General features: G+C 37.4%; 4 protein-coding genes across 4 annotated transcripts; 1 reads left to right on the top strand and 3 right to left on the bottom strand.

Annotated features, from left to right (window-relative positions):
• Positions 1-272,768: 272,768 nt before the first annotated feature.
• Positions 272,769-536,414, bottom strand: LOC131066300 (rab GTPase-activating protein 22). The gene is made up of 12 exons (XM_058001025.2): positions 535,988-536,414; positions 457,892-457,987; positions 418,884-418,987; positions 375,246-375,409; positions 374,974-375,114; positions 327,481-327,603; positions 323,939-324,027; positions 285,963-286,068; positions 284,288-284,385; positions 273,643-273,903; positions 273,246-273,329; positions 272,769-273,126 (listed from the first exon to the last, which is right to left on the bottom strand). Exons 1-12 carry the CDS (start codon positions 536,105-536,107, stop codon positions 273,109-273,111), a joined length of 1,404 nt encoding a protein of 467 aa, XP_057857008.1. The 5' UTR covers positions 536,108-536,414; the 3' UTR covers positions 272,769-273,108.
• Positions 337,424-338,130, top strand: LOC131066303 (uncharacterized). Its single transcript, XM_058001028.2, has 2 exons — positions 337,424-337,578; positions 337,679-338,130. Exons 1-2 carry the CDS (start codon positions 337,446-337,448, stop codon positions 337,852-337,854), a joined length of 309 nt encoding a protein of 102 aa, XP_057857011.1. The 5' UTR covers positions 337,424-337,445; the 3' UTR covers positions 337,855-338,130.
• A 23,451-nt stretch (positions 536,415-559,865) lies between the features above and the next one.
• LOC131066289 (uncharacterized mitochondrial protein AtMg00860-like) lies at positions 559,866-560,225 on the bottom strand. Its single transcript, XM_058001014.2, has one exon. It carries the CDS (start codon positions 560,223-560,225, stop codon positions 559,866-559,868), a length of 360 nt encoding a protein of 119 aa, XP_057856997.2.
• Positions 560,226-562,542: 2,317 nt separating this feature from the next.
• LOC131066288 (uncharacterized) lies at positions 562,543-573,430 on the bottom strand. The gene is made up of 6 exons (XM_058001013.2): positions 572,836-573,430; positions 572,500-572,694; positions 571,775-572,304; positions 571,111-571,405; positions 570,917-570,993; positions 562,543-562,845 (listed from the first exon to the last, which is right to left on the bottom strand). Exons 1-6 carry the CDS (start codon positions 573,428-573,430, stop codon positions 562,543-562,545), a joined length of 1,995 nt encoding a protein of 664 aa, XP_057856996.2.
• Between the last annotated feature and the right edge of the window lie 3,286 nt (positions 573,431-576,716).

The following is a 576,716-nucleotide window of genomic DNA, read 5'->3' as shown; positions in this document are numbered from 1 at the left end:
AGACAAACATATAGAAATTCCCCCTTGTGTGAAAACTTGTCCTAGAGCTTGGATCCAAGACTTTTGGGATCCTATTACATCATTAGAAGAAAGTGATAGCACAAATAGTGACGCAAACTCTGATGAAATCTTTATCATGACCATTACCTGTTCATCCCAAGACCTCTATTATACTAATGATAACATACCCCCAGTATACCCTAACCTTATAGATTGGGACCAACAAGGACCACTGAGCTTGGATTATTTTGAAAATGATGAAGCTATAGCTAAATTCTTTGAGCTTTGAGAAACTATACCATTGGGAGATCAAGAAAAGGCTGATTTTATCAAGTTTTTCATGAAAAGACAAATAAATTTTGCATGGTCATATGCACACATGCTAGGGCTTGATTCAAAATTGTTCCTCATCATTTACCACTTCAATTGGGTGCCAATCCAATCAAATAAAAGCTGAGAAAAATGCATCATTGAATTACACTACTTACTAGTCAAAGCTGATCTCAAGAAATCGTTAGATGTGGGTTTCATTAGATCCATTGACTATGCAGATTGGATTTCCAACCTAGTACTAGTTAGAAAGCCTACTGAGGAATTGAGATATGCACCAATTTCATAGATCTCAATAAATCTATTGGAATCAATGAACACTGAGAGGGGGGTGAATCAGTGTTCCGGTATTTCTAAGTTTATTAATTTAATTTGTCATGCCCAAACTTTTGGGCAAAAAACACAACAATTTTTTTTTTAACACTTAATTACCTGTGACCTATGTTTAATTAGATGTGACAACTTAACAAGTTGTTCTAAACGAAATATTAAATGATATTAGAATGGTGTTCTAAAGTTAATTTAATTAACTTTACAAATTTAATAATACAATACAACTAGACTAATTATACCCCAAATGGGTCGTCACAACTTAATTTATTAATTTGAATAAAGTACCCCCAATAATTCTTCAAATATTAATCTAGATATATTAATCACCTCACGCAGTATTTAATTGCTCTAGGACTTAGTTGAAATCACGTTAACACATATTTTATTGACATTAAAATAATTAATGAGCCAATGCAAATAATGCTTTTAAATTTGACCAATAAAGTTAACCAAAATAAGTATAATAATTTCCTAATAATTCACTCCACATTAATGTCAAATTTAATCCCCTTTAAATATTAAATACCAAATATTTTATACTCGGCCAATATTGACCCTATAGATTAAAATTGAACATTTTACTTTAAATAAAGTCCATTATTAAAATTTACAAGGAAATTTAACTTAACATCATTAAATATATATATGATTAATTAATATATAGATTTCTTTTAAGGATGATAACCCCAATAACAATAAAGATTAAATATTCAATATTCGATATTAAAATACCTCTTAAACTTAATTTTAATCATCATACTATTTAAAAATTCTTGTTAATAAACTTTTCTAATAAATTTACCCAAAATATGGGAATAATATTGTTTTACAATTAATTAAATCCCAATACAAAAACCAACCCAAATAAATAAAACTTAAACAAATGGGGATATCCCATTTCAAATTTAAAAGAGAGCTTCCCTCTTTTTATTTATTTTATTATTATATTTCTTTTTACAACCCTAACTAGGGTTTAATTATCTTTATAACTAAGTCTTATTCCATCTTTTCCAATTGCTAACCCTAACCCGAAATGGGGTTAGGGTTTCATGTCTAACATTTTTTTTTTCTTTTTTTTCTTTTTTTTGTGTGTGTGTAGGTGGTGGCCATGCCAAATGGGAGGGGAAATGTATTTCGCAGAGGGCCGATGAAGGCAACCATGGTGGTTGTGCAAGAGGGCAACGACTGCGAGAAGGGACGTGGTGATTCACATGACAAAGCAGTGAATGGGCTACGACGATGGTGTCACTGTGGGTGCTACCCACAGGATGACCGCAGTCGTGCCTGTGGGTCACAGCCCACAATGACGCCTGAGGTTGCCGCTGTGGGTTGTGGCCCACAATGCAACTGTGGTCTCCCTGTGGGTCGCAACCCATAGGGGCAGTCGAAGCCGCCCCCTTGTGGGTTGCGGCCCATAGTGCGGTTGAGCCGCTCTATGAGTTCCAACCTGCAGGGAGCTTGGGCTCCAATCCGGCCCCCTCTTGCATGCAATTTTTTTTTTTTTTATAAAATTAAAATGCTTAAAAAAATATGTAGATTAATGTATATATTAATATATATATATATATATATATATATATTTACATGCACACACATATATATATTTACATATATATATATATATATATGTAAATATATATATATATATATATATTTATTTACATATATATATATATATTTACATATATATACATATATATATATACATATATATATATATATATACATATATATATATACATATACATATATATATATATATATACATATATATATATACATATATATATATATATATACATATATATATATACATATATATATATATACATATATATATATACATATATACATATATATATATATGTATATATATATATGTATATATATATATGTATATATATATATGTATATATATATATATATATATATATATATATATATATATAAAGGCAACATACATATTATTTAGTTTTCTTAGAAGAATACAACAGTTTAGATGTAAATTTAAAACATTAGGCATTTACTTAAATAAAATAAAATTATATATATATATATATATATATATATTTGAGGATATATATACATATATATTTACATGGTTAAACCTGCATTTCCATAGCTTAAAGAAGGATATTTTGAAATAAACATAATAGGATAAATTCTGTTTTCTATCATTAACATATAGTTAACCCCTTTTTTGAATTAAAATGTCAATATCTAAATTTATTTATTTTCTACTATACATGCATTTACAGAATAGAAAAATATGACAGTAATGATTTTATTAGCAGCTGCAACTATCTTTTTCAAAAATCCATTTAATCGATAAACAACAAGATGTGATGCAAGAAATATATTAACTCTAAAATGTCTATTTATTTATTTTGTGTTTAAACCATGAACATAAGCAATATTTTATTTCTTTACTAATAACTAAACTACAACATTTAATTTATTTCATTTCTTTCTGCATAACTACACTACTAACTTTTAACCATTTTCATTTCTTTTCCATTAGCTAAATAAGACAAGAATAAATTTCATTTCTAATCTATTTCAAGAAGTAAATATCAACAAAGAATAACTCAAATATCTATAGGGAAATAACTCAAATTCTATCCTTTTCTTTGCAAGGATATACTCAAATAAAGTACATCTTTATTTCATGGCAAATCTAGTTAAATAGTTGCATTTAGTACATCATAATTTTCTTTACTAAAATAGGAAGATAACTAAACTAAACCTCTCATTTCTACTAAATGAGGGCTTACCAAATACATTTATAATCTTGCAACTAAATACAATAAACCATAGGATCATGCCATAGCTTCCCTTCCAATCTTTTCCCAAGAAAACCTGCAACAAAATCTTGTAGGTTGTGACCATGGAGGCTCACCTCCCAACCTAGGCTTACAAGAAACCACCCCCGAGCTAGGAGAACCAAGGCTAAACGAGTTACACTCAAGCAAAAAAACATAAGAAAGAGGAAAACACAACACAAACACTCCCAACCCAAGGATGAACAAAGTCACTTAGTGACTATAACTTGAGGGGTGAAGGTGGACCAAATACCTAGAGGAGAAATCTGCAAGTAGGAGAACATAATGCCATTGCAAGGCTACCAAGTAGAATAACCACAAGTTACAAACTTTTCCCAACAAATCCTTATGTCCCCCAAGGCATACAAGCCAACAAACTCCCCTTATAACCTCCATTGCATAAACAAAACACTATGTAGCAAGGGTCCCATAATCCCTTGTGTATCACTCTCTTCCAAAGAGAGCATCTACACTCATAGGCTGTCAAACAACCCTTCACCCCAAGGCCACTCTACCCTCCCAAGGGTGAGTATGGCCTTGAAACACCCAAAACAATAACAAAAATACATGCAATAAAAATTCACAAGAAAGAACTCAACATCCTCCTAAGCTTACTAAGAAAACAATAATGGAAAACAACAAACAATCTTTTGAAATTTACCAAACAACATACATGAGGAAGTATTCAACCAACCTTAAAACTGCAAATGGGTGAATAAAAGTTTGTAGGAGAGTTGCCCAAATCCCCTATCTTTTCCTTCACAAGACTTAACCAAAACTTCCCAATCCAAAAAACCAATTTCTCAAGAATCTATGTCTCCAAAAATGGAGAGTGGGTGAGCAAACTTCTCCCTCCCAAACCATTCCTTAAGAAGACACTCCTCACTCTTTCCAATCCTCTTGGGAAGGGTGAGGGATGTTCATAGGTTGGTATTCCCAACACCTTACAAACTCTCTAGCCAAGACACCTCAAAAAGGTAAAAGGAATGGGGAAGAGCAATGTCACTCATGAGGAAGGTTGTCTAACCTAGGTAAGATCCTCAAAAGTTGAAATTCAGCCATCTTGAAAAACTCAACTTTTGGGGTGACTAAACAGTCCCTAGGGAGTGGACACATGGCTAAAATTGGCCTTCATCTATAGGTACATCATATGGGCCACTAAAAATGCCCCTAACTTGACCTTAGGAGTTAGTTTAACCCTCTAGAAACTCACCCAAAGTTTACCTATGGGTCAACCCTGAGTTGACCTTTCTAATGGCTCCCTATCCGAGACTTTCTTGGGACCATACTAGGATATTTAAAAAATGCATTGGTAAAACAAATTCCTTCCAAGGGACATGTCACTGCCAACTCACCATACATCACGTGTCAAGTGACACAACAAAATTACACATCACTTAAATATACATGGCAATGTCCCTTTTTTGGAATCAATAAATTAAACAATTTTCAAATTAAACACACATCCAAGCATAAACATTTACAAATTAAAACACATTTACAAACAAGGTGTTGTCTCTCCAAATAGACAACCCTTGGCTTCACAAACACACATAGGTTTAGGCTTGATTCTCTGAATAGTTTTTGATTAAGGAAAAAGCAGGTTTTGAAGGGGCCCCGAAACCCTTTACAAGCATAACTTAAATAGAAAAGCTACGAGAAACAGAAAAGAATAGAAACCACAAAAATCCAGCGGAAAACCGAAGAAAACCCAAAAAAGCCCCAAAAAGCTAGCAGGCCTTCCAACATTCATATTTTTTCTAGGGCTTTAGTCAAGGTGTTGCTAATATCATACAACTCTTTGATGTTGTCTTTGAAGTTAGGCGGATCCTTTGCTGAAGTAGCCACAACTTTCTTGATACTGCCGCTGGTTCTCTTCACAGTACCACCCACCGGGTTAGCATCACCGCTTCCAGTCTGGATGGTCTCTTCCTCTGGGTCAAGATCCACGACCGGTTTAGGAGTGCAGGTATGATCAACAACCTTGGCGATGTCCTCCAAGTTTTTAATGATAGTAGAGAGTATACTTGGGATAGCTCCCATCATATTTTTCATCGCTTCTTTTCCCTCTTCCAATGATTGTACCTTATTCTCCATTTCTTGCTTCCAATTAATCTTCTCTTTGTTTTCATCCTCCCTCTTTTCATCCGTTTTATTCCCTTTCTTATCCAGGTTTTTCAGGGTCTCATAGGTCCATCTATCGAAATCCATTCTAGCCTCAGAGAGCTTCTTGAGGTTATCCAGGATAAGCCCTTTACTAGCACTTTCCTTGTCCTCGCTATCCCTATCCTCAGTTAGGTCCTTCTCAGAGTCTTTGTTCATTTGCTTCTCAGAATTCACTTCGGTTTCCTCGTTATCCTTGGGTTCCCCTTCTTCCATCAGATGGTTGTTGTCCTTACCAGGGTATTCGCTGAGGGTAGGGCTTTCTGGACTAGGCTCATTATTGCCGCTTTCTTCCTCGTTACCCAACTCCTCATCTTTCCAGCTATCTTCACTGTTGGAGTCGTCTGTCTCCATTCCACTGCTTTCCTTAACAATGTCCTCTGTTTCCAACCCAGGGATGCTTTTCCTTTTTTGGCTAGAGGACACCTTCTCCTTGCTAGTTTCTCCCTCTTCCATCTTTCTCTTGCCCGAAGAGGCGAAAATCCTCTTATTCTCCAGCAGGGCGAGGGTTTTGCAATGCTCATAGATGAGCAGGAGAAGCCCGCAGTGGAGAATAGGGCTGGAAGGGTTAGTCCTATGTTTGTTGAGGGACCTGGAGAGGGACTAAAAGAGGTAGTAGGGCAGGGACACCTTTTTGTCATGTTTGAAATGGTTTAAGAGCACGAAGTGGTAGGTGTGGACCTTGGAAAAATGGCCTACAACTGTGATGTACTTCATAATTGCGTTCAGAACCCAAGCCCACAACTTCTTGATGTTTGTAACTTCGTAGTATCCCCCAGTAGCCTTGCCAATTTTAGCTCTCTCTTTCTCTTTTCGCGGGAATAGGTTAACTGCGTTGTTGGAGACCTTAAGGTCTCGAAAGAAATTAAGCCCAGAATGGGGCATTCCGGTCACAGTGGAAATGAGCCCAGCGTCCAGCTTAAACTTAACTCCATAAAGTTTAAAAGAGCCATTAGACCAGTTTTCAGAAATCTTGGAAACGGCTAAGTTAACCCTACCTTTCTCATAGTCCTCAAGTTTCTCCATGAAGCTGGTAAGAGAGCCCTTCTCCAATTTCACCCATACTTTCGACATCGCTTTCCAGGTTGATGTATTGTCTGGTTCTTCCCACCTTAGGTCTCCTCCCATCTTCAGATACAGGCTGTCTGCTCTGTTTCTATGCAAGATATCACCTTCTTTTCTGATGTTGCTCAAGTTTTCGAACTGGGTAACCCACAAAGTGTGTGACACTTTATTAGAGATAATAGAAGATCTGTCGTGGCGCCAAGTAATGATGGCCTTTCCAACAAGGCATAAATGATGCTTTTTACTTGTCATGATTAAATTGTCCTTCTCTCCCCATATAACGGTCCTTTCTAATGAACTCTTTGATATTTAAATTGAGATCCTCCTTGTGCCAAATCATTTGGGAGTCAGAGTTAACTCCAGTATTTGCTAAGCAATCCGCTACGTTGTTTTGCTCTCTGAAGGCATGTTGAATAATGATTTCTTTGAAACTGGCAATGATCTCCCTAGCTTTCATGATGATATTTTCAATAGACCAGGAAGGCTCTGATTCCCCCTTTAAGCACTTTATGATATTGAGTGAATCTCCCTCAAGCCATATTTTATCATAATTTAGATTTTTGGCTATAATTAAGGTATTCAAGGCCGCAGAGGCTTCAACAAAATGGCTAGTTTGATTCCTCAGAGGACCAACCACCACCTTAAGACAACTTCCAACAAAATTCCTGACAATGCCCCCATATCTAGCTTTACCCGGATTCCCTTTAGAGGCTCCATCAAAGTTAGCCTTAATCCATCCCTGCAGGGGAAAACACTAGACTAGACCTTCTCTTCCAGTCTCCTTGCTAGTAGTAGTGGTAGAAAGGTTCCACCTGTCTTTAAAATCATCTTTAGCAGCAGGTCCCTGATCAGTGCAGTAGAGGCTTTCAAAGACACTCCTAAATATTTTATCTACAACCACTTTAGGAAAAGCCCTTTTATCCCTAAAAATCTTGTTGTTGCGCTCTTTCTAGATATTCCAGATAACAATTGACAGAGTAAGTTTGCAGGTCTCCACAATTTTAGGATTAGAATTAGGGCAATGCCATTGAAGTCAGGTGTCACCAAGATTGTTCGAGAAGACCCAACTCAGGTTCCACCTGGAAAGGATGATTTTCTAGATATCCTGGCTAAAAGTGCATTGATTGAGAATATGACAAGCTATCTCTTCTTCCCTGCAGCAAAGAGAACACCTATTAGGAAAAATAATACCTCTTTTGTGAAGATTGTCGTGGGTTAATACCTTATTTTGGATGAAAATTCAAAAGAAGATATTGACCTTAGGAACTAGCTTCTTGTTCCAGAATTTAGCCCAGATGGGAATTTCTTCCATCGGGACATTGTGAATAGCCACAACAGAGGAAATAGTGTATTTCCCATCTAGAGTTTCCCTCCATATCAATCTATCATCTTTGTTGTCTCTAGGGATTTTGGCAGAGAGAGCTATTTGAAGGAACTTGAGTCCCAGACACTGCTGGCTAAAGTCAATCCATTTCCCATTTCTCCAGTAATCTCTTACCATTTCTCCATACCTGCTTTTGAATTGGTCTTTCAAATCTTTAAGGATTGGGATTTCCTCTAGATTTTTATCTAGGATCCATCTATCTTTCCAAAATCTTATTCTCCTCCCATCTCCAAGGTTCCAAGTTCTGTCAGTAGCAGCCCAGCTTTTAGCTGATTGCACAACATTCCATATGGCAGATCCTTCAACATTAAAAGAGTTGTCAAAGAATTCTTCCTCAGAAGGTTGCATATAGAGATATTTGTTTTTCCAGATAGAGTTCCATTCTCTTTCCTCCCCTTTGAATCTCCATATTTGTTTGGCTATTAAAGCTTTATTCATAGAACCAATGTTCCTTAAGCCTAGCCCACCAGAGGCCTTAGGGGAGTAGATTTTATTCCAGGCAATAAGGGGAATTCTATTTTTAGCTTCCACTCCCGACCAAAGGAACTTTTTTTGGATTTTTTCAATGGCTTCCGCAAACTTTGAGGGGATTTTGAACAAGCTAAGAGCATACACAGAAAGATTTTGGAGAGTGGCTTTGAGCAGAGTGATTTTTCCTGCTTGACTTAGGACAGCCCCTTTCCAGACATCAAGTTTCAAGTTAATTTTGTCAATTAGCTTGTTACAAAAGGAATCCTCAGGCTTGAGACACAGAGGAAGCCCCAAATAGGTAGAGGGAAACTCAGAGATGTTGCAGCCAAGAATCCTGCCAATCCTTATTTGCCTTTGAACCGGGGTATTGATGAAAAACATAGAGCTTTTATCCCAGTTGATTTTTTGGCTAGAGGCAGATTCATAGGTATTCAGAATAATTTTCATATTTTTAGCTTCCATGATGGTGGCTTCCCCCATGGTGATTGAGTCATCAATGAATTGTTCATGAGAGTAAACAACATTTTTAAGGATGAATCTTCCCAGGCATTCAGCAAGAATAGTGAATAGGGGATATGGGGTCCCCCTATCTGAGACCTCTAGAGCTTTTGAAGAAACTGGACGGGGAGCCATTGACAATAACAATTGAGGAGGAAGTTTCCATTAGTTGAGAGTAGAGCTGAATAACTTTGTCACCAAAACCAAACGCTTTCATGATCCTAAGGCCCTTAAGATTGCCATCTTCCACATTTTTAAGGATGAATCTTCCCAGGCATTCAGCAAGAATAGTGAATAGGGGATATGGGGTCCCCTATCTGAGACCTCTAGAGCTTTTGAAGAAACTGGACGGGGAGCCATTGACAATAACAATTGAGGAGGAAGTTTCCATTAGTTGAGAGCAGAGCTGAATAACTTTGTCACCAAAACCAAACGCTTTCATGATCCTAAGGAGAAACTGCCAGTTCACTCTATCAAAAGCTTTAGCCATGTCTAACTTTAAGAAGAATCCCTAGTTATTTGCCACTTTCAGGGAGTGGATGTTTTCATGAACGGAAATGATGGAGTCCAAAATCTGTCTTTTGGGGACAAAGCCATTCTATTGGACAGATATAATCCTTGGTAGAATTTCCAATAACCTAGAAGTCAGAAGCTTAGATAAGATCTTGTAGATAGAGTTAGACAAGTTGATGGGTCTAAACTTGTTAAGAGAATCAGCTCTGGGGATCTTTGGGATTAGGACAATGAAGGTAGCATTTAGTTCCTTTAGGAGTCCTCTAGAGCCAAAGAATTCCTTAACACCATTGCATATGTTAGCCTCCACTATGGGCCAGAAATTTTGGAAGAAAAACATGGGGAAGCCGTCTGGACCAAGGGATTTATCACTCTGAAAGGAGAACACCGCCTTTCTGATTTCTAGATTAGAGGGGATATGGAATAAAAGGTGGTTGTCAGCTTCTGACAAGATAGGAGGGATAGCTTGTAAAAGGGTGTTTTGCTTGCTGAAATCCAGGATATCCACATCACCTAGCAGGGTACTGAAATGCTCGAGAGCTTCCTTCCTTATGTCACAGTCCTCTATTAAGATGCCTTTATTGAAATTTAGTATGGATATTCTGTTGGCTACCCTATGCTTAAGAGTAGTTAAGTGAAAGAAGCGGGTATTTTTATCGCCTTCCTTTAGAAACAATGCTTTGGCTCTTTGTCTCCAGAAAGTCTCTTCATTAGAAATGATGGAGTGGTATTTAGATAAAAGATCATTTTCAGTCATCCTAAGATCTTCGTTCAACCCCATCTCTTGGATTCTATCCTGAACATGCTTTATTTCAGCTTTGACTTGAATTTTGTTTTTGAATATGTCCCCAAAAAACTCTTTGTTCTAGGATTTAATTTTGGCTTTTATGATGCTGAGATTTTTAGCAATTCTAAAAAGAGCCTTGCCCTCCACTTCAGAGTTCCACCATTCAGCAATGCAAGCTTCCAGAGAAGGATGGGAGAGCCAAGCTTTTTCAAATCTGAAAGGGAAGTTTCTCTTTGCCGAAAAAGAGTTGGCAGTAAAGGAGATGGGGTAATGTTCTGAACCAATTTTGATGATAGAGGCAAGGGAACAATTATACTTAGAAAGCCAGTCAGGAGAAATTAAAGATCTATCAAGCTTGACTTGAATCAGATCAGCTCCAGTTCTTCTATTGGTCTAGGTGAAATTGATGCCCTGGAGATCCACATCAATGAGAGCTTGGTCGTTAATGAAGTCCATGAGGTCTTGTTTCCCATCAAGTTGTAAGGGGATACCTCCCATCTTCTCTTCATCTTTGAGCAGGGTATTGAAGTCTCCCATAATAATCCAGCTTTGATCAGCAAACTGGAGTTTGTCAGCTGCAAGGCTTTTCCAATATTTAGCTCTCCCGGATTTGGTATTAGGCTCATAGACATTAGATAACACCCAGACAAAGTTGTCCTTAATATGCTCAAGCTGAATAGAGATCCTATTAGTAGCAGACATGATTTCCTTTCCAGTAATGGTTTTTTGGTTCCAAAAAATCATAGTTCCTCCAGAAGCTCCCTCCAAGTTTGATCCTATGACTCCATTTTCTTTGAAAATTCTAATATTTTCAACTTTTTCTTTAGACATCTTGGTTTCTTGAACAAGGACTACATCTAGTTTATGATCTCTGATGATGTTCCGTAACACATCCTGCTTATGAGGGGCGTTCAACCCTCTATTATTCCATGATATTATCTTCATACTTTAACTGGGGATAGGGCTGACTCAATGGAACACTGTGTTCCATCAGCATGGTTCTTCCAGCTTTCCTGTTCCCTTTGATGTTTTAGGGATGGCCTAACCTACTTTTTGTTCTGACTTTCAACATTTGCCTTTTTCTTGATCTTGCTTCTAGTTGAGATTCCTACATTGAATTCCTCCTTGTTCGATTTTCCTTCTCTCGATCCAAATATCCGGAGATTCCCATCCAGCAAATCCACACTATGAGAAGGGGTTTTATAGAGGTTGGGCTTTAGGCTTCTATTGGTTAAAAGCAGTAAAGGCTCAGTATCAGAAGAGACTTGAGCTTCATAAAAGTTTTCCTCAGCCGGTTTTGATAGAGATAGGGCTGGAATGGTCTCTTCCTTCTCCTGACTCACTGATCTAGCCTCCTAGTCTGGAATGGAGTCTTCCTTCTCCTGACTAACAGATCCAGTCTCCTGGTCCTCTAGGTTTTTTTTATTGTTCAACTCAGTTCCTTGCTTTGCTTCTTTAGTTCTCTCTGGTTCGTCATTGGAGCAAACACAATCTTGTTGGTCATTGCTACTACTCCCATTCCTCTTGGCTTCATTCAAAAGTTTCGTCATATCCTTATTTTGGTTACTCTCAGTTGTTGATGAGTCTCCTTTTTTATTTATCATAATCCATTTCTTTTCTTTCTTGTTATTGCTATCAATCTTGTTTTCCTTGTTTTTCTTGAGCGGACATGATTTAGCCCAATGCCCTGATTTTTTGCAGTGGAAACAAGCAAATGATAGAGATTCATATTCAATAGCTTGGGACCATTTTCCACATTTAGAAATGATGTCTATGGATTAAGGCATATCTGTCATTTGATTAACATTTACACAAATGCGAGCAAAGACTAACCTTGATTTAGCCGCGATCATCGGGTCGATCAACAAGAGTTCTCCAAAGGATTTTGCAATACCCTTGAAGACTTCCTCATTCCAGAGTTCCAACGAAAGACCCGAGAGGCACGTCTAGACTGGCACAAAAACAAAGAAGGATTCATTGAGGACAAGATTCGGGGCCCATTTCTGAAGAGCCAGGGATGACTTGCCAAACATCTAAGGGCCTTCGCAGAGAGCTTTATTCATGTCTTCTTCAGAGTTGAAAGCAAAGGTAAAAAACCCTCTGGGCAGTGCTGCCACTTCCACTTGTCCTTTAACAAGCCATTTTCTCCTTATGAAATTCCTAACATCATCAATGTTAGGCCTAAAGCCAGAGAATCATCCTACTAATGTCATAGAAAGGGCAGAAACAGTCATATTGACCACTTTGTCTGGAAGAGAAATGGCAAACTGTCCAGAGGCAGGGTCTAAAATGTTTGTTACTTCCGGGAGCCCAGATTTAACCAGCGGTTTCACTTTAAAGAGAGAAGACCATTTTTTTCCTTTACCTCTGTCGTGTGGGTCCCTGGGGTTTGAATCTTTGTCCTCTCTCATTTTTTCTTTTTCCTTGTCCTCTTCTGACCCTTGAGGCACCCGACCCCCTGCCTGATCGCTAGTTCCGATCCCAGAAAAACTGCAATCTCCAGGAAATCCGCTATTCCCAGGGATTCCGCCATTTCCCAATTTGAAATTTGGGATTCCCGCTCCTTTTCGCTTTGCCATTCATCTCTGAATAGTTTCCATGGTCACATGGATTAGTTTTCATGCACATCTCACTTTGCACATTAGTAACCCCAAATAATCACATTTAATATCAACATATGAAAAGAATAACATTCAGACACTTTACATACAATTTCAACCATAACTATCAATTTATCATTTATCCAATAAAATCTACATAAAGTAATTTACTCAAAGGCATCATCATAATCCTCATGAAAACTCAATCATTAATATGACATGCATCCATGTTTTCTAATATCATAATAAAGTACTGCAAATTTAGAGATAGCTAACATACGTCATATCAAGATTATCAAATCAATGGATCATATAGGATCTAAATCCATAACACATCAAAATGTGCACCGTAAGGTAAAATGATTCCATAACCTGGTTCAATTATTTTTCCCACTAATCTCTCTGTCTAACATAGCCCATCCTATTGAATTATAGAGTTTATTAATATGGTCAACCATGGTCAACTAAGTTAACCAGAGCTTGATCGGGGAGGGGCTCTACATAATTATTTATCTAAAGGATGCAAATAACAAAAACTATAATGCAGAATCACAAAGCAAATAACCACACAATCATAACACCAAAAATTTTATGTGGAAACCCAAAAAGGGAAAAACCATGGTGGGATTGAGTACCCACAATATTATTATAAAATGGCCAGTAGTAAAACAATATTACAAAAGTTGGAATGCACTTGCATTCAGGCATACTACCTAGAGCTTATTGCTCAATTACAAAGCAAGGCTGCAACCTCAGACGAAGTCTCACTGCCTTACAAGATATTACAAAATGATTACAATGATAAGTGAATTGAAGAATAGCATCTAACTATACCAAAATATAGTTTCGATTAGGCTTTGACTGATTCGTTGACACTGCTCTGAGAAATTGCTTTGTTATGCTCTGTTAAATGTACCGGATCATGAAAACATAAGATGCAAATGTGAAACTATGCTCAATCACTTCCCAACACTATCTCTCATACATACCATTACCAAAAATGATCATCCATGTAGATCTTATATATCCGCACCACCAAAATAGATCTCCAGTTAGTCGACTTCTCAAAAGTACAAAATATGAAACGCATAGGCTCATGTCGGCTCAATCCTTCTACAAATCCTTATACCGGACCTAAACAATGTAATCACAAGTTTCCCATAGGTCGAACCAATCACCTCGAGCTCATAAATGTCCACCAGAATCACCTCAATAATCCGAACCACATGCTACACCATCAAATATAATGATAACTTTGTTCTTCTTGGAATATCAGATACCAGACCAAGAAACTTGCACTAGAATCGACACTGGAAGTGGAAATTTCTAGATAAGCTACCTCACACATCCAATCACCTATACCATTCACCGCAACCAAAATTGCATCACTAAAAATGCGTATTTCTTATCAGATTCATACACTATATTCTACCAACCAGACTTATGTTCATGAATAATCAAACTTACTTAATACTCCCGGTAATCATAATCTCCATATCGATAGGATGTCTTGGCTGAGTTGCCATCAATGACAACCCCTAAGAAATCTCCATGCATCTAACACCATCAATCTCCACTGAAATATCATCGAAACAGTGCCTTTTTCCAACAAAATCATGTTTGAAAGATGAATTTCCTTTGCCCAACATTGATATTATAGTGGACATGATAGCCAATAATGATATGTTATCACTAATGAATGGATTTTATGGCTACAATCAGATCAAGATAACCCCTAAGGATCAACATAAAAAAACTTTCACTTGTGCTTGGAGAACCTAGTATTGGAATGTGATGCCCTTTGCTCTTAAGAATGCTAGAGAAACCTATCAAAGGGAAATGCCAACCATCTTTCATGATTTCATGCACACATTGATGGAAGATTATGTATATGACTTATTATGTAAATCAATCACTAGAGACAATCATTTGAGTATCTTGGACATGATCTTTGAAAGAATGGAGAAGTACAATGGAAAATTCCTTGGGTACATTATTTCTTGCAGAGGCATAGTGGTAGACCTAGAAAAAGTGAAAGCAATAATGGATATGCCTCTGCCTTCAAACTTGAAACAAGTATGAAGTATTCAGGGTAAGATACAATATATTAGGAGATTCATTGTACAATTTGGCTAACAAATGTCATCCCTTTAAACATTTGTTTCACAAGGGGTAGCTTTCAAATGGAATGATCAATGTTAACAAGCATTTCAATAGTTAAAAGAATAGTTGCTATCTCCACCAGTCTTGATGCCTAAAATTGAAGGTAAGTCATTCATCTTGTACATCTCTATAATAGAAACAACATTAGGAGATCTCTTGGTAAAACACAATTAAGAAGGAAAAGAGAGAGCCATATACTACATTAGTTGAACTCTTGTTGGTGTTAGAATATTCCACCATTCCACCCATACTTAGTTTGTTATTGTTTGTTTCTAGGTCATTATTTTTTATTAAGAAAAAGAGGTTTTAAGGGAGCCGAAACCGGATTACATTATGAAAGATGAGCAAGAAAGAGATGAAACAAAATAGCTGCAAAAGACCAGCACAAAAACTAGCAGCTAAGAAAAAGACAGCAAGAAGCCAACAAGAAGTTGTCCCCAAACCCAGCATTACAAATCAATTGAAAACTTTAATAGACTCCTCAACATTCTGAACCAAGAGCATCATCGCCTTGGACGCTTCCCTCAGATCATTGCTATCCTATCTCAGCTGGCTATCTTTCATTTTGGTCTCCATCCCATTAGTGTTCTGACTTGTTCTACACTTGGGAATCTGGTGGGTGGAGCTAGAAGTTGGTACATATTCAATGATTACCAGATTCTTCTCCTAATTTTTCTTTTCCAAATGATCCACCAAAGCATTCATGTTCTGGGATGAAACTTTTAGGACCTGGAGACTATGGTTCATGAATATTTTCAGAGCCTTCTTAGTGCGGGCGACCCAGGTGTTGATGTTGTCTTTATCCTCCTCAACCTGTTCTTTCAAAATTCAAATAACATCCTCCAAGTGTTTCAAATCCCCTTTAATCAAGTCTTTTTATAGCCAATCCTCCAACTCTATTTCCTCCTCAGCTTCACTGGTTTCTGTCTCATCATTCTTTTTCCCTGAGTTTGTATCCCTAACCAGCTTATTTATGTTGTTTTCCAGATCTCTCTGTTTGCTTTGCATACTAGTGATGTTGTCGACAACCCATTTCTGGAAGTTGAAGGACTCCAAATTATAGTTATGGGCGGTATTCAAGATAGTGTTCGTAGAATCCCTACCCTATTCAGTGCCCACAGAGTTAGGATTGTCATCCTCCTTAGAATTCAGAGCAACAATCCTAATGTCTGAGCCCATAGGGTTAGAGTGAGGGTTTTTAGAGTTACCCCCTTCATCCTCTTCATCAATATTCTCATCCTTTTCATACTCCATTTCTATTTCAATATCCTTTTCTTTTTCCTCCTCCACATCACAGTGCACCTCCGCTTCCACATTATCTGTATCAACTCTCCTTTTTTTGTGGGTAGGGGCATTAGGCTGATCCTCTTTCAAATTAGAATCTTTGCAACTCTCAGAGATATGTGCATTAGTGATCAAGGGATCATCTTTGCTTTCCCTAGCCTTGTCCTTTAGATGTTCATAAATAAGCAATATGAGCCCCTGATGGGCTATAGGGTAAGAGTTAGGCTTTTTAGTGTGATCAGCAAGACTCTCATTCAGAGAGGACGCTAAATAAAAAGGCAGGGAAATTTTAGCCCCATGATGGAAGTGGTTCAGAATTTCAAAGTGATAGTTATAGATTTTAGTGAATCTATCGTCAACAGTGAGATACTCCATTAAAACCCTTAAAAATTTTTGCCAAAAGGGCTTTACCTGCTGGGGAATGTAGTAGGAGATGTTGTCTTTCTTCACAAGCTTTCCCTTCTCATCCTCCGATTTTGGGAAGTTTTTGAATGCTTCAGCTACATACTTCTGGTCTCTATAGAATTTAGTACCCTCCTTTTGAAGGCCCATGACCTCTGCAACCAAGTTCTCATCAATTTGCCATATCTTGCCGAACAAGGTGACTCTGTTATTACTCCAGCCTCTGGCAAAACCATGTGACACAGAATTTTTGCTTCCGTGAAGCTTTTCTATATAGTCAGTAAAGCCATATTTGTGAAGCCTTCTCCAGACTTTTCATTCACTCTTCCAATTTTCGCATCCTGGGGGCTTGTTCTTGTTTAAGTTACCACCCATTTTGAGCTCCAAGTAGAAATACCCATAGCGATAATTCTCAGTCCGCAGATGAAACCCCAAATGCTTGTAATTTCTGGAGTTACAAAACAAAGACTCTTTCGTTGTTTTGAAACTTATGTTTATGGCCGCACAAACCCATCATTTATTTTTATAATCTTCCTCACGCATATGATCATGGAAATGATGCCAAAAATCACTCATTAATTAACAGTTAATTTGCCCCCAAAATCTGTCTTTGGAATTCGTTCCCCAAAATATAATCATCACTTTAACTTGCCCCATTGATACAATCAAAATATAATTGCTCTTTAACCTCCCTTTTACAATGAGTTTCTCCAATATATTTAACATCATTCTCTAAATTGACTCCTTTATTTGCTAAGAGATCCGCTACCTTATTGCCTTCTCTTAGAGTATGAGTTATGCTAATACAAACATAGTTATTTAACAAATTTTTAGCACTTTTAACTAAGTTAGTAATATTCCAAGAGACAGAGCTTGTACCTTTGAGGGCTTGGATGATGTTTAAGGAGTCCCCTTTGAGCCAGATTTTTTTAAATTTGAATCCCTGAGCTAGCTGGAGGCTTTTTAACATGGCCATAGCTTCGGCCATGTGATTATTTTGGACCCCAAAAGGAGAAGCAAAAGCTGCAATGCAAACTCCTTGAGCATTTCTGATAACTCCTCCACCACTTGACTTCCTAGGGTTGCCCTTAGCTGCCCCACCGAAATTCACCTTTATCCAATCATGACTAGGAAAGCACCAAACAATATTATCTCTCCTATTCTTATTGTCAGATCTGCAAACTTTATGTATTAGGTTCCATTCAGTGAGGATATCTTTTTCCATATCATTCATATCAGTAACAAACCATTGCTTATTATTCTTGTGAGGAATATTGATGATCTCTTTTATAGCCCTGCAGATTTTTTCAAACACCACCTGAGAGTTACACTTAGCTTCCCTAAATATTTTGTTATTTCTTTCTTTCCAAATGCTCCAACAAATCATGGGGAGGGTCAAAGACCAAAGGTTCTTGATAAGCTGGCATTTGGTGGGGAAATTCCATTGTCCGATAATATCCTTGATACTGTTGTTCATAACCCAATTAATTTTCCATTTCTCCCACATCTTACACCAAATTTCCCAGGTAAAGGAGCAGTGAAAAAAGAGATGATCAACTGATTCTTCCTCTTTCTTGCATAGCTCGCATCTATTAGGGAATTTGAAACCTCTTCGGACCAAATTGTCAAGAGTAAGGGTACTATTATGAGAAGCAAGCCAAAAAAAAATATTGACTTTAGGGATCATAATTTTGTTCCAAACTTTACTCGAAATGGGATTACTGGTTTGAGAAAAAGTGTTTCTGGGTCATTGTTGTTTGATAGTATAATTAGGATTTTTTTTGAACTCATCGCTACCAACATGTACATGAGTTTTCTCATTTTTCATGTATAAATTTGTATCATCTAATACAAAGTAGAGAAACACATTTATCTAGCATAATATTGATATGGTATTAGAGTAGATCGTTTCTGTGCCTATTCCTCAATGATAATTAGTTGATCATTTTATCTTTAGAATGATCATCTACATCATTCTTGATATGGTGAAGCTTGTGGCATTTTTGGTCAATCGTCTGAGGAGTTTGAAAGTCATGCTAATTTTATTGAGAGAAAGAGCCATGCAGGTGATTCAAATTTTTTTAGAAGTGAGTATTTTCAACCACATAATCTTACGATTGATCCTTACATATGGCTTCCAAGTTAGTGTCTCCCCTCATAAAGCAACCATCAGAGCTATCTTCAGTGTTTTCCTTTGTGGCCTTGGGAAAATCTCATTTTTGTGCAGTTATTTTTTGTTTGCTACGTAACCAAACTCATGAATATGCTATTTGTTAGACATGAATATCCCACTTCCAAATTCATGTCAAATTCTTTTTATTATGTAAAATGTGAAAGGTACTGTTAGAGAAGGTGATGTTCTTACTTTGCTGAAATCTGGAAAGAAGATAGGTTGAAGAAAAATTCGAAGTGGTAGCTAGAGAGTTCTTTGAAGGCTTTGTGATCTCTCCATGGATCAATATTGAAGGAACACCTTGATCTCTTGTCCAGTCTGGATTCAATTTTGTGTCAATTTCTGATATGGTGGGGTGAGATTCTTCATTATGAATGATTTGCAATTTTTGAAGATCGATATTTGTGATGCTTTCTCACATAAAGTATAGGGGATTCACTTAGTGAACTCGAGTTATATCGCGTGCATTCATGGAATATTAAAGAATCCCCCTATTTTCAAAAAATATTGTCCTAAACTCCTTTTTTGTCACCCCCTCCCAATACACAGTCTGAATTAAAACCCGTCCTATTTTCACCAAATATTGCATTTTTTCATAGCTCTAATTAAAAACCCCCTAGTTTCACGAATAGGTAATATATTGTACCCTCATTTTTGGGATATTAAAGCCCCCAATATGAACACACATGATAAAATATTACCTAGCTAGTGAAGCCCCCATGACATGAAGTCTGCTAGACAACGACTCTAAAAATGGAGTTAGATTATTTTCCTGATTGTACTACATTGTGATTTGCTAACTATCATGTCTATTCCAATACGTGCTAGAACCATAGAATCGGGTAGAACTACATCTAGGCTTCATACAAGAAGAATTTTGCAGACTGGTGATATATTTCTTTTATTTATTGTCGTAACTATATAGCTCTCTATATCTAGACAGGAAAATCTCTAGGTAGAGTTTTTTATACTAAATTTATAATTACACAATTATAAATCTGAATTTATGATTGACTATTAGCGAGAGTTCAAAAGTAAAAATTGTATGTCTATTTTTTAAACAAATGTGTATTTTTTAATTCTTCAAAGGGGGTTGTTTTTCTTCCTTGTAATCCAATGGCAAACAGTTCTGTAAAATTTCTTATCTTAGCTACTACGTGGAGATAATTACTCTGCTTGGAAGAGCAAACTCAATACTTAGCTTGAGTTTGAATAAGTTTGGGATGTGGTGAGCGTTACCAAAATGAGACATAAAACAGATGGTGATGAGCAGAAGAAATTTGATCAAGCTAATAGAAAAGAAAAAATTATCATTTTGTTCAATGTGTGCAATGATATTCAACCATTTATCCGTGACTCATCCACAACCAAAGATGTATGGGACAAGCTTAAAATGATGTATGAGGCGAAGAATTAGAATCAGATCCTGAATTTGTAGAGTTAGCTACACAACCTGAAGATGAAGAATGGATAATAGTTAGAATCATTTCTTAAAAGGATTGAAAAATTGAGAGCCTCACTACAAGCATTAGACAACACAATTGATGATTCTTTTTTTGTGCCTATTGTTCTACAGGCACTACCTTCTAGGTACAAGGTGTTTGTGACAACTTTGAATGTCATAGAAATGATACCCACTTTTGAGAAGCTAGTGAATCTTATTCATAAAGAAGAGTCAATAAGACATGATCATAGTGAAGAGGATCATGCCATGACTACATGCCATAAAGGCAAGAATATAATGCAACAATTCAATAAACCTCCCAAATCTGGTAACTCATCCAGAACTCAAAAGAAGTGTCCAATCTATGATAGAGTTAGACATGATGTGAATAATTGTTGGTGCAAATTCTTCAACAAAGGATCATCCAATAATACACATCCAAAGAAGACCTTTCAAGGTCACAAACCACAATGGGAGCAAAAGACAAAACACAAGAAACAAAGTAATGTTTCAGAAGCAAATGATTCTCTAGACAATGAATACATGTTGTTAGCCCACACTTCAGATGATGGTTCATAATATACCTCCATATGGTATGTAGACTTAGGTGCTCCAAAGCACATGAGTATATAGAAGGAGTGGTTTCTCACATCGAAACCCCATCATTCTATAGTCACTCTTAGAGATGATACCACCCATGAAATCAAAGGTATTATTGACATCTCTTTGAAGTTTGACATCAATCATTGTAGGCTTACTAATGTCTTGTACGTGCCAAGACTTACCAAAAATGTCTTTTTTGTTAATCAATTTCTTGACCACAACCTTAAGATTGAGTTTGATAGCAATCATGATAAAAAGGTCTTATCAAAGATAAGTCTAAAAATGACAAGATTGTTGCTAGTGCTACTGATGTTGGAAAAATGTTTAGGCTTGATACAATTACTAATAATCAAGCCTTAGTGACTAAGGACAATGATATATTTCATTTCTTTGGCATCATAGATTCAGTTGCTTAAGCACTACTTATTTGTTGAAACTTTGTAAGAATAACATGGTCAAAGGGCTTCCTTCACTTGAGAAGTCAAGTGTTGTTTGTTCTAGTTGTATTGCTGGAAAAAACACAAAGCACCCTTCTATTATAGTGAGAATCATAAAAGCCAACCTTTATAGCTGGTGCATATCGATCTATGCGGTCCCATGCCACCTAGTCACAATAGATATAGTTACTTTCAACTTTATGTTGATGATCATACAAGGAAAATGTGGGTATATTGCCTGTAGCATAAAGATGAATCTCTTTCCTATTTTAAAGAGTTTTTCACTTAGGTGGAGAAAGATACGAATCATTGTATCCATTCCCTTTGCTCAGATTGAGGGGGAATACACCAGCATAGAATTCTCCACATATCTAAAGAAAATTAAAATTCATCCTCAGCTGATTGCAGCATACATACCTTGGCAAAATGGTGTTGCAGAATGGAGAAATCACATCATTGTGGAGATGGTTCATAGTATGTTGGAAGATTATCAACTAGAGAATGCATATTGGGCCGAAGTTGTTCACATAGTAGTTTATCTTTTGAATCATGCACCAACCAAAGCCCTTGATGGAATTACTCCAAAAGAAGCATGGACAAGGGTAAATCCTTCTATCTCACATCTTCATGTTTTTGGATGCACTGCCTATATGCACATTCATAAATAGAAAAGAAATAATCTTGATGAAAAATCAATGAAATGTATAGTTCTTGGCTACAGTAGTGAGTCTAAGTCATATCGCCTTATGGATCCTGACACAAAGAAAATATACATTAGTATGGATGTAATTTTTGGTGAGAAGAGTGAGTCAATTTCTCCTTCCAAATCATCACCTACCTTAGATAGTGCTCATATATTCAACATGGATGGTAAAGATGATGGGAATATTGATAGTGAATCAACACCTTCCAATATTACAAAACCTTTACCAAAATGGTATACTAGTACCATTCAAGATGCAAAGCTAGATGGAGTTCTAGACATTTCAACCTCAGAACTGAGGACTCACAGCATGGCTCGCAATGAGGTAAAATTTGCACTAATGATTTCATTTGTTGAAAACTTTGAGCCATCTAATGTTCAAGAAGCACTAGAATCAAAGCCTTGGAAGGAAGCTATGGATGCAGAGTATCAATCTCTGATGAAAAATAATACTTGGGAGCTTGTTGATCTACCACCTAATAAGAAAGCAATTGGTTGTAAATGGATTTTTAAAACTAAATATAAAGGAGATGGTAGTATATATAAAAGTAAGACTAGACTTTTAGCCAAGGGCTATGCTCAGAAAGAAGGGATAGACTATCAAGAAACCTTCGCTCCCACAACAAAAATAAAAGCAATTAGAATGATTTTTTCTTTAGCTACACAATTTGGATGGAAATTGTATCAAATGGATGTAAAAAGCGCATTTATAAATGGAGATCTTAATGAAGAGGTCTATATGACCCAACTAGAGGGATACATTTCACTTGGTAATGAAGAAAAGGTATGCAAACTAGTCAAGTTCCTATATGGTCTCAAACAAGCTCCTAGAGCCTGCTATATCAAAATTGATGAGCGTTTGTTACAACATGGTTTTACTAGGCATCCATATGATCCAAATGTATACCTCAAAGATCAAGGGAGGGATTTGTGATAATTAATGTGTGTGGTGATGACTTATTTATCATAGGAAGCTCTGTAGAAATGGTTGAGGAAACCAAAAATATATCAAGAAGGATTTTGATATGACAGATCTTGGGCTATTGAATTATTATCTTTTCTTAGAGGTATGACAAATAGAGCACCATCTCTTTGTATCATAGAGGAAATATGCTAAGAAATTGCTTGAGAAGATCAGAATGATGGATTCCAAACCCATATCTACACCTATAGAATCAGGTTTGCAGTTATCTACCTCTGATCAATCTCCTTAGGTGAATACAACTCTTTATCGTCAAATGATTGGACGTTTGATTTACCTAACATATACTAGACCAGATATCAATTTTTCTATTAATTATCTTTCATGATTCATAAAAGAACCAAAGATATCTCATTGGCTAGCAACAAAAAGGGTATTAAGGTATATACATGGTACAATGGATCATGGTTTGGAATATAAAAGGAGTGATCAATTTATCTTGATAGGATATGTAGATATAGATTATGCAAGTTCAATTGATGATAGAAAGTCCACATCTGGATATGTTCTCTTCCTAGGTTCAAGACCTATTTCTTGGGGAAGTAAGAAGCAAGCCACTTTTGTCCATTCTTCAATAGAGGCAAAATATCGTGCAATAAGTGTAGCAATTTCGCTACGTCGCATATTAGAAGGATTGGGGGTATCACAAAACCAACCTATAGTCCTCTATTGTGATAATTAGAGTGTTATCAAGTTTGTTCATAATATAGTATCTCATGATCAAACCAAGCATATTGAAGTTGACTATCACTTTATAGGAGAACATGTTCAACAAAACAACATCCAACTTCAATTTTTCTCAACTCAGAAACAACATGTTGATAACTTCATCGGGCCTCTTGCACGTGTGAAGTTTGAAATTTTTCAAGGTTCTCTTATTAGTAATTTAAAATAGTGATGTAATAAGGGGGTAATGTTAGCATATTCCACCATTTCCACCCATACTTGGTTTTTTATTGTTTGTTTCTAAGTCGTTGTTGTTTGCTAGTATATTTAGGAATTTTGTTGAACCCATCGCTACCAGCATATACACAAATTTTCTCATTTTTCATGTATAAATTCATATCATCTAATACAAAATATTGATAGTTGGCTTTGAACTAAATTACACCACCATTGAGCATGCATGTCTAGTAGTTGTCTTCATTGCCTAGAAGCTTATACATTACATGTTAAATCATAAAACACTACTTGTGGAAAAGATAGATCCATTGAAGTACTTTATTAACAAAGCCACCCTCATAGGGAGATTAGCTAAATGGGTCATAATTTTATGCAATTTTGATATTGAGTATGTGGACCAAAAAGCAATAAAAGGGAAAGTCATTGTGGATCAACTCATAAATGCATCGATCCAAGATGATCACCCATTATTGTCTAACTTTCCAGACAAGTCAATATTCACTATTATACCTTCTACTAAGTGACAGGTTTTCTTTGATGGCTCACATACAAGACATGGCTTAGGGGGTAGAAATTTTTTTTATCACTCCCCAAGGAGATGCAATACCTAAATCTTATAGGATAACTTTTAAATTCATAAACACCATTGCAGAATATGAGGATTTTCTCATAGGATTAAAAATTACAACCCTATGGGATATCGAGAATCTTCATATGTATGGTGATTCTCAAATGGTCATCTATCAAGTAAATGGTGACTGTGAGAAAAAAGATGAGAAACTAGTTACCTATAAGAAATTGGTTGATTTATACAAGACCAAGTTTTCTACAATCACATTTAACCAAGTGCCATGACTCTAGAACAAAATTGCAGATGCTATGACTGCAATTGCATCCATGCTTGTGTTAGACACAATGCAACACTGAGAGGGGGAGGGGGTGAATTAGTGGTTCACAAATCTCTTTACTTTTGCAGTCCTTTGTGAGCATACTGTTTGATAGATTTAACTTAATGCAGACTTACCGGTTAGGGAGGAGACTAACTTAAATGCAAAACACGCTCACAAGGGAATATCACATAACACTAGCATATACGAGGAAAACCCAAGATGGGAAAAACCTTAGTGAGCAATATTGCTGGAGTCTATTGCTCCAATCCAACCTCACAATAAAACACAGTTACATAGTTTAGGGAACCAACCCAAGGAGCACCAACCCCTGACTTTAGGGCACCAACCCAAGGAGCTACAACCCTTGCATCGAGCAACAAATCAGTGTTCACAATGTAAAAATAAAATACATAAGTGGTTATCTTGTTACAAGTGAATCTTGCAACCATTACATATATCTTACTCTATCAGTGAGATACCTTCTCTACTTCACTGACTCACTTCTCTATTTCTCTTCACCTATTGCTTCTCTGCTAGTAAGAATTACTAGTATATCTCTCTTCTGTACTGCTCTCACTGAATCTCCTCTTCATTGCTCTACTTTTCACCAATTCTCCTCTCTGTTGATTCTTTGTTTATCTTCTCTACAACCTCCTTCACTTCTGCATTGCTAGTATGAACACTACTTGTTCTTCTCTCCAACCAGTTGAATGCTTTAACTAGGTTCTCTCTCTCACTCCCACTCTCTTTATAGATGCTCAATGAGCACTTGGCTGATTTTCTCTTACTTGTAGAAGTCCTCAACTTCGCAATCATACAATATTCTACTATTCAGTAGCACCTAACATTCTCTTTGGCCCCCACACTTATAGCCATATTTTCCCTCCAAAAACCAATTCAAAATCTAGGCGGTTAGGGTTTCCTCACCATCCTCGAGGCAAACCAAGTCCAATCAGATCTTGCACGATCTGATCTTTCTGACATCCGATTGAACAACTCTACCATATTCACATCTCCTAGATCATGCCTTCCATCTCTGGTGACTTGCTTTTTACCCTAATAGCTGATCCCTTGGTCAATCATGAAAGAACCGTCGTGTTGTTTTCTCTGTCGCCTCGATCTTCTCAATCACTCTTGGATGACTCATAGTTTTCTTCCAAACCTCGAGCCTCAAACCCCTGCAATCGCTCTACAAGATGTCTCATGATTTGTGTGACCTTTTATTAAAGTCGGCCAACCCTGCAACAACCTTGTTGATGTACATTCCATCTTTATCCAAGTGTAGGCTTTCCACATTGACTCCATGTGGCATCCATATTGACTAACTACCAACTTGGCACTTCATGTTGGTCCAAATTTATCACCGACCAGCCACTCAATTGGTTCCTCTTTCCTATCGGTTTGCTAACCCTACCAGTATCACACACTATACCGATAACCTCATCATGTATGCATTCTGCTAAACTATGGGTGGAACAACTTGACCAGTCATCAGACATGTCTTTCTTTGAGCAAGCTCATTTGCTTATTTCCCCAAGCTGGAGAGTCGTCTGCATCTACACCTTGCTCATATTATCGGTGGGCTTACATACTGGTTGTCACTCTTGATGACACCAGTCATCAACCTTTGCTAGACTCCTTAATCAATCAAACCATTCTCCTCTAACTGTATCTGCTCAGCTAGTTTGTATGAATGACAAACATATCACTCTTCTTCAGCATGCCTTATTTTTTGGTCCAGTGCATAACCTTGATCTCATGCACTTAAGACATTCCCTCAATTCACTGGTAGATCTAGTGTGATCCTTCAAGTCCTTTCTTTTACCTCTTCACTCTTATCTCACCAAACTATAATGCCTCAATGCATATAGGAGATAAGCTTCACTTACTTGGTGGAGTAACACCTTGTCATCTGATCATGTGAGTTCCTTGTTTATGTAGTATTTCTTCAAATAGGCACATGTGATCCAATGTGGACACACTCACTGTTTAGTCATTTCTTCTCATGATGACTGCATCTTCAATTGGCGAGGCTCCGGTAGTTTTGTAACCTCACAACACACTGGTTTATTCTTCTTTACCAGTGTTGATGTGATTGAGATAACATTCTGCCTCTTCATCACAAACAACAACTCAAACACCTCTCTATCTCATCACACAAGTCAGACATTAACTTGTGTATTGGTGACTCCTGAGGTCATCTTCCTTACCTTTATCAGTGTTTTGTAACACAAGGTGATATCCAAGATATCACATCTTGTACTCCTTCATTTCAGAGTTGCACATACATCTCATCTACCAGTGGTCATCTTATACTAGTTGACATCAATGACAACACAATGCCAACAATCTCCCCCTTTGGCATTAATGTCAACACATGTAGTATCCATCATACTACAAAATCCTTCTCCCCCTTTGACAACAATGGCAAAGGGCACTGTCAAGATGTCATTCCTCCTTGTATTTATCAACACTTGACCGAATACTTTCTCCCCCTTTGTCTTCATTGGATGTAACACTTCCTTTGATACCACTTGTTATCTTGTCACCAAATGTTACATCTTCTCAAGTCACAACACTTGAGATGGGGAACTTAACCATCAACTGACACTAATTGAGCATGCACGTCCAATGCAATTTGAACTCAATTTCCAGAAAGATTGATACCAATTGTTGATGTGTCAGTGAATACTAATCACCTGCCGGTCATCCTGCAACACCTCTGCATTTTCCATCTCTTGCAGTTTGGGCAGTCAGTATCCTTGCAAGTTCAAGCAAGTCAGCTCTTCATCATGAGCACTTGAACTCCCCCTAAGGCATACATCTCAGGTTCTTTATCTCCGATCAGGTATAGTACCGAAACTCCAATCTTCTCCATATATTGGTTTAGCTGTGCATATGTGATCATCTGATGATCCTTCAACTTTATTGTATCCAACACAATCTATGACATGATCTTGAATTTTCCCAATGCCATACAATGATATCATCATGCCAAGAGACAAACCGATTAGCCCAAAAGCATGCAAGCCTGCATGATCAACAATTGGGGCCAACATATGTCTTTCAGGTCTTCATCAACACTTCCTAAGACATAATTTCACTCCATGCTACTAGGGCTAATGCAATTCTCTCCAACCTCATTGCATTACATAACCTGCAATTACCTGTTAGCATCCATGTTGGTAACATCCTGCATGTACTAGTTAACATCTGATGCCAATTGTTAATCTTCAGCCTTTGAAACATGTAGTGGTGATCTATCACTGATCTGTAGGTGTGTAGTCAAGACAACATCTACACATACCTATCTTTACATTCTCATCTTTCATACCAGCAACATCATGTTCTTTCATGTTGCCTCCTTCACAAAGGGGGTGAAAGATAAATTCAATGTGTTACTCCCCCTAAGATCCTGCATCTCCTTTAGGCCTTAGGAGACATCACTTGTGCGCTAAGTGCATAGTGCCAGTCCATGGTCTTCTTCCTCCATACCTGCTTGGTCTCATCCTTCTTCCCATTTCTAGACTCGGGAGTAGGTCTTTTCTTTTTCTACTGATGGGTCCTTCCATTTCCTGATTCTTCATTATAGTTAGAAGTAGTGCTATAGTAGCACACAACATTCATCCCAACATTATGATTGGGAAATCTCTTGACATAATGGTTTGACCATCTTCTCTTGGTCATGTTGCTTTGACTAGCAACTGAAACCGGTGAACCTCTTACTCCTGTAGGGACATTTCTCCTTTGGTTCTATGCAGATCTCTGCTTTCCATATGCTCTGTCTTCGCTTATCTGCAGAGCATGACCATTTTGTCAGTCTCCATGTAACTGAAGGTTCCTCTTCCTACATTCAAACTCTCTATGGCCAGATCCATTGTAGTTATGGCAAACAATCTTTGCATAACTAGGAGAAGGAACATGCATGTATCTACTTCTGGATACATCCTTCCCATAAGCGTGTTTTCTATGAGATCCTACATTATTATTTCTAGATCTCTTTCTACATTCCCTTACCTTATGGCCATAATCATTACATGTAAAGCAGTAACCAGTAAATGATGGCACATGACTTACATATTTACTTTGCCATGCATGAGGAGATCTTGCCGGTTTTGCATCCCCATCTTTACCTTTTTGAGAGGATCCTTGGTTGTCCATTCTGAGAACCTCTTTAATTTGATCTCTTCTTCTTCTTCCACACTTTCTTCCCCTATGGGTGGTAGCATTTTTCTGTCCTCTGCTGATGGAGGGTCTCCTTTGCTGCTTCCTCATCTTCCTACTTCCAGTGGAGTTTTCCTCTTCCATCTCCCCCTTACCTCTAGGATCTGTATGAAGATTCTTTCTTGCAGCATTGATCTTTACTTTTGTCTACAAGTCAACACCAGTTGTGATTAGGTCAACCTTCTTTTGAGGAACATATCTAACTGGAGAGGTGTGGCCATTCTTTTCTTCAAGCAACCACTGAATTTTTTTGTGTTTTATTTCTAGCTGAGAGGCTATATCTTCACATCGACATTTCTTGGTGTCTTCTGTGAGGCCCTACCCCAAGCCATCATAGCATTTTAGTTATTTTCTTGCTGGACCTATTATTGGTAATATATTTTGATGCATTATGGACATAGATTTTATATGATCCAGTGATTCAGATGACATTGATATGATTATGTCATTTACTTTGATTGCGGTACTTTATTTTGATGCTTGAAATTATGGATGCATGCTCTATAAATGATTTAATTCTATGATTATGATGATGATGCCATTTAGTAGATTATTTTATGTGGATGTTATCAGATAATTGGATACTTGATTTTTATAATTGAAATTGTATGCGATGTCTGAATTGTATTATTTTTTGATAATATTATATGTCATTTTTGGAATTACTAATGTGCACCTGAGATGTGCAGGAAAATTATTCTATGTGACCATGGAAACTATTCGAAGAATCAAGCCTAGGCCTATGTACATTTGTGAAGCCAAGGGTTGTCTATTTGGAGAGACAACACCTCATTTGTAAATGTGTTTTAATTTATAAATGTTATGCTTGGATGTGTGTTTAATTTGGAAATTATTTAATTTATAAATTCCAAAAAAAAAGAACATTTGCCATGTGTATTTTAGTGGTGTGTAATTCTTTTTGTGGTGTCACTTGACACATGTGTTGTAAGATGAGTTGGCAATGACATGTCTCTTTGGAGGAAATTTATTTTACCAATGCATATTTTTCAGTTATCCTAGTATGGTCCCAAAAAAGTCTTGGATAAGAAGCCATTAGAAAGGTCAACTCAGGGTTGACCCGTAGGTAAACTTTGGGTGAATTTCTAGGGGGTTAAACTAACCCCTAGGGTCAAGTTAGGGGAATTTTTAGTTGTCCATATGATGTACCTATGGATGAAGGCACAATTTAGCCATGTGTCCACTCCCTAGGGCATGTTTAGCCTCCCCAAAAATTGATTTTCTCAAGTTGGCCGAATTTCAGCTTTAGAGGAGCCTTCCTAGGTTAGATAACCCTCCTCATGAGTGACATTGCTCTTCCCCATTCCTTTTACCTTTTTTGAGGTGTCTTGGCTAGAGATTTTGTAAGGTATTGGGAAGACCAACCAATGAACATTTTTCACCCTTCCCAAGTGAGTTCGAAAGAGTGAGAAGTGTCTTCATAGGGAATAGTTTGGGAGGGAGAAGTTTAACCACCCACTCTCCATTTTTGGAGACTTAGAGTATTGAGAAGTTTGGAATTTTGATATATAAAATTTGGCTAACTCTTGAGAAGAAAAAGGTTGTGGATTTGGGTAGCTCTCCTACAACTTTTTTTCACTCTTTTGGCAGACGTAAGGTTGGTTGAACTCCTATCTCATGTATGTTGTTGTTTTTGAAAAGATTGTTGTTGTATTTGTTTTTCCATTGTTTTTTTTTATATGTGTAGGAAGATGTTGAGTTCTTCCCTATGTGTTTTTGGTTGATTTTTTTATGTTATTGTTTTGGGATTTTTCAAGGCCAAACTCACCCTTGGGAGGGTAGAGTGGCCTTGGGGGGAAGGGTTGTTTGATAGCCAATGAGTGAGAGGCTCTCTTTGGAAGAGAGTGATTCACAAGGGATGACCCTTGCTGCATAGTGATTTGTTTATGCAATGGGGGTCATAAGAGGAGTTGTTGACTTGTATGCCTTGGGGGACATAAAGAATTGTAGGGACAAGTTTGGAACTTGTGGATGTGTTTATTTGTAGCCTTGCTATGGCATTATGTTCTCTATTTGCAGAATTCTCCTCTAGGTATATGGTCCACCTTCACCCCACTTGAAAAGTCACATAAGTGACATTGTTTGATCCTTGGGTTGGGAGTGTCTTTTTTTGTTATGAGTTTTCTACTTGTATGTGTTTGAATGTGTGTATCCTGTCTAGCCTTGGTTCTCCTAGCTCGAGAGTGGCTTCTTGTAAGCTTAGGTTGGGAGGTGAGCCTCCATGGTCACAACCTCAAGCTTTTTATTGTAGGTTGCTTGGAAAAGGATTGGAAAAAAAATCTTGAAGTTGATACTATTCTTTATTTGTATTAAGAAAATAAATGTATTGGGAAACCCTCATTTAGTAGAAATAAGAGGCTAGTTTTTTTACCTACCTATTTGTAAAAGAAATACCATGATGTATTAAATGTATTTATTTGAATAAGTTTTATCATGAAACAAGATGTATTCTTTTTATTAGACTTTGATCTTGCAAAGAAAGAATAAAATTTGAGTTATTTCCCTATAGATATTTGAGTTATTTCTTTATAATTATTCATTGCAAAAAAAAAAAGAGAAATGGAAGGAAAACTATTTTCTATTTTTTTTAATTGTTAATAAAGTGTATGTATGTTAGAAAAGGGAAGGAAATTACCTAGTTGTATATCTAAGTTGTTCCATTTTGTTTTCTTTTATTATTCTGCAAATATACATGTCAGGAATGTAGTTAAAAATTAATAGGAAAATGCTATTATGTCTATAGTTTTGAAAGTAAATATAGGGATGATACTTTTATGTGTTAGTTTTAATCCTGCTTAAAATATTGATCTTGTTGTTTTTATTTGTATATTTATCAAAATAAAGAGAAAGAATTAGTGTAGCTATTAAATAAGTTTATTCCTATCATTTATAACATTTATAACTATTTCCTGAGTTAAGTGTATAGAAAATTAAAGTGCAGTTTGTAGGAATGAAAATACATATATATATACATGCAGGTTAAATATTAAAAAAGAAAAAACTTCTGTTTTGCTTCAATCTATTATGCTGCTATAAGAAATATTATATAGAACATGTGGGTAACCGTAGTGAGAGGCTCACGACCGCCACTATGGGTAACCACAGTGGACGACACGAGGCCGCCACTGTGGGTAACCACAGTGGTGCCCAGGAGCCCCTCCTCCCTCAAACCCCTACAACCCGTGCATAACGCCCCCCAATCCAATGTAAACTTTCGGCCCTCTCCCTTGCTCGGCCGCCATGGCCGCCACCTGCACACACACACAGAGAAAAAAAAGAGAAGAGATAAACAAGCAACCCTAACCCAATTTCGGGTTAGGGTTAGCTTGATAATATGAAAGAATAAAAAAAGGGTTAAACAAGAAACCCTAACCCATTTTCGGGTTAGGGTTAGTAATGAGAAAAGAAAGAAAATGTTTAAGATATAAGAAATAATCAACCCTAGATAGGGTTTGTAATAAAATATTAAATAAAATGAAATGAGGGGGAAATTATTTTCAAAATTTGAAAAGAATTACCCCCCATTTATCTATAGTCAATATGTAGGATTAATTAACCCCTAATATTGTCTAGGGTAAAATTGGTTCTTAATGTAGACTTTTTAGGGATTATAATTGAAATTGGGGATTAATTTTTATATAGCGATATTATTCTCATAATTGATTAAATTTTATTAACAAGATTTATTAATGAAAATTTTATATAGTTATTTTTCATATTTAATTAAATATGGATGTTTGGGTTAAAATTCCTTTGGGGGATTTTATTAATGGAATTTATTAAATGTATAATGTAAAATTTTAGCCTATGAGGTCATTGTTGGCCGAATATTTAATAGTTGAAATTTAAATGTCTCAGGGGATTTAAATTTGACTTTAATATAAGATGAATTTATTAGTCGGATATTCTATTTGATTTGGTTAACTTTATTAATTTAATTTAAAGGCATTTTCGTGTTTGCTCAATTAAATATTTTGAATATGAGTTAACTTTATTTTTATTTAGCCTTGAGTATTTTAAATACTATTGAGATAATTAATATCTCTTGATTCTTGTTGGAGAATTTTAATTATGGGAAATTAATTAGTTTAATTAGATTAATTAATTAAGTTGTGACGACCCTTTTTAGGGAATAATTAGTCTACTCTAAAGATTAACGCTATAATGACAGAGTTGAATCAAATCAACTTAGTAAACTATTCCATTTAACCCAGAGTTAACCCTTAGTTAAGATAAAACTTATTTATTCCATTTTAAATGTAGATTATTTAATGTATTTATGTTGTTTAAATAAAAAAAATTGTTGTTCCATTTTTGCCCAAAAGTTTGGGCATGACATTTTGGTATTAGAGCAAGGTTTCCAACACTAGGAACCTTTCTCCATTACGTTTCACTTTTAATATTATTTTCTTTAAGAATTGTTACTAATTTTATTTTATTGATCATTAAGGATGCCGCCAGTTACGCGACAAGCTCGTAAGCATGGTAGGGGTCCTAGACGTGCTCGCATGGCACATGAGGAAGTTGTGCGGGACGAGCCAGATCTAGAAGGGGATCAAGAAGCTCCTCTAGAACAACCGATTGACCCCAACAGAGACATTTTGGTTGCACTCTAGAACCTGATAGGAATAGTTCAGGATAGACTCCTAGAAGTAGATCGTTAGGCAGAACACCAGAGTTCTGGGAGTCATAGATCCGCAGCTAGGGAGCGGAGTAGGAATCCACCTCCTAACCATATAGAGGCCCAAACTGAGAATGAGCCTGAATCAATCCATCTACATGAGGCACCTCCAGTAGTAACACTAGTTATTTTTGAGAGAGCACCCTGTGATCCCGCGGATTAGATTAGGGGATTTTACGTCTTCAGCCACCATCCTTTGCAGGATCCATTGATGGGGTAGAGGCTGAGGCTTGGATTTTGAGTCTAGATAGGTGCTTCGGATTGCGTCCCTATGAGAGCAATTTGAAGGCACAAATTTCCATTCACCTTCTGAGAGGAATGACTTCCACGTGGTGGAGGCAAGAGGAGTACAAGAATGATTTATCTGGGGACACTATTACTTGGGACATCTTTACAGAGAGATTCAAAGATAGGTACTTGTCAAAGCACTATAGACAACATAGGATTGATGAGCTCCATGACCTTCAGCAGAAGGGTCTCTCCGTGTCCTAGTATGAGAGAAAGTTCTTCGAGCACTTACCCTACGTAGACTACCTGAAAGATGAGAAGTTACTCATCAACCAGTTTATCAGAGGATTGAATGTTGAGATAGAAGGACCTATTAGGATGGTAGTTCTAGGGAGCCTTTGGGTTTCCATGGAGAAGGCCTTGATATTAGAGGAGATTCAGGGTAGATTGTAGGACACGCGGGATCGACATCAGAACCAAAACCCAATACCGCAATCTTTTGGGTTTTAGAAACCCCATTGGAAGGGTAACCACAAAAATTCATTGGGGTCCTTTAAACCCCCTCCTCCACAGCAGCCACAACAGAATCAAAGGCAAAGGCCTCCACAAGGTCAGCAAGGCTTTAAGCCCAAGTAGTGGCATTCAATGGTCCTAGGCACGACCAGCGATCATAGGTTCCTTACACACCTCTATCACAGACTCAACAGTCCTCCAGGGGTGGTTTGAGAGGACAAGGATACTCTAGGCCACAGGGTGTTTAGTTCCAGACACATGGTGCTTGCTTCACTTGTGGGGCCATGGGGCACATGGCGAAAGAGTGGCCACAGGGTCAGATGGCAGGCAATCAGAGGATGACAGGTTCAGAGCCTACAGTTGGGGACATGGGTAAGTCCCATAGAGTCTTCACAGTGGTTGACAACCACCAGGCAGAGCATCAGGCCATAGTCATAGAGGCCACAGGTATGATAAGAGGTAGCAGTGTATCTATCTTGTTTGATTTAGGAGCTACAAATTATTTTATATCTCCATTGGTAGTGGAGCATTGTGGGCTAGTGGCATCTAGGCAAAGTGTTAGTTGGGAAGTGGAGTTGGCTTCAGGAGCTAGAGTGTCTATTGAGTTAGTGGTTAGGGATTGTCAGCTTTAGATTGGGAGTAAGACCACCTTAGTAGACCTCCGAGTCACACCTCTAGGATCTTACGAAATTGTTCTTGGCATGGATATGCTATATGCCCACAGAGCCAAGATGGATTGTCACCAGAAGAAGATTGAGTGTGTGGAAGATCAGGGTACCTCCATAGTAATTTAAGGGATTCAGATGCTTGTATCACTTCATATGATTTCCACTATGCATCTTAAGCGGAGCATGTGAAAGGGATGTCAGTTGTTTGCCATCACCATTAGTGATAGAGAGGAAGAGAATGAGAAGGAGCCTTCCTTAGATGATCATCCCATCCTTTAGGAATTTGCAGATGTGTTTCCTTTTGAGCTACCTGGTATGCCACCTAGCAGAGAGATTGATTTTTACATAGATCTTATACCAGGAGCTGAGCTGGTTTCAAGAGCACCATATAGGATGACCACAAATGAGCTTAATGAGCTCAAGATGTAGCTTGAGTAACTCTTACAGAAGGGTCACATTCATCCTAGCGTCTCCCTTGGGGTGCACCAATCATCTTCATGAAGAAGAAGGATGGATCCCTTCAGTTATGTATGGATTGTAGGAAGTTGAACAAAGTGACCATCAAGAACCGTTATCCCTTACCCAGAATCAATGCCTTATTTGATCAGCTTCATGGTGCCAAAGTGTTTTCCAAGATAGACCCAAAGTCAAGGTACCATCAGTTGAGGATTGTAGAGAGTGATATCCACAAGACCACTTTTCATACCAGGTATGGCCACTATGAGTTCACCATGGTCCCATTCGGTCTTACGAATGCTCTAGCTATATTCATGAGTCTCATGAATGGGGTATTCCACACTTTGCTTGATCGAATTGTGATTGTGTTCCTCAACTATATATTGATATATTCTTGGAATGAGAAGGAGCATGAGGAGCATTTGAGACAGGTATTGCAGTGCTTGAGAGACAATTAATTGTATGACAGTTTGTCAAAGTGTGCATTCTTTAGATCAAAGGTCAGATATCTAGGACATATTATATCCAGTGATGAAATCTTAGTTGACCCATTGAAGATCAGAGCTATTATAGATTGGCTAGTGCCATCTAGTGTGATAGAAGTCAGGAGTTTCATGGGTCTAGCAAGGTACTACAGATGCTTTGTTGAGGGGTTCTCTAGGGTTGCACATCCTATTACATCCCTTCAGCAAAAGGGAAAGAAATTTGAGTGGACAGAAAGGTGCAAGAGGGCCTTTCAAGATCTAAAAAGGGCACTCACTAGTGCACCTATTCTTATTGTGCCAGACCCCTCGGCTGATTTTATGGTATGCACACATGCTTCCTTGGATGGATTAGGAGTAGTCCTTATGCTGGAGGGTCAATTTATAGTATATGAGTCTAGGAAACTTAAGACTCACGAGCTTAACTACCCTACTCATGACCTTGAGCTTGCAGCAGTAGTGCATGCACTTGTGAGGTGGAGACACTTCCTTTTGGGTCATTATTTTGAGCTTCATCCAGATCATCAGAGCTTGCAGTACATAATCACTCAGCTTAATCTTAATTCTCGTCAGAGGAGATGGATGGAGTTTTTATGTGAGTATGATTTTGATATTCACTATATCAAGGGGAAAGAGAATGTAGTTGCAGATACCTTGAGTAGGAGACGTCATGAGATATGCTCCATGTCTATGGACACAGATTTGAGAGGTCGTATATTGTAGCAGCTACCAGAAGATGAGTGGTATCTAGAGGTATGTCAAGTAGTGCAATCACAGGAGACCCTAGAAGGGAAATATGAAGAGTTCATTAGAGTCCAATAGACTACTACGCCATAGAGGGTGCATCTATGTACCTTCTTCCAGAGGATTATTTGATTTCATTGTGTTGGAGGCTCATAGAGCTCCTTATGCAGTGCATCCCAGAGTTAAGAAGATGCATGTAGATTTGAGACAGTTATATCATTGTCCAAGTATGTGGAAAATCATTGTTGTACTAGTAGCCCGATGCCTTGAGTGCAAGAGAGTCAAGCCGGAGCACCGCCATCCACGTGGGTTGCTCCAGTCTCATGTGATACCAGAGTGGAAGTGGGATACTATATCGATGGAATTTTTCATTGGTCTTCCTATGTCAGCGCGTTGTCATGATGCCATCATGGTGACAGTTGACCAAGGTGGCCCACTTCTCACCAGTTTAGACTACCTTCACAACACTAGTAGTGGCACAGGTATTCTTGTGGGATATTTCCAGACTTCATGGCTTTCCATGCAAGATTATCTCAGACAGAGACTCCCTCTTCACTTCTTTCTTTTGGAAGGCGTTATAGGCAATAATGGGTACCAGACTCAACTTCAGTACAACTATCATCCGAAAATGGTTGGACAGACAAAGAGGGTAAAATAGGTGTTAGAAGACCTGCTCTGTATGTATATCATGGATCATCAGACCAGAAGGGAAGAGTACCTTCCTTTAGTAGAGTTGCCTATAATAATGGGCATCACACTTCTTTGGGGATGCCACCTTTTTAGGCTTTGTACGACAGACCTTGTAGGACACCTTTGAGTTGGGACCGTATTTAGGATAGAGTAGCCATAGGTCCTAATATGGTTTGTGATATGGAGCAATAGGTGATTTTGATTAGACAGCGCCTTAGAGAGGCACAAGATAGACTTAATAAGTATGCAGATGCGAAGAGGATAGACCGTGGTTTCATGGTTGGGGATAGAGTTTTCTTGAGAGTATGATCGCATAAGAGTCCAATCCGTTATGGAAAGGGTTCTAAGCTCGCACCTCATTTTGTCGGACCATTTGAGATCTTTGAGAGAATAGGACCAGTTGCATACCATCTAGCTTTGCCACCTAGCCTATCACGCATCCATGATGTGTTTCTTGTATCAGTTTTGAGGAAGTACATTTATGATGGGTCTCATATTCTAGGATTGGGATGCCTTGCAGGTGGAGTCGGACGGGCAACTAGCTTTGGAGCCCATCCGCATTTTGGTTCGCCGGATGCTATCTCTTCGAGGTTGAGAGTTGAACCAGGTTAGGGTCCAGTGGGATTCTCATGATGAGGTTACGACATCATGGGAGGACGCAACACACATGAGATCTCAGTGCCCCCATCTTTTTGATGAACTCGAGGCCCTACCCTGAGCCGTCATAGCATTTCAGTTATTTTCTTGCTGGACCTATTATTGATACTATATTTTGATGCATTATGGACATAGATTTTATATGATCTAGTGATTTGTATATCATTGATATGATTATGTCATTTACTTTGATTTGCAGTACTTTATTTTGATGCTTGAAATTATGGATGCATGCTCTATAAATGATTTAATTCCATGATTATGATGATGATGCCATTTAGTAGGTTATTTTATGTGGATGTTATCAGATAATTGGATACTTGATTTTTATAATTGAAATTTGATGTGATGTCTGAATTGTATTCTTTTTTGATAATATTATATGTGATTTTTGGAATTACTAATGTGCAAGTGAGATGTGCAGGAAAATTATTCCATGTGACCATGGAAACTATTCGGAGAATCAAGCCTAGCCCTATGTGCGTTTGTGAAGCCAAGGGTTGTCTTTTTGGAGAGACAACACATCATTTGTAAATGTGTTTTAATTTGCAAATGTTATGCTTGGATGTGTGTTTAATTTAGAAATTGTTTAATTTATAAATTCCAAAAAAAAGGGACATTTGCCATGTGTTTTTTAGTGATGTGTAATTCTTTTTGTGGTGTTACTTGAAACATGTGTTGTAAGATGAGTTGGAAATGACATGTCTCTTTGGAGGAAACTTATTTTAGCAATTCATATTTTTCAATTATCCTAGCATGGTCCCAAAAAAGTCTTGGATAGGGAGCCATTAGAAAGGTCAACTCAGGGTTGACCCGTAGGTAAACTTTGGGTGAATTTCTAAGGGGTTAAACTAACTGCTGGGGTCAAGTTAGGGGCATTTTTAGTGGGCCATATGATGTACCTATGGATGAAGGCACAATTTAGCCATGTATCCACTTCCTAGGGCCTGTTTAGCCTCCCCAAAAATTGAGTTTCCCAAGTTGGCTGAATTTCAACTTTAGAGGAGCCTTCCTAGGTTAGATAACCCTCCTCATGAGTGACATTTCTCTTCCCCATTCCTTTTACCTTTTTTGAGGTGTCTTGGCTAGATATTTTGGAAGGTATTGGGAAGACCAACCAATGAACATCTTTCACCCTTCCCAAGTGGGTCGGAAAGAGTGAGGAGTGTCTTCATAGGGAATAGTTTGGGAGGGAGAAGTTTAATCACCCACTCTCTATTTTTGGAGACGTAGAATCTTGAAAAGTTTGGAATTTTGATATAGAAAATTTGGCTAAGTCTTGAGAAGAAAAAGGTTGTGGATTTGGGCAGCTCTCCTACAACTTCTTTTCACCCTTTTGGTAGACTTAAGGTTGGTTGAAGTCCTATCTCATGTATGTTGTTGTTTTTGAAAAGATTGTTGTTGTATTTGTTTTTCCATTGTTTTTTTTTTATATGTGTAGGAAGATGTTGAGTTCTTCCCTATGTGTTTTTGGTTGATTTTTTTATGTTATTGTTTTGGGATTTTTCAAGGCCAAACTCACCCTTGGGAGGGTAGAGTGGCCTTGGGTGGAAGGGTTGTTTGACGGCCAATGAGTGAGAGGCTCTCTTTGGAAGAGAGTGATTCACAAGAGATTTTATGACCCTTGCTGCATAGTGATTTGTTTATGCAATGGGGGTCATAAGGGGATTTGTTGGCTTGTATGTCTTGGTAGACATAATGAATTGTAGGGACAAGTTTGGAACTTATGGATGTATTTATTTGTAGCCTTGCTATGGCATTATGCTCTCTATTTGCAAAATTCTCTTCTAGGTATATGGTCCACCTTCATCCCACTTGAAAGTCACATAAGTGACATTGTTTAATCCTTGGGTTGGGAGTGTCTTTTTGTTGTTATGAGTTTTCTGCTTGTATGTGTTTGAATGTGTGTATCTCATCTAGCCTTGGTTCTCCTAGCTCGGGGGTGGCTTCTTGTAAGTCTAGGTTGGGAGGTGAGCCTCCATGGTCATAACCTCAAGCTTTTTATTGCAGGTTGCTTGGAAAATGATTGTAAGAAAAAACTTGAAGTTGATACTATTATTTATTTGTATTAAGAAAATAAATGTATTGGGAAGCCCACATTTAGTAGAAATGAGAGGCTAGTTTTTGTACCTACCTATTTGTAAAAGAAATACCATGATGTATTAAATGTATTTATTTGACTAAGTTTCATCATGAAACAAGATGTATTCTTTTTATTAGACTTTGATGTTACAAAGAAAGAATAAAATTTGAGTTATTTCCCCATAGATATTTGAGTTATTTCTTTGTAATTATTCATTGCGAAAAAAAAGAGAAATGGAAGGAAACCTGTTTTCTATTTTTTAATTGTTAATAAAGTGTATGCATGTTGGAAAAGGAAAGGAAATTAAATAGGTGTATATCTAAGTTGTTCCAATATGTTTTATTTTATTATTCTCAAATATAAGTGTCAGGAATGCTGTTAAAAATTAATAGGAAAAAGCTATTCTATCTATAGTTTTGAAAGCAAATATAGGGATGATACTTTTATGTGCTAGTTTTAATCCTGCTTAAAATATTGATCTTGTTGTTTTTATTTGTTTATTTATCAAAATAAAGATAAAGAATTAGTGTGGCTATTAAATAAGTTTATTCCTGTCATTTATACCTATTTCTTGAGTTAAGTGTACAGAAAATTAAAGTGCATATTGTAGGAATGAATATATATATATATATATATATATATATATATGCAGGTTAAATATTCAAAAAAAAAAGAGAGAAAATCTATTGTTTTGCTTCAATCTATTATGTTGCTATAAGAAATATTATATAGAACATGTGCTGTGTCTAATTCAAAAAAAAAAAAAACAGATTCCATATACATTATATTCTGGAAATGAAACGGTGGCATTTTATTTAGACTACTGGTTCTTACTAGAGTTAGTTATATATATATATATATATATATATATATATATATATATAAATTACTCATGTATGTATATGCACCCTAAAATATAGATTTTAATGCTTGTTGTTAAAACCCAGAAATGTATATATATATATATATATATATATATATATATATATATATATATATATATATATATATATATATATATATATATATATATATGTTTAATAAAAAAATGTGACCTTGTCAGTCACCGTGAGGAACCACAGTGGGAGGGTGCCGCCACTATGGTTAAACACAGTGGGCGACACAGGGCCGCCACTGTGGGTAACTGCAGTGAGCGGGTCACGGCCGCCACTGTGGGTAACCACAGTGGACGGCACAGGGCTGCCACTCTGGGCATCCACAGTGAGTGGCTCACGACCGCCACTGTGGGTAACCGCAGTGGTGCCCGAGAGCCCCTCCTCCTTCAAACCCCTGCGGCTCATGCATAACACCCCTCGATCCAATGTAAAATCTTGACCCTCTCCCTTGATCGGTCGCCATGGCCACCACCTGCACACACACACATAGAAAAAAAAGGCGTTAAACAAGATACCCTAACCCAATTTCGAGTTAGGGTTAGCTTGATAATAAGAAAGAAAGAAAAAAAGGGGTTAAACAAGAAACCCTAACCCATTTTCGGGTTAGGGTTAGTAATGAGAAAAGAAAGAAAATGTTTAAGATATAAGAAATAATCAACCCTAGATAGGGTTTGTAATAAAATATTAAATAAAATGAAATGAGGGGGAAATTATTTTTAAAATTTGAAAAAAATTACCCCCATTTATCTATAGTCAATATCTAGGATTAATTAACCCCTAATATTGACTAGGGTAAAATTGGTTCTTAATGTAGAATTTTTAGGGATTATAATTGAAATTGGGGATTAATTTTTATATAGCAATATTATTCTCATAATTGATTAAATTTTATTAACAAGGTTTATTAATGAGAATTTTATATAGTTATTTTTCATATTTAATTAAATATGGATGTTTGGGTTAAAATTCCTTTGCGGGATTTTATTAATGGAATTTATTAAATGTATAATGTAAAATTTTAGTCTATGAGGTCATTGTTGGCCAAATATTTAATAATTGAAATTTAAATGTCTCAGGGGATTTAAATTTGACTTTAATATAAGATGAATTTATTAATCGGATATTCTATTTGATTTGGTTAACTTTATTAATATAATTTAAAGGCGTTTTCGCGTTTGCTCAATTAAATATTTTTAATATGAGTTAACATTATTTTTATTTAGCCTTGAGTATTTTAAATACTATTGAGATAATTAATATCTCTTGATTCTTGTTGGAGAATTTTAATTAGGGGAAATTAATTAGTTTAATTAGATTAATTAATTAAGTTGTGACGACCCTTTTTAGGGAATAATTAGTCTACTCTAAAGATTAACGCTATAATGACAGAGTTGAATCAAATCAACTTAGTAAACTATTCCATTTAACCCAGAGTTAACCCTTAGTTAAGATAAAACTTATTTATTCCATTTTAAATGTAGATTATTTAATGTATCTATGTTGTTTTTAAAAATAAAATAAAATTGTTGTTCCATTTTTGCCCAAAAGTTTGGGCATGACATCTTTTGCCCGAGTCTTCAACTCTGAGATGCATTTCTCAGATTCTTCAAGGCATTTGACTAATTGGTTCTGCTCCACAATAGCATCATTCTTGAATAACTTGTATTCCCTTTTAACTCTATTGAGTTCTTCAAGTGTATTTACAAGCTCTCCTTCAAGGTCAACTTCTGTTGCTTCTTCATCATCAGAAGGATCTTGATGGAAAGATCTATCTGCCATGTCTTCCTCTTTATCATCATCACTGCTCAACATATTTTGTTGAGGGGAATTGTTTGCCCAACCACTTTCAGATTCTTGGGCCATGAAGAGTTGAGCTCCTTCTTCATCACTACTACGGCTGCTAGCAGATCTATGTTCATCAATTTCTGGTTCTACAGTTGAGGGTTCATTTCCATAGAGCTTCTTCAATCTTTCCCATAAGCTCTTTGTTGTTTTACACCTGTCCATCTATGAAGAGACATCAATAGTGAGTCCACTGAAAATAGCCTTCATGGCTTCTATTGGAACCCTAAATTTTATAAAAATTTAGGGTCTCCTAAATGAGATAATCTAGTGAACACCCCAAAAAATGCACCCATGAATCTTGATCCCGATGGGCAATTTGACCTTGCAATTATTTTTACCACCCATAAATAAGTATGATCATCCATATTGCACTTCCCTGAATCAAATTCAATACCTATGTCAAATAGTGAAATTTAGGTGCATACTAGTCTGAGTCACAAAACTATTCCAAGTAGCCACTTTTGAGAGTCAATAACTTGGTCCTTGTAAGTACTCATTATAATCCAATTGTTCCACTCAATTTTCTATATGAAAATGAACTCCTGTGTCAATTTTTAGAGACCTATGACCTCATTTGCTATTTTTCCCAGGTCAATTCTATTTGTGATTTATTCATTTTATTACTTACACATTATCTACCAAATTGGCTTTCTGTTGAAATTATTATTTCACACTTGGATTACAATTAGACTGAACTAATTGATCCACATAACTATTTTTGCCACAATAGACCATAGTGCAAGGTTCTGGAACCCTACCAGTCCATTTGATAATTTTCTTGAGCTTAAACCAAATACAATTTATGCATATCTGGAACTTGCATAAGTGTAAAATCGATTGTGGAGCCTATTTTGGAAATTAATACCTTTCACCTCGGAATAAATTTATTAGATTTGTCACTTGCATTGCAATCTCTGGTTAAATGTCTACATGATTGCCAAATTTTGTGACCTCATGTTCAAGTGGGTTTACTAACAAAATACATCAGAACAGGGTATGAAGTGTTAGCTTGAGAGGAATGGTTTATTTGATCATCAGATGAGAGCCCAACATATAGTTTCAAAGGGAGGTGAATGAATATCATGGCATGCAGAGGCAAAAGATAAGTGAGATGCTGAAACATTACAAATTTAAATGGTAGACCCCATTAACATTTTTTTTGCATAAAGTTGTTTAATGATGATTGGTAAGGGGTGTAGTTTTTCTTAATTACATATTTGAAGATGAATTAAATTATCTCAAAAGAAAAAAATCATTTAAATTAATCATTATGGAGCATTATAACGAATGATCTTATATATATAAACTATGTATGTGATGATGAAATGAAAACCATTAAATTTGTTAATATAACACAAAGTGGTTGATCTGGAAAAGAGAAAATTTACCCAAGTGTGTTATCGGCCAAACAAAGACTCTCGACCAAACCAAAAATGGTTTCCCCAAAATTCAAAGTTATACCCAAAAATAAAGGAACCCCATTTAGGGCATATGACATATGAGTATGCAGAAAGTCTAGTGGACGTGTATGGAAGCACAAATAACTTCGCAGAAGCTGAATACCACGACTTTCATTAACATCCTCCCAACCATGTGTAAGTAGGGAATGGTTCACATCCTCAAACATAGGAGATCTATGCGAAGTTGGTGAAATTGCATCGACTAATAAAGACAATATGATATATCTAGATTCAAGAAATCAAGTTAATATGGTGGAATAGAAGATTTTTGTCAGGCATTAGAATAGCTAGTGCCCTACCAGAGACGCATATGAAGTAAAAGGGTTCAAAATGGCATGTGAATAGTTTGATGAGTCATTTCCAAGATATGTAATATCATTGCATTACATGATTCCAGGGATGTACAAAATGAATTATTTTGAGGATTGCAGATGATAAGTAAACATGAATGAATATTGTTTCTAAGATAACATTATTGTTTTAAATATGTTGCTCTAGCAATGACCACATTCTGAATGGAACTGAAGAAATCTTCACCTAATTCTTTAGTGCACATCCATGGGACTGACACTTGCCTGCCGTAATAAAATTGACGGCTGATGAAAAACTAAATTCTATGAACCTGTGTGAGCAAACTCTCAGTGAGTAATGAAGATATAACCTTGGAACAACTCATGGGTATCCATCAAAGTGCACCCTATATGGAATTATCATCAAACTTAATAATTAGAAAGCTTGGTGAATAGATGCAACATTAACAATCTCTTTCAAAATGGTTTCATCTCATGGAATGTAATGAAGCTAAATTTACACAAAATGAATTTGTTGAAAGTCTCACACAAATGCAATTGACAACCATGAAATTAAACTCCACAATATTTCCAATGATGGTAACATTTGAAAGGAATATGGGCATCTATCGAAGTATAGAAAAATCTATCAATACTGTGACAGATATATATGAGAAAAATACAAAAGCAACGTCAAGACATAAAGATAGTTTGACAGATTACATTGAACGAGGAATTTGCACACATCAAATGTGTCGAAGATGCAATTAAAATTTTCAATTGGAATTAATAAATGTAAAACCCAATTCCATAATCTTTTTCAGCGATATCCATGTTTGCATGAAATAGAAGCTTTAGCTTGGAGTATGGGCACCCACTAAAGAAAGAACTTTCAAAATTTACAAAACCTTTCTATTATATTTACCACTTGTGCCAAAACGGGAGCTTTGGAGATAATGTTTGTGCATCCATAAAAGGCGTCAAAGATAGGATTTTTATCAAATGTTGCAACCACACTACAGAATATTCACAAAGCAAATTCAGAGAGAACGCGATGGAAACTACTAAGAAAATGCAACCAGCAAAATTCAAATTAAAGTTTACAGTCAACATTTTTAAAATTGGATTCAGATCTGTCCCAGAATTGTTTTAAATCATGTCCAAAATGTTTCAGGCCAATTTTGGGGTCATGCACAAGCCAAATACTGTTGTTTTTGTTCCCAAAAAGTTGCCAACATTATTGTCCATGAGTTAGAAGCATTTTCAAGAGGATTTTGATCATTTTTGGAATGCCAGAAGGCTGGAAAATGACCCAAATATGTTAATCATGACCTACACTATTGTATAATAGCTCAATGCACATTGCTAATGTGGGACAATGAATTAGTTCATCACAAAACTTAAACTTAGCACATGAAGTTAAATAAAATGTTTCCAGGTAAGAGGTGGGCAAGAATAAGGAGAAGGGTAATTGTTTTACCTAAAAGGTGAATAACTGAATGAAGATGAGGCTTAACTACAGTGAAAACGTCAAGAAAATAAACTATTTGGTAGATGATATTGATTAAATATATATATTACCAAGAGTGATATGTATACTGGGATTAATTTATCAAGGCAAAAGAATTATGTTCTCCTAGGTAAAGATGTCATCTAAAATTATTTGCCAGTGAAATAAGTTCATAATTACAATTGAAAGAATATGAGGGAAATATTTTACCAAAAGGGTCTTGTTTCACTTATAAGAGTAAAATGCAAAGTTAAAGGAGATTTTATTCTTACTTGTACTATTCCACAAAAGAAATGGATGGTAGAAAGTTTTATTCATAGGTGAGGAATTTTTACATAAATGTCGTATGAGTGAGTATAAGAATACAAATTTGAAGATGTTGGCTAAAGAGGAGTGATAGTCATTACCAAAGATTAATATATTATGAAACACTTTAGTCATAAAGTATTATTCACAAAAAATACAAATTAAAGAGTGATTAAAGAAGTATCCAAATCTTGGAGCCAATTTTCATAAAAAATACAAGCACGAGGATTGCCAGTGTAGGAAGAGAGTTATTATTTTGAACTCTAAAGATTAAAGTTATTAAATTAAATATTTTAATTATAGTTTATTAAATGTAGAGTTGCACTGAACAAAGTGAAGGGTCATAACCCTAAAAAAAAATGTAATGTATATGTGTGAAATCAAGACCAAAGAAAGGGGGGACATTATCATTAGGAGGAAGATATATATTATAAGCCTCAGGCTTACCATTGTACCACTTTGGCAAATATATAATATAATCAGTTGTTTTTCCTTTGTGTATGTGTTGTGGATTACTGCATTTTCTGCAGGCAGTTACTTGTGATATTATCTAAAGGAGATAAGGTTATTTGTGTTCTTCTAGTGAAGTTTTGTGTCTTATATTGTGGATTTGGATCAAAAGGATTTACTTGTGAATTGTAATTGTTCCTTGTAATTCTCCCTTGAATGGTCTCTTAAAGTTAGGGTTAAACTCATTCAAGCGGTTTACAATATAAACATCAAAATAGAGCTCATAAGAAACAGTAACTGACAGACTTACCAAAAGGGGTGGGTTTAAAAACTGTCTCATAAGTTTACACAATAAGTCTTGAAGAAATATAAAGATTCTATAGCCCAAAAATCAAAGGAGGCACCTGTCATCTATAAAATACAACTCATTACCATATCCGTTCACATTTTACTTTGAAGCAATAGGAGTAGCTGAGTAGGAAATATAGAGTAAGTTAGCAATAGTGTATACATATAAATTTTAAGCACAAAGATCAAATAACTTTTACAACAACAATCTTGAACTCATCTGCTGTATCTCCATCCTAGGAACTTATGCCTTTCTGAGATAGGAGGAAGCTAGATCAAAATACTTAATCTTCTATAAAAGGCACTAGACATTGAAAACAACTAGTGAGTAGGTATACCCGCCTAGGTCCTACAGAGCCTAAAGTGAGAGAGTTAGTAATCAAATCGGTTCACTCTATAAGTTGGCCAAGTCAATTGGAGGGTTTGAGAATATGAGTTGGCATTTCCTTAGAACCTATCCAATCTGTTGATTTGAGACCCAACAACTTCTTCATTACACTGGTTTCTTCTTTCTTCTACAAATCTGGTAGGAAGATTGACTTTTCAAGGCACACCATCAACTACTGACATCCATACATCAAACCCTAAGGAGGATAGGAAAAATTCCATTCTGCAGCTCCAAACAGAAAATTTTGAACCATCAAATACAAGAGCGAAGATTGATACTAAACAAACCATTGTGTCCTTAGGCTAGAATCTACCCAAGTTGGAGACCACTCTTCTAACTGGGAACCTAGGATCTGATACCAATTGTTAGACACAATGCACCACAAAGAGGGGGAGGGGGTGAATCAGATACCAATTGTCAGACACAATGCACCACTGAGAGGGGGAGGGGGTGAATCAGTGGTTCACAAATCTCTTTACTTTTGCAGTCCTTTGTGAGCACATTGGTTGATAGATTTAACTTAATACAAACTTACCAGTTAGGGAGGAGACTAACTTAAATGCAAAACACACTCACAAGGGAATATCACATAACACCAGCATATAGGAGGAAAACCCAATATGGGAAAAACCTTGATGAGAACTATTGTTGGAGTATACTACTCCAATCCAACCTCACAAAAAAACACAGTTACACAGTTTAGGGCACCAACCCCTGACTTTAGGGCACCAACCCAAGGAGCTACAACCCCTAAACCGCACAACAACTCAGTGTTCACAATGTAAACATCAAATACATAAGTGGTTATCTCGTTACAAGTGAATCTTGCAACCATTACATATATATTACTCTTGTTGGAATTTCAATAAGTTTGTTGGTATAAGGATATTGAGAAGGTTGTTGGAGATTATTGATATAACTGATAAAGGATAATTAATGTCTTAATAATATTATTTTGTCATTGATGTCAAGAAATTGATTTTTTGATTCAGTATGATGTTGCCATATCTTAAGAAGTATGTTTTGATGAGTATAAAGATGTCGATAAGTGACACAGAATGAATGTGAAAATGAAGAGGAATAATAAGTTATTCAAATGGGCAACTGTTACCGAGTTAGACAGTGATGAGATTTTGTTGTTTTGGTTGTTTTGATATCCTATATATGTGTACTCATTGACTGAATAAGATTAAGAAAAGATTTCATTCAGTAGATGAATATAGGTTTAATACTGTTCTATGTTACCGAGCAATGAAGGAAGTCGGTAAACCCCAAGGTTATTGATTTATAAAATCATTATTAAATGAAGGATGTCAATGAGTTGGAGATGTATAGATGATTGGTATGTCATGCAAGAAGTTTGTTGAGGATCTACGGCAATGAAAATACAAGAGTCAGATCTACAACGCAGATTAAACGGTCATAACCTAGCACAAGTACCAAGGAAGGAATACAAGTTCCAAGGCGAGATAAAACATTTTTCAGATTGAAGGATTCAATGAACCTAGTCAAGTATGATGATCTGATGGCTAAGATTGATCATGGGAAATGTGATCAAGAAGATTAAGTGATTAGGAATTATTTATAAATAAGGAATTGTTGATGAACAATGGATGCGGGCAAATAAAAGAACAATGATGCTCCTGTAGTGATCACCAAGCACAGAAGATTGAAGATCTGATTGAAGAATAGATTGAGAAGCCTAGCAAGGAGAAAGATAAGTCTTATGACAAGATTATCTTGAGTACATTGAGCACATAGAATCTGCTTTAGCATTTCAAATGTGAAGTTGCAAATATATTTTATTACTGTTATTTATTCTGTAAGTGACAGGAAATCTCTTAACCGAGTGGACCTAACAGTCTTATTTGTAAATCCTTTAGCAAGGTAACATTCTGAATAACTGTTTGAAATCCTTTGACAAGGTCACTTCTAACAAAGTGAAGATTCTAACAGATCTGAGGGAAATCCCTTAATTGGGTGACATCTAGCAATGTGTATGTAATCTTTAACAAGATTTGCTTTTAACCGAGCATACTCTAGAAGGGTATATTTCTTAGTGGGTCCGAAATCCCACAGTGGTTTTTCCCTATTTGGGTTTCCACGTTAAATCTGGTGTTAAATGTGTTGTGATGTTTTAAGTTTGTTAGTTTATGAGTTTGAATGATTTACAGTCTAGGTTGCATATTAAAGTAAAGGCTACCGAGGTTGAATCTGTTGAATATATTGAATTGTGAGTTTATATGATTCACCCCCCCTCTCATCTTACTAACAATTGGTATCAGAGCTTTGGACTCCAGAAGAAAAGTTTAAAGGAACTTGAGGCAATCTTTGAAGATGTATAAGAGGGATGCCCCAAAGCTGAACAAGTCAAGTTTCTCCACATGGTAGAAAAGGATGAAGCTGCACTTATCAGGAATTGGAGAATATGTGACATATTATTTGGAGAATGATTACACTACACTGAGCACCTACCTGATGACAATGGAAGAGATAAAAGCAAAGCAATAACATATTCAAGCAATGATTGAAATAACATCAGCATTGATCGACTCAAAGTTTAATGATCTAGAAGGTTGTAATGATGCCAAAGCAATGTGGAATAAGCTCATATCTGTGTATGGTGGTGATGAACATGTTCAAAGAGAAAAAGTAGATAGTCTAAGAGGTCAACTTGAATCCATGAGAATGAATGAAGGTGAGAACATTATCCAATACAGTACAAGGTTAAAGAAAACTGTCAATAAAATCAAAGGAGCATGAGGAACTATTGAAGAAAAGGATGTAACAAGTAAATTGCTTAGAACACTTCTACCTGCTTAAGCCATTCGAGTCTCTGCAATTAATAAATTAAGGTTTGTACCAAACATGCCAGTCTCCTTGGATGCTACTATTGGTAAGCTACATGCATTTGAGTTAAGTAATTTTGATAACAGTGGGTCTTCAGTAAATAAAGTTGAATCTGCATTTAGTTCTTTTCATCTTGGTGAATCTGATGATTACAATGATAGAATGTATAAGTATACTGAAGGAAATCATAGTGGAGCAAGTTAAATATTTCGCAAAAACATAGAAGAAGTACACAAACTATATGAGGAAATCAAAAAGCAAGAAGAGTTTGAAGCATTATTAGCCAGAAGGTTACCGAGAGGTAAAGGTAAGTATAAAGGGAAGTTACCTTTGAAATGTTTTAACTATGATAAAATAGGACATATGGCTTCTAACTGCCCTGACAAAGGATCTAGTGAAAAGAGAGAATACTGAGATGACAGACAGAAAGACAATCATTACAGAGGGCACCGAGACTTTAGAAATAGAAAGACATCCCTAGTAGCTGATGAGGAATCCAACGATGATAAATCTGATGAGATTGAGACAGAGGAAGTTGTTTATGTGGCTATCAAAGATGGATCAGATGAAGAAAAATCCTTAATAGCTCACATAAATAATAATGATTCTTGGATCATAGATAGTGGATTCTCACATGACATGACATGTGATAAACAAAAGTTTGTTAAATTGGAAGTTTATGATGGAGGTTATGTAAGATTTGGTAATGATGCACCATGTCCGATGAAAGGTAAAGGATCTATCACACTTCTTGACAATGCTAAATGTGATGATGTATATTGGGTTGAAGGTTTGAAATACAGTTTGTTGAGTGTAGCACAACTAAACTATACAGGATACCAAATAGAATTTCAGAAAGGAATTGTCAAAGTTCATAACAAACATGGAAATTTTGCTGCTACCGGGACTCAAACAAGAGGTAATACATTTCACCTTGACTCAACTCGGAACAATTGTCTATATGCAAAAATAGAAGATACCTGGTTATGGCATAAAAGGTTTTGTCATATAAATTTTGATAATCTGATCAAAATAAGTAAGAAGAATCGAGTAAGAGGTCTACCAAGCTTGGAAAAACCTGAGAATGCAATGTGTTGAGGATGCCAGATGGGTAAGATGACAAGATCAAGCTTTACAAGTAAGTCCTACACTTTGAAAGGAATTCTAGATCTTGTGCATACTGATCTTTGTGGTCCTATGAAAGTTCAAAGTTATTATGGCGATAAATACTTCATATTATTTGTGGATGATTACTCAAGGATGATGTCAGTTATGTTTTTAAAAGAAAAATCAAAAGCCTTTCAAATGTTCAAATGGTATAAGGCAAGAGTTGAAAATGAAATGGGAAGACATATGAAATGTTTAAGATCTGATAGAGGAGGATAGTTCATTTCTAATGAATTTAACTTATTTTGAAATGATCATGGTATAAAGAGACAAGTGTCTGCACCGAGAACTCCACAACAAAATGGGATAGCTAAAAGAAGAAATAGATCTATTGTAGATTGTGCCAAAACCCTGATGATAGAAAAGAGGGTACCTCAAACATTTTGGAGAGAAGTAATAAGCACTACAGTCTACACCCTGAACTGAGTACAACTGAAGAAAGGAACTTTGAAGACACCGTATGAAATCTGGTATGACAAGAAACCTAATGTAAGTTATTTTAAATATTTGGGAGTAGATGTTATGTTCACAAAGATGACAGAAATGGAAAGTTTGATCAGATAAGCGAAGAAGGAACATTTCTTGGTTATTCTTCTAGAAGTAAAACATTTAAATGTCTAATCAAATCATCTAACAAAATAGTGGAAAGTGCAAATGTGAAAATTGATGAATTTGCAGAAAGAAATGATGAAGGAAATTCCAAAGAACCAGAAGATTATGAAGAGTTTGTATATGTTCAACCGAGAAAGTTGATGAAGAAAATGGAGAAAATACTCAGTTCCCGAGAGATGAAGAAGATCATACAGAGCCTACCGAGCCTATATTAGCCAAATATGTCAGAAGGAATCATGCATCAAGTTAGATTATAGGAGATAAGGATGATCCAATGATGACAAGGAATAAACTGAGACAAAACACATGTCTGATATCTGAATTTGAACTAAGAATAGTAAAAGAGGCATTTGGCAATGAAGATTAGGTAAATACTATGATAGAAGAGATTGAACAAATCAAGAAAAATGAAACATGGACACTGGTCCCAAGACCAAAAGAGAAAAATGTAATCAGTACAAAGTGGATTTTTCAGAAACAAGCTAAATGAAAAAGGTGAGGTCATTCAGAATAAAGCAAGGCTGGTCTGCAAAGGTTATGCTCAAGAAGAAGGAATAGACTATGGTGAGACTTTTGCACCTGTGGCAAGACTTGAGGGAGTAAGAACATTGTTGGCATATGTTGCTTACAAAAATTTCAAGGTATGTCAAATGGATGTTAAATCTGCATTTTTGAATGGTATACTAGAAGAAGAAGTTTATATTGAACAACCTGAAGGATTTATTGAAGAGAAGAATAAAGATTAGGTATGTAAGTTGAACAAAGCTTTATATGGCCTAAAGCAAGCACCTAGAGCATGGTATGAGAGATTGCACTCTTACTTAATCAAGATTGGTTTTATGAGAACAAGTGAAAACAACATGTATATGAAGAATGATGATGACAATGGAATACTGATTTCAGCCATATTTGTTGATGATATTATTTTTTGTGGAGATGATTCTTTATGCAAGAACTTTGGAAATGAACTGTGCAAAGAATTTGAAATGTCATTAATCGGTGAAATAAAGTATTTTATAGGTTTACAAATACTGCAAATGAAAGATGAGATTTTCATTACTCAATCCAAGTATATAAAGGAAATCTTGAAGAAATTTGGAATGGAGGATTCTAAACCTGTAAGTACTCCTATGACTACCAATTGTAAACTATCAATGAATGATGAATCTACATCTATTGATGAGACACTTTACCAATCTATGATTGGAAAGTTGCAATATGTAGTTCATAGCAGGCCTGATATAGCACATGCAGTAGGTATAGTTGCAAGATTTTCTGCAGATCCCAAAGAAACCCATATGACAGCAATCAAGAGAATTTTTAGATACTTGAGAGGCACTGAAGATTATGGTTTAGTATATAAAAAGAGGAATGATTTTGATTTAAAAGTCTATACTGATGCTGATTGGGAAAGAAACATTGATGATAGAAAAAGCACAAGTGGTGGAGCTTTCTTCTTAGGTGAAAGACTAGTAAGCTGGCTCAGCAAGAAACAAGGATGCATTTCACAGTCAATAGTTGAAGTTGAATATGACGCTGCAACATTGAATTGCACCAATATAGCATGGATCAAACAACTATTGGAAGGTATGAATGAGAAAGTTACCGAGCCAGTAACTATATTCTGTGATAATACTAGTGCTATTAATATTTCAAAGAATCCGGTAATGCACTCTAAGACAAAGCATATCTCTATAAAGTATCATTATCTCAGAGAAGAAGTTCAAGAAAAGAAAGTCATGTTGGATTATATTAGTTCAAAGGACCAAATAACAAACATCTTCACAAAGCCACTGCCAAGGGACACTTTTGAGTATCTCAGAAGCAAGTTAGGGGTCCTACCCCTATCTTCTACATACTGACAGAGTTCGGTGAAAGCATCAATTCTATGACTCTACAGAATACTATTTATGAGTTGATGCTGATTTACACACTTTAGGAGGCCGCCTAAAGTTGTGCAAGAAATAGAGATTGAAGACAAGATGCTCTGACCGAGACTGAGATGATACATTTGTATATGTTTTAACTGCAAGGAAATTACTTCATAGGGGAAGAAATCATGAATTAGTTTTACCTTTTGGCATTGTTGTCAAAGGGGGAGAAGACTAATAGGAGAATATAGGAGAAGACTAATGACTGGGGGAGAGAATTTCAGGAGAAATCAAGGATAACATGAGAAGATTAACAACAATCTGAATCCGAATCACTTGAAATAAATCAAGTTGGTATTGCCATTAAAGTTGGTATTGCCATCAATGCCAAAGGGGGAGATTGTTGGCATTTCAATAAGTTTGTTGGTATAAGGATATTGAGAAGGTTGTTGGAGATTATTGATATAACTGATAAAGGATAATTATTGTCTTAATAATATTATTTTGTCATTGATGTCAAGAAATTGATTTTTTGATTTAGTATGATGTTGCCATATCTTAAGAAGTATGTTTTGATGAGTATAAAGATGTCAGTAAGTGACACACAATGAATGTGAAAATGAAGGGGAATAATAAGTTATTCAAATGGGCAACTATTACCAAGTTAGATAGTGATGAGATTTTGTTGTTTTGATTGTTTTGATATCCTATATATGTGTACTCATTGATTGAATAAGAATAAGAAAAGATTTCATTCAGTAGATGAATATAGGTTTAATACTGTTCTATGTTACCAAGCAATGAAGCTAGTCGGTAAACCCCAAGGTTATTGATATCGATTAAAGAAGGCAGAATGTCTACTGAGTGGAGTTCAATATTAACCGAGTAACAACTGAGCAGTAACAAACCACATTGGATGAATAAAAGAATTATTAAATGAAGGATGCCAATGAGCTGGATATGTATAGATGATTGGTATGTCATGCAAGAAGTTTGTTGAGGATCTACGACAATGAAAATACAAGAGTCAGATCTATAGCATAGATTAAATGATCATAACCTAGCACAAGTACCAAGGAAGGAATACAAGTTCCAAGGCAAGATAAAACATTTTTCAGATCAAAGGATTCAATGAACCTAGTCAAGTATGATGATCTGATGGCTAAGATTGATCATGGGAAATGTGATCAAGGAGATTAAGCAGTTAGGAAATGTTTATAAATAAGGAATTGTTGATGAACAGTGGATGTGGGCAAATAAAAGAACAGTGATGTTTCCATAGTGATCATCGAGCACAAAAGATTGAAGAACAGGTTGAGAATCCCAGTAAGGAGAAAGATAAGTCTTATGACAAGATTATCTTGAGTACATTGAGCACATAGAATCTGCTTTAGCATTTCAAATGTGAAGTTGCAGATATATTTTATTACTATTATTTATTCTGTAAGTGACAGGAAATCTCTTAACTGAGTGAACCTAACAATCTTATTTGTAAATCCTCTAGCAAGGTAACATTCTGAATGAGTGTTTGAAATCCTTTGACAAGGTCACTTCTAACAAAGTGAAGATTCTAACAGATCTGAGGGAAATCCCTTAACCGGGTCACATCCAGCAATGTGTATGTAATCTTTAACAGGATTTGCTTTTAACTGGGCATACTCTAGAAGGGTATATTTCTTAGTGGGTCTGAAATCCCATAGTGGTTTTTTCCTATTTGGGTTTCCAAGTTAAATCTAGTGTTAAATGTGTTGTGATGTTTTAAGTTTGTCGGTTTATGAGTTTGAATGATTTACAGTCTAGGTTGCATATTAAAGTAAAGGCTACCGAGGTTGAATCTGTTGAATATATTGAATTGTGAGTTTATATGATTCACCCCCCCACCCCCTCTCATCTTACTAACAACTCTATCAGTGAGATACCTTCTCTGCTTCACCGACTCACTTCTTTGTTGCTCTTCACCTGTTGCTTCTCTACTGGTAAGACTTACCAGTATATCTCTCTTTTGTACTGCTCTCATTCAATCTCCTCTTCACTGCTCTTCTTTTCACCGATTCTTCTCTCTGTCGGTTCTCTATTTATCTTCTCTACAACCTCCTTCACTTTTGCATTACCAGTATGAACACTATTGGTTCTTCTCTCCAACTGGTTGAATGCTTCAACCAGGTTCTCTCTCTCACTCCCACTCTCTTTATAGATGCTCATTGAGCACTTGGCTGATTTGCTCTTACTTGTAGAAGTCTTCAACTTTGCAATCACATAATATTCTACTATTCAACAACACCTAACATTCTCTTTGGCCCCAACACTTATAGCCAAGTTTTCCCTCCAAAAACCAATTCAAAATCCAGGCGGTTAGGGTTTCCTCACCATCCTCGAGGCAAACCAAATCCAATCAGATCTTGCATGATCTAATCTTTCTGACATCCAATTGCACAACTCTTCCATATTCACATCTCCTGGATCATGCCTTCCATCTCTGGCAACTTTCTTTTTACCCTAATAGTTGATCCCTTTGTCAATCACGAAAGAAGTGTCATGTTTTTCCTCTATCATCTCGATCTTCTCAATCACTCTTGGCTAAATTGTAGTTGTCTTCCAGACCTCAAGCCTCAAACCCCTACAATCATTCTATAGCATGTCTCATGATTTGTGTGACCTTTCATTAAAGTTGACCAACCCTGCAACAACCTTGTCGATGTACATTCCATCTTTATCCAAACGCAGGTTTTCCATGTTGACTCCATCTGGTATCCATATTGACTAATTTCTAGCTTGGCACTTCATGTTGGTCCAAATGGGATCACCAACCAGCCACTCAACTGGTTCCTCTTTCCTGCCAATTTGCTAACCCTGCCGGTATCACACACTGTACTGGTAACCTCATCATGTCTGCATTCTGCTAAACTGTGGGTAGAAAACCTTGACTGGTCATCAGACATGTCTTTCTTTGAGCAAGCTCATTTTCTCATTTCCCCAAGGTGGAGAGTTGTCTGCATCTGCACCATAATCATATTATCGGTGGGCTTACATACTGGTTATCACTCTTGATGACACCAGTCATCAACCTTTTCTAGACTCCTTCATTGGTTAGACCATTCTCCTCTGACTGTATCTTCTCAGCCGGTTTGTCTAAATGACAAACATATCACTCTTCTTTAGCATGCCTTCTCTGTTGGTCCAGTGCATAACCCTGATCTCATGCACTTAAGACATTCCCTCAATTCACCGTTGGATCTAGTGTGATCCTTCAAGTCCTTTCTTTTACCTCTTCACTCTTATCTCATCAAACTATAATGCCTCAATGCATATAGGAGATAAGCCCCACTTACTTGGTGGAGTAACACCTTGTCATTTGCCATGTGAGTTCCATGTTTGTGCAGTATTTCTTCAAACAGGCACATGTGATCCAGTGTGGACACACTCACTGTTTAGTCATTGCTTCTCATGATGACTGCATCTTCAACCGGTGAGGGTTCGATAGTTCTGCAACCTCATAGAACACTGGTTTATTTTTCTCTACCATTTTTTATGTGATTCAGATAACATTCTACCTCTTCATCACAAACAAACACTCAAACACCTCTCTATCTCATCACACAAGTCAGACACTAACTTGTGTATTGGTGACTCCTGAGGTCATCTTCCTTACCTTTACCTGTGTTCTGCAACACAAGGTGATATCCAAGATATCACATCCTGTACTCCTTCATTTCAGAGTTGTACATACATCTCATCTACCAGTGGTCATCTTATACCGATTGACATCAATGACAACACAATGCCAACAACTTGATATACCGCATTATGCTGAGAAATATTATTTTTTTGTGGAAGAACTGTTGGCACCGTCTTTTGAAGGATAGTTATTCGAGATCATGTGTGAAATTGTTGGTCCCAATTCTCCTTGGTACCAAGATATCTATAATTGCCTAAAGGCCCAAACCCTACCACCAAACTTGTCTAGTAACCAACATTGATCCTTTATCTGCCAAGCCTCTAGATACGTTATCATCGATGACACCCTTTATCGTTGATCCTTTGACCAAACCCTCCTCAAGTGTCTTGATTCATAAGAGGCACAAACAAATTTACATGAGGTACACAATGGTATTTGTGGTGGTCATTTCAATGGTCTAAATCTAGCAAAGAAACTCATTAGAGATAGATATTATTGGCATACGCATGAACAAGATGCACATAAATTTGCAAAAAATGTTGGAGATGTCATGTTCATGGTGACCTGATTCATGCATTCACACAAGATCTTCAACTTGTTATATCACCATCGCCTTTCTCTCAATGGGGATGACCTCATAGGAAAATTACATCTCACCTCTGCCAATGACCACAAGTTTATAATCATTTCCATATAATACTTCACTAAATGGATTGAGGCTATTCTTATGACCTATATAACCAGCACACAAATTTTTAAATTCATTCCGAACTACATCACATGAGATTATGGGTTCCATTTGGCCATGTTGTTACTAATAATGGTTGTCCATTTATGAATCAAGATGTTAGGGAGCTCTATGAGAAATTTTACAATCAACACTATTTTTCCACTCCTTACTATCCATAGAGTAATGGCCAAGCTGACGAGTCTAATAAAAAAATTATGAATATAATTAAAAAGACTATCAATAATGTTGGTCAAGATTGGTACATGTAGTTGAATCCTTCCTTGTGGGCATATCACACTAGCATACACATTCCTTTTGGTGCTATTCCCTATTCCCTATTCCCTATTTTATGATGTTGAGGCCATTCTTCCTCTTGGGGTCTAAATCCTATCATTGAGTCTCTCTTTGTGCAACTTGATTGATGATGAGAAATACAAAGTATCTAGAATTAGTGAGTTAGAAATGTTGGATGAGAGACAACAGGCTATCCTAGTCCACTTGCAAGCATATCAAAATTGTCTCTATCGCAAATACAATAAGAAGGTCAAATTTCAACACTTAGACATTTGAGACCTAGTCCTTAGAGAAAATTTATAGAATCAACAAGTCAGAGAGAAGCCATAAAATTTTGAGCCCAATTGGCTTGGACCCTTCATAGTCATTGTAACCTATGGGTCTAGGACATATCAGCTTGTTACACCAGAGAGAGAATCACTATCAGATCCAGTTAACAACATGCACCTTTGCAAGTATTTAACCTAAGATTCAAAAATGTCAAAAAAAAAAAAAAAAAATTAAAAAAATCAGAAAAAGGATCTTGAAAAAAAAGAAAAAAAAAGAGAAAAAGCAAAAAAATTATTGCCTTGATGAAAACCTAGAAAACAAGCATTTTGTGCAACAAAAAAAAAGAAACAAATAAATAGTAAACATAAATCATTTGCCCTATACTGAAAACCTTGCAAATAGTCGCCATGTTTTGCAATTTGTTGGTTTTCCATCTATCTTTGCTATATTTACAACATATTCTCATTCATGATGCACTTCATGTCCATCTTTCTATCTGATCCTATTATCCTTTTATGGCCCGAGATTGGTTTATGTTTAGTATCATTCCCTTTCGAATCCATTTTGTATATATATATATACCTTTGCTTCTACTTGGCCATTATATATAGTTATGAACTTGACTGGGGGAAATTAAAGGACCATGGTTGACAGATGGAGTCATTTTCACCACTAGATCGGGGAATGCAACATGTGCATAGTCTTAAAAGTCCTGAAAAAGCCCTAAAAATGATTAAAGTCTTGAAAACCCCCTAAAAATAGTAAAAAGTCCTAAAAAGAAAATAAATTCTTAAATTTTTTTACAAATCCAAATAATATTTTGAAAAAAAAGTGTAAAACATTGCAAACTATCTTGAAAAAATGTCAAAAACATTCATATAATGTCCTCAAAAATTCCAAAAACATTTGTAAAAGGTCTTGAAAAAATCAGATAACCCCAAAACCCTAAAATTCATTGCATTTGAAAAAATCCAAAAACACTCATTTCATTTCATCAATTAAATTATCCCTTGCAAAGACTTACACTTGAGTAGACATAAATAGAAAACACACAAACATTGCACCTATATCGAATCACACAACAACAAACAAGCTATCTAATCATGTTAGCAATCAAACTGATCAACTTGTCCTATCAAGCAACATTGACATTGTTAGTTCTTTGTCAATTATCATGTGTCTTATACAAGGTGTGGTATACTTTAAACCATACATTATCCATCTTAAACAAGGTTCTTCATTCCTGAAACTAGATGGCATGATCATCTTATTAAACACAAACTATCAATTTTGACAATGAGATCAGAGTGGTTGTAGACTCACTTGGTCTAGTAAATCTTAACTTTCAATGATTTATCTTTGATCATATTCCTATGCTACTCAAGCATGTCACTAAGTGATGAGAGTGCTCAAGATGGTTCATGGTCTTTTTTTTCTTCTTTTTTTTCTTCTTGTAGTATGTTTTTTATGACATTCTGGGGTATGTATGTCTTTGGTGTTTGTGTTGGCATGTTCACTTTGTGGCTGCCACACATACCTCAACCTTTGACATACAATTGTTTCAAGATGGACTGGGGCATTCCTTGTCTACAATGTGTATATTTTCTGCAAGTGGATCACATTATCACTTTGGATTCCTATTTCATGATGTTCCCCATCTATTTGCTACATTAAATAAAGCTATGAAGGTAAAGCGTACTTATTAAAGCAAGGTTTCATCATTTATTAATTTTCTCTGTCTAATTTCTGCTTCTACTAACACTTCTTCAGTCAGTTCTTGCAGTCCTCTTGGTTTTGTGTTTTGGTATACAAAAACATATGCATCCTGCATCCACAACATGCTAGGGCATAAACATATCATATTCATGCATTTAATATTGTCACAACATATATTAATGCATACATCATCTCATTTTTACATCATAACATCATTGCATAAAATCATTGCATCATAATATCATAACATCATAAAATTATAAACATCATATCATATAGGCATAAATCCTAACATAAGAATAACATAAGCATCTCATATATATTATGAATGTATCATAGTACAAAAATTGGAGTATTTGTATCAAGGAGAGCTCGCAAGCTTAGTACAAAAGCAAACAATAGCTACAACAAGAGCCAAATGTATCACTATCACTAAAAGTATCACTGGGTGCTCCCTTGATCCTTCTGGCCCCTTTCTTGCCTCAAGGATAAATCTCTTGGTCCTACCTCTCCTAACCTAGGTGGCCTTAATGGTCCTATCACTTCTGCATTGCTTTGTGTTCTCCGAGAATGTGTCCTACCATGTGACTTGCTTTGTGCTTGATATGATGGTTCCCTCTGCTCTGTTGGTACCACGCCCTCATATAGATCCCTCCAATATCTATCCTCCTTCCCCATATATCCTATCTCCCATACTACCTCATGCATGCCACCATATATGATGCTCTGGATGAACTCTTGGACACCCTCATCTACTCTCTATCCTGGACAATGTCATGTCTTGAGAGGCTATAAGTGTAGCTCTCTCTACTATAAACTTGTCCCTCTCTGCAATTAAATATGGTCACTCTACCTCCTATGATGTCCTATCTATTGTGTCTCAAGAGGCTATTGAAGTATCCCTCTCTACTATCAACTGATCCCTCTTTTCCCATAGTAATGCTCTCTCTACTATCCACTAATCCCTCTCTGCAATCAGTGATGCTTTCTCTGTAACACAAGCTACCTTGTCTACCTGTAAAGTTGTGTTGTCCTCGATTTCAACGTGGCTAAAATCATGAGGCAACCCTATAAAACTGGCCTGTTTCATACCTCACATCCTCCAGGAAAATTTGATCGACTTCATCGATTAGTCACCTTTTGCTTTTGGTCATTTATTTTTATCATTTTTGAGTTGTTAGATTTTGTAGTTTTCTTGTAGATTGGACTTTAAAGTCTGACCTGCAAGGTGCTTTTTGGGTAAAACTGCACATCGGACTTTAAAGTCTGATGTGTAGTGATTTGAAGTTTTTCTTGTAGATTGGACTTTAAAGTCTGACCTGTAGGGGAGTCTGACTGCACATCGAACTTTAAAGTCTAATGTGCAGTCTCCTTGAGTTAGAGATGCAAGTTGGACTTTAAAGTCTGACTTGCAAGGAGTTCTTCATGCACGTCGGACTTTAAATTCTGACATGCATGGCACACACTATAATTAATACCATCATTAATAACATTTTAAGGGGTTATTTATTCAAGTTTTTGTCATTTTTATTTCATTTTTTGGTCGTTGCCTTATGTGTGCTCTCTATTTTTCCTTTCATAATTTGCTCTTGATTGTGCCAATGAAATCCTTCTTCTTGTTGTTCGGCATTTTTGAGGTAGATTTTTTTTTTTTTTTCAGGCTTTCCTTGTTTCTATGTGTGTTTCTTTTGCATAAGGTAGGGTTTTTTAGACTATGCATCAACATTTTTTTATGTTTTTGCAGAGATTAGGGCATGTCAGATTTTAAAATCCGATGCCCTAATCTCCTCATCCTGATCCTCTCCTTTTTTTCCCTCGCATGTCAGGTTTCAATCCCTGACATGCAAGGTAACATTATTTTTTCCCCTTCCTGCATGTCAGATTTTGAAATCCGACATGCAGGAGATGTATTTTTTTGCTAACGGGCCGGATTTTGAAGTCTGACATGTTAGCATTATTATTTTAATCCCCTTCTAACATGTTGGATTTTAAAACCCAACATGTTAGCAGGATGTATGTATATTTGTTGACATATCAGACTTTAAAGTCTGATATGTTAACACAATGTTTTATCTACTTGACATGTCAGGTTTTAAAACCCAACTTGTCAACCTTCGTGTTGTATCTAGCTGACAGGTCGGGTTTTAAAACCTAACATGTCATCTATTGTATTTCCTTTCGCACATTGGACTTTAAAGTCCGATGTGAATATTATCTTTGCATAGGTACATATCAGACTTTAAAGTTTGATCTATAAATATTGTTCCTCCCACCTGCATATCGGACTTTAAAGTCTGATGTGAGAATTTTGGTTTCTAATTGACATGTCAGACTTTTTTCTATGACCTGCTAGTTTTCAATAATATTTTTCACAAGTTCAGTTTAGCTCTGGATTCTTGTTCCAGTTGATAAAATTTTCTTTTCTGATGGTGATGATTTTCAAAATGATAATCCTTGATGTTGAATGTAGTACTTTGCAAATTTCAAAGCCTGCTCAAGGCAAATCAGAGCTTTCCTCAAGTTAGTTAGAGTCCTCACCAAACAAGCCATCGGTAAAAAAGATGAAGTACAAGTATGATAAATACTTGAACATGTATCCAGAAAGCTCAGTTGAATCGAATATCAAGGAGATAAGAGATAAAGAATTTGGTCATGTGAATATGCAGGAATTCATTGATCGAGTTGAAAAAGCTCCTTCACACATGTCAAGTTTGATCAAATCAGAGCTCCACAAATATGCTTCCTTCCTAGTCGCAACTCATGATCTAGACTTTGTACTTGCAGTGAGGGATCATTTTGATCCAGATACAAGACAAGTAAAAGATACCGACCAAATTTTTTTTATGACATTAGATAGTGTTTTCTTTAACAGTGAATTCAAGGGCTCACCAGTTGAGAAAGTAGCTGACATTACTCAAGAAAGTGCTCAAGAATATTTTGAGAAAAATGAAGCAAAGTGTAAGAAAATGATTAATACAGTTTTTCTCTCTTCTGCTAGGAATTCCACCAATTCAAGATGGCCAAAATATTTTCATAGAAGTGATTTCAATGAGGAATATAATGATATGGTTACCATGCTGGCACGAGTAAAGGATTTAAAATATTCTTATTATTTTCAAAACTAGATGTGTTATTATATGAACATAATCAGAAATGAAGCTACCAAGATAGATTAGGGTGAGTAGATCAGTGATGCATTTTGTGAAAAATTGAAAGAGGTCAAATAACACTGAAGTTATACATGACCTCATACCTTGTGTATGTAACCACCTCTATGAGGAAATATTCAGGTTTGTCTACAAAGGGCGACAAGAGGTTAGTGCCTGTTTGGAACTATTATGATTAGCTCACAATCAATAATCAAGGAAGTCATTTCAGAAGGGTCAATGATGCCTTCTTTGCTATATATAAATGTATGTTTAAGAAGGACTTACAGAAGAAGAGAAATTCAGAAGAAACATACAATAAGGTTTCTCATTTTGGTTGTGTCTTTCTCCAATTTCCACATTCACTTACATCTGCATAGGATGTTTCACAGGTGAACCTTTCATTTTTCCAAAATATCCATCTGATAAGGTTATACTCATGGAGTTATGTTGGCAATTGATCTATGTACATGAAAAGAAGTCACTGGCTCATAAGACTAGCTTGAAGTTTCCAGAAGCTATTGGTTGATATTTAGTTATGACCAACCCAAAGGAAAAGAATATGGAAGAAGAGATACAATGGAACACCATGAGAGGGTTCAAAGCCCAAAATAATTTTGATTTTCATGGAATGAAGAACAAACTCAAAAGAAGTTACACTCATGTATACAGGTTTGAAGATGTATGGGTTGATTGTCAGGATGAAGAGGATGTAAGGAAGATGGATTTTAGTCACCTTACATTGGAGCAAATTGAAAATATGGATTTGGCTAAAATCCCGATGACCATGGAGGATAGTGATGACATAGTGGACCCAGTCTATTTTGAATGAAAGATTGTTGATTCCCCATTACCACCTGATCAATGGTAAAAAAAGGAAAGTAAGTCCATTAATCAAATAATTTCTCTTATTTTGGCCAATACTAATACATGGTTATTGAAGAAGAAGATCAAAATTAAACAACTTCCTGCCAGTTCTAATGATGATGATAACAGTGATGGTCCAGTTGGCAAAACAACTACAAATGAATTGAGGACCAAAAGCAAAGAAGATGTGAAAGCACCACCATCGATCCCTTCGACACAATCCAAGGGAAAAGGACCTAAATTAAATTCACTATCAAAGGGTCGAAGAAAGGTGAATCTTCTTCAGAAGTACGAGTGACACAAACAAAGGAGCTAGAGCAGCAGGCTATTGAAGACACTGAAAAAGAAAAAGAACAAGAAGAAGGAGAAATTCCTCATGAAGAGGAAATATAGGTTGAAGAACCAACTCATCAAGGTGAGAGCGATACTCTCACCACTTCATAGGTATCAACTCTTGCATGGGTTATTTTTCATTTTATTGAATCTGATTCAGATCAAGAAGAAAAGGAATATAATAATGAAGAGTTGAATATGGAAATACCACAATGGGAGGGTGATCAACAATATTTTACATTGTCTGATCTCTCTAGTTTTGAAGATATTCCCTCATCCATTATTGAATCTTCAATTTTGGATTTTACTGAATCTGTGGAGCAAGCATTTGCAGAACAATAGATGATGCCCTTACCTTCCACAACAATCATAGCTGAAGTTCCACTCCGTGTGAGTACCATTGTTACAACTAGTGCACCATCCACATTTCCATCCATAGTTGTTTCCAAGGAGGCATCAATAATAGCTACTATTGCTACATCAACTGAAATACCAGTGGTCACTGCAACATTGATACTAATGATTTCATCTACAACTACCGCAACTTCAAGTCAGAATGTTCCTCAGATACCGATTAATTTTCAGAAGGAGGCCACAACTCCATCCACTAACACATAATTACCACCATGGATGGATGTAGTAGCACCCAAAAGAAAGAAACAAGTAATTTCACCGGATGAATTTGATTTTGAATAGTTGGCTCCTCCCAAATTGAAAAGTACTAAAAAAGCCAAAGATTGTTTCTCGTGTACTAATGGATCTTACTACCAAAAGGAAGTATGCTAAGGTTATAGTGCCATCTTTAGATGAGAATAAGGATAATATTCAACTTGGAGACTATACTATGTAGGCTGTAGAACTTGGAGTGGAGACACATGAGATAGCAATCAATTCGTTTCCAAACTTTGTGTTGAATATAAGATTGTGATTGTGATTGTGATTATTCTTATGTTTAATTCTCATAATCATTCCTTACGTTCTTGATTCTTTTGGTGAAAATTGTGAAAGTTTATGAAAGAGCTTTCTAATTGTGGAAATAGACTTTGTGTTGTTTACATATTTGGGAAATTTTCTGATATTAAGTTGTTAGTAGTAGGCTTTGTATTGCTGCTATTACTTGTAGTTTAAGGAATTGGGAATTTATACTTGAATACTTTGAGCTGCAAGTTAAATTTCTTATCATTTGTAATCTTTAGCTTAGTTAGAATTACATTCAAGAAAGACTTTGTGCTTCTCAATTGCAAGCTTTTGGTATAATTTGTTGGAGTATTTTGTTCATTTCTTTAAGTATCATACGTGATAGGGAGCTGTAACAAGTGGAGGGAAAATACATAAACTCTGAAAAAAGAAAGTTATATACCTGAAACTTACCCACAAATTTTAGTTTCATGTTAATTAGAGAAGAAATTTCAAAGGGAACCTCACCTTGCTGAGAGGAGAGATTAATTTCTCAACATAGTTGTTTGTGAATTATATATTTTGTCATTGGTATGCTAGTGAGAAAATATTCACCCAACAAGCTACTAGTTATCTTTGTAGTGTTGCAATATGCTCTCTCTGCAACCTCACTATGCCCGTCACAATATTTTCATTTTGGATATCCTCGACCTCATTGCCCGCAATCATATCTTGCATAGGCTCATCTTGTGGAACCTAAACATAATTTTAATAATCCATTAGTATAGGTATGGCACCATGATCTCCTCCATCCTCATCATCATCCTCGTCTATCTCATCCTCTGTCTCCTCATCATCTCGCTCATTAGCCTCATCCTATCCTGTCCTTTGACCCCATTGTGTTGCAACCCTTGGAATTGGTATCTTTGGATCTATTAAAGGTATCGTCCTATACTTTGAGAACCATATATCATAGTCCACTATATTGTCCGCATCTATCAAATCTGAGCCTACTCCCCGTTGTCTAGGCTAGAGATGATCAAACTTTGTATATATTTCCTAAAGGTCTAATGACTGGTCCCCAATATCCAACCTCTCTATTTGATCATTAATTATATGTTGTAACTATAGGGATTCATGTCGCTCCCCAAACTATCTCTTGACTCACTCTAGAAACTTTACCTCAATGATGCTCTATCTAGATATAGTACATCCTATGAGGCATCTCTCCTATCTATAGTAGGATGCTCAATGTCATCTAACCAACTGGGGAACCCCTATAAGGTCTAATCCATGTGAAGTCTTTGAGACAGTCCAAATCACGCCTCTAATACAATGTATATTCTAGTGGTCCCTATTACAGTTCCCTAGCATAAAAATACACATGAGGTAACTCTAGTCACACCTATTTGTCTAAAATAGGTGAGCACACTGCTATATGCTCAAATGCTTAGACCTGTAATAACATCAATCAACAACTTATGGTTAAAACTTGTCTATATGACACCTAATGCATATGAAAATATAACATACCTAGCATGCGTGGTCCCCATGTAAACATTGTCCCATACATCACCATGTGCTCTAGTACTTATCCCCATCCAATAGGAAATCCATGCTCTCATTTGTTTGGTGCCACTAAGCTTGCTATCATTACACTAATGGTGGTCAATAATCTCAAATATTGTGCCACCATAATCTCCCATAAGATCACATAGTCCATAATGCATAGCTTGTCAACATCAACCTTAAACATCTAGCTAAGAGCTCCTCTCTATGTTGAAGGCTCATATGTCATCTAGCTAAGAGCCCCTCTCTATGTTGAAGGCTCATATATCATCTAGCTAAGAGCCCCTCTCTGTGTTGAAGGCTCATATGTCACTAGCTCACCATGAATTGGAATCCTAATAATGCACCTTCCATCCTCTAGTATGATCATTGCCTCTCCCATCGACAATGAAATGAACATGTATCTAAATGCCACCACTTAGCTAATGTAGTGATGGGTCTCCTATTTTCCCTTATCTTGGGCATTTATTTAATGTGATGAAACCCTATGACTAAGAGGGAATCACTCTCACACCTCCTCAACTGATGGCGCATGGACATGTAGGAAGGTATACTCTCTTGAGTCTGTAGTGGCCAAAGCTGAACCTATAGACAATGGGACAAATTTGTGTCAGGCCTATGAGTATCAAATATGTCCTATCTAGTGAACTAATATTACAATGACAAAACCCTAACTAGAAAACCTTAACTATGCATCCATATTAGGTCATTTTCAGCATACCGAGGTCAAGTGTGAAATTAAACCCTAGTTAATTGCGCATCTTAATTCTTCAACTACACAATTTAACATTTCATCTACACAATTTTAAGCTGCAATTGAGTAGTGTTGAGCCTCAACTACATAGTTCTGAGAATTGATAGATTAGAAAAGTGTAGGTATGAAGGTTACTGGTTAGGGTAGAACCGACCAGGGTTAGAGAAACGGTAGGGATGAACTCAGTTGTGTGGTTTGTCGGTGATCTTGTCTGGACCAACACATAATACTTAGTAGAGGTGGATGCCGACTAAGATGACACATAGGAGATAGGTGTCATGCATGTTGTAGTCAGTGAAGTGGTGTCGATGAGGTAGGTGGTGAGTGGTCAACATTAATATCGATAACATGAATCATCGGTCGAGAGTAGAAGGGTGAGGCTCGAAAATGATCAGAGGAAAAAAATCCGATTTGGTGGCTTCATGATCAAGGCAGTTTTGTCCAGGTGTTGATCAAGGAAGGTGAAGCTATCTGCATGATCACTTCATAGGTGTTTGACAAATTTAGGTGTTGTGTTTGCAAAATATAGCAAACACATTTTGGATGCAGTGTGATTGGCGGTGATAAGTGATCAGTTGCAGGTGGTCGATCTCTATAAAGAGATCTAATTGGATTTGGTTTATCTCAAGGTTGATGAAGGAACCCTAGCATGCCAGAAGTTTGAATGTCATTTTGGTGGGAAGGCATAGTATAAATGTGCAGATCAAAGACATGACCTACTATTGTTACACAAGAGAGAAAAGTCAGTGAAGGGAGTGAAACCAGAAATTTAATTAGTCAAGTGCCCATTGACAATCACAAAGGAGAGTGAGTGTGGGAGTGAGAACCAGTTAGAAGAGTTCAACTGATAGGGTAAGGTAATCGGTAGATGGTCATTGATCCTGACAATGAAGTGCACCAGTGGTGATTGAACCGGTAGAGAGGAGGTAGAGAAGAGAAGAACAAAGTGGACTACGCAATTTTCAGATCAGCGGAATTGTTATCTATGCAATAAGATAAATGGGAACCTCCATATTCCCATTTTCCTATCGAAATTTCCTTTGTTGTGCTTGTCTATTTTGAGGGAATATGGAGGTTCCCATTCATCTTATTGCATAAAAAAATGAAAAAATTGCATTATTCATTACTTAGTTGCATCATCATTTATTTGCATAAAAAGAAACAAAAATAAGCACCCATATTCCATTTGCATTCATTCATCTATACTAAAAAGAAATGCATACATATAGAATAAATCATATAAAACAACATCTCATAATCAATCAAAACAAGTACGATGAAATCAAATCAAGAGCTTGTAAATTAGCTATCCTGAGTCCATTTTCGGGATCGAAATCAAAATTTGATGTCAACTCTCTCATTGAAATTTCACAAAGTTTGGACCACTTAGCGTTTTTCATCAAAAGCTCATTCTTTCTTCAAATTGCGCTCAATTTCAACACTGAATCTCAATTTAAATCAACTTTGCGCTCAATTTCTTATCAATCAACGCAAAATTTTCAAAAAAAAATCCTCTACACCAATTTGTGCTCAAAACAACTTATCATCGCTAAAAATTGCCTATCATCATGAACCCTCGCTATCTTTTGATTTTGCTCCCGAGGGGGCATACTCATGACCTTATGATCTCACATCTTCAAATGTCAAGAAAATTTTCAAATCTTCATAAAAAATCGAGCAAAAATTTTTTTCAACTAAAGAAAATCAATCAAATTTTTATCACCAAGGGCATCTCAACTTCATCGCTTTATATCAAGTTGAGATTTCTCGATCATCTGAATTAAATCAATCTCTGGGGGCATATTAGTTTCATCGCTTCATATCAAGCTGATATTGTCTTTTATCTGAATCAATCTCTTAACGTTAATCAGTTTCATCGCTTTTCATCAAGTTGATTATTTGTTTAAACTCAATCAAGGGTTTAAAGAGTATCTTTGATCACACTCAATCTAAGCAGGTGTTCAATATTCGTCTCTTTGGATCAAGCTGGATAGTTTATCTTCACTCATCGTATCTTGATCAATCAAGTTCAAGATCGATTTTTATCATCACTCGTTGTGTCTAGATCAATCAAGTTCTAGATCAGTAAGATCCGCTTCTTGATCAATCAAGTTCAAGTTCGGTATCTTTTATTTTCTATCGTTCCTAAGTTCAATCAAGTTTGGGAATGGTATCGCTTTAATCAGACTTTATTTAGCTTTGTCGCTTTGAATCAAGCTAAACACTTCGCTTTTCATATAGTTCGTGATCAATCAAGTTCAGAACTGGTATCTCCTAGACATCAACTATTCTTTGAACCAACGCACTGCTCGCACATTAATTCAAAGAGGGGAAAATGTAATACCCTAAAAATGGTCATCTAAACCATGAGCCCCTAATCTCGACAACGTCACCAAGGTCCTAACAAAAGGAAATTAAATAAATCTTGAGTACACAATTAATTTCTAAAATCATCAAATGTTACATGGCAAATTAATCACTCAATATTAATTAAATATTTATTTAATTAATTGACCATTCCAAGTAAATCATTTTTAAACAATTATCTTATTTATTTTATTAAAAATCCTAGCATATTTAATTAAATAAATCAAATTGCCATAAATCTTCAAAAAAAGAAACAAATCAAGAAAGAGGAATTGGAAATTATGAGCACAAATCTTCAAAAAAGGAAATAAATAAAAAAAAGGAATTAATTGACCAAGAAAGAATTAAAAATTGAGAAAAGAAATCAACTGGAGATAATCTTGAAAAAAAAATTAAAAATTGATAAATAATCTCAAAGAAAGAAATTAAAACAATTAAATATTAAAATTAAATGAAATAGAGAATAAATCAGTTTTTTTTTATTTTATCTTAATTTTAGTTCAATTTCCTTTAAAACTGAGAAAAGCATCCAATCACATCAATTCACCTGGATTGTGCTTCCTCTTGGAAAATATTGACCGCTCATCATCATTTGATCTCAGCCATTGGTTTCTTTCTGAATTTTCTATAAATTCAGGCTCTCGTCTGTCATTCAAAAAATCTTGGAGAATATATTGTTATTATGTTTTTTTTGCTCTAGGTTCATTGAGAATATTGCATATTAGTTATTTCATATTGATTAAATCATTTAGTTTAATATTGCTTAAATCTTGTTAGATTAATCTTGCATCCATTTAGCTTAATATCATGCTCATATAGATTAAAATCCTTTGTCTTGGTGTAGTCTAGTCACTGGATTGCTTATACAAATCTGAGAGCAATCTTATACTTGCATCTTTTAGAAGGAAATGGGTCGATTTGTTATGGTTCTCTTATTCATGCTTATATCTGACTAACCATGCATCTAATGACTTAATTGAAGTTTTTTTTATTGCAAATACAGATCCTTAGTCCACTTTTCACACACACGGGAAGGCATAGTATAAATGTGCAGATCAAAGACATGATCTACTATTGTTACACAAGAGAGAAAAACCAGCAAGGGGAGTGAAACCAGAAAGTTAATCAGTCAAGTTCCCATTGACAATCACAAAGGAGAGTGAGTGTGGGAGTGAGAATCGGTTAGAAGAGTTCAACTGACAAGGTAAGGTAACTGGTAGATGGTCATTGATCCTGACAATGAAGTGCACTAGTGGTGATTGAACCAGTAGAGAGGAGGTAGAGAAGAGAAGAACAAAGTGAGGATCTATGAACAACCGCCAAGTTTTGAATTGGTAGTGAGCAAAGAGTAGAGTACCGACAGAGAAGAAGTAGAGGATGAACAAGTAAGTTTGTAGTAGAGAGAAGGTGAGCAGAGAACAGACATAGATTTTTATAGAGGTGAGCTGGTGGAGAGACATGTGTGAGGGTTATAAAGTTCATTTGTAACAAGGATATTACTTTTGTTTCAATATATGATATTGTAATCACTGAGTTGGAGCTCAGTGCAGGGGTTGGCCCCTTAAAATCAGGAGTTGGTGCTCCTTGGGTTGGTTCCCTAAAAGTAGGGGTGGTACTCCTTGGGTTGGTGCCCTAAATGTTGTAACCAATGTTTCATTGTGAGGCTAGATTGGAGAAGTACTCTCCAACAACATTTCTTGTTAGAGTATTCGGGTATTTACTTGATTAATTAAACATTATTTGTTTAATTATTTAAGTTCCCTTTATCTCTTTTACACTTAAGCTAACTTTAGGTGCATATAATTAATTGTTTTAATTAATTATTATGTGCAAACCTAGGTTTTCCCTTTTTAGGGTTTCTTGACCTATTAAAGGTTGAGTTCTTTCTTTTCATTGTAAGAATCACATTACATATTTTTGTGAATATTGAGCTCTCTCTTTTTGAGCATATTCTCTGTGTTTTGTATGTTCTCCAGATTTTGCTTCATTGCTTCTCCTTGTAACAGGTTATTCGGCTTGCAGAAGAACTTCAGGCTCCTATGGTGTTGTATTTTCTCAACTCCTATATGGTATCAGAGCTTCAGATCTGCAGCTACCTGTTCTTGTTTTGAGTTTCCTGGCTTTGGAAGCAGATCTGGGGTTTCAGGAATTTTTTATGTACCTAGGGTTTGAGCTTTTTTTTGAGCACTTTGGGCCTAAACAGACCTCACCATCATGCTCAGAAGGCCCGAAAACCCCTATGGTCATATAAAATTCGACCTATTTTGGTTCCTGAGCCTCTAGGAGCAATTTTTTTCTCAGATCCAGGCCATACGGCCCTGACACACAGATCGAGAAAAAAATATTGAAAAAAAAATATTTTTTGCCTTTTTACAGCATGCAGGCCGAAATTTGCCTTTCAAAAATATTTTCTTAAAAAAGTGGAAAAAAGGCAAATAGGGTTTTATTTAAAAATTTTGAAAAAAAAAACAAACAATTTTGGGGGTTCCCACGGTGCGCAGGGTACCGTGGGACCCCTGCAGGTGTCAGTACGGTGCACAGATACCGACCTGCATCCTTGGGCCCCTCGCTTTCCTGTCTCTGGACCCCAGCCCCTACCGGCCTTGGCTTCCGCTCTCGCCAGCCGCTGTTCGCTCCCACCGGTCGCTTCTCCCCGCCGGTCGCTATCCGCTCCCGCCGGCCACTGCCCGCTGCTCCTCTCCCCGGCCGCTGCCACTCCCTGCGCCCGCCGCCTTCTGCCACCGCCTGCCTGCGGCCCCAACTTGTTGCTCAGTTCTCGGCCGCCGCTTCGGCTCCCTGGCCTTTTTTCTGGCCGGCCACCGCTCCGCCACCTGGGCGCCACCGGTGCGCCACCCACTGGCCACCGGACCACCAACAAGCAACTAGACCCCCTTTTTTGGCTTTTTCAGGGGGGGTTTGGTTTTTTGGCCTATCTTGGGCATACGAAGTCATTTTTTCAAGAATGAATAGGTGTCAGAAAGCTGGTTCCGAGGCCGACCTCATGGTATTCGTAATTTTTTCCAATTTTCCTGTTTGACTATGTTTTTTTACAGTCAAAGTGAGGTCTCTTTTTTGTACTCCGGGAGACGTAGAATGAGCATCCGACCTCCATTTTTCAAAAACTTTATATTTTCAGAAAGCGTGTTCTGTGTACTTTCCAAAAATATGAGTTTTTTTTCTAGATTCTGCTCCATGCATATTTTATTTAGTTTTTTGCTTTTCAGCACTCTGGTGGATATCGTGGTTGTTTCAGGTCCTGGGATCTCTTTTCTGAGTAGGGTGTCTCTGTTTTGATTCTCGTTTGTATTTCCAGTCTTCTTATCATTGTAGCTTGTAATTATGCAAATGCACTGAGATAAAGTGCCATCATGCATTATTTACTTGGAATCTTCCATATCTTGTGTCTTGTTGTACATGCACTGTTGATCAAGTGCCATGAGGGGGTTGATGTTTGCCTTTGTTTGCCATCTTCCTTTGTCAAGTGAGTGTTCCTTCCATGACATTCACCTCATGATGATGTGTCTCATCATGCAGTTTTTTTTGGCTATCCTTTTCAGTGTTCCTATCCCTCTCCCACTTCCGCATTATGGGGAGGTTTATCCTGTTGGTTCTAATGCTTCCGTGGTTCGATTGATCAGCTCTTCAGGCTTTGGTTTCTCATGCCATCTGTATCTTTGATTTTAGTTGTTTTGCCTTGTTTGCCTCCTGATTCAAGTAGTGTCATTTAAGGGCACTCATGTAGATTACAGTCTTCTCTACCTGGTCATGTTCTAGTTCAGTGGATGTTCTTCAGATCAGCAGTTATTCTTCGACAGAGTTTGCAGGGTCTTCATGCTTCAGTGGTGTTCTTTTATCTCTTTTTGGAGAGGAGTTTTTTCCCACTAGGTTTTCTGCTTTGTCTCCATTTCATAGAGATTTCATTGTATTTGGGTACCTGATCAGGCCTTGTTGCCGGGACCCATCTTTATTGCTTTCAGTAGCTGTTCTAGGTTTTAGCTTCTCCCTAAGTCTAGCTTAAGAGGGGGTGTTAGAGTATTCGGGTATTTACTTGATTAATTAAACATTATTTGTTTAATTATTTAAGTTCCCTTTATCTCTTTTACACTTAAGCTAACTTTAGGTGCATATAATTAATTGTTTTAATTAATTATTATGTGCAAACCTAGGTTTTTCCTTTTTAGGGTTTCTTGACCTATTAAAGGTTGAGTTCTTTCTTTTCATTGTAAGAATCACATTACATATTTTTGTGAATATTGAGCTCTCTCTTTTTTAGCATATTCTCTGTGTTTTGTATGTTCTTCAGATTTTGCTTCATTGCTTCTCCTTGTAACAGGTTATTCGGCTTGCAGAAGAACTTTAGGCTCCTGTGGTGTTGTATTTTCTCAACTCCTATATTTCTCACTGAGGTTTTGCCCATGTTGGGTTTTCCTCGTACATTCGGTGTTATGTGATGTTCCTTTTGTGTGTTTTTGTATTTGTGTCATCGTCTTATCTAACAAACATGTTTTCTTTATGTTAGTTCCACTAACTGGTATACACACATAGGATAGAAAAGGGTAAAGTTTGGAAACCATTGATTCACTACCCCCCCCCTTCTCAGTGGCATCTTGTGTTCAATAGTCCTTATGAGAAAAATGAAATTGAGGGGCCTGAATAGTAGGTTGTTGGATATCAATAGTTGGAGCTCCTCTGAAACTTGGGATTTTGAATTTGGGGCTCTCTTAAATAGGCTCCTCTATAGGCTTGGAATGTCTCCCCTACGTGAGGCTTGGGATTTTGAACTTAGGGACTCTAGGGGCAAAACCTTCCTCTTGCATGATCTTCATCTCCAGAGCCACCAACTACCTATTTTATTCTTTCCTATTAGAAGAAAGCTGCTCTGCAAGGAATTTTTTATATTGTTGTCTTTGGGCCTCCAACTCCTTCTATTGAAGTTGAGCTTGATTTTGTACAATTTGGTAATAATGCAAAGGCATGTATCTTATAAAAATTGGGAAGAAATATTGATGAACTTCCTCATTTATAGGCTCATCTAGAACATAAGGAGCTAGTTAGGTTTCTTGAATGGGATCATAAGGATGTAATTTCTCAAGAATGGGCTCTTGCAATGAGAGAGGACTAAAACTTGGAATTTCAGATCTGGGAGATGCACAAGACCCACCTTATCTAAAACCTGGAACTTTGAGTTTGGGGATCTCTTTCCTTGCAAGAGACAACTTCATCTCAACTTGTTTTGCAATGATCTTTTGTTTGAGACTCTCCTCAAACTATCTCTTTTGCATTTCACATTATTGATCCTAAATATAAGCTTGGCAATCTCCTTGCTACAAATCCCACTAGTGCTGTATTCTTGGGGCCTCCAAATCTTTTTTTTGTTGAGCCTAATAAAATAAACCATCATATTTTTGAAGCTGAGATTGATAGGCCATCTCCTCCTTGACCTCATCCACTAGCCGTCTCAAGCCTAACATCATAAATTTGAGCTCTACAATTTGTGTTTTTTCATCATTTTGAGACTGATTAGGCTATCGAGAAGGTTAAGAAAGGGTGGGTGGGTAGTAAGCATTAGGAAAATACCTACCTAATGCTGGAGAAAAGTTGTTGGGGTTAAAACTAGGAGAAGTCCTAGTTTGGGCTTGTTGGTAAGTGATAAGTTGATACTTTGTCATGTTTTTATCATCAAAACTCTTAGGTTTTTGGCATCTTTTGGGTTGCATTGTGGTAGTAAAATATTCTGAATTGACTATATATATTCCATGTGTTAAACCTGAACTTCTGAAATCATGTTTGAACTTTGTCGGTCTATTCCTGCAGCCATGCCAATTTATTCCTCCAGCCAAGTGATTTGTTCCTATTGTTATGCAGATTATTTTGGGATAATGTCATATGTGAGTTAATGAATGTATTATTTAAGTAAATACGTATGCATGTCCTTGTATGTTGTTTCTGTTTTAGTGTAGATAATAAATGATGTTGCAGTGGATGTTCTCCTTTCACGCCTAAGGAATGAAGAATCATGTATGAGATAACTGGAGATTAAACTGAAGAGGAGCCGAGCGAGCGCAAGATATGACATAACCGGAGAAACCATACATCACTATGGGAGTTTAATTCTAGTGGGCATTGAATTCGCAAAATATCACTACGGTGTGCAAAGACTGTGGTTCGGTTTAGATCCACGTTTCCTACAGCCAAGCTCTAGTTATCTTCTTCATCTATCAATCATCCGCCTCTTCTTCTGGGCATGATTTGAGTTGTCCATTACAGTTGACCTTTGCTTTATAATAAGCTCTTCCTTTTTCTTAGAGGTTAGACAGAATAGAAAGGAATAGAGCAGAGAATTTTGACAAACATTCCAGACTTTTTCTTTTAGAACATGTAATCATTTTCAGGAAGAAATGAATGAAAGATATGTTGTTTTGATTTGTTAAAAGTATTTTGTTGGAAGCTTGATATCACTCATCCAAGGGGGCCCACTTGGTGAGTGATCCTGTGTTTAGGTTCATTGAAATTAGTTCTTCTTTAGTTGCAGTAGAAGTTCATGCTTGGATTGTTCCTGCAGCCACTGGAAATAGATCCACTGACTGTTCCTGTAGCCAAGCCAGAACAGAGTGATTTCTGTTATTTACATTAGATCATTCCAGGATAGTTTTTATAAGCTTTCATATAGCCTTCAATGATTTCCATTCTTGCCTTTCTTTTCTGCATAATGTTAGTCACTGCAGCAATGCAGAAAAGCCATTGAAGGAGCTTAGTGCATATATAGTGCAGACCCATTTCAAGTTTTACATCCCTGGGTTGATAACTAAATGAACACCAGCCATGAAAATAGTAACTTTACCAGATGAATGTCCAAACTTCGGAATGAGATTTCAATTAAATTTATTATTATTATAGTTTTAGTGGACATTTTTGGCACCGTTGCTGGGGATGGTGTCAAAATAAGAACCTTTTATGATTATTATAGTTTCTAGTTAATTGTTTGAAAATTTCATGAATTTGCATGCATAGCAGGAGAAGAGACCCTAGAGGTAGATTTCTGCCCACTCATCCTAATCATGCAGAAGATAATTTCCCAGATATAAATCCTTTTGCTGAACTTTACCAAGCCCCACAAAATTTGAATCACCCTGAATCTGAATTTCTGGAAGGTAGTCTTCAGTTCCTTTTTGGTCCACAAGAAGAAGAATTTCCTATAGCAACAACCCCCACAAGTCCAATGCAAGGGAATCCTCCTCCTGGTGGGAATAATCCACCACCACCACTAGGTCCAACGTTTGAGTTTCTCATCTCTGATCAGCATGATAATGCTAACCTCAATAATATTCCAGCATCTTCACTCCCTAAATTCTATGTGTTGGTAATAGAGGATCTGGATACATTTTTGCTTGAGTTTGATGTTCTCTATAGGAGTTTTGACTATACTACAGATGCCCATAGACTCAAAAATTTTCCTACAACCTTGAAGGAGTCATCCTTTAGATGGTTTATGAGCTTGGGTAGTAGCACAATCAACACATGGGATGAGATGAAACAGTTGTTTCTTGCAAAATACAAAGATTATTGTAGAGGTACTGATCGTCATGGGGATGATATCTTTAGAATGACACAAACTAAAGATGAGAGTCTTGAAGATTATTTGGAAAGGTTTATGTTTAGTGTCAAAAAGTCCAAGCATAGTACTCTCAATGAAGATTCCCTCAAATTGATATTTTTGAGGGGTATCAGTGATGAATGTTCTGATTCCTTAGATCTTATGAGAGGAGATGACATTACACAATCTACTTGGGCTGAAATAGGACAAATTTGCAAGAAGTATTCCAGATCTACTTCTAAGAAGAATAGGAGATTTAAGCCAGGGGCACCATTATCAACATCTAGAACTAGAGTTTCTAGATTGGAACTTAGTCATATGTTAAAGGACTTCAAGGAGGACATTATAAACAATATGGCTACCCAGTTGGATACATTGGCAACTAAGAAGAAGCATGAGGAAGCTGATGCATTCCTTGCAGAATTTTGTCCTCATTGTAAACAACGGAAGAAAGATTTCATATGTAAGATGGTTGCAAACGTGAAAGTACCTAACTTTAAACTAGTTCAAGGTGAGGACGAGCAAGTCTTCTATGTTGCTCAAAGAAGACCAAATTTTCAAAGACAAGGTATGCCACCCGATCCACTTTCTTTTTCTGGTTATAGTGGTAATTCTTATGCACCAAATAACCAATGGCAACCACAGTATTCTCAAAATTTTGGTAACTATCCAAATTGGTATGGGTCACAAGGCCAAGGGCAGCAATTTGCTAATCAAGTCCCACAATGGCAGTAGCCACAAGGGAACTGGTATGCACCTCAGGGTCAGGGAAACTAGTTTCAAGGGAATTGGCAACCTACCTCTCAATGGAGGGGAAACCAATCATGGCCAGCCCAATCTTCTAGATATCAACCTCTTATTCAACAACCACAATTTGCAGCTTTAATGCCTCCTCCTGTAGCTACAACTGTACTGCCTAAACCAACATAGTTGCCTACTCAACCATTGCCAGATCCAAATATCAAATCTCAGCAACAACAAGCTTATTCAACTAATGTTAATCAGTACCCAACCTATTCTTTAGAACTAGATGGCATTCAACTCTGATCTGGAACAACTTTACCTAATCCCTCTCATCTAGTTATCACTGAGGTACAAGAGGAGCAAGAAATATCTAATCCAAAGGTACAATACCCCAGAATCAAATATTGCCACAATTTCCCCATAGATTGCAAGACAAAGAAGTTCCCACTGAACAACAACAAAGCTTTGATATTATTGATCAACTAAAGCACATTTGTGTTAAAATTGCATTGTTGCAAGCAATAAATGGTGTGCCTATTTATGGTAAGGCATTGAGAGAAGCATGCCTAAAGAAACCTGGCAGGAAGAAAAAGGATCCACAAACAGTGCATGTTATGGGTCAATTGGTTGATATTATGTTGGGTAAAATTTCCATTCCAAAGTATTCTGATCTAGGTAGTCCTGTTGTGAGTATAGTCATTAATGGCAGTCAAATAAAAAATGTTTTGATTGATCTAGGGGCAGCCATTAATGTAATGACAAGGGAAGTAATGAAATATCTAGAAATCAATAGTTTAAGGGCTACACCCACAGTTCTCCAACTTGTTGATGGCTCTATAGTGAGACATGACGGTATCATAGAGGATGTGGTAGTTATTCTAGATTCCTGAGAATATCCTGCAGACTTTATGATTTTATCTCCAAAAGCAACATTGGGAGGATATCCGGTCATTTTGGGTAGACCTTGGCTTGCCACAGCTGATGCATATATTGGGTGTAGATTGGGGGATAGGACTATTTCAGATGAGAGTTCTACAAAAACATTATCCTTGTATTCTCCAGCACAACCACAGCTTGAGCAACAACAAGCTGTTTGGCCTATCTTGGGAAAGGAATTTGAAGAAATTGACTCTATTAATCACCTTATGATGATTAATCGAGGACCACTCATGCAAATATATGATGAGGAATCAATTCTTTATAAAATACTAATAAATGAATTTATAGAAGAGAAAAAATTGCAAGAATTGGTTACGGATATTGCAGGTTTGGACTTTCCTGCAACCACTGATATCTTGCATACTCTGTTGCCACAGTAATTATCCTTTTCTCATTTTTCTGATATAAACCAGATTGATCTTACTATTAAGATAGAGGTGGAATTGAATAAATATTTGAATATCAATAGAGATCTATCAGATACTCAAAAGGAGGGCCTTGTAGACTTGCTGAAACTCCATAAAAATGCTTTTGCATGGGATTACAAGGATATGAGTGGGATTGATCCAGCAGTTTGTACTCACCCTATTTACATAAACGATGAGTGTTGCCCACTTAGACAACCTCAAGGAAGAGTCAATCTTGCCTTGAAGGAGATAGTTAAAGAAGAGTTACAGAAATTATTGAAAGTTGGGTTTATCTATCCTATTTCTGACAGTCAATGGGTATCACCTCTAGTGATAGTGCCTAAAAAAGGAGGCAAATGGAGGGTATGTGTTGATTATAGAGCTCTAAATTTAGCAACAAGAAAAGATCATTTTCCATTGCCATTTATGGATCAGGTATTGGATTCTCTTGCTGGTAAGAGATATTTTCCATTCCTTGATGGATTTAATGGCTACAATCAGATATAGATAGCCCCAGAGGATCAAGAGAAGACAACATTTACTTGCCCATGGGGCACGTATGCATATTCTGTTCTTTCTTTTGGGTTGTGTAATGCTTGAGCCACTTTTCAAAGAGTAGTGATCAGTATTTTTTCTGATATTTCTCAAGATATTATGAAAATTTACATGGATGACTTTACAACTTATGGTTCTAAATTTGATCAAGCATTGGGTAATTTGAAGAAAGTTTTGCAGTGATGTGAAGACTACAATTTGTCTTTAAACAGTGAGAAGTGTTTCATCATGATGGAAGAAGGAATAGTCCTTGGTCATCATATATCTGTACAAGGCATACAGGTGGATCCAGCAAAGATTGAGGTCATTCAACATATTAATGACCCTGTGAAGCAAAAAGATGTGAGAAGTTTTCTTGGTCATGCTGGATACTACAAAAGTTTTATCAAATATTTCAGTAAAATTGCAAGTCCCTTATATTCACTACTTACTAAAGATGCATAATTTAAATGGACCCCAACATGCAATGAAGCTTTCTTAAAGCTTAAGCATGCTTTGGCTCAATCACCAGTTCTTAAAGGGCCAAATTGGTCTTTACCATTCCAAATCCATACAGATGCATCTAATTATGCAATAGGAGCAGTGCTAGGCCAAAGAATTGACAAATTGGAAAATATAATATATTATATTAGCAAGAATTCGCAGGGACCTGAATTGAATTACATAGTTACTGAAAAGGAAATGCTAGCTGTCATATATGCACTTAACAAATTTAGACACTATATCATAGGGTATCCCATATTTGTGCATACAGATCATATTGCAATCAGATATCTCATGAATAAGCCATCAACCACTGGTAGATTAGCTTGCTCGTTATTGTTAATGCAGGAATTTGATATCACAGTTATTGACAAGCCAGGGAAGTCTAATGTGGTTGCAGATTATCTTTCATGTCTTCAATTGTAGGAAGATTCTACAATAATAGATGACAGATTTCTAGATGAACATTTGTTTCTCATACAGGCTCACACTCCTTGGTATGCTGATATTGCCAACTATCTAGCTACAGCTAAGATTCCAATTTATTTCTCTCCTAAGGAAAAAAGGTTGCTAGTTGAAAAAAGTTTTAACTTTTCATGGATTGCTGATTGTCTATTTTATACTGGACCTGACCAAGTCATGCAAAGATGTGTCAGAGAAGATGAAACATATGACATCCTACATGCATGTCATGATGAGCCATGTGGAGGTCATTTTGCTACCAAAAGAACAACACTGAAAATACTCAATATAGGATACTATTGGCCCACATTACACAAGGATGAAGCTCAATACACAAGGAAATGTGACAGATGTTAGCAAATGGGAAAACCTACAAAATCTGATGAGATGCCACTATATCCTCAAATATTAGTTGCACCATTTGACAAGTGGGGATTAGATTTTGTTGGCCCAATTGATCCACCTTCTAATGGCAAATCATATATTTTAGTATGTACACACTATGTAAAAAAATGGGTAGAAGCTCGAGCCATGACACATGCAAGAGATAATAAGGTGGCTGAGTCTCTTTATGAAGAGATATTTACAAGATATGGAGTACCAAGGGAAATCGTCTCAGACCAGGGACCTCAATTTACTTCAATATTGATAAAGGCTTTGGTCAATGAATACAATATAAGATATAGAAAATCTACTCCATATCATCCACAGTCTAATGGACAAGTAGAAGTTACAAATAGAGAGCTTAAGGCTAGTCTTACAAAAACAGTGTCCGTTCATAAGAAAGATTGGTCTCATCGGCTTTCAGAAGCAATTTGGGCATATAGAACAACTTGGAAAACACCAATTGGTTTCACACCTTTTGAGATGGTTTATGGCAAAACAACAATGATGCCTATTGAATTTGAGCATAAAACTTTGAGGATAAATTTGCAATTAAATATGACATTGTCTGAAGCACAGAAAGAACACATTCAACAATTAAATGATCTAGATGAATGGAGAAAGATAGTTGTTCAACAATTAGAATTTATTCAAAATCAACGAGCAAAATGGCATGATAAATATATCTGGGAAAAGAAATTCAAAGTAGGTGACTGGGCACTTCTGTATGATTCCAGATATAAAGATGCTATGGGAAAGCTTCAAACCAGGTGGTTAGGTCCTTATGAGATAGAAGAAGTTTTCCAGAATGGAGCAGTCCGTTTGTCCAGAATTGATCTTGTTCGATTTAAACTCTTAGTAAATGGACACCGACTATGACTATATCATAAGCCAGCTACTAAGGAAGAGTTCCTGCAGTAGTTTGCTCCACAAAGTGACATAAAGGTTCCTGCAGCAACTGAAAAGGTTCCTGCAGCAATTGACACTAACTGTACAGCAACTCATGAGCTTCCTATTGCAATTGAGCAAGGTAATAAAGGTAATGTTTCTGCAGTCTCTGCAGTGAACATATTTGTCATTTCATAATAAAATATTTCCATTTTATATGGGAATATTCTTCTCCGTACATAAAATCTCATCCACGACATTCGATCCCACATTCTTACCTATCATTTCATATCATTTCACCTTCATTTTCGTGCAATTGCAGGTACATGTATATTGTATTTTATTTTAATTATGCATTTATTAATTCATTATGATTATATCCTGTTTAAATCCGCTCCACTACCCAAAATCTTGTCAGCTTGTGTGGACACGTGCTAGGTTAAGTTGGGGGGGTACTTTATGGTTCGTTTTCCAATATGATTAATTATCAGTCCTTTTTGTTACCCCGAATTGATCTTCTCCCCATCATTACTTATTATGTTATTATTTCACGCAAGTGAATGATAAAGTCTGCTGCCAGAATTAAGATATGTAAGGAGATTTCATTTTTAGCAATACTGTCAAATATTTTGGTTCAGCTGCAGAGAGAAAAATCTTAGAGTAGAAGATGGGTGGTGATCTAATTCACCATGAGCCAACGGTCCATGAAGGGTTGCTGCAGGATGGTCTTTGTGAGTATTATTTCTGAAATCACGGCTGGTTGGATTACTTCTTGAAAATTAGGGAGTACAACGAGGAAATTGTTGCAGAATTCATTCATTCCTTTAATGAAGGAGAAGCTACAGTTAAAGGTTTGAGGGTAATTTCTATGGAGTAGCGAATAGTAGAAATAACAGGGTTGATGTAGGAAGGAGAAGTCTTTCTGGAATCAAAAGACACAAGGAGTGCCAGTGCAGAGTTCACAACTCCCACTGACGGACCCTTAATGGTGGATAGACAAGGAACTAGAAGGGTTTCTCTACCAGCACATTGGCCTCAAGTAGCTTTGTATGTTAAGAAATACATTACATGTGAAGGGCGGTATTAAAACCTACATTCACCTCATTTTAAGTTACTTAGTCATTTGCGACATGGGCGACGAGTTAATGTTGCTAATTTCTTATACCATCTCATTTCTACAAGTGCTAAGGAGACCTGGAAGAATGGAAATCACTATGTTAGCCATCATGGATTGGTTAAGCTACTTGTACATCGATCCCTAAGAGATGTTTCACAAATGGAATGGGGTGTATTTGAGGATATACAACAATTTAGGGTTGATGATGCCCCTGTTGCAGATAATTCATCGGTTGAAGAAGAGAATGTTGCAGATAATCCACCTGTTGAAGATGAGGGTTTGCTTGTTGCTGAAGGAGCCGCAGTTATTATGGAAGAAAATATTTAATCAGAACTAATTGAAGAACAACCTTCTACTTCTCTTCAAAGAGATTTGCCAGTTTTGCGAAGGAAGGGAAAAGAGTTAGAAAGGGGTGAAATAGAGGAAGAATTTATTACCCAGCCGCAGGTAACATAAATTCCTCCTGTAGCCAAGAGGCGTAAGACAAGAATAAAAACTCCTGCAGCCATTCCAAAAGTGTATGTAAGAAGAACACGAAGGAGGACACATAAGACTCAACCTGTGGGTAATCCAGCAGAGGTTATTGCAATAGAAACTTCAGAAGAAGAAAATGTTATGGAGGATGAGATTCAAGAAAATTTTATTGAGGATGAGATTCAAGAAAAGGTTGTTGAGGATAAACTAGCAAATCTTGCTTCTGTGGCACTGTAATTTGAAGAAAATGTTGAAGATGTTCTACAGCAGCCTGAGGAAAATATGGGAGATATGCCAACTCAGAATGAGGAGTTTATTGAAGAAATCTCGTGATCTAAGGTAGTACCTATTAGACCTCCTTCATCCCTAAGTAGTTTATCGATTGCTTTAACATTTTATAAACAATGGGAAATAGAGAAGGATAGGTTGCAGGGGATTATTGATAAACAACAAAAAGATCCATGTTTCCTGCAGCCAAGCTCTAGTTATCTTCTTCATCTGTCAATCATCCACCTCTTCTTCTAGGCGTGATTTGAGTTGTCCATTGTAGTTGACCTTTGCTTTATAATAAGCTCTTCCTTTTTCTTAGAGGTTAGACAAAATAGAAAGGAATAGAGAAGAGAATTTTGACAAGCATTCCAGACTTTTTCTTTTAGAACATGTAATCATTTTTAGGAAGAAATGAATGAAAGATATGTTGTTTTGATTTGTTAAAACTATTTTGCTGGAAGCTTGATATCACTCATCCAAGGGGGCCCACTTGGTGAGTGATCCCGTGTTTATTTTCATTGAAATTAGTTCTTCTTTAGTTGCAGTAGAAGTTCATGCTTGGATTGTTCCTGCAGCCACTAGAAATAGATCTGCTGACTGTTCCTACAGCCAAGCCAGAACATAGTGATTTCTGTTATTTACATTAGATCATTCCAGCATAGTTTTTATAAGCTTTCATGTAGCCTTCTATGATTTCCATTCTTGCCTTTCTTTTCTGCATAATGTTAGTTACTGCAGCAATGCAGAAAAGCCATTGAAGGAGCTTAGTGCATATATAGTGCAGACCCATTTCAAGTTTTACGTCCTTGGGTTGATAACTAAATGAACACCAGCCATGAAAATAGTAACTTTACCAGATGAATGTCTAAACTTCGGATTGAGAATAAGTAGAGGAAGATATCGCTTACTGAATTTTGAAAAAGAAGAACTTGCTTGCGTGCTGCGGTTTAAAAAAAAGAAACGCCTATTCACTTGGAGTAGTCTAGAGCGTTCATTCATTCATACATCCATCAATAGGAATGGCAGGCACCTTAGGCTCCCCTTTATTTCATTATCATTAAATAACAGTAATAGACTTTTTTATTCCCGTCGTTCTACTGTTCTTCTCAATCCTACCAGGGCTTCGTTTGGAGGAAAAGGAGCAGGACCCAACCAACGACTAGCCATCGGTGGCCCACACCCCCGACCTAGCAACGCAACACAATCGCTCCAACTACATCATGAGAAAGCTGCCCTTTCTCAGCGAAAGCTAAGTATAATAGAATGGCCTCCTCTTCTTTCTTATTTCTTATTTCTACCAACAGCTCACTAGCTAGGCTAAGAGTTCGCATCGGGAAGTTCTTAAAATGGAGTAAGACGGAGCTATTGAAAGGTGGGGGGGGGTTGGATCCTAAAAAATAACTCTATTTATGATGCTCCCCAAACCAATCCATGCATGGGACCTATCGAAGCTTTCTAGTGTTGATGGTGAGAAGAAGGGTAAGGCCAATAATCTCTAGAGCTGAATCCGGGGTGGGCCTATGCCCCCCACCCATCCCCACACACAGAGGAGAAACGTTGGGTGGGTGTGGAGGCCCCAGTGTTGAGGCGGGAATAGAAATTACACCTATGATATGAATTCATTTTAAATAATTTGAAAGGGATGTATCTTGTTAAAAAAATGATTAAAAGGGAAAACGGATCTTCCCAATCAGAGGCAAATAACATACCATAGATTCACCACATGATTGTAGAGTTGTTAGGTGCTTGAAATATGTCACCTCCAAAGGCTTGATGAACTGAAGAACACGCCAAATCTTCAGATGGTTTGGGCTTAGGACTGCTTAACCAGTAGATTTCTTCTTAGAGTCATCAAGTATGAAAATTTTTGCCTCCAAAGGAAGAACTTGCTGATAGACACACCAACTATGAATAATTTAGTAAGAAAACTTGAACTAGAGATAGTTCAACTTGTCCAACCCGACATGCCAAAAACTATTGTCAAAAAAGTTTGCACCCTTATTGAAAACTAGTGCTCAACAACCTTGTGAAACATGGAAATAAACTCCAAGTGTGGGACCTTGTGCATTTGAGGTTGAGTCTCTGGAGAAGGCCGACTTCCCTATCAATCAGGATGTGATGTTGGACCAACCCAACACTTATTAAACCTATTCTATTGATCTAGAGGGGAAAAGGGGAGAAGGAATGCTGAAAGGGAAAAGAGGTGATGCACCTAGATTAAAATTTGATCCTCCCTATCCATAACAACACAAGACATCAATGAAAACTACCCAAAGATATGCACAATTTCCTATCCTAATAAACTCCTCAAAAACATGCAAAGGTTAGAATATTGTAAGATGAAGAGAAGAACTAAAATCAATTCAAGGACAACATCTATATGGGAGTTAATACAATCACATAAAAAAAGAATCATAAAAGAATGCATTTAGATAAAGAGGTAAAATGCATTACACAAAATGTTTGAACTAAAAAGAGGCTAGATAGACAATTTTATTGATCTAAAGGCAAGGCAAAAATTTTCATTGTAGAAAGTATGAATTTCTAGAAGAGATAAGGGAGAAGAACCCTTAGAAAAAGCTACCAAATTTTCCTTTATAAAGTATGCATAACTTAGATGGAACGCTTGGTTTTGAAACCCTAACCAACTAGGGTTAGGCTACAAAAAAGAGAGGATCAGATTAGATAGATTGATTTGATGATTGCGTGTCTAAAAAAAGCCACCCAGAATTAGGAAAGAGCAACAATCCTTAAAAAAAGGGAGAATCCCTGCATTGAATAGCGTCTGATTGTCCTCTACTAGACCCCAAAAGTCTTCAATATGTAATAAATGAGCATGGGAAGCCTAAGAGAAGCATCTGTAGAGTCATGGTGGAGTAATGGAAGTCATCCCTCGACCCTCTAAAAGTGGTTGAGATAGATCAGATTTGATTTGGTTAGCAGACAAGGTCAGAAACTGATTTTCAACCCATTAAGTCAACAACCACTACTAGGCAGTTGTTTGATTTCCAACGATCATCTCAGGTTTAAATTTGGGCCACCTGATCCTCCTCTTCGTGCATAGGTGGACAGTCATGATTGCACCATGAAAATGAGTTGGTCCCACTTGCCAATCAACCTATCAGAATATCATAGCCTAGGGTTGGACCCAGTTCTTGATCGTTGAAAAACAACGATAACACTCTTCCTTCATATTGTTGGCCACATCACTCATCACTGTGTTAGGAAAAAGTAGAAAAATTCCTTTTTGTAGGGAGAGAGTGATAGACAAACTCAAATGATAACAACTTCTTTTCCTCCCAGTTGTATCGCTTATCATCGTGTTGTGTGAAAGTAGAACAGTCACAATAGGGAACAAAAGTGGAAGTTCTCAACCAACATGATATAGTGATGAAAAGAACTCCTACTAGCTAGTAGTGGTTGAAATGAACCAATCCCATTATGAAGAAGGGACCCTCCAACTGGTAATGTTAAGTGAAATGACTGCCCCAACTAGTCAACAAAGGGAAAGAAAAAGGCCAAAAAAGGTAAAGGTAAAAGCCTTAAGGGTTTAGGGTTTTAGGCCTAAGGGTTTTAACAAGGTTTTTATCCAGTGAAGATATCTCAAATTAGTTGTCTGCATGGCTAAGGTTCACACAAAAATGGTCAACACTAGCTTCCCAAGCCCTAACCTCCAAGGATTACACTCTGGGTTAGTAGATTTTGACTTCAAGAAGAAATACTTGAGAATATGATGTCTCCTAATCTTAAAATAACTCTCTCTACAATTACCTTGTTTATCAAAAAACTTTGGGACACAACCCCCTATCTTTAGCTTATACGATGAACCAAGTAATAAATCAATTATATCATCATGAAGGTTATTTTCCTTTTTCTGCTTTTTTGCCTTGGGCTCATCCGACTGTGAAGCTTTTGAAGAAGTGGACATCTTGTTTTTATTTTGAATATCCCTCTCAAATTCTATAAATGACCCGGCCTAGGGTTCTAACTGAGTAGCCTATTTTCTCTTCAGAAAGAACTTAAAATGACAGCAGAGAATGTGGAAAATGAATTTACTACCCTTTGACAAACTGGCTAAAACTTTGGAGGTGGTCAAATTTCTTTGCAGGAACCCTAGCCTTACACTTTATTTGATCCAAAATTTTCTCTGGACTCTGAAAATGAAACAACAACACAAACACCAACTTTTAATCTTCAGTCTTTTCTTCATAAATGTAATTTATGTGAACTTTGGTGGCACAAATAGGCACTAACACAACTTTGAATCTCATCCTTTGATCAAAATCAATCGATTGTGACTAGAAAAATTTAAATCGCCCTGCCCGAGGAGACCACATTTGATCCTTCAATTTTCTTATCAATGACTTTACTTTTACTCCTCAAATACTTGATAAAATCCCTCATGTCATCTTGGCGTGTCCCAAGTTGACATGTTGGATCCTTTTTATCCGCTAACAAAGAATTCTAACTTAACTTACTCAGAAACTCACCCAAGAGAATTAGAGCCCCTCAACGAGTGTCAAGTTACGTTCAGAGATCACTTTGCAACCATTATCCTTAGACACTCACTGAGCTATAAACAAATAATTCACTAAGCTTTGTGTAAACTAACATCTATGTTCGTGGCATGACTTGGGACTTGACAAGAGCTATAAAACAACTCACTGAGTGTCCGTATTGAAAATACTTTAAAATTTCAAAGAAATAAAACCAATTGAGACTCGGAGGAATAGGAGAAAAGGTCTCACTGAGTCCCAAGTGCCCTTTTGGAACACTGCAAAGCCACCACATCAGATGACACTCAAAATCTTGGTAATGCACATAGAAAATCTCATCACATATTGAGGGATTTGAAGACCAGGCCTGGCCCACAAATAAACAACTTAAATCACATGCATTAAGTTATATCCCTAGGACATCATGTGAAAGGGGCCAAAAACCTAAGGCTCACTAAAACCAGAGGGACATAATAGACTCAAGACTTTTGAATTAATGGTTAAAAAAGAAACACTAGGCCAATTTTTGAATGATATAAAACCCTTGAAGGATAAACTTAAACAACTCGGGTAACAGGGAAAATAATTCATTGCTAAAAAAGAATACCTGCCAAAATGATTCAAACAAGAGCATTCTAGGGCCAAAGAAAAACAAAATCCCAACCTTTAAAAATTTTAAAAATAGTCATTCGTATATAAAATTCATCATTAAATCAATTAGAAATAGAAGGGAAATCATGAATCCCTATCTAATTAAAGAATTCTAACACAAACTCAATGAAATGATACAATCAAACAATAGGAGTATAAAATCTATCAATAAAAACTCCCTATCCCATGATTGCATATTGCTTCCATTGCTCTTCTTCTCTTTATGGTAGGGTGGCTCTCAGATATTACGTTGGCAACCTGCAAGTGATACAAAGATTCAAAGTTCGTGATTGTTGATAATGGAGATTGAATGCTAAATTTATAGATTATTGGAGAGGATTGAATGAAAGGTGGAATAGATTGATCAAGAGGTGGAACTCAGGTGAGCTCACATGTTGATTGATAGTTGAACTACTGATTTGAAGGTGGAACATAATAGATTGAATAGATTAAATGAGTTAACTGATTGAGAAAAAAAGTTGATTGAAAGATGAAAAAGGGTGATTGGAGAAAATTAAAGAAATGATGTAATTAATCAATTAATTGAAATAATCAATTAAAATAGATGAAATAGTTAACTAATTGAAAGTTGATTGAAAGATGAAAACGGGTGATTGGAGAAAATTAAAGAAATAATGTAATTAATCAATTAAAATAGATGGAATAGTTAACTAATTTAAAGTTGATTGAATGATTTTTGGAAAAAAGAAAAGTGGAAGATAAAAATAGAGATTGAAAAGATAATGATTTAATTAATGAATTGATTGAATTAATTAATTTAGCATGTTCTTGCACTTTGACTTTGATTTTTTTTATTTTTTTTCAATAAAAGTGGACAAGCCACTAAACTATTTTTTTATTATTATATATAATAAATTTTATAATGGGTTCAAAGGACATACCAACAGGAAAGAACTCGCAAGAGAACCTCTGGTTGTCACCTAAAATAAACCAATCTATTATACCCTTACAAGATAGCAATTACATAGCCAATTGTTGATATAACCCACCCAAACCCAATCTTTTGAATATACAATGAGGTCCCATAGGACTTTTCAGGATACATAGAACATCATGATTATATCCATCAAAACATAAGCTCAACTGGCTACAAAATGAAGAGCAGGATGCCAATAAAAATCTCCTCATGAAAATCATGCCAAGACACCAAGAAGCCCACATGCTTTAACCAATACTTCAGCCTGGCTTGACAAAAAGGAATGCAAAAACAAAATTGCCCATACATATTTGAATGAAGACCCCATAACCAATACCAACCAAAGGAAACAAAAAGCATATCAGATAGCAGAAACCAAATATTATCCTCCATCCTGCAAAAGAGAATATCAAAAAACCCATGGATAAAAATACCAATATAACATTATACCAAATTCCAAGAGCTCGATCTCTCCTCCGGAGGAATGCCTGTACCTACATAAGTAATAATAACCTATAGTGGAGTTGCAGGAAGAGGAGGGGCAGACGTAACAAAACAAAAATTAACCAAAACATGTAATGCCTTTAGCACAACAAGAGCCCTGTGCACAATCTAAGAAGGAACAAACACTCTCAACCTTTCCAAAGCCTTCAAAGCATCATCAATGCTATCACAAACTAAACCCATTCTAATTTCAAAGAGCAACTCCCCACACCACCCATTATACAATAAATCTTGACCAGAAAGAAAAACACCATAAGGGAAAGAACCCATATCAAACATGTAATTGTCCAAAGCTGACTCAATAATATCCAAATTATGAAACGCAGGAGCCAAGAATTTAGTTGCTAGAAGGTGGACCAATACTTTACCCAATAACATATCAAAACATATAGTGATAAATCTAGACACAACTTCAGAGAAAGAGATATATGCATGAGAACACAACCAACAATTCCCCACCACCCTACGAGTATCAGACTCCAATTCCGCATAATGCAAAACAAAAACTCTAACAAGTTTTTCCGAACAATACCCATAATCATCCACTACCTCTGCCAATGGAGACACAAAATGAATGTGATACTCATATAATGGAGAAGATATGAATAATAATTACCTTTGTTGTAGACCAGAACCTCAAGAAGACCCCACCGATGCAGATGAAAAACAAAGAACAAAGAAAAACTACACTCAACAAAACTATAGACCCAGAAAGCTCCGTAAAAAAATATAAATAGGCACTTCCAAATAATCATGATAAAACCACCCTTCTAGAGCACTAAATAACTAGCTCGTGTAAAAAACTGAAAAACTTTTAAAGAATGCACCTCAAGCCATGATGTAAAACATAGAATGACGACTAATAAAAAACAAATATTGCCAATATCCAACGCTATAATGCCAACAACATACCAACATTTGATTAAAAGTACATCAAAAATAACCCAGCATCGTAGTAATCAATAAATAATACCAAATACATACCAAGGATCCTAACCTTATCAAGAAATGATAGCTCCCATCACTTACCTCAAACCAAAGCGATAATACCAAGCGTGCGAGGCAAAAATGACAAGACAATCCCCAATTACTACGACACCAAGCTACCATCCCTAATCATTGCAGATACCCATCCATACTGCCTACGGCAGGTGCAAACCGTACATCATAAAAAATGTACATAGGCATCATTTAAAATGCACACTGAACACCTCCACGTAGGTCGGTAAACATGACTAACTACAAAGAAAGGGGAAAGCAAGATTAAAACTATAAAAATCAGAAATCCAAGACCCCCGATAGAATTTCCTTAAGGCATACCTCCCACAGATTAGCATTACTATCAATGGCTAGATTAGCTAGTAAATCTGTAGCTTTATTCACCTCCCTATAACAATGAGAAATAAAAAAGGAATAAAAAAAATCAAGCTTCTATAAAATGAGATCAAGAATATATTGTAATTGCCAACAATTCGATTTCTTCTTCATGACACATTATATTATAACCATGTAATCTCCTTCTATTACTAAATCTTTAATTCCTAGAGATATTGCCAAATCCAAACCAAAAGATAAACCATGAAACTCTGCAAAATTATTAGTCTTAAAACCAATTGCATGACACTAAGCCTGAATAAATCTTGAGTTATGATAAAAAATCACCATACCTACCCCAACCCGACCAAGATTCCCACGAGAGGCTCCATCAAAATTCAATTTAAAATGACCTTGTGGAGGAGGTTTCCAACAAGCTGAATTTCTCTTATATGTAGCATAGTTTTTACTCAAAATTGAACCATGCGCAGGTAAGACCGACAACATCTTCCAGACCCTAGTTACCCTACTATCCCAATGCAAAAAAGAGGTAAGATTTTCCAGATTCTTGTAAATATAAGACAATGCAACTTCAAAAATAGAAGATTCAATTCTTAATAAAACATCCTCCATAGGAGAGCTTGTTTTTTTTGAAAATCCTGTTATTTCGTTCTAACCAAATATTCCAAATAACAAAAGAAGGCGAAATAACCCAAATGCATGCATAAAAAGATGAAGCAAACAGAAGGGGCCAAGATTTGAAATGGGAGATAAGATCCTTACTAATAACAAAGGATATATTTAACTTTTCAAACAACCAATGCCAGATCATACGAAAAGTCACAATGAAGAAATAAGTGCGAGGAAGATTCTAAATTTTTGTTCGCACAAGGGAATATTGTCATAATACCAAGCCTATCCAATCTCATACCCATAAGAACCCTATCCTAAACAACCAGCCAATAAAAAGCCCCAACTTTTGGGAGACAAGACACATGCCAAAATAACTTGTATGGCTAAGAAGATAGTTTTTTAGCAACCGTAAGAGAGTTGTACCCCTCTCTAACCGAATATTTACCAGAGATATTCCTTGTCCAAATAAGTTCATCCTCAAAATTAGAAAGGATTACCACTCTCTCTCCCAACAACTGCTCATATTCTGACTTCACATTTTGATCAACATCTAAAAAGTCAATAGACTTTCATCTAACTATCTTAAGATGCCCACTAGACACAATCTCAAAATAACCTACCACAAATACACCCCATAGGGAAGAAAGAATAGTAATTAGAGGAGACCAATCCCTGAGGTTCACCAAAGGAGTGTGTCCATTCCATACTTCATCCAAAAATCTAGCTTTTGTACAATAATGGACAACCCATGAAAGATGAGGCAAAATAATAGATCTACACTTACATAGGAAATTCCAAACAACAGAACCAAAAGTTAAACTTGAAGCTTTAAAAATATATTCTCTTGGTCCATTATTTAAGTATTTAGCAAACATAAGCTGAGCCCACAAGGAACTAGGTTTGTCATATAATTTCCAAACCAACTTAGCACCTAAGGCCAAATTCTGATTTTCCAAGCTCCTAATACCTGAACCCCCCAATTCCTTAGGCAAACATACCTTATCCCAAGCTACTAATGGGATTTTTTTATTTCCATCTTTATTATTATTCCAAAGGAAAACTCTAAGAGTATCCTGCAAATTAACAATAGCCTTTTTTGGAGCCTTCAAAATAGACATAAGATAAATGGGAACAACATTCAAAACAGACTTGATTAGAACAATTTTACCAGCCAAAGTTAACCACCTATGATTCCATGACATAATTCTCTTATAAATAACCAAAATAAGCTTATCCCAAAAATAAAACTTATCCTGCTTAATAAAAAAGGGAATACCAAGGTAAGTATATGGAAGATTTCCATGTTCAAACCCCCCAAAAGACTGTAATCTATGTTGAACCAGAGGTGATGTATTAAGGAAAAAAATCTTTGACTTATCAACATTTACTTTCTGACCAGAAAAAGAAGCATAGTTATGAATTATCCCCTTGATAACATTAGCCTCACCCAATGAAGCCTGACCAAATAAGAGGGTATCATTAGTAAATAGACAATGGGAAATAGTTTGTGGAACATTCTGAATCCCAACTCCCTTCCAAAGCCCCCCCAGTTTAGCATCTTTAATAGCCCAACTAAAAGTCTCAGCAAGAAGAATAAACAAGAAGGGAGAAAGGGGATCTCCCTATCTCAAACCCCAAGAGGAAGAGAAAAAGCCAAAAGGGGAGCCATTGATTAAAACCAAAAATCTTGTAGAAGAAATACATGCATGAATCCATTTGACCCATGCTTTAGAGAAACCTAGCTTCTCAAGAACAACACATAAAGACCCCCATTCAACTCTATCATAAGCCTTCATCATATCTAATTTAAGAATCATTTCCAAAGTTCTTTGGGTAGAGATAGAATGCAGAACCTCTTGTGCCACAATTGCACCCTCAACTGTCTCTCTGCTAGGAACAAAACCACCCTGCTCCAAAGAAATAATCCTAGGAAGAATTTTAGCCAATCTTAGGGAAACTGCCTTAGTAAATATCTTATATAAAGTGTTAGATAATGCAATAGGATATAAATCAGCAAATGTCTTATTAACCTCTTTTTTAGGAATAATTGCAATCAATGTAGTATTAAGCTCTTTTAACACAGATCTATTTCTCCTAGCTTCCCCAAGGGCCAACAAAACATCATTGCCCACAAAATCCCAACACTTCTAAAAAAATAAAGGAGTGAAACCATCTGGCCCCAAAGCTTTATCTAGGTTCATGGAATAAACAACATACTTAACTTCTTCCAAAGAGAAAGGAGACATCAACATCTTATTGTCCTCCGAAGAGACTAAAGAAGGAATATTTGAAATAATATCATTCTCAAGATTTCCATTTTCCGAAGTTAATAATGACCTAAAAAACCTCACTGCCTCTGAAGAAATGTCCTCCTGTTTTGTCAATAAATTCCCATTCAGACACTCAATACAAGCAATCCTATTTCTACATCTTTTTATCTTTGTTGAAGAATATAAATTTTTTGTATTTATGTCTCCATCCAAAAGCCATACCTCCCTAGATTTTTGTCTCCAATAAATTTCTTCTCTGGATAACACTTCCTCAAGCTCAACTTTCAGAGACTTTAATTCATCATACACATGAGGCGTTATGCCATTTTGAAGAACATGAGAATTAAGACATTCAATCATATATTGAATCCTTTGTTTCTCCTGAAAAATGTTCTTAAAGTGCATGATATTCAATTCCCTAATGTTCTTCTTCACAAAACTCAACTTCTTGACAAGCTGAAACATATGGTGCCCAGAACAGAATGGATCATAATTCCACCAATTCATAAGAAATGGAAAAAATGAAGAATCCCTAAACCACATGGGTTCAAACTTAAAAGAAGACTTAAAAGGAGCCCTGTCTTCAAGAACAGTAAGGGAAATCGGAAAATGATCAGAACCCGAAATTGGGAGAATAGAAGAAACAAATTCTAAATTTGAATCTATCTAGTTCTCAGATAGTAAAAACCTATCTAATCTCTCTAAAATTTGAGAAAAGTCCCTTCTCATATTTGTCCAAGTAAAAATCTCATTTTGAGATTTGCAGTAAAAATGACTCATATCCAAAATAAAATTCCCAAAATCATCCATAATTCTTTTATTAGGAAAAAACCCACCTCTTTTTTCACCCAAATCAGTGATCACATTAAAGTCACCCCCAAAGATGACCAAGGAACCATGCCTTAAAGGATAAGAGATTATCTTTAATTCATCCCATAGCTCAGACTTACCTTGGATACCTGACAGAGCATAGATATTAAATAACCAAAATTTAACCTTCGAAACCTTACTGACCACTAGACACAACATCCAATTTGTAGTAGATGCCACAAACTGTACCTCAATATCATAATTATTCCAAAGCAATGCCAAACCACCAGAAGCCCCAAAAACTGGAGAAAAATAATACTCCACCTTTTCTAGGAGGAAAAAACCAAAGCAACAGACTCATTTGACAACTTTGTTTCCTGCAACATAGCAATATCAAACTTAACTAAGTCCATCTGAGACTTAATTAAGTGTCTCTTGTTAGGGGCATTTAAGCCCCTAACATTACAGGAAAAGATCCTCATTGTCCTTGAGGGGAGACCAAAGCTCCCCTCTTCCCATGATTCAGAGAATTTTTTCTTTCCCCAAATCAAACCTACAAGTTACACTTCACAACCCCTGATCTAGTCACAGGAGGGCTAGTCGCAGATTTCTTACTCCTTTTAGTTTGAACACTTGGAGAATTCAAACTTGATTTATTAGGTCTTACCAATTGCTTCCCTTGACCACCAGGAGAAAGAGACAAAGTCTTTTGTATCCCAACATCAATTTCCAATTGAGCCTTAAGACTCTTCGGAGGCCTACCCCTCTTAGGAGAAACCAATGAAGGTGAAAGAAGAAAATTAGTTTGGACAATTGGTATACTTCTACATGACTTAGGTGAAGCTAGAATGGATGGGTTATCATCAGAACCCCCTTCCTCAGTAGCCAAAATCCCAAATGGATTAATTGAAGCCGAGATTGGGAAAGTCGAGTTTATACCCCCCAGATCATTCTCAATTGAATAGATAACCCTATTAGTGAAAACCTCATCTATTTGAGGCACATGATTATTAAAAATTTCAGAGACTTGATGAACCAAATTTTCATCTGGTATAATAAACTCAGGCATGTCACTCCCTAAAATAGTGTCCTCCTCATCCACATTAACTTCAACCTTCTGCAATGAATTATTAGACACTAAATTCTGAATTTCCTGAACTAAACAAGCATCATTAGGAACTTCTACAGAGTGTGCCTCTTTGTTAGTTTCCAAAACCACTGCATTTTTATCTAAATTCATAGGTTTAGAAGTTTCCAAATCCCCCTTATGAGCATTATTGTCATTAACCTGTATATGTTGCTTAAAAGTTTTAGGGCAAAATATAGTTGATGTATGATCAACTCCTACCTCCGAACCCCCAAAATTTGAAATTTTATTAGAAGGTAGAGTGGTTGAGCCACTCATGACCGGGTTTTTCTTAAAATCCATAAGGAAAGGAGCATCCAAAAGTAAAGGAGAATTACGAAGCTCTGAATCTAGTTTATCAATAGCTTGACGCCAAATACCATCATGTAATTGGATATTACAAGTACGGGGGCACACACTACTAGGGTTAGTTAAAACACAAATTTTTACCAGAACCTCCCCTTCCACAAAGTCCATTTTAGAAGTAAAAAAAGTCCCAAATGTATTCCCAATTTTCTCGAGGACATCCGGGTCCATAAACTCAAAGGGAATTTTAGGTAAACTGAATCACCCAAGAATAAGATTCGAACCAGATGAAGCAAGAATATAAAAGGGTTTCCAGGCTGAAACAAAATTAAGTGCTTCCCAAACCAATGATGTGAAGATCTCAAAACACCATCTCTCACAGAAGAAGAATAAAAAACAATAATAAAATAATTTGCAGACATTAATTGAAAGTAATGCATATCTACCCATCATTTTTGCAATTTATGATAAATTTTTAACAGGCTTATCTAGTCACCCCAAATTTCCCCAGAAACAACATTAGTGTGCAAGCAACACGATTTCTTGTCCACAAAAGAACCCAAAAGATCAATGCAGGGAATCAGAGCCCAAACCTGAGATGATGAAACCCCCAGCTGGATAGGAACAACAGGAGTCATACTTACCCTCTCCTTCTCTGGAATAGCTTCCTTAGGGTTTAGACCTACCTTCCCCCCCACCTGTTGTGAAAAAATAGATGGCCTATCCGCATGTTTTACATTCACCGAACCAACCACCTGAGCAAATGTTCGCTTCTCACCCAGACCTTTAGCCCATTTCCCCTTTAAAGTTTTCACACATTTTCCATGCATTACCCCATTATTAAACCGATCCTGAGTAAATCTCATCCCGATATTATTTTGTCTTCACCGAAAGTTGCGTCTATTCTGAAAAACCCCTAAAAATACCGCCAGACTGGCTAAAACTCATTAAAATCTCTTGTCCTTTTTCCCTAAAATGCCTTATCCTCCCATCTACCCTTGGAATACACCCATTGCAGAACATGTGGTAGATCATCCCAAGCCACATCTGCCCAGGAGCCCATCCTCCTCTTGTCACCCATAGCATGCAAAAAATTCTGAAAGAAAGGATTACTTTGACTTTGATTTTATATTTAATCTTTACATGACATTTAATTCAAATATTGAATTTATTTTAAATTCAATTTGGTATTTGAATATATTTAGAACTTGACTTTGATTTTCAATTTGATTTTTGAAATCATACACATGTATTTGAAATCAGAAGAAGTTAGAATTAGAATTAGAATTCGAATTTGGAATTTGAATTAGAAGAATTAATTAGTTAATTAAATAAATTAAATAAATTATTTAATTATTTAGAAATGGACTTTAATTAAATAATACAAGAAACAAAGCTTTCTGATGAAGCCTCGCAAAATATTTTTAAAAAATGGACTTTATGGGATTTCATACATGTTCCTATAGTAGGGGTTTCCGGTGGGGAATTCCAGGACAATCAAAGAAAAAACCTTGAACCAAGGGACAAAATGGCATCTTATTCTTATTGAAAATTTTGCTTTATCCTTTCTTCTCTATAATATTTATGGTCCAACAGCTCCTCATGAGAAACATGCTCTTTGGAATACTTTATCTTGTCAGATCCATCAACAGGGAGTTCAGAAAATCATCTTAGGAGGTGATTTTAATGCCATTTTGTCTCAGGATGAGAAACAGGGAGGCAACCCTATTGCTTCTAAGGTGATTAATGACTTTAGATATTTTGTGTCTAATAATTCCCTTTCTGACATTTCACCTTCTAATGGTCAATTTACATGGACAAACCGGAGAACTTCCCTTCAAATTGCAAGAAGATTGGATAGGTTTTTCACTTCATATGAATGGATCCTTCAGAAATATACTTTCAGTTCTAATATTCTATCATTCTCTGGATCTGACCATTTTCCTATCTCATTATGCTTGGATAAATATGAAGCTTCTCATCATAGACCTTCTTTTAAATATGAAAGAATGTGGTTTCAACACCCACACTTTCATGCTCTACTTTGTCAATGGTGGGTAAGTGCCCCCTTCTGTAGGGAGAACAAAATGTTTCAACTCTATACAAAAATGCAGTTTGTAAAAGAAAATATCAAAGTCTAGAATAGGGAAGTATTCAAAAACATCTTTGCAGACAAATCAAATGTAGAGAATGAATTAAAGGACATCAATGAACTTATCTTTTCTAATGGGATTAATCTTGAAACCTTCTCAAGGCAGAAGTATTTATAAAGTTACTAGGAAGAATTGTGCTCTAGAGAGGAGGAGTATTGGAGACAAAAATCAAGGGAGCTATGGTTAAAAGATGGGGACCAAAATACTAAGTTCTTTCAGGCATTTACAAAGATTAAGCAAGCTGCATCTACCATCTTTTCTATAAATGCCTCTTCTTTGGGGGTAAAATTAACTAATGAACAAGAAATTAAGGAAGAGGGTGAATTCTTCTTTAAAAAATATTCTTGCTCCCTCTCCTCCTTTTGTTCCTGAGGAGTCCAGTGTCGAGGTATTGCTACATTCCATCCCTTGTCCAATTTCACAACATGATAATGATTATTTGATGCAACCTTTCTCTCTTACTAAACTACAAGAGGTGGTAGTTTTGATGGTTCCTGACAAGTCTCTAGGTCCTGACGGTTTCACCATGCTATTCTTTTAAAAGTGTTGGGACGTTTTAAGTTTTCATCTTTTAATGGCTTTGGAGGAGTCAAGACAAAAATCTTTTATTCTCAAGAACTTCAATTTAACCCATCTTGATCTTATCCCCAAATCCAACAACCCTCAATCTTTTGTAGACTTTAGGCCTATCTCCTTATGTAATATAGTTTACAAGATCTTCACAAAATCTATTTATCTCTGGTTAAAATCCTTGATACCTAGAGTAATACCTCCTCAATAAGGAGATTTTGTTCCTGGTAGGAAACATGGGAAGGTGCGCTTGTGGCCCATGAAGCTTTGCACTCAATTAACTCTTCACAGTCCCCTACTTTAATAGCTAAATTAGACATGTTGAAAGCATATGATTAAGTATGTTGGTCTTTTCTTTTGAGAGTGCTTAAAAAGTTTGGCTTTTCAGATAAGTGGTGCAAATGGATCAAAAATTGTCTCTCTGGGGCACATTTATCAGTTATTATTAATGGTAATCCTTCTGGTTTTTTTCAAGCCACTCAAGGAGTTCGACAAGGTGACCCACTATCACCTTTTCTCTTCATTATCATAGCAGAAGCTTTTAGCAGATTGGTCAATAAGCAGTTGACTCTGGGTCTTTGGAAGGGGGTATGCATCCTTAATACTTCAATTTCCATCACCCACACTTTATTTACAAATGATACACTTTTATTTGGTTGTTCCAATATTCAAGAAGCAAGGCATATTAATAAAATGCTAGACATCTATACAGCCGGATCTGGGCATAAAATCAGTACTAAGAAATCTAAATTATTCATATTTAATACTTCTGAAATGGTGTCTAACAACATTATCCAGACATTGGGATTTTCAGTGGATTCTCTTCCATCTTCATACTTGGGCATCCCTTTCTTTATGGGAGCAGGGAAACCTTCTTTTTGGAACTCTATGATTGATAGATTAAAAAGAAGAATTTCTGTGTGGAAAGCTAGATGGTTATCTCTGTCAGGCAGAATCCTTCTTGTCAAAATTGTTTTGGCTACAACCCCAAACTACTACATTTCAGTCCTTCAAGCCCCAAAATCTATTTTTCCCATATCGAGAAAGTTATTCAAAAAATTTATTTAGAAAGGTAATCTTTTAGAAGATAAAAATATCCCGCTTGTGTCTCTCAACAAAATGACTCCAAGTAAATCTATGGGCGGGGTTGGTCTACACAATCTTTCAAAAAGGAATAATGCCTTTGGGGGAAAGTTGGTTTGGAATATTTATGTAAAACCACAAGCTTTGTGGTGTCAAATTATGCAAGTAAAGTATTTAGATACTCCTACCCCATCACGTATTTTTACTATCCTTGATCCTCCATCGGGGTCTGCATTTTGGAACTTCATGATGGCTTCTAGGAATGTGATTACTAGATATTTATCTTGGCAAGTACATAATGGAAAAGATGTCAACTTTTGGCATGATTCATGGAGTGGTCTCCCCCCTCTTAATCTTGAGGAATATCTAGTAGATGTGATCCCTATATTTATTTCTCAATGGGGATCTTACCTTTATGATTACATAGATGATCTTGAGAAGCATTCAAATCGTGTCATTTGGAAGAAGCCAACTTTACTCTCAAGCTCCCCAGATCAAAAGGTAAAATGTTCTTTGATTCTCAAGAACCGTATTATTTTTATCTCTAATGGTTTGGGAAAATTGATATTGTGCCCTACAAAGAATGGAAAGTACTCTATCAAGGAAGGGTATAAGGCAATTCATCCGATGTTTGTTCAATCCTATTCACAAAGAGCTTATAACTTCTATTGGAACAACAATATTCTTCCCAAGGTAGGGATGTTTGCTTGGCTTTCTCTACACAAGAGAATACTTACTAGTGAGAGACTTGATAAATTGAATATTGCACCTCCATTTTCTTGTGTACTTTGTGGTGAACATAATGAAACGTTAGATCATCTCCTCCTCCAATATGTTTTTTCTCATTATTGTTGGATGTTTTTGATTGCTAAACTTCCCTTTAGCATCTCTCTTCCAAATAATATATGGGATTTTTTCGAGTCCTGGCCAGTCTTATACTCATCCTCTCTTTTTGCATGCATTTGGAAGGTGATCCCATCCATAGTAGTATGGTCACTTTGGTGGGAAAGAAATAAGCGTATTTTTAGAAAGAAGACATCTCCTCTTTCTGATGTTTTCAATTACATTGAAAAAGTAGTATCAGAACTCATTAATGCTCATGTTTCAAATTAGTTCAATCCAAATAGGGAATTTACTTCTTGGGATGGTCAAGTTATTAATTGCTGGAAGGGCATTTCTATTCCTGTATCACCTTGCTTTCTGAGAGTGAGAACTAGTCAAATTGATAGAAATAAAGTGAAATGGTGTCCTCTGGATTCAACGCATTTCAAATTGAATTTTGATGGCTCCTCTAAAGGGAACCTGGGTGATGCAGGAGTGGGAGTATGCATAAGGGACCACATAGGGTGTGTTTTTGCTTTGAAATTTGTTTCCATTCCACCAGGTACTAACAACTTTGTAGAGGCATATGTTTTGCTTGAAGGCATTCTACTAGTTAAAAAATTCAACATCTCTTATATTCACATTGAAGGTGACTTAGCTATTATTATCAACGCTTGCATAAAGAGAAATATTGACAATTGGTAGATAAGATATTTACTTGAACAAGCATGGGCACTTATTGATACATTTGTAAACTTTACTATTTCACATGTGTATAGAGAAGGGAACTGGGTTGCAGATCATTTGGCAAATATGAGAAGTTCCAAGATGGAACTTAATATGATGGGTCTGAATTGTGATCTTGATTCTTTTCCAATTATTAGAAAAATAATTTTGGAGGACATGGGTACAAGATAATATTGCACGTGGCTATGCAATTGTCTTTTTCATAACAATAAAAAGTTGGTATGTGAGGTATTATAATTGTAGGGTTCCATGGTTTTGTTGTATCTGAATGATGTGAATGGATGTCAATTTGAGCATCTATGAAGCATGTTGGACTTCAAGTTGAATAAATGCATAAGTGAGGTAGACTGTGGACTGCTATGTAAATGTATACAACTTTTGTGATGTTTTGGTTCAGACTTCATCTTGTTCAACATACTCCAGGAAGCATTTGATACTTGCGGATAATTTGTGGCATTCGGTATTCTGGACATTACAAGATATATTGTACTTTTTGGCATATTAGGGATTTAAGTTTCACAACCTTTCTATGTATTATCAAGCAAGGATCGGAGTTTTTCTTTCTGGTTCTTTTCTCCGGGAGCTCTTTGAATCAGCTTTTGTAAATAAATATATAAATAAAATATATTAAGTGGCACTGCCACCTTTTTGGAAAAAAAAAACAAAAAAGATTTTTCAAATTAAAGGATTAAAATCACAATTAATTAAATAAATAATATTTAATTAACATTTAGAAAAAAAGGGTTTGATAGAGATAGAAATTGAAAATGAATTTATTTAAATAATAAAGATTATTTAAATTGAAAGATTATAAATCACAATTAATTAAATAATAAATATTTAATTAACATTAGAAAATGGTTAAATGATTAAATGATGATAGAATTGAAAATAGAATAATTAGTAAGATGATGAAGAAATATGAAATTAGAAGAATAAGATTAATTAACTTAATTAAATAATTAAAGAAATATTTAATCAATTAGAGGAATAATTAGTACATGATCAATGAGACATTTTTAGGTGTCTACATTTACCCCTCTTTGAGACAATGTTGAAACGATGTTGTTTCAAAGAAAATGAAAAAATTTCTGCCTCGGTGACGCTTAGGGTGTAATGCCACCTCGAGAGATTGCTTATGCATTAAAGGTATGAATGATCTTTAGAAAGAAGAAAAATATGAGATAGAAGAATAATTAGTTTCGATTAAAGATAGAGATAGGTGATGTGAAGATGATATTGAGATAGAATATGACAGAATGAACCTTAGAATGAAATAGAATAATGTTAGATGCAATATAAGATGATTGAAAATGAGAATGATTGATTCACGAACTTGTGTCATTATTTATTGCGCAATATATATTCATCACTGAGCCTTATTATGTAACAATGGATCTTAGCACATTAGGGTATAAGGAACCAAGATGTAAAGATATCTTATTGAAGAAACAAACATGTAGCAGATAAGGAGTGAAACCCTCCATTCTAGGAATAATTCCAAGGGTCGAGGTATGTGCGATAGTCACAAGCATAACTATCCTTGACTTTTGCATAGGATATTTTCCGAATGAACGTACCAACACAGACATCCACTTGAACTATTACCCCAAAACTACATTGGTCCACGCCACAAACAACAAACAAAGAAAAAGATAATGCCCATCTTGACTCCTCTAGTCACTTGTGGACATCCTTGAGTAGCATAGGAACATGACCTGTCGCCAAATGATAAAAGATAAAGACTGACCCGAACCAAAATTCAGCAACTATATTGATCTTGTGCCTTCGTTCTCAGTTGCTTGATGTGATAGTTAATAATGTCTGATCTCATAAAGTTGTGGACCCCGTTTAAGACTGACTTGTCTGATTTCGAGTGTATCCTTTTCTGTTTAAGACAAGATAATGATCACTTGATATGGATATGATATGACTGATAAGATGGTTTGATCAGTTGATTGCAGATGTTTGATTGGATAGTTGTATCCTTTGTTAACTTCGTGCAAAGTGTTTACTGGATATCTGCTAGGGTGTTTGATTCTTGCGAGACATTTTATTGCAAGTTTTTTGATTGATTTTTGATTGTTTTTGGTTGATTTTTTGGATTGATATTTGAATGTTTTTGGTTGATTTTTTTCAAGACTTTTTATGGATGTTTTTTAGGATTTTTTCAGGACTTTTTTATAATATTTTAGGATTTGTTGAAGACTTTATATGGATGTTTTTGATTGATTTTTTTAGGACTTTTTATGATTTTTATTATTGTTTCAGGACTTTATATGATTTTTAGGATTTTATCAGTTATGCCCCCACTGTGCAGACCAAATGACATGATGATCTCTAAAATGCATGTGGAGACAATGAATTTTCGACATGACCTATGTTAATGCAATATTCATTTCATATTCGAACAAGGATGACCATGTTTATTTAGCATTTTGTAATACACCAATTGAATTGGAGGTATAAAATATTTCATAGATAAGTTGTCAATCGATCCTTAAGGTCTCTTGGAATATCCAAATTAACACACTTAGTGACTAGGATTTGCAAATGGAGACGCGAAAAAACTTCCCCACTGGTTCTTGAAACTTTGATCTTCTTTTGCCCATGTGTGTGAAAATGAGTTAATTCATGCTCTTGTGTTCACTAAAGATCCTTATAATCCTATATGACTAGCTACATGGATTGTTCTAACTTCAAAAGCATCCTGAATAGAGCATTGTAGCCAGCAAGCTTTTAGAGCTTCGATGAGGTTATAGACTGTAATCTCTTGAATATTGCTCCATTGCTAGCAGGCATTCATAGCCCTGATGAAGTTACTCACATGTTCCCATAGTCAAGCTTTTTTGTCACACTTTGTATGCATGATATTTTAGTTATATATCATGGCTCTTTTTCCTTGAGATGAATATTTGGCATAACACTTATTTTTTTCTTTCCTTGACTTGTAAGTAATGAAACCTACTTGGGTGTGACAAATACAACAACGCTGAAGTAGAATTTTAGTTTTTTCACTAGTCATATGATCAACTAGGTGTCTCGAATGAATTAGAGATTTGGTTAATGTGTTTGAGATATAGAAATTGATAGATTCTGGGTTAACAAGTCTCAAATAGTGAAATCACTACCCAACCATAAGTAAAGCGTCATCATAGGGTAATGTTAAAAATCAATGACCTTAGGACCTCAAAGACTTCATGTCTAAATATGTAAGAAAGGAGACGACCCTTGTTTCTCTTGAATGCAAACAGATGATAAACTTGGACAATTGCCTTGTTTTATTGATGTTGATATATGCTAATGCGGGAATTTTGCAAATATGATGCATTTAAAAGGAAACTATATGTGATGCAATGCTTTGAAGAAAATGAGATGCAATACGCAAAGCAAAACCTAAACTAACCTAACCCTTAGATATAATGTCATTTAAGGTGCATGTTGTTCATAGGGTCAGGGAGTGGATCTCCCTCCAATATGGTAACCAAATTGTATGCTCCATTTCCTATAATCCTTGTTATGATAAAAGGACCTAGCCAGTTAGGTTCAAACTTCCCTAGCTTTTTGAGTTCTGCTAGGTTCCTTTGGTTCTCCTTGAGAACAATATCTCCCACTTCAAAATTCCTTGGGCGTACTCGTTTATTGTAACTCCTTGTCAATTTGTTTTGGTAACGTTGCAAATGATTTAAAGCAATTTGTCTCTTTTCATCAAGCATTTCAAGCTCTTGTAACCTTACAAATCGATAGTATTCCTTTGATATGATGTGTATTAAGGAGATTGTAAAAGATAGTAGTTCTATTTCAATAGGTAGTATTTTTTCTGTACCATAGACCAATTAATATGGTGTTGCTCCTGCAGGGGTACATACTCCTGTTCTATAATCCCAAAGAGTGGGATTTAACTAGATATGCCAGTCTTGTCCTACTTCAGTAACCAATTTCTTGAGGATATTTAATATTGTCTTGTCTGTTGCCTCTGCTTGTCCATTTCTTTGCGGATAATATGGTGTTGCAAATCTTTGTTGTATTTGAAATTTTTCACACAATTCTCTCATTTCTTGATTTTTGAATGGACTTCCATTGTCAGTCACTATGCACATTGGAATCCCGTACCGACAGATAATGTAATTAAGCATGAATTTTTCTATTTGCTTACCAATGGTGTATGTAAGGGGGATTTCCTCTACCCATTTTGTAAAATACTCAGTAGTCGTTAAGATGAATTTGTGCCCATTGGAAGAAGCATGATTAACTTTACCAACTAGATCCAACCCCCATTATGAAAATGGCCATGGCAATGTAATAGGTTGAAGATCATGTGTAGGTGCATGAATGAGGTCTCCATGTGTTTGACATTGTCTACATTTTTGTACATATTTATTGGCATCCTTTTTCATAGTTGGCCAATAGTATCTAGTTCTTAACAATTTCTTTGTTTGTGGTGGGCCACTTTGATGTGCCCCACAAATTCCATCATGTACCTCCTTTAGGGAAAGTTATGCTTCTTCTTCATCAAGACATCGGAGAAGGGTTCCATCAAAGCCCTTTCTATATAATGTGTTTGGTTACTTGATGAATAAGAGTTTTCTTTTGATTTCTAGACAAATCAGGAGACATATACTGAGTATGTAAGTATGCATATATCTCATTATACCATGGGGATTCAGGATCAACAATTACACATACATATTTTGATGAGGGAATCTCATATGCTAGTATCATCAATTATTCTACAATAAACTCAAACTGAGTTTCATTATTAGGCATATTTAGTAGAGACCCTATTGTAGCCATGGCATCAGCTGCCTTGTTTTGTATCCTTGGAATCTATTCAAAAGTGATGTTACTGAAATGTTCTTTGTAATCTTCTACCATTTGTTTGTAAGGCGTCAATTTATCATCTTTTGTGTTATAGTAATCATTGACTTGATTTACAATCAATTGTGAGTCACCATAGACTTGTAATTCTTTTATCATCCATTGTACAATGGTACGAAGTCCTATGATGAGAGCTTCATATTCAACAATATTGTCCGTACAGTGAAAATTTATTTTGAATGACTTAGGGATAGAATCACCTTGGGGGGTGATGAAAAGAATCCCAGCTCCAGCTCCATGATTTGTATAGGATCCGTCAAAGTACAATTTCCACATGGTGGATGTTGTCAATGTAAACACAGATTTATCAGGAAAATCTATTAGTAGCGGGTGACTGTCCTGTAAGGGAGCCTCTACTAACTGATCTTCTATAATCCGCCCTTTGATTGCCTTTCTATCCACATACTCTATATCAAACTCACTTAAAATAATGACCCACTTAGCCAATCTTCCGGTCAATGTAGCTCTTCTTAACAAATATTTGAGTGGATCAAAACGTGAGATGAGTTGGACTTTGTGACTCAGCATATAATGTCTAAGTTTCTGAGATGCGAAAATCACTTCTAGACATGCTCATTCTATAGGAGTGTAATTAAGCTCATATCCAATTAGGTTTCTACTTATATATTAGATTGCTCTTTCCTTTCCTTGATCATCATATTGTGCCAACAAGGCTCCTAAAGATGAGTTTATTGCTGATACATATAGTAATAGGGGCTTTCCTTGAGTAGGTGGAACTAATACTGGAGTATTCAAAATATAATCTTTTAAAACTTGAAAAGCTTTTTGGCATTGTTCTGTCCATTTGAAGGTAACTCCATTTCTGAGTAAATACTGAAATGGATGACATTTATCTGCTAGTTGTGCTATGAACCTTCTTATAGATTGTAGTCTTCCTTGTAACCCTCTTAACTGCTTAAGTATTGATGGAGGTTGCATATCCATGATTGCTTTGACCTTTTCAGGATCTACTTCAATTTCTCTATTAGACACAATAAATCCTAAAAGTGTGCCTATTGTTACACCAAACACACACTTTTTTGGGTTTAACCTGACATTGTATTGCTCTAATCAATCAAATATCTTTGCAAGGATTTCAAGGTGACCTTCTCTTATCTGTGATTTTGCCAGTAGATCATTCACATAATCTTCTGTGATATTGTGGATCATGGCATGGAATAGTGTTGTCATAGCCCTTTGATATGTTGCTCCTACATTCTTAAGACCAAACGACATGACCTTGCAGCAGTATGTTCCCCATGGACAAGTAAATGTCATCTTATGTTGATCTTCTAGTGCAATCCTGATCTAGTTATATCCTGAGAAACCATCCATTAATAAAAGCATTTCATTCCCGGCAGTTAGGTCAACTATTATGTCTATGTTAGGTAATGGGAAATCATCCTTAGGACATGCTTTGTTTAGATCTTGGAAGTCGGTACAGATTCTTATGCCCCTAGTGGGCTTATTCATAGGCACCGGATTGGATATCAATTTTGCATAGTCAATAGGTCGAATGAAGCGCGCATCCAGAAGATTTTTGAGTTCTATTTTGACCAGTAATGCAATTTGTGGATGCATCTTTATTATCTTTTGTTTGTATGGCTTAATTCCTGGTAGTAATGGTAAATGATGTAACACCAATTCTATATCTAGGCCTGGCATATCTGCATAGGACCAAGCAAAATTCATCGGACGTTGTTTGAAAAACTATATGAATTTGTCCTTTTCTTCCTATTTTAATTATTTTGCTAAGTGGAATTATGTACAACTTCTCCTTCTTCTATATTTACTTCTTCAGTTTCTTCCATGAGTAATGTTGAATTCTTTGTTTCAATAGGGAGGTTGTCTAACTCACTCTTTCCATTGCGATCATGTTGATGCATATCTTCTATCACAGAGGCACTTGCCTCTCCAAAGTATGTTGTTCTATCCAGGTCTACAACAAATCATTCCTTGTGATCACCTTGTGGAAACCCTTCTCTGACACCAAGGAATTTTGTAATGGCTTCATCATTCTCAAACCAATCTAGAGTTGGTTTTCCTTCTCATCCCCAATTAATAAAATGTGAGTGTATAAGGGGTGATTCATTACTCCCTTTTGTTGTAACAAATTCTGATAACATGCATACCTAATTATTTGAGTGACCTGATATATTTTCATCATTGATAGATGATTTATGGTCCTCTATCATGTGTATTGCTTGTGGGCTAACATCATGATCAGATAGGAATTCATAGTCATGAGACTCTGTCACACTTTCTACGTATGTTTCAGTTTATGAGGTTGTGTCACTTATCTCCTCTTGTTCTTGCATCTGATTTTGTTGTAGATTCGTGAGCCTCCTTTGTATGGTGGTCACCCTTCTTAAGCCTAGCATAAGTCATTGTAGTCTTTCCTCATCTGATTCATTATGTGGAGCTTGAGTTGTTTCCCTTGGAAAAAGTATTGACAACAACCAAGGATTAGGCTCGTTTACTGGTACTAAGCTTGTCTCTATTACCATATTTGCTTGTGTGGATGTTTCAGATACTGTATTGTTGGGTGACTCAGTGCTAGGTTCTTGTAGAAGTTGTCTCATATCTTCACCATCTAATTCCACACTAGGAGATGTTGGTACTTTCTTTCTTGTTTGAGATGAAGAGGGAAACACTCATGTTGACAACTGAATTTGAGGCATGTACTCTGATGGTAGCCTTAGTCTGTTCAATATATCTAGTGTACGTTGTCTTGCTTCTGTTATATTTGGTACATGTTTATATCCTAACCCTTGATTCTTTGGGTTTTCATTTGATACAATAGGTTCTAATCTTCCTTGCTTTTGTAATCCCATGCCTGTGGCACCATCATACCCATGTTTTTGTAGCATCTTGAATCCGTTGCCATACTGATCTAAAGGTAACTTGGGTATTGTCATGTCATCTTCTTCTATGTATGTCCAGTGATTGACAACTTCATTCAAAGATTATTCTTGTAAATCTCCCCGCCTAATGAAAGAGCATGAATTTGAGTATCTTACTATTTCTTTTCCTTTATCATGTTTCATTATTGTGTTTTGAGGTTTCCAAAAATACCTAGGAGAGAGAGATAACTGTTTACCCTTTGAGGTACTTGAAATAGAGTATTCCCCACAACCAACATCCTTAATCTATAAAGAAGATGTTATAGGTGCATTCTTTTATATTTCTCTGATCATTAATGACTCCATTTGTGTAGTGAGGGGTGCTTCTTGATTAATAGGTACCTGGTTATCTACACTTGTCTTTAAGTGATTACAATGTTGGAATGGATTTGGATCACCTTTTATGGTGATTTCAATGCCATTGTATAAGAATTTAACACATTGGTGAAATGTTGATGGTGCAGCTTGCATGGTATGAATCCATGGGCAACCCAATAACATGTTGTACCCTAGTTCTCTATCCAACACTTGGAAAGTAACCTCTATTATTATAGGTCCTATTTGCACTGGTAGAGTAACTACACATTTTGAAGGATGCTCTTCTATGCTTTGATGTTTATTGTTTTTGAAGGATCAATATGAAGTTCAGAATATCCCAATGCCTTAACCAGCTTTAATGTTCAGATGTTGAGACCAGCTCCTCCATCTATAAGTACTCTTCTTATTCTTCTCTTATGTATGTAAGCTTCTAGATGTAGCGGGTCATTATGGAGAAGTATATCATTGGGAATATCTTGTTCTGTGAATGGAATATGGGTACCATTAGCCAAATTCCCCACCATGGATTGGAAGACATTTTCATCTATATCTCTGTCAACTATTGAATCTCGAAGTGATTTGTCTAGGATATCTTTATGAGTTGGTGATATACGCAATAGTTCAAAGAGTAATATCTAGGATGGGGTTTTATTGAGTTGCTAAACAAAATTATAGGTCTCTACTATCAGTGGTGGGTTTGATGGTACTCCTTGTAAAGTTACTTTAGATCTGCGAGTAACTACTGCACAATCTCTATCTCTGGGAGTTATTGTGATTGTAGCCACTATATCATCTCTTGTGAGGGAATTGTCTACAACATATGTTATGTTATCAAGTTTCATTTCATATCCCTCCCTATAGTCATTATGTGCAAGTCTGACATCCATGATATGTGCTACAAGCTCATCTTCAAACCATCCTGAATGAAATGGTTCTTCATGCCCCCAGTCCATAAGACAAATATTCTTGTCTTCATCATATTTTGGTGCTTTTGACATCATGAAAATTTGGTTATCATAGTTGAAAGTCTCTTGATATTGCTCATCATTATCAAGTGCTTCTTTTGAATCATCATTTACTACATCCCCTGAGCTAATGACATGAATAGTATAGTCATATGAGAATTTTGTGTAGTTAGCTATGTTGTCTTGTGTTCCTTATGTAGATGCCTTCCCTTTATCATGTTTGACAAATGGATCCTTAAATATGGTATGATTCATGTTTGCTGAAGTTTTGTTGGTGTCAATTGTGATGTCACCTTTATCGATCATGTCTTGGATTAAGTTTTTCAATTTTTAGCAACTTGCAGTTTTGTGACCTTTAGTACGATGATATTCATAGAAATCACTATCATTCCACCATGTAGGTTTGAAAGGACCTGGTTCATATACTCTTACTTCTGGCAAAGTGATCATGTTTGTCTGTATTAACTTTTTTAACGCTGATTCAATAGGTTCTCCTAGAGTTGTGTAATTCCTTTTTGGAGCATTTATCCTTGGGAATTTTGTGTTCATAGTTTGCACAACATTTACATTGGTCAATACAATGTTATTCTCTGTATGTGGACTAAATGATTGACTTGGGCCTTGTAAAGACAAAATTGGTTGAGTTATGTTCACTGTACGAGTGTCTACAACACCATCATTGGTCACATTTTTGTTTTTTGACCAAAATTTGGATTTATCATTGTTGTTGTTATTGCCATATTTTATGAGACCTTGTTCAACTAGTCCTTTCTCACACTTTAGGGATTTTTTAGTGATTTGTTTAAATATGGTCAAACATTGCATTTGTATCAGGTACTTGATTTTAGGGATTAAGTTTTCTATGAACATGTCAACTTGCTTTGTTTCGGGAATAATAGTCTTGCACCTTCTATAGAGAGCTCTCCATCTTTGTATGAAGGACGTGAATATTCCATTCTCATATTATTTTGCGGCACATAAGTCCATCAAAGTGACTAGGGTTTCAATGTTATGCGAGAAGTTAGCAATGAAATGTTTAGCTAATTCACCCCATGATGTGATAGTTGGTGGTAAATGTGAAAACCACTCCAAGGCTGAGCCTCCCAGACTTTTAGGAAACAATCTCATTAGATAAGTGTCTTCAGTTACAACCTATATACATGTCATAAAAAACTCTCTGATGTGATCTCTAGGATCACCTTTCCCTCGGTATTTGTCAAATTTTGGTGTTTCAAAATGTGGTGGGAAAAGTGACATGTATAATGTATGATCAAAAGGATAAGGACGTAAGTCTTGCATTGCGTAGCTCTTTTTATTCTTACTGGTTTGCATAGTTGTTATGGGACTTTTTCTCATGGAATGGAGTTATAATAAATAGTATTAAATAAATATAATTATGGACATTATAATTGTTATGAAGGGTTATGAATTTTGTTACCACCCTTGAGACATGATTTAAAACCTATGAATCAATAAAGAAGGAGACAAAGGGAGAAAATAGTAGAGGAAAAAGAAATTGAAAAAAGAAAAAGAGAGAGGATAGTTAAGGTCTGGTGGTTGGGCATTGGGCATTGGAGAAGGGGCATACAGTTTGTGTCCAACTCAGGGTATAGTGTACACCCGGGAGTGTCCTGGCTAGGGCTATGTTTATTTCATGTCGTGAAGGCATGTGGGGTTCTATGTAAGAACCGTGTCCTCCTAGAGTGCTCCCTTGCCTGGAAACCCTATACCTATAACTAATCCTCTGCATGCAAGAAAGAAGCCTCTCCATGATTTATAGATATACATATCAATCAATTTCATATAGTCATTGCCCTAATGTTTCACCATTGCAAATCATTATCTCAATGTTTTATATATTCTGAGTAATTAGTTTATCATTACTTGAATAAATTACTTTGATACTTTATTAAAATACTATGTAAACACTTAATAATAAATAGTTAATTTAACACCTTAATATTAAATTATCTATCTTAGGTAAAAGGATAATCCACTAATGATACTTAATAAATCATAAGGGAAAAGTACCATTACAATAGTTGCCATCTGTTGTTGCAGATTTTTTACCTGTTGGGATAAAATATATGTTTGAGTTAGGGGTACACTTTGCGCATGTATATTTCCCACAAAAGGATTTATGGTAGTATAACTAGGAGGTTGTTGAAAGGTACTATAATTATAATTTTGTGTTTTATGGGTTCCGCTAGGTACTATGAAATAAGAGACACATGAACCCATGTTTGACTAGGTTGTACTCATTGTATTAGCGGAACCTGGGTTTGTATTCTAATGACTATATGTAGATACTATGGAATAGGAAATCAGAGGTTGAGTCGCACTTGTTGTATGAGAAACTTGTGCTTGAATAGGTTTTGAGACACTTGACATTATCGGTATTGTGTGAGAGGATAGGATAGCTTGTGTTGGTGTGCTAACATTTATTGTTGAGGATGATGCACTTGATTGAGAAGTCGTGTTTGAAATGGCATTTGTTTGTATAGATGATGTTGGTGTATTCTGAGGAAAACTTGAGGTCATCACTTGTGTTTGTGTCATATGTGGTATTTGACTGCTATTTGGACCTAAAGTAGTTCCTAGTGGTAAGATTATTGTGATAGCAAAATATTCAAGTAATTTGGCCCCATTTTGTAATAACAATGAGAGATATTTGTCCCTATCATTATGTATAAGAGCGTCTAGGATCATAAGGACATGTGGGTCTTGTTGAGCTGACTCAATCCCTTCATGTGTTAAATTTTGTTGTAGCTAATGTATTGTAGGCATTTCCTGAGGATTTGACTATTGACTGCTTGATATGTCCATTGTAATGCCCCGCCAGGAAACCCTAAAGGGATAAAGCTAAAACACAAGAATAGAGTACAATTTTTTATTTTTTTTTAAGTTAAACACAACACAATGATACAACAAGATATCAAAGTTCAGATTACACAGCAGAAGACATCAACTAACACCTAAAGGGTTTCCCAACATGATTAATTAATTACACATTTAACTTAACACATGCAAATAAATCCAATTAAGCTTACTAACTTAATGATAAGATAATACTTAAACAAGGATAATTTCTTTTAGTAAGATAAAAAAATATGGATTACAAGATAAGGTTCATCCATTAAGATCTATTCATATCTTACATTCAACCTTTTCATTAAAATATAATCCATGCATCTAATTTTATAACACACTAGAATTTCATCATAAACTAATGAGATCTTTCCATGCATACTTAATTTCCTTAACAATAACTGAATATAGATTCCCTTATTCTAATCTACATTCTTTCATGATCCAATTTACTACATTTAAAAGATGACTGCATACATGCATTTACGATTAGGTTCATCTTATCCACTTTATACATTCTAACATAATGCCATCCATACATGCTAAAACTAAATAGGAAACATAAGAATATAAGCATCAGATAACACCAAATTGATATCGGAGTTCACCCCTAAAGGGCCATATCTCTGGGTCTGCTCAACTGCAAGACCCCTCTGGTCATTAAATAATTAAGAATACATAAGGTTCACATCATTTACAACCCTGCCATCAAGGTGAACATAATCAATATACAACGACCACATCGGTCAATAAATACATAAACAATCCCTAAAAAGGAAAGGATCCAACTGAACATAATGGAAGCAAATACAAAGATCCATTGGAGCATCTGCGAAACTAAGTCATCGCGACCCAAGGTCTAGCATGATATCAAGTATTCACAAGGCATAAGCAACAAGATGACTCCAAAAAAGTGCTCCTATCAAGACAACATGACAACACACTAGCGAACATAGGGACAAGTTTCATCACACAACCTAGTATGGTTACCAGGGCAGGTCTTCATAGGTTCCGACCCCATACACTGGGTTACTCTGGCAACCTAATCCGAACCTCTGACCCATCCAAGCCTCATGCGGACCCACACATCTTTTCGTGAAGACAAGAATGATGGTTTGCCATTTCAGGCCTTCTCACAGCATGTCGAGTCTATACTGGCACTCATCCCATGTGCGAGGCACAATTATCTTAGTGATTTATTAACTAACACTCTAATTTACTATTAGGTTATCACTTATTAGACACACTTTCGATGGGTTACCCAACAACCACTTTGGGTGTGGCCCCCAATCGAAAGCCACTTTCCCATATGACACTAGACCAAACTCAACGAACTCATAAACCAAGAAATACACAAGGTCAAGGAACCAGAGTTCAAAAATAGAGGAAACAACCATTTGGTCAAACACGACATCATATGAGGTGCACTGATAGACGGTACTCTAACTAGAGACCTGACCAGCTATGGTCAACCACAAATCATCATTCAACACCCGCATAAAGGATACAACCAATAACAACACCACAACAAAACAACAGTCAAACTCGAGACCGAAGACAGAAACAGGTACCCCAAATCAATCCATACGATAGGGTCCAATCAAAAAAATCAAGGCTTGCCATTACTTAAGCAAAATCGAATACAGAAATGAAACTAGCATAGGCAACAATTGGTAGAGACAATCTTTTTCCATATTGGTTTAAACATTAAAAGTCGATCAAGTTTTCTAAAATGATCTAAGTTTTCAAAATACATTAACAGAAAAATCACCATTACAAGGTGAATACAATACCTCAATTGCAATAGTACCATTTGTCTATTTCTCAATACAGAGGAAAAATATAAACTAAACCATTTATTTTACTAAATGAAATATCATTAACTTACCAATTTTCCAAACGATACATTATTAAATTTCCAATATCTCCAATAGTATATCATTTAAATTTTCAAAATATCCAATGATAAAATATTTCATTTTTCAATTACTCAAATACTATATTATTTCATTTCTAAAATTTCCAGATGACCTATTATCATTTAATTTCTCAAATAATATATTCCTGAATAATATATTATTTTAAATTTACCAAATAATAAATATATTTTATTTTCAAAAATTTCCAAATAAAAAATATTATTTTATCTTTTCCAAATCCACAAATTACTTCCTTACGTACGTGAAGAAAAATACCAAAATTAACTATTAATTAATATATATATTTATTAATCCATGATTAATAAAATATAACAAATTAATAATTAATAACCATATTAACAAATCAAGTATTTAATTAGAAAAATATTCATTAATAATAAAATAGAATCTGAATACTAATCAATGTATATTTTCTATTATACAAATAATTAATAACAAATTAATCATGATTTATTACTTAATGAAAAAATTAATCATAATTAAAAAACTTTAATTAAAATTACATTTATTTATAATATTGAATTATTATATATATATTTTTTGTATAAATATATAAATATATATATATATATATATATTAACAATTTCCAAATTGAAAAGGAGACCGGGGGGGGGTACCCACGTGGACCCCATGTGGGCCCCATGGTAGCAAGCGGCTACCATTGGTAGCCGTCTGCTACCATTGGTAGCACTGCTACCAAATGGTAGCAGCCGCTACCCTTGGTAGCGTGCTACCTCCCTGTGGTGGGGGTTTATCTCCGCCACGAGGGTTATTAAATATTTTTTTTTTAAACTTTACTTACTTTGAAGTACACACAGTAAAAAAAAGCAGTCTCCCAGAGACTTAAAAAAAATATTTTTTTTTCAGAAAGCTTGGGTTTTTTAAAATTTCCATTTACAGAATAACCCAGAAGAGGAAAATTTCTTTCAATCAAACACCATCTTGGCAAGCTACGATTGATTTACACATATTTAACATCAAATCCGCCAAAACCCCATACTAAATTTCAATTTAAAAACTTGAATAGGTAAACCTTCAAAGGAGTTAAATAAAAATTTATCAAGAACAGCCAAACCCCCAAAATTTGTTCTATTTATTTATTTATCTTTTTTTACCAAGTTTATGGAGAGCAATCCAAAATTCAATCTGGAGATTGGAAAGGGAGCAAGGAGGATTTAATTTCAGAAATTAATCTACAACTTCTTTCAATTTTCCCAAATAAATGAGATCTTCAACAACACAACCAAATTTCTTCCAAAAGAACAAGCAACTCTGATAAACAAGGAAATCAAAGATATAAACCAGAATCTTACCTCATATAGCAATCCTGGAAAGATTTAGTAAGGAGCCCAACCTACAGGCTCAAGAAATTCCTTCCTTTGGCAAAACCACCAAATTTTGCATCCAAAAATATTTTCCAAAAAAAATCAACCTCCCATATTTTTCCAAAAACCTAGGTTAAATGGGAAAGGTTTGACCAAAATTTTATTTTTGGAATTAAAATATTTTATTTAAAATAATTCTCCAAAAATCATTCTTTTAAACTATATCAATAAATTAAACTTGCTTTTCAATTTAAAATTGATTGTCTCAAATAACTGAAATTAACCTTTCTATTTCAAAAGCCAACAAGATTAAATTAATTCTATTTCAATTAAATTTAATTCTTTCTTTTCCAACAACATAAACATAATAAATTTAACATTAAAATTAACCATTTAATTGAACTTGCTACCAACCTGAATTGAACAATTCAATTAACGATTAATCACATAAAAAGGGAGCCTATTTAATTTAGTCCCCAAAATACTAATGCTTAAACACACATTAAATCAATTTAAATATTAAGGATTAATTACTCGATTTAACCACACACACAAAACATGCAACCCAAGAAAGTCAAACGAACAGACGACCCGTAACCCAACCAAAGGGAATATCGACGACGAATGACAATGCTCACTTGAGCACGACTATGGTCAAATGAGGGTCTTTCGATCACCTAATTGAACTCTAAGGATCAAAGAGGTACACTCAAACCTGCGAATTCAGGTGGAGACGAACCTCGCACCCATGAGATACTGTACCTAAAATCTCCTGCAACCAAGAGTCATACATGCATACATATATATACTTAATGAAAGTGTTAGCCTGAGATAATGACACGAAATAGGAGAATTAATAACTTGCATATGAATTGGTGTGAAAACCACATTAACAGGTATGCACTAAAATCAAAACATCTGACTATAATCATTATATTATGATAAACTAACCAAGGTCAAACCGAGATTAGAAATTGATTAGGGCAGGGGTACTACATTCTTCCCCCTAGGTTCTGACTTACTCCTGGAAGTCGTAAGGCTAAATGGAGAACATGTCACATGCATAAGCCCTGAAACTCATTCAATAAATATTAAATTGCACATAGGAATCTTTCCATAAATAAATGAAACATTATTGCAAAATCCTTTATGAATGCCATTAGCCATTGGCAAGATACATCTAAATCCATACGTTTCTTAAAATATTATAGGAACCATCTATAATCATAGCAGAGAAACAAGAATTTTCTCCCTTTCATTACACCAAGTTAATGCATTGCAAAGAGGTAAACAATAATTACCATACTCATCTACCAAATATGACAAGAAAACTTGCCTTCATGATCAATTTCCTTTACCAATACATCTTTTTCATAAAACTTTATCGCATAGAACTAGCTTCAAAATTCAATTTCTACAACCAAGTTAACTTCCATGAATTGAGAGAAACATAGATAACTCAATTGTTTACACTTGCCAGACATATAAAAAAAACCTTTCCAATGACTATGTCCCATAACATAGTGACAAGTTAACACAATTTACTCCATGATACACATAATAACCATCCACATAACTGGAATGTACCACTAAAAAGGCCACATGTGAGCATGTCCAATGCTCGGTCAAAGATAACATGTACGATCAACATCTCTATGCCTGATCTCAGAACAATAATATGATCATAAATATCCAATATCTCACTCAAAGGCTTGATGGTGCTAGGGCACACCATAGCGGTGCTACCTTCCATACAAGACCTTGTGAACATCCCTTGTTGAGTAAGGTGGTTAGCCTCCAAGAGATAGTCACCACACATAGGTAGGTAGTGGATCCTAGCTGCATCACAGCCTCACATACCCCCATCCTCAAGGTTCCCTATGTCTACTTCCTCGCACACACTCTACCAAGTGTTACTACTTATTAAGTTGCCATTAGTTTTATATCCAAAGTAATTATGTATACTCTAGTCGGTTACTACTACCGAAACATTCAGTCGGTATGCACAGAGCAGTCGGTTATAGAAGGAAGTAGTCACAGAGCCTAGTATACACCGAGCTGTCTACTGAGTAACACTATATGTCTACCGAGCAGGAATAATGATACACCGAGTTGATATACACCGAGTGAAACATGTTACCAGATTCATTGAACCTAGACACACATGTGGAAACGTGTTACAAGATCGAGGAACAAAGAACTGTTATCACATTGGAAATTGCACTTAAGGATTGTGTATGATTTTGAGGTCATCTATCCAATGAAATATTTTGTATGGTTATTCATTCGATAAATCATGTTTGTAAGATCGAAGCAATGAACCAGATCACCAACATAAGAGATCTATTTATACAGCATGAATTGGGATCAGATAATATAGATAAGAAGAGATATAGAGGTGCATGAAGAAAGACATGTGTGATACATAAGAAAGCATTGAGTGTTATGACTGTTACAAAGACACAGAGGTCACCGAGAAGGATTTCAGAGAACAGTCAAGGAACAGAGTAAACATAAGGGTTTACCGAGTTATTCTATGGGTTACCGAGGTATTCTATAAGCAAGGTAATCTCATTTTGAGCACATAGAATCTGCTATAACATTTCAGATGTAAAGTTGCAGATATTTGTAAAGATTTTATTGTAATATTTTGAAGTTGTAAGAGAAACCTTTAACAGGGTAAAAGACTCTAACAAAGTCTATAAATTGTAAAGCCTTTAACCAGGTGCAACATTTAGAATAAGTGTTGTAAAATCCTTTAGCAAGGTAGATCTAAAGATCTTGATACTCCTAACATGGTAAGCTATCAGAAATAGCTAAACATGTAGCTCTAACTGAGCACTCTTTATTATTGCAGTAGTGAAGTTGTGGGTGCCATCCCCACCACAGTTTTTCTCTCTAACCAAGAGTTTCTGTGTAACCAAAATATATGTGTTATGGAGTGAATCATGTATGAGTGTTATCTATTTGTTTTAGCTTTATGTTATCTTACAACAGTTTTTGGTTTATGCATAACAGTAAAGATATTGTTGATAAAAGGTTTTGAAGTACTGATTCACCCCTCCCCTCTTAGTACATTAGCTTTCCATATTGGGCCTAACAATTGGTATCAGAGCTTGAATCTTGGAAAAGGGTTTAACAACCTAAGGAAAAAGATCTTATCAATGGAAGGCTATAAACAAACTTGGAGAATTGTGTATCTACAAGAAGAGTTGGATCATGCTAATCAAGTGATTGCAAACATGCAAAGACAAATGCAAAAATCATTGAAAGTTAGAAGAAGATTGTCTGATGATTTGCAGGACGCTCAAGAGCTGGTGGAACAGATTGAGACATCATCTGAGAACAATATATCTGAAGAGACTGAAGAGATGATTGAAGAACTGAAAGAAAAGAACAAAGCACTGATTGATCAGTTAAAAGCAATGAAAAGAGGAAATGAACATTTCAGCACACAGATGACTGAAAAATCTTGATGCATTGAGGACAACTGAGGATAAAGTAAGAGATCTAGAAAGAGAAAAACAACAACTTGAAGCATTAGTATCTAAAAAGAATGATGAAATCACTAGGATGATTGGAATACAAAGTAATCTGTCAAATCAGTTGGGTTATGCACGTCATGAAGCAAATCTGAAGGATAATGAGAATCAAGCATTGAAACTTGAAGTATCAAGGTTGATCGATGAACTTGAAACAGAGAAGAAATCCAAAGAAACACTGAAGAAAAGTTATGAAGCATCGAAGATGTTGGATGAGAAACTGAATACAAGAAGACCCAACAAAGATGCAGGACTCGTTTATAAAGGAAAAGAATCTACCAAGAAGGGAATCCACACTACCGAGAGAGGAGAATCATCAAAGCAAGCTGGAAACAAGAAGAAAATCAAAGGAAAGAAGCCTATTTGCAACTACTGTGGAAATCAAGGTCATACTGCTAACTTGTGCCAAATCAGAAAAGGTAAGCAATCGAATGTCACTAAGTCTAATGGTTATTGTTACAATTGCAATAAATATGGTCACACATCTAATCAATGTAGGACAAAGTCTATTAACAATTATTAGAAGGCAAAATTCAAAGGGTTTTGTAAAAACTGCAATAGATATGGACATAGTACCAAGAAGTGTTGGTTTAAGCAAAAGAACTATATGTGGTTTGCACACCGAGAAAATGCTAGAGGTTACCAAACTCACACAGATCCTTGCCGACAGTATTTTGTAGTACCATGGGATTACAATACAAGGATATGGTGTGAATGTTGTGGAAGATATGGACATATAAGTGCCAACTTCTTTATAAGGTTTGGAATAAACAACCGAAGATCATGGAGAAATCCTGGTATGGCATGTTTTCATTGTCACAAAATTAGACACTTGGCTAGAGATTGCAGAGATCAACCTAGAGGAGACACTGAAGAAATAAAAGGCAAATTACAGATGATTTGGAAAAAGAAGGAAATTGTGTCAAATGAAGAAAGCACCTTACCTACCGAGTTAGGTGCACCTATTCCAAATTAATTGGTAAAGGTATGAAGGGATTGCATTCTCTCAAAGGTTAAATCTTAACAGTTCCTATTTTATCATGCACTTAATTCAAAATCTGCATAGCTAAAGATGCATTAGGAAATTTGAAACTATATCAAGTCTTTTGGAAGCCTGTCTAGTCGGTGAATACAGGAAGACTGGCTACTCGGTAAACGCATAAAAAGGAAGTGGTACTGAGTGCATTTAATGTCTTTTGACCTAACTGCATGAAGCCCGATAAGGTATATTGTGTACTTAAAGCTTTTATGCGGTCATTTCACACTTACCAAGTTTTCAAGAAAGAAGAGCAAAGCGATTCAAGGCGATCAAACCACCTCCCAAGTGAATTTCAAGGTATTTACACATCAATCTCAAGCATTTCTAAGAACTAGTTTACTGGTCACATCAGTTGTGAATATCTATTTTACATTTGCTAAGTGGGAAGCGTCTATCGTTTGAAAGTTTTCAAACCCTAGGGATCTTTTGTTAAGTGATTATCTGAAATCTGCAATGGCACCTAAGATCCAGAAGCCCGTTGTTGTTGAGAACATTGAAAAGCCCTCACTGAAATACTCTTTAACTCCCAAAGTAGCTTCTGAACCAGATGATAAAACTGCATTTTCACTCATTCTGGATAAGGTTTTACTAGTTGAAGATGTCAGATTCTTCACTAAGTGTCGTGTTGAGGAACTAGGTCATGTTGAAATCAAGGACACATATGATGAATTGTGTACCTATGGAAAATTGGATAGCAAGTATGAACACATCAAAATCAAGGGATTGACCGAAGCCCTAACCTATCCCCATGTATTCAAACCCCAGTGGGTCAAGTTTGTTCTGAGCAGAGTTCATGATGATTTCATGTGGTTAGAAGAGAAACCATTTAAAATCACCAAGGAAATCATTCATTTGATCACCGATTACCCTATCTTTGATCATGCCCGAGCTCAGAAAATGATATCACAAAAGTAATTAATCACTCTAACCAGAGTTGAATCAGATTGTAGAGGATTGAAATTGAACAATGTGACAGATGCAGAGCTGAAGTTTGCCATTAGAGTAATAGGTTATTGTTTCTTCCAATCGGTAAGGGAAAACAGTGTACCCTATGAAACAATCAACTTAGCATATAAAATTATGAAGAAAGGAATGAAAATTGATCTTTGTGAAGTATTGTTGAAAAACCTGTTTGAGAATCTAAACACCATAAGGAAGCCGAAGAAGAACAAATCGGCTAACACTCTGAAGTTTGGATCACTTCTAGTATGCATGTTTTTCTATTTTGAGAAATTCTTTCCATCAGTCGGTAATGTACTTTGGGAGCTACATCGACCAATCACCTATCAAATCAATGACTTCATCAAGAAGCTAGGTGATAATTTTAATGATATTATGGATGATTACTTTAGCAAGTTTCAGGAAAGGATGCATAACAGGTACCGGATCCCACCCCAGTTAGTAGAGAAATACAAGGATGACATATGTTTTGAAGTGGACACCGATTACTGCTATGTTAATGTTGTGGAACCGAGAACCCAATCTTTGCCACCAATGGGTTATAAGATTGACTATGACATCACACAATAGTAGATAGAGCTTTTCTTACATTACCAAGGCATGCTACCAAGCTGAGGTATGGAACATATGAAGAAGTAAAAGAGAAAGTTAAGATGAGTATTGTAGTACCTAAGGCTACAAGAAAAGCAACAAAGATGATCAAGGAATTAACAGAGAAATTTGGAGAAGGTTCTTCCTCCACACCTGTCAAGGGCACTATAGTCATCACCGAGGAGGAATCTGAAGCTCAAGAGGTAGCTATTACATTGAGCACCAAATTGCCTAAAGGGAAAGTTCTGAAAAGGAAGAAACTGGATACATCAAAGGTATCACCGACTCCTTCAGTCAAGCGCCCAAACACAAGATCATCTACAGCATCACCGAGTAAGAAACCAAAGAATGTTGTCGCACCAAAGGTAACCAAAACTTACAAGAAATCTACTCGGAGACTCATTTTGACTAAAGAGTCTAGTGACACCGAATCTGAAGATGCAAGTAAATTTCAGATTGTTAAGAGCAAAAAGGAAGAAGTACATAATGTTGATAACTTTTGTGCTAATCTGAAGCAATATGGTGGATTTGGATCATTTAGATATGTTAAATATGAATCCAGATCTGATGAAGAAAAGAGACAAATAGAAGAAGCTGTAATCTGCACTCTTCTGAAATTTCGATTGGTCCCATTGGAAGTAACTAATTCTCTTCCAAAAAAATTGTATTTGCATATTGATAATAGGTGGAAATATGCCATGGACTCGGAAAAGAAAATGAGAGAAAGAAGTCTGGTAAATCTCTTTCCAGACATGTCGGTAGATGAGATCACTGAACATCTAATAAACTACCACTCAAACTTCCTAGTCAAGCAAAGAGCTTTGAAATTGATGAATGGATTTTATTTGGATGTAGAGAATGAGACCAAGGAAAAATGGCAGGAAATCTTTCGAATCAAGAATGATGGTGAGAAAGTTGAAGTTGAAACAGTTGATGTTACCGAGGAAGATCCTGATATCACTAAGAAAGACCCTGCTGACACTATACAAATTGATGAGGATATCATGGACATCGAGGCACCTGAAAAGGAAATGATAGAAGGGAATGCATATGCCAAATTGGTATCCAGTGAGTCAGTTTTGGAGCAAGTTCAACCCTATCCTCCAGTCACTCAGCCTATTTCAACCGAGGCCCCTCAAGATACTGAACAAGGAACAAAAGGTCACAAGTCTACAGAAGGAGAAACTGCTTCTCAGGCCACTGAAGGACAGACCTCTCAAGCTCCTTCTAGCACTAAAAATGTTACATCTGAGACCCCAAGCACCGACAGACACAACAAAGGCTACATCAGAGACTCAAGAAATTGATAAAAGTGTTGCCTCTACCGAGCAACCTACCGAGGGTCAACAAGCCTCACAAGCCATTGTGTTAGTTCAACCGATGAAAGGTAAAGAAAAGAAGATGAAAAAGCATAGTTTCAAATTAGATTTATCAAAACCAATAGTGTTGCCGAATGTTGACATATCCAAATTAAAAGGGCAAGCACTCATTGAATTCGGTGAACTATGCAAAGCCAAAGTTAAACAGGAGAAACAAATGGCTATTCAAAAGAAAAATAAAGTACTTCAGAAGGTGAAAGCACTATTAACTGATATGCTACCTGAAGCTATAGTGACAATAGATGCAGCCATCCATGTTCAACTGGATGAACTCCTAACTAAAATTGAGACATCTGGAGTAGACACATCCGAATATTTGAGCAAGTTAAAGAACAAAGAGCTCACTGCTAAAATGATTGAAGAGGTATAGAAAGCTATTGCTATTGGCAAAGTAAAACTTGTCAAATTTATTGTTGAGTTGTCCCCTCAACTCAGGCACATTCTTTATTTATTTCAGAAACTCTGTACATTTTCTTTATTCATTAAAGATATCAAAAATAAAACAAAAGTGATTGAGAAAGAGATCACCGATCTCTCTAATAAGTTGACCACTGAGCCAAACTCTATTCAAAATTTTTATACAAAGCTACAACAGCTCATGGCTCAACAATTGGAACTAAGGAATGAAGAGCACAAGATAAGGATGGACATAATGACTCTTTAGACATTATTCATTCCTCATCTTTCATCCATCTAAGAACAGATCAACAAGGCTACCTCCCTATCCACTCAACAAGAGGGAAGCACCTTAGATGGACTAATTTCACTGTTAGCTGACATTACAACTCAGAATTCACTCATGGATAGTGTTAAGGATGCCCTCTCTGCCGCTCTCACCAATGCAAGGACAAAATACAAATCCATTTTTGACCAGTTGCCTCCACCGAATGGTAACTAAGTTTTGATGTTTGTCAAAAAGGGGGAGTATAGTATTAAATGGGGAGAATAGTATCAAAGTATATAGGGGGAGTATACTGAGCACAACAGAGTATTCATATGCACAGTTACATAGTTAATTTTGATAGAAAGAGTAGTGAACCGAGCAGTGACAACCGAGCAATTAATACAGAACATTGATCACCGAGCATGCAAAATCAGAATTTTGTACAGTATATTGTTAAGGGGAGTATATCTAAATATACTATTTCATTGACTAATGTATATACTATCTATCTAGTCAAATTTTGTAAGTATATAGATTTTTGAGTTATGACTTTGAAAGTAGTTTTGTCAAACATCTCAACTAATGTCAAAAGGGGAGATTGTTACTACTTATTAAGTTGCCATTAGTTTTATATCCAAAGTCATTCTATATACTCTAGTCGATTACTACTATAGAAACATTCAGTCAGTATGCACAGAGCAGTCGGTTATAGAAGGAAGTAGTCACAGAGCCCAGTATACACCGAGCTGTCTACCGAGCAGCAATTATGATACACCGAGTTGATATACACCGAGTGAAACGTGTTACCAGATTCTTTGAACCTAGACACACATGTGGAAACGTGTTACAAGATCGCGGAACAAAAAACTGTTATCACATTGGAAATTGCACTTAAGGATTGTGTATGATTTTGAGGTCATCTATCCAATGAAATATTTTGTATGGTTATTCATTCGATAAATCATGTTTGTAAGATCGAAGCAATGAACCAGATCACCGACATAAGAGATCTATTTATACAACATGAATTAGGATCAGATAATATAGATAAGAAGAGATGTAGAGGTGTATGAAGAAAGACGTGTGATACATAAGAAAGCATTGAGTGTTATGACGGTTACAAAGACATAGAGGTCACCGAGAAGGATTTCAGAGAACAGTCAAGGAACAAAGTAAACATAAGGGTTTACCGTGTTATTCTATGGGTTACCGAGGTATGCTATAAGCAAGGTAATCTCATTTTGAGCACATAGAATCTGCTATAACATTTCAGATGTAAAGTTGTAGATATTTGTAAAGATTTTATTGTAATATTTTGAAGTTGTAAGAGAAACCTTTAACAGGGTAAAAAACTCTAACAAAGTCTATAAATTGTAAAGCCTTTAACCAGGTGCAACATTTAGAATAAGCGTTGTAAAATCCTTTAGCAAGGTAGATCTAAAGATCTTGATACTCCTAACAAGGTAAGCTATCCGAAATAGTTAAACATGTAGCTCTAACCAAGCACTCTTTATTATTGCAGTATTGAAGTTGTGGGTGCCATCCCCACCACAGTTTTTCTCTCTAACCAATAGTTTCTACGTAACCAAAATATATGTGTTATGGAGTGAATAATGTATGGGTGTTATCTATTTGTTTTAGCTTTATGTTATGTTACAACAGTTTTTGGTTTATGCATAACAGTAAAGATATTGTTGATAAAAGGTTTTGAAGTACTGATTCACCCCTCCCCTCTCAGTACATTAGCTTTCCATATTGGGCCTAACACCAAGACCGTCTCATACATCCTTGGAGAGGAATTTCACATTTCAACACAAGACTAGCATAGGAAAACAATAAGGATAAATCAGTTTAGCCACCAAAGTACATATGAATAAAGATAATAAATCATCAATTCCAATAGTAAGGCAAGAAAATAATCCAGAATTTGCAACACCAAATCAAGTAAGCAAAAGATCACAAGATCATGGCTAAACCTTCAAAGTCAAAGTAGAATAAATTGCTGGTCCACAAAGAAATAAATAAGAATATCACAACTGCACATAACATCACTATGTGACTAGCATCTAGCCACCAACGAGGTAGGAAGGAACAATAAAAAAAATTGTCGCAGTAGATCATCATGTGGTGCGGCCAATTCACACACCCACACGTCATGGCCATGTGCACCTCGACATCACCTTGCATCACATTGTCATGCGGCATGGAAATACCCCAAGCGGAGAAGACATGCAATGGACGTATCCCGCATGGTAGTGTACCTCGCGAAAATTAACAGGTATGCACTAAAATCAAAACATCTACCTATAATCATTATATTATGATAAACTAACCAAGGTCAAACCAAGATTAAAAATTGATTAGGGCAGGGGTACTACATCCATGTTCCAAGTTGGATTAACTGACAGGTCAATGTTTGGGTCCACTTACTTTTTGCCTTTTGTGACCTTGTGACGGGCATTTAAGACTTCTATATGAGGATGGTTTAGAACCTAATGCAAGAAAACAATAATGTAAGACTCTAGACCTAAATACAAAATATGCAACACTAGACCAAAATCTCTATTGGGGATTTTGACGTGAGACTTGTTGATTATTTCAAGATTTTTGCAATGCAAGTTTTTCAAGTTCTTCTCTTAGAAGTTCTACAACAATTTCTCTATCAATTCTACAGGCAATTTTATACTCTCTATTTAGCTCGTATTCGACTCCTATGTACTGAGGTGCATTTCTCTTTAATCGTCAGGCCAAGTTACCTAAACCGTCAATGATTTCTCGTTGACCGCCATTTGGCACAAGATTAGGTTGCTTGAAGGGGAGCTAACCATCACCTGGGAGACCCATTAAGACGCATGTTATGACTTTCTAGTATGATTATGAAAATGATGAAGGACTAAGATAGATGTATATGAGGTCTAATAAGGACCAAATCTAAGGATGTATATGAGGACGATAATGAGGACGTAAATGAGGACTTATGCAACGTATATGAGGATGACAATAAGGACGTAAATGAGAACTATGCAAAGACTTATGCAACTCCTAAGGAAGTATATGAGGATAATAATGACGTATATGAGGACTATAATAAGGATGTAAATGAGGACTATGCAACTTCTAAGGACATAATGAGGATGATAATAAGGACGTATATGAGGATTATGCAACTTCTAAAGATGTATATGAGGATGATAATAAGGACGTATATGAGGACTATGAGAAGACTTATGAAACTTATAAGGATGTATATGAGGACTATGCAAAGACTTCCTATGGTCACAAGTATGTAAACAAATTGAGCTTGTAGAATCATCTAATATTTCAAGATAAAATTTGTTTCCAGTAATTCTGCCTGTAGGACATGTTTGTTGTTTTCCAAATCTGAGAACAATTGCTTGAAGATAGGTATAGCTGACTGAACTATGTTCTAACCAACTCTGATAATTCAAAGATACGTAAGGTAGGGCCTGAAATAGCCCAAAAATTGACTCAATACTAGTCTAGTACAATGATACATATAAAAGCACAGAAGACAATCTTAGGCTAGAAAGTGGACACCATTCAATGAGGCTCCCACAGCAAAATACTAAAACAAGATGAACAGATAGAGAGTCTGGCAGCACTAGCTCCACTCCACAACACATACTTCTCGAGCATGCCAGTCTCTCTTACCCCAAAGATTTGAAGATCTTATCACTAAGGGATTTCTGTCTCATAATGCAAGGTACATGAGGGGTATCTATAGGGTACGATCCACACTCCCGGAATCACTAAATGTAGGATTTGGGCTACTAAGTTGGTTCTTATTGTAAATTTTGAGAGGTCCCAATCCAACAACTAATTCTCAGAGAAAGTCACTTAAGACTTTAGTTGAGCTTATCGGTGCAGGGAAGACCCCCACATATGTCGCATTCACTCAACACTCTAGCCGCCTGACGAGTATATTTATATAGCAGCTTGAAAAACCCACTCGAGAGTACGCTGGGAGAGATAATATCCCCAACTCATCCCAATTCGAAGTACCTCTTTGGAGTGATGAAATCTCCAGTCAAAGATATCCCTCACTACTAAAATGAAAAATTTGGGTTTTGTTATCACCTTCTCCCTTTCTCCCAAGACCTCGAAGGAGGGTGGAAAGGTAGTTGATGCAACAGTAGGTCCACCCCAAACACGATAAAATGTTATTTCCCCTAAATAAAATGAAGTGTGAATTATTCTATTGATAAGCCTAATTCACATTCATTTTAAAACCCAGTTTTAGGTGTGAGATATGCATGTGCATGTCAATTTTAAAACACCAAACTGAAGTGTGAAAGCATGCATGTCAATTTTAACCAGGTTTATTTTAAGCCCAAAACTGAAGTGTGAAATCATGCATGTCTATTTTAACAAGGTTTATTTTAAGCCCAAAACTGAAGTGTGATAACACGAGTGTTTATGATTCAGTAATAATCTAATCCTTTCTGTAAATTCACCACATGCTGGAGACAAATTATCAGTAACCCAAGAAAACCCATAGAAAACAGAAAACTAAACTATGAAAAACATAAATCCGTAATTATACCTATACGAATGCCTGATACTAAGTGAGCGGTTGCGTGATAATGATAGAGAGATTGGGTAATTCTGACAAAGTGAATGTGTGATACTGATAGAATGATTGTGTGATCCTATCTAGGCGAATGTGTAAAACACAGACATACCAAACAAAAAATAAAATAAAAAGCTAATTCTAATATGGAACCAGCAAAACAAATTGTGATGCCCTAGCAAGATCTCTCATCATCCACTCTATGTTAAGCAAATCGTATTTTACTCTATACGAGAGAAATAGGTTGTTGTATCTATCAATGGATAGTTGGTCCTTTATATAGATCATATCTACTTTTTTGCCTTTAGGATTCGCTAATATTGTCTAGCTTGTCTTCTTTGTTCCTTCATCCTCCTGACACTTGAAATCCTAAATCATAACCTTACGTACCATAAGATGTCATAATTAAAGAATGCAATAAGGGTAAATAATGTTCAGATTTAAGGAATTTCACATAGAATTTAACAAAATAGAAAGCAGGAAAGAAGAAATATTAGATAAACAAAACACAAAAATAACTTTGTTGAATGCATGATAAATTTTGAGTGAATGCATGATAGGATAAAGGATTTTGCGCGATGGGGTCCCCACGAATGTGTGACCTTGTGTGATCGATTGCATGATCTTGTCTATGCGATTGCATGATTCTGTAAACATGATTGCATAATTGTTGAATCTATTGTGCAATCCATACAAACCTGCAAAAAATAAAATTTTTGTACGATTTGCAAAAATCACACAGAAAAAAGAGAAGGTTAATTAGTTGTTGTTCACGTCAGGTTCACCAAAATGTCATATGTAAAATTCATCATTAAATCAATTAGAAATAGTAGGGAAATCATGAATCCCTATCTAATTATAGAATTCTAACACAAACTCAATGAAATGATACAATCAAACAATAGGAGTATAAAATCTATCAATAAAACCTCCCTATCCCATGATTGCATATTGCTTCCATTTCTCTTCTTCTATTTGTGGTATGGTGGCTCTCAAATATCACACTGGCAACTTGCAAGTGACACAAAGATTCAAAGTTCGTGATTGTTGAGAATGGAGATTGGATGCCCAATTTATAGATTATTGGAGAGGATTGAATGAAAAGTGGAATAGATTGATCAAGAGGTGGAACTTAGGTGAGCTCACATGTTGATTGATAGTTGAACTGTTGATTTGGAGGTGGAACATAATAGATTGAATAGACTAAATGAGTTAACTGATTGAGAAAAAAAGTTGATTGAATGATGAAAAAGGGTGATTGCAGGAAATTAAAGAAATGATATAATTAATCAATTAATTTAAATAATCAATTAAAATAGATGGAATAGTTAATTAATTTAAAGTTGATTGAATGCTTTTTGGGAAAAAGCAAAGTGGAAGATAGAAATAGAGATTGAAAAGATAATGATTTAATTAATTGATTGATTGAATTTATTAATTTAGCATGTGCTTGCACTTTGACTTTGATTTTAAATTTAATCTTTGCATGAGATTTAATTCAAATATTGAATTTATTTTAAATTCAATTTGGTATTTGAATATATTTAGAACTTGACTTTGATTTTCAATTTGATTTTTGAAATCATGCACATGTATTTGAAATTAGAATTAGAATTAGAATTTGGAATTTGAATTAGAAGAATTAATTAGTTAATTAAATAATTTAAAGAAATTATTTAATTATTTAGAAATGGACTTTAATTAAATAATAAAGATTATTTAAATTAAAGGATTAAAATCACAGTTAATTAAATAAATAATATTTAATTAATATTTTAAAAAAGGGTTTGATAGAGATAGAAATTGAAAATGAATTTATTTAAATAATAAAGATTATTTAAATTGAAAGATTAGAAATCACAATGAATTAAATAATAAATATTTAATTAACATTAGAAAATGGTTAAATGATTAAATGATGACAAAATTGAAAATAGAATAATTAGTAAGATGATGACGAAATATGAAATTATAAGAATAAGATTAATTAACTTAATCAAATAATTAAAGAATTATTTAATCAATTAAAGGAATAATTAGCACATGATTAATGAGACATTTTTAGGTTTCTACATAGTCCTAACACTGTCTTAAGCTAAAGTTCACAAAATTCATTAATACCCACAAAAATTTGCTCAAATTTGAAGTACATGGCCCTAGGAGTTGTGCATGAATCAATATGGAATTGGAGACTATTTAAAGCATGTAAGCCAATCAAACACATAGCCTCATTTGTTTTATCCCTATGTCGAGTGATCTCAAACTAACGAGTCAAATTTATCTAGGTCTCATCTAAATAAGACCATAAACCCCTAGACCTAAGAAATCTAGTCATTTTGATCTTCTAGCTATGATAGTTATGGGGTGTGAGTTTCTTAATAGATGGATCCACCATTAGGCTAGGGTAAAAGAAATATAAGAATTTGAAATATGATGATTTATCCCCCCACAATAAAAAAAATCAACCTTATTGCACTCAAGTATAAGTTGAGAAATCACAAAATCAAGAAACGATCAAACTTGATATCATTAAGAACCTAGTAAATATTCTAAAAATTTGAACCTAAGATCTATATAGAGGACTTTGTGATATTTTCAATGACATCTAGTCTTTGAAAAATGGAGTCTGCATGTGCATGTTATGGCCCCAGAAGTGAAAAATTGAAGGTTGACTTTCAAGGCTCGGTACATAAAATTGATGTATACTATGGCATAACTACCTACATATTTGAATTCATGCCAAAATAAACTTTTTGATGATGTATCACTTCTGCAATTTTGAACCTGTATGCTCAAGTTATAACTAAAAAACCACAAGTAGATTTTAGGGAAAATTAGGATTTGGAGGGCTAGATGATGCATGTATTCTCTACCAATGACATCAAAATAAACTCTTTATTATAATATTTAACTAATATTCTTATTGGCCTTGCCTATGCACGAAAAAGTAATTTTAGTCACTGGAAAAATTTTATGTGGCCTGAAAAACAAGAAGATTCTATAAGATCTTTTGTGAGGTCATTGAGATTCTCTGATTGATTAGAATATTCTTTCTACTAAAATATTGGGGTTTGCTAAAATAGCCAATGTTTCTAAAATTAGGAAGGGATGCCAAAAAGGGTGGGGACCATTGTTGAACACTACCGATCCTAAGAGGGGGTGAGTGAATCAATCTATACAAAAACTCAAATGAAATTTACCATTAACTTATCGTTCATTTCAAATTTATGCATGAAAGTACACAATTGAAGCCACAAAACTAACCACACAGTAACACCATGATTTTTACATGAAGAACCAAAACAAGGAAAAAGCACAGTGAGAACTATTTGACTCTATGAATAACTTAAGTCTCACTATATGAATAACTGAGTTACACTATTTAGGCCAAATCCCAAGGAGCTCACCACCCCTGAGATGACTTTCAAGGCTAAGTTGAGCAACCTTAGGGCAAGATACAAAAGAGACTTGAAAACATTGAAGATAACTTCTTTAGGGAAAGATACAATACTCCAAATACAAATACTTGTAACCAAAACTCTCATCTGAATCAACAATTTTAACATCGATGACAACAAGAACACATATTCGCAAAAATCGCTACTTGCATGTTGAGTTTTTACAGAGGCACTATTGGTGTAGGGTTTGTATGACCATATGAATCAATATGAATTTATGTACCACCAAAATAATTGTAAAAATTTTCTTGATCTCCATTTTTTATTATTTGATAAGAAATTTTAGGGTTCTTGGGTCTTTTGAGCATGATGGCTTCTCCAAAGTGCCCACATTTTTTAGCTACCCTAGATTTTGCATCAAATTTTGTGCCCTAAACCAAACTGATCCAAAATTTTAACTAATATTTAAAAAAAATGATAGTCAATCTTAGGGTTTTGGGATACTGTGAATGTGATGGCAACCTCTATTTGAACCCAATACACATAGAAAAAATCACTCAATGTTAGATCTCTTAGGAACTTTACAAATCTAATGTTCTAATACCCTATAGAATATGATGATACAACCACGGTATCCAAGAATCTTTTGCAAGAAAAACACATATCACAAAAAAATAAAAATAAAAGATAATATGTTCCATAACAACTTGAGAACTTTGTATTGATTGCACACACAATATTGAGATTACAATGAGTGAAGTCTTGTTTTTATAGAAAGAAAGAGATATCCTAATCCTAAAACTAGGAGAACTAAATTAAGCATGAAGGAGCTAAATAAAGCTCAAATAAAGCTAAACTAAAGTATCACTAACTGAACTTAAGCTAGAAAAGCATAACTCTACATAAAAAGCACTTAAGTTTAGCTTAAGTGAAAAAGTAATTAAGGGACCTAATTAATAAATAACTAGATAATTGTCCTAATTATTCCAACACTTTCACCTTTGACAACTTAGTTCATTTCATGTGTAACTCAAATTATTTAGCACAAGTTTGCATATCATTATTTCCTCCCTCCATTCTCCCATGTATATCTTTAAGGTTTCTAGCAATAATTTTCTTTTTATGAAAAATATTATTGAAGTAGATCGTATTCCAACCTTTAACCTTATCTTTCACCCTTTTTAATGTATGAGTCAGACAATACATCAAACTACCATAGGGAGTAAGGTTTTACCAAATCTCAACAAGTTCTTTGAATTCAAGGTGAGAAGTCCACATTTTCATACTTAAAAGGAAAAGGGCCCTTAGCAGTAACATCATGTAATGCCCATACCCTAGTCGGACTTGTAAAACCTGTTTGACCTTGGTTGACTTCCTATGTGGCATTCTTGAATGGTAGGTTAACCGTGATGCAATGTGTAGTTTAGATAATATAAATAATTGTGCATACTTATTATTGTGCTTTTGCATCGATTCTTGTGTAAATGTAATTGTTCCTAACCCTTGTGATAAATCTTGAGCTAACGCCTTCATTGAATATGTATATGTATATGTATGCTTGTGTGATTCATGGGTGCAGAAGATTGCAGGTACGACACCGCCTAAGGCGAGGTTCATCTCCTTCGGGGTTCGCAGGTTTGAGTAAACCTCCTCCATCCTTAGAATTCGGATTTGGGGGTCATTAAACTCTCGTCTTGCCTTAGCCATGGTCAGGTGAGCATCGTGTGTGGATTCGTGGGGCTTTCCTTGCATTGGGTTGCGTGTCATGTGATTTGGTGGGCTTCCTCGATTTGCATGCCTTGCGCGGGGTAAGTGGAGTTTGTTACCCTAAATATTTAATTCAATTTAATGAGTAGAAGTACGCACTAGTATTTTGGAAATTTAAAATAGGTAGTTTCTTTTATATGAATAATCGTTAATTTAAAAAGAGATCGCTTTAATTATAATTGTAGCAAGCTTAAAGCATTTTAATTGAAATAATGTGTTCATTTATGCATTAAAAGTTGAGGAATTAAAATAAATAGATTTCTTTCGTAAGATTAGTCATTTATTAAAAAGGTCGCTTTATTATGTTATAGTAAGTTAATTTAATAGCTAATTTTAAAATAACGAATTTAATGAGTTATGCGTTTTAGAAAGGAAAGATTTAAAGTCATTTGGGAAATAGAAATAAATTCATCATTTTCGCATTTTGGAATAAGAAGGATAAATTTTATTATTTAAAAGAAAATTATTATTCTTTTTACTTGCAAAATTGATATAGTATAAAGGATTGATTTTTGAAGTTTAAATTAATTTAAATACCTCACCCTCGTTAACAGTTCAAAATATAAAGTGTTGGCTAAAGTAATATGAAGAAATTTAAAATTAGAGTTACATAAGAAATGGAAGCTTTTTAATTTTAAAAGAAAAATGAATAAGAAGTATTGAATAATGGAAAGAAATGATTTCCATTTTTCATTCTTTTTTTATTTTAAAAATAAATGCCTAAATTCGAAATTGAAAATTAGGGCAAAAATAGGGTTTCTCATTTTAACCTAGTTTTGAAATGTTTTTGGGGGTTCTGGCTTGAGAGCTTTTTGGGGGAAAAATGGAGATGGGGTTTTGGAAAAAAAAAATGGGAGATTGGCTTTGAGTTGCAGGTGGAGCTCTTCGTCAAAAAAAAACTCTTCCCGGAATGCGTTTGGAGGTAGGATTCCAATCTACCCTTTTGTTTATTGTTATGTTCTCCATGAAATGTTGAAGAAAAGAAAAGGAAGAAATGATATTAGCCATGAAGGTTTTTGAGGATTAGTTTCAATTTTTCTTTAAAAGTTTGGTTGTTCTTGAATCAAATTTTTGTTTCTTAATAGATTTTGTGATTTTTAAACTTGATGTGGGGATATTTGTCCCATAATGGAGTTTTTGGTAAAATCTGGAAAATGAATGGATCTGTGAAACAAAAAAAAAACTAATGATGCAATAATGAGGGATTTCGTTTCTTGTCAAACCTTTATGCAAAAAAAAAAATATGGTTTATTCGGACTGTAAATCGGATCAAAGAAGAAAAAAAATTTAAACAAAAAAAAAAAAAAAAAAAAAATTTAGGGTTTTCGGGGGGGGGGAGCCAAAGCTCAACCTGTCCCCTTCCCCGCGGCGCCGCCGTAGTTTGCAGTCTCCCCGTGACCACGTTGTGGGCCGCAGGGACTGCGACCATAATGTGGGCCGCAGGCTGCGTCCACAATGTGGGTCGCAAGGACTGCGACCACAGTGTGGGTTGCAGGGCCTGCATCCACAGTGTGGGTCGCAGGTCCTGCGTCATAGTTTAAGGTTTGGCCGCCCGCTATTCCTCCTTCATTTTTTATTAAAAAATGTTTTCTTTACTATTTAGTATTACTTAGTATTTTAGGAATAGTTAAAACTCGAATTTCGGATTTTCATTGTATACAAAATAAATTAAAAAAAAAAAGATGCTGGTTAATATAAAAATTACTTTGAGTAATATTTTGTATTATAAGAATGAGATGAGATTTTTATTTTAGTAAATAATGTGTTTTTTTTTAAAAAGAAAAAAAAAGAGATAAATGTATATATTAAAATATATGCTAATATAGGTAACATCTATTTAGCAAATATTATTAATGACATAAATAGATTTTTGGCTTTAATATAGCAATGATTGGCGTTGTATTTTTAAATCGAATAATAATTGATTATATGATAATGAGTAAATTGAATGGGGGGTAATGGTCTTTAATTTTTAAATGTATGCAATAGAGGCTTAATTTAGCTCGGAAAAGATTTTTTTCATTTCTCCATTCACTCTTAATATATTTTGCTCCTATAGTAAGAGGGTTGTTTTTGTATCATTAAAAAGGGGTTAGATTATTGTTGTAAAACTAACATGTCATTAGTGTTTATCGAAGATTTAATTTGTTTGTCTAGATGCTTAAGTCAACTTGGAAAAATGTTGTAATTACCCGTTAACGCTAGAGTACGGCCTATTATTATTTTAGTAATCGATGCGTCTGTTATAGTAGCACGTCTTGCTAGGTTTGTTTTGAACCCTGTCATCTGGTTATTTGTGTTGGTCATAGTCGGATTACGCCCCTAGTCAGAGTATCATCAGTCATTAGAACCTGTATTTGCTTTGAAGTGTTTCAGTTGGATCCACTTTAGAAGGGATCATTATGTAAATTCCGACCGAAGTGTCTATTGTATATTGGTTGTGTTCGCCTAAGAGGCAAGGATGTAAAAGACTTATAAATTATGTATTCCTAATGATATAATACCAAAGGGGTCTTGCAGTTGAGCAAACCCGGAGATGTAGCCCTTTAGGGGTGAACTCCGAGATCATATCTGTGTTATGCGATGATTTAGCTTCCTTTGTCTCATGCTTTAAGTTATCATGTATGGTGGATATCTTGTATAAGTGTATGGTGTGAATTTAATGAATTTAAATCTAAGTGCATAAAATTATCCATCTTGACAAATGTAGTAATCAGGTTCATAGAAGATTGTAATTAAGATTATGGAAAAGTATTTTGATAATGTTAATTAAAAGTAGTAATAGTGGAAAGAATCTTGCTGGGTTACATCATTGGATTAACTTGCTATTAACCATGTAAATTGATCGAATGTGAATGGGAATACAAAGTTTGAATTAATGTTTTAAATTATAAGTTGAAATTTAAAGGAGGAACCTCATATTGATATTTACCTTTTTACCTTAGTAAATGAGTAACGCCATGTTAATTATGCTTCACTATATTGGATAAAGTTGTTTAGTTATTTATGTTTTAATCTTAACAAATAAACCTTACCAAATTAACTTGATTATTGGGTGAACTCAACTATTTATCCATCATTATAACCCTAATAAAAGAATCTCTTTGTGATTGCTAAAATTGAACAAAAAGGAAGGATTCAATCAGTTGTTTATATCTTAATCTTAGTAAATGTATCTCTTCATATTAACTTCATTTAACCATAAAGAGTGATACGCAATAAGATAATTGTATTTTAATCCTAATGGAAGAACGTCACTATGAACTTATATTCTAATCTTGAAATGGTGAATATCATCTTGCTAACTATATTTTAATTTAAAGGAATAACTCATGTGTTCCTAATACATTTCCACCTTAATGAAATTAGTCCATTTATTAGTATTATTACAACTTCAATGAATGAATTCTATGGCTACCCACATTTTATTCTTCATAAAAGAACTACAACTCATTAGTTGGCTATGCATGAAATCAAATGAAGGGACCACACTCTATCAATTGTAGTTTAATCCTTAATGAATGTATCTCATCTTATTGACCAAACTTTTAATAATTAAGAAAGCTATCAAATGTGGGTGGTTATCTTAAAATCAAATGAATGAACTCCGTTTATTTAAAATGTTTTGAACCTTTTTGGGAGGCCTCATAATGTAATTATGAATTAAAGTGCAATGAATAAATAACCTCTCGATGGCCTTCTAACCACCCAAAGTAAATGAACGCTTCCTAAAATTCTAAGATGTCATATCATTGAACATATATATAATCATGTCTTATGCATTATCCCACAATTAGGATATCCAGATTAATGGATCATTTGACGCAAGTTGAGTTAGGTGCTAGGTTATGTAATCGCGTTGGGAAACTCCTTAGGATCGTTTAGCCATCCGTTGTGCTATCTATGTTTCAGATAACTCCAAATTATCTTAATGTTGTAACTTATCAGTAATACTCTTAACTATTATAAAAAAATAAAAATAAAATATTTACACTCTATTTGAGTGTTTTTAACTTAAACCCTTCGGGGTTTCCTGGCGGGGCATTACACATCATATCAATTTAGTAGAATAATTACATTCAGATGGGAGCCTATTATGGAGAAATCCAATAAGGAAATTGTGGGGAGAATGTTCCAACCATTGGAAATGAAGGACCTATTGAGTTGAACTTGAATATGATTAAGTTTTATTGCCTCCTATTAGACCAAATGAATGAAGATTCCTATAACTCAATATAAATAAGCCCCACATAGGAAAGAAAATCAACAAGATCCACCATACTATTAGAGAAGTCTCCTAAATCCCTTAATTTTTCAAAAGTAAAAGGGACACGTTAAAATACCCACCTAGAATCCAACAATCCCATTGTTTACCAGAGATCAAAGAAGCTAGTGAATCCCATAGCTAACCCTCACATCCTTAAAATTAGTAGCATAAATATTGAGAAAATTCCATTTAACTAAGGTAAATAAGTCTTCCATAGAAGTCATCAAGCTATTTTTATAATACTTTCCTTTAATACCTTTAATTCCAACAATATTCCACATGGTTTATATTTCACCAAAAGCTCCCTCCAAATCACAAACATGATAATCAACAAAAGAACAAATATTCTTAAAAATATAGTCAAAAGTAGACTACCTTATCTTAGTTTCCCAAATAAGAAAAATATCAATTTTTAGATAAGTTAAACAACACTTAACAAGATCTTGAGTAATAAGGTTATTCAACCCTCTAATATTCCAAGACATAATATTCATATCTAACTAGAAGAAAAGGTTGGTACCACCTTGGTACTAACAACAAGATGCATGAGCCTCCAATTCCATTCATTTCATCAATTTTTTAGGTCCAAAAAGGCTCTCCAAATTTTTTTATTTCCAAAAGAAACATCACATGTAGCATCATGATCTCTAGTTTTCGTTTAGGATGCTCTACCTTACTTACTTTCTTCCTCAATATCTATGTTTTTCTTCTTTTCTAGGATTTCTATTAACTTGTGTATAATCCTCTTCCAAAACATCCTCATATAACTATTAGTCCTAATCGGTGTTGAGAGGGGAGGGGTGAATCGGCACTTTACCGGTTTTAACCAATTGAAACTTTTACTTTAAGTTTGAACTAATTTACCATTCATCAATGTAAACATTTACTGCAGAAGATTAAGCATACATGAAAAGATACACAATGACACACAAATTTATCTCATGGAAACCCAATAGGGAGAAAACCACAGTGTGATTAGGAACTCACAAAATTTGTACTCTTCTGGAGTACACCCGGTTAAGAGCCATCCCTGTTAAGAGATTACAAAGACACTATTAGGTGCCACCTAGTTAAGGGATTTTGTTCAAGGCTAGTTAGTGCCTTTACACTGTTAAGAGTAGCCTGGTTAAAGGACTTAAGAACATCAATTAAGATGTCACTCAGTTAGGGATTTTTACAATGGGACATGTTAAAGTCCACCCAGTTAAGGGATTTATGTTGCAATTGTTAGAAAGCAACAAATGGATGATCTGCTAAAATTGCTACTCATTAGCTTGATCAAATCACAATGAAGAATCAAACTAGGTATGCATCGGTTGTATATTTTCTACACAACTCTGATTTCCTGAATGTACTTTCAACTCTGCCTTTTGCCAATTTGTTGATCCTTGGATATCACACTGTCGATCCTCTGTCACTTGACTCACCACTCTGTGAAACTCCACTCTACCTGTCCTCTGTCACTCAGCTCAATAGTCTCTTAAAATCCCCTTGTGTCCACTTTCACATTATCTTCATTCACCAGGACAACAACCATCTCAAGAATGAGATATGTGTATTTATAAACCCTTTATTCTATCGCTAGCTTTCCCTCCAAAACATTCCTTTCAAAATTCCATTATCATGCCTTATATGACATCTCTGAAAATATTACAGGAATCTCTGTCAATATAGTCAAACAATACTGATAAGTCCACCGATTGACTGGAGAAGACTCCCGATTTAGCTGAATGTAACTGAACGTTACCAGTCTGTCAGTTACAGACTCTTCGAGTGAACTGATCAAAATCTGTCTAGCCGCTTTCCTCCTGAATGTCAGTCTATTATTTTCTTAGCTGATGGACCTCTTCTGTGTTGATCTACTCACCGCTACCTAGTCTACTTACTGCTTGATGATCTAATCACTGTTGGCTGGTCTACTCGGGTCTACTCACTATTTGTCAATCTACTCACTCCTTGCCAGTCTACTCATTGTTTAACATGTTTACTTATTACTTAGCCGGTTGACATCAGTATCCTAGTCTACTTACTACCGATGGACTGTGAAGACTAAGGAGATGATGTTGCCAACAATGACAACCATATCATTTACCAGTCATACAAAACAATATCAGAATTCCAACAAACTCCCCCTTTGGCATTGGTGGAGAATACTACAAACCACTACAAACCTGTGCGGTTCTGGCCCCTAATTCAGGCAAGATTCCTAAATTTCCAAATTTCCCCCTTTTTCCATCAATGGCAAAGACTATCCAAAAATATATATTAAAATAAAGAAAAAATCTCTTTGAAGTTTTCTTGAGCTACTTTCAAGGAAGATTCCCATGAAGATTGAACCTGTTTCATGGTGGTCATGTAAGACTGCAATGAAGACCTCCATATCATCCAGTGTCTTACAATCAGGTTCATTTATTAGGCAGTCTGCTTCTTTAATGTTTAGTTGCATGAAATCAACAATTGGTGCTAAATAGCACTGGAGCTCTAACAAACTAAGACTTCTTTTGTCTTCTTCATCTTTCAACCTTATGATTTCATGATTTAGCATTTTGAATTTTCTTGTAAAGGTTGATGTTGAACTGATAAGAGGATCAAAAGAGCTTACCAGATCTTGAATTTCCTTTTGAATCTGATTTCTTTTGTCTTCTAAGTCTTTGATTAAAGCAAAAAAACTTGAATATTTCACCAGTTGTTGACCAACTTGCTGCAGTATATTTTTAACTTCTTTTGTTCTGGTGGAAAGAGCAAATTTTCCAACTGTTATTTGCTCCATTAAGTTATCTCCTTGCTTTGTTTCATATTGCCTTGCTTCAACCTTCTCCAGATCGATTGCCTCTGAATTGATTGCTTTAACGAGAGTATCCAACCGGTCAATAATGGGTGTAGTATCATCAACTGCAATGTCTGGGATGAGGTTAGAGAGAATTATCTTAGCAGAAGTGAGGATTCTTGCCTTCTTTTTCTTTATTCTCAGTTTAGCCTTTCAGCCTAGATTCTTAGTTTTTCTACGACTTTCATCAATTGCTTGGGGGTCATTTTCTTTATATCAATGACCGAGTCACCTTCTTCTTCCTCCTTTGTTCCTTCTTCCTTTTCTACAGTCTCAACTTCTAAGCTAGTTGTTGTGATGATTCTTACCTTTTTCTTTTCACTTTCATTGTCCAAGTCTAACTTCCTCTTTGCCAGAGGGGTATTCATCACTGCTTTATTATCCTTTACTTTCTTCTCTTCCTCTTTTCCTTCCTCTACTTTCTTCTCTTCCTCTTCTTCTTCCCTAGATTTCTTCTCTTCCTCTTTTCCTTCCTCTACTTTCTTATCTTCCTCTTTTCCTTCCTCTATTTTCTTCTCTTCCTCTTTTCCTTCTTTAGAGAGAATAGGATTTGGTGACAATAAGGTTCTGTGAGGTGTATCCTCATAAGGAATCTCTTCAACTAACACTTCATCTTGATTGGGAGGCTTAGTTTGATCAGCTTCCTTCACCGGTGAAGTGTGTACCGGTTGTTCAATACCCTTTGTCAGATTGGGGATGTTTGACACAACATTTCCTATGATATCCTCAATTGTGAAAGTATCAAAGTCTTTGGTGGAGTCTTTTTCCTTATCTTTTCCTTTGTCAAGGACAGCTACACCTTTGTCCTATTTACTTTTCTTTTCAACTTCTTCTTCAACTTCCTTTTGTTGGTCCATAATTTCCTTCCACAAGGCAACACCTTCAGTGTGCACTACTTTAACTTCACCTACTGCTTCTCTCCCAGTTCTATTCCTTATTTTGAAATGTTGAATGCATGCTTCAGCCACTAGTGAAGCTTGATCAAGGTCCAAGTCCCGCTGCACTTCCATGAGTGCTTTTATTCTAAGTTCCTTTTCAGTAGCTAGAGCTATCTTCCATCTCCCTTCAATTTGATCTTAAAAATCAGATGGGATTATGCCATATAATTCACTAGGAGTCCTACAAAAATTGTGCAAGTTCCAAATCAGGGCTTCCTTAATTTTCCTTTTGTCTTCTTTGTTATTGAGGGAATATCTCCTTCCAACACCGACCATACCTCCAAATTATTTTATCCCATGCACCAACTCATCAACTATTGGAGCTTTGTTCCTTCCACTTCTTCTAACCTCCTTTATTTCGACATTTGATGGGTTGTCAGTGATATCACCTTCTTTCTCATCCTTTTTAAGCTTTGAATCACTCTTTGTTTTTCTGGTGTAAGTCACTCCTACCGGTCTATCTTTACTTGGTGAAGACATAGGAGTACCTAGATCCTTTTCCTTTGAGTATGTTGCAAGCTTAGTTGTTGTAGTCCCCTTAGGTTTTTTCTTTGATACTTTCTTCTTTCCACCTGTTAATTCTTCATCTTTAGCAGGCATGACCCCTATTTTCTCACTAACACCGGTGGAGGTAGTGGCACCAGATGCTACACTTCCATATTTCTTGTCAAGGGTATCAATCATTTTTCTTACTTTTCTTTTTATGATTGGCACCCAAAGTTCCTGTTTTATTTTAGAGCTTGCCTCCTCATATGTTCCAAATCTCTTTGCCTTCAATTCTACCGGTTTAGACATAAGCATATTGTTATGAATTTTAACAATATATGTTGCAACCTCATAGCCCATAGGTGGAACCCAAAAAGTTATGGGTTGAACTGCTTGAATGATACAACAATTTGTTTCAACAAGGAAATAAATGTTGTCTTTGTATTTATACACTATTCCGGTTGGAATTATTTCCCTCTTGTGCATCCTAATTTGGAATTCCTTAAAGTATCCCCACATTGTTTCACCAAATTTATTTCCCAGATCCCTAATCATTTCACCTATCTGAACCATGATAGGTTTCTCCTGTGACCATACTACATTGCCCTTACCGAAGAAAACTTTTTGCACATAGAAAAATATACATACCATTAGTGAGCCATATTTGAAAGATTGCTTCTTGTCTTTCTTTATTCTTTCCATGTTCACCATGAACTGACTTTGAATCATCTCATATATATCATAGGTTGTATCTTCTTTGATAATTCGATATCCAACATGGATGGCACCGCTGGGCACACTATTGATCTGGTTTGATTGATAAACCATGTATCCCAACACTGCAGAGGAAAATCTTACTTCAACATCCTCAATATGGGTGATTGTCATTGCTCTACTATCACATCGGGATTTCATTAACCGGGTGACTTCAGTTGATGAAATTATTCTTAGGGTTAATGATTCACCGGTTGCACTGAACCCTGTCACTCTTCGAATCAACTCCTTTGCGATCTTGATTGGTGCAAGATCTTCCAGCCACAAAAATTGATCATGAACCCTGCTCAGTACATATTTAACCCAGTCACCATGAAACTGATCAGGAAAGTCAATAGCATTAGCCAAACCCTTGGTCTTTAGAGGTAGAAATTCTGCTTTCAATTTATCATTTTCACAGAACCCATTAAACTCATTTCGAATGAACTTATCTCCAAGTTATTCCAACTTGCAATTAATGTAGGAGCGAATATATTCTACCAATAATACACCAGAGGGAACGAATGATAAAGCACCGATCTTGTCGATTTCACCGACTTTCATCGGGTGCGGCTTGAACTCAGGTTGGGGTTCTTTGATAGCTTCAACCAACACAAGAGTTGATATTGGTGCTGCTATGATGACCTTCAAACAAGATTTTCTCAGACGAGGATGAAAACATTTTTCTAGGGAATATCAAACACCACTATTGCTTAGCTTGAATTTTCCACACAAATAAAACTTAGCAAGTTTCAAATCACCTTTGATCACACAGGAGCTCAAGAAAGTTCACAAGAAGTCAGTGTAAATGAAAATGTGGTAATATTTCCTTATTTATCCGTTCATATTTATTGGCACTATGATCTGATAGTCAGTTTTGAAACTTATAACTTAAAGTACACCGATTTGACTTTACTAGTTATTCATTGCCGATACCAGCACACAAATAAATAGCTGACAAGACATACTTCAATTAAGAACTTTTATATCAGCTTTTATGCATCACAACTATGCAGATAAACATATCCTTATATTTGTTAAAGGGATTCAAAAGTAATCTTACCATATGTGCTCCCCCCTGGGCATCGGTATTCCTAGTTAGAAGAGAAACTGTCATCACTGATGGATGATGAATTGGTTTCAGAATGTCCTTCTCCTTCTTTTCCTTCATCCTTCTTGATCAATGTTTTTTTCATTTCATTTCTTACTTCTTCAATTGTCTTCTTTCCTTTCAGGTATTTTTTCTCTTTCTTCTTGCTAAATCGGTTCTTGTCTACAGACCGATTGTAGGACCGGCTCCTGCATTATCTGGCTAAGTGGTTGATCTTATGACAGTTAAAGCATGCCATACTAGTTGTCCTCCATGGTCCTGAACTATTTCTCTGACCCATTCTCATTCTGTAGTTTTCTGCAACATGACCAAAATTACCACACATGGAATAGTGGCATTCAACTAATTAATCCTTTTGTTAGGATTGACTGGTTTGAATAATGATCTTGATACATTTGTCTTGAACCTGCATTCTTTAGATCTGTGTCCAAAATTATTGCATCTGAAATAATGTCCATTAAATCTTCTTCTATTTGACATACTGCTAGATTGAGATCTACACTCATAAGAAGTGTGGCCATACTTATGACAAGTATGACAATAACCATCAAAGGTGAAAGTATTCTTTTGACTAACCAGTTTATTTCTACAGTCATTGGTCTTATGAACCAATTTACCATAATGATTACAAGATAATTTGGAAGACTTCATACCTTTTTCTTCTGAATGTTTTCTTTTATCATCCTTCATCTTTTTGGATTTAGATGATTCTCCAGTTTCCATAGGACCTGAACCAGGGTAACCAAGGCCGGTTGTATCCTTTGTTCTTCTCTGAGATTTCAATTGTTTATCTACCTTCTTAGATCTTTCATTGAATTTTCTCAGCTTCTCATTTCTCTCATTCTCAGTTTTCAACTCACTCTTGATTTGTTCATTATCTTTCATAATATTCTCCTTTTCTTCTGCATTGTCATTCAGATGTTTATGTATGTATTCATTATCCTAAGTGATAAATTGCATTTCTTCATCTTTCTCAATCATTATTGCATCATTTTCTCTGAAGGCATCTTTAGCAAGCCTCCTGGCTCTTTCAGCTTTTGACAGTTCTTCTTCTGCATCCCTTTTTCTTTCATCAACACTTTTTCTAGCTTCTAGTATCTCAATCATTCTCAGGGCCTGACCTTCATGTTCTCTTTTGAGATGTGTAATTTCTTTGGTCAGCTTCTTGTTCTTTTCCATGAGTTCTGAGACTGCTTCTTCAGCTTCTTTAGATCCACTATGTTCAGAGAGTTGATCTATAATATCCTGACTCCCATTTAGCTGTTGAGCTAATTCCTTCCTTTTTGCAAGATATTTTCTCAGTCTCTCTTTCAGTTGAGCAATGATTTAATTAGCTTTATCAATATGCTTCTGATACGGTACTCTTCCATGATCTTTGTCCTCAAGATGTCAAGCTTCACTTTAGAGGAAATGGGCTCTAATACCAATTGTTAGTCCCAACCGGTGCTGAGAGAGGAGGGATGAATAAGTTGTTGTTCTCAAATTTTGATTCCCTCCTATCCTCCTTGTAAGAAAATTTAATAACTCTGTTTGTATATGAAGAGGACACCAAGAAAACAAAATCCCAGAATAACATATAACAAGGTTTCAACAAAACCTTCTACACTTTGAACTTATCCAAAGCTCAGGTGGGTATACCTTTTGTGAATACTTTCACACTTTTAAATTGAGATCCATAGTAAACCAATGCTAAAAACCTATGGACTTCATCACCTCAATAAAACTGAAACATTAAAGAAAACTTATGCTCATTTTCAGTATTTGATCCCAAGAAAGATAGAAAGAATTCCATAACTGATATCAGTGCCTTATCCAAGCTACAAAGTCACCTAAATCAAGCAAGAGTTCCAAAATTGAACATCTTCATACATTTCATCACTTTGGCTTTCATGAACCCCATACATGCCTAACATATATATAGGTTCTTTCCCTTTAAAGTAAAACCATTTATCCAATTCAAATCAAAAAACAATTGATCTATTGACATAAATATTTCATGCATATTTAATCCCTCTTCTGAAGAGAAAAGCCAGAAATATATCTATAAAATTGCCTTACAATCCATGCTCAATTGAATAACCCTAAATTATCCAAACGAAACCAGCAAACTAATGAATGCACACAAGAAGAAAATGAATATTTAGGCCTAAAAAAACTTTGACCTGTATATTCATATTCATTTTGGAAATTTTACATAACTCAAGGTAATTTTCGAGAGAACCAGAAAACCCTAGATATATTCTAGAAGAGTATCTTTACAATTTCTTGTTATCCCTTTCTTCTAAGTCCTAGTATCCATTTATAATAATATGGATGCAACATAAGCTTCGGGATTTCCTAAGAATAGTTTGTTACAACTACAATTTTCTTCAAAAAGAAGTTACAAGTCATTTTCAATCCTAGCGGCCTTTTAGTATGCTATTCCGCTGCAACATCTTCTTGAACCTCTTCTTCTTGCACCGCATATTTTCTTTTCCACTCTTGGAACATGTCATCAGTCAACCAGGAGAAGCTAACAATTTTCTTTTTCAACTTGTCCAACCTTTTCCAAGTATTTCTAATTTTCTTAACCTCTGATTCCAAAAAACCATAATGTGACTTTGTCTTCTCAATTTATTCAATTGTCTTGACAAACAAAGATGTGTCATCTGTATTGATGACTTGATTCACCCTCTGAGACAAGTTAGATCCTAGCTCATCAAGCCACACTTGTTTATCCTTCAACTGATTTGGATTGACAAAACCTCCAGGGAAACAATTCAAACTTATGTTTAGTGTATTTCTTCCTATATAAGTTAGCCTTCCTCTCTACACCAGCTCTTCCTTCTACCAACCTGGTCATGCCTTTCACTAGCTCACAAGTGGATGTAATATTTGGATCAGATCCTGCCTCATCATAGGATGCACACATAAGTTCCAAATCCACCTCTCTAGGTATCCACTTATTCAAAATTGGCTCCAGAGTAGCCTTGTCTTCATTAAGCTTGATCAAAATATCCACAATTCTTTTCATGTTAATGTGCACAATGGAGGCTCCTACTGTGTCAGCAAAACTCAAAATTGTGGCCCTTACCTTTTCCTCATATTTGTTTGCAAACAGGGCCTGAGCCTGTTTCAACTTTTCAAACTCATGTTGTATAGTCTCAGCTAGTTGAAAACCAGAAGACATAGGAGAAGGGGGAAATTTGATAATGGGACTAGTGGGTGGAGGTCTTGCTGGAGAAGATGCAATCATTAGAGTAGAGGACTCACCTTTCTAGTATTGCCCTGCCAATTGACTCTGTAGTTTAGCAATGATGCTATCCCTGTTGGATATCTCCCCTTTGGCTTCATTATAAGCCTTTAAAATTTTTTCTATTTTTACTTGGAGATTAGCCCTCTCCTTAGCTTCCTTGTTAGCCACTACCACACTGAATTTTGTGGTTTCTAGAATTGTGTTGGCAGCTTCTACCACCCCTATGTCCTGCACCCTCTTGACAATCATACCTCCAATGTAACTGGACTCTGAGGTGTCCTTCCTTCTTCTGCTTGCAACCCTCTTTAAGGACCACATGACCAAAGCAACATTGTCCTTGCTAAATGTCACTCCTTCCATGGGCTTGGTTTCTTTCCTAACTACTTAAAGCACTAAGGCATTTGCTATGTCCCATTTAACACCAGCCTTTGACACCATTTCTCTCCCCTTTTTAGGAGTAATGGCTTTGAACTCTGCCATCATTTCTTTCTTCACCTCTTCCTCCACTAAAGTTGCATCCTTGTGGGGCTGCTAACTCCTTTTCTTCTCACATCTTGCCTTAAATTGCTCAATGTTTTGTTTCCAAACAAATTGCATAAAGGACCCTGTTGTCACAAAATTATTATCAGCCAGGAACTCCTCACTAGCTTGTTTGATAGTAGGGTCTAATTCCTTTCCTTTGAATGCATCTACAGTCAAGTTCATCTCAACACTCAATGGCTCTTCAGGCATTCCCTCTTGTGTTTCCTCATAGGTGTAGGCAATCTCCCCGAGACTCCCTAATTGCAACAATTGCTCGGCCACTGCCTGTTCATCTCCCACATGGATAGGGGATTGGGATGGAGAGTATAAAAGTTCACCTGTTTGCACCTCTTTGCCTACTCTTTTCCTTTTAGGGGAGTCTTGGATGTCAATGACATCTTGTATTGCTCTCTTCCCTTTTTAAGTAGAGGGCTCACATGTTACTGACACCAACACAGTGTACCTTGGATTCTTATGCATCACATAATCACCCGGAGGGATGGCCTTAACAAAGGCAGGCTTAGATAGAACCAGCTTAGCCTTCTCAGGATTATTTCACATTATAGCTTCCCTCTTCTCCTTCAATGTTTGCATTAGGTCTTCAAAATAAAGAATTAAGAATTTAACCTTTTCCTCAAAGGGGGTAAAACTAGACAGAGGGTCATAACAACTATCAAATTGGTGAATGAAATCAAGAGCCTTTTTGTATGCTACCCATTTTTCTTTTCTCAATTCCTGCTCATCTAGATTGAATTCATTTCTAATCAGATCCTCGTGAAAATGGAACAGGTGAGCTCTGCCTTTACATACTACTCTCTTTCTGAACATGCCATTGAAGAAATCTTTAGGGTCAGTAAACCTTGATACTGCAGTAGACAACCTATATGGCTTAAAGAAATCATCAAAGTGTTTCCAACCACCCTTGGTGATTACAAATTGATGAGCCATGGTGATAGTTGGGAAAATGGTCCCTTTTCCCCTATTTGTCAATTCTGCCTCTTGCACACCCCCAATTTGCCTTAGGATCTCTGCAATTCCTATCTTTAATGGGACTTGATAGGGGAGTAAGTATGGGGTGCCTCTAAAACCATAAACTCTTAACACAATAGAGACAGGGTATAAATATATATCACCCCAATTGTGAACAATCTTGATACTTTCAGCAAATTCTTTAGGCCTAAGGAATTCTAAAAGAGCCTTAGGGATCCTAGGGTTTTATGGGCACAAGAGGATCCTAAGCCTAGATGCAAAACATCTATCAAACTTCAAGTAACTGGAATCCTCTCTATCCCGAGACAAAATTATGCTCCACAATTGCACAAGCATCTCTTCACCATCCTTCTCCTTAACTAGGTCCATTTCCTTGGCAAAATAATCAGCACCTTTGAACAAAAACATGTGCATAAGAAGAGAGTACCACCCAAAAGGTCTATCTACCTTGACATTTTTTATCCCTATCAGCCCATCATGAATTGCATCAGTGAGATAAGGTGCAAAATCAAAAGTTACTACTAGAGAGGGGTTCAAAATCTATGCTATCATTAGCATATAGTGAGTTGGCATGGTGGTTTTAGCATCTTCCCCAAAAATCTGATAAAGTGACAAATACATGCCTTTAGCCCTCAGAGTGAAAAGATTTAGAGAGAAAGGTTTTATGGTACTAGGGCCTACAATAGTTAATCCTCCTATCTTGACAAAAAACTCTTTCAAAGGGCCACTCCTGAGGTGATCTTTCTACACATTGTAGACCTGTGCAAGTGTATCAAAATTGATTGGATCTAAATAATTTGATACCTCATTGAGTTTAAACACCTTCCTAAATTTATCATCATTTATCTCAATTAGAGCTCCCCCATTCACATTTCTCACACATTTAGCAACCGAGTCATAGTTATTTGCAACTTGGGTTAATAAATCTACATCCATAAAAACCCTAGGGACTATGAGCTTTCCCACATCTAACTCCCATATACTATTCATTGGAGCAGAGGAATGTCTTTGGCCAAATCCCACTTTGAAGAGTCCTAGACCTGATATCCCTATCTGTGAATCCCTTAACCGGTTCCCTTTATCATACAAATCATCTCCAGTTCTTAAATGGGGGGCCTTGGGCACTAATTCTTTTATTTTAGCAGTGACATTTGTAGACATGGTTAATTGTTCTAGGAAATCATCACATATAACTCTATCCTGATAATTTACCTTCCCTATGAAATCTCTTCAAGGTTCCATCTTTGAATTACAACTATTTCAATTTACACTTAAACAGACCTCAGAGAATTTGAGCACCCAATGATACCAATTCAAACTGTAACTTCTAAACAATGTGCAGAACTTACTTGTTGCCTGAAGAAACTCGCTCTGTGCAATGGTTCCTCTGCAAAACTCTTTGAAATGACGTTACAATTTAGTTGATGTGAAGCTTAATACAGCAACAGAGCAATGAATTGAAGCATTAATCTGCATACTTTGGCAATCAATTCGCAATTGAATTTGAAAAAAAGGCTCCAACGGACCAGAAATAAATTCTTAGTGTCCCAGCTTTTCGCTAATTCACGAATATTAAAAACCTTGCATCTTTGCCATACGAAACAACACTGTCCATTAGATCCTGAAGAACATGCATGTCTCTTACCTTACCTGGGTCATCCTGCTTAAAAATGGGCCCACCTTCCTTTCACTGCTTCGCGAAGGATAAACCTAGCGCATCTCTTTCATGCAAAACAATGTCATCCGTTGGATCTTCTACCATCCACCCAATCTTTACTCTTTACAGTGACTGCTAGTCTTTTTCACTAACCGCACACAACCATCACTACTAAAGTTTTTCGCTATTTTGCAAAGGTTAAAAACCTCACATCTTTGGGCAGTGAAACAACACTTATTGTTGGATCATTTTCGAGATGTGTGGTCTTTAACATCCCTTAACCTTCAGAGTGGTCCCTCTACACGGAACCCACTTGCCTTATTGATTTCCAACAGATAGCTCTTACGTGTCAGCCACCCATTCGTCCAAGAACTCCGTTGGACTCCACATCTTAACTGCCACATGTTTTGCTTTGGCCATGAATTTCATCACCATCGCCTCTCAATCAAAGTGGGCCCTTCACCATCCTTTGGAGCCACGTGTGTCTGATAGATTTACCTTTCGCCTCAGCTAAACTTCCAACTGTTCTGCCACATCATTTGCCATGTAACTGCCAGCTCATTTCGCCATTTCGTGAAAGGTAAATTTCGTGTTGCTTCTAGCTGCGAATCAACGCAGGCTGTCCGATCAACTCTAAGTTGATCGGTCTTTAAAAACTAGGAACTGTCTATATGTCGGACTCACCATCCTTTCGTTTCTTTGCGAAGGATAAACTTCATGCTATTTCACCCAGTGAAATAACACGGACCGTTAGATCTATCTCAAGATGCAACCCTTTACCCTTCAAACAAACCTTTCGCTAGGCCCACTACCTTTTCGCCATTTCATGAAAGGTAAACTTCGGACACCTTTGCTAGGCAAAATAGCACTGACCATCAGATCTTCTTAGAGATAATCGATTTTTAACCAAAGGATTTGCCTATCTTTTGGGGCCTGTCAGGCTTTTGCTACTTTGTGAAAGATAAGTCTCTAGCAACTTTACTTTGCGAATCAACACGGACCATCGGATCTTGAGCAAGATGCTCAATCTTTAACTTCAGTCTTTAACTCACCTGCTCGGGTCCAACATCCTTTCACTGCTTCATGAAGGATAAGTCTCACGCATCTTTGAGCTGCAAAACAACGTGGTCCGTTAGATCTTCTAGGAGATGATTGTCCATTAGCCTTCCTTGTGACCAGCTTACCTTGGCCTGCCAACTTTTTGCTACTTTGCAAAGGGTAAGTTCCACACATATTCCCTTCACAAATCAACGCGCACTGGCAGATCAACTAGAACCTACATGATCTTTAGGAAACCCGACAAGGAAATAAAACTTAGGGGAAGGCATACAAATAAAACATATTTAAGGACCTGCCTAGGATAAATGTAAAAGGGGGGACCTCTTTTCATGGTGGAGCGACCCTTCCACTTAAGTGGAAAAAGCAACGCAAAAATAGAACGCAAAGACTTCAGATAGAAAAGGGTAAAATAAAGAACCTTAAAACCTTAGACCAAAACCCTCAGAGTCAAAAACTGAATAACAAAGCACAATTTTTAACAGATTAATGGATTAGAGACAAAAACCACCCAATAGTCAAAATAGTGACAACATAAGCACTTTACCGGTTTTAACCAATTGAAACTTTTACTTTAAGTTTGAACTAATTTACCATTCATCAATGTAAACATTTACTACAGAAGATTAAGCATACATGAAAACATACACAATGACACACAAATTTATCTCATGGAAACCCAATAGGAAGAAAACCACGGTGTGAGTAGGAACTCACAAAATTTGTACTCTTCTCGAGTATGCCCGGTTAAGAGCTATCCCTATTAGGAGATTACAAAGACATTGTTAGGTGCCACCCGGTTAAGGGATTTTGTTCAAGGCCGATTAGTTCCTTTACCCTGTTAAGAGTAGCCTGGTTAAAGGACTTAAGAACATCAATTAAGATGTCACCCGGTTAAGGGAGTTTTACAATGGGACCTATTAAAGTCCACCCGATTAAGGGATTTATGTTGCAGTTGTTAGAAAGAAACATATGGATGATCTGCTAAAATTGCTACTCATTAGCCTGATCAAATCACATTGAAGAATCACACTATGTATGCATCAGTTATGTCTATTCTACACAACTCCGATTTCCTGAATGCACTTTCAACTCTTCCTTCTGCTGATTTGTTGATCCTTAGATATCACACTATCGACCCTTTGTCACTTGAGTCACCACTCTATCGGTCCTCCATCACTTAGCTTGACAGTCTCTTAAACTCCCCCTGTGTCCACTTTCACATTATCTTCAGTCACCTTGACAACAACCATCTCAAGAATGAGATATGTGTATTTATAGACCCTTTAGTCTGTCACCATCCTTCCCTCCAAAATATTCCTTTTAAAATTCCATTATCATGCCTTAAATCACGTCTCTAAAACTATTGCATGAATCTTTGTCAATACAGTCAAACATGCTGATAAGTCTATCGATTGACTGGAGAAGGCTCCCGATTTAGCTGAATGTAACTAAACGTTACTAGTTTGTCAGTTATAGACTCTTTCGGTGAGCCGATCAAAATCTGTCTTGTTGGTTTCCTCCTGAATGCCAGTTTATTCTTTTCTTAGTTGATGGACCTCTTTTGTATCGATTTACTCACTGCTACATAGTCTACTTACTACTTGTCAGTCTACTCACTATTGGTTGGTCTACTCATTGCTTGTTGGTCTACTCACTGCTTGCCGATCTACTCACCGCTTTCCGGTCTACTCACTGTTTAACCTTTTTACTTATTGCTTAGCCGATTGACCTCAGTATCCTAGTCTAATTACTACTGATGGAATGTGAAGAATAAGGAGATGATGTTGCCAACAATGACAACTATATCATTTACCGGTCATACAAAATAGTATCAGAATGCCAACAATAACTTCAAAGGAGTTTGTGAAGAATTAGCACCAAATCCCAACAAAGAGACTCACTTTTACCCCATAAAGGCTATTCAAAGCACCATCTTCCATAGTCGCCATTTTGGGAATTATAATATATACTACTTATTGTACCTCCTTTATATCTGTATCAATTTCTCTTTCCAAACCACCATTATTTTGGGCGGAGAGATATATAATAGGTTCTTCATAAAGAAGATCTTCTTTTTCAAAAAAATAAACATTGTTTTCCAAGTTAGGGGTAGGCTCCTTCAAGTCATCCCTTTAATTCTCTTTCTTTAAATCTACTGAACCTTTCTAAAAAATATCTTCAATGCTTACATCCTTAGTAACACTATAATTTATTTCTTATGTCTTATCTTATGTTTTTCTATATCATGAATCTTATTAGATTCATCCTCCTTATCCATGACTTCCTTTGCTTTCTTCCCTAGTTCATGAGTTTGATCCAATAAGTGATCATTCTCCTCCAAGTTATCAACTTGATTACAAATATCCATCACTAAGGCTAGGGACTTCAAAGCAACATTTTGTTTCCATTAACCAACCACTATTGTTTGGGCTTGTTAACTATCTCTTGCATGAGTCACTTAAATGATCAAATCTCTTATAGACATGAACAAAAAACACTTGAATTTTCATACTCAATGGTTTGGTTCCATAAGAAAAATATTTATTTTATAGTATATTAGAAGGTAAATCCATGTTCATATCCACATTAACATATATCCTTTTGCAAACACTAGTTTGGAATTTTGATGGGTAACTTTATCAACAACAAGAAAATGGCCAAAAGAACTAGCAATTCCTTAAGAAAATTTTGTAATTCCAAAACTCCAAAGGAAGACTAGGTAGGCAGATCCAAGTTGGAGCCATCAATCTGAGATTATCCAACAATTCAAACCTTGGCATCCATTACATAAGGAGAGTCAATTCTTAAAAAAAATTATCAAATGCCCAAGGACCACTGGTGACCACTTTTGTCATACCATGATAAACCACAAAGCTAAAAAGGAATAGGACATTAGTCATTGCATTTATATTTACACTACCCTTAAGAATCTAATCAACATGAACCCATTTCCTAACTTTCTCAATGTTGGGAAAAAAAGGAATGAAACTTATGAACAAGGGATAGTTATGTTGGAAGCATGAGCTTATATGGTTGTCATTGATGTCAAACCTGGTTACCCGAATAGATGTTGGTTTATATATGCTCTTGGTTGTCGTAGTTGTATTTTGTGTTGTAGATTGCATTTAGTGTTTTCAGTGTTGGTTGTGGAATTTTGTTTTGGATAGTTATCTATGCTCTCTGGAAGGAAGTATGTCTATCAAAATGATCTGGGAAGCTTTTGGTGCCCTTCAGATATGTTGTAGTTTAGTGGAAGTAGTTTCATGGTATGTGTAGTACTCTTAGTATGTTTCTCAAATGGTTTCTTTATTCTACAAGAGATATTTTTTTATTTATGTTTGAGATATTCAATTATGCTATGACTCAGTGAGTCTGATTAAGGTATCGTAATTGGGTCATATTCTTTTGGTCCTGTTATGAGTTATAAGTTGTATTGAGATGTTGTTATGGGTCTCACCATGGCATGTGGAGATCTACATGAAGTATTTTGCATCATAAGATTTTTTATGGTCGATTGATTTCTATATCTACAAGTTACATTTGGTAACCACTTTGGAGAATGTATTAGCATGCATGGAATCTTGGAAGGATGTGTTGTAATACATTTTGGTTCCCTCTTTCTCCTAGAGTGGACCAATTTGATTATTTTGGTCTGGGTGGCTTATTTTGTGTAATATTTCTTATTCTATTTTACTCGACCCTCAATTATATTTTCAATGATTTATCTCACATTTAAGAAGTGTGGATGTATGAGTTTGATTGTGACATGATAGTGTGATATGTGGCATGAAGTGGATTATGTGTGAATTGATGAGAAGTGTATGCAAATTACATGAAAGCAAATTTGAGATTGTAGAAGTGAGAAAGACAAAGCTTTGAAGGTGATATATTTAGTAAGACAATGTGTTATGATAGTAGAGGTTATCAGAGATGTTTGTGATGATGTTGGTCGCTTGATCCATTTGTTCAAGGATAATTTCATGTTCAGGAGAATCCTTCTTAGTTTCAATTCATCCATTTCCTTTGTTGCTAATTGACAGTGAGTCCTTTGACATCAATGTGTATCTTTCCCTGAAGCGGTGATCCTCGGTTGTGAAAGTCTTTGTATCTTTCCCTAAGATAGTTTTTCTTAGCCTTGCAAGTATTTAAAAATTTGTAATCATTCTTATCATATTGTGAGTTAGATTCTCACCATGTTTTTTTCCTGTTTGGGTTTTCCACATAAATTTGGTGTTCATGTGTTGATGGTTGATGCTCATGTTTTGATGATTAAAGTGTTGTTGTTAAGTTAGATAATGTTGTTTATAATTAATTTATTTTAAATTTTTGGACTGATTCAGCCCCCCTCTCAACCCTATCATGTGTTCAACAACTTGTAGCCCAACAATCTCATTATCCATCAGATCATTTGGAATCACAATCTCCAACCCTTCCACAATGCATGAAACCTTTATAAGAATAAAAAAGCCTAGATTTCACAATATTTAGGGATCTAAAACTTACCAACTTTCCCACATAGGACATAGGGTCCTCTAATAAGAATGAGAAAAGACCATATGGAGGGGACACAAGAGCCTTTTTTGAATCTTGACCATTAACCACCGAAGAGGATGGCACTTTCTTCACCCTTGTTTCTTCCTTGGCTATCATATAAGCAAGCACATTGAATGGGGGATAATGCAGACAACCCCCCCCCAACAGCTCCATGATCTAAACCCTCATGTGACTTCAAAAAAATTGAAAAATCTACAGTAGAAAAAAATTACTATAAGGCCTAAGGGTACTTTCATTTGACCTTATTATCATTGTAGATAAATGGGTTTCTAATATGGAACTTCTTTGATTGGGTAATTTTTGCCCCCTAGCCCAATATTAACTTATTCATATATTAAGCCACAAAGAGGTGGTGAAATGAAGGACAATTAGATATTGGTATAGTTGCTAGATAGTTCTTGTCCTAAAAAGTAGTATCCTATATTTGATCCATCAAATGAAGTTTAAAAGTGGCTCATTATAGGTTTGGTTACTAGGATTACATATGGGTTATGGGTAGAGGAAGTATTCAAAGTTATAGCTAGTTCCTATGATCATATTTTGGCCAACGACCTTGTGACTAATTCCAAAAAATATTATATATGTTGTAATTTGTGTTTGTATAGATGATGGACCTTCTATTCCATCTCAATCATTAATTGGTAAAAGGGTTCCTTTTGGGTAAGGTCCAGCTAAAAATAATCATGGTAAAGGTGGATTCAAATCTCCCTTTAAAAAGATCAATGAATGGGAAGAATGGTGGTGAAGATAATTAGGAATATGACTCCAACCTTAGAAAATATTAAGAGTAACGGACCTTTTATTTTTTAGGATCTTGAAGCAAATTCAAGAGTAGGTTATTGAAATATTATTTGAAGAGAATATTTTGATTCAAGAGGTTCAAATTTCTCACTTTCCATCAAAATAAGTAATTGGAAGAGAAAAAGGGGTTGAATTTGGGATTTTTATTACAAGGTTGGAGGAATATGTTAATCCTAAATCAAAGATTGAAAAAGAGGTAACCGTTTTCCGATTGCTATGGTAAATAAAAATAGCATATACTTAGCCAATGTGGATGAAGGAAATAAAGAGGACTTAAAACTAGAAGAGAAGACTCCCTAGTACTTGAGAATATATGAGTAAATTTTGTTATAGTGACTACAAGAATGGAGATCCTTGATGGTGCAAGTTCACTATAAGAATATAGATCATATATAATCAATTCTCCCCTCTTATAAAAGGGGTGTAAGGAAATTTATAAGAAAAAATCTAGGCATTGTAGATTAGATCAAAAGAAAAATGGAAGAACAAGATTTAAAGTTATCAAGAAAAGAGAAATAAAGATTTCTTTAAAATTGGAAATTAGAATACCTTTTCTACAAAGTTCTCCAAGGATCCAAAAAAATCCAAAAGATAAAATTTATCTTATAAATTCAAAGATTTGAATAACACACACAAGCATGAACAATTGGTAAACTTAGGCAACTAAAATAAGTCAAATATTGTGTTGGTTCAAGAAACAAAAGTACTATTTGAGAGAGATCAAAATCAACAATAGATTTTACAAGGATAGTGGGTGTGAAGATGCAAATGTAGAAAGAGTCTAAAGTAGAATTGTGACTCCATGAAGCCCTTCTATCTTAGATAGTTCTCTCTAGAGCTTAAGTCCTAACCATGTTGTTATGTTTTACCATAAGAAGGAAAATATTTCTTATTTACTTTCCAATATCTATGATCCTAACACTAGGATTGTTGGAAAAGTATATGGAAACATCTTTTTGATTTTAGAAGAATGCATACTAACCAAAAATGGTTGGCATTGGGTGATTTTAATTCTCCTCTAATTGAAACTAAGAATATTGGAGGATCTCAAGCTTCTTGGGATGGTTGGAACAGAGAGTTTTTTAGTGGCTAATCTTCACCAATTGGCGAATTCTGTGCAAATAGTGAGGGGCACAATGTGGTCAAATCGCCCAGAATTTGAAGAACAATGCAAATATTTGTAATCTGGTTTCGCCATTGACCACACACCATCGACGTGCATGCTCGTAATATTCGCCTGGAATCACTTGAACGTGGGTATTAGATCACCTCCGCTATTCGCCAGTAATAGTAAAACGACCACGTACCCAGGACCTAATTCGCCAATGGTAAATTAAATGTTCATTGCACGCGTCAACCAAATTCGCTGATATCAATTAAAACATTATAAGCATTCGAGGACCCATTTTTCCCCACTTAAATTAATTGTTCATTGCATGCCCGTGCAATTTGCCAAAAATGCAATTAAATTAAATGTTTATTGGCAATTGCGACACTCGGGCCCCGCGCAATTCGCCAAAAATGCAATCATGGATTGCTATAAATACACTATTTCTTACACTATTTCTTACAATTTGTTTTTGTCTGATTAGTAAATTGGGAGCTCTTGATTCTCGATTCGCATTCTGCAAATTGAGTTGGAAAGTCGAAGTTCATTGTAGGGCGGAGGGCCAGAGTTACAATCCTGCAACACAAGCCCAGACATTCATTCCTGAAACAAATTAGACAAGAATTTGGAAACTTGCTTGAGGTTGTTTGTAACCCAGTATAATGTTAGAGATTTTCCATATGATAGGGCACTGGCAATCTGGAATTCCATGCGTGAAAGATGAGGGGTGTGCAACACTTTAAAAGTTGGTGGTGCTGCTGCTAGTGCTAGTGCTGAGACAAATGAATATGATGGATTGCAGACTCAGAGTTGGCATAGAGATGAAGACATTTTTGAATACCCGACTCAGAATGAAGATGAACCTGTTAGTAAAAGTCAGTTTTCGGATCTTGAGTCCATTTGGGATATAGAAGCCTCAGACAGTCGGACTGAGTCAATGAAGTGAATTAGCAATCAGTTTATAGGTATTTATAATTATACTACAGTTCTTGAGTCATATTACAATTTCAATTTGCAAAATTGCAATACTATAGTTGTCATTGATGATTTTTGACATTGTATTCCTTGAATTTGTCAATCGGAAGTAGAACGGATACTTATTTCATATTTTTAATTGTGAATTTGAATTATTACTAAACAATTGAATTATTAGTAAATTGGTATTTGGTTCCACATTATGTTGAACATGAAATGCAACAATTTGTGTCACAAGATCCATAAAATTATTCATATTGCATAACTGTTACTGCTAGAACCTTTCTACTATTCTACATTAAATGCTTAAAATGATGTTCATGGCGATTAGGGTTTTGTGTTTGTTTTTTGTCTTAGTTGGCTAGTAAACCGAAGTTGTTGTGCATTGAAAATCTAAGTTGTCATCTCTTTATTTGTCCATGTCAATGTCAAGTGTGGTCAAATGATTGGTTAGACATGTTTGATGTTTCATCTCTAACTCATAAATAAATTTCATGTTTAACAATTTAAGTGGAGAGTTAGCAAGTGTTGGTTTGGGTTTAAATCGCGAGGTCTCTAGTTTTTTGAGTGTATCACTTTATGTTAGTGAGGTGGAGATTGTTAATGAAACCGCTTTGGTCGTGAGGTCTCTAATTGGTTTGATGCCATGCATTATAGCCGTGAGAGTTAGTGAATAAGTACTAAGTCATTAATGGTCTATGTGCCACTGCTCATGCCTATTTATGACGGTAATTAACATAAGACATCGATAAACAGTTTTCAGATTTTATGGTTATCGCTACCTCGCAGGTCCTTTATCATCAAGTCAGTTTAAGTCGCGAGCTTGCGAGTACTGGGAGATTTTAGTTATCGCTACCTCGCAAGATGTTTTGCACTTGACCATTTTATGTTGCGAGGTTGTGACTGGGTGTGATTTTATGTTGTCGCATGGTCGCGAGGTGTTCGTGGTTAAGTCATTTTAATTTGTGATCATGCGATGTAGTTGATATCGTAGCTTAGTTGGTTTCATCACTTGCTCGCAAGTTTTGAAGTTGTTTAGCATTTTAAGTTGTGATCTGGCGACAGGTAAGTTTTGGTTTGATTTTGTGGTCATCGCATGCTCGCGGGTTTATAAGTCTTAAGTTGAAAAGTGTTGCAAGCATGCGATGGTGGTTAAGTTCCTTGTTGTCACGGGATCACAAGGGTTTACATCATGTGGTCTCTAGCTTTTTGGGTGTTAGCGTTTTATGTTACCGAGCTAGAGATTGTTAGTGAAATTGCTTTGGTCGTGAGGTCTCAAGTTGATCTAATGTCATACATTATAGCCGCAAGAGTTAGCGAGTAAGTCATTTCATACAGTTGTCGCTATCTCTCATGTTTGTTTAATGTTAGCATTTTTAGGTCACAAGCTAGTGACTAGACAGTTTGTGGCTAGGTTTGATGGATATCGCCAACTCGCAAAGTTAAATGTCTAAAGACCTGATCAAGCCGCGAGCTTGCGAGTGAAGTGCTAGTGGTTAAGAGATAAACAGTTTTATGTTGGCGAGTACGCGATGAGGGTTAAAGTTACCACTATCTCCAAGTCATTGCGGTGACGAGGACTTAACATTTGTGGTCAAGAATTGGCAACTGCCAGTTTAGTTTCCCCCAGTTCAGAGAGTTGACGACTGTGTGCCACGTCTTTGAATTACTTAAAGTTAATATCTTGAAATCGCCAATATTTTTTTTTATGGTTTGAAAATAGCTTGAAATTGCCAATATTTTATTTTTATGATTTGAAAATAGCTTGAAATCGCCAATATTTTTTTTTAATGGTTTGAAAATAGCTTGAAATCGCCAATATTTTTTTTTTTATGGTTTGAAAATAGGTTGAAATCGCCAATGCAAATATTTTTCTAGTTTTAAAAACATTACAATTCGCCCATGCAATTATTTTTGGGGTTTTAAAAATAGTACAATTCGCAAGGATTTTTCACAAACTTTGAGCGATCATGGCTAATTCGCCAATGGAGATTATTATTTTTCTCTGTAAACCGCAAAAATTCGCCAGTAAAATTAAAATTTTCTTCAGAATTATACAACTTTCACCAGATTTTTACACCTTATCCAAGGGAGGGGTTTCTTAAAGTTTTCCCTGGGTTGGAAAGATCTTCTTGACTTTATCACTTATAATGCTTTGATGAATTTGGAACTAGTAGGTTAATTATACTTGATTCAATAGAAGTGCTAGGTCATCCCTTATCCAAGTAAGATTATATCAAGCCCCTAGAATGCCTAGTTAGTTTTCTCTTTATTGTTCATTATCTACTTTGATGAGGATGGGATAAAACCATTCATTGATTGCTAGGTATGTTGATAAGATGGGTAAAAGGAAATATTTTATTTTTTAGATTTGAAAAATATGGACCTCATACCCCAACCTGATTCAAAACATTGGTGAATGGTGGAATATAATATGTATGGATCAGCTATGTGTTAGGGTTTAGGCATACCAGAGTGATAAACAATGTTAATTATAATGCAGGATAAAAGAGGCAAAACATAACAATTCATAATAACATACATATTTACTATGGTTCACTCAATGTGTAATACCCTGCCAAAAACCCTAAAGGAAAACCACACTACAAGGCAACTAAAGGGGTGCAATAATTTTTTTTTTAAAGATTAAGTGCATTAATAATCACATTGCACATTTAATATCACAAGCAGAAGTCTAACATTGACATCCTAAAGGGTTACCAACAAAGATTACTTCGAATTAAAAAAACAACATTATGTTAATCCAATTATCCATCTAATTAGGGAAATTCAAATACAATTAATTAAATCAAGCTCATAAACTGATTTCCATATTGAAAGATTGAAAGAGTTACAATATATAACTTCCAATGATTCATTTACATATAAGAAGAAAGATAACTGAAATAACATACATTCCATTGAATTAAAATTACAACATTCAATAATTACATGGCTTCAATAGTACAAATGAAGTACATAGGTTACAATGCCAAGGTTACATAGTTTACTGATACAATGACCACATGGTCTCAAATATACAATAATCTTGAACATGAGCTGATACAAGAATCACAAACCAAGGAACACCAGTGAAGCCGATCCTCGCATGAAGGTATGAACATAGATATCCGATGGGAAGTGGCACTACCATCCGACCATGTGATCCCAAAATGGAACCACCCCACCATGCTAGGAGATAGCAGAAGAACCTCAAGCAAGCATAACAAGACAAGTATGAAAGTACAACATGACTTCGCAAAACTCAAGTGACTCAACTCACAAAACACTAGTGACCCTAAAGAGAGAGTGTCATCACATGGCTTAAGATGGTTACCCTAGGTAGGTTTCCATAGGTCCCGGCCCCCATCCTGGGTTATCCTGGTAACCTTTCCCGAACCCCCGATTCCATCTAAGTATCATGCAGACCTTACCAACCCTTCGTGAGGACAAGGTCGTAAGTATGCCATTCCATGCCTTCTCACAACATCTTGAGTCTATAAAAGCACTCAACCATGTGCGAGGTACAATATCTTAATTAACATTATAACTACCCACCCCCTAATCAATTATTAGGTTATCACTTATTAACTGACTTTCGAGGGGTTATCCAGCCATCCTCTTCAGGTGCGGCCCCTGCTCGAAAGCCACTCTCTCATAGGACACTATCAAGAACAGTCTCTCTACGAGAACCCTATGGCAAAAATGATAGCCATATCTAATCCTGACAAAACTACAAGTGAAGGGCACATAAATAATAACCCAGGATTGACCATTGGAACATAACACACAACGGATCACATTGACAGGGTTACACAACAACACCTGAACAAGGGGTATAACAATTATTACGATGTAATGACAACTCAAAATCTGATCTACAACGTAAATATATTTTTACCAAAACTACTATTTATAGTAAAGGTCCATAACAGGCAATCTTTTAAAAATAGTAAAAAAAAACATTTTATACTTTGCAAATGCAGATATTCCAGAAAATAGAAAATACATCTTTATTGATAAAAGATTAATAGAGTTGTCATTTGTCCAAGAATGCTAAATTTAACCACATAAAATTACCCCCTAACATATATCCATGTTTAAATAAAGAATCTAAATATATGCTTTTCAGAAGATAAACTAATTTCTGAATTAATTATATACATAATAATATAATATATGTATATGAGTATATATTCATAAATATATATCATATAACTATATACATATTAAAATATATATAAATATTAAAAAATAACTAATTTACACAATATTCGATAATACTCAATTAATAAAATGCCAAAGTTTAAAACCAAACATATATGTATATATATTTGAATTGAACATTTATTTGGAGACACGAAACCCGAATCCTAACATTCTGGTACGTGACTGGGAAGGCGAATTTATTGTTTGCCTTGGCAGCATTTTTGCTACCCATAAGGTAGCTCTGCTACCCTACGGTAGCACTACTACCTTACAGTAGCAGGTGCTACCACACGGTAGCACTGCTACCCTACGGTAGCAGGTGCTACCGCCGGTAGTACTGCTACCGACCCCCTCCCTTTTCCATTATTATTATTATTTTTTTAAATTTAATTTTTTTTTTAATCTAACACAGAGCAAAAAAGATCCATATACTTTTTTTTTTTAAAAGGAAAATTTCAACAGAGATTTTAAAATCTCAACATCCCCACTCTGAGACAACAGAGTCAAAAACACAGCATAATAATAATTTTTAAAAAATAGTAAAACTAAAATTACACAAATTAATTACTGGTAAAGAACTCATAAAAGCAACCAAACTCTGTGACAAAACAAAGAGGGCAAATCTCCATTTCCTTAACAAATATTTTCTCCATAATCCCAATTTTTCTTTTAACCAAAATTCTAATGATTTTCCTCAACCAGGAAGAACACAAAATCGCATCACACATAGAGAGAATTTATTTGGAAAAAAGGAGGATAAATTTGGCAAAATTTTGCCAGCATAAGCCCCTATAATTTCACAATATCAAAGCTAAAAAAATACAGAAAGGGATGTTGGGACAGACCAAAATTGTTTTTTTCGCTCTGCAACTTTGACTAGGCCTAGGGTTTGAACTCTGGGTTGCAGGGCCGCAGGATTTGACGTGGGGATATACGCGAGCCTTACACGAAGGTGAGTTAATATCTTGGTTTGTGTGCAGGCTGCGCTCCTAGCGTCCTCTTCACCGTCGCTTCACCTTGCCTGCCCTAGTGTGAGCGTTTAATGCCATTTAATGGAGGACTCATCTGGAGGCTCCGGAAAACGCAGCAATGATGGCCCTTTTAAAGCAAAAACATTCAAGGATGCGGTTACCCTTTCATCTCCTCTATCGTCGAAGGTGCGAGGTTTGTCATGAACCCTAATGGAAGCCCCTATGGAGAAGGTAAGGACCCTCACTCGGCTTGGGAATCTATCTCCATCTCTCCTAATGACCTAATGTGTAAAGAAATTAATATGGAAAAGGATAGACTTAGAGATATTGCAATTTTCTTTGCTACTGTAGATTTGGATAAATGCCCTGCTCGTAAATTCATTGATGATTGGATTAGGAATGTATGGAACAATAAACTAGGATATTTGGTTTCGTTTTGTAGACTCATTCAAAAAGGATTGTTTGTTATCTTCTTTAAAGATCATAAAATGCAGAAGAAGTGCTTAGTAAACAATATTGGTTTGTCAGAAAATGCACATTTCATGCCCTAGAATGGTCACCGAAAGCAGTCAATGAAGAAATTCTTGCACTCTCATGCCCTAGATGGGTTCTAATTCCAGAAGTGCCTCCGCTATTGTGGAAATTCATACCCCAAATCCTGGAACCGATAGGAAAATCTATTCGGGTGGATAATTCATCCTTGCTTATTCCACATTTAGATGCTAGGGTTTTGATATCAATTAATCCTGGGTGTGATTTCCCCAAAATGGTTAATATTAATCTCGAATCTGAAGTCATGGTTTGCCCTATTGAAATCCTTGGTGGGGTGAACGCATGCTTTCTCTGCAGGAAACAAGGGCATATTCACAAGAATTGTCCGATTATTAATAAAACTAAGGGCCCAGATAGACCTCGCAATCAATCTGACAACCCGCCACCTGTTCATGAAATGCGCATCCCGAGCATGGAAAACCTTAATGGCATTAGTAAAAAAATCAATAATTTGCTAAGAGGGAAAAATTCTAAACCCCTGGAAGTTGGAAAAATTTTCAGCTCTGGTAGCTTTGGAGTTGCCTCCACTCCTCATTCTGTGATCTCAAATGGTCTAAAATAGATAAATGAGAATTCGCAGGATGAGTTTCAAATTGTGGGGAAAAATCCTAAGAAAAGAAGGAGGAAAAATGCACAACAATTAGCATTGGAAAAAATTAGGGCAAATGGTCCTAGTAATTTGACTAATAAGATAAATTTGGATAGCAATTTAACATCACCTATGGAGGATGATGGTCTTGAGGTCCCCCCAGAGATGAAATTCTCTAGCCTATCTTCTAATAGTGATAACCCTGGAGCTCAAAACCCTAAGGATAGAGATGGTGTGAGTAGTGAGTTGAGTTTGGGAGGGGGTCGGTCTGGGTTGATGAATAAAACTTCTCACAGAAGTTTGGCAGACATGGATGTTTCATTTGAAATGGATCCATCAAAGGATCCTCCTTAGATCATCGAGGTAGAGCTTCCCTCTCAATCTGAACCCACTCCTGATATGATCTTTGTCATTCCCCCTAAGAAGTTTGTAAAGCTTGAGGATACCTGTGTGATTGAGGTCATTGTTGCTGACCCTAAGGCTGGTGAAGTTCATCCACTATCTAGCGATGGTGTTAATCTAGACCTTCCTGATAGGTTTAAGGCTTTGGAGCCTTGTGCTGAGACCCCAGAGACCTCCAGTCATAGGAACAATAGGAAGGCTTCTGAAATCGAAGAGGAAGACCAGGGAGAAGAGTGCACAGGAGAAGAAAGAGAATGGACAATGGATAATGAAAATCCTGAGGCAATCCCTAGAAGAAGAAGGGGTAAACCTCTGGGATCCAAAAATAAGGGTGCTATTAACAGAAGGAATAATGAGGAGAAGAAAGATCTCTCGAGATGCTTTAACAAGTTTAAAGCATCCAGAGAATAAAACAATACTCCGAGTCAAGATGAAGTACATCTCTTGGAACATTAGGGGTCTAGAATCTCTAGATAGGAAACAAATGGTTAGAAGGTTTTTCAACCAGCATAAGAACACATACTTTATTATGCTTCAAGAACTCAAGGCTATAAAGTTTACCCTGGAAGTCAACCTAGAATTTATATGGAAAGACTCTATCAAGGTCTCCTCAAAGCATGACAGAGATAGAGGAGGTGTTGGAATACTTATTAACCCCAAATGGAAAGAGTGCATAGTAAACCAGGGATGCTCACTATGTAACAAAGCAGTCTGGGTGTCCCTAGAGAATAATGGACTCATATTTGGAATTTGTTTTATTTATGCCACCAATGACTATAGAGAGAGAATTGCATTATGGGATTGGATTGCTACACTGCCAGATATTCCCTGGATTGTAGGAGGCGACTTTAACATGGTTGAACTCGGGAAGACAAATATGGAGGTATCCCTATGGAGTGGAAAGGGATGGAGAAAATTCACTAGGAAAGATTGAAAAGCCGAAAAAAGTTGTTTGACCCTCTGTTCTGCAAAAAGAAAGATAACTCTGAAATTTGGTACACATGGTGCAACTATCAGAGTGGGAAGCATAGGACCTTTTGTAGGCTGGATAGGTTCTATGCTAATAAAGACCATTTCTCTTTTGACCTAGACAATAATGGCAATCTTGTGACAGTTTTTCTGACCACTCTTTCAGACCACCATCCTATCATCTCTCAGGTTAGGCTCAGAGACTACCCCGAGAGCCAAGAAACTCCAAAGGATAAATTCTTTCTAAGCTCCAGCCTTCTCTTAGATTCAGATGTGTTGAGTGCGGTTAAGATCGTCATGATGTTTAACAAAAGGAATAGATTGTTGAACTCTCATGTGGACAGATGGTACCAGAATGTTGATAGTTGGCAGGTGTTGCTTCAAACCATAGGGCAAAAGAAAGTAAGGGATTATAGGTGGAAAGAGAAAAGTCTAGCTGAAAACTTTCACTTGTGTGAAGATAAGATCCAAGACAATCCATGCAGTATTGAGCTTAATCAAGAGGTAGCCTTGGCTAGGGATAGACTCAGAAAGCACCAGCAGACTAAGACTAGAGGGGCCATAATCAGGGCTCGAGCGCATTGGATGCAATTCGGGGATAAAGGATCCAATTTTTTCTTCAATATGCTGAAGAAAAAACATTATAGAGAACAAATTGATAGGATTTGGGTAGAAAACAGAGAAGTAAAGGACTTGGAAGATATCAAGGAGGAATTCTTCCAATTATATAAAGGTCTCTTCACATCTGAAGACTCTGCTAATTCCCGAGAGGCAAGAGAAAGGTGCAGAAGGATTATTCCTCCTAAAATTTCAAAGGCAAATGCGCAGGCATTAAAGGGGCCCATCACTTTGCAAGAATTAAAAGCTGCCATCAAAAACCTGAATAATGACAAATCTCTGGGCCCAGATGGGCTGATGGTAGAGTTATACAAAGCCGATGAGGATTGGGTGAGTCATGACCTACATGAGCTTTACACCGAGGCCTTTAACACTGGCTCTTTAGGGGAACGAATTAATAGTGGGATTATCAAACTACTTCCTAAGGATGGGGACAAGTCCCTTATAAAAAACTGGAGACCGATAACACTCCTTAATGTATCTTACAAAATATTGGCCAAAACTCTAGTGATCATATGGGAGAATATTCTTCCTAAATTCATTTGTTCCACACAAACAGGCTTTATCAAAGGAAAATATATACTGGAAAATCTAATTACCAATTGGGAGGCCATGGAATGGGTGAGGACTTTAGGATAGAATGCAGCCATGTTTCTCCTAGATTTTGAAAAAGCATACGACAGGGTAGAATGGGGCTTTATTCTGACTATGTTAGAAGCTTTTGGTTTTCCATTAGAATTTTGTAAATGGATTATGGTTTTGCTCAAAGATGCTTTAGCTCAGGTAGAAGATAACAGATCCCTGTCTCAAAACATTACTCTAGGCAGATCTATTAGACAGGGTTGCCCCTTAGTCCCTTCTCTCTTTGTTATTGTAGTTGATGCCTTGTTCTACATACTTAGAGACTCTACTATCTCTCCTAAAGTTCAGGGGATCCAACTTCCAAATGGGGAGGAATTGATCAATGCACAATTTTCTGATGACACGACACTATTTCTAGATATCAGTAAACAAAATATGGAGGCCCTAGAAGTAAAAATCAAATTCCTAGGAAAGATATCAAGGGCTAAAGTTTCACAAAGAAAATATACCATGCTTGGGTGGGAGGAGTAGCCTCTGGACTAGTTGCAGTAGATTGGGATCCAATGGGGAGGACCTAACAAGATAGTCAAGTACCTAGGAATTCCATTTGCCATTTCCCCATCTCTCAAAGAGATGTGGCAATGGGTTAGAAGCAAGATAGAAAAAAAACTTAACAAATGGGATAATATATATCTCTCACTCGTCGGGAGAATGCAGGTGTGCCAAAAAGTTCTATCTTCTTACAACATTTATTACTCATCAGTATGGATGTTCTCTAATTACCAGATCCTAGAAATACAGAAAACCATCAGGAATTTCCTGTGGTCTGATGGAAAAGGTAAAAAGAAGATGCATTCTATGAAATGGGAATAGTGTCATAAGGACAAGAGTTTGGGAGGGCTAGGAACTAAGGACTTGAGAATCCAAGGAATTTGTCTTGCAGCAAAATGGATTTTCTAGGCTCTTGATGGGAATGAACCTTGGAAGGTTTTGGTTAGGAATAACATCTTGAAGGTTGTACCAAAGAAGGCCAAAACTTGGAAATCCCTACCTTTCCGTGACCTTGTGACTAGGGATTTCGAGGTATCAGTACAAGGGTCCAATGCCTTCAATGTTAGGATTCCCACAGATACTCAGAGGGGGGGGGGGGTGAATCAGTATCTAACTGGTGAGTAGTATTTCTTAAGTTAAAAGATGCAGGACATAAAATAGTAGTATACCGGTATGCAAGAATTAATGCAATAAACAAAATCAGAAACATCCACATGAAAAGAACACCATAACACAAGATGTTTAACGAGAAAACCCGGTGTGGGAAAAACCTCAGTGGGATTTGTGACCCACAATATTCAATTACTGGCCAATAAGAGAATATTACTTACAATAGGGGCCTGCACATGCAGGAAGGCCAACTACCTAGAGCTCACTGCTCAATGAGAAGTCACATTGACTTACAATGAGGATTATACTAATCCAATGATCTGTACTGCTTTACAATAGCATCTCCAATGTCAGATTCAGTACCGGTTCTAACTCTGTTCTTTACATATACCCTTGACCTATAATTCGCACATTAGGTCTGCCTAATAATTTTCTTTATGCTCGCTTCTTTTCACTTACAAATGTCTACAATGATCTCTTTTATATACAAGAGTCATTTTTCAATTTGCCAAGTCGGCTTACAATAATAATCAAAATATTACATATCAAAAATCCTGTAGGCCTCTATGTCGGCATACATCTTTTCTTCTATGTCGGTGTCGGTGTCGGTGTAGAGTGATCTTGTTGATGCCGGTGCACTATTTTGCTTGTGTAATGCTTTTCTGGTAAGATGTCTTATCGGTGCCATAGGATTGCAAGGTTGCCATCAATGACAAAACCTTCAATCACACACAATGTCTCATTGGAGTGTCCATATGCCAACAATCTCCCCCTTTGGCATTGATGACAACACTCATGAGAAATTTCATAAAGTGTCCAAAATGTGTAGACCAAAAATTTACCAAAAATATGAAGGGCTCCCCCTAAGCATATGATTCCTGTCTTTGAACTTTCTCATCCTACTACTCCCCCTTTGGCATCAATGACAAAGGTTGTCAAGATGTTAGTAGAGTTTGTAGTTATACCAGTCCATATCCTCAACCTTGTAGCTGGGTAGTTATTATCTGAAAAAGATCGCCCAAAATTAAGTTTATACTATCCATAAACTTTTTGCTATCTTTTATTGTTGTTTTAGTCCTCTTCACAGTACCGGTGAGATGCTGCAATTGTTCTGCTGGTGTTTTACTTCCCTGTGCTAATGCCTCTGAGATTTCCTTCCGTAGAGATGCTAGATAGTCCAATCTTGGACTCAGTTTAGATCTCAAGTGTTTTGCTTTGTTTATTATTGTCTCTTTCTCTCTTTCCTGTTTAAGCAATTCTGCCTCAAAATTTGCTAACTTATCTTCAAAAATAGATAGTGAGTCTGGTGAGTTGACAAAATTGTCTACAAGCTTGTTTATCTCTTCCTGTGTCTTTCTTATTTTCTTATCAATATCTACAGTCAGGAAGTTTGTTTTGCATGTGTCTTTATACAGGTTTTTATACTCTTTTAACAAACTACATAGTTCCGGTAGAAGTGTGTCAAAGTCTTTATTACACTTCTTTATTTCTTCCTCAAAGAATTTTTGTTTCTCCTTTTCTACCATGTCCTTTACAGATTCTTCCTTTATTTTCTCAATATTTCCAGAAATGTATTTACATAATGTATCCAACTATCCTAAAGAATCTTTATTATCTATATTACAATCAGGAGCAATTATCTTCAAAATTGGTATTGAATCATCTATTGCTTTGTAAGCTTGTGAACTATAGTCAGTTATTTTCTTGATGGATTCAAGTAATACCTCAGTCACATTTGTTGACTTTGATGATGACCCAACAAACTGAGTACCGGTGGAAGTGACCATGCTTGTAATGACCTCTGGCAGGTTAGTTTGTGTCTGCATTTCCTTTAGCATTGGTTTTCCTGCTTCATTGCTTACCGGTGGCATTGTTTCCTTGTGAGCCTGTTCTAGAGCCTTTAGCTCTATCGGTTTCTCTGTTTGTGCCTCAGATTCCATCTTTTTCCCTATATCCTCTGCTGGTTGCTCTGTATCTCCTTTTACTAGAGGCTCTTTAGCCATATCTGATTTTTCACTTGTATCTTTATCAACTCTTATGTTGATCTTTTGGGTATCAACATTTACAGTGTATAGGACTTCAAGATTTGAATTGCTATCCTCTACATTCATGCTTTCAGTTGCCGGTTGGTTTTCAGGGGTTGTAGTCTTTACGGGTGGAGGTAGGTTATCTTTAACCTTTATGCTTGGAGGTCCACCAATTTTGCCTTTCCCTTTGTCCTTATCCTTCTGATGTACCTTAATAGGCTTGGGATTCCTGTATTCTTCTTGTTTCTCTTTTTCAACCAAAAATATGTCCCAACCATCTTTTGTTTCCTCTGAAACTTCTGTAACTCTACCTGCCATTAGTGAAATATGCCGGTGTGCACTGGAAAAAACTGTCCGATTAGCCTGAGCTATCAGATCATCAATTTCCTTTGGGGAGTTTACTGGATATATAGCAAGTAGTTTTTCTATTTTTATTTTCTTGTCTAATTCAATTACTCCTTGCCTTCTGGCCTCAAGTCTTTTGTATAAGTCATCAGGAATTTTATTTATGACTTCCATCAAAAACTTTTTGAACATGTCCATGTGTAGTATTACACTTTCCTCAACTTGCCCTTTTTCATCAGCAGATAGGGTGTCATAAATTTTCCCTATGTTCTTCAGTTTTCCTTCCTCTGTGATCTCATTTAACAAAATGTCTAGAGGTGCCAAGTCAGTTTTTGTCTTTTTCTTTTTCTTAGGAGCCAGCTTCTTTTTAGGTGTGACCTTTCTGACCGGAGACCTGACAGCTTGTTGTTTCTGCCTTGTCCTTCTAGGTGAAGGAGTGGTTTCCGGTGAGGGATCTCTTTTCTTAACAACTCTTTTAAAGGTTGCTGGCATGTCTCCTTCTGAAGAAGTACCTACCAGTGATAGATGACCTTCAAGCTGTGGGGCTGCCAACTCATCTTCATTTATGCTGGTTTTCTTTAATACATCTTACTTAATGGCTTTTTCTTGTCTGGATCCTTTTCTCACAAATGCCTCTACCTTCTTTACTCTTTTCATGGACTGTATTTGTTTTTCTATTGTTTCAGCACTACCAAATACTTCCTCCTTAGGTTCATTGGGGGCTTCCAGAAGTGTTTTGGCATAAGTTTCAACTATGTGGTCATCTGTCTCATAGCCCATTTCTGTTACCCAGATTGTCCTTGGGATGACTGCTTCCATCCATATTTCATCCTTTTTGATAACAAAGCATATATCATCTTTGTATTTATCTACAATTTTCTGAGATAACCTTGTCCTTTTCTTCATTTTTGTCTTTAGTGCTTGGAAAAAGTCATGAATGTTGTTTTCCTTATTCTCACCCATGGTATTGAACAGTTTTGTTAGTTGTTTTCCTACCGGTATGTCATATCCTAGTTCTTTATATCCTATACTGGGAACTTGTTTTGTTATATGAAGCATTAGACATACTAACAGATTTCCAAATCTGAAAGTTCCTTTCTTATTCTTTTTTATCTTTCCAAGGTTGTCTATCAGTTCATCCTTTAACCATTCACAGATGTCAATTTTTGCATTGTCTGTTATCATATCATAAGCACTCTTAATGCATAAATTTGAAACTGAGTTAAGTCTATTGGCATGAGTGGCTTTGTAACCTAATATCATACTTAAGAATCTCACATTTGTATCCTTTACATCATTAACCCTTAGAGATCTTTTATCAAATGTTGCACCTATTAGGTCTCTGACTAAATCATTTGAAACTTTCTTGTTTTTGTCTGGTCTTTTACCTGTGGCCGGTAACCTTGTGATAGCCTTTACTGCTTGCTTGGTGATCTTATGAATTGCATCTAACCAGAAAAATTCTCCATGAACTTTGCTTAACACTATCCTAATCACATCCTTAGGAAATTCGGGAATGCTAAGGATTTCTCTGAATCCTAGGGTTTCAATGATTTTGTGTTCAGCTTTAACATTACTGGTATCATTACATATCTCAGTTTTATACATGGTTTTGATTTCCTCGTCTCCTAACTCTTCAATATTGTAGTGAATATACATTCTAGGGTCTTCAGCATATACAACACCTTTAGGGATTTGAGAAAATGCACCTAAGGTATCATCCTTCTTTGCTATTTCAGGGACCAACTGAAATATGGGCCTAGGTCTTTTAATTACTTCCACAACAGTAGGGTTTGCTATGTATTCAATTGCAGAGGTGGATGCCATGATAAAATACTTTTTTTTGTCTTCAACCTCTTTGCAAAATCTCATAGAAATATCCTGCATTTCATTTTTTGTTGTCATGATCTCTTGTTTCAACTTGCTTATCATATCATTAAGTGATTCCTTTTCATCATTCTCATTTTGCAATTTTTCACATAGTTCTCTTCTCTTGTTTCTTGTAACAGTAAGATTTTCTTGAAGTGCCTGAATGATATCCTGAGCTTCTCTTAAGTCATCTTCTAATTTGATATTTTTCAACTTCTCTGCATTATAGTCAGTAAGAGCTCCTTCAAGTTGCTTCATCAGATTTTCCATCTTTACCGGTGTCAAGATCTTCCTCAAGCTATTAGGCTTTTGAAAATAGAGGACCAGGCTCTGATACCAATTGTTAGGATTCCCACAGATACTCAGAGCGGGGGGGGGGGGGGTGAATCAGTATCTAACCAGTGAGTAGTATTTCTTAAGCTAAAAGATTCAGGACATAAAATAGCAGTATACTGGTATGCAAGAATTAATGCAATAAATAGAATCAAAAACATCCACATTAAAAGAACACCATAACACAATATGTTTAACGAGGAAACCCGATGTGGGAAAAACCTTGGTGGGATTTGTGACCCATAATATTCACTTATTGGCCAATAAGAGAATATTACTTACAATAGGGGCCTGCACATGCAGGAAGGCCAACTGCCTAGAGCTCACTGCTCAATGAGAAGTCACACTGACTTACAATGAGGATTATACTAATCCAATGATCTGTACTGCTTTACAATAGCATCTCCAATGTCAGATTCAGTACCGGTTCTAACTCTGTTCTTTACATATACCCTTGACCTATACTTCGCACATTAGGTCTGCCTAATAATTTTCTTTATGCTCACTTCTTTTCACTTACAAATGTCTATAATGATCTCTTTTATATACAAGATTCATTTTTCAATTTGCCAAGTCAGCTTACAATAATAATCAAAATATTACATATCAAAAATCCTGTCGGCCTCTATGCCGGTATACATCTTTTCTTTTGTGTCGGTGCCGGTGTCGGTGTAGAGTGATCTTGTTGATGTCGGTGCACTATTTTGCTTGTGTAATGCTTTGCCGGTAAGATGTCTTGCCGGTGCCATAGGATTGCAAGGTTGCCATCAATGACAAAACCTTCAATCACACACAATGTCTCATTGGAGTGTCCATATGCCAACATTCAAGTCTATCTGGAAGGCCTGGAGTAGTGTTAAGCCCTTCATCAGCAATAATAGAGTCAACAACAATGAGTTTATTCATGGAGGTAGATCCATTTGGTGGAACCTCTTGCACTCTTCCAAACCCTTGGCTCTTACTCAGGGGTGCTCTGCCAAAGCATGGGTGGCAAAAGGCATCTGCTGCTTTAAATATATTATTAAGGATGATAGATTGATGGATTGGGATACCCTTAGAGCTAGATTTAACCTTCAAAGCTCCCATAAACACACCTATAATATGTTACAGAAAGCTTGCAAGAAACTTTATTTGCCCAAAAAATGCAAGAATGATATAGACTGTTGTAAGGAACTTTGGTGGAATAATGCCATCTCGGTTCATAATATTAAAGCTAGTATTATCTATAAGACCCTAAAATATGATGAAGCAATAATTTCCCATGCTAACAATTTGTGGTTTGCATACTTTTCAGTTAAACAATGGCAGAAGATTTTTAATAGGCTCTGGAGTAGCCCTGTCGCTCCTAAAGAGAAGTGTTTTAAATGGATTTTGATTATAAACAGGTTACCAATAAAAAAAGATCATAATAGCAGTGATATTTGTAATATTTGCAGGGTTCTTGAATCAGTTGGGCATATTTTTTTTGAATGCAGCATTGCTAAAGAAATCTGGTTATTGTTTGGTATTGCTATTCATGCTCAATTTATTGTTCTTGATGTTATAATCGGATATATTAGGGATCTAAAAAAGGACACTAACCTTTTCTGGTATGTTCTTACTTTTGAGATTTTATGGCACATTTGGAAATTAAGAAATGAAGATAAATTTCAGGGCTTAGGTAGGGTCCTTACTGAGTCTTTTTGTGGACTCACCCTTCATCGAATTCTCTTGCATGCATCAGTGACAATGAATGTAGAAAAGAAAAAGTTCTTCAGGTTCATGAAAGATGGAAACACAAGGATGTTCCTTCACGAGCTGGAAAACGGATACAAATGGAGGAGGACAATCAAAGGAAAGAAAGATGTGGACCTGGCTCTGGAGACCCTGGGAGCAGAGGTGGTCAGAGCATGAGACCCTGTTCAAGATCAGATTCAGATGCTCATAGAACTTCTTGATGGAAAACAAGCCATTTGGATGGAGGGCCCCAGGGGTTGGACTACATGGATAGATGCTCCGCAGGAACAAATCCTTCAAGGATAATTGACTAGCAGCCCTAATGATATTGATTTTTGGTTTACCTTGTAATTAATAGCATAGTCTATAGATCTAAAAGTAGATACTCCCCCATGTATAAATGCAGTAACTAATTTGCATGTTGTTTTTGTAAGTTTGGACCGGGGGTCCAGTCAAACAATCCGTGTAATTTTTTTGTAACATTTTTGTATCAACATTTTTCCTATATATGCAATATAAAAAAAAAATACAGAAAGAAAATAATAAAACATGAGAATCTCCACAACAGAGAATGGAGATTCATACTAACTTCTTTATTTAAAGAAAAAACAAAACCAGGCAAAGCAACCCAACATGTGAAGCTTTCCTGGAAGAATCTCTTGGAAGAGCTCAGCCCTGCAACCAGGTTTCCAAGCCAATCCCTCTAACCAGCAATCCTCTGATATTTACTTCTCCAACAAAATAATGCTTCCAAAATAATTTATTTCTCCAAAAAATTTTGCCTCCTTCCCGTGAACTCCCAGGAATGAAAAATAAAATATATTTAACCTAAACTTTTAGGCTGAAAATATTTTACCCAAAAAACATAATATTTAATTTATTAATAAAAAGGGATTTTATTTTATTTTCTAATTTCCACAAAAAGGTAAATAGAATGAATTTTCAAAAATCAATATTTTTTTTTGTTTTTCTTTTCTTTTCTCATGCTAATTAATTAACTTTTCCAAAAAGAAATAAAAGTAATACTTTAACTATTTTATTTTTAAAATCTAGAGAACAATAAATGCAATTAATTTAATTTATTTTCCACTAAATTTAAATAAAATTATATTTCTAATATAATACTTGCAAATTAAATTTAATTACTTCATTTAATTAATTAAATTCATAATCACAAAAGCATAATAATACTTAATTTAAATATACCAACTATGAAATAATGTCATAAATTTAATTAAATCATTAAATCCACTAGGGCACACAAACTGAGAAAACCCAAACGAAGACTCTGAAAAGTCAAATGACAACACTCAAAGGTTGAGCAAACAGACAGTACAACCAATTGACGACACTCACAAGAGTGTAACTAGGGTAAAATTAGGGCCAACCACTATCTCCTCCACTCCCATCGGACAAATAAGGCACACTCAGACCTGTGAAGCCAGGTGGAGATGATACCCCATACCTACCCGGTACTTGTACCTACAATATCCTGCATCATCGAACCACACATGCATAGATACAAATATAGAATACACGGCATACACACCGATGAAGGAGAATCATGACGTTCCTGTCTCACCGGAGTGAGTGAAGGAAAATCATCCCCTCCCATCCAATACACTCGTAGACACAACATATAATTTACACATCGCATAGATAAAGTGAAGTGACAGTACATAACAATAATCCATAAAATACCACAAATTGCAAGTACTGAAATGTTGTAAATAAAGTATGCATCCCATATCTAGATAAAGCATGAAATAATGTCATATAAGTCTGAATAACACATAATGGTAATGTATCCACTGAAAGTAAACAATAGTAAAATATGAGTCTAATAAGTTCAATCGAGGAGGGGTGCTACATAATGTGGGCTACATCCATAAAGAAACAACTCTCTGCTTTCTTTTTATTATCTAGTGAGGAAAAAATTATAATTTGACAATTTTTCTCATTACACAACCACTTATTTATGAAGCCTTTTTGGTAGTTTACAAAGTGTCATGCCCAAACTTTTGGGCAAAAATGAAACAACAATTTTTTTTTTAAAACAACATAAATACATTTAAAATGAAATAAATAAGTTTTGTCTTAACTAAAGGGTTAACTCAGAGTTGAATAGAATGATTTCCTAAGTTGATTTAATCAACTCTGTTATTAATGTGTCAATAATTAGAGTAGACTAACTATTCCTTAAAAAGGTCGTTGCAACTTAGTTAATTAATTTTACTAAAAAAAATTAATTTTTTTCCTAATTAAAAATTCTCCCAAAAGGAACAAGAGATATTAATTATCTCAATCATATTTAAAATACTCAAGACTAATGAAATAATGTTATCACATATTAAAACTAATTAATTGAACATATGCGAAATTACTTTTAAATTTAACTAATAAAGTTAACCAAATCAATTATAATATTTGCCAAGTAAAAATCATTTTATATTAAAGTCAAATTTAAATCCCCTTGGATATTGAAATTCCAACTATTATATAATTGACCAACAATGACCTCATAGGTTAAAAGTTTACATTTAAACTTTTAATAAATTCCATTAGTAAAATTTTTCAAAAGATTTTTATCCCAAATAACATAATTAATAAATATATGAACTAGCATATATATATATACTTACACACATTTCCCTACTAAAGTCTATATTAAGAACTAATTTTACCCTAATCAATATTAGGGGTTAATTAAACCTACATATTGGCTATAGATAAATGGGGGGAAACTCTTTTTTTTTCAAATTTTAAAAAGAATTCCCCCTCATTTCATTTTAATATTATTTTAGTACAAACCCTTTCTAGGGTTTATTTATTCTAATTATACTTTATCCCTATACTTTTCTTTTCTTTAATTTCAAGCTAACCCTAACCTGAAATTGGGTTAGAGTTGCTTGTTTATCTCTTTTTTTTTTTTTTTTTGTGTGTGTGTGTGTGTAGATGACGAAGGTTGAACCAGGGTCAACATTCCTCGTGGAGGCCAAAGGGTTCAAGCGGGTGGACTGAGTGAAGTCACGCGAAGGAGTTGCACAGAGAGGCAGGTTGGGGTTGTGGCGGTGGCGGTTTGGAAGGGCTCCGTTGTGGGGGGCCACCCACAGGATGACCGCGACCATGCCTGTGGGTCGCGGCCCACAGTGCGGCTGCGGGCACCTTGTGGGTCGTAGCCAATAGTGGTGGTCGAGGCCACCCCTGTGGGTTGCGGCCCACAACGTGGCCCGAGCCACCCTATGGTCACACCCACAGGGAGTTTTGGCTCCAGGTAGGCAGGGCCTGCCAAGATATATATTTTTTTTACATTTAAAAAAAGAATAGTTATTTTAAAATAGAAAACATTAAAATGTTTAATATATATATATATATGTATGTATGTATGTATGTGTGTGTGTGTGTGTGTGTGTGTGTGTGTGTGTGTGTGTGTGTGTGCATTTTTAACTATGAGGGCAAACATAACTTTGGTAAGAACCAGAAATCTAAAAAAAATGACAGTATTTCATTTCCAGAATATAATGTATCAATTCAAAACTATATATATATATATATATACATGAGCATTTTTTTTAACAGCAGCATACATGTCTATTTTATTTTATAATTAAAACAGTTGGCATTATCTCATGTAAAAATATATATATGTATGTGCATATGAGAATATATATATTTACATGTTTAAGTCTGCATTTACATTATTTAGAGCAGGTTATTTTCAATAAATAGAATAGATTAATTTTTTTTTATGTCCTTCCATTAATCTATAGTTTTCCTTTGACTTAAAATATTTCATAACTAGATTAATAATATTTTCTACTAAACATGCTTTTACAGAATTAAAAATATGACAGAATATTCCTATTTACAGCTGCAACTAACATTTTCTAAAAAAACCATTTAATTCAATAAACTGCAATATCTAATGCATTATCAATATTGACTCTTAAATTATCTATCTATTCTTCCTTTGATTTGAACTCTAGATGTAAGGAAATATTTCATTTATGTTTAAAAGTGACTTTTCTATCAACATTGACTTTGCATTTCTTTCTCAATAATTGAAAATAGAATATAATATCATTTTTAATCTTTTTCAAGCAACTATATCAATACAGAAATAATCCGAAAAAGTATTCTTCTCATTTCAAGGATAAATACTTCAAGTTAAAATACAATGCCTTTTCTTTATATTTCATGGAAAAACTAAACAATTAGTTACATTTAGTACATCAAGATTTCCTTTACCAAATAAGAAGATAACTAAGTCAAGCCTCTCATTTCTACTAAATGAGGACTTATCCATTACATTTATTTTTGCAACTAAATACATTAAGACATATGATCATCTCAAAGATTTCCCTTCCAAATCTTTTCCCAAGCAACCTGCAATAAAAGCTTTTAGGTTGTGACCATGGAGGCTCACCTTCCAACCTAGGCTTACAAGAAGCCACCCCCGAGCTAGGAGAACCAAGGCTAGATAAGATACACACATTCAATACACATACAAGCAAGAAAACTCACAACAACATTAACACTCCCAACCCAAGGATAAACAATGTCACTTATGTGACTTTTCAAGTGGGGTGAAGGTGGACCATATACCTAGAGGAGAATTTTGCAATTAGGAGAATATAATGCCATTGCAAGGCTACAAAATAAACACATCCACAAGTTCCAAACTTGTCCCAACAATTCCTTATGTCCCCCAAGACATACAAGCCAACAAACTCCCCTTATGACCCCCATTGCATAAATAAAACACTATGCAACAAGGGTCCCATAACCCCTTGTAAATCACTCTCTTCCAAAGAGAGCCTCTACACTCATAGGTTGTCAAACAACCCTTCACCACAAGGCCACTCTACCCTCCCAAGGGTGAGTTTGGCCTTGAAAACTCCCAAAACAAAACTCAAAAAGAATCACAATAACAAAAGAAAAGAATCACATAGGGAAGAATTCAACAATATTCCTAACACACTAAGATATCAACAATGAAAAACAACTATGACAAGCAATTTTTTCAAAAATACAACAACATACATGAGCTAGGAAACAACCAACCTTAAATCTGCCAAAAGGATGATGAATCTTGTAGAAGAACTACCCAAATCCACTATCTTTTCCCCTCCAGACTTAGACAAAAATCTCCAAAAACCAACTTACCAAACTACTCAAGAATCTAAGTCTCAAAAAATGGAGAGTGGGTGATCAAACTTCTCCCTCCCAAACTATTCCCTAAGAAGACACTCAACACTCTTTCCAACCCTCTTGGAAGGGTGAAATATGTTAATAGGTTGGTTTTCCCAACACCTTGCAAACTCTCTAGCCAAGACACCTCAAAAAGGTAAAAAGAATGGGGAAGAGCAATGTCACTCATGAGGAGGGTTGTCTAACCTAGGTAGGCTCCTCAAAAGTTGAAATTCGGCCAACTTGAAAAACTCAACTTTTGGGGTGGCTAAACAGTCCCTAAAGAGTGGACACATGACTAAATTTGGCCTTCATCCATAGGTACATCATATGGCCCACTAAAAATGCCCCTAACTTGACCCTAGGTGTTATTTTAACTCCCTAGAAACTCACCCAAAGTTTACTTACGGATCAACCTTGAGTTGACCTTTTTAATGGCTCCATATCCAAGACTTTCTTGGGACCATACTAGGATAATTGAAAAAATACATTGGTAAAAAAAATTTCCTCCAAAGGGATATGCCATTTCCAACTCATCTTACAACACATGTGTCAAGTGACACCACAAAAAGAATTACACATCACTAAAATACACATGACAAATGTCCCTTTTTTTGGAATTTATAAATTAAACACACATCCAAGCATAACATTTACAAATTAAAACACATTTACAAATGAGGTGTTGTCTCTCCAAATAGACAACCCTTGGCTTCATAAATGCACATAGGTCTAGGCTTGATTCTCCGAATAGTTTCCATGGTCACATGGAATAATTTTCCTGCACATCTCACTTTGCACATTAGTAATTCCAAACATCACATATAATATTATCATATGGAAATAATACAATTCAGACATCGCATATAATTTCATTTATAATAATCAAGTTTCTAATTATCTAATAACATCCACATAAAATAATCTAATAAATGGCATCATCATAATCATCATGGAATTAAATCGTTTATAGAGCATGCATCCATAATTTTCTAGCATCAAAACAAAGTACTGCAAATCAAAGTAAATGATATAATCATATCAATGTTATCCAAACATTGGATCATATAAAATCTATATCTATAATGCATCAAAATGTAGTATCAATAGTAGGTCCAACATGTAAATAATTGAAATGCTATGACGGCTCGGGGTAGGGCCTCACACAAAGGTCAGTTTATATACCAAAATAATAGTCGACTCATTTATTAAATATGGGCTTTACCCTCTACACTCCCTTATTAATTGATTTTGGGAGGAAATGTGATTGACAAAGTCACCAAAATTTAAACCTATCAGCATGACCAGTCATCATATACCAACAATCTTCCACTTAGAGACTAATCCTAGACTAACACTACTGCACCTATAGCTTCCACTAAATTGATGCACCTGAACCTGTCTTGCTTCTCATTTCCACTAGCATCATGCTTGAAGACCAATAGAAATTGAGTAGAAAATTAGTTTCTTTCAAGCCACTACTTTTTTTAACATAGTTGCAGAATTGTGGTTATTGTGTATCTTTTCTCGCTTCAATTGTCCATCCTCTAAAATTGATCATATGAAATGGTACTTGAGTTGTATATGTTTAGTATTAGAATGAAGAGTTTAGTTTTTTGTAAGATGAATGACACTTTAAGTACACTGTACAACCTTCTATTCTTCTACTATTTTCCCAATTCCTCCACAACCTTTGTAATAAAATCATCTTCTTACTAGCCTTGATAGCAATAACATAATTTTCTTTTGTTGTTAAAAGTGCAACAACCTTTTTCTATCGTGAAATCCAACTATTTGTTGTTCCATCTATAGTAAACACATACCCTTCGATGTTCTTCTTTACACCAATATCTCCTACTACATCCAAATTAACATATCCTTATAAAGTAGAGTTCAAACCTCCAAAACATAATGTTTGAGTAATAGTACCTCTCAAAAACCTAAGAATCCACACTTTAGCACATTCCAATGCTCTTTTCTAGGATTGTTCATATACCTGCTCACAAATCCCACTGCATGTGCAATATCTAGCCTTGAACACATAATAACATTCATCAAGTTGCCAACTATTGAAGAGTATGGAACCTTTTACATGTAGTCCATCTCCTCATGTCTTGGGATACATCTCCTTATTTAATTTAAAATTGTTGGGCGAATGTTTACTAACTGATTCTGCATCCTGCATTAGAAATATTTTCAACGCCTTTTCTATCTACTCACTTTGAGACAATGTCAATGTTTGATTTATCTTGTCTCTTGTTATTTGCATACCAGGGATTTCTTTTGCTACACCAAAATCCTTCATAGCAAATAACTTTACTAATTTTTTCTTAAGCTCATTGATATGTTGCATTATGATTTGACAACAAGCATGCCATCAATATATAATAGCATGATAATATGAATACCATTATCCAATTTCTTAAAATAGACACAATGATCAAAATGACATATGTTATAACTATGTTCAGCCATAATATGATCAAATTTCAAATACCATTGTTAGGATGCTTTATTTAGGCCATATAAACTCTTGTATAACTTGCACACCAAGTCCTTATATTTAGCGTCATATCTTTGTGTTTGTTGCAGATAAATATTTTCCTCCAAATATCCATGGAGAAAAGTTGTTTTTACATCTACTTGTTCAAGATACAAGTCTTATATAGGCACGAGACTTAGAATATTTTTCACTAAAGTAATTTTAACATAGGAGAAAATATTTCATCAAAATCTATAACTTTCTTTTGCATATAACCCTTTACTTAAAGTCTAGACATATAGCTTTCCTTACCTCTACATTTTTCCTTTAATTTATAAACCAATTTGTTTGGCAATGCTCTTTTACCTTCAAGTAATTGTACTAAGTTCCAAGCCTGGTTTTATATCAAAGAGTCCATCTCCTCTTTCATTCCTTGGTGCCACTTCTTTTTGGTTTCTACCTACATTGCAACATTAATTTTTATTTCACTAGAATCAATCAATTTAGTACTTAGTATAATGAAGGAGAGTATCATTCAGGAGGTCTATTTATTTTGGTAGATCCTCTTGTAGAAGTTTGAGGTACCCGCTATTCTCTTGTTGAATATTTTGATTTTATAGCACCTTTGGAATAACATTATTTTGCGATTTCATCAAGCAATGTATATTTTACATTTTCCTTTTCCATTTACTTCCCTACAATTGATCTTTGCATATGACCTTTTTCATTGAATATGAAATCTTTACTCCTAATTTTTATTTATTTATATAACCTCATAAATGATAAATGAAATCATTTAACTCCATATCCAATATAAATACACTTCTTGGATTTTTCCTAAAGCTTTGTTATATTTTCTATGTTAATATTGACAAATTATTTGCAACGAAAAGTTTTTAAAAATGAGTAGTTTACCTTTTTATTCATCCATTCCTCCTCTAGAATACCACCATATAAGGAACTTGAAGCTCCTCTATTTATTAAGTAACTAAAATATCCATAACATCTGCCAAAAATTGTAATGGAGATCCTACATGCAATATCATACTCCTTGCATGCTCCATGATTATTCTATTCATCCTTTTGGACACACCATTTTCTTGTGGTGTTCCTAGAATTGTCTTCTATCTAAAAATTCCATGGTAAAAATAGTAACTATCAATCTCCTTGTTGCATTATTTGCCTCCATTATCTAATCTGAGACAAACATTTTTTTTTTCTCATTGTAAACCAAATCTTTTCAATTCTTAAAGATATCAAATGAATCATTTTTTTTAGGAACAATATAAGCTTGAGTTTTTCTAATTGAATAATAAATAAAGTAAAATAATATTAAGAGCCACTAAGAGATGATACCTGAGTCGGTCCCCATACATTTGAATACACATGCTCTAAATTTTTAGTTTTCTTTTCCTTCCTACTTTGAGAAATCTAACTCTCTTTTATTTTCCATAAGCATAGTTTTTACATAATTCCAAATCAACTTGCTTCAAACCTAAAAATAAATTCCTTGAATGGAGAATCTTCATCCCCTTCTCACTCATGTGCCCAAGCCTATTGTGCCATAATGATGTATCTATTATTGTGTAAGCTAAGGAAATAGAAAAATCAAAATTACCAGACACAAATACAATTTACTAACCTTTTCTCCTTTTGCTATTACCAATGATCCTTTAATGACCTTCCATAAATTGTTAGTAAATGTAACTATACAACCTTCAATTCCTAGCTATCTTATGATATTAGATTTTTTCTTAAATTAAGATCATGTCTCACCTCTTTCAGCAACCATTGATTTTCATTTGGTGATTTTATTTGTATCTTTCCCTTTCCAGACAAAAATTATGCTTCATCACTGATGCAGGCAAGGTAGGGAGATCCAATGAAGGACAACCCCGCCTTGCAGCCTATAACACAATCAACATGAAAGATACCGGTAAACAGTTCACACAACACAAGATATAACTGGGAAATTAGAAAGAGAAATCCTTATAATATTTAATGAATTGCATATGCCTGCAGACTTTACACACATTAGACCGCAACCTGGGATTACAAATCAATTCTTACAACTCAAATCTATGATCTGCAGATCATCTTCTCAACAATTCAGCCTCCGGTAATAGTCTACATTGATCTGGACCTTAGTCCCTCCGGACTTCATTCCTCTTGGACCAGGATCTCCCTGGAAACTACATCTGCTCTAGACCTCTTCTTCATCTGACCTATATCCTCCAAAATGAATCTCCAAACTTCCTCTTTATACCATCCACAAGCAACAACAACTCGATCAAGTTGGCCAAAGATCAACCGGTTCACAATGAAACGTGCAAACAATAGTATGTCGGCCCAAATCATCAAGAACACCTCCAAAATGCTTAGAACTTCACAAGACCATCGGTTAGGTCCAAAAAAATATCTCCCAATGATATGCAAGTCATGCAGTTTATCCGCAACCCAATTCAACTTCGCTTTACCCACTGCAAGACCAACCGGTAAGAACACACTAATACCAGAATGAATATCTCACCGGAATCAAATCCAAATGCCATGAATCTAGAATATGTTTAAGAAAATGATCTCAAGGTGATAAATCCAAATCCACAACTTAGAATCCAAAAACATGAAGAAATGCAACGATCTCCAAGAAACTCCATTGTTAACTACTCCAACCGGATGAACTACTTCGGTGATCCTGCATCAACCAGATGAACTACTCTGGTGATCCTGCATAAGACTCTCGAGGTTAATTGAAAAGTGAGTCCTATCACTTGATCTGGTTCGGTGATCTATCAGTAGGTACTTGCAACTGCCTCAGGGGTTCGGCGGTCTAACTACAGGTTCTGATTACCTCTCTTTCACGAATCTACCAGACCACCATGCAACTTGCCTAGATTCAACAATCTGTTCAAGTCTCCACCTACCAACTGCCTCAATCTCAAGCTCCTAGGTTCGGCATTTTTCTTGCAAGACTTGTACTACCTCAATGCTCAACAATCTAAACAAGTCTTCAAGTTGCCTCAAGTTCTTTTCAACCAACTGGTTCACAACTAGCTCTTCCTCCATCAATAGGTTCATAACCATGTCTTCCTCCATCAACAGGTTCATAACCAACTCTGATACCACTTGATGCAGACAAGGTAGGGAGATCTAATGAAGGACAACCCCCCCTTGCAGCCTATAACACAATCAACATGAAAGATACTGGTAACCGATTCACACAGCACAAGATATAACCGGGAAATCAAAAAGAGAAATACTTATAACAGTTAATGAGTTACATATGCCCACAAGATTTACACATGATAGAATGCATCCCAGGATTACAAATCAATTCTTACAACTCAAATCTATGATTTGTAGATCATCTTCTCAACAATTCGGCCTTCGGTAACAATCTGCACTGTTCTGCACTGATTCGGACCTCAGTCCCTCTAGACTTCAGTCCTCCCGGACCAGATGCTCTCTAGAAACTACATGTGCTCTGAACCTCTTCTTCCTTTGACCTCTATCCTCCAAAATCAATCTCCAAACTTTCTCTTTATACCATCTACAAGCAACAACAACTCGATCAAGTCGGCCAAAGATCAACCAGTTCATAATGAAACATGCAAACAATAGTATGTCGGTCCAAATCATCAAGAACACCTCCAAAATGCTTAGAACTTCACAAGAACATCGGTCAAGTCCAAAATAACATCTCTTAATGATTTTCAAGTCATGAAAAAATCATCCGCAACCCAATTCAGCTTCTCTTTACTCACTGCAAGACCCACCGGTAAGAACACAACAATACCAGAACAATACCGGAATCGATATCTCACCAGAATCAAATCCAAATACCATGAATCTTGAATATGTTTAAGAAAATGATCTCAAGGTGATAAATCCAAATCCACAACTCAGAATCCAAAAACATGAAGAAATGCAATGATCTCCAAGCAACTCCACTGTTAACTGCTCCAACTGGATGAATTACTTTGGTGCTCCTGCAACAACCAGATGAACTACTCTAGTGCTCCTACATCAATCACCACCCAAATAAACTTGTCCTATGTTACCTTGAACGTAGCCTAGAAAATATTTCCTATGGGTGTACAATGAAATGAAGCCTCTACATCTAACACTCAAGGATTAGTAATATTATCTAAAGAAAAGATTAAAGCATCTTGCAACACATCACCTAATATATTTTCTTCCTTGTTATTTTCTTACTGTCCATTTCTTTTCTTTCCCTTTCGAGACCAATAATCTGTCTCTAGGTGTCCTCTCTTTCCACAATGCCAACACTCCAACCTTACCCTAGATTTGGACCTTCCCTTCTAATGTTTTCCATGATTTGTTGGGCTCTTTCTTCTCTACCTCAGTCTTTCTATATTCTCCATAGTCAAAGAATTTGCTTGATGTCTCACTTGCGATTTTCCATCTCATTTCCTTTCTAAGGATAACACCAACAACATCAACAAACTTTAATGTTTTTGAACCAGAGACAAAGTTACTTGAAACCATGACCAAGTTATTCAAACTTTCTAGTAATGATCCCAAAATCAAGAGATTCCTAACTTCATCATCAAAGGTTACTTTTATAGAGGTTAATTAACTAGTGACCATTTTAAACTCACTTAAATTATTGATTAAAAACCCACCTTTTGATATCTTCATATTAAAAAAAGACATTTCATAAGAAATACCTTGTTGAAAGTTGAGGGTTTTCCATATAGTTTCTCCAATTGTGATATTAAATCCACCATTATTGTTTCTTTGAAAATAATGAAATCCATTGACATTGTCAAGCATAGTTGTATTGTTCGCAGTGCCTTTCTACCAAGAATCTCTCATTCTGGATCTATCATATTCATCAACTTCTTTTCTTTTCCATCCACTGACAAGATTTTTTTTTGATATAGATAATATTCCATTTGCATCTTCCATAGCTAGTAGTTTTGGCGATTGAGCTTTTCTACATTAAACTTTCCTTCTTCTACCATTTCTCCCACTTGAATCTGAAATTTTTTTCCAAATGACTAAAATACACAACTTTGATACCCATTGTTAGGATTTAGGTAGACAAAAGAAATAAACAATATTAATTATAATGCAGAATAAAAGAGGCAAAAAAAAACAATTCACAATAACACATAGATTTAATGTGATTCACCCAATGCAAGCTACATCCATAGAGTAATAACCATACACTATCTTTTTATTATCCAATGAAGAACAAATTACAATTTGAATTTATTTTTCATTACACAACCACTTATTTATCAAGTCCTTTTAATTAGTTTACAATGGTTGGTTTACATAGGAAAATAATAGTTGACTCCTTTATTAAATAAATGGTATTTTTTTCTTTGAGGGTTTTTCCCCCAATAACCCTTGCAAGGGGTGTTTCCCCCAAAACCCTATTGTGGGCTTCGCCCCAAGCCTCGCAATAGGGGATCTTCCCCCTTGCACTCCCTCAAGAATTAATTAGGGGAGAAAATGTGGCTAACAAAGTCAACAAAATTTAATCCTAGAAGCATGATTAGTCACCACATACCAACACTACATTCATAGTTTTCATAAAGCCAAATAATGTCTAAAGGTGGAACAAAAAGTCTTTTCATAACATTTTAGAAGATAAATATGAATTCAAAATGTAGTTAGGTATGATTCGAAAGGAAATTAGAAACATGAGAACAAATCAGGATCTAGTGGTGAAGGAAAGAGGGTTGTTATATGAGCTTCACTCTATTATTGTTAAAGAGGAAGACTTTTGGAGGCAAAAATTAAGACAAATATAGTTAAAGAAGGGGGATTAAAATACATTTTTCTTCACATATTACATTAATGCATAAAACTTTTAGTAGAATCAAATAGATTTGTATGAATAGAAATTAAATTTTAGATGAAATTGGTATAAGAGAAAATATTTTTTTTAAGTAATCTCATCTTTGAAAACAATTTGTTTACCCTATTTTTCAACATGATATTCTAAAGATCATCCCTAATATTATTGATGCTCAAGGTAACATGAATTTGATGAATCCTCTTTTGGAAGAGGAAATAAAATTTATTGTCTTTTTCTTTGTAGGAAATAAGGCCCTAATTCTTAAATGGTTCCTTCATTTTTAATTTTAGATGAATTGGGCAGTCGTGGCTAATGATTTTTAGTGGTAGCTACTAGGAACTTTTTGAAAGTGGAAAAATTTTAAGGAGTTGAATCCAACTTTGTTAATGCTCACTCCTAAGAAAGTTGGAATAGCCACCTTTTATGATTTTTGTTCAATTAGCATGTGTAATTTGGTTTACAATTTTTTTCTAGGATCATTATTTTTTATTTTATTTTTGAATAAAAGGGTAAAAAATTTATTGAAAATCAATCACAAGAATTACAAAGAGAACCAGAGCCCCGAGGCCCCAGAGAAGAACCACCTACCTAGCCACAGATCATCTAGCTTCAAAACCCTCCATGTCCTCAATGAAAATATTCTACAATTCCTGACAGTAATCCCCAGAGAGATTCTCCCAACCTTCAACTTTCCAATCACTATCATGTTCCGAGGCCCACTTGGCCAAACAGTCAGCCACTCCATTCCATTCTCAAGGAATGTGGATGAAGGACACCTGCTCCATTAAAGAGGTAATTTGGAGAATCTACTGAACAATCCCTACCAACTGCCACTGAATCCCACTCACCTTCTGCTCAGACAACAAGTTAACAACAATTTGTGAATCCGATTCACAAATCACCTTCCTACGACCCAACACCAAAGCCCGTTCAAGTGCATAAAGAATCGCAAAACCCTCCATAAAATTATTAGACTACCACCCTTTATGCACCAAAAATAAGAAAACTACCTCCCCCTACTATTCCTACCAACACCACCTACTCCAACTGGGCCTGGGTTACCCCTAGATGAGCCATCATTGTTAATCTTGATAAACTCATCCTGAGGGGGCATCCACCTTCCCACCCTTTGCACCTTCTTCATAGCTCGTCTACCTCTCCTGACACAAGAAGAGGTAGGAGACAACTCCTGCAAGCCAATCCTACTCACAATATCTGCCTCATCTCTACCCAACAGGAAGTTCACCTCACATTTAGCTTCCACTGTCTCCCGAATCATAGCAGTGATCCTATTCCAAACTTGTTGAACAAACAGTTTGGCCTCACGAAAGATCCTCCTGTTCCTTTCGACCCAGATCTGCCCCAGAATGAAGATGGGCCCAATATACGAGACAGTCTAGAGGAAGGAGGATGGGATAGGAGGTCTGCCCAAACTGCTCCAAAACTCTACCAAAGAATCCGCATGGACACAAGGATGCTTCCACACCCCCCACCAATAGTGCCATATAAGCATAAAGAAGGGGCATCTGAAGAATAGGTGTGAGGAATATTCCTCTCCGTTACCACACAAAACACAGATAGAAGGCCCCAAGAATCCCCGCTTGCGGATATTGTCCCAAGTTAGACATCTATTCCAAGCCAAAGTCCAAGCAAAGCAGTTACACTTCGGCCAAGAAATATTATTCCACACCTGTTTCCACCAATTCACTTCTCTTCCCTCAAGTCTTCGGCTCAACAATTCCTGGTATCCACTAGCCACAGAAAAAAATGCCCTTAGAATTTGGAGACCAAGCAAGCCCATCCCTACCCTTGAGGGAGCTACAGTTTCTGCTCGCCAAAATGCCCTGCAACTCAGCACACTCTTCCTCCATCCCAACAACCGATCATTGATTAGGAGTCTTCCACCACTCCAAATCCAACCAACCACACCTATAAACTTCCTTAAAGTCACTCACCCTTGACCATCCCACTTCTAAAAACCTCTGACACAGGTTCCCAAGGTTAGTAAACTAATCAAGGATGGGAGGGTATCCATCCCAAGAGTCATTCCAGAAAAGGACCTCTTCCCCCCTTCTGCAAATCCAAAAAAGTCCTTCCTTCATGAGAGAAGGCCCCCTCTTGAGAGTATACCAAATCGATGAGCCCTTTCCTTCAAGAAGATATCTAGGGATTTCCTCCATTGGGATCCTCTGCATATATTTGTTGGCCAAAATCCTAGCCCAGCCTTGATCCTGCTCAACACACCACCTCCAGTACAATTTAGCTGCAAGTGCTTCCCCAAAAAGAATAGACTGCCTTAACCCAAGCCCCCCGACTGCTTCGAGCTACACACCAGGTCCCAATTGACAAGACTCCATTTGGAAGAGGAGAGATTACCTGCCCATAAGAATTGCCTAGCCAGAGAATCCAAACCCTTCAAGAACCACTTAGGATCCACCCGAAGCATACATCGATAGATCAGAAGAGCCTGAACCACCGACTGAATCAGTTGAACCCTCCTAGCTAAGGATAACCATCTATGAGTCTAGTGATCAACCTTTGAGCAGAATTTATCCAAGATCCCCTGCCATGACTCCCTAGGAGGGGTGCCAAGAGAAATATGAATACCCAAATAAGTCAAGGGCAGGGAGCCAACTTGGAATCTCAAGATAAGAGCAATGCTCCTTTGTATAGATTCAGGAGTGTTGAAAAAGAGGATAGAAGATTTATCCTCATTGATCAACTGGCCTGAAGCCGCAAGATAAACATCCAGGACCTTACGCAGATTAGAAGCTTCATTGATATGAGCTAGCCCCATAAGGGTTGTGTCATCCACAAACTACAAATGAGACTGCGGCTGCAAGTCATTACCCCATCTCCAACCTTGAATAATACCCAGGCCCACATTATGCTTAATCAGCCTCCCCAGACCCTTAGCAAGAAGAATGAATAAATAAGGGGAGAGGGGATCCCCCTGGCGGAGACCCCTAGAAGCACCAAATAGCTCAGTATGGTCCCGATTGATAAGCATAGAGAAAGAAGTGGATGTAACACAACTCATAACCCACTGGATCCACTTGTCAGCAAAACCAAAATCCTTGAGGATCTTCTGAAGGAAGGACCACCGAACTCTATCGTACGCCTTAGCCATATCCAGCTTGATAAACATAGCTTTTTCCTTGGAGGTTGCCATAGAAAGAATGGTCTTCGTAGCAATGACCACCCCATCTAGAATTTGGCGCCCTTCCACAAACCCACTCTACTCCTCAAAAATAATATTTCCTAGGTACTTCTTCAATATATCCACTATCAACTTAGAGTTGATCTTATAAATCACATTGTAGAGAGAGATAGGGCGAAATTGACCTAACTGGTCGACCCCTTCACACTTGGGAATTAGAGCAATGAAGGTCGCATTCAATGCCCGAAGCATCTGCTTATTCCTCAGGGACTCCTAGACAACTTCCAATAAATCTAGATTGATAATATCCCAGAACTCTTGAAAGAATTCAACCGGGAACCCATCCGGTCCAAGAGCCTTTCCTTTCCTCATGTGGAAGACAATCCTCTCAAGTTCTTCCAGCAAAATAGAACACAAAAGCTGCTCATTCATCTCCCTCGAGACAAGAGAAGGAATGCAAGCCAAAACTAGATTCTCCTCCACTGTTTCCCCCTGAGAGTCCTCCCTAAAGAGGGACTAGAAAAACTGAAGCGACTCCCTAGACATCTCCTGCAAGGATAAGCACTGCTCACCTCTATCATTAACCAGAATAGGGATGAAATTTTCATGTCTCCTTTCTTTCACTGAGTTGAAGAAGAAAGTAGTGTTCTTTTCCCCCTCCTTCAGCCAATCAATAAAAGCTCTCTACTTCCAATATATTTCTTCTCTAAGCTCCCATTCCTCTACCACCTTGACAACCCTGTCTTCCTCTCTAAGAAAGTCCTCAGACAAACCATGCTCTCTGATTTCACTGGTGATCTCATTCAGCACAATTTGAGGAACTTTCTTCTCATGAAAAATATTCCCGAAACCTTATCGGTTCCACTGTTTAAGCTGAAGCTTAACAAATTACAATTGCTTGGCAAAAGAATACATGGCAGTGCCAAAGTTTGACCTCCCTTTCCTCCACCATTCCACAACAAGAACCTACAAAGAAGGGTCCCGAAGCCACATAAGTTGGAATTTGAATGAAGGCGAGTGGGCTACCCGAGCCGAAGAAGAAACCAGCTTGATGGGCTAGTGATCTGACCCTCTCTAGTCAAGAATCTCAGAACTTGTGGACCACCCCCCGCCAATCCAAAAACTAGAAACCAGAAAATGATCCAACCGTTCTACAATCCAATACTCTCCCACCCTCTTGTTGTTCCACGTGAACAAACCATTGCCAGGCTTAATGTCAACTAGTTGTAGCAAGGAGATACTATCCTAAAAAAGGAAAGAATAAGGTTCCAATCACATTACACCCCCTTCTTTTCACTCAAATCCAGGATGGCATTGAAGTCTCCTGCCATAATCCAAGGATGAAAAGGGGCCAACCTTCGCATATCAGAAACATGCAACCATAAGTTTTGCTTACACTAAAGATCAGTGGGAGCATAGATGTTCTAAAACAAGATGAATTCCCCAGTCTCAAGACTAGATAGCACCCTGGATAACGAGGATCTAGAGGCAGCCCACCAGACAGGGCGGAACCTTAAAGGGTTCCAAAGATAGGTCACCCCTCCCGAGGAACCAGCTGCCCCAACACACTGACACTCACCTCGCCCCCACAGCTTTGGCACGAGACCCATCATACTCTCCACTGAAACTTTAGTTTCTTGCAAGAATAGGACATCAGGTGAATGATTCCTAATCAAAGCCTGAACAACTTTTTGTCTAGGGCCGATGTTCAAGCCCCTTACATTCCATGAGAGCACAATCATTTAGGAGGATTGGAAAAGTGCGAATCTAGAGTCTTTACTAACCCTAACTCAACCAAATTCTCCCCCATCAACTTGATCTTATCCAGATCCTTCTTTCTGCCAACCTTTGAGCTCTTCTCTGAAGCACTTTTCTTAATATCTTTCTGATGTAGACCCAGGTAAACGGAGGACTTATTACTTTTAACCCCAGTCAGTTCCAATTTCAAAGCTATCGGAGAACCCTCCCCCTCAGCCAAATTCACCTCACTACCAGGAGCCAAGCCCAACTGTACCCCTACTCTCTAGTCCATCTCCATCTGTTGGCTTCCAACCACTAGCAGGGCTTGGGTAGAGTCCTCCATTACACTTTTCGGGACCCCTCTTGATGCACCTTGATCTAGATGGGTTAACCCCAGATTTACTTCCTGATGGCTCGGGTCATCCAAGGCCTCAAATCTGTTAAAGGTATCCTCCTCATGTCTCTCCTGTAAGGGCCTCTTTTGACCTCTGCTCCTATTCTTTGTCTTAACTAAGACAAAACCATCAGCACCCTCTACCACAACCGGCATGGTAGCTTTCCCTTTCTCAGCCCTATCAAGGCTCGATTCTGACTGCTGAGGTTGTCGCACCACTAGTTTGTATCTAGGACACTTACCCTATAAATGACCATACTCATGACACATAGACGACAACGAAATGGTAAAGTCTCATAATCTAAATTGTGTACCCAAGAATAAGAGCCTGCACACATATCTATAGCATCTGGCAAGGGTTTACTAAGATCTATTTCAACATAGATACGTGTAAAGGTCATTACCTTTCTCCCCAGAGTTTGTGAAGAGGATCCCACTAACCTCCCAAGAAAAGTGGCAAGCATCAGTAGCACATCCTCCTAACATCATTCCAATGGAAGATGTGGTAATCGAACCCATACTGGAACCCTATTTGGGAGCTCCTCTGAAGGATTAAATCCCGCATGCAAAGGTTTGATGAATAATCCCACCTGGTTGTAAAAATACGAGCCTCCTTCAAAGACCATATTGTGATCCTCCATGCAGTTGAAAGTAACCATGAAGTAGTTATTTGCCAGAAACATAATCTCCATTTCCCCTTCTGGTGCCCAAGTCCGCTGTGCCCAGTTTTCCAAAAACTGCAAGGAAACTCTCATTCCCAAAAACTTGCAGTATAGCGAATGGTTTGAAAAATATTCAATGTCCTCAACTATTATCTCAGGAGGAATGACCAGCTTCGACCTCTCACTGCATCTCTCCAGACAACCATTAATCTTCACCATGCGACAGCTACTAGCACTCCCAGATCCTGAATCAGAAGAGAAGAGGTTATTGTTAAATGTCTTCATACTCTGAAGTGGGGGTTTTGAGCCCATTGCAACATGGAAATCCATGGCTGGAGCAACCTGCGAGGCCTCCCCACCTAGACTTGCCATCGGGGCACACAAAAAAAAAAATAACAAAGACAAAAGGGCCAAGGGCCCACACCCAAAGAGCCCCTCATAGAAGCTCGACACCCAAGGCAGCTCCCCTCACCAGCACCACCGAAGAGAGGCCCGCCGAAACTCCCTATCACACGGGATATCCACAGCCGCAGCAAGCAAAAACTGCACCCCCACGTAGTGTCCACACCTCCCGACGACCACCCCCATGCCCACAGCCAAGCCCAACCAGCGCCTTCCACCATAGTCTTCCCCCGACACCCTACACTTCCCACCCCCACACGATACCGCACCAGAACCACCTGCGATCTAGGGTCGTGAAACCCTAGCTCGGCCACCTGCAAGCCTCCACATGAACGCCATCCTCCCTTTCAAATCAAAATGTTCAATTGAATGTTGATTGTCTTTCCTTTTTCTAGGATCATTATGATGACAATGCAACAAATTGATTATTTCATGGAAGACAAAGTATTGAATCCATCATCTCTATTCATCAAGTTCTTCACTCCATGAAGGTTAATAAAAAGGTTGAGTTTATTTGGATAATCGATTTAAATAATGTTTATTGTCTATATTTCATTAGAATTGCTTATTAAAATTATAGAAAAAATGGTTTTTAAATAAGTTTCCAAAAAAAATATTATGGGATGTGTCTCTCCTTCAAATTTGTTAGTCATCAATGATAGTATTCATTTTGATTTTTTCAAAATCTCGTGGAATCCATCATGGTGATCTAATTTCTCCTATCTTGTTCATTATTATACCAAAAACTTTGGGGAGAAGTCTTCAAAGAGCAATTTTTATGGCAATTTTAAAGCTTTAAAGACACCTCTACTAGTATATCTCACCAACAGTTTGTGGATGATACTATTATGATTAGCAAAGCTTCAATTTTGAAATCAAAGGAGAAAGAATTTTTTATCTAATTACAAGAAATCTTCAAAACAAAGAATTAGTCTTCTAAAGAGAACCATCCTTTTTTTACTACACCTTTGCAGAGACAACGTATGATGGCTAATATTTGGGGTGTCATATTAGTTCCTTCTCTCCTTCATTTCTCAATTCAATGCTTTAAGGGGGTTGTTGTTGATTATTTTTATTTTGGTTTATTGGATAAAATCCAATTAATTAAGGATTATCTTCAAATGTCTTGGTCTATTGCACGTGTTTTATATAGATGCCTACTAAATTTTCTAATAAGATCAAATTCAAAAAAAAAATCTTTGGTTTTCCACTAAAGAAAAAATTCCCATTCGTTGAATGGGATTTGGTGTATAAAAAAAAGGTGCATTCGGTTTGAGAAAGATCAAATATTTCAACCTTTGTCTCAATTGTAAAGCTACTTGGATGCTTCCTAGTAAGGAGAAAGAATGAAGTTATACCATTTTCAAAAATATACTTAGATGGTAGAAATTGTGATATGTTGAATAAGAAAGATTTTCTCCGAGGATCTTATATTTGGAGTATAGTCTTTTGCAAATTTATACTTATGTATGAAATAACAACTTAGTATTGGATCTAATATAAAAAATTTGGGAAGATTTTTGGCTCTTAAATTCCACTCTAAAATATGTTGATTGGATGGCTCTTATTATGAATTTATGCAAAATAACTTTTGGGATTGAAGTGGAAAATTATGTTGAAATGTTAATTGAGTTGACGCTTGGAAAGCATTGGTTGTTCCTTCTTCTACTATTGTGAATGGTCTACCTAAACTGGTCTCATTGTTGCACACTTTCCATATTCCACAAGTTTACAAAAGGGGTTAATTGGGTTATCAACTACTTCTTCAAAAGATTTCTGATTACTTCTGAGTTTATTGTGTTAGTTGATCACCGTCCTTCCCAATATTAGTCAAATTTTTGGCAGCCCTAGTTGATTACTAAAATTATCTTTTTTAATGGTTGGTCCTTATGATTGATAATTTGGTTAAAAGGGGATTTGATAAACTTAATAGATACACTTTATGTGAAGAAATTAAAGATGTTCCCCATTTACTAATGAATTTTCCCTTTTGTTGGGAAGTTTGGAATCTTATTATTTTGCTATTAATGGTTAGTTGGAATTTTTTCATTTACACTCAAGGATTGATTAGACAATGGTATTATCCTTCTCAAAACCATTTCTTTATTTTTTTTTGGAGCGCTTCTTTATTTCATATTGTATGTGGGGTTATGGAATGAAAAAACAACAATTTTCTCATAATTTGAGTCTCCAATTGGTAAGGTGGTTGATAAAATGTTTTAATCATAAATGCATTTTTTCTTGTATTTGTTAGAGGAAAAGATATTTAGATTCTACGATTGGGTTCTCTAAGGTTGATTTGGAGGTGGCTTAAGCATATTAGCATGACTTGGATTTCTCACTTCCTTTTAAAGAGTCTTTAAATCCTTAAGCCCCAATGCTACATGGTCCCTTCTCTTGATTGGTCCTATTTGAATTGCGATGGATCATCTAGAGGGAATATCAGCCTAGCAAGGGGTGAAAGATCTTTAAGAGATGATAAAGGCATCTCGATGGTTATATATGCAATTAATCTGTGAAGTCAAACCAACCGGTTTCGTTGAAGTGGATGTAATGGAGGATTCTTTAAAAATGGCTCAATGGGTTGGTATTCACTCCTTAATCATTGATGAGGACTCTACAAACATTATAAGGCCAATTGGGCTACACTCAGGCTTGATAGAGGATTTGACTAATATAATTAGGAATATGAGAAATATCAATATACTCAGTTTTAGGGAAGCTAATAAAGTTGTTAATATAGTCAACATCAAGGCATCAAAAATTGGTAAAAGAATAATATATTCCCATAAGTTGTTAGACTTGGTAATGATGATATTAAAAATAATTAACAATCACTCTCCCTTTGGGATGGAGAAGATTTAGTTTATCATGATATGAGGGAAAAATCATCAACAATCACTATCCCTTTAGGATGGAAAGGACTTTGTTTTTTGCTCACATAAGGGAAAGTCACTTTAATATTGATGGTTTTTTGTACTTGAAGACAATGTCTAGTATCTTCTTTTCATCCTTCACCATGATTATCTTTGGCAAGGACATTGTAGTGATCTTGTGGGATAGAGAAGGAACTAATAAGAGAATTGAAAACATTGCAAGCAATAGAAATTTAATAACACCTCTAAGTTGTAATAGTGTTAATAAAAAGTAAAACCATAGAGCTAGGAAGATGCCAATGGATGGAGGATTAACACCTTAGTTTGACAAGCTAAATAGGAATGATAAATCTCTTGCAATTTATTTGACTAAAGGTTGGGACAATAGATGACTTGTGTTGCAATGGATAGGCTTTGAGGTTACTAAGGAGTTGGTAAATGTTATCAAGCTCTATTTAATGGGAGTGAATCATTAAAATTATGCAAGTGTTGAGTATATTTCCAATTTTCAAAGCATGGTGAAGAATTGAAAAAAAATCCATCGTAGGTGTGCCAATAGCTCTTTAATCCCCCTTGGTACAAGATTGCTCATTGTTATATGAGGTACATAACAATAGAGGTAAGATTTAACTCTATTTAGTATTATCATCTTATCATTTCATCTTATTAATTCATTTTGTGAGTCTACTTTCCTTTATACTTTCTTTATTTTATAAAATATTTTCTCAAAGGTTGTAAACATGCTCCTAGGATGATACCCTTCACCAAGGATTTATTTTTCTCATTATGAACTTTGTAAGAGCAAAGAATCCTAAAATTATTTGTCAAGGTCTGAAAAAGGATGAAAAGATAGAGTGGTTAGGTATTATGATTTTAGGTTCAAGAATTTTGATGATGCTATTAATGATACCTATAAAGCTATTAAGAAGTCTACTAGAGATTTGAATAAAGATGATCCTTTAACAAGGAAAATAGTCCAAAATTATAGAAAGAAAGGGAAATGAAAAGTTGTAAAGAGATTGGTAGCTTGTGGCAAGGTAAAAGGAAGAGGTGTGATTCCATCAAAGGTCATCAACAAATCCTTGCGGTAAAAATGAACAATGTGAAGAAGAAAGGCCACAATATTCAGAAAAGATTGAAGAAAATGGATGGGTTTGATATTAAGGGAAAAGAAAAGTTAAAACCTTCCCAAAACCATCTATTGGGAATCCTTCTAGGTACAATTTATGATCCTTGTCTTTCTCTACCAAATGACTTCTTACTTATGACCAATCCCTAGAATATTTATTGGAAGTTTCTCATGTGGTAAATCTAGTGATCCAAAACAAACAAACCTTGTAGGCTTTTGATGTGAAACATTGCCTCATCATTAAATGATTTTTTGTTGAAAATAAACAAGGATCATCATCAAACCATCCTTTATGAAGAAGAAACAAATAGGGAAAAATCAAATTCAGACTAAGATGCCAAAATATTAAAAAAGTAGGAATTTATCTCCCAAGTAAATAGATTGTTAAAGAGTACAATGAACAAAAGGTAAATAATGTTACCATGGGTGAAAAGTTTAAGCTACAATAAGACAATCATAACGCTAAATTGTTAATGTTCAAATATGATGTAAAAATCATTAATGATAATCTAAATAGGGTAATTGATGTCAACAAATGCACCATTAAGAATAATGCGATGGAGATTAAGATCATCAATAAAAAGCTCAAAAGATGTATTGAAGATTCTAAGGCTCCTATTTTTGTTGGTAAAGGTATTAAGGCTAGCCTAAGCTCTAGGAATCAAAGCAAAAAAAGAACTATTATTAGAAAGAAAAATAAGAATTGCAATATTTTGTTTATTTGCATAAAATATTTTATAGAGTAGTTGGAAGATTCTAATATGTTGAGAAAATTGTAGGTTTGTATGCTTTTGCGTGGTATTTTTTGTTTTCTCTAGTTTTTTGTGCAAATTTTCTATAATTTATTTTTTATATTGTTTTGTCGATGTCTTGTTGGTTGTAGAATGGTTTGAGAGTTCCTACATATCCTATTTTCTCCTTTAGAAAAAAAAATAACTCATACTTGTCGATCATTAATCCTTTTGTTAGATTTATTTTGTAGCGTGGTGAATCTAACCCATTTCTTTTAGCCATTTTCTTAGTTGATCAAAACAAGTATTCCACAAAAACTATTAGTTGCAAGAATAAAGGTGTTAGAGAAATTAATTTCAACCATTCGTAGACAACATACACCAACCATGCCCATCATTCAAGATTTGGCTATATTAATCCCACTAGTTTTTTGTGAAATATCTTATAGTCTCATGCAAGCTTGCAAGGTTGTCATATAAAATATCATGGATAGAATGAGAAAACTAGCTAATAACCTACTCTAGCAAGAACCACATTGGTTTGATAAATGTACTACAAGTTAATCAAATAAAAGTTCAGGAGTGGATTTAATGTAAGAGCACTTTGGCGTAGACCCATTAAGGTTCAATTTGCATATAGTCAAGCATGATATTAAAGATGTTTTTCTATATTTTGGGTTCATATTAATGTACTTCAGAAGTATTTTGTGATAGGCTATCAAAAACTAAGACATTCCTCATTGTATCATGCAATAGAAATACTAGTAAAACTTATCGAGCAAATACTTTGGAAGGTGTGGATGTTTACGTGAAATGGGTTCAATACCATTTTTCAAATAGAATTTTGCCTTATTAAGTTTAGACTGGGTATTGTAGACACCTAAAATTGTCCTAGCCTAATTAAATAAATATTTTTATTATTAAAATTATCCTTTCCCTAAATTAAACAAATATTTTATTTATTTAATTGGTCCCGCCTCTTCTATTAATTAAATTGTATATGGTGAAAATGGATAAACAATAATATCGAAAGACTTAATGAATTCAACCACAAAAACCCTAGCCTAACAAAAACAAAGATCCACCATAACATATGAAGATTACCTAAGACAATGTAAATCAAATTAAATCACAAAGATTATACCATCACATGTCCAATAGGGTTTGAATCTCCATTCTTCCTATCTCCATTGATCTTGCTTGATATATTTGCTCTCAGATTTTATATGTGCACAAGAGCTCAACAAAGAACGGAAATGTGGTTGCAAGTAGGATCGCATGTAAAAGTGCAAAGGCGTAGTGTAGTCGAGTAATCAAGTAGTTAGTCCAGTTAGGGTTTGATAATGAAGGAAGTATCTCCTTATATAGAAGACACTATAAGAAATGGAGGGATAAGATTAAGAGGTATAAAAGATAAATGGTAGGCTATGATTAGAGGGTAGGTAAAAAAAATAAGAAAATAATAAGAGGGGTAGGTAGTGTATGAATTAAGAGATGAATGACATGTGTCATGGGTAGAAAAGGTTAATGAATTAATTAAATAAATAAAGATTTATTTAATTAATAGAAGAAGTGGGATCAATTAAATAAATAAAATATTTATTTAATTTAGGAAAAGGATAATTTAAATAAATAAATATATTTATTTAAATGAGAAATAAGGCTAGAAGAGGATAAATGAATTAATTAAATAAATAAAGATTTATTTAATTAATAGAAGAATTAGGCTAAAGTAATTAAATAAATAAAATATTTATTTAATTAGACTGGACAATTTTAGGTGTCTACATTTTGCCCCTCTTTGAGACAATGCAGCTTGTCGCGTTGTTTCAAAGAAGATAAGATGAACAGATACAAAGTTGCCCCAAGATGGGAATGATATGCCCCCTCGAGAGATTGGATGAAAATGTCTGAAAAAATCACAGACAATCTCTTGATAAGAAAGAAAGGCTAGAATGGACTAATCGGATAGAGTGACAGAGTCACAAGATAAAGAAGATTGACTCGGGAAACGAGGGCTAGGGTAGTCTATAAAATAGACCACGAGGGGAATACATCCTCATTGTCATCCACACATCCAAGAGATCAGAGTGCAGAGATAGAATAGAACAGCAACGATGGCTTTGGTTCATAGATTTGATCGCGTTCACCGATTTCAGAGGCCAGCAGATGCAGGAGAGTCGGTGAGTACCACAAAACCTCCTAGTGCTTTGTTGCATTAATTGTTGTCATAAATGCATGCTAGGTAGTGCAATAAATGCGCTTTAGGATAATGTCAAAAAATGTCAAAAATGTGTAGGCGCGTCTGCGTTGGTGCCAGGTGTGTCTATGTTGGCTAGCGTGTCTGTGTTTGTGCCAGGCGCGTCTATGCTGGGAAAAGCGTATGTGTCAGATGCGAGCACGTTTGCATTGTGCAGACACATTTGTGAAATGTGGGCATGTCTGTGCAGGACAGGCGCGTCTGTGCAGAGCAGAGGCATGTCTGTGTAGAGCAGGCACGTTTGTGCAGTTTGTAAGCGTGTTTATGTCATGAAGGCGCATTTATGTCTTCAAGGTCAAATCAACAGTTCTGTGATGAACATACGCTATCGATTGGATAAGCTGCTGAGAGGATACACTCAAGAAGGTCCTCTAGGGAAGACTAGGATAGCAGATAGGGCTAGGATTGACAATTCTGTGATAGAACATACATTGCCAATTATGAAACTACTCAAGAGGATACACTCAAGCAGAGGCCCTAGGATAGGATAGATCGAGGCACTTTGTGATGAACAGTGAGTACCAAGACATAGTACTTTGTGATGAACAGGGAGTACTAATATATAAGCAGCACTTTGTGATGAACAGAGAGTGCAAATATATAAGCAACACTTTGTGATGAACAGGGAGTGCAAATATGAGCAGCACTTTGTGATGAACAGGGAGTGCAAAACACGTAGTACTTTGTGATGAACAAGGAGTACCACTAGGATAGAAGCAACACTTTGTGATGAACAGTGAGTGTCACTAGGATAGAAGCAACACTTTGTGATGAACAATGAGTGTCACTAGGAGCAGCACTTTGTGATGAATAGGGAGTGTCACTATGATAGAGTATCATAAGCACTTAAGATAAAAAGCAGCATTTTGTGATGAACAAGGAATGCCACTATGACTGACATGATTGCTTTGCTTGACTGTAGGAGTATTTGTCTACGCTAGAGTTCCGAGAGAGATTCCCATCGACGCAGAGATTACGACCAGAGCTGACATTCGAGGACCGAGCTGCTATTGAGGGTATGGGTCTACGATACATTCTATATGTGCCTAAGTTTCGGGTGAACATGGGTTTGCTGACTGCACTTGCTGAGAGATGGCACTCTGAGACTTGTACATTTCATTTGCTGATGGGCGAGATGACAGTCACCTTAGAGGATGTGTACAGGATTCTAAGGATACCAATTGATGGGGAGCTGATACCTTATGATCGAGATGGAGATAGGGAGGCCCTGAGACAGTGTTCCAGGATCCAGGACTGGAGATGAGGGCTGGACATGTGGCATGGGACATGATGATAGTGACAGGACTGGCACTACCAGCAGTGTTAGGAGGAGTGATCAGTGCGTTCCTATGTCCAAATAGGGTGACACGAGGGTTGGTTGTGGGCTGGGGGAGCACCTTGGAGACACTAGTTACACAACACACCAGATATGCCTACGGACCGTGTGTGTTGGCACACTTGTACTATGAGCTACATCAGTTTGTTTATCATGGATCCGTAGGATTTGGCTGTGGAGTTACATTGTTACAAGTGTGGGCATATGAGCATCTGCCGGTTACCCAATCGATACATTTCAGGGGCAGGGGTCATGGACGCAGCTTTGTTCATTTGTACGATATGATTACATCACAGCCATGGATTGGTAGGTTGGAGCATTGGCGTCGAGTCCTAGATGAGATCGACACTGTGATATGGAGGCCATACCGTGAGTGCGAGCAGTGGGAGGAGGACGCAGTGGATCTACCTTATACCTTCCGGAGCAAATATCTAATTGGGCGGATGCCTTATGTATTGGAGAGATAGCTGGTTGACAGAGTATGCAGGTAGTTTGGCCGTATTCAGCAGATGCCACGGGGTTCCGGGATGTATGCTCAGACAGTTAGGGATCAGGCACACTTTGGGTTGTTGTTATCATATGATCAGGCTATGATGCAACTAGTAGAGATGGTGCCTATGCCGTGGGATATGTGGCCAGAGATTGAGGATGCAGGCATGGATGCGGAGTACACTGCATATTGGGCTGAGCATCCCTTTCCATGACTGGCAGACCCAGGGGAGCCTCTAGATGGAGATGGTGGTGGGGATGGGGATGATGATGGAGATGGCGGGGGGAGAGGCAGACGGAGGAGGTGGGGTGTAGTTGGAGAGAGGAGGGTGGCTCAACGGAGAGAGGGTGGGGAGGAGAGATAGGCTCAGGTGGTGAGGGGTCACGGTGGATTGCCACTATAGGTGCCAACAGCACAGGGTCCTAGACAGGTGCAAGGATAAGGATAGAGGTAGGTACAGGAAAAGGTACAGGTACCAGTACAGGGGGAGCCACAGGCAGAGCCATAGGTAGAGGCACAGGGGGCCGAGGAGGAGGAGGATGAGTTGCTTGAGCTAAGGGAGATCTGGTAGGAACAAGCAGATGAGATACAGGACCTAGAGAGGGAGACAACTAGGCTCAGGAGGTGACTGAGGGACACCGAGCATGAGCAGGATCAGGCTATCCAGCACTATACTGAGGCTGAGACAGCACTGAGGGCTGGGAGGCAGGCGGTAGAGGACGTAGGGGTTGGATATGCCTATGTTCTACGAGCAGGGGAGGAGATAGGTTATTGACGAGACTTATACTACGGGGCAGTGCCACCAGAGCAGCGGGCAAGGAGCTTTCACAGACCCTCGTGGACAACGACGGCTATGGGAGGGAGCTAGAGGAGACAGGCATCCAGCGGTGGGGTTATGGGTCCTCCACCACCACCAGATAGAGGGGGTAGGAGAGATGATCCTGGGGCGGGTACTTCTAGGGCTCAAACTCCATCGAGGCCAGGTGGCTCCGAGGGAGGGAGTTCATCATAGCCTTAGAGGGCTCCCTGTGTATCAGTTTTGTACCATTTTGTATGATGATGTAGACACCTTCGGGTGATTTTGTAGCCATATGTATTTTGACATCCTTGTATCATGACACTTATGATTATATATATGAGATGATTCATCTTTGCGATAGCTATATGCATGCGTACCTATGTGATGCTTATGATATGGATGCAAATATGTACATGATGAAATGCAATATTTTTGTTCTTTTATGTTTTTAATATGTTATGCATGATGCAAATGTGAATGTATGAAATGTAGATGAATATGATAATGCAAATGATTATTTACATGACGAGAATGTAAAATGTGCTAAAATGTGTTGTGTGCAAGATGTGATGCAATTGTAATATCTATATGTATGTATGAAATGCTTATTTGTGGTAATGCAGGTGCAAGCTACATGAAATGCAAATATTTTTGGCATGTCATTATACTCAGTCATGTGATAGCGAGCTACACGGACTTGAGAAGGATGATGGAAGTCAATCAAGAAAGGGGGATGGAAGATAGAAGATATGAAAGTGAAAGAGCTTCTTGTGCATTATCATCATTGAGCTTTATTATGGCAAAATAGGTTATGACAATCCAGATATATGTTTGACCCAGAAAGTCATTGTACCTGTTTGCATGGAGATAAGATAGTCACAAACAAGGAATGCCCCAGTTCACACTAGACTCACAGTGTCCTCATATCCTTGGACAAGTCATAGCATCACTAAGAGACAAGCCATAGACAACAAAAAGAAAAATAGGTGACGATACCCCATCCTCGCCTTTCTAGTCAAAGACATCCTGGAGATAGAATCTCTAGTTAGAGACATCCTGGAAAAGCTAAAAGACATGTCACCAAAAAGATAAAATCAAAAGAAAACCCAAGACTCGACACCAACATCCACTGTAGTCCTCAAATGTAGTGTCTCTTGTCACCTGTATAAGTCTTATTTTATTATGGTCATAATGTTTACTTTCACAAAAAGGATAGATAACATTGAACCATATGTTGTCTGAGTCTGTTGAAAGATTTGATTTGTTGAAGCCCATTGTTGTTGTTATGTCTCATCTGAAACTGACTGAATCCATGAAACGGATACTTTATTGCGGAGAAGATGAAACTTTATTGCGGATTATGATGCAAATGCTGCTTTATTGCGGATTGTGCACGGATAGACCGAAGAAAATTGGAAGAAACTATACTCTTCAAAACAGGCGATGCTCTCAATTCCACACCCATCACTAGAAGTAGGATTAGCCTTAGCCACAGATAGGAGCTCATTTATTATGGATGGAAAGGGGGTTATTATGAATGGCTAACCAATCTTGGGTAAATCAATAACAAGCCATGATGGGAATGGGTAAGTTTATTATGAATGGATAGGATGTGAGTGTGTGCAAAGTGAAAGGATGAAATGGAATCCCAAAGGAGGGAGGAGCAATGTCTCTACACATGGTGTCGGTGACCCAGTTTTCACCATGGTACTTGCCCAGGGCGCCACCGAAGTGGTTTTCACCATTGGACAAAAATGTTTTTCTTACTTTTTTTATTTTTTTTTGTGTCACAAGGTGCCTGTTTGCCAGGTTTTCACCAAGTAACGATTTTTTATGTTTTATGATTTTTTTTGTATTTTTGATATATTTTATTTTATTTTTTGTATTTTTGAATTAGGATACTCTGAAGAGCTATGTGTAAAACCTGCGAAGGTGCATGTTGTTGATAGGATCCTCCAAAGGTTCGCCCTCTGTGGTTGAGAGCTGATATGCACCAGATCCATATGCTGTTGTAATGATGTAAGGACCAAGCCAGTTTGGTTCGAACTTGCCCTTCTTCTCTCTGTCTTGCTATTTTTTAGGATTTTCCTTGAGAACCAAGTCACCTACCTCAAATGTGCAAGGTTTTACCTTATGATTGTAACTGCGACTCATTCATTGTTGATAAGCCTTGAGATGATTAAAAGCAGTTTGTCTTCGTTCATCCAATAGTTCAAGTTCTTGTAAGAGAGAGACCCTATAGTCTTCATCACTGATAATGTTTTGCAAAGAGACTCGTAAAGAGGGTAACTTGACCTCAATAGGCAAGATAGCTTCAGTGTCGTAGACAAGTGAATAGGGTGTAGCTCCTGTAGGTGTGCGGATGCTTGTGCGGTAAGCCCAAAGCGCAAGATTAAGTTGGATATGCCAATTACAGCCAATGTCGTCGACTGTCTTTTTCAATATTTTAAGGATTGTTTTATTAGATGCCTCAGTTTGACCATTACCTTGGGGGTAATAAGGTGTGGAGAAACGATGGGTAATATGAAATCGGTCACAAAGTTTACGAACATCCTGATTTTTGAAGGGACGCCCGTTATCAGTGATAGAAACAGGAATACCATATCGACAAACGATATAGTTGAGAATGAAGGTAGCAATTTGTTTTCCAGTGACTTGCGTGAAAGGTACAACTTCAAACCATTTTGTGAAATACTCTGTGGCAGTGATGAATTTATGACCGTTGGAAGATGGAGGGTGAATCTTGCCTGTGAGATCGAGTCCCCACTGACAAAAGGGCCAAGGAGTCGCAATTGGTTGAAGTTCTTGCGCTAGTGCATGGATGAGGTCTCCATGAAGTTGACATTGCTTACATTTTCTGATAAACTGATATGAATCTTTTTCCATATTGGGCCAGTAATATCCAGTCCTGATGAGTTTCTTGGCTAAGGTAGGACCACTAGAATGTGGACCACATATCCCTTCATGTACTTCATGTAACACAATCTGAGCTTCATTGCTTTCTAAACATCTAAGAAGAGTGCCATCTAGACCTTGACGATATAGGATATCAGCTAAAATGATATATCAAGAAGATTGGTGAATGAAAGTGCGACGTTGGTTATTGGATAGATCAAGAGGTAGGGTATTGTCACGAAGGTATGCGAAAATGGAACCGTATAACTAGGACTCAGGACCAACAACACATATCATCTCAGTAGGAGTGATTTCATATGAGGGAATCAAAAGGTTATCTACCAAGAACTCATAGCGGGTCTCATTCGGTGGTAGATCAATTAGTGAAGCAATTGTAGCCATGGCATCCACGACTCTATTATGCTCTTTGGGTATCTGTTCAAAGTCTATCTTTGTGAAATGTTGTTTCAGGTCATCCACCATTCTTTTGTAAGGCATTAATTTATCGTCCTTTGTTTGGTAGTCATTAGTTGCTTGACAAATCACAAGTTGAGAGTCCCCAAAAACACGAAGTTCCTGGATCTTCCACTGAACTGCAATTCATAATCCAGTTGTTAATGCCTCATATTCGACTATGTTATTAGTGCAGGGAAATGATAATCAATATGATTTTGGTATAGAATCCCCTTGAGGAGTTATGAAGAGGATGCCAGCTCCTACCCCATGCTGTGTGTATGAGTCGTCAAAGTATAGTTGCCAAGGCTTTGCATGCGACACTATAAAAATGGATTCATCTGGAAATTTTGAAATTAGAGGAACATTGTCTAACAAGGGTGCATCTGCTAATTGATCTGCGATAGCTTGTCCTTTTATTGCTTTTCTGTCCACATACTCGATGTCGAATTCACTCAGGAGCATCACCCATTTGGCTAGTCGCCCAGTAAGTGTTGCTTTATTGAGAAGGTATTTCAATGGATCGATCCTTGCAACCAACTTAGTCTTATGAGTTAGCATGTAATGTCATAATTTCTGTGAAGGAAAGACCACAGCGAGACATGCATGCTCAATTGGTGTGTAGTTTAGCTCATATCCCACCAATGTGTGACTGATATAGTATACTGCCTTTTCTTTGCCCTCAGCAACTTGTTGTGCTAAGAGTGCCCCTAGTGCTGTTGAAGTAGCTGATATGTATAGTAATAGAGGTTGATCTAGAACTGGTGGCATCAAAACTGGCAGATTCAGAAGATAATCTTTGAGTATTTGGAAAGCCTGCTGACAGTTATCATCCCATTTGAATTTGATGTTTTTATGTAGCAAGTGCTGAAAAGGATTACACTTATCTGCAAGTTGTGCTATGAATCTTCATATGGACTGGAGTCTCCCTTGCAAAGATCGAAGTTGACTGATATTTCTTGGTGGTTGCATCTTTGGGATGGCCTTGACTTTTGCTAGATTGGCTTCGATTCCTTTTTTTGATACAATGAATCCTAGGAGCTTCCCGGAGGTTACTCCAAAGACACATTTCTTGGGGTTTAATCTTACTTTATACTTTTTCAACCGATCAAAGATGACTGAAAGTATGTCCAAATGTGTATCTTTGTCTATTGATTTACCCAAGAGGTTGTCAACATAATCTTCCACAGTTACGTGCATGAGATCATGAAAGATAGTAGTCATGGCCCTTTGATATGTAGCGCCTGCATTTTTTAGCCCAAAGGGCATGACATTCCAACAGAAAGTTCCCCAAGGACAAGTGAATGTTGTTTTGTGTTGGTCCTTGGACGCGATTTTTATTTGATTGTAACCAGAGAATCCATCCATCAAAGATAACATTGCATGACCTGCTGTGAGATCGACAATCAAGTCAATATTTGGTAATGGAAAATCATCCTTAGGACAAGCTTTGTTGATATCTCTAAAATATGTACATATTCTAATACTACGATCTAGTTTACTGACAGGCACTAAGTTGGAGATCCATTCAAGATAATCAATTGGGCGTATGAATCCGACATCCAATAATTTCTCAAGCTCTACTTTGACTAATAATGCGACTTGTGGATGCATCTTTCTTAATTTTCGTTTGACTGGTTTTGCCCCCGGTTTAACTGTTAAATGGTGCATTACCAAATCCAGATCCAATCCAGGCATATCAGCGTATGACCATGCAAAGTTGATTTGTTGTTTCGTGAAGAAACTTATGAATTTTGACCTTTCTGACTCTGTCAAAGATTGAGCCAGGAATATGTTGTGTGGAACCTCTTCTGTGCCAATGTTTGTTTTGATAGTCTCCTCTACCAACATGGATGACTTTTCTTCATATGATGCTGGGAGAATGTTGAGCCTTCCATCTTCGAGTGCCTCAGAGAGGTTTTCGCCCTTAGATACGTCCTTTCTTTTTACTTTTTTGGGGTCAGACAGCGCCACAATGTGGTTTTCACCATAAGACCCTTGGTTTGTTTTTATTTTTATATTTTTGCGACTAGAAGGCCCGACACCCTCACCAAAATATGCCACGCTATTGAGCTCTATAGTGTATCCCACCTTATGGTCCCCAAGGGGAAGATCATCTTGTATGCCTAGATAATCAATGAAGGCCTCATCATTTTGGAATGTATCGAACTGCGTAGGTCCTTCATGGTCCCTGTCAATAAGTTGGTGGTGAACAAGGGGAAGGCCTTTGATGTCTTCGAAGTTAGCAGGGCTAAGAGTGAAGATGCAGTTATATTCAGGTATGTCGAGGTAGTTATCAAGGTCATCGTTGGCACTCTCCTCATCAGTCTCGATTGTGAATGAATCCAAATTATCATCACTAGTAGCGCATTTTGGGACAGGTGTTCTCATTCTATGTGATTTCAACCTAGGACCTAGAGGCAAGGACTATATGGGATCCTCCAGGCTTGTTTCTTGACCAACTTTGAATTTTTCATAAAATTCCTCTTCTTCTGTGGATTCATCTGGCTCTCTGAATGTCTCGGTGAGCTCGTAGTCACTAGTGGATTTGTCTGAACCCCATTCCCATTCGTTAGAGTCTATGGAATAGTGATTCTCTTGTTGAATTTTGGTAGCTTTGATTTGTAATGCTTCTTTTGTCCTTTGAGTGTGGACCTTGGAAGTCACGAAACCAAGTCCCTTCGAGCATTCCTTTTTTAATGTCAATTCAGGTTGTAAAGGTTCAATGATGCCTTCCTTTCTTAACCCAAGAGGGCTTTTCCCATCATACCCAAATTTTTGTAGAATCTTGAACCCTTTGCCATACTTTTCACATGGTATGCTGATGTGATCTTGTGTATCATTTTCAAGGTCTTTGTAAAGCATTTTGTATAAGTCTTCCTCTTCCAGTTCACCCCATCTTTGAAAGATAGTAGGGTCCCATTTGAGTATAATGATAGATACCTACTTATTAGGATGTGGTTTTCCATATTCTTTTGGTGAACTCATGACTTGTTGTAAGTACATGGTTTGATTCAAAGTGTAATCACCCATGCCCTTGTCCTAGAATTTGCCTTTAAGCTCACCTTGTTTTGATGTCGAAGGTTTTAATGATTCAAGATCAATGTATGCAGAAGAAGGAACGACTTCACGATTGCTGGGAATGATCGTCTCAGTTTTCAATCTCAAGTTGTTGCAGTATATGAATGGATTAGGATCACCATTAACTATTATTTCAACTCCATTGTGAGGAAACTTAATGCATTGGTGGTATGTAGATGGGACTTCCCTCATTTCATGAATCCAAGGACGTCCTAGTAATATATTGTATGTGAGATCTAGGTCTAGGACTTGACAAACCACATCCTTTGTAACTGGCCCAACTCTGAGAGGTAAGGTGACTATGCCTTTAGATGAACGCTCTTCATCATCATATGCCTTGATGGTAATTTTGTTTGTAGAATTCACAGCTTTATCAGAATATCCCAATTGTTTAATAGTTCTCAATGTACAAATGTTTATACTTGCTCCTCCATCTATCAGGACTCGTTTTATTCAATGTTTGTGTATGAAGGCTTCAATGTGTAAAGGTGCATTATGTGGCTGACTTACGGAGGCGTCATTGGCTTCTGTGAATGTAAGTGAGTGTGGAATGGAAAGGTATCCCACCATGGCTTGAAACTGGTCCACGTTCAGATCAGTAGGGACAACAATGTCTCTCAAGATTTTATCAAGAATGGCTTTATGTGTGGGGGATATGTGTAAGAGCTCAAGGATGGAGATGAGCGCGGGTGTCTTCCCTAACTGTTCTACAAGGTCATACTTAGGTTTGGTTGATGAGGAAGCGGTGTTTTTAGTTGGAGCACCTTGCAAAGTGAATTTACCTCGACGAGTTGTAACATGACATTTAGAGGTAGGTTCGGAAGAAGATCCAATTCCTTTTAGAATGATCTTGGGTCTCTGGGTAGAATTCTCAGGGGTTTTGTCCTTGATGATAATGGTAGAGACATAATTATCCATTGAAATGTGATTGATAGTTGAATCATAGTTATAAGATGCTCTGGTATAGTTGGTTTGGTCATCTGTGGCTGTAGCTTTTCCCTTGTCATTCTTTGGGAATGGTTCCTTAAACATCTCATGTTCTTGATTGGATGAGTGTCCCTCGATCTCAATGTCACCTCTATCAATAAGATCTTGTATGATGTTGTTGAGTCGATGGCAATTTCTTGTCTTATGACCCTTGCTCTTGTGAAATTCACAATACTCATCATCATTCCACCAATTTGGTTTGACCTTTGGTTCATATGGAGGAAAATCTGGAACTGTGATTACTTTGTTTGCCACTAGCTTCTTGAAAACTGACTCAAGTGGTTCTCCCAATGGGGTGTACTTCCTTCATGATCTGGAAGTTGTTTGAGTATTCACTTGATTGTTAGAGCTTGATCCAGAAAAAATGATTTTGGGTCGCACTGTATTAGCATCAACAACACCATCATTGACTGTGTTCTTTTTTTTGTTCCAAAATTTTGGCTTATCTTTTCCTTTAAAGTCATCTTTGTTTTCCTTGAATATCTTAATGACTCCTTGTTCAATTAGGACCTTCTCTGTTGCTAAGCCTTTTTCAATGACGTCCTTGAAGGTGGACAAACAAGCTTTCCTCAGGTCATAACCAATGTCTTTGTTAACATTTTGGGTGAACATTTCTACCATTTGTTTTTGTGGAATTTCACAAGAGCATCTGCTAGCTAAATTCCTCCATCTTTGTAAAAATGATGAAAAAGACTCTCCATCCCTTTGCTTGGTGTTGCACAAAGCAGTGACTGATATGTCTGTCTCTATGTTCTATGAGAAATGTTGGATAAATACCTTTGCTAAATCACCCCATGGCTTAATTCCGGGTGGAAGTTGGGAGAACCATTCTATAGCTTGATCACCTAAGCTTTGTGGGAATAATCTCATCAAATATGTCTCTTCTGCTGCTACCTCAATGCAAGCTGTGAAAAACTGTCTTATGTGTGCCTTAGGATCCCCTTTTCCTCTATACTTATCAAACTTAGGTGTCACAAAGTGTGCAGGAAAAGGAGGCATTGGAATGCTCTTGTCAAATGGATAAGGACATATGTCTTTCATTGTGTAAGTTGGCTTCGGTGTGTTTATGTCCTCCATTTTCTTTTGTAAGTCCCTAATTTGTTGTTCCAAATTGTTCTTCGGTGGAGACCAACTTCTTGGACCATACCCCATGCCTGAAGCACCAATTGGAGGAGGAGCATGTTGCATATATGGATGATATTGATCATACACATGTTCATATGGAGGAGGTCTATAATGATGCTACGTATATGGACCACTTGGTATAAAGTCATGTTGAGGAACGACATATCTGCTTTGTCCATGTATACCATACTCTATAGGAATGTCATGAGTTTGTTCTAGTGTGTTGCCCCCAAATTTGATGTGGGGTTTCTTTGTGTCCAAATTTTGAGCATGCCTTTGAATATCCAATTGCTTTGGTGGTTGATCCTTAGCATTGGTATGCGATTGAGTATATTTTTCTACATAGGACTTCCATAATGGTCTGCGAAGGTGAGTATCATATGCTTGACCATGTGTGTATGGGACCTCTGGTTTTTGAAACAAAGATGAAGGTGATTCAGGCACAAGATGTGGTCCTCTATTGCCTCCACTATTAGGCCTCCTTTGATCCATGTTGGAGTGAATTTGTTGCAAAGGTCGATTTTCCATTATTTGAGACATGTCAAAATCATGAGGGATCTTGGTTCCACTTTGTGCCATCACTTGTAGAAAGTATTGTCTATCTCTCCTCATTATTTCCTCAACCAATCTATTGAAATGGGGATTCATAATGGTGTCTTCCACTTCTGTTGAATGTACAAAGAAGTTGTCCATATTGTCATTGTGTGTATCATTATTGTTTGTAGTGGCCATGTTCTCAACATTTGGAATGTTTCTATAGGCATCCATGTCAGGTAATGTAGTATGATCAGAATTGAAAAAGATATCATTGTCATACTCATAGGAACTCATGTTTGCAGAGTCTTGAGCCTCTTTAGCTTCTCTCCTAGATTTTTGGAAACGGGTTTCAACCATGAACTAGGTATTGACCAAGATGTGTGAGACTAGATGAAAATGGAAAGAGTATGGAAGACCAAGAGTTGGATGGAATGTAAATGAATCTAAGGTTTACTTGCAATGTCCAAAGTGTAAGACCAAGTATGTATGTAGTAGAGTCGGTGTGGCTTCCAAAGAGATGATATTTTCTCTTGATGAGGTAAGTTGACCTTGACTCTAAGTAAGACCAAATGAGACCCAAAGGTGATAGACCTTGATGAGGGACCACTTAGCAAAATGTTGTTGTATGTAGTGTGTTGACAAAGTATGATGAGGACAAGCAAGTGACCTTTTGACTCAAGTTTAGACAAATGTGTATGTAATGTAAGGTGTAAAGAAATGATGGACTTTGTGAGACCCAAAGATAGGTTGAATGCTAGATGAAAACCCGAAGAGATAGCTTAGGAAGCTCAATAAGTCTGAAACTGACTATTCTTGTTTGCTAAATTATGAAAGTTTTCAATTCTGAACACAGACGTGCCTGTATACTTCACAGACGTGCTTAAATGACACAGACGCTATTCTGTCAGACATAGATGCGCTTAAATGACACAAATGTGATTCTACCAGATACAAACATGTTTCTAAGATGCTGCAATGTTGCTCAAAAGACACAGATGTGTTTCTGCCCTTCACAGACGCATTTAGATGACACATACGCTATTCTATTAGACACAGACGCGTTTCTGCAAACTTTGTGCAATTTTTCCAATCTGTGAAGTTGTTTTGTTGTGACCAAATCTGAATGTTTGACTATTTTTCATGACAAGAGGACATAGTGTTGATGAGGACTCAATGTTTGCAATGACTTAAAGACTCAATGTTTGCAAGTGTTTAGACTCAAAGACTCCAAGAAAAGTGTGTTGTTTGATGTAAAATTGTTTTGCATACACTTGAAGACACAAAAGACACAATGTTTTGATGTTTGGTCTTGAAGGTTTGAATGTTCAAAATAAGTCAAGCACAATTCTTATGGCTGGCCAAGACAATAGTTGTTGATCCCACATGGAGTTTCCCTCGAGGCTACACTATTCAGAGCGGATACTTAGATGCTTGACCCCACTGGCTCCACCCTCAGCACTCACTTCTCGGGGCAGCCAAGCATCAGTCCCCACGAAAACTCCTCGTGGCGAACTTTGTATCTCTACTAAGAATCGTATGTGTGTGGGCTGCTACCAGAGGTCCGACCTCCTGCCCCAACAACTAGAAGGATTTTGTCTTCTAAAACAAAAAGGTGCTAGTAAGGGCATCCGCTCATGTGGCCATACATGCGGCACTTTCGGCTCTGTAAATACAGAAGGATCCCAGCCAGTAGGGGTTACGCCCTATAAATGATCAAATAAATTTGATCAAATGGGTTTATGGGGAGACATAGTGTCGGTATGAACTAATCAGCACACGTTATCCATAGTTTTCACCATGAATACAGTTATTTATAGTGGTTTGGAAGAAGATGGCTTTTCTTTTGCTACCACTTGGGTTGGTCTCTCCTCACTAGTAGTCCTAATGACCACACGGGGAGACATGCCCTCTAAAGATTAAACAAAAAGAGCCTATTGCTCAAGACACAAAAGACAATGGTTCAATTTTAGTGCACCAATTGAAGTGTTTGCTAGTCTATGAAAACAAGGCACACAATAAAAGATAAAAAAAAAAAAACCCTTGCCAAGGTCCTACAACAAAGATCTATTAGTAGTTTGGATTGTTTGAAATAATCACCCCTTCCTGCAAGCACACAAGTTAGGTAAATTTTAGATCCAAAAAACTTTGTGAAATAGGGGCCTTCAACAAAATGATTTTCCTTCCAAGACAAGTTGTACCACTTTTGTTAGCTAGATCTGAAAATGTTAGCTCAAAATAAACTAGATCTGAAATCCGAATGATGAAAAACTGAATCAATGAAACAAAAACAATGCAACAACCGAACACAAATGCAATTGCCACAGACACAGATGCTGCCAGAACACACAGATGCGGCTCCCGAATGCAGACGCGTTTCCCTAACGCAGACGCGCCTGAAGACCTCACAGATGCGACTATGGAATACAAATGCGTTTCCCGAAATCTGCAAAAAAATATTATCGAATATGCAGACGTGGTTCCAGATGTCATAGACGCGGCAGAAAATCAAAAACACGATCCAAAAGTGCGCAAACGCAAAATATCAAAATGTTGTCGGAAATGTCAGATCTGCAACTTCAAAACAAAATCTGCAACAAAAGATGTTAAATGCAAAAGGGACAAGAGTCCCACCGGGCGTGCCAAAATGTATATGGTGAAAATGGATAAACAATAATATCAAAAGACTTAATGAATTCAACCACAAAAACCCTAGCCTAACAACAACAAAGATCCACCATAACATATAAAGATTACCTAAGACAATGTAAATCAAATGAAATCACAAAGATTATACCATCACATGTCCAATAGGGTTTGAATCTCCATTCTTCCTATCTCCATTGATCTTGCTTGATATATTTGCTCTCAGATTTTATATGTGCACAAGAACTCAACAAAGAACGGAAATGTGGTTGCAAGTAGGATCTCATGTAAAAGTGCAAAGGCATAGTGTAGTCGAGTAATCAAGTAGTTAGTCCAGTTAGGGTTTGATAATGAAGGAAGTATCTCCTTATATAGAAGACACTATAAGAAATGGAGGGATAAGATTAAGAAGTGTAAAAGATAAATGGTCGGCTATGATTAAAGGGTAGGTAAAGAAAATAAGAAAATAATAAGAGAGGTAGGTAGTGTATGAATTAAGAGATGAATGACATGTGTCATGGGTAGAAAAGGTTAATGAATTAATTAAATAAATAAAGATTTATTTAATTAATAGAAGAAGTGGGATCAATTAAATAAATAAAATATTTATTTAATTTAGGAAAAGGATAATTTAAATAAATAAATGTATTTATTTAAATGAGAAATAAGGCTAGAAGAGGATAAATAAATTAATTAAATAAATAAAGATTTATTTAATTAATAGAAGAATTAGGCTAAAGTAATTAAATAAATAAAATATTTATTTAATTAGACTGGACAATTTTAGGTGTCTACATAAATAAATAAATATTTATTTAATTAATTCATTATCTTTTTCCCTCCATGACAAGTGTCATTCATCTCTTAATTTACCTTTAACCACCTCTCTAATATTTTTCCATTTTCTATACCTACTCTTTAATCAGAGCTAGCCATTTATCATTCCACCTCTTAATCCTAGCCCTCCATTTCTGGGGTGTTTTCTATAAAATAGACCTCTTCCCTATCCCTCCATATAGAATTCAAGCATAAGAACCTCCACTCTGCCGAATTACATACACAACCACAATATGTTCTCTATAGAGTTCTTGTGCACACACAAACCTAAGAGCAACCATAATATATCAAGCAAGATCAATGGAGATAGGAAGACAATGGAGATCAAACCCTAGGATCATGTAAAGGTATACATTTCTCTATTTTCTATGTTTGCATGATCGAGGTTCTCTATTGATTTTATGTTGGGTGCATTGTAGAACTAGGGTTTTAGTGCTTGAATCTTATAAGTTTTACAATATTTTGTTTCCAATTTCAACATAAACATTTTGGCATGCCTAATTGGACTCTTGGATTTCTATTAGATATGTATTTTTATAGGTTTTTCTAACCCTATATTGCTATTTTGTGCAAAAAATTGGGGACTAACCTTATGCAGCAAGGATTTTGGGCACACGTTTGGGGTTTTGGAAACATTTGATCATATCTCAAAAATGACTACGAAGTGTTGCACAAAATTATTTCACATATTAGAAATAGTATCAAGAGTTCTCGGTTCAAAAATTAAAATTTTCAGATCAATTTTGAATTATTTATAATTTTTTAATGAGTTTAATAAAAATAATAATTTTGTGATTAAATTGGTGAATTTTTTGGATTTTCTTATGTTTATGGAAATCGCAAAATTAAAGAGGGGGTCTATTCTTTGTGTTTTTAATTTCGATGAAAAAATAGTTGTCAAAAAATCAGATCTTTGAAAATGACGGGTTTGCAAAGATTTGATCATATCTCACAAATGGCTGTGAATTTGTGTACAAAACTTTTTCTATAGGTTTGTAATGATATATGGAGCTTTTAATCTGAAAATCTTTTTTTTTTTTTATCTTTTTTTGAAATTATATAACTTCTAATGATTTTTCATAAAAAAAAAAAAAAATTTGGGAGAAAATCAACGATTTTTTGGATTTTCTTACATTTCTGAAAAGCTCTTAGAATTATAGAGGGGGTCTGTTCTTTGTGCTTTTAATTTTGATCAAAAATAATTTGTGAAAAATTAGATCTTTAAAAATTAGGGGTTTTCCTTAAATCTAGTTTCTAGAGCTCAAATCAAGGTATTTTCCTGAAAAAATTACATTTTTAGAAATCTATCAGAATTTTAGCATGGGTTTTTTCTTTGCATTTTAATTTTTGGAGTAAAAATCATTGAAAAAAATCAAATCTTGTTGACTAGGTCAAAAAGCAAAAAAGAATTGACAATTTTGTGATGACCTTATAATTTATTTGCACATATTTTATTGCTCATAGGATTGCTTTATCATCACGAAATTTCTTTATCATAAGTTCTAATATATGAGGAATAAATTTGTGAAATAATATTTCCTTGCTTTGGTTATCTTTTTTGGCATGTTCTCACACACATGATTTGAAGATGATAAAAAGATAGCTTGGAGCACATGATTGGATAAGGGGTTCAACACAAAAGGAAAGCATTAAAATCAAGTTGCACTTGTTCTAAAACCTTCTCCTTTACATTGTGAAAAGTGATCATAATCTTTTTTATTCATCATAGAATCATTTCTTTCTTACTTGATGTGCCTTCAACATAACGAAAAAGGGATTAAAATTAATCATACACATTTCGTTTTGGTTTTAAAATAAACAAGTGCCTTTTCATCCCCAAGATCACTTATGTATGATCTCCTCTTGGAACCCATCGGTAACCTTGAGTGGGTAGAAGTAAGTGGTCTTGTTTTATTTTTTTAGGAGGCCTTCCTAGAGAAGTGATCACTACAGGGGATGACCTCAACTCTCATGTTCTGATGGAGTATAAATAGTGGGTGAATCGAAAGACACACCTCTTGAAAGTGAAATATTGTCAATCTGGGCTAAGCCTCTAAGAAATTTATACCTTAGAGAAGTGAAGGTGGAGAGTGGATGATCCTTTCCTCCCGGCTGTTTGGCAGTATTCCTCTTTCATTTCACAGATTTAGGTCTCACGTACCGTTCTGGTATATAAAGGATACCCCTAGTTGATCTTGTAAAGCCTATAAATGAACTTTTTGGCTATCATTTCTTGTGAATGAAATGAGTGATCATCCCACTTGAGTAGGCTTGTTGGTATGTCTTATGTGCTTAAATGTTTAGATCACCTTCCCCACTTGAAACCAAAATGGGACACATCATCTTAATTGAGCCATAGGTTTTTTCTTCTTTTTACATTTATTTCTTGTGTGTTTTCATATTTAATCAAAAGTAAAATAAAATAAATAAATCTTTTGCCAAAAAAAAAACCTCCTCCATAAACACATACAACCTAAACTCATAATTCAAGTATTGGTTTGAAAAAAATGGTTATCAAAGTTGAAGCATCTAGGCAAAATCCTCAAAATCACTCACATTTCTCCAATCAATAAATCTTAAAAATACCTTCTATAATACACTTGCAAGAGAGGAAGAAAGTTTACACCTTTTGAGGAACCAATTGAATCAACATTGCAAAAGCCAATTGATAGTAAACTTATTACACTTCTCGAGTTTGGACCTTTTGTGCCTAGAGTAAAACCCTCATGGTGGAATGATAATGAATTTTGTGAATACCATAGGAGCCATGGACATAAAACTTCTAATTGCTCAAAATTGAAATACCTCAATCAAGATCTTATTGACCAGGGTGACATTACTATTGAAGAAAACCTAAATAATTCACCTAATGAGGAATTATGCATGTCAAGATACTTCTCCCAAGAACGATCAAAATCATATACCTATGTCTAGAAATGGCTCATCCCAAAATAAAGATTCCATCTCTCCCATGATTCCTTCACCACCTAAAACTTTACAACATCAATCCCCACCATCCACATCAAATAATGAACCCAATGATGACACCTTTCAAGTTTACCCTCAAGGGGCTATTGACAATAGAATATCCAAGCTAATTCACTTCTTGATCCTACCCATGATTCAAAAATCCTAGAACCAACACCTCCATACTCTTCATCCCCAATCAAAACCACTCAAGAGAGTTCCATTCAAGATCTAGACCTATCAAGGAAAAGCATGGACTCTATCCCAGAATCTACCATACATAACAAAACTCCTACCCCATGTCAAGAGGATAATCCAAAGTATGAAGGAAAAAGTCCTAAAATTTAACAAGATCAAGATCCAAAAGCTTTTCCATCCCATCCAATTTTTGAGCATGATCCCATCTCCCTAGAATCTAATGATTATCCACTTTTACCTTTTAATTCTTGTTGTCACAAGGATTTGCACCCTATGCCAAACTCAAGAGCTCGACAATCCTGTGCAACATGGAATGATCTTTAGGCCAGTGGGTTGCCTATTGTGAAGATCAATCTCCAAAAATAGTTGGTTCTCCTTATGGATACCTCCCGCATACTAACTTTTCAATGGGAAAAAGGATAGAAGGATTGCTTGAATTAAAACCTATCCTAGGAGGAGGCGATGCAACAAAAACTAATTGAGCAGCTTCATTAATTCATAATACACTCCAACAAATAGACTTGAATCTTTCACAACTTAACTAAACATGTGAGGCATAAGTATTTCTTCAGAAAGGGCTGAACCTAATGCTTACTTGAAGGAAAACAACTGGTTTTCACAACTACAAATTATCATAATCAATTAACACAATCTAAGGATTGTAGTCTCTTAAATTGTACTCCCTTACAATTTATACCATATTTTGGGCCCTCACTTTAGTGTGCATCCCCCAATGCTTGATTATGCCTTCACCATGCAAATTTATCCTTGCCTTCATTCAACACACTGCATAACCCCTTGTCCCAACACAAAAATAGGGTAGGACTAGAGGGTGCCACTTTGGTCCCCCTTAACTGGGCCCTTTCTTGGTCCCCTCTTGCATCTTAAAAAATGAACAATAAATCTTTATTCGTGTCAACCTATTTTGGAAAATTAACATATTTTTTGACGAGCAAGTATATAAGAAGGTTTTCCCCTCTCATTTACATATATAGGATATACACACATCATAAGAGAAGGGCGAAATTATAATCATCAAATATTCTAGTATTCAAGCATTCATCATCAAGCGTTTCTATAGATCTTCATGGTTGCATTCTTCAATTGTGGAGCAACATTAAATCATTCATTTACAAGCATGTGTGTGTGATTAGGGTTTTGCCATGTTCATGCCATTTCATACAACATATGTGATTATATTCAAGAAGCAAAGCATCATTATCAGTCATTGCAGACCTAAGGTATACCTGTCCATCATTTATTTTGGTATTTATAATATTTCAATCAACGTTAATTCCTAAACCAAGGTTTGACTTAGGAAAGCCCCTATTCCCAACCTATTTCCCTTTCTTTATGTGTGCAAGAAATAGGTATGGAGAGGTGATCTTCAGAATAGGCACTATTGCAGATACAAATCAACCCTTTTTGGTGTGTAAAAAATTAGGAGGCCTAACATTTTTGGAGCTTTTTCGGGGATCTAGTCTGAATCTGCATATACTACTCAAATTCAAATGTGTAAATCAATTTGATGACTGTAGCTCACTGTTTCTGCATTTTTACCTTCATTTTCAACACTTTAACCTAAAATCAGCATTTCAACTCACAAAAGAGGGTAAATCAATTCATGCCCTTTTGAATCCAAGTATTTAATCCTTATCATTACTGATTTGTGACTAAATCTATTGGATTTACCCCTTCTGAATATAATGGTAAATTAGTGGTTTTCATCCCTCTAATGGCGGAAACCCTAATTTTTCCACCCATTACAAGACCTGCATCTATCATGTATCTTCTTACACCAAATACTGATTAAATGAGACAAAAATAAAGGATTTCATAGTAAAACCACATAAAATTCATCAAATCATTCATTTGTGCCATAATACAAGAAGTATTAAGAAGGAATTTGCTACCCCATTTCATTGAAAAGAAAAGAATTGTTGTTACAGAACTCAAAAAAATGAGTTACAATGTTGTTCTTGAACTTGAAAGATCTCTGAAAGATACAATACAAGTTGGAATAAAGAAAAGAACTCCAAAAAAAAGAAGAAAGGAAGGCTTTAAATAAAAGATGAGCTTCTTCTAACTGAAAGAAGTGACTCGGACTGAACTACTTCTTTGGATCCTCTAACTCCACTTCAACTAGTAGTCTCCATCCTCATTTCTATCTCCATCTTGCATGATTTATTTTCTTTGGGTTGAATTTGAGAAAAAGGCATGAAAAAAGGTGTCCAAAACTACCTAGAACTAAAGGTGAATAGCTGCAAACTCAATCTTAAGTGATGTAGTACCCACGTGGGGTCCTCAACTGGCCATGAACTGGTGTAAAGTGCTTTAAAAACTCCTTATTTTCAAGGTCAAATTGAATCTCAAAATTGATAACTAAAAGTCTCACCTCTTAACACTCTAACCAATCCTTTCCTTGATTACATGATTGAAGGCTTATTTGACTGAGCATGATGTGTTCGATGCTCTCAAAGTTGGTGGGGTTGGATAGAACCAATCTCATGCAATTAAGACTCATCAAAAGCTTAAGACTTGAGTTATTTTAGGTTCAAACTATTGTTTGAAGGTATATAAACCCATAAGGTACTCTTAACCTATGTTGTAAAGTGGTTTTGGGACCTAAAACTCCCTCATAACTGCTATGTTCTCAGTTGCAATCTTATTCTTATATGACTTGTTTTATTTGCACTCATTTGCTGATGATGGTTCTACTTTATATGTTGTTTGTCAATGATCCTTCTAATTTTACTTTCTTTTAATATTCTCCATCTTGACTGTTGTTACTGTCATTAATGGTTTTGACAGTCACTACTTCCTTAATTAGGCTCAGGGACTATGAATCATTCATTGTGTCTTTAAGGATGACTATGTTTGAGGAAATATGACCTACATATTTCACTATTCATGAAGCTTTGTTTTGAATCTATTTTCTACCCTTTCCACTAATATCCTTATGCTCTTGTTCAAACATCAAGATTTGAATCCACTATGGTACATCACACCCTTGACACAAGGATTGTCTATACTCTTTTGAAGGCTTTTGACTTGTGACTGTGGCTGCCCCATTCATTTGTTGTCTCTTCAAATGTCTTTGTTAGATTATTTCAGACTGTGATGTTCTCGGCCCAAGACCTTGACACTGCTCTTTATCATGCTTATTGTTTTCTCTCTATTTGTGTTTATACCCTTCTTAGCATTACCCTCTTGGTGACTGTATTTTATGGTTTTTATCAAAATTGTCAGGACTGCACTCTGTCTTTGATTTGCTTTGTGACAAGGCTTTTATGGACTAAATTTTGGCATTGACAGAGTCTCATATTTGTTGATTAGGTTGAAAAGACCGAAATACTGAGAGGGGGGGGGGGTGTGAACCAGTATTCCCACAAATAAAAACTTTTCTCAAACTTTAATCTTCCACAAAGATATCAATCTTCATCAAAAAAACTTAATAGATATAAAACAACAAATGAAGAATAAACATGAAGAACACAATGACAAGACAAACACTAGATTTTATATGTGGAAAACCCAAATGGGAAAAACCACGAAGAGTGTTAACTCTTAGGAGAATATAACTAGTTACATGGTGTTTACAAAAGGGGTGGCTCACTGTTAGGTGGCTCGCTACCAGATTACAAAAGAGGCTCACTATCAGACTACTCACTGCAAAGATACAAAGGAACGACTTACTGTCGAAATGCTCGTTATAACAAAAAAGGTTGAACTGAAAAGGATTGCATCTCCAAATGCATATGATCAATTCAAAGATTAAGATCATATTACAATTAACAAACTATTACAATAGATTCCCTTAGAGATATTTGTACAACTATCCTGTAGCAAATCCGTTGAAGGACTAATACACTACGTGACACTGTCTATCTTTGTTGGCTGCAAGTCACACTTCACACACTGCTACCTTCACGGCTAACTCTCTTTTGCATATCTCATGAACTTCCTCAATCTCTTTCTCACACAGACCTTCATGTCATACCATTGCCTCATGCTACTACATATGTATATATATACTGGAGGGCACAAATACAAAATAACATGTCGGCTAAGCCCAACACATTAGCAAGACACTCATGTCAGCCTCCGCAAGATCTCTACACACTTCCATTTACATAACTTATTTTCCAATGCATATGACGAGATTACCGGAGTGAGGCAGGGTCATCCAGACCCAAGAAAACTGACCCATTATAGAAAAATTAAGCATAATATCTCCAAATTATAGACTCCACGTGTACCAAGGATACTGCAACATGAAACTCTAAGAGATGATCAAAACAACTAATACAAGGACACATAATTGATACCGAGATCAATGAGAACTCAAAATTATGGAACAAGGATCTTCTAGAGATTACCATTTTATATTACCTCCATCATACTGCATCATAACGTCTATCCATAACAGTAACATTTATCTATAACAAAAGAATTGCACATATTGAGTGCATACAACATCCAGACCGATATCTAGACCAATTCAGGTTATATATATTGTATGGTCCAAACTAGATAGCTAGTTTAACATCAATGACAACAATATTCACACGTTTAACAATCTCCCCCTTTGTCATTGATGGCAAAACATATCCAAAACATAATTGCATACAACTCCTCCTTACTCATGCAACTCCTCAAATCCAAGAAACCACATTCCTTTGAAACCACATTATTTTCTCCCCCTTTTGACATCAAGGACAAAGGATGCCTTTGAAGAAAAAACTATGAAAAGAAAAAGGAAGAAAAACATAATATATACAACTCCAAAAATGTCAAAACCTGAACACCACACAAGAACCTTCAATTGCTTTATTTGAAGGATTAACTTGAATATCTTCTTCAGATTTGGAAGAACTTCCCAAGAATGTATGGCTAGTTTAATGGTAACTGAAAGGCTTCTGCACTCTACTAACAAATCAACTACATGGGAAAAACTGTTAGAAGCAAATGGGTTCTGCTCATATTCAACTACATTCCCAAGAAACGCTGAAAATTGCTCCAATTTGGCCTCAAAAAATCTCCTTAACCTTCCAAAACATGTTCACAAAGTATTATCTCCACCTTTGCAGCAATAAGAGTTCATCTTGAAGAGAATTGATTCTTTTCCTCTGCTCACCATCCTCATCATTCAGAAAATCAAAATATTTGCCTAGTGTTTTTAGCTCATCTTCAATAGCATCAATGTTTCTTTTATGCTTCACTATAGCTACCGACCAAGAGATACAATACCCATAGATTCTTCTAGCACTGTGGATACAATTCTTCAATTCCTCAATACATGTTGACAAGATCTTTTTCACATTAACACATTCATTCAAAAAAAATTTGCATATCCAAACCTTTTTCTTCAACAAACTCCTCCTCTAGAGCTTCATTTAGAGATTCCAGAAGTAGATTACTGATATTGATGCAGGAGCACTAGAGTAGTTCAAATCGGTTAGAGCAGTTAACTGTGAAATTTCTTGGAGATCGTAGCATTTCTTCATGTTTGAGAGTTTAGCATTGTGGATTTGGAATTATCACCTTGACTTCGTTGTCTTTATCATGTTTGAGATTCATGGCATTTGGATTTGCTTCCGGTGAGATATTGATTCCGATATTGGCCCGGTGTTGATGTGTTACCGGTTAGTCTTGCAGAGTGTTGAGCGAAGTTGAATGGGTTGCAATTGATTTCCGTGACTTGCGGATCATTGAGTTATATTTCGTGTGCCTTGTCTGATGTTCTCGGAGAACTGCGTGATGTTTTATGCCTTTGTGATGTTCTTAGTTATTTGAGCCGACATGTTATTGTTTACACGTTTCATTATGAACTGGTTGGTCTTAGGCCGACTTGATCGAGTTATTATTATTTGTGGACAATATAAAGAGAAGTTTTGCAAATCCTTATAAGAGACAAAAGACGAAAGATAGAGGATAGAGGTTAGAGATTGAGTGAAGATGTAGATACCGGTTGGATTCTGGTCTGGTAGGACTAAAGCTGATAGGGCTGAGGTCTGGATCAGTGCAGAATAGTGGAAGTTGTTACCGGTTGATGATTTGTTGAGAGGATGATATGTGGATCATAGATCTAAGTTGTAAGCATTGTTTGTAATCATGGGCTGTGGTCCAGCATGTGGCATATGTAATTCTTCAAATTGTTATAAGAATTGTTCATACTATTTACTGGTTATGTATTATGTGGTGTTACCGATTGTTCTTTCTGCTTTATCCGTGTTGTGTTACTGATTATCGGTATATCTTGCATGGTGTTTGTGTTTAGGCTGCAAGGTGGGGATGTCCTTCATTGGATCTCCCTACCTTGACTGCATCAAATGGTATCAGAGCTGGTTTGTGAACCCATTCATCGAGGAGAACTTGATTATGCACTGATTGGTTGGAAAGGAAGTTGAGGCAGCTTGTGGACTTGTTCAGATCGCCGAACATGAGGTAGAGAAAGGCTTGCAACTAGACCGCCGATCTTAGAGCTTGAGCTTGAGGCAATTAGTGGGTGAAGACTTGAACCGATCGCCGATTGAGGCAAGCCGCAGAGTGGATTGGTAGATCGCCATGGAGAGGCAACCAGAAGTTGTAGTCAGATCGTCGAATCCCTGAGGCAGTTGCAAGTACCTATTGACTGATCACCGAACCAAATCAAGTGATGGGACTCACTTTTCAATTAACCCCAAGAGTTTGTTCCAGGAACATTGAAGCAGTTCAAACCGGTTAGAGCAGTTAACTGTGAAATTGCTTCGAGATCATGGTATTTATTCATGTTTGAGAGTTTAGCATTGTGGATTTGGAATTATCCTTGAGTTCATTGTCTTTATCATGTTCAAGATTCATGGCATTTGGATTTTCTTCTGGTATTGGCCCGGTGTTGATATGTTCTTACTGGTTAGTCTTGCAGAGTGTTGAGCGAAGTTGAATTGGGTTGTGGTTAATTTTCGTGACTTGCAAATAGTTGAGTTATGTTTCTTGTGCCTTGTCTGATGTTCCCTAATAACCGCGTGATGTTTTATGCTTTTTGCGATGTTCTTAGTGATTTGAGACAACATGTTATTATTTACACGTTTCATTATGAACCGGTTGGTCTTAGGTCAACTTGATCGAGTTATTAGTATTTGCGGACAGTATAAAGAGAAGTTTTGCAAATTATTTTAAGAGACAAAAAATAGAAGATAGAGGACAGAGGTTACAGATCGAGCAAAAATATAGATTGATGCAGGAGCATCCCCGGTTCATAGCAATCTTGCATCGACCAAAAACATTTTCCTTTCTGTTTGCAGTTTGAGTTTTCTTTTCTGAGTGTCTGGGTTTTGGCTCACCGGATCCTATGGAGTTGGATTCTACTTGAAGACTTGATCATATTTCTTGCTTCCAGACCGCATCGGATTTGGATCATTTTCCGGCAAGATATCGCTATCGGTTTCCTTGATAGTTTCCTGTTACCGGTTGGCAGTTCTTATTACCAGTTGCTTGGACCTATTTTGGTGATCTACCGGAACCCCTTTCGAAGCTTGCGGAGCCTTGGGCATTGATTTCGATGTTCCTTGGCATGTGGCCAACCTTTTCCCGCGATGTACGTTTCATCCTTTGGATTTTCTGGAGGAATCTCTTGGCAAAGGTTGACCTTGTTATTTTACATGTTAGGTCTTGTTCTTCGGGTTTTGATCCCTTTTGGACCGACTGGATCCTTTGGATCGAGATATAAAATTATAATCTCTTTAAAATGTAATCAATCAGATAATCAAGTAGCTAGACTGTGCAAAGAAGATAGATCTCAAGATTTAAAATCCTGGTTGTGACCTATTTTGTATGCCCTACCAGGCCTGTGAGCCAGTATGTTGTAACCCGGTTGTTACCGGTTGGTTGTAATCAATTTTCATGCAATAAAATAATCTGTTATGCATTGCCTCCATCATATCTTTATGTTTATGTTGTGTTTACTCTTGCTGACCGGTCCAAATTGATCTCTTTGAGGTCCCTCCTCACCAATGACTACTTCAAGTGGTATCAGAGCGAAGTTTCATTTCGGAGGTTGCGTGTTTTGAAATTTTTTTCTACGGTGGCAAATTGCAGATCCGACCTGTAGCTGTAGAGGACTAGCGTGAACGATGGCGCGAAGAGGAGATAGGAATGGTGGAGCACGTGGGAATACAAACCCTGCTGTGATGGAGATGTTGTGAGGTATAGCCGCCCAGTTGGAAGCCGTGGAGACAACCCAGAGAAGAGGCCGACATATTGAAGATGTAAGTGAAGACAAAGGAGAAGAAGCCCCGACAGAACAAGAAAACCTACTGGCAGTTGATCTGGACAAGGAAAGGTTTTTGAGGGTTTTGAGTAGGGCGAATACTAGACCTCATTTTACCCCACCATAATATTATGGAAAGTTAGATTCAGATCAATTGATGGATTGGATCTCAGAGATGGAGAAGTCTTTTGATTTTGAAAACATTGCAGAACAGAGGAAGGTGAAATATGTCGGCACGCAGTTGAAAGGTCATGCATCTCTTTGGTGGGAGAATTTGCAAGTTGATAGATAGAGAAGAGGTAAAGAGAAGATTAAGACATGGGATTAGATGATTCCTAAGTTGAAATCGAATTTTATGCCAGCTGATTATCAAGTGAATCTGTTCCAGAAGTTGCAAAATTTGAAACAGAAGGAATCTATTGTGATGGAGTACAACGAAGCATTTTACAAGTTAAATATCAGATCCAGACATGTTGATAATAAAGTTGAACAAGTTTCAAGATATTTTAATGGATTGCGGATGTCTATACAAGATGAACTCAGTTTGATCAAATTGGAGAGTGCTAAAGAGGCTTACCAGTATGCCCTAAAGGTATAATAAAAGCTAAGCAAAAGACATGAGCAAAGGTGGAAGGTTTTCCAGAGGAAGATTTCAAGGAGGAAGAGGAACTAGTACCGATCATATCAAGGACAAGGAAGTGAACAAAGAAGGTAATTCATACTGGAAGGATGATAGAAATTTCTACCAAATGTTACTGGAATGAGAATTTTGGAAGGCAAGACAAGAGGAAATTTAGACGAACCTACTTTAAGTGTGGAGGAGAAGAACATCGTGCATTCGAGTATAACAAGATAGAAACTAGTGGAAGAGAAATAGTGGTGGAAGAAAACCCCACCAGATCAGACACTAAACCAAAAGATGGAGAACTATTGGTGATGAGGCGAGCTTTGTGTCATACCAAAGGAGATGAAGAGCCCTTGCAGAGGAAGAATCTGTTCAAGACCAGATGTAAGGTATCCAATAAGTGTTGTAAATTTGTTATTGATAGTGGTAGTTTAGATAATATTGTTTCAGAAGAAATGGTGAATAAGTTGAAATTGGAGAGATTGAAACACCCTAAGCCTTATCAGATAGCATGGATTCAGGATGAACATAAGTTGTTAGTAAGTGAACAATGTTTGGTGAAATTGAAAATTGGGAATTATCATGATGAAGTCTTGTGTGATAGTATGCCTATAGATATTTGTCATCTTTTGTTGGGTAGACCTTGGCATTTTGATAGACAGGTAGTACATGATGGGAGGAAGAATACATACACTATTGTGGCCAATGGGATGAAGAAAACCTTGTTACCTTTGGAGGAACCTTTGAAGAATGAAGTCTATATGAATGCTAGAATCTGTTTGGTAGATGGAAGGAAATTCCTGGATGGATTGAGACATGAGAATGTGTGTTTTTCCTTAATTCCTAAGAAGATGAGAAACCAGAACCGGAAGGAGAACACCCAAAAGAGATAAAAGATTTGCTGACAGAATATGAGGACATCATTTCAGATAATGTACCTAATGGATTGCCACATGCGAGAAGTATTAGTCATTGCATGGACTTGGTTCCTGGAGCTAGTTTTCTTAACAAAGTTGCACACCGTTTGACACCGATAGAGAATGAAGAACTGAATAGACAAGTGCAAGAGTTGTTGAAGAAAGGTTTGATTAGGGAGAGTTTGTGCCCTTGTGCAGTACCAAAAGTATTCGCACCTAAGAAGAATGGAGAGTGGAGAATGTCTATTGATTCCAGAGAAATAAACAAGATCACAATGAAATACCGGTTTCCTTTGCTTAGGATGGATGACATAATGGACTATTTGAGTGGAGCAAAATACTTTACATAGATAGATTTGAAGAGTGGATATCATCAGATTAGGATCAATGAAGGTGACGAGTGGAAGACAACATTTAAGACAAATGAAGGACTGTATGAATGGTTGGTGATGCCTTTTGGATTGACTAATGCGTTGAGTACTTTCATGAGGCTGATGAATGAGGTATTGCAGAAATTTTTGGGTAAGTTTGTTATTGTGTATTTGGATGACATTTTGATTTTCAGGAGGACAAAAGAGGAGCATTTTTTGCAGTTAAGACAAGTTTTGCAAAGGTTGAGAGAAGATAAGTTGTTGATCAATATCAAGAAGTGTACTTTCATGAAGGGTGAGTTGGTCTATTTGGGATTTGTGATATCTGAGGATGGTTTGAAGATGGACCATGAGAAAGTGAAAGCAATTATTGAATGGCCTACACCAAAAAGCATTGGAGAGGTAAGATCATTTCATGGATTGGCTAGTTTTTACGGAAAGTTTATCAGAAATTTCAATTCAGTTTGTAACCCTATGACTGAGACCATGAGAGGAGATCGGAAGGGATTCAAATGGACCACCGGAGAAAACAAAATTTTTGAACTATTTAAGTAGAAAGTGACTGAGCAGCCTATGTTAGCTTTACAGGATTTCAATAAAGTATTTCAAGTGGATTGTGATGCAAGTCGAATAGCAATAGGAGCAGTCTTGAGTTAGGAAGGGAGAGTAGTAGCCTATTTCAGTGAGAAATTGAATGATGCCCAGAGGAGATATTCAGTGTATGATCAGTAATTTTATGCCATAGTTCAAGCCATGAAGAAGTGGAGACATTACTTGTTGCCTAAGGAGTTTGTGTTGTATACAGATCATCAAGCTTTGCAATATGTGAATAGTCAGAGTAAGTTGAACCAGAGACATATGAGATGGGTAAAATTCTTGCAGACTTACACCTTTGTGTTGAAGCATAGAAGTGGGAAATCTAACAAAGTTGTTGATGCATTGAGTCGGAGATGGAATTTGTTGACAAAGATGAGAGTGATAGTATTCAGATTTGAAGATTTAAAAACATTGTATGATGATGACTCGGATTTTGCAGAACCTTGGAAAACATGTAGAGAACGAGTTATGGTAGATAGAAGCAAGTGGTTGGATTACTTCATTCAAGATGGGATGCTATTCAGAGGAGTCCAATTATACATACTTAAGAGATATTTGCGGAGTTGTAAAGTTTGTCAAGTTGCAAAGGGTAGTAGTCAGAATGTGGGATTGTATAAACCTTTGATAGTATCGGTAAGACCTTGGGAGGATATAAGCATGGATTTTGTACTTGGATTGCCTAAGACACCAAGAGAGAATGATTATATATTTGTGATAGTGGATAGATTCTCGAAGATGACTCATTTCATGCTTGTAAGAAGACATCAAATGCATTGCATGTAGCAAACCTATATTTTAAGGAAGTGATAAGGTTGCATGGATTACCTAATAGCATAGTTTCAGATAGAGACACTAAGTTTGTTGACTATTTTCGGAGAACACTTTGGAAGAAGATGAAGACAGATTTGAAGTTCAATTCTACTTTTCATCCACAGACTGATGGACAGACAAAGGTTGTTAAATGGATTTTGGGAAACTTGTTGAAATGTTTTGTGGAAGATGAAACTAGAAGTTAGGATTTAATCCTTGCACAAGTAGAGTTTGCCTACAACAATTCAATGAATAGAAGTATCGGAAGAACAGCTTTTGAGATTGTTACCGGAGTGCATGTTAGAGGTATATCAGAATTGAGAGACATTAGCAGTGAAGACCGGAGAAGTTCAGAAGCAGAAGACTTTGCAGATCACATGCCAACATTGCATATTCAGGTTAAGAAGCATTTGGAAGACATGAACAACAAATATAAGGAGAAGGCAAATGAGAAGAAGAGACAAGGAATTTGAAGTTGGCGATGAATGATGGTATATTTGAGAAAAGAGAGATTCTCGGTTGGAACTTATAATAAGTTGCAGATGAAGAAGTTTGGACCTTGTAGGATTTTGAGGAAGTTTAGTTCTGGAAAGGCATATGAAGTGGAGTTACCGAATAGTCTAAGTATTTCACCAGTGTTTAACATTTCAGATCTTCATGAGTACCATGAACCAGAATTCAGTGAAAATAGTGTTGTAGACTTGGAGAAATAGTTGCCCCAGAAGGAACCGGATCAGATTGAAGAAATTTTGGACAGTAGAACTGGGCGTAGTACTCAGAGCAGTCAGTATAAAGACTACCTTGTGAAGTGGAAGGACATACCAGTTGAAGATTCATCTTGGATTTCTCAGGCAGAGGTAGACCGCCTTGGTTTCCTTCTGACCCCAACAAAATGAGAGGCTCACTTTTTCAATAACCCTGAATGTCTAATGCAAGAGCATCCCCGGTTCATAGCAATCTTGCATCAACCAAAAACATTTTCCTTTCTATTTTGCTTTCTCTTTGCAGTTTCAATTTTCTTTACCGTGTGTCCCAATTTTGGCTCACCAGATCCTATGGAGTTGGATTCTACTTGAAGATTTGATCATCTTTCTTGCTTCCAGACCACATCGCATTTGGATCATTTTCTGGCAAGATATCGTTATCGGTTTCCTTGGCAGTTTCCTGTTACCCGTTGGCAGTTCTTGTTGCCTGGACCTATTTTGGTGATCCATCGGAACCCCTTATGAAGTTTGTGGAGCCTTGGGCGTTGATTTCGATGTTCCTTGGAATGTGGTCGACCTTTTCCCATGATCTAAGTTCCATCCTTTGGATTTTCAAGAGGAATCTCTTAGCGGAGGCCGACCTTGTTATTTTACACGTTAGATCTTGTTCTTTGGGTTTTGATCCATTTTGGGTTGACTGGTTCCTTTGGATCGATATATATAATTATAATTGCACTTTAAAATGTAATCAATCAAAGAATCAAGTAGCTAGATTGTGCGTAGAAGATAGATCTCAAGATTGAAGGTCTCGGTTGTGACCTATTCTGTATGCTCTACTAGGCTTGTGAGCTGGTATGTTGTAACCTGATTGTTACCGGTTGATTGTAATCAATTTTCATGCAATAAAACAATCTATTCTGCATGACCTCCATCATATCTTTGTGTTTTTGTTGTGTTTACTCTTGCTGACTGGTCCAGATTGATCTCTTTGAGGTCCCTACTCACTGGTGACTGCTTCATAGATACCAGTTGGATTCTGGTCTAGTAGGACTGAAGCCGGTATGGCTGAGGTCTAGATCAATGCAGAATAGTGGAAATTGTTACCGGTTGATGATTTATTGAGATGATGATATGCGAATCATAGATCTAAGTTGTAAGCATTGTTTGTAATCTAGGGTTGTGGTCCAGCATGTGGCATATATATTTCTTCAAACTATTATAAGAATTGTTCATACTGCTTACCGGTTATGTATTATGTGGTGTTACCAGTTGTTCTTTCTTCTTTATTTGTGTTGTGCTACCGATTACCGATATATCTTGCATGGTTTTTTGTGTTTAGGTTGCAAGGCAGGGATGTCCTTCATTGGATCTCCCTACCTTGACTACATTAGATACCTTTAAGACTCATATTATTTAGGATTAAATGATTCAACAAAATGCTTTCAATTCTATTTGACTTGATTGAAGTCAACCACATCACACCAATCTTCTTGATTCCATCCACACTGTCAACCAAATTCAATAAATTAGATTCATCATTTGATTTAGCAATTTATTGCTCTACAACAACTGAATCTCCTCCAACTACAGGGGATTCTGGATCATCAATCACGACATCTTCAGTCTTGCTTCTCTTTTTCTTCGAAATACAAATAGGAACAAATTGTTTCCTTTTCTTCTTTCTGGAGGAGGAACCTCCAAAACCTTAAATGAAAGATACAGATACCAGGGCAACACTCGACATGTGTAGAAATGCTTTGAAATATGTATCACAAGATTCCTCTTTATTATTCAGACTGTTCAAATATCTAAATATATGCCTTACAATCAGAACACTAGACTCCCATATGACATTATCTTTTGCTGGAAGGGATCCCAAACAATACATAGCCAGACTAACAAGCAATTACCCAAACCAAAAAGCACAATTCTTCTCTTTTGTCATCTTGATATTTTCTAACAACAATTATTTCAATAATTGACATAAGTCGAACAATTTATTTTCTATTGCAAGCATATGTGCCATATATACTGCAATTGCCAAGGTGACACCTTCCCTATTCCTGAAATAGATTTTATAAGAGATGTCGTAGGCAATATACCTCACCATAGGGTTGATGAATGCGTTAATTGTTGGAGTTGAGAAACACAACACTACAGGAGCCTAAAGACCTTCTGCAAGCTAAAAACAATCTGTTACAAGGAGAAGCAATGAAGCAAAAATAATCTAAAGAACAAAGACACAGGAAAAATATGCTCAAAAGAGGAGAGCTCAATATTCACCAAAAATGTGTAGTGTCATAATAATACAAAGAAAAGAAAAAACACCACTAATAGGTCAAGAAACCCTAAAAGGGAAAACCTAGGCTTGCACATAATAATTAATAAAAGAATTAATTATTGTGCACCTAATGTTAGCTTAAGTGTAAAAAGATAATAGGGAACTTAAAGAATTAAACAAATATTGTTTAATTAATCAAGTAAATACCCAATTACTCTAACACCCCCCCTTAAGCTAGACTTAGGGAGAAGTTAAAGCCTAGAACAACTACTAAAAGCAGGAAATATGGGTCCTGGCAACAAGGCCTGATCAGGTACCCAAATACAATGAAATCTCTATGAAACGGAGAAAAAGGAGAAAACCCAATGGGAAAAAAACTCCTCTCCAAAAAGAGATAAGAGAACATGCTGAAAGAAGAAGAAGGAAGGAAGGCCTCATAAAGACCCCCCAAGGACAACTTCTTTCACCCCAAGCATAGAGCGCAACTGAAGATAGCGCGGCGATGCAAAAGGTTTCGTGAAGATGTCTGCAACCTGCTCGGCAGTGGGAATGTACTCCAGAATGAGAACACCATCCTGAATCAACTGGCGGATGAAATGCATGTGAAGCTCAATGTGCTTCGTCTGTTGATGCTCTACCGGGTTGCGGGAAATATGAATAGCACTCTGATTGTCACGCCAAAGAACAATGGGACGTTCAAGAGGAAAACCAAACCCAGTCATCAACTGTTGAAGCCATAAGATCTCCTGACTGGCGAGCACAGTAGCTCGATACTCAGCCTCTGTAGATGATAATGCATGAGCAGTCTGCTTCTTGCAAGACCATGTGATAGGACCAGAGCCAAGATAGAAAACAAAGCCAGAAGTAGACTTCCGATCAGTGACATCACCAGCCCAATCTGAGTCAGTGTAGCCAACAATGTGAGGGTCCCCTAATGTATAGTGAATGCCATGAGAACTAAAGCCCTGAATGTACCGCAGAATATGTTTGGCTGCTTGCCAATGACTCTCATGAGGATCATGGGAGAATCAAGAGATAGGGCCAACCGTAAAGGAAACATCAGGACGGGTGTGAGTCAGGTACAACAAACTGCCAACCAACTGCCTGTAAAGTGTAGAATCTACTAAAGGAGTGGGGCAAGCGGTGGTCAAAACAACCCCTGACTGAAATGAAGTGGGAGCGGGTTTGCAATCAAGCATGTCGAAGCGCCGAAGCATGTCAAGAGCATACTTCTGCTGGTAAATGTAGATCCCATTAGAAGACTGAATCACCTGAAGACCAAGGAAATAGTGTAGAAAACCAAGATCTTTCATCAATAAAAGTGAGCACATACTTGGCCCCAGAAAAAGGAGTGGGAAATGACATGAGATCACTGTGAATCAACTCCAAGAGTGCCAAAGCACGAGGGGCTCTTTCCTTCGGAAAGAGATATTTGTGATGCTTGCCAAGCACACAACCATGACAAACACCATTAGTGCAGGAAATCTGTGGGAGCCCAAGAACAAGTGTCTGTGTACTCATCTGCTGAAGATATCTGTAATTGACATGGCCCAAGCGCTCATGCCAAATCTTACTCACTGAATCTGCATGTGCTATAAGAGACTAACCAACACAAACAGAGGGCTCAAATCCATCAAATCTGTACAGAGGAGATGCAGTATCCACACTCCCAGTAGCCACAACCAAATCAGAGTCATGGAGGTCCCAAATAACCACATCATGTGGTGAGAACTCAACTATCTTACTAAAGCCAGAGTGGCAAATATGATAAATGGATAGGAGGTTCATCGAGATGTCAGGAACAAATAGAACATCCTACAGAGTACCCCCATCCAATGAGACAGAACCTGAACCCAAGACTGAAAGCTGAACTGAGTCACCCACTGCAATCTGTGAAGTACCATAAGAGGCAAGAGAAGTAACCAACTGCTGAGTGTGAGTCATTTGGTGAGAAGCACCAGAATCAAGTATCCATGTGGACCCATAGGTTGAAGCTCGAGCAGTGAGAGCATGACCTTTTCCTGTGGAAGGAGAAGATGCCTGAGGTGAGGAGATGTGATGCTGTTGCATGGCTTCCTCTAAAGCCTCTAAACATTTCCAACACCGGGAAACGGGAGGTCCTTCCTTGCCACAAAAACTGCAAGCATCTCTTGATTTCTTCTTAGTCTTGGAGGAAAACTCACCAGATTGTGAAGATTTCCCATGCTTGGGAGGAAATGGTGGTTTAGATTTAGACTTATGAGCAGGCTTGGAGGGATTCTCACAACCTACAGAAGGCTTCTTCAGCTTCGGTTTCTGCTTTTGTTTCTCCTTAGAGGACTGAGCAACCAATGCTTTGTTCTTGGATTCGGAAAGCATATCTAGACTGCTCATGAGACAAACGCTCACAAAAGACATCAAAGGTAGGGATGGTGAAACAAGCACCCAAGCCATCCATGGTGGAGTAGAAAGCAGAGGCAAAAAATTGAAAATGACTCTGAAGCTTCGAAAGAATCAAATGAATGCACTCTGTGTTGGTCTTGATCTTTCCACAGCCCTGAAAAACAGATCAGGTAGTCTTGAACTTGTTCAAGAAATCCTTAATGGTGGGAAAGGAATCAGGTGACAAAGAAACCAACTTTGCCTCAATCTGTAATGTCTGAATCTCATTGACCCTCCAAAAGAGAGACTCAAACTTCAACCACATAGCCTGAGGAGTGAGCAACTCATCAAGGTGAAATAGAAGATTGTTGGAGACATGCAAGGAGAGCAAACCCATAGCCTCATCCATCTTGTTCCTGTGCTGAAGAAGCTCATAAGGACGCTGCAATACTGGCTGAACCTCATCCAAATAAGACCACAACTCTCATGCCCTAAGGAGCCTCGTAATGCGGGGCTTCCAGGTGTGATAGTTGTGTGAAGTCAACAACTCAACTGAAGGATCGGCCATGAGAAGAAAACGTTGTACCTGCACCTGCACCTGCTTGTTGGTTTTTTTATTATGTGATCTTTCAGACTAGACAGAAGATGTAGAAGGGTTTGTTTGTTTTGAGAGTTTTGGTGTTTATGATTTCTGATATAAATGACAGAAAGCAAAAAAAAACACCCCCCCACAATAGATAAACCCAAACCCTAGTACATATTGATGAGAAGGAAGTAGTGCATAAGCAAAAAAACTTCAAACTAATATCTCATGTACCTGATGAAAAGTCTGAGAAAAAAGATCACAAATCTGAATAGAGAATGCTGAGAGCTTTCCAATGCCTATTCATTTTTGAAAAATGGAGCTTGTTTGCCCATTCTACGGCCTCGGAAGTGCAAAAATGAAGCCTGACTTTGACTGGAAAAAAGTACAGTCAAACAATAGATACGAGAAAAAAATCCAACTCCACAACGTCCAGCTCAGAACTAGCTTTCTGACGCCTATTCGTTTGCCAAAAACCGACTTCAGATGTGAAAGATAGACCCAAAAAACCAACCCCCTCTCAAAAATGACTAGAGAGTGGAGAAGGTAGGAGGAGGTGGCCGGAGGGCAGGGGTGGTGGTGGTCAAGCTGGGCGGAGGTGGTGATCCCGAGCGAAGTGGAGCATGCGGGAGGAGTGGCAACATCGAGGATCTCTGGGCGGAGCGGCGGAGGCGGCGGAAGCCGGTCTGGGTGGTGGCCGGCGGGAATCTCCAGGGAGTGGCCGACGGCAGGGGCAGTGCTGGCGGCGGGAGCCGGAGGGGCCGGCGGGGGCCGCAGAGGGCTGCCGGCAACGGGGGCCATCAATGCAGTGGTCGGTGGGAACTTGCACGCAGGCCAGACTAGCAGGTCGGTCGTCGTACGGCGGTCGGACTGTCAGTACGGATTCTTGCGAAATCCCAAAAACCAAAAGGCCAAAAAAAACTTTTTCGTGCCCTCTCCGTGAGATTTTTTTGATTTTTTTTGTTTTTTTTTAATTTTTGTGATTTTTTAAAAAAAAATAAAAAAAATGGCCTGCGTGCCATAAAAAGGCACAATTTTTTGAACTTTTTTTCTCGATTTGCGTGCTAGGGTCGTACGACCTGGTGTTGGAGAAAAAAAATCAGCCAGAGGCTCAAGAATCAAAAATAGACAAATTTTATATGACTATAGGGGTTTTGGGGCCTTTTGAGCACGATGGTGAGGTTCGCTTAGGCCCAAAGTGCTCAGAAAAAAAATATATCCCTAAGCATACAAAAAAAAATGCCTGAAACCCCAGATCAGCTTCCAATGCAAAAATTTCTCAAAAACAGGAACAGATAGCTGCAGATCTGAGTTTTGATACTATATTGGAGTTGAGAAACACAACACCACAAGAGCCTAAAGATCTTCTACAAGCTAAAAACAATCTGTTACAAGGAGAAGCAATGAAGCAAAAATAATCTGAAGAACAAAGAGATAAGAAAAATATGCTCAAAAGAGGAGAGCTCAATATTCACCAAAAATGTGTAGTGTCATAATAATACAAACAAAAGAAAAAGCACCACTAATAGGTCAAGAAACCCTAAAAGGGAAAACCTAGGCTTGCACATAATAATTAATAAAAGAATTAATTATTGTGCACCTAATGTTAGCTTAAGTGTAAAAAAATAATAGTGAACTTAAAGAATTAAACAAATATTGTTTAATTAATCAAGTAAATACCCAATTACTCTAACATTAATGATTAAATATTGTTGATCACCCTTTACATCGGTTAGGGCTTCCACTTCTTTGTTCAAGATTGACTTCTCCATTAATGCATAAGTCGGTGATCACAAAAATAACTTCCTTTGTGATTGGATAGGGTTTATCCAACACAATGTTGTCATCTCACACATGGCTAGGGATCATCTTGATAACTTCCACATTATCAAACCAAGGGAATTATATCCAAAGATTTAAACCTTTGCTTTCCAATTTTTTTACCCTTTGCAACTCAACATCTTTGATTTTTCTCCGGGTTAAATTCATCCAAGAGCACCTTGTCCAAAATCTGAAATTCCCCATTGCTAGATTCTTTGACGATCAATTTTCATTCCATGATTGCTTGCACTACTTACTTTGCTACTCCTCTACTATTTGCAATAATCTCAAACACAAATAACTGATATGAAAGAATGAATTCATAAAGTCGATACTTATCTTGCCAAAAACACTTTCTTAGGGTTTTGTTGCCAAGAACTATCTTGTCGATGATGTCAACAAAAATTCTTTTGATTATCGAATAGCACTCAAAACATTGTCATGTTGAATTAATGATGATCCACTCAGACGGGGAGGATAGAAGATTTTTCTTTTGCAACAAATTTCCCCTGACCCAAAGCTCTATACTTAGTTACAGGAGGAAGAGGTGCCTGCACCGAATTTCGTTACATCAGGCTCACTTCGTTTGTTCTCACTCTTCTTTCTCTAGACCAATTTTCTATCTTCTTTGATTCATCATACTTCATCACACTCTTCTTAGTAGACTTCTCCTCATTTCCACTTCTACATTAATTAGCATAATGTCTAGACTACTTGCATTTGAAATAACTGATAACTTCCTTTTAGGTCTTATTGGATGTGATATGTGTCTGCATTGGTTAGCCTTATGTCCATAGTTATTGCAAATATAATAGTATCCATGAAAGTTGTAACATTTATTGTTTGCTTCAACCAGATTATAATTCTAATTCATAACATGATTTATACAAAGACTTGTTTTATGTCCAAACCTCGTACAACTATAACACTAAATGCTTCTACAATTTACTACCTTATGTCCAAATTTATTGCATTTAAAATAATAGTCATTAAAAGATGGGTACCTTTGTGCATTTGGTTGTTGAACCAATGGTCTTCTTGCATTAGAATTTTGATTTCATGATTTTCTTTCATCTTCTGTCTTTTCCTCCACTTCAACTTTGATTTCTTTATTTTCCTCTTTATCATTCTAATCTGAACACATATCGGGTTGGAAACTAAGTCTGATTTTGTCTGAATTAACTTGAAGCATGCTGATCAAATCTTCCAAGAGCTTACTACTATCAAGGATCTTATTTTCTGCCTTTAGATTCTTCACCTCCTGCTCAAGGTTTTCACATTGCTAAGACTTCTACTTTATTGTTTCCTTCAGGAATTGATATGTCTTGTATTTTTCCTCAATCTTCTTCATCACATATTTAATAGTTTCATTCGCCTGCTTCAATTGAGTGTTAACCTCTTTATGCCTTAGTTTGAACTCCCGGATTTGCTCTCTCATCTTCTGCACACATTCATTTGCTATCTTCACATTCTCTTTCAATTCGTCATTCTCTGATTCAACACTTTCCAAATCTTCAAGAGTTGTCTTCAACTCTTGATCCATATAAAAATATTCGATCATGCATATAGGTGCCATGATTCAACCAACACAGATCTCCCTCAAGTGGTTAAGCTTCCAAGAAAGGGACCAAAGCTCTAATACCAGTTGTTGATTAGGTTGAAAGGATTGGAATACTAAGAGGGGGGTGAATCAATATACCCACAAATAAAAAACTTTTCTCAAACTTTAATCTTCAACAGAGATATCAATCTTCATTAAATAAACTTAATAGATATAAAACAACAAATAAAGAATAAACATGAAGAACACAACCACAAGACAAACATTGGGTTTTATACATGGAAAACCCAAATGGGAAAAACCACGGAGAGTGTTAACTCTTAGGAGAATATAACTAGTTATATGTTGTTTACAAATGGGGTGGCTCACTGCCAGATTACAAAAGAGGTTCACACAGAGAGAGAGAGAGAGAGAGAGAGAGAGAGAGAGATCATGCCAATGAGAATATCAGTCATAGCTCAAGAGAAAAATTTGATGACAATAACTAGCGGATAAATAGCGATGAGACAAGTCCTTTGGATAATTCAATATTTTAGTCATTTGATAGCTCTTAGCTTGGTTGTAGGACTATAATAGGAGAAAAATTAGTTACAGAGCGGAAACAGATATTTTTCAGGTCTTGTAATAGTTTGAGATCAAGAAAGAACAAGAGCACAAACCTCTTTTATGACAAAGATACCAAACTAAGCAACATGACAGTAGAACATTAAAGATATAGTCCCTTTGAAATGAATCTCAATCAAAGGGAAGGGATAATGCCTATCTTTCTTAGGCCTCACAACCATGAAGAAAGAGATTGCCTTATCAATGGTGCAAATCAGAGCATGTAGAGATCTTGCAGAGGCCAACATGAGTGTCTTGCTATATATATATATATATATATATATATATTGTATTTAACAAGACACTCATGTTGGCCTTTGCAAGATCTCTACACGCTTCCCTTTACATACCTCATTTTCCAATGCATATGTTGAGATTACTCGAGTGGGGCAAGGTCATTCGGACCCAAGAATATTGGCCCATTATAACAAAATTAAGCATAATATCTCCAAAATATAGAATCCACGCATACCAAGGATACCGCAAACAAAACTCGAAGAGACGATCAAAACAACTAACACCGAGACACATAACTAATACCGAGATCAATGAGAACTCAAAATTCCGGAACAAGGATCTTCCAGAGATTACCACATTATATTACCTCCATCATACCGCATCATAACGTATGTCCATAACAACAACATCTATCCATAACAAAAGAAATGCACATATTGATTGCATACAACATCCAGACCGATCCGGGCTACACATATTTTTTGGTCCAAACCAAATAGCTGGTTTGACATCAATGACAACAATACCAACTATATTCACACAAGTATAACACTATTGTCCCGACTTCTCTTTTTCTTTTTCCATTGTTTTGTGACATGGATGATGACTACAATAACTCTTCTCTTTTTACACCATGGTTGCATCCTTATCATTGTGCATACTGGCAAAGATTGGTATTTCTGTTAAATGGCTAAAAATAATTCTTTGAGGTTCTGATCAATCCTCAAGAGCTAGAACAACATTTAATCAATTGTTCTTTGACTATCTTTGGATGCATGGTTGCCTTTTATCTAAATCTAATCCTTGTGAATATACTGACTTGTTGCTTTTGGATTGTATTTGAAGTTTGTTCTATGCTCTTTGACAAGACTGTTTCCTTCTACACAAGACCGTCTTTTAAATGTTTGTAGGGCTGCCAAAATTGTCTTAAGGCTCGGATTTGCACCATTGATAAGGCAATCTCTTTCTTCATGATTGTGAGGCCTAAGAAAGATAGGCATTATCCCTGCCCTTTGATTGAGATTAATTTCAAAGGGACTATATCTTTAATGTTCTACTGTCATGTCATTTTATGGCTACTTAGTTTGGTATCTTTGTCATAAAAGAGGGTTGTGCTCTTGTTCTTTCTTGATCTCAAACTATTACAAGACCTGAAAAATATTTGTCTCTTCTTTGTAACTAATTTTTCTCCTCTTATAGTCCTACAACCAAGCTAAGAGCTATCAAATGACTAAAATATTGAATTCTCCAAAGGACTTGTCTCATCACTATTTATCCACTAGTTATTGTCATCAATTTTTTCTCTTGCTATGACTGATATTATCATTGGCATGATTTGTCCTTTGGTGCTAGAAATTCTCTTTTTACCAAATCAACCATTGCTATGAAAATATTGTCACTCCCTTTGATCTTTCCTCTATTACTTGCCATGATATTTTCTTTGTCTCAATCATGGTTATGGGTTGTTCTACTATTGTTGTTCCATTTACTTTCATCTTTATGGCTTTCATGATCTACCCTTTGTTATTATTGATGTTGCCATTTTTTTGACAATCTTAGGATCACTATGATTAGTCCCTTTTGGACTGTGATCAAGCTTTTGAGACTATGCTCCTTTCCTTACCACTTAGGTCTAGTCTTTTAATCTTTGTCCATTGTCTTCAATCTTGTGAAGAATGTCAAAAATCATGTTTTTATTGATTCGTCTCTTTATGATTGTTTTCTAAGTTTTGACAGTTATTACCATTACTCTTTTGACTCTTAGGGCTTGATCCTAAGAATCAAATACTGTCTCTTCTTTTATTGTCACTATTTTGAGAGGTTTTCTCATATGTTCATGACTGGGATTAGTCATAGAGGCTTCGTTGTTTGATGATATGGCTTCATGGTCTTGAGAAAGATACTAAGACAACGATCCCTTGTGTTTTTTGAGAATGTTAGCCCTTCATTGAAATCTCCATGGTTGCGACTTTGTCATAAGTCTATGGTTCTTATTCATTACCTTCAAAAGCACTTTTCATCATGTCGCTACCTTGTTACGTCTTTTTCTCTTGTGATGAGTGCATTCTTTAGATTGTGTGAGTCATTTTGGTAGTGTATAGGCTTGCTCACTGTTATCTACAACCTTGCAAATTCTTTATCATTGATACTCTTCTCTATGTTGTTTCAATGATTGCTTTACTATTGCTCATATTGAAGCCCCTTTGATCCTTTGACTATGAAATGTTCTTAGAATGTTCTTATACATGACTGTAGATTGGCATCAAGAGCACCTTCGATCACCATATGTCTATGTCCTCAAACTGATATGCTGATTGCAAACTCTCATGTTTTTTGGGGTTGTCTATGCTTGATTTCTGTTGATCTACACTATATTGTCTTCTCTTTATCAAATTTTCTCACACCTTGGGTCATCTTCATCCCATACGCAGGTCTGAGACATTTTCTGCTATGATTTTAATTTGTGTACTCATATTATGAACTTTTGACATTTGTGACTCAAATAGAGTTTTGCAAATTATTGAAAATGATAGAGAAAACAATCTTGCTCATGCAAAATAAACCCTAGAGGTAATTGAAAACAAGCTTCAAGAAGATAAATAAGACAACACATAGTATTAAAATGATTATTGTTGTTTCATAGAGTTACCTTCTATGGAAATCAAATAGTTTAATAAATGAATTCCTCAAAAGAAAACATGAGAGAAAACATCAAACCCTTAATATGCTAGAGCTACACATCAAATATCCTTTCATGCTTATAAACATGTTGTTATTACTAGTTATAATCCTCCAAACTCTTCCTTTATGCATGCAACAGGCCACACATTTCTTCTTCATGGATGCAATGTGTTGTCATTACCCTCTTTTTCCTACCAATAGCCACCATCATAGATTCAAATTAGATTCGCATAACAAAGATGGAGAACTCAGGGTTGTCTTTTGCATGAAACCAGTTCACGTGGATGAGCCAACTCACTACTAAGCTCCAACTTGACTTCACATTAAATCAAGGTTAAGACTGATTGTCTAAGCCTCAAATTCCCTCCAAAAGCTGCTAAAAGAACTCTACATGATGCTTTAGTAATTGATCCGGCCAAAATTAAAGAATTCAAAGATGCAACATGGAAGAGCTTTCTTTTTTCAAACTCCCTCCAATGCCATGCATTATTTGTTTGACTTGACTCACATGAGAGATTATAATCTCTTTTCGTTTTATTTGACATTTTGACCCTTAACTCCTCAAAAGTTTCCAATGAGACTTAGAACCTTGTGTGAAGCTATTTTTAGTACGAAAGTTGAAAAATAGGTAACAATTCATTTCATGATGATCACACCATACCTTTTTACTCCATCCAAGATGATCCCCTTCCATCTCAAGAACAAAGTATCCTTCCAAGTCCCACTCATAATGCCCTTCCTAAGCAAGATCATGATATCTCTTCCATCCTTTCCAATGATTCTATTGAAAATCAAAAGAAAATTACCCCTTCCATGCCATCCAATGATCCCCTTCCATGTCAAGATCAAATTATCCCTTCATGCCCTTGTCATAATCCTCCATATCCTCCTCAAGATCCTATCATCCCTCCTAACCCCTCTCATGATCCTAATCCTCCTCAAGATCCCATCACCCCTATCCAAGATATTGATGAACCCCTTACATATCAACTTGGTTCATCCACGTTCATAAGATTCGGTTTACTCCATGAGCTTATCATTCCTTGCATACCATATCCCCTCAAAATGGACTTGCATCATGTTTCAAAAGCAACAAGTATCCCATTGCTAAAAAGATTTGTCAAAGCATGCATTATCAAAGAAAAGTATTAGGCATCTATGAACAAGGTATATTGGAACCCCTTAATGTAAAAGCAAATCCAAAATGTCATAGCCTTGGATACATAGCTCTCTCTAAAGATGTTGATACATCCTTGAGAACCTTTTGACCATGTACCTACATGAGCTCATCCAAAATACCTCATGTAGCGCCCTAAATTGTACTCCCTTACAATTTGGTCCATATTTGGGCCCTCGTCTTAGCGTTCATGTCTCTAAACTGGACTAAGACCTAATTTTGCCCATACCATTCAAATATAGCCTCATTTCCACTTTTCACATCATATGGCCCCTTGGTTCTAACCTTAAAATGGGGTAGGACTAGGGCATTGTGCAATGGTCCTCAAAGGGACTAGGGTGCGGCGTCTTGGTCCTCTCAAATAGGACCTTCAAATTTGGCCCCTCTCAACGGTCACAATGAGCTTTCGAGATTTTGATCTCCATGTCAGCCTATGTCAGAAAATTAACATGTTTTTTGACGAGCAAGTATATAAGGAGGTCCATACCTCTCATTTGATCATAAAGGAGGATAATAGGAGAATCACAAGGCATCCATTCAAGCAATATATCATTCCAACATTGAAGCATTCATCATTCAACATTTCTAGAGATCTTCAAGGCTACATATTCTTCATTTATCCATTGTAGAGCAACAATACATCATTCATATGCAAGCATGCGTGTGTGATTAGGGTTTTGTCATGTTCATGTCATTTCATACAACATATGTGGTTACAGTTAAGAAGTAAATCATCATTATCAGTCATTATAGATTTGAAGTATATCTTTCCATCATTTATTTCAGTATTTGTAACATTTCATTCAAGGTTAATTCCTAAACCAGGGTTTGACTTAGGCAAACCCCTATTCCCAACCTATTTCCCCTTCTTTCTGTGTGCAAGAAATAGGTACGGATATGTGATCTTCAGAATACGCATTATTTATAGTGACAAATCAATCCCCCTTTAGAGTGTGAAAAGTTTAGAGAACTAGGGCGTGAGAAAAATGGTCTTGGCATTTTAGGAGCTCCTTCTGGGATCAGGTTTGAATTTGCTTACTTTGATTGAATCCAGGTTCGTGGCTCAATTCGATAACTGTAGCTTATTGTTTATGCATGTGTACTTCAATTTTCAACAGGTTTACCCTAATTTCAGCAAATTAAATAATTCAATTCAACTCAAGGGAAAGAAGAGGCACATTCAACACTCCTGGAATTTGATGAGAATCTATGTCTACTGTGTTTAGATCTATCAAATTCCTATATTTCTCTAATGTGATGGTCCTTAAGCAAAATCAGTGGTTTTACTACATTCAATGGTGGAAACCCTAATTGTCACCATTACACCTCTATATCACTCTTATCCATTCATCAATCCCATTGATCTTGGAAGAAATTTGGATGCCAAACATAAAATTAATAAGTTCAAAAATCCACATATGGCAAAGGATCAACATGTCTCATCTAAAAGACATGAAAAAATAAATGAAAATTTGATCCAAAATAAAAAAGAAAGGCCACAAAGGTGTATCAAGAAAAAAAAACCATGTGGATTCCTAAGTTGCTCATAGAAGCAATGCATTCCAAAGAGCCACAAAGGAAAGAAAAATAAAAAAACCATGTGAATTCCCAAGTTGCTCATAAAAGACATGTATCCTAAAGAAAAATCAAAATTGGCATCCAAGCTTGCTATTCCAAAGGCTTCCTTCACTCCCTCTAAACATCTCCCAAAACCCACTAGTTTAATTCCTCCATCATCTCCCTCATCCATTTTGGGTCCTTATGTCCCAAACTCCATCACTCCACCGCCCCTCAAGGTGTGTGCCACTATGGATCTTGCCAACATTTCCATCCATCCCTACACAAATGCCCCATCCATTATCCAACACCTATTTTATATCCTTCCATTCCTCCCATCCAATCCTTTGCATAAATCCTTAACCCTTCCATCTAATCATCCATTTCATTTCCCTTTACCATCATCCCACTAGCATCTTTGAGCACACCTTCAATAGACATGGTCCATTGCAACACATCTTTCAGGGGTACCATCAAAAGAATGAGATGCTTGACTTCTTCCTCCATCTTTTATCATGCATCCATTATCTTCTTAAAAAAAAAGAAAAAAAAAAGAGAAATAATTCGTCTAATGGTGAAAACCACCTCTTGTGACACCTTAAACAAGTACCATGATGAAAATCTAGCAAACATGCATCATGTGTAATCCATTACCCTCTTGCATTATACACTTGGGGGCAAGTTTCATCCATCATTATCCCTTTTCTCCATTACCCCTCATCCTTTATTATCCCTTATCCACCATTATCTTGCATAGCCTCCATTATCCATCATTCACCTATCTACATCCATATCCCCTTTTCCACCTTCGATCTTGACAAGGTTATAGATCACTATAGACATCATACATATTTTTTTGCTTCACCTTATCCACACCCCTCAATTCCATATCTATTATCTTATCCATTTGTTGCTTCCATTACCACCTATGCTCTTGCTTATACTATCTCCATCATATCCATTCCTTGATCTTAATCGAAACTAAGGACATAAAACACAAAACATGTTTTTAGAAAACCTCTTGACATGTCTATTCTTATCTACCCCATCCTATCCAGATCACTATGCCATTACATTGCATTGACATATCAAATCACTTAGCTTGGGTTCCCACAATGAGATAGTCCTTGAAAACCAAATCAGTCTTAATTCCATAATAAGGTGCCTCCATTCTTCACTTGTCCATATCTCTCCCACCAATCCATTTATTTGTTCATGATGCCTTATGCCTTGCTAGACACTAGGGACAAATAAATACATCTTGCTTGAGAATAAATCTTAATATATGTCTTATACTGCAATCAATGATGTGAATTTTTTTTTTAAATGAAAAATAAACTTTTAAAATCTAAAACAGAAACGTTAAAAATCCAAAAATATAAATAAATAACTTTTAAAATCCAAAAAAAAAAAACTCTTAAAATAAAAAATAAAATAAAAAAACAATTAAAATTTAAAAAAAAAAATTAAAAATCCAAAAAAAATAATATTTATGAAAAAACCCAAAATCTGCAACAAATTATTTTGCTAAGACATGACACTTTAAACAAACATAATCAAAACACGAGCTTAACAAATCATGCATCAACAAACAAACTATTGAGCTAGTCTACAACCTTACCGATCAACTACCTATCAATTTTAGCATCTTTATCAAACAACATGCCTCTATGAATAAATTGTTCCTAGAATAGACATCTTATCAAATATTATGTCCTACAAATATATCTTTCCTACAATGGACATCCTATCATGTCTTATGGATATATGTTTCCTACAATGGACATCTTATCATGTCCTACAGATACACCTTTCCTACAATGGATATCCTATCAAACATCATTTTAATAAGAACACTTAACTTGACAAGAAGATCTAAATGGTTGTTGACTTGTTTGGTCTAGTGAGTATTATCTTTTCTTTGATTTATCTTTTATCATGTTTGTATTATGTTCCTATGCTACTCAAGGATATCCAAAAGTAATTAGAGTGGCTAGGATGGATCATGATTTTTATCATTTGATTGTTGTTTGTGGTTTTCCTTATTACTCCTTGCAAAAGGTATGTGAGTTATCTAGGTGTTATCATATCTAGATGCTTGCATCCACTTGTCATAATAAGATTGAAGGAACACAAATGGACCACTAAGAGGCGGGGGGGGGGGGGGTTGAATCAGTGGTAAATAAAAACCTGAACTTTCTGTATGAATTTAAACATTAATAGTAGAAGTCAAGAAACTATAAAAACTATGAGCAAAGATATTAAACATAATTGCACACAAACAAAAGGCAAACTCATAACACAAGATCTATGAGGAAAACCCACGGTGGGGAAAAACCTCAATAAGAAATGTTGCTAGAGTCTACTGCTATAATCCAGACACACAATGAAAAGTTGATTACACATTTATGGGTACCAACTCAAAGGAGCACCAACAACCCCTGATCTGACTACCCACGTAGATGATTACAATATAGGAAAATTTATTTAAAGTTAGACACCTTGTTACAAATAAAATTTTGTAACTCACATTTGTATTCTACACTTGAGATTGACTTGACTCTTCTCTGCTCACTATTTCTATCCTCTGCTTTCTGATATCAGTTGTCAATCCATGCTCTTTGCCTTCTGATCTCTTCTTACTTCTTCACCAACTCTATGATCTTTTCTCTAATTAGACTTCTTTCTTTGCCCCCACTCTGAGTGGATAACGTTATGTGTTTTTTGCCTTTGCTCACTACTTTCTGGTCTCCAATCTCTACTCTTCACCTTTGTGTTCTTCTCTATTTGCTCTCTGCTCTTAGCTCATTGCTCTAAAACCTTCGTCTTCTTGCCTCTATCTCTACTTAATATGGTGTGAATTACCTGCTTTGTTTATCGCACTCTCTGAGCAACTATCACTCCTTTATGCCTTCACGTGTTCTCTTTGTTTCTTTCCTGCACTCGGGTTCAACACATTCTCCTTTGCTCTTCTTCTTTTTGCTCTATCTTGCTACACACACTCTAACTCTTCTATATCCTGTTGGAACCCTAAAATTTGCAATTTTTAGAATTCCAAATTCCAAGACAAGGAGCAAGAAAAATTCTCTCTCTCTCTCTCTATATATATATTGAATAGGTACAAGTAATATATTTTATATTTGTTGCACAATATGAAACCATAACATAAACACAATAATGGGCATAAAAAATGGAGTGTGAAGCACCAAAGGGGGTATTTACATCATTTAAAGACCATTTATCCATTATATACCCATAAAATAGCCTTAAAATACCTCTAATATGCCCAAACAACTTGTAAAGTGACAATTAATTACATAAACTAAGGCAATTTCGGGATTTGGAATTATTTTTATTTAAAAGGGGGGTGTCTTTTCACCCAAAGGGGTATGAAAACCATTCAAACACATATATATGTGTGATGTAAAATGTAAAAAAGAAAAACAGAGAATATAGAGAGACAAGAGGTGGAGGCAATTTTGTACTTTTAAATTTTTTATCAAAAATTACCAGTTGCATTTTCTTTCTCATATGTCTTGAGAGTTAACATATTTTCAGAAGGTAGTTGCTTGTGATATTATCTAAAGGAGATAAGGTTATTTGTGTTCTTCCAGTGAAATTTTGTGTTTCATATTGTAGATTTGGATCAAAAAAGATTTACTTGTGAATTGTAATTGTTCCCTGTATTTCTTCCTTGGATGGTCTCTTAAAGTTAGGGTTAAATTCATTCAAGCGGTTTACAATATAGACATTGAAGTAGAGCTCATAAGAAACAGTAACTGACAGACTCGTCGAGAGGGGGTGGGTTTAAAAATTGTCTCATAAGTTTACACAATAAGTCCTGAAGAAATATAAGACTCTGTAGCCCAAATAAGAGGAAAGGCACTGATCATTTGTAAACAAACCCTTTAACCATCCCAATTACCCTTTACTTTTAAGCATTAGGATTAGTAGAGTAGGTATAGTAAGGTAATTTAGCCAAAGTGTAACATATATACCTCTGTAAGATACATAGATCAATACACACATCTGAAATCAATCTGTTTGAGAAACTTATGCCATTCTGAGACTAGGAGATATCAGATTAAGACACTAAATCTGCTATAAAAAGCATTAGTTGAAGGAACAACTAGTGAGTAGGTATACCCGCCTAGGTCCTGCAGAGCCTAAAGTGAGAGAGTTAGTAACCAAATAGGTTCACTCTATAAGTTGGCCAAGTCAATTGGAGGGTTTGATCATAGGAGTTGGCATTTCCTTAGAACCTATCCAATCTGTTGATTTGAGACCCAACAGATTGGCGACTCTGTTGGGGAAGAATTATAAAAACTCTGTTGTGGGAGAGAACTCAAAAGAAAGAAATAACTTATGTCCTCTATGAAAGAGGTGGCGACTCTGTAAAAATGAAAATTAAATGAAAAAGATCAGTAGCATTTAGTATGTTTCAATATCCATATTTTTATGAAGAAGCATCTTAAGAAAAGAAATATGCATAGTGGAAACCACAACCACAAAGAGACAAGAATATTCCAAGAAGATTTAAGCCATTGGATTTCGGTAACATCCCTAAGTATCCAAATGCATTTCCCTATGAGTTGCAGATCTATATGCCGAGGTTCCATGGAGATGAAAGAGAATCACCAATTGGGCATCTAAAATCATTTTATTGGTTTATTGAGACCTTCAGAATCTACTCAGAAGAAATGATCATGAAATGGTTTGTGCTAACATTGGAGGATGTTGCAGAGCAGTCATTCAGCTTGTTACCCCCACAAAGTATCTCATCATGGGAAGAACTTGAGTGGTGGTTCATGGAAGAATTCTACGGTGTAATCGAGGACAACACTTTAGTTGTTAGCCCTTCAATTGGTTATCCATACCAAAATCAGATTCAATCGGATTATGATTGCGGCAATGCAATCTACAACATAAGAAGAAAGGAAGGTGAATCTATAGAAAAATTGATTGGCAGAATAATGGTGATTTATTTCCAAATGCTTGATAATACACAACTTAATTCAGCTATACTGGAGGAATTGATTGTGAGAGAATGTGGGTCTGACAGTTTGGAATCAGCATGTTCAATTCTTGAAAAATTGAATAAAAAAATACATGATTTGCGTGAGACGAGTAACATCAACATAAGAGATGCAAATGAAGATGATTATATAGAAGAATCAGTTATCCCTTTGGAAGTCCCATCTGATGAAGAAGCAATTAATGATGTTTGTGAGTACAAGTCAGAACTTGAAGAAATTGTTGCTAACATTGATGAAGAATATTGTACCAGTCATGAGGAGAGTGAATCCATACCTGAGTACCTTGATGATACAATTGATAAAGAGGAGGTATGCGAATTTGAAAATGGCTTTCAAATGTTTTCAAACCCCTTATGTGATGAAGTGATAGAGGAAAATCATATTCCTTACTGCCATGGTATGTGTGAAAAGGATTTTCATGTATTCTCAAATCCTTTATATGATGAAGAAAAAAATTCAGACAGTATGGACAATACAAACATGTGTGAAGACAACATGGGTAATAATATGACTAAGTCACGTGATAAAAGGACCACAAAAGTAAGAGAGTTACAAAAGGAAGGTACATCACATAGAGATAAAATAAAAGGTGAAAAGAAGTACCAGTTAGATAATATGCAACATTCCAATAACATAGAGATGAAGAATATGTGGATGCCACAAGAAGCAAACTTTTGTAAAAGTATAAATATAATTTCCTATGGAACAGGGGATAATGGTAATCCAGGTGAAATAAAGAATTCTTATAAAATAAGGATGGATAATGCATCTTATGACAGGAATTGCCAATCAGGTGATATCACTAATTTCAAAAATTTTATACTACTTCATGATGAAAATCAGATGTTTGATAGAGGAAAGAATTGGTGTTCAGTTTTTGGGCTTGAGGCCACCAAAACAGATCAATGAATTAGGCACATGGTCTGCTCTACCAGAGATCTGAATTCTTGCTATGCCCACAAGGGGCATCCATCCCCAGATAGAGCCACTGTTGGAACCCTAAAATTTGCAATTTTTAGAATTCCAAATTCCAAGACAAGGAGCAAGAAAAATTCTAAATATATATATATATATATTGAATAGGTACAAGTAATATATTTTATATTTGTTGCACAATATGAAACCATAACATAAACACAATAATGGGCATAAAAAATGGAGTGTGAAGCACCAAAGGGGGTATTTACATCATTTAAAGACCATTTATCCATTATATACCCATAAAATAGCCTTAAAATACCTCTAATCTGCCCAAACAACTTGTAAAGTGACAATTAATTACATAAACTAAGGCAATTTCGGGATTTGGAATTATTTTTATTTAAAAGGGGGGTGTCTTTTCACCCAAAGGGATATGAAAACCATTCAAACACATATATATGTGTGATGTAAAATGTAAAAAAGAAAAACAGAGAATATAGAGAGACAAGAGGTGGAGGCAATTTTGTACTTTTAAATTTTTTATCAAAAATTACCAGTTGCATTTTCTTTCTCATATGTCTTGAGAGTTAACATATTTTCAGAAGGTAGTTGCTTGTGATATTATCTAAAGGAGATAAGGTTATTTATTTTCTTCCAGTGAAATTTTGTGTTTCATATTGTAGATTTGGATCAAAAAAGATTTACCTGTGAATTGTAATTGTTCCCTGTATTTCTTCCTTGGATGGTCTCTTAAAGTTAGGGTTAAATTCATTCAAGCGGTTTACAATATAGACATTGAAGTAGAGCTCATAAGAAACAATAACTGACATACTCGTCGAGAGGGGGTGGGTTTAAAAATTGTCTCATAAGTTTACACAATAAGTCCTGAAGAAATATAAGACTCTGTAGCCCAAATAAGAGGAAAGGCACTGATCATTTGTAAACAAACCCTTTAACCATCCCAATTACCCTTTACTTTTAAGCATTAGGATTAGTAGAGTAGGTATAGTAAGGTAATTTAGCCAAAGTGTAACATATATACCTCTGTAAGATAGATAGATCAATACACACATCTGAAATCAATCTGTTTGAGAAACTTATGCCATTCTGAGACTAGGAGATATAAGATTAAGACACTAAATCTGCTATAAAAAGCATTAGTTGAACGAACAACTAGTGAGTAGGTATACCTGCCTAGGTCCTGGAGAGCCTAAAGTGAGAGAGTTAGTAACCAAATAGGTTCACTCTATAAGTTGGCCAAGTCAATTGGAGGGTTTGATCATAGGAGTTGGCATTTCCTTAGAACCTATCCAATTTGTTGATTTGAGACCCAACAGATTGGCGACTCTGCTGGAGAAGAATTATAAAAACTCTGTTGTGGGAGAGAACTCAAAAGAAAGAAATAACTTATGTCCTCTATGAAAGAGGTGGCGACTCTGTAAAAATGAAAATTAAATGAAAAAGATCAGTAGCATTCAGTATGTTTCAATATCCATATTTTTATGAAGAAGCGTCTTCAGAAAAGAAATATGCATAGTGGAAACCACAACCACAAAGAGACAGGAATATTCCAAGAAGATTTAAGCCATTGGATTTCGGTAACATCCCTAAGTATCCAAATGCATTTCCCTATGAGTTGAAGATCTATATGCCAAGGTTCCATGGAGATGAAAGAGAATCACCAATTGGGCATCTAAAATCATTTTATTGGTTTATTGAGACCTTCAAAATCTACTCAGAAGAAATGATCATGAAATGGTTTGTGCTAACATTGGAGGATGTTGCAGAGCAGTCATTCAGCTTGTTACCCCCACAAAGTATCTCATCATGGGAAGAACTTGAGTGGTGGTTCATGGAAGAATTCTACGGTGTAATCAAGGACAACACTTCAGTTGCTAGCCCTTCAATTGGTTATCCATACCAAAATCAGATTCAATCAGATTATGATTGCTGCAATGCAATCTACAACATAAGAAGAAAGGAAGGTGAATCTATAGAAAAATTGATTGGCAGAATAATGGTGATTTATTTCCAAATGCTTGATAATACACAACTTAATTCAGCTATACTGGAGGAATTGATTGTGAGAAAATGTGGGTCTGACAGTTTGGAATCAGCATGTTCAATTCTTGAAGAATTGAATAAAAAAATACATGATTTGCGTGAGACGAGTAACATCAACATAAGAGATGCAAATGAAGATGATTATATAGAAGAATCAGTTATCCCTTTGGAAGTCCCATCTGATGAAGAAGCAATTGATGATGTTTGTGAGTACAAGTCAGAACTTGAAGAAATTGTTGTTAACATTGATGAAGAATATTGTACCAGTCATGAGGAGAGTGAATCCATACCTGAGTACCTTGATGATACAATTGATAAAGAGGAGGTATGCGAATTTGAAAATGGCTTTCAAATGTTTTCAAACCCCTTATGTGATGAAGTGATAGAGGAAAATCATATTCCCTACTGCCATGGTATGTGTGAAAAGGATTTTCATGTATTCTCAAATCCTTTATATGATGAAGAAAAAATTTCAGATAGTATGGACAATACAAACATGTGTGAAGACAACATGGGTAATAATATGACTAAGTCATGTGATAAAAGGACCACAAAAGTAAGAGAGTTACAAAAGGAAGGTACATCACATAGAGATAAAATAAAAGGTGAAAAGAAGTACCAGTTAGATAATATGCAACATTCCAATAACATAGAGATGAAGAATATGCGGATGCCACAAGAAGCAAACTTTTGTAAAAGTATAAATATAATTTCCTATGGAATAGGGGATAATGGTAATCCAGGTGAAATAAAGAATTCTTATAAAATAAGGATGGATAATGCATCTTATGACAGGAATTGCCAATCAGGTGATATCACTAATTTCAAAATTTTTATACTACTTCATGATGAGAATCAGATGTTTGATAGAGAAAAGAATTGCTGTTCAGTTTTTGGGCTTGAGGCCACCAAAACAGGTCAATGAATTAGGCACATTGTCTGCTCTACCAGAGATCTGAATTCTTGCTATGCCCACAAGGGGCATCCATCCCCAGACAGAGCCACTGTTGGAACCCTAAAATTTGCAATTTTTAGAACTCCAAATTCCAAGACAAGGAGCAAGAAAAATTCTAAATATATATATATATATATTGAATAGGTACAAGTAATATATTTTATATTTGTTGCACAATATGAAACCATAACATAAACACAATAATGGGCATAAAAAATGGAGTGTGAAGCACCAAAGGGGGTATTTACATTATTTAAAGACCATTTATCCATTATATACCCATAAAATAGCCTTAAAATACCTCTAATATGCCCAAACAACTTGTAAAGTGACAATTAATTACATAAACTAAGGCAATTGCGGGATTTGGAATTATTTTTATTTAAAAGGGGGGTGTCTTTTCACCCAAAGGGATATGAAAACCATTCAAACACATATATATGTGTGATGTAAAATGTAAAAAAGAAAAACAGAGAATATAGAGAGACGAGGTGGAGGCAATTTTGTACTTTTAAATTTTTTATCAAAAATTACCAGTTGCATTTTCTTTCTCATATGTCTTGAGAGTTAACATATTTTCAGAAGGTAGTTGCTTGTGATATTATCTAAAGGAGATAAGCTTATTTGTTTTCTTCCAGTGAAATTTTGTGTTTCATATTGTAGATTTGGATCAAAAAAGATTTACCTGTGAATTGTAATTGTTCCCTGTATTTCTTCCTTGGATGGTCTCTTAAAGTTAGGGTTAAATTCATTCAAGCGGTTTACAATATAGACATTGAAGTAGAGCTCATAAGAAACAATAACTGACAGACTCGTCGAGAGGGGGTGGGTTTAAAAATTGTCTCATAAGTTTACACAATAAGTCCTGAAGAAATATAAGACTCTGTAGCCCAAATAAGAGGAAAGGCACTGATCATTTGTAAACAAACCCTTTAACCATCCCAATTGCCCTTTACTTTTAAGCATTAGGATTAGTAGAGTAGGTATAGTAAGGTAATTTAGCCAAAGTGTAACATATATACCTCTGTAAGATAGATAGATCAATACACACATCTGAAATCAATCTGTTTGAGAAACTTATGCCATTCTGAGACTAGGAGATATCAGATTAAGACACTAAATCTGCTATAAAAAGCATTAGTTGAAGGAACAACTAGTGAGTAGGTATACCCGCCTAGGTCCTGCAGAGCCTAAAGTGAGAGAGTTAGTAACCAAATAGGTTCACTCTATAAGTTGGCCAAGTCAATTGGAGGGTTTGATCATAGGAGTTGGCATTTCCTTAGAACCTATCCAATCTGTTGATTTGAGACCCAACAGATTGGCGACTCTGCTGAAGAAGAATTATAAAAACTCTGTTGTGGGAGAGAACTCAAAAGAAAGAAATAACTTATGTCCTCTATGAAAGAGGTGGCGACTCTGTAAAAATGAAAATTAAATGAAAAAGATCAGTAGCATTCAGTATGTTTCAATATCCATATTTTTATGAAGAAGCATCTTCAGAAAAGAAATATGCATAGTGGAAACCACAACCACAAAGAGACAGGAATATTCCAAGAAGATTTAAGCCATTGGATTTCGGTAACATCCCTAAGTATCCAAATGCATTTCCCTATGAGTTGAAGATCTATATGCCAAGGTTCCATGGAGATGAAAGAGAATCACCAATTGGGCATCTAAAATCATTTTATTGGTTTATTGAGACCTTCAGAATCTACTCAGAAGAAATGATCATGAAATGGTTTGTGCTAACATTGGAGGATGTTGCAGAGCAATCATTCAGCTTGTTACCCCCACAAAGTATCTCATCATGGGAAGAACTTGAGTGGTGGTTCATGGAAGAATTCTACGGTGTAATCGAGGACAACACTTCAGTTGCTAGCCCTTCAATTGGTTATCCATACCAAAATCAGATTCAATCGGATTATGATTGCGGCAATGCAATCTACAACATAAGAAGAAAGGAAGGTGAATCTATAGAAAAATTGATTGGCAGAATAATGGTGATTTATTTCCAAATGCTTGATAATACACAACTTAATTCGGCTATACTGGAGGAATTGATTGTGAGAGAATGTTGGTCTGATAGTTTGGAATGAGCATGTTCAAATCTTGAAGAATTGAATAAAAAAATACATGATTTGCGTGAAACGAGTAACATCAACATAAGAGATGCAAATGAAGATGATTATATAGAAGAATCAGTTATCCCTTTGGAAGTCCCATCTGATGAAGAAGCAATTGATGATGTTTGTGAGTACAAGTCAGAACTTGAAGAAATTGTTGCTAACATTGATGAAGAATATTGTACCAGTCATGAGGAGAGTGAATCCATACCTGAGTACCTTGATGATACAATTGATAAAGAGGTGGTATGGGAATTTGAAAATGGCTTTCAAATGTTTTCAAACCCCTTATGTGATGAAGTGATACAGGAAAATCATATTCCCTATTGCCATGGTATGTGTGAAAAGGATTTTCATGTATTCTCAAATCCTTTATATGATGAAGAAAAAATTTCAGATAGTATGGACAATACAAACATGTGTGAAGACAACATGGGTAATAATATGACTAAGTCACGTGATAAAAGGACCACAAAAGTAAGAGAGTTACAAAAGGAAGGTACATCACATAGAGATAAAATAAAAGGTGAAAAGAAGTACCAGTTAGATAATATGCAACATTCCAATAACATAGAGATGAAGAATATGCGGATGCCACAAGAAGCAAACTTTTGTAAAAGTATAAATATAATTTCCTATGGAACAGGGGATAATGGTAATCCAGGTGAAATAAAGAATTCTTATAAAATAAGGATGGATAATGCATCTTATGACAAGAATTGCCAATCAGGTGATATCACTAATTTCAAAATTTTTATACTACTTCATGATGAGAATCAGATGTTTGATAGAGGAAAGAATTGGTGTTCAGTTTTTGGGCTTGAGGCCACCAAAACAGGTCAGTGAATTAGGCACATGGTCTGCTCTACCAGAGATCTGAATTCTTGCTATGCCCACAAGGGGCATCCATCCCCAGACAGAGCCACTGTTGGAACCCTAAAATTTGCAATTTTTAGAATTCCAAATTCCAAGACAAGGAGCAAGAAAAATTCTCTCTCTCTCTCTCTATATATATATTGAATAGGTACAAGTAATATATTTTATATTTGTTGCACAATATGAAACCATAACATAAACACAATAATGGGCATAAAAAATGGAGTGTGAAGCACCAAAGGGGGTATTTACATCATTTAAAGACCATTTATCCATTATATACCCATAAAATAGCCTTAAAATACCTCTAATATGCCCAAACAACTTGTAAAGTGACAATTAATTACATAAACTAAGGCAATTTCGGGATTTGGAATTATTTTTATTTAAAAGGGGGGTGTCTTTTCACCCAAAGGGGTATGAAAACCATTCAAACACATATATATGTGTGATGTAAAATGTAAAAAAGAAAAACAGAGAATATAGAGAGACAAGAGGTGGAGGCAATTTTGTACTTTTAAATTTTTTATCAAAAATTACCAGTTGCATTTTCTTTCTCATATGTCTTGAGAGTTAACATATTTTCAGAAGGTAGTTGCTTGTGATATTATCTAAAGGAGATAAGGTTATTTGTGTTCTTCCAGTGAAATTTTGTGTTTCATATTGTAGATTTGGATCAAAAAAGATTTACTTGTGAATTGTAATTGTTCCCTGTATTTCTTCCTTGGATGGTCTCTTAAAGTTAGGGTTAAATTCATTCAAGCGGTTTACAATATAGACATTGAAGTAGAGCTCATAAGAAACAGTAACTGACAGACTCGTCGAGAGGGGGTGGGTTTAAAAATTGTCTCATAAGTTTACACAATAAGTCCTGAAGAAATATAAGACTCTGTAGCCCAAATAAGAGGAAAGGCACTGATCATTTGTAAACAAACCCTTTAACCATCCCAATTACCCTTTACTTTTAAGCATTAGGATTAGTAGAGTAGGTATAGTAAGGTAATTTAGCCAAAGTGTAACATATATACCTCTGTAAGATAGATAGATCAATACACACATCTGAAATCAATCTGTTTGAGAAACTTATGCCATTCTGAGACTAGGAGATATCAGATTAAGACACTAAATCTGCTATAAAAAGCATTAGTTGAAGGAACAACTAGTGAGTAGGTATACCCGCCTAGGTCCTGCAGAGCCTAAAGTGAGAGAGTTAGTAACCAAATAGGTTCACTCTATAAGTTGGCCAAGTCAATTGGAGGGTTTGATCATAGGAGTTGGCATTTCCTTAGAACCTATCCAATCTGTTGATTTGAGACCCAACATATCCCACTCTCTACTAATCTATATGCATACATACCACACTTAGAGTCGTCTTAGTATATTGAAGACTTTCCCTCCAAAAGGACAAATCAAAAAGTTCTTCTTGAGCCTCTAAGAAACCTGTCCAACAACTGCTTGGCGGCCATCATTAAATGTATCATTTTCCATCTTTGGATCGATCTTTGAGTTCTGATTACTACATTTAGTAATCTTCACCTACCCTATGTCTTGATGTCTTGTTGACTCGAGATTTTCTGATATTCTCATGGTTGATGATATCTTACTGATTGAAGATCTTTTGATGTTCTCGAGCCTCACGCTTGATCTTTTGTTGATTCTCCATTAAATGCAACCTTCTTTCATCTCTACCTATGATCAATTTTGATTAGATTGCAAACTACAATGTTTGTTGTGTCCATGTAACCCATCTCAGCAAGCAAAACCTCACCTTTCATCCAAATGGAAATTGATTCGTCCCATATACTCCACGTCCTCATCATCTCCTTCTATGTCATCGAGTCAAACTTGGTAAACAGTCCACGTGTAGCCACATCTGATTCGACATTGGATGAACTTCTCATCGTGTTCTCAATCATCACAAACCATACTTTTGGGATGGCGAGATAATGCACTATCTTCCATTTAACTTGCCCCGCGAGATCCTTTTATCATTCACCTTCTTGTTGTGGGATGGCAAGGTGCTACATTCTTCTCTTCACCTTATTACCCCGCAGGACCATTTTACTTTGGTCTTCCTCGTTGCGGGATGGCGGGATGCTTTACTCTTTTTCGTCTTTTGTTTCCCCACGATATCATCTCTTCTTCATTTTCCCCGGTGCGGGATAGGAGGGGCTGCCTCTTCCTTCATACTTATGTGACCCCGTAGAGTCTTCCTTCTCTAGTCTTCTTGGCCATGGGATGACGGGGTGCCGTTTGATCAAACGTTGTTGTTGGCGGTATTTCGCCAAGACTTTGCATCCATCATAGTGAATAGAACCATGTCACTATAGCTCCAACAGGCTGACAAGAAGCAAATCGTGTTCTGTCAAAAGGCTAAGTCATACTGAAAAGAAAACTGTGTCAACAAGACACATCTCAAGTCACAATGAAAAAGAATCCTATCGTTATATCACCAAGGGGTGACATGAAGCACAAAGTGTTTTGCCGAAACACCAAGTCATATCGAAAAAACTACTTTATCAAAAATACACCTTATACATCACAACGAAAAGGACCAAGGCAGTCCTTTTACCGTTGACTGCTCCCATTGGAGAGTCGAGCTATCGGGCACCTCAGGAAACATGGAACAACAAAATGTGTGTGCGGAAAATTCCTAAAAGAGCGATTGACTGATATAAGACTTGTGAGGGGCCCACTTGACACATCACTATCAGGAATTGAAGATCGAGTGGAACAAGGCTTGACTACTAATGAATCTCTTCCATTGGGTGACGATAGGCCGATAAAGCAAAGGTAGAGCCCACTATCGGAGATCGGGGATCGGTTGGAATGAAGCTTGAAGACAACCAAAAAGGCTAGTGGCTACCTTTCCATCCGAGAGCGATAAGTTGATAATGCAAGGGTTCAAACTGCAAGAAACAAGACACTTCTAAAGTCACTCTGAAATAGGGATGCGGTATAACAGAGGGTGTCTGCTAAACCCGAAAGAGATCTCACTAAAAGGCGAAGTCGCCGAACAACAAGGGTGTCACAAAGACATGAAAGATCTCACACCAAAATGCTTCATCACTGTGGGTTTTCAACAACACTCTTCTCAAGTTTGATTGACAAGACTCGATGGATCTACAAGGAAGTCAAGGCATCTTGCCAAAGTGAAATCTTTCAGCGATAAACACAGGCATACAAAGAGTGGCGACAATCACCCTGTGAGGTCGACATGAGCAAGCTCCTAGTAATAGTGCCAAACATGAACTGACACGAATTTGAGCCAACACTTCTGTCACTCATCTCTTTTGGAACTCATCTCCCCTTGCATACTTAAATAGGTCAGCTTTGCATCTATGCATGTCAACATCAATGGCAACTCAATGCCAACAATCTCCCCCTTTGGCCTTTATGACAACTTTGTGCCTCTTCTCCACCTTTGACAACAATGGAAAAGGGATTGTCAAACTCGCGCGTCTTCTTAGTTGGAAACACTCCCCTTGTGACAACTATATTGTACATATGGTTGCAATTAGAATGGATTGGAATCGCATTTGTTGTGCCTGTGCATTTGCAATGCACATTAGCATTTAGCTGACCCTGTTTTGCAATGATTGTCTACCCTTGAGAACCAAAATCAATATGCTCTCTCCCTTGAACTGTACACAAGTTCAAGATGTACAATTTAAAGTTGTGATCTCCCCCTAAACCAAAGACCTCTTTTCCTTTGATCCAGTGCATGTATCATGATTGTATGCGAACCTGTAGCTTCCCTTCTTACATCCTTGTGACATTTCAAAATTGTCTTCATATTGCTAATTTCGTCACTGTCTTTTCATTGCTAATTGTGTATCTATTATTAGGTCATGGCTGCATCTATAGTCTTGTCATCCTTATAACTAGGTTACACCTATTTCGTTGTGCATTAGCCACCTATGATGGTGACCCTATGACCAAATGACTGCATGTACTCCTTGGTATGCATTTCTCTGTGTCTCAACTCACTGTTGCAAACTTCTAATCAGCATTATTGTTGGCCTATCCTTTGTTCTACTTCTTTCTAGTTTTTGGCTCTGGGTTATCTCTATTCTACCTCGCATTGTCTCTTCAATTAAACACTTTGTATACAACTTTTCTTTGTGTTCATATACTCACTAGCTGCATGAGTCTATACTTCCAAACTTAGTGGATCCTACACCTTTTTCACATAGCATTTCATCTCTTCAGGTTCACAGATGCACGCTTCACTCTATGCGGTCTACTTTTCCTACTCCACACTCTTTCTTTTAAAAGTCTATCTTATTCTCTTGATGTCTTTATTGTCTCACGGCTACTAACAAACCATTTGTAGTCCCTATTCTTGCAAGCAAATAACACATCATCCATCGTTTCATACAGGCTACTGTAGTTCCCATGTGTATTGACGTTTTAGCTTTAACACTACTCTAAATATGCAATTCATCCTAATGCATTTAACTCTCCCTATGTTGTTGTTATAGTTTCTCATTACCCTCATGTTGTTACATCAATCATTTCACTTTTATGTTGCACCATTTTTATCATCCATTGGATCCAATGTATTGCATCCTTCCTTGTTGAATACAGTGCATTACAGACTGTCTACAATTTGTTTTCACCACTTGTAGTTGTACATTAACCTTACATATTTGAAGTATGCAAGCACAACCAAATGCCTTTTTACACTGACCTTTATGCCAACAATGTCAAACCTTGATATGTCGTCGAGGCATAAACTTTTGCAACTCCAACAACTACAACAAACATTTCCTTTAAAAAACTAGCATCAACTAATATGAATATTAACAATCATTATTCTCATCATCTTCCCTATTACTAGGTCATGTCCTTTGAAACATCCTTGTCCTTATTTTCCAGAAATTGGGGGTGAAGGATGTGATTATGCTTAGCTCCCCCTAAGGTTCTGCTTCTTCTAAAAAATGAGGGGATATCACATGTGCATGGTGTGCACAATGCTAACTCATGGATTCATTCTTGCCTTTCTCATCACCCGTGTTCTATTTTCTTCTCCAAACTTGTTTGATTTCCCTCCCTTTCTCAGTTGCAAGTTCTGGAGCAACATATATCATCTTCTTTTGTTTGACAACTTTTGTTTTACAGTATTTTGCAGTGTGGCCAAAGTTGTTGCAATTGTAGCATACTATGTTCTTACTAAACAAAGAAGTAGAGGGGTTTCTATTAAACTGATTTATTCTCCTTCTCCAATCTATGCTTTTGTGATCAACTGATGGAACAAAAAAACTTCTTGACAAACTAGAGACCCTTCTATTTTTGTTCCATGCATATTCATGTCTTACATAAGTTTTACTTTCTCTTTCATGATGACCATAGTTGTAACATTTTACATTTTTTGTTGAAAGAGAGAATAGAGGGGCTGCCACTTGACTAAAATGGTTTTCTTCTACATTCAAGTCTCTTATGACCAACTTTATTGCAATTATAACAAATCACATTCCCATTTCTTAGGATAGCAAAATGATTCTTGCTTTCATAGCTTAGACCAAGTCTATGCATGAATCTACAATTTGAATCTTTATGTCCATATGCATTACATTTGTGACAAACTACATTTCTATTTCCAATGAGTGCAACCTGACCTTTCTTAGACCATTTTCTACACTCACTTGTTTTATGGCCATATCCTTTGCATGAATAACATTAACCAATTAAGGAGAGATTGTACCTTACAAAATGATTTTGTTGAACAAATGGAGATCTTGTGGACTTGTTTGCTTTGTTTCTACACTCAACACTCCTATGTCCTATCCAGTTTTTGTGTTGGGGTTCATACCATGTTGATATTTTAGTAGCAAGAGGTCTTCTAAGTCTTCTTGTATCTTTAACCCTTGTAAAGCCATCATCCTTTTGTTTGGTCTTTGATTTTGGATCAGCATGATTGTCTCTTGTAGCAGCAACATTTTCCTTCTTTGGAGCAACAACATGGGTCTTCATACTTTCAACAATAGTATCCAAGTATTTTTCTTTCTTGGAGCATTGCTAACTTTAAAGATTTGCTTATGACCATTCATGATTGAAGATACAATGTCTCTTTTTGACATCTCCCCACCGGCAGAACATTGTCCAACCTCATATCCTAAGCTCATAGCCCTTTGACTGCTTTTGCTTGCTCAACATATCATTTAGTGCATTGGTGTTGCTCTCACACTTCATCCTCAGCTTGAGATCCTCTTCGCAACTCTCAAGCTCTTTTCTGAGATTTGTCATTTCTTGTTCCATCTTTTGACACTCCTTTTCATTTGTCTCCAACTCAGACTTCAACACTTCACTAATTTTCTTGGCTCCTTCTAATTCAGTTGTCAAAGCAGCAATATTTTGATTTGATTCTTCAAGGCTTTTGCTCGACTAATCATGTTCCTTTGTGGCCGACTTCTTGTATTTCTTATATTCTTTCCTTACATTGTCCAACTCTTCAAGAGCATATCTCAACTCTCCTTCAAGATCCACTTTAGCAATTAAAAACTTGAACTTTCTATATGAATCTAAACATTAAAAGAAGAAGTCAAGAAACTATGAGAAGAGATATTAAACATAATTGCACACGCACAAAAAACAAACTCATAACACAATATCTATGAGGAAAACCCATGGTGGGGAAAAGCCTCAATGAGAAATGTTGCTAGAGTCTACTACTCTAATCTAGCCTCACAATAAAAAGTTGATTGCACTTTTATAGACACCAACCCAAAGGAGTAACACCCCTAGCTTTATGCCCACCACAACCTAAAGGAGCACCAACCCTTGATTTGAGCACCCACTCAGATGATTAAAATAAAATAAATTTTATTTACAGTTAGACACCTTGTTACAAATGAAATTTTTTAACTCACATTTGTATTCTACACGTGAGATTGACTTGACTCTTCTCTGCTCACTATTTCTATACTCTACTTTCTGATATCAGTTGTCAATTCCTGCTCTCTGCCTTTTGATCTCTTCTTACTTCTTCACCAGCTCTTTGATCTCTGCTTTGATCAAACTTCTTTCTCTGCCCCCACTCTATGTGGATTACGTTTTGTGTTTTTTGCTTTGCTCTCTACTCTTTGGTCTCTGATCACTACTCTTCACCTTTGTGCTCTTCTTTGTCTGCTCTCTTATCTGAAACCTTCATCTTCTCTCCTTTATCTCTGCTTCACATGGTGTGAATTACCTGCTCTGTTTATCGAACTCTCTAAGCAACTATCACTCCTATGTGCCTTCAGGTATTCTCTTTTGTTTTTGTCCTGCACTCAGGTTCAACACCTTCTCCTCTTCTCTTCTTCTTTTTGCTCTATTCTGCTTCACACACTACTCTTCTATATCCCACTCTCTACTAATCGTTCTGCATACATACCACACTTTGAGTCGTCTCAATACATTGAAGACTTTCCCTCCAAAAGGACAAATCAAAAAATTTCTTCTCGAGCCTCTAAGAATCCCATCCAACAACTACTTGGCGGCCATCATTAAATGCATCATTTTCCATCTTTGGATCGATCTCTGAGTTTTGATTACTACATTTAGTAATCTTCACATGCCCTATGTCTTGATGTCTTGTCAACTAGAGATTTTCTGATAAATTCTCATGGCTAATGATATCTTACTGACTGAAGATCTTCTAATCTTCTCGAGCCTCACGCTTGATCTTCTACTGGTTCACCATTAAATGCAAACTACCATGTTTGGTGTGTCCATGTAACCCATCTCAGCAAACAAAACCTCACGTTTCATCCAAATGGAAATTGATTCGTCTCATATACTCGTCATCCTCAACATCTCCTATGTCATTGAGTCAAACTCGGTCAATAGTCCACACGGAGCCACATCTGAGTCGGCATTGGATGAACTTCCCATCATGTTCTCAATCATTGCAAACCATTCCTACGGGATGGCAGGAAAATGCACTATCTTCCCTTTAACTTGCCCCACAAGATCATTTTTATCATTCGTCTTCTTGTTGCGGGATGGCGGGGTGCTACATTCTTCTCTTCACCTTATTACCCCGTGGGACCATTTTACTTTGGTCTTCCTCACTGTGAGATGGTAGGATGCTTTGAGGTCATCTCTTCTTCGTGTTCCTCAACGTGGGATAGCAAGGGCCACCTCTTCCTTCATACTTATGCTACCCTGCAGAGTCTTCCTTCTCCAGTCTTCCTAGCCACGAGATGACGAGGCGTCGTTTGATCAAATCTTGTTGTTGGCAGTATTTCGCCGAGACTTCGCATCCATCACAGCGAACAAAACCATGTCGTTATAGCTCCAACGAGACTACAAGAAGCAAATTGTGTTCTACCGAAAGGCTAAGTCACACCAAAAAGAAAACTATGTCGGCAGAACACATCTCAAGTCACAACGAAAAGAAGCCTATCGCTATATCACCAAAGGGCAACATGAAGCATAAAACGTTTTGCCGAAACACCAAGGCATATTAAAAAAGTAACCTTATCGACAAGACACCTTATACCTCATAGCGAAAAGGACCAAGACAGTCCTTTGACCATTGATTGCTTCCATCAGAGAGTCAGGCTATCGGGCACCTCAAGAAACATGGAACAACAAAATGTGTGCACAAAAGTCCCAAAAGAGCGATCAGCCGATATAGGACTTGTGAGGGGCCCACTTAACACGTCACTATCAAGGATCAAAGATCGAGTGGAACAAGGTTTGACTATTAATGAATTACTCTTCCATCGGGTGGCGATAGGCCGATAAAGCAAAGGTAGAGCCCACTATCAAAGATCGAGGATCGAGTGGAACAAGCTTGAAGACAACCAAAAAAACTAGTGGCTACCTTTCCAACGAAGAGCGATAAGCCGATAAAGCTAGGGTTCAAACTACAAGCGACGAGAAACTTCCAAATTAACTCCAAAATAGGGATGCAGTATAACACAAGGTGTCTATTCAACCCAAAAGAGATCTCACCGAAAGGCGAAGTCACATAGAACAAGGGTGTCGCAGAGACATGAAAGATCTCACACCTAAATGCTTCGTCATTGTGGGTTTTCAACAACACTCTTCTGAAGCTTGATCGACAAGACTCAATGGGTCTACAAGGAAGTCAAGGCATCTTGCCGAAGTGAAATCTCTTAGCGATAAACACAGGTGTACAAAGAGTGGCGACAATCACCCTATGAGGTCGACATGAACAAGCTCCCAACAATAGTGCCAAATCTGAATCGACACGAATTTGAGTCAACACTTCTGCCACTCATCCAACACGAATCTAAGCCAACATTTATGCCACTCATCTCTTCTGCAACTCATCTCCCCTTGCATACTTAACCAAATCGGCTCTGCATCTGTAAATGTTGACATCAATGACAACTCAATGATGATATAGCACAAGAGTTCATCACTTTCATTCATCTCTCATCTCTCACATCCACTCTCATCCATAACCACTTCTATGACCATCAATTTTACCATATCCTTATTCATCATCATTTATTTAATCTCCTTATCTTTATCCCCCATCTTTCTTTTCGAGAACACATATGTGTTCTCCTAACCCACATGTCCTCTCAAGGGGGCATCATCCTTCCTTGTGTATTTTAGTTATATAAGATATCTATGAATATTTTGCATATAAATGATCATCAAATTTATGGCATATAAGAAAATTTCAAAGATAAATGCTTTATCACTTTATCTTTGAAATTTTTTTATATAATTTTAAAATTTCCTTGCTTTTTATCTAAACCATCTCCAAAAGAAAATAAAAATAAAATCTGCACTAGTTTATAATATTTGGACTCTTGAATTGTGATAGTCAATTATAATATTTTTTTGCGAGTGTCTCTATGCGCATTACAATTTTATTTTCTATCCTCTTTTCGCTTCTCTTCCCTAGCAATTTAGTACTCAAGTATGGCTACAATAAATTGTAAGAAGAATCAAACCATACACAAAAAGATGTAAAGCTGCACATGAACAAGATAATAATCAATACTCTTTAAGATTTTTGAATGACCAAACAACCGTTTTAGAAACCTTATTCCAGGTCATACGTAAATGGTTAGAATTATGTCAACAGATAATGCCAAAATTATACCTTTAATTTGCATAAACGCCAGCTATAAAAAGACCCTTATGCGATTGACTGTGTTTAAGCATATTTAAATTGATTTATCTTTGGCATGGCCAATCAAACACGCATTCTTTGTATAAGTCCCTGATGGTTAAACAACCAAAGAAAGAAATGTATTGAATATAATACAGACGCACAAGGGCAGTTTCAGCATTTCCACGCAATTAAAGGTCGCATTAGCTAATTATTGTTTTTTGCCTGCGAAAAAAAAAACATACACATGCATGTCAAATTTTGGTTTTGATGGTCGAATATGATAAAGATCACCGCCAACTTAGCATTAGTATCTGAAAATTATATAGCATCTTACAATTTACCTTACGTAAATACTTCTTATGAAGTCTCAATGCACCTGTGCAGGCCTTTTTCGCATCAAGATTGCCAGTTAAATCATTCAAAATCTGATTTATGTGCAAAAGTTCAAAAAGTAAGTAAACATTCCAATGCTTCCTACAAATCACATAGGAAATTTTGACATTAAGAATGGAAATACAATTAACATTGGAACCGAACATCTGAAAAGTCAACATCCATTTTTCTCTCTTTATTAGACCATATCTATTGTAAGCTACATTCTTGAAAACAATGGTGCCTGTATCTGGGCATGAATTTATTAAGGTGAAACTATTAAGGACCTAAATAGAAGATTAATTCTCAGATTCTTAACAGCTATTCATATAATTGTGGTAGAAAGCTGTTTCTCAAGGTACTTACCTTAACAACATCATCAATTCCTTGAGCCTCTCGCAACAATTTTGAGCTCTTTGCCTTGAGAACACTAGCAGCAAGAAACACAGCTATAGGTGTCTCGAGTGAACCTTGCAAACCATTCTCAATTCTTTGCCTTTCATACTTTCCCCATTGACTTTTTGATTTATCTCTTCTTTTCTCTTTGCTATATCTATTAGGGTAAGATGAATCTGCTTCCCGATATGAAGCAATAATTTCTGGATCATATTCAAGAGCCCACATCATCTGCAATAACCGCACATTATGAAAACTTGGCCACAATATGGAAAGATAAATATTACAGAATACAATTGTGATTGGGAGGCAATCATAAAACTATCATTAAGTCTACTTAGTAATAGAAACGGGAGTGAGTACAAGAAACCAGTTCCTAATACCAAGTATACTGCTTCTTCACTAGAATGCTAGTAATTCCAGCTGTTGGCAAGAACTAGATAAACAGCATTTCTCAAAAAAACAAAACTTAAAGGCAAATCTGAATTGAACGACTGCAAATGCTTTTCAATCGAATGAAATAGTTTGTCAAACACAAGATATGCATATATATAACAAGATAAAATGCTAAAATCAAATTGGATTTCATGAACTACAACAAAAAACTTTTTAAAAGGCCATCTCATCTGAGTATACTGGATCCATTATTATTTTTCTTTTACAACTAAATCAATGAAAGATTGGTTGCAATTTCTTTAGTGAAACACGGATAAAAATAGGTGCATTCTTTAACAGTGGTAAATAGTATGGCTATTATCTCGAAGTATGACAAAGAAATCTTTGAGTGAAAATTAGCATGAGGTCTTGTTTGTAATTAATCTTTTCAGGTCTGCATATTGACATGTTCCTTCATGAAAAGGTATTTTTGAAAACCATTATCCATCAATCTCATTGTCAATTTCTATCATGGAACGCCTGGTTTACTTCATACTAGATACCTGTAAGTATTGTAGAGAGGCTGAGGTTAACACAGATGACTTCAAGTAGATAACATCTCCAGCTCGCTCTGAACAATCTTTAGGTATTCTCGTTCAAAGGATTCTAACATTGACATTGCCATCAAGGGATGTTTCAATTGAAATTATAACAAATTCTAACTAAAATTGCCAATCAGAATGGTTAGGCAAAAATTAGAAATTGTACTCTGAAATGGGTACTTACTGATATTAACAATATAAATAGGATGGTTACAAGGTGCTCATGCCAAAATTCCATACAAAGAAAGTCTTGGTCAAAGTTCAATAATAGGCTTGTTTAGGCCTCTCTGTTGGTTGCGTAGAATATTTATCTTTTGGGGCCCTATTACAGCAATTATTAATGCTGTATTTTTGGTCTAGGAAGTATATTTTTTATTTTCGTTTGTGGCAGGCAAGCTACGTAACTATTGGTGTAATTGCACATATATTTGGGTTTAATTCATCTAGTACTGCCGACCATTGCCCCCTTGACTAGTATTATTTTTATTGCAAATATCATATACGATAGAAATTTATGACAAAATTAAGAATGTTTTCATTTTAAAAATTGATAATATCCTGGATTTTGGTCATGTATTTGGATTAATATAGGTTTTAATAATGATAATGAGTAATCCATTTAGACCTTTGAGCCTCTTCATATGTTGTTTGAAATGTTTCTACCTTTTCCCCATGAATTACTATTTTATTGAATCAGCCATCAGGCATTATATATTGTAATAAATAGAGGTCAATTTAACTTCTACAATCACAATTTCTAATTTCTTTTCAAGCATGGAGGAAGAATATATATCCATATTTGCTCAATATTCTCCTTCAACTACATCAATTACAGGACATGCAGCAAAAGTGCTAAAAAATATTGCCTGATTGGCTTTCATGAGTGATCTCACGGCCACTAAAGTCCATTTGTGACACAACCATCCTAGGGTCCAAGAAATCTTGCATCACACGATAGTTTCATTCATTGTGTTTAATTTGAACTGTACTATGTTTTTTGTGTGCAGATTTGGTTGTGTTAGTGTTGGTAAATAATTATTCATCATGGATATTATTACACCTTACTTAAGTTTACTTAGGAAATGCATTTCATAGCAATTTGGGTATGAGACACTTGGGTGTTTGTGCCACATTGGGATAGTGTGTGTAGGAGAATTTCCACTTTTTATGGTGTGATCTTGTTGTTACTTTATCATATCCACTTATTGTGGAATGATAATTCCACCTTCGGTGGGTGATCCACCTCATGTGAAATATTTTATTGTTTCTCCTACCTAACACACCTATTTTCTACCTACCCTTGTTTCTTATTGAGCCACATGTCATGTTTGTGTGCTCACATATCCATATAGCCTTGCCTATATATGTAGGCTGAACAACTATTGATATATTGATCGTTTATCTATTGATGAGAATACAATTTATTCTTGTCCCATATTTTGTGTCTCTATTTTGTATTTTTCATTGAGCTCTTGATCTTGGCAAAATCTCACATGGTATCAGAGCCATTAGAGCGTCATTGATTCGTCTTTGGAGAGATTTTGAAGGACGTCAAGAGGCAGATCTGAGGAGCAGCATCTTTTGGAGGCGTCCTAGACCAGATCCGACCTCACCATTGCGTCCGGGTGGCCGTTTCCATGAATTTTGACTACAAATACACCTATATTTGAGTAAAATTGCTTTTGTAGCAAAATTTTTAGTTGGAGGGCCTTTAGATCCCAAGGCCCTCCCCAACAATTTGCAGAATTTGTTTTTCAATTATATTTCATTTTCTGCAAAATTTGATCAGATTTGAGCACATTTTTTTGTTTTGGGCAACTATTTTTGTGTGGAGCATGATCAAGTTTACAGGTCAGATCTGAGATTTTTGTTGCAGTTAAGCGTTGTGTTTTGCACATCAAATCCAGATCAGTGTGATTTATTGTTTGGTAGACTGGGTCTTAGATCTCAGGTTCCAACTGGTGGCGCTTTTCTTTACAGACCGACTTGTTTTGGCACACTTTGTATTGGAAGATTGACTCGTCCGCTTTTTTGACATCGTCCAATGTATTGAGAAGGCTTGATTTGTATTTGCTTCAGCTCATCCCAACCGACACTGCCTCTGTCTGCTGCACGATCGCCGCATCTAGAGGCTTTTATTTATTTGGTCTGGCATCCACTTGGAGATAATGCACCATTTCAGTGGCGTAAGAACTATTTAGAGAGGATTGGGTGCCTCCTTCATAGTGGATCGGGTTTTTGTATAGCTCGTAGCAGCTGTGCCATCCTTTATGATGTGCATTTTATGGGTGTCATGGTTAAACCGTGAAGGCATTCCTTCTTTACATTAGCTCGCTTGGTGGAGGATACTTTTCTATTGATTGGTTCGTAAGAGACTACTTTTTCAAAATCAGCTAAAATATCAGTGTTTGCAGACCCTACGTAAGTAGTGGAAGTAGTGGAGTGTAGGGTGAGTGGAGTGTGGGGTGACTAGAGTGTGGAGTGTGGAGGCCCCACGTGGGCCCCTCTTCTTTATTTTTTTTTAAAGTTTTTTTTAATAAAAACTTTTTAAACAAGTTTTGTAAAAAGGGAACCTTTTATTTAGCATGAGGTATATGTGAAAGAATATTCTCTTTTGATTTCATGCTGACGTCATCATATGTAAAAACATTTTCACCTCCTCTCCATTTGCATTTTCAGTCCGATAGGCGATTTTCAAATGGCGATATCTTGGGCTCAGTACCTCCTTTTTCAGTGCATTTTTTTTTATTTGGGGTAGAATTTCGCGCTCTTCGCGGTGGTGCAGGTGGTTTTCCATTTTGATGTACAGATTTTTCAGAAAATGCAGATCTTCATCATTGTAGCTGAGTAATCCCCGATTTTGCAACTTCAGAGACTCCGTTTGAGCTCATACGAACTCCTTTTCAGGTGCCGTTTTTCTTGAAAGTGTATAAGTTTTTGTCTACTCTCATAATATGCTATCAGTTTGTAGTGAGTTTGGGTAGAAAATGTACTTTCAGCATATGGTCTTTTCTGGCCAATTTGGCACTTGTATTGCATAGATCTATCTTGCTGGTCTTTTGCATTATAGTTCTCAGCCTATTGGGGGTAGTTGTAAAACAAAATCAGAAGTCCACCTTGCCTTTGTTTGCAAGTGGCCTATTGTACACGCACTACACATAAAGTGCCAAAATCATCAGTTTTTGGGGTGTACTTTGATCGATTGAATTTGGGGGGGTGTCTCTTGTACTTTTGTGCTCTTGTGTTCCTTCATTTTTGCTGCTATGGGTTCTCCTAAGTTTCCTCTCTTAACTCCTCATAATTATGCTACTTGGAAAATTGATGCATGGAGTAAACTTATGGAAAAAGGACTAACTCATTATATTGATGGAACTATTGTTGCTCCCGCTGATCCTAAGGCTGATCTTGTTGATCACTAAGATTGGCTCACTAAAAATATCATAGCAATTGGTACCTTAAGAAAGTATGTATCAAAGGATCTCATTTTTCATATTGAGAAATGTACTCTAATCAAGGATGCTTGGCAAAAGTTTCAAGAATTGTATGGTCAAGTTGATGAGATTAGGGGATATCAAACTGATAGTGATTTCACCATGTTAGATCCCAAGAACTTTGATACTATATAAGATTATGTCACTAAGGCAAAAGAATTGAGGGCACAACTCAAGGATTGTGGCATTGATAAGAAGGATACTCAATTGATCTTCAATTTGATGGGCAAACTTCCACAAGAATATGCAGCATTTGTTTCTAGTTTCCAAACCCATAGGATGACAAAGAGTTCAAGCTACACAATGCTTACATTTGATGCTTTCGCTGAAATGTTGATGATGGAACAAACTAAGTTGATAAGCATGGGCATTCTTAAGACTTCTAAGTCTCAAGCATTAGTGGCAAATCAAGGGAACAAAGGAAATCAAGGAAAGGACAACTCAAACAAGAAGAAATGGCAATCAAAGCCTACGAACAAAGCATCACCTTCTCCACAACAAGGAGATTCATCCTCTTCCAAGAGGGACAATTCACCAAAGAGGGAGAGACCTACTTGTGCCTATTGTAAAAAGGTTGGTCATGAGGAGCGTCGTTGCCATTCTAAGAAGATCGATGAGCTCAGACACATCCTCAAAAAGCATAACATTGATTTGCCTAATGTCTACAAGAAGGATGATTCATCAACTTCCACTTCCTCACAATCAAAAGGGAAAGGGCAAGCATTCATGGCTTCTACAAGTGGGAAGACTCACTCTTTTGGGACAAGAAAAGGAAAAGCTCTTTGTGCTACTACAAGTCATGATTCAGGGAGATGGCTTCTAGTTCTGGATTCAAGGGCTTCTCATCATATGGCATCTTCGCAGTCTATGTTCTCTAAATTTGAGCCTTGCACCATGCCGTAGATTTTGATGGGCAATCATACATACATGGATGTGATTGGGAAAGGATCCATTGCCATTGGGGATAACTCCTTCAATGATGTGTTGTGTGTACCCCATTTGAGAAACAATCTCCTTTCCATCTATCAAATCTAAAATCACACATCGCGCAACTAAGAGAATTGCGGAGTTCACATCTGAGTCAGTTTTCATTAGAGACTTGGAGACTAGAGCTATCATTGCGACTCGGGTGGTTGATCATGCATCTCGGTTATACTCCTTTTCAGATTTTGTTGATGATGATGATTTCACATATGATGATTCTATACATGATGATCACACTTCTTGTGATGATTCAGATTTTGAGGAGAACTTTGGGTACTTGAACATGGGGATTCTCACATGTGACCCCGTTCTTGAGCCTTGTGTTTCATCTCCTCCTATTGATATCACATCACCTATTGCACCTGATGATGCGGATAGTGCGACAGTTTTGCCTTCATGTGATTCAGTGCAGCAGGATATTTCTTGTCTTCCAACTTCAGTTTCATGGGATGAGTACTTGACAGACATTGCAGGTTTGTTTGTGGAATCCTACATCACAGATTTGGGAGACACCGTTGATAATATTCATCTTCTCTTTGATGAAGATGATCCTCCTTCAATTGTTGCGAGGGAACACTCTCCGACCCTCTTGTTCATTCTCTACATGATCATTCTTTTGAGGTTGACATGATTGTGGATTTTTATGTACAGCAGTTGGAGGAGGTCTCTTTATCTTTAGAGGAGACATGTGAGTCTTTGGGACTTGTTCTACATTCATCTCCACTAGATCTTGGAGTGCCTTTTTCAACAGTGTGGAGCAGTTCACCACCTTTGGAAGGGGTAACCTTCAGCATCGACATGGGGACACTTGAGCAGTTTTCAAAGATTCCTTTCATCATGAATTTTTTTCATACATCTTCCCTTCATGATTGGGGAGACTTCATGGATACACCTTTGGTTTTGTTTCTTCCTAAGGGGAGGAATGTTGTTCGACGTTCATGGAGCAGTTTCTTCATTCATTCTTGAGCTTCTACCATTGGTGCAAATTCTACATTGAGGGGGGGCTCCCTAGCTTCTCTTCTTCTCTCATATGGGGGGGACTTTTTCCTCACATGGGGTTTTGTTCCTCACACACTTCTATGAGACTTCTCTTGTATAGTTTTCATCTCTCTTTTGGGGGAGGTTTTTTTCCCATTGGGTTTTTCTCTTTTTCCCTGTTTTGTGAGAGATTTCATTGCATTGGTTTGTACCTAACATGGCCTCGTAGCCGGGACCCATCTTGCATTGCTTAGTTGCATTGTAGACTTAAGTGCATTCCCCTAAGTTGCACTTAAGGGGGGTGTTGGTGTAAATAATTATTCATTATGGATATTATTACACCTTACTTAAGTTTACTTAGGAAATGCATTTCATAGTAGTTTGGGTATGAGACACTTGGGTGTTTGTGCCACATTGGGATAGTGTGTGTAGGAGAATCTCCACCTTTTATGGTGTGATCTTGTTGTTACTTTATCATATCCACTTATTGTGGAATGATAATTCCACCTTCAGTGAGTGATCCACCTCATGTGGAATATTTTATTGTTTCTCCTACCTAACACACGTATTTCCTACCTACCCTTGTTTCTTATTGAGCCACATGTCATGTTTGTGTGCTCACATATCCATATAGCCTTGCTTATATATGCAGGCTCATATTCATTGTATGTAAGAACAACTATTGATCTATTGATCATTTATCTATTGATAAGAATACAGCTTATTCTTGTCCTATATTTTGTCTCTCTATTTTGTACTTTTCATTGAGCTCTTGATCTTGGCAAAATCTCACAGTTAGGACCCCGATTAGTGTACAACATTACCATGAAGGCCTTTAATTGTGAGCCAAAGAAGATTCTTATCTTTGTAACAAAAAATGGAGCCCTCCCAAGACCACATAGAGTAGATCATGTCACCATGGTGCCACATGTTACCACATAAGCTTAGTAAAGCCATGTAGGATCTAGCACAAATTGAAGACTTGACATGTCAAGGAGCCATTCTTTGGCCAACAGTTAGAAAATGACACTATTTTGTTGTCAGTTATGTCGTACTCTCCAAAATCATGAAAAGTGTTAAAGGGGCTTTTAGAGGCATACAAGAATAGCAAGGAATCTGTATGATTGCAAATAGAAGCATGTCAAGTTTCTTGAAGCTTTGGTTACAATTTACAAACATGTGGTACAACAAAAACCTTCCAAATCCCACATATGTGAGGAAGGTCAACAATCACCGCTTCAGCATAAGAATGAAAATTATCTTTTGTAGAGGTAGTTGAAGTCGAGTTGAAATTCAGACTCAAGTCTTACTGAAGGACCACAAACTTGAGAGCTAGATTAAATGCTAAGAGTGAGGACAAAGTTGTTCATGGGAATGGTTGAGATTGTAAACAAGTTTAGATTGTACCTTAAGAATCTCCTCAAATAATTATAGTGGAGTTGAAATTTGTTCATCATCGATAGTCTTAATCGTAAGTAATTTAAGAGTTCAACCAGGTTGTTCTAATTTGTCCAAAATGTTTGATGCATTGTGAAGCTGATTGTCGATGTGTGTTGTATTCAATTGTTGATTACAATATTAAAATAAACGTCACCCAGGGTAAAGTTGTGTGCCAGATATTTTAGTTTGGCCAATGCTACGGAAATGAAATTTCATTGTTTGCACTGGTGGCCTAAAATAAATAGTTGGCTCCGAAGTGGAATAATAAAGATCTCTTTTCAAAAATGTCATGTGAGATTTTCCTCGTTGAAAATTTACCAATTCAAATTCAACAAGAGCCTAAAGATTTAGTGTAGTTTGACATTTTTTGCAAAAGTACATATGAAGCCCGACAACAAACTTATTAGCTCAAAGGTGGGATTACTTTATATCTATGCAAATAAAATTGCTTAAAATGCAAGTTTGGCTCACAAATTTGCAATATATTCAATTGATTGGGAAAATTGGCAAATAACAAATAAATAATCTTTAATGGCACTTTCTATTTGATTTTGTCAATTTCTGACAATGCGGTATGGGAGTTACAAAATGACTTTTCAAAGAAGGCAGCTATGCCGACAGTGGGGGTGCTAAAAGGGAGTCAGCATCTAGTTAATATTTATACGCTTTGAAATTTGCTTTGTGCAATGCACTATAATCAATGATATGAACAAAAACAACAAAATCTATATTCGACAATTCATGGGCTAAACTCTCAATTTTATTTGCTCTCTATATCTCTATACGATGTAAATGCCTTTAAATTTCAAAAACTAGAAGTTTTTGTCCCTCTTTTTTACATTTTTTACCTACTTTTTTAAATCCAATTTTCCCTAACTTTTTCAAAAACTCTTATACTTTTGGTTTGCCAACTTTTCCCACATATAATTTTTTCACCAAAAGATTTTTGCTGCTATGATTTGGACAATTTCTAGTATGGAGATACTATCATTTGATTCGACATCTTTGTTCAATTGAATGGTGATAAAATTTATGCCTAATTCCATAGAGATCTGTTTTTGATAAATGTCCATCAAATAGTAATTAAAGCATTAAGTCAATAATTGTATTGACAACTTTGTGATTTCTTTAATCTTTCTGCCCAATGGATTTTAGCACCGATCTTATAGTATGAAACTGTTCAAATCTTGTCATAAATGAATTTTCATTTCTGCATAACAAGGGTTCTGGAAATGAATATCTTAAATCAACTAGAATTCAATATAATTTAATCATCAATGAGGCTGCATCATTTCTAGGGTTTCATATTTTGTCAGATAAGTTAACTGTGAAACCTCAAAGGTCTGCATTATGATAGATATCAGGCATGATTTCTTTAATATTAAGCATTGTTTAAGGTTCTTATCTACTCATAAGAAGACAGATGTTTAGGCATGTTAATCACAATGAATTGGGCATCCTTGCATCAATAGGGTCTTGTTTGCCTGCAGAATTGCTTGTATATGAACATTCTATCTATAAACACCCTTATGCTCGACATGGCATTGCACAGCCTACAGTGAGAAGGGAAAGACCCCCTCTTATAGCCTACAGTTTGTTGGCGGTACCCTTAAATATTTATGGTTATGTCTTATGCATCATCGTATTGTGGAGATATCGACCTCTATCTTTATAAGGAGCTGATGCTAACTATATCGTTGCCTATGTTCTCCACATGTAGGATCATTTAATGAGTAATTGCTAATCTTTCTTTATCTTTGATGTTCCTTTCTTTTATCAACTTTGCTGTTATGGTCAACAAGGTATATAATATCCTTCATTTTATTATCACTTTTGCAATTTTTTCTCTTATAGAGACTTCACAACATTGAAGAAGTACTAGTGTAAGGTCCATGTTTGGGGACATTACAGACAAGGAAAGAATACTTCACTTATGAAGTATGAAGCGTAATGTTCCTTGTCTATATAAAAGATAATTTTAGCTCTAAATGGGTAATGGTTGAAAAATCTTGTAAGTAGCTACATGACCTATATTGGAAGTAATTAATACTCAAACAAGGGTTATTAAGTAACCCCTACCTCAAAAGAAGGGACAAGGTGCTAGATGTAAAATAGAATAATTTCCATGGACCTAAGACCACCGCAAAATTTTAAGATCATTAATTTGTAACAAGCACTTGTGAAATTAAGATTTAAAGCAGTTAAATGACAGCGACTACTAGTTGATGCTCTATAGAATGAAATATGTGAAATAAGTACATACAAGAGGATTATATCACTGGAATAACCTTCATGCTTCCAATGAAGATATGAATAGGTTAAGTAGAATAAAGAAACATAATGAGTGCACCATAAGACACCTAGAGTGCTATAAATGAGAACAGAAGTTTAAGGAGGCTTGAAGAACCTTCTAGGTGATAGGAATATCAACAAAGACTCAAAGAGAACTATTAAGGATGCAAATTTAAGTATCTTAAAAAGGGAAAAGTAGCGTAGACCACTATTGGAAACTTATAGGCATTACTTACATCTGAACATGGACAGTGACCTGGAATGAATTAAACAATATTAGACCCTCACCGAACTTGGCTACATTAGATTTATGAACCTCCACATTTGTTGTAAACTAAGTAATCAATGAGTGATTGGTAAGTCAGAATCATGTTAAAGTCATGCATGCATTTCCTAGTTTGTTTAAAGAATATAAAAAAATACAGGAAACTTGATATTACAACAAATTCTCACCTCCCAAAGAAATAGTGCATCTCCAAATGAAAGCTCTCTACGGAAAAGGACCATTAACATCCGAAATGCAAAGATGTAGCTTCCACCTCCTAACGTCTCTGTCATATGCAATAGAAACTCTTCAATAAAACAAATTGCACATTTCTCAAAACTACAGAAGGAAATACAATGACTTACGAAAAAATACAATACATTATGAAAAACCAAAACCAAAGAAACAAAATATTGGTTCATGTTCTAATGTAACCAGAAGTCTTCAATAGAAAGAATTCACATTTACCATACCAGTAAGGGAATAGATAATGCATCTCCAAATGTCAACACATCTAATCTAATTCAATGTTTTAATAGGCAAAACTAGTCACATGTGCACTTAGCTGCGCAAAGAAACTGATTAGGGTCAAGGGATCACCGTCTTCTGCTGGGAGGAAATTACGCATCAGATCTGACTACTGATTCAGTCCGGACAGAATTGATATTGTAGCATGTAAGGGTATAATTAAATAATTATATAATTACTTAGGTCAATATGATTGCTTTCAAACATAACAACCATTCATCTCTTGCCCACTGATGTTTAAAAATACTATTATATTAAGTAGGAAAGCATAATGTGTAATGTGGAGTCCAATTCACATTGAATTCTTAATATTTTCTCAATTCTTATAATGTGTTTCAATCTCTATCTATATGTATATATTCTTGCTATAACACACACATGTACATGTTTATATTGGTGAACCAAAGTAGCAGCTAACAATTTCAAGGCAAATTTAGGAAAAATTTCAGCCAATTTTAAAGTATACTGCAAAACAATTTTGTTTATTTATAGTAAATTACAGAAGGACGGGATTGCCGAGTCTACTGAGGAAAGCATAGGGAGCGCACAACTTGGAACCCAATCAACAATAAGGAAAAAGAGTAATTTATTTGCAAAACTCAATTTAAATGGAAATCAAATTTTTTTTGAAGTAAAAAAAAAAGGATGAAAATCACAGATTGGACAAATCATTTTGTCTTAAAAATCAAACATAAACTATAAATCAAACACTTCTCCAATGACTCAATCTCTGATCTTAATTTATGGCCAATAAATCACTGGTAAATAAATTCAGTTTAAGTGATATATAGATGATCAAAGGACAACAAAATTCAGTTTAAGTGATATATAGATGATCAAAGGACAACAAAATTCAGTTTAAGTGATATATAGATGATCAAAGGACAAACTACCAATTCCTATGTTTACTTGCATCAAATATGAGCTAGAGAATCTAAGTCACTAATCAGATTGCAGTGGTATTGTACTGTGAACAATACTATATAGCTCTTAAAAACATTTCTCCAAGAAAACCATCTGATAAGTTAATACAGTAAAACAAGTAAAACACAAAAGAAATAAGAATAATATAGCAATAAATCAAGCTAGGAAATATGCAATGCTTTTCCTGGAGTGGAATAAAGCAAGAAATTTTATCAGTGTCCATGAATAATGAACAGTCAATGAGATTCGGTAGTACCAAGGAATTACATTAGCTAATCATGAGTGCCAGAGCAAAAAAGTTAACAGCATAAACCATAAGAAATGTTTATGTACAAATGCCATATAATAAGGCTTAATTGTCATTAAACAAAAAAGGGAACTAAAAATAAACCTGAAAACTAAAATGCATACCTAGGTGCCTATGAAGCTTTGGATCAAGAACTTGAGTGATTGAAGCTAGACTTTGAAGTTGTCTCTGCACTCCAACTGAATTGTCGGTGCATCTGAAATTTCCCCTCTTTACTCTCCAAAACAAAGCAAATATTCACTAAGTGATCTAAGTCTAGGATGTTAAACTGAAAGAATTTCCAAATAAATACTAGGAAGAAGACATCTTTGGTATTTTACCTTAAGAAAATTAGATTTTACATCAAATAGTCAAAACAAACTTATTTTTCATAATATGTATGGAGAACTTCTCAAAAAAGGTTAAATTCTTCAAGAAATAGGATGCTACTCTTCCATCAAGAATAGAAGAAACCTGAACCAAAAAATAACAGCACAATATTGATCGATGCAAACACAAAAACCCACCATTAGCAAAGGGAACAACTAGATAATTATAAAATAAATCATGGAAAAGTAACATAAAGAGATACTTTGAAATAGAATTTAATAATAAATAATAATAATAAAATTTAAATATTAAAAATTAAATTAAAATATAAAAGAATATAATTAATTAAAATTTAATTAAGTTAATGAATGGTCAAAAGACATCGAAGGAAAAGTTGTGACTCCCTCAACAATGAGATATAAAAGGGAGAAGAGAACCTCATTTGAGAGGGGGATAATTTGGAAATGAGAAGTGCACATCTGATTTAAATAAGAAGTGCAGGCCTGATTATGAAAGTCTATGTCCCTTTCAAAGGGCAGAAATAATTAAGAGTTGCACTCTTTCAAAAGGTGCTAATGGTGAAAGGGTGTGTCTCTTGCCAAAGGGCATGCATGATGAAGAGAGTTGACCTCTCCCTCACATTGAGAGATATAAAGGAAAGGAATCAAAGCATCCAGCAACAGGACCATGGATTGGATCAGATCAGAACTGTTATTAAGTTACAGGCAGTAGCATCTTTGTTCTTGGTGGTATGCATGGAGATGTGCTGAATATGTATGCTTAATATATGAAGTCTGATAATGTTGTTATGCAGAATTTATTAGTAGTAATATTAATATAGACTGCAATATGTATGACAGTCATACGCAATTCCATATATATTCATGATACATGAGAACTTAGTATACTTATAGTCTGAATCATGTTATTACTATCAGTATTTAAGAAGATGGGAACAAGATGTTCCAAAGAGGAGCAGTCTAAATCCAAGCAATAGGTTAAGTCCCAAGATAGGGTGGGGATCAGTGACCCATAAGCCTTGAGGGTATAGGCCCAAGATAGGTAAGGGCTTGGATCTGTAAACTTTGGGGGAGCCTATTTTTGGTCTTAAGTGCTTTGGTAACATACATAGACCCTTCTCCCTTAAAACTGAAGTAGTAGCAAAGTCTGATATCTATATTAAGAACTATGAATAATGAAATTAATCATCTAATGAGGAAAATAAATAAGCACTTGTTAATAACTAATAAATTGAAGAATATCAATGATTGGCTTCATGATTAGTTTCTCAATCAATTTTAGTATATTGAAATAGATTGATTATGTTAATCAGGTAGGGGACATTACATACATCCCAACAATTGAACTGAACATTAGTTTTAGCCTTTTAGGCAAAAGAATATATCAAAACAATATGGAATTTGTTGGGACTGACGATATTCTACTCCTAGTAGGATTCAATTAAATTTGTTCAGGAAATAACCTCTGCAAACTGGAGTATACTTCTGTTTAGACACACATTGAGCAATCTTCTTAGCAATAATTTTGCCATCATAGGGTTGTATGTCAATCTTTGCCTCAGCTTTGAATAATCATCCATATGAGGCCTCTTCTTTCTTCAATTCTAGTTTCTCAGGATCTTCTTCACGTTTCCAATTTGGCTAATAGAATTAGCATCATACTTTCAAGTCTACCCACCTTCTCTTCTACGCTAAAAATTCTTGGTATGTCTTCAAGTTTCTAGAACCTTTCTTTGGCATCATCCTCAACTTCCCTTATCATTCTTAAAGTCCTTAACCAATCCCTTGTTCCAATGTCAAGCTCAAAAGATTATGAATCGATCTTCTGGATGGCATATATTTGCACAACCTGCAAAACTCACCTTCCAAATGGATTCAACAGTTCTGATAGCACTTGATCCATATAGAGGGAGGATATTCCTCACATTATCCTCAAAAACATATTATCATGGAAACAAGACCAACATACCTCAACACAAACACAACTTGATCATCTATAATGGTCGCCAAACCAACATATCACATGCATATCATAGGAAACAATCTAGAAAGATCAGAAGTACCAAGAAACATACAAGAAAACACCATACAAAGGCAAACACGCAAATTTTTCCCTAGAGAAATCCTTCAATGGAGAACTCCAGCAAGAGTGAGCTATAAGCCCCATAACACTATGTAACATTTGCATACAAATGTTTACAATGCCACCAAGGTGACTTAGAGCTCCAAAAATCAACAGCCCTCAAAACAGCTGCAACACCTGTCACTATGCAAACCCTTGCATCTATGCTATTTAAAGTCACAAAATGGATTAAAACCACCATGCCAATGATAGCCAGCCTCTTTACATTTTGTGTAAAAACAATATATGGCATATGCCTTCATCCTCCTATCCATGAAAAAAAAAGATCAAATGACAAATTGGTAAACCAAATGACAAAAACTCATATATTCCACCTTTTGTCTATTTTCACTAAATCATTGGTTCAGCCAATGGACAAATGCACATTTTAGATGGAGCATTTGTTATGGTATAAGCAAATTTATCACCTGTAGGTGGCAAATTCATCACATGTGATTTTCCACGCATTTCAAAGATCTAAAACTTGTCTTCAGTACTTCACAAGATGCTCCAACTCCAAATCACCTCAATTATTCCCATGAAATCCCATCCTCCTTTGATCTATAGCACATCATTTTGTAACAAGCTTCATCTCATACCCCATAAAAACACCCCAACAAACATAGAACACCATGAACCCAATTGTGAAGTATGAATTTGACCTAATTTTTCAAATCACGTGATCATCTTAAAAACATGCTTTCTAAAACTTATCTCTAGACGTGCAACTAGATGGGTCATATTTCTAACAGAAATTTACCTCAATTCAACTCTCGAAAGACAATTAAATGTCAAGTAGTTGTGAGCCAATTTGTTAGTGTTCCTTCCTCTTCTTCCCTACTAGTAGTTGGGTTGCCTAAAAGGGTTGTAGAAGTCTTATATATCAATCTCTCCATTTCCAAGCAAGTTCTTAGAAATTATAACCACAATTGACCTTTGTACAAAATAATATAATCAATCATAGGCAAAATCCTAAGAGGATCCCCCTGGGACATTACAATTACAAAATCAGGTGTAGAAGCCATTAGTTTGAATTTGAGTTGTGTTATTAGAATCTAATTTTTAATATTAGATAGAAGAGGAGTGTAATAGTCTGTGCAAAGAGAAGCAACATTAAGCATCAACAGAGGGGCCCTTGTAAAGATGTATAGAACTTCAAGGATACAATGTGTTGGAGCATGGAATGATTGCAGCAGCAGCAACATGAAAAGAATAATAATGTGAAGGAACAATTAAGGCCATTATGATAAGTTGGTACAGCAGTAAAATGACATCCAAAAATAAATGATTTTTGTTTATTAAAACCTGTAGTAAGCAGGCATTCAGGCACAGTATTTGAGAGTTCCTTATAGAAACCTGTGCCAGTGCGATTTGAAATCAGTTACGTGAAAAGAGTTAAGGTGCTTTATTGAAAGGTGTCCAGCAGTCTGGAAAAGGCATTTAAAGAAGAAAAAGTTCAGATCAGAAAATTGCTATTTTATTGCTGTCGGTATCATATTTGAATTGTCTAGCATGTCCAAAAGTGTGAGAACCAAAAAGGAAGGTGTTTATACAGAACGGCATGATTATTGGCATCACAGTGCCAGACCCCAAAGCTCAGGAGTGGTGCTTTAAGCTAACAAAACACACAAGTTTTCTGAGTTTATAAACAATTTAGTATTAAAGTTTGTTTCATAAAAATTAGGGCAAGTTGATTTACTGTTTAGTATATAGATTTTTTCAGTTTACATAAAATTATATAGTTCAAATTTTTAAAAAGAAAATTTTAAGTTATCTAAAAGTCTATGTAATGATATATATATATATATATATATTGCTTTAATTATCCCCATACACTATTATTGTTAAAAGACTATTGTATTACTTTCAATTAAATTATCCACAATTTATTATTAATATACTTGTTTATTAAATATTTATTATTAATGTCCCTGTTTGTTAATGTTATATATTAAGGAATTAATATGTTTGAAATAGGGAGAGACATGACCCAAGGAACGGCTGTCCAAGGAGTCGTGTTTCCTTGAAAGAAGTCACAGCCAGTCGATGGTTATAAATACCATCGACCCTCCCTTCATCATTACACACACACGGGATAATAAGGAGAGGAAGATACGGCAGGAAATAACAGCAGTCATATTGACTGGGAAACTCTACCGTATGAATGTGCAGATTGGTAGTGATTTCGTATGATGCTGTTTAGTATTATTGGTACAATTCAGTATGGTTAAAACCAAAGTTCCCAGACTCGGACTCGGCTCAGACTCGGCAAGGCCGACTCGACTCGTGACTCGGCTATGACTCGGCAACGACTCGGCAATGACTCGGCAAAATTAAAAAAACCTTGAAATTAAGAGATTTTTAACAATTTAAAACTTGTTTCATGCACCCATTATTGAATAAAGCCCAATTATAATGTGTGCTAGCTTGTTATGCCATGAAAGGCATGCTGGTAGAGTATCTACTTGTTTGGGGCTTCTGTTTAGTATTTTCTTTGGCCAAATTGAAATTTTGGGAGCACCAACATGAGACATCATGAACATCTTCACTTGGAAACTGTAAGGAATGCTTGTGTATGGTAGCATTAAATAGTGTGCTTTTTGAACTTAGGTTTTACCTTGGGACTATAGTTGACCTTGGTCTTTCTTGGACCTCTTAGTTTTTAGGCTATATATATGTTGGATGGAAGGGGGAATTGTGAGGCTAGAAGGGTTTGAAATATGCTCCTCAGAGACATGTCCCTTGCCAAAAATAACCTTGTGCCCCATGGGGGGATTTTTTGGGATGTGGGGATAGGTAGGAAATATCCCCAACTCACCCCCTTTTTTCAAAATTTTAAGAAACATCCTTGTTGTGAGGTACTCACACATCGCCCCATTGCAAATGAAGACCCCCACTTTTTGCTTTCTAGGGTTAGCTCTTTTAGTTTTGTTGTTGGTCGTTTTAGTGTCTTAGCCTTTGCATTGAAGGGATTGAATTTCTCAAAGGTCATCAAATCAGGTGGATCTCCTCAAGGTGGAGTGAAGGAGGTTAGGTCAGTTGAGCGATTAGGGGTTATTTAGATCATTCCTAGGGTTTTTGTGTACTATCTGGTCACGCTTCAAGTTGCTAAATCAAACCTTGGTTGAATGCATAGTGTCCTCCTAGGTCCCATCCCTTACATCAAGGTCAGAGTGAACTCGCCTTAAAAGTTTGGAATGTCATCTTGATCCTGAAATGGCCTGAAATTTGATTAAGTCTGGAAATTTGAAGGATCCTCCAAAAACTAGATTTTGCATTATAACTCATGGAGGTTCGAAACCACTCTCAAACATCCTGACAATATATATGGAATATAACTTAAAGTATAAGAAAGAGAAAAGACATAAGGAAATGTCACTTATACTTAAATGTTATATTCCATATATGAATCCTGACGAAGATACTAACTTGTCAAACAAGTCAAAACATTGCCCTGTGGTGGCCGAGTTTTGGAGCTTGGACTCGGCGAGTTTTGCCATAACTCGCCTGACTCGCGAGTCAGGCGAGTTTTGGTCAAAACTCGCCGAGTCCGAGTCCCGAGTCAGCAAAACTCGCTGAGCTTGGCTCGACTCGCCAACTCGGCGAACTCGCCTGACTCGCGGCGAGTTTGGGAACTCTGGTTAAAACAATTACCATTACTAATAAAATCTAATTAATACAATTCAATATTGATGCTTCTAATACAATCTAATATTGCTAATATAATATTAATACCACTAATACACATTAATATGGTTAATACAATAGTAGGGTTAGTATATTACAATGTGATAATATAGTAAGGTGCTGCTAATATAATATGATACACAGTTAATACTGTTTATAAGCTGATAAGGTGTACATACCCTACCCCCTTGTGGGATTTGAACTTGTGATCTCTTTTTCAAGAGCACAAGTTCTCCACCACTAGGCCAACTCAAGCTGTACTACACAGTTAATACTGTTAATGTAATACAATATAATGATAATAAAATCTGATACAATATTGCTAAATAGCTAAGTTGCTGGTTTGGGTTTGGGCACGAGTTCGGGTTTGAAGAACCGGTACGCCAGTACGGCAATTTGTTTGTTTGTTTTGTATTAAGTATAAGATATAAAATATTACAAATATGAGTCCATAGAAACCAGAGTATCTAGGCTGTCAAGCCATAAGACATATTACAGCTTCATGTACAAGCGTGCTGAGAATACTACCAAAAAGATACAGAGTGATAACAATTTGAGCTAGTCTATGCCCTATACATCATATGACCTACAACTTATGTAACATATATGATGCAGCATGTATTATGTAACATCAAAAAGGAACAGTGAGTGACAATTTTCATCAATTGTCAAGCCACGATGTCCACCCCATTGGGCCTTCCATCCAGATTGCAGTCTTAGCTTCCTGGAAAATGATGGGAGTAGCTGCAAGGGGCTGTTGCTGTACCGGTCTCCTGTAATCATTGATTTCCCTCACGGTGGTTCCTAGTGCAGAGGTGAATGCGGATTGGTCTTTGTTATACTTGGACCATGCATATCCATATGACAACTCAAAAATATAGACTTGGATGGAGACTTCATCGAGGAGTCTTTCAAATTTTTCTTCTGAGGTCTTCATTATCAGTGTTACCTATGGAGCAACATTATGAAAGAGTATCCTGAAAGACTCAGTAAGCACCCTATCCCTACTCTGAAACTTAGCCTCATTGTAACATTTCCAAATAGTCCATAAGATCTCACAGGTTAGTATAGACCAGAAATAATTAATGTCCTTTTTAATGCCTTTGGTAAAACCATGAACAACATCAACATGGGTGATACCATTATGAAAATAAATGCCAAACATGTTCCAGATTTCTCTGGCAAAGAGACAATTGAAAAAGATATGCACAATATTCCCATGGGTTCTGCAGAGAGAGCATATAAGAGAGTCATTCTGTAAATCTTTTATAGGTAATTTCTGCAATATAAAAAGCCATTTGAAGCACTTTTGCTTGGGCAAAATAATGGAGTGCCAGTGATAAGAGAACAGCTTCTGCCAATCATCCTTAGAATACTGCATATTCCAAACAGAATTAAGATATAAAATAATGTCATTCTTAGAAAGTAAGGAATTATAAATCAATTTAGCATTAATATTGAGAAGGGGGGGGGGCATTCATCCATGTGTAGGAGGAGGACTTGTCCTCTCTCACAACACATGGTCTGGATAGGTCCACTCTGTCACAGGCAGACTAAAAACTCATAAGTCGTCCAATTGGAGGGGGGGATAAGGAATCTCAGCTGGAGAATGTCCCAAGGGATAAGAGCACCGTTGACAATAATATCACTGAAGGTTCTGATACCTTTGTGAGCCCAGCTTTTTGCCAAGCACCCCTCGATGAGAGCCAGAGGTTTATCCTTGTGCACAAGATTCCACTAGATAGATTTCTCACCAGCAATAGTGTTGTCTTTATCCACAATCCCATTATTAGCAATCAAGTGCCTGGTGCACTACCAGGCTTTCCATATAGTTTTAAATACAGAGGATCCTGTTGGGGAGATAGGGAACTTGCCAGCAATCAAGTTAACAAAGGGGAGCCGTTTCCAACCCTTAGCTTGCTTAGGTATAGCAAGCCTGATGTTGTTCCTCACAAGGATTTTCCAAGGTTCATCCCCTTCCAAGGCTTGAAATATCCATTTGGCCGCTAGTGAAATGCCTTGGAGTCTCAAGTCTTTCAGACTTAACCCCCCATTTTCTTTTCCAAGCAGCACCAACTCCATTTAACTGAATGCCACTTCCTATTACCTTTACCATCGGACCAGAGGAAATGCCTGATGATCTTCTGACTATCATTAATCTGATAATTACAAAACATCCACACAGAGGAATAGTACAAAGTGTAGGAGGATAGAATCTTTTGACATACTTGCAATCTACCTACAAGTGAGAGGTATAGTTTATTCCATTTATTAAGTTAGTTATCCAATTTCGTCTTGATCCATAGCCACATCTCTCTCAAACAAGGATTAATAGCAAAAGGAATTCCCAAGTATCTGAGTTGCTTTGAGGGTCCACCCCATTGGAATTCAAATTTGGACAGCCAATCGGGAGGGGATTCATCCCATCCCAGCAGTATGGATTTGGGAGCCGAAATCTTGGCTCCTTAGGCTTCACAAAAGATTCTTAACTTGCATAACAGAGAACTGAAGTTATCTTCTTCTAACTGCAGAAAGAAAGTAGTGTCATCAGCGAATTGAACATTGACCAAATCCATCCTGTTGGGAAGGGTTATACCCTTCACCTTGGGAGAGTATGAAGCTTCCCTAAGAAAACAAAACATAGCATCAGCAGCAATCACTAAAAGTGCAGGAGCCAAGGGGCAGCCTTGTCTAATAGATCTGTTGAGTGAAATAATTTGAGAGCAGGATCCATTTATTTCCACTTGTGCAGAGGCGTCTTTCAGCAAGACCTCTACCATCTGACAAAATCCACTAGGGAGACCAAAATCCTCAAGCATCATAAGGAGGAATCCCCATTCCACACGATCATATGCTTTCTCAAAATCAATAAGGAACATGGCAACTTTCTGGTTGGTGACTTTAGCCCAGTTCATGGCTTCCCAACTAGTAATCAGGTTTTCAAGAACGTACCCACCTTTGATAAAACCGGTCTGAGTGTTGCTAACCAACTTAGGAAGAATCACTTCTAGTCTGAGAGCCAGCATCTTGGCTAAGATTTTATAGGAGACGTTAAGGAGAGTGATAGGTCTCTCATTCTTGATAAGGGATTTGTCTCCTTCCTTCGGAATTAGTTTAATGATACCCCTGTTGATCTCAGCACCTAAGGACCCGGTAGCCAGAGCCTCTTGATATATCTGATGCAAGTCCTCTGAAATCCAATCACTGTTGACCTTGTAAAATTCTGCAGGGAGCCCATCTGGTCCGGGGGTTTTATCATTACTCAGACTCTTAAAGGCCTTTTTGATCCGAGAGCTTCTGCATCAAAGTCCGAGATCTTCTTGGGGATGAGTTTTTTACGTTGATTAAGAGCAGGGTTGATCCGAGTGGAAACCCAATATGAGGTGAATAGGTTCTCATAGTATAGAAAGAATGCTTTCTTGATATCCTCAATGTCAGTTAACTCAACACCATCATCCCAGATCTTATCCACCCTCTCCTTAAACTCCTTCTGCCTAAGCATGTTGAAGAAGAATTTTGACCCCTTATCACCGAATTGCATCCAATTGAGCCTAGCTCGGACTTTGGCCCCTTGAGCTTTCTTGTGTTGGAAGTTTCTGAGTTTATCCTGGGTAAGACAAACTGTCAGGGATAGATCAATATTATGGGGATCCTGTTGAATAAGAGCTTCTTGGGTGAGGAGTTGGCCTATGAGCTCCTTCTCCTCCCTTCTTCCATCCTTAGCAAATTTGGTGCCTAAGTAGCGATAGCCTCCGCAACCAATTTCTTAAGATCATTGAATTTCTCCAGAATAGGGGTTTGCACTTCCATCGATTCAGAGGAAACAATCTTATTAGGTGATTTCTTTGAAACACTTTTGGTAGAAGAGTTAGGTTTTTGCTCGCCAAGAATACAACAATTTTTACGCATATGTCCTTTGCGTCTACAGAGAAAGAAGGCGTTCATGGCTCCAAGGATCTCGATAGAGCAAATAGAAGGGTCGCCGTCCATCGATATTTCAATGAAATTGGGGATATCCTTGCCCGGGTCCATCGTAATGAGAACTCGGGCATCAAGGTGTGGAACCAGAGAGGGAGAGTGGTCTACCCTAATGATTCTGCCAACAGGTTCAAGAAGTTGCAGGATTAATCTCCAAAACAGGAGGGGAGTTTCTTGATAATAATCCATCTTGGGCATGAAAGGGCCAGAATCTCGTCGTTAACCGCTTCAAGAGACCATTTGATTGCCCTAAAAGTATATTTACCAATCAACCAAAACTGCTTATTGATTGCTTGTTCTTGAGATTTAGAATCTTTAAAAAATATAACAAATAAACCCTTCTGAATTATGCGGCAGAAGGAGAAATGTAAACCAATTTTTTCAATCCATATGTTTTTAAGCCATTCATCCATGAATTTGTGGGCCGGACAATTAGTAATGTCTGTGGCCGCCAAGAATATAGCAATATCCTTTAGTCTATTCTTTTCATTGTTAGTAGCATCTACATAATCAAATTAGGAGTCACAGAGAGGGAAGAACTAGAGGGGGTAGGATGCATACCTTCCTTTCCACCAAACCCATCGATACTTGCAGGAGATGAGGAAACCCTAGTTTTGAATTTGGAAGCTTCAGAAATAGGATTGCCATCCAATTCAAGAAGGGCCGACTTGAAGGATTTTGTGGGAGTCGTGCCTTCGGCAGGAAGGCCTCCACTCGACTCACTCGACATTAATGTCCGAGTGTGAGAGATCTTGCATAGGACGAGAAAGCCCGTAGACAAGACCAGAGGGCGGCAGGAGGATGAACGAAGAAATAAATGAATATCATAAAGGAGAAGGGAAACGGAAAAAAATTCGACATTAAATTCACCATATATAATTTTTTTACATATAAGTAATATTTCCAATAAACTATTAAATTAGTTTAGCTATTATTTTTTAAAGAAGAAAGATGTTAAATTTAAATTTATTATAATTAAATATTAACTTTTTATAAAAATTTAACATAAATAATATAATATTTAAACTTTTATTGACATCCTAGTCAATATTTGAATTAAAAATACAAAGTTTTGACAATGTGTCTTTTAAATTTTAATGGAATTAAAACAACAAATAAAATTAAAACAACAAAAACTTAAAGGAAAAAGTATTTTTAAATGAAAATAAAAACATAAATGAAAACTAAAACAATGAAAATATATTCATGCAAGACTTGCGAATGCATCCTAGGCGTTGTTGGTGAAGGGTTTATGCATCGGACTTGCAAGCATTGCATCTGTTCGCATTGAACTTGCATGTTGTCGCCTCTTTTCAAATTTGCAAGGCGTTGCTTGGTCGTATTGGACTCACACGGCATTGCCCCTCTTCGCGCTTGTAGCTTCTCCAGCATCGGACGACTGTGAATAGATAAACCCATGAAGGAAGCTCTTGTTTTAAAATATGTTTTTGATTAAAAAACCTTGAACCCATTTATGGTACGAATTTAAGGCAAACTTAAGCGAACTTTTTGAGTTTTTAAAAAATTCGTTGAATTTCGAATCTCATGCATCATATTCGCCGAATGCGATGACTTGGTTTATATATATATATATAGCATCATATACATCAAGTTTAATATCAAAATGATAAAATATTCAAGTATCATTGTTTCAACTTTCAACAATTTAAAGTTAATCATCAAATGGATTCTCTAATTCATCATCCTCATTCTCCTCATCCTCCTCATCATTGACAATGACATTAGATGAACCAATGCCAAGGCCACTTGCACTAAAAGTTTGCTTGCTATCCGAGTCATCAAATGCAACAAACTAAGAAGTGGAAGCATCCAAATCAATATGCTATGGCTCTATATCCCAAATCTTCATTTCCCCTTGCTTGTAGTCACGTTTCTTGTGTGTAAGAAGACATAGGTTGGAAAGCACATATACTAAATTCTCTGCTCTTTTTGATTGCAATCTATTGCACTTTACTGAGTGGATGAAAGAGCATGTGCTCCAATTTCTTTTTGAAGTAGATGAACTAGCAACCTATGAAGACAAAGTAAACAATTAAAGTTATAAATTTATAAAATTAAAAATTACTAGCAACCTATGAAGACAAAGTAAACTATGAATAAAACTTGTGATAAATTTTAATTAATTAAACTTGTGATAAAACTTTGTCAGTGAGGGGTTGTAGGTTTTGGAAGCATGTGCCATGGAAGTAACACCAACTATGAGCATCATTCTTGGATCTATGATGAAGACCTTCAACACTAAGACCATTTCCATTTGCAAATTTTATGAACTCATTTGTAATAATATCTCGCAAATCATCATCAGGATAGAGTCTAAGGAACGCTGCCTTGTACCCATTAGACACTTCTAAATCTCTCCATGGTGCAAGCCCTTCTTGGTTGATCAATAAAATCATTCCTATAGTACTTTGGTGTCAAGGCATAGGCAAGAAGATGCAAAGGAGTGGTCATCTTATTCCACCTTTCTACAACAATTGCTTCCACTTGTTTGAAGAATTTCTCCTCAGGATCTTTCTCTCTTGCATTTATAATGCACTTCATTTTTTCAAGCATTGAGTCAATGCCATCATAAATCTCACCAATGCAAGGCCTATCCATGTCAGTATAGCGAATCATGCTCATAATGGGCTTAGTGAAACTACGGAGATATGTCACAAGATCCCACCATGACTCATTCAATATCAGTTCCCTAATTCTTGTTGCCCTCTCACTGCTGCTTTGCTTCCATATAGTCCAATTTGTGTTGATCACCATATTGCAAAGTGCCACTTTAACTTTCACAAGTCATCTCAAGATGATTGTGTTTGATGCAAAACGAGTTTCAGCAACCTATAATACAAATTAATGCCAAAATGATTAAAAAATAAAACCAAATTTTAAAGAAGAATACACAATATAGCTTACACAATGATATTATGAACATTGAAAATTTAAAAAATCAGAAAATGTAAAATTAAATTACTACTTCACTTACCTTCAATAGTTCCAAATTCGAAAAGGATCTAAAAATCCCTTGAGACATGTGGTGGTTTGTGATGAACATCTGGATGTCCTCGGCCTCTGCATACATATCTTTGATCCATTTAATTTTATTCCCAATCTTTTGGGGCAAAAGATTCAGTGAATGAACCACACAAGATGTCCAAAAGATGTGATGATAGCATTCCTCAAGCAACAAACCAGCAGCTCTACATTTTTTTGCATTGTCTATTATGGCTTGGACAACATTGCGGGGTCCCACTGACTCAATGACAGAGACGAGAATATCTACAATAAATTAGCCATCTTTTACTTGGACCTCACAATCCAAAGCTTTCAAAAACATTGCCCCTTTAAGGGACACCACTATGACATTGATCAAGGGATGATTTTTAGAATCTTTCCACCCATCTGAAACAATTGATACACCTGTCTCAGCCCATGAATCCCTTATGGGTTTCAATGCATCTTCAAACCCCGTCACCTCTGTTTCCAATAAGGTTCCACATACCTTCTCATAACGGGTCTTTCTACCAAGGGCGATCGCTCGCTTATACCCATTTGGGATTACTATGACCAATTGCCTTTAAGGCCTAGCAGATTGCACTACAGGAGGGTCCAAGATGCCTTCTTTGGTCATTATATGTCCCTGTTTGACAAGACATTGAAAAACAGAAGAGTGTCAGATGCTGCCTCGGAGAAGGTGAATGAATATGGCTGCCTATTCCTTCAATTCTCAACTTTCGCCTACATGAGAGTTGGATGTTGTAGCGGCCAACCATATATGCTTCCTAGATATCCAATTGATAAAATCATTCCTATGGAGTTCGGAAGACAGATCATGGCTGTTCATGCACATCAATTTGTTAACCATAAGGTTGGAATGGGAATCTCTACAAATAACCCATTGAAAATTGGCCATTGTTCCCTCATTACATCCACCAAAGCCAAGGCCATGGAGATTGAAATGCAGGAAATAAAACTCAAGAGGTTCAAGCCAAGAGTAGATTTTGATTACCGAGGCATGAAGGAGAAGATCAAAAAGTCTTTCACGCGTGTGCATCGAATAGAAGACATTTGGGTTGATCTCCATACAGAAAAGGAGGTTCGTAAGATGGATTATTGTAGGCTCACTCTTGAGCAGATTGTTGACCTAAACTTGGTAAACATTCTAGAGGGAATGATTGATGATGGAAAGAGACTTGATCCTAAATATGTTGAAAAGAGAGTCGATGAAGCACCACTTCCATCAATTCAATAGTCGCATAAGGAATGCACTTCCATTCTTGATAGATTTCAGCCTATCTTAGCTAACACCAATACTTGGCTCAAGGGTAACGATGTTAGAATCATCAAGATCAAGGTTGGAAAAGAAGATGATTCTACAGGACCTGTCGGACTCAAGTCTAAAATCAAAGTAGGCAACAAGGAAGGTGCATCATCTTCAAATACAAGAATCAAGTTGAAGGTTAGCAGAGCAATGGTTCTTCCTCTTGAAGAAGTAACAGTTCGAGGGAAAGAAAAGCCTCAACTTCATATTTTATGTAATTGATGCTGAAGATCTAAAGGAAGAACTACAATCACATAATGCTCTCGAGTCACCCATTTCAGAATCACCTCATGAGGTTCCCCCTCAGATTCCTCTAGAATTACCTATGTCTTCTCTTGATGCGAATGTGGATGCTTTTTCCACTATTCATACTGTTCTTGTTTCAGTGGGTGAATCTCCTCAAAGAGTCATTCCAATTTCAGTTGCAAAGCCATCTCTTGATCATCTTCAAGGGAATTTGATGAATATCTTTGAGGATAATCCTGCATATGCCCCTTTGTTAGAGATTAATACTTTTGCTTCTAGTTTTGATGAGTTCATGGTGCAGTCATCAGAACCTTTGATTAATGAGCAGTCTATAGTTGTTGTTCAAACAATAACTTCTCCCAAGATGACGATTGTTGTTCAAACAGAAACTGCTTCTCCCTCACTTTCAGTCGTTGCTCAAGGAGAATCAATGACTTTACCTCCATGGCTTAGTTCTTTTACACCTAAAAGAAAGAAGCAAGAAATCTCTCCTAACATCTTTGATTTCCAGCATCTCAAGCAATCAAAACTCAAGGTTGCCAAAAGGGCTAAGATGATCTCGAGGGTAACAGTTGATAGTAACAGGATGAAGGTGGCTGAAATTGTTGAGCCCATTGTAGACAAGCCGCAAGAAGAGATGCAAGTTGTTGATTACAGGATCACAAGGGTGGAGTTGGGCAAACAAACGCATGAAGTAGTCAAACATGATGCTCAACATTCTATAGCCTCATTAGTGCATCGGTGTGATGAACTTCTAGCAAAGAAGGATAAGCTAGAAGAGGCAAATGTGCAACTTGTTGCAGCAATCCAAAAGATTACCAAGTCTTCAAGTGAAGTGTACAATCCTTCAACCTTCACAACTATACAAGAACCAGTCCAAGGAGTTGAAAGAGATGCTCAGAAGGTACAAGCGTTAGACTCTTGGGTGGATCAACTTCATTATCTGTGTGCGCAAGTGCTAAAAGACATATTCCAAATGATGATTAAGTTGGAGACCATTGGAGAAAAGTTGAACCAGGCCTCCAAGACTTTCAAACAAAACCTGGAAAGGGTTGAAGGTACCTTGACGATTTGGCGCAAGATGCCTCAACAACATTTGAGTGTTCTTCTGGAGCATGAAATTATTCCTTCCACGGTCATGTATCTAGAATGTGAAGAGCTCCTAGAGAACAAAGCCCTCGTTCTCAAATCCCTCATTGATGATATTGATGACGCTATGAGATTGCGAGTTGAAGTATTCCAAGGTGTTGTTTCTCGCTCTGAGAAGGCCTCTTGCAATATCATGGATCAGAATGGGGAGTTGCTACCAGAAGAAGAAGTTCTCGTAGATCTACAAATGAAGATTCATAACGAGTGGAGTGAACAATTTTCAGCTTCCTCAATTCAAGTTTTAATGAAACATCAAATCTTCTTGCAGGAAATCCAGTCCACTTTGGAGAAGAACAACTCTACGCTTCTTCAGTGCCATGATACCATTGTGAAGACCATGATTGTTGCCAAGAACACCCACGAACCGAATCCTGATGAGCAACGGACGGTTATCCAGAAGTTCGAAGGATTCATGTCTAAACATGCTGCAACTTAAGTGTTTTTCAACACTTAGTTGTATTTTCAGAATTGTAATTTCATAGTTGTAATTTCCTTTTTGACATGTTTACTTGTAAAAGCATTTTTGTAAGATGCAAGTCAGCACTTGCACTTTTGTAATTACAAGTTGGCTAGTTACGAAGTCAATTTAAAATAGGACTTGTAACTTCGAATATGTCTTAGTTAGTTGTTGAATAAGTCATGGTGGTTGAGAAAACTCTCAAGTTAGTTGGGACCCTCCCACCTTTTTCTCAAGACTCCTCTCCTATAAATACTTGAGGGGGTCTATTGAAATTTTCATCTTTTGAAAAGCAAGCAAGTAATCTCTGCTAAATTTTCATCTTTTGTGCTTTTATATGTAAATTGAAGTTGAAAGAAATTGAAGAAGATTGCTCAAGGATTGAGACTTTGTGCTAAATATCTTGAGTTTGTGTTCAATATTATCTTTCTTGCTAGTGTTTCTATAAGAGCTTAATCAAATTTGATTTGCGGACTTTGCGTTGCAAGTATTGGAGATTAATATCAGTTAGAGTAGATATTCTGTTGAGAGGGGTTGTAGGACTTTGTGTCTACACTTGTTCTTGAGAGAAAGTAGAAGTAGATTTTGGTGATAAGAAATAGTTGGGAGACTTTGAGCTCACACTAGTTCTTGTTGTTTTATATAGAGAAGAATAAGATATTTCAGACTTTGTGCTGCCATACTTTGTTCTTGTTATCATTAATTTAGAAAAGGGTAGATAGGACTTCACATATTCAAGACTTTGAGCTTGATATTGTTGTCTCGTCCCGAAGGAAGTGACGGAAGTCTTTGTGCTTTCAGGAAACTTCATTTCCTTTCTCTCACTTTGTTTTATAAGTTGTTATTGTTGTTATTCTCAATTGCCATCACTTTTCTGTAAAGAGAAAAAAAGAATATAGTTTTTCTTGAAGGAAGAAGAAACAACTATTGTCTCATCCATTTTTAGATTAAGAATAGTTTATAGGTAGGGGGAGCCTTCCCTTAATTAGGAGAGTATCATACTCACATGTTGTGGCTGAAACCACAATTTTGTACATTCCCCAGGTGTACAAAATTTTCAACCAACAATCAGTAGAAAATTTTGCTTTGTTGCTTATAATCTATCAGAAAAAGACTAAGGCTCTTGGAAAAAGTAAGTATGGTTGTAGAAAATCTGCCTGTACTAGTTTCTGTAGTTGCAAATGGTATGAACAGTAACTTCCTGTAGGAGTCACAGTAAGTTTTGTAGCTTCACATAGCATGATTTATAGCTGCCTGCAGTAACCTTTTGTGTTCAGTCAAAATCTGCCCATCATAGTTTGTTTGTGGCATAAAATATTAGTCTATGATGTTTGCTCTGTAGAAGCAATATCTATTTATAGCACGTTCAGTGAAAATGTCTGAATTTATTTGATGAATTTTATATTGAATTTGGATCTATTCAAAGAACCTGTGGCATGGTTGCAAGGATGTTTTGTCATTAATTTGACCCCCTATCCTTGTTAGCATCAATAACCCATTCAGCTAGGTGCCGGTCAGTTGCGTGCCACATAATATTAAACAATATTAAAAACAATAGAAGCCAATTATGTCCTCAGTAAATTTTGTAAACCAATCTCTTCTTAGTTGTGGCAACTTACATGAAGACACCTCAGCCTAGAAAAGAGCATATAGATGGGCATGGTTGGATACAAAAGATAGTGTAATGTCTCCACTCTAGTCAGTATTAGTTGCTGATGGGTTAACCTATTATTTGGACTCTCATAGGATAACATGTTTGGATAGAGTTTCAGTGACAGTTCCACTTCTTCGGTTCAATCTTGGGTTCAGTTCCACGGCCTTTGCAGTCAGTGTGTGGACTTAGTTGAGGGATTTATTATTTATAGTAAGTCAATCTGGCAGTAATGCTATCTTTAGTCAGGGCACCTAGACACACGGGGGTTATTCTGTGTTGACTCCAGCTTCAGACGGCACATCAAAAGACTGAATATTGAGGGAGATATTAATATTTTAGTGGTTAAGTTATTAAATTAACTTATATGGATATTATAAAGTCATAAAGTGACTTTATTAAAATTAAAAGCCACTTAAATATGATAAAGTAATTTTTATAAAATCACTTAAGTGAATTTGGATGCCTAGAAAGCAAATTAAACTATGGAGAGTAAATTAAATACATTTAAATGTATTTAAATGACTTTGGGCGTACTTTCTTGAGAAATGTGCCATTTGGAGTTATTATAAAGTTATATTATTAACTTTATGAAAAAGTGGGCCACTTAAATAATATTAAGCATAGTAGCAAAAATCATTTAGGGAAAAAATCGGCAAACCAAAAGTATAAGATTTTTTGAAAAAATCCGATTTAAAAGAAAAACATAAAAATTTGTAGAAAAAGACAAACTATTTTTTTAAATAACTTTAAGGCATTTCCATAGCATAGAGATATAAAGAGAAAATAAAATAGAGTTTAACCCGTGATTTGTAGAAAATATTTTTTTGTTGTTTATATTCATATTACTGATTACAACATAGGCAAATAATCAGTTAACTTTTTAAGAGGGCAGTCACCAAATACACCAAATAGTTGTCTAAGTCAAATCAAATATTAACTAAGTCAATGAAGTAAATGAGATCAAAAGTTAACAGACAAATAGTAAAAGTGAAAGCCATTTTGAAGTGATCCAAGAATTTCATTGTGATTGAGGCAAGGAGTTTTGTAGGGTTAATTTAATATTTTAGAAAGCTTATCAAATCATTTCCACAATTGCAATGCTCTATATCATAGTAACAAAAATCATTTGGGGAAAAAATTGGCAAACCAAAAGTATAAGATATTTTGAAAAAATGGGTAAGAAATTGGATTTTAAAAAATCGTAAAAATTTGTAGAAAAATAGACACAACCTATTTTTTTTTTTAAACTTAAGGGCAATTCCATAGCATAGAGATATAGAGAGTAAATAAAATAGAGTTTAACCCATGAATTGTAGAAAATAGATTTTGTTGTTTATATTCATATTGCTGATTACGTAGGCAAACATTCATTTAACTTTTTAAAAGGGCAGTCACCAAATACACCAAATAGTTGTCTAAGTTTGAGATCAAAGATTAGCCAAGTCTATGAAGTAGCTAAGATCAAAATTTATCAAACTGAGATCCAACTATTGTTAGGAATTTAGTAAAAGTAGAAGCCATTTATATGTGATCCAAGACTTTCATTGTGATTGAGGCAACGAGTTTTCTAGGGGTTTTAGCTAAGTCTCTGAAGTAGCTGAGATCAAAATTTATTAGACAGTGATTGAGGCAACGAGTTTTCTAGGGGTATTAGCTAAGTCTATGAAGTAGCTGAGATCAAAATTTATTAGACAGTGATCCAACTATTGTTAGGAATTTAGTAAAAGTGGAAGCCATTTTGAAGTGATCCAAGACTTTCATTGTGATTGAGACAAGGAGTTAACCCATGAATTGTAGAAAATAGATTTTTGTTGTTTATATTCATATTGCTGATTACATAGGCGAATATTCATTTAACTTTTTAAAAGGGCAGTCACCAAATTCACCAAATAGTTGTCCAAGTCTGAGAACAAAGATTAGCTAAGTCTATTAAGTAGCTGAGATCAAAATTTATCAGACAAAGATCCAACAATCGTTAGGAATTTAGTAAAAGTGGAAGCCATTTTGAAGTGATCCAAGACTTTCATTGTGATTGAGGCAAGGAGTTTTCTAGGGGTAGTTCAATATTTGAGAAAGCTTATCAAATCATATTCCATAGTTGCAATGCTTTATATTCTCTGATGGCAATTGGTAAGTCTTTTATATGGGGTAGAATTCAACAAAAGGCATTTGTTTAGCTGAAGTAAAAGATTAGCAAGCCACTGGTTTTGGCAATACCTAGCTTGCAACTGCTATTTTATGTAGAGACAAATTTTAATGATTGTGTGTTGGAGGCTCTTTTATTACAACTATGTAAGCTTGTTTGTTGTCATTCAGATTTAATTCGTGGAGCACTTTAGATATATTGCTCACATAATGAATTGTATGTCTTTGTTTGAGCAAAAATTAACTATATCAATTATAAATCATAAATCATATATCTATATCTACATATATTAATAATGTCTTTGAACGTTTAGTGTTGTGGTAGAAAAACTCCATTGGTGAGGTAGCTACCAAGGTTCAAATCCCTATTGGGCCATTGAGCTCATGGGCTTTCTACCTTTGTTGGGTCGTGTTGATGTGTTTTTTATGCACATGCGAACACAGAATAAAATACCTAAAGGTACCTTATCCTCTCTTGAGCAAAGTTTCCCGACTGCTGAAGATCTCGCCGAAGGATCAGTCGAGGCAACTCCAAGGTTCTTGTATGTAGGTTCTCTACTCGTGGATAAGCTCTCTGTGGTATGATGTGATTTTGCTGGAATCACAAGGGGACTTACACTTGACGACCTAAACGTCTGATTTGTTGGAATCACAGGTCCTATTAACTAACTGGAAGACAAACAAATGACAAAAGATGCAAGGTTCAGGAAGTCTACTCTACTACCTAGAATGCAAGAAGATGGATGAATGACTAGGTGGAGTCCTACTGGGCTAAGTCTCACCATCAAGTTGAACAATTCAACAACAACTCAGTGCGATCTTCTGGGGAATGCTTCAAATATATTCAAATCGGACACCATCAGATACTGATCATCATTCAAGTTAATGCATGAACAATAGACGTGTAACGACTTGAGATTAAGCTCATTTTATGCCAGTTGACCACGCAGGGCGCACTTACAATCAGTAAAAGGCTAGTGGTATGGACTAGACGGATTCCACACAGGTGGATTCAACAATTTTCTTCACTCAATCTAATCATCTATCATCAAAAATGAAGATTCAACAAGAGACCATGCACATTGCAAAGAAACAACATATTCCACCATATCTTCAATGAAAAGAAGTCTTTACAATTAAGGCAACAATGTCTTGCCTTCTCTTCTTAATCTACTCTAATTGCTATTCTACTATTCTGGCCTCTATTTACTAACTATTAACTATTAGCTATTATTGACTAACTATTAGCCTTTACAAATGAGGAGCCAGGGCTTATATAGTGCCCTCAATACAATTCAATGGCTCAGATCAATTCGAAATCAATGGCCAAGATCTTACAATGAAAACCCTAATTAGGGTTTGTTACAACAAACTCAATTCTGGCCAATGAAATAATTGCATTATTTGGACACATGTCTTCTCTGGAATATTCAACCAATGGATAACCGGGGTTGGTACATCGAAGTTTGTGCCATATTTGATGAGTCAGGTACATTGAATCTAGACACGCTGAGGTGGACCAATCCAACTGGAGGAGTGATGACTGGGATGCCACCTTGTCTGACACTTGCAACTTGGCAGATATTCAATTTGATGATGCTGAGAAGCTAGCTTTAATTAACTCTTCTGAAACTATCTGCTTCTTCAACGAACCCTTGCTTTATCTTCCTTTGTCTTTGATGTGCAGGATGGATGATGTACCTTGGACTGGAAGATGTCGTCCTTGATGATGCTAGACCGAAAAGGTCGTCCCTGTTGATGCTGGACTGGAGAAGGTCGTCCTTGATGATGCTAGACTGGAGAAGGTCGTCCTTGTTATGGTCTTCTTTCCTCGGCAAAACAAACCCAAAAGATGATTAAGGACACATAATAAATTCATTTCGACATAGCATTTTATACCTTAAATCATAGTTTTAAAAATCGTGGACTCACCACGGACTCGCGAGTCCTTGGGAGCCACGAGTCCATCTGAAAGACTCGCGCGTCTTTTGCAAGGACTCGCGCGAATCTTTTGCATGGACTCGCGAGTCTTTCAGATGGACTCGCCAGGACCCAGAAAAAAGTCATGCAAGCTTTAAAATTGAGTTTTAAAAAAAAAAATTTGCCTTCATTTGGCATAACTGAGGGAGTGAAAAATAAAAGAAAAATAACACCCGACATCATTATAAAATAATAAAAGTATTTTTGGCCTCGCGGGGCGCTGCCCCTCGACCCCGCCCTGTATCGCGACAGGGAGCGCGCAAGGGGCGCTGCCCCTTGACCCCAACTTGGGGGCGCTGCCCCCAAACCCCCGTCGAAAAATATAGGGGGAAACTGCGCCGATGGAAGTAGGGAAAATTTAACCTCCGAGTCTGATTAGGCTCCATATAACAGCATAATTAGCATTGAAGAAATCTTGGTATTATACATTTTAGAGTTGAAAGTTTGAAACTATGAGTATGTGACATGTGTAATGTTTCAATTATGGTTCTTATGTTCTCTAAATGCATTAATTTCTTTATGTTTTTTTGTAAAACTACGGTTTTTTTTTTTGCCGAGTCCTTGCCGAGTCTTTCATGAGTCCGAGTCCGAGTCCAAATTTTTGGTTTGCCAAGTCTGAGGCGAGTCCAAGATTTTCAACTATGCCTTAAATCATCAACAAGAAGACATCAAAATGAAGTTTGCTCAAGATTCTTTCTAGGGACAGGCTTCATAAGAGTTTCACCCTGGACCCTCTGGAAGGGTCAGGAGCGAAATTTGCATTCTTGGCTCATTTAGACCTCTTTTCAACATTACCTCACAACCAACTCTTCGCCTTGATCTTTATCATGAGCAATCTGAGTGAAATTGGGAATTTCGCTATGGACCCTTTGGAAGGGTCAGGAGCGAAATTCACCTTTTAGGTCACAACTCTTCATTTTCTTCACTTCAATTCATCTTGTAAGGCAAAGTAACATCGATTTAACCTCAACTTCGCCTTAGGACTCCAAGTCTTGACTTGACACAAGGAGGATATAGGTAGATGAAGAATTTCGCTCTAGACCCTTTGGAAGGGTCAGGAGCGAAATTCACCTTTTAGCTCAAAATTCACACTTTTGAAGGTCAAACATCTTTCCAAGGCATTCCAAATAGCTTCTCTCACCCTAGTCTAGGCCTGACTTAGCACAAAATTTGGAGAAAAGGATGGTTTTAGTGTTTTTCGCTCTAGACCCTTTGGAAGGGTCAGGAGCGAATTTCTTGTTTGTAGCTCATTTTTTTCATCATTTCAACTTCAATCCACCTCACAAGGCAAGGAAACACTTTTCTTCTCTCATCCAACCCAAGTTTATCTTGATTTTGCAAGGCAAAATAGGTGATTGAAGGATTTTCGCCCTGGACCCTTTGGAAGGGTCAGGAGCGAATTTCCTCTTCTGGCCCAAAATCATTACTTTTGGAGACAACCATCGACTTAAGGGCAATCACAAGGGCATCTTTTACCTTGGTCTAGGCATAGCTTAGCATAAATTTGAAAGGAATAGGTAGATTTTAGGATTTTCGCTATGGACCTTTTGGAAGGGTCAGGAGCGAAAATATTGTTTTAGGGCTATTTCACCATCCTTTCAACTTCAAATCACCTCCAAGACTTGGAACACCTTGCCTCACTCCTCTCCAAGTCATAAAAACCAAAATCTTAACTTGATTTGTAAGGAAAAAGGGTGATCTTAAGCATTTCGCTCTGGACCCTTCGGAAGGGTCAGGAGCAAAATTTTCATTAGGCTTCAAAATTTGCATTCTTGGCAACCAAAATCCACTCTAAGGCAATCCAAATGCATTCTCACACCCTTGTCCAAGCTTGGCTTTGCTCAAATTTTGGAAAAAAGATGGTTTTAAGGATTTTCGCTCTAGACTCTTTGGAAGGGTCAGGAGCGAAAATCACTTCTAGGCTCAATTCTTGCATCTTTCATGGTTTCTAGCAACTTAAAGTCACTCTCAGGGGCAACTTCTCCTTGAATTTACCTTAGCCCACACTTGATCTAGCAAAAAATTGATAGCAAAGAGAGGTTTTGAGAAAATTCGCTCTGGACCCTTTGGAAGGGTTAGGAGCGAAAATCTCATTCTTGACCCAAAATCATCATTCTTTCAACTTGAAACTTCTTTGCAAGGTAGAATCTCATCCTTCATTGCCCTAGGAACAAGGTTTCATGTCCAAGAAAGGGTTAAAAAGTATGCTTATAAGGAATTTCGCTCTGGACCCTTTGGAAGGGTCAGGAGCGAAATTTCCTTTCCTGGCTAAAATCCTTCATTTTCACAACTTCCAAACACTCTCAAAGGCAAGATCATGTCCATTTCCCCTTTCAACATGCTTTGGACCTCACAATTTGGTCAAATAGGGAAGGAAATGAGGTCTAGGAGGATTTTCGCTCTGGACCCTTTGGAAGGGTCAGGAGTGAAAATTATGATTTGGGCTTGATTCTTCTTTTTTCCAACTCAAAATCACCTCAAGAGGTAACTAAACATCATCCTTCACCCAAGGGATAAGGTCTTAAGCCAAAACAAGGTCAAAAGAATAGGTCAGTAGCGAAATTCACCTTCTTGGCTAGAATCCTTCATTTTTTCAAAGCTTTCAAACATTTCCAACGTCCAAACATGTCTACTCTTCCCTTCAAAATGCCTTGCAAATCAAAATTTGGTCAAATAAGGCAAGAAATGAGTCTTAGGTTGATTTTCGCTCTGGACCCTTTGGAAGGGTCAAGAGCTAAAATCTTGATTTAGGCTTTAATTGCTCATTTTTCAAACTTCAATCTTCTCCTGGAGGCAAATATAGATTGGTTTCCACTTGAGGAACCAGGTTTTAAGCCCATTCAAGGTAGCAAATGAGGATTATAGTGAATTTCGCTCTGGACCCTTTGGAAGGGTCAGGAGCGAAATTCCTAATCTTGGCCAAAATCCTTCACATTTCTACGTTCCATCACCTCAAAAGGCAGAGACATGTTATTTCCTTCCCAAATTCGCCCATGGAACAAGGTTGGTATCCAAAACAAGGGAGCAAATGAGGCGTATGAAGAATTTCGCTCTGGACCCTTTGGAAGGGTCAGGAGCGAAATTCCTATTTTTGGACAAGATCCTCAATTTTCAAAACACTTCTCAAGGCAAGAACACATCAAGACTCACACACAGTGCCTAATAAACCAATGCCCATCCAAAACAAGGAAGGAAAATGAGGGTTATAAGGATTTTCGCTCTGGACCCTTTGGAAGGGTCAGGAGTGAAATTCCTCTCCCAGGCTAGAATCCATCATCCCAAGGTCTAAAATCTCCTCTCCAAGGCAAAGTTGCATCAAACCTTCTCAATTATGCCTCAAAAGTCTACAAACTTGGTCAAGCTAAGGAGGAAAATAGAGGAAATAAGAATTTCGCTCTGGACCCTTTGGAAGGGTCAGGAGCGAAATTCACCTTAGGCCATGATCCTGACTTCACTTTTTTGCATTTCTTCATTCAAACAAGTGCTTTTGCCTTCATTCAAGCCTGGGAATGCGTTAGTTCTAAGTTTTGGTCAAAGTAGAATGTCTTATGGAGAATTTCGCTCTGGACCCTTTGGAAGGGTCAGGAGCGAAATTCGCTTTGGACCCTTTGGAAGGGTCAGGAGCGAAATTTGACATTTTGGACTCTCCGTCAGGATCATTTTATGGAATATAACATTTAAGTATAAGTGACATTCCATATATACTTCCAGGATGTTTGAGAGTGGTTTCGAACCTCCAGGAGTTATATTGCAAAATCTAGTTTTTGGAGGATTCTTCAGTTTTCCAGACTTAGTCAAATTTCAGGATCAGGACATTCCAGACTTAGCCAAATTTCAGGGCATTTGAAGATCAAGATGACATTCCAGACTTCATCACTCACCAACTCGACCTAACTCAGACCTTCAAGAATGATACCCACTCACAAAGCAAGACACAATTACCAACAAGAGCAAAACCAAGCCCTAAAGAAGACTCTCAAAGAAACCCTAATTCTAGGGCCCCAAAGACTCACCTCGCTCAAGCAAAGCCTACCATCCTATTGATCCCCTGGCGACACTCAAAATGCAAAGGCTAACAGACAAACCCTAAAGACCAAGAAAGCGAACCCCAGAAAGCAAAAAAAGTAGGGGTCCCCATTTGCAATGGGGCGATGTGTGAATATGTCACAACAGGTCGTTGAGCTCGTGGGTTTGAACAAGGGAAGTGTGGGGAATGATGAACCCCCTGAAAATGGACAAAATAATAAACTTTTTCAACGTTGATTCCACATTGACTCTGATTTTGTTTCTGACCAACCCTATTTCTAAGCAATTCAGTAATTTCATGCATTTTTCTAGGGTTTTGCAAGTTTTTACAATGATTTTTTTCATTTTTTTGCCATATTGGGGGTTTTTAACATGATTTAAATGCAAAACATCTTTGAAAATTTGGTCAACGCTTGGTCAACGCTTTTTTCATGAATTGGGATTTTTTCGGGGAATAAAATTGGCTAGTTCCAGGATTTAGGATTAAACGGGTATATTCGCGATTTTTTGTAGACTATTGCTTCATTGATATTAAGTGAATATCAAAAACGTATGCCAAGTGGGGAATTAATTCAAATAAGGCATAAAGCATATTAAATACATTTTAAATGTATTTAACTCTCTTCAAGAGGAAATCACACTATTTGGACAATTATGCCTTTTTGGGTTTATAAAGGCAAAGCAAGCAATTCAACCTCGATTATTGATTATTTGACATTGCTTGTTATTTTGCTCTATGGAATTCTTTGACAAGGGTTTCAGAGGTTTGGCCATTGGAGAACGAAAATTCTTTGTGGATCTGTGATTGTGAGGTTGTGGAAGATCAACTGAATTATTGCGATTGTGAAGGCTTCATTCAGGATTCTTATTGTGCTTCAACAGAGATTCTTTTATCCAAATATTGCAAATTTTTCAATAAGGAAAGGGCAAATCAGGAGACGCCCCTTTTAGCAGCATACTTCATTTCAATAAGCAGTCGTACAATTTCCAGTTGCTGGCCATACAATTCAGGCTTGGCACGTGGGGTCCAAGAAAGGGACGGTTTGTCCTGGAGGGCTGAAACGCATTCCTTCTTGCATTTTGGTTGCACAATTTCCAACGCCTAGCACATACAGGGTATTCCATCACTTTTCTGGCTTGAAATAATTTCCTGGACTTGTACACCTATTTTGGTCAGTTTCCCAGTTTTGGCTAGCCAACTAAAGAATTCTTTATTTAAAATAAGTTGAGGACCTACGGGTATGTTTTATGTATTAGTTTCATTTGCAGCAGTTATCTAATTCATAATATAGATTCAATTGCCCTATATTTGGTGTCTATTCAATTTTATGAGCAATTCTTGCCTGGTGCACTTGTTATTTTTTATTCAAAATTGTTCAAAACCCTTGAAAAATCCAAAAACAAATCAGCAATAGTATTTCAGGAGAGTTAGAACCAGCAGAGTTCTTACAGTGGTATCACAGCAGTTTCGTGCCACCATGTTGGGGCTTGATTTAAAAATTCATGGAGCTCACATAGTTGATTTTGAGAAACCAGCACTCATAAGTTTGAGTTATCGGTCACTACGGTATTGTAGGGAAAAACAGGGAAGAGATCAAATAGGATGCCATCAAGATGAGAGAAATATGTGAATAGGAAGCTCCTCGACTCCTTGAGGACTATCAGAATATGCCAGATGCTTTTAAAGCACAACACTCTCTTAATAATTTTCTGGACTTTGTTATCATCTTGAGGTCTGACAAGATTGGGTTCGTAAAGTACATTAGGAGGTGTATAAGGGGGCAATTTCATCTAAAGGGAAAACATTCAGTCAGGGGCATAGTGTGAGCAGGTATGGTAGAGCTACTAAATCAAATTATTAAGGTGGTTTTACTTCCAAGTTCAATGATCAAGTTACAGGAACTCCCATAATGAGCAAGAATGAAATGAGAAGACAAGGCTATGCTTCACTTGCAAAGGTTTTTGGGAGCCTAACCACTGATGCACAGATGATGAGGTAAAGGAGACTAATGAAGACCTAAAATGCATTGAACAGGAATCCATGACGGAGGCGGATTTGGAGATGCACTTGTTGCATGAAGATGATGGGATTCATGAGTCACATCATTTGGAAGGACAAAGAGGATCTCATGATGAAGCCATTAAGTTTAAGGAGACTTATACACGTGCTGATTTACATTGCAGCCAAACTATTGAGCTTAATCATGATGTAGATGTGTTAGTAACTAACGAAAAAATGTGGGCAAGCAAGTTGGAAGCGTCAAAGATGAGGAATGTGCAGAGGATACAAGCTCTAACAGTTCTGATTTTTGTAGCAGCAGTCAGAATTTTGCGCACTATCATGAGTTAACCGTCATTCCATGTGTGAAAGATGGACTTATGGAGTTCCCTAGTGTTGACACTCAAGATTTGGGTCTTAGAAATGAATTATATGATGCAAACTAATGCCACAACAAGTTTGATTTTATAAATCAAACTTAGGAAAAGAAATTAGAAAATTCATGGGTTGACAATGAATCCTAGGATCGTGAATTAGATGGACATGCGGTTACATTTGGGGTGGAAGCATGTGAAGATACTGTCAATATCAGCAGTTTCTACCTTATCTGTTGAGCCATCTTTTGAGGTACATAGCAGCAGTACCTTAGTTGTTGATGTGTGCACTAATGATAGCACACATGATGTTGCTTATCATGAGGTGAGTGAGGTAGATACAACTTCGTATCACAGTGGTATGAAATGGCTCCAAGACATTGGAGAATTTACCCTCAACGTACCTAGATTGGAAATGAAATTTAAGTTGAATAACAAGAAATATCTATTGAGGGGAATTGCAGATGGGAGCTTGCATGCTATCTCTCTCATTAGTAAGGGAAGCAAGAAGATAGAGCATGAGATTATTCAGGAGGAGTGTGAGATGATCCAAGAGGAGTTCGCATTCGCTCATGACTCTAGGGATTCAGAGTCGTATAATTTAGATCAGCATGGAGGTATTGTTTAGTTTGTGAATAATCCCTTGTTTGAGGCAGATGCTACATTGTCTTATGATGATCCCCTTTTTGAATTAGATGTTGATCACTCTCCTGACCCCAATCCTGAGATGAGTATTGATCGTAGCATTTGGGAACCTTCCAGTGCATCAGGATTTCAGACAGAGCTCACTGAGGAATTTTCAGGTGTTTACACAGTAAGGAGTGCCTAAAGTTTTACTTTTGATCCTCATGTGCATGACCCCTTCAAGATGCATATTTCAGTGGCACATTTGTAAGATAGTGTGTATGACAGTTCACCTTGCGCAGTTTTGGGAAGTAAACTTTGTCACCCCTCTGAGTTGCTTCCCTTTGAGTTGTCTCCTCCTGTGACACCAATTGTTGGTATTGATTTGGTTCGGTAGATACTGTCAGTTATTCCGATGTTGGTGTTACAGGTCCTAGTTGGTTTCAGCAGGGACATTAGGCAGTTCTTCTCTTGGGACCCGGGTGGAATAGTGTGCTATTTTGTTTGGATAGAGAGTCTCAGTGGTAGTTCCACTTCTTAAGTTCAGTCTTGGGTTCAGTTCCAGGGCCTTTGCAGTCAGTGTGTGGACTTAGTTGAGGGACTTATTATTTAAAGTAAGTCAATCTAGCAGTAGTGCTATCTTTGGTCAGGGGACCTGGACACATGTGGGTTATTCACTGTTGACTCCAGCTTCAAACGACACGTCAAAAGATTGAATATTGAGGGAGATATTAATATTTTAGTGGTTAAGTTATTAAATTAACTTATATGGATATTATAAAGTCATAAAGTGACTTTATTTAAATTAAAAGCCACTTAAATATGATAAAATGATTTTTATTAAATCATTTAAGTGAATTTGGATGCCCGGAAAGCAAATTAATCTATGGAGAGTAAATTAAATACATTTAAATGTATTTAAATGACTTTGGGCGTACTTTTTTGGGAAACATGCCATTTGGAGTTATTATAAACTTATATTATTAACTTTATTAAAAAGTGGGCCACTTAAATAATATTAAGTGAATATCAAAAGGGTACGCCCAAGTGGAGAATTAATTCAAATGTTGCATAAAGTATTAAATACATTTTAAATGTATTTAACTCCCTTCAAGAGGAAAACACACTTCTTGGAGAATTATGCCTTTTTGGGTTTATAAAGGCAAAGCAAGCAATTCAACCTCGATTATTGATTAGTTGACATTGCTTGTTATTTTGCTCTATGGAATTATTTGACAAGGATTTCAGAGGTTTGGCCATTGGAGAACGAAAATTCTTCGTGGATCTGTGATTCTGAGGCTGTGAAAGATCAGCTGAATTATTGCAATTGTGAAGGCTTCATTCAGGAGTCTTATTGTGCTTCAACAGAGATTCTTTTATCCAGATATTGCAGAATTTTCAATAAGGAGAGGGCAAATCAGGTTAGATGCCCCTTTTAGCAGCATACTTCATTTCAATAAGCAGTCGTACAATTTCCAGTTGCTGGCAGTACAATTCAATCTTGGCACGTGGGGTCCAGGAAAGGGACGTTTTGTCTTGAAGGGCTGAAATGCCTTCCTTGTTGCATTTTGGTTGCACAATTTCAAACGCATAGCATATACAGGGTATTCCATTACTTTTCTAGCTTGAAATAATTTCCTGGACTTGTACACCTATTTTGGTCAATTTCCTAGTTCTGGCCGACAAACTCCAGAATTCTTTATTTAAAATAAGCTGAGGACCTATGGGTGTGTTTCATGTATTAGTTTCATTTGCAACAGTTATCTAATTCATATTATAGATTCATTTGCCCTATGTTTGGTATCTATTCAGTTTGATGAGCAATTTTTTCCTCTTGCACTTGTTATTTTGTATTCAAAATTGTTCAGAACCCTTGAACAATCCAAAAACAAATCAAGAATAGTATTTCAGGAGAGTTAGAACCAGCAAGGTTCTTACAGTGGTATCATAGCGGTTTCCTGCCACCATGTTGGGGTTTGATTTAAAAATTCATGGAGCTCACATAGTTGATTTTGAGAAACCAACACTCATAAGTTCAAGTTATGGGTTACTATAGTATTGTAGGGAAATCCAAGGAAGAGATCGAACAGGATGCCATCGAGATGAAGGAAAGTTGTGAACAGGAAACTCCTCAACTCCTTGAGGACTATCAAAATATGTCAGATGCTTTTAAAGCACTGCACTCTCATAATAATTTTCTGGACTTTGTTGTTATCTTGAGGCCTGACAGGATTGGGTTGGTAAAGTACATTAGGAGGGTGTATAAAGAGGCAATTTCATCTAAAGGGAAAACATTCAGTCAAGGGCATTGTAATATCCCCACTTTGAAATAGAATTTAATAATAAATGATAATAATATCCCCACTTTGAAATTGAATTTAATAATAAATGATAATAATAATAAAATTAAAATATAAAATGATATAATTAAATATGATTAATAAAAAATTAATTAAGTTAATGAAAAGTCAAAAGACATGAAAGGAAAAGTTGTGACTCCCTCAACAATGATATATAAAAGGGAGAAGAAAACCTCATTTGAGAGGGGGGATAATTTGGTGATGAGAAGTGCAGATTTGACTTAAATAATAAGTGTAGATCTGATTATGAAAGGTTGTGTCCCTTTCAAATGGTAGAAATAATGAAGAGTTACACTCTTTCAAAGGGTGCTAATGGTGAAAGGGTATGTCTCTTGCCAAGGGGCATACATGATGAAGAGGTGTGACCTCTCCCTCAAATTGAGAGATATAAAGGGAAGGAATCAAAAGCATCTAGTGACATCACCATTGATAAGATCAGATCGGAATTGTTATCAAGTTACAGGAAGTAACATTTGTGTTCTTTATGGTATGCCTCCCAATCTGCAGGCAACATCTACAATGCGAACTCCAACCGCAGGCTACAATCTGCGTACAGGTAAGAGGGGTTAAGAAGTCTTAAGGTATATATGTGTGTGGACGTGTGTGCCACACACACATGCATTTTTATGAATACATATATCTGTAATGATTACTTATATGAATGTAGCAATAAAGATAGGAATCTATGTAGAATATGTATGTATATTTAGGATCATTAGAAAGATTAAAGAATATGTAAATGAAGACGTAAATTATGGAATGGAAAACAGTAATGAATTATAAAATGTAATATTAATGTGATTATATGATGAAGGTTATAAGGAAGAAATTCCCTTAGCCTAAAGGAGGGATTATGATAATCCCTGGACGGCAGTATATACTGAATATCTATATGCATATATATGGCTTGGTTGACTAAGTTCATCCAAGAAGAGACGGATCTGGCCGGTCCCCTCTGAGGACTTGGATGATGGGATGCATCATCCAAGGCAAGGAATTGACATAGGGTCTTCCTTGGATGGCTTGGGTGTAAGAGGTTACACCCAAGACAGGAATCGAATTAACCTTCGATTTCCTGGAGGGCTTGGATGTAAGAAATTACATTCAAGACAGGAGTCAAATTAACCTTCGATTTCCTGGAGGGCTTGGATGTAAGAAATTATATTCAAGATAGGAGTCGAATTCACCTTTGACTTCCTGGAGGGCTTGGAACCAAGATGGATTCCAAGAAGGCGAGCTTCACGACTGCCTAAGGACATACTTTCGTATGGCAATCATATCCTTTTTATTAGATAAAAGTTGTGATTATGTTAAGTAAGTATTTTAAAGTTAGATTGCAATTTAGATTACTTCTATATATATATATATATATATATATGTTTGTTGTATTCTAACAATCTATTTTGCAGGTTAATGATCTTTAACTATTAGGGACATTACAGGCATAGTGTGAGCAGGTATGGTAGAGCTACTAAATCAGATTATGAAGGTGGTTCTACTTCCAAATTCAATGATCAAGTTACAAGAACTCCCGAAATGAGCAGGAATGAAATGAGAAGACAAGGTCTATGCTTCACTTGCAATGGTTTTTGGAAGCCTAACCACCAATGCACAGATAATGAGGTAAAGGAGCTTGATGAAGACCTCAAATGCATTTTAGAGGAATCCATGAAGGAGGCAGCTTTGGAGATGCACTTGTTGCATGAAGATGATGGGATTCATGAGTCACATCATTTGGAAGGACCAAGAGGATCCCACGATGAAGCCATTAAGTTTAAGGAGATTTATACACGTGTTGAATTACATTACAACCAAACTATTGACCTTAATCATGATGTAGACGTGTTACTAAATGACGAAAATGTGGGCAAGCAAGTTGGAAGCGTCAAAGACGAGGAATGTGCAGAGGATACAAGCTCTAATAGTTCTGATTGTTGTAGCAGCTTCAGAATTCTGTGCACTATCATGAGGTAACCGTCATTCCATGTGTGAAAGATGGACGTATGGAGTTCCCTAGTGTTGACACTCAAGATTTGGGTCTTAGAAATGAATTATATGATGCAAATTCATGCCACAACAAGTCTGATTTTGTAAATCAGACATTGGAAGATAAATTAGAAAATTCATGGGTTGGCAATGAATCCTAGGATCGTGACTTGGATGGACATGCAGTTACATTTGGGGTGGAAGCGTGTGAAGATACTATCAATATCAACAGTTTCTACCTTACCTGTTGAGCCATTTCTGAGGTACATAGCAGTAGTACCTTAGTTGTTGATGTGTGCATTGATGATAGCACACATGATGTTGCTTATCATGAGGTGAGTGAGGAAGATACAACTTCATATCACAATGGTATGAAATGGCTCCAACACATTGGAGAATTTACCCTCAACGTACCTAGATTGGAAATGAAATTTGAGGTGAATAGCAAGAAATATGTGTTGAGGGGAACTGCAGATGGGAGCTTGCGTACTATCTCTCTCGTTAGTAAAGGAAGCAGGAAGATAGAGCATGAGATTATTTAGGAGAAGGAACGTGAGATGATCCAAGAGGAGTTTGCGTTCGCTCATGACTCCAGCAGTTCAGAGTTGTATGATTTAGATAAGCATGGAGGTGTTGTTTAGTTTTTGAACAATCCCTTGTTTGAGGCAGATGTTGCATTGTCTTATGATAATCCCCATTTTGGATTAGATGTTGATCACTCTCTTGACCGAGATGAATATTCATCGTAGCATTTGGGACCCTTCTAGTGCTTCGGGATTTTAGACAAAGCTCACTAAGGAATTTTCAGGTGTTTACACAATGAGGAGTGCCTACAGTTTTACTTTTGATCCTCATGTGCATGACCCGTTCTGGATACATAGTTCAATTGTGCATGTGTAAGATAGTGTGTATGACAGTTCACCTTGCGCAGTTTTGGGAAGGAAACTTTGTCAGTCTTTTGAGTTACTTCCTTTTGAGTTGTCTCCTCCTGCGACACCAGTTGTTGGTATTGATTTGGTTCGGCAGGTACTGTCAGTTATTCTGATATTGGTGTTACAGGAGCTAGTTTGTTTCAGCAAGGACATTACGCAATTCTTCCCTTGGGACCAGGGTGGAATAGTATGTTATTTTGTTTCTAAGATTGCTTGTGGACAAGCAAATTCGGGGAGGGCAGATTGTAATGTCCCCACTCTAGACAGTATCAGTTGCTGATAGGTTAACCTGTTATTTGGACTCTCATAGGCTAACATGTTTGGATAGAGAGTCGTAGAGGCAGTTCCACTTCTTCAATTCAGTCTTGGGTTCATTTCCAACGCCTTTGCAGTTAGTATGTGGACTTAGTTGAGGGACTTATTATTTATAGTAAGTCAATCTGGTAGTAGTGCTATCTTTAGTCAGGGCACCTGGATACATGGGGGTTATTCAGTGTTGACTCCAACTTCAGACGGCACGTCAAAAGACTAAATATTGAGGGAGATATTAATATTTTAGTCGTTAAGTTATTAAATTAACTTATATGGATATTATAAAGTCATAAAGTGACTTTATTAAAATCAATTGCCACTTAAATATGATAAAGTGATTTTTATTAAATCACTTAAGTGAATTTGGATGCCCTATGGAGAGTAAATTAAATACATTTAAATGTATTTAAATGACTTTGGGCGTACTTTCTTGGGAAACGTGCCGTTTGGAGTTATTATAAAGTTATATTATTAACTTTATTAAAAAGTGGGCCACTTAAATAATATTAAGTGAATATCAGAAGGGTACGCTCAAGTGGGGAATTAATTCAAATGTTGCATAAAGTATATTAAATACATTTTAAATGTATTTAACTCCCTTCTAGAGGAAATCACACTTTATGGAGAATTATGCCTTTTAGGGTTTATAAAGACAAAGCAAGCAATTCAACCTCGATTATTGATTATTTGACATTGCTTGTTATTTTGCTTTGCGGAATTCTTTGACAAGGGTTTCAGAGGTTTGGCCATTGGAGAACGAAAATTCTTCGTGGATTTGTGATTGTGAGGCTATGGAAGATCAGCTGAATTATTGCAATTGTGAAGGCTTCATTCAAGACTCTTGTTGTGCTTCAACAGAGATTCTTTTATCCAGATATTGCAGATTTTTCTAAAAGGAAAGGGCAAATCAGGTTAGACGCCCCTTTTAGCAACATACTTCATTTCAATAAGCAGTCATACAATTTCCAGTTGCTGGCCGTACAATTCAGGCTTGGCACGTGGGGTCCAGGAAAGGGACGTTTTGTCCTGGAGGGCTGAAACGCCTTCCTTCTTGCATTTTGGTTGCACAATTTCCAACGCGTAGCACATACATGGTATTCTATCACTTTTCTGGCTTGAAGAAATAATTTCCTAGACTTGTACACCTATTTTAGTCATTTCCCAATTCTGGCTGGCAAACTCCAAAAATCTTTATTTAAAATAAGTTGAGGACCTACGGGTATGTTTTATGTATTAGTTTCATTTGCAGCAGTTATCTAATTCATAATATAGATTCAATTGCCCTATATTTGGTATCTATTCAGTTTTATGAGCAATTCTTGCCTGGTGCACTTGTTATTTTGCAAGGTTGCATGGGTACGGGGGTACTTGGAGACGTCGGAGATTGGTACTGGTACTGGTACGGCTATTTTTTCAAAATAGGAGACGGGGGTACTTGGAGACGCCAATTTTTTTTAATATAATTTAATAATTTATAGAAAATCTGAAAATATTTAATATAATAACATTGAACTTTCAAAACAATAATTAACATTAACTAGGAAGTTTAGGTACATAAATGTGAAATGAGTATAGAATGTGAAATGTGAAACATGTATTGGCAGGTGTGAGTATATAATTTTTTAAATTTTTTTACTAATTAGTAATTTACCAGAATTATTATATAATATAGTAATTTCTGGTAAAAATATTTATAATACTGAGTATTAGTATATAAAAAAATTAAATTAGAAGTATTATGAAACATTGAAAATTATTAATTAGTCTGTTTAATATTACTCTATTTAAGCAATGATAATATTTTTTATTTTAAGTATATGAACTGTGAAATTTTTCTTTTTCATTATACATTCACAGTTTATATACTGTGAAATACATTATAAATGCAAAAACAAATTCACAGTATATAAACCGTGAATGTTCGATGGTATACTTGCTCCCATGAATTTTTCACAGTATATACATTCACAGTTTATATACTGTGAAAAATCGTATAACCCAAAAAAATCGTAGAACCCATGAAAAAACGACGGTAAACAAAACGAAAATTAGAAAATCAAAATATTATTGCGATTACAGATTATCTTTTGTTTCACAGTTCGCACAGAACAAATTCGATTCGGATTACCCTTCCTCGCCCGTAAAACCCAAAAATCCCTTTGCATGGTTAAAAATGCCCGAATAAAATAATTCGCGCAACTCAGACGTGTTCAGCAGTGTTTTGATTAAAAAAAAGAAACTTTTTAAGGTTGCGACAGTGTTTTGACGGGCGGAAAAGTTGCGAAAAAGTCGCGCGTCACTATTCCCGACCAAGATTCGTCGGGATACTTGCTCCCGTCTCCCACCCAAGTCTCCCAAACGCACCAGAGAATCCTCAGGCGCCTCCGGTACTGGATACGCAAACCAGTACCGGATACCCGTACAAGGTGGTTAGGGAGACGTTTCCCTGCAACCTAGTTATTTTGTATTCAAAATTGTTCAAAACCCTTGATAAATCCATAAACAAATCAGCAATAGTATTTCAGGAGTTAGAACCAGCAGGGTTCTTACAGATAGGTTCAATTGTTGCATGTGACAGCAATTCTTCTTACATACATTACATCAATTGAAATTTATGCTACAAGTACTCTATCAAAAACAGGGATCTCTCCATCAGTTGGAAAGTCCAATTTCATATGGAGATATTTTACATTGCATGTAAGAATAATGAAATAATTCCTATTTATGTGGTCATGCATAATGTGTAAGTTAAAAGCAAGAATTTGTGCCATGTGACCAATGTGTGTTTCCTAAAGTCTATTTGTATTCAGCAAGAAATGAAATTAAATATTGTTTCCAAATTGAGGATTCTAGCACTTCTGCTGGCAAAGCTTGGGATGATTTGGCTCAGTCCATTAAGTCCTTGAAGAACTTGCTAATGAATTATTTTTGCTTCAAACCTTATTTAGATGCAAGCATACAATTAATTGATCAAAGTTAAAAGATTGATAGGTAGGAACCATGCATAGGAAATTAAGCACATGAAACTTTCTTCAGAATGACAAGGGCACAACCTGATCCACCAGCAACTAAGACTTAGCAAAAATGATGGTTCACAGTTGTTTTCTGTGCAGACAACATATGATAGAACCTTGTTCTTCAGCAGCAAGGTATAGTGTTTCTAGAAGCTTTGGTGAAAGTAAAAAGCAATCACTTAATCAATTTACAAACAGAAAAACAAGAAAAAGATAAATGCTTGAAAAGATAGTGATGTACATTACACATTGTTTGATTTTTCTTTTCTTTAAAATTTAAAAACTTTTATCTACACAAACAAGTTAAGAAGTGTAATTAATGCATTTAAAAAAATATTATCATAAACAAAAATACAGGCAGAATCATGTAAGATACCATCCTCCGCATCAAGTGTTCAAAGCACCAAAAAGCATCAGCTTCATTTGTTTGCAAAACAACCATGGGAGAACAAAGATCACTCATTCCTGTTTGGTAACACCAAAAAAATAATAATAAATCTCTCATCAAGTTACAATAAGGCATGGATAATCAAAATACACCTGAAAATATTCACCACGATGAAGTAAATCATGTAAGGTAAACCACAATATTTCCAACAGAAAGTTGAATCTAATTTCACTTTTCCATCTATCTTCCGATTGCATGCACAATCCCACATCAACCCAATATAGAGCCAATCAAAATATAACATTCGAGAAGCCATCCATCATCTTCTCTAAGTAATTATGTGTAAATATTAACAGCATTAGAATATTAATGCCCATTTATGTTTTGCAAGCTTAAACGGCAAATTGATGAGAGATAATAATTTATTTATTTAATGAGTGAGCTTAAAACTTCCCTTTGCCTTCTGTAGTGAGCTGCAGGGAGATGTACATATACAAATGGACACATTAAAAATGGCTATAATATCAAATGGTAACACTTAATTAAAAGAGATTCAATACAGCAAGATCATAGCTTTTTGGTACAAAAAGCTTTTGAAAATCTGTTTGAGACATTTATCAAGCAACCTATAAAGAAGGGCCAGTGTATATTCTAGGATTTTGTAGGAGATTGTACTCATTGGTGTTTGTCAGGAGAGTACATTTGTGAATTGATTGCCTTGCCTCCTGTTCTTTCTGCACCCAAACCCATCCTGGAGCTTCACTTCCATACTCAGGGCTTTAAATGGCATTACATGCTTCACATCCAACTAGTGTCTCCATAGGGATTTTTTCCATTGTATTTACTAGGAGGCAAGCAGCAAGTTCTGTCTTGCTGAATTGCATCAGCAAGTTGTTTCTTGTTTTTTTCTGTTCACAGGATTTGTTCAATTGCTTCAGCTCTACTCAGATTGACTTTGTAGGCATCTAAAGGATACACCAGTCATATTTTTGCTGTTGAATATAAGATATAAACAAAATGATGTGTTTGCAGGAGCTTACTTTCTTCTTTCTTAGAGTCCATTATTATTTAACAAAGCATGACTGTCTCATTTATGCTGAGCAACACAGTATGTATTAAACAAATCCCCGCTTTATAGTGGATTTGAGGACCACATCTCTAATAGAAGGTGAAGAAGTTAAAAGTTGGATAAGACTGAAGCCATCAGTGCCACTAGTTTCAAACTGAAACTAACTTTAAATGTTTAAATAGTTTAACATAATGAGGCTATTTATGAATGATATTATTCATTGAGTGAATATTAAATAATGCATGTCATGATAACATTTGTAAAACCAAAGCATGCATAAATGTAAGATTCTTGCATCAATGAAGACGATTTTTATGTACACCTTGATGCTTCTTCTAGTATCTTAATATGCATAAATTCAATATGGTATAAAACTAAAGCAGGTCTTTATGAGATTAAAGATTTGCTAGAACACTAACCCACCATTCGGCAAGGAGAAAATTTTCACATCCCAGGATCTCAAAGTTACAAGAGAAAGGTAAGTCTCAAAAGTTATTCTATTTTAAGAAAATTGTTATTTTTGTACTTGAAAAGTTTGAGGCATATATAAAATATCAGTATAATGAATTTAAAGTGAAGTCAAGAATGGGAAAGAAAATAAAGGCAAAGGTCAAAAAATTTATTGTTTTTCTTTATGAGATATAATTCTGAATAATTTGACATCAAAGAAATAAGACTACCATTAATATTATAAACAGATCAGACATAAGTACTTTTTTGGGTCACCACCAACTGAAATATCGTATACTTTATTAGACTGTCCTTATATAACCATAGAAGGGAATTGTTTTTTCATTTACCTTATATATTTTGTGAGGTCATGCACAAACCTATGGCCTCCACCAAGGAGTACACAAGCCTTCACCATCAAGCCAACACAAACTATTATAACCCTAATGATCATGATTAGTTATTAGGAGTCATTGCCTCAAGATGCGACCTATAACCTTAATGGCACGTTTACTATTGAGCATGATCCTTCATCCACATATAGGTAACCTATTTCTCTATTTACCTTATGCTCACATATCTATTAATAACTTCTTTGTTCTATATACAGTATGCATATTTTACATATTTATTCTGTGTACCTGGTAGTTACATGTTTAAAAAAAAATCTTTATTTCATCTTTCATTTAAAGAAAACAGATTGAAAAAAATCAAAAAACATACAAACAAACTTTAATAAAGCAACCGAAATAACACACACACACACAGATATATATATATATATATATATATATATATATATATTATCATTTTAAATCTTACAAAGTTTTAGAAGTGAAACTCTGAAGGGAATGAAAAGAAAGAAACTAAAAGAAAAAAGAGAAGCAAAAGAGAATTGAATGAATATTTATAATATATATATTTAATAAAGAAGTATACATCAAGACACAACCTTTTATTTGGGAGGTGACTCTTCTTAACAAGTAGATTAGTTATCTTCAATAATTACATATTTGAAATGGTGAATATAGAAAACATTAAGATTAAAATATAAATTTTAAAAACTTGACAAGATAAAAGAAAAATTAAATACATAAGCATTTACAATGTTCAATGTGTCAAAGTCCTATGTATCAATATTCAATAGAGAACACCTAAAATGATGTCATAGAGTGCCAAAATTAAATTCAAACCTATTTTCAGAAGAACATAATCAACATCAATATCATTGAAGTAAAATCTGTAATATCATAATTGGACTAAGTTACCAGTTCAGCCCTGCAACTTGTCAGTTCGGGTACAATCCACTTCATATCTAGACCCTCATTTGATGTGGGTGTAGGTATGCCCACAATTTGGAGTTTCACCCATGGAATTGTCCTAGACAAACCTAGGAAAACCTACAACAAATTTTGACAAGTTTTTCTGGTTCCATGATGAACTTGACAGCTTTTTAATGATTTTTTTCTTTCAAATCATAACATCAAATCCCTAACCCTGAAGTACGACTAGTGGACACAATTTAATGCTTGTTGTTATCTAACTTGATGTGATTATGACAATGTCATCTTTTCACGCCCTAGCAATCTGATTGTGTCGTGTATGTGTCATGCATGTGCACATAGTAATGTTATAATGAAGACTGTTCTAAGCAAACACATTGTGATCAACAATCAGTATCCATTTACTAAGAACTACCAAATCAAGAAACAATCATCCCTTCAACCTCGCGGCCCTCCACAACTTTAGACTAAGGAGATTCACGAATCACAAATGAGAAGAGCTCAGAGACATTGGGGACTCATAATCTAAGAAGCAGATACTAAGAACAGTGAAAGGAAAAGATCAATTAATAACTCCGAGTCTCTGACATTCAAATCTCCCTTTAACAATAAACTAAAGACCCAAATGTCGATTTATTGCTCACCTTGACAATAACCTGTCTTTTATCCATCCATGCATACATTGACTAACAGTAGATTAAAGAGCCAAATGTCAATTTATTGCTCACCTTGACAATAACCAATGTCTTTATCCATCCATGCATACACTGCCAAGATATCCCAAAGCTTTGCTAAATTCTCTGAATTTTCATAGAACTTCAGAGTCCTGTCTGTACGAACCACATCTAAACCTGGCACATAAAACAATATCCTTAGTGAACTAATGTATTGCTTTTATGCAATGCAACAAGAATGTATATAATATTTCTTACTATCTCAAAAATTCTATACGTCCTTATATTTGTGTCATTGTCTCACCAAAGCATTCTAAAAGATAATTAAAAGAATCATTTGACTAACATGTTGCAGATTCTTCTTCTCAAAACAAACTGATTATGATTTTACAAAAAAAGAAAGGTACCAAAGTAAACAACAAAATTATCTTGTCACAGATGGAATATGGAAATACCTGATTCAGGATCTCATTCCAGGTAATCTTGTTAGTAGCACTCAGTCAAAGATTCATCGAGGGAACACTAGTTGGACAATATATAAAGCAATAAGAACTTCTCTTTTGGTCAAGAACCCGATTTCCCCCCAATAAATAGTTATTTCACTTGTTTTGAGGAACTAGAGCATTCCTTGGTTTTTCTATTCTTTCAACTTCTACATTTTGATCTTCATGAATCCTATCGTGGCACTGGAACATCAGCGATTGATACATACTTGCCCTTTCAACTTTTTGTCTACAGTTTTGTTTTCAGCATTACCTCTGTTTGCATTTTCTGAAATTTAAATGCCTACCCAAGAACCCAAGTTTCAGGTCGTCCCCAGGCTTTTCTCCCATTTTATCACTATCCATCAGAGAGATATGATAGGTTCTAAGAATGTTTAGGCACTTCAGAGGTCTAGGACACAACCAGCTTGTGGGAATTTTCCATTTGAATTGTGCCAAATTTGGCATCCAACCCTCAGTAAAACTAAGGAAAATTTAGATGTTCAAAGCACCAGCAGGCAGGACAAATATTCGAATATCAGATCTCCACAAAATGGTATTCATTTAAATACCCTGTAAGTTTTGTCATCTCCCTTGCATGTTTTGTACTTGACAGCCTAAAGTTCACTTGGGATATTCAGCATATTAAGCCTGCCAAATTCTAACCTCGAAACCCAAGACCACTTAGCTAATATTAATCTTTAAAATGATGGTTTTGTTAAGAAAATTGCCTCAGTTTTGCTTCTCAGAAATAACCCCTTGCCTCCAATTTGTTTAACTTCCCTTCAAACATGAGAATTCAAAAAGATGATTGCTGGTGAAAACTCGCCAAAATGATAAAATGCTTGCTATAATTCTTGGAAGATGAAGAAAGGCTCTGATAGCATTTATGTCTGAATATAAGACTAGAAGAACCAAGTCAAGACAAGACCTGACTCATGCAACACATGATAGGATGACCGACTATTTTCGATTCTGGAAATCATGGAGACACTCTCTTTGAATTTTGAAATGACTAACAACAGCACACATTATCATGTATAATTTACAGTGTTCCACCGGCGCTGGGGACGGGGACACGCAGGGACAGGTTTCCGGGACGGGGGGACCAAGGGCCTAAATTTGGAGACAGCGGGGGGACGGCGGTGTGCGGGTGGCGGGGTGGTGGTGCTGATATAGTTATACATATACATATAGTACTTGAAAACTAGTTTTGAAAAGACGTATGACAGTATAACAGTATAAGAATTACATTTCAAATGAAACTATAGGAAATTTGAAATACTAAATCTAAATACCAAGATTTCTTCAATGCTAATTGCTAATTGATAAATAAAATTTGACAAATGAAATTGTCAAATTGGAGATTTCTATTATATCGAAAAAGGAAAATATGAATATATGATGCCATTGCAAAGTCTATAATAATAAAGATGATTACATGATTCATCATTACAATGAGTAGCCAAATACAAATACTAATAGCAATAGCATTACAAAAGAGACTAGAGTCAAAGACAAAATGAAAAAACTCAAAATGTAGCTAATGGAGGCCTCTAATCATCTGCGAACTCCTCCTCACTGGAACTGCTGGACTCCTGAAGATCAAGATCCCGCAAGCTCACACCAACCAGCCCCGCATTTGAAGTGGTAGGATCGTCCTCATCAATCCGTAAAGGCTCCTCTAGTTCTACATCCCATCGTGCCACTGGACTCTCCTTGTACACAAGTGTCTTGCGGTCCATGAGATACAAAGCACTGTGTACAGCCACAAGCTTCTCTACTCTCTTAGAGGTAAGTCTGTTCCTCTTAAGAGAGTGGATGAAGCTATATGTAGACCAGTTCCTCTCAGCAGCTGAAGAACTGGAAACCTGGGATAACAGACAGATGGCTAGAGTGATGGTCAAAGATTTCGGGCCATGACAATTCCACCACAAACGTGGGTCCTCCTATGCCATAGTTTCTATATCCACCTTTGCCGCATTTGAATAACCTCTAAGAGTGACAAATCTTCCCCACTCAGTGTGAATTGTGTCGGCATCTCTGGAATCAAACATCTTCTCTATGCACCTAAAGAAACCCGCCTTCACCTCATCATCCTGAATCAGTGTCACTCTACCCGGTCTAGCCTTGTACCACTTAGGATTCAAGGCAAAGGCAGCCATATGCAAAGGAGTGTTCAACTTGTCCCATCTACGCTGAATGATAGGCCGGATTTGCTCATTGTACAATGCTAGAGAGGGGTCCTTCACTCGCACAGCAACCCTCATATGCTCAAGCATAGAGTCAATGCACTCATACACCTCTCCAAGGTTAGGTGCATCCCCATCCCCATATCTGATCACCTGGAATACTGGAGAAATGATGGAGACAATGTATTTCGCATCAGTCCAAAACACATCACTCTTCACTATCTCCTTCACCCTTCTCCCCTGCTCTGTCTTGGCCTCAGCCCACCTATTCCACTCATTAGTCATAACCATGAGATGCAATGCCTCTTGCAACTCAATCATTCTCTCCAAGAGAATGAAATAGGATGCGTATCTGGTCTCAACTGGTTTCAAGAACTCCTTCTTCGCGAAGGTCCTAAAGAGTGCATGTGAAGTGTGGTGGTTGCAGATAAACATCTGCACATCTCTCGCATCGGTGACCACTCCTCTAATCCAGTCAATCTTCCCCATGTCCTTGAGTGTATTGTTCATGGCATGCACACAACATGGGGTTCACCAAATGTGTCAATAGGCTGCCTCATTGAGTCTCCCTGCTGCTCTACACACATGGGCTGCATCTGTCACTACTTGGACCACATTTTGTGGTCCAGCCTCCTCAATAGCCTCCATAACGACCTGCTCAGAACTTTGTTTCTTGTCTTCGCTGCTCCAAGACTTATTTTCTTCACCACCCACTAGCTGCAATTGCTCAATATCATAAAGAGGATCAGATTCTACTAAATCTTCGAATTTTTGCTTACCACCAACTTCATGAATAGGTAAATCAGATTTGTATTTTAGAACCTCTTTGAACTTTCCATCATCAAGAACCATATGGTCCTCTAGCTCTACATCCTCCTCAATGTCCTCTTCATCAAAGGATGTGGTAGCCCCCAACTTCATCAATGAGTCATTGTTGATCATTGTTCTGAAATTTTTTGTAGAAACATATTCCTCTTTAGTGGTTGCAACTATCTCAAAGGGGTCATTATGGACTTTTGCCAAGTAAACTCTTTTTCCAAACACACTTTCTCCTCTAATGGCTTCTTCATAGCTTACAACACAATCTGTTTGTTGAGCCTCATCAGGATTAAAGGGAAATTCATCCCACACGGTTTCCCCATCGTCCTTACCTGCCTTCACACCTGGATCCTATTAGTGTATGTTTTATGATTATCATATACCGAACATCAGAATAAAATACCCAAGGATACTCTATCCTCTCTTGAAAAACCACCACTTATGCTAAGATTGCGAGAAGACTATATGGCGATTCCAAGGTTTCTTTTGTCAAGTCTTGACGTATGGATAAGCTCAATGGGCATTGTGATATGCTCGTAATACACAGGGGGACTTACGCTTGGCCTGTTCAATTCAGAATGAAGATCTATCGTTTGGGTTCGGATCATGGACTTCAAGAAAACTGAAAAGGAGATAAGGTTTAGAAATTCTAATCTATTCCTAGGAATTCAAGAGACAGTATTGACTAGGTGACTTCAATAACAACACTTTGCTTCACCACGCTTAGGACAACTACACAAAGTGAGTGCGATCTTCGAGGGATGTGCTTATGATTTTATACTTATGAATAATACCAACAATTAAACAATATTACTCAAAGAAGAAGTTAAACTCCACAAAATAAGCTCAGACTAACTTTCACAATGAACAAAAATCATTTGTTCATCAAAAGTATGAGCGGAAATTCACCATAAATCGATACTTATCAAATCTTGCATTCTTCTAACTTACATGAAATAAAATCTAAACTATGATGAGGGATAAGAACCATGCCAACTCCAAAATAAAAGATGTAATCACCACCAATTTGAACAATGCATTACTAATTACTTTGGCAATTGTATGCAACAATTTACTTATCTCAACATGTTTTGCAACATGCTACAATGATTTACAAATGAGGGGTGAGCTTAATTTATAGGCTCCCCAATTACAATTCAATGGCCAGGATTGATTTCCAATCAACGACCGAGATTAAAACAACCTGACCCTAATCAAAGTTTCCCAAAATAGGTCAAATATCCGTTGGATGAGAGACAAGTGGCACAATATGCTATCTTTTAGAATTGCACCCCCTTCTCCTTCTCAGAGGCAGTGTGTTCAATGAACCTGGACGTGTTGTCTTGGAACAACTGAATGTCCTCCTTGAATTCTCCAATTTGTGTCGAAAAATTGCCTAAGTATGGAAATTTGTAGTCTTCTTGCCACCATCTGATTCTGATTGGGAGTTTGCCTTTAATTCTTTAGGAGATGAAATCCTTCAAGAAGTCTGGAATTTCTTTGTATATTTTCACCAAGCCTGAAGACTTCCTTTCTTGATGCCTGGAAACCCTTTCTTGATGCCTGGAAACTCTTTCAAATGCCTAGGATTTTGGAGAAAAATTCCCCTGCGCCTTCGCCACAATGAAGGAAATTGGAACTTTTCTGTGAAATATTTCCCATACTTAGCCAAATTTTGGCTAGTCAAGATTTTGACCATTTCTATGCTCAGACACCCTTTTCCTATGGATTTGCCTTCAATTCTGGATCTGGCTTGTGCTGAGTAGACCAAACTCTACCTTTGGACAAGAGTTTTAATCATCTCCTCTTTATTTTTCTCTTTGTTCTTCTTCTTCCTTCATGTTTCCTCTCCAACACTTAGTCAAAATTTGATTCTTTTGGTTGTGGAAAATTCCACACACAGCCATTTTTCATGTGTCAAACTTTTATTTTCCAACCCGTTCAATTAATTAATCCTTGATTTCATGTGCTACTTTGTCAAATTTGTTTTTCCTTTTAGCCATTTTCTCTCTTTGGCATGGCAAGTTGATTGTTTTCATGTCTTATCCTTGAGCCATAGGCAATTTTTTATGTTTTGCCTAGGCATCTTCACATATTCCATTTATGCCTAGCTATCTTGGAATGTCTTGCCAACTTGTGTTTGATCAAACTTTCAAGGTGTTTGGACAATTTACCTTGGGAAATTTCAATTTTCCTTAAGCAAGTTTTCATGTTTTCTAACTTTGTCTAGCTTTCTTCTTGTCACCTTGGGCTAGGCAGACTTGGATGAAGTCTAGCCATGCTTTTTTTTTTGGTGAACTTGGAAATTAACATGCTTGCCAACTTCTACCCTTCAAAGGCGGACTTTGATATTCACTAGCCATTTGTCCAAGGCAGACTTTGTGACTTCTTTGCCATCTACCTCTTGTGCCTAGCGGACTTCATGCTTCATTGGATCTTCCTTGTGTTAGGGCAGACTTTCTGATGCAGAAGCATCCCTGGTTCATAGCAATCTTGCATTAACCAAAAATATTTTCCTTTTTGTTTTGCTTTTTGTTTGCAGTTTCAGCATTTCTTTCTGTGTGTCCCGATTTTGGCTCACCGGACCCTGTGGAGTTGGATTCTACTTGAAGACTTGATCATCTTCCTTATTCCCAAACCGCAAAGCATTTGGATCTTTTTCTAGCAAGTTATCGCTATCGGTTTCCATGACAGTTTCCTGTTACCGGTTGACAATTTCTTGTTACCGGTTACCTGGACCTATTTGCATTGGTGATTTACCGGACCCCTTCCGTAGTTTGCGGCATTGGGTCGACCAAATCCCCTTGGATCGTATAAATCATTGTATTGAGCATAACGATCGAAATATCAAGTAGATAGATTGAGCACAGAAGATAGATCTTAAGATTGAAGGTCCCGGTTGTGCCCTTTCTGTACTTTGAGCATGTTTAGCAGGCCTGTGAGCCGGTTTCTGTAACCCGGTTGTTACCGGTTGGTTGTAATCAGTTTTCATGAAATAAAACAATTTGTTCTGCATTGCCTCCATCATATCTCTGTGTTTCCGTTGTATTTACTCTTGCTAACCGGTCTAAATTGATCTCTTTGAGATTCCTCCTAACCAATGACTGCTTCAAGTGGTATCAGAGCGATTTTTTGTTTCGGAGGTTGCGTGTCCTGAGATTTTTGTTGGAGGGCAGCAAACTGTGGATCCGACCTGCAGCTGTGGAGGACTGGCATAAAAGAATGGCGCGAAGAGGAACTAGGAATGGTGGAACGCGTGGAAATGAAGACCCTGCTGTGATGGAAATGTTGCAAGGGATAGCAGCCCGGTTGGAAGCCGTGGAGACAGCCCAGAGAAGAGGCCGACACATTGAAGATGTAAGTGAAGATGAAGGAGAAGAAGCCCCGACAGAACAAGTAAACCCACCGGCGGTTTATCCAGTTGAGGAAGGGTTTTTGAGGGTTTTGAGTAGGGCGAATATTAAACCTCATTTTACCCCACTGGAATATGATGGGAAGTTGGATTCGGATGAATTGATGGATTGGATCTCGAAGATGGAGAAATATTTGGATTTTGAAAACACTGCAAAAGAAAGGAAGGTAAAATATGCCTGTACCCGATTGAAAGGTCATGCATCTCTTTGGTGGGAGCATTTGCAAGTTGATAGACAGAGAAGAGGTAAAGAGAAGATCAAGACATGGGATCAGATGATTGCTAAGTTGAAATCAAAATTTATGCCAGCTGATTATCAAATGAATCTGTTCCGGAAGTTGCAGAATTTGAGACAGAAGGAATCTAGTGTGAAGGAATACACCGAAGCATTTTACAAGTTGAATATCAGATTCGGACATGTTGATGATGAAGTTGAACAAGTTGCAAGATATTTGAATGGATTGCGGGTGTCTATACAAGATGAACTTAGTTTGATCAAATTAGAGAGTGTTGAAGAGGCTTACCAGTATGCCCTAAAGGCAGAAGAGAAGCTAAACAAAAGAAATGAGCAGAGGCAGAGGTGGAAGGTTTATCAGAGGAAGATTTCAAGGAGGAAGAGCATATATCGGAGGTAGAGGAAACTGTACAGATCAGAACAAGGGCAAGGAAGTGAACAAAGAAGGTAATTCATATTGGAAAGATGATAGAAATTTCTACCGGAGGAGAGAACTGGATGGCTACTGGAATGAGAATTTTGGAAGACAAGACAAGACAAGGAACTTGCTTTAAGTGTGGAGAAGGACATCGTGCTTTCGAGTGTAAGAAGACAGAGAATACCGGAAGAGCAGCAGTGGTGGAAGAAAACCCCACTGGATCAGACAATAAACCGGAAGATGGATAACTGATGATGATGAGGAGAGCTTTGTGTCATACCGGGAGAGTTGAAGAGCCCTTGAAGAGGAAGAATTTGTTAAAGACCAGATGTAAGGTATCCGGTAAGTGTTGTAAAGTTGTTATTGATAGTGGTAGTTCAGATAATATTGTTTCAGAAGAGATGGTGAATAAGTTTAATTTGGAGAGATTGAAACACCCTAAATCTTATCAGATAGCATGGATTCAGGATGAACATAAGTTGATAGTAAGTGAGCAATGTTTGGTGAAATTGAAAATTGGGAATTAGCATGATGAAGTCTTGTGTGATATTATGCCTATGGATATTTGTCATCTTTTGTTGGGTAGACCTTGGCAGTTTGATAGACAGGCAGTACATGATGGGAGGAAGAATACATACACTATTGTGGCCAATGGGATGAAGAAAACCTTGTTGCCTTTGGAGGAACCTTTGAAGAATGAAGTCTGTACGAATGCTAGAATCTGTTTGGTAGATGGAAGGAAATTCTTGGATGGATCGAGACCAGAGAAACGAGACTCGCCCGAAATCACCCAAACTCGGCGAGTCCGAGTCCGAGTCAGGCCAAACGAGTCCCAGGGGCTCGGACTCGGACTCGGCCAAGTCTGGAGAGTAAACTCGCCAGACTCGTCGAGTTGGCGATTTTGGCCCAAAATCGCCAAACTCGGCGAGTCCCGAACCCTGGACTTGGCCAGCGTTGGCACAACTAAAAAGTCAAAAAAAAAAATAGTTTGGAAAGTTTTTTTAAATCCGCTTTTTAATGTTAATTGTCTTCTAGCCCTAAAAGTGACTTTCATTTCATTCACTTGCAAAAAAAGGAAGAGTAAAGTGAGTTGGGAAGAAAAACAAGGGTGCATAGAAGAAAAACCAGCAAGGAGGAAGCTCAAGTTTTCTTCAATTTGTCACATTGGAGCTGCATTGTGTTTCGATTTGGTGCATCAAGAGTTGGATAGGAAGAGTTTGCAGCTCATTTCAAGCTTGTTGTAAGAGGTAAGATTGTTTTTTTTAACATTATTTTGTTTCTTATATGCAAAAATTCCATTTTCTATTCATTTATTTTGAAAGTTTTACATTTTCTTGTATGCAAGATCTTTTGTATGTTTGTAATTTGTATGTAGCATGTAGTATGTAGTTGTACTATGTAGGGTTGTATGTAGGGTTTGTAAATTTTATTTTTTTTAAATTGTAGGGTTTGACAAACCCTACAATTTTTTTAAAAAAAAATTTACAAACCCTACTTTAGTTTTTTTGAATGTATGTATTAATTTTATTTTGTATTTGTAATGTTTTATTGCAGCAAACTTCACTTTATTATTTGCCTCAACTTCAACTTTCACAAAACTATCCTAAAATGTCTACTTCAGCTTCTAGACCCCCCATGAGAAAGGACCCTGCTTGGAAATATCATGAGGATTTTCCAGGGCAAGGAAAGGGGCAAACAAAATGTATGTTTTGCAAAACAATATTCCATGGAGGTATATATAGGCTGAAATACCATATTGCTGGTGTGCGTGGACATGATGCCGAACCATGCCTAAAAGCAGTCTCTGAGGCCATACGTGATTGTTATGTAATGGTTGAGGAGATTGAAAGAAAAAAGAAACAAAAGGAGGATCGAGCGGTCATTGGGAGAGAGACAGTTTTAGGAAGAGGGACACAGTTAGGTTGTGTTGGAGGCCCTTCTTCCTTACCTCCATATCGTCCCACTCAGTTTGCTACTGCTGGTGCTTCCGTTTCTGCTTCTGCTTCTATAAGTGGCAGTGCCACCGCCACTTCTCATGCTCCTACCACTAGTAGTTGTAGTGGGAATGTTACCATTGGACCTAGGATTCGTAAATCTAGGTTGGATTCCTTCTTTGTGCCTCGCACTATTCCTGGGTCCCAACCGTCACTTGAGGGCATGGGTTGGAACAAGGAGGTCCATGATGCTGCTAAAATGGCAATTGGCAGGTTTTGGAGCTACAGCTGTATTCCATTCTTTGTAGTCAGGTGAATGTTTTACTAACTTTTATGTTTGATAACTTTGATTGTTTTAATTTTTATACTTAACTTATCTCATTGAATTTTTATACTTAACTTATCTCATTGAGTTTCTTTGCGACAGGTCTCCTTATTTGCAACAAATGGTTGATGCCATTACCATATGCGGGGCGGGGTTCAAAGCCCCTAGTGAGGGTGATTTAAGGGGACCCATTTTGTCTCAAATGGTGGATGATGTGAAAAAGGATTTAGATGAACAACGCCACATATGGAGCACTAAAGGTTGCACCATCATGACTGATGGTTGGACGGATAGGAGAAATAGAACTCTCCTTAATTTTCTTGTTTCTTCCGCAGGTGATTGATTAATTTTAGTTTCATATAGTCTTTAATTTTTTATTTTTTATCTAATGGTTTATTGAATGAACATTGACCTAGCTTTATTTTTTTATTTCAGGGGGCACCGTTTTCATCAAGTCCATTGATGCCTCCGCCCATTGCAAGAATGCCACCTACCTATGTGAGCAGATAGAGGAGGTGATTGAAGATGTTGGTGAGGAGAACGTGGTACAGGTGGTGACTGACAATGCAGCAAATTATGTTGCTGCGGGTAAACTTTTGATTACAAACTAATTTTGTTTGCAAATTAATTACTATCTTGTAGTTTGTACCTCCATTAATTACAATTTACAATGCAACAAATTATGTTGCTGCAGGTAGACTATTGATGGAGAGGCACCCATCTATAGTTTGGACTCCATGTGTTGCTCATTGCATTGACCTCATGTTGGAGGGTATTGGAAAAATCCCATGGGTCAAGAGATGTGTAGAAAGGGCAAGAAATGTCTGCAAATTTGTATATAATCATTCATGGGTGTTGGCTCTTATGAGACAATACACAGAGCAGAAGGAGTTGCATCGTCCAAGAATCACAAGATTTTCCACAAACTTCCTCACATTGCAGTCCATGCTTAGGTCTAAGCCTGCCTTGAGACGTATGATTGTTGGTGAGGAGTGGTCTTCCTCATCCTATGCTACCACCCCTGCAGGGATAGAGATGGCAGACTGCATTTTTGATGAGCAAGGCTTTTGGGTCCCTTGTGATGAGATAGTGAAGGTAATTTTTTTATAAATTCTACAATTTCGCTTCATGTTTTATAACTTATTATATGTATTCTCTTATTTGCTCATTTTTCTAAATTACACAATAATTTCAATTTTGCAGTTTGTTAAGCCCTTGGTGGTTTTGTTGCGAGTTGCGGATGGAGATAAGCCCGCAATGGGCTATATATATGAGGGCATGGATAGGGCAAAGGAGGCCATCAGATTCGTCTATGGAGCAGATGAGAGCAAGTATGGTCCCATTTGGGAGATCATTGATAGGAGATGGCATCATCAGCTACATAGGCCCATCCATGCGGCAGCCTATTATCTGAATCCGGCATTCCGTTTTATCCCTTCTTTCAAGGCTGATGCGGAGGTCCTTAATGGGCTATATGCAATCATGGAGAAGATGGGACCTGCTGGTACTTCTCAGATAGACCTTTTTCGAGAGCTACAGATGTTCTCAGATGCACAAGGGGAGACCTTCTCTCGTCCTGTTGCCAAAGATGGTAGGACAACTATGATGCCAGGTAAAAATAAATTGTTAGGCTTAATTTTAGTTTTATTCAATACTATATTGTAACTTGTTAAATGAGTTCATGAGTGAGACTGATTCTATTTATTTTTCTCATTTCAAACTCAGATCATTGGTGGAACTTTTTTGGCCCAGAGACACCAAATGTTCAGAAGTTGGCCATTCGTATCTTGAGCCAACCATGCAGTGCATCAGGTTGTGAGCGCAATTGGAGTATGTTTGAGCACATACACTCCAAGAGGCGCAATAGATTATCTGTGGAGAAGATGAATGATCTCGTCTTTGTTCACTACAACCTCCGCCTGAGAATGAGAAAGAATGCAACAGTTGACATGTCTCCTATCATTCTAGATGAGGTTGATCTTGAAGCAGAGTGGGCTAATGAGAATCAGACAGCTCCTGGGACTCCTACAGTTGTATTTAGTGATGATGACATTGATTGGATCGACCAAGTAGATATAGAGGCTGAGGTTGTAGCCATGGCAGAGGAGGAGCAAAGAGCACGAGCAGAGACAGGAAATACTGAGACTCAGAGTGACACAGCTGTTCTTGATGTTGGTGAGCATGACACAGCCGTTCCTAATGTTGGTGAGCATGGCATGGTGTCACGGGGAGCAACTATGGCTGCTGAATCATCCAAGACCTACTTTAAATGCCTTCGCAGGGGACCAGGGCGAGAGGGTGCACGGCCCTCTCAGCCATAGGCTTGTACACTTGTAGTTGTATTTAGTATTTACTATTTACCTTTGGTATTTGTATGAAACATTTGATGATGATCATATGATGACATGGATTTTTTATTCCATGAGTTTTGTAATATTGTATACATTTGACAATATTTATATATCTATGTTTCTTATTTTCTTCAGCTACAATTTGCGTTTATGCTTATGTTATTGATGTATACTTGTGTATGTAATCAAATGAGCCGAGTTTAATGATGTTTTTGTGTCTTTAAGGTGTATTCAATAAAGGGTGTCTGAAACAAGTTTTAAATCTTTAAAAATCTCTAAATTTCTTGAGTTTTTCACTTTCCCGAGTCCAGCCGAGTCTGGAGCCGAGTCTGACGCCGAGTCCCGAGTCCGAGTCCGAGTCGGCCTTGCCGAGTCCGAGCCGAGTCCGTGTCTCGTTTCTTTGATCGAGACATAAGAATGTGTGTTTTGCCTTAATTCCTAAGAAGACTAAGAATCCAGAGCATGAAGAGGAACAACTGGAAGAGATAAAAGATTTGCTGACAGAATATGAAGACATCATTTCAGATAATGTACCTGATGGATTGCCACCTGTGAGAAGTACCAGTCATTGCATGGACCTGGTTCTTGGAGCTAGTCTGCCTAACAAAGCTACACACCGGATGACACCGACAGAGAATGAAGAACTGAATAGACAAGTGGAGGAGCTGTTGAAGAAAGGTTTGATCAGGGAAAGTCTGAGCCCTTGTGCAGTACCAGCAGTAATAGCACCTAAGAAGAATGAAGAGTGGAGAATATGTATTGATTCTAGAGCAATAAACAAGATCACAGTGAAATACCGGTTTCCTTTGCCTAGGATGGATGACATAATGGACTGTTTGAGTGGAGCCTAATTCTTTACAAAGATAGATTTGAAGAGTGGATATCATCAGATCAAGATCGGAGAAGGAGATGAGTGGAAGACAACATTCAAGACAAATGAAGAACTGTATGAATGGTTAGTGATGCCTTTTGGGTTAACTAATGCACCGAGTACTTTCATGAGGCTGATGAATGGCATATTGAAGAAATTCTTGGGTAAGTTTGTTATTGTATCTTTGGATGACATTCTGATTTTCAGTAGGACAAAAGAGGAGCATTTGTTGCATTTGAGACAAGTTTTGCGGAGGTTGAGAGAAGAAAAGTTGCTGATAAATATCAAGAAGTGTACTTTCATGAAGGATGAGTTAGTCTATTTGGGATTTGTGATATTTGAGGATGGTTTGAAGATGGACCCAGAGAAAGTAAAAGCAATTGTTGAGTGGCCTACACCGGAAAGCATTGGAGAGGTAAGATCATTTCATGGATTAGCTAGTTTTTACCGGAAGTTCATCAGAAATTTCAGTTCAGTTTGTAACCCTATGACAAAGACCATGAGGGAAGATCGGACGGAATTCAAGTGGACCACTAGAGCAAACAAAAGTTTTGAACTGTTGAAGCAGAAAGTGATTGAGTAGCCTATGTTAGCTTTACCAGATTTCAATAAAGTATTTCAAGTGGATTGTGATGCAAATGGAACAACAATAGGAGCAATCTTGAGTCAGGAAGGGAGAGCAGTAGCTTATCTCAGTGAGAAATTGAATGATGCCCGGAGGAGATATTCAATGTATGATCAAGAGTTTTATGCCATAGTTCAAGCCTTGAACAAGTGGAGACATTACCTGTTGCCTAAGGAGTTTCTGTTGTATGATGATCATCAAACCTTGCAGTATTTGAATAGTTAGAGTAAATTGAATCAGAGACATATGAGATGGATAGAATCATTACAGAGTTACACCTTTGTGTTGAAGCATAGAAGTGGAAAATCTAACAAAGTTGTTGATGCATTGAGTAGGAGAAGGAATTTGCTGACAGAAATGAGAGTGACAGTATTGGGATTTGAAGAATTGAAGACCTTGTATGATGATGACCCGGATTTTGCAGAACCTTGAAAAGCATGTAGAGAACCGGTTATGATAGATAGAAGCAAGTGGTTGGATTATTTCATTCAGGATGGGATGTTATTCAGAGGAGTTCAGTTGTGCATACCTAAGAGTTCTATGAGGGAGAATCTGATAAAGGAGAAACACAGTGGAGGATTAGCTGGACATTTTGGTATTGACAAAACAGTAGCACTGGTGAATGAGCAGTACTTTTAGCCCCAGATTCATAAGGATGTTAAGAAATATGTGCAAAGTTGTAGAGTTTGTCAAGTTGCAAAGGGTAGTAGTCAGAATGTGGGATTGTATAAACCTTTGACAGTACTGGTAAGACCTTGGGAGGATATAAGCATGGATTTCATACTTGGATTACCTAAAACACCGAGAGGGAATGATTCTATATTTGTGGTAGTGGTTAGATTCTCGAAGATGGCTCATTTCATACCTTGTAAGAAGACATCAGATGCATTACATGTAGCAGACCTATTTTTCAAGGAAGTAGTGAGATTGCATGGATTACCTAAGAGCATAGTTTCAAAGAGAGACACTAAGTTTGTTGGCTATTTTTGGCGAACACTTTGGAACAAGATGAAGACAAATTTGAAGTTCATTTCTACTTTTCATCCATAGACTGATGGACAGACATAAGTAGTTAACCGGAGCTTGAGATATTTGTTGAGATGTTTAGTTGGAGATAAAACCGGAAGTTGGGATTTGATCCTTGCACAAGCAGAGTTTGCCTACAACAATTCAGTAAATAGGAGTACCGGAAGAACACTTTTTGAGATTGTTACCGGAGTGCATCCTAGAGGTACATCAGAATTAAGAGATATTAGCAGTGTAGACCAGAGAAGTTCAGAAGCAGAAGACTTTGCAGATCACATGGCAGCCTTGCATATTCAGGTTAAGCGACATTTGAAGGACATTAACAAGAAGTATAAGGAGAAGGCAGATGAGAAGAGGAGACATAAGGAATTTGAAGTTGGCGATGAAGTGATAGTATATCTGAGAAAAGAAAGATTCCCGGTTGGAACTTATAACAAATTATAGATGAAAAAGTTTGGACCTTGCAAGATTTTGAGGAAGTTCAGTTCTGGGAATGCATATGAAGTGGAGTTACCAGATAGTCTAAGTATTCACCTGTGTTTAACATTGCAGATCTTCACGAGTATCATGAACCAGAATTCAGTAAGGACAATATTGCAGACTTGGAGAAACAGCTGCCCCGAAAGGAGACGGATCAGATTGAAGACATTTTGGACAGTAGGATTGGGCGTAGTACCCAGAGCAGTCAGTATAAGGAGTATCTTGTGAAGTGGAAGGACAGACCAGTTGAAGATTCATCTTGGATTTCTCAGGCAGAGGTAGACCGCCTTGGTTTTCCTCTAACCCCAGCAAAGTGAGAGACTCACTTTTTCAATAACCCCGGATGTTTGATGCAGGAGCATCCCTGGTTCATAGCAATCTTGCATCAACCAAAAATATTTTCCTTTTTGTTTTGCTTTCTGTTTGCAATTTCAACATTTCTTTCTATGTCCCGGTTTTGGCTCACCGGATCCTATGGAGTTGGATTCTACTTGAAGACTTGATCATCTTCCTTATTCCCAAACCGCAAAGCATTTGGATCTTTTTCCGGCAAGTTATCGCTATCGGTTTCCATGACAGTTTCCTGTTACCGGTTGACAATTTCCTATTACTGATTGCCTAGACCTATTTGCATTGGTGATCTACCGGACCCCTTCCGTAGCTTGTGGAGCCCTAAGCGCTGATTCCGATATTCCTTAGCGTGTGGCCGACCTTTTCCCACGATCTACACTTCATCCTTTGGATTTTCCGACGGAATCTCTTGGCAGAGGCCGACCTTGTTGGTTTTACACGTTCGGTCTTGTTCTTCAAGTTTTGATCTCTTTTTGGGCCGACTGGATCCCCTTGGATCGTATAAATCATTGTATTGAGCATAACGATCGAACAATCAAGTAGATAGATTGAGCGTAGAAGATAGATCTTAAGATTGAAGGTCCCGCTTGTGACCTATTCTGTACTTTGAACATGTTTAGCAGGCCTGTGAGCCGGTTCCTGTAACCCGGTTGTTACCGGTTGGTTGTAATCAGTTTTCATAAAATAAAACAATTTGTTCTGCATTGCCTCCATCATATCTCTATGTTTCCGTTGTGTTTACTCTTGCTGACCAGTCCGGATTGATCTCTTTGAAGTCCCTCCTAACCGGTGATTGCTTCACTTTCTCATACCTTGGACATTCTTCTTATGCTTGGTGACTTGATGGCTTCCTTGCCAAGGCGTACTTGACACATGCTTGGGCAGGGCGATGTTTGGAGTAGCTTGGACATATTTCTTTATGTCCCTAGGCGGAGTTCAAGGAAGCTTGGACATGCTTCCACTTTGCATTACCTTGGCGGACTTTACGCTTTATCTACCATCTTTTATCTTGGATGGGCAGAGTTTGAGTCTTCCTGGACATGGTAGAGTTCATGAAGGTTGAGACAGTCCAAGGGCATACTTGATGTGTGTCTAGCCCAAGCAGACTTAGTATCCCTTTAGGCATGGCAGACTTTGAAAGATCTCTGCCAACTTAGCATTGGCGAACTTGGAAGGTTGATGGACATTATGCATAGGGCGGACTTGGAAGAAGCTTCGACATATTTGCTTGCTTGACTTTATTTCTCTCCTTGTGGCGGACTTTGATCATGCTTTTCCAAGGGTGGACTTTGCATTGCCTTGGACATCTTTTCCTCTTGGAATAATGTTTGAACATACATCTAGGCGGACTTCATGTTGCTTGTGCCACACACTTGGTAGGGTGGATTTGCTTCTTGCTTAGGGAATTTTCCTTGACATTAACCAAATTTTGAAATTTTATTCTCCAAGGTATCAACACAGCCAATTTTTCTGAATTTTTTCCTTAACCAAAGGTAGGAGTTCGATGAACCTCTGCCATGGGTTAATTGACTGAAGGTAGGAGTTCACCATGAGCATGCCAACTTTGTTTGCACATAGGTGGAGTTTGAAGAGTCTTAGCCATCCTTCCAACATACTTAGGCGAACTTGAATGTTTCCATGCCATGGGCGGACTTGAGGATGGCTTGGCCATTCCAGTTGATGTGCAATCTTCCAAACTTCTAGACAACCTTTGTCTGCCATTCCTTTCCTTGGCCATTCCTTTGTTCTCAATTGCTCTCCAAATTCTCAACCTGAATAATGAATTGTGAAAATGAGTTCGTTGAAAATATATAGAGTCTAGGATTCCTTAGCTTAGAAGTTTTTTGTTTTTTTCTTTTTTTTACAATTTTTTTTTTTTGTGTTTTTTTATTTTAATCTTTCTAAAAGGGAAAGTTTTATTTTATCTCTCAAATTCATCTTTATCACGGAATTTTCTAGAACTTTCCTTTAATTTCCAAAATTCTTGAATTTTTTTTCCAAGTGTTGAAAAATAATTCTTGAAAATAATTTTAACTTTGGAAAATAATTTTAATTTATTTCATGTGCCAAATTTATTTTCCAACTTAATTTACACTTCCATGCCTCAATTTATTTATTACTTTATTTTTAGTTATTTCTTCCAACATGGTCTAATATCAAGTAGGAGTCTAACTCACTCTTTCCAAGAGTTAATTAACCATTGGTAGGAGTTTACCATTTGTCGGACAATTTTACTTGATCATAAGGTGAGCCCGACTGAGTCTTGGACAACTTTCTTATGCTCTGGCGAACATTGATCCTGCCTAAACATCTTCCATTCTTGACATCCTTGGGCAAATTTGACTGATCATTTGCCATTTTAACTTGTCCAACTTAGGCGAAATTTTCAATGTGCCATAGCCAAACTCTTCCTCTATACTTGATCAACAATGTTCATGCCATGTTCATACTATGCTGGTTCATCTCGAACAAAACCCTAATTAGGGTCTCCACTCTGCTTTTTGCACTTGGAGACCTTATTTTCAAAATCTAAGAACATGGGCACTAATAATATGGCTGATCTTCAGGAACAAAACCCTAATTAGGGTTTGCATTTTGCTTTTTACCCTTAAAGACATAATTTTCAAAATCTGAGAACATGGGTAGTAATAATATGGCATGAAGATCAAAACCCTAATCTTGAAAAAAAGCAAAAATTTCAAACCCTTGCTTTTTATACTTAGGAGCAAAAAATTTCGAAACTGAAGACATGGGCAGGATTGATATGACCTAAAGAACAAAACCCTAGTCTCAAAAAAAAGCAAAAATTTTGAAGCCCTGCTTTTTATACCTAGAGACAAGATTTTCAAATTCTGACGACATGGGCAGAGATGAAATGATCTGAGGAACAAAACTCAGATTCTACTTTCAAAAAAAGCAGAAAAAGCAGAAATTTCTAAAATAGAAAGTTGTCATAAATGACCCAAAGCAATTGCGATCCTCGTCCTTCAAACCTTCTAAGCACTTTGACAACATTCATACATGATTCTAAGCATGATTTCTCAACTTGGCTTGGGATGAATTCTCAAAAACTCTAACTCCTCATTTGCAAAAAGATTGGTGATTAGCAGTTGCGATGCCAAAGCAAAACCCTTAAAAGCAAAAAAAACAAAAAGGGGGTCCCCATTTCCAATGGGGCAATGTGTGAAAAAGATGACAACAGATCCCAAATGCTAAAAGGCTAATTACTTTGTTCAATTAAAAAGTGTTCACCATAGCTCCAAGTATTATCTAGATCTGGTGGTCTACCATGAGGGTTGTGTTGCATGGGTACCCGTACCCAACCCCCTAGAACGCGTACCGGTCTCCAGTATGCGTCTCCCGTACCGGAGACCTGTCAAGAGATGTCTCTACACATAGGAGACTCCACGTCAACAAACCCTCCCATCTCCACCCTAAATAACACGCGCAAAAGTCAAAAAGTTTGATGCGATGCATGGGCAGAAGTAAAAACCACTGACGTAACCCCATTTTCAGACATTTGTATGACATTTTGATTTGACTCATTTCACATTTGTGTACTTAAACTTCAAAGTGAATGTTAATTCTTGTTTTGTAAGTTCAATGTCATTATATTTTCAGATTTTCTATAGATTATTAAATTATATTTTAAAAAAATTTGGAGTCTCCAAATACCCCCATCTCCTATTTTGAAAAAATAGCCGTACCGGTACCAATCTCCAACATCTCCGAGTACCCCCGTACCCATGCAACCTTGCATGAGGGTAACCAATTATTCCATAATGTGAACATAGATCATCAACAGGCTGAAAACCAAAATCCAACTTAGACCTTGAATCTTCTCTTGGTTTCCAAACATTGCTATTCTCACCAAGAGCAAGGCTAGAACCAAGTGATGTTCCATCTTCCCTCTCAAAAAGTGGATTGTCATATGTCTTCTCTATACCCATCTCAAACAATGGGTTATCATTGGAAACCACAAACTGATTTTCCAAAGAAAGTGAACTGCTACTATGATGAATACCAAAATTGGAATCTTTGTCATACCTTCCAACAGTGATTTCATGGCTGCCCCAAGTCTCATGTACCTCCTCTTCAAAGTTTGTCTCATCATCATTTTTAGCTAATTGGTGAACATCATCATACTCAACAAATCCCAAACTATGGTTTGACTCCTTGCCAAGATGAGGTGAAGGTGATGAAACAATGCTAGACTCAATTAGAGGGGAACCCAAAGAATTCATACCTCCTTGTGGCTGATCTATCATAGCTGGTTGAGGTTCTATAATCTCAATGGCATCATCTTCTTCAAAGTATCTTCTTCAATCTTCATTTGCTATTCCTCTAGAAGCATATGAGTGCATTCAACACCGTCACTAGCTCCATAAGAAACATTAAGGAACTCATCATGCACAACCTCAACTACTGATTTCTCTTCTTCTTGAATGACAAACTCATCAATGGTAGGTGCATGCATGTCATAGGAATCATCATCAACATTCTCAAACTCTTCACTTGAAATTTTGCTTTCCTCTTCTCAATTAAGCAAAGTAAGAGCTATCATATGGTATTTTTTCTTTGCAAACTCAGTCTTGTAGCATAATTTCGAATGGTGGTTCATGAAACAATTGAAAGGTAATTCTTCCTTAATAACTTGAGGAAGTGTATCATATTCCTTAAACATGCCAAGAATTTCTTATCTAATCCTCTACTCATATGAACCCATTATTAAATTCTGAATTTCTACTGAAAGCACAAGATGGCAGGAATATTTGATTTCTCTATCACTCAGGGAGAAATTAATTAACTGAACTCACAGGCTGGCAGGAAAACCAACTCTAATACCATTGAAATGTCCCTCATAATTTTTTTCAATTTTTAAACACAATAATTTCATCCATTAGCGTTAGCAAGATGAAATATTGAGAATAATGCATATTGGCGGTTGGACCAGCCACTTCCAATTTTCAGCGGGATAAAGAAATGTTGGAAATTAACAACTACTTGGCGGTATAACCAGCCAATTACAAATCCAAGAAGACTGAAATTAAACAAGACAATCACTCAACCACTTATTCAGCGGGACGACAGGAATACAAAATAGAATAGAGATAAGCGGCAAGCCAGCCTCTTACAGTTGTCCAATAGGCGATACAAGAACTATAGTGCAGAAATAAAATGGATTGTTTCGGTATTACTGAATACAGCCTTACAATGGTAACTCTGCAAAATACTTGTCAGTATATCAAGCTCCAATCTCTAAGAGATACAAGAAGATACTTCAAGAAGCTACAAACATGAATACTGGAAAATACAAGCCAAAAAGAACACTTTACCAAATCTGAAATAACACACCAGCAACACAAAAAACCAGACTAGCAGCACTGTGAAGCCCATATCTCCTTCAAGACACCTCTAAATAGCTCCAAATCAGTGGCAAATGAGAGCTAGGAAAGGGAGACCCAAGTCTCAACCAGCAAACTAATCCAAACAAGCCTTCAAACTTTAAAGCACGCATCCCAAGGGCTCTTCCAACATGGTACGACTTGCTTGGAGAGGGGCGATCTGCCTCAAAAATCCAGCTCTTTGCTATAATTCATGAAACTTAACAAAAAGGACCACCTAGCAGAGAGGGATCCAACAAGCCAATACCCAGAATGATCAAACAATCAGGCAGGGAGATATGATCGAATAACTACTTCAGCAATGGACAAACCAGCAACATACAAAATCACACTAACACTCAGAAAACTGAAAATAAAATAACAAAATCCATCTCAGTGTAGCTCATTCTATTCCTCTGAATGAGAAATAGGCTCTCCAACAACTAGGTGCTATCTCTCAAGCACGAAACTGGCATAAGCTAGGAAGCTTTGAACTTCGAAGCACAAGTCTGGCACAAATTCGGCAACACTTCCTTACAAATATTCATGGATGTCCAAATGAGGCGTAGAGCCCTACATTTCTCGAGAAATCTTTTCAAATTCAAATTCAACTTCCTCCAAATTGACATGAAATGAAATGAAGTCAAACACCAACTTGGACACCCAAAGCAATATAATATTTGCCTTTATTTTAAATCATATATTCCTCCAAAAGGGATGCCAAAATCAACTATTGCTTGCACACTTTAAAGGTTATAATCTTTAAATGAAATATTTCCAAAATGGACGCCCACCTTATGTCTTGAAAATGATACTTTATCACCAAGTCGTCCCCTTAAGTCATTACTAGGAATACATAAGTCACACGCCTAGGCCAAGGGGGGGAAACATTAAAATATTAAAAATACTTTTTTACCAAGCACTGAACAATTGTCAAAAAGAGCTGGATGCCAAAAGCACTGGAACTACACTGCCATAAAAAACCTCTGAACTGGACCACTGAAACCTGCCAAAAATAGCATTGCCAAAAATAGTACTTACTATAAATGGCATACTGCTAAAAATAGTAAGTGTTTGCAAAGTGATTTTAACCACATTCTGAGCAGCCGTCACAACTTACTAAAAATAGTAAGTCCGTAAAAGTCTTCAGATCCAGTTGCATGTCACATAATTGTGGAGCTCTCTGAAAACCCAAAAAAATAAGTTGTCCTCACCCCCACTTACTAAAAATAGTAATTTTACCAAAGTTCACTGATTGCCACGCATGTACCATCATTGCGAAGCTTTCTGAAAACCTAGAAAGAATGCAAAATCAAAACTGTAAAACTCCAACATACAAGCCACCAAAATTGCCAAAACATCCTCCTGAAAAAATAGGAAACCCAAATTCTACCTCTGACTGACCAATGGGTCTCGGGATTGGCCAACAATCCCCGAAACGAACTAGAGCGGAAAAGGGGGCATTGCAGGTTGATCTTCATTAGATCATTGTCATTACCATTCATGGTCAAATGATGCAAGTTGTTGTTCTTGGACAAATATCTTCACCGATCTTGAATACTTCAAGTGCCAGCAACATGAAGACCTCTTAGATAGAGGATGATGTAAATAGAGTCGTGTTCTAGACACTTAGATTAATTTCAATTATGCATTTGTAATTTCCCTTTGACAAATTACATGTAATGCCAAAAATTGTAATTGCAAGTAGTCACATTACTTGTATTCTTGTAGCTTGTAATTACATGTAAACAAATTACAAGTCGAAAGACGGTAGTATTGTAATTTGGAATAAGTCATAGTTATTTGTGGAATAAGTCTTAGTTAGTTGGACTTCTCCCACTTTCTGCTCTTAGCCCCTCTCCTATATATTGGAGGGAGCTATATGTAATAAGGATCTTTTTGGCAAGAAGAAAACTCTACAAAAATTTACAGCGATAAAAACTTTTTGTTTTATACTTGTAAATCCGACTCTCAAGCAATATAAGGAGAACATTTGAGTTTTCAGACTTTGTGTTGATACTTTGTTCATATATTCATTGTATTCTTATGTTATAGTGATATATTTTTTTGCATATACTTGAGATTCAAGTAAGGTTGTTGGAAAGAGCTTTAATCCAATTTATTGCAGACTTTGTGCTGCAAATATTGAGGGTTAAATTAACATAGTTGAGTGTCAGGATACGAAGAAGCTACAAGACTTTATGTTTGTAATTGTTCTTATTCAATAGCAGTCTAGAAGTGCATTATATTGACAAACTTTGAGTTGTTGTATGTTGTACATTGTTACTATAATAATCATTTTGGAAGGTAGATAGGACAGTAGAAGAGTGAAGATTTTGAGCTTTTGTTTCTACATTCCCATCCCGGGGAAGCGACGAAAGACTTTGTGCTTTTATGGAAACTTTGCTTCCTATTGTATAAGTATTTTTGTAATTGTTGAAATTTCTTGAAAGTTTTTGAATTTGTTACTCTAAGTTGTAGTTTCTTTTCTTAAAAAAAAGAGAAAAGAATATCATCTTTCTGAAAAGGAGAAAACAACGTTGTCTCACCCAAGTTAAAATAGTGTTTATAGGTTATAATTATTTTTTTATAGTTAGAAGTAGGAAAGGGGGAGCCTTCCCTTAGAATTATGAGAGTTTTTAACTCACACGTTGTTGCTGAAACCATAAGTTTGCACGCCTTCCTAGGTGTACAAAATTTTCAACCAACATACCTCAACGTGCGCACTATGGAGATGAGGTTCCAAGTAAACGGAAGGAAACACCCATTAGGAGGGATGATAGATGGGAGTCTTCATATGGTTTCTTTAAGGATGGAGAGGTTGATCGAACATGATCAGGTAGAGTGGGCTGCAAGGTGTGTTTTGATGCCTACAACAGTGGAGCAAATGAAGCAAGATTATCCTCGGAACATCCAGAGAATCTTAACTAGACATAGTAAAGTGTTTAGTGACATACCACCTGGCAGACCTCCAATAAAGGGCATAGAGCTTATTATTGAGTTGAAGTAGGGTGTCACATTGGTCACCATTGCCCCATACAAGCACCCCACGGGGTTCAAAGACGAAATAGAGAAAACCATTAAGGAACTACTCAAGATGGATCACATCCAGCTTAGTAAGAGTTCATTTGCATTGACAATGTACTGGTTAAAAAGAAGGATGGGACTCTTCGCATGTGCATTGACTACCATGCCTTGAACAAGAAGACAATTAAGAAATGGTACCCCATACCTCATATTGATGAGTTACATAGAGCATGTTGCTTCTCCAAGATCAATTTGAGATATGGCTATCATCAGATACAAACGAGACAGGAGGATGTGGAGAAGACAGCTTTCAGATGCCATTGTGGACAATTCGAGTTCTTGGTTATGCCCTTTGGCTTAACCAATGCACCAACCACATCCAATCCTGCATGAACAAATTTTTCCAACACCAGTTGAGGAGGTTCGTTTTGATCTTCCTCGATGACATTTTGGTATTCAATTGGAATTGGGAGGAGCATTTGAGACACCTAGAGGAGGTGTCAGGCACTTTGGAGAGGGAGTCCTAGTCCAAGTGCGAGTTTGAGATGACTGAGTTCCTCTACCTGGGGTATATTATGTACTATCCCAATTTTAGCCTGACATCAGATGATGTGTCGTTAGCCCGTTTTGCCTTGGTCCTGAGGGCTAACCAGGTCTTTATAGGGATCAATGAGGGGTTTGTCCTAGGCGATATCAGTTTTAGGCCAATCGAAGGTGTTCTGGCAGGGTTTCCAAATACTTACTATTTATAGTAAGTCAATTGTGGTTCAGTGACTAGTAAATTTTGATGAATTTTTTGATGTCAATACTTTTGGTGCATTTAATTCTTCACCTGGTTTGCCAATTGAATGAGCCATTTATTAATTGGGCGATCAAATTAAAAGTTTCTAAAGTTAAATTTAAATTTAAATTAAGTGATTATTAAATTATAGGACTAATATTTAAAGGGAAAATATTAAAAGTCCCCTTTAATTGGGAGATATAAGGAGCCATATTTGTGCTAAGTTGGAAAACGTGCCCAAAAAAAGTTATAAAAGAGAGCTTTTAATGTTGAAGAGGACATCTTGGAAATTTTGTATTCTTGGGATTTGTGTTTCTGGATTCAGTTCTGGAAATATTTGGGCTTTTGGGGACGAAATCCCTCATTAGTGACATTTCCTACACCTATGCAACACCAGGCCTGGGAAATCTTCAAAAAAACAAGTTGCAGTGGTTTGCGCAGAGAATGAAAGTTTTAATTTCTCAAAAAATTAGGGAGCTGGCTGTTTGGAAATAATGTCTATTTGCGTAGATGATAAGGTTAAGTTGGTGGTAACTTCTTGCTTATCTAAAATCATGAGGATTATGACACCTCTAATTCCTTATGGAGATGATGATACAATGAAAGAGGTTTTACAGCTGATTGTAGAGAGTCTACAAGGGTTACAAGATGTCAAAGCTCCCACTTTTGGTAGAAGAGTTAAAATTTTAGACATTATGGCAAGGACTAGATCATTTGTCCTTATGTTGGACCTTCATTGTGATGAGTTGATTCTACAAATGTTCCATTGTTTCATAGCCGTCATCAGGAAACGCCATCTAGACAGGGTAAAGACAAATATGTTCGACATCTTGTCCATGATCTTAGATGAGAATGATGCTATTTGTAAGCCGTTGCGGTCTGAATTGTTAGACATTTGGAGAAGTGAGCTACATGTTTCAGCTGCAGCCTATGATTTCTCAAGAAGTTTGATTGAGAAGTTCAGGGAATAACAAACTTCAGAAGAATTGATCATGTGGGGTTTACAGGTATCACCTCCTCTTCAGGTGAGAGACAATCCTAATGTTGATGGGAACCTTTCAGCTATGATTACACCCATTACCTTGCCTGAGGGAAACAATAAGGATAATGACTTCCATACAGTTAAGGAGGAGTTTATGGAGTTAGAGTCATTCACTACATGTGTGGGGTTCTCAAAACTCTTCATTAGTGATGTGCAGATTTTCATTGATAAAACAGTGGAAGGGAAAAACTTCCTTGAGGAGTCTACTTAAGATCACACTATTGCTCCAGTAGAACTGCATGATGAGAGCATACCATCTTCTAGGGAATTGGCTAAGTTGGATGTTGAGTCTATGGAGCGAATTGGACTTCCTTGTACCGAGACTCATAATTTGGGCATTAAGGAAATTTCTTCAGGTGGAGTTAGTGCTGGTCTAATTCCAGAGCATAATGTGTGCATACAGGACTTGATGAGAGCCAAATATGCTCTATTTTACACCATATTTTATGCCTTCCAATATGCCTCCATATACATTTCTATATACCATTTCCATACAGTTTTACCATTTTATGTTGCATATGGTTTCATATATATAGGTAATATTTAATCAAGTTTTTAGATAAAATAATGAATAAATAATATCAGATTGTGTTTACTAATATTTCTTCCATGTCAAAAATATATATCTTGCAACATGCTTCCTGCCATATTTTGAGTAGGAAGCTTCTTGTCATTTCCAAGTGGACTCTTGCTACATAGGTTCAGAGCATTATTTATTCCAATGATATGGACCAATGCATATTCAAGAGGCGTCAAATATACTTACATGGCTATACACATCAATGTTTAGTTAATATTTTAAATGTTGATTTGCCATTAATAGAAGAATGCCTCCAATCTTTATTTCATGATGTCCTATCTATAACTAATGTCACATCAAGTGAAATCTGCATGAGATAATATGCCTGTCAATTTTGTATTGCAATCTGCAAGCAAATGAGGACGAATCTTAAAAATCCACGACATGGGTTTTGTCCAGAATGGGCCCAATTAAATTTCACGTGGCAGAATTTTCAGACAATGAACCACTTGGAGGTTACCGGTGGTTTTCTGAACTTAATAATTCTTGATTTACTGTTGTGGCCAGCCAAGACTCCACATTTTTCTGCAATGACTAATGATTTTGTTCACGTGAAGAATGATATGTGGAGGATTCACTTTGTCGAGGGAACCTGTGGTACAAGTGGTTGCATAGCTAGAGAAAAATGTAACCATTCCCATCTCTATTTTTGCTTGTTGTTACAACAGATTTCTTAATAATTTGTGGCCATTCCCAAAGGATTTACGTGAGCCTTTTTGCTCACCAGTTTGTTGAAACAAACTATTTAATATTTCTTTAGTTATCAGTTGTTATAAACTCAGCATATACTTATATATATGCGTATTCTGTAAACAAGGGGGGAAGCAGATTTATAATAGAAATATTGGTGAGCAGCATAGAAGATATCTTCAGGCAGATTTCTGTATGCACACTTTGTAATATTTCTGGATGAATAAAATAATATTATTCTGATCAAAGCAGTGTAGAGAGTTGTTCATTCTCCTTCACCAAATCTCCTGAGGAGGCAAGATCCACTTCTCAAAATGTTTGGTGATTACTATTAGATTGGATGTGTGTTTTATTTATGTTATTTATAAAATATCATTTCTATTTTGTTTACAATTGTAGGTGGTTGTTTTTTTCTCATGAGATTATTTTCTAGACTAGTTATTTATGCTTCATATTGCTTTCTAAATTTTAGATTAGTTTTCTTTGTAGTCGTGAGTTTGATTTCTAGAATTATTATTGTTTCTGTTTTAGAGTTTGTTGTGTGTGCTGATCCTGTCACCAGGAAGTGACAGTTCCTATCGCCACTTCTATTCTGGTTTGCTGCAAGTTTAATTCTGTGTGTTCTAGCTGCATTCATCCTCACTTGGCTTGCTATCTTCATCCCTCGAGCAAACAGCCACTATACCTTTCATCAGTCTACGATCCCGAATTGACATTAGGAGCAAGCTGAATTGGCTATTAAATCTTATCAACTACTCTTAATATTCAAACCACAGTTTGTCTCTATAGGACTATGTAGAAGAAAAATTTCAGTCACAGTCAAATGCTTTTCACAGTTCGCACAATTTATGGAATCAGCTGAAGGTGAATGAGGATGGGATTGTGGCAGCCTTATCTCGTCATGATGAGATGCTTAAGCTGGTTGAAAATTACCTTTGAATGATTCAGTTAGAGAGAAGACAAAAGGGAATTGAAGTGGAGTCTTCTCTTGATAGCTAGCAGTTGATCAAAGAAGGTATGGGAACAATGAAGACAAACCATTTACATCTTTCAGATCGTGATCACCTTTTCAACCTAGTTGAGATCTATTGAGATGCCTTGAGAAGGAATGAGGAAGAAATTGATGAACTTTGTTTACAGTTGAGCATGGCCCACTCTCCTTTACACTAAGCGGAGGAAACCACTGTTGGTCCATCGGTGTCCCAAAAGTATGATGCAAGAACATTGGAGGTCAAACAAATCATTGAGGGAATTGAGGAAATCCATAAGTATGAGATGGCACAACATGACTTCAGCATCTTTCTGAATGATTTCAATCTACAATTTGGAGAGGAACATGTTGGCTACAGTATTCCAGCACTATCCTTATGGGTTTTACCTCCTATTTCTTTGATTGATGGCTGTCCTACAATGATAATCAGAATAATATCAGGTTGCACTTTGAGGGCAGCGGCTATGGATAAGGATAGGAGAGATTAGGATTTCCATTTTGGAGTTAGAGGATGGAAGAATGATGAGATCTTACCTTCCTGGGGTGGTAGAGATACTTGTTCCTCTATTGTGGATTTGGTTTACTAGTTACATGGTGCTAATCTGATCTATACCAGCAGTTTGACAGGGGTTGGCATTTGTTTTTATGCACCTATGATGGGTGTCATTCATATCTATAGGAGACCACTTTGGGTAGATTGCATTATTGATGATTCAGACACATCGGATTTGATTACAGGATCGGGCATCAGCGTAAAATTGGGTACTCATGATGGTAATGTTGATGCACTTGTTCTTCTTGCCATGATGTGTGAGTCATCTTCTGTTGTTGCCAGCACAGAGTGGAATTCACATGACCACTCTATTACTCCTTTGGTGCAAGCAGGAGTGTTTCACCTCGACTATATAGTGAGCTATGCTTATCAGTTTACCTTTAGCCAACATACTCGGGTTTTGACCACGTCACTGATGGCAGGGAAAGATGAATTCAGTATAGATCATATGGGTCCACTCTGGTATGACTTATTTCTGAAAACAAGTGTTGACTCCAAGTTTGGCAAGTCTCTCACCTTCTTTTTTCCAACTAGTTGTCTACAGAAGCAGGTGTCTGAGATTTGGTTTCATTGAACTGTACAGGGTGACAGAGTAATGCAGCGACATCATGGTGGATTTATTCCTTGTGTCGGGGACTCACAGTGTGGTTGTGTTGTTGTTGCTACCCCCTATTTCAAAATATGTACGAGGCCATTACAGCTGTTGCAGGTGGATTGGAGGGAAATCTTGACTAGGATTTGGTTCCTTATCGAGTTGATGATTGTAATGTCCCCTTCTCAATGATGTGCTTCCAGTGGTCCATTGACCTATCTCAAGGACCCCTAGGCTATGTAGAATGAAGAATTAGGGTTTCAAACATTGGTGCAGCATGAACTTACTATTTTTAGTAAGTCAGGGGTTGACTATTTAGATGGTGCTATCTTACTGAGTTTTCCATGTTCCGTCACTGGGTACAACGATGATGTTTTTCGGAGCTATATTGCTTGACTTACTATTTTTAGGAAGTATCAATTCAGGTGATTCTATTTATAGCAGGGCAGTTCATAGATTTAGTTCAGTCTCGTGGATGGTTCAACACTTCAGTCCTCAATTCATTTGGGTTTTGAGCAGTATTTGGCTTGCAGGATGATTTATTAAATATTAACACTGCATTCTAAGGTTAATATTTAATTATATTACTTTGGACGACTTTGGGAAATAGAAGTTTATTTTATTCAAGTGATTTTATCATTTTTTCCTAAGTCAATGGCATAAGGGAAATCGTATTATTTCAAGAGCATCACACAATGTCTTGTTTGCAAGTTATTATCCTAGGCAAAAGTTCGAACTTGCCTAAGGGAAGGGGACGCCATCCTTGAGGGACTTATTTTATACTTTTCAAATGTATTTGGGCACCTTTGGGGGGAGTAATGAAGTGGCATGTAATTTGAATGTATTTGGGCGCATTTGCATTTGCATTTGCATTTGAATTTAGGGAGCAAAAAAGTTATAAATAAGAGCCTTGGGCTCTCATTTGGATCATCTAAAGAATTTGCATTGTTATGCTGCCTAAATGGAGAGCAAAACTGAGCTTCGGAGTTGAGGCTTCCTAGCTAGCACAGTTTCGTAATTGCAATACAGTACCTAGCTGGTGGGTGTGATTGACAGTTGATTTTGGTGTGAGGATTTTCAGTTTTAGAGTTTTGGTGAGTTTTCTATGTTGCTGGTTTGGAGTGGCTGAAGCGGATTTCTGTTCATAAGTCTCTGCCTGAGTGTCCGTTTCTTCTGGGTAGAGGCTCGTCGGAAGCATACTAGAGAGGCGATCATTTCTTTGGAAGGGCATTGGATTTGGTATTGATTGGATTTTTTTAGAGCAAACCGAAATTTTCAGCTAGTCGTACCTTTCTTGGAGTGCCTTGGTTTGTGTGTCAGTTGTGTGTAGTGATTTGGGTGTTGGTTTGAGCTCTGGTTGGTTCGCCTTGGTCATAGTAGTTATTCGCCTGAGTTCATGAGCATTTTGGAGCTGATTCGGAAGAGTGATGTGCATTTCTATGTTGTTGGCCCATTTCTGGAGATGCTAGTATTTATATCAGAATTGTTGTTTTTATGTTTTAGCCTGAAATCAGTTCTAGTCTATGATTGAATGTTGTAGTACTTCATTGTAATCATCTTGTATCATTGGTTAGTAGTACTAACCTCTTATTGAACTTGAAGTGTTCATTGTAATCCCCACTGCATAAGTGGAAGTGGCTGGCTGGGCCGCCTTAGTGTTTGTAATTTCTTTGTACTTCTGTCCTCCCACTGAATAAGTGGTGGAGTGGTATTGTCCTCCCGCTGAAATATGCGATCGAGTGATAGTTTTTATGCATAAGTCTTCCCGCTGCATAAGCGGTAGAGTGATTTGGTTCTGGTTATGGTTTTGTTCCCTTGGCTGGTTTACCGCCAAGTTCTTGTTCTTCATCCCACTGAAAAGTGGAAGGGGTTGGCTTGCCGCCCAACATTGTACTTGCTTCATAATTTCCAACAGATCAGTGAGCTAACGAACCCCTTATCACTGTATGCTCTCGCCTTTTCACATTGGGCACTTGGTGATCAGAAAGTGGAAGGGTTACAATTTCAGCAAGCATTGAGATTATATTTTCTAAAATTAAGGGGTTATGTGTTTGTTTGTAATTCTTATTGCACTTAAAACCAAAAAAAATTATCCGGGATATTACAATGATGCAGTTTATAGTTTTAGGTCTACATACTTGCAATTTTGGGCACTCACTGACATATGTGGTGACAGTTGTAGGGGATCCTTCTGGCGTGGTACAGCTATCCTCAACTTCTGAATGGGAGGGGTTGAATCTTTGTAGACATTTCATTCTTCTTCAGGATGGTTTTTGGTGAGGAGTTTGGAATGGATTCTTTTGGAAGATGAGTAGGGTGTTTTTCCAATTGCTCAGGATCGTGATTTACAATTAGTTTGTTATCTGCTTTCTCAGGAAATTCCATTTTGGTCCTGAGAATGTTTTTCCAATGGGGATTCAAGGGTTGAGTGTGCAGTTTGCGTATGATAATTTATTAATCATGGTCAGAGTAGTGCAATATCAACATGGGGGGGCCGCTCAGAGTTTGATTCAAGTCCTTGCAAACACTATGATTAGCAGCTCAACAGATGAGTGGGCTGTCACAATCCTTGTTGACATTCCATATTTCACTCCCATGGTTTCTTAATATGATTCCTTCATAGAGCCGTTTTCCAGGGAGATGTTTCAGTCTATGCGGTTCTTGATTACTTCCTTTGGTGGAGGCTCATGGGACGTCTTTGGTACAGGTGATCAGCAGGTTAGAGCTCGGAGTAGATGGTGCTATGTATCTACTGGATTGATTTGGGACCCTAGGATTATACTGAATTTCAGCATGATTCAAATTAGTTACCATGGGGTTATAGTGAGATTGCTTGAGGACAAGCAATTTCAAGGGGGGCAGACTGTAATGTCCCCATTTTAGCCTGACATCAGATGATGTGTCGTTAGCCCGTTCTGCCTTTGTCCCGAGGGCTAACCTAGTCTTTACAGGGATAAATGAGGGATTTGGCCTAGGCGATTTTAGTTTCAGGCCAATCGGAGGTGTTTTGTCAAGGTTTCCAGATACTTACTATTTATAGTAAGTCAATTGTGGTTCAGTGGCTGGTAAATTTTGATGCATTTTTGGATGTCAATACTTTTGGTGCATTTAATTCTTCGCCTAGTTTGCCAATTTAATGAGCCCATTATTAATTGGCGATCAAACTAAAAGTTTCTAAAGTTAAATTTAAATATTTAACTTGTTATTATTAAATGTTGGGACTAATGTTTAAAGGGAAAATATTAAAAGTCCCCTTTAAATGGGACATAAGGAGTTAATATTATTTTATTATAACATTTTTTTATCCCGCATTTGTGCTGAATTGGAAAACATGCCCGAAAAGACTTATAAAAGAGAACTTTTAATGCTGAAGAGGACATCTTGGAAATTGTGTATTCTTGGGATTTGTGTTTTTGGATTCAATTCTGAAAATATTTGGGCTTTTGGGGATGAAATCCCTCATTAGCGACATTTCCTACACCTGTGCAACACCAGGCTTGGGAAATCTTCAAAAAACAAGCTACAGTGGCTTGTGTAGAGAATGAAAGTTTTAATTTCACAGAAAATTAGGGAGTTGGCTGTTTGGAAATAATGTTTGCTTAATGCAAAGCATCCGTGGAAAATACAAGGTAGAGAATCAATGAAGGAATTTGCTCTGTGCTACAAGTATACAAGTCGTGGTAGATATAAGCTTGGAGGTAGAACTCTTTCCTTGAGCCACATTTCCCAAATCAGCTATGCATGTTAGAGCTAGGCACAATGGAGGCTTAGAATGGAGGGTTATGCTAAGCCGTATTGTCAGGTATTCTAGTCTTTGAAGACTCGTGGTTGCTGATCAACCAGGAAACTATGTGAGCTGAGTTAATAATTCCAAGCACAATTGTTGGGGGGTGTGTGAGTGTATTACATTGTGAGTGTTGAACTGAGGTTTGGCACTTTGGTGTTGCTAGGCGCGAAACTCTTACCTGAGCGCCGACACTCAAAGCAAGGCAACTGCATAATGCTAGGCGTGATTCACATTATTGTGTTCCCATTGTGTAGGTGGTTGTGTTCTTATTGTTGGGTTGATTATTCACTATTGGTCGTGATTATTCTCTATTGGGTGTGACTCTTAATCTTTGTTGTTGGTCCAACCAAAGGTGACATCTTGGGCTGAGTCTAGCAAATTCGATTTCTCCACTTGCTAGGCCGGTTTGATGCTAGACAGGACAATCAATTCTGTGCTGGAAATTGCTCTATTGCCTCCTCTGTAGCTTGAACCAGTCAAAGGGAATATCCAGTTGTTCGCTGACCCCTCCATTTGGTATGTTCAAACTTGATTGGTAGTTGTTGTTTGATGGCTTGGGAATGGACATTTCGGAACATTGTGACAGTCCTCTTTGGGTTATGAGTAAGCAAGGGAACCTTGTTTGATTTTCAGCAACCTTTGTTGTATTTTATAATGGGCTCTATAATACTGTGTGTCTACATATCATTCTACTTGTATAAGATTGCGGTCATCTCTGAAAAACTAATGTAGCAGTGAATATTGAAAGTTGAAAGAGTTCAACAATGCCTGTAAACTGTTCGCTAATATGTCATTGGTTTATATCCAACTAGCAATTAAGTGTATGACATTTGTTTGACAAAATTCCTTAGTGAGTTGGAAAGAGAAACGTTGAGCACTCATAGGGCAGCCTATTACATATTATCAGCTCAAAGGGAGTCAGGGTTGGTCCGGATAAGATCTAGGCTATCTTTAATTGGCCTCCACCCAAAAAATCTCACGCAACTTAGGGGATTCTTTGGGTTGTGTGGTTTCTATAGGCACTTTGTCAAGGGGGTCTCACAGTAGGCGGCAACTCTCACAGAAATGATGAAGGGGGTCTTCGTTTGGACGAAGCAAGCACAACAATGTTTTGATAAGTTTAAGCAATTGATGAGCTCATGCCCAGTTCTTGCTTTGCCCAATTTCACGAGACCATTTGAGCTACACTGTGATGCCTCAAGAGAGGGGATTGGTGCAGTATTAATAAAAGACAAACACCCTATAGCATTTGAGAGTCGGAAATTGAGGGGACCAGAGCGAAGTTATAGCATAAACGACAAGGAGATGTTAGCCATTATGCATGCATTGGCTAAATTTAGGCAATACTTGGTGGGGAAAAAATTTGTAGTTATTCGGATCATAATAGCCTGAAACATTTCCTTAGTCAGCGGGACCTCAATGACCATCAGCAGAAGTGGCTTTGTAAGCTACAAGCTTACGATTTTGGCATTGCTTATATGAAGGGCAAGAAAAACATTGTTGTTGATTCCCTTTCGAGGTGACCCCATTTATGCTCTATTGGGGAGATTGCAAATGATTGGCGAGGGTTGATTTCTGTTGAGTATGCTAAAGACATGTGGGGCGCCAGTATTATTAATGGGACGGTACAAGATAATAGGTACACAGTTGTAAGTGAGCTCACCATTTAAAAGGGGCAGATCTTCTTAGTCCCAGGATCGGAGATGAAGAGGCGGATATTGAGAGCTTTCTATGATGCACCTATGGCCGAACATCCAGGGTACTATATGACATATCGGCGGATATGGGAGAGGTTCACTTGGAAGGGTCTCAAACCAGAGGTCCTTAAATATGTGCATGAGTGTCCTACCTGCCAGCAGAATAAGCAAGAGCACACTTTTTTGGCAGGTTTATTGCAGCCCCTACCCATTTCGAGTAGGAAGTGGGAGCGTATCTTAATGGATCACAAGCTTGTCCAAAAGCCCAAGGGAGATTGCATCTATGTTGTGTTGGACAGGCTTACAAAATTTGCACTTTTTCTCGATCACCACTACATATACAGCAGTATAGAGGGCAGATTTGTTCTTCGAGAAAATATTCAGATTTCATGGGTTGTCGACGAGCATAGTCGATGACAAGGACAGCAGGTTCATGAGTCACTTTTGGTAAAGTTTGTTTAGACTTAACGGGACCGAGCTTACCCCAAGCACCAACTACAACCCCCAGACTAATGAGCAGACAGAGATAGTCAATAAGTGGGTGGAGGGATACCTTTGGGAATATATTGTTGTCCTCAATTTTTGATTTCAAAAATTGGACTATCACATAGAAATTTTTGTTAAAAAATGAAAAATTTTACTCTATGGCATGCTTCCCGAGGCAGAAATTCGCCCCATCCTTGGACTGGATCGATCGTTGATCCATCCCCAAGCTACGTTTCGAATTTCGTCGCATTTCGAGTCCGTTTGCTATGTTTTTGCTTCAATGTAGGGGAATTTTTCGATAATTACCAGTAACTGGTAATTTGTTTTTCATAACCCCCTTGAAGCTTTTAGGCTTGTAGGGGAATTTTTCTCCAATTGCAAGTTTTTATAAAAACTTGTAATGGGGGTTTTAAAACCCCCATTACAAGTAGTTTGACTTAAAGTTAAAATAAAACTTGTAAATGGGATTTTAAAACCCCTTTGCATGTCTTTGTAACTTAAAGTTATTTTTATAAAGTTAAAATAAAACTTGTAAATGGGATTTTAAAACCCCTTTACATGTTTTAAGTGAAATCACTTGTAAAGGGAATTCTATTTCCCTATTACAAGTAATTTAACTTGTAATTCCTTTTCTAAAACCCGAAATTTGCCTTAGAGGCAAAAATATGAACATTTTGAAAACTTGTTGTTTTGTTCCTAAAACCCGAAATTTCTTCCATGCCTTTGCAAGCTGATTTGGGTTCGAATTTTTTGGAGGAAATATAGGGATTCTTTCCAAGTGTAGATTTGCTGCAACTTTGAAGGATTCAAACCCTTTTTCTACGCATTTATCCAATTCGTTCTTCGCCATTTGTCCTCTTGAAGCGTTTTTGTTTGAATCACGCATTTATGCGTTTGGTTATGGTTTAAGGGTTGGAATCCACCTATTTCCAAGGCGTTTTTGGCTCTTCAATAGAAACGTTGGATTCTAAACTTCATTCAAGCTATTTTATGCGCACTTTTGGTAATCGATTTGCCAAAAGGGCCCTAAAAACCAGTCACATTTTTTACAAGATTTAGCACCTTTCTCATTTAAGGTATGCTTTCAATCCTAAATCGTTTTTGCTTTCTCTTGTATTTAATGATGAATCAAATCAGTTTCGAACTACTTCCTTGGCATTTTTCAAGGCATTTTTATAGCAAATCGGTTTTTCTTTGGTCACCATGCGTGGCTAAGTTTCTTCCTTTGTGTAAAATCTATTTAAAGGGCATCATCTTCTATGTTGGGTTGATTCTCCAAGTTTGGATTTCTTCTCAACCTTGCAAGGTAATTTTTATTTTTCGTATTTCTTTCTTATTTCTTTCCTTGCATTTCCTTGTTTAGTTTTAATTTTGTTCATGTTCATAACGGGTTTATGAGAGGAAATTCCCCTTTTTACAAAGAAATTTGTAAAGTAAAGTTGTTCTTCCCCTTTGTAATTCTCCTTCTTTACTTGCATTCGGGTTTTAGAAACCCGATTGCAAGTAAGAGGAAAATTTGTGTTCTTCCCCTTTTTGAACAAAGACTTAACCTTCTTTGGTCCAAAAAAAAAAATCAAGTTTCAAGATAAGAAAGATGTGCTCTTCCTAATTTGCAATCTTCCCAATTTGCAAAGAAATTTCTAAGTGTGAAAAGTTCTACCTCAAGATGTGTTCTTCCCTTTTTGGACAAAGACTTAACCTTCTTAGTCCAAAAATCAAGTTCTTCCCAATTTCGGGTTTTGATATCCGGATTGCAAGTTGAAAGTTCTTCCCGTTTTGGACAAAGACAAAGTTCCAAGTGACCACCTTGAAATTCATTTTTACCTATCCGCTTCCAATTCCCTCATCCGTACTTATCATCTTCGTCATTTCCCGCATGCCTAAATACCTTTTTTTCGTCCATTCCTTCGATTTTCAGTTTGAAAAATAAATTTGCATTTGGATTTAGAAAACCAATTGCAAATGTGTTCTTCCCAACTTCCAAACTGAAAATTCATTTTCCTTCCATTTATTCATGCTTCGTGTTTTGCAAGTATAATTGCATTCGGAATTTAAAACCCGATTGCACGTTTGTACTTCCCTCTTGTGTACTTGCAAAACATGTTTCAAAACCCAAAATAAGTCAAAAGCTTATTTTTCCACCTCTTATATTTCCTCTCACAAAGCCAAAGTACGAAAGTTGAACTTTCCCATTTGGAGGAGTGAAAATGTCTAAAGATACTGACTTTGATGTTGCCTTGATACTCTTGGATTTACATTGCAGCATTCCCAGTTGTTTCCAGATGACAGATGTATCATCATCTCCCACTCCAAAAAAGATGAAATACAGGTATGATAAATACCAAAATGAAGTTCCGCAGTCACAGATTTCCTCCTCCCTTGATCATATCAAGGATACTGAGATAGGGCATGTTGACATGTCCGAATTCATACAAAGGATTGAAGATCCAAAGGAGGGGGACATGCAACGGTTGTTGGACAACCATATCCATCATGCCGCATCCTTTCCAGTTGCTGCCCTAGAACCAGAATTTATTCTAGCATGTGCTCATCATTTTGACAAAGAGACACGAGTTATTAAAAATGATGATAGAGAAGTGATCATTCGCCTGGATGCAGAAGCTATAGAGAGGGTTTTCAAAATACCTTCTGAAACCATCTATATAGAGATCTCCAAGAAAAGTGCAGCTGAATACTTTGCCAAAAAGGATAAAGACTGTAAGCGTCATATCAACAAATGGATTCATGAACCTTGCACTGCGCTTACCAGGTGGGCTAAGTTATATCGATCTGATTTCAAGAATGAGATCGGTGATACTATTACCCTTCTGAGCTATATGATGGGATTGGAGCATTCCAATGTTTTTGAACCTTGGATGTACCAATTTATTATGTTAATAAGGCAGTCTCAGCACATCTGTTGGGGTGAGATCATCAGTGATGCTTTGTGTGAACAACTTGCAGTCGTCTCTGCTACTTTCACCTTCTACATGAATTCATATCTCGTGTATATTGCTGCATCACTTAGACATTTCCCAGGTCTTTCCACCAAGGGTGACCGCATGCTTGTACCGGTTTGGGAATACTATGATCAGTTGCCTCTAAGATCAAGTAGGTCTCATTTCAGAAGGGTTCAAGACGCTTTCTTTGGTCATTATTTGTGTCAATTTGACAAGAACTTGAAGAACAAAAGAGTCTCAGATGAAGCATGGGAAAAGGTGAAAGAATATGGTTGTTTGTTTCTCCAATTTCCAACTTTTACCTACATAAGAGTTGGATGCTATGGCAGGCAGCCTTACATGCTCCCACGATACCCAACAGATAAGATTATTCTCATGGAATTGGAAAGGCAGATCATGGCTGTGCATACACATCAATCAGTCAAGCACAAGGTTGGCATGGGTATTTCTTCCAACAACCCATTGAAGATTGGTCAATATTCTCTAATGACTTCAATCAAGGCTAGGGCTATGGAGACCGAGTTGTAGGAAATTAGACTCTAAAAGATTCAAACCTAGAGCTGATTTCGATTACCGAGGGATGAAGGAGAAGATCAAGAAGACCTTCGTCCATGTACATCGGATAGAAGATATCTGGGTTGATCTCCGTACCGAAAAGGAGATTCGCAAGATGGATTACTGCAGACTCACTGCAGAACAGATTGTGGATCTAAACCTCGTGAACGTGCCACAAGGTATGATTGATGATGGCAATGTTCTTGATCCTGAGTTTGTCAATCAGAATGTTGATGAGGCTCCACTTCCTTCTATCCACTGGTCCCATAAGGAAGGCACTTCTATCTTGGATAGATTTCAGTCAGTTCTTGCCAATACCAATATCTGGCTTAAGAATAATGGTGTCAAGCTCATTAAGATTAAGGTTGGGAAAGAAGATGATTCTACAGGTCCTCTTGGGCGGAAGTCTAAAATTCAACTAGACAATAAAGAAGGTGCATCCTCTTCTAGTACAAGGATTAAATTGCGAGTCAGCCGTGCAATGGTGCTTCCTCCTCAGGAAATAACAGTTCAAGGCAAGGAGAAGCCACAGTTGGAAATTCATGTGATTGATCCTGAAGCTTCAGAGGAAGAAACTCAATCTGATAATACTCCTCAGTCACTTTCTACGGAGTCCCCACATAATTCTCTTTCTTCACTTCCTATTGAGGTACCCATGTTTCCTCCTGTGATAGATGTGAGCTCTAAATCTGCCCCTTTAGTTTCAGAACGTCCTTCCACTTTCAGCAGCAGAACCATCTCAAGGTCATTCTCAGGAAAGTTTGTTGAATATCTTTTCAGATGATCCTTCATATGTACCTGTGTCTGATATTGATACTTCTATGACCTGTTTTGATGAGTTCATGACATCTTCATCACATCCTATCGTCACTCAGCAGACTATGGTGGCTATCCAGACGAACACATCTCCCAAGGTCACCACAGTTATTCAAACAGAAACTGCTTCTCCCTCTATCCCAGAATCAGAGTTAATGGCTTTACCTCCATGGCTCAGTTCCTTCATTGCAAAGAGGAAGAAGTAGGTGATCTCACCTGATGCCTTTGACTACCAACAGTTGAAACAATCAAAACCTAAAGCTGTTAAGAGGGCAAAGACAGTTTCGAGGGTGACCGTTGATGAAAATCGGATGAGTGGCAGAAATTGCTGAACCAATATCAGATAAACCAGTTGAAGAAATGCAAGCAGCTGATTATTAGATCACCAAAGTGCAGCTGGGTAAGCAGACTCATGAGGTTGTCAAGCATGATGCTCAACAAACAGTGGCTACATTGGTACAACGATATGATGAGGTGTTGACCAAGAAAGATCAATTGGAAGTAGAGAATCAAAGACTCATGGCAGCCATCCAAAGTATTACTCAACCTTCAAGTGGAGAAGACCAAGTACCTGTTTCCTCCAGGGTCAGCGAACCAATCCAAGGTATCGAGAGAGCCGCCCAAAAGGTTCAAGCCTTAGACACCTGGGTTGATCAACTGCATGACTTATGCTCACAAGTCATAAGACAGGTATTTGAAACAATGGTTAAATTGGAAATCATTGAAGATAAGTTGAATCAAATCTTGTGTGCTTTCAAACTAAATTTGGAGAAGGTTGAGGGAAATTTAGTTTCTTGGTGAAAGATGCCTCAACATCAGTTGGGCGTTCTTCAGGTGCATGACGTAATTCCTTCCAGAGTCATGTACATTGAATATGAGGAACTTCTGGAGAACAAATCTCTTGTTCTCAAATCACTCATTGAAGAAATTGATGAGACCTTAAAGTTGCGTGAAGCAGTCTTTCAAGATGTTACCTCCCGTTATAAAAAGGCATCCTGCGACATTTTAAATCAGAATGATGAGCTGCTGCCCGAGGAAGAAGTTCTTGCAGATCTGCAACTCGAGATTCATGATGAATGGAGAAGTGAGCAATTCTCAGTCGCTTCCATTCAAATATTGATTAAGTATCAAACTGAGTTGCAGGAAATCCGGTCAGAATTGGAAAAGGGAAATTCCACGCTATGCCAATGCCATGATGTCATTGTAAAGACTAGGGTGGTGGCTATGAACACTCATGAACCAGATCCTGATGAATTGCAGAAAGTTATTCAGAAGTTCGAATTGTTCATATCTTCAAAAGGTGCAACTTAAGTGTTTTTAACACTTGTTGTAAAATTTTAAAATTGTAATTTCAGAATTGTAGTTTCCCTTTCGGCAAGTTTACTAGTAAAAGCATTTTTGTAATTGCAAGTTGTCATCACTTGCATTTTTGTAATTACTTGTAAGGCAACTACAAGTTGTGTCCAATTAGGACTGTAGTTGGAATAAGTCTTAGTTAGTTAATGAAGTCATAATTAGTTGTTGAATAGGTCTTGGTGGTTGAAGGAATTTCTCAAGTTAGTTAGGATCCTGCCACCTTTTTCTCAAGGCTCCTCTCCTATAAATAGAAGAGAGGGTCCTTTGTAATCTTTATCTTTTGGGAAAGCAAGCAAAAACTCTGCCAAATTTACAGCAAGAAGTCTTTGAGCTTATGTATGTGAATTGAAGGTTTTGAAGAATAATAAAGAAGGATTACTCAAGTTTTGAGTCTTTGAGCTACAAGTTTGAGTTTGATTCTTTTTATTTCTTCTATGCAAAGTGTTTCTAAAGGAGCTTAGTCCAATCTAATTTGAAGTCTTTGAGCTGCAAGTAGAGAAGATTAATTAAAATAGGAAATCTCTAGAAGGAGCAGCAAGTCTTTGAGCTTGCGTCTATTCTTGAGGAAAAATTATTGTTTGATAAGAAATAGTAGCGAGTCTTTGAGCTTGCATTATTTCTTGTCTTTGTGTTAAAAGAATAAATTATTCCAGTCTTTTGAGCTGTTGTCTTTTATTCGTTGTAAAATTTAGTATAGCAAAGGGTAGATAGGACTTCCAATAGTCAAGTCTTTGAGCTTGATATTGTTGTCTCGTCCCGAAGGAAGTGACGGAAGTCTTTGCGCTTTCAGGAAACTTCATTTCCTTTCTCTCATTTTACTTAAAAGTGGTTACTACCGTTCATATTCAATCGCTATCCTTTTCTGTGAAGAGAAAAGGATATTGTCTTTCTTGAAGAAAGAAGGAAGACTGTTGTACCATCCTGTTTTTATTTCAGTTTTAGTTAGATAGGGGGAGCCTTCCCTTAATTAGGAGAGTTTTTACTTGTGTGCTGTGGTTGAAACCACAATTTTGTATATTTCCCCAAGAGTACAAAATTTTCAACCAACATATATATCGAGGGAGCATAAGGCATCGATTATGTGGCTCTATTTGTGAGTATTGCTACAATACAACCTACCACATGTCCATCAAATGTCACCATTCATGGCGCTATATGGGTATGTGTTGTGCTCTCACACACACCCCTAGTTCAGGGGACCCCCGGGTTTTTTTTTTGCAATCTCCCGAAATCTCAGATGGAAGGCAATCTTGTGAAATACCTCAGTGGGCCAAAACAAAGAATGTCCAAAGTTGGCAAAAGTGCCCAAAACTCCGAAATTCGCATTACAAGGGCAAAGTGAGAAATGTTTAAGGTTTGCTAAGTGGCTAAATCTCCGAAGTTTGCATAAACCTGCCAAACCCCGATTTTCGCTAGCTAAAGCTAAGTTGAAAAGTTAAAAATTTGAAAAGAGCCTCTCATTGCCGAAGTCCGCGAATAGGGCGAAATTGCGGAGTTCAAGTTTTCAAAAGAGACCTCTATTCCGCCGAGGTTCGGCATCTAGAGAGTGAATCGCGAGTTTAAGTTTGCATATAATCCAAAACCCGAAGTTCGCAACCCAAGGAAAATTGCAAAGAGGTTAAAGGTTTGTAAAAAGGTGAAAATCGCCGAGGTTTTCGACTTAGGGAAATTGCGAGGTAACAATTTAAAAAACCATCCTATTTCCCCGAACTTTGCAAAAGTGTAAGAATCGCCGAAGTTCGCCCTTGAAGGAGGTCGAAAATGATAAAGTTAAAACTTTGCAAAGATGGCGATATCACCGAACTTCGGCAGCATAAATCACGAAATGTCCAAGCCCTAAAATACCATCTATTTCGCCAAAGTTTGACACTAGTGGAAAGCGCGAAATATAAAGTTTGCAAAGTGGCTAAAATCGTCGAAGTTTGCAATCGCCCCCAAAGCCCCGAAATTTGTCAAACTTGAAAACTACCCAAAACTCCCGATTTTCACCACAAGAGGGTAAAATCGCAAAAATTCATAAGTTTGCAAAAGAGCTAAAATCACCGAAGTTTTCAAAGGGCTCCAAAATAGCGATTTTTATAAAGTTTTCAAAAGCCGCCAAAAACCCCGAAGTTCGCGACATAGGGGAATCGCGAAAAGTTTTGAAGTTAAGTTTGCAAACTATCCTATTTCGCTAAAGTTCGCATATAGCGTGGAAGTCGCGATGTTAAAGTTTTAAACCTTGCAATTGCTCCCAAAACTCCGAAAATTGCGAAAATGAGTTAGGCTTTTTGTTATGAAGTTTGCAAAATGGGTTTTTAGCCCGAAAATTCCCCCTTCTTGACCCTAACATCGCGAAATAAGTTAAAGCATTTGAACTAAAATCTTGCGAAAGGCCCCTACGCCCCAAAAAATTGAGTGGGCAAGCATCGTGATTTTGAATAAACTTGAAATTTCACCTATTAAATCTGAGCTTTGCCAGGTAGAAGGAAAAGGTATTTTAAAGGCGTTCGCAATTTCGCTGAGGAGTCGAATTTTGCCATGAGGTCAACCAAGTGGGAACTCACACAATTTAATCCTAAAGCCCTAATGAATTCAAAAGAAGTAGCCTCAAAACAAATCTCTCAACTTGCCTAAAGTCCTAAATTCCCAGAGGAAAAAGTGAAAACATTCAAAAGATACATCTCACAAACAGCTTCTTGAGCCAAGCGTTAAATTTAATGTTTGTTAATTACATTGTTTAATTTTTCAAATTGATTTATTAAAGTAAGGTTGATTGTTTGCAGGTCGCAAGACGCCATCGCAGAGAACTAGGCGAAGGCCTGAAAATGCAAATCGAAGAAGGATCGCAACCAAGGCCAGGCGCTAGAAGCTGGAGGAGAAATGATTCAACGCAGGATCAAAGCGATGAAGCATTGGGAAGCGTGCCACTCAGGCAACAAATTAAAGTTCACCACCAAAGACCGAAGAACACTCCGAATGCAACAACCATGCGTTCTCAGGAAAAGCACACAGTTGGATTTAATTCCAGAAGCTCAGTTTCTGTAAACTGAAACTGTTTTATTGTAAAACTGCCTATGGGTCTCGTGCAAGATATTTTTGTGGACTGTTATGTCCAACTGCCAAATTGACTGAATTAAAGCCAAATAGTGGCAGGTACATGGAATTGTGGTTGAGAGGATAACTAAAAATTGAATTGGCATGGGCTAAAGCTGCCAGCTTCTGGATGGCAGGTTGCAGCCCTTGGATGCAGTCCATCCTAGCCTTCGATTCATTATTGTAAATTCTATAAAAGGCAAAGGCCTTTCTTTTGTAAAGGGTTAGAGATTTTTGTTAGATAGTCAAACAGTTGGTTAGAATTTTGTAGTTAGATTTTAGAAGTTAGAATAGATTAGATTTTAGGCATAGCATAGAGATGCTGCAAAAATTGTTGCAATGGCAGCTGAAGCAAATATATGAACATTGAAATATGGTGTTTATTGTCTTTGTTTTAGTCTGTTTGCATGGTTTCTTTCACCTGGTTAATTTTAGAGTGCAAGGATTTTAATGGTGAAGTGTGGAGGGGTATTTGATGCATTTCCGATTCATACCATTGGGGGTCTGCTGATTGTAGGTCACCGTGCATGGTTAGTCTGAACCCAAACTGTGCTTACTTCAACTGCAGGTGTTCGTCTTAGGCTGCGCCAGAATTGGGTGCCTAAAACGAGTGTCTTCGGTCTGAAAATCCTTCATCCCATGGAGCTTGCATCATTTTTGTCTAGTTGTGAGGGTATCTCTGGCGAAACAAGAACTGGTTTATCGAAATCTGTCTACCCACTACATCAGCTGTTATCATCCTTCTCCTTAGGCTTCCTGAAACCCTTCCCTTTTGAATTTATTTCGTAGTCTGAGAATCACAGCAGACTAGCTTGTTGCAAATCGTAAGTCCCCTTGTGCTCCCAGCAAATCACATCGACGGTTGAGCTATCCTGCAGTCAAGACCTAACAATCGAAACCTTGAGGTCGTCCCCATTGATCAAATTGAAACAGCATTAGGGATTTCCTTATCTCGAGAAAGGATAGGATACTCGACAAGTACATTCTATTCTGCGTTGGCCGGATAAAGTCGCAAGTTCAATGATTTTAGATACATCAACAATATGATGCACCCAACTTTTAGGATTTTCTATTTGGCAACAGCAGAGTGCCTAGCACCAAGGACCTATTGCAAGATAGTCAAGTTATCATGAGGTCCTTGAAGGAGAACATTCAAAAGGCGTAGAATCAGCAAAAACAGTATGTAGATCAGCGCAAGGTTGAGCGTTCATTCAAGATTAGTGATATGGTATACCTCATGCTATAGCCTTACTGACAGTCCACTCTCAGGAAGAGTGGAGCATAGAAACTCAAGCCACAATACTATGGACTGTTCACGATCATCAGGTGCATTGGTGAGGTAGCTTATGAGTTAGAGTTACCAGCAGACAGTCAGGTACATAATGTCTTCCATGTGTCTCGACTCTCACCTCAAGAAGGCGATTGGACATAATGTAATCCCTTCTACTATGCTACCACCCCTTGATGAGGAGGGGAAATTGATTCTTGTTCTTGAGTCTATTATTGAAACCCAAGAGAGGAGATTAAGGAGGGTTATCAGGGAATATTGGGTGAAGTGGAAGGATCTGCCAGTGGAGGATGCAACATGGGAGAGTGAGCAGATTCTGCAGCACCCGGAATTGAGGCTGCTTGAGGACAAGCAATCTCGGGGAGGGCGGACTGTAATGTCCCTCTAGCAGGGATTAGCCTATCATCAAGGTTCCCATAGACTAATACATTGGATAGGGAGCCCATTTAGGGAGTTAGGTGACTTTGGGGAGGCTTGTGAGGAGTTTCACGAGCTTAGACCCAATTTCCTATTTTTTAGGAATAGACTCGCGGTTAACCTGTTGAACACCCGAAGCTTGTGGAGCATAGTAGGAGGCCTTATGAGCATTTTCAGATGATCAGAGACGGTCTCCTATTTTTCAGGAGGATCCCGGCAGTTGGCCTGCTTCATTCAATCATCACCCTGGGACCATTTGCAGTATCAATTTTTAGTTGGAAAGGGTGGATGATGTGTTCAAAATAAAAATTGAAATATTAAAGTAATGACTTTAATATTTTAATTAAATGTTTAAATGTTTCTAAGTTTAGAATCAAGATTATTTAACCATTTTTTGCATCTTCGCTTCACCAAAATAGACATAATTAGTTATAGTAGTAACATATTTCATTTATTTTTTATTCTTGGGTATGATTAATAAGTACTTGATTTTACCCCTTCGGTATGCACCTAATATACTGCAGACTACCCATATGGATAAATAATTATATTGAATAAATGTATTTCAAAAAGATGTAAGCAAAGGTTATCATGAATGAGTGTATATATAAATATATATAATTATATGTTGAAAGCACAAAGCCCTATGGTAATTTTAATTTGCATTATAATCATATGATATCTGGGTATGTGAAAATAGAAATAATGAACAATGAGGGAGCAAAAGAAGCAGTAAAAAAATGTTAACTAGTGAGATTTTTCTATTTTAAGGGTGTGTGGTGCTTAAATGGTACACAATTTGGTGGGTTGAGTTTTACAACACTTGCAAATACTGGCAAGTATTTCCCTAAACTTTCCCCACATGATTAGTTTGACCAAAGATTTGGAATTTTCATGTTAGGATGTCATGCCTCTTAAACTATTTGAGTTTTATTGATTCCAGGAAGTCACTTAACATCAATATAGACCAAACTAGAGGATGTTTAGTCAATTAAAAGCATATTGTATGAAATGGAATGATTGTAAAGGAAACTAAGTATGTCAGCCAGAAAGGGATTAGCATTGGAGGTAGACGAAAAAGATTCATATAATTGAGAATCAAAATTAAAGTTGCCAATGTCCAAGAGGTTCTTGGCAGCTTAAAGCAAATAATTGATTCAGAGCAGTCTTCCATGGGGATGTGTCCCTGGACGTCTGAGTGACATCCCAATCTCCTGATAACTTGGGGACTTGGAAAGGATGCCTCCTTTTTAGGACTGGGAAATCTGCTCTATTTTGGTACATAAAAAGTTAGCTTCTTAAGGAAAAAATGCTAAAATCTCCTCAGAAGAGAAAGGGGAAGGATGGTCAATGCAAACTCAGTGTGTTGCATTTACTTTTTAAAACCGCTACTGCTTTTAGTTAGTTTAAGTTATTTGAATAGCTGTCCCTATAATTCAGGAATTTTTTTGCCATCCCTGAAATTTTCTCCTATTCCCATGTCTCCCCCATCTAAAAAAATGGAGAAATACTAGCTCAGAGCCAATGGTAACACAATTTTGAGACTATTAATTCTGGTCTCAAATAACACAGATAGCAAAGGCAGCATCTGTCCCAGGTAAGTTCAAAGCTGACTGCTTTGCTAAAGAAATGCATATGAGGGGAGCATGACCATAAGAATATTTCTGTTTGCAGTGAATAAAACACCATTCCTATGATATTTTAACAAGTTAGGACAACTTCATAATTTTAAATCATCTACATCGGATGCAAATATTGTTTAAAAACAATAATTGAAAAAGATCTCTCTAAGTATTCCAAATACATTTCCTGGAAAGGAGTAGCAATCCAATGCACTAGGTAAGTATTAAAATCATGTATAGACACCAGCCAAAAAACCACCAGAAAACTTGGAGAAATTAGAATTGAAGAATATTCTAATTAAACTTGGGGGAGAAAATTTTAGTTACCTATTTGGTGTAAGAGAAGTATCCACTGAATTGTATCCTTGTTCGTACACATGATGTTCCCTGAATCATCATGGTTGCTGTCCAGTTTGTGATTATCATCCACTTGGTCCAAACTTTGCTTTACTGGCTGGTATGGATTATCTACTTTCAGAGAAAAATCAGCATTTGCATAAACAGTTCTAATATTGATTTTGAAAGTATCAATTACCACTTAGCCCAGAAATTTCAGCTCCTCTGTTGTACCAACTTTCTTGAAAATTCTAGTTACCTACCTGTATGTGCATATGGCATGTGATTGATATTTCCAGTTGTGAGACCTTCAGAATTCTGAACAAGACTACCGTCCTGATTTATTCGAGGTGTGGTTATAACAACACCACTACCCACAGATGAATCCATTGCATGGCAATCTGCTTTCAGCTTTGCGTATTGTTCCCTATTAACATTAACATCTACTCAAGATTCAAATTGAATGAACCAAGCATCAAGACTAAATTTCTAAAAGACATAGAGAGAAAAATATACCACTACAAAAAACTAATTCATACACTACTAAACAATCATCTCAATCTTCAGAAAGTGAATTTTTATAAAGTTATCCAAGAAAAATAGCAAATCAATATTGAGAGAATGACAAAGGCACTTCTCCAACAAATTAAAGCAATCCTATGCTTATCAAAGAAAAGAACTGCCAAACGTTGCAGCAGTAATGTAAATGGTAGACAACATACAGAATGTAGCTAACATGGTACAACCAAAAAAATTACATCTCATTCAAGCTTTTCATTATAAAATGTTGAATTTCCTTCACTGGTCATCAGTAAACTGTAAATCTAATTTCTTGAAGGAGACGAAACAAAGATAAATCATAAGACATTCATTTCAATTGGAAAAATAGCAGAACTGTACTAAAATTTAAAAAGAACTTGATTCTCAACTAAATGTATATGAGATATTTCGGCAATCATTTAACTTGAAACGAATTGCCTCAACATATCTATTACCTAGATATAAAGTCCTCTACAATCAGCAGCAGTTAATCACTTGTACATGTTTTCCCCATTTAAGTTTCTAATCAATTTTCCATTACAAATCTATAAAAGAACAGAAAGACTAAACAAACTTTGATTCCTACTCAATTCAGTATTGGAATATAAGTATGGGTCATCTTGCTTGTTAATGAATCCCTGTAGTGGCACTAAATTAATCAGGATTTCTGATTCTGCATAAATAGCATTAACCTTACTCATACCCATCAAATAACAACTGATAAATGAACCTGAAACCAGATCATGAACAAAGTATGTCACTATTTTGATAACATTTCTTACATAACTGAGGCTTACTTTCTTACTTCGGCCAAGTACACCGATTGTGCTTTTTGTATCTCAAGTTTTGTTCTTTTCAAATCCCATATATCAGCACCTCTATGATTCTTCAGGCATCAGTGTACAAACCATCCATAATATTAGAAAAAAAATTGGTCTCTTTTTCCAACTTCATGACTGATTAGAGACATCTTATATTCTTGGAATACTTCAAACTTAGAATAAGTCATCGCTATCACCATAGCTAAATGCAACCCTCGCCAATATCCTTAACATTAGTCCTGGGTTATTTTTAGATTGAGAATTTTTTTTCAATTCAATTTTGAGCTGGACTACAGAGAAATGCTTTGTAATTACAAATGAATAAAAAAATTGATGAATTAATATTAAAAGTAAAATCTAAAAAAATTCAGACGTACAGTTCAATTCAGAAATGGTTGGTAATTGCCAAAGGGGTTGTGCTCAAATGGCAAGGCCATAGGGTTTTTAAGATGGAGATTCAAACTTGAATCTCCATAGTGACATCTAAATGTGGAAGTTCAAGTGGTGACTCTTGGAATTCCATTGTAGCCTAAAAGTTGATTAAAGTTGAACATGTTGTATAAAGTCGAAGTGTGAAAGGAGGAGATCCCCTTCTAGCCTCCAGGCTAAAATTCCCATCTTACAAATAAAAAATGCTTAGTAATTACAATTGAAAAACTAAATCAAGAGGCTATTTTCAGATTTAGAATATTTTGTCCAATTCAATTTTGACCCAGACAAAATAGAAATGCTCAGTAATCAAAATTGATTCATTGAATTAACACATTTAGAAAGGACTATATATATTATAAACCATAGTTTTAGGACTCAAACTCGACGCAGACTTGGCAACTCAAAATAGGACTCAAACTCGGAACTCAGCAAAAATCTCGGCTAGGACTCAGCAAGGAAGAAAATTGTAGTTTTACAAACAAACAAATAAAATTAAATGATTTAGAGAACATAGGAGCCTAATTTGATTATCAATTTATCATAATTCAAAAATTACACATGTTATATGATTTCCAAACACTCAATATTTGAAAGTTCATTATTCAAATTTCATAATTTCATACACAGTTTCAAATTCAAATGTATAACATCATAAGTTTATAAATGTTTACATATAATGATATGTCAAAATGAGAAAAGCAACCAAATGCAATCTACATCTTTCACTTTCCTCTCCTAAAGTAACTCAATTTTTCAGACCTCAAACTAGAAGGTGCTACTGCTACAGTATCTAAATGATGATGAATTGTTCTTTGAACTTCAAAACATTCTTCGTCCTCCTCCATTGTATCCAATTCTGCTGGGGGTTTGGGAATGTAGACCCTAATGGGTTTGAGGGACAGCAATGATAAGCTACACAAAGTTTTAGATATGAGAAAAACCCAACGATATAAGGGGTGCAAAAAGAAGTGAAAAAAAACCCAACAATAGAAGGGTAAACAAAATTTTAGATAAAATATGAAGAAATGGGCAAGAAAGTGCAAAATGAAGTGAAAAAAAAATGAAAAGTTAAAAAAAAAAAAATTATGTTTGGTTGGGCGTGTATATTCACTGGCGAGAGTCCTAAGTTAAAAACTCGTGAGTCCGACTCCAGGACTCACGCGAGCCCTCCCCAGGACTCGGCGAGTCCGTGCCTTGACTCACCAAGACATGGCTCATGAGTACATGGCAATTGAAAGAATGAATTGATGGATTGATATAATGAGTAAAAGGTAGCAAATTCAAAATTACAGTTTCATTAATCTTTCCACCTAAGCTCTAAATGACCAAAACACCTCTAGCATGTTCAAACTAGTGCCCTCACCCTGGAATGGGCTTTCAATTCACTCATTAAAACTAAAGTTAGAAATCTAACCAATCCCTGTCAGACAATGACAACAAACATAACTCAATATAAGAACCATTCAAAATTGTCTCATTTCTAAATTATTATTTAATTTTTAGGTACTGGATAGTAATATTTTGGTAAGATACATTGCAAACATCTACCAGACAAAAAGACAGTCTGCTCAAGAAATCCTTCTACTCCTACTAAATCTTTCAGAAATCTTTCCAAGGAAAAGCAAACTTCATTTTAACCACCTTGTGAATGTTATTGTTAATCCTTTAGGACATTCCATCATAAAGTTCAATATTGTGCCTATATCAATAAAAATAGATTTCTATGTTGGGTGCTTAAGAAACATACCTTAATGGGCTGCAATAATTAGAATGCAATCCTTAAGCTAAGATGACACTAAAAGGCATATCTTTAGTGTTCCCCAAAAGCATGGAAGCAAAATATATAAGATACTCAGAAAAAAAATGCAAAGAGATAGACAAATGTAACTGTTGTCATTTTATGACACCCTTGGTCCATCAGTGAGAACCGATCAGAGATATGTTCTATGGACCAACGCTGCCTCAGTTGATCAAAGAGAAAACAATGGAATCATGAAGTGTGAAGTGTTGTCTTGACGGGTTCCCAAGTCTTCCCAACTTCGGTGACCCAGGTCTCCGAAGTTCCTAAGTCTTCTCTTCCTCGACCCCAGAACTCCAGAACCTCGAGGTTCCCAGGTTCCCAAGTCTTCCCAACTTCGGTGACCCAGGTCTCTGAAGTTTCCCCAACTTCGGTGACCCAGGTCTCCGAAGTTCCTAAGTCTTCTCTTCCTCAAATCCAAAACCCCCAGGTTCCCAAGTTCCAAAGTCCTTAACCCCCGAACTCCGGAACACCCAAGTTCCCAAGTTCCTAAGTCTTTGACCCCAGAACTTCGGAACCCCCAGGTTCCTAAATTCCTAGATCTTCAACCCCGGAACACTGGAACCCCCAGGTTCCCAAGTTCCTAAGTCCTTGACCCTGAAACTCCGGAACCCCCAGTTTCCCAAGTTTCTAAGTCTTCAATCCCGGAACTCCGGAACCCCCAAGTTCCCAAGTTCCTAAGCCTTTCTTCCTTTCTTTCTCTGGAACTCCAGAACCCTGAGGTTTCGAAGTTCTCTTCCCTTGCTTCCCTTCTTCTTTCCCAGAACTCCGGAACCCCGAGTTTTCGAGGTTCCTTCCTTAGCCTTTTTTTCAGTTTTCCGGAACCCCGAGGTCCCGAAGTTCCCTGCTGCTCTCTTTTCTCCTCCACGGAACCCCGAGGTTCCGAAGTTCTTTCCTTGTCTTCCCCACTTCGGGAACCCGAGTTTCCGAAGTCCTCGGACTTCTTTCCGACTGGCAACACTTCCGGGTGGCGTGATCAACACTCAAAGCTTTAAATGCTCCGACGACTTTTGTGACTTGCACCTTCTTTTGTGGAGCCACAAGGGTACATTTAATGTTTTTGGCAGGATTTCCATCAAGAGAGGTACACAGCCATACTTCTTGTAGTGACTTATGTCATGTCTGCATACTCTGACTTTGGAAGGTCAGTCAATCCACCCTTCTCAAGGTTCCCTTTTCAGGGTATGGCTAGGTTGCTTGCATGTACAGAAGTCAAGTGCATGCACTTCCCTGCACTCCCAAACTGACACACAGGGGTCATGATCACTCTTGTAACCATTTTTCTATGTAAAGGTTGTTAAGCCTCATTGTAAAGGGTTCTCTCCCTGTTGCCTTGAGCTTCCCTATGCTCTTTCTCTTCTCTTGAAGACTTGTAATTATTTATGCATTTCTGCAACTGTAAGTTTGGCCTTTGGCCTTTGAATGAATTGAAATTACATTCTTGCCTTCCTTCAACTTATGCATGATGTGTATGTTTCCTTACCTTCATCATAAGTGTATGTTTTGTGGCTCTTCTCTCCATATATGTTGTGTTAACTTGTTTTTCTAAGTGTGACGTGTGGGAATCCTTCTCCCCTCTTGACACTTAGCAAATTCTAACATCTATACATGCATTTGGGTCAGTCATACAACTGAAGTTTGTGCATCTCTTGGGTATTTCAGTTGATTCCTTGTGCCATTTCGGGTGGGGAGAGGAACAATCTCTTATCTTGGTGCATCACCTCCTTTCATTTTAAGCTTTTTTTCTCTTCCCTTTTCCTTTGCAATTTGTTAGGATAGTCCTAGGAGTTAGTTTTGCAGTGTTGAGTTGTTTCAACACCTGCACCCGGATTGAGAAGGAAGCCGACCTTCTCTGGAGATTCAACCCTCTTGTGCAAGGTCCCACACTTCGGGGTTGTTTCCATGTTTCACAAGGTTACTGAGTTGATAGCTCAGCAAGGGTGTGAGCTTTTGTAATTTTTGGCACGCCCGGTGGGACTTAATTTCAACATACATGCTAAGTATTCAGTGTTGTTCTTAGTGTCTCAACCTTTGGAGGCAACATCTCTCAAGCACTTGGCGACTCTCCTCAACAAGTCCAGTTCTTGTTCATGCGAAGTTCCTTCTTCGGAAGTCCGGAACCCCCAGGTTCCCAAGTCATCGCAACTCTAGAACTTCGCAACCCCGGAACCCCCAAGTTCCCAAGTCACTACCTCCTGAACTTTGGAACCCCCGGGTTTCAAAGTTCGTAGGTCGAGTTCCTGAAACCCCTAGGTTCCAAAGTGCCTAAGTCCTCAACTCCAAAACCCTGAGGTTCCGAAGTCATGCAGTCCTAAGCGCAAGCCAACTGAAGATTCGGTGTGTTCTTCAGTTCATCAAGCCTTTGGAGGCAACATCTTTCAAGCACCTGGCAACTTTGCAATCATTTGGTGGGTCTGTGATATGTTATCAGTCTCTGGTTGAGAAGGTCTATCAGCTCTCTTTAGGCATTTTGATAAACAAGCTCCATCTCTTTCAAATGCTTTAAAATGAGTTCATATAATGGGTGTACCTTCTATTCACCCCCATTCTATGAGAATGCCAACTATTTTTCCCCTCCTTACCAACAGGACCGAACTAGAATTGCTCCTAGTTTCAACCCAAACAACTTCACTTCAATAGCAAGTGGGTACTTTCCTAATGCTTGCCACCCACCCACCCCTGCTCAACCTTCTTGGCAGCCCAACCAGCCCCAAGATGACAAAAAAAGGCAAATTGCAGAAATCAAAAGTGTGTTGCTTGATTTCACCAAGCAGCTGGAGGAGTTGAAGAGTCAACAGGAGTGGGATTTGTAGCAGGATCAGCTTGCTTATCAAGCTCAGCTTCAACAACAACAAATGGGAGCCCAAAGGCAACATGAGGATTTCCTTGCAAGGCAACTTGCCTCTGCTAGGAAGAAAGAAATTGAGCACCTAGCAGCCATAGAGATGCGGCTTATACAGGAGAAGGATTTTGCCCCTAGGATTCCTAAGTTTTAAATCCCAAGCTTCAGGCAGGGGAGACCTCCCAAGCCTTCAACTTCCCCCCCTGGTTTTAAAGTTCCAAGTTTCAAGGGAGCTCCAATTGTTGTTATACAAGAGCCTTCTCCTCAGTGCCTTTTGCAAAACACCCCACCACCTAGGCCCTTTCCTGATGTTATCTCCCTTTTTAAGGGTAGACCTATTGTATGGAGGATGGATGGTTCCCATCCTCATCATGACGAAGGGGTTCAATCAACCATTGGGAAGTCTTCATATGCACTAAAGGAAGAGGAATCAGCAATGTTGCAGGAGGATATTGAGAACAATCAGTTGTAGCAGCAGGTCATTGAACAAGAGGAGTGTGACGGTAAAGAGGACACTGTCCTCTCATTTGACAATCTTCCTTTCTTTATTGATCATGAGGAGAAGCATATGTCTACACCTCCCCTGGTGGTAGCCCTAGAGCAACAAGCTAGTCTTGAGGAGGGCACAAGGGGTAATGTTTTTGTTGCAGATTGCATGGCGGATGGATCGTGCCATGAACCTAAGGTTCTTGCATTATGTTGCCTGGAGGAGGAAACAAAAACAAGAGACAATCTGAAGATTTTAGATCTTCTTGTGAGTTGTCTCATAAACCTGAGATTTGTGTTGATGAGTTGGACATCAGCACATGTGATTATGATGTATGTTGCTTCTCCCCTGTCCTTGGAAGTGATGATGTTGAATATGAGGTCTTCATTCAAGGTGAAGATGTTTCTTTTGGCATTAGGGATGATGTGCCTAAGCTTGAATGTTTCACTTGGGACCAACATGCCAAGTTTGATGGCGTTGAGCAACAACATGTTGGTCATGCCGACAATCTTTTGGTTGTGCTCAACTTGATAGTATACCCGAGCTTCAAAGTTTCCAATTTGATGTGTCTAAAGAGCCCCTTTGTGCTGGCCAAGACAAAGATATGGTATACTTTCCATCACCATGTGAGTTCGAGGCCTTTTCTTTTGGTTTCAACTCACGCCAAGAGGAGGTCGGCTATTGTGGAAAAAATGATGCCCCCTTTTATAAAAGAGATGCCTTGTCTTTTGCAAGGAGTAGTTCTTTTGATGCTAGCCGACTCCTAAAAAACTCCCCCCTTGCTATTATGTGTATGCTTTTTGCCCCCGGATGTCTCAGGTGGCTATTTTCTATGGCTTCCCTATGGTGGCAAGGTAAATGGTGAAGTGTTCTTTTACCACATGAGTAGTATGTGTGATCTAATGCATCCATACAAGAGATTTCAACCATTGCAACTAGATGGTGAATGTAACAATGGTATGAGGGGGATCAGCTCCTCCAAACGGTTCCTCTTTGACAGAGGAAAAAACATTAGTTGCCTCTTATTGTAAAAATGTAAATATTAGTTAGGTTTCTTTTTTTCCAAGAAGTGCACGAGCATAGGTTGTTCCCCTTCAGAATGGCTGATCTTGATCCTTGCAGGTTACAGAGGAGAGAGTTTTCTTCTTTCTTGTAGTTGTGACTCTATGCCCAATGGATTACACAGGCTACTGATCAATATGCTTAGCAGGCAAGCATCCCGCAAAGGTCGCCAAAAATGTTGTCATTTTATGACACCCTTGGACCATCAGTGAGAACCGATCAAAGATATGTTCTATGGACCAGCACTACCTCAATTGATCAAAGAGAAATCAATGGAATCATGAAGTGTGAAGTGTTGTCTTGATGGGTGCCTAGGTTCCCAAGTCTTCCCAACTTCGGTGACCCAGGTCTCTGAAGTTCCTAAGTCTTCTCTTCCTCAACCCCGGAACTCCGGAACCTTGAGGTTCCCAAGTCTTCCCAACTTTGGTGACCCAAGTCTTCGAAGTTTCCCCAACTTCGGTGACCCAGGTCTCCAAAGTTCCTAAGTCTTCTATTCCTCAACTCCGGAACCCTGTTGATGTGTCTTTTATACACGATCAAACACAAAATAAAATACCTAAAGGTACCTTATCCTCTCTTGAACAAAGTTTCCTCGAATGCTAAAGATTTCGCCTAAGGATCAATCGAGGCAACTCCAAGGTTCTAGTATGTAGGTTCTCTACGTGTGGATAAGCACCAGTGTTCGTTTTGTTTGTTGTTTCATCAAGGGGCCTTACGTACTTTCTACGAAAGTTGGTTCTTGCAACTACTTTACCAATGAGGAAGTGGATTTCCCTAATACTAACTGATGTTTCAAAAAAAAGACAAAAGATAAGGGATTAGAGAGGGCTATGCTAAACTAAGCCTATGAATGACTAAATGAAGGACAATCTTAGTGAAACTCTAGCAATCTCAGTATTGCCATAGAACAACAACTCTACTGGAATCGGTGCGATCTTCTAAGGGAATTCAAAGATTTTCAAATCATTCATGAACATAGATACTATCAATAGAATACATATCAATATTCAAGTAATGATTGAACCCTAAACAATTTCAATATCTCCAGTTGACCACACAGGGCACACTTACAATTAGTATGAGGCTAGTGGTTTGGACTATGAGCTTCACTAAAAGATCAAGCACAACATTTATCATTCAATCTAACTCTAACATCTAAATACTATCTTCAATAAGAGTGATTCAAGAAGATAAACAACCATGTAAGAAGCCACAAAGATTGCAATAAAACACCATAACTTCAATGTTTCATTAATCTCATAGCAAAATATAACAACAATTGTTCAACTTTCTCTCTTCACCAAATTTGTATTCTCTATGAATAACTACTCTTCTCTGCTACTAATAAACGTATTCTTCTTAACCCCTTAAAATGAAATGAGTGAGAGCTTATATAGCATTCTCAAATACAATGAATGGCCCAAATTTAAAGAAGATCAAAGGCAGAGATTTTGACACCTAAACCCTAATTAGGGTTTGTTACAAAAATAACCCAGATAAACATCATCATAACATAGCCAATAGAAACTGGCACGAATAACGAGGAAGCATCCTCCAATAGGGATTGAATCGCCACATCATCTCAAAACAACTTTTCATCTAGAATTTTGTTCCCTTTTCCTTGTTCCTTTTTGGCATATTCAATGAATCTGGAAGTAATCCCTTCAATCTCTGCAATGGGAATCCCAGGCAGGTTCTTCGTTCGCTCTTCCAAGTGAAGGACCTCATCAAAGGCCGCAAGAAGAGTCATCTCCCATCCGTGCTCCAACTTATTTGTTTTCTCAATCAGGAACATAGTAGTATACATCTGATCTCGCTGCTCTTCTGTGATTATGCTATCTTCTCTACAAAAGATGACCTTGATCCTATCCTCCAATTCATGGATATCCACATCTGTTTCAATCTCTATCTTTCTATCAAGGATTGCACATAGTACATCAAACACCTTATCCTGAATAAGATGGATAGTGTCCTCAACTCGGTTGCACCTACTATTGATGTCCTTGAATAGAACCTCCTTCATTTGGAGCAAAGTTGACCATTGTAGGAGATTATGGGTTCCACCATCAATTATCCTTTCTTGTGCTAAAACCTGTCTTGATGTCTTCCTTACCACTTGCAATAATGGGATGGTAATGTCTCTAGTGTGAGTGAATGCATCGACAGTTACCACTATATTATGAATGATCTCAAGGACTTGGATGGCCTTGTGGACTGTTTTCATCATTCTTCATATAAATTCCTTGGCTACCATGTAAGATATATCAATCCATGTATCCATGAGTCGGGCTGAGTTCTTCATCTTTTCTGCCTGATTTATTGACTCGAGAGGGAGTGCCTGCAAGGGTGAGACTACTGGATCTTGTCGCCTTAATGGCTCATTAAGTTGGCTAAAATAATTCCTCCAAGCATTAATCTTCTTTTCCAACCTTTTATTCTTTTCTATCTCCTCTTTTAGTTTCTCATTGACTGCCTTCACTGAATCAGTCGCATCTTCCATGGCTTGCTCGGAGGTAAGTGGACCAAGATCAAATGTCTCCAAATCGTACTCCTCTACCATGATCTCATCAGCATAATTGTCCACCACTAGTGTAGCTATCTGTATCTTTCTGGAGCCTATATCATCTCTGGTCATTTTAGATATCTTTGTAGCTTTCTTCTTTTCACTCCCCTCTTGAGACTTGCCTAGAAGACTTTCCAAATCAAATACTTGCTCGTCATCTTCAACCACAACTACCCTTGTAAGTCTTTCTCTAAGCCAATCTGGAACGGAAGACCTTCCCTCTCTTACTTGCACTTCCTCAGGCAATGGTTGCTCGCCTCTAAAAGGAGATGTTGCTTCATCATCATTTCTTTCTTCTTGCTGACCATTATCACAAACTTGGAGAGGAAGAGACTAACTTGATGATTGTTGAAGTGTTTGTCCTTTGTCTTGTTTATCATTCTATACTGTGGACTCCATAGACTCATCTATCTCATACACCTTCTCTCTTTGATCCTCTCCTTGACTTATCTCCTTTTCATGTCTAGAAGAAGCACTAGAGGGATGATCAGGATTTACTCTATGTTTCTTCTTGGACGATTCTCTCTTTTCAGGTCCCTCCTTTCTCTTCGACCCCTTAGAATGAGAAGTGTTCTCACATGCACTCGCCTCTCCTTCATCCATTCTTGTTTCTAAGTTGAATGTTATAGCTATGTTTTGTTCCTTCAATTTTGGATGCTGGACATCCACCCATCTGCGAGTACAACTCAAGACTGGGTCCATCAATGCTCTCAAGTCCGCGACCTCTTGCTTATCCCAATCGATCTTCACTTCTTTGTCTTCTTTCTCATAGGAAGATTGTAGATATCTGCCACTGTCTTGTGCTTGATCCGCTACTCTATAAACTTTGCATCTCCTGATAAGATCTAAGGGCAATCAAGAGTGCATCCTCTTCTTTATTTCCAAATCATCCTGAGCATTTATCCAAAAATCCTCTACTTGGGACATATGCTTGTGTTTCTTCCCAATTGTTTCTTCCATATGACCACTAGGATCAAAATTATCTCTCAAGGCAAAAGATGTGAATGAGTAGAGATACCTCCTTTTCTGCATCTTTAGCTGCTTGAGAATTAGGACACACTTCAATTGAATTTCCAAGCGAAATGGGTATAGGGATACCATTCCCATGCTTATGTCTTGATGCCTTAGCACAAGTTGCCAACTGTCTAGTCACCTCAAGTAGTACTATCCTATCCGTAGGATACCTTGGCAACATATAAGGAGGTGAAGGACATCCATGAATTCTAATGTAGGTGAATTTAGGAAATTGAATGAACAACGCACCATGTTTCTTCACGAGCTCTTGAGCTTCTGGAGACAGTCGTTGGTGAATTCCTCCTTGTAGTGTCCCAGTGATATGCATTGTGAAAGTATCGTTGACTAGCTTGTAGTAATTCTTAGGTGGATGATGCAATTGGGCATAAGAATCACATATTCTTATCTCTCCGGGCCCTCTCCCAACAACTCCTCTGTGTGGTAGTCCCGCATACTCAAAACATCTGGCTAGAGAATATATAACATATGAGCTCATGTGGAATGACTTAGTAGGGACTAACCTTCTCAATTGCACGGCTAGGTTGTTACTGATAATCCTGGCCCAATTGAACATTTATTTCCCTTGAACGATTACTTGTATAAAGAAGAACATCTACCTGTCGAAAAAGAATGCTTGAGAGGCACCTACAATTCGATTAAGCATGGTTATCAAGTCTCTGAATTCTTCTTGGAAATCAATTTTGTGAGGTGTATTGGGTATCTTATTTAGGCGAGGCCTACTCTTGAGCAACCAATTCTTATTGACGAAATTCAAACAAGTATCAGGATCATCTTCGTAGATAGACTTGGCTCCTTCTAGGCTTTTATAGATCATATCCCTCTGCTCTGGAAGATGAAAAGCTTCACTTATAGCTCCCTCTGAGAGATAGGCAAGGATAGTCCCATCGTTGGCTAGAATTGTCCTCGCATGCGAATCATAGTGTCTGGCACATTCGATCATTAGTTCATGACACCTGACTGTGGGAGGGAAACCTGCTGCCTTGATAATTCCACTCTCAATTATATTCTTGGCTATGGGTGATGGCTTGCCTATGTAGGGTGCTTCTCAAAACTTCCTCACATTGAAGTTTCCTAAGTTGGTGTCTCCAATATTGCTCCACTTGGATGTGATCCTCGTCTCCAAGTCGTCACTCCTTTGATCTTCCTTAATGAGGGCTTGCCAGGTAGAGGATCCACTCGCCTTGGGGGCTGCCATTTGTTCCCTATGAAAGGGTTTAAGTTAGGTTTTAGGCATAGTCACAAAGATAGGCGATTCAAGACCTTTAAAGGAACAATTGAACTTCAATTTGAACATAAATGAATAAGCATTGATATTTTCACATTGAAATTACAAATGAATCAATCTAAATAAGAAGACCTATATTTACAAAAATAATCTTTATTGAACTAAATCAGATCTTCGTTCAAATTTAGACATTGAACATACCTCAAACTGGATCTTGATCTTTGAAAGAAATGAACTTGGAAAGAGGGGTAAATAATGTCTTGCTATTGAATTTACCTCCTTCCCAAATGATGTTCAAAGAAGTTCGCTCTCCTAAAAGCTTCAGGTCTGCACCTTAAGAAAATCAAATTCACCCTCGGAGGATTGCTGATCTTCTAGTTTGTCCTTGAGAGGATCAGGCCTGAGATTAGAAGTGTTGAACCTGCCTGGACCTGGCTTTTATATGATATATCTTTTGCCTTCCCAATCACCAATCCACTCAATAAAATTTGCCTTTGAAATTTGTCTTGATGAGTTCAGCTACTGCGCTTCGCTCTCCCTTTTGATTTCGCCCTTTGGAGATTCAAACCTGAAATTTGCTTCCTAATTGCTGGAATTCGCTTCTTCAAATCTGCTCCTCAAATTCGCTCTAAGTAAGAAATCGCTTGATTGAATGATTAAAGCTTTTAGGATCAACTCTCTTTTATAAGCGCCTTCACCACTCCTCTAAAAAGGCCGACTTTGCTATATATAAAAAAATTTATTATTACACCTTCTTGAGCTGGCCGACTTTGTAAAAAAAAAAAAATGCCTTGGCGCCAAAGGGTGAATATTTGAAATTTTGAATTCAATAAGTGTTTAATTTAGGCGAACTTGCCTCCTTAATTGCTCAAAATGATATTCTCTCAATGTTTTAGGTGAAGTATGGAACCTATCCAAGAAGTTCGCTTGAGTACCCTTGGAAGGACGGGACCTATTGAGAGAATTTCGCTCTGGACCCTTTGAAAGGGTCAAGAGCGAATTTTCTCTTTGGGCTCAAACTCTCCCTATTTCCTTCTACTTTGGTCTTAGGCCTGGCTTCTTGGTCTTCCCTCCATCTCTATCAAGCTCATCTGCCTTCAAAGTGATGTCTATTCAATGCTTTTGGTGGAAATTAGGCTATCCTAAGGATTTCGCTCTGGACCGTTTGGAAGGGTCAAGAGCTTAAGTAAATTTCGCTCTAGATCCTTTGGAAGGGTCTGGAGCGAAATTTGCATTTGAGGCTTAATTCACATCCCTTTTCACTTGGCTTTATCTTAAACTTGATTTTTGAATCCTTTCCTTGTCATGCATGACCACCATTCAAAGATTCTAGTGAGGATTTAGGTCATTTAGGGAATTTTTCTCTGGACCCTTTGGAACAATCAGGAGCTTGGATAAATTTCACTTTGGACCCTTTGGAAGGGTCGGGAGCGAAATTTGCTTTTTAGCTCAAATTCCTAACATTTTGGTCTTCAAGTTTGTTTCCATTCATTTATAAGGCTTGGATAGATCCTTCTTCATTCAATTGAAGCCTGGGAGCAAAGGCTATAGCCCAAGTTAGGACCAAGAGAGGTTCTTAGGACAATTTGCTTTGGACCCTTTGGAAGGGTCGGGAGCGAAATTCTTCTTTAAGCTCAAATCCTTAACTCTCCCTCAAATTCTCAAGTCAATTCCTCATAATTACATCCCTCCAAACTTGCCCATGCTAGCCTTTGTCGTTTGTGCCTACACTTTGATTATTTGCTTCATCATATCAACTCAGACTCTACAGAAGACAAGACTCTGGCCTAACAACTCACAACCTTGACTCATCTAGACTTAAACTCCTCAAGACCTCCTCTACAAAAAAAAACATTGCCCAACTTTCTAAGGCAAGATGTTGCTAAAATTACATCAGGGTTTAACGCAGAAAATAATGAATTCCCCAAGCTTAGGTCAGACTTTGCCTTGAAAGGAACCCTAGGCAAGCTCTACGAAGGAAACCCTACCTTACCTGACCTAGGCCATCACTATCTCACTCAAAACACCAAACAAGCAGAGAAAAGCTAAGCAAAGAGAAAGCAAGATCCAAAAAAAAGAGGGGGTCCCCATTTTGATGGGGCGATGTGTGAAATGGTCACAACAAACCCCCAGGTTCCCAAGTTCCTAAGTCCTTAACCTCGGAACTCCGGAACCCCCAAGTTCCCAAGTTCCTAAGTCCTTGACCCCGGAACTCCGGAACCCCTAGGTTCCCAAGTTCCTAAGTCTTCAATCCCGAAACTCAAAAACCTAGCTTCCCTAGTTCCTAAGCCTTTCTTCCTTTCTTTCTCCGGAACTCCGGAACCCCGAGGTTTCGAAGTTCTCTTCCCTTGCTTCCCTTCTTCTTTCCCCAAACTCCAGAACCCAGAGGCTTCGAGGTTCCTTCCTTAGCCTTTTTTTCAGTTCTTCGAAACTCAGGAACCCCGAGGTCCCGAAGTTCCCTGCTGCTCTCTTTTCTCCTCCCCGGAACTTCAAAACCCCGAGATTCCAAAGTTCTTTCCTTGTCTTCCCCACTTCGGGAACCCGAGTTTCCGAAGTCCTCGGACTTCTTTCCGACTGGCAACACTTCCGGGTGGCATGATCAACACTCAAAGCTTTAAATGCTCTGACGACTTTTGTGACTTGTGCACCTTCTTTTGTGGAGCCACAGGGGTGCATTTAATGTTTTTGGCAGGATTTCCATCAAGAGAGGTACAGGGCCATGCTTGTTGTAGTAACTTATGTCATGTCTGCATACTCTAACTTTGGAAGGTCAGTCAATCCACCCTTCCCAGGGTTGCCTTTTCAGGGTATCGCTAGGTTGCTTGCATGTATAGAAGTCAAGTGCATGCACTTCCCTGGACTCCCAGACTGACACACAGGGGTCATGATCACTCTTGTAACCATTTTTCTATATAAAGGTTGTTAAGCCTCGTTGTAAAGGGTTCTCTCCCTGCTGCCTTGAGCTTTCCTATGCTCTTTCTCTTCTCTTGAAGACTTGTAATTATTTTTGCATTTCTGGAACCGTAAGTTTGGCCTTTGGCCTTTGAATGAATTGAAATTACATTGTTGCCTTTGTGTAGGTTTCCTTACCTTCATCATAAGTGTTTATGGCTCTTCTCTCCATATATGCTATGTTAACTTGTTTTTCTGAGTGTGACTTTTGGAAATCCTTCTCCCCTCTTGACACTTAGCAAATTCTAACCTCTGTACATGTGTTTGGGTCAGTCATACAACTGAAGTTTGTGCATCTCTTGGGTATTTCAGTTGATTCCTTGTGCCATTTCGGGTGGGGAGAGGAACAATCTCTTATCTTGGTACATCACCTCCTTTCATTTTAAGCTTTTTTCTCTTCCCTTTTCCTTTGCAATTTGTTAGGATAGGCCTAGAAGTTAGTTTTACAGTGTTGAGTTGTTTCAACACCTACACCTGGATTGAGAAGGAAGCAGGCCTTCTCCAGAGATTCAACCCCCTTGCGCAAGGTCCCACACTTCGGGGTTGTTTCCATGTTTCACAAGGTTGATGAGTTGATAGCTCAGCAAGGGTGTGAGCTTTTGTGATAACAGTAACCTCACGAGGGATTCACTTTGTGGGCAATACCATATATATATAAACAATGATACTCATAATTGCCAATAAACAAAATATTTAAATACCTCATAATTTGCAAATTTCAAAATACTCATAAATTCATAATTCAATGATTTGTCAAATGTCAAAACACAATGAAAATTACAATCAATATTTAGTAATCTTCATATAACTCTTCATCAAGATCATTTAAGTCAACATTTGGCTCAATTTTATTTCAACTACAATGCCACTCTCACTAGCCACCTCATGTACAAAAGTTGCCTCATTTATAGAGACATTAACAGGCTAAGCAACTGAAGCATCTAAGTTAGCGCACTCAAGAGTTATATCCCAATTCTTTGTTACCTCCTCATTGTAATCAGGTCTTTTAAATGACAAGAGATGCAAGTTGGAGTGTACAAAGACCAAATCCTTAGTTTTTTTACACCCAATTGATTGCATTTGACTATGTGGATGGAGTATTGTTGTGACCATTTCACACATCGCCCCATTAGAATGGGAACCCCCTCTTTTGCTTTTGGTTTTGCTTTCTCCCTGCTTGTTTTTCTCTCTGCTTTTAGGTTTTTGAGTGAGTGAGTGGTATGACTGAGCTGGCTGAACTAATGCTAAACCTCGAAAGCTCATTTTTTTTGGATTTCATTCAAGCTAAGTCTAACCAAATTTTGGAAAATTGTTAGTCTACCTGAAGGTTCAAGATTGTCAATGAAATATACCTTTTAGGAGAGTCAAATTGGTTAGGTCAAGGATAGGATAGGTCTCAGGTCAGGTCTAGATTGAAGGAAGGGTTTTCTGGGTAAGGTCCTTTTTGTTTCTGAGTCTGAGTCAGCTAAGCATGGTCAGTGAAGAAAGGGAGTCCAGTTGGCCAAGTTAAATAGAGAATGAGATGGATTAAGGGCCTAAAAACCTAAAATTCGCTCCTGACCCTTCCAGAGGGTCTAGAGCGAATTTCATTCTACACACAATTTCTTGTTTTGAGTGGACTTGCAAACTGGTTCCTGGCCTTGAAAATGATCTAACCTTGCCCTGTGAAATGGTTTGAGACTAAAAATTGAGCAGTTTAGCCTGGAATGAAGATTTCGCTCCTGACCCTTCCAAAGGGTCCAGAGCTAAAATCTTATTTAAGCTTATTTGTCACTAATTTTGGCTAACTTTTTTGTGTAGGGTCTCTTGGAATCAAGATTGGACATCATTTGATACATTTGAAGATTTGGAAGCATGCAAAATGAAGAATTTCGGACAAGGAAGGCAATTTCGCTCTTGACCCTTCCAGGGGGTCCAGAGCGAAATTTTGAATAGCTCTCATCTTGCAATGAAAAAGGTCAAGTTTTGGGTATGAGTGAAACAAGGACAACTCCCTTTACCCTCCTGAGAAAGTTTCAACTTGAAAGGATGAAGGATTTCGCCTAAAACCTAAATTTCGCTCCTGACCCTTCCAGAGGGCGCAGGGCGAAAATCTTAGTAGAGGACATTTCTTCCTTAGTTTGGGCGAATTGGAGTATCAAAGGCATGATGAAAGGTGGAAAGAACATGATGAAACCCCTAGGCACATTTGGAGATGAAAGAATGGAGGAGTTTTGTCCAGGAAAGGCAATTTCGCTCCTGACCCTTCTAGAGGGTCTAGAGCGAAATTCCTTCTAAACACATTTTTTGGCCTTTCTTGGACATTAAATCCTATTCTTAGCACAGTGCAAGATGAAATCTTACTTAACAAAGAAGTTTCAAGGTGAAAAGTGAGAGATTTTGGTCAAAATTGCAAAATTCGCTCCTGACCCTCCCAGGAGGTCCAGAGCGAAATTCTCAAAAACACCTTTTTCTCGCAAGATCAAAACGATTTTTGTGGTTGGAGTGTGTAAGGAACAATCCTAGTTCTGCCCTCAAATTGTTGATTAAGGACTTCAGGAATATTGTCAAAAAATTCTGATGTAAACTTTTAAATTACTGGTCTGTGGTTTCAGTCTGGTATATTGGCTTGAAGATTATGATAAAATGTTCCAAAGACTTATAAATCAATGCTACAATGACTAAACTATAATCTAAATGCAAGAATGACTCATCTTGAACTTTTACAATGCACATATATGACTTCTATATGCAAACTAATCACCTATAGCCAAGTGACATTTCGTCATACAATTGGCATGCAAACTAGAGTATGGAAATGAGAGCTACAGCCATAAGCATTTTATCGAACATTTGCCATGCAATTCCTATTATGAAATGTTGACTTTCAGCTAGGGACATTAAGACAAACAGTTATCTTGCAAACTGAAATAAATACTACAAATATATCATATGCAACTCCTTTTTATTGATGTCCCAATTACCACAGATATGAAAGGGCCAAGACTCTTGGCTTACAGCTCAATATGATATGAAACAAAATACCCAGGTCTGAGTACAATGGCAGCATACAACCAACCTCGAATGTCTATTAAATACTGAAATTAAATGCAAGAGAACCTGATCCAATGAAGCGCCTACGTTGTGGGTAATGTAGCAACTCAAATACCATGTAAATTGTGAAGCAACATGTGTGGCTGCTGCTGCTATAGTACGTCCTCCAACAATTATAAATTCTGCCCAAATTTCAATGTCATGACAGCAGCAACTAATCTGGAAATGAGCAGCAATTAAAACCCTTGAAGAACCCTTTAGTAGACTCAACTAAGATGCAATATACTGTAGCGATTTACTATTCACGGGTATTGTAGCGCACTTTTCATGCGCACTATTCATGCACACTGTTCACGACACTGTAGCAGCAAATAAACCCTTTGTATGATGTTCTCAGTCTGCCATATACATATGTCCTCAGCTATGCCAGTAAATCTGAAAATAAATCCGCAATCAGCACAATGTCACTTTCTGGATGAAGCCAACCCTAGGAGCAACTTCAGATGAATATCTCACACCCTCAGATTGCTGATGCAATGAAGTCTTCACGTTCTCCAATGCCGATACTCTGGACAAGCTGCAGAAACCCCAGCTTCTTCTCCAAAGCCAAGAGACAAGCCTTCTCATCAAAAATAACAATGATCAATCTCCCTTCTCTTCTTTTCAAAAGCCTTATATATATTTCCCATGAAGGTTCGATTTTCTCCAATAAGGCATTAAATCAATTAATGATATTAAATGACATTTAATGATATAATATTTTCACTTTGTCATTTAATATTTCACCTTCGTAAAAAAAACCACAATTAATTAATTAAATGGTCCCCTTTAATGATACTTGGACCCTTCCTTAAGTTATAATATAAAATTATATTATAACTTAATAATATAAGCTCAAAACATTAATGTTTATTTAAACTAAATAAACATTAATATCTCCATTAATATTCAACATTTTTGAACGCCGTGTGAACTAGGAGCTGACATGATGAAGCTGCATGTGACCATACCCTCTTTACTAAAAATAGCAGGGGTCCATCTCTAACATCCCAAGACTTACTAAAAATAGGAAGTAGAGCAAATGATGTCTGAATGATGCCAAACGAAGACCAAACTGAAGCACTCTGAACACTGGAGATGATACCAATCCTCAAAAGACCCTCTATCCAACACATTAGCCTACGAGGGTCAGGATAATAGGCTAATCTCACAAAATTCAAGTCTGCTAAAATGGGGACATTACAGTCCGCCCCTCCTGAAATTGCTTGTCCCCAAGCAATGTCGACTGCAAAGAAACTCCTCCACCTAGATCCCAAATGAAGACCTGTGTAATGTCCCTGGTATTACCAACCAACTCCTGTAATGCCCACACCAAGGGCACAACTAACAAGACCTGCCAAACTAAATCAACCTCAACAGCAAGTGTCACAAGAACATGAACATCAAGTGGAAGCAACTCTGAAAACTGACAATGTTTGCTTCCCAAAACAGGGAACATTAACCGGAACTCGGATGCACACAAAGGATCCCTCAACATACTCGCTAGTGTCCCACATAGTATACCTAGATTCCAAATCCAGGGTAGAAATCTGCCATGTAAACCTCCCTCAGACTTTCGCTGCTCAACACTAATCGCCACTTCACCATGCGAGATGTGGTGAAGCCAACCCATGAGACCTATCCAAACTGCAACACTAACTCTGTCATCACCTGGATCCCAGTGCAATCTATACACACATCCATCTGTACTGTGAAGATAGGAGTACCTGGAAACATCTACTACGCAACATCTCTCCACAACCTCTGCTAAACCCTCATGGATGTGATATCCAACTAAACCATCACGCCCATTGTCACCATAGTCTCTCTGAAGCCATGTATCCAAAGATAGCCTCTGTGTCATAGGAGTAACAATCTCCACCGGATACACATCAACATGATGGGAAACTGAACACTGCTCGAACAAGTAGCCACCAACAATCAACTGAGTCGGGTACTTGCAACTGCTAGTTCCATCTACTGAAAATGGTAACTCTCCATCCCACAATGGATGGTATAATCCTAAAGCCAATCCACATCGATGCATCATCAAGTCCTCCACGTGTGGATCAAAAGAAAAGTGATGAGCACTCCTCACTATGTAGTTGCGATAAAACACTCCAACCTCGGTCAAGGGCTCATCTCTAACAATACTGGAATCATGAGATGGCTCCACTCTCTGACCCCAAACACTTGATTGGGTAGGGGCTCTGGTAACCCTCTCTACAAACCTAATCACAAAATCTCTATTAGGAAGCATTGTAGTCAGAGTATCAATAATTACTCCCACACCACGCCTGATGGCAAGAGAACCTCGGATGAGAGTATCCTTGGTGGCTCCAAACGGACCCTCTTGAAACTCAGGACTCTCAAGAAGGTACTCAATAAATGAATCTGTGCAGTAAAAACAATATAAGGCTGAGTCAACCTTATCCTCTAAGACCTGCAGCTGATCACTCTGACTCTGAGAAACAACAAGCTGGCATCCAAAATCAGCTGCATGGGATGAAGTAATAGATTTGCTTCCAGGAGAGGGAAACAAATCTACATGAGAACCATACTCCCAACCAGATGACACTATGTGAGTTCCATGTGAAGTGGATGGAGTAACGTCGCATACTAACACACAACTCTCTGGAGAGTCCACCACTGCCACACAAGAGCTATCAACAATCTGGCCTGTATCATTTGTCATAGCACTAACCTCGGGAGAACCTGATGCAACGAGTGGTTCTCTGCTACTCTCAACCCAAATACTCATCCCAGCTAAGTCACCTATACCTGCATCAGTGATGGATGTAACCACATCGTCAACATACCCATCACTACAACCTGTGGGTGTAAACTCATCACCAAGTGATGCTATAGGAAACTCAACTGTATCCACAGATGGTGAAGACTGTGCTAAACTCAATGCCACGGTAAGTTCCTCAACCTGTGACTATGACTCACGAAGGGCTGACAGAGCGCTCTCCAACGAGTCCATAGTCACCTCAAGCTCATGGGTGAGCTCATCAACCTCCTCCTCCTTTCCCTTTAGTGCATCGTAGCAAGTGCAATCCCACTCGAGAAGATAATCCCTATCAGCAAGTAACTGCAAGTAATTCTGTTTCATTATCCCAATAGCTGCTCGGAGTGCATGGAACTCTGCTAGGGAAAGGCTACTATCATCGTGCTCATATGTCTCAGGAGTACTCCAACCAAAGGTCGCCAACATTTGTCGAGCGACATCAAAATGCTCCAAAGCTGTAGCAATCATATCATCATTAACCTTCAATTGCCCAGCCAGATGATGATACCCCTGTGACTCATTCTTTCCACCCAAATCTACACTATGGTATGAAACCAAATCAACATCACTCACCTCGTGATCAACAACATCATGTGTGCAATCAATTGTGCACACATCAATATCTAAGGTATTACTGCTATGTACCTCGTAGGATGGCTCAATTGGCAAGGTAGAAGTTGTTGTTATGACAATATCTTCACACACTTCCACTTCCAACGTAACTACATGGCCATCCAACTTATGATTCTGGGATCCTATGCCAAAGCATGAATCTTCAAACTTTTTTTCTAAGGTCCGATCTGAAAAATCAGACTCTAAATGACATGAATCCACATCACACATTACCCCATTAGTACCCAAATCTCGAGTACCTTCATGCGGCAACTTAATAGAAGCATCTTGCACATGTGTAGTCACTGCTCTCTCATGCTGATGCAAAATTTCATCACTGCTGTCATGTAGATCAAAACTCTTATGAGCCAAAATTCCCATGCAATCCTTATTCTTGACACTTGTATCACGAGTGCCAATACTCAAGGTCACTCCCACAACACTTTCTGAACTTTCCATGACTTTCAAATCATCATTATGCTCAAGTGCAAGGCTGCTGTCATGAAAATCAGACTTGTTATCATGACTGTTAACAACTTCTTGAGTGCCAATAATCACCACATTCTCTTCAAGTTTCACCTTTTTATCCTTAAAAATAGATGTCATATACCGAGCAATTCTATCAAGTTTTGCAGGGTGTGAAATCAATTCATCCAGCTTCTTCTGGTTTTATTTTAACTTTTCCAATGAGGAATACACTTGCTTCCTATTCTGGTCCAACTGATTCTGGGTACTTGAAGTAGCCATGATTAACTAGCTGAATCAATCTACCCAACAGGTTGGCAGGAAACCGCTCTGATACCACTGTAAGGAACCTTCCTAGTTCTGCCCTCAAATTATTGATTAAGGACTTCAGGAATATTGTCAAAAAATTCTGATGTAAACTTTTAAATTACTGGTCTGTGGTTTCAGTCTGGTATATTGGCTTGACGATTATGATAAAATGTTCCAAGGACTTATAAATCAATGCTACAATGACTAAACTATAATCTAAATGCAAGAATGACTCATCTTGAACTTTTACAATGCACATATATGACTTCTATATGCAAACTAATCACCTACAGCCAAGTGACATTTTGTCATACAATTGGCATGCAAACTAGAGTATGGAAATGAGAGCTACACCCATAAGCATTTTATCGAACATTTGCCATGCAATTCCTATTATGAAATGTTGACTTTCAGCTAGGGACATTAAGACAAACAGTTATCTTGCAAACTGAAATAAATACTACAAATATATCATATGCAACTCCTTTTTATTGATGTCCCAATTACCACAGATATGAAAGGGCCAAGACTCTTGGCTTACAGCTCAATATGATATGAAACAAAATACCCAGGTCTGAGTACAATGGCAGCATACAACCAACCTCGAATGTCTATTAAATACTGAAATTAAATGCAAGAGAACCTGATCCAATGAAGCGCCTACGTTGTGGGTAATGTAGCAACTCAAATACCATGTAAATTGTGAAGCAACATGTGTGGCTGCTGCTGCTATAGTACAGCCTCCAACAATTATAAATTCTGCCCAAATTTCAATGTCATGACAGCAGCAACTAATCTGGAAATGAGCAGCAATTAAAACCCTTGAAGAACCCTTGAGTAGACTCAACTAAGATGCAATATACTGTAGCAATTTACTATTCACGGATATTGTAGCGCACTGTTCATGTGCACTGTTCACGCACACTGTTCACGACACTGTAGCAGCAAATAAACCCTCTGTATGATGTTCTCAATCTGCCATATACATATGTCCTCAGCTATGCTAGTAAATCTGAAAATAAATCCCCAATCAACACAATGTCAACTTCTGGATGAAGCCAACCCTAGGAGCAACTTCAGATGAATATCTCACACCCTCAGATTGCTAATGCAATGAAGTCTTCACGTTCTCCAATGCCGATACTCTGGACAAGCTGCAGAAACCCCAGCTTCTTCTCCAAAGCCAAGAGACAAGTCTTCTCATCAAAAATAACAATGATCAATCTCCCTTCTCTTCTTTTCAAAAGCCTTATATATATTTCCCATGAAGGTTCGATTTTCTCCAATAAGGCATTAAATCAATTAATGATATTAAATGACATTTAATGATATAATATTTTCACTTTGTCATTTAATATTTCACCTTCGTAAAAAAAACCACAATTAATTAATTAAATGGTCCCCTTTAATGATACTTGGACCCTTCCTTAAGTTATAATATAAAATTATATTATAACTTAATAATATAAGCTCAAAACATTAATGTTTATTTAAACTAAATAAACATTAATATCTCCATTAATATTCAACATTTTTGAACACCGTCTGAACTGGGAGCTGACATGATGAAGCTGCATGTGACCATACCCTCTTTACTAAAAATAGCAGGGGTCCATCTCTAACATCCCAAGACTTACTACAAATAGGAAGTAGAGCAAATGATGTCCGAATGATGCCAAACGAAGACCAAACTGAAGCACTCTGAACACTAGAGATGATACCAATCCTCAAAAGACCCTCTATCCAACACATTAGCCTATGAGGGTCAGGATAATAGGCTAATCTCACAAAATCCAAGTTTGCTAAAATGGGGACATTACAGAGTGGATGCGAGGAAGTATGTTTTGTCCTTTGAAGATAATTTGGATAGTCAAGAAGAAGCAACCAAGCCTAGAATGGGAAAATCGCTCCTAACCCTTCCAGAGGGTCCAGGGCGAAAATCAAAAAACCTATCTTTTCTTCCAAAGTTTGAGCGAAGCTGAGCCTAGGCATGGGTTTAGAACAATGTTTGGATTGCCTTGAAGTGAGGAGAGATTGTTGAAAGTGAAAGTTTTGAAGCCAAGAAGGAAGTTCGCTCCTGACCCTTCCAAAGGGTCCAGAGAGAAATTTCCAAGTCCTCCCCTTTTCTTGCAAATTCAAGACAAAATCTTGCTATTCATGACTTAGGTGGGAGAAGGACATGATGTTTCATGCCTTAGAAGTGATTTGAAGCTAAAGGAATGAAGGAATGTGCCTAAAAACTCAAAGGTCGCTCCTGACCCTTCCAGAGGGTCCAGGGCGAAAATTTGAAAAACCCCTATTTTACCTTGCAGAAACAAGACAAACTTGGGTGGAATGAATAAGGAAGAATATTGCCTAGTGATGAGTGAAGGATTCAACGAAAGATGATGAAGGAATTAGCCTGAGGAGGAAAAATCGCTCCTGACCCTTCCAGAGGGTCCAGGGCGAAAAACCCTAAAATCACACTTTTCCTCCTAAGTTGAATAAAACTAAGTCTGGAATGCAATGAAAGAGCCTATCTGGAGTGCCTTGAAGAGGTTTTTGAACTTTGAAAATGAAAATTTTGAGCCCAATTGTGAATTTCGCTCCTGATCCTTCCTGAGGGTCCAAAGCGAAATTCCCCTAAATGCACTACTTCCTTCAAAATTTTGATGAGCTAACTCAGTGATACAAAGAAATAGACCCTGGAGATCGATTTGGAAGAGTGTTAGGATCAAGCTAAGGTGGATTATGGCCTAGGATGAAAAATTCGCTCCTGACCCTTCCAGAGGGCCCAGGGCGAAATCATTAGCTAGCTTCATTAGGCCTTGATCAAACTTTGATATTCCCTAATTTGCACTAAATTACCCAAATTCAAGACATTTGGGAGGTTGAATTAAATTTGCATTAATTAAGGCATTGGCAATTTAATAAATTAATTTTTAGGCCTTGAAATAATTAAAAATTTCACCTTGGAGGCATTAAAATTAATTTTAAAAATTAAAAAATACAAAATGAGCGCTCAAAATCATTATTATGCCTTTATAGGCAAGTCGGCCACCTTTTCAAGGAATTTTTATTTATTTTTACCCCTTATTTGCCAAGTCGGCCTTGAAGGGATTAGGGTGAGCGCCCTATAAAAAGGGGGAGTGTTGCTTCAAATTTCAAATCATTCATTCATTCCTTCTAGGTGCGATTTTAAGGAGCAGATTGAGGAGCGAAATCCGGCAGATTGGAGGCTAAATTTCCAAAATTTGCTAAGTGTTGAAGGATAATTTCCAGATTTTGAAAAGCTAGTGGAGGGTGAAGCACTTTTGAAGGTTAATTAAGACATAATTCATCCAAGAAAGCCAGCAATTCAATCCTTATCCAGCAAAGTCTGATCTTCTTTCTTCATTTTTCCAAGGTTGATAGTTAAGCTTTCAAAGAAGGAGGTATGAAGAATTCAATTTTTGAAGTTTATATTCAAGACTTGTTTTGATCTCATAGCAATCCTTTGAAAATCTAAGTCTTGCGCAATCTGATTTTCATTCATAATTTGAAAAATCATAATTCTTGAGTTATCATGTCATTTTCAAATTAATGTTTTGAACTATTCCCTTGGAAGGTCTTAATTTCTACGCTTTAAGGTATGATGCTGAAAAACTAATTTTGAAATTTTTTGTGTAGGCATCAAATGGCAACCCCCAAAGCTGGAGGAGCTACTAGTCGGCAGGCTCTCATCAAGGAAGATCAGAGGAGTGACGAGTTGGAGATCAGGATCGTGTCCAAGTGGAGTAATATCGGAGACACCAACTTAGGAAACTTCAATGTGAAGAAGTTTCGAGAGGTCCCCTACATTGGCAAGCCATCACCTATTGCGAGGAGGATAATTGAAAGTGGCATCATCAAGGCTGCAGGTTTCCCTCCCGCCGTCAAGTGTCATGAGCTGATGATCGAGTGTGCCCGCCACTATGACTCACAATCAAGGACAATCGTAACCAAAGACGGGAACATCTTAGCTTACCTTTCAGAGGAAGCTATAAGCGAAGCTCTTCATCTTCCAGACCATAAAGATATGATTTACAAAAGCTTAGAAGGAGTGAGGTGGATCTATGAAGATGATCTTGAGACTTGTCTGAATCTCATCAATAAGAATTGGTTGCTCAAGAGTCGGCCTCGCCTGAACAAGATTCCCAATACACCACATAGGATCGACTTCCAAGAGGAATACAGAGACTTGATAACTTTGCTCAATCGAGTTACAGGTGCTTCTCAAGCCGCCTTCTTCGGAAAGTGGATGTTCTTCTTCATACAAGTGATAGTTCAAGGAAAAGGAATGCTTCATTGGGCCAGAATCATTAGCAATTGTTTGGACGTGCAGTTGAGAAGGCTAAGACCCACCAAATCATTCCACATGAGCTCATATGTTATATATGCCTTAATCAGGAGTTTCGAGTATGCAGGGCTACCTCACAGAGGAGTGATCGGAAGAGGACCCGAAGAAATAAGGGTTTGTGATTCTTATGTTCATCTGCATCATCCACCTAGAAGTGACTACAAGTTAGTCAATGACACCTTCACGATGAACATTACCAGGATATTGCAAGGTGGGATTCACAATCGACTATCTCTGGATGCGCAGGAGCTTGTGAAGAAGTATGGTGCATGGTTCATCCAATTTCAAAAATTCACATACATCAGCGTTCATGGGTGTCCTTCACCTCCCTACATGTTGCCAAGGTATCCAACAGACAGAATAATACTACTTGAGGTGACCAGACACTTGGCAGCTTATGCGAAGGCATCCAGACACAAGCATGGAAATGGAATTCCCGTGCCCATCATATTAGGGAATTCAGTTGAGGTGTGTCCTAACACTCAAGCCTCGGAGGATGCAGAGAAGGAATTATCTTTATACTCATTCTCATTCTTTGCCTCGTGGGAGAATTTTGATCCTCATGGTTATATGGAGGAGACAGTTGGCAGGAAGTACAAGCATGAGTTTCAGGTGGAGGATTTTTGGATGAATCTCCCAGGTGATTTAGAGGTTAAAAGAAAGATGCATTCCAGGCTACCCTTAGATCTCATCAGGAAATGCAAAGTTTATAAAGTAGCCGATCAAGCCCAAGATAACGGTAGATACCTCCAGTCATCTTATGAGAAAGAGGACAAGGAAGTGAAAATAGATTGGAATGAGCCCGAGGTTTTAGACTTGAGAACCGTGATGGCCCCCGTTTTATCCTGCACTCGCAGATGGGTGGATGTACAGCATCAGAAGTTGAAAGAGCAGAATGTATCAATGACATTCACTTTGGAGGCAAGACCAGAGGAAGGAGAAGCAAGTGTGAGTGAGAATACTTCTCATTCCAAAGGCTCAAAGAGGAAAGAAAGACTTGAAAAAAGGGAACCTTCCAAGAAGAAGCAGAAAACCAATCCTGATCACCCACCAAGCACATCTTCTCCACATGAAAAGAAGGCAAATCAAGGAGAAGATCAGGGGAAGATGGTATAAGAAATTGATGAATCTATGGAATCCATGGTACAAAATGACAAGCAAGAAAAGGGACAGACACCTCAGCAGTCGTCGAGTCAATCTCCCCAAGTTGATGCTAATGAGCTACATGAAGAGAAGAATGATGATGAAGCGACATCTCCTTTCCGAGAGGATAGACCACTGCTTAAAGAAATACAAATAAGGGAAACAAGATCCGCCATTCCGGATTGGTTAAAAGAGAGACTGACAAGGGTAGTTGTGGTTGAAGAGGAAGAAGATGTATTTGATTTTGAAAGCTTTATAGGAAACTTTCAAGAGGTAATGGAAAAGAAGGCCACAAAGATGTCCAAGGCAATTAGAGATGAGACAGGATCCAGGAAATTGCAAGTAGCTACACCAGTAGTGGACAAATATGAGGGTGAGATTCTTGCAAATGAGTATGACTTAGAACATTTGAGCTTGGTCCACTTACCTCCGAACAAGCAATGGAAGAAGCAACCGATTCATTTGAAGCACTTAAAGACAAACTTAAAGAAGAAATGGAAAAAAATAAGAAGCTTGAGAGAGAGGTCAGTGCTTGGAGAAGCTATTTTAGTCATCTCAATCAGCCCTTGAGACGTCAAGATCCAGCAGTATCCCCTTTACAAGCACTCCCTCTTGAATCAGTAGACGAGGCAGAAAGGGTGAAGAGCTTGGTTCAGCTTATGAGCTCTTGGATTGATAAATCCCACACGGTAGCCGTTGAATTTGCAACAAGAATGATGAAGACAGTTCATCGAGCTATCCAGGTCCTTGAGATTATCCATAATCTAATGATAACTGTAGCTGCATTCACTCACACTAGAGATGTTATCATTCCTGTCCTACAAGTGATAAGACAAACACCAAGACGGATTCTGGCACAAAAAAAGATAATGGATGGAGGAACCCATAATCTCCTACAGTGGTCAGCTCTGCTCCAGATGAAAGAGGTCCTTTTTGAAGACATCAATACCAGATGCAGTCAAGTTGAAGGTATCATTCATCCAATTCAAGATAAGGTGTTTGAGGTGTTATGTACCATTCTTGGTAGGCGGATCGAGATTGAGACAAATGTGGACATCCAAGAGTTGGAGGAGAGAGTCAAGGTTATCTTTTGCAAAGAGGAGAACATCATCACAGATAAGCAACAAGATCAGATGTACACTACTATGTTCCTAATTGAGAAGACCAAAGAACTTGAACCTCGACAGCTCTTCTCACGGCTTTTGATCAAGTCCTTCACTTGGAAGAACGAATGAAGAATCTTCCTGAGATTCCCATTGCTGAGATCGAGAGAGCTGTGTCCAGATTCATTGAATATGCTAAGAAAGAGCATAGGAAAGGGAGCAAAATTCTAGATGAAAAGTTGTTATAGGATGATGTGGCAGCTTAATTCCTATTGGTCTATGTTTCCTCGATATTTGTGCCAATTAATTATTGGCTATGCATTTAATGATGTTTATCTAAATGGGGACCTTTTTGTAACAAACCCTAATTAGGGTTTAGGTGTCAAAATCTCAGCCGTTGATCTTCTTTCGATCTGGACCATTCATTGTATTTGAGGATGCTATATATACCCTCACTCATTTTCATTTTGATAGTTAGAAGTTAGAAAAAAAAGAGAGAGAGCTTAGAGAGAAAAAAGTAATTATGTAGCAAGCTTGAGTAGTGAAAAAAGAATTGTAGCAAGCTTGAGTAGTGAAGAAAGAATTTTGAACAATTGTTGTCTATTTGGCTTTGAGATCAATAAAATATTGAAGTTATGGTGTTCTATTGCAATACTTGTGGCTATCTTCATGATTGTTTATTTTCTTGAATCACTCTCAGTTGAAGTAGTATTTAAGTTTAAGTTAGAAGGACTAAGTGTTGTGCTTGATCTTTGGTGAGATTCACGTTCCAAACCACTAGCTTCTTACTGATTGTAAGGACGCCTTGTGTGGTCAACTGGAAATATTGAGATTGTTTAAAATTTCAATCATTTTGGAAGTATTGATATGTATCCCTATGATAGTATCTATATCCTTGATGATTTGAAAGTTACTGAATCACCTTAGAAGATCGCATCAATTCCAGTAGAGTTGTAATTTCTTGGCGATACTGAAATTGGTAGAATCTTACCAAGTCTAGCCTTCATTGAGTCATTCTTAGGATTAGATTAGCATTCCTTCCTTGAAACCCTTATCCTTTTGACATTTTTTTTGAAAATCTGTTAGTGTTTGGAAAATCCTATTACTGCAGTCGAAAAGAGAGTAACACGGACAAGCTTTCTCTGAAAGTACATAAGGCCCCTTAAAGAAACAGCATATACAACGACCACTGGTGCTTATCCACACGTAGAGATCCTACAACGAAGAACCTTGAAGTCATCCCGATTGATCCTTTTCGCGACATCTTCAGCATTCGGAGACTTTAATCAAGAGAGGATAAGGTACCTTTTGGGTATTTTATTCTGTGTTTGGTGGTGTACAAAATACACATCAACAAGTATGTACTCCAATTTTGCTAAGTTGAAGAACTCTCAACCTGCTGAATTCCCATATAACATTTACCAAAACAAAACATAAATTATAAATTTATAATATATAGCAATGAATGAAAAATGATAAAGTTAAAAAAATAAAAAATGCATAGCTGAGAGAAATTTTATTGCAAGAGGTTGCGATTAAATAGAGCCTTGGCCATGTATGTACCACCATCCATGAGCATCTTTTTGTATTGTCTTGAAGAGTGCAAACATCATGATTCTTTGAATATATGGCATGGCGAAAATCACTCAAGACAAAACGTTGCATAACTACATCTAAGAAATTAGAATATTCTTCAAAATGCAATCTTGTATCCAACAACAACCTCTTCATCTCTATATGGTGTCACCCTCCTCAACAAGGAAAGTATCTCTCTACGATAATATTTTGGGGACAAAGCAAATTCTAAGCAATGCAAGGGTGTGCTCATCTTGTTCCAACAACCAACAACGATCCTTCCAATCTTTTAAAAAATGTTTATGTTGGGTCATGCTTCTTGGCTTCGATTATGGTCCTTGTTTTTTTAACCATGAAATCCATGGCATCATAAATTTCACCCAAACATGGGGGATCTACATCAACATAACTAATCATGCTAATGATGGTCTCAGTGAAACTCAAATCATACTCCACATGAGCCCACCACCACCCGCCGTCTAGGATCAATGCTTTATTTTTTTGAGCTCTCTCTATACTTGATTGCCACAATGCAATCCAAAGAGTGTTGATGACCATAAAACTCAATGCATCTCAAACATTGTAAAGAGTGTTGATTGTGTGTGATGCAAATTGAGTTTCAGCAACCCAATATGGCGTTAAAAAATATATCAAAATATTAAAAGGTAGATGGCATGCTACATATCAACCATTAAGGATTGGTTGATTGTCATTTCCTCTTGCATGGTTAGTTTGAACCAAATTTTTTGCTCTTGTTCGATTGTTAAACATTAAATGAATGGATTTATGATTCTGTATTTATGTTTAATAACATGAAAATCCAACTCCCTTCGAAGATTGCACTAGATTTTACAGAATTGTGCTTTAATTAGCTGATAATGTTTGATCTCGTTTTTTCAAGGTTTATGTCTATTTCTCTGAACATGCTATCTTAGATAGATTAATTAGATTTTCTCTCTCTTTCCCTTTCCTTTTTTCTTTTTTTTTATCAAATTGGAGTTTAAGTAGCATCATGTTAAGGTAAAAAAAAATGATGAAATCAAAACCGTATAGTCCTAGGGAACCCGTATGAACAGAAACGATTCTGCCTAACCGTAAGTCCCCTTTGAGTATCCAACAAAGCACATCATACCGTAGAGTTATCCTGCAGTCATGATCTGACAACCAAAACATTAAGGTCATGCCCAAATGATCAATCCAAATAGCATTAGGGATCTCCTTATTTCAAGAGAGGATAGGATACTCAGCTAGTAAATTCTATTATGTGTTGGCCGGATAGAGTTGTAGCGATACACGACTTTAGACACGTCAACAGCAGTGAATGCTCAAGAGAGTGGCAAAGCACACTGGACAATCATATCCTGAAGCGCATGCTCCATAATGCATTGGTAGACAAAGTTGTACAATTACGCTTCTTCAACTCCAAAGAATTTGAGCCCTACCTACACACCATGGTGGTACACTATAATCGAGTGAAGAGGGAATCTGTTATTGGTTACCACATCTATGAGGTGACTGTTTCTTACCGGCCCTCAAATTTCACCAAGATGTGGGGATTCCTTCTACGAGGCACTATGTAGGGAAACCCAAGAAGGTGAGCACAAAGGAGTTACTTATTGAGCAAATGTGAAAGCAAAACTTGACACCAGAGAAGCACAAGAGTATCCAAGGCTCAGGAGGAAATGGGTGGTTGAAGAACTTTCTTGCCAATCCAGAATGGAAATGCATATTGATTCGCTCATGTCATTTAATGGGTGCGTGCTTCAAACGTTGCTTTTTGGATGATTGAGTTTATGATCAACCTAAGCATAGAGAGAGTGTATGATTAGCCAAGGGGTTTATCAGAAAGAATTCACAACTTCCTCAACCTCCAACACAAGGCCTTCTAAATGACCCAGCATGTTATTGGGTTAATCCTGGATGCTATACACACGCAAGTGCCTCCAGACAAGTGGGAAAGATTACAAACAATTAGGTAGTTGGAGCTAGGGTGGCCCATGACATTCTACTAGACTAACCTAAGTATCCAAGCAGCTAGTGAAGAGGTTAGTCCTGCAACCCTACCAAGAAAACAAAGGCGCCAGGAGAACATTGAGGAGACAGCAATTTCAATATCGTTAGTATCCAACGAGGACACAAGAAGTACCAGTTTAAAACATTCTAGTATGAAGGAAGAGGATTCGAAAAGAGCTTACTCAGTGCCAATGCGGCTGCTACCTCCACCTCCAACCAAGACAGTCATCAGAAGTGTTGTTGGAAGTGTTGAATTCTTGCTTGCCAATGCTCTGAGCCACCACACCTGCCATACTCTTGTCCAGTACACCACTCAAAATTTCCATACAAGAGGGGGTTCAGGAAGCTATGCCAATAGCAATTGTTGCTAGAGTGCGGCTAGTTACTACACTAGCACCCATTGCCGCACCAAGTACGGCCACATGAGTGCCAGGTACCACCACTATGTTGCCAGTTGTCCCCATCATGGTGCTAGCCGTCGTACTAGCACCAGGCGCCTATAAGGAAATGTCAGTTGCAATTGAAACAGCACCACTAAAGTCGAAGAAGGACATGGAAGATACAAGTATAGAAAGTGAGCTTAGCAAACTTTAGATGGCACCCACAGCCCTTCCATTGCCCTCACAAAGTCTTCTAGAGGACTTGGATACACTACCAGGACAAGGTGAAGATGTAGGAGATGCAGAGAATTTGGCACTGGGAGGAGAGATAGAGAAGCCAACTGAACAAAGAGAAGAGCAGATGGCAGGGGAAGTGGAAATTGTTCATATTGTGGAGACAGATGAGTCCATGGCTACTCAACCTATTGAGCACAGCACAAAGGAGATTTCTACTACTTCTCAGTCGACTAAGGCTAAGGCTCCAATCGGTGAGGACTCAGATGACTCTAGTGAGGATGAGACCGAGGGTATACATATTCAGATTTTTTGTCTGAATCCTCATAATGTGCTTGGTACCGTGCAGAGGTACTAATATTACTTTGGTCACACAGGAAGTAGTGAAACTCTCTACGAAGATGGATGTTGGTCTTGCTCCCTTGGTTGCCACTAAAGTGGAGAAGATTCTTGCATTTATGCAAGTAGACTATGAGGGGGAGTTATTCCACTGTTGGGACTCTCATGGGTGACCCATGGTGGAGACCCCAGATATGCTAGAGCATGGCACCAAACCTGTCCCACAATGTCCAAAAGGCATGGCCGAGTGCTCACTGCACTCCACGGCATGGAGGCCTCCTTCCGAGATGTGTTTTACAGAATGAATAAGACAACAATGTCTATGGAGGAAGCCCATGAAAGGAAGGTGAATGCACTTCGATAGGCGGTGTCTACTAGGAGCGAGTTGTTTGCTCAAATGGCCATATCCCAAGAGCAGTTGGCCTAGCAGACTCAACTCACCACTTCAAAGCGAAAGCACTACCTAGCCTTGGAGGCCACCTTTGCCGAGAGGGAAGCTCAGTTGGTTGAGCGTGAGAGCAAATTGGCAGAGAGGGATGCCAGAGTGTTAGCATTGGAGGAGCAACAAAGAGCCATGGCTCAAGATTTGTAGAACACCAAAAAGGACCTGATGGAGGCTAATTACATGTTGAAGGGATCTCGAGAATGTGAACTTGTGGCAATACATGACCTGAAGATCCGCACGGAGCAGGTGCAGTGACTTCGTCAACGGCTCTCCACTTTTGGGGCCACATCCATGCCGGCATCCTCTACTTGTCCAAGGACGTCCTCTCACCCTCTTCACTAGATCTTTCTTGTACACAACCCCTTTTTTGGTTTTTGTCATCTAATTTTTTTTATTTTTTATTTTTTGTTGGGGGGGGGTTTGATGTAGTCGACAATTATGCCATATTGTTAATAAATAAATAAATTGTTAGTTAGAGTATTAATTGTATCTATTAGTCATCTTAAAATGTAATGTCCTTATTAGTTCCCAATAAGTGGTTGGTTTGGCAGTTTCTAGCGGTTGGCAACCTTAACCAACTGCCTGGTAGTATTTATGTACTCATTTGTGTCTCGGGAACCAGTTGTGATTTTGTACACATTGCATGCAGTAGTAAATGATACATCTTTTTGAAACTCTTGTATTGGCACTATTATGTTCTATTACTTTACATTCCGCAAATGATATCTCTGTTTACTTTTAATATTAAATAAGTGCCCTACAAGATTAAACAGAGCTTAAGAATATTTTGGTGATGTAAAAATTCATGTTTAATCAATTTTTATTATTTTCCATAACTTTGGTGGTTGCACAGAAAAAAATGAAAAATATTTAATTTGTAATAAAGTGGAAAATTAGAAGACCACTTATATTTAATTATTTAGAAAGGGAATTGTTATGGAGAAATAACAATGACTTATTGTTGGGCCCAAAAATAAAGTTAAATTAAAAGGTTGCTTTAGGTGGGAAATTAAAAGGCAACTTATGTTTATTCATTTAATTTAAAGGGTGGCCAATGTCATAGTGTTTCTAAAAGAGGATAAAACATGATAATACTAGGCATGGGTACAAAGTGGTGATTTAAAAAGTTGTTTCAAAAATAATATCAAAATGACTTAAAAAATAAGGATTAGAAGTAATGTCAATTTCAAAGAGTTTGAAAAGCCACTTTATTTTTATTATTGAGGGGAAAGGTAAAATGAAACAGAAATAATTTTAGCTGCCCTAAAAGCGTCTATCAAAGGATTTTGAGAAGAGTATTCATCCTTGGTACTTTTCACTTTACAAAGCTCAGTGTGGAGAGGTGGGCAACTGTTCATCTTTTGCCCTAGGACGAAAACTCACCTAGCCAAATCATTGTGGATTCATTTAGGATTCACGAGTGTGTTTGATGTTTGGTTATTGTGGTTAATTTTAGATTTGGTATTCGATTAACTGTAAGTGAAGATTTCAGTTTCTTTGAGCCTGAACAAGTTTGTAAAATTTAGGGGGCAACTTGGTGTAGTTAGTAGAATGACCATTAAGGGAGGGTATTAAAGTAATTATTGTTATATTTAATGGGCATATTTGTAATATTAGAAACTTTCCATGTTTCTTAGTTTTGTTTAGTTCACGATTGTTTCTCTTTTAGAAACATTGTTTTGTAATTTGTTATTTATGGAGCCTTTCATCTCCATTGTAAATATCAATTTACCATTTCACAGTCTACTCATAGCTGGTCATACCATGTAAAAGGGAATAAGTTGGTGAGATCATGGGATTAATGGAAGAAAGAGATTCCTTAATTATAGATTGTGAAGTCCTCTACATGAGAAACTCATTTGTGGGCTGCTGTGTGGAAATAATGAGTTATTACTGCTGTAGCAGGTGTAACAGAAAGCTTAAATCTATACACACTAGTGCCGATAAGAATTTCAGGGCACAAATAATTACTACAGCTGTACCGATATCCTCGAGAGTATTTATACTCAAAAGCAGCATTATCTACAGTCAAATAAGGCTCCATCTTGAGGTTAGAAAACAACTTTTTACTAGTGTATGTATTTTTGATTTTATATCAGCATATATGAATATTCCTTGATAAAAATAATTATCAAAAATTTTATACCAGCAAAGGTTGTGTTAGTCAATTATTTGGGAAATTGTTAATGCATGACAACTGTTTGCCGAAATGCATTTGATAATAAAAGATAGTGCAGCTGTTCCACATTATAAGACTAAGAAAAGTTGAATGGTTTTCATGTTCCACCAACTATTTAACAAAATGCTTGTGAGCTAAAATCAAGAAAACTGCAAGTGTGGTTAAAATTTCTTGGTAGGGATGTGTTGACGTGTATTTTGTACACAATCATACACAGAATAAAATACCCAAAGGCATCTTATCCTCTCTTGAATAAAGTCGCTAACTGCTGAAGATATCGCAAGAAGGATCAGTTAGGATGACTCCAATGTTCTTTTTAGTAGGTTCTCTACATGTGGATAAGCACCAGTGGTCGTTGTGATTGTTGTGTCATCAAGGGGCCTTACGTCGCCGAAGATTTTTCCTAAACTAAACAAACTTTCAAAAAATGCCAAAAGGGTAGGGTTTGCGAGAGGTCTAATCTAATCTAACCCTAAGAATGACTTAATGTGGACAAGGCTTGGTGAGATTCTACCAACTTCAATATTGCCATAAATTAACAACTCAATTGAAATTGATGCAATCTTCTAAGGTAATAAATGATTTTTCAATACATCAAAGATCAAGGGCACTACCACGAAGGTACATATCCAAGATACAACAACGATTGAAGGTTTAAGCGATTCAAGTATCTCCAGTCGACCATGCAAGGCATTCCTACAATCAGCAAGAAGCTAGTGGTTTGGAAAGCGAATCCTACCAAAGATCAAGTCCAACACTTTGTCCTTCGAATTAACACACTACTTTGATTGAGAATGATTCAAGAAAAATGAACAACCATGAAGATAACCAAGAGAATTGCAACAAAACACCATAACTTCAATATTTCATTGATCTCAAAGCCATCATGTACAACAATTGTTTGAATTCCTTTCTCAAAGCTCAATCTTGCTACAAAAGTAAATTGCTTCTAAACTCTCTAATTCTCTAATACATCAATAATTTCTAACTCTCTCTCATTTTTCTAGTTCTAGTTACAAAATGAAAAGAAATGAGGGTATATATAGCATCCTCAATTACAATGAACGGTCCAGATCGAAATAAGATCAATGGCCAAGATTATGACACCTAAACCCTAATTAGGGTTTATTACAACCATTACATAACATTTAATGCTTGACCAATGATAAAATTGTATTGCTTGGACACATGTCTTCTCTAGAAATTTCCACCAATGGATAGCTAGGGTAGGTACATCAGAGTTTGTGCCACCTTCTATGAATTAGGTACATTGAACCTGGACATTGTTGAGGTGGACCAATCCGACTGGAGGAGTGATGACTAGGATGTCACCTCGTCTGACACTTGTAGCTTGGTAGATATTCAATTTGATGTCGTTGAGAAGCTATCTTTAATTAACTCTTGTTCTAACTCCTTCTGTCCTTGATTTGCAGGATGATTGATGTACCTCGCCTTGGAATGCTGGATTGGAAGAGGTCGCCTTGTCAACGCTAGACTGGAGGAGGTTGCCCTTATCTTTGCTTGATCGTCCTTGATGAGACCGTCCTTGATCTGGCTTGATTTTCCTTGAGAAGAGTCTTTCGACTTGTAGATCTTTCGAGCCTGGGAGTTGCCATCTTGATACCTACACAACATTTCATAATAAGTAACTAGATTTTGCAAGGTATAACTATAGATTAGAGATTAAATTTAGGAAACTTCATGATAAGTCTTTGAGTTATCATTTCCTAAATATGATCAAGCTACTGAAATTCAAAATTTCAAAATTCAAAATTTAAGGCTATGACGATCAAAATTCAAAATTAAGGCAAGGGATCACATCGCCATACCTTACTTGAGAGCTAACTCTAAAATGCAAAATTAAGAAATTCGCCTAGGCAAAAATCAATGTCTGATGACTTCAAAGTGATCTTTTTCAAACGAACGTCCTCCTTAGCAACTTTGCCACCTTTGGGGGGGGGTCTTCAATGTCTTGATGGCAAGCTCGCTTCACTTGAAACTAAGTTCGCACTCCCCTTTGATGATGTTTCGCACCTCCTTTATGAAATTCGCACTTCTCCTAGCACTCTCCAAATCGCATGCAAAGGAATGTTCGAATGATGACTTGAAAATGAAATAATTCACCTCCCCTTTATAGGCGCCCACCCTCTCATTCACCTCTAGGCCGACTTTGCAAAATAAGGCAATTTAAAACAATTTTTAAATAAAAACCAAGGGCCGACTTTGTAAAATATAAGATTTGAAATTTAAGCACTCACCCCACTTTAATTTTTATTTAAAATAATAATTAATTCATTTAATGCCCTTGCAATTATTTAATTCGATTTTTTAAAGGCAAAAAATAATTAATTAAATGTCCAAGCGCAAATTTTAAATGCTAACTTTAATTGAATATTCAAATTTTATTGATTTTAGCATTTAATAAAATTCAAAAATGTAATTAGCGCCAAAATTTGGGAGATGGAAAAATACAAACCATATCGCTCTGGTCCCTGGGAGAGGGACAGGAGCGAATTAGCATTTTAGCCTTGATTCTTTTGTCTTTTACGTTCAAAACTACCTTCTCCACGTGCAAACTAGCACCTTCGTTGGGTTTCTTGAGCTTGATTGATTCAACTTTGTGGATAAATGCCTCTTAAGGTCAATATCGCCCCAGTCCCTTGGTGAGGGACAGGAGCGAACCTCGTGTTCTCCTTAATCCTTGTTTCTTTGGTCACCAATTTTCATCACTAGGCAAGTAACAACGTTACCCCTTCACTCCACGCATACTTTACTTGGCTTTTACAAAGCACATTTGATGTTTGAAGGATTTTCGCCCTGGTCCCTTGGTGAGGGACAGGAGCGATCCTTGTGTTCTAGCCAAAATTCGTCATCTCTTAACCTTAACTTCTTGTTCATCACCTTCCAAATGACATTTTCAACCTTGTATAATCTTGCTTTGACGTGATCTTTTGGGACGAATGATTGATTTAATTAATATCGCCCTGGTCCTTGACTGAAGGACAGGAGAGATCCTTGGTGTCCTGGGCTCATCCTTGTTTCTATCAACTCGCAAACGCCTTCACAGTGTAAAACAATGTCCTTTGGTCCTTCTTGAACATTTGAAATGTGATTAACATTCAAAACTTGAACCCCCATAGAGATTTCGCTCTGGTCCCTGACTGAGGGACAGGAGCGAATTTGGGCATATCGTGTAAATCCTTCATCATATTGACTTGCAATTGTCTTTGAGGCGCAAAATGATGTTCTTTACTCCCTTTCGAACACTTGAAATGTGAGTGGCAACTTAAATTTGGACACATTTGAACATTTCGCTCTGGTCCCTTGGAGAGGGACAGGAGCGAACTTGGGCATTTCCATCACCTTTGCAGTCTTTGATACTTCATTCTTCGTCGAGACACCTCAAACGTCATTGCCACCTTGTACTTTGACTTGGAGTGACTTTATATTTGTAAGGAAGGCAATATAACCAATATTTCGCCCTGGTCCCTGGCTGAGGGACAGGAGCGAACTTACACTTGTAGGCTCAATCGTGCTTTGCTAACTTCCAAATTTATCTTCAACGGATTCGTTGTGCCCCCTTTCACTTATCCTTGGCATGGCATTCGTTTTATCTTGTTGCGAATTTGATCTAAGGAAGAAATCGCTCTGGTCCCTGACTGAGGGACAGGAGCGCCTAGGCAAATATGGGCCTCGCTTCGGTGTCTTGCAATCCTCAATTTGTCTTCAATGGGTCCGTTACACCTTCTTTGCTTTCCTCAAACCTAATCTTCACTTGATCTTTGCCCAAATTTTGCCCTATAAGGAATTTCGCTCTGGTCCCTGGGAGAGGGACGGGAGCTATCATCAAATTTCGCCCTGGTCCCTAGCTGAGGGACAGGAGCGATTTTGCTTCTAAGTCTAATTTTCCTTATGATGACATTTCCAAGTTATATTCAACTGCCAAGATGTACTTCCTTGGTTCTCCTCAAATCGCGAAATTGTTGAAATCTTGCAAGGACAAGGCAATGTTGGATTTTAAGCTCTGGTCCTTCAGTGAGGGACAGGAGCGATTTTTGCTCCTGGCACATTTCCATGTTCGCGAAATTCTTCAAATTATATTCAATGGAAAGAACATGCCTCCCTTTATCTCTTCCAATCCGAAAATCATCTTGATCCTGCAAGGACAATAAAATTTTGAGAAACAAGCTCCGGTCCTTCAGTGAGGGACAAGAGCGATTTGTCTTCCACAGACCAAAATATCACGATTTCAAGGGTTTAATCACTTCACAAGGCAAAGTTAGGTCATTTCCAATACCCGGGATCAATCATCAAAATTCCAAAATTTGGTCAAAATCATTCAATCATACAAGATTCCATAACTCATCATCAACACTTAGGCAAAAATTGGACTCTGCATCAAAATTCCGACTGAACCTAGACCAACTCACTTGACCACCTGACGAATTCACCTTATTCAAAATTGCATCCTACGGGAGGAAGCTCAAAAGGCTCTCAAGATTGACTGGATTCTGGCCTGAAAACACTAAAACGGGAACCCTAAGGCTTGACCCTAATCCAAACGACTCAAAAAACCCTAAAAGCAGAGAGAGAAACAGGCAAAACCGAGCAAAAAGAGGGGGTCCCCATTTTAATGGGGCGATGTGTGAAATGGTCACAACAGGATGTTACATCATATGTGGCAGTGATTTCTCTCTTCTTTTCTATAATCTTGACTCTTCTTTTGGGCTACACATAACCTTGATCTTCTATAATAACTCTACTAGCATGCCTCTCCTCTGGTTCACTACAAAGAATAACATGTGATGCTGAAAATGGAAACATATAATTTACCTGATCCATCACTTTGTGCTGATGTGACTGACCTTTAAGAGGCCTTAGAACCCTAGAAGATGACACCTGTTACTTTTTTTCTCCTAAAGCTCTTTTGTCTTCATTTAAAGCCTGATAAGGGTGCTCTAGAGTACTCTATCACTTCTTCAATCTATGGAGATGCCAGAGGGATAATCCCAATTTATCAATGTGAATGGGGTTGTGGCTGACTCTGTTTTATCAAAAGTATGTGATCTCACCTCCTATTCATCCTTTATAAGCTCTCTAGGGCACGTTAGCCAGTATCCTTTTATCTGAGTTAGAGTAAGGAAGCAATAATCCCTTTCTCTAACTTAAGATTCATTAGCACAATTTGACCTAAATACCTCTAATTGAAGTACATGAGCAAAACTTCTTTCCAAATTTTCTTCCATGAATCCTGGGTCAAAAAATGACCTAACTTCAAACTATAAATCGCAATATCCCTGTCAAGACCCTTGGCAGCATCATTTGGTTTGCAAGAATAATGACCAATAGTAATTGGTGATTGTAGGCCCCCTTTTTGTATAGATCTGAACAGAACAATTGCCAATTGCCTATTCAATTACAGTGAAAGAATCTTGTTGTAAGGGTACCTGTGTAGTATAAGAGGGCTCTCATCAAATCTTGTAACCTTAATGTAAGTGGCTGTCAAGAATGGTATGAACCAATCTCCACATTTATCACCCTTTTGGCTTCCCATGAAAGCTACTCTTTGTATTGTCTTCTTACTCCTATAAACAAAGTTTCAATAAATGTATCATTTACTCTTATATAGTGAGTAAGCAAGCTACCATACTATAGCTGAGGAAGATTATGATAGGGAATCCATAGTTACGGAAGCTGTCTTTTGATTACTCGTTCCAATAAAAAGTACACTTCTTTAGAGGTCCTTTGTTTCTTTGCTGTTTTTCTCCTCAAGCCAAAGAATAGAAGGCATATAATCAGATGAAAGGATTTCAGATGTGATCTCAGTGAGCAGGAAGTTTTCTTCTGAGCTCCATATAAACTAGTATAATTAATATAATCCTCTAATTTGCCAGATCAAGGAAACATGGTAACTCACTCCAATTACCTAATGAATAATTACACGTTTTACCTCAATTTGAAAATCAAGGAAAAAAACAGATTCAGATAATACATAATTATATTGGGTAAAGATACCTCAAGACAAAGGTCATAGGAAAACATGCAAATTTCTTTTAAAAAAGCAGTGATTGAAAAACTATTATTCTCATGAAAATGCTATTCACAATTTAATCAACATAGGCAACATCAACATCCTTCATTGTCAGCAGATAGCATTGGATCTCTTTAATAAGTTAAAATAAATGAGAATTTACCAACAGTAAAAAGCCAAATTTGCCAGTAGCTGAATCCTCAAAATCTTCATGAGAGGAATGGGCCCACATATCTACACCTCCACCTTGCTATCTCAGGCAAAAGAATAACTTTTTATTTCCTAGATGTAAATATCCTGATGTTTTTTATATTCATCTTTTTCACTCATCGTACCAATTCCTTTGTTTTTCAATCCACCGGTTGCTACAACACAATCACATGTAAGTTATCTTGCCAGACAATCCAATATGACTTAGAATATATTTGCAAGTCGATGCTGAGATAATTGCTGTGGTAAGAACATGCTGGCACAAGGAACATCTTTAGGGCTTGCTCCTCCCACAACATCAATATGAAAACCGTTATGTGAGAAAAGAATTATGTCAATACCAAGTTTTATGTAGTTCCAATTAACATCACATAGAGCAATATAAGCTAGCTTTATCATGATATCTCCAAGATTTCCAAAAGTTTGATTGTCCTCCTTTTTGCCTTGAGTCAAACTGTCTCAACTATATGTGTGTTCACAGTAATCCCCTTCAAAAGGCTACGGCCTAGCAATCCATGTATGCATATCAGTGCCTCAGTTTGGAAGATGTACAAAGAGCATCATAGCAACTTCCATAATCCTAGTCTTATTTTAAAGTTTGTTTGGAATTGTTTATTGCTTAACTTCAATTTCAAGAATACTTGTAGTGGAGGTGGACTTGTCACCATTAAGTTCTAGAAAAATCAGGGTTTGAAAGGAACATAATTAACCAACATGAAACTAATACCATCTTCCAAAGAAAAGATGACCATCTCTGCAAAAACCAAATATTTCATTTAAAATGTAGAAAATTGTAAACTACAAAGCAGATACTAAAAACTCTTAAAATTTATACCTGCCTTCCCACGCTAAAATCAGAAACATTTAATTTCCAAATATAAGTTACCTTCGCTGTTTTCTGAGAGAACTCCGCTCTGTAAAGCTACTTTTAGGATCAAAGCATCCCAGCAAAAACTCCCATACTTCTCCTCGTATCGATGGATGAACTCCCTGGGTTTATCACAGTTGCCAGTATAAATCAACCTTCCCGCAGGACACCTTCCAGGTGATAACCTATCATTATGTACTGGAAATTCAGACATACTAACAACACTGCTTTGGGGAAATGGAAGCACTTCTTCTTTTGCACATTATATTCTCTTAATTCAAAACAACAAATGCCTAATTATCACTCCATGCATCCTAAAAATAGATTAAATTGTATCCCCTCTTGAATTTGGAGTTACTTCATTTTACAAAAGCTGTGATAGCAGAAAGACAAACATAAATGCAAATGCTAGAAGAACCCTATTAGTAACATTATGCAAAGCAATCAATGGGGTTGAGCCCAAGTGGTAAAGTCATTGGGTTCTCATGTTGGAGATGTTGGATATTTTGTCATTGATGTCAAATGTTGATGATCAAGGTAGTATGAGTGCTTGTCCAAGTTGCTGATTATTCAAATTGTTCAGTTCAGCTACCTGGTTAAGTACTTGAGCTGCTTGAGATACTTGCCTACTTGGTTGAGCTGGTTGCCTTCCTGGTTGAGCTGCTTGCTTGCCTGGTTGAGCTGCTCGCTTGCTTGGTTGAGCTACCTGGTTGTCTGGTTGAGCTACTTGGCTGTGTTTGAGCTTCTTGGGTGTCAACCTGAGCTGGCAACTTGTCCACTTCACCTGCCAAATTGTCTACTTCTGTTTGACACATCATCAGTTGAATATTCTAATACGATGGTCTGATTATTAATACTCTTTTTGTGGTTTTGGGGAATTATAAGTAGTTTGCGTTGAACAAATCATGAGGGGCAGGGCATATAGCAGATCGTGGAGTTATGTTTTGGCAGTGGTATGCGAAGGGTGGGTGCCAAAGATAGAGGCACCATTTTTAATTCTAAGTGGCATTACTATTTCAGCAGGACTTTTTGGTTGATATTCCTTTTCAACGGTCCAGGCATCTTTTTGTTTGTGTATTCAGTTTATTTAATGCATGCGTTACTAGGAGTCGGCATGTATGCCATTATAAGGCACTCGGTTTTTTTGTTGATTCCTTTTTTAAAAAGAAACCGTGTGATAAGTAGTGAGTGGCAGTGTACGGTTTTGGTGGCCTGCAGAAGCTTTATCTTAAAAAAAGGAAGATACATGTGCTGCATGGTAGGATATAGTTTGTGCATCTTAGTGGGTTTTTTTGGAATTCGATGAATTTTAAGCTCCATTGGAAGAAGCTCAGATGAAGTGCGATGACAGTCATATAAACATACGTTGAAGTAATATGCAAAAAGTGTGTGTGCTGCGAAGCTGGAGACGTATAAAATAAAATTGAGTAGACAGGTTCTGTGTGCATTGGAGTCCAGCCTTTTGAAGCATTTTTCAGTTTGATTTGCAACTAAGTCAAATCTGATTTATGACAGTTTTTGAGAATTTATGAGTAATATAGGAGCATTTTTTGTCAAATCAGTGAATAGGTTTTGATGGCAGACATGTGATCAGACTGTAGATGTTGAGAAAAAAAGTACTATGCATTTGAAGAAGAGAAATTCAAGTTTTTGAGGTTGGTGCCTCATTTTTGGTAGAGTACGTGCTTCATCATTAGAGTTGGTGCTCTCAGTAAGTTGGTGCTCACATGTGTAATCTGGGTTGGTACCCATTTTTGTTAATGAAAGCTATTGTATATCGTGGATTTTCGTACGAGAAATCTGGTGTTTGCATCTTGATGGTTGCTCTGGTTTCATGCATTTAAAACTTTAAAAAATCTCAAATACTGATTCAACCGCTCCCCGCCCCCCTCCCCCTCTCAATATTTCATGTGTGCTCTTCAGGAGACCCAGGCTCAAATTAGCAGTGCATAAAAGCATACCATCATCACAAAGCAGGATAGTAACAAACTACCATTGCATGGCAATATTGCTATTCAGTTATTTAGGCTATTCAACTAACATGCAAAATTTGAGTCCGATAGTAGTCAAGTAAAATCCAAGTCATTCTTATTATGACACTTTCTATTTAAACATAGCTCAAAACATAATTGGTACAATTTTCTTTAAATGGCATGTCCATTTTGTGATCTTCGTAATGTGATAAAAAGTTAGCCATCCTAAAAAGCACAAAGAGAATGTACAGAAAATTTTCAGACAATTAAATTAGGCTCAATAAACAATATGATGTCATGTATCTTTGCAAAGGATAGGTTCTACAATTTTCAAGGCTATTGAACAATATGATGTCTCAAATTTCATAGATAACTTTGGATGCATATTTTCAGTACTATTGAACAATATGATGTCAAGTATCTTTGCTAAGGATAGGTTCTACAATACCACACAACACCTTTGGTTGGGTGATGAGTTCTCTATACAGGCACTTCTATGGAATATTACAGTAGATATTGTTGTTGGTTGAAAATTTTGTACACTTGGGGGAAATATACAAAATTGTGGTTTCAACCACAGCACACGAGTAAAAACTCTCCTAATTAAGGGAAGGCTCCCCCTATCTAACTAAAACTGAAATAAAAACAGGATGGGACAGCAGTCTTCCTTCTTTCTTCAAGAAAGACAATATCCTTTTCTCTTCATAGAAAAGGATAGCGATTGAATATGAACAGCAGTAAGTACTTTCAAGTGAAATGAGAGAAAGGAAATGAAGTTTCCTGAAAGCGCAAAGACTTCCGTCACTTCCTCCGGGACGGGACAGCAATATCAAGCTCAAAGACTTGACTATTGAAAGTCCTATCTACCCTTTGCTATACTAAATTTTACAACGAATAAAAGACAACAGCTCAAAGACTGGAATAATTTATTCTTTTAACACAAAGACAAGAACTAATGCAAGCTCAAAGACTTGCTGCTATTTCTTATCAAACAGTAATTTTTCCTAAAGAATAGATGCAAGCTCAAAGACTTGCTGCTCCTTCTAGAGATTTTCCTATTTTAATTAATCTTCTCTACTTGCAGCTCAAAGACTTCAAATCAGATTGGACTACGCTCCTTTAAAAACACTTTGCATAGAAGAAATAAAAAGATTCAAACTCAAACATGTAGCTCAAAGACTCAAAACTTGAGTAATCCTTCTTTATTATTCTTCAAAACCTTCAATTCACATACATAAGCTCAAAGACTTCTTGCTGTAAATTTGGCAGAGTTTTTGCTTGCTTTCCCAAAAGATGATAATTACAATGGACTCCTCAAGTATTTATAGAAGAGGAGCCTTGAGAAAAAGGTGGGAGGATCCTAACTAACTTGAGAGATTCTCTCAACCACCAAGACTCATTCAATAAATAACTGAGACTTCATTAACTAACTAAGAGTTACTCCAACTAACTAAGACTTATTCCAACTACAGTCCTAATCGGACACAACTTGTAGTTGATTTACATGTAATTACAAAAGTGCAAGTAATGTGTAACTTGCATTTTATAAAAAATACTTTTACATGCAACTTGTCAAAACTAAATTACAACTAAAGATTACAAAAGAGGGAAAATTAAACTAAGTGTTGAAAAACACTTAAGTTGCATTTTGTGAAGACACAAATCCTTGAAATTTCCGGATGCTCGCTTGTAGTTCCTCGGGATTCGGTTCATGGGTGTTCATGGCAACAACCATAGTCTTCACAATAGTGTCATGACAGCGGAGAAGTGCGGAATTGTTTTTATCCAGGGTAGACTGGATTTCATGCAAAAAGGCTTGATGTTTCATCAATGCTTGAATCGAAGCTGCCGAGAATTGTTCACTCCTCCACTCATTATGAATCCTCATCTGTAAATCAGCAAGAACTTCTTCTTCTAGAATCAGCTCTCCATCCTGACTTACTATGTTGCAAGAGGCCCTTTCACAATGTGAGACAATATCTCGGTAAACTTCACCCCGGAATCTCCTTGCATCACCGATCTCCTCAATGAGGGATTTAAGAACAAGGGTCTTGTTTTCCATGAGTTCTTCAAATTCCAAGTACATGACCCTGGAAGAGATGATGGCATGCTCCTGCAAAATACTCAGCTGTTGTTGGGGCATGGTACGCCAGATTGTCAAACTTTTCTCAACACTTTCCAGATTCTTTTTGAAAGTATTAGAAGTCTGATCCAGTTTCTCCTCAATGGTTTCCAACTTAGACATTATTTGAAAAATGTCTTTCATTACTTGTACACATTGATCATGAAGCTGATCAACCCAGGAATCCAGTGCTTGTACTTTCTGAGCAGCCCTTTCCACTCCACGAATCGATTCTTGGGAACCAGAAGAACCTATGGAGTTACTCCCTTCAGCAGCAGGTTTTGTGATTTTATGAATGGCTGCCATAAGCTGTCGGTTTTCCTCTTCTAGCTTGTCTTTCTTCGCTAGAAGATCATCACACCTTTGCACCAATGAAGTAACAGAAAACTGAGCATCATGTTTAATGACCTCATGCGTTTGCTTGGCCAATTCTATCCTTGTAACCTTATAATCAGCAGCTGACATTTCATCAAGTGGCTTATCTGCAATAGGTTCCACAATTTCAGCTACTTTCATCTTGTTGCTATCAACAATTACCCTAGAGATAGTCTTGGCCTTCTTAGCAACTTTGGATCTGGACTGTTTGAGTTGCTGGTAGTCAAAGGCATCAGGTGAGATCTCTTGCATCTTCCTTTTCGGGGTGAAAGAACTAAGCCATGGAGGCAAAGTCATCAACTCACTTCCAGTAGCAGTCGTAGGCAAAGGAGAAGTAGTTTCTGTTTGAATTACCGTGGTCACCCTGGGAGGAATATCAGTTGGGACAGCGACCACGGTTTGCTCAGTTACCAATGGGCATGAAGATTGCCTCATGAATTCTTCAAAACCAGAAGTGGAAGTATCAATTTCTGATAACTGGATGCAAGTAGGAATATCCGTAGGAACTTTCAACACACTTTCTTGTTGATGATCAGGAGATGGCTCGTATGCTGAAATGGGAATTGCATTCTGAGGAGACTCATCCACGAGCAAATCAGGAGGAGAAAGAGGCGTCTCAATGGAAACTGGAGGAATGACCTCATGAGGCGAGTCTGAAACTGGAGACTTAGGAGCATCGTCAGATTGCTGCCCCTCTTCTGGATTATACAGATCGATCACCTGGACGTGGAATCGTGATTTTTCCTTCCCACGAATAGTCGTCTCCTCAGGAGGAAGCACTACTGCGCAACTGTCTCGTAACTTGATCCTTGTGCCCGAAGATGAAGCACCCTCCTTGTTGTCGATCTGAATCTCAGATTTCCGTCCAAGAGGCCCCGTAGAATCATCTTCTTTACCAACCTTGATTTTGATGAGTCTAACAGCATTACTTTTCAGCCATGCGTTAGTGTTGGCCAAGATAGGCTGAAATCTGTCAAGGATGGAGATGCACTCCTTGTGTGACCATTGGATCAAAGGAAGTGGAGCTTCCTCAACCCTCTGTGAAGTGTATTCAGGATCAAGTATATGCCCGTCATCAATCATCCCTTGTGGGATATCCGCCAAGTTCAAGTCAACAATTTGCTCAACAGTGAGCCTACAGTAATCTATCTTGAGGACTTTGGCTTCTGTGCGGAGATCTACCCAGATGTCTTCAATGCGATTAACATGCACAAAGGATTTCTTGATCTTCTCCTTCATACCTCTATAATCAAAATCAGCTCTAGGTTTGAACCTTTTAAGCTTGATTTCCTGCAATTCAGCCTCCATGGCCTTAGCCTTCACAGATGTGACAAGGGAGTATCGACCAATTTTCAATGGGTTTGTGGTAGAGATCCCCATTCCAACCTTGTGTCTAGCAGACTGAAAAGTATGAACAGCCATGATCTGTCTTCCCAACTCCATAAGAATTATCTTATCGGTTGGGTATCTTGGAAGCATGTATGGCTGGCCATCATAGCATCCAATCCTCATATAGGTGAAGGTGGGAAATTGCAGAAACAAACACCCATACTCAGACACCTTGACCCATGCCCCATCCGATACTCTTTTGTTCCTGAGATCCATGTCAAACTGACACATGAAATATCCGAAGAATGCATCTTGGACCCTTCTAAAATGCAATCTGCTGGGTTTCAATGGCAACTGGTCATAATATTCCCAAACTGGTATAAGCGAGCAATCACCCTTGGTAGAAAGACCTGGAAAGTGTCTAAGTGATGCTGCTAAATATACCAAATAAGAATTCATGAAGAAGGTCATGGTGGTAGGAACTGCTGCAAGTTGTTCGCACAAGGCATCGCTGATGACTTCCCCCCATGAAATGTGATGTGACTGCCGTATGAACATAATGAACTAATACATCCATGGCTCAAAGACATTGGAATGCTCAAGGCCCATCATCCTGCTGAGAAGAGTGATGGTGTCTCCTATCTCCCATTTGAAATCACAACGGTACAACTTTGCCCACCTTGAGAAGGAAGGTCGTGGCTCTTGAATCCACCTATTGATGTGTCGCTTGCAATCTTTTTCCCTTTTCACATAATACTCTGCTGCACTTTCTTTGGTGATTTCCATATAAACAGGTGCAGGAGGTATTCTGAAGACCTTCTCGATTGTATCCGCATCAAGACGAATTATAGCTTCACCATCATCATTTTTGATGACTCTTGATTCCTTGTCAAAATGATGGGCGCATGCAAGAACGAACTCAGGTTCTAGGGCAGCCACTGGGAAGGAAGATGCATGATGGATATGGCTGTCCAACAGCCACTGCAAGTTATTATCCTGTGGATCTTCTACCCTGTTGATGAATTCTACCATATCAACGTGCCCTATCTCCGTGTCTCTGATGCGATCCAAAGGAGAAGAAACCTGGGAAGGTGCAACCTCATTCTGATATTTGTCATATTTGTATTTCATTTTCTTTGGAGTTGGAGATGCTGGCAAATCTGACATTGATTGTGAACCTGGAATGCTGTGATGAAGACTTAAAAGAGTTAAGGCAACATCATAGTCAGCTGCAAATATCATTCTTCCTTCTTAAAATGGGTAAAACTTTGATTCTTGAATTTCACGATTTTGTGAGAGGAAGAGGGGAAATATGTAGAAATGGGAAAATCTTGACTTTGACCAATTTCGGATCTTGGGAGAATTTTCGCAAGTATACAAGTTGGAAAGGACATACATGCAATCGGGGTTTTAAAACCCGAATACAAGTACACTTGTAAATTCGAAAATGGAGAAATGGACGAAAAATGAGATTTTGACTTGCGGGAAATGATGGAAATGAAAAGTATGGATATGGGGAACATGAAAGGATAGAAATGGGAAAATCCGGGAAAGTCATTTTCATGAAAATGGGAAGAACTCTTCAACATGTAATCCGGTTTTCAAAACCCGAATTTGCAAGGGAGGGGTATTTCACACTTTTAACTTGGAATTTTGACCAAAAATGGTTAAATCCCTTAACTGTAGGGGAAGAACAAGAATTTCCAGCGAACTTGTAATCGAGATTAAAAATCCCGAATAAAAGTAAAGAGGGAATTTTGGGAAGAACAATGCAATTCAAAAATTGCATACCAAGGGGAAAATTTCTCTCACAAAAACCGATTTTTGGGGGAAGAACAACACATGCCAAAAATGCAACTAAGAACGAAAAATAAAGAAAACAAGAAAATAATAAAATGAAGGAAAGAAAGAAAAGAGAACATACCTTTCTTGAAAATGCAAATGCTTCTCCAATAATGCAACAATCTTTGGAATGGAGAAGACACACCAATAAAATAAGACAAACCGCAATGCAAAAACCCTTGACATGTTTTTGGGAAAAACACCTTTTGCATAAAAACGTGGTAGCAAACCCCAAAGAAGTGACATGAAAAGCTAATGAATCCTCATCTATTCTCAACGCCTTAGTATAAGATGCAAAAACGATTCATATTGTTGAAGATTCGTGGCATCAAACCCTTCCAATATGCAGCCAAAGGAATCACGTGGAAAAAACGTGGCAACTATTGCATCTTTGATGGCCCATTAAATAGCTTGAAACTTATCCTAAACTCCACGCCTAGGTAGGATAGTTCAAAACGATTTAGAAGAATGCAGCTTCATTAAGTTCTAATCCCCCAAAATGTGGCATTTTGGAAACACGTTTTTGCTGATTTGGGGCAAAAAACCAGTCAATACAACCTCCAAGTGGCGTGAAAAGTGTCCAAGAATGCATGAAAATAGGGTAGAAACAAAAACGCCTTCCTCCTCCAACAAATCTTCCACAAAATTTGCTTTGAAAAGTTCAACAAACGATTTTCTTGCAAATCGGGTTTTTGGAAGAAAAAGACAAGTTCGAAATGCATAAGGGAATGAAAATCGGGTTTTTTAGAACAAATGACAAGTTCTAAAATTCACTTTTTCACTCACTAGGCCAAAATCGGGTTTTTTGAACCAAATAGCAAGTTTTATTTTTGGCTTTTTCACTTACAAGGCAAATTCGGGTTTTTTGAACCAAATAGCAAGTTTAAAAAATGTCAAAAATGCACTTTATGCATAAAATCGGGTTTTTTGGAGAGAAATGCAAGTTTTAATTACTTGTAAAAGGGAAATAAAATCCCTACAACAAGTTAGAAATACTTGCACATATGTAATGGGGATTTAAAATCCCTATTACATACAAAAACCATTAAAGTAGGGGTTTTTTGACCAAACTGCAAGTTTACTTGTAATTGAGTCAAAAAATCCCTATTTTAACTAAAAAAGACCAAAAAACAATAAAAAAGACAAAAAGAAGAAAGGGAAATTTAAAACAAATTGCAAGTTACATTATTTAATAAAAATGCACATGTAATAAGCTAAAAATTCCCCTACAACAAGCAAAACAATGAATATCATTAAAACTTGCAGTTTGAAGAAAATTCTCCACCTGCAGTCGGGGTTTTAAAACCCGAAATTGAAGGAAAGGCATAGCAAACGAACCCAGAATTTGACGAAATTTGAAACGTAGTTTGAGGATAGACTGAGGATTAAGCCAATCCAAGGATTCGTCAAAGTTATGCCTCCGGAAGCATGCCATAGAGTAAAATTTTTCATTTTTTCACAAAAATTTTAACGTAGTGGTCCTTCATTTTTGGAAACAAAAATGAGGACAACAATTGCATCATCATGAAGTAAGAGTTTTCTTTACTCATTCTATACTTCCTCTCCTTGTTAAGAGGATTCATTCTATTTGAAAGAAGACTCAAAATGTCACCATTTTTAAGGCAAATTCCCAACTCAGGAATCTTCTCCTACAGACTATCTTATCTATAAGCCATGTCATTAATTGATATTCATTTGTCTACACTACATGCTTACATTCCTTAAGCATATTTTGTTACGGTATGACAGCAGATTATACTATTAGAGCTCTCATAGTTGTAATATTGAATCTTTAAACACTACAGTAATTTAGTTTTCTTCTTTTTTATTTATTCATGTGTTTGTCCTTATCCAGCCAGCCCTAGCCTCATCACCATACATCTCTACAAATTAGAACTTTTTGGCGGTTATCCTTTTGTCCTTGCTGTTGCTCTTATATCGCCCTCGGTTATTCCTGTGCTCCTAAAGGGGATATGTATGTAGGTATCAGAGGCTGATAATCAGATTTATTCAACACATTCTAGGTTGTTCTGACTGCCTGCAGATTTTTATTTACTCACTGTGCATCAAATAAAAATCCAAAATTGGGTTAAAAAAAAGAAATCGATAATCTTAATGAGGACAGCTAATAGGAATTATGTTAATACTAGTTATTAAACCAATCAAATCCATATGCACTTCAATTATTGGATATGTAATATATTTAGTAGGTGTGTAGAAAATATTAAATATTTGGGTAAAGATTTTGCCTATAAATATAGGCTCCTCTTATGTAGTCAGCCATTCAAAAACCAAGACATATAAGTTAGTTGTCATGTCCCCTACTTTGGAATTAGAGACAAGGAGAAAAGCTCTAGCCTATCCACATTTTCTGTAAACTAAAGGGTAAAGCAAGAAGAATAACTATTAATATTATTTTAAATTGGGCCCAACAATTATTATTTTAGGGAGCAACTTAATAATATTATTGTAATTATTTAAAAGTATTTTTACAACATAATATTAAAAAATATTTTTAAATACACTCTTGGAGGAAAATTTTATTCATGGGCCCGAACTGGAAAGCTATTTAAAAGAGCACTTGCATTCATTGAGGATCGTCTTGTCTTCGTTTTGAAAATCAACCTTTCAGGAGTTTGAGCATTGTGTTCAATTTTCATAGCCAAAGATGAAACAACTTCACTGACTAGAGATCGAGGAGAACAAAACCTCTCTTGGATTTCTACTACCAGATTTAAGGACAAAAATCCTCATCTTTAACATTGGCAATTCCATTCAGGGATTGCATGTGAGCTGATTTTAGCAATTTTTCATAATTGGATCGATTCGAATTTGCAAGCAAATATTCGACATCATTGGGTTTTAAAGTTTGCAAAGTTTATTGGTTGCTGATCAATATCATTTCATGCTAGATCTAGAGTGCCACATTGAGGAGAAGTTGCTCGTATCATCTATTGCTGATTTCAGAGATTACATATTTATTTTATTGTCGATTGCGTATCACTTGTTGCTGATTTCGGAACCATGAGCCATACAAAGAGTTTGTCTAGCATTTATTTACATTTTGGTTGGCTTATTAGTATCATAGTTCACTGTTATAATAGTTGTTTGGAGCATCATACAAAGTATAGAAGGAATGCATACCATTTTGGGGTGATTTCTGCAACATTAATTGCTGCAATGAGCATTTCCAGCCATTCCCTTGGGAGCACCATCACTCTGGAGGGCAACTTATAATCAGCTCTTGCAAATCCAAATTAATGGTCAGCCTAGAGTTTGCAAATCCAAATTAGATTTATATATTGTATCACACACTACTCCAGATTCTCAACCATCAGTTGATGGCATGGGTTGAAATAAGGACAAACATGAATCAGCAAGGAGAAATGTGTGCAGCCAAAGACTTTGGTTCTATTGCTCCATTACAGTTTAGAATTATTATTTGTCTTAAAATATGCTATTTGATTCCTTTGTCTCTTGATTTTTTAGTTTTGGAGTTTGTAGAATTTAAACTCTAACTTTTATAATACACATTTTATTAATTTTATTTGTTTTAAATCTCCTTATTGACAAAATATGATAAATGTCATCATTGTTTGTGAGGCAAAGTTTAAAACCCCTAACGACGAGGAAATTAAGCACTCCATTTTGACTCAAGGTGGCTAATATGAAGGCTGAAATTGAAGAGCAGCTTGAGATATGAAGAAGAAAGGTTTGCATAATCATCACTAATGGTTGGACAAATAGGAGGAACGTGACATTGTTCAATTTCCTTATTTCTTTCTTAGATAGTTGGACTTCCTAAAATCCATAGTTACCAGGAGACCCGTCTCCTACCCCTGGAGATGCATCTCAGAGACGGAGACGCGTCTTTGGTACTGGAGACGTCTCTGAAATCTTCTTGATGCATAGGGTGCTTTTGGTTGCCGTCTCCAAAGTCTCCCAGCCAAACACTGACATCTCCTGCCAGAAAGCAAAGGAAAGTTATAGGGAAATAACTAATAAGGAAACTATGTCGCATGAAGACAAAAATCCATTGAAAGTTATAGTGATCAGATCTACTGACAGTGTAGACTTTTTGAGAGGGACATAAACAGTTGTATGACTGGTTTCTTGTCATTGTAATGGTCTAAAGAGAAATTGCCTTTACCATTTAGCCGACAATATTGAATGTGCTCAACACTTATATTACCTTACTTTGACTAAACCATTTAGACTGGCTATGGTACCGGCAGTATAAGCAATTTTAATTTCAATTTTTGTTCAATTTTAAAGTTAATGTTAAACTTTACAACTATTCTTGTTTTAAAAGTTATCTATCATGATATTTTATGAAAATTATTAAATTATATTAAAAAAAATGGCTGTCTCCAAGTACCATTGTCTCCTATTTTTGAAAAATAGCTATACCAATATCTGTACCAATCTCCAAGTACCCCCCCCCCCCCCCTGTCTCCTGGTAACCTTGCTAAAATCCATTGATTTATGATAAAAATTTCTAAATTCTACTTTACTGATTAACATTGGCATTTTAAATTTCACTGTTTCTTCCTCAAGTGGTACAATTTTATTGAAACCCACTACTGCTTCAAAAAAGACAAAAAATGAAGTTTTCAAGGAAGTCTTGGCCATGATGAGTGAAGACAATGTCGTGCAAATAGTTATAGACAATGCAATAAATTATCTTCTTCCAAGTAAACTTCTCATGGATAGGCACCCATCCTTATTCTAGACTCGTTGTGTTGCCCATTGCCTTGATTTCATCTTGGAGAATTCTGGCAAAATCCCATGGATCAAAACATTTGTGAGTATAGCAAAAGCCATTTGCAAATACATGGACAACCATGCTTGGGTTCTCAACTTAATAAGACAATATACAAACAAGAAAGAGTTGGCTCATCCTAGAATAACCCACTTTGCAACAAACTTTATTATGATGCAATTTTTGTTTTAGCAAGGGCTGCCTTAAGGCACATGTTTTTGAGTGGTGAGTGGTCTACAATGAGAAGGACTTCTCACTTCCAGTGAAGGAAATCGTAGATGCATGTTCCTATTTCCATTCTATTTTTGTTCATTTTACTAATTATTAATTATAACACTTTTATTTGTTTACAATTTTTATGTTCTCTTCTTTTTGCAATTCATAAAGCTTTTAGTTCTCCTGTCTTTGAGTTGTTGATGGGGATAAGCCCACACAATGGGATGTGTATGAGGGCATAGATAGGGCCAAAGAAACCATTTGATCCATCTAAGATGTGGTTTGAGGATAGATATCATGTGATGTCCCCTTCTAATTAGTCATCAGTATCAGGTAGATTAGCCTATAATTCTGACCCTCGTAGGCTAATGAGTGTGGACAGAGGGTCTTTTGACGCAGAGATTGGGTCAACAAAGGTTCTTGTCTTCTCCAGAATTCAGTATGTTTCGTTTTGTTTCATTTGGACTTCATTTGCTATACTTACTAGTTATAATAAGCCCATGGTTGATCGAGAAGGACCCTTTCTATTTTTAGCAGAGCATCTGGTCATATGGTGATTAGCAGTGTTGACTCCCATTTCAGATGGTATAGCAAAATAATTAGTATTTTGGGAGATATTAATATTTAATTGGCCTAAGTGATAATTATTTAATTAAAAGGTTATATTATTAAGTTATAACTTAGCTTAATAATTGAGGGTCAAGTCATCATCGAAAGAGAGCCATTATTACAATTAAGACTGGGTCAACAGAGGTTCTTGTCTTCTCCAGAATTCAGTATGTTTCGTTTTGGCTTTCATTTTGTTTCATTTGGACTTCATTTGCTATACTTACTAGTTATAGTAAGTGCGTGGTTGATCAAGAAGGACCCTTTCTATTTTTAGCAGAGCATCTGGTCATATGGTGGTTAGCAGTGTTGACTCCCATTTCAGATGGTATAGCAAAATAATTAGTATTTTGGGAGATATTAATATTTAATTGGCCTAAGTGATAATTATTTAATTAAAAGGTTATATTATTAAGTTATAACTTAATAATAATATTTTGGGAGATATTAATATTTAATTGGCCTAATTAGTATTTTGGGAGATATTAATATTTAATTGGCCTAAGTGATAATTATTTAATTAAAAGGTTATATTATTAAGTTATAACTTAACTTAATAATTGAGGGTCAAGTCGTCATCGAAAGGGGGCCATTATTACAATTAAGTATGGGGTCCAACATTAATGGAAAATTAAGAAGTTTTCCTAAGTTCGATGCAATAATATTATAAATTGTTTTTAAATGGCTTTTGGAGCAAAATCAAACTTCATGAAGGATATAAGGGCTTCTCAAGAGAAAATTGATTCATTATGTGATTATCATTTCTCTTGAATATTGTGAGCTTTGGAGTTTGTGGAGAGACAAGGATTTCTTGCAGATTTCTAGAGATTTGGGCATTGGAGAACGTGCACTCTTCATTGTCGGAGCTGCCTGAGGTTGTGAGATACCAGCTGAGGATAGCTTTCAAGATTGGCTTCAACCAGAGGTCAACATTGTGCAGATTGGAGACTATTTTACAGAGTTATTTATTAGTTTTCTAGGTCAGATTGAAGAGGTATTTGTGAACAGCGACTAGGAGGTCATTGGTGTGGTTTCCAGGCTTGTACAGCCATAAATTTATTGATACTGTTGCTGCAAGTGGCACCAAAACTTAGGAGGTGTGATTTGGGTTAAAAAGGCCTTCAAAAATCATCATAAAATTCCAAAGAGGGAGCAAGGTGTTAGACAATACAGTAACAGCCATTACACAGTCATATACATTGCAGATTTCGTGAATCCCAATCATTCTAAGGTTGCTTTTTCGCCCAGCTAAAGTTGGCTCAGGAGTTTATTTATTGCCGGGTATACATGTTATTGAAAAGACCTCCGATTTTAATAAATAATGATGATCCATATTTTCAGCACACAATTTTCATAGTATCTTATGTTGATCAGTTTTTAGAGTTTATATATGTTATATGCATTTGCTTTTTGTATCAAAAACCCCAAAAAATTACAAAACAACAAAACCCCAAACAAAAATAATACCAGCATCAGCAGTTAGAACCAGCAGGGTTCTTTACATATCATCCCATACGTAACATCATTGGTCAACAATAGCATCATCAGCTACGCACGCCCTTACATGCAACTGCCTATTTCTTGAATCTATCACTCCAATTACACTCGGATTTCAAGGGAATGAGGAGGTTCTAACTAAACTCTACACAATCATAGAGCAAGTGAGGATTGATCCTCAACTTGAAGAAAATATCATCTCTACGATTGAGATCTCTAGACTTGCACAAAGGGACCTCACAAAGGGACCTCTTTGTGCAAGATATCTATAAGCCAACTTGAAGTTCGAATGACACTATGACCAAATAAAATTCACTTTGGGGAATATTTTAAATTTAAAACTTTCATTTTCTACGTTAATGTTAAAACTTGAAGTTTAACAATGAGGTTGAATTCTTTTCATCTCATTTCAAATGCATGGTGGAAGAGTTTTGGTGCTAAGGTGCTAAATCTTAGGAGAATCACAATTCATGTTTTGAGCCAACCATGTAGCACTTTAGGATGTGAGAGCAGTTGAATATGTTTGAGAACATACTCCAAGAGGTACAACAAATTGTTGGTCCAAAGGTTGAATGATCTTGTTTGTGTATATTACAACCTTTGAATACATCACAAGTAAATATTCAAGAACTTATTTCTTATCACTTTAAAGGAGTTTGATCCATAGTCAAATTGAATCACTAAGACTAAGGATCTCGTCTTCACTAATGAGGACCTTGCATGGGTTGATTGGGCAGGTCTACAAGCAAATACCTCATAAATTAATGTCACTAATAGACATATAGATATCATGGTTGCATCATCATTGAGCACCAATCATAAACAACCATGCAAGACTTGTCATACAACTATGGATGTTGGGATGAGTGATGCACACTCCACTTAGCCATAGTTATACTTGTGTTATTTTGTTTTGAAGCCCATGGATTTCATAATCCATGAGTTTTGCATACATTTGACAATATTTACATCTTTAAAAAAGTTGTTTCCTTTAGCTGAAATCTGTGTTTGTACAAATGTGATGGATGTATGCTTGGGTATGTGATCAAAGTAGCTTTTATTTGATTAATTTATAATATCTTTAAAGTTTATTCATTGAAAAGTGCATGATAAAATCTCTATATTTCATGGTTTTTTCAACTTGCCAATCCTTACCCAAGTCTAAATCAAAGTCAAAAATCACCTTGCCAAGTCCAAGTAGAGTGTAAGTCAAAAATCAGCTTACCAACTCCAGGACAAGTCCAAATCTTGTAACTATGGTCTCTTACTTAAATCAAGCATTCTTATAATAAAGAAATTCATTCCTCTACAAATCAGCCACCATTTGAGATTTGTTTGGGGTATTTTCCTACTAGTTCGCTTCATGTTGCATGTGGAACAGTTGAAGAAGTGAGATAGACAAGACTCAAAGGTGACTAAAGCAATGAATTTTCAAGCAAATTTGGCAAATAAAGCTAAAGTTTAGAGAGGAACTTGAGAGATCTCAAGAGAAATACAAGAACAAACATGACAAGCACCATGTGGAGCATAATCTCAAGGTAAGAATTGAATATGGTTATATCTAGGTAAATAAAGGTTGCAAGGACAAGCCAATAAAACTAAACCAATACAGTATGAACCCTTTTCCATCTTACAAGCAATTGAAAAGAATGCATTCAAACTTGATTTACCCCACTTCATGAGGATGTATTCAATGGTGACTTGTGAGTATTTGCATCTCTATGAACCATCTATGTTGGATGATTAAGAAGAGAAAGTACTAACCTCTTTGGAAGACTCAGTGTATGACAAGCAACTAATACTTTTAGTGGATACAGTGCTAAAAGGGAAAACATGGGAGACCAAAAGAGGAGCCCAAGAGCCTTGGTGAATTGGACTCAAAAGGCAAGCATTGAAGCAAGTGAATTAGTACTCTAGAAGAAAGTGGGAGAATTGTTTCATCACTTAGTGATTCATTAATCTTTTGTGTGACCAAAAGCCTCTCTAAGAAGGGAAGTATGATCCATATGGATTTAAAAAATGAAAAATCTTTGTTAGACAAATGGACTCTAGAAATTAAAAACTCCAAAAAATATGTGGTTTTGTCTATAGGACAAAAATACCACTTAACAACAAGAGATAGTTACCCAATCATTGCAACAAAGACAAAACAGCTAACTAATGGCAGCCAAAAGTTTCATCATGACACAAGACACAAAATTTGAAATGAACTAGCTTTTGGCACTAGCTTTTGGCACTTCCAAATCCAATTGGAGTGTTCCAATGCATAGGAAAGGTTCGAAATATCCATAAGGTGTGACAAAGCTAGTGCAAGGGTTGAAACAATTGCTAGATTGTTGTATGTGTGAGAGAAAGGAGACTTCATTTGTCGAAGACTACCTATGTTTGACAATGAGTGATTAGGAAAACAATTGGTTCTATCCCTTCTCTACACTTGCCTCATTTATAAAAATAATCAATAGGTAGTTGAGCATTTTCCATTACCAACTAGTTTTCCCTTAAAGGGAACTTTCTAGAATAAAAATCTTTGAGTTGTATGTGCTTTGCAAGGTTACTTACATTTCTTTGTTTTCTAATAGAGCATTCATCCATTATTAACTATAATTGGTGCTTGAAAAAGTAGAACATTAGTTAAATTTGATGATTTTATAAGCTTGTTTGGTGAAATTATGGATCATCAACTTGCTATTCCAATCTATCAGCATTTCTTTGGACAAGATACATCCTTTCAAGTACTCAAGCGCCCCTCATCACCTTTTTCTAAAAAAAAGTGGTCAATAGATCCATAAAAGAGTACACTTACCATCAATATATCCAAGTCACTTCGACTTCTCTCTACATCCTCTCAAAACCAAACTAGATTTCTACTCTAGCACTTCTTACATGTTGCAAAAGGGACCATTGTTCAACCCAACTAACTTCAACTTCATTGTTTGAGAATTCTCCTTGGCCAATTGAGAGTGTGCTCCCACCAACTATGAGTTGAGACTAACCACCATACTCTACAAAGTGAAAGGGTCAACTACCTTTGTGATATCTAGTAGGTGACCTGGGATGATTTTATTTTTCAATGTGCTACCTATCATGAAAATTGTGGGAGGTAACACTATGTTTATGGGGACAATGGTGGTTATCTATCCACTTTCTTCCTCTACCTTGGTCAAATATGCTTGATCCTTTTTCTTCATGAGCTTGCAACTTAAACTATGGGACCCTACATGGGGTCCCAAGATAGAGTATATTAATTCATCCCTCTTTCAACCTTCCACAAATTTTAGAAATAATAAGCACCCTTTAGATACTACCATTCCATGCATTGTGGGGGATATATCAATAAGATATTTCTCATTCTTGTGATCTACAACTATTATGGCTCCCCAACAATTCGTATCATTCTAGGGCCATGGTTATACCTCCTCTCAACATCAAGGGCCCTATAGTACTCTTCACTCATAATGCAAGTCTTAGGGGCAAGCTCACATTACCAGTTTCTTCTCTACAACTAGTCTAGGGGGAATTGACATCATCCTAGGATTGTCTACCCTAGCCCCCTTAATCTTGGACACTCTTCAACAAGCATTTTTAGATCCTAGATAGGTATTCCCACAATGATAGATGGTAATGTCATTGGCTCTTCTAATGCATGTTAAGGTACATACACCTAATGGTATTTGCTTCCAACCTTGGTTGCTAGCTTTGGTCTTCATCAACACCCACCTTATTCAAATGTCCTCCCCTCACATAGCTATCTATATTTGTACATGTTTAGGGATTGCCATTTCTTATCTATTTCATTATTTCTTTCTTTCCTTCCCTTTATTTTGTTAGCTTTAACTCTAGGGCCCTTTCTGCCCTAGTACTTCATTATTGTTATAGTTGTATGTTCCAATCCCATTGAATTATTCTTGGTTAATTGTGGGCATTAATATAAACTTTTTCTTTCTTTTCTTACTCCTATTTTCCAGCCCACGTCAAAATGCCTTTGATTTCTATGTTGATCCTCCTATTGTTTCATTAATTTTTGTGTGAATGATAACTTCTCTTTGAGACTGCACAAAACTCATTAATGCTAAATGTGTTCTCTATTGGATAATCCTAGGTGGTACTTGTTGCTGTACGGTTTATCATTCACCGAACATTAGAATAAAATGTCAAGGACACTCTACCCTCTCTTGAACAAAATCACTACGTGTACCAAGATTGCAAAAAAAGACCACACAGTGACTGCAAGGTTTATATATGTGAATCGGCGACTTTATGTTGGATAGCTTCCTTGGTTATGTATGCTGACATACAAGGGGGTCTTATGCTCAACTAATATCATTCACAAATCAGGACTTAGACGAATTTGACAGTAACTGCTCTTTTTTTTTTGGATTTTCAGTTTTGGACTTCAAAAAAAGGATAAAAAGGATATGGGTTTAGAAGTTATATGCTACTCCTAAGAACTCAAGAGATGGTAAATATCAGGTGAAACTAATAACAATACTCTACTTCGCCGTGCTAAGGACAACTACACAAAGTAAGTGCAATCTTCTAGGGTTGTGCTTAAGATTTTCATACTGCAAACAATACCATCCAAAGAACAATATTTATTCAAAGTAGAAGTTAAAGCATCCACGATATAAGCTCAGGCTAACTTTACACATTGAACAAAAATCATTTATTCAAAGAAAGTATGAGCAATAGTTTCACCAATCTATGCTATCAAATCCTTCATTCATCTAGCAACTTTCAAAGAAAATTTACTCTAAGCAAATCTATTCTATTGTTGAAGAAAATATGCAACCACATGATAATAATAAGGTTTCAAAGAAAACTACAAGTGAACTTATATTACCAAAGCAGCTCTTAGTAATAATTTCATAAATCTCTCCACACAACAAAATGAGAGATTAAGAGTTTATATAGGGTTTTAGAAAACAAATGAAAGGTCGAGATCAATCTAAGATAAACGGTCGAGATCAAAACATAACCCTAATTAGGGTTTCCCAAAATAACATCAATGACAAATGCATGAAGGACAAGCGGCACGAGGAGCTATCTTCTAGGAAAGTGCATTCTTATCCCCTTCAATGGCACTATGTTCAATGAATCTGGACACAATCAAGCTGACCTCCTCCATTGTGACATGTGGCAGCATATTTACCTTGAATTCCAATCTGTACAAGTCATCTGCACACGTGGCAAAAGTAATCTCCCACTCCAACTTCTAAAATTGGAAGGCATCCTGGATGGACAAGAAATTCGATGGCTTAGTCAAATTCTGATTCAAGACTTGTCCAGTGATAGCGAAGAAAATTTCCTGAGTTCCAAGTTTTAGACTTTCCTGCTACATAACATTTTCTCGAATGGTCTCCTTATCAAGTAGATTAGCAGTTACAAGGAAAATCCTGTTTTGAATTTCTCTAATCTGCTCCTCAGCCTTAAAACTATCAGCCTTCACTTTTTCCAGGACTTCACTTCATGCAACCAATGCCCAGTGCCAAGTGTTGTGTTGGTTGAAAATTTTGTACACTTGGGGAATGTACAAAATTGTAGTTTCAGCCACAACGTGTGAGTATGATACTCTCCTAATTAAGGGAAGGCTCCCCCTATCTATAAACTATTCTTAAACTAAAAATGGACGAGACAACAGTGTTTCTTCTTCTTTCAAGAAAAACTATATCCTTTTCTCTTCACAGAAAAGTGATAGCAATTGAAAATAACAGTAGCAACAACTTATAAAACAAAGTGAGAGAAAGGAAATGAAGTTTCCTGAAAGCACAAAGACTTACGTCACTTCCTTCGGGACGGGACAGCAATATCAAGCTCAAAGTCTTAAATATGTGAAATCCTATCTACCCTTTTCTATATTAATGATAACAAGGACAAAGTATGGCAGCAAAAAGTCTGAAATATCTTGCTCTTCTCTAAATAAAACAGCAAGAACTAGTGTGAGCTCAAAGTCTCACAGCTATTCCTTATCACAAAGTCTACTTGTAATTTCTCTCAAGAATAAGTGTAGACACAAAGTTCTACAACTTTTCTCAATAGAAAATCTACTCTAACAGATATTAATCTCCAATACTTGCAATACAAAGTCTGCAAATCAAATTTGATTAAGCTCTTATAGAAACACTAGCAAGAAAGGTAATATTGAACACAAGCTCAAGATATTTAGCACAAAGTCTCAATCCTTGAGCAATCTTCTTCTATTTCTTTCAACTTCAATTTACACATAAAAAGCACAAAGTCTTTCCTGCTGTAAATTTAGTAGAATTTACTTGTTTGCTTTTCCAAAAGATAAAAATTACAATAGACCCCCTCAAGTATTTATAGGAGAGGAGGCTTGAGAAAAAGGTGGGAGGATCTCAACTAACTTGAGAAATTCTCTCAACCACCATGACTTATTCAATTACTAAGACTTATTCAAAATTACAAGTCCTATTCTAAATTGACTTGTAATCAGCCAACTTGTAATTACAAAAATGCAAGTAATGACTTAGCTTGCAATTTACAAAATTGCTTTTACAAGTAAGCTTGTCAACAAGGAAACTACAATACTGAAATTACAAATTTGAGACTACAACTAAGTGTTGAAAAACACTCATATTACAGCATGTTTGGCCATGAAGCCTTCAAACTTTTGGATGATCATTTGTAGTTCATCAGGATTCGGTTCATGAGTATTCTTTGCAATGATCATGGTTTTTACAACAACATCGCTGCAATGAAGGATTGTGATGTTGTTCTTCTCAAGAGAAGACTAGAATTTCTGCAATAAGATTTGGTATTTCACCAAAGCTTGAATCGATACAGCTGAAAATTGTTCATTCCTTCATTCATGGTGAATCTTCATCTGTAGATCTGAGAGAACTTCTTCTTCTAGCAACAATTTCCCATTCTAATCCATAATATTACAAGAGGCTTTCTCACAACAAGAAACAACATCTCGTAACGCTTCAGTGCGTAATTTCATGGCATCATCAATATCCTCAATGAATGACTTGAGAACAAGGACTTTGTTCTCCAAGAGTTCTTCAAATTCTAGATACATGACTCTGGAAGGAATAATGTCATGTTCTTGAAGAACATTCAAGTTTTCTTGAGGCATCTTGTGCCAAACCGTCAAATTGCCTTCAACTCTTTCCAGGTTCTGTTTGAAAACATCATAAGCCTTGTTCAATTTTTCTTTCAATGGTCTCCATCTTGATCATCATTTGGAACACATCTTTCAATACTTGAGTACATAAATCATGAAGCTGATTTACCCAAGAATACAGCACTTGTACCTTTTGAGCAGCTCTTTCAACTTCTTGGACTGATTCTTTTGCATTTGACGAAGTTGAAGGTTTGTCCCCTTCATTAGAAGACTTGGTGATCCTTTGAATTGCAGCAACAAGTTGCACATTTTCTTCTTCTAGCTTATCATTTTTCGCTAGAAGTTCATCATACCGCTACACCAATGAGGCTATAGAATGTTGAGCATCATATTTGACCACTTCATGCGAGTGTTTGCCCAACTCTACCCTTGTGATCCTGTAATCAGCAGCTTGCATCTCTTCCTGTGGCTTGTCTACAATTGACTCAACAATTTCAGCCACCTTCATTCAATTACTATCCACTGTTACCCTTGAAATTGTCTTAGCTCTTTTGGCAACCTTGGGTTTTGATTGCTTGAGATGCTGGAAATCAAAGATGTCAAGAGAGATTGCTTGCTTCTTTCTTTTAGGTGTAAAAGAACTAAGCCATGGAGGTAAAGCCATCAATTCTCCTTGAGTAACGGTTGAATGTGAGGGAGAAGCAATTTTTGTTTGAACAACAATCGTCATCTTGGGAGAAGTTACTATTTGAACAACAACTATAGACAGCTCATTAACCAAAGGTCTTGATGACTGCATCATGAACTCATCAAAACTAGAAACAGAAGTATCAATCTTTGACAAAGGGGCATATGCAGGATTATACTCAAAGATATTCATCAAATTCTCTTCAGGATGATCAAGAGATGGCTCTGCTGCTGAAATCAGAATGACTCTCTAAGGAGATTCACCCGCTGAAACAAGAATAATATGAACAGTGGAAAAAGCATCCACATTCGCGTCAAGAGAAAACATGGGTAATTCTAAAGGAATCTGAGGGGGAACTTCATGAGGTGACTCTGAAATGGGTGACTCAGGAGCATTATCTGATTGTAGTTCATCCTCTGGATCTTCAGCATCAATTACATGAATATGAAGTTGAGGCTTTTCTTTCCCTCGAACTGTCACTTCTTCAGGAGGAAGTAACATTGCTCTGCTAACCCTCAACTTGATTCTTGTGTTTGAAGATGATGCACCTTCCTTGTTGTCTACTTTGATTTCAAACTTGAGTCCGACAGATCCTACAGAATCATCTTCTTTTCCAATCTTGATCTTGATGAGTCTAACATCGTTGCCCTTGAGCCAAGTATTGGTATTAGATAAAATAGGCTGAAATCTATCAAGAATGGAAGTACATTCCTTATGTGACCATTGAATTGATGGAAGTGGTGCTTCATCAACTCTCTTTTCAACACATTCAGGATCAAGTATCTCTCCATCATCCATCATTCCTTCAGGAATGTTTACAAAGTTCAAGTCAACAATCTACTCAAGAGTGAGTCTGCAATAATCCATCTTACAAACCTCCTTTTCTATACGGAGATCAACCCAAATGTCTTCTATCCGATGCACATGCGTGAAGGACTTTTTGATCTTCTCGTTCATGCCTCGGTAATCAAAATCTACTCTTGGCTTGAATCTTTTGAGCTTTATTTCCTACATTTTGATCTCCATGGCCTTTGATTTGGTGGATGTAATGAGGGAATAATGGCCAATTTTCAATGGGTTATTTGTAGAAATTCTCATTCCAACCTTATGCTTAACAGATTGATGTGCATGAACAGCCATGATCTGTCTTCCCAACTCCATAAGAATGATCTTATCAATTGGATATCTAGGAAGCATATATGGCTGGCCACTGTAACATCCAACTCTCATGTAAGTGACAGTTGGGAATCGAAGGAATAAGCAGCCATATTCATTCACCTTCTCCCATGCAGCATCTGACACTTTTGCTTTTCAATGTCTTTTCAAACAGGCACATATAATGACCAAAGAAGGCATCCTGGACCCCCCTGCAGTGCAATTTGTTGGGCCTTAAAAGCAATTGGTCATAGGAATCCCAAACGGATATAAGTGAGCAATCACCCTTGGTAGAAAGACCAAGGAAATGTCTGAGTGATGCTGCTATATACACTAAATATGAGTTCATGTAGAACGTCATAGTGGAAGGAACTGCTGCAAGTTGTTCACAAAGGGTATCACTGATGATTTTGTCCCAAGAAATGTGTTGAGACTGCCTTATGAGCATGATGAACTTATACATCCATGGTTCAAAAACATTAGAATGTTCCAAACCCATCATCCTGCTAAGAAGAGTGATTGTGTCTCCGATTTCCCACTTGAATCACTACGGTACAACTTTGCTGACATTGTAAAAGCAGCCCGCGGCTCACTGATCCATCTATTGATATGGCGTTTGCAATCTTTTTCTCTTGAAGCATAGTACTGTTGACGTGTATTTTGTACACTATCAAACACAGAATAAAATACCCAAGGTTACCTTATCCTCTCTTGAGTAAAGCCTCTGATTGCTGAAGATATCGCGGAAAAGGATCAATCAGGATGACTTCAAGGTTCTTCGTTGTAGGATATCTACGTGTGGATAAGCTCTCTGTGGTATGATGTGATTTGTTGGAATCACAAGGGGACTTACACTTGATGACTGAACTTCTGATTTGCTTTGAATATTGCTGGAACACAGGCTCTTACTAGCTTTGACTTGAAAAAAGGAAAAAAGATGAGGGCGAGGAAAAGATCTAATCCTAACACTAAGAAGGTAAGAGCAATGAATGATCTTTGATGAAATTCTAACTAAGTCTTGTTTTGACATCCCAGGACCATCTCCACAAGGTTAGTGCGATCTTCGAAGGAAAGCTTTATGATGTTCAAATCATCAATGCAGGCATAGACACCATCAGGTTGATGCATATCAATGAAGAAGCGACAATTGAAGTTAAGCTTAAGCTAAATGATTCCAGTTGACTACGCAAGGCAAGTCTGCAATCAACAAACTGCTAGTAGTATGGATATATGAATTTCACCATCAATCAAGCACATTTCTTCCACTCATCTAATAACATGAAATCAAATATGAGAAGTATAAAGACCATGCAAATTGTCGAATCGACCCATAAATTTCACCATTTCTTCAATGAAGTCACAAGTCTTTTACAACAACATCTTGGCAACAATCTTTGCCTTCTCTCTCTACTCTACTCTAATTGCTATTCTATCAACTTAGCTAATCACCTTCTAACTACTCTCTATCTGTCTTCTAACTGCTTCCAACTATTTTCTATCCATTGCCTTTACAAAATGAAGAGTCGGGGTTTATATAGTGCCCATAATACAATTCGATGGCTGAGATCAATTCGAGATCAATGGCCAAGATTTTACAATGAAAACCCTAATTAGGGTTTGTTACAACCATTACATAACATTTAATGCTCAACCAATGAAATAATTGTATTGCTTGGACACATGTCCTCTCTAGAAAATTCCACCAATGGATAGCCGGGTAGGTATATCGAAGTTTGTGCTACCTTGCATGAGTTAGGTACATTGAATCTAGACATTGTTGAGGTGGACCAATCCAACTGGAGGAGTGATGACTAGGATGCCACCTCGTCTGACACTTGTAGCTTGGTAGATATTCAATTTGATGTTGTTGAGAAGCTATCTTTAATTAATTCATCTGGAACTATCTGCTTCTTCAACGAACCCTTGCTCCGACTTCTTTTGTCTCTGATGTGCAGGATGATTGATGTACCTCGCCTTGGATTACTAGACTAGAAGAGGTCGCCCTTGATGATGTTAGTCCGAAAAAGGCCGTCCTTGATCTGGCTAGACTGGAGGAGGTCGCCCTTGTCCTTGCTTGATCGTCCTTGATGAGAACCTGCCGACTTGTAGATCCTCCGAGCTTTGGAGTCGCCATCTTGATACCTACACAACATTTCAAAATTAGTAATATATCTTGAAATCTAAAAATTAAACTTTAAAAGGAAGATTCAAGATTTTAATTAGGAAACTTCATGATAAATCTTGAGTTATCATTTCCTAATTAACCATGCAATACTTAGACTTTTCTAAAAAATGTCTAAAAAAAAAATCAAACCTTGAATAAGGGTGTCAAGATGATTTTGCCATACCTCCTCTTGAGAATTAACTCTAAGAAATGATGTAAAAATAGATGAATTTTGCTAGGCAAAGTGTAGATCAAAGTCTTCTTTTAGCAAAATGCGCCTCCTTTAGTCTTTACAAGCATCAACTCCACCACCTTTAGTCTTCAACACTTGAGGAAAATTCGCTCCAAATAGGCCAGCTTTCGCACTTCCTTCCTTGCTTCTCCAAATCGCACTTGAAACAATGAATGAATGATTTGAATAATGAAAAACAGACCCCAAATATATAGAGCGCTCACCATTTCACCTCCCCATAGGCCAACTTGATGAAAATAGGCCAAAAAAATAAATAAAACTAAAAAGGAAGAGGCCGACTTAGTAAAATAATGAAAATGATACCTCAAGCGCTCTCTTTTTTAATTTTAATTAAATAAAAAATTAATTAATTTTAAATGCCTTTCTAATAAAAAATCGATTTTTTTTTTTGAGGCTAAAAATTAATTTTATTAAATGCTATGCCCTTTTTATTAAATGCCAATTTAATAAAAAAAAAATTTATTTCGAAGTTGATGATTTTTGGCATTTCATGCGATTTGGAGGATGTTAATCGTTGGGATATTGCAAAATAAAGAATGCACATTTTAAGCGCTCTGGTCCCTTGGAGAGGGACAGGAGCACTTTTTCATTTTTAGGCTAGGATTCTCAATTGTTTGGAGTCAAACCTTTGTTCACCATGTTTTAGAAGATCCTTCCCATCTCATACAACTTTGCCTTAGCATAATCTTGGAGGGAATTTGTTGTTTTCATAAAAAGTGGGACGGTCCTTCAGTGAGGGACGGGAGCACTTTTGAGTCCATTGCATGAATTCCTGATCATATTAATCTTCAATTTACCCTCAAGGCGTAGAATATCACATTTCACACCATCTTGAGCCTTGGTAATAAAAATATTATTTCAAAATGCAAGGTAAAAGGTCATATTTGGAAAAAGTGGCACGGTCCTTCAGTGAGGGACGGGAGCACTTTTACCAGTTGTCGTCAAAATTTGCAACTCTCGCATCTCAATTCAACTTCAAGGCATTTTAAACACTTTTTCAAACTTACGCCTTGGTCTCAATTTGTCCAAAATTGGTGAGAAAGGGAAGATAACATATTAAGTGGCATGGTCCTTCAGTGAGGGACGGGAGCACTTTGAAAAAGTGGCATGGTCCTTCAGTGAGGAACGGGAGCACTTTTGCAGTTACAAGCCTATCTGTCCTTTGCTAGCCTTCGAAATTATCTTCAATGGATGAATCTTGCCTTCTCTCATTCATTTCAATCACGCAACTTGCCTTGCCTTTGCAAGAAATTCACACTTTTTGGAAAATCGCTCTGGTCCCTTGGAGAGGGACAAGAGCACTTTTTGGAAAATCGCTCTGGTCCCTTGGAGAGGGACGGGAGCACTTTTTGGAAAATCGCTCTGGTCCCTTAGAGAGGGACGGGAGCACTTTTTGCATCTTGGTGTATTTCTTTGTTCTTTTAAACCTTCAATCGCGTCCAAGGCATAAAACATCATTCGTCCTTCCCATCCAAGTCAAGTTTTGCCATAAAATATCAAACAAAGAAGAGAAACTTGAAAAAGTGGCATGGTCCTTCAGTGAGGGACAGGAGCACTTTTTGTCATTTTGGTATACTTCTTTGTCCTTTAAACCTCTCAATTGCGTCCAAGGCATAGAACATCATTCGTCCTTCCCATCCAAGTCAAGTTTTGCCATAAAATATCAAACAAAGAAGAGAAACTTGAAAAAGTGGCATGGTCCTTCAATGAGGGACGGGAGCACTTTTTGCGTTCTAAGCCAAATTGTCTCACTTTTCACCTCGAAATTCCTTTGCTAGAGAAGATTTCATCTTACTTCATGCTATGATTAGAAGTTAGTGTCCAATAAAGGTCTAAAATTGTGCATATAAAGAAAAGTGCTCTGGTTCTTCAGTGAGGGACGGAGCACTTTTGACCTTCTAGGCAAAAACTTCATCATTTCATTGTTTTCAATCAAGTCTGGATGCTCTATCATGTTCGTTTCGTCCTTCACCATGCCTTTGATGTCTCAATTTAACCAAACAAGGCCAGGAATGGCTCAAATAAGCCATTTTACCTTGGACCCTTGGTGAGGGACAGGAGTGAAATGCGCTCTGGATCCTCAGTGAAGGATAGGAGCGCAATTTGACTTTTCGAACTCTCCGACAGGATAATTTTTATGGAATATAACATTCAAGTATAAGAAACACTTATACTTTAAGTTATATTCCATATATACTTTCAGGATGTTTGAGAGTGGTTTCAGACCTCCAGGAGTTATATTGCAAAATCTAGTTTTTTGAGGTTTTTCAGTTTCCAGACTTAGTCAAATTTCAGGATCAGGACTCTCAAACTTAGCCAAATTTCAGGACCAGGACATTCTAGACTTAGCCAAATTTTCAGGATCAAGACTTCACTCCAGCAGGACCTGCTATCCTATTGATCTCCCCGACAGCACTCAAAAATGCAAAAGCCAGCTGACAAAACCCTAAAAAGCAAAAAACATGGGTCCCCATTTGCAATGGGGCGATGTGTGAAAACGTCACAACAAGTACTCAGCTGCACTACCTTTGGAGATCTCTATGTACACAGGTGTTGGCAGTATTCTGAAAACCTTCTCAATAGTGTCCGCATCAAGACGGATTATCACTTCCCCATCATCATTCCCTATAGTTCTTGTCTCTTTGTCAAAATGATTGGCACAAGCAAGAACGAACTCAGGTTCTAGGGCAGCCACTGGAAAGGAAGAAGCATGGTGAATGTGGTCGTCCAACAAGCACTGCATATTGCTATCCTTGGGATCCTCCACCCGTTTAACGAACTCTGACATGTCAACATACCCTATTTCCGTATCTTTGATGTGCTCCATGGGAGTGGAAACTTGGGATAGAGAGATCTCGTTTTGGTACTCATCATATTTATATTTCATCTTCTTTTGAGAGGAAGATGACGGTAAATCAGTCATTGAACAAGAACCTGGCACGCTGCGATGAAGATCTAGAAGTGTCAAAGCAACATCAAGATCAGCCGAATGAAAAATATCTCTTCTTTTCAATGGGAAAACACTCTATCCCTTTTGAGAGGAAAATGGTGAATAAATAGGAACACTTGAAACTTGGCTTTTGGTCAATTTCGGATCTTGGGAGATGTGTTACAAGTATGCAAGTGGGGTAGAACATATTTGCAATCGGGTTTGTAAAACTTGAATGCAAGTATACTTGTAATAAGAAAAATGGAAGAATGTATGAAAAATGGAATTTTGACATGGAAAAGATAATGGGAATGGAATGTGTGAACAAAGGTAATGAATGCGGATGAATAAGGAAAGAATTTTGGATGATCATCTTCATTTTAACCTGAAGGGAATGGGAAAAAACTTCACTTGTAATCAGGTTTTTAAAACCCGAAATTGAAAAGACAAGCTTTTTACAACTTTGAAACTTGAACTTTTGGCAAAAGATGATGAAGTCTTTTCAGCCAAAGGGAAAAAAATCAATTTTTCATCTTACTTGCAATCGAATTTTAAAAACCCGAATGCAAGTAAAGAGGGAAAAATGTGAAGGGAAAGATAATGCAATTCTCAAATTGCATTCAAGACTTGGATAGAAATGGGAAGATCTCTCTCAAACCCGAATAGAAACAAAAACAAAACAAAACAAACAACTATCATGATCAATCAAGGAATTTCAAAACAACAAAAATAAAATAAAGACAAAACTGAAAACAAAACATACCTTGCTTGATTAAGATGCCCTCCAAAGAAATGGAATAACTTTGAAAGAAACAATCAGCTCCTTAAATAGAAGGCAAAACAAAAACATTGAAACCCTAGCCACGTTTTAAAAAACTCGGATTTTAACCATAATCACCAAAAACGGCATCCAAAGAGGAAGAAGAATGAGTCCAAACGCCTAGCAAAGGGCAAAAACGTGTTGAAGCAAGGAAGCAAAACATTTAGGTTAGAGAGACCATAATGCATCCATTGATGCTGAAAAAGCGGAATGAAGGATGCCAAAAACGTGGCAAGAAAAACCACGACTTGCTGGTTCGAAATGCCTAGCAAAGGGCAAAAACGTGGCAAGGAAGCCATCCAAAATAGAAGCAAGAACTCCCATGCCTCTTTCCCTCAATACTTGGCACCATCAAATCCGGATTCAAAGCAAGAAAAATGGATTCAAATTCGAACTCCTTGAGGAAAAAATGCAGATCACGTTCTTGGGAAGAAAGAACAAGTTTAAAATGCTTCCAAAAGACATGTAATCGGGTTTTAGAAACCCTTTTACAAGTTTTAATTTTGCTTCACTTTTCCACTCATAAGGCAAAATCGGGTTTGTGAGAGAAAAGAACAAGAAGACATATCAAAATAACTTGTAATAGGGAAATAAAATCCCCTTTACAAGTTTTAATGACTTTACTTAAAAAAAGAACTTGCCATAGGGAAATAAAATTCCCTTTACAAGTGACCAAAAACATTAAAACATGTAATAGGGAAATAAAATCCCTATTACATCTCAAAATCACTTAAGCAGGAACTTTTGAAAGAAATTACAAGTTCTTTGTAAACTTATAATTTTAAATTCACTTGTAATTTGTCCAAAACGTTCCTACAACTTAAAAGACATAAAAAAGAAAGAGGGAAATAAAAAGTAAGTTACAAGTTTAAAATAAAGTGCACTTGTAATTGTTTTAAAATTTCCCTACAACATTAAAACAAGAGAAAAATACAACTTGCAAACAAAGGAAAATTTTCCACCTGTAGGCAAGAAGAAAAAACCCGAAATTGAAGAAAAAACATAGCAAACAAACTCAGAAAGTGATGAAATTTGAAACGTGGATCGAGGATGGACTGAGGATTAAGCCAGCCCAAAGGCGAAGCAAAATTTTGCCTTGGGAAGTGTGCCTTAGAGTAAAATTGTCATTTTTTAACAAAAATTTTAAAGGGGTTGTCTATTTTTGTGAATACAAAAATACGGACATGTTGACATCATATGCAACCCCTGTTGCAATTACTTCTCCATCAATCAATTCCTGCTTAAGAATTCCATTCAACACCCTAAGGAACAAAATAATTTTGTCTTGAACATCATGAAGGTCGTCTCATGCTTCTGCCATGTTCACAATTCTGGAGAGCAAAAAGGAAGTTTGTCTAAATGCCAACATTAATTTTTCCACAAATGTTGCTGCTTCTTCACTTTTGATCACCATCCACTCCTTGACCTCTCTGGCTGTCACCTTTTCTTCTTCAAAATCTTTGATTGCTTCCTATGAAGGATTCAAAAGTGGAGGGGCCACTGTATCGCTTTGATTAAGAGGCTTGGTCAAGTGCTGAATATATTCCTTCACTGCGCTCAATTTCTTTCTTGTAGTCTCTCTTCTTTCCTATCTCCTTTTCCAATCTCGCCTTCATAGAAGTGACCGAATTGTCCAAGTCCTCAACCTCTTGACCCTTTGTAGTTGGTCCTAAGTCGATAGTGGTGATTTCATACTCCTGAGGAATAATATCCTGCTTTGCCTTGTCCACTTTCGGCACAGCTATCTAAATTGTACGACAACCCATTTCATCCCTATGAATTGTGGAAAACCTCTTGGATGGCTTCTTTGCAGCAACCTTCCATAATCTAGCCAAGAAATCGGTCGTGTCATCTTCTTCTTGGACTTCCATAGGTACTTTTATTTTCAACCTTTCTTTCAACCAATCAGGAATCGTAGGTTGTTCAATGCCTTCCTCTTCCTGATTACCTTCTTCACATGGAATATCTTGACCTCCTCGAAGAGCGGAAATCATTCCCCCTTGAAATTCCTCGCCCTGAATATCCATTTCATTTTTTGATTCAAGTATCTTTGTGCATGTAGGAGATGGAGGTTCTTCATCTTCCTGTTGGATTGACTCCATATTTCCCTCATGGATTGGAGAAGGAATCCTTATTTCAACCAATGACTCATCCTCAATAGTTAATACATCATTCACATTCTTGGATGTGGCAAAATGGGATGGCTTTGATCTTTTCTTTTTCTGAGCAGGTTCCTCGTTCACAACTTTCTTCCCCTTTGACCTTGAAGAGCCCTCAACTGCCTCCTTCCTTTTCTTGGAATTAGTGCTTTCAATTGGCTCGACACTTTGGGACGCTCCTACATTTGAAGAATATGATTCCATTTCACTCATCAAGTTATAAGTGAGGGTAAAATTTCTTCGCCTTAGCACTTGGACTTACTGGTCAACCCACCACTGTGAATACTTGACAACTAGCCGCATTAAGGTGGCCGAATCTACGAGCTCTGGTTCTGACCATTTCATAAGAGGAAGAGGCCAATTCTCATCAAAGCAGGATTGAGTGTACTCTCCATCATCCTCAAACTGATCAAGCACATGGAAAAGCTCAATTGTTCTAATCAAGCTTACTGGCAATCTAGACCACAGTCTTCTCCTGATGTCAAACTCGTCCGCATCATTTGCCCAAAAATCCTCCAAATCAACCCTATGCCTGTACCTCCATTCACTGATCCAATATGGTTGTGAGGATCGAAATTAGTCCTGGACCAGTAAAATGTGAATGGATACCACTGCATCCCCAACCTAGCATTCTCAACTGCCTGTGTCGTTGGGCATGACTCTAGCATATTTCCAATGAAAAATGGAAAGGAAATGGCCGCCTTCTACTTTGCTCTTTGGAAGCCTTGATATGTTTCCAATTGTCTAAGGACTTCAAGCAAGATCATTCTATTAGTGGGATAAATTGGAAGCCGATAAGGACATCCAGTAAATCTTTGGACTTATATATGTGAATCGTGGATACTAGATAAACCAGGATCCATACTTGCTTATCAAGCTCTTGGCCTCCTAAATGAGCCTCTAATGAGTTCCTCCCTGCAATGTCTTGGTAATGTACATCAAAAATGCATCATTTACCCTTTTGAAGTGGGCCTTCTCGCTAAGTTGCAGCTGTGGATAACAGCCGTAGGAATTAAATTCATTCTCGCCATTGCCGACTATGCCCTTGCAAATCAGTCCTATATATCTATAGTTTCTTGCCAATAGGTAAACAATGTAGGAGATCGTGTAAAAGGACTTCATCCTTTCCAAAATTTTCAGCTATTCATTAAGGTTGTCACTGATTATCCGAAACCAATTGAACATTTTGACACCTAAGGTGATCTCGTCAATAAAATAGTACATCCACGTTTCAAATTGCGCACCCTGAGGGCTGCCCATTACTCCGTTTAGCAAAATTGATATCACCATAGTCCTCTTTGAAGTCAGTATGAAGCAATCTCTTTGGTACTTTCTTGAGGGTGGGCCTCGGCTTCTCCAACCACAACTTATTGACATTTGTCATGCAGAGCTCAAGCTGGTCCTCATAAAGTTTTTTAATTTCTTCCTTAATTTTATGAGGTTCGGTTATAACTTGGAATCTCGAATGCCTCCTGAATGACTAACTCTCCAAGATGAGCCAATACTCTCCCATCTGGCGCAATGCTTTGCCTTTGTTGAGCACTATAATGTATAGCACACTCAACCATTAACTCAACACATTCCACACCTAGTGGAAATCCGGCTGCCTGGACAATGCCATTCCTCATCATTCGGCAAGCAATAGGTGTTGGTAAATGTCCATCGTGCCCATACATTCTCCTTTTGAAATCTTTAAAGTCCACGTGCCCAAGGTTGGTGTCTCTAACATTTTTCCACTTGGAATTGATCTTTGACTCGAGCTACAACCCTTTGCTAGCGAACTTCATCTGGACTTTTCTTGAAAGTCCTCCTTGATTGGACATCAACCTGCAATAAACGTGAAAAATTTAACATTATTTTCAAGAAAATTTAAGGTTTTAACTCTGATTTTGGACGTTTTGCTTCAGAATTCCACTTTCAGCCTGTCAAAAAGCTACATTTTTGTGAAAAATCAGACTAAAAATGGAAGAATATAGCAGATTTCGTGAAATAAATGATTAAGACAAAAGAAAGATGAAAGAAATCAGTGAAAAATATGGATTTTTGAACTTCTGGAATTTACTTTTCACTGATTTTGGTGAAAATCTGCCTTCACTTCTTGAAATTCTTGGTAAATTTTTCCTTTATTCAAAAAATTTACTTTTATCTTTCGAAAATCCTCCTTCAAAAATCTATCCTCTTCATGTTTTTTTCCTTAGATTCGTCGAACTTAGACTCTTTTATTTTTACCAAAATTGAAAGTTAATCTTCTCTTTGAATGAGTTGGCATGGAATCTTCTAGATTCTTCTCGAGTTCGAAATTTTCCAAGTATTAGAATTATTTTTAAAAAAATAATAATAATTCTAAGTGTTGAGAGCATTTTAAGTGTTGGATAAACTTTTCTTGATTTTTAACTTGACCAACTTCTAACCATGGCGAATTTTGCTATGTGCTAGGACATTTCATTTTTAATCATGGACAAACATTGAATAGCCTTATGCCATGCTAGGGGACTTCTTATTTTCCAATCCATTTGTTCTTAATATATCAAGGCAAGCTTTATGATTGTCAAGCCATCTTCTTTCATGCCTAGGTTGGACTTCATGTTTTACAAGCCAACTTACTCCTCTTTGACACATGCCATGTCACTTTTAACCCTCTCATGTGCTAGGCAGACTTTAAGATTATTAGGCTGTAGTAGGCTGCCCTATTTTGGAAATCAAGGTGACTGAATTTTTCTTTTTCCCTTCTAGAGATTAAACTGAGGTTTAGTTGAACTTGGTGCGTTAAGTGTTTTTGGTGTCTTCATGTCATTCATCATTTCGTCAAACAGTTGAACAACTAACTATTTGAAATAGAAACTAGCAACATCACTGACAATAATCCACTAACTAATAAACTTTCAGATTCCAACACATCTCACACCAACATCCTCTTTTTCATTTCAACTTTCTAAATTAATGCAAATACAAAACATTTCCAAATTTAAATGCTAACATTCACTTTCCAGAACCTGATAAAGTCTTGGCACAATGGCTGCACACCCAATGATACTGGTTCAAATCTGGACTGCGAACCCAAACCAGCAGCCTCCTTCTATCACCATGACCCACCTTCATGCTTCACACCCAGCCATAACCATGAATGGCGTACTATGCACCAGCTAGGCAGCTCCCATTCCCTCAGACATCTGCCGCACTCCTAACTTGCCTCCCTGCGACTCCAGCAAACACTTAAGGGTATTGTGTGGCTCCTATCTGCTGTTACATCTTGGCCACTGTGAGCAGCTGCTGCATTATAAGTTTCCCTGTGCGTTCTTCAAGTTAGGCCGGTACTAATGCTGATTGGTGTCAAAAATATTTCCCTTTCAAATACGTACAGCCAGAGATATGAACTTCAGCGCTGAACTTATTGTGATTGTTGGTCACCATACCCTGTGTTTTCCCCTCAGGTGGGCAATAACGGACTTGACTATAAATTGCAATGCCTTTCAATTCATCAAAAATACTCTTACCAGTTAGCAAAACAATGCGACTTCCCTTGGTTGAGCTTCAACCTATGAATAATAAATTCAATGCCATGATATTCAATCTCTGCAATTTGTTTGAAGATTTCCCAGGCCTGATATTGCATAGGTGTAGGAAATGTCACTATTGAGGGATTTCGTACTCAAAAGCCAAAGATTTCCAGAATTGAATCCAGAAACACAAATTCCAAGAATACACAATTTCCAAGATAACTCAATCAGCATTTAAAGCGCTTATTTATAACTCCATTTGGGCACATTTCCCAATACACCATAAATGTGGGATAAAAGAATGTTATAATAAAATAATAATATCCCCTTATGTCTCTTCATTGAAAGGGAACTTGTAATTTTTCCCTTTAAACATTAGACCCAGCATTTATTAATCACTAAAGTTAAATATTAAATTTAACTTTAGGAACTTTAATTTAATTGCCCAATTTATTAATGGCTCATTAAATTGGCAAACCTGATGAAGAATTAAATGCACCAAAATACTGACATCCAAAAATGCTTCAAATATTTCTAGCCACTAAACCACAACAGACTTACTATAAATAATAAGTATCTGAAAACCCAACCAAAACACCTCCAATTGACCTAAAACTGGAATTGCCTGGACCAAATTCCACACTGATCCCTGTAAAGTCCTGGTTAGCCCTTGGGACCATGGCAAGATGGGCTAACAACAAATTATCACATGACAGACTAAAACGGGGACATTACATAGGCCAAGGTTGGGTGGTCTTTATGATTGTTTGGCCATGTTTATATAGCCTTGGCAGACTTCAACCTCTTTATGCCATACTCTTTAAACCATGGCGGACTTTGCTTGGCCTTGGACATTATCATTGCTAGCTGGGCGGACTTCATGCTTGTTTAGACATGTCATGGGCGGACTTTGGATTCATTAAGACATGCTTGGGCAGAGTTCATAATTCATGAGCCAAGGTTGGGCGGACTTGCTAGCCGGCTGGACATTTAACTCTCCCCTTGGGCAGAATTCATACTTAGTCAAGCCATTTTTATATTCTACCTTGGGCATACTTTAACCTTGGCAAGCTATCTTGCCATCTTAGCCTTGGCAGACTTCACAGCTGCTTGGCCAATGTCTTGGGCATGGCGAACTCCATTAATGGCAAACTTTGAACCGGCCTTAAACACGGACTTCTCCATTTTCGAGACTTTTCTCTGCCATGGACACTTTAGATGATTTTTTTGCCCAATAATTCATGCTTGTCTGGAAAATCTGGAACAACATCCTATCTGGAGATTTTCCCTTTCTTTTTACACTTGGAGACACAAATTTTTTATTTCGAAGATGGGAACCCTTTTGCCATGACCTGAGCGACCCAATCCTAGGTCAACTTTCAAAAAAGCTGAAAAAAGCAAAAAAGCAAAAAGCAAAAAAAGTAGGCGAAAAAGCTGCTTCCCAGATTGGTCCCAAAGTGCCAAAAAGCAAAAAAGAAAAATCCCACAAAAATAGGAAGGTGTCCAAATTGACCCTAAGCAATTGCTTTTTTCGTCCTCTAGGCCTTCTAAACACTTTGATGATGTCCAGATATAGTTTTGAGCATGATTTCCCTATTTGTCCTAGATGAGTTCAAAAACTCCAACTCCAAACTATCAAAGAAATGGACTTATGAAGTTGCAATGCTAAGACAAAACCCTAAAAAGCAAACTACTGAGGGTCCCCATGCACAATGGGGCGATGTGTGAAATAGGTCACAACAGTACTCTCACTAGTGATGTGATAGGAGGGAATGGAGTGCCATGATTGGTGACTTTTTGGTAGTAGCATAAAGGAAGTGTTATGCTACCACTCTACTAGTGGTAGCCAATGAACACAATGTGATTGTTTATCTAATGCAAAACAACGAAGATATCCTCCAAACATTTAATAACTACTTCCATTTGTCCATCAAAGTGTGGGTTGTACAAGGAGCTATGAGCTAGTTGAATAACCAAACAAGAGAAGAAAGCAGTCCTTAAATGATTGGTAAATATAAGGTCCTAGTTGCTTACTCTAATTTTTGGAGTATCAGGCAACTTCTAGATTATCTACTTGAATGTTGTAGCAACTATGCTAGCCATAAAAGAATGGAACTGTGCACAAAATGGGCATATTTGGTGAGCACATCCACCATCACCATGACAGCGTTCTTCCCTTCTAAATTTGGAATCTCTACAACCATGGAAACCTCCTCCCAGCACTGACTAGGAATGAATAAGATCTGTAGAAGACAAAAAGTCTTCACAATCTCAACTTTGTTCTACTAACAAGACCAAGCATTCTGCTACTATTATTCTTAGTTATTACTATCTTAGGCAAGCCACTATCAATAGAAGAAATCTAGAAACTTCATACAATTTATTTTAACCATTTTAGTATTTAGAGATTGTTTGGTTTTCAAGCAATCTAGTTTGGACAAAAGCCTTAGTTAATTTATTTTGTGTTTATCATTAATGAATTGCACTGCCAAATATGCAACTGACTGATTGCATGAGCATGCAAATCTGTAACACATGTATAAGTGCCTTATGCACTTAGATTTGAGCATATATTAAGTTTGTGCCTACTTGCTGCTCAATTTGATTTGTATTAGCTTTTGTATTTTAATTTGGTAAATCAAATAGCTTTTAGTGAATATTGCAACTTTTGAAGTGGTTATTGTAGCTTTGCATGCAACTTTCTTTGTTTGATTTGTAGGATCTCATCTTTGTTTAAAATTCCAATTCTGGTGGCTGCACACTCTTTCTAGTGTCTGCTTTAATCCAAAAAGTGTGTGTGTGTTTAATTGCCATAGATCAGGTCATTCATGTCAGTCAAATGATAATTTGTGTGTGGAAGAGTTGTTGTAGCCTTATGCCCATACCCAAGAACAAAAATAGGTATTTTCCTAGTTTGTTTGTATTATATACCAAAAACTCCAAAGATAGTTTGTGCATACTTTACAAAGCTAAAGTAATTTCCTTAAGTTCTAGGGTTAGTGTAGGTTTTAGTTGCAAGGGAGTTTCCCTTTCTCATTTGAAGAAAGGCTTATCCTTGCACACTATTTCATTTTGCATTGTTCTAAAAGAGGCAAAATAAAACACTAACAAGGGTAAATTTGTAGATTTCTAGAGTGCATAAACCAATCTCACATTTCCATTTTTAAGACTAAAAATATTTTAGGATTTAATTTCTCTACCTTGTAACACAAATCTAAAAATCTCCATTGTTATGTTCTTCACAATGCATTCTCCACTTGTATACAAAGGTCAAAGATGTATATAGGATCGTGATGAATACAATACTTAAGTACTAGTGCATTCTATAGCTACTTCAAACATGATCATTAGTGCTGCCAACATTGTTTGTATGTTTAGCATTTTACATCTATTCAAAGTTGGACCTTAATTTTAAAAAAAAGAGTTCAAAAATCACATAGTTTGGAAAAACAGTAATTGACCAATAATCATGCTTAGCTATACATTGAGGGTCACAATTATACAAAGGAAAAGCTAAAGTTCCTTTAGAAGCTAGAGAAAAGTAACCCATCTTACCCCTCTCTGAACCCGACTCAAGACTTTTGCAATATCAAGATAACCTTCCTCACTAAATGCAGAACGCCACCTCCGTTCACTAAGAGTTTTGCCCGCCTACATAGTCCATCAACAGGTCAGCAACAAGTAATACAATTTCTACTTCCAACATCCCTCCCCAAACAAAAGATCATATATATTGCTAAAGAAAGCACTCCAACTAAGGGAAGCGTAACACTGATAATGGCAAGGAATAGGAATTATATCAAATTCTCTGCCAACTAGACTACTTTCTCCCTTACCATCCAAATCTATCTAATGACTAATTTGATAAAAAAGATTGTAAAACATTTTAAAATACCATTAAAACATTAAAAAAAACATCAATTTCAAATAAGGTATATCATTCTTAATGTGAGTCTCAAGTTAAGCATATTCTTTACCATATGATATATGGTTAATATATTCCAACATGACATACAAGTATATGGCAGCCGCGAAGCCTCAAAACAAAATGTTTACGTGTTTCCTTCAAAGGATGCATTTAAGAGACATCACCTCATCTACATGGCTTGTTCAAGAAGGAGTTAGTAAAGCCACCCATATGCATTCATCAAACCTAGATTTAATGATGGAGAAAGAAAAGATAAAGATAAGTATTATTCAATTGCATTTAGAGATCCCGAAAATAATTTTTTATGACAATCAAATGATTGGGTTGATTGAAACAATAACCTGTTTCCTAACAACTAACACCAACAAACTACAAATTAGATAATTCTAATTCTAATTCTACCACCCCCAAATATTGTTAGTGTTTTAATTTGTTCTTTTCAAGGCAACAACAAATAGAGTTCATGGACAAAAAAATACAATTTTCACAACATGCACAAAGTTTTCTTTGGGAGTTTCAACATGTAATAGAAAATAAACTAATGTCACATTTATTTTTGCTTCATAGGTATTAGTACAAAACGTATCAGTTCACATAAATGCAGGTGAGATTTTGCATCTTTTGTGATTGCGAATAAACTAGCCTGTTAAAGCACAAACATAAACACCTTATAGCTAAATAACAGAAAACTAGAAAGTGAGTGCACACAAGAGTTGAATTGGAGATTTAAATCACACAAGACAGGACTTCACAAATCGAAGTAGCCCAGTACTATCATGCAAAGAAACAAACACTCAAATTAACAACAATCACAATACTAGTTTGCAATTACTAATAACATATATTCAACAAGTGAAATCACTCACACAAGATGATATGAACTAAGAATGGAAATGACAAAATCACATAAGACATATCAATTTCATCACGCACACAAAGAGAGCTAAAACAATAAACTTTTGTACAAGGCATAGCAAACTTACCATTAGTTTGTCTCAAATACTATACTTGTATATAGGGTTCGAAAGTACCACTATCCATACTTGCATGTCTTCTATGTATAGATTTGCTATATAAATAAAAATTGCATGAAAATTAAAAAACATTTTGGATAAAGCTCATCAACCAGATAGCACTTATTCTCTAAAAATCAGTTCAGCTAAAATAAAAGATAACTTCATGTAGAAATATCTAAAAATAACTTTGCTCTAAACAAAGTTGATTCTATTTTTAGACCACGCCTAAAATCAACAATTTACACACCTTCCAAAATAGTAACCACTTCAATGAGGATTATGTTGGTTTCTCTATTGGCAAAGTGGATTCCTATTGATCGCTTCCTTTCTTGTGTATGTACTCTTTCAACACTTTGACCAGAGCTTTCACTTCATTTGGATCAGGTAATGCAACACTTTGAAGCCTTGACTCATGAATACTCAACACTTGTCACTGTCACAATTAACTACTCATTTCTTTTTCCCCCACTCTTCAAACTAAATGATTTTCATTAATATGATCAGCTCCCCTACTTTCTCCTCACTATTATCTACAAAGTTAGCCAGGTATTCCTTCACATGCTTTGTGAAATCCCTTTCTAGCTTACCTTTCTCCCCCATAATGCCTTTTGTGTGCCTTAGAGAACAAGATATAGGCTCTAGGAATGAACTAATTTCATGTTTCATTTCATCCAATTTATTGATCATCTGTTTGAAAGAAATAACAGCAACCCGTGTGATTTATACAATGAGCCTAGTGTATTCATTGTTGGAGTAAATAATTTATATATTAGTTATTCACTTAATTGCATTAATTCACTAAATAATCGATGCCTTAGTTAGTAATTAATTATTGGCATTTATTAGTTAGTTAATTAATTAATTATGAATAATTAATTAATATTTATCTCCATGCATAATGCAAACTAGGAAAGCAAACTATGTATAAAATTTCGAGAGTTTCATGCATTAATTAGTCTATTATGCTTTTTGTGCATACATGACTGATTCATGCATTCTATTTTCACTCTCAAGCTATCTTGTAGACTCCACCATTTAGGGTTTCTATCTTCAATTCTCTCTTTATGTGTGACAGGTATTCTTGCAGAAGATAACTGGGCTTGTGGGATTCGCATTTCACGAATTCTAACATTCATGCAGGTCAAAAGAAAAATTTTGTTTGGCGAGTGGAAAAATGCCAAGGATTTAAAATTAAATATTAGCTTCAACCATGCTTTTTTACTCAAGAATATCTTTTGCCCATTCTTTATAGTCTTCCAAATGACTAAAATCCAACTGCCTAGTGCCCTTTATCTAAGAGAATTTCATTGATGGTGAATCCATTGGTTGCACATCCTAGACGTTCATATCATATGGAAGCATGGCTGTTCGAGCAAAGATATTTTTCTAATCATCTCTCTTTGACATGGTTTGGCTGTTTCCCTTCTTTTGCAAGAGAACCTTTAAGCAAAGAAGAGATTGATTTGATGTTTGGCAACACCATTTCCACCATTTTCCTCTTTCTGCTCACCATTTCAACTATCCACTCAAGAGCTAGTGGTTGGGCTTTTTTTGTTTTTCCTGGTTGATACATAGGAACAATGGATTTAGATGGATCTAGAGGGGAACATACCAATGGAGGCAAAATAAAAAAGTGAGCAAGAATAGGAATAGTAGGTTTTGAGGAAATAGGTGGGTGCAATGGAAGTGTAGTCAACAATGGATAGAGAGAAGACAAAGGAGTAGGTGGAGTCTCAAATGAAGGAATGATGGGCAGGAAGCTAGAGCTTGAACTGGGTGAAGGAAACTTCTCCTTTCTTAGTGAGAGACAACACCAAACCTTGATTTGCTCCCTTTAATTGGTGCTTTTAGAATATTTGTTTATAGCACATTTGTTAGGTTGTGCTGGAGATTCTACACCAAATCTTGATTTGCTCCCTTCTTAGGTAGGAAGTCTCATATGTGGCGGATATTTTACCCTCTTATTTGCAATAATATTCATCCTTTCTTGGGTTGTGCATCACCCCTTACCTCCGTAATAATCCTACTTGTATATCTCTCCTTTGATCCATTTGAAAGGATGTGTGGGATTGAAGATAAATCCATAGCATGTACCTATTCTACCACTTTTTGTTGTAGATGAATTTTGAGGATTTTAGAACCCTAAAGAAAGATACTTGTGATCTTTTTCTCCTTAATCTTTGTCGTCTTCATCTGTATCAAGTTAGAAAATCTCTAGATCATTTTCCATCTTCTATGTTGTAAGGAAACAATGTAAGTATTATGTAATGTCCCCATTTCTACACCATCCTGTTCTACAATTGTTAGCTAGTTTTCGGGGTTTTTCATAGGTTTCCTAATGCACTGGGAGGGTTCTAATGTTTTTGATGAGCTCAGTTCTCAATTTCAATGGGTTTTGACAATAGTTGCTATTTTTACTAAGTACTTGCATGGCACCAATCTTTCTTGGTTTTTTGGCGTTTGTTCTCTTTCTTCTTTGAAGAACACCTCTATTTATAGTAAGTGCTTGCATGGCACCAATCTTTCTAGGTTTTTGGGGGTTTGTTCTCTTTGGTCTTCTAAGAACACTACTTTTTACAGTAAGTGCTTGCATGACACCAATATTTTTGGGGTTTTCTAGGTTTGTTCTCTTTGGTCCTCAAAGAACGCTGCTATTTATAGTAAGTCATTGCATGGCAACGATCTTTCTAGGTTTTCTAGGCTTGTTCTATTGGGTTCTTAGAGAACACTACTATTTATAGTATGTGCTCATGCCGACATCAATTATCATCTATGAGCTTCAATTGGTTTCAACATGTTCAATTCTCTGTTTTCGATGCCTTCGCAAGTTTTCGTAAGGTGATAAAATTTATTTTAATATTTTCACTTAAGTGTTTTAAAGTGACCTAATATTTAACTTAAGCGAATTAATGTTTCGAAAAGTGTCTCCAATTGGGACGCCTAGACTATGGGAGACATAAGTTGTTTTTAAAAATTATATGGGAGCCCTTTTCGAGGGAATATTGTATTTGAATATTTGAATTTGCCCTAATTTCTGCCTCCAAGACTAAATATTGGGATTTGGGCTCTCATTCTCTTATTTTCCTTGTGCACACATAACAAGATGTCGAATGAACTTCGAGAGTTCTTCTTCGGATTGTTGAGGACAAAAACCCTCTTCAATTAACCAAGTTTCGGTGGTGCAAGATCCACCCTAAATGATTGTTGCTTTCAATTTGAGTTTTCAATGATTTTGCTTTAAATTCGGTGACAAGGGTTTGATGCAAAAGAAGATTTATGAAGTGTTTTGAATTTGGTATTTAATTTTTGGTGTGTTTAATTCCTTTTTGGAGAGTTGTTTGAATTTCAAGGGGTTTTGAAGACTTTTCCCAATGTTGGCATTAACATTCCAGCTATACAAAATCATCTTTCTGTTCATATCTTCAAAATATAGAAACACAACACATAGATCCACCATAACTTCAATGGAAGTATTGAACTGATTTCAACATAAACTTGGCAACAATTTCAAGTTCCCTCCTCCTACTCTACTTCTAACTATCAATTGTCTACTAACTATCTATTATTGAACTATTAACCATTACAAATGAGAGTTGAGCCTTATATTGAGGTCTCTTTACATTTTGAAGGCTCAAATTGATTTTCAAATCAACGGCCAAGATTTTACAATAAAACCCTAATTAGGGTTTGTACAACAAAATCCTTTGCCAATAAGAAAATTACATTAAATTGGACACATGTCCCTCTTTGAATGCTGACCAATAGGAAATTCCTTCATTTCACCTCAAGGTCGTGGATTTCACCAACTTGTGGATTTTGGCAAGTCATGGATTCCAACCAGTCTTGGATTCCTTGAGGTCATGGAATCTCTCATTGCATCTTGACTTTGTCTCCTCATGATGTTGATTTTGTCTTTGGTGAGGGTTTCACCCTTGGATTTCCGAAAAAAACTAATACTCCACTTGTATTTCTTCCATCCATCTCATCTTCACTTATAATCTCCTTGAAATCCATTCATCATCCACTTAGACTTGATTGGTTCTTGCCTCCTCATCCTATCCGTATGAAGCTCTACTTACTTGATTACTCATCTATCATGAAACTCCTGCCTGGACTTGACCTAAAGGTAGCATCAAGAAGCCTTTGCTCAATGAACATCTTGACTCCTATCTAACACTTGAACACTTAGAGCAGAGAAGACTTCGAATTAGTCCAAAGGGAGACCTGGTTGTTGCCCAGCTACCTGAGGCTCCTAAGACTCGTTCCACCTTGGAGTAGCAAAACCAAACCCTCTCATAAGAAAAGGCTAAAGACTCAAACTATTGCCAAGCTAAGACGACCCAACCAAGACACCTAATCTAACCAAAAAGTGAGGTCCCCATTTGCAAAGGGGCGATGTGTGAAAACGTCACAACAGTATCTAAGTAAAAATGACTTAATATAATGAAAGGAAAGAACATCAAATATGAAGGTAAAAGCGTCAAAAGGAGAGACAAGGATCTCAAAATATCCCTATGAAATTACCTTGGCAAATGCACCTCTTCCTTCCTACAAAGTTTGAAAACAGCCATAAAATTTGCCTCTAATCACCTTTCAATTAGGTTCTTTGTTTGTTGGAAGTGATTGGAAATGCAATGCCTAAAAATATCTAGTATTTCAAGTTTCAAATGCACAAAAAATGATGATAATCCATTCCTTGAACACTTAAATTACTTCCCCCAAGCGTGATGGCAAGGCTAATGAAAGCTTTGAATGAGTGTTTGTGTTTTTTTTGGTCAAGTGCTTAGAGACCAAAAGGCACAAGCAAAATGCTTTTTGTCACATTCCACACTATGTGCCAAAATGTCAATATGTTGTGCACAAGACATTGTTTTATTTTTAAACTCTTTTTAATGTGTTTTTCCAAAAGTGCCATTTGGTACACTTTACGCACTAAAATAACTTCTTTTTTCTTTTTTCTTTTTTTCCTTTTTTCTTATTTCTTTTTTCTTTTTTCTTTTTTTCTTATTTCTTTTTTCATTTTCTTTAATTTTCATTTTGATTTTTTGCTTGACCCTATGCCACCGATGAAGCATTTTTTACACTTTGAGCATTGTGCATCCTTTTGAAATTTGATTACACCACTAATTCAACTTGAAAAAATAAAACATTCCCACTAAATTTCATCAAATTCCAACAAACTTTAAAATTTGGTCACAAAATGGACCAAGTGCAACTTTTGGCATTTTGTATACATTTTTACCATTTGTACCAAAAGTGACTCTTTTTAATTTCCTTCACTACTTGGTGACCTAATGGAGCATTTAGTGATTTGAGCACACTAACTTTTTCCAAAATTCAATTGCACTAGCAAAATTGATCAATCAAACCATCTCACTTGTAAATTTTCATCAAAATTAAAAATAGTTGATTTTTTCACCTTTTTGCATGCCTAGTGGAGATTTCAGCACTTTAGTACACTTTCATTCTTTGAGCTCAAATCCCCTCTATATTATTTTCCTCGTGATATGTAACTAAATCTTATTGATGATGAAAAGATTTTTCAGTATCTATGTAATGTTCCGATTGGTGGCTGGGTCGACTAGCACTAATACTTTAAATAAGCAATAATTAAATTTATAAATTAATGAAATTATTAAATAAATTGTGGGCCAACCTACCTTAATCACCCTTGGGTTGATTATTTTTGAAGCCGAATTTCCTTGCAAGATTGCTATTTATTTGGGTCCGAATCTAGGCTTATAGGGAGGAGGATTTCACTACTGTTTAGCATTAAACAAATGCAATTTAGGCCTGCTCAGACACAAACCTGGTCAACCTTTTGGCTGGGAGGATGGAACTCCTACCAGACGTCTTCATTTAGTAGTTTCTATTCATCTTGGCATAGTCCAGCATTATTACATCAGGCAATCTAATCTTCATTGGAGGTCACATCCTGATATAGGTGGTGATGCACAACTCAGGACTGGAATCACAAGGAACCTGAAGAGTTTGATAGTCATTCTCAGGTCGGAAGATCAATATCCTGCTTTGTTGTTGTCTAGCAGGTATTTTTCCAGCAAGGATACCGAGGAAGTGCTTCTTTGCGTGGAAGACCAAGGTTGCGTTCTACAGAGGTAGTGTTGTCCTCATTTTTGTTTTCAAAAACCATTTCAAGAAATTTTTGTTAAAAACTGAAAAAATTTACTCTATGGAACGCTTCCCGAGGCATAAATTCACCCCATCCTTGGGCTGGATCGATCGTTGATCCATCCCCAAGCTACGTTTCGAGTCCGTTTGCTATGTTTTTGCTTCTATGTAAGGGAATTTTTCGATGATTACCAATAACTGGTAATTTGTTTTTCAAACCCCCCTTGAAGCTTTTAGGCTTGTAGGGGAATTTTTCTCCAATTGCAAGTTTTTATAAAACTTGTAATGGGGGTTTTAAAACCCCCATTACTAGTAGCTTCACTTTAAGTGTTTAAAAACTTGTAAATGGGATTTTAAAACCCCTTTACATGTCTTTATAACTTAAAGTTGTTTTTATAATGTTAAAATAAAACTTGTAAATGGGATTTTAAAACCCCTTTACATGTTTTATGTGAAATCACTTGTAAAGGGAATTTTATTTCCCTATTACAAGTAATTTTACTTGTAATTTCTTTTCTAAAACCCGATTTTGCTTATAAAGTGCATTTTTGACATTTTAAACTTGCTATTTGGTCAAAAAAATCCCGATTTTGCCTAACATGTTGAAAAAGTGAAATTTTAAACTTGTTATTTCCTCCAAAAAACCCGATTTTCATTGGTTCATGCAAATTAAAACTTGTTATTGGTTCCAAAAAACCCGAATTGCAAGGAAAAACGTTTTTTTGAGGATTTTAGGCAAATTTTTGTGGAGATTTTTTGGGAGATAGAAGGCGTTTTGGATTCCTCCCTATTTTCATGCATTGGTAGACACCTTTCACGCCACATGGAGGTTAAGATTGCTGGTTTTTAGGTTTATAACAGCAAACAAGTTTTTGCCAAAAAACCACGTTTTTCTTCATTAAAGATGCCACGAATCAGCAATCTTATGAATCGTTTTGGCTTGGTATGCTAAGGCGTTGAGGTTAGAAAGAGTCTTGGCCATTTTCCATGCCATTTCTCATGCATTTGCTGCCACGTTTTTCAGTTTTGGGCATTTTTCAAAAACGTGGCTAGGGTTTTGGAATGCGGTTAATTTCTTTTTAAGAGTTCTCCTTCCTTCTTTCAAAGATTAATCATCTTGTTGAAGAAGCATTTTCAGATTGGAGCAAGGTAAGATTTCTTTTCTTCTTGTTTCATTTTTCTAATTTGTAAATATGTTGGTTCTTCCCCAAAAATCGGTTTTGTAAGAGAGATTTTCCCCCTTGATAAGCAATTTTAGGATTGCATTGTTCTTCCCCATTTTCCCTCTTTACTTGTATTCGGGAGTTTAAATCCCGATCACAAGTTGGATGAAAATAATTGTTCTTCCCTTACGGATAAAAGATTTAACCATCTTTTGTTTAAATTCCAAGTTTCAAAGATGAAAAATACCCATTCTTTCAAAATGGGGTTTTTAGAACCGGATTACATGTTGAAAGTTCTTCCCAAAATATTTGCAAGCAAGAGGAATGTTTTGAGTTGTTCTTCCCTTTTTGGATAAAGACTTAACCTTCTTTAGTCCAAAAATCCAGCTTCAATGACGAAAAAATCAAGTTCTTCCCAATTTCGGGTTTTGAAATCCGGATTGCAAGTTGAAAGTTCTTCCCATTTTTGCATTGGCAAAGTTCCAAGTGATCTTCTTGAAATTCATTTTTTTCTATCCGCTTCCAATTCCCTCATCCGTACATACCATTTCATCCACTCATTTAACACCTTCATTCAATTTCCCCATTTAAAGTCTACCTACGGTCAGCCATCCAGAACCCAAAATTGGTCCAAAATGCACTCAAAAAACACTTGAAAATGAGTTTTAAAGGTCCAATTACAAGTGCAAACTTGTGTGTACCCATTACGCATATGAAGTTGCATGTTTGTTCCCACACTTGCAAGTTAATGCTCTTGTTTTTCCCACACATGTAATGCAGCTTCCAAAACCCGAAATTCACTTGTGAGCCCATTTTTGCATCAATTTTTCTCTTCCCTTGTCAGTCCGGTTTGCACACACGACCTACCAAATCAATGAATTAAGGCATGGGCCTTATTTTGCAAGCAGATTTCAAGATTGGAGGATGATACAAAGAAGAGATACAATAAGAATTCATGGTTGAGAACATAGAATGCTTTCAAGACAAAGATGGTCATGACATGAAAAGAGGAAGGCAGTTCTTTCCCTCCTGAAAATCCAGTACTACCCCAAGCAAGAAGATAAGGTTGAAGTTTGTTGGCCAAGGACACAAAGATCATTAAGGATGCAAGTTCCCATTCCGGTTCAAGACGTCTTTACCAATCCAGAATACTTCAACTTCTAGCATCCTGAAGCGACATGAAGATCATCACAGACAAAGGATGATGCAGTTAGAGTCGTGTCTTTAGACACATGGAAAAGTTTTAGTTATGCATTTGTAATTTTGTTTTGACAAGTTACATGTAAAAAATAAATTTGTAATTGCAAGTTAACTCATTACTTGCACTTTTGTAATTACATGTAAAGCAACTACAAGTTGTGTTCAATTAGAACTGTAGTTGGAATAAGTCTTTGTTATTTATTGAAGTCTTAGTTAGTTATTGAATAAGTCTTAGTGGTTGAGAGAATCTCTCAAGTTAGTTAGGATCCTCCCACCTTTTTCTCAAGGCTCCTCTTCTATAAATACTTGAGGGGTCTATTGTAATTTTTATCTTTTGGAAAGCAAGCAAAAACTCTGCCAAATTTACAGCAAGAAGTTTTTGAGCTTATGTATGTGAATTGAAAGTTTTGAAGAATAATAAAGAAGGATTACTCAAGTTTTGAGTCTTTGAGCTACATGTTTGAGTTTGAATCTTTTTATTTCTTCCATGCAAAGTGTTTCTAAAGGAGCTTAGTCTAATCTGATTTTAAGTCTTTGAGCTGCAAGTAGAGAAGATTAATTAAAATAGGAAAATCTCTAGAAGGAGCAGCAAGTCTTTGAGCTTGCATCTATTCTTGAGGAAAAATTATTGTTTGATAAGAAATAGCATCAAGTCTTTGAGCTTGCATTAGTTCTTGTCTTTGTGTTGAAAGAAGAGACTATTCCAGTTTTTGAACTGTTGTCTTTTATTCATTGTAAAATTTAGTATAGCAAAGGGTAGATAGAACTTCCAATAGTCAAGTCTTTGAGCTTGATACTGCTGTCCTGTCCCAAAGGAAGTGACGGGAATCTTTGAGCTTTCAAGAAACTTCATTTCCTTTCTCTCGTTTTCATTTGAAGTTGTTACCATTATTATACATTTTCTTGCTATCACTTTTCTAAGGAGAGAAAAGGATATAGGCTTCCTTGAAGAAAGAAGGAAGACTGCTGTCCCATCCTGTTTTTATTTCAGTTTTAGATAGATAGGGGGAGCCTTCCCTTAATTAGGAGAGTTTCATACTCACAAACTGTGGTTGAAGCCACAATTTTGTTTGTTTTCACGAGTGTACAAAATTTTCAACCAATAGGTAGATTATAATATAATTTTGTCTTGTATAGGTAGGAATCCAACCTTGAATGTTTACTAGGCGAATTGAAAAATAAACTTATATATTCCAGAGTGTATTAGTTTATTTAGAACACCTGAAATAAGGCATTTAAATTGATGAAATTACAAGAAGTAAGGGTTTCTTTATTTTTTCATTGTTGTAATCAAAGAAGTTGAATTCGAATTTATATAGTTTCTGTCGGAGAATACCTCTTCCAATCTGTTTGCAGTTAAAATTTAAAATTTTCGTAAGCCGGTATCTTTCAATTAATCGGTTTTAAACACTTGGGTTATAAAAGCGATACAAATGACATCCTAAACAATTATAATAGGGTAAAATGGTGCTAATGACGAGTGAATGTAGCTATTTCACTAGGGGTAGAACAAATATCTAATCTATGTGTGTTTCTTGTTCAAAGAGTTCAATATGGAACTATACAAATTTGAAAGGTGACAATGACTTTGTAAAACCATCCACAAGTTGATCCTAAGTGGGAATGAGCTACATTCATATTTTGTTACCTTGCACCTCTCTAAAGAAATGGCATTTCACCTCAATGGGTTTTGGATCACTCAAGATAACAAGATTCTTCAAGATCTTTATAAGACACCTTGATTATCATAGTACATTGTTAGTGGTTGCTTGAAGGGGATACCAATATCACCCACAATTCTACAAAACCAAATTGCTTCACATTCAACACCTTGTGCTACCTTGTACTTTTCTTTAGTACAAGATATGTTGACAATCTACTTTTCTTTAGTACAATATATGCTGACAATCTTCAACTTCTTACTTACCAAGGAGAAATAATACATTGTTATTGGTTGCTTGAAGGGGATACCCATATCACCCGCAATTCTACAAAACCAGATTGCTTTTGCTTCAAATTCAACTCCTTGTGCTGCCTTGATGTAGTCATGGACAAAGGATCCAAATAAAAATTATCCAACCTAACATAAGACACTCACAATTCTCACATAGTGGAATGCAAATGTAGAAAAAATATGTAGAACAATAATTTTATTGATTCACAATCTGAAATACATTAATAGTCTTTACAACTAGGCCTAAAATCAAAATTAGACCTCAGTCTTGAATTACAATGAAAAACAAGCACAATTGAGTGGCTTCTCAAAACACTATAAAATGAGTTGATCTACAACTTAGTGCTCTCTATAGTCTTTTGAACTTTCTCTCCTACTACCCAGCTTTTCTAACTACATTCTACTCTTCATATGAATATCGATCCTTTTTAGAGATCATTAAGACCTAGTATCCTTGTGTCAACCAAACATGTAGTACATTGCCCTATGCATATGTGATAAGGATCGTGGGCCCATTTTTGGATGGTTACTCCATAAATTACTCCTTGAGACTAGACGCTTGTGAAATGAGTAGAACGACCCTTCTTTGATGAGTGTGGCAAGATATATGTGTTTAAACTTTTAGTGTCCTTAACCACAAGCTTTCCTAGGACCAATCATCTCATATAGGACATTAGTTGATGGGAGATTCAGATGTGTGGTGCATGGCTTAATTGGGCCTTCCTTAAGTAGGTGTAACAAGTCATATTATATTAATCCACAATAAACACGACAAAGAAGTGGAATTATTTAGGACACCATTAAGATGCTCTAATATCAATTTGAAGGCTTTGTGGTGAGTATGTGGCACCGCATATTAGAAGCATTGTCTATAAATCCATAGTCAAAATGATGACTGCTCTAAAATTTAACCTCTCCAACAAGAATAAAATGATTGACAACTTAGGAAACCTACAAAAGGCAAACAAACATAAAAGAAATGCATTCATTCAAGGTTGTCAATTATAAGGACAACCATAATAAGTCACCTCAAATTTTGGCATCCATGTATAATCCTCAATAGGTCTACCTTTCCAATTTACTAACTATTATTCAAGCATTTTGTTCCTTGTTGTCTTTCCAATTCTGCTGTCCAAAATCTTCTCGATCTCTTTATCTTGTTGTTCTAGCATCTATTTCATCCAATTTATCTCACTTCCTCCTTTTCATGTTCCTTCATGATATTCATACAAATTAGCAACATTAAACATTAGTGATATGTCAATCTTAGAAGAAACTCAGCTTCATATGCATTACTGGAACCAAATTTCCTTATTATCTTCCAAGGTCCAAACTTCTTCATCTTCAACCTGCTATATGTCCCTTGTGGAAATGTCTATTTCCTTAGATATGCCATCATTGCATCCACAACTTCATACTTCTTATGTATCCCTTCATATGAGCCTTCTCTTTATACTTAGCATTCGTTTTGTCCAGGTATCTTATTAATTCCTCATGCGATCCTTTAATATGATCTGCAAAATCTTCCACTTCAGCACTTCTTATCCATCCATTCTTGATATTGTTCGATTAGGATACATTTCTGGGAGTCTAACCATATACAACCTAAAATAGTGTTTTCTCAATACTCCTATTTACCAAATTATTCTATACAAATTCTACTACACTAACACCGTATCCAAATTTCTTGTCTTTTCACCTATTAATCATCCTAACAAATTTCCCAAACTCTTGTTTATTACTTTTGTTTGTCCATCAGTTTATGAGTGATATACTAAACCAAACTTTAAAAATATTTTCGTCCTCCACAATATCCTTCAAAAATAGTAAATACCCAAAAAATTTGGTATCCCTATCAAAAACTATGCTTCTAGGAAATCCATGTAATGATCTACCACTTTCTCTTTTGAATCTGCCTCTAACTCACTAATATCCATCTAATCTATAACTACCCAAATTATGATTTTATTTTGCTTGCGCATCTTCATGACTTTGCCCTCTACAACTCCTCTCCTGAATCTGTCGCCTCTTCCTCTTTGCATATTTTACTTCATCTAAAATCTTTTGTCAACTTTTTTGTACCTTCAAGGCAAGCCAATATGCTTCTTAAATTAATTGCATCATCATCATGCTCAACTCCTCTTGAATAGATCCTCTCAAACCATTAATTATATTGCCACCTCTTCCTAAGCACCTTCATGATGATTAGTCCTAATTGTCAACTTGTAAAATTCTTTGGTATTATCTTTCACATTCAAACCTGTCTCAAATTCAGCAATTTCTTCAATGGAGCTAACTAGTAATCTACAAGAATAAATCAAGCTTTCAATTTTGCCACCATCCTATCCCATATTTCAATATTTTATTTTTCTCTTCTATTCCTCTCTAATTGTACTTCTTTCTGCCATGATGCAATGTGTCCTTTCAATCTTGTCTTAGCATACTTCAGTGTTTCAAGATCTAAAATTTTCTCATACTAAAAAGTATTCATATATTTCAATTAACCAATCTATTAGTTCTTTAGGATATTACCTACCATCATAACTAGGAATACCAATTCCAAATCTCTTACCAATACTTTAAATAGCCTTCAATATCTTCATTTTATCTCAATCTTCTTCTTCTTCTATAATTTGTTTAGTGGCTAATCTATTTCCTCTTTCATTATGACTTCTTATATCTCCTTCAACAACATACAATCAGAAGACATTTCTCATGATCTGAAACATTTCTTCCATTCTTCATGCAATGTTAACAACACTTTCTACCCACTTTTTGTGGAGGCATACTGACTTGGATTTGAGTCAAACTACCTCACAACTCAACAATTTATTTACAAGTAAAATCTTTTGGTACCTTTGTAAAGACCGCTATCCTTCTGCACTTATGGTTTTCAGTTTGTGTGGTTTGACATTTTGTCAAACACTTGGCGTGCATTCACCTTGCAGTCTAATTTTTCCCTGAGTTTGTATTTTATGTTTGTCTGATTGCAATATGGGTTCTGAAATTGTTTGCCTTTCCAAATATAACAGTGAATACCACGATAATATTGCAGCATATAATAGCAGAAAAAATTGAAGGGTTTGCTGATAAATTTTTTTCAGACAACATATGAACTGAAATAGATTTGTTTATTTTCTATTTTCAACATTGTATCACAAAATAATGTCATTACAACATACCCCAATAGTCCAGTACATAACAGCAGCATTGCTGATCTATCTGGGCCTTCTAACCCTAGTCGCCACCATGAAATCTCAGTCTCAGCTTGACCTCCTTAAATGCTATCTCCAACTCCAAAATCGCTAAGTCTAGATGCCAAAATCTCCTTAATATCCTACGATTCCTCTCAACAAAAATGGCACCCGGTATCGTAGCCACAACTGCTTCTGCAATAACAGCAATAATGCACTACCACCGTGTAGATGTAACAACAGATTCAACTATGGGCGGCCAGCATAAGGATAGACGTCTTCAGCTATGAACAACCTCCACAGTGATATAAATCAGACATTCACTACTCTGAAAAAACCCTTCAACACCTACCAAGTAGTCACGCCCAGCTCATACCCTTGTCTCAGAACTGTAAATGAACTGCAAACTGTTAAGGAACTGCTTAAAGACTGCGAATCAGACCTGAATCCATTGAACAAACCTTCCCTTGTATCATTCAAGCATAGATATGGTTTTTCCTTGCTCGAATAATTTTCTTTGATAGCTGCAAATAGTTTAATCTCCAGAACGTATATTGCAACAGCGTAGAGATGTATGCAACAGTTAGAGGCTGAAAGAAATCACTGTAGTGCAGGTACTGTAGCATGACACTGTTCACGAGACTGTTCACTCCACTGTAGCAGCAGTTCGTACAGCAAACACGGCTTCAATTAACTCCAGAAATCTTCAGGCTGTATCTTCCAACAGTGTGAAGATTGTAAGCAAGAAGGGGTTTCGTCCTCCAAGCCCCTGAAATCAGATTTTCTCAGAAAATCCAATTTAAAGCATATCATTCAACCAAGTGTGTTTAAGTATGAGTCCTTCAATCCTTTATCGTAGAGGTTGCTCATCCATGCTGCCAATGTGGGATAAATAACACTTCTTTTATAACAATATTCCCCACTTGGGTAACTATGTAAAAAGGGAACTTTTAATATTTAAGTCACATTACTTTAATGTTCCCAAAGTTTTTAATAACAATAAAGTTAAATACTTAATTTAACTTATATACTTTATCATTAAATAATAAATACCTCTGATTAATAAATAATTTACCAATCACCATTAAATATTAATTACTGACATCCAAGCCAACCAGGAATTCACAGAAAAACTGAGTCACTGCCATAGATGTTGACTTACTATAAATAGTAAGTCCCTCATAAACTGGTTAAAACAACTCGGAATGGCCTAAAACTGGAAATGCCTAGGCCAAATATCCTTAGGATCCCTCCTATGTCCAAGTTAGCCCACAAGACCATGGCAAAATGGGCTAACGACCAATCATCTGATGACTAGCTATAAAGGGGGCATTACAACCTTTTACCTAACACTCGACATCAGAAGATATATGATACAACTTCCCTTCACTCTTCTTCAAGATCCAAGAACTTCTCTAACACCATTTTATCTAGTCATGGAGATAGGATCCAGTTGAGGACAACCTAGCAATCCAACCTAATATTAAACACTCACAACTCTCACATAGTGCAGCACAAATGCACAAGAAATATGTAGAACATTGAATTTGCTGATTCATGTTCTAAATTAAATCAACAATCTTTGCCACTAGGGCTTTCCATCAAAATTGGACATCCATTTTTAATTACGATAAAATACAAGCACAAACAAGTGTGCGGCTTCTCAAAACACCATAATATGGGCTGATATGCAATATGGTGCTTCAATAATCTTCTAAACTTTCTCCCCAAAATTCAAAAAATAAACTTTTCTAACCAGTCTATTCTTCTTCATTTGAATGTTGATCCTTTTTAATTGATAGACAAGATATAGAATCATCGCGCCAACCAAACATATCATGTATGAGATTATTAGTTGGCACAAGATTCAAATTTGTAGTACATAGTTTAATTGGCCTTCATTTAGTAGTTGTAACAAGTCACATTACATTAATCCACAATAAACACTCAACAAAGAAGTTGAATTGTTTAGGACACCCTTAAGATGCTCCAATATCGATTTGAAGGCTCTATAGTGAATATGTGGTACTGCATAATAGAAACAACATCTACAACTCTTTGAGTTCAAAATGATGACTACTCTAGGAATTAACCTATGGCAAGAATAAAATGATTGTGATATCAAGAAAGCTGCAAAAGATAAACAAACATAAAAGAAATAGTTTCAGTTGATTCAAAATTGTTCTTACACCTACAATGCTACCACATTATACCTTGTAATCTGCTCCAATACAAGATATGTTGATAATCATGTACTTCTTACTTACCTACGAGACCGCCCCTAAGTACATGTTGACAACACAACCAATTGTCAAACTTTTGATCATCAACAAAGTCTGCCCAATAAATTACCCATAGCGGAACTTATTTACCTTTTTATAATGTCATGTGGAAAGTTGTAATAAAAGTTCTAAGGATGTCACAAATGTTTTCCAAAGTCAAACAATCATCCTGAATTTTGCAATCAACTCCTTTGCATACTTTGTTTGAGAAACAAAACGTGACTCCTTGCTTACCATATTGTTGGTGTGTTTTTTATGCACGCGCTACTCGGAATAAAATACCCAAAGATATCCTATTCTCTCTTGATCAAAATCTTCTATGTGCTAAACAAATGGACTGTGTGATCACAAAGATGACTCCAAGGTTCCAGATTCATGCGGATAGTCCCAGTTGGTTCGTTGTGATATGCTGGTAATCTAAAGGGGGACTTACACAATTGTTCAAGGAGTTTAATCAATCTAAAAATTCATTTTTTTTTTGGAACCATTTTCAATAAGTTCTATTTCAATCCTACTTCTACTAGACTTGGAAAAAAAGAGCAAAAGACGGGGGTTCAGGAAGATAATTCTAACCCTAAGCTAATCCTATGAACTTGGGAGACAGAAATTGCAAAAGTGGAATCAAAACCAATCCTTGGTTCCCCAAATTCAACTACTACACAAGAACGGTGCAATCTTCTAAGGAATTCAAAAGATTTTCATATCACTCATATTCACCAACATGTTGAACGATGAATAAAGCAATAGAAGTTAAAATTTCATTTATTGGTTCAGGCTAACTTTGCACAATAACTAAAAATCATCCAATTATCAAAAGTATGAACACATCATTCCACATTGAGCAATTCCATCAAATCCTTCATCCCATCTAACAACTTGAAAATAAAACCTATACTAATGAGAGCAGAGAAACCATGCTAACTTGCAAAAGTAGACAAAGATTCACCAAAAATTGAACAATGAATTGTCTTAGCACTTAAGAAGTATCACTACAACAATTTCTCTAAAATCTCTTTTTTACAAATGAGAGGAGGGTTTATATAGACACCCCATTACAAAACAACGGCCCAGATTGATCCAAGATCAACGGCCAAGATTAAAACATTAAAGCCCTAATTAGGGTTTGCTACAATAGCCATCCAAAATGAGCCAATGAGAAATAAACAACAACCAATACATCTTTCTTCTAGAAGCGGGCATCCCTTATCCTTTTCTTTGGCAGCAAATTCAACAAACCTGGTCACTATGGGGCCCAACTCTTCCATTGGGACACTTGGTATAATGTCGATCGTGTATTCCATTAGGTCCACCTTATTAGTTTTCGAAAACCATCCTCAATGGACAGAAATGAGGATGCCTTGCCAAAATGTTGCTTCCGGATTGGACTTGCGGAAGTGAAGAAGTTGCTTTGAACTTTGGCCTTCAAGTTCTCCACATTCATGTCCTTGTCTCGAACTATTTCTTTCTCAAGCGCATCGAAGAGTGCAACGAAGACCTTGCCTTAGATTACTTTGATTGTTTCCAAGGAATTTTCTTTGCCTTCTTCTTTTCTTGAAGTCTTCGAGGTCCACATGGCCAAGGTCAAAATCTCCAACCTTCTTCCACTTTGTCACGATATTGGGTTCTAGCTTTGGTCCTTTGTTATTGAACCTCATCTATACGTTTCTTGAAATCCTTGCTTGAGTTGACATCTACCACTTGAAAACCATGAAAATTTTCTAAGTTAAAAACAATAAGGGGGTTTGATGTTAATTCCCAACCTAGAATGCAAAGCTTGAAGAAATTTTCAATGGATAAGTCTTATTAAACTTATGAAATTCTAAGAATCAGACAATAAAATTTTAGAAGCATTTGCCCCTAAAAAGCAAAAAAAGCAAGATGATTTGAAGTGAAAGCTGTCCTGCAAGTCCGGAATCAGAGGAACTCCAACTGAAAGAACTCTTGAAGTATTGAAAGAAATTGGGACTCTGAATGAAAATCAGCCTTCATATCTAAATAAACCTAGGAATTTTGATAAGAACTCCTTAAATTCTTTAAAGAATCACTCCAACTTTGACCTCAAGCAAGGAAATTGGCTTTCAAATTCTCCCAGAAGATATCTTGGAAATTTGCAATTTTGAACTTTTTCAACACAGCGCCAAATTTTCTCAAACTCTTTCCCTTCCAAGACTTGGGCAAATTTCTCCTTGTCTTCAACACTCTCTTCCAACACTTAAGTGATTTCTTTTGCTTCTATTTGTTTGCTTCATATCCCCAATGGCAATCTTTTTGGCTTTCCTCTAGAAGCTTCTTCCTATGGCAAACTTCATCTTGTTTTTCCACATTCCATACTTAGGCAAATTTCTAAATTTTTCTCTTTTCAAAATATCAACACTTAGCCATAATTTCGAGTTTTTCTTCCCAAGGTACTAACACTTAGCCACTTTTTCTCACCTATCTTTGCCTTGGGCAGACTGGTGTTCAATTGGAAACGTTTTCATCTTGGACCGGACTTGCTAAGGATTTGGAAATTTTCTCCTTACACATACTAAGGCGGACTTGCTAGGAGACAAGAAATCTTATGCTTTGGAGGGAGAACTTCACCTAGGAATGGGAAATTTGTGCTATCCTTGGGTGGACTTCATAATAAAAAGGAAATTTTATGATTGGAGAAGGGCGGACTTGACCTTGTTTGAGAATTTTCTTCACTTAACTTACGCAAACTTCACTCCTAGTCAAGGATTTCATCACCATGCCAAAACACTTAACCAAATTTCTGATTTTCTCCCCAAGGTATCAACACTTCGTCAATTTTCTAATCTTTCCATTTATACTTAGGCGAATTTTCTAGTGCTTTCAACTTTTCAATTTAATTCACCTTATCATTCAACAATACTTGGGCGAATTTTATCTCTGCTTTTACCCTTGCTTTAATCCTCTTTTCTTCAACATTTAGGCAAATACTTTTTGATTCCAACCTTTGCCTTTTTTCACCTATACTTAGCCAAATTTGAATTTTCCCCTCTCTTATCCCCTCCTTGGGCGAACTTCACACCTAGTTAGGAATTGATTCCATACATGATACGACAGACTTTGCTAGTGGTTGAGGAACTTTTCATGTGTCTTGGGCAGACTTTGCATGTGCTCAAGGAACTTTTCATGTGGCTTGGGCAGAATTTGCATGTGCTCAAGGAACTTTTTCCAAGCATGGACGGACTTGGTCATTGATCAAGGAATTTCTTCATGGACGAGTATCTTGATGATTTGAACAATGAAATTTCTCGATCTTGACTCCGGATTTAACCATTTTCTCGTGATCTTCAACTAGCCTTTTTAGAAATTATCCTCTAGAATCAAAAGTTTGTTCTAGATGACTTCTCCTGACTTAACATCTTTCCTAACTAGACGACCACCTGTGTTCCCGGAAAAAGCAAAAAGCAACTTTCTATTTTTAGAAAAAAAGCAACCTTCTATTTTTAGAAAAAAAAAAGCAACTTTCTATTTTTAGAAAAAAGAAGACCGAAAAAGAAGGTTCCTGGATTGGCCCCAAAATACAAAAACAAAACTTTCTAATTTAGAAAAAAGCAAAAAAGAAAAATTTCCTAAAAATAAGAAGTTGTCTTAATTGACCCCAAGAAATTGCGATTTTACTCCTTCGACATATCTGAGCACACCTGTAGCATCAAAACAGTCTTTCGACCATTATTTCTCCTCACCGATTTAATGGCTCCTCCAAATTTTGAAAAACTTGACTCATTTGCAGAGGCTAGAGATCAAAGACAAAACCCTAAGACACCAAAACACTACCCTAAAAAGCAAAAACAAGGGGGTACCCATTTGCAATGGGGTGATGTGTGAAAACATCACAACACATACCTCCAAGCCAAGGCAAAAATATAGCAAATAGAGATTTGTCATCTTGGAAGACATGTGAATCCTCTTCACCTCCACAATCAATGTTTCCCTATTCTCAAAGATCACAAGATCACCAAAATATACTATTAGGATAAAAATATCTTCATGTTCCGTTTAGAAGAACAAGTTATAATCTATAAGGCTTAGATGAAAACCATGTTGAGCACACCTTGGGACTGAGAGGGGGGGCAGGGAGCGGGCGTGAATTAGTCCGGACCCTAAAACATTTAAACTTACACTATATTTCCAAAACACAATCAACTTATCTTTCACTTTATCAGCAACAATGAAGAATAGAGCAAAGAAACGCAATGCACAAGAGAACACCAAATTTATGTGGAAAACCCAAACAAGGAAAAACCATAGTGGGAGAGTTAACTCATGATATATGAAATGATTACAAATTTGTTTTAGGCTCACTGCAACCTAAAAGACTTGCAAGTTGAGATACACTATTCCAAGGCAAGCTACACAAGGACTTGCAAACTAAAGCTTACTACTTCTGGGCAAGATACAAAAGGACTTGCAAGCTAAAGCTCATTGCTCCAAGGCAAGATACAAAGACTTGCAGATTAAAGATCACTTCTCTAGGGCAAGATACAATATCACAACATTTGGATCAGCAAGATAAACTCTTCTCCAAATATGAAGCTGCACTTGAACCACTATCACAAGTAGCCAACTCCAACAAGAATCACCACCATATTGTCACTGTCTTTGCATCACACAACTCTGCAAGTAATATGATAATGAAAGCACATCCGCACATATTCTGATTTTCTTGCTCACATCACAACAACCACTTCACAACTCCAAAGCAACTGCAATCAGTAATAACTATCTCCTCAACTAAATACAAAACATATCTGACATCCCAATACAAGCTACAGGTTGACAACAAATGACAACACTGCCACACTCTCTCCATTGACATCAACAACAACATCAATAACCATATAACAACTTGTAATATCCCAGTAATTTTTATTTTATTTTTTAACAATAAGAGATGCAAGCAACACCACAACCCGTTAAGGTTAGAGAAATAATCCAAACTGCTGAAAGGTAACCCTTCCACCTTTTGTTCACCGAGAGCCCAGTCTGGGAGGGTGAGAGCATACGGTGTCTGGGGATCGTTAGCACCAATAATTAAACTGAAAATTACAATGCCTGGGCGGCAAGCCAGCCCCTTTTGCTTATCCAACAGGATAGAAACCAAACTCTCGGCGGTAAACCAGCCAAGGGAAAATGACAAGAAACTGAAATTCAATCACTCTACCGCATATTTCAGCGGGAGGACATAACATTAAACTATCACTCTACCGCATATTTCAGCGGGAGGACAATTGCATTAAACTTATCACTCGACCACTTATTCAGTGGGAGGACTGAGTACATAAACTGAATTTCAAAGTAAGAAGGCGGCTAAGCCAGCCTCTTCCACTTATGCAGTGGGAATTACAAAATAAGGACAGCAAGAATGATTGCTCAGTACTACTGAAACAACCTTACAAAAATAGAGATGCAAGAAGGAGAATAATACAGATTTCTACAGCAAGAATATAATTTTCTGTTACAATCAATCTGCAGGCTGAAAGTACAAATCAGCAGCCCATGGAAACACCCAAATGCTCATAACTCCCTCATTACTCACCCAATTCACCCAAAATCTGTTCTAAACAATTGCTATACCCGCCACAATGAGAACAAACCCAAGGAAAGCCATTGAAACACCCATATTTATTTTGCACGCTTCCCAATGCATTCACAAAACCCAACGCCTAACCTGGGAAGTTCGATTTGCAATATAAAAATCCACACTCAAAATTAGATGCTGAAAACTTACAATATGCATCGCCAGTGGTAGGAAGGAAGGATGAGCCGATACCCAGAATGATGGAATCGCCTGGCCAAGAGGTGCGAGCAAAATACACTTTCAGCAATCCCGCGACCAGCAACTAGAAAACACTCCAATCTCAATCAAAACACTCCACAATCTGCAACTCACTCACCAACAGCACTGGGAATACGTGAACACAGCTAGGTACTATCTTGCAAGTACGAAACTGAGACTTAGCTAGGAAGCCACACTTCGAAGCTCAGATTTTCAATCGCCAATTCGGCAGCATAACAATGCAAATTCATTTGATACCCAAAAAGAGAGCCCAAGGCTCTTATTTATAACTTCTTGTTCCACCAAAGTCAAATGCAAATGCACACAAATTTGCCCAAATTACATGTCCTCCAATGCACCCAACACATTTGAATTTAATTAAACATTTCCCTTCAAAATGGCGTCCACTTATTTCCAACTCCCTAGGCAAAGTTCGAACTTTTGCTAGGTGAACAACTTGCAATATTAAAACAGTATGAATATGACATGTTTAATCATTCTCAGCGCCACCTGACTAAGGGAAATAATGATATTAGTAGCATATATTTATCTTTTTCCCTAAGTCACCCAAAACACTATTAATCAGTAATAAAATAATTAAATATCAAACCTTAGGATAAGGAATTAATATTTAATTAAATAACTTATAACTCCAATACTGATTAATACCAAAATCAAGGATGAAGCTGTGCAATGAAGACCACTGAACTGTGCTGAGTCAGAACCCTGTCCGAGACTGCTAAAAATAGAAATGCTCAACACAACCTCTTACTAAAAATAGTAAGTCAAGAAATACTGCTCCGAAAAACATAATCTTCGCACCCAGAGAAAAAGCTTGGAAAGCTCAGTAGAACTGCATCAACCAAACAGCCAAACCCTAACTTACTAAAAATAGTAAGTTCTAACTTCACCAAAGAATCAAATGCATGTTATGCCACCCTGGAGTTCATGGAAAACCCAAAAGGAAACCATAAGCAGAACTGAAGAATTCCCTCCTAACAAACCCTAGAAAGCTCATGCAGAACTCCACAAAAGTTGGAAACCCTAATTCTCCTTTCCAAATAGCCTACAAGTCTCCGGAATAGGCCAATGGACCACTGAATGCATATCACTGAGAAGGGGACATTACACAACTGCCCAACATCAAGAACATATCATCAAGGACAACACATATTGTCAAACATCAGGCTGACATCAATGACAATGCATATTGCCAACAAACCATGTGTGAGAAAGTGTTCATCAAATTTGATGTACCACACATGGAGCTTACTTCAACCCATACAATGACTTTATCAATTGACACACTTTATTTCGTTCCTTTGAATTTTGAATCCTTTGACTTGTTTTATGTACACTTTTAGCCAAATATTCCCATTCAAAAATGCCCTTCACATCCATTTGGTGAATGCACCATCCCAATTGTGCCACAAGAAAGAACACAAATCTAATGGTTTTCATCTTTGTTGTTGATGAAGAGTCACATATTCAATTCCTTCTTTTTGAGAAAATATTTTGCAACCAAATAAGCTTTGTGTTTGTCAATAGTACCATCCGCTTTGTATTTTATTCAAAACACCCATTTCCATCCAATGGGGTTTACCGTTTCATTCATTTGGCAGATCAACGGACTCCTAATTTGATGACACAAGTGCAACTATTCTACTTGCATTGCCTCAATCCATTCTTTCAACTAATAATCCTTGTTGATGGAAATTAGCACTCATCGATGCCAAATCTACTTCTTGGGGTGTATTTTTGACTTCTCCAAATTTTCTTGCACCTTCCAAGTTGGTCGTCGTGCTCATGTAAAGCAGCTAGTTCAAATAGTTCAATAGGTTGTGTTTATTCTAAACGGTCCTTCATTTAAACTGTTTGATCATTGGAATCAACTTTTCCACTTCCACTTCTTATTCATATTTTCCTAAAATCTCTTTGATTATTTTGTTGGTCACCTTCATGAAGAATTGTCAACAGCTCTATATGTTTGATCTAAAAATTGGATCAGTTATGCTAGATCATTGAGGGTCAAGAGTTGTCAAGTGAATAACAAAAAGAATGTGATTCTATGATAGGTTTTGGTCACTGTTGGCTTCATAAATCATAAATGCAGTTGTGTTGCAGGGGCAAAAAACAATACTTAGGTAGCACCAAAAGTGGAATATGATCACATATTTGGATTCCTCTCATAAAGAGGTGTGTTTACCTCACTGGGTAAACAGGAAGAATACAGAAACTGAACAGCAATGCACAATGCAATTACAAAGGAAGTACCAGAATAAGCTTTCCATTAATGTCAAAAGATGTTCATATTATAATCTGTCGTCCACATTACATGTCCTCCAACACCCGGAGGTGGTACGATATATAACAGCCGAAGGGGTGCGACACAACCGTCGCGACTCCAACTACCTACCCGTCGGCTAACTAACTATCAACAATTAACATTACTAAACTATACATATTTTCCGATAACATCATCCCCCCCAAAAAAAGAAGTCGTCTCCGACAACTATCAACAAAATGGAGACAATGCATATATACACCCAAACAAAGTCAAGGAGGGGGCTGAGGAAGCGTCCCTGAAGTCGAAGGCTGGGATGCCGGTGTCTGGGCCGCCAGGCGGGCGCGGAGGTCATAAACCTGCTGAGTGCGTGCTGCCACATTCCGCTCTGCCACCAACACCTTCTCTAAAGCCGTCTTCACCATATGCACAGCTTCCAGCAACTCCTTCTCCTTGGTATCCGCGGACTCTGTCATACCAACCAACTGAGTCTGCAACAAACCCCGCTCTGCAGTAACAGCATCCAACTCCTGCTGCACAAGGCTCCGCGCACTCTGCTCCTCCGACAGGCGGATGTCAACCGCAACCTTCTCTGCACGGGCTGCCTCAAGCTGTGCTAACAACTGCGTCCTCTCGGCTGCCCACGAAGCCTGCTGTCTGGCGAGATCTCTCTCTATCTCTACACGAGCAGCCTCGCGGACCACGGACTCATGCTGCGTCTGCCGCAATGCATAGTAGGCATCCCTGTAAACCTGCGCAATCTGTCGGACGAGAGTCGTCACCCTACTCTCCACGACGGGCTGAGGCACACTCCAAGCCTCGAGCATCGCATCTGTCTGAATAGCTGGCCACCCCTGTGACTCAAAGCATGTAGCAAAAGCTGTCGAACAGCCTACCCGCATAAACTCGAGGACCTGTTCTAATTCCTCCACAACCTGCTGCAAAGCTCGCATCTGAGCCGTGGCCCCCACTCGCCGACCCCTCATCACCATGTCTGCTAAGTAAGCCTCAATGTCCTCCCCATCCTGCCCCGAAGGCTGGGACCCCGATATAGGTGCAGAAGGCTCAAGTGGGACCAAAACTGCTGCATCCTGCTACCACAAAGGTGTCTCCTCTACCCCCGCCTGCTCCTGGATAGCAGGGACGACTTCTCCTATCTCATGCCCTACTGCTGGTACCGGTGTCTCACCCGATGAATCCTCCAAGTCTACCACCTCCGTCAGAGGCTCTCGCCGAGGTGAGAACACAACAGCTCCCACTGGTGGCATCACCGTCATCTGAAATTGCCGGGTCAGCCAACTCCCCATAGCCACCACCGATGGATCCGTACTCAACACCTCCAGACATCTCTCCACCTCTAAAGTGTGTCTATCCATGGGCTCCTCCAACAAGGAGGCAGACACAGTCACTACTGCCTCAGATCCCACAACGTCCAACCGCACCTGAGGCTCTGCATCGACCACCTCCCTGTGCTCCTCCTCTGCCACTACTTGCTGCGGTGATCCACACGACTCTGCCATGCCTTCTGTACATGCCTCTATGGCCGGAGGCAGTCCCGCGGGTGGCGCACTAGCCTGCGGAGGTGGTACGATGGAAGGTGATGCCACCTGCTGCATGGGCCCAAGTGCAACGGGCGTGCGGCCCTCCCCAAAAGCTGGAATCGACGTGCCTCCCACTCCCGCGGATGACCTCACAAGTGTGCCAAGTGGTAGTGAGGGTGGCGCAAACAAGACTCGCTCCCCCGCGGGCTCCATCCTCCCCTCTTCTGTCGCCCTATTGCTGCTATCCTCCACCGAATCCTCCTCCTCCGAAACCTCTTCGCTGCTGGAAGTCTCTCTTCCACTATCAGGTTCTGCCGAGGGGGTCTCTACTATCCTTTTCCGTTTCGCGGAAGAATGGCCAATGTCAAGGTGTCTCCAATGCATGATAGGAGGCTTACCTACAGCCAATGGTCTCTGCGGCTGTATCTCCAATTCTGCCTCCGGTACTACTTCTCGCGTGGCCTCCAGAAACAATCCGATGGCATAGTGGGGCATGTAAAACGTGCGATGCTCCATCCTCAAGAACTCGCACATCCGCTCTGATAACAATGTAGCCCAATCATACACAACGCCATTCAGAAGTTCATTCATCAATATGATCTGCGGTAGAGCGATATCCGATGCCCTACCAGACCCCGTCAACCTGCTCTTGATGACGTCCATTATGCACCGCCAATGGCCCTCTGCAACAAAAGACCTACGCATCCCACGGCTCTTCGTGGCATCAACAATGCTCTCCAATTCTACTGTGGTCAAGTCTCGGGATACTCGTTTAATCCAATATTCTTTTTCCTCCCGCGTCATCTTCTTAGCTTTCAATTCCACTTTCTTGCCATGTACTCCTGGAATGCCAAACACTCTCGTGAAATCTGCCGGTTTGAAGGATATCGTGATATCCTTCCCAAGGTACTCAAAAGTACTCGTCCGTGAATGGCTATCAAAAGTGTCTACCATGAACCGTAATGCTCCCTCATACTCATGGATAGCAAAGACAGGCATTCGGATGGCCCACTCCACTCCTGCTTTACGGAGGCTCTTCTTCACCAAATCATCATCTGGTACATCTTGCCACCATTTTCTGCATTCGGACCCATTCAATCCCTCGAAGGTGATATGCTGTGGGGTCAATGCATTCTTCCCTCGTGCGGCATGCTGCTGTGGTGTCTTTCTCTTCTGCCTGGCATGCATTGTGCTACCGGCTATGTGTTGACGTGGATGAAATCGCATTGCTGCAAACTCCATTGCGCCAACGCAGAATAGAATAGCCGACTGATTATCCTACTCTCTCTTGAGATAAGGAAGTCTCTAATGCTGTTTTCTAAGTTTGATCAAAGGAGACTACCTCAAGGTTTCTTTTGTCAGGTCTTGACTGCGGGATCTCTCAGTGGCTTGATGTGTTTATGCTGGAAACACAAGGGGGACTTACGTTTAACTGGCAACAAGCTAGTCTGCTGTGATTCTCGAATTATGCAATAAAGAGCAAAAGGAAAGGGTTAGGAGATCTAAAACTAACAACACGGGTATGCAGGTAGACGGATTCCACATAACCAATTCCTGCTTGGCCAGAATGGCTCACAACCTTGCAGGAACGGTGCAATCTTCAAAGGAACTTGGAAGATTTTCAGATTGGAGACGCACGGCTAAGCACCCAATTCTGGCGCTGCTCAGACGGACACCTGCAATTGAACTAAGCACAATCGAAGGCTCAGGTTAACCACACAAAAGGATACACAATCAGTATATCCTCAGTGGTATGAGCCCGAATCTATCAAATACCTGCACACCCAAAATAGAAAGATCTATCTAAAATGCTGAAAGAAACCATGCAAACAGGATGAAAACAAGACAATAAACACCAAATCAATGTTCATATATTGATCTCAACTGCCTATTACAACAATTTCTGCAGCATCTCTATGCTACTGCTAAGATCTAACCTATTCTAACTCTAAAATCTAACTATCTAACCATCTCCCTATCTAACAATCTCTCTCTAACCCTTTACAAAAGAAAGGCCTCTGCCTTTTATAGATATTACAATTTTGAATCAGAGGCCAGGATGGACTGCATCCAAGGGTCCTGATCTGCCTTCCAGAAGCTGACAGCCTTGACCCATGCCGAATTAATTCTCAGTTATCCAACCAGCAACTATCTCAACTACCTGCCACTATTTGGCTTAAATTCAGGTCTATCCAATCTTCTTGGTGGTTGGGAATAGTTATCCACAAAAATATCTTGCACGGGACCCATAGGCAATTTACAATAAAACAATTTCAGCTTTAAAACTGAATTTTTGGACTTAAATCCATCTGTGTCTCCTTTTCTCGAGAATGCATAAACTTGCAGCATTCAAAGTGTCCTTTTGCTTTTTGCCTCCAATTTCGCCAGTGGACTTCATCTATGTTTAATGGCACGGTTCCTAATGCTTGGTTGCTCTTGCGCTCCTGCATCTTTTCTTTTCCAATCTTCAGCGCCTGGCCTTGAATTGCGATCCTTCCTCGATTTGCGCTTCAGGTCTTTCTCTTGGTTCTTCGATGACGTCCTGCGATCAACCAATTTCACTTCATTAAATCAATTTGAAAAATTAAATAATTTAATTTTAACAAACATTAAATTTAATGGCGTCTGGCTTGAGAAGCTCTTTGCGAGATGTATCTTGAAAATGCTTCTCTTTCTCTTCGATTGTGAAATCTGATCCTTGGTCTTTTACTTCTGCGCGATTTTACCTTTCGAGTCTTGGGCGCTTTGAAATCTTCTGAAGGGTAATTTTTTGGACCTTGAATACTTCTGCAAATTAAAGAGAACTTCGGACCCTTTGTAAGATTTTGCAAACTCGGAACATTGAACGTTTTTGCAAGTTTTCAAAACCTTTCACTTTTGGCTCATGGGTCCGAAGTTTGAGGACTTAAGGCGAATTTCGGACCTTTGCCATCCTTTTGCAAATTTCGGAGCTTACATATATTTCGCAAAATTGCGATTTTCAAACATTTCGCCCCAGGGTCCAAAAATGGACACTTAAGTGTATTTTCAAAGCTTTTCACGTTTTTGGCGAACTCTCATTTTCGGAGCTAAACCACCTTTTGCAATATAAGTGAACTTCAGACCTAAACATGTTTACAAAATCGGAGTTTGAAGGCGTTTTTACAAATTTCTGAGTTTTCGCGATTTTAAAATGAACTTCGGAGTTTCAGACGCTAAACGTCTTTTGGCAAATTTACCCAGATTTCGGACCTAAAAGCGCGTTTGGAAATTTCGCGATTTTAAAGCGAACTTCGGAGGTAGGGTCCGAAATTGGGCGTTTAAGTGTTTTTCGGGGCTTGAAGCGCTTTCGCCAGTTTTCGGACCTAGTGCGTCCTTTTATATTTCGCGTTTTTTAAACCCAGGGGTCCGAAAATAAACATTTCGGGTTTTCGGACTTGAAGCGTCCGTTTTAAAACTTTGCGCTTTCTTTTATTTTCTTCCAAGGGTCCGAAAAGAGGGACTTAAGTGATTTCGGACCTGGAGGCGCTTTTGCAAAATCGCGTTTTTTAACATTTCGCCCCAGGGTCCAAAAATGGACACTTAAAGTGTTTTTCGGACCTTCGGACCTCATGCATCTGTTTTAAACTTTTCGCTTTTTCAAAACCTCGGACCTGAGGTCCGAAAATGAGGACTTAAGTGATTTCGGGGGTCGGAACATTTTTTTTGCAATTTTCGGAGCTCTTAACACCTTCTGCGATTTCGTCATATTTAGAAATTTCGGCCCCAGGGTCCGAATTTGGAGGTCTAAAGTGAATTTCGGACCTTGAGGGTCGTTTGGCAACTTTTAACTTTTTCAACTTTTGGCTTCTGGGTCCGAAATTGAGCATATGGAATATAACATTTAAGTATAAGATTTCTTATACTTTAAGTTATATTCCATATATACTTTCAGGATGTTTGAGAGTGGTTTCAGACCTCCAAGAGTTATATTGCAAATTCTAGTTTTTGGAGGTTTCCTCAGTTTTCAAAGTTAGCCAAATTTCAGGATCAGGAAATTCCAGACTTAGCCAAATTTCAGGATCAGGAAATTCTAGACTTAGCCAAATTTTAGGGCAGGACAGAAAGGCACAAACTGGGGGGTCCCTGTCCAAGACGGGGGTGGGTGTGCGATTCGCACAACACTATGCGAACACCCGAAGGAAGAACTCGCGTATCCTTATTCCTATGGCTGCTATCCTGCAACTATTTTTTCCAATTCCTTTTTCCTACAGACTCCATTAATTTCCTCCTCTAACTGATTCTTGATTTTAGCCGTGTCGTTGCAAAAGCCGCTAACTACCTCCGGGCAGCTAAGACTGTGCGGAGGTGATCCCTTGTATGTGCCTGTGCGTTGGGCGTGCGGTAGACACCGGGAGGAGCCAACCCAAACTTGTCGCTGTTGTCCCCGTGCGTTCCTTTTTCGCATCCGTTATTTTCCACTACACTTTGAACTTGTTTTATGTCTACGTGCCCACCGCACGGTAGACTTTGTTCGTGGCTTCGCGCTGCTGTCCGTGGGGTATGTGCGGTGCGTTTTGTGTTTTATTGACCGCACGGTGTTTTCTTTTTTTTTTATCTCCTTTCGCGCTGTTCGGTGAGGGTTGTAGGTGGTGCAGTGGTCACCGCACGGTGGTTCCACCGCGTGGTGGTCCCCGCACGGTGGACCCAAAGTTTTTTGTTTTTTTTTGTTTTTTTTTCAATTGTCGAGCTGCCTGCTCACCTCCAGCCTCTGATGATATACTTTAAGTTTTGAGCCATTGACAACCTCCGGAATTTCTTGTCCGTTGAGGGTCCAGAGTTTGACGGACCCGTTTGCTACGACCTCTCGGACCCTGTAGGGGCCTAACCACTTGACCTTGAACTTGCCAGGCTTAATCTCGTTTCGTCCATTATATTTCAAGACTAACTGCCCTAGGGTGAACCTCGCCCGCCGAATGTGTTGGTCGTGCCAATGTTTCCTTCGTTGCTAGGCCACGTCTGTCACCAATTGTGCCATCAGCCTTCGTTCATCGAGTTTGTTTAGGGCATACAGGCGCTCCCTCAGGCTCTCCATATCGCCAAGTTTATTCTCAATAGCAATTCGGAGACTTGGCACCATGAACTCCATCGGTACTACCGCTTCCTGTCCGTACATTAATTGGAATGGTGTCTGGCCCGTCGTTACTTTGTAGGTGGTGCGGTATGCCCATAACACCGACAGTAGTTGCTCCTCCCAATCTTCCTTTTCTACCCCGCACAACGTATAGATGACCGAAACCAGAATCTTGTTGGTCGCCTCCGCTTGACCATTGGCCCTCGGGTAATACGGACTGGACAAGGAGTGAAAAATTTTGAACTCCGTCGTAAGGAGTCTCACCACATGGTTCACAAAATGGCCTCCTCTGTCACTGGTTATCTGAAACGGAATTCCATATGTCGTGATAATTTGTTCATAAATAAATCTGGCTGTACTCACCGCGGTGTTATCGGGTAGGGCCCGTGTTTCGACCCATTTTGTCAAGTATTCCGTAGCTACCACAATGTATGTACATCGCCACGGTCTGCTAACTTTTAAAGGCCCCACAAAATCAAGCCCCCAACGTTCGAATAACTCTTGTGCCGCTGAAGGGTTTAATGGCATGAAGTCTCGTTTTAGTGGTTTTCCGGCCCTCTGGCATGTATCACAGCTTCCGACCCATTCTCTGGTGTCGCTGTGTAGCGTCGGCCACCATAGTCCGGCTAACAGTACTTTCCTGGCCGTCGTGTCCGGCCCCATATGACCTCCTGCGGGTCCTTCGTGTGCTTCCTTCAAAATCCCCGGTATCTCTTCCTCCATCACGCATCGGCGGAGTACTTGATCTGTCCCCATTTTGTAAAGGAGTCCATTGATCAGTTGGAACGTTCGGCTCCTTAGGACCAATTTGCGTCGTTCCCCTGGTGGCATGTCCCGAGGGAACTGGGACGTCGATAGGTACTCGCCAATACGAGTGTACCGGGATGGTAAAACCGCAATCCGGAATAAGTGCGCATCCGGGAAATCATCATTCACCCCCTCCGCTCGTTCTCCCGACTTGATTCGTGACAGTTGGTCAGCGATCACATGGCTCTTCCCTGGCCGTACTATAATGTTGAATGTGAATTCTTGCAGTAATAACAGCCACCGACTCACCCGTCCTTGAATAATAGGTTTATTCACCAAGTACATCAAAGCTTGGTGGTCTACATAGAAGGTGAAGGGTGTCGCCAACAAATAATGTCGGAACTTCTGTACTGCATAAACCATGCCGAGCGCTTCCCGTTCAGTTGTACTGTAATTCCTCTCAGCTTTCGAGAGTAGTCTACTGGCGAAGTAGACCGGGTGATCCAACCCATGATCCCCAACTTGTGCTAATGTTGCACCTATTGCATAGTTGGAGGCATTGACGTGCACATGAAATTCTCTGTCCCAGTTTGGGTAGGCCAATATTGGTGCCGCCAACAGTCGTGATTTCAATTCCTCGAAGGATTCCGACTGCGCTGTTCCCCATACGTACGGTTCCCCTTTTCTTGTGAGGTTATCCAGGGGGTAAGATATCTGGGAGAAATTTTTTATAAACCTTCGGTAATATCCGATGTGTCCCAAAAAAGATTTTACCCCTGAGACATCCTGTGGGGGTTCCATCTCCACAATCACCCGAACTTTATCCGGGTCTGTTTTAAGTCCCGCTTTACACACTATGTGTCCGAGTAGTCTACCCTGAGGTACCATGAATCTGCATTTCTTAGGGTTCAGTGCGAGTCGTGCCCTCCGGCACCTGTCCATACATTCTCCGAGTGCCTTCAGATGCGTCTCCTCCCCGCTGTAGATGGACCAATCATCTAGGAACGCCTTGAAGTTACCCACGGACATCTTATCAAAAATGTGGAGAATTATTCGTTAGAACGTTGCCGGAGCATTGCAGAGACCGAAGGGCTTCCGGTTGTAAGCATATACTCCGTCCTCCACCACAAATGTCGTCTTCAGCGTATCTTCCTCCACTATTGATATCTGATTATAGCCGGAAAATCCATCCATAAATGAATAGATTTCATGGCCGGCCACCTCTTCAAGAATAGAGTCCGTGAACGGTATGGGAAATGGATCTTTGATGGTAATTGCATTGAGTCGCCGAAAGTCGACACAAATCCGGATCCCGTTACCATCCTTTTTGAGAGATATTACGATGGGGGATACCCATTCGCTATTCTGCACCCTAAAGATAATCTTGGCCTCCAGCATTCGTTCAATCTCTTTTTGTACTTTTGCAGCATAGTTTTTATTCATCCTGTACGGTCGCTGCCGTACTGGTACTGCGCCTGGTACCAACAGAATACGGTGAACACATAACTTCAGTGGGACTCCCTTCAAATCCTTATAAGTCCATGCGAATACATCTTTGTACTCGGTGAAAATCTTGAATGCGGCCGTTTTCAGCACTGGGTTCCAGTCATCTCCTACCAGAATGATTTTCTTATCCGTCTCCGTACCTAGATTCAAAGGTTTCACCGTCGGTTCTTCATACTTCATGGCCTCCTTGTTTCTAAATTGATGTGCGGGTACGGTGTCCATTGTAGCTTCTCCTTCCTTATACTCCCCGTATTCTGGAGGATATTGATCTGGCTCCTCTCCTTCGACGCTCAATACGTTACAGGAGGGTGAGAACATCTCATAATCCTCCTGCTGCCAATGGAACAATCCATTTAGTGAATCTGTGTCATCCTCCGAACAGCAACCTCCGATTTTTAATATGCCTTCGACATCTGGGTCCATCCCCTCTCTCCCTTCGTCTTGTGGGTCATTTTCCCTCTCGGATTTAGATCCCGAGGAAGAGGCAAGTTCCTCGCTCACCAACTGCGTCCGGAGATCAATAGTGAATTTCTTGCCTCTGCTCTCCATCGAGAGTGTATTTCGTTTCCAGTTGTGGTTTGCTTTCGCTGCCACCAACCATCCTCTTCCAAGTATGGCGTCATACCCTTTCTGTTTCAATGGAATGACCACGAAGTCGAGTACAAAAGGTTGTGCACCCACGGTGACTTGCTGTGCCATCAACATGCCGAGGGGTTTAATCCCGTGTTGGTCTGCACCTAGCAAATTAAACGTAGGTGGCCACAGAGTGGGCTTTCCTAGCTTTTTCCATGTGTCCTCCGGAAGGACATTTACTCCGGAACCGCCGTCTACTATAGTATCCGTCAGGATGGTGCCCAGGATGCCCATCTCCACCACGGCTGGGTGTCGGCCATTGTTGACTGTAAGTACAACTGGATTTGTTGCCAAGCTTCCTAGTATGGGAGCGTCCATGTCTCTCGATTTGGGTTTATCAACCTTTGTGCCCAATAACACTGTCCCCAATTGCGGTATGGTGTGTAGGAGGTCTTCCAGTTTCACAGGTACCTCCATTTGGAGCATCTGCCGTACAATGTTCCTCTCCGCGTCTGTGCAGTAGGGTCCAGATGACTCGTGTGTCTCTCCCCGTTGGGCTTTCATGGCCCTTTCTATTTCCTCCCTTGCCTCCGTCATTCTCTGCTTCTCCGTGCGGGGATGGGGGTATCGGGCTTCCTTTGCCTGCCCTCGGGTAAGAGCAAGGATGGCTTCTTTACCCCGTGTGTTGCCTTCGATATCAATCAGATTGGCCCCTACGCCAGACTTCGGACAATCGGCATCTTCATGGTCACCGGGGCCACACCACCGACATAGCTTTTGAGCGGTGTCATTGTTATTACACTCTCGTGCGTAATGACCCCATTGATTGCAAGCCCTACATTGAATCATCGGGCGTCCCTTCGCATCGTATTGGACCCTGTTTCTGGTGGAATTATTATTATTCCCCCGTCCGCCTCGTCGGTTTCCTCGGTAGCCTCCGGAAGATGCATTATTGTTTGAATCCGATGTGGAGGGCTGCTCCTGGGCAAAGAGCACTTGCTGGTTACGTGCCTTCAGATTGTATGGGCATTCCTTCGTAGAATGTCCCATGATCTGGCAGATGTCACAGAATGCCTTCTTGGGATAGGCACCCTTTATGTGGCCGCTCTCCATACAATCCGTGCACCACAGTTCGTCATCCTTGCTTGTGGTCCCCTTCATTGTCTTAAACTCTTTTAACATCCGTTCCATATCCTTCTGAAGGGCCGTGACTTTCTTCTTCAGCTTCTCATCACTGCTACTCTCCTCTTCCGACGTATCATCTTCAGAGGATGACGAAGATCTATTCTTCTTCTTTTTGGCCGTCTTATTTTCACTTTCCAAGTCCATGGCCCGGTTGTATGCATCATCGTAGGATGTCGGAGGCACGATTTTCATCTTTTGTCGTAGCTTAGGGTTCAAACCCTCGACAAACCACCGCTTCTTTAAGCCATCAGCTAGTTGGCTTTCCATCTTTCCAACTAATTCCTTCAGCCGGCGGCCATACGCCCGTACGGTCTCCTTCTTTCCTTGCTTTGTTCCATAGATTTCGGAGACTATCTCATTATCATCTCGGAGAAGCCGAAATTCCTTCTCGAATGCTTTCTTCAGTTCATCCCACGTAGTTACCCCGGTTTTATCCAAGTCTGAATACCAGTCAATAGCCACTCCTCTCAGTGTGGCGGGGAACTGCTTCATCCATTCATCCTGGTCAGTCACCCCGTTGGTTGTCCAGATGGTTTCGCATGTACGGCAATGCCGTGCGGGATCATCTTTGCTATCCCCGTTGAATTTGGGCAACTTCTGTTTGCTCGCCATTGATGGAAGTCGTCCACTTGGAGGTGGTTGTGGCTGTGTCTGCCCTCCGGCGCTGCTCCCTCCGATGCCGCTGATGTCTCCTGTGGTGGTGACCGAAGGTACGGTGTTCTGCCTTGTACCTACCGTGCGGTTAGCTTCCCCTTCGTCGTTACCCGTGCCCGGCTCCCTTCGGTGATCCTCCCTTTGTGGCGTGAGAGATAAGTCTATGAACCGATTTCGAGTCTCTTCAACTAGTTCTCTCCGTAACCTAGTTTCCTCCAGAAACTCTTCGAGGCTTCTCGCTCTACAGTAGTCTGGCGACGCGTAGAAATTCCCCTCGGCTTCTGCACCTTCAGTGACACCTCCTTGGTTCCCCTCGGGCAACCCTTCGGCAGGTCGTCCTTCGGCAAGTTGCCTCAGCCTCCGTCTACGTTCTACACGTTGTTCCAGAATCAAAGCCTTCTGCGCAGCCTCCCACTCGTCGGTTTCTAATTTCTTATTTCTGTCTTTATTCAATAAATTGGGCATTAATTGTGGTACAATTTCATGTTTCACAACACATAAACCAAAACACAACGTCTTTATTAATTCATTCTTTTGTATACAATCAACATAATTCTTCTGCTTCCAATAGTGTTCTTTATTTCTCTCCCTTCACAATTTAAGGATTATTTGTCCTTCGTCGGTCTTCTCTACGTCCGTCATCCTGGCGCTCATGAAATTCTCATAAGATTTGCTGTCGTCGGTTCTCACGGTAGGTGTCTTCTCTGCGGTTTTGAAGAGCCAAAAATGCTTGAGCCAGAAGGTTAGGCAAATTGCTCATTAACCGATTCACCGCCGGGCTTACACCAAGCACGCTCCACACAACATCCTCTGGAACAGCCTCAATGGTGGCTTCCCTCCGTACGTGTGTTTCGATGGCCGCCTGAAGGATGCAAGTGAAATCTTTTGTGAGTGCTCGTTCTCCTTCGAACAGTTCTTGGTGATCTTCGTCAGGGTTACTGCTCGTCCCCTCAGGCAATGGTTGTCCCATTATCCCTGTGCCATGAAGTATATTCCCGTCCCTCCCGAAATAATTTCGGCAACGGCGCCAAATGTTTACCTCACTGGGTAAACAGGAAGAATACAGAAACTGAACAGAAATGCACAATGCAATTACAAAGGAAGTACCAGAATAAGCTTTCCATTAATGTCAAAAGATGTTCATATTATAATCTGTCGTCCACATTACATGTCCTCCAACACCCGGAGGTGGTACGATATATAACAGCCGAAGGGGTGCGACACAACCGTCGCGACTCCAACTACCTACCCGTCGGCTAACTGACTATCAACAATTAACATTACTAAACTATACATATTTTCCGATAACAAGGTGCATATTCAAAAAACAACGGTACCTCATTTTGAGACTATATGCAAAAGTTACGACTTACAAAAGATGAAGAGATGTAAGAAGGGGATCTAAAAAGGGGAGGTTATGTATTTGCAGAGGAGATTATGCAATCATCAAGGAAAAACGCTCTCAACAGTCTATCAGAAGCGGCCATTTCACCACTATGAAAACAAAATGTGGAATGTGAAGAGTTTTTAACTTTTCAATTGCTTCTCTGACATTCAATCTTGATTTTCTTAGCATTGAAAGGTCTTTGGAAAGCCATATGGTTATTGTAAGCAAGTTTTAAGGAGATCATTCTTAATTCATGGCAGTTTTGAAGTCCATCATTCATTGAAATGGGTGGCTTTTGAGTCCATCTTACACTCTCAAGGTGGTATAAGTCCATCTTCTATCTATAACAAGGGTTGTTTTAAGTTATCTTAATGAAGTCAAAGTCATTGTCAGGTGTCTTGGAGAATCTAAGAGTTTGGATACCTCAATTAGGCCAAGATGGCAAGTGAAAACATCGGTAAAGACTGTGACTTAGTGGCGTGAGGAGTATTGCCCACTCTTGCTAGAGTTTTCTCCCTAATTTAGGGTTTATCCAGCTATATGCTTTGTGTTGCATTTGTGTAAATGTTTTTTTACATCGTGATGTTATATTTGCTCTCTTATTGATGTTTGGACATGTATGAACATCTTATGCTGCTGTCATAGCCATTGGGTATGTAGAACCAAGAGGTTTTCAACATGTTCATTTTTTAGTATCCATTGTTGATGAAACAAGTGGGAAGGAAAAGACAATCCTCCATGAAAGGTGAATAGACCCAAATAAAGGTATGCATGGTAGACACTCCTCCAAAATTATTTCCTTCCTCTCAAGAATCTTTTGGTGATTATGAAAGTTACACTAAGGATCTCGGTTCAAGGATATTGTCCAAGATGGGGCATGATGGGAAGGGGTTTGGAAAGAATGGTCAAGGAATGGTCAATTACATTGAGGTTGTGCAAAGGCCTCGAGATGGTTGTTTGGGACTTATGAGTAGCATTCAAGAGGTTTGAGAGTCTTCCAAGAATGCATGCATGGACAAATCGACAAAGAACCTAAGCCATCAAAGTCGACGAAAGAGACCTTCCAAATAAATTTATGATACCTTTTGCTCAAGTTAAATAGGTAAGAGCAAGATGATGCCAAGGAGTGGACAGCCAATTGATAAGGGAAAAGGCACTCAAGGTATGTACAAAACATCTTATAGGATAGGGGATAGTCCCAAAGAAACTTGCAGCCCATTGAGTGGTTTGAGGAGTCCAAGAAGACAAAGTACGTGACAAAGAAGCCTTTCATTGAGGGCAATTTTTGCCACAAGAGAAGACATATTGGTATGCATCATTGGGAAGTAAATCCTTGAAAAATTGTGGTCTAATAAATCACTATGAAACTGTGTGTCGGAAGCAAGATTCCAAGAATCCTAAGACCTCCACAAGGGAGGAGGGTAAAGTGTTTAAAATGGAGATAATAAACCTAACACTCATAGTGAGAAGAGAGGTCAGTTTGTAAGAAAAGAAGAAGATATGTTTAAGAGGCTACAATCACTCAAGGAGCAGCAAAAGGAGGAGAAGAAAGTCCATGAATGCTCAGGGCTGTTTCATGAGATTAAGGTACTTTTTTGTAGAGGCAATGGGCATGAAGCTCAAGTGACACCTTAAAGGGTATATTGTAGTTACGTGCCTTTTTGTTCTTTTGATGACTTGATTGAACCAGTCAAGAGGACAAATGCCCATGAGATAGGGTTCATGTCAGATTGAAGAACAATCGGATTGAATGTAGCCTAGAAATGAAGTCAAGTGGAATACCAAGGCATGGTTGGGAGAAGATTCCTCAATTTGCTAAGTGTTTGAGTTTTGGGGGACCAAGAGCCTCCTATTGGGGGAGGTATGATATGCAAGTTGGATCAATTATGCTGGAAGATTGGGGGTCAGAGTTGTCAAGTGAACGACAAAAAGAATGTGATTCTACTATAGGTTTTGGTCATCATTGGCCTCATAAATGCAGTTGCATTACAGGGGCAAAAACAATATCTGGGTGGCACCAAAACTGAAATATGATTGAATATTTAGATTCCTCTAAACAAATTGTGCAATTTCTAAAAAGAGCACCACATTTTGAGTTTGTATGCAAAAGATGTGGCTTCCAAAAGATAAAGGGTTGCTAGAAAGGGAGATTATGTATTTGCTGAGGAGATTATGCAATTGCCAAGACAAAAACACTTTTTCTACTCTGTTAGAAGTGACAATTTCACCACTATAAAAAAAATGTGGAATATCAAGAGTTTTTGACTTTTCAAATTCTTCTATAACAATTGATCCTCATTTTCTTGGCATTGGAAGGTCCTATGGAAGCCATATGCTTATTGTAAGCAAGTTTCAAAATATTATACTCAGTTCATGGTGGTTTTGGAATCAATAATTCATTGGACTTGGTGGTTTTTAGTCTCTCTCACTCTCAAGGTAGTACGAGTCCACTGTCTTACAGAAGCAGTGATCGTTGCAAAATATCTTCATGCAGGTTTGTTAATGTATTAGTAGCTGCAGGAGTATTCATTATTTCCTGTGTTGGTTGTGTATTCATCTTGCTGTTATCGTGCCTCACCACTCTTCTCAGTTCGTCAATTTTGCTCGAACATTTTGAGCTCTGTATTTTACCGCTTCTAAGTATGCTGGAAGTGTATCGATTCTTTATCATAACCGTCACCGCTCATTTATGGGTGACTCATGTCTCCTATGGTTCGTCTTCTCTTCGTACTCCATTCGAAAGATATTCATTCGTCTATGTGGCTTTCGTCGGTGATAGATTCATGTGTGTCATCGTCTATGTGGCTGTTGTCGGTGCGGGAGTATGTTATGGTTTGCATTGCAACTGCCGTCAGGTTTACTACGTGATGGTTCTTCAACTTCCTCCGTCTTGATATTTTCCGTGCCTTGTCTATTCCGTGTGTAGTGTTGCGGATGTTTTTAGATTGGAGGTGTGAAGTTCTGAAGCGATACTCTTTTGATTATTTCATCTGTGTCCAGTCGCGTGAAGAGATTTCTCAGTATATTCTTCAGCACTCCAGTATACTTTCTTGAGCGATCTTCTTCAGTATTTGAGTATATTATTCAGCGTTCAAGTATCTTCTATTGGTGTTCAATTGGAGTATGATTATTTCTTATTGCATAAGGATTAAGTGCTAGTCATAAAAGCTTTTTGTTTCCTCTGAGTTGTAATTAGCTTATTCAATGATTGTTAAGTGCTAACAATCCTTTTTAGTTCATTGCTTATTTAAGCTTGAAAGCATTGTATCAAATCTGGGCCTTCAATAAAGATTAAGTTTTTTGGTGTGGCTAGGTTTTTCACCCTCAGGTGGAGGGTTTTCCCAAGATAAATTCTTGTGTTTCAAATTTCTGAGTTTTTATCTTTCTGGTTCTATTTTTAACAAGGTTGATTCATTGTAGATGTCTTGGGCCACCTAAGAGTGTAGATAGCTCAATTAACCCAAGATGGCAAGTGAAAACATATGTAAAGATTGTGACTTAGTTGCATGAGGAGCATTCCCCACTCTTATTGGATTCTTCTCTCTAGTTTAGAGTTTCTCCAGCTACATGCTTTGTGTTGCATTTGTGTATAAATGCTTTTCTTGCATCATGTTGTTATGTTTGTTCTCTTATTGATGTCTCAATATGTATGAAAATCTTATGTTATTGTCATAGTCATTAGATACAAAGAACAAATAATTAAGGTCTTCAATGTGTTCATTTAAGAGTATATCTTGTTGATGAGAACTGTATCCACCACTATTTGCAGATAAATTTTGACTTTTGTCAACCACATTTAAACTTGCATACATCTTTAGGGTTGTTAGATCAATTAGTTGATAGGCTTTAGATTAACCCTGTTCATTTGTGAGTATCCATTGTTGATGGGAATAGTGTGGAATATCTGCCACCATTTTTAGATCAATGTTGACTTTCGTCAGCCACATTTCTACTTATTTATATCTTTTGGGTTGTAGGATCAACTAGCTAATAGGCTTTAGATTTACTACCATACCTAAGGAAGATACATTTTTTTCATCAATCTTCTTTAATTCTTTCTTTCAAATGGAGACACTGGTTATGCTCACAAATACTTTGAGATGATTAGCATTGGTTATCCTTCTTGACCATGCTTCTTCAAGAGCAATGTCACCCAAAGCTTCTGTTGGTATCTAATTGCATTAATGCACTATTCTATTTACATAATCCAATGCTTCAGCCCAATTGCAGTTGTCCATGTTTATGAATTTCATCTTTACTTAGATGATTCAATTCTGTTTCAAAAATTTCATTTTGTGGTGGAGACGAAGCAACAATTACTTGTCAGCTATGACTCGTTAAGAGCAAAATTGTCAAACTCATTTGATATGTACTCACTTGATTTGTGCAAAGGTTCTTGATGGGGCAGCCGCACTTCGTTTTCAACCATCTTTGAAAGTCATGAAAAGTTGAAAGGCCTCGGACCTAAGCTTCTCGAAGAACACCCATATCTTCAAGAGTAATCATCAAGACATACTAGAAGCTGCTAAAAGGTTCAATAAAAGGTCTACATAGATCATTGTGAACAAAGTCAAACAAAACTTTGGCTCATTGCCACTATCAACTTTCAAACTATGCTACTTGACAATAGCACAATTGCAATAAAAATTTCCTGTGCTTGATATTTGCTAGCCCATGAACCATCTATTGCTTGTTCAAAGCCATTTGTTACACAACACTTAAATGTGCAAACCATTAATGCCAGCTCTTCACTAGAAACAAAAAGAGTTAGGTGTCTTTGAAGTACGACATCAAAGAAGAACGTGCCTCCTTTCTCAAATCCTTCTACCACAAATTTTTTGTGTTTGGACTTGTCTTTGATCAAACAAATTTTTGGACCTATCATTTTAAATTTGACTTTCAAATTGCTTGCAAGCATCTGACTCACTCGCAATGGATTCTTCTTCATTTTAGAGGCAAACAAGACCTTAGGCTTCACATTTGTTTTTATCGTGAATGAGAGGAGCAAAGACTTTACTTCTAATTTCTAAAGTTAAATTTATTCTAAGGTTGACAATCTCTTTATGCTTGACTGCAAGAATCAATCTTTCCTCCCAAACATATGCCTTGTACATACCAAATTATGTGACTAGGTAATACTTGGATCACATCCTCATCACTTTCAAAATTTGTGACATCATCATTCTCAATATCATCACCATCATCTTTCTTGATAACACTACTTTGATGTTGCTGATTCTGCTATCTTGAGAGTTGTTGGTGATTTCCTCTATTTTTGTGTATGAAGCCTTTATACCAACAACTTCAACTGTTATAGGAGAACTTGCCACAAATGTGAAAAGTTGTTGACTGCAGTTCTTTGCCTTCCCTTGAAGTTCTTTGCATCTCTAAGAGTTTCTATTTGGCTAGAATATCTCCTTTCCTTTTGTTTTAGAAGAAAGAACCTTTCCTTTTGTTTTGGAAGAAAGAACCTTTCCTTCCTCATCTTTGTCCCCTGCTTCTTGTGCTTCTTATTCTTGAATCAAGCCAACAAGCTCTTGATAGTTAATTTAGTGAATGGTGAGGCTCAAAGAGGCTTTAAACACTTTGAATGATGAAGGTAGAGCATGGAGTATGATAATCATCAACTGATCCTTCTCAACTTCTTTCTCCAGTTCTAGTAGTTGATTTTTTTATGGTTATCAGTTACATTAGAAATTCTTTGAGTTTCTCATCATTCTATAATCTTAGCATGTGTAACTTCTCTATGACATATAACATCCGTGCATTGTTTTCACAATCTTTAATTTTTTCCAGGACTGTAATGTCCCCTTTTGGGATTTACCAGAATTTAGTCCCGAGACAATAATTCTAACTTAAAGCGAGAGTTGTAATATATTAAATAATATATAATTTTATCAAATCTAAATGCGTTTCATTCTAATATTTAAAATTTTAAGAATAGTTCAGAAAGCAGAACTTATCTTGATAGCTTTCTCTGATTGGACAATGGAAAATAGGCTATTTTGTCTTCCAGACGGCTATAGCAATAAATTGCTACTGATTACAATCCTTAAATATGTGCAATGTGGATATATGATGTTAATATTGCTTGTAGCAATATGTTGCTGTTTGAGATCTGAATATGTATGCTTGCAACAATGATGATGATGCTGTTTCAGATATGGTCAATATGCACTTGCAACAATGGTAATGATGATGTTTCTGGTGTAGTCAATTTACACTTGCAACAATGGTGCTGTCTCTGATTGCAACCGAATTATGCCAATGGGCTGATGCTCTGCGAGCAGATCCGATAAAGGATACAAGAGATAAAAAGAAGTTTCCAAATCCATGATTATGAGGGAATGAGTTCAACCTCCATCTTATATCATGCATGATGGGAATGGTTGCATTCTTAGAGACATGTCTCATCTAATTATGTCTCTCCATAATTAGATCACATCTTCTCATAACATTAGCATATTGATTTAATATGCAAATCATACCTCCTCATGTTTAAAGAATATTTGTCTAGCCTTAACTAATTGCTGTTATTAATTATTTCAATCAAACATGTTATCTTTTGCCTTAGTGGATATTCTTTGATTGTTATCTCTTAATCGCTGAATAATCATTAATTAGGATAGCAAAAATATGATATCATGAGTCTTATGTGCTGCAAATACAGATCGCTGCTCTTGCATTATTAAGTATAATCGATATTGATGCTAAATAGTCCACTTCCCCTGTTGCAAGCCTTTGACATGGTATTGACAGCGATGGCAGTTTTGGCTTGGCTCTATACTTTCATGTGCAATGATTATAATCGCTCTTTCTACCTTTCCATATTTAACATTAACCAAGTTTATGAAACGCTGTTTGATAATCTCTGGATTCGATAATCTTCCATATGATAGTGTTCATTATGGGGACGGATATTCATCAACATCTCTTAGCTGTGATCATATACGAAAGGAGGTTCGGTATTTACCATAGCTCGATAATTCACTGGCAGTGAGGAATCGTTTATTGTAGACTTCCCAAAGTTGGGAATACCAAAAGATGACGAAATTCTCATAGACGTGAAACTTCACCAAACCATAATTTATTTATTCATTTCAAATAATAATATTTAATGAATAAATAAATTTCAAGAATATTATTAGTAATAAATATTAATAAAACTAATATTTAATGAATAAATAAATTTCAAATAATCATTCGTTGTTAATTATTATATTAATTAATAATAATAATAATTGCTTCATTTAGGATATATATAACGATCAAGGAGTGGACATGACAAGGACTCACAAGAATCATTCATGTTTGCAATCTGGGTAAGCAACCTTCAGATGACAATGTAATGAGCATGAGGGCCAGCTACTGCTCTTCTTTCAAACAGCTCAAACCACATCACAAACATCCTCATTAGATTTCTGTCACTTGTGTAGCTAGGCACAGCACATATGAAAATCAGACTTTATTTTAAGTATTTTTTTCTCCTCGGCTGGGCATTTTTACGAGTTAAGTTTAGGCACAGATTTGAGGACTATTTTTAGTGCTGAAAGCTGCTGATGTTAGGTACAGAATTAGATCATAACACTAATATTATTTACTTTTAGGCACTGCTTTTGCATTATAGGGATGGCAATTTAAAATAGGGAAAAAAAAAATACGATATAGAACCATTTTACATAATATTACAGCTGAATTGAGAATTCACATTAAAGTCAACACACAAATTAACAAAATTTGATCACTTTCATTGTCAATGTGCATATTATATAATGATTACAACAAAATCCCCACAGGATACAAGTTACGATTATCATAGGGTAAATGCATATCCTTTGAACATTTAAGGTTTATCTTCACACTAATCTGGTTTTCCAAAAAAGATTGGTATGAAAGTGACATAACTATAGATCAGTCCTACTCTGTGTACTGATATAGGATCTTGTTGTGCGTTGCACACGCCCCCTGTCGCCGACAGGGTCCCCCCTCTTTCCAGTTTTGAGTTTTTTGATCGTCGTCCCGAGAATCGAAACAGAGTTTCTCGTGTCTCCCCGAGCGAGTTCGTGATCAGTCCGTAAGCTGATCGACGTTGGAGTAACGAACCAATGAGTCCTCTTGACTGATCTGGCTTTCGGGCGTAAATGCCGAAAGTTTGTTCCAAAATTTCAAAACTTAACGCAATGCAAGCATTTTTTTCGGACTCCAGGTCCAAACTTGGCGAAAGTCAAGTTGAGCTGTTAAGTTTAAAACGTTGTGCGCTCCCCCCCTTTTGGATGTAAGCGTCCGAAGGTGAAAATTCAAAATTTGAAAGCATAAGGTGGCAATCGCATTCCGGACCCTAGGTCCGAAATTTCCAAAAGGTTCAAGTTTCAAAACATAACACTGCAAAAACAACGTTTTCGGACCTTAGGTCCGAATTTTAGTGAAGGATAAGTTTAAAACACAGTGTAAAACATTCTTCGGACCCCCGCGTCCGAGTGAAAAGGGCAAAATCGTAAGTTTTAAAACATATCGCAAAACATTTTTTCGGGCCCTAAGCTCCGAAAAGGACGAAAGGTAAAGCGTGTTTTTAAAACAACATTATCAAATGCATTTCGGACCCTAAGCTCCGAAAAGGACGAAAGGTAAAGCGTGTTTTTAAAACAACATTATCAAATGTATTTCGGACCCTAAGCTCCGAAAAGGAGAAAAGCGTAAGTTTTAAAACATATCGCAAAACATTTTTTCGGGCCCTAAGCTCCGAAAAGGACGAAAGGTAAAGCGTGTTTTTAAAACAACATTATCAAATGCATTTCGGACCCTAAGCTCCGAAAAGGAGAAAAGCGTAAGTTTTAAAACATATCGCAAAACATTTTTTCGGGCCCTAAGCTCCGAAAAGGACGAAAGGTAAAGCAGGTTTTAAAACAACATTATAAAACATTCTTCGGACCCTAAAGGAGAAAAGCGTAAGTTTTAAAACATATCGCAAAACATTTTTTCGGGCCCTAGGCTCCGAATGGAAAGGCGAAAAAGTTAAGTTTTTCAAAAACGCATCAAACCGCATTTTTCGGACCCCAGGCTCCGAAAAGAGGCGAAGAAGTTAAGTTTTTCAAAGACGCATAAAGCAGCGTTTTCGGACCCCAAGCTCCGAAGGAAAATGGCGAAGTAAGGTTTCAAGAGCAAACACAGTACAAAACGCACTTCGGACCCCCCCCCCCCCCCTGCGTTCGAGCTTCAACAAGGTCGGGCAAACAGCATTTTTGGGCCCTAAGCAGCCGAAATTCTAAGGTAAAAGTAAAAACGAAGTCCAAAAAGCAAGCAAAACATTAAACGCAGAAGACACAGTGTGTAACGCGGAGGTCAGGACGAGCACACCCGCGAAGGTTAGATTCGAAAACCTCCAATTCAAAATTCGAAAGGAACTCTTAAATCCGAAAATAAGGAGGTAAGACACTGCATCATCCTCCCATCAACCATTTAAAATTCAGGTTGCTAGGCACAGAACCATGTGAAATTGACAAATCCTCTTTCATCTTCCAAACTGCGAAAATTTAAACAGGAAGGATAACCGTTGGGATTCAAATTTTGCAGGATCATCCGCTCGCCCCGCCGCAAGGTCGAGCAATCACCCATCATTCGCTCCGATCAGGTAAGTACGCCTTATCGCGTACGGTCATTTAAAATGTGTGGATCAAATAGGCAAATACGCAAAATTTGAAATGCTTAGAGTCTGTATCTCCATCATTCGAGCATCCAAAATTTAGGACTCATTCCCGAAGTTTGGCCGAAAACTGCATCTCTTTTCAAAATTCTCATGTTTTGTCTTTGTTAAAATTAATCAAAAAATTCGAAAGTGAGAACGCTTAGTCATAAATCTTCAGGAATATGACGCTGTTGAAGTTAATCAGATTGTTAGCCCAGAATGATATTTAAACTAATCTCGGTCTGTTGAAACACTTCTGTTATTATCTAACCCGCATCGTTATTCTCGTATCACCTTGTAATCCGTGTCTGGCTGTGTAGGATAAATGCCTAAATCAGCGGCAGAATCATCAAGGACACCCGCTGCAGCAGAAACCTCACGAGCATCCAAATCAGACGTCCCACGGAAAGTTGAAAGAATGAAGTATCAGTATCAGAGAGGAGGGTTAAGAGAGTCAAAGGTCCAGAGCATCTGGGACAACATTGGTGACACCGACCTTGGCCATATTGATATTCAGGATTTCAGGGATCGGGTCTTCTCACCCAATGCATATGGCAGGCCTAGGCAAATGCTAGAAAGTGGCATCGCCCAAGCAGCAGGTTTTCCTCCAGCAATCCAGAACTATGAATTAGTAGTGGAAGCTGCTCGGCATTATGAGCCAAAGTCCAGATTAGTGCTTCTGGAAGATATCACTATTGCCGACTTCTCCCCTGAGGCTATCGGTGATGCATTTGATATCCCCTTTCCAAATAATCCCATAGCTACAACAATGGACGAGGCACAGGGGGCGTATGATATGAACCCAGCCCGATGCAGGGCATTAATTAACGAAGAATGGTTCAAAGAGAAAAGGCCTTCAAGCACCAGGATTGTGAAAAAGACCCCCAGAAGTGACTTTCGTAATGAACATGGCGATATGGTCACCTTACTTAGCCGAGTCATGGGACTTCCTAAGTCCAACTACTTTGAAGAATGGATGTTCTATTTTACAGAACAGGTCTTTGCCGGAAAGTCTAAGTTTGACTGGGCCCAGATCATAAGTGATAACATCCACGCTCAGCTGATTGAGCTTGAGACAAAGAAGTATTTCACCATGACCTCCTATTTGGTCTATATGTTCGCAAAGAACCAGCCACTGCCAGGATTAATAATGAAAGGTGAGATCGGGAATGGGCCTGGTCAGGTAAAAGTTTATGATTGCTACCCGCAGCTGCACTACCAGGATATAGCTCAAAGGGAAAAGAGCAGCCCGGCTTACGCGGTTGGACAATACGAACGCGTCAACGACGCCTTCACAATGCGCCTAGTCAGGCTAATGCAGGGAGGGTTACACATAAGGCTCTCAGAGCAAGCTACCATTTTAGTGCAGAGGTATGGGGCCTGGTTTATTCAGTTCCCAAGATTCTCCTACCTCCGAATTGCTGGCTTTGAAGGTGCCCCCCTTCGACTTCCGCGGCATCCAACCGATAAAGTAGTCCTCATGGAGGTGGCGAGACAATCACGCCCTGCCGGCATATTGTTACGAGAGAGCAAGCAAGCTGGATTCGCATTTCCAATGATCATAGGCAACCATGATGTCCAATTGAGAACTCCCACCCTAGCAGAAGAATCCCTTGCAGAGCTAGCCTCCTATGGCCTACAGGAACATTTTCCGAGAAAATGTTTTGATCATGACAATTTGGCAAAGAGAGCTTACGGTAGGCGCTACAGAGCAAAGGAGTCAATTGAAGATTACTGGAAAAATTGCTCCGATGACTACGAAGTCAGGCGACGGGAACATTCTAGATTGAGTGTGCAGCAAATGCGACTCTTTGAGTACCGTCGGGTCCCGGATCAGCTCATAGACTCGGGGAACTGTCTCCAAGTCCGGGAATTCGAAGCAGTAAGGCATCTCTTGCCAGGCGTTGATTGGTCTCAAGACCCAATCACAGATTTCGAAGCAGTCATGGCAGCCCCGGCAAGATACACAGATCAATGGTTACAACACCAGATCGAGAGGCTAGTCCATGAAGGGGTCCAGTTTACTTACCATCTGATGGGCAATTTCGACTCTCAGTCTTCCGAAGATGAAAGGACATCAGCTGAAAAACCAGAGAAAAGGAAGAAAACTAAGGCTTGCAGAGGGACTCGGACGTCCAAAAGAACAAGAAGGGAGAAGATTCCCATAAGAAGGCCAGAAACCACTTCATCTTCAAAGGACCCCAGTTCATCTGACGACGCCATAGATTTGGATTGCATACCTGCTCCGCCTTCCCAGAGCGACATAGAGGCATTCCAAGCCAATGATCCTCTTGCTCCAGATATGCCGGACACCGAGCAAAAGGGCCCCAATCCGACTAAGCCGGGTGACCAGATAGAGGAAGGAGAAATCCCATCCACCCAGGGGATCGAAGTGCATGAACCTACCCAGCAGAGCCGCCATGAATTACTACTCCTCCATGCAGCCAAGGACGACTCAACTGTCGAAGGGGAACAAAGAGCAGACGAGATCCATGAGCTCGAGGGAACCAAGGAGCCACCATCACAGGAAGATGTCAGACAATTATTCAGTGAGATAGGGGAGAACTCAGATGCAAACAAAGAGCTTCCTCCTTCTTCCACCCCTCCGATGACGGGACAGCTGTTAATTTGTGATCAGCCGGTTGGAAGCATGGGAGCACAAGGTGCTAACTTAACCCTATCCTCAACCCAGACAGTGCCTCAAGAGTGGCTGATCGCCAGAGCTCAGCGCAGGGCCGCCACCAAGGCGCCCATCGACCTTGAAGACATCTTCTCACGAATGGATCAAACAAAAGCAAAAGGGAAGAAGAAACCGAGAACATACTCTAAGATAACCAAGGATGGGCAAAGGAACCGCACTCTTCATATTGCTACCCCGCCCGTAAACAAGCCAGCAGATCAAATAACCCTGGCAAATTATAGCATTACGACTGTCCCCATCGGACGAGCTACAAAAGAGCAAGAAAAGGAGGAATTTAAGGACTCAGTGCAGAACATACTCAGACAGCTCGAGGAAATCACGGCTGAAAAGGACATGTATCGGGCCCGTGCTGAACAAGCCGAGGGATACATCGATAAGCTCCTACGGCCACTACACAACCCCTCTGAATCCCATATCCCCCCAATGGCATTGGCGCAGAGGACCACAACTGAATTTGAAGGAATCCGAGATACCGCAAAGGCCGTTAAGGAATGGGTGCAAGACATCAAGAAAAAGGGAGAACAGATCCTCAAAGAAGTAAAGGAAATGGCTCTCCATCGAGAGCTAACTCTCGTCAAGCTGTTGGAAGTAAAGAGAGAATCCCTTCACATGCATGAAGTAGCGGCCTCTACCCTTCCCCTCCTAAGAGCTCTTTTCTGGACACATACACAAATTCCCACACTGCCTGACATCCTGAATCCCCATAGCATCAGTGTTCTCAAGGAATGGTACTGGACCGTCACCATGAAGAACGACGCCCAGGAAATTATTGACAAAGAAAATGACGCATGTGAGGCAATTCTGGGGAACATGCAAGAACTAGGCAAGACCATCCTCCGATCAATGGTTTCGGGGTGGATAAATGACCTGTCCGACAGTGTAATCCGGCCTGATTGGGAGGAAAGATTGGGAGCAGATAAGGTTTCTTATTCCATTGAAGACTTGAGTTTTGCTGGTCAGTTCCATTCAGACATATTGTGCTTCGAGCGTAATCGCTCCAGCTGGAAGGACGGTTTAAGGCACGTGAACCAGTATCTCGAAGGCATGCAATACAAAATTCGCCACCCTCCCATGCCGCCTTTTAATCCCCTCTTCCAATTATGCATCAAGTTTCAGGAATATGTCTGCGAGGAACGAGCAGCAGGTCGTGATTTATGGCGAGAGTACCTGCATGGCGAAGACCAGTTTCTGCAAAAGGAATGTGAAACCAGGATAGAGAAAGTAGTTTCTCAAAAATGCCTTTTTCCCTCCAAGTCTTAAAAAGTGCACTTTTGTTCCAAAAAGGTGACAGTTGACTTTTGGTCAACATATTGTAAAGTTTTTTTGGTGCACCTCCCTTTTTTGGATTATTTCAAAAGTTGTAATTATCCTTTGGTAGTTATTGCTCCTTTTGGGGTAGTTGTAGATATTTATCCCCCTATTTATGAGTGTGGGTCCCTCTTTTTGTAAGGATGAATCTGGGCCACTTGTTTAGATTAGATCTTGGCCATTCATCCATTTTTGGAAACCTATTTAAGGGGACTGGTTTTCCCTCATTTTAGGAGGAAGTTCTTGAATTGTTGCGAAAGCTCTGAAGAAATTTTGCAGGAATTAATACAATGGATTGAAATTACCTTCAAATTTCCTTGTGAGTGCATGGTCTCCTTCTTCATTTAAATTAGAAAGCTTTTAAATTATGTCTGTTCATTTTACACAGCAGTTCTTACCAAGCATCTGATAGAATCTTCACAGTCCATACCATTAGAGGATAGCTGATTGCTTTTTTCCTTTCTGCATGGTTAATCTGGGCTATTTTATGATTCAGTTCGATTATCAAAAGTACACATATCATGAATGTAGAAGTTCTAATATTGTATTTGATAATATGAAAATCTGGTTTCTCCTCTGAAGATTGCACTGAGTTTATGCAAACATTGTGTCTGAATGACTGATGATGCTTAATTTGGTTTCCCGGAGGTGTCTGTCTGCTCGGGTAAATCTGTTGTCCTAGTTAACATTTACTATTCTCTCTCTCTACCCTTCCTTTCTTTCCTCCCAATTTTATCCCCTTTTTTTTAGAAATCCGCAGTCTTGCTAAATCAGCTTCAAATTAATCAACATCACCTGAAAGAAAACCAAAAGAGGTCCCTGGGAATTCGTATATGAAATTACTAATCAAACGTAAGCCCCCTTGTGTTTCCAGCATAAACACATAAAGCCACTGAGAGATCCCGCAGTCAAGACCTGACAAAAGAAACCTTGAGGTAGTCTCCTTTGATCAAACTTAGAAAATAGCATTAGAGACTTCCTTATCTCAAGAGAGAGTAGGATAATCAGCCGGCTATTCTATTCTGCGTTGGCCGTATGGAGTTTGCAGCAATGCGATTTCAGACACGTCAACAGATCTCTCAATTGAGTAGATGATGTATGTTTCAAGCGTGTCTCATAAAACCATATCCTAAATATTGAAACTGTGAATGGGGGAAAAATGTTTGAGATCTCATTGAATTAAGATCTAGATTTATTCCAACATTCTCAATAGAGTACCTGCAAGAACAAACACATGCAACACTAAAACAAACCAAACATGCAAATCTACAGGAATTTTAACTCTATTGCACTCCTATCAATCAAGACTTCATGCTTGAATTTTAGATGCTCTCAGTAGAAGCATTTGCACAAAGAGCTATGATGAATAGAGATTTTGTGATGCAAAGGAATGAAAGCTATGAAAATCAAAGAGATGATGAACTAGAATGCAAGAAAAAGGATTTGAAAATGCAAGCATGTAAATGATAGAGAGATTTGCCAGGCTTAGAAATGAAGAGGAGCAAGGTATTTATAGGTGTCCTCAGGGATGAATCCAACATCAGGATGAATGTGGGATAAAAGATTGATGTGAAGATGGTTGTCCCACATGCATTAGGTGAGTGAGATTAATAGGAGTGGGAGATGATAAATAGGAGCTATAAAATAGATATGAAAGAGATTTAGGAAATGGATGGATAAATGGATTTAATGAAGAATAATGTTATAAATGGATTTATTTAATATATGATATAATATGAATATTATGATATAGTGAGGAATAATGGAATAATGAAAAATGAATATTATAAGATAATGGAGAATAATAATATTATATTATGAGGATCCGCTTGATAATGATTGGGAAATTGAGATTAAATAAGAGGACCTTTTAATGAAAAATTTTATGTGTCTACAGAAACACTTGGATCTAGACTATATATTCAAAAACCCAAGGCAAAATTTCCATAACATTAGGCACAGCCTCGTGTCTTTTGTTTTTTACACATAGATATTTATATTATATAAAGGAGAGAATTACAAACATCAGTTACTTGTGACAACAAAGATTGGGCAATCTTAGATATTCAAGACATTTTGACACATTACATCCAAGGGCAGAGCTTAGATTTCATTTTTTGATCAACACTCCCATCAACCCTCTTAAAATGATATTTGTCAATCCTACTATTGATCATTAGATATATACATTTTCTACTTTCTAGTATATCTTTACACTTAAAAAAGAATTGAACGACAGAACTGCACACCAAAAAATAGATAATTACAGTAACCTTGACCTGACTTTTACATCTAGTATGTCAAACATGGAACAACCAGTGCTGGTAAAAAATTTGGTAACGTTTTTTCTTTCTTTTCCTTTTTTTTTCAATTTTTGACCTTTTTTTTTCAGAGTCATAAGGGATGGTCAGCCATCCCCTAGCAGTAACAGGGCTAACCTACCATCCCCTGCAAAATTCTTGACATTTATGAAACGTCCCCAAATTTTTTGATGATTGGTGACTGATCAAGTACGATTTCTAGCCATCCTTGCATCCCCAAAATGTCCCAAGGACAAGGATGATTGCAAAGGTCTAGGGGACACATCCCCGTGTAACACAATTTTATTGTCTTTATTATGTGTGGCTGGCACATGTTTTGAAGTATTTTTTATGATGAAAGGAAAATTAAAAAAAAAGGTACTTTGTTCTGATTTAGACTACAAAGTTTTTGGGTTGTTTGTGACCTTGAGGCATCCATCTTTTGTACTCAATTTTTTTCCAATTGAACAAAACTTTATTTTTCAGCAACTACAGATTCTAATTCCAAATTTATTGTTTGTATTTTTGAAAGTTTGTATGCAACTTAGTGCACTCAAAATTCTTGATTTGATCAAAATGTAAGTTAGACAATTGTTTCATACCCTAAAGTGCAGAATCTGCATAACATGTGCTGAACTTTAACATGGTATCAAAGCATACTGAGATCTTTCAGGTTCATGAATGGAATTTGTTGCTTCTTGTGATAGGGAACTGCAAGAATATTTTGATGATTTATTTCAATGTTTGAATATCCTGAACCTGTGAAAGGTTGTAGGGTGTAATGTTCTATTTACTCAAGTGATTGGAGTGTCGATCTCCACCTGTGATAGGTTGTTCATCTAATTTACTTTCAGCTGATTTGTTCAGTTTTAGCATGTTTCAACAGCTGTGAACATAACTAGTCTCAGTCTCAAAAAGGGTAACCACCTAGAGGGTGGTTCAAATTTTACTCCTTGGAAGTGTAGGTTGTGAATATTGTTGCAAGAAATTGATCATTGGTTCTATGTGGAAGCCATGTTAACACCTCTAGCCAATCCTATTTAGTTGGCTAAACATAACAAGAAGATGGCCAGGGCAAAGTGTACCTTCTTGAATTCTATGAAGGATCATTTGATTCCACACATTTTTTAAAAGAAAATGGCAAAGAAGATGTACAATGCCTTGACCGCACTTCATTAGGGTGTATAACATCTCCTATAAGATATTGTTGAAGAGCAAATTCAATGCCACATGCATGAGTAAAACAGACACGGTAGCTACCTTCCTAATATAGATTGCAAAACGTTTTGACCAGCTTGCAACAATTGGTTTAAGGGGGAGACCAAAGATTTGGTACTCAAAACCTTACATGGGTTCTCTCCATCCGAGGATCCTTTTGTTCAAGGTGTTTGTGCTTGTGAGAAGCTTCCCACCTTTAAGAATTTTGAGATGATTTTATGTAGGAAAAAGACAAACTTGAAGCTAGTTCAATTAGATTGTAAGATAGTCAGAACCAAGCCCTCATTGGGAAGAAGAAGAAAAGTGGCAAGAAAGGGTCTGGAAAGGATCAAAAAGTAAAGCACCAGGTGACAAATCTTCTAACAATGGAAGAAAGATATAAGCCACAACCAAGTGCTGCAAGTGCCAAAAATTTGGCCACTATATGCTTCTTAATGTTCTGAGAAAAAGGTGAAGGTCAAGCAATGGTAACAACAGAAGCAGTTTGCAAGGAGACTAGAAGCTTTAACAATGGATAAGCTTCCATCCAAGCTTGAGACTACCTTCTTCATGGTTTCATGCTAATCCACTAACACCATTTCTAGTGTAGGTGGTATGTGCACAACGAAGTATCAAGACACATGACATTCAGTAAAAAGGCTTTCAACATACTTCAAGAGCAAAAGCCTAGTATACATTAAAACTTAGTAATGATGCCACATATCCAATTACTGGGATAGGGACTATTTATTTCTGCATGCCTTTTGGGAATATTCTTGACCTTCGTGATGTCCTTTATGTTCCTAGATGATTGATGACCCAATTAAGCAAGCAGCCTTGATACATGATAGTGACAAATTGTGTGAGCTTTGGCACAAGAGATTTAGCCACTTGCATTATGAAACTCTTACCTCTTTTGTTGAGAGATATGGTGCACAATTTACCTAACTTCAAGTAGAAAAAACTAGTGTACGCAAGGGATGTGCACTTGGCAAGCACATCAAGACTACTTTTCCTAGCGATGAGCACAAATCAAAGGGAATTCTAGATCTGATCCATGGACGTGTGTCAGCAATTCCATTGGCTGGAAATATTTATTATATAAGTTGCCGATTTTGGTATGGGGTGAAATACAGGTACGAGGTTTGGATACACCAGTACAGCAAAAAAATTCTCAGATATAGTACAACTATGGCTATATAATATATATGTGCAAAAAAATTTAAAATTATACAGAATTGAAAATAAGTTTGATATATCATATATTAATAATGATATTTGAATATTTGATAGTATGATACTTCATCAATGATAGTGATAAAGATAATATTAATAGTCAATTGATAGTTCAAAATTTCAATATAATGCCATATATCATATGTGGCAAACCAATGAATGAGTTTTTGTTAAGTAGGTTTGTTTTTGTGAAACAACTCTTCGCATAGGTGTGTTTTAGGGTTTTGGGCACTTTTTAGATTATTTATTTTATGTTCCAAAGGTTTAAAAAATAGGTTTTGATATTATTTGTTAAATTGGCATTGTAGCTGCAAGTGTGCTTGGGAGTGCCTAGGGCGCAACCCTACCACTCCCGTTGCAAGACCGATACCTAGATTAGTTTGGTAAATGACCAAGACCCAAGAGTGTACCCCGCAACTTAGTTTATTATGTTTCCTTCATTGATGATTCTTCAAGAAAAACCTAAAATTATTTCAGGAAGACCAAAGATGAGGTCTTTGGGAAATTTCAAGAGTTCAAAGCTCTTATGGAAAATCAAACAAGAAGAAGGATTAAGCTGTTGTGGTCTAATAATGGAGGTGAGTATATCTTCTAGGGCTTTGATGTTTTTTGTAAAGATGTAGGGATCAAGAGAGAGTTGAGTGTGCCTAACAACCCTCAACAAAATGGGGTTGCAAGTAGGAAAAACAAGTCCAGCACTAAGATTACTAAGTCTATGACTCATGACTTAGATCTACCCGTGTTTCTTTGGACCTAAGCATACAACTAAACAATATACATATGTCATTAGAAAGTGTCGAAGGACAAGACTCCAAAAGAAGCCTTCACTACAAAGAACCCTAATGTTTCTCACTTTCAAGTGTTCAAAAGTTTTGTTTATGTCTATGTACAAAAAGAGAAAAGGACCATGTTTGAAATTCTAGCCTAAAGGGTCTGTTTGTAATTTAGAGTGAGCCTTCTAGGCTTACAATATCTATGTTTCATTAAAAAGAAAGATAGTTGTGAGCAAAGATGTTAAGTTTGATAAGGATACTTGGTCTTCTAAACCTCATGAGCCTCCCACAAAGATTGAGGATAATGAACAGCCTGCTGTTCCAAATTTTGATTAGCAAAATATAGCAATCCTTGTAGTCACCATAAAATGCCTATGGTTATATTTGATAATATTTGTTATCCAACAATGTATTAATTAATTGTGTTAAGTGAGTTGTCACTCTCGGGTATTATGTGTCGGTTGGTTGACGGTTATGTACCTCTCGTCAACCATCAAGTCCTTTAAATATGTCAAGTACCACCAAGGAAAGTAGTACGGTACTGTCGGATCTATTGTAATCCTTGGCCGACCATCTCTAGTCTTCTTCTCTGTAATAATTGCATGTGCGAATAAAGATATATTTTACTACCGTGTCTGGTATGCATTGTCATGTACATTATTATTTCCTGCATTTAATTTATCAGTTGTAGTGGTAAACATTTTGGTGTCGTTGCCTTAAGAGAAGTTGGGTCAGCCCTAAGTGATTCATGTTCGTAGACCCTGAGAAGAGGCCACAGGGTGGTCAAGACCAAGCAATTAGGTGATTCGCCGACCCTCAGTCGGAGGGAGCACAGGGACGAGTCAGAACCTGGAAGTACCCGGAGTGTTGGGACGCTGAAGGTGGACGTTTACAGAACAGGCGTGTGGCCAAGAGTGCAAGGAAAGCACCGAAACGTGGTGGACGGAACAGTCTGCCTAGCTCCGACACACCTGAAAGTACCCCGAGTGTTGGGGACACTGGAGGTAGACGTGTAGAGGACGCGTGCATGGCCGAGAGTGTAGGGAAAGCACCGTAACATAGAGGTCGAAATAGTCTCCCAAGTCCAGTACACAAGGGAGTAAGCAGGAGAGAAACCAATTTGCGGGAAGTTGTCCCTCGCTGAAAAATTGAGTCGAAAGACTCCTCCAATACCTTCCAAGTGAAAACGATGATGAACACCCAGGAAAAGAAAAAACTTCCTAAATTTACAGGGGATGGATCGAAGGATCCCGTACGCCATTGCAAGACATGTATAATGATATGGGAGGCGAATGGCCAAGATGACAAGGGCTACTGGCTGAAGGCATTTCCTGCCACCCTTCGAGGGATTGCCATTGACTGGTACACAGACCTCGACACTAAGCACAAGGCGGGATGGACTAATCTAAAGAAGGCATTCGAGGAGGAGCTCAAACTCTTGACGGATGACAACGAGATTGTAGCAAAAATCTATAATACCAAGTAGGGTAAAAATGAGAGTGTACGCACTTACAATCGTAGGCTCAAAGAACTGCTGAACAAGATGGAGAATCAGCTAGCCGATGGGTTGAAGAAGAGGTGGTTCACTGAGGGATTGATCCCTTAGTTGCACAAGAAGATGAAAATAGTGCCTCCATCCTCATACGACGAGGCGTACAATCGGGCAATGGACATCGAGAGTGAAACCAAAACATCCTCCCAAGGGAAGAGGAAGACCGACGATGACGAGAGCATCGAAGGTAGCAGTGATGAAGAATCCAAAACCATACAGGCCCTTTGGTGGGATATGTTGAGAATGATGAAAGAATTGAAGGCCGAGAAAGGAACCAGTAAAGAAAGTAATGAACTAAGGTGTACTGAGTGCAAAATTGAGGGGCACACAAAAGATAATTGTCCTAAAAAGATGTTTTGTGAGATTTGTCTGATGGGTCATTCAATAAAGGAGTGTCCACATAATTTGAAGACGAGAAGTACGCAGGTACTCTTCACACAGGGAGAGTCTAGCCCATCGAAACCACGGAATGTCTTGCCAAGCGGTTATGGAAATCAACAAGGGAGAAATCAAATACAGTACGACTCCAGAGGACGTCCTATCATACAGTGCTGACAATGTAGCGAATGGGGACACTTTGCGAGAGACTGCCATAACAATAAAGACAATGTACAATTATTGTGCAAATGGTGTGGACCAGGTGACCATAAAGACACCAACTGCCCGAAGGACAAGGGTACTAATATGTTGGACGTGGACGAACAAGAGGACACAGTTTTGGCAATCACAAGAGCACAGACAAAGAAGGTGATGTGTTCAGACTCTTGTACAGAGAAGGACGATTCCGAGAAGCCAGAGCCGAAGTAGAACAAGTGTTGGCGAAGGAACGAGTAACCTCCAATGGAACTACAGGTACGTCATTGCAGGAGTCAGAGAAGAACATAGTTCGGCAGGTGCTACAGACAACCATACCCATCAAGGTGACAGCCCTTCTTCAGATTATGCCGCAATTGAGAATGGCAATTGCCAACACAATCAATGACAACAGAGTCATCCAGAAACAATCTAAGCCACAAGAGGAGGAACTGATAGAAAAAACACCACTTGAAGGGAATGAGGCTAGTGATCCAATGTTGCTGACGATGAGCATCGGGAGAAAGTCGGCAGTCGTCGACATGGAAATAATGGGGAAGAAGTTGACAAACACCATCGTCGACGGTGGCTCGGGAGTCAATGTGCTGTCGGAGGAGACTTGGAAATGCCTCGGAAGACCAACATTGTGGCCGCCGACCAGCACGGAATCAAGCCATTGGGGATGTTGATTGCACAGAAAGTAATGATTGGGACACAACAATTTATGTTGGAATTTGTTGTCATCTAGTTGCAAAAGAAGGGGTACGATGCACTCCTTGATAGGGAATGGTTGATTACAGCCAAGGCAAATCATAATTGGAAGCGAAATACACTCCCAATTGAGAGTGACAGGAGGAAGTATGTCATGAACCTGAGGAATCAAGCGGTGAGTAAAGAAATGGTATCCTCCGACTCAGAGGCCGAGGGTGGAGAGTTAGGTACGGATGAAGGGAGGAAAGGCATGGAACCTAAAGATGAAGGGGTGCTCGAACTGAAAGATTGTTCTAAAGATGAGATGAGTTCCCTAAATGGACTATTCCACTAGCAAATGGAAGACTGAGGTATTTTCGCCAACATGTAATTTTTTCGAAGCTACAACTCTCTGGAAAGAGCAATCGATGAAAACATGTAAAGATATGGATGATGCATCTGACATTACAGAGATGGAAAATGGAAGGGAAAAGACCCTGAAGGTTGGAAGTCCTCATAAATTGATCCAAAGTCATCTCTCTTTACCAATAGTAGAAGTGCGAAGAAGTATTATATCGACATAGGCAAGGAATAGAAAAAAAACCTTACGTAGGACGAAGAAGAAACTATCCGTACATCGTACGGAATTCACATGAAGACATGAGCCATCCATACATCCAGAACCCACATTCAAAAGATAATGAGCACATGGGCAAGACCAATCCGTACGATAGGCAGCAAAAAAGAAATGTTCGTACGGTGGAGATTTTGTACGCAGGAAGTGACTCTACGAGGGAAAAGAGTCTGCACAAAGAGAAGGTAAAGACTACCGTATGGAAGGTTACCGTACATGAGCAGGAATGCGTATGGCAAAAAAATACTAGCCATCCATATGACATTGGGCCCATATGACAACAGAGAGGAAGACAACCGTACCGAGTTGAGGGACATCCGTACAAGATCCATACGAGGTTGTTCCTATTGCAAGAAAATCCGTATGGACGAGGAGTTGAGACCAAACCATATGCTAAAAGGGTCAAGCAAACTACCAAAACTGCCAACCCGTACAGAGGAATAAAGAAGTTTGAATCGATCATAAGGAAGCCGTACGGGAGAAGGGTATCGTACGGAGGGGTGACACCGTACGTGAGGAAAAGCATTCAGTCGTACGATAAGCAAACCAACTTGTCATACGAAAATGAATATGCCCAAGCCGTACATGGAACCAAATGTTCTATACCTATGGTGTACCAAACTGTACGAAAGATAGGAGGATGGAAGAATCCGTACGGACTGAGGAGTGGGTGGTCGTACATGAGAAAGGATTTCATACATTGGAGGGGTCCATACGGACTCAAGAGCAAAAGGTTGAACACCTCACAAACACCATACCAGCACACATATGGACCCGTACAAGGACTAGCCATGTCGTACAGAAGTAAAGGTCTATTGTACTAGACGTCGTACGAGGGAAGAAAAATACAGCAATCCATACGAGTGACAGGTATGCATGAAGGGAGAGATGTCGTACAGGTGATAGGCATGCTACAGGAAGTCAACAAGTCCGTACAGAGAATAAAGACCGTATGAGACACCTACTCAGTCGTACGGAGATTGGGCGCCAACAACATTGCAAAATCTATATTTTTTGGCTTTATCAACATTGTTTTTGATATCTTAAAAAATCAAGAAAATCATGTGCGCCATGGAGTTCCATGTGGTTTTGAAGGTTGTAATTTGGTGTTGGTGGAGGGGGTGTTGCCCCTCGACCCTGCCCCGTACCGCGACAAGGAGCACACGCACGAAAAACTCGAGTTATTAGCTAATTTTGCTGATCACGATCAACATTCTCTAATTTTTGACAAATTTCGTGTTATTGACATTTCATGTCATTTTGGAGCCAGTTTAGCTGCAGTCAATGCTACCCCGAGACCCCGCAAGGGGCGCTGCCCCTTGACCCCATTAGGGGCATTGCCCCCAAACCCCCATTTGATTTGGCAGGTACACTACAAGTTGGGGTTGTCCAGTACAAGTCATTGGCTACACTCTTGTCATTAGTCTTTCCAGATATTACTTAATGTTTACTTGTCGTCTGGAAGACAACTTTTTATTTAGGGCAGGATGATGTAATTGGCATAAAATGCCTATAGTTATATTTGATTATATTTGTTATCCGACAATGTATTAATTAATTGTATTAAGTGCGTTGTCACTCTCGAGTAGTTATGTGTCGGTTGGTTGATGGTTGTGTACCTCTTGGCAACCATCGGGTCCTTTAAATATGTCAAGTACCACCAAGGAAAGTAGTACGGTATCGTCGGATCTATTGTAATCCTTGGCAACCATCTCTAGTCTTCTTCTTTGTAATAATTGCATGTGCAAATAAAGATATATTTTACTATCGTGTCTGGTATGCATTGTCATGTACATTATTATTTCCTACATATAATTTATTAGTTGTAGCGGTAAACAATCCCTTTTGTTGATCAATCAAGTTCTAGTAAGTGATGAGTCCTATTTTATACCTTTTATTGCAGGCATTTTATGATGTTTAAGACTTTCATATATCTACTCTTAGGGTCGCATGTCATGTCTTAGTGAACTTTTTGAGTCTGCCTAATGAACATGTTGTCTTTATCTTGAGACCCTTACTGTGATGGTATAAGTAAGTTTTATGAATGCAATATAGATATAACCTTATCTTTATATTGATGATATATGTTTTGCATTGTATAATCATGGATGTGTTAGAATTTTGTGTCCTAACCTTGGTGATGCAGTTGGATGTAAAGAGTCCTATATTGAAGTAGGATTTAAAATACCATCAGCAAAGGCATGGCAACATTTTGAAGAGGACTGGACAGCAAAGCAGAGAAAAAGTCAAGTTGTTACAACTCGGGTACCAGCTATTCGAGTTATTCAAGAAGCCTTGAAGACCAATCATGGATAGTGTTATTTCTTATTAATGATCATATTAGATGCTAGAGCAAATCTAGGAAAAGATGCAAAGTGTGCAAGGTCGGAACAGAGTTCTGTTCTTTTTAGCTTTCTTAGACTTTATGTTTTAATAAAAGCCTCCTCCTACATGCTAGGAGTGGAGTGGCTGTTTTGGTAGTCTGTTAGAGGACAGTTGCTATAAAATCCTCCTCGGATTTCTAAATAAAATTGGTTGTTTTATGATGATAAGTTTATTATACTGTTAAGACAATTCTGATAATAAAGAGCAGTCTTTCGTTTTGAGCAGCAGTTGATTTGTTATTGTTATGAAAGCTTGGTAATCAATCTATGTAGCTTTTAGTCCACGGGACTCACTCAAGGGGGCCCACTTAGTGAGGATTCTATATATTTGCTTCATACATTTTTATTTCTCAAAGTTATTTCAATTTTGTTTTAGTAAACTGCTCACTGCTTGCTCCTGCAGCCACTGAACTATAATTTTGTGACTGTTCCTGCAGCCACGGCAGAGTAGAGTAGTTATTTCTATTTATTTAAGAAGTTTACATTTTGGTAGTGAAAAGTTAACAGCATTTCTTTGAATCAGAACATAGGAAGAAGTTATTTCTTTATGAAGATTTACTCAGCACCTCATATGTCTAAGTTTAGAATAGAGTTGTCTCCTAGGAACTCTTAGTGCACATATTGTGCTGTCCCATTTCAAGTTGTACTTCCTCGGGTTGATAAAGTAAATGAACCAAACTGATGGTGTTTGATGGCTACTCAGTTAAGAATTCATGTCTCTAAGTTTGGGTATAATGCCTAGTTAATCACTCATTGTTTGGGCCAATAGTAAGATTGAAGATACCTCTGCCTCATCCAAAACAGTCACTAAGCCTAAATGGCTTACCCAAACTTTGAAAGAGGCACAAGAGCAAGTAAGAGCATCAAAAACTTCTTTCAAAGTGCACCATCCACCTGAGAAGTTTCCAAGCTTCGCTATTTTAATGTCTTCCATCATTAATATTAAGTTTTCCACTTTTGAAGAGGCAAACTCAAAACAAGCATAGTGAGATGCCATAGCAAAGGAGTATAACACCGTTATTCAGAATAATATTTGGAAGATTGTGCCAAGACCTCATGGGACATCAATAGTTGATTCAAAATGGTTGTACAAAGTGTATTGTTTGTAACTAGGAAAGGGGGTTCGGATGTTGATCCGAACCCCTAAAGGGCTGGGCCTCCCCTTTCCCAAGGTTAATGTGTAGGGTTGGACCCTTCACGCCAAAGAGGGTAGCGTGCCCCTAAACAGGGCCAGCCCTATAATGACACGCCACACCAATACCCTTTTTGGCGCCAAACTTAATCATCTAATTAAGGCCGACTTGAAGGTTATCTGCCCATATAAATAAAGATCATTTGCCAAGATCAAATCATTCATTTCATTCATGCAATCAGCGAAATTCTTCTGCTCCTTGGTGTGCAAAATTAAGAAGTGAACTGGGCAAACTTATTCAAGGAAGACAAAGCTATTTTGGTGTTCCTAATTTCTGTTAGAGAGTGCATTAAAGAGAAGACTTGGTGAATTTAGAAGTGCAGATCTGATATGACAAAAGGGCTAAACTGATAAGAGGTTGAAGATTCCAAATCTGAGTCACATGATTGGAGCTAAGTATTGTATTGTTACAATTCAAGATTGAATACATAATCTAACCTGTGGGTCTTTAGTGCCGGGTTTTTTCCTACTTGGAGGTTTTCCCAAGGTAATTGTGTTGGTCTCTTGTGCACTTGCTTCCTCTCTTTCATTTACTTGCTTATAATTTACTTAATGTTAACAAATAATTAAATACTGAAAGTCTGATTGCTGGTCTGAGTCACAAAACTAACAAAGTGAAAGCATACAACAAATGGGAGTATGGATAAATTTAAGGCCAGATTTGTTGCACGAGAGTTATCTCAAAAAGAGGGAATTGATTATGATAAGAGCTTTGCTCCAATTGCAAGGTACGCTTTTATACAAGTAATTAAGTCTCTCGCTTCTCATTTTGGTTGGCCTTTATATTTGATGGATATAAAAACGGCTTTATTAAATGACAACAAAGAGGAAGAGGTTTATATAAATTAGCTTAAAGGATCTGAGGTGTATGGATGGGATACCCATGTACATAGGCTGAAAAAGGCCCTATATGGACTCAAGCAAGCACCCCATGCCCAATACTCATAGATTGATGAGTACTTATTAAGTTTGAACTTCATTAAAAATACTGCAGATCCTAATTTTTTATAATTATTTGATAAATTTGATTTGCTAGTTTTGGTTATGTACATGGATGATCTTACTCTTACAGAAATTAGTGACAAGCTCATAGTATGGTTAATGAGGAAGTTCACATCCAAATTTGACAAGAAATATATTGCCATTATTCATTTTGGGGGGGCTATGAAATATGGTAAGGTACAAGAGAAGTCTTCCTAACTCAAGGGATGTACAAAATAGAAATTATAAAAAGATTTCTGATGTTGGATTGTAAGCCTCCCTCTTACTACTCCAGTGATTCAAAATCTAAAGTTGACTACAGATTTAGAATGAGGTAACTAACAGGTTCTCTAATATACTTGGTAAATATTAGATGGAGACCTGCTATTTGTTTTGCAGTAAACACATTGAGTCAATTTATGGTTGAGCCAAGGCAAGTTCTCTGGACTACTATAAAACATGTGCTCTGATACTTGAAGGGCATAATACATTATGGGTTGGAGTATGTTGGAGGCAAAATGTTAGTGTTGCATGCCTTTGTAGATTCAAACTGGGCAGGCGATGCTTGTGCCAAGAAGAGCACTTCAAGGTTTTGTTCCAGGTAATGGTCAGTAAATATATCCTAGTTCAACAAGAAATGGGCAGTAGTAACATTAAATTCAATTGAAGCAAAGTACATAGCAACTTCTTCTGCTACCTGTAAGGCTATCTAGATCCACAAGTTGATAGAAAAACTTACCAATCAGATGTTGGAGCTGACAATAATGTGCTATGACAATCATAGTTGCATCAAACTCTCTAAAATCCATTGTTTCATGATTGCTCCAAGCATATCAATATTCATCAATGGTTTCTCAGAGACAAAGTTCAAAAGGGAGAAGTCATTCTTCAGTATGTTTCTTCAAATGAGAAAGTTGCAGACCTCTTGATAAAGCCCCTGTCAAAAGTAAGTTTGAAATCCTAATAGACAAGTTGGAGTTGATGGAGAACACCTTCCTTGTGAAGAGGGAACATTACGTTTTTTCCACTTGGTGTTGCCAGGTGCAGCAAATTGAAATATCAGATTTTATTTTAAGTGATTTTTTTCTCTCCTCAGTTGGGTGCTTTAATGACTACAATTTAGACACGGATTTGAGGACTGTTTTTTGTGCCAAAGTTGTTGATGTTATGTGCAATATTAGATTATATTTAGATGAAGCTTTCATCATCTTTACTCTGGATGGCTGGCATATTTTGAGAAGTGTTTTTTTGTAATCAAGGGCAAACTAAAATTAAGGCACTTCTTTTCTGATTTGGAGTACCAAGTTTATGGGTTATTTATGGCTTTGAGCTATCTATCTTTTGTACTCAGAATCCCAAATAGCTTTTTTATTTATATTTTCAGCAATTGCAGAATTCTAATTTCAGTTTTTTGTGTGTACTTCCAAAAAGTTTGTGTATGCAGGTCGGTGCACTCAGAATTGCAGGTTTGATTGAAGGTTAAGTAACACAATTCATTTCAAACCCTAGAGTACAACTACAGAATATGCATGCCATGTGCTGAATTTTACCAAAAACATTAGGCTTGCCTTCATCTTCATTCCCATTCTAGGTAGTTCAACTCGCCTAGCAATTTTCCCCAAGCATCAATTTGGCCTCAGCCATGTTTCCTTGCCTCTTTTGGTCTTACTATGTGTGATGTCCCCACCCTAGTCAGTCCCTATGACTGATGGGTTAGCCTATTATTTTGGACTCTCGTAGGCTAACGTAGTGGATAGGGAGTGGATAGAGAGTCTCAAGGGCAGTTTCACTTCTTCAGTTCAGTCTTGATTTCAGTTCCAAGACCTTTGCAGTCAATGTATGGGCTCAGTGGAGGGACTTACGATCTGGCAGTTGTGATATTTTTAGTCAGGACTCCTGGACACATGGGGGTTATTCAGTGTTGACCCCTACTTCTGACGGTTCGTCAAAAGACTGAATATTGAGGGAGATACTAATATTTTAGTGGTTAAGTTATTTATTTAACTTATGTGCTTATATTATAAAGTCATAAAGTGACTTTATTAATTTAAAAGGCCACTTAATATTATAAAGTGATTTCTATTAAATCACTTTAATGATTTGGGCGCCCAAGTTGAATATAAACTATGCAAAGTTAAATAAATACATTTTAATGTATTTAAAATACATTTGGGCGTACTTAGTGAAAATCGTGCCATTTGGGGGTTATAAGGAAATAGGAAGCAATTCAAACTCCATTATTGATTATTTGACATTGCTTGATATTTTCTCTGTGGATTGCATGAGACAAGGGTTTCAGAGGGTTTTCTATTGAAGAATGTTCATTCTTCATGGATCTGTGATTCTGAGGCTGTGAAAGATCAGCTGAATTATTGCAAACTAAGAGGGCTTCACACAGAAGTTTTCATGTGCTTCAGCAGAGGTTATTTGTTAGTTATTTGCAAATTTTGAATAAGGAGGCAATACTGGTTAGACGTCTCATTAGCAGCATTCAATCAGTTCTAGCAGCATTCAATCAGTTCAATAAGCAGTCGTACCAGATTTCCAGCTAACCGTACCAATCAACTTGGGCACGTGGGGCTCCAGAGAAGGGCGTTTTGCCTGGGAGGCTGGAACGCCTACCCAAAGTGCATTTTGAATGCACAATTCCCAACGCCTAGTCCTTTCAAGCTATTCTATCTACTTTTTGGCTCAGAGAAATCATTTCCTGGACTGTGTACGGCCATTTTGGTCAATTTCCCAGTTTTGGCTAGCAAACACCAAATTTCTTCATTTAAAATAAGCTAAGGACCCACGGGTATGCAATTAGCAGTAGGATTTATTGTAGCAGGTATCTTATTCATAATATAGTTGCAGTTGCTCTCAATTTTATTTCTATTTGGTTTTATGTGCAATTCTTGCCTGGCACATGTGTTATTTTATGGTTTAAAATTGTTTAAAAGCCTTGAAAATCCAAAAACACAACAGCAATAGTATTACAGGAGAGTTAGAACCAGCAGGGTTCTTACAATGGTATCAGAGCTCTGATCCTACCTTCTTGGAGGTTTAGAAATTCTTATGCATCAACAACAGTCTAGGCCTCACAAGTATTATATACGCAGGAGACCTGGTTTACAGGGTGATCCGGATCAAATTGAAGAGATACCCTTGGAAATTATGGGGGACAGGAATGATGGTGAGCCACACAGAGAAGCTGTTAACAATGAGGACCGAGAAGCTGAAAATATTGTGAGGGGTCTTGTAACAGGGCAGCGACAGGTGGCAAATGTGTTGCAGCAGTTGACTACAACCATACAGCAGATCACTATGCCAAGGGGGCATAATCAGAACCAGGAAGAAAATGGAAGTGTTGCTGGTCGCCTAAGGGCAAGAGTGACACCCACACACACCTATGATAGGCCTACATGCCCAACCTTTGTTAGAAATGAACCTAAAGAAGAGGACGGGGTTGAGGAGGAAGATGAGGTGGCCTTTACAGTTAATGTGACCACACTTCATGATGAATGGGATGCATTACCACCAAGAGTTAAGGAACATCTTAACTTTGACAAGTTTATGAGTCAGAAGAGGGAACATAGCAAGAAGTGGAATTGGAATGACAAGAAACCTTGGAATAAAACTAATGACCTCAAATATGCAATCAACAAGCTCACACTTTCTACTTTTGATGGCAGCGGTAGAGTCACAACTAGAGCTTGGATTTGCAAGTTGGATACCTTCTTGAACCTACGTCCTATGTCAGAAGAAGATGCTATTAAGTTTGCAGCTTTGCATTTGGATGGGGTAGCCCATGATTGGTGGCACCATAGGATGGTTACCTTGCATCATGACCTTATTACCACATACCAAGAATTCATTGATAGATTGGTTGAGCGTTTTGATAAAAGAGATCCAGAGTTGTATTTCAGAGATTTAGCTCAGCTAAAACAAATGGGTAGCTTGGAATCTTACATTAGTGAATTTCAGAAGCTTTCGGTCATGGTAACTAATATCTCAGAGAGAAGGCTGGTCATTCTTTTTGTTGAAGGTCTTTATGAGCCTATGAAGGGTTGGATTAAGGCTTTTGATCCCCCTACCTTGCAAGAGGCCATGAGGAAGGCATGTAGCATGGAACTTACCGCTCCCCGTAGTAAGTTCACTCCAAACAACTCAAAACTGTCCTCATCATTTAATGACAGCAAATATAATCCAAAGAAATCAGAAAATGTGGACCAAAAGAAGAAATTTACAGCACCTTTGGATAGGGAAACACTTAATGACTTGCGTAGAAGGAAACTGCGTTTTCATTGTAAGGGCCCGTATGATCAAAACCATGATTGTCCCCTCAAGCCTAAGGGTCAAAATAGGCATATGGACTGGTTTTATGAGGGAGAAAACATGACTGATAACACAGACCAGCAAGCTGATCAAGATGATTTAGAGACTGAAAATTCAGAGAAAGGAGTTGAAAATGAAGGGGAATTTGATCTATAGGAAGCTCATATGTCTAGCATGCAGGGTGAAGGTTCTTTTAGGTTGCCTGGACTCTTGGTTGGTCAAAGAGTCATTTCTCTACTTGATACAAGTGCAACTCATAATTTCATAGATGCACGGTTGGTGGAGAAGTGTGGAATTCAAACTCAAGAGTTTGAAGGCATGAGGGTGAAAGTTATTGATGGTAACGTTCTTACTTGTGATAGAATGATTTCAGACTTACCTATGAAACTCAATAACTATGAATTCAAAACTGATTTTTATGTGGTTAACATGGGAAACATGGATGTGGTCCTTGGCATTGCATGGCTTCATGCAATAGATGAATTTACACTCAACCTTAGAGATATGGAGATGAAATTCAAAGTTGATGGGACTAATCATGTTCTTAAAGCTATCAAGGCCAGCAACTAGAAATTAATCACTCTCAAAAGAATGGAGAGACTTATCAGACATGACATGGTTGAGTGAGCAGCAGAGTGAAAATTAATGCCTACTTATGAGGAGCAGCATAAAACTCCTTACCGTTCAGATGTTTAGGAGCTTAGAGTTAAGCATACAAAGGTGTTCAATGACATACCACCTGGTAGACCTCCTTATAGAGGCATAGAGCACATCATTGAGCTTGAAGAGGGCACCAAGCCCATCATGATTACACCTTACCGGCACCCCAAGAGGTTGAAAGATGAAATTGAGAAAACCATCAAAGAACTTCTAGCAATGGGACACATAAGGCCGAGTAAGTCTCCTTTCGCTTCATCAAATGTTTTGGTGAAGAAGAAAGATGGCACACTTAGAATATGCATTGATTATCGTATGTTGAATAGAAGGACGATAAAGAACGGATATCCCATTCCTCGCATCAATGAGTTGATAGATGAGCTTCACGGAGCTTGTTCTTTCTCTAAGATTGACTTGAGGACAGGTTACCATCAAATCAGTGTCAAGGAGCAGGCTATTGAGAAGACTGCATTCAAATGTCATTGTGGCAACTATGAGTTTTATGCCTTTTGGGTTAACCAACGCACCAGCCACCTTTCAGTCCACTATGAACAGGGTCTTCCAATCTCAGTTGAGGAGATTTGTTCCGGTTTTCTTTGATGACATTTTGGTTTACAATAGAACTTGGGGGAAGCACCTGGTTCACTTGGATACTGTTTTAAGTATACTTGACAGGGAGTCTTTTTACGCCAAGGAGTCCAAGTATGCATTGGGTATGGCAGAACTTTTGTATTTGGGTCACATAATCAACAAAGAGGGAGTTTGCATGGATCCTGATAATGTTCGTGCCATTGTTGATTGGCCTACGCCTGAGACCTTGACTCAGCTCAGGGGATTTGTTGGTTTATGTGCCTTCTACCGTCGGTTTGTTAGTGGTTTCTCACGCAGAGTTCCGTGACTTGCGGCGAGTCATGCAGAGTTCTGTGACTTGCGGCGAGTCACGCGAGTCAGCGGATCGGATGACCCCTGCCGGGTCACGGTGACCCTGACCCGGGCTCGGACAGGTCAGGGGGCATGACTCGCCTGACTCGCCGAGTCAGCAAGTCACTCCCTGACTCGCCGAGTCCAAGGGTCGTGACCCGGCCGATGTTTAAAGATAGGACCACATGTTTTGATGTTTTATGCGTTAGGATTTGGGTCCACATGCTTGATTAGACCTACCCTATCTCCACGCTACCCCTTTCAAGTCCACATGTCTCAACTTTTGATACCTCACACGCTTCAAACTAGGACCCCTTTGTGCATTAGATCTGCCCTATTTGCTTGAGCGGGTATTTTTTCTTTAATTGCACAAGCTAGGGTGCATTTTTGTGCCTCATTTGCACAAGGTGGCGGCATTTGACCATGTAATTGCACAAAGATGGTGGAAATTTCATGCCTGTATGCACAACTTGGGCGGAAATTTGAGGTTTGATTGCACAAATTGGGTGTCAAATTGAGGTTTATTTGCACAAGTTTCCATGCTAGAGCGGATTTTAGACTTCCATTTGCACAAAATCAGGCGACTTTTCATCATGTAATTGCACAACATTGGTGGTTTTCTCTTCTTAATTTGCACAAAGTGAAATTGCTAAGGTGGCATTTGGAACTTCATTTGGAGCACAAAGTGAAAGAGCTATGATCCTACCATCCTAAAAAAGTGCAGTCAAAAAAACAAAAACAAAAAACATTTTTTAATGATTTTTTTTGTCATTTCCCTTTCTTATAACCCTAAAAGGGATTGGCCAAGCAGACAGAGAGGCTGAGGCTGTGGCTCTGGCAAAGGAGGAGGATAGAGCACGATCAAGCACAGCACCTATGGCTACTCAGACTGGCACATCACAGGCAGAGACTATGGCTACTCAGTCATCCAGGACCTACCTTAGACACCTTTCTAGGAGGCAGATAGACGAGGTTGAGCCAGAGCCTGAGCCATAGACTTGTTTTTGTTTACACTTTACAGTTACATATATGTTTGGGAACATTTGAAGTCATGGATTTTATATACATTGGACAACATTTATAACTCTATATATCTATGTTTTCTAATTCCTTCGGCTACAATTTACATTTCTACGCATGTGATGGATGTATGTTTATGTATGTGATCAAATTAGCTTCTATTTGATCATGTTATAGTGTCTTTAAGCTTAATTCAATAATGGGTGTATGAAACAAGTTTTAAATCATTAAAAATCTCTAATTTTCAAGGGTTTTCTTATTTTGCTGAGTCATTGCCGAGTCCGAGTCTGGGAACTTTGTTCTCACGACATGCCGCACCACTTACTAATTTGACAAAGAAGGGTGCATTTGTTTGGACACCTCTAGCACAGGAGTGTTTTGAGAAGTTCAAGCAATTGATGACTACATGTCCAATTCTAGCTTTACCAAATTTCACCAAACCTTTTGAGCTTCATTGTGATGCATGTGGAGAGGGTATTGGTGCAGTGATTATGCAGGATCGTCATCCTATAGCTTTCGAGAGCAGGAAGCTTAGGGGTCCTGAGAGGAGCTATAGTATTTATAATAAGAAAATGTTGGCCATCATGCATGCAATAGCTAAGTTCAGGCAATACTTAGTTAGCAAAAATTTTGTGTCAAAACTGATCATAATAGCTTGAAACATTTCCTTGGACAGAGGGATCTAAATGAGCGTCAACAGAAGTGGGTCAATAAGTTACAGTCTTATGATTTTCACATCTCCTATGTCAAAGGGACTCAGAACGTCGTTGTTGATACCTTATCTCATCGTCCCCATTTGAGCTCCATGGCAGCTGTTTCCGAGGATTGGAAACACTTGATTATAGCAAAGTATGTCAAAAATCCATGGGCTTCTAGCATTATTGATGGGACGGTACAGGACAGCAAGTACTCTCTTGTGAATGATCTTATCATTTACAAAGAGAGAATATTTTTAGTCCCAGATTCAGATATGAGGAACACGGTATTGAGATCACTACATGATTCACCCATGGCTGGTCATCCTGGTTACATTAAGACCTCTAGGCAAGTATGAGAGAGATTTACTTGGAAGGGTCTCAAATAGGCAGGTACGAGAGAGAATTAGTTGGAAGGGTCTCAAATCTGATGTTCTCCAGTATGTCAAGGAGTGTTTTGTTTGTCAGCAGAACAAGCAAGAGCATACTTTCCCTGTTGGGTTACTTCAGCCACTTCCTATTCTTGAGAGGAAGTGGGAATGCGTGTCTATGGACTTTATTACGGGCTTGCCGAAAGCTCAAGGGAGAGACAGCATTTATGTGGTAGTTGATCGGTTGACTAAGTATGCACATTTCTTCCCGATCACAACTACTTATTCAGCTGCACAGGTGGTCGATCTTTTCTTTCGTGAGGTATTCAGATTGCATGGATTACCTCGAAGTATTGTCAATGATAGAGACAGTAGATTCATGGGTAACTTTTGGCAGGAGTTATTCAGACTATGCAGGACAGAGCTCACTCCGAGTACTAGCTACCACCCTCAGACTGACAGGCAGATAGAGATTGTCAACAAATGGGTGGAGGGATACCTGCGGAACTACATTTCTGGGCAGCAAAAGGCTTGGGTGTAGTGGTTGCACCTTTGTGAGTATTGTTGTAATTCCACTCACCACATGACTATACAAATGACACCATTCAGAGCTTTGTATGGTTATGATGCTCCTAGTTTTCTGAATTTATTGTTGAGCGATTGTAGAGTACCGAGTGTTGGGGACCTATTGCAAGAGAACCAGGATATCATGAGTGCTCTTCGTGAGAACATTTAGAAGGCTCAGAATCAGCAGAAGCAATATGCTGATCAGAGGAGGGTTAAGAGATCTTTTGAGATCAAGGATATGGTGTATCTGAAGCTTCAGCCCTATAGACAGTCCTCTCTTAGGAAGGGCTCAGAGAAACTCAAGCCACATTATTATGGGCCATTCAGGATTGTCAAGCGAGTTGGCGAGGTGGCTTATGAGTTGGATTTACTGGCAGATAGTAAGGTTCATAATGTGTTCCACGTTTCTCGCCTCAAGAAGGCATTGGGACAACATATAGCTCATTTTTCAGACTTACCACCCTTGGATGATGAGGGGAAGTTGATTTTAGTACCTGAGGCCGTCATAGAGACTAGAGAACGTCATCTTCGGAGGCAGATCATCAGGGAAATTTTGGTTAAGTGGAGAAATTTGCCAATAGAGGATGCTACTTGGGAAAGCGAGAGCATTTTACAGCATCCAGCATTGAGTTTGCTTGAGGACAAGCAAATTCAGGGAGGGCGGACTATGATGTCCCCACCCTAGTCAGTCCCTGTGACTGATGGGTTAGCCTATTATTTTGGCCTCTCATAGGCTAACGTAGTGGATAGAGAGTGGATAGAGAGTCTCGAGGGCAGTTTCACTTCTTCAGTTCAGTCTTGATTTCAGTTTCAAGACCTTTGCAGTCAACGTATGGGCTCAGTGGAGGGACTTACTATATCTGGCAGTTGTGATATTTTTAGTCAAGGCTCCTGGACACATGGGGGTTATTCAGTGTTGACCCCTGCTTCTGACGGTTCGTCAAAAGACTGAATATTGAGGGACATATTAATATTTTAGTGGTTAAGTTATTTATTTAACTTATGTGCTTATATTATAAAGTCATAAAGTGACTTTATTAATTTAAAAGGCCACTTAATATTACAAAGTGATTTCTATTAAATCACTTAAAAGATTTGGGTGCCCAAGTTGAATATAAACTATGCAAAGTTAATTAAATACATTTTAATGTATTTAAAATGCATTTGGGCGTACTTAGTGAAAATCATGCCATTTTGGGGTAATAAGGAAATTGGAAGCAATTCAAACTCCATTATTGATTATTTGACATTGCTTGATATTTTCCTCGTGGATTGTCTGAGACAAGGGTTTCAGAGGGTTTGCTATTGAAGAACGTTCATTCTTCATGGATCTGTGATTCTGAGGCTGTGAAAGATCAACTGAATTATTGCACACTGAGAGGGCTTCACACAGAAGTTTTCATGTGCTTCAGCAGAGGTTATTTGTATTAGTTATTTGCAGATTTTGAATAAGGAAGGAGGCAATACAGGTTAGACGCCTCATTAGCAGCATTCAATCAGTTCAATAAGCAGCCGTACCAGTATTTCCAGCTAGCCGTACCAATCAGCTTAGCACGTGGGGCTCCAGAGAAGGGCGTTTTGCCTGGGAGGCTGGAACGCCTACCCAAAGTGCATTCTAGATGCACAATTCCCAACGCCTAGTCCTTTCAAGCTATTCTGTCTACTTTTTGGCTCAGAGAAATCATTTCCTGGACTTGTACGGCCATTTTGGTCAGTTTCCCAGTTTTGGCTGGCAAACACCAAATTTCTTCATTTAAAATAAGCTAAGGACCCACGGGTATGCAATTAGCAGTAGGATTTATTGTAGCAGGTATCTTATTCATAATATAGTTGCAGCTGCTCTCAATTTTATTTCTATTTGGTTTTATGTGCAATTCTTGCCTGGCACGTGTTATTTTATGCTTTAAAATTGTTTAAAAGCCTTGAAAATCCGAAAACACAACAGCAATAGTATTGAGAGTTAGAACCAGCAGGGTTCTTACACTATGATTCAGCCTCCATAAACTAATTACCTGTGGAAAACATTTAGGAGGATGGAAGGTTGACATATATAATCTCCACATGTGTCCATGGATCAGGTACCTGAATCAATTTGTAATTCAATACAACCAAAGAGATGCCTAAATTGAACAAATGGCTTGGAAAATTCTTCTATTATGAGTGTCATTTTGCTTACACAGATATTGATGTTATTCTTGTGTTCAAAAAACACATTATAGTTCTTGTTCCCAAATATGGAATGCCTTTTTTTGGAAGACTTATAACCTTCTGTTATATGATCCAGCTCTTGGTTTGCTAACCAAATTGCACTACGCCTCATGATTCCCATCTATGGTTGCATATGCATTTGCTTCTCATAATTGCAGGATGGTCTTCTTTGCATATGCCTGTGACCTCTTTTAGCTTTCCACACTCATAATTCGCTTTAGAAGAATCTATTACTTCAAAATATGAAGTGAAAAAAAAAAAGTCTCCTGCCTCCAAATTTCTTCTCTGTCTCAAAAGGGTGGCCTTGTTTAGAACACTAGCCACAGAGCTATGCTTCAGCTAGTTCAGTGACAAAATGAGACAAGAAATAATAGCTTTCAGACTTCTTTTTTTTGCATGGAGGGGAAAGGGGCGAGGCAGAGCCAGAGGTGGCATAGTTTCTGCAGTTCCATAATTGACCAACCCTGCAGCATTTGCATTGTGCAGAAATGCCAAACCCAAAATGTAGTTGTATGAATAAGAACAGGAAATGATGCAGTCTTTCTGCTTTGCTTTATTTTTGAGTTTCAACTGAATTTTATATAGCAGGGCGATAGATGTTCGATGGGTTTGAATCTCTAGTGAATCACCACCAACCACAACTTGATGGATTTCTTCATGGCCCCCTCACAAACAACTTGCACCGTGCAGGATCCTTGTCTGCAATGCCCCAGAATACCTCAAATGTGTCAATATGTGCTTCATAGCTACATCTTGTAATGGTTCCAGCAGCTGCTAACAGTTGAACTGTAGTATCATTTTCAGGACAACCAGAACAGAAGGGTGGGAATAATAACAACAATATTTCTTTGATAATCCTTACAAGTTGATTAAGAGTTCCGAGATTCCAAGTGATGGTAATCAAGATCGTTGATATAGCACGGGTTTTTGGCGAGCCATTGACTAAATAGCAGTGCTCCTTCAGCGACAATATGAAAGCAGAGCTTTTGTGCTCTTCACCTCTGATGGACCTCCCTGTCTATCACCTCGTCAAAATTTCTGTCAACATCAAAGTTTGCATTATGACAGAATTCATACAGCAGAAAAGTAAAAGCAACAGCAATATATGTAAGTCGTGAGATTCAGACACCCCTGCACCGGACACCTAATGTGCAGATCCACCGCCATTAGGATTTGAATCCAGATATCCACCTCTTTCTGGCTCTGATAACAAATGATGGAGAAGAAGGCAAAGATAAAGAAACATATTTATTGCATTGAATTAACTTACAGATCTCAAAAGGAACTTATTTATAACAAAACTAAACTGGTTGGGTTGGTTCCACGAACTAACCGTTCCCTTGATGGACAGCTAACACACACTAACAAAACTAGGAGTCAGATGTTCTAATTCCAATTCTAACATTTGACTCACATCGGTGTATTCGCAAGGCAATAGACTCCTTAACGTATATTAGATTTATAACGGTCAAGTGATAGCATTTTCACTGTCGAGTTATGCAGAATCTTCCATGAGTACACGAGGGAATAGATGCGGGATCAGCCCATAGCCAGGTCAAATATTGATGATTTGAAAAGTCTGGACACGCAAGGTCCATTCGACGCTTCCCTTACGTCCCATCTATCCTCCATCGACTCATTTCACAGGATAACGGGTGTTTAGCTTCATCTCATGGATTGTGGTGCCTAAATTCATAATTTGGCTCGAGCCATTAGTTGTCTATGCTGAAATTTTAAGCCTTTAGTTGCCTAATATTATTGCTGTCATTAAAAATACTATATACCCGATTGCCTCTGCGCATCAATCATATATCTTTGATTGTATTTGAAAGGCTTTTGAATATAACTGAAGAGAGATTTTTTACATTAACGTTTCCGATCACGCTGATGATCGTCATCCACCATATGTTAGATTAAGGCAAATGTCTCTTCAATGCTAGTGATCTTACAATTCACAGAGCAATGCACCATTTTATGCCCACTTAAACGATTTAGTAGTGCAGGCCAGAGAGATGGCTTAATCAAACAAATAACCCTGGCTATGATTTGATTGTTAATAAAAACCTTACCTTGGGTGAGAAGCGAGTCTTGGGAACGTCGTCGCAATCGGGCCGGACTTGATAGAATGAATCAGTTTTAGTCCTCATGTCCTCCCTATTCAGATTCAACAGCTTCCTCAACACAGACATTGCAAATCAGAATTCACAAAGAGGCCGGCATAAGAGCTGAATAGAAATAGATCATTGGAAACCTCCGGGATGGAGCGTGGCCCGTGGGACCCTCGGGCTTCACCCACTCCTATCCCCGCGTACAGTCAACAACTTTTCTATAAATTGCCTTCCCCGAAAGCTGTATCCTATGTAGGAGTACCAGCAACCTCCTCTAGCTTTGGAAACGCTTTATTTTCCTCCTCATTTGACGGTCCTTCAAATGTCTGCTTTAAAAGCGCCGTCTATAGTCTCATAGACTATTTTTGTAGTTGTTTTGGAATGTCTTGTTTTATTGGTTTAATGGTGGTTTGGGTCTTTTGATTAACAGTTGATGTTGCTGTTTCATAGATTTATCTTTTCTCGTAGATTCATCTTTTCTTGGATAGAAGTCTTTTATTCTATTCTATTATTTGATAAGAATTGATTGTCAAGACGAAAAAAAAAAAAAAAAAATGTTTTAATATAAGTATTCTTGTAAAAGAAAATAAGATTTCTCAAACATTAAGTTAAGATAATTATTAAATAAATATAATTAAATATAATTATTTTAGATTAAATAAATATAGTTGGATGTTTTTATATTAAAAACAACAAATTACTAGTAATAACAAACACAACTAAAACAACAAAGAAACTAGAATATTGTAAAATCGTGTTTTCAAAATATACAAAAAAATTAATCCATGCACTAGAACTTAAATTATAACTAACTACAAAGGAAAAAAATTGAAGGAAAAAATAAAATTTGCAATAAAAAATTGGAGGCCCCCTTTCTATATTTTTTAGTATTTTATTAGCAATTAATTTAAAGTGTCAATTTAAAAATTATATATATATATATATATTCAAATTATTTTTTATTTTTTATTTTTTTTTGATAGGTAATAGGCCTTAGCCGTTATTTTATTAAATTTAAAAAGGTTACACCTCGATTCACTGTGGGGCACTGGTAGGAAAGAACCGAGGTAAGAAAACCTCCATAAATTTTTAATTTTTAATACAAACATAAAATGCTCTAAAAAATACATTTCATTATCATTCTAAATTTTAAACATATGCCAATTTTTTAATAGTTTATGTTAAAAGTCTATATCAATTTTAGTCATTTCCTTTATAAAAATGGGTCACAAGTTTTAACATTCACCCATGAACATGCATTTCAAAGTATATGGACACTTTAATCAACTGAAACGTAAATATTCAAACACTTGTAAGGGGGATATATGATCCATGTATAGTAATAGGTCATTATTAGTAACTTATGTCACACAACTACAAAAGATATGTACAAACTAAAATCAATTCAATTGTATAAGAAAAGTGAGAACTGAAGAGAGAGGGGTTATAGATGTTGTATGTATTGAAAGTGATAGGATAATATTCTCAATTTAACAATATGATATGGCATATGATATAGACATACAATAAATTTCCATGTGATGTGTTGATTATAAAGTGAATAACACATTGAGAATATTAATAATTAAGTGTTTCAATTTGATCAAATATGCGATAACCATATAATATTAATGAAACAATGGAGAAGCAAACATAAATAAATAAATAAAACATATGAATATCAAATACAAATGGAGAAAGCCTTATGAAAAAACTCCCCCACCAAAGAGACCCAAGCTTGTATTAATCATAATAAAAGTGTATCCCAATATAATGCATGTATCCTTCTAACTAATAATAATCTAATAATATAAAAGTACTTGCAAATAAACCTTAAAACCTCTATCACATGTCCCCATTATATAAAAATATCATAAACAAGAAACCACCAACTATTATCCCAAAACTATGAGTCAAAACAATGAGCCATAACAAAAATCTAATGCATCATAATCATGGTCAAGCAAACCAAAATATAAAGTAGCTACTCTTACATTTCATAGACCTCTCTTACACATCATAGATTATGGCATAACTATCATCTTAACTAGATTCTCCAATCTAGGTGCTACTTAAGGGTATTTAATGTCTTGACGTTAAATACAAATTGAAAATATCCTCTATAACACTTAATTTTGACCAAGTTTGAATGAAACCTCCCTATTCAATAGTTTTTTACAATGTTAGGAAATTATCAGATTGATCAAACCATTTCCTAATAATCATAAGAGAGAAAAGCATAAAATAACTATAATGCATATATCAAAGACATGCCACAAGATTACACAAGATATACTCTTGAAAAACCCTCAAGAAGGGAAAATCCAATCTCCAAAAATATTCACATTCAATGTATTATCTAGCAATGAAAATTTTACAATACACTTACAAAGTCTCCATGTATACTTTAGAAACATCAAGCTCATTGAATGTATCTTCCACATCTCCAAGCATTTTGGGTAGTTGTTGTCACAAAAGTTGAACCCGCTTGATGACCACGTGCGCTCATCAACCTTGTGCAACATGGAAACAACCTCCAAGTGTGGGACTTGCAAAATTGAGGTTGAATATCTGGAGAAGGTCGGCTTCCTCTTCAATATGATGCAAAGTGTTGGACCAACCCAACACAGGTAAAATCCTAGTCTATGGATTCTTGCAGGGAAAAGGGTTAGAAGGAAGGGATATTGGAAAGAGGGAAAAAGGGGTTTGCACCCAGACTGAAATGATGATCTCCATGCCTATGGCTACACAAAACATTCAGAAAATTACCTCAAGTATGCACAATATTTTGTCCTAATCAGTTTCCAAGAAGTAGAGCGAAGGTTGAAAATCAATACAATCACTTATAGCTAAGGAAAGCAAACAAGAAAATATGCAGACAACAAGGTAAGCAAGCTACACAAATTATAAGAATCGAATACAAGCAAGAAAGATAATTTTATAAATGAAAGGGCAAGGTAGATTTTTACAAGCATAGAGAAACATGAAGAATTCTGCAAAAGAAAAGAGGATCTAAGATCCTTCAAAAGGTTACAAATTTTGCCTTTATAGTTGAGGCATAACTCAAAATTGATTGCAGTTAAGAAATCCTAACCCACCTGTTGGTTCCCAAACGAGTTTACACTGCGAGAGGCAGAAACCAAGTTAATTCTTCAAATATCTATGGAGATGCCAACTCCAATTATTAAAATCCTCAAGAACTCGGACCAACTGACAAGGATTCAAACAAATCCTTCTACACTTTGGGCTCTGCAAAACTCGAGAGGATGATCCCTTAGTGAATCTTATGATCTCTGCACCATACTCAAAGATTCACTAAAACCAATCAGATGATCTCATATGCAGGCTCAACAACAGGGAGAATGCTCAAGGATGGCAAATCCTTCAGTGATCCTCAACCTAATTGGAGCATGAGATGGGTAGAACACACAATAACAGGCAGAAACTAAAAGGTATTCTTATATTCAGTAAATTATAGCAAGTTGTCAGTGAGTTTGAACACAAAACTAACATTAAAGATAATTACAAGCTGTGATCAGTGACTTACTCTATTGGGTACCTGAATTTACAAGATGTAAAATGAAAATATGATAGAATTTTATCTAATAGCATAGGATATAAGATAATATTGCCTTACAATATATCTCATTTGCAATACCAACCCAAAATACTTATCAAAATCCCTACATAAGCCCTACCACTCTGTAATTCCACTCAAGAATTTAATTGACCCCTTAGATCGAAGCATGAACAAAAAAATACATACATCACAATAGTGCAACGAATGAAAAAACCCTTGATTCTACTAATTCAAAATATGATAGAATTATACATAGGAGAAATGGATTTGAATTATATTTTATTAACTTGATCAGCTATCTTCTGTCACAAAACAATTTACATATAACTCCTTCAAGAACCTACGCAAAGCTTGACACTAAATGCTTTTCATTTCTCTGTAAAATGACTTTGCAGCTTGCTCATTCCACCTAAAACCTGCTACATGGGACCTATGACTCTGACCAAGCAAAACTCAGTACAGAAATCAAAATCGGAACCCTGACTCATGGCCTTGAAATCCCTTTTATAGAAAGAAGGGAGCAAACAAGCTACGGGCCAGAGGAGACACCTATCATTCAAAAATGACCGGTCATATATGATTCTACTACAAAATATTCCTCTGCTACAAAATATCCCAACTGCCTCTCTGATATTCTTTATGCCTTTTGTTGTTGTCGATTGAAAATCTAATATGGGCTCATGATAGACTAGGTTCATTTCCCAAAGAAATAACTGCTGCAAGACGCCAAAATTGCTTGCCAGATGCTTCAATCACACCAGAAAACCCTAAATTTGTTGCGAGAGCTCGTTCCAATATTCTATGCTCGTGTGTACAACGAAACAATGCCAATTCATTTTGAAATGAATTCTGAATCTCATTCGTCGATCTTCCTCCATGTTGGCGCATCACACGATCCATACTGGTCAATCTGACATTGATCGTCAAATGTGGCAAGTGGACCCATGAAAGGTATGACGTGACACCTCCAACTCAACTCTGTCAACGGCCCCACTATCAGCTCATCTCGGCCCGCCTGGGATACGTGGCATCATCTTGTGATGTCGCGGTCCATAATCTCCTTGCATCTCTTGATCGCGGGGTATGAGGGTGGTTGGATCTGTTTGCACTTTACTCATTGTTATGGTGATCGCCTTCTTAAGCCAGTTAAACATCGGGCACCTTTTTGCAAAAAGTTAAAACATCTTCATCCATTCAAGCACGTGCAAATTGACAAGCCTTTAGTAACTCGGACTTTATTCGCTGGGAACCGGTAACATCAAATGCTTGAAAGGTCAAACTACCGGCTTAACCTCCCCGCCGAGGGCACATGGCACATTCTTGTGATGTTGTGGTCCTTATCTTCCTCGACCCTTGGCTTAATTTTAAAAAGGTAATGTAGAAATAGAACAATCTTAGGGTTTAAATAAAAGACTTAAACAAAATGCATAAACCTTGAACCCTGAACCTTGTGACAGAAAGCAAGACTAATTTAAAATTACCAAACTTTTAACTAAGGCATGAAGAATTTTTGTGCAGTGATTTTTAGGACTATCACCACCTAGGGTTAGGTTACAAAAATGTCAGAGGGAAGAATATCGGAACGAAATATTTGATGGCATGATGAAAACACTTTTGAGAACGTCCTCTATGGAATGGGGAAAAAACAAAATCTCCCCACAAGGAAGATATCTCTGCGCGGAATGGGTCTGAGTACATCTGCAGAGCAAAAGTCTTCAGAGTGCATTAATTTGGCATGGTGGCATATGGGAATCGGCCTGCATAAGTCACATTGGAGTAATGGCGATTGAAATAGGCAATTGGATAAAAATCTAATAGAAAATTGGGCCTTGATCGCTAACTTTTGTGTTATGCACCCTCGACCTCTGTAGAGCATTCAAATCTTCAACGGCCCCAAGAAGTTTAAAGTTCAACCATTAGATTTGCCATCTTGCACAAAGATGGACGTGCAAGATGGTGCCACATAGCTCCTTATGAGGTCAAAGAGATTTTAAAACACCATTGTCATATTTTCCTTAAAAGATGATTCGATAGTCGTCAATGACTGACATGGCACCCTAGACCCACGTCCTACCTTGTTTTTGACCGTCGAGCCATCCTAGCCTTTCTTTAAGACATAAGGCTTCTGTAAGACAAGAAATCGCCTCCATCATCCCTTGGAAACTTGGTCGAAAGGCCACTTTGTTGCGAGAAGGCATGAGTCTTGTCGAAAAGAGGCATTTCACTGAGAGAAGGGTCTTCGGCAAGACTGAAAATGCATCCTATCACCATGGAAGGTTAGGCCAAAAAGGGCCATGTCGCCTCACGCTGCGGGATGGTGAGGATAATTCCCACGCCTCTTGCCACCTTATCCCATAGCAACATTTGTCTTGCCCCTACAACTATGTGGGGGAAAGAAAAGAATTGATTTCCTTGTCTTCCTGTCATCCCGCATAGTATGGAACCTAAGCCTGTCAAACACTCAGTCGGTTGTGTTGAATATGGTTGTCGAATAACACACAGTTCAATAAAAGGATGGCAAATAACATGACGTATTATTCGCACAGGATATTAATGTTACTGTAAGACACGGGTCAATAACCCTCGTGTTATATGACTATGCATAACCCTTGTGTTATGCACCTTTCTGAAAGGATTAAAGAAGCAACTTACTCTATTGAATACGATAACATGATGTGTTATCATACTGAAATTTTGGATCTGATATCTGCAAGGGTTGGCATAAAAAATGCCAACAGTAAGCATTCTTCACATGTTTATTCTATGAAATCTCAATGTGCGCATCTAAAAATGGTTAACACTTGCGATATCATACTTTAACATGTTTGCCTTACCTTCTTTTAGGGTTTCACACTTACTAACGTTTCTTCTATGTTATACATTTGATCTCTATCATCTGTTAACATTGTGTCATTCTTCTGCATTCTTTTCCTATTCAATCATGTTTTCTCTAATTTGAATTAGGTATTCTCGATGCCAATCTCAATTGTCATTTCATGATTATGATAAACTTTTAATGCTAATCAGACATCATTTATCATTTTCAATCATTATCAATTTCTATCAATCTTGAATGATTTATCCTTGATCCCTATCAATCATCAACCATCATTTATCATTATCAATCTTTGTCAATTTCCATCAATCTTTGTCAATTAACATTCACCCATGAACATGCATTTCAAAGAATATGGACACTTTAATCAATTGAAACGTAAATATTCAAATACTTGTAAGGGGGATATATGATCCGTGTATAGTAATAGGTCATTCTTAGTAACTTATGTCACACAACTATAATAAATACATACAAACTAGTAATAGGTAAATCTTCGCAACTTATGTCACACAACTACAATAGATACATACTGTGAGGAAAGCTTAGTGCGGAAATCGCTCTCCTAACGTCAATTTAGGGGGGGATTAAGAAAATGTGTCTTTAAATTCAAATCATAAATCATCAAGATGTGCACTAATGAATAAACACACAATTCTAATAGTGAATGGACACCAATTTTATGTGGGAAAACTGTGATGAACCCTTGCTGGTTCAACTCTTCAACTTACTGTAATTTGTAGATCTTCTTGTAATTTTTAATTATTAAGATGGTCTTTCAGAAATAGATAGAAGTTGCAGAGGAGGGTTTCTTTAATTTGCAACACATATTGAATAATACATGAATTTAATCAACTGAAACAATGAATTGGAGAATTTAGAAGCATACCCATAGGTCCTTAGCCAATTTATTGAAAAGAAAGAATAAATCAGCAACTTACAAAGTTATGATTTTTATTCTGGAACAATTCAGATATGCTCTTATTTAAATACTAAGACACCCAAATAGTGGAAGATGGTGCCAATAAATGAGAAAGTTGTGTGTTTGGGAAAAAAAGCCTCCAAACCACAGAAGAATCAACAACAAAACAGTAAATAGGAAAACCCTACAACAAATTTGCCTTGTAAGAAGCCAAATCTGTCCCAATTCAATTCAATTTGACTTCTGAATGAAGCCAACCAAGCTGCAACAATTTGATTGATCTTACACAATATCAAAGCTACTGAATTCTAAAGAATGCACGCTCTCCAAAACAGGTCCAAACCCTAGCCTCCATAGCCAATTGGTCAGAAGAAAATGTCAAATGCTCAATATCAAGAATGAGGTTTAATTTCCATCTTGGCTACCTAAATACCCAAAAGGTGCGATTTTTGGCAATTAGGGATTTAAAAATAATAACTTGCTTTTAGGGCTCCCAACTTAACCCTAAAAGCCACGCCTAGCTTAGGAGATAATAAATCTTCACTTAAATAAATTTAAGTGATGCACTTTATGATTTTATATTAATATTTCATTAAAATATTAATTGCCTATGGAGCCACTAAAAAATTCACATCTCTCTCATTATTGCTCGGAAACTGAATCTGCCAGAAGCTAGGGTCACAGTTCGCCATGCCAATGAAAATAGGACCATGTCTATTTTTAGCAATTTTTCCCTAAAAAATAGGAAATCCTCATAATGTGTCAGAATTTGATGAAACGAAGACCAGAACTGAACTCAACATTGAACTAGAACAAATAGATAGACCACTCCTCAAGATATTGCATTACTGACCCCTTTATCCATACTCTGTTAGCCTACAAGGGTCCAAAAATAAGCTAACTCCTCAATCCCAAGTCCCTGACTAGGATGGGGACATTACAGTCTGCCCTCCCAAAATTTGCTTGTCCTCAAGCAAACTCAATGCTGGATGTTGTAAAATGCTATCACACTCCCAAGTAGCATCCTCTATCGGTAGATCCTTCCATTTAATCAAAAATTCCCTGATGACAATTCTCCACAAATGACGCTCTCTGAACTCTAGGATGGCCTTAGGTACTAGCACTAACTTCCCCTCATCATCTAAGAGTTGCAGAACTGCAGAAGGAACTATATGTTGTCCCAATGCCTTCTTAAGACGTGACACATGGAACACATCAGAGTTTACTTTAGTGGCGAATATTTGCCAATGGCGAATTTTTCACGTCGGCCATGTCGGAAATGGCAAATATTTTGTATCGTTTGGGGGTGGCCATGTTGCCAGAACATTATCAATTTCCGTCATAGTCACAGCCCGATCGCCATATGTTTTATGCAAATAAATGTTTCTATGCAATGATTTCGCCAATACAATATATGGTGGACACACGGTAAATTTAATTGTTTCACCTACACTCTCTGAGGTTGCCTTAATAGATGACCTTAATTTGCCTATAGGCATGTGAAGATTTGTTAGCCAGGGGGACCCAATTCGCCTGACATCTTGCCGATGCGTGTCTCCATTCACCCCAACTTTCGCCAACTATATTGTATTCGGCTATTATTTGGATGACCTATAATCTCCTCGAAAATTACATAAGTCGTATTTGGACGACCTATAATCACCTTGAAAATTACATAAGTCGTGTTATAGTTACGCAGGATTCGCCAAATATTTGTATACCATATAAAATTCCTACGGAATTCGCCATATAAGGATTGGTATAAATACATGCAAAGATCAGATCTATCTCAATATCTCAACACAATCTGGTGGGTTTTGGGCTCTGAATTCTGATCAATAGCGAAGTTTCAGACCAAGGAAAATCATTGTTGTTGAGTCGTTGACTATATTGGCGACTGCTAGTGACCTAAAGCCTAAAGATGAGCGATCATATTTTTGAAGTGGTATATTATACATTATAGCCTATTATTGCTTCTTCAGCAAATTGATATTTTTTTGGCAGCCTTTATTTCATTGGAGATGTTGAATAGGAAGAGGGGTAGGAAACCTGAATATGGGGAAGGCCAGGAGAGGCCAACAAAAAGCAGAACGTTGTCTTTGTACTTTGGCATTGGATGTGAAAATCAGGAAGGTACATCATCACAAGTACAAGTACAAAATTGGCCACCTGCACCGCATGTTGAAGACGACGGCGAACCTGATATCTCAGATCAAGATGATCTTGAAGAACATTATCTGGTAGATACCCAAGTTAGTCGGAATGATATAATCGACTTGGGTGATAATGCCATTGATGATAATGCATGGAAGGGGAAAAGAATAGCCATATCAAAAAGGGTGAACCACAATCAAAAAAGGATCGGGAGTGGGATATGTCAGTGAGGAATTTTCAAATTAATTGGGCATCAAAGTATCCATTCATTGAACCAGTCGAGAATCCAATTGAAGGCAAGCCTCGAATAGAATGTAGGTGTAAGATTTGCACTTGGAAACATAACAAGGAAATTAGGTTGCAGCTAAAATTTGACACCATAGAAAAGCATATGGGTAAAGTTTATGAAAAACAAATGATAGACGTGGTTGAAAAATCAGTGATAAGATGGAAAACAAAGGATGAATGTAAGCATGTGAGGAATGCCGAAGAGTATTATTTTCATGAGAAATTACAAACGAAGCCTGCTGAAGTTAAAGGTTTTATTGAAGCTATTTTTGGAAAAGCAATGTAAATAGAACAACTGGGAAAAGTTGTTCAGTTAAGCGTTGTTTTTCATATTTTGAGCAGAGGGCATGTTGTGACATATTTCCCATCAATTAGTGGTTTATTACACTTTTTGAAAGTTCCTAACTATCCTAATAGACACTGGTGAGTAAACAGTGGATGGGAATGGGCAAGTTGTCTTGCTGAGGTTGAAAAAGAAGATGTACAGGAAAAAATAGGAGAGTCAAACTTCATTGCATTTTCTTTAGACAAAGTTACCGCAGTAGACAATACTTCATGGGTATGCATGCATGTTTATACTGTAGAGAATCATACCCGCCAACCTCATCTACTATCTGTTGCTAAAATGAAGGAGAGTGCGACAATGGAAAATTTATTTCAACTAGTAAAGAGAAGTTTAATTGAATATGGAGGTATGGATGACATGACGGTAGCCAAAAAATTGGTTTGTGTTGGAGCAAATGGAGCTTCAGTAATGCAAGGTCACAGGAACGGACTTTGTACAAAGATTGAAACTTCATTTGCACCGTACATTACTGCAATTCACTGCATGGCTCATAGAATGAATCTAGCTTTTGGAATTGTGAGCAAGTTTGCTTCGGTTAAAAAAATTGAAATTTTAATTAGAGAGCTCTACTCACACTTCTGTCGAAGTCCCAAGAGATTTATGTAATTTCAAAACTTTGCTGATGGATTAACTGATGGGAACAAGCTTCTCAAGGATAATGATACCGGATGGATCTCTTTGGATGGTCCAGTGCATCAAGTGTTTTCAGAATATCCATCCTTGATTGGACTATTTCACACAACTCGCGAATCAGATCAACCGAAATTTCCTGAACTTCTTGGCAGGTTAAGTAATTTAGAGACACTCTTAACTTTAGCAGCTCTTCTGCCCATGCTAGAGGAAATGAGGAATATTATGAAGGCTGCCCAAAAAAGAGCTCTGTATATTGCAGAATATGCTACGCTGCCTAAGATGACATGCCTGACCCTTGATAATCTCTATCGAAATCAACCAACACTATCTGATGAAAAATTTGTTAAGTGGCGGACACTCACAGATTTGAACAATCCTGATAACTTTTTACAAATCAGTGCAGATGGGGAGGTATGTGCCAATGTACGGGGAGTTGAGATACCAATGCACTTCTATGCCACGGTCGACCCCGAGGAACCAGGAAAGCACCCCAGGAAGAAACTAGCAAGAGTTACAAAGGCAGATTTCGACAAGATTGTTGAGACTGTAACTACTTCTGTGAAGAAAATTGCATATGATCTTTCCTCACAAATTAGAAGCAGATTCCCTCCTGACAACCTACTCGAAGCCATGTCTATTGTGTTTCCTCATTATTGGAGCCTCAACAATGCATATGATTTTCGAAGTAAGCTACTGACTTTGGTAAAACAATTTTGCATTTCCAGAGAATTTAATGGAGTAACTATAAATGGAATATTAGACAAAACTCATCTTCGAGAGAAATCAACTCATTTTGCATACACTATGAAAGAACAATATGCCAAAATGGATAACCCCCACGAAGAGGGATCAGTAACAAGGGTTTGGAAATATATAGCTGAGAACAAATCCTTGCGTGATTCAATGCCAGAATATGTGAAGCTTGTTGATTTATGTCTTACCATGATATTGGGTTTGGTGGAAGATGAGAGAGTTTTCAGTGCTTTGGGGTTCCTAAAATCAAAGCTAAGAAACAAACTAGACAAAAATTTGGAAAATTGCTTGAGGCTCTATACATCTAGGTATGATGTCCACACTTTTCCTTATGATAGGGCACTACAAATCTGGAGGTCCAAATGTGAAAGAAGAGGTTTGGGCAACACTTCAAACCAAAGTGCCAGTGGGACTACTGGAGCTACTGGTAGCATTGAGATGCAATTTGGTGAAGATATGCAGACTCAGACTCAGAGTGAAGAAACCTCAGATGGGAATCAAGAAAGCACTGAATTTGATGAGGATGAATGGCAACTGTAAGAGATTGGTATTTATTAATCTTATTACTGTATCTCATCATTCATATTACAAAAGCATATTACTTTTTGCAATTAGAATTTAATATTGATTTGTAATTATATTTTTCAACTTTCTATTTCCATATTTAAAATAGCATAATAAAGAAAAAAACCATAATGTGTTTATTGATACAGAGATGTTTATTGTTTATTTATACATGTTTGAGTCTCAAATCTGTGTGATACATTTCAGAACCATATGATACAATTCATTCAATAGTAATACACATGTCGAGAACTTAGATTTTCATTAGTTCTTTCAAAATATAGCCATATGATACAATTCATTCAATAGTAATACACCAAATTCCAATTTGTGTGATTCTCCATACCAATTGCAAAAGTGAATACAAAGTTTTAGAACCCTTTGCAAATGACCCTAAATTCTCTTTTATAAAAACAAGAGAGCAACAACAACTCCTGTGTGATTCTCCAATGTCCATGCAAAAGTGAATACAAAGTTTCAGAAGTAGAACCCTTTGCAAAATTGCAAATGACTCTGAATTCCCTTTTATAGAAACAAGGGAGCAACAACAGCTTCAGGTCGAATTGAAAGTTTGCAACATGTGAACACTGAACATCAAAATCACAAACTCAACACATATTTATATGGCCATCACAGGTCGTATTAGCAATTTAACATCTGCTACATGTTTGATGTCTCATGTTCAAAAAACAGAGTTCAAAATTAAATATTAATTCACGCCATAACAAATTAAACATAGATAATAGCAGTCCCTAAAACCTACTAATCAGAAATAGAGAAATGCATAAATGTTAAAGCAAGGGAGAATTTGAGAATACAAATTTACTGGCTGAAGTTTTGCACTGTGCATCATAGAATCATAGGTTGGATTAGCAAAATAGCAATAGCGAGTGTTGTTTTTTTCCTATTCATAAAATAGATTCATAGGTTGGATTAGCAAAACAACATTAGCCAGTGCATCATAGATTCATAGGCCGGATTAGCAAAATAGCAAACATAAAAAACATAAAACCTTGAAATTAACAATAAAAGAAGAAAATTGTACAATACATCCTATGATTCTTAAGAATTCTATGCCAGTTTTTGTAGGGTGCTCCACTCTTCGTCTGATGGAAGGTCAATATTCTGTAAACTATGGAAAGTCAACTCCAACTTCATCAACATTCCATATTGATAAGATTTACTTGACATCACTGTTTCATCCAATACCGTATTTAGAGTTGTAAATGGTTGGATGAATTCCAGAAAGCTTTTGGGAGTTGTGTCCTTTGGAAGCAAGTCTAAATCAGGCTTCATTTTTATCTCCATGATTTTTTTGTAAGCTTCTTCTCCAATGAATTTATTTGATGTGTCAACAGGCTTAGGCAAACCAATTTTAATCAAATTATTTTTCATTTCTTGCAGCTTCACTATCTTTTTTCCACAACTGTCCATAACTTCTGATGTTTCCCTTAGCTTCTGGCATTTTTGAATGATAGATGATGTCTTAACTATGGCATCAATGCGGCTCTTAATTCCCTTGGATGCCAAGTAGCTGTCACTGGAACTGTAGACTACTTTCAGAATCTTTTTTGCTATTTCCTATTTTGAATAAACATGTGTGCTCTTCTCATAGTGCCCTTTGATTTTTATAAAAAATTGTCTCATACTTTCAGTCAATTGAAACCATTCACACAACTTCTCACTACTCTGCATTATTCGCCGCCAAATGTTTTCTTGTATATACTTCATTGTATTTTTCATATTGTCTTTCAATCTATCCTCCAAAGTTTTTATTTTATCATTTGCATTGTGCAGGTCTTCTTTCATTTGTGCACATTTTTTTCTTTCTTCCTCTACTTCCTCTTGCAAATGTTTTTCTTTTTCCTTCCCATGATCCAATAGGTCTCGTAACTTTCTCATTTCTGCGGCAGCAGACTCATAACTTTTATATAATTTTTGAAAACTTGCTTTTTCCTCAACAATTTTTTTACTGCTTTTAGCCAGTTTTTTAGTCAGGTCCTTCAATTCTGCATCCTTCTTCTCCTGCTCTACAATTTCTACTGTAGAGACCGAATTTTTAATCCTTTTCTGTAAATCATTGCACTTGCTATCTGTTGCTTTCCTCCTTGATTTTTCATTTTCCAGGTCTGCCTGTAACTTTTCTATTTGTTTCTCCAGTTTATTTTTTTCTCTCTCCACCTTTAGCAGTGAAGTGTAGACCACTTTGTTAGTCCTTTTTGACACACTAATTTTGTCCACATTATGTACTTTGGAAAAATCCATTTGGAGGGTGCTAACTTGAAATTGAGAGGGATCTATCTAACTGTGTGGTAGATTTTTATCTTTAGATGTGTCCAGGGGCATAACAACCATGAACTCCATCATATCTTTTTGTGGGTCATATGTTGGAAATACCCCGTTCCTTGCAGGCTATTTGTTTACAACTTCAGACACGAAATTCCTATGAAATGCTTTCTTTTTTTCTTTATTTGCTTTTGTTGCGTGTTCATATTTTTCATAGTAATCACGAAATTGAAAATCTAGGCTTGCTGAAGCAATTGAATGTTTGAAAGGTGACATAGGAATACCATAGGCTCTAGTTCCACTTATTCCTATGGTTTTAACTAATGCTTGACTAGGATTACCAACAACAATTCCTATTGCTATCCCACTCCCATTGACACTTTCATGTGTAGTTTTCATAGTCTTTTGAGGTGTGTGATTTGAAGCTGCAAATGATTGATTTGTAGTATCAATGGCACTTGATATAGGATTCTTAATAGTATGAGATTGAGTATCTACCTCTAGTGGCCTCTTGCAAGAGATATTTTATTGTTGCCCTTGTCCAACACCAAGACAACTAGTATCAGTAGTAGACCCTATGCCAACCCCACCAATCACAACGACACTTAACTGAACAATAATAGGAATACTATCCCCAGATTCCCTACTAGTGGCAGTGGCACTTGATTCACCACCAATGGGAAAACCATGATGTGGTGGTGGTTGTGGATTTGAACCTGAAACAAATGAAGGTGGACCCTGAGGGTAATGAGTAGTACCTATCCGTGATGAATCTGAAGAATCAAGTCCAATGACTGGTTTATAAGGACCTTTTGATTTTGACTGTGATGGAAGTTGTACCTAAAGTGGATACCAAATGCCATCTCCTCTGGCACCTAGACCACCACCTTCAAAACCCATTTTTTCCACAAGGTTTGCCCCTTTGCTATATTTTTCTTTCATGGACTCCCTGACTCCACCTGATATTTTTGGGACTGTAGTAGTTGTTGGAGGGGGATCAACGACAACCTCATGCTCATCATCATCACCTTCAGTCCCGCCATGCTCCATATCCCACAATTTGCTAAACTCTGCATCCTCGTCGATGCTCTCAAATTCTGTACTTATCTTTGGTTCACCGAGATTCCTCCTCATAGTCCAAAAATCATTTATTTTGGTTTGAGTGAAATAATTCTCTTTACATTCGTGCAGAATTGATTTGGGAATAGTTTTTTAAGATGGATTAGCAGATTTTAGGTAGAAATTATAGGACCTCCTATTTTGGATGCCCTGGCCCTCCTCTATTGTCCTCTCTGTGTGCATTTGCAATGCCATAATTTGTGATGAAATTTCTTCTATTGAAATGTTATTGTCAGCTGCAATTTTCTCCATCTCTTTTTTAACCTCATCCCAGGAGTCCTCATTTCTAAGCTTTTCTAGTAATGGCTTAATTTCATGTTGACATAACACTAAAGAGTTCCCATTTTTCTTAAGCCTTGCTTGAACTACACCGATTGGATCATACTGCCAGAGACCCTCATCACCAAAGTTAAAAACTGTCAAGAAATCATGTGCCACAATGAATGCTTTTCTCTCAAATGTGAACCCTCCACATGAGAAAGGCAAGGAAGGAAATATGCTCTTCTTTTGCTGACCATGGAAGTGTCTATCCATGCTCTCCAATTGCCATACATACTCTAATGCAAATACCCTCTCTGTCACATGTATTGGAAGTCTGTATGGTTTTACTGCCGATCCGTAAAACCTTAACACAATGAATTCTTCCATGAAGAACCAATCAGCCAATTCTATTTGACTTCTGAGTTGAATGCAATCTCTACAAGACATAGGCAACCTAGGCATTGGAGTGCTTGTAATTTCATTATACATTGGTGCCAAAAAGAAGTCTACAAAATGGTTGTAGTTCTTTCTGTTATCATGCATCCTTATCTTTGGGGTCCAATCATATATTGGACACTCTGTTCTCTTCCCAGTCTTCTCATCAATCTTATAGCTCACAATTTGAAGCTTGTTGGTCTCAAATATTGCACGATACTTGGATAGAAGGAAATAGCACAAGTAGGATGAGAACCTAAATGTCTTACATGAACCTTTTTTGATCATTAGTAACTGTTTTTGCATGGATTTTACAATGTGCTCAATAAAATTATATCTTACTGGCTGACCTGCACAATGGATATTATAAATCAATTCAAGAAGGCTTGCACCCACTTCCCTATCATTTTCCAATCCCAGGCAAAACAACATCAAGGAAATAGTATCCCCAACCCATGGAACAAAAATTTTAGAATCATAAGGAGGCTTATGATTCTGATCCTACACAATACCAATACCAATCTTTATTAGAGCTTTGATAAATGAATCTCTGTGACTTGGATCGAGACTCTCATAATTCTCTGCCAGCTTTCCTAGGTCAATTTGGATGTTTGAGTTTTGGGCTTCAAATCCCAGGTTCAACAAACGAGCAAATTCTCCCTCGTTTATGGATAGAATTTCCTCTTTTGTATTTTTATTGACAATTGCTTTTTTATCTTCATCATAATTTTTGGCGCAGACCATGACAAAATCAAGGCAAGGGAATACTTCAAGTAACACCATGCTTCCCAATCCAACATCCCACGATGCGATTTTATTTGTTTTTTGTTGTAACATTGGGTTGAAAACAGTAAATTTTGCCCTGGATGCATCTGCCGCCTTACTAGACAATGTATATCTAATATCTATGATACACTTTTAACCATGGATAGCAGGGTCATAAATATCATGGTATTCATCAGTGAAACCTGGTGTTTTAACCAGTTTGGTTAGGTACATTTTGTTTTTCACTTGGCTTCTTGTAGAACTACTGCTTCCTATTTTCCCCATCACTATTATTGTTAATAATTCAAAATAATGCTAGATAAAAACCTAAAAATGCTAACCCTCAAATTGGACCACGGGATTACCAAAAGCAAAAAAGGCGGGATGTAGGTGTTCTAGATTTTACCTGGAAATTGGAATTTCTATTTCACTAGATTGGCGCAGACAGTCTCTGTTGCAACTTGCATTCCTCAATCTAGTAGTTGTTTCTAAATCTCCCTCGATTTACAGGTTTGTCCAAGAAATGACAGACGATTATGATTTACGAGTCTCTTATTTTGAAAACTCTAAAAAGTAGAAAAGTAAAACCTAAATGGCAAAATATCAAGAATCATGTTGTAATTTTATTAATTACTATTAATAACTATTCGATGCCGAAGGACAAAACATTCATTACTTCAGTATAAATTCTGAGGACATTAAGAATCATGTTGTAATTTTATTAATTATTATTAATAACTATTTGATGCCGAAGGACAAAACATTCACTACTTCAGTATAAATTCTGAGGACATTAAATGTAATACGTTCAATTTCGGGCGAAGTTCTCCCAAATGTGTTCACTTCCCACATTCGGGCCGAAATCCACCCTAAGCCGTTGATCTTTGCTCATCCAACGGACGAGGGACCAAGGTACCTGTTGTGACTTTATGGGTCTGTTTTTAAGTCTGTTTAATAATTTTAAACTTCCGTCCGAAAAAGTGCTTTATAGACTTACTTATATTTAATTAAATTTAAAACGTTTCAATTCCGGGCGAAGTTCTCCCAAATGTGTTCACTTCCCACATTCGGGCCGAATTCCACCCTAAGTCATTGATCTTTGTTCATCTGACGGTCGATGGTACCTATTTTAAGATGTAGTGGGTCCCACGACTTCTGCCATTTTTCTGGCACGTCACCATAATCATGTCACTTTTCGGGTTTGATTTTTAGTCTATTTAATCATTTTAAACCTCCGCCCGAAAAAAAGCTTTATAGACTTAATTATATTTAATTAGATTTAAAATGTCCAATTCCGGGCGAAGTTCTCAGAAAGGTGTTCACTTCCCACATTTGGGCCGAAATCCACCCTAGCCATTGATCTTTGTTCATCCAATGGTCAATGGTACCTGTTTTAAGATGTAGTGGGTCCCACGACTTCTGCCATTTTTCTGGCATGTCACCATACTCGTGTCACTTTTCCGGTTTGATTTTTAGTCTATTTAATCATTTTAAAATTCCGCTCGAAAAAGAGATTTTTAGACTTAATTAAATTTAATTAAATTTAAAATATCCAATTCTGGGCGAAGTTCTTAGAAAGGTGTTCACTTCCCACATTCAGGCCGAAATCTACCCTAGCCGTTGATCTTTGTTCATCCAACGGTCGATGGTACCTATTTTTAGATGAAGTGGGTCCCACGACTTCTGCCATTTTTTCAGGCACGTCACCATACTCGTGTTACTTTTTGGGTCTGTTTTCAAAATCTACTTAATCATTTTAAAATTCCGCTCGAAAAAGAGATTTATAGTCTATAGACTATAGACTTTCACTTAATTCTATTTAATTAAATTTAAAATGTTCAATTCCGAGCATTGGGCAATAGTTTGAGATAACTATTAAATATAATGTTAATATTATTTGTAATTAAAGATGTGCAATAGTTTGAGATAACTATTAAATATAATGTTAATATTATTTGTAAAAAATTTAAATTCAAAAATAGTATAAAACATGAAACTTAGTTTCTAGAATAAAACAAATAACTAAATAAAAATATAAATTTTGATATGCAATTTGAAAGGTAAAAGTTTAATATTAAAAAGAAAATATTCAATATTAAATCTAAAATATTAATTTAAAGTTTAACAAAATTCTTTGAAAATATGTTTATGATATATAATTTTCAAAAATAGTTTTAAAATATATATAAAATTTCAACATAAATTTAGTCTATTAATTTAAAAAAATGTGCAACTGCAGTCCTCAACCTGTTAAGGCGAGCAAATTTGGAAAGTACAAATGCCAAGGTGGCGATTAATTGTTGCACAAGGAGTTGTCTGCGGCATGCTGCACGAAAGGAGGAAGGGGAGGATGGCAGGAAATCTTTTTCCTGATCTCATGGCATTAATGTCTTATCGTGCACATTCATTACCCGGCCTATAAGAGTTAAGACAGAGGCATATTTTTTTACCTTTTGATATGTGTACCACTTTTTGCTTTGAAGCAGCTGCAGAACAAATCTGTAGTTCGTAGAATCGTACCTTCTGTAAGACATTTTTTGCAGGATGTGATTTTGAAATTGCAGGTGACAATGGAGGCCAATTTCACACTTCGAACATACAAGAAGATGGTGCCCTTTTTAAAAAAAGTATCTGATAAACGAATGCAAGGATTGTTCAAGTTTAAGAAGGAGAAGTTGTGGGCGGCAGCTCGACTGATGCTTGCGGAGGAGGTGGCACATATCAGTCACCGGTATTGAACTAACATGGAGGTTTACTCTTTGATTATGGCGTGGGCCTGTGAATTCGAACCAGAGGTGGAAAAGGTAAAACTCACATTGGTCAAATTGATTGATGGGGAGTTTTTGATTAACTTGGATTCAATCTTGGAGTGGGTGGTGCCGAGAGTTGGCATTCAAATTATGGAAGGGGATGACCAGGAGGAATTGCTTCCTTTTATTCGTGGCCCAGAGGATGAAATCAAATACCAGTGCCGTGAATGAGCCCAAGTGGGGTGGGAAGTGATGAAACTCTTTGTTAAATTAACAAGGGTGGATTAATTCCTGGATGCTTTGCATGTGGTGGCAAGGATGGAGGTTGGTAGGGAATTGAGAGATAGGGCTGAAGAAGGAAGGACCATACAGCTACTGGCAAGCTTGGAGGGCGACCCCGACTTCGGGTTCCTAAACTGCATTCCAAAAATGAAAGCTGAAGCGGCAAAAGGGAAAGCCAAAGCATCGACCTCCGAGGAGGAAAGGGACTGGGAGGAGGCGACCCAGGGGATAGTGAGACTGAGTGAGCGGCCTATCGGCAATGAACTAGTTTTTTTGTCTTCTTGCTATAAGCTGTGGACAAATTTTGTATCTTGAAACTTTTCGATTAATTGAATGAAAAAACCTTGACCGATAAACTTTTGTATCTTGCAACTTCTGAAATTTTGTATTTTGAATGACTATATAGTAATAGTATATATTTATAAAATTATAATCAACCATAATCAATGTACAAATAATTAATGGAACGAATTGAATTTTTTTTTTATAGCATTACATAAAAAGATCACGGTATTAAATTTATTTCCATTGTTTAACAAATAATTGAAATAACGTAGCTCATATACAAAAAGCATTTGAAAGAAATTAATTAATAAAAATGAAATAGAATTATAGAAAGCATTTTTATATCCATAAGACTGTAAGAGGCAAAGTGAAACAAACTGGAATTTGAAAAATTATCGTTAATATTTATGCTTTTGAAATTTACAAATTTTTCGTCGGAGACTTGAGTCCCTCCAAAACTTAAAAGCCAAAATGAGTGAGCCACTGGCACTCAGCCTGTTAGGGTTCAAGGACATAGGAAAAAAAACTACAGGTAGTGGAATTGTTTACAATTTTGTCCTAAGAATCTGACCCTCCTTCCATGTAAAATTCTTTAGACAGCATAAGCTGAGAGAATTCTTCAAGCCACATGTAGTTTGGAAAGTCGTCCAGGAGGAACCATTTTCGAAGGAAGTCCCTGCCAATCCGCACCCATTTTCTGTGACGCGTCAGCTGCTCTGCATTCAGGTTTAGGAGAAACGGTTGCCTGGCCACTGGCAGTGTTTGGTCAGGGAGGAGAAGCTTGGATAAATCACTTGCCCAAGGGATCCCCACCCCTACTTCTGCAAGAAGGACAAGAGTAATGTCATCTACAAGGAAGTCTTCCTTAAAAACCTTCCTCAACAGCATCAACATATCCACCTTGTCTCCTCCCAAGTCCAGAAGAGACACTAAGAAGCGGGATGTAAGGTTCGTGTTAACACGGTACCTATTTTCGTTTCGCAGAAATTCTCTGCCCAACACCATTTGCACAACTTCATTGGTGAACGACCCAACCTCCTTGCAGACTGATTGGAAGGTTGGGTCTCTAACGGATCCTAGAAAGGCCCTTTGGTCCTCTGCAAAAATGCTTCTCAAATGGATGGGAGTGTTCATCTTGAGAAAATAGATTAACAAATTAAACAACCTGAGCAGTGAGCCTATAAACCTAAAATATCGTGAGCTCTGACGATTTATCTACCAAATGGCAAAGGCTAATTGAAGATGAAAGAAGCAGAGATTGTATATAAATTGTTGAAGCTCTTGATTGTAATAATTACTTCTTTAACAGTATTAATAACTATAAAAAAATTTAAATCTTTTGTATCTCTACAAATCTTTCCCATAAATGCACGAGTGTGCAAAATTGGAAATAGCTATGAACTAGTACCAAATTGGCAAGTATCACATTGGAAGTCGTGGGGACAGAGTGGATTGCCGTAAGTGAAAAGATATATATTAAATGAACAAAATTATCGATCGTGATTCATGACATTTGATATGTGTCTATTGAATCCAATTCCATTCCGGGCACTTTCTGGTGAGCTATGTGATGTGATGTGATGTGATGTGATGTACTGATGTGATGTGATGTGCCTCGTCTATTAATGGTAATGAATTTATGAAATCACCAATGAATTATATATTGTACCATAAATAACAAAATATTCGCCAAAACAAATTAAATAATTTTCAATCGGTGGATAAAAATCGCCAATATATTTAAATAATTTTCAAGCGATGGATAAAAGTCGCCAATACATTTAAATAATTTTTCCTTCGGAGTAAAATTTTTCGCTCATACAATTATATATTTGTTCCTTTTAACAGTAATTATTCGCCTCCCACAATAAATATTTTCCCCATAGAACAAGGTATTATTCGCCAAAAATTTATGGCATTTTCGTACCCTAGAAAAAAAATCGCCAATACAAAATAATTTTTTCGTCATTTAAAAAAAAAATTTCACCATCGATATGAAAATTTCCCCCCGAAAATAATGTTTGATTCGCTAGGATTTTACACAGTTGCCCGGGGGGGGGGGGTTTCTTAAAGTTATCCCTGGAACACATTATGAACTTTACTATTAGCCGGTAAATCTAACTCATAAGCCACCTAGCCAACTCACCTGGAAATCCTGAAAGGACCATAATAATGTGGCTTGAGTTTCTCTGAGCCCTTCTTTCTAAGAGAGGACTGTCTATAGGGCTGTAGCATCAAATACACCATATCCCCGATCTCAAAAGATCGCTCAACCCTCCTTTGATCAGCATATTGATTTTGCTGATTCTGAGCCTTCTTAATATTATCATGAAGTGCTCTCATAATATCCTAGTTCTCTTGTAGCAGATTCCCAACACTCGGTACTTGACAATCGCTCATCAATAAATCCAGAAAACTAGGAGCAACATATCCATACAAAGCTCTGAAAGGTGTCATCTGAATATTTATGTGGTGAGTGGAATTATAACAATACTCGCACAAATGTAACCACTTCACCCAAGCCTTCTGCTGCCCTGAGATGTAGTTTCGTAGGTATCCCTCCACCCTTTTGTTGACAATCTCTGTCTGTCCATCAGTATGGAGGTGGTAACTAGTACTCGGAGTGAGCTCTGTCGTACAAAGACTGAATAAATCCTGCCAGAAGTGACCCATGAATCTGTTGTCCCTGTCACTGACAATACTCTGAGGTAAACTGTGCAATCTAAATACCTCATGAAAGAAAAGATCAACCACCTGACTAGCGGAATAAGTAGTCGTGATCGGAAAAAAATGTGCATACTTAGTCAACCGATCAACCACCACATATATGTTGTCTCTCCCTTGGGCTTTTTGCAAGCCCATAATAAAGTCCATAGACGCATTCCCACTTCTTGTCAGGAATAGGAAGTGGTTGAAGTAACCCTGCAGGGAAGTTGTGCTCCTGCTTGTTCTGCTGGCAAACAGAACACTCTCTGACGTACTGAAGAACATCAAACTTGAGACCCTTCCAAGAGAATCTCTCTCATACCTACCTATAGATCTTAAAGTAACCAGGATGTCCAGCCATAGGTGAATCATGGAAAGTTCTCAATACTATGCATTTCACCTTAGAACCTGGAACTAAAAATATCCTCTCTTTGTAAATGATGAGGTCATCCACAAGAGAGTACCTGATGTCCTGTACTGTTCCATCAATAATACTAGATTCCCATAGATTCTTGGAGTACTCTGCTATAATCAAGTGTTTCCAATCTTCATACACAACTACCATGGAGCTCAATTGGGGGTGGTGAGATAAAGCATCAATAACAACGTTCTGAGTCCCTTTGACATAGGAGATGTCAAAATCATAAGACTGTAACTTGCTGACCCACTTCTGTTGATGCTCATTTAGATCTCGTTGTCCAAGAAAATGCTTCAAACTATTATGATCAGTTTTGACACAAAACTTGCTGCCAACTAAATATTGCCTGAACTTGGCCATTGCATGCATGATGGCCAACATTTCCTTATCATAAATATTATAACTCCTTTCCGGACCTCGAAGCTTCCTGCTCTCATAAGCTATAGGATGACGATCCTACATAATTACTACACCAATACCCTCTCCACATGCATCACAATGAAGCTCAAAAGGTTTGGTGAAATCGGGTAAAGCAAGAACTGGACATGTAGTCATCAATTTCTTGAACTTCTCAAAACACTCCTGTGCGAGATGTGTCCAAACAAATGCACCCTTCTTGGTCAAATCAGTGAGTGGTGTAGCATGCCATGAAGAACCACTAACAAACCGACGGTAGAAGGCACATAAACCAACAAGTCCCCTGAGTTGAATAAAGGTCTCAGAAGTAGGCCAATTAACAATGGCATGAACCTTATCGGGATCCATGCGAACTCCCTCTTTGCTGATTATGTGACCCAAATACAAAAGTTCTACCATTCCCAATGCACACGTGGACTCTTTGGCATAGAAGAACTCCCTGTCAAGTATGCCTAAAACAATATCCAAGTGAACCAAGTGCTCCTCCCAAGTTCTATTGTAAACCAAAATGTCATCAAAGAAAACCAGAACAAATCTCCTCAACTTAGATTGGAAGACCCTATTCATAGTGGACTGAAAGGTAGCTAGTGCGTTGGTCAACCCAAAAGGCATAACAAAAAACTCATAGTGTCCACAATGACATCTAAATGCAGTCTTCTCAATATCCTTCTCCCTGACACTGATTTGATGATAACCTGTTCTTAAATCAATCTTGGAGAAGTAACAAGCTCCATGAAGCTCATCTAACAACTCATCAATGCGAGGAATGGGATACTTGTTCTTTATAGTCTTTTTATTTAGCATACGTTAATCAATGCATATTCTGAGTGTACCATCTTTCTTCTTCACCAAAACAACTGATGAAGCAAAAGGAGATTTACTCGGCCTTATGTGTCCCATTGCTAGAAGTTCTTTGATAGTTTTATTAATTTCATCTTTCAACCGCTTGGGGTGCCGGTAAGGTGTAATCATAATGGGTTTTGTGCCCTCTTCAAGCTCAATAATGTGTTTTATGCCTCTATCAGGAGGCCTACCAGGAGGTCTGTCACTAAACACCTTTGTATGATTAACTCTAAGCTCATGAATATCTGAATGATAAGGTGTTTTATGCTGCTACTCATAAGTAGGCATGAGTTTACACTCTTCTGGCCAATCCACCATGTCATGCTTGACAAGTCTCTCCATTCTTTTAAGAGTGATTAATTTCAAGTTGCTAGCTTTGATAGCTTTAAGAACATGATTAGTCCCATCAACCTTGAATTTCATCTCCATATCTTTGAGGTTAAGTGTAAATTCACCTATGGCATGAAGCCACGTCATGCCAAGAACCACATCCATATTTCCCATGTTAACCATATAAAAATCAGCTTTGAATTCATAATTATTGAGTTTCATGGGTAAGTCTGAAATCATTCTATCACAAGTCAGCACATTACCATCAGCAACTTTCACCCTTATGCTTCAAACTCTTGAGTTTTAATTTCACGCTTCTCCACCAACCATGCATCTATGAAATTATGAGTTGCACCTATATCAAGTAGAGAAATGACTCTTTGACCAGCCAAGAGTCCATGCAACCTAAAAGAACCTTCTCCTTGCATACTAGACATATGAGCTTCTTGTAGATTGAATTATCCTTCATTTTCAACCTTCTTTTCTGAATTTTCAGTCTCGGAGTCATTTTGATTTGCTTGCTGGTTCATGTTATCAGTCATGTTTTCTGCCTCATAAAACCACTCCATATTCCTATTTTGACCCTTAGGCTCGAGGGGACAATCTCAGTTTTGATTATAAGGACCCTTACAATGAAAACATAGCCTCCTTCTATGCAAATCATTGAGTGTTTCCCTATCCAAAGGCGCTATAAACTTCCTCCCTTGGTCCACATTTTCTGATTTCTTTTGATCAAACTTGCTGTCATTAAATGATGAGGATGGTTTTGAGTTGTTAGGAGTGAACTTTCTAAGAGGAACGGTAAGTTCCATGCTGTGTGCCTTCCTCATGGCTTCTTGCAAGGTAGGGGGATCAAAAGCCTTAATCCAACCTTTCATAGGCTCATAAAGACCTTCAACAAAAAGAATAACCATTCTTCTCTCTGAAATGTTAGTTACCATAACTTAAAGCTTCTGAAATTCACTAATATAAGATTCCAAGCTTCCCATTTGTTTCGGCTGAGCTAAAGCCCTGAAATACAACTCTGGATCTCTTTTATCAAAACGCTCAACCAATCTGTCAGTGAATTCTTGGTATGTAGTAATAGGGTCATGATGCAAAGTCACCATCCCATGGTTCCACCAATCATGGGCTACCCCATCCAAATGCAAAGCTTCAAACTTAATAGCATCTTCTTCTGACATAGGACGTAGATTCAGGAAGGTATCCAACTTGTTAATCCAAGATCTGGCTGTAACACTACCGCTGCCATCAAAAGTAGAAAGTGTGAGCTTGTTGATTGCATATTTGAGATCATTAGTTTTGTTCCAAGGTTTCCTTTCATTCCAATTCCACTTCTTTTTGTGTTCCCTCTTTTGACTCATAAACTTGTCAAAGTTAAGATGTTCCTTAACTCTCGGTGGTAATGCATCTCATTCATCATGAAGTGTGGTTACATTAACTGTAAAGGCCACCTCATCTTCTTCCTCAGCCACGTCCTCTTCTTCAGGTTCATTTCTAACAAAGGTTGGGCATGTAGGCCTATCATAGGTGTGTGTGGGATTCACTCTTGACCTTGGCGACCAACAACACTACCATTTTCCTCCTGGTTCTGATTATGCCCCCTTGGCACAATGATCTGTTGTATGGCTGTAGTCAACTGCTGCAATACATTTGCTACTTGTTGCTGCCCTGTTACTAAACCCCTCATAATAACTCTGGCATCTTGGTCCTCATTGTTCACAGCCTCTCTATGTGACTCATCATCATTCCTGTCCCCCATAATTTCCAAGGGTATTTCTTTAGTTTGAGTAGGATCACCTTGTAAATCAGGTCTCCTGCGTGTGTAATACCTGTGAGGCCCAGTCTGTTGTTGATGCATAAAAAAAAATTATAACCCTCAAGGAAGGCAGGATCAAGGCTTTGATACCAGTGTGATGAACCCTTGCTGGTTCAACTCTTCAACCTGTTGTAATTTGTAAATCTTCTTGTAATTTTTAATTATTAAGATGGTCTTTCGGAAGTAGACAAAAGTTGCAAAAGAGGGTTTCTTTAATTTGCATCACATATTGAATAATACATGAATTTAAAGAATTGAAACAATGAATTGGAGAATTTAGAAGCATACTCGTAGGTCCTGAGCCAATTTATTGAAAAGAAAGAATAAATCAGCAACTTACAAAGTTTTGATTTTTATTCTGGAACAATTTAGATCTGCTCTTACTTAAATACTAAGAGACCCAAATAGTTCAAGATGGTGCCAATAAATGAGAAAGTTGTGTGTTTGGGAAAAGAAGCCTCCAAACCACAGAAGAATCAACAACAAAATAGTAAATAGGAAAACCCTACAACAAATCTTCCTTGTAAGAAGCCAAATCTGCCCCAATTCAATTCAATTTGACTTCTTAATGAAGCCAACCAAGCTGCAACAATTTGATTGATCTTACACAATCTCAAAGCTACTGAATTCTAAAGAATGCATGCTCTCCAAAACAGGTCCAAACCCTAGCCTCCATAGCCAATTGGTCAGAAGAAAATGTCAAATGCTCAATATCAAGAATGAGGTTTAATTTCCATCTTGGCTACCTAAATACCCAAAAGGTGTGATTTTTGGCAATTAGGGATTTAAAAATAATAACTTGCTTTTAGGGCTCCCAACTTAACCCTAAAAGCCACGCCTAGCTTAGAAGATAATAAATCTTCACTTAAATAAATTTAAGTGATGCACTTTATGATTTTATATTAATATTTCATTAAAATATTAATTGCCCATGGAACCACTAAAAAATTCACATCTCTCTCATTATTGCTTAGAAACTGAATCTGCCAGAAGCTAGGGTCATAGTTCTCCATGCCAATGAAAATAGGACCATGTCTATTTTTAGCAATTTTCCCCAAAAAATAGGAAATCCTCATAATGTGTCATAATTTGATGAAACGAAGACCAGAACTGAACTCAACATTGAACTAGAACAAATAGATAGACCACTCCTCAAGATATTGCATTACTGACCTCTTTATCCATACTCTGTTAGCCTACAAGGGTCCAAAAATAAGCTAACTCCTCAATCCCAAGTCCCTGACTAGGATGGGGACATTACAGTCTGCCCTCCCAAAATTTGCTTGTCCTCAAGCAAACTCAATGCTGGATGTTGTCAAATGATATCACACTCCCAAGTAGCATCCTCTATTGGTAGATCCTTCCATTTAATAAAAAATTCTCTGATGACACTTCTCCGCAAATGGCACTCTCTGAACTCCAGAATGGCCTCAGATACTAGTACTAACTTCCCCTCATCATCTAAGGGTGGTAGAACTGCAGAAGGAACTATATGTTGTCCCAATGCCTTCTTAAGACATGACACATGGAATACATTATGAACTTTACTATCAGCCGATAAATCTAACTCATAAGTCACCTAGCCAACTCGCCCAGAAATCCTAAAAGGACCATAGTAATGTGGCTTGAGTTTCTCTGAGCCCTTCTTTCTAAGAGAGGACTGTCTGTAGGGTTGTAGCATCAAATACACCATATCCCCGATCTCAAAAGATTGCTCAACCCTCTTTTGATCAGCATATTGCTTTTGCTGATTCTGAACCTTCTCAATATTATCATGAAGTGCTCTCATAATATCCTAGTTCTCTTTTAGCAGATTCCCAACACTTGGTGCTCAACAATCGCTCATCAATAAATCTAGAAAACTAGGAGCATCATATCCATACAAATCTCTGAAAGGTGTCATCTGAATAGTCATGTGGTGAGTGAAATTATAACAATACTCGCACAAATGTAACCACTTCACCCAAGCCTTCTGCTGCCCTAAGACATAGTTCCGTAGGTATCCCTCCACCCACTTGTTGACAATATCTGTCTGTCCATCAGTCTAGGGTTGGTAACTAGTACTCGGAGTGAGCTCTGTCCCGCAAAGTCTGAATAACTCCTGCCAGAAGTCTCTACAAATGGTGTCGGGAACCCATTTTTCACCATGGTACTTTCCCAAGGCGCCATCGAAGTGGTTTTCGTCGTTGGATGGATTTATTTCTCTTTACTTTTTTTTATTTTTCAATTTTTTTGTTTCACAAGGTTCCTGTTTGCTAGGTTTTCACCAAGTAACGTTTTTTTTTTTTTTTTTTTAAATTATTTTTATTTTTTTGTATTTTTTGACAATGGGATATTCTGAGAAACCATGTGTAATACCTGTGAAGGTGCATGTTGTTAATTGGATCCTCTAAAGGTTCTCTATCTGGTGTTGAGATTTGATATGCACTTGATCCATAGAGTTCTATGATGATGTAAGGACCAAGCCAATTTGGTTCGAACTTTCCCTTGTTCTCTCCGTCTTGTTGATTTTTTAGGATTTTCTCTGAGAACTAAGTCACCCACCTCGAATGTGCAAGGATTTACCTTATGATTGTAGCTTCAATGTTCCTTGACTGAATGATGTGTTTCCCCCTTGATTGTCTTCCTTAATGAAGGAACTAAGGAAGAATTACTAATGTATGAACTACATTTTCCCATATATGTGTCACGTAAAGAGGTTTGGGCATCCCTAATAACAAAGTCCCTCAAGGAAGTTCCATTAAAGGTCCATTGATGTGATGTATCACTAGAAGGGGATGGATGTGTGGAACAAGTAGATGAGGAATGAAGACATGATTGCAAAAAGGAGTGAAAGTAGCATGGCATGATGGAGACTTAGGATCAACAATAATACCTTTCGACTTGAAATTTTAGAATTTTTGCCCCCAATTATTTTGGTATTAGGGGAGATCAACTCTTGTTGTTTTTTCTTCATAGGATTTTAATCCTTGACTTTGATTTTTGCAGAGTCCAATAGCTTTTGATTTTGATTTGGACTAAAGAAATTTTCTTTATTTTTGACTTTTAGATTTTTTTTTCAAAGCTTGATTTTTGATCCCTAATAAGTAAGGGCTTTTGTAATTATTTTTGATCCAAGTCTTGAAGTGGAATGGAAATGGAATGAGTAGATGATATGGTAGGGATGTATGAGTTATCAAGAAGGTTGGCGATATATTCGATAGATTCTTCATTGGAACCACTCTTAGGACTATTGATATCAAGAGTTGCTTGCATCACTAAAGGAGATTTGCATTCAGACTTAGTAGCCACAACACTAGGTGGTTCACACCTAATCCCTTGGCATTGTAAAATGTTTGCAAGTTGTTCCTATCGACTAAATGTCTTAGGAGATAATGGGAGTTGATCAACATGAAAGATATACTCACATCCCACGACTTTAACCTTAAATTTTTCTTTGAGCTCTACTTGTTTTGATGTAGAATCTTTCAAGGATTCTGGATCCACATATGCTAATGATGGAGTTGCTTCTTTGTTGATTGGAATTATTATTTCTAATCCTAGTCACAGGTTATTACAATACATAAATGGATTTGGATCACCTCTTATTGTTACTTTAACTCCATTATAAGGGAATTTGATACATTGGTGATACATTGATGGTACTGTTCTCATCTCATGAATCCATAAATGCCCCAAAAGTATGTTATATGTGAGATCTAAATCAAGGACTTGACAAACCACATCCCTCGTGAATGGCCCAATTCTCAGAGATAAGGTGATTGTTCCCTTGGATGAGCATTCTTCATCATCATATGCTTTTATGGTGATCGTGTTCTTTGAATTCACAATTTGTTCAGAATAACCCAATTATTTAATAGTGTTCAATGTACAAATGTTCAGACCTTCTCCTCCATCTATCAAGAATCATTTGATACACTTTTTGTGGAGAAAAGATTCAATATAAAGGGGTGCATTGTGTGGTTGGCATATGGATACATCATTAGCTTCTATGAATGTAAGGTAATGCGGAGTGGAAAGGTATTCCACCATGGCTTGAAACTGGTCCAAGTTCAAATTAGTGGGTACATAAGTCTCTCTCAATGCTTTATCAAGAATGGCCTTATGTGAAGGGGATATACGCAAAATCTCAAGGATGCAAATGAGGGCGGGTGTCTTCCCTAATTGATCTACAAGGTCATACTCATTCTTGGTAGATGATGAAGTTGTGGTCTTAGATGGAACACCTTGCAAGGTGTCTTTACTTCGACGAGTTGTGACATTACATTCGACGGTTATTTTTAAAGGATGAAGAAGATGGTCCAATGACTTTTAAAACAACCTTACTCCTTTGGGTAGAACCTTTGAGAGTTTTGTCCTTTATGATAATGGTAGAAACATAATTATCCACTGAAATGTGATTACCAGTCGAGTCATAATCATAGGCCATCTTAGAATAGTTGGCTTGATCATTTGTTTTGGCTTTTCCTTTATCATGTTTAGGGAATGACTCCTTAAACATCGCATGTTCTTCATTGGAGGTATGGCCATCAACTTCTATGCCACCCTTGTCAATAAGATCTTGTATAATATCCTTCAATCTGTGACAATCGCCAGTTGTGTGTCCTTTGCTCTTGTGATACTCGCAATATTTATCATCATTCCACCACGCAAAATTTTCTTTTGGTTCATAAGGTGGATTATCTGGTAGTGTTATAAGCTTGTTTACAACCAATTTCTTGAATGTTGTCTCAAGTGGCTCTCCTAGTGGAGTGTATTTCCTTCGAGGATTTGATGGCCTTTGAGTGTTCACTTGATTTCTTGTATTGGATGAACTTGCACTGGGGAAAGTTACTTTTGGTTTTACAACATTTGCATCTACTACCCCATCATTGATTGTGTTCTTATTCCTGTTCCAAAAGTAAGGTTTGTCTTTCCCATTTGAGTCCTCTTTGTTTTCTTTGAATAGATTTATAACACCTTGTTCAATAAGGACTCTCTCAATTGCTAATCCTTTCTCTATGACTTCCTTGAAGGTAGATAAATAAGCTTTTCTTAGCTCATATCCAATATCCTTGTTAAAATTTTGAGTGAGCATTTCTACCATTTGTTTTTGTGGGATATCACAAGAGCATCAACTAGCAAGACCTCTCCATCGCTGTAAAAATAAAGAAAAATATTTCCCATTTTTCTGCTTAGTATTGCACAATGTAATCACTGACACATCTGTTTCAATGTTGTATGAGAAGTGTTGTATGAAAGATTCTACTAAATCACTCCATGATTTGATTCCAGGTGGAAGTTGGGAGAACCATTCCATAGCTTGGCCACCTAAGCTTAGTGGGAACAATCTCATCGAGTATGTTTCTTCTCCTGCTACCTCAATGCAAGTTGTGGAAAATTCTCTTATGTGTGCTTTAGGATCCCCTTTGCCTCTATAATTATCAAAATTTTGGTGTAACAAAATGTAGAGGAAATTGAGGCATTGGAATTATTCTATCAAATGGGTAAGGACATATGCCTTTCGTTGTGTATTGTTGCTTTGGTGTATTCATGTTCATCGTAGTACCTCTCCTAGACTTGCATTTTGATTTACATATTGATAGACCTAATTAGACATATGGTTTATGTTTAGATGGTTCTTGTGGATGGTAGTACGTAGAATCACCTTGATGGATGGATTTATATGATCCATGGATTTATATATGATCATTGCTCATGTGGATTATAGGACTTATGATGATATATTGATACTAACCCTATTTTATGATTATGATTCTATGTGATGTTTGATTATTGATTGTGTGATTGTCTTTGTGTGTAGAGATGATTTTATATCACTCATTGCGAGCATGATATGTCATTGCAATTTTCTACCACTTCCCTATTTATGATGATGTAAATGTATCATATATGTTGTGTCAGTGTTTGATACAGGTTTGTAGGTACCAGAAATTGACTCCACCTGGCTTCACAAGTCTGAGCGTGTCTTTATCCCAATGGCAAGTTGTCATAGATGACATAGTTTCCCTCACACACTCTAGGTCTAAGTTGTATACCTTGTCGATTGCACCACACAACAAGTTGATGTTAGAATCTTGTGTTGTGTTTATTCCCTTGGCGTAAGTTGTTTTGAGTTTTTGTCTATTCCCATTTAGAGTTGTGTGATCATTTAATTATCTAATATTTATCTTTAATTTATTGAAGGTTATTTATTTTAATTCATTATTTGATTTAAAGTTTAATTGAGACTTAATTATTAATTGTTTATTCGCTTATATGATTACTTTGTTATCTATTTATTTATTATTTGGTTATTGTTTAATCGATTTAATTTAATTTGTTTAATTTGATTGATTTATTGTTTATTTAATTGATTGATATTTATTTACTTTTATTTATTGAATTTTATTGAATTATTATTATTCGGGGGTTTATAATTAATTTAATTTATTTTATTTTATGGTTTAATTTTTTATTTTTTTTAATAAAAGTGGAGAGCCACTAAATTTTATTAATATTTAAAATTTTTAAAACCTGGTTCAAAGAGCACTGGTAGGAAAGAACCAAGTAAAGAAAACCTCTGGTCTTGCTCATACATAATAAAGCCAGATGAGAAGCCAACCCAAGCATTCCTCAAATAGCCATAATGGGCAACAAAAAACCCCACCCACCCATATAGTATGAGTACAATATTTCTCTGAATGAGAGAATATACATCAAGAATGCAGGAACCAAGAACTAGTGATTTCCAGCGGAGGAGAGGAAGGGTGGATAATATCATCATTGTGAACTGCAGAAGGCACAATCTGAAGAGGTGAAACTAAAGTTGGAGAAGACATCACTGCTTTCAACGAATCTAATAGAAAGTGAATTCCCGAGAACACATTAACAACCACTGCCAAGATATCTGGAGAAATATGATCTAACAAAGCTACCAGAGCAAACATAGTATCATCATAAAGGTTAGAAATCAAGCCCCTGCCAGCCAAAAGATAGTAATTGAGAACAAGATAGGAAACCACCATAAGAAAAAATGCCAAACTCAAAATGATAGAGAGACAAAGCATTATCCAAATCAGCAGCAAAATAAAAATAGGGATGGAAGTATGCATCAAAAAGTGCCTAACCATAGAAGAATCCAAGAGAAAGTCCATACAGATAGTGATAAAATGAGATGCAACCTCAACAAGGAAACAATCTGCATTTTCCACCAGCCATCGTCTGCCCAGTACTTTGCAAAAAGCCAAATAGAAATCCAAAGAAATTTTTTTAAACAGACGACCAAGCTTTTCATCATCAAAACCATGAGAGTCCTGGAAGTCATACTGCTTAATAGGCATCAAGACTCTGTAACCCACAACCTCCATAAAAAGATAATGTGATACAAAAAGAGCAGGAATATAAAAAAACCAAAGGCCATCATTAAAGAGCAAGCTCAGCCACCAAAGGACGGGACCGATATATCAGCACAAGCTAGCCCACGACAAATCATGCGAACAAACACCCACAGATCGCCACCTCAAAAAAAGAATAATGAGAACTTTCTTTCAAAAAGCATGACCATAAACTCACAAGATCGTAACATATGATAATACAAGATTGTCACACGAATGAGATCCCCAAAGTGAAAAAGAAAAAATTCCCAACCTGCCATTGCGAAGGAAATAATAAACCAATCATAAATAAACCTTCAAGCGAGCCGCCATTTGAAAAAGAAGATATTGATATGCTCATTAACTCCAAATAGACAGTACAAAACTCAAAGTAAACATAATTAAACCCATGTGTGAGCTGCACAGGAGATATCATATTACTGGCAACCAAAAAAACCCAAAACAACAGGCACACAGTACTGAGAAAAACATGATTACAAGGTACCCCCTCCTCCAAATACCCCAACCCATAAACAAAGCCATGACTAGTACCATGGCTGGAATTACAAGCAAATATGTAGACTTAATGGGGAGATATGAAAGACCAAGAAGGCCACCAACACCACCACACTAAACTGCATGCTTGGTTATAATTACCAACAAGATACGAGGTTGAGACTAAGCCAATAGGTTATATTCAATTAAATAGGATGAGGGGACAAAAAACTGGTATCCACATCAACCAAAGACTGGATATCTTCATCTAATGCTTTATTTGCCAAGATATCCGCCACCCTGTTGGCTTCCCTGTAGCAATGGTCTATAGAGAAGGAATAAAAAAATTCAAGCTGTGCAAGTATCTTATCCAACCAATAATTAAGATGCCAAGAATTTGAGGAGCGATTTGTGACCATATAGAAAACAACTTGAGAGTCACCTTCTATAATGACATCCAAAAAGTGCAAAGAAAGGAGCAAATCAAGCCCAACAGAAAGAGCATATAACTCAACCACATTATTAGTCCCACTAGAAATACATTGACATTGTCCTTTAATAATACAAGCCCTATTATCAGAAACCACTACACCAATGGCAGACTTCCCAGGGTTACCACGGGATGCTCCATCAAAATTCAATTTATACTTAGAAGAAGGAGGAGGCAACCAGACTACCTCTGTCCTATTAATTAAAGAAGACCTTGCTTTAGAAATGTCCCCAGTCATAGGTAGCATCTGCAAAGCCGGCCAATGCTAGGTAATCCAATTATCCCATGGTGAAAAAGTATTTTGCAAACTAATGCCCTTGTAAATGAAGGCCAAGGCAGTCTCAGAGATGGATGTTTCAATACAGAAGAGCACATCTAGCAAAGTGGAAGAGTGTTTCCTAAAAATCATGTTATTCCTCTCAAGCCAAATCTTCCAAATTAGAACAAAAGGAGCAATTATCCAAAGACAAGCATAAAATGAAGATGGATATAACAGAGACCAACTCATGAATTGAGACCTAAGGTCACCACATAAAGAAGAACATCAGTTTAACTTATTAGACAACTAGTACCAACATTGAGAAGCAAAGGGGCAATGAAGAAAAAGATGGTCTACTGGTTCAAGAGACCCTCCGCACATAACACAAGGAAAAACAACAGTAATACCAAGCCTATCCAATCTCATACCAGTTAGAATCCTATTCTGAACGGCTAACCAAGCAAAAGCTCCTACTTTTGGAAGACAAACAACATGCCAAAATAACTTAAAGGGCAAATCCTCCCCGCTACAACCTGTAGACAAATAATTGTACCCCTCCTTAACTGAATATTCCCCTGATTTTGAATAGGTCCAAATAAGCTCATCTTCATCCTCAAAAAAAAGCAATGGGCGTTTCTTTAACTCATTAACAAAAGCAGATTTAATATCTTGGTCCATCGAAAGAAAGTCAATAGATTTCCATCTAGCCACAGGTAAGAGACCCGAGGAATCCACAAAAAAATAATCAGCCACAAATATACCCCAAGAAGATTTGAGAAGGGACATAAGAGGCGTCCAATCCCTAAGGCTAGAAAATGCTGGGAAACCATTCCAGACTTCCCCCCAAATTCTAGCCTTTTGACCATTATGAATAAGCCAGGACAACCCTAGAATAATAACAGATCTACACTCAGCCATGAAATTCCAGATTACAAATCCTTTAGGGAGCGAAGAAGCAGTAAAAATGGCCTCCCTAGATCAATTTCTCAAATATTTTGCAGACAATATAGATGCCCATTTAGAAGAGGGTTGTTTATACAACTTCCAAACTAACTTAGCACCAAGAGACAAATTTTGTTTACCAAGATCCTTAATCCCTGCACCCCCCTTATCTTTCAGAGAACAAACCCTATCCCATGCTAACAGAGGGATCCTGTCTTTCTTATTAACATTGTCATTCCATAAAAAAGACCTTAAAACTGATTGCAGAGCGACCACATCTTTCTTAGGAGCCTTCAAAATAGAAGATAAATAGATTGGAACCGCATTTAGCACAACTTTAATAAGCATAATTTTCCCAGAAAAAAAGAGCCACTTATGAGACCAAGAAAGTATTCATGAAGAAATGGCCCCCGATATCCATTCCCAAAAATTATGCTTCTCCGAACCAGTAAAAAATGGGATACCTAAATACTTACAAGGGAACTGGCCAACAGAGAAACCCCACAAATAAGTCAACCTAGACTGCACCAAAGGAGAAACATTAAGAAAGAAAATCTTAGACTTAGCCCGATTGACCTTCTGAACAGAAAATGAGGAGTAATCCAAAGTGATCCTATTAATGACCTTAGCTTCCCCCATAGTAGCTTTACCAAACAATAACGTGTCATCAACAAATAAACAATGAGAATGACTAGCAACCATATGAGGAATAGAAATCCCCTTCCAGAGGCCACTATCCCTAGCGCCCAAGATAGCTCTACTAAGATCTTCAACCAGAATAATAAATAGAAAAGGGGACAATGGATCCCCTTGCTTGAGACCTCTAGATGAAGCAAAAAACCCACATGGAGAACCATTCAAATTCACTGAAAACCTGGTCATGCTAATATATGCTTGTATCCATTTTACCCATTTTACCTCAAACCCGAAATTCTTAAGCACACACAAGAGCACCTGCCAACTAACCCTATCATAAGCCTTCATCATATCCAACTTTAGGATCATAGCCATAATAGACAACTGAGAGATAGAATGCAGAATCTCATGGTCCACAATAGCCCCTTCTGTCATTTCCCTACTAGGGACAAAACCCCCCCGCTCCCCCGAAACAATCTTTGGGAAGAGCTTAGCAAGCCATAAAGAAATAGCTTTAGTGATAATTTTATATAAGGTATTACATAAAGCAATTGGGAGGAAATCCACAAAAGATTTAGGATTCTCTAATTTTGGAATGATAGCAATCAGAGTTGTGTTGAGCTCCTTCAAAATGGACCTATTGCACCGAGCCTCTTCTAAAACAAGTTGAAGGTCCTCCCCAAGAAAAGACTAGCATTTTTGAAAAAAGAGAGCAGTAAAACCATCGGGACTAGGAGCCTTATTAGGTACCATTGAAAAAACAACCTCCTTAACTTCTTGAATAGAAAAAGATGCCATTAACATTACATTATCCTCACAAGAAATAAGCCTAGGAATAGCAGAAGCAAAGCTACCAGTAAAGACAAATGTCTCCTTAGATAGCAAGGACTTAAAAAACTGGACAGTCTTAGCAACAATCTCTTTCTCCTCTGTAATAACAACTCTGTCAGGATTTTGAATACAAGAGATCCTATTACGTTGTCTTTTTAACTTAGCTGAAGAATGGAAGAATTTAGTATTCCTGTCACCATCACACAACCATAGATCCCTAGATTTCTGACGCCAATAGATTTCTTCCCTAGAGAGAATCTCCTCTAGCTGAGAATTTAACATTTTATGTCTTTGGAAAGTAGCAGAATCCATACCACAGTTCATCACCGTAGTATTAAGAAATTCAAGTTCTTTCTAAATCTTAAGCTTTTCAGAAAAATAATTTTTAAAATGCAACACATTCCATTTCTTAATCTCTTGTTTCAGAAAAGAGAGTTTCTTGACAAACCGAAACATTCTAGTTCCATAAACAAAGGGAGTTGAGGACCACCAAGATTGTAAAAGCATGAGGAAAGATGGATCTCAAAACCACATTGGTTCGAATTTAAAAGAAGAATGAATAGAAGCTCTATCATCCAAAATAGACAACACAATCATAAAATAATCATAACCAGCATAAGGCAAAACCGAAGCCACAACATCCACATCAGAGGAAATCCAATTGGCAGAAACCAAAAAACAATCAAGTCTTTCATCAATCTATGAGAAATCTTTTCTCCTATTAGTCCAAGTAAACGAACCATTCAAGGTTTTACAATCCACCAAATCATTATTATGAATAAAAGCAAAAAAATCCCCCAAGATACGCTTATTGGGCAAAATACCCCCAATTTTCTCATCATTAGAGGAAATGGCATTAAAATCCCCTCCAAAAACCACAGACTGGCCATGCAGGGAAGAATAGGTAACGAATAAAGAATTGCAAAGAGCTTTCTTACCCCCAATTAGCATTGGTCCATACACATTGAACAACTAGAATTTAACATTCAAAATATGTCTCTTTACCAAAGCTAACATCCAAAAGGGAGCAGAAATAACCAATTTTAACTCATTAGACACATCATTCCAAAGAAAATCCAAGCCCCCAGACACCCCCACAGAAGGGGAGACACAAAAATTCCACAACTTCCATTTGGAAAACAAAAAATCAGCACCCTGACAACTTCACTTAGTCTATTGCAATAGTAACACATCACACTTCATTAAATCCAACTGTGATTTAATGAGGCACCTTTTGTTAGGGGAATTTAAGCCCCTAACATTCCAAGGCACGATTTTCATTGCTCTCGAGGGGAGACAATTTCTCCCCTCTTCTCAATTGCAAAATCAGAGCTCTCCAACTTAGCCTTCAAATTACGCTTGGAGGCAATAGACCGAGTAAAAGAAGGACTAAATTTTGTTTTCCTCTTGACTGATCCCGAATTTGGACTCAAGAGTGTAGCCTGAATACCAGCATCAATCTCTAACTGCGTGTAGAACACCTTCAACTTCCTACCTCTTTTAGCAGGAGAAGGAGATGGAGAGGTAGGGGATAAAGGGAATTGAACCAGAGGTTTATTAATTGCAGGATCAAACCCCACAATCCCATTCCCAATTACACCCAAGGCATTATCATCCTCATGAAATTTATCAGATGAGAGAATGTCAAAAGGATTACAAGTTGGTGGAATAACCAAAGAGGAATTCAAATTGGCCAAATCCTGATCAATCGCTTCCACCACTTTATCAGTGACATCCGAATTCAAGGTAATGTTATGGTCAAAGACTAATTTTTGAACTTTAGAAATTAAGTCTGCATCAGGAAGGAAGGAATCCATACAATTCACAACAAGACGATCATCTTTCTAAGAATTCATGAGCAGCCCATCCTTCATAAGAGAAGGAGACCCTAAATCTGATGCACAATCCCCGTCCTTCTCAATTACCAAAGGATGAATTTCAGTGTCGACAAAAGTCAGACCTTGCAAAGAAGGGGATTTTGGCCAACTCCCAACATCGACATTAGACTGGGAAGTAACAGGTTTTGACTTAAATAATTTTGAAGGCTGAGACACCTTGTCTCCAAAAGACAAACCCTTAAGAGAAGCAATGAGGGCAGAATCCATAACCACAAAAGCCCTAGAAAACCAAGCAGAATCACGAACAATACTCTGATGCCAAATACCATCAATAGACTTGAAATTACAATTGGAAGGGACCACAGAGGATGAAGAAAGAAAAACACAAATCTTGACCCTAAAAACCCCATCCTCAAAAACTGAATGCGAATGAATAAATTTCCCAAAAGAATCCCCAATTTTTTGCAAGATATCTAGATCCAAAAATTCATAGGGAAGACCAGGCAAGGAGAACCATGTAGGGATACATTTTACAATATCTTGCGATGCAGAAAAAAAAGGTTTCCAATTTTCCACAAAGATTGAATTATGACCTAACCACAAATATGGTTTCTCCAAAGCTTTTTGTTTAGCATCCACAAAATCAAAGATAACAATGAAGGAATTCGCAGAAAGAACCTGAAAGTAAAGAGTGCCATACCAGAGAGAGTGAATTTTATGATGGAGCTTGGAAATCAAAATATTATCACCCCAAACCTAGATAAGAACCACCAAGAGTGCAAATCCCTAGCTGTCTTATCAAAAGGAGCTTCAACCGCAGAAATACAAGACATTGGTAACCAAAATTTCTCCACCAAAGGCTCTTTAACCAAGGGTTTATTCATTTTCATATCAGAAGATAAAGCAACTTTTGGCTGAGCCAAACCAGCAAAGTTCCCTCGTACGCCCTTCTGAGGAATGTTTTTGCTCTGAGGGTTTTTTCCAGGCCCCCCAAACCCGCGGGATTTAGAATGCACAGAAAAATTCTTCTGAGACAAAAAAAAACCTTTGAA

Source organism: Cryptomeria japonica, chromosome 8 (assembly GCF_030272615.1).
Source record: "Cryptomeria japonica chromosome 8, Sugi_1.0, whole genome shotgun sequence".
NCBI classification, from domain to species: domain Eukaryota; kingdom Viridiplantae; phylum Streptophyta; class Pinopsida; order Cupressales; family Cupressaceae; genus Cryptomeria; species Cryptomeria japonica.
The sequence above is the reverse complement of the archived record's forward strand: the minus strand, read 5'-3'. Positions and strand labels throughout refer to the sequence as shown.

Bases quoted from the DNA above. Each gene is read 5' to 3' on its own strand.
- LOC131066303 (XM_058001028.2), top strand. From the start codon at position 337,446: ATGGTGGATGATGTGAAAAAGGATTTAGATGAACAACGCCACATATGG. The intron at 337,579-337,678 runs GTGATTGATTAA...TTTTTATTTCAG, and splicing joins TTTTCTTGTTTCTTCCGCAG to GGGGCACCGTTTTCATCAAG.
- LOC131066300 (XM_058001025.2), bottom strand. From the start codon at position 536,107: ATGTCTGTGTTGAGGAAGCTGTTGAATCTGAATAGGGAGGACATGAGG. The intron at 375,410-418,883 runs GTAACTTATATT...TAATGTTAATAG, and splicing joins TCTCTCAGAAAACAGCGAAG to GGAACAATACGCAAAGCTGA. The intron at 284,386-285,962 runs GTATGCATTTTA...TGCATATGACAG, and splicing joins AAAGCTTCATAGGCACCTAG to AGACGTTAGGAGGTGGAAGC.
- LOC131066289 (XM_058001014.2), bottom strand. From the start codon at position 560,225: ATGGTAGAACTTTTGTATTTGGGTCACATAATCAGCAAAGAGGGAGTT.
- LOC131066288 (XM_058001013.2), bottom strand. From the start codon at position 573,430: ATGACAGAAGGGGCTATTGTGGACCATGAGATTCTGCATTCTATCTCT. The intron at 572,695-572,835 runs GTAAGTATTTAG...TGCTTATTAAAG, and splicing joins CTCTGTTGGCCAGTTCCCTT to TTGTGCTAAATGCGGTTCCA. The intron at 572,305-572,499 runs GTAAACAAAATT...TTATTATTCTAG, and splicing joins TGCAGGGATTAAGGATCTTG to GGTTGTCCTGGCTTATTCAT.